The following is a 576,716-nucleotide window of genomic DNA, read 5'->3' on the forward strand; positions in this document are numbered from 1 at the left end:
ACCCCGTCCGTTACTCGGACGGATCTTCAAGCTCCCACAGCTCCGGGCAGCAGCAACGATATGCACCAATTTTAGAACGAGTGCGCTCGAAGTCCTTCTTAATCACCACACTCGGACACTGGCAGCGTAGGCGACCATTATGCAGGATAAACGGAGGATTAGTATTCCAGGCAGCAAGAGCCTCACATATGTGCGGCCATTTTGCAAGTGCGCCCTCAAGCGCCCCCCGCCTAAGGCACAAGTTACTACTTGTGTAACGATATATCTGTAAGAGACATTAGTTAGTGATAGATTCCTTACCTTAGAATATCCCCAGGCGTCAGACTGGATCCGGAAACTTTTGCGTAGCAGTACCCTTGCGCGTCGGTAGGCGTCGTCTGCGGCTCCGCGTCCGTCGTCGGCGCCGTGATGACGTCGTCGGAGTACTTAGACTCCGCCTCCGCGTGCTGACGTCAGTTCTTAGCCACAGCTTTTCCGCGCCAGAAGCGCAGAGCCATGACAAAAACCAACACTGGTGCCAAGAAACTAGGGCCCTGAAAGGGGATGACCTTAACCCTAGATATCGGTTCGCAGAACGGGGAGGATGGGTGGGTCGGTAAGGAATCTATCACTAACTAATGTCTCTTACAGATATGTCGTTACACAAGTAGTAACTTGTGCATCTGAAAGAGACACGTTAGTGATAGATTCCTTACCTTAGAATAGATACCCCAGCAATACCATCCCCGTGGTGGTGGGTCTGCGAACCAATAATCACACCAGAAAGTCCTGGAGGACGGAACGGCCAAAGTAGCCGTCCCTCCGGACTGGACTGTCCAGGCAATAGTGTCTTGCAAACGTGTGCAGCGAGGCCCACGTAGCTGCCTGGCAAATGTCCTGCAAGGGCACACCTCAGCCCAAGGCAGTAGTAGTGGCCGTGGCTCGTGTGGAATGAGCCCTCAGCCCAGCAGGGGGTTCCTTCTTAGCCAAGGAGTAACACGCCTGGATGCACAAGATAATCCACCGGGAGATGGTCCGCTTGTGCACCGCTTTCCCTTTCTTAGCGCCCGCGTACCCAACAAAGAGTTGATCATCCACCCGGAACTGTTGTGTGCGGTTCAGATAAAATGAGAGCGCACGTTTTGGGTCCAGACGGTGGAGCCTCTCCTCCTCTCACGAGGGGTGCGGAGGCGGAAAGAAGGTGGGCAACGTGATGGATTGCCCAATGTGGAAGGCCGTGACTACCTTGGGGAGGAAGAGGGCCTTGTCCGCAATACAACCTTGTCCGGATGGACTGAAAGGAAAGGAGGCTTACAAGACAGAGCCTGGAGCTCACTCACTCTCCTGGCAGAGGTGATGGCAACCAGGAAGGCAGTCTTCAGAGAAAGAAGGCGAAGAGGACAGTTGTGAAGTGGCTCAAAGGGAGCGCACATCAGAAACGTTAGAACCAGGTTCAAGTCCCACTGAGGCATCACGAAGGGAACAGGAGGAAAGGTATGAGTGATGCCTTTCAGGAATCTGTTTACGATAGGGGACTTGAACAAAGAAGGTTGGTCAGGCAGCCTCAGAAAGGCTGAAAGATAGCCCTTGATAGTGCCCAGAGCAGAGCCCTGCTGGGCAAGAGAGAGAAGAAAGAGGAGAACCTCAGAGAGAGGGGCATTGAGGGGATCCACAGCCTTTGCTGTGCACCATGCCACAAATCTGTTCCACCTGCAGGCGTATACCGACTTAGTGGAGGGACGCCTGGCTGCCAGAATGATGTTGCAAACTTCAGGAGGCAAGTCAAATGGCCTCAACTGTCGCCGCTCAATCTCCAAGCATGGAGGTGGAGACTGGACAGGTTCGGGTGGAGGACCGTCCCCTGCTGCTGCGACAGAAGGTCCTCCTGAAGAGGCAGACGAACCGGGGGATCGACTGACATACTGAGTAGCTCGGGATACCAGTACCTTCGTGCCCAGTCCGGAGCCACAAGGATGACTTGTGCCCGTCGCGCTTGATCTTCTTCAGCTCTCTGGGCAGAAGTGGTATAGGCGGAAAGGCGTACAACAGACCGCAGCTCCACTCGCGACGAAAAGCGTCGCCGAGCGAGTGCCGCCTTGGAAATTCCAACGCGCAGAACTGATGACATTGCGCGTTCTCTTCGGTGGCGAATAGATATAACCAAGGCTCTCCCCATCGCAGAAAGAGGCCTTGCGCCACGTCCGAGTTCAGACGCCATTCGTGATCCATCGAGCACCAACGGCTGAGTTCGTCCGCCCTGGCGTTCAGAGAACCTGCCAGGTGTTGAACCACCAGAGTCACGCCCTGATGTTCCAGCCATTGCCAGAGGCGCAGAGCCTCCTGGCAAAGGTCCACGACGCCACTCCGCCCGGTTTGTTGCAGTACCACATGGCGGTGGTGTTGTCCGTGAACACTTGCACTGCACTCCCTCGGACAGACGGGAGGAATGCCTTCAGTGCCAGACGAATCGCCCGCAGCTCCAACAGATTGATATGGAGCTGGGACTCCGCCGGAGACCAGAGTCCTCTGATCTCCGCCTCTCCCAAGTGGCCTCCCCAGCCCTGGAGGGACGCGTCCGTCACAACTACGTGCTCCGGTTGGGGAAGGGAGAGGGATCTGCCGTTGACCCAATCGCGGTCCGTGAGCCACCACTGTAGCTGTCTCGCAGTGCCCTCCGAGATCAGGACATGGTCGGACAGGTTGCCCCGGTGCTGGGCCCACTGAAACTTCAGGTCCCACTGCAGAGCCCGCATCCGCCACCGTGCGTGATGCACCAGAAGGATGCAGGAGGCCATCAGCCCCAGAAGCTGCAGCGTCAACCTGACCGAAACTCGGGATAACGGCCCGAAGATCGGAATCAGAGCCTGTATATCCCGAACCCGCTGTTCGGGCGGGTAAACCCGAAACTGCGCCGAGTCGAGAACCGCTCCGATGAAAAGGAGCTTCTGAGAGGGGCACAGGTGTGACTTCGGCACATTGATGGAAAATCCCAGCTGGTGCAGGAGATCCGCCGTAGTCTGGAGGTGGCTGACGACTGTCTGGGGCGAGCCCGCCTTCAACAACCAGTCGTCTAGGTAGGGGAAGACAGACCTCTAACCTGCGCAGATGAGCTGCGACCACCGCCATCACCTTCGTGAACACCCGTGGGGCGCTGGTAAGGCCGAAGGGGAGCACGGTAAACTGAAAGTGCTCGAGGCCTACCGTGAACCGCAGGTAACGCCGGTGGGCCGGCAGGACGGGGATGTGGAAATATGCGTCCTGCAAGTCCAACGCTACCATCCAGTCTCCTGGGTCTAGGGCAGTCAAGACCTGAGCCAGTGTCAGCATTTTGAACTTCTCCTTCCGGAGGAAGCCGTTGACGTTCCTCAGATCCAAGATAGGGCGTAGGCCCCCCTTGCCCTTCTTGGGTACCAGGAAGTAGTGGGAGTAGCAACCACGTCCTACTTCTGGCCCAGGAACGCGCTCGATGGCCCCCTTGGCCAAGAGGGCCGAAACTTCCTCATGCAGGAGCCGCAAATGATCCCCCGATACGCGGTGGTGTTGCGGTGGCATGGCTTGAGGGGTCGTCTCGAAGGGGAGGGAGTAGCCCCTTCGGACGATCTGCAGCACCCACCTGTCCGAAGTGACTGTGCGCCAGTGAGAGTGGTGATGGCGAACCCTGCCTCCCACTGGCATCACATGGGCCGAAAAGCACGGACTAGGAGGGTTTAGAGGTGGATGCCGCGGGGGCAGGTGTGGACTGACTCCGCTTGTTCCCCCGACCGCCTCCACGGCGGTTTCCACGGCCGCCGCCGCGCTGGACGACAGTTTGCGGCGAGTGGCTGGCGGCACATGTGGGGACGCCCCTTCCTTGGCCACGAAAGGAGCGAAAGGCACCCATTTGCTGGCGCAGGGCCGAGAGGCCCAAGGACTTGGCCGTAGCCCTGGAGTCCTTAAAGCGCTCAAGCGCGTGGTCTGCCTTGTCGCCAAAGAGGCGGCGGCCATCGAACGGCATGTCCATGAGGGTGTTTTGGACGTCTGCCGAAAAGTTGGCGGATCTCAGCCAGGCGTGGCGTCGTACCGCCACCGTCGTAGCCATCGCTCTGCCCAGCGAGTCAGTAGTATCCAGTCCATACCGGATTGAATACTTGGCTGCATTCCGGCGCTCCACAAGGGCTTGGCCGAGTTTGGCCCGTACCTCCAATGGGCACTCTGGCAGCACTTCCGCCACCGTCTCCCACAGAGAGTGGGTGTAGCGGCCCAAGAGGCATGCAGTGTTGGAAGACCGCAGTCCCAAGCTAAGGGACGAGAAGATCTTCTTACCATAGTTCTCGTACCTCTTGGACTCCCTGTCCGGTGCGGCCGTCGGGAAGGCGGTCTGGGAGTTATAGGCCTGGATGACCAGACTCTCGGGGGTAGGGTGGGAGGACAGGAAACATGGGTCGCCCGGAGCCGGGCGGTGGCGTCTGTCCACGTTCCTATCTACAGGCGAACCTGTAGCGGGCCTGGACCAAGTGCCCTAAAGAACGTCCGTCAAGGCCTCATTAAACGGCAGCAGAGGCTCCATGGAGCATGGCTGCGGCTTAAGGACCTCAGTGAGGAGGTTAGTCCTCACGGCCGCGACGGGGAGCTCAAGGCCGAAGGCCTTGGCAGCCCTCATCAGCACCACACCATAGGTAGCTCCCTCCTCCGAAGCCACGGTAGGAGGAGAGACAAATCCAGTGTCTGGAGAGGTGTCCAGGCCACTGGCCTCCCCAAGGTCTCCTGTCCAGTCCATGTTAGACTGGCACTCCCTGGCCAGAGGGTCCTAAGACCCCTCCCAATCCTCCTCATCCCTCATCTCCTGAGATTCAGGGTCGTAATTGAATGAGGTCGGTTCATAGAAACTAAAATCTCCAAACGGCGTTGAGATCGGCGCCGATAGGCGTCGTCCCGACGTCAGAACCGATTGAAAGGAGGCATCGGGGACGGCGCCGCCCGAGGACGACGCCGGAGGGGACACCACACGGACCGACGCCGGGGGGGTCGTAATGTCCACCAGTGACGATCCATCGCCCGAGGAAGGTCCAGCGGCGCCGGGCCTGAAGGCGCCGACGACGCCGGGGCCGCTGTACCTTGCGGTGCCGGGCCCGAGGGCACCGGCGGTGTCGGGATTGTGGGGCCCTGCGGCGCCGGGCCTGAAGGCGTCGGGGCCGAAGCACCCGACGGCGTCGAAGCCCCCGACCCACTAGGGCCCCCAGACGGGTTCGCTGGGCCCGAAGGCGCCGCGGAACCCGTCGGAGGAGAAAGGGACCTCATGGCCATGAGGAAACGCTCAATCTCCTCCGGCGTCGCATTCAGCCCAGGGACCAGGGGGTATGGGGCCGAACGCGGCGCCCGCGACTCCCGAGGAGCCGCGTGGGCGGTGTTACCCGAACCCCCGGCCGCATCGTGCGAGCGTCGGGGGGGGAGTCAGAAGAGCGATGATGTCTCTTCGACTTCTTATGCTTCTTACCTGACGACTTGGACCCGGAGGAGTGGTGCCGACTCCCGGAGCTGTGACGGCTCCGTCCCCGCGACCTGTCCCTCGACCTCCCGTGGGACCGGGACCTCACACAGCGCGGGGCCGACTGCCGGAGTTCGAGTCGCCTGCGGGACCGCTCCCGCCTGGCCTTCCTCGAAAGGGCCCGACAGTCGGGGCAGGCCTCGTCGTCATGGTCGACGCCCAAACACGTCAGGCACAGGCGGTGGGGATCCGTGACCGACATGGTACGGTCGCACTCGTCGCAATGCTTGAATCCGGGCATCCCTACAGGCACCGTCGGAGTCGTACAGACTTCGAATTGGATCAAAAGATCACCAAAAGTTAGTCAAAAAATGACTAGGGAACTGCTTTTTCCAGATCTGCGCTGGCTGGCGCGGAAAAAAGAAGAACTGACGTCAGCACGCGGAGGCGGTGTCTAAGTACTCCGACGACGTCATCACGGCACCCACGACGCCGACGACGGACGCGGAGCCGCAGACGACGCCTACCGACGCGCAAGGGTACTGCTACGCAAAAGTTTCCGGATCCAGTCTGACGCCTGGGGATATTCTAAGGTAAGGAATCTATCACTAACGTGTCTCTTTCAGATAGTAATTTTACACGAAAAAGCACATGCTGGGATACCCTCAAGTATTGGTACTACTCGCAAATGCAATCTCCTTGGTTTGATTACAACCCCCCCTGCTCATTGTACTGCTAGTAGTGGTACCTTCATTGTCCTGCTGAATCTGATGACCTAAGTTGTTAGGCAGGTCAAAATCACCCTCTTACTATCACTCACACTCTCGTCTCATACCCCCATTCTTCCCCCTTTAGATGAGGATAGCCTTTTGTTTACAGAGATGGAAGATAAATACCACACATTCCACTCACTTAATAGTACTGCATTGCAAAACGTTTCTCTACTGTAAGAGGTTGTGAAAACTAACTTTGGTTCTTTCCAATGTGACCACTTCTTTTTACTTGTACAGCATCCCCAATGTTTATGTGCACTGCTTTGTTGTAATGGTTTAAGTCTTGATACTTTTCACACACACTCAGTGCTTTCTCCAAATTACTTTTAATTACCTCTGGCCTCCACCATCCTGGCTGCTTTCAGCCAACCAACGTTATCCTCTGACATTGGGGGTCTCCACCTCATAAGTTCAAAAAGGCTTGAGCCTGTGCTCTCGCACAGTGATCCGGAATGCCCCCACAATTTTAAGCAATTCTCTCCTCTAGTCTAAGCTGTTATTACTAGCTAGTTTGAAGATTCCTTTGATCACATGCTTAAAATGTAAAATGCTCTGTTCCCTGCTGGATGCTACACAGAAGTCTTGTACACAATACCATTTCATTTTAAGTATGCCTTAAAACAATCAGATGTAAATGGAGGCCCGTTGTCACTCAAAATACTCTTGAGCAATCCTTCTCTCATGAAAATCCTATGAAAGAATTTAAAAATACTGTCGGTGTCAGCTTTTTGCACCATTGCTACTTCTGGCTCCTTAGTAAAGTGATCAATTAAAACAATCAGTAACACCTGTTCATCTCGTTAACAAATAGGCTCCATTATGTCAACACCTAGATTTTCCCAAGGCATACTGAGACTAGAAATGGGGTGTAGGTGTGGTCTGAGTGTAACATGGGATTTGTCAGTTTTAAAATTGTATGCATTCTTTGACCTATTTTTCTATTTCCATATCCACCAGTACCATTTTTTTACTCTGCTCTTGGTTTTGTCAATTCCTAAATGTCCTCCATGATATAATTCTAGAATCTTGGTTCTCAGGATGAACAACTTTACCATTTTTCAAAATCAAATCTCCTTTAAACGATAATTAATTTCTCACTTCCTAAAAGGGCCACATTTCTTTCTGAATTAACTTATTTTCCAGCCAGCCCCTTGAAATCATACTGCAAAACCTTTCAAGTAGCACATCCTGTTCACTTTTTAGAAATTCCTTGAAATTCCTCAGTTTGCCACACAAAATTCTTCCACCACTTCTTCATACACCTCACTAAATGGCAATGGCATAAGACTCGAAAAATCTGCCACCACATTCTCTGCACCTGGTTCATACTGTACATTGTAATCAAAAAGACGGACAGACATACGGGCTAATCAAGGAGAAGCTCCATAAAGACCATTAGTAGTTAGGACTTTGGGAAGAGGTTTGTGGTCACTGCACAAACTAATTTTATTTGTCCACACATAATGCTGAAGTGTTCTAACCCCCACACAAGTGCTTCCCGCTCTATGACAGAATACTTTTCCTCTGTGGAGGTCAAAGAATGGGACTCAAATGTGTCCGCCTTGCGAGACACATTGTGAGACATTCTTTTGTGAGAATTACCCCAATCCTTTGAAACTAGCATCAGTGGTGACTATAATATGTAAATCGGGGTCGAAAACTTGCAATGGAGGTGCCTTACAAATATTATTTTAAGAGAAAGATTGTGTTTTGACATTTACCTGTCTATCAAAAAAGTACGAGGGGTGTGGGGAACTAGGAGCTGGAAGACTGTCAAGTGCCTGTGCTCTTGGGGTTGAGAAAAACGCAAAAACTGTGGTCACTGATCCTAATAGAAAAAAGGAGCCATATAGGCAGTTTGAACAATGATTGGATACATGTAGAGTGGCAGTCAACAAGACTGTATCATGTTGCCCTCACACATCCTGAGGGATGTCATGCTTCATCATAGGGCTGTTGCTCTTATGTTTTAGTGGAAAGGTCTTTAACAAATTTGGAATAAAATTTTAGTAATCAGAGGAATGCACGCAACTCATTCTTGTCCTTTGGCATGGGCGTGTTTCTAATCACATCTAACAGCTCTTTCTTATCCTTAATATCACCTGTCACTAGATGTCCTAAGTATGTGACTTGATTAAATGCAAATTTACATTTACTATATTCCACTGTTAGACCTCTATTCTTTAGAATACTGAGAACTTTTTTAGCATGTTCTTCTTTCGATTTGCCCATTATAAGGATATAACGCTGGAAAATTAACAGGTTTTTAACTTCTTTAAAAATCACATGCATCAACCTCTGGAACATGGCCGCAGCAGGCCAACCCAAAGGGTACTCCTAAATCTGTGGATCCCGAATGGTGTAATGAATGTGGTAAGACTTCTGCTCTCTAGATGTAAAGAAACCGGATGATATGCAGCCTTAAGGTCAATACCTGAAAAACATGTCATACCTTAGTGAAAGCCTAACATTTCATTGATGCGTGGTAAAGGAAATTGTCAATAAGGACATTGTTATTAAAATTACAAATATCTATGCAGAATCTGTAGTCCACAGATCGAGCAGTGTACTGCAGAGGTGCGTCACAATGTCCTATATTCACACCTGGTCCCAGCCTCTAAAGGAGGCTGACTTGCTGGCTACAACCACATCTGATTCTGGAATGCTCTTTCTTTCCCCTCCCAAGGCTACAAGCAGTCTGTAGTGACAAAAGACTATCCATCCAAGCAGGATGGCCCATCATTCCAACTCCTAGACCCCCTCCCAGCCCCACCCTTTTGTCTCACTGTCTGGGAGGAATACACAAAGGCCAACAAGAGAGCAGAGGAAGGTAAAGACACCGCAACGAACCTCGCAGGTCCCACATCATACGACCAGCAACCTGTACCAGAAACATCATAGCAACTCACAAGAAAAACAAAAGGAAGGAAAATTGTAGCAAAATCATCGGGAAACATCAGGGTCAGACTAATCAGTTGTCGACAGCCAGATCTCACAAAAACAAATAATGTGCATTATAAAAAAGCAGAGATCAGACGGGGCGCCGGGACCCAATGGTCTGCCAAACGCCCTATTTAAAAAAGACTTACAATTTTGGTCCAAACACCTGGCCATACTATTTGACAACATTTTGGAATCCCACACTATCCCCGACTCCTGGCGAGGAAGCATATTGCACCCAATATTTAAATCAGGGGCTCGTGCAAATCCCTCAAATTACAGGCCGATAGCCCTTATAGATGTTGAGGCAAAAATCTACGCAGCAAACTTGCTTAAGGATCTAGAGGATTTGGTAGGTAACATCAAACTGATCCCCAACACACAGACAGGTTTTCGAGCCGGAATGGGCACTTTAGCAAACATTTCCGTCGTCACACTTCTGGCCAATCAATCCATCACAAATTCCAAAGTATTGTACGTGTGTTACGTGGACCTCAAGGCGGCCTTTGATAAGGTCCCTAGACAATCCTTGTGGGAAAAAATGGAATCTTGGGGCGCACCTACAAATTTATTGAATGCAATCATAGTCCTCTATTCGGAAACATGGGTTCAAATAAAAATGGGAGATGGTCGAAGCCTAACAAACAAAATCACTACAATCAACGGCCTAAAACAAGGGTGCGTCCTGGCCCCCTGTTTATTTAATATATACACAGCCGACCTAGACAACTATCTACGTTCAACATTAGGCGATCCTCCTAAACTGGGGAATGTGAGAATAGTAAGTTTGCAATATGCAGATGACAGTGTTGCTCTCCCAAACGCCCCGCGGCCTACGACGACTAATAAACAAATTGGCAGAATACGTAGACGTAAACCAACTACAGATAAACTTTAAAAAAACAAAGGTCATGTGTTTTTCCAGTCCAAAGAAAAAAATACCAAAATTCATTTGGACAATTAACAGCAACAGTTTGGACCGCGAGGAGACATACAAGTATTTGGGGTTGACTTTGGATAGCCATCTTAATTACAAGCAACACCAAGAACATCGGAAAACAAAAGCTAAACAACTATTGTTTGCATTTCAAACCTTGCAAAAAAAACTCAATGACAGCTCCACTACTCACTTATTAAAGGTTGTGGCATCAAAATTTTTACCTGCAATTACATACGGTTCGGAACTATTAAATGCAAAGGATGCAACATCCTTGAATATCGCCCAAACTAGTATCTTCAAAAAACTGTTCAACATCCCGCGCCATATCTCACAAGACCAGTTAAGACTTGAATTCGGGCTAAAGAATCAGACCATGGCAAGACAGGGAGCACTGGTCAAATATTATTGGAGAATGCGAGCAGCAGAGGACGATTCCCTGGCACATTACTGCTGGCTGGAAGTCGAAAAGCAATAAAAACTGACCAACTCGATTCATTCGTTCCTAAAAAAAAAAAAATCGATTAAGGCTTTAAAGTTAGAGGAAGTATGGCAATCAACACCGTCCTACTCGGAGTTTAAACAATTGGTCAACAAAACAGTTAACCAAATGTCCCAAGACCAGGATAAAGCCACGTTGTCCAAGAAAACAAACGCATGGACGGTGCTCCCGACATAAAAAGCTAAAGCCCCAACCATACCTTCTGGAACACTTCGCAAACCGAATGAAACAGCAATTAATTCTACTGAGACTGGGAGTGTATCCCACTAAAGATTTAACTCCTAAATGGAAACGCACCTGGCTCTCAATGGATTGTCGCCTTTGCGGACATAGTGATGAATCAGTGCTCCACCTACTCTGTATTTGCCCGGCACTATTATCCGAACGGAAAAAACTGTTGCGGCCGTTGCTGAAAAAAGAGCAGATAAGGACATGCAGATCCGCAGTAATAAAATGTTTAGGAGGGTCAACAGTGCAATTGGCATGTAAATTACTAAAGCTTTTAAGACTTGCTGCAAAAGCACTAGAAAGGAAAGATACAGAACTTGTTTCAGAAAATGCTTGGACATTCACTTCAAAGCAGACATAAGTAAAAGAATCAGATTCCTCAAGCCGGATCAACTCTATAAGACTAAAAGGCATTAACTGTACTATTTTCCTTTACTTTTCTATGTTTTAATAATCAAAATGTTTTAAATAGAATTTTACCAACTAGTGTTTATACATGAATTTGAAATCGCAAGTGTTTACGTGTTTTTAGCGGTTAATCCGCTCTTTGTATGATTTAAACCAAATCAAATAAAGTATTTCCTTACACAAAGGCCAACTGCCAAGCTATTCACAGTCATGTGACTCAGGACACAGGCACCTAAGGCAAACCAAATCATTGAAATTCCTAGCGATTCCTAATCAAAGGTTAGCACTTGTTAAACACAATAAGTTAACTCAATGGAAGAGATAGGCCTTGCAGTAGTGAAAAACAAATTGAGGAGTACATGTACAAAACTTAAAAGCACATACTCTCCTTTTAAATACAATGCACTCTGCCTGATGGGCTGTCAATCTCCTACATCCAGGGTCATTTATATGTATTTTTAAAAAAAGTTTTAAATCTGGCAAAAGGTTTATTTTAATCTAGTACCATTTAATTTACTGGCCCTGTAGACATGTATTACCATATACTAGGAACATATACGTAAATAAATATGCCAATCGGATGTAAAACAATTGCACCATTTTTTAGGGAGAGCACGCAAGCACTTTAGCAATGGTCAGGAGAAGTAAAGTGCACAGAGTCCTTAATCAAACAAAAATGAAATTCAGAAAACAGGTGGGGTGAAGGCAAAAAGTTTTGGGGTGATCCTGCAGCGAGAGACAAGTCCAAACACAACTATGTGCATACACATACAACTGAGGTGATCAAAAATGTCGCTTAGGAGGGCAAAACCTTATTTGTGTTTCAGTGAATCACAAATATAGCATTCAGACCATCAGGAACAGTGAGAAACTGGATTTACTCATCCAGAAGTTCTACCATAATTGGTGAATTTCAGTGAGAATATTATTTTCAGTATAGGTCAGTAGCAATTCCAGGCCTCGCAATCAAAATGTTGGCCAAGAATCACCTCTGCAAACTCAAACGTTGTTGGTGTCCACCAAAAGCTTTGCAGATAGTTTCCCATTACAACAAATACTGCAGGATTTAGGTCTGACAGGAGTAAGTGCATTTTTGTGGAAGGAATGGGGATGCAAAATCCCCAAGATTGATGTGGTGTAGCAGAATGGATTTATCCATGGGTGCATAAAATATTCACTCTGTGGAGGAAAAAGGAAAATTATAACTGGGTTTGTGCACCACATCTCATTACATTTTTATATGTAGAGTAGCGAGGCATATGTATATACCTTGCAATGTGCAGCAGTTTCAGTATACCAGGACAGCATGTGAAATTCTTCCATTAAAAAAAAAAAAAAAAAAAAATTATATATATATATATATATATATATATATATATATATATATATATATATATATATGTATACTAATTGGAAATGTATTCCAAATGTAAATGAACAGGTTACTTTTGGCAATGCTCGTTCTGGTGGATACTCAAACAACAGATTCCTATATTTTAGAATTTCCCCAGGGGCCAGACTGGATACAGAGAATTTTCTTCAGCAAAGCTCCTGCACGCCACTAGATGTTGCAAAGCAGCTCTGTTCTGGCTCCACACTAACTGGGAGAGACAACAGCAGCACTTAAAAACAGCAGGACGTGCCATCCCTGCATGTTGACATCAGTTTGTCTTTTCCTCTTATGAGCTCTCAGACGCAAAGCATAAAAGAAGGGCTTGTTACAGTGTGCTGATCTCTAACTTGGGACCTTTTCATATGTTAAAAAGTGATCACTCGAAAGAACAGGGAGGTGAGAGGGCAGTGCAGAATCTGCTGTTAGCTAGAGTATCTACCAGGAAGAGCATTACTGAAGGTTAGTAACTTTGTTTTTCTGATGCATTCTCCTAACTGCTGTACAAAAGGGGGTGGTGATGGACGGAGCATCTGAATCAATCAAACACTCACACCCAGTCAAGAGGACATGGCTTGGCAGTTCGGGCTGGACTGTTCCCATGAGGCACAGGATCAGACTGATTTGCATATAGCCATGTCTGAACTGGGGTGGCAGAGTGGGCTAAAGAACGGTGATGGATTAAACCCAGATCTTTTGACTGGGTGTGAGTGTTTGATTGATTCAGATGCTCCGTCCATCACCACCCCCTTTTGTACCGCTTCTCCTAACTGCTGCTTCCCCACCTTTAAAACAGATACCAAATTAGTACGTTCCGAAGGTGGGGTGTCTGATCAAAAGGAGTGGATTCTGATCAAAAGTCCTGCAGGACCAGGCAAGTGAAGTGATCTTCTCTTCAGACCTGCCTGTCAAGGCAATAGTGTTTCATGAACATGTGCACCGACACCCATGTTGCAGCCTGGAAGATATCAAGTACAGGCAATTCTTGTGCTAATACGGTTACAGAAGGTGTGGCTCTGGTGGAATGGGTCTTCAGACCTTCAGGGGACTGTTTCTTGGCCAGTGTGGCAGAACTTGATGCAGAAGAACATCAACCGGGTCCTCTTCTGCACAACCTTCCTTCACACCAGAAAATCCCACAAAGATCGGATTGTCCGCTCAATCGCTCTTGGTAAGATCAATATAAAATGTCAGAGCCCTTTAGGGGGTCTAATCGATTGAAGCAAAGAATGTCAGTAGAGACAGATTGTCCAATGTGGAAAGAAGTCATAGCCTTTGGTAAAAAGGCCATCTGAATCCAAAGCACCAATTTGTCCAGAAATGTGGTGGTGTAAGGCAGGTGCAATCAATCTGTCTGTAGTTCATTCATGCAATGAACTGACGTAATCACAAGAGACAGTTTCCAGGGTCAAGAGGTCATGCAATCAACAATGTATAGGCTTGGAGGGTGTACTATAAGGAATGTCAAGACTAAATGAAGGTCTCACTGGGACTTCACAAACGATTTGGGAGGAAGCAAATGTGTCAAATCTTTAATAAATTGAATCATAACTGGAGATTTAAACAAGGACAGCTAATCAAGCAAGCGCAGAAAGGGCAACAGAGCCACCAAATAACTTCTTCCAGTGCCCAAAGTGAGGCTTTGCCTGGCTAAAGAAAAAACAAACAACATCTGACAGCTTAGTTTGTGAGTGGCCACTATTTCAGGCATCGCACCTGGCAACAAACTTCTCAGTGAAGTCAACACAGATGTATTTTATGAATGACTGCCCTGTGGCTGGGATAGGAGGCGCGCCTAAAGTGATAGTCTGATCAGAAGACAGTTACTTATGTACAGAAGTTCTTTATGTCGCACTCTGCTGACTTGAGCCTAGTTGTGCTTGATCTTCCTAACCCGGGGCAGAAGAGGTAGTGGGAGAAAGCTGTACAGGAGTACCGTGTTCCATTCCAGCCAGTATGCAGCTCCTAATGACTCTTGTGGAAACGCCAATGCATGAAACCATCGGCAGCACATGGTGGCAAATAGATTTAACTAGAGCTCTCCCTCACTGAATATGCCCTGTGCCACCTCGAAATGCAGCTGCCCACTGTGAACTTCCAGACAATGTCTGCTCAATTCATCCACCCCAGCATAAAGGGATTCTGGCAGGTGGTTGGCAACTAGAAACATTTTCTGTTTCCCCAGACACAAAGTCTCCTGGCAAAGGACCCCAGCCCACTTTGCATCTTGCAGTACCACTAGATGGTTGGTGTTGACCAGGAGAACCATCATCACCATCCCCTTGATGACTGGCAGGAAGGCCTTCAAGGCTAAAAGAATAACCGGAAGCTCTTTTCCAGATGTGACTCAGTGCTGACTTTCTGTTGGAGACTAGAGAAACCGTTGATATCCATCTTCCCTATTTGAACTCAGCAGCAATGCACCGGTCGCCAAAGTGAGCTCCGAGTGGTACTGCCACATAACATACTGGGATCGGTCAGCCACCACTGCAGCTCTTGGGCCTTTTCCTTTGAGACCTTGATAGAGTCACAGATGCAGCCGTGACACTGGGACTCCAGATTCCAGGTCCATCTGAAGGACCTGCATGTTCCATCTGACACTGCTGACAAGGAGGAGGTATGGGCCCAGTAATGGGTCCCAAGGGGACAAATGGAGTCAGTGGAGTACCCACCAACGGTAACATAACTGGAGGCCCTTGCGCCTCTTTTGGCCAAAGGTAGACCACATAGAGTTTAAAGCAGACAAAAAAAAACTTTGCAGCATGGCTTCCTTAAAAGTTTCAGTCTGCTGTAGGGGTCAGCTCTGGCCGGGGGGACGTGGGAAATTCCAGGACTGAGGCATTTGTTACATGGCCGGCACCCTTAAAGAAGTGTGGCTCAGACCTTGAACCCCAGGCAACCTGTCTTTGGAACCAAATGGATGGGATGGAGGACAGTCCTGCTTCACTTGCTTGTGCTTGTACTTTAACTTACCTGAAGATTGAGCACGAAGAGGAATGGTTGCAGTAACAGCCTTGTGAGTGGGACTAGGACAGAGACCTAGCCTGCTACTTGGAACAGGACCCGTAGGAACACCACAACTACTATGTATGCTCAGCAATGTACAGCTTCATCCCTGGTCGCGAATCACCTTCAGGTGCATTGGCCACATGACTTGTGGTCATGACTGAAGCACAGACATACGAGGGCAGAGAAGATTGGTTCATGACCAACATCTACTTGCACTGTTTCGGCATTACTTAAAGCCAGTCATTTTCAGAGGGCACTTAGTTCCCTAGCACAGTCTTGCTGTAGAATTTGGAAACAATTAGCAGGCAAACAAAGCAGAGCTTTGGATCCCATAGGAAGTCGCAGAATGAAAGCAAGGGTGGCGCTGATATGCAGCACTGCTCCATCACTTCGTGTGCAAGATGGAGGCAGGGCAGAGAAGCACAGTGCTTCTTTCCGGCTAGTGGTAGTACCGCCAAAGACATTTCTCTGCAAATAGTGAGACTCAGCAGTTAGTGGTAGCCATCAGAGCTCAGATTATTTTTGCCAACAGTTTGGTGAATCTTATCTTGAATAAAAATCGGTGTCTGAGGTCAGTAAGTCACCATTCCAAAAGTATTCGTTCTCATAGCATGAAGTCTACTGGGGCCACCAGTCACTGTAGTGAAGACTGGAATAACGAAGCAACCATCAGCATTTAAACACGATTGTCATTCTCTGCCTGTTCTACAAAGAATGTAACTCCTTAACCGTGGCTTTCTATTGAGTGGGCGGGGCCACGTCAGCCAACGGGCGTGAGCAGCACTACCAAGGTACTTCTTGCGACGGCTGTTGGCCGACTGCTGCACGCAAGGGGTTAAAACACTAATCATAAACCCATGAAGGAACTTTTTTTTAACTAGGAAAAAAGTAGACAAGAAATATCTTCAGATGAGCAACATTTATTATTTCCTCTTGAAGTAAGTGTTGCTGTAACCTTGCACATGGGTTACAGTATTCAGCCCACATGAATGTATGAGGATCCCATGTTGGTGAAGCTAAACAGCAGGTCAAAACTTGCAGCCTACCGTAATTTGTAACTTCTAAATACAAGCAGATATTTTATAAAGATCAAAACCAAAAGGAATGGTGGGAGGAAGGAAAGGCACAGGAAGAACTAACGCTGTGAAAACCAGATTTTGTGTCTGTCAAGGTGTAGGCCTTGGCAATGCTTTTGCCGACTGCACATATGTGCAAAGATACATATTCATGCGGTCAAGGAATTGGCCCTGGCAATTTGTTGCCGACTGCACGCATGTGCAAAGACACATGCACAGATAGCAATCTTGAAATGGAATGTGTATTAAACAGAGCTTATTCCAAAACATAGGCAGATATGCATGCCTGCATCATGGCCCATGTCATGTGTCTGTGCGCGCGATGACAAAGGATGATGTTTTTAATTTACCGATCTAACAGGATGGAAAGCTATGTTATAATGGCAAATTAAAATGTACCAAAAAAATAATTGCGCAATAAGCTCGAAAATGGATGCAAGAATGCATAGATCGTGGGGAGAGGAACCTGGACAACAGAGAGCTAAGAAACACAAGCCCTCCAAAGGAATGCTAAAAGTAAAATAATGGGCAAAGCCAACAGATGGTACTCTGGAATACAATCTGCATGCACTTTTTAAACATTCATTTGTAATATCTTTAACACCGTGCTGTGAACTGATTTGATCCCAAGCACACAGAACAACAGTAAAGGGCACCACATTGTCAGTTAACATTTATTAACAGGGGTTTTAGTTCATGTGATCTTTCAGCAGGGACACGTGTATGAAATCAAAAGACATTCTACAAAGCATTTCTGGAAACATGCAATTGTCACTTAAAAAAATAGGCTTAAAAATACCCAACGTCAGTCTTGGTCTCAGTCTTTTTACACACAGAAAAAGTCCATCTGTCACAGACAGAAAACTGGAAAGCGAATCGTTGACATTCAGCAGCACACCACAGCTTTCTTTGCAGTGTCCTGCACACAACAGTAGTAATAACAAAAAATGCTTTTTATGAAAACATTAAGATAGATGCAACTAATTTTGGAACGCTTGAAAACTTGCAAAGAGGATTTTCAGTCTGCTCCAACTTAAGTATGGTTTATCATCATAACTGCTTTTCGAATGCAAAAACCAAATAGATACCTACAAAAGCAAAAACACGAAAAACAGGATTATAATAATACAGTGACTTCAAGATACTGGGCAAAATCCGAATGCTAGCAATGACTAAATTAACACACACTTTGTTAACTTGCCAATATTACTAAAAAACGTCCTTTCTTATAAACATTCCTGGGAGAACAAAAAGGAACTGCTAAACCAATGCGTGTGCTTATAAAACATTAAAATAACTCTATGTCGTTAAAACTGGCAAGCATATGCATATGTTAGTTTTCGTGCTGCGAACCAAAAATGCATTACATCCATAAAAGGAGTGTAGGCCGGGAATAAGTTCGACATTGTACATACTTTTGAAACAATAATAAAATACTTCTATTCTCAAACTTGGATAGCCATATATGATTTAGTCGGCTGTACTCGGGAAGCAGAGGCATACAGGGGATGGAAAGGAAGGACAGAGTCGTTTCAAAGAAAGAGTTACGACGTTTTAAGTCAATCTCTATTTTCATGCAGGGTTTTAAGAATATTGTGGAGGGTGTTTGAGACAGCATGCAACCCTGTAAAAAGAATTAACATTATTTGCACGTGTTGCAATCTCCCTGTAGGCCAAAAGAACACCACAGCGCGCACACACCACCATCGGCACATATTAAATACATAGATTTTGTTTTCCCACAGAATCCGATGAAAGGAAAACACAAAATAAAATGATGTACTGTAACTGTTTGTGCTAGAGATGGGCCTCCCGTTTCCCTCTGCTAATCTGGAGGGATGAAGGCGAAGGGTCTGTTTAGTGGCTATTTGTAAAGCAATGCTCCTCGGGTAGGTAAAACTTGTTGTTTAATTTATTAATTGTGAAACGTGAAAGTGGGCTGTCAGCGGGAGGCTCAATGAATAGGATCTGCTTGTTGATGTGGCCCTGATGATGCATGGTAGATTAAGTGGTGCAGCTCATGAACAAGAGCATAGTCACTGATAAGGGGTGGGTCATTAGTGAGATTGTCATAGGCTTTCACTTCTATTTCTAATGTCATCACAGGCTCTTAGACTGAATACCAAGTACAATACAATCAATGGCAGATACAATGCGGTAAAAGCAGTGGCTCAGCTTAGTTGACCAAGCAAATCATTTACAAACATTACAAGTACAGTGGATTGAGTGACTTCAGCATGGTGCAAGAAGAGAGACTGATTTCACATGGACAATGAAGGTGCTATACTAGAATGATGTTCCACCAGCATTCCAAGTCAAGGTTCAAAATGAAACCATGGAGGTAATATGCATCACCAATGTTGGTTGATAATGGTAGAAGGGACTACCAAAATCTAATGCAACACCACAAATCAGAGAATCACCTATGCCAAAAATGCACCAGTTGGAGCACACCTGAATTTGGATGCCTTTCGTACATCTGTCAAGCACACATTTGCAATTTACCTGAACAGAAAACTGATGCTACATCATCAATGATACATATTTATCATAAACAATGATCTATCAGACGCCAGAGGACCATTCTTTTAAGGGGTCCTACAGTATAAGTATAGCTTGAAAGCCTTGTTGGTTTACAGTCTTCTGTTGGACTTAGGAGGATGATGCTTAATCATAGAAATCGCATACTACAGTCTAGAGTGTCACACAAGAACACAAGTAAGGTCAGAAAATTCCAGACTGTAAAAGCTTTAACTTTAGATTATCTGGTCTATTTAGTGTGTATGTAATATATAAGACTGGGAACTGGCCTCTAAAACAAAGGCGGCAGTGTAATGTAACAAAAACCGGTTTCAAATCTTAGATATTAAACCTAGGTCGCCATTTATTCTTTAACCATTCCTTCACTCATAGCTGCCTGTCAGTCAGTCAGATTCCTTTATTCGGTTTCCAAAATTTCATAGAAAACCATAAAAGTTCACATAAAAACACATACAAGTAATATATTTAAGTCATCACATTACAAAATTACACAAATATTTCAGAGGGGCGATTAAAATACAATAAAAAGATCTAAACTGATCGGTTATAAATTAATACAAGGTTTTTTTTTTTTAATAATTCACCAAGCATGAATTTTAACCAAGATTTGATCGGTGATTAACACAAAACTTCAAAAAACAGGCCATATTCTTAGCATAAGCTTCAACTTCCAGAAATTGGGGCACGAAAAATGTGGGGCGGCAACTACGCAAACCCAATATTTTTAGTATTGGTAGCATCCATCGGTTCCTTGGATCTTTGTAAAATTTGCAAAATAAAACTATATGGATCGGGGACTGCGAAGATACATCGTCACAAGTGCAGACAGGAAGGTTCTTAGACCAATCGGGAAAGTCACCAGACGATGAAAAATATTAAACTTGAGACGGGTCAGTAAAAATTTCTCGTAAGTGTTCAGCTTATAGGTTAAATAAGGCTGCACTGTAATGGTGGTCTGAATAGATAAAATGTGCTGCACTGAACATTTTCCTACCTCAGTAGTAAGTAGTAACTGCTCCAGATGTGACATGCATAGCTTTTTCAGTTCTTTCCTGGATAGCTCCGAAATTGTTTAACGGGAAATTAAAATATTTTTCTAGGCCTAGGTCAAAGAGGAATTTTTTAACATAGACGAACCAACTGATGTTGTGCACTTTTTCAAGCATAAGGCAATCGCATAGGAGACTTCGAGACAGTTCACACTGTAAAGACGACCAAACACGATGCCATAGAAGAATTGGTTGGAGTTTAATGGTGTCTGATATGTGTACCATCCCCAATTCTAAGCGGCAGCAGTAGGTCGAAGAGCTCTGAGGGATAGCAAGCAAGTATCTCAGAAAGCTGCTCTCAACTTTCTGTAGAGTGTCCACATTGGCGTGACCCCAGACCCCGGCTCAATAACATGCTACGCTAATGCACTTTGCTTGATGTATCTTGATAATTTCAGTTGGTGACCTCTTCCCTAGCTTTTGTGCGAATGCTACAAGGGCGGTGGTAGCCCTAAGGAATGATAACTTTCTCGCTTCAATGGCCTGTTTCCATGAAGACTTGTTATCTATTGAAATCCCTAAATAGGGGTAGTAGTTTGTACTCTCTAACTTAGTGTTATTAATAAAAATGTCCTTTGTTTTCCTGGATCTTGTTCCTGAGTGCGTTACATAGGTTTTTTTAATATTAATACTGAGATCCAGGCTAGCCATAAAACTGCAATATCTATCTAAAACATGTTGGAGCTCCAGGGGAGTTCTAGCCAAAATCACGGCATCGTCTGCATATAGGAGTGCCGGTATTGGACGAGAGCCAATGGAGGGAAGGTCCTGGCTCCCTTCCAGCATAGTGGTTTCCAACCCGTTGTTATAAAGGGTAAATAGGAAAGGAGCCAGGACACATCCCTGCCTGACCCCCTTCTCCACCCCGAATGATGCAGTGAGTTCTCCCCTCAGCCCGTACCCATCTCTTGCTGTCGCGCCAGAGTAGAGCTCACGGAGAAAGTTCACCATGGGTAGATCTACACCCATTTCCAAAAGGATTGACCATAGTTTGGGGTTATTTAAACTATCAAAGGCCGCAGTCAAATCGACGTAGGCCATGTGTAAATACCCACCCTTAGCTCCAACATATTTCCCCATTAATAGAGAGATTTAGGGCTTGCTCCACAGTGCCCAGTCCCTCTCTAAACCCATACTGTAGGTCAGAAATTATGTTAAGAACATTGGCCCAATCCTGAAGACGTTCTAAGAGGATGCGGCCAGCAACCTTGCCAAGGGAGTCTAAAAGGGAAATGGGTCGATAACACATTGGGCTGTTTCGGTCACCCTTTTTAAAGATAGGCACGAGAATTGAGGCTGACCATGATTCAACTAAGCCTACGGTGTTGGCAGCTTCAAGTACTTTTGTAAGAATAGGGGACCACAGCTCCAAGTCATGTTTAAAAAGGTCGACCGGGACCCTGTCGGGCCCGGTGCTTTCCCACCCTTGCTGGCTAGTAAAGCATTAACCACTTCCAAATGCGTGAATGTTGTAAAGCATTAACCACTTCCAAATGCGTGAATGTTAGTGGAATTGGATAAACGGTTTGCTTTAGGAGAGATGCCGCCCTTCTGTTTCACTTTGCTCGGGATGTTCCTGTGAATCTGAGCTAAATATCTGAGTGTAGTGTCTGACCCATGTTATGTCATCAACAGCGACGTCTATCTTAGGGTTCTCTTTCACACCTAAATGGAAAGGGGTTTTAACAACTCTCCAGAAGTTGACACTATCATTCATAGAGCAGCTTTTGTGGAGTTGGTCCCATAAATAATTTTTTTATTCTATTTTACTGGTTTTTAGGGCACTGTTATAGGCCTTTCTGAGTCTAACAATTTCATCTTTATCCCGGTTAGATTTATGGAGTGCGGCTTTTAAACTAGAATAAGCTTTAGTGCACTCTTTATTAAACCAGGTGGAGTTCCCTTTATTCTTACATTTTTGGTGTAAGACGTCTTGTACAATTCTAGTGATGCTTATATAACTAGACAATGTTATTTCGTGGGGGGGTATCAGGGTTTAGACATTTTTCAATTAAGGGCAAAGCTTGCTATACTACTTTAGATGTAGTTTGAACTGGGTAAATTTTCGCCCATTTTATGGCAAAACCGTTTAATCTATCTAGGTTCAAAGTTTGTTGCCCCAAAAGGCTTATTATATTAGGCTTCGCTAAAATGGTTGGTAGAGATATTGAAAGGCTGTTGGTGAAGTGGTCACTTATAGCGTTATTAATGGTTGAGAAGTCCCAGATAGTGGGTTCCATATTGTATGAAACAAAGATAAAATCAATTATGCTAGAGAGCCCCCTGCCATTAAATGTAGCAGAAAAGGGACTAAAGGAACCACTAGCTCATTTGCAAAACCCAATTCCATAGCAAACAAAATTTCGTTCAGACAGTTACCAATATGGGTGTGGGAAAAATGAGTTAAGTCATTTTTATGCTCGTCCTGGATACCACAGTGTTTGTTATTACTATTCTTGCAAAGTGATAAATAAAAATCGCTGCCCCAAATTAACATAAAAGATTTATTCATATACTTGTTTCTCAAATCTTGTAAAAAATTGAAAATGTCATTTAAAACAGTAATAAGATCGGCCTGCTTAAGATTGTTATAGAAATTAACCAAAAAGTAAATGGCCGACTTATTCATTCTTAACATAAGAATCTGATAATTGCTCTCCAATCTCAGCGGAGCTATATCCTTAAGTCCCAAGGTATTTGAAATGAATGTTGTTAAACCCCCCTTGGGTCTGCCCGAAGTAGAAGGTAAGGCGTTCGAGGCGTAAGGTTTTATAGCCCTCAAGATGGATGGGGGTGCTTGTCCATGTTTCTTGTAAACACACAATATTGTGTTTTCCCACCAGGTCTAACCAGATGTCATTTGTCATTTTAGAACGAAGGCCTGCCACATTCCAGAAAATAATATTAAGTTTTGAATCTCAAGATCTAGTGGGACCTATGAGGTCTTGAGTATTTATCTCTGTATTTGTTATAGAAGCCATCAATGAAGATTTACCCTTCGTAAGTTGCAGCTGGGCTCCCGAATTTTCGGGAGCTAAAATCTCTACTAAAGGGTGGTGTTTTAGAGTTGGCGAATTAATTGCGCCAGTAATACTAAATAGTTAGGTGACATTTGCCGTTCAATTTGGGGATGGACTGGGCTAGGGAAAACGGACAACAGCCCCGAAGGAAACAAATCCCTATTATCCAGTCAATCGTTGTCTTCCAAGCCAAGCAGGTTAAATCTATTGTAAGTAGAAACAATCTGCGTTTGGCTATAAACAGGGACTGAGCGTCTAGCATTAAAAATATTTTGGTGGTTTCTTCAAGGGGGATAAAAGAAGCCTAGTGGTAGTATATTAATCCCAATTGCGTCTACAAGATGATTCACACCCTTCCCAAGAATTTCATTGACCAATAGCGGGGAGCCAAATGTCAAAACGATGCAGTCGCCTGTTACCATTTTTTCACGATGTCTCACCCACTGTACCCTTCTCGCCATTTTAAACTCGTGGAATAATTGCTTATTCAAACCTACCCTACTACCCAGCCAATGTAGACATTTATTTCTAAGGGATATCCAAGATTCCTCTTCGGCCACCTTCTTTTTAGGGACGTTTCCCAGCACAACAATGTACGGGGTAGCGTCTGGAGGAAGATCTAAGTGGCAATCAGGCGCGAGGAAATCCCCAGAAGGAAATAGGTTTGAGGGAACTTGTTGTTGAGATTGGGAGGAAAGAATTGGTTGTAAGGGGCCTGGGGTTCCCAAGGGGCTTTTAGAGGTTCTATCACGTTCATTAGCCAAAATGCTAGGGAGAAGACGGAGTTTCTTGTGGTGAACCCGATTGCCCATATTTACTACAGGTCTGCTTTTCCTAAGGGAATTTCCATTTCCAGCTCGCTCCCGCACTCGATTGACAATGGTTCCAGTTGGTACGTGATTAGGTTTCTCAGTGGGGATATTGCCACTCATGCTCACAATGCCTTGAATATTTACACTTTGAGTTACAACTGCCCCTTGGTTATAATTGCTGGAAATAAGGTCCTCAATGGTAGTCAGTCTGGATGATAATTGATCCAGCCTGACCCTCAAATAAAGGTCTAATCTTTCGACCAGAGAAGATAGATTCTTAATGTCGATATGCGTTGAGAGATTGCTATTTGGTTCAACCTTTCGCTTAGCTGGACCTCTGTTGAGCCCTACCGGTTTCTTCCCAAGTGGGGTTTGTTTAGCAGGTTTTTTCATGCTGGGGGGTGGGTGGGCATTAGTGTGGACTATACTTTTGTTGGTAATTTGTAAATCTATGAGGCATGGATTCTTGGACTTTTTTGGGGGAGGTTGCTTAGGGGAATCACAATCAATGAGTAACATCTCGTCTGAGCTCGGTTGGATGCAACCATTGGGGGCACTTTCAATGGTATTCCCATGCTCTAGTTGAGCGATTTCATCTACCTGGACAGGATCCAAACTTAGCCTAGAAGAACCTGCTTCGATTGATTCTTAGACTGAAGAGATCTGTTTGTCCAAGACCCCCACTGCCCCAGTAAGATAGTTCAATAAAGTTTGCTGGAAGTCAGCAACTGACTTATTACCCCGGGGAAGTTTGGGGCTCATTAACTTCCTCTTACCCATTCTGTGGCCAGCAATGTAACCTAATTGCAAGTTAAGCTAGTGAGATTTCTATCAAAATCAGACCAAATCTCTAATTATCAATACACTTCTTGCAAATAAAAGTAAACATTTGTGTTGGGACACAAAACCAAGAGGGTAAGCCCTGCCTGGCCTCATACGGTCACAGACGGGCAAGGACAGGCCCACCCTTGGCCCGCACGCGTCCCGTGGTAGTCCACGTTCAAATTTATGTCCACGGGGGTGGAAAAGCTGCTGCTCGCCTCTCGAGAGACCGCGCTGCCCTCTGGGAGATGGAGTCCTGGGCAGCGCGCGGTTTGCGAACACATCAGAGGCAGAGCTTAGCGGCAGCAAGTCCAGCACAAATGGGGGCCTCTGTAACCACCACAGCAGCAACGGTCCAGGGCAAGGGCAGAGGCCGGCAAGAAAACAGGTGGGCAAATAGGTTCAGTCTCAAGGGCGCTCCAAAGGATCATAGCTGACTGAAGAAAGGAAATCTTTAAAATGATCAAAAATCTGTTCATCTGCTATAAACTGTCAACCTTACTCCATGAGGCATTGGCAAACATCTATTTTAACCAGGTCTCCTCCCTTTATGGAAGTGCATACATTTCTGCAGCCTGAAAGGGTTTGCATTTCCTTAGTAAATCATTGAGTGTCAAAAAATATTTTCATTAGTATTGTACACAATGCAGTAGCTAACAGCCTATAAGCGGTGCTAAAATTAAACCAACGCTGAAACAATTTTGGTGATGTATATCCCTGAACAAGAACTTGAATATTTTGATAACCAGAGGTAAAGACAAACTTTAGAGTTTGTGACATTTCAGATCATAAGGAAGATAGGCCAAGATGCATCTTAATTCAATATTTTTTCTAATGAAAAAATGCCATCATTTTTTAATTTACCTTCAGAAACCTCTCAACACCCACAATTGACATGCCTATGCAATGTTTTCTTATTTTTAAGTTTCCATTAAAGAGGCAATTGCCTCCAATGTTGCAAGTGATCTTGCTCTGTGATACTCCATTAGTTCTGCCTACAGTTCTTATACTGCCGCCTCCCCTGCAATCTCTTCCTTCTTCATTTCTGCAGTTTGGCAGGTCCTGTGCTCACTGTGCCACTGGATTCAAGCTAGCCTGGCTGATGAAGGCCAATACACAGAAACTGGTCCAAGGATGCTTGTTTCTGGTCTAGGGAGGACCTGGATTGGCAGTGCGGTCTGGACTGTTCCCATGAGGCACAGGGTCAAGACCGATTTGACCCAAGACTGATTTGCATATGGCTGGATCTAAACTGGGGTGACATGGTGAGCAAAAGAACAATGGATTTAACCCAGATCTCTGGCCTGCGGGTGAATGTATGATTCATTCAGCATTCCGTCCATCATTTGTTTGTGTAGCACTTTTCACCCTAAGTGGGATGGGTGCGCCCAGACGTGGGTCCCTTGCTCACTGTGCCACTGGATTCAAGCAAGCCTGGCTGATTAAGGGTAATACCCAGAAACCGGTCCCAAGATGCATGTATCTGGTCCCGGGAGAACCTGGCTTGGTAGTTCGTTCTGGACTGTTCCCATGAGGCACAGGGTCAAGACTGATTTGCATATGGCTGGGTCTAAACTGGGGTGGCATGGTGAGCAAAGGAACAATGGATTTAACCCAGCTCTCTTGACTGGGGGTAAATGTATGATTCATTCAGTTTTAAGTCCATCATTTGTTAGTGTAGCACTTATACTACAGCAGGGAGATAAACCATAAAATAATTTAAAGTAGCTCACAACCTCTGCATTAAAAAAAGTATTTGTCGCGTGGTATGTGGTCAGCAAAATTTGCCAATTTCCACACATGCTTAACATTTCTGAAGCATACCATTATTTTCAATTCAAGTCATGTAGGATTGTCAAGCAGTAACGCATGGTTTGCTGTATCTCTCTTGGAAGGGCTGTGTTGGTGACCCTAATCATGCCACACTGCTCAGTATCAGCAGAAATGTAAGGGCAATTACTGCCCATCTTCAAACCTGTAACCTAAAACAATCTTCCAGTGGATAGGTTAGGATATTAAAAATATAATCTAAAAGGGGGACTATACTCCCTCTAACACTCAAAAGTTGCAGTTCACAACGGTATAACTGCATCACAATTAAACCACATAGTAACACAATGACTTTAGAATGAAAAAAAACTACTGCTACTGTAGCTAACAGTGTACTTACTTGTAGCTTCCCATTCAGATTTACTCATTGTACCCTGTAAAAACAAAACAAACAAAAAGAAAATAATAAATTTAACAGCATCTAAACACAACTCAAGTGGTGCAATAGCAAAACATTAACAGAAGTGAAGAAGAAAAATCAAACTTCCAGTGTAGCTTCAAGGCCTTCTCCCATAAATGAGGTGTATCGGACGTGAAAGGGCAAGGAGTTCCTAAATCTTCTGCCCTCCACCCTGTCCCCTAAATGTTAGGGTTTGAAGAAGCTAGGCACAGGAGGTTGGAGCAGTAGCGGCTGCTGCCCGACGGGGTTGGTGAGGCTCTGGGAGGGAAGGGGGCAGACCGGGTTAATTAACCCCCAAAAAATGAATAAATAAACTTACCTTAAAACAGAAGGCCGGCTGCTGCCTCCCCTACAATCTCTTCCTTCTTCATTTCTGCAGTTCAGCAGGCAGCAGGAAGCACCTGGCACACAAGCCCCCCTGAAGCACCTGGCACACTGGCTCCCCATAGCCAATCACAACGCTCCAATGCAGTGTTATGATTGGTTTGAGCGCCGTGGATCGGAGCTCAGACTGGAACAGGGAGCCTGAGCATGTTCCTGACCATGCTGTGGAATGCACCCTGGTAGGAACATGCAAAGTGCGCATGAACTGTTTGGTCAGTTGGGCCAGCCAAATAGTTCATGGGCACTTTGGGAGTGCAAATCACTCCTCCCCTGCTCTGGCCAGCGCTGCCCGACCCGACCCGACCCCACACTGCACACAGGCCACTGACTGCATGCAAGAGGAAAAATAAAATGACAATAACGATACGCTGTCACTTTATTTTTCCTTTTTGTGCAGTTGGTCAACGCTCCTCTGCCTTAGTGGAGGAGTTGCTACTGGGTTGGAGGTATAAATGTGTCAATTGGGGTTGTGAAGGTGCCCTTTTTGTAGTGGCAATAGTGGCTGAGTGAGCAATGCATCTGTAAATCATGGAAAGTTGATGAGGTTCTTGAACTTGCAAGTGTGTTCAGGACCTTTCTATCTGTGTATCTGGTATGCTGGAAAGCGGACACACGTTGTGTCAAAAAAGAAAGGTTTTTCACAAGACACACATTAGATTGCTATCTAGACAGACAATTACAATTACTGTAGAGGCAGAAATAGCGGCTATGTGTTAAAGGAACGTGGATCAAAAGAGTGGCAGTGAAAAGGGCCTTTAAGCAAGTGACTGACATTGGCCTGCAAGTCACGTCTTACATCTTTTCCTTAACTATACCTAAAAACTTTAGACACATCATTGTATATTTCTTGGCCAGTAAGGAATAGGTTACTTACCCTGTAAGCATCTGTGTGTTGCATACAGTGCTGTACATTCACATGCCCTCATAGTCCTACAATATAGTGATGGCCTAGGACGTTGCACATTTTGTTTTTTTAAGAACTCTTTTCAGTCATGAGGTCTCAATGACTCCTCGGGTCACAGATGCACGTGGTCACCAAATCCATTGTTATATTGTTTTTCACACAAAGGGTGAGAGTACGTATGGAAGGGTGAGTGCAGAAGAAATAGTGACCATGCAAGTAGAAGAAAATAATTTTATAGTGAAAGAGGTCTGCACTAGCCACCGGCTTCTGGGGAGGAGGGTGGGCACATGTGAATCTACAGCCCTACATGCAACAAAAGATGCTTAGAGGGTAACATTCTGTTCACAGCATGTGTGGCAGTAAATACACATGCACTGCATAGACTGTACAGCTGTACTCCCCTAACCAGTGGATAGCCAGTGGTTATTGCAGAGGTCTGAAACAAATTCCTGAGGGCAGCTTGATCAACTCTGGCCTGCTCTCTTGCTAGAATGTTCATACAGTAGTGTTTTGTAAATGTGCGAAGAGTGGACCATGTGGCAGCTCTACAGAAGTCTGCTATGTGTATATTCCCCAGGAAAGCCATGGTAGTGCCCTGTCGCAAGTCGAGTGCGATCTGTGGGCAGGAAGGCAGGACTCTTTTAGCTTTAGCACAGCAGGCCTGGATGCATTTGACAATCCACCTGGCAATCCATGCCTTTGAAACGGTATGGCATTTATGAGGCTGAGAGAAAACTACAAACAGTTGTGTTTTGTAAAAGAATTTGGTTCTAAGTAGTACAAAAGAGCACATTTAACGTCAAGCATGTGGAGTGTTCTTTCAGATACAGTCAGGTCCCAGAAAAAGACTGGGAGCTCAGAGGAAGGTGGAAAAGGAAGACAAGGATTAGTTACTTACCCGTAATCCTAGTTCTCTTCCAGGGGTATCCTCATCAAAGTCATAAGCATTAGAATATTCCAGCCTATGCGCGGGACCCCGGAAACACTATCATATATGTGCCCCACATATATATCATGATCTAGAGATATATATATATATATATATACACACACAAACAAGCAACTGCAGCCTTCTACACATCAGAGCTGAATCATGCTGTAAGGACTTCCCATCATAACAGGACACATGCATTAGAAATAGGGAAAAAACAACAATAAAACATGTTTTGAATCTGTTTCAATGCTCAGCAGACAGAGGCTGCATTGCAAACCACAGTCTAAAAAGACTGAAAAGCTAACTCAAAGCAACATAGAAATAAACTGACACCGTGCCTTTAAGGCACTCCTGACCCCCAGCTTCCCATCATGCCTCAGGGGTGACAGTTGGGTCAGTTGTTCTTTGCGGAGACTGAAAAAAGCCATGGCACAAAGAATGAACAATATTTCCAAAAAGTGAAAGTCCTTTGCCCGGGGAGGCGGGAGGGTTGCTTATGACTTTGATGAGAATACCCCTGGAAGAGAACTAGGATTACAGGTAAGTAACTAATCCTGCTCTTCCAGGGGATCCTCATCAATAGTCATAAGCATTAGAATAGAGTAGCAAGCCTCACCTCATCTTGTTGCGGGCAAAGGAGAAACATAGTAATAGAACCAATAAGGCTTATAGAACTAAGCTTGTACAGATAGTTGGCTATCCAAACAGATTTCTCAACGAGGCCTGGCCTACTTGAGTATCAGCCCTGGAATCGGATTCTAGGCAGTAGTGCCTCGTAAAGGTATGAACCGATCTCCAGGTTGCAGCCTTGCAAATTTCTGACATGGGGACATCATGCAAGAAAGCCACTGTGGCCGCTTTCTCCCTAGTGGAATGTGCCTTAGCCGACATCAGTAAGGGTCTTTTCGCCAGTTGATAAGCTAAGGTAATGCAGGATACGATCCATCTGGAAATGGATCTCTTAGCTGCTGGGAAGCCTGTTCTCATGGCGCCATAATTGACAAATAACTGATCTGTCTTCCTTATGCCCTTGGTACTCTCTAAGTGGAATTTTAGCACTCTTCGGAGGTCCAAGGAATGCAGCGAATGCTCAGCAGGGGTCGCAGGGTTTGGGAAAAAGGAAGGAAGGGAAATGGACTGATTGATATGAAAATCAGACACAACTTTCGGGAGAAAAGACGGATGCGCCCTCAAAACTACTCTGTTGTGGTGGAAGATAGTGGAAGGCTCTTTCGTACACAGCGCTTGGATTTCGCTTTCTCTGCGCGCTGATATAATGGCTACCAGAAAGGCGGCCTTCCAAGACAAATGCTGTAAAGAGGCTCTGTGGTTGGGCTCAAAAGGTGGGCCCATCAATTTAGATAATACCAGGTTCAACTCCCATGGAGAAGAGTTTCGAACAGGGGGATAAACAGTCTTCAACCCCTGCAAGAAGTCCTTGACCAACTGCATCTGGAAAAAGGAGGGCTAGTTAGGTGACTTCCTGTATGCCGTAATGGCCGACAAATGCACTCTGACAGCAAGATCTGGGTTGAAGAATGCTTCTAAGTACAGAAGGTAAGGAAGAATGACATCCTCCTGCCCTTTCGTACGATCGAGGTGATGCTCTCTACACCAAAGAAAAAACCTCTTCCACTTACACGCATATGACGCCCTAGTGGAGGGCCTCTTAGCATCTTTTAAAATGTGCATGCAATCAGGAGGCAGTTTCAAATGTCCGTATTGCAGGACCTCAGGAGCCATGCCGTCAAGTTAAGTGAGGGAAGGTTGGGATGAAGAATCCTCCCGCCCATCATGGTCAGCAGTTCCGGCCTGCAAGGTAGATTTCTGTGTGGAAGTACCGACAGATGAAGGAGGCCCGGGTACCACCACTGCCGTGGCCAGTCTGGAGCAATCAGAATCATCTTCATGTTGGATCTGAAGAGCTTGGACACCACATTCGGGATCAGAGGCAGAGGAGGAAAGGCGTAGGCAAATGTCCCTGACAAATCCATCAAAAGTGCATTCCCCCTTGTCCCTGGACGGTGGAATCTGGATGCGAAGGCATGGCATTTTTTGTTTTCGTCACCTGCGAATAAATCTATTGCTGGACGACCCCACTGATGGAAAAGGTCCGCCACCAGCTCGTCGTTTAGCACCCAGTCTGGCTGATCTTCGAAGTGCCTGCTGAGTGCGTCTGCCTTGATATTTTGCTCTCCTGGAAGTTGCACTGCAACCACCGAGAGGATGGGGGCGAGCAGCCAGTGCCAGATCGCCTGGGACTCCATGGAGAGAGAGCGTGACCGTGTACCACTCTGTTTGTTTAGTTAGAACATGGTGGTTGTGTTGTCGGTCTGGACCAGGACCGAGCTGGATTTGATTGCAGGTTGAAAAGCTTTCAGAGCAAGGTGAGCTGCTCGTAGCTCCAGCATATTTATGTGGTAGGTTTGTTCCTTTGCCGACCACCGCCCTTGTATCTGAAGGCACCCCACGTGTGCCCCCCAGCCTTGCAGAGATGAGTCTGTCACCACCGATTGCACCGGAAGTGGATGGTGAAAAGGGACTCCCACCAACAGATTCCGAAGCTGAGTCCACCATTTGATGGAGGATCTCGCTGTCTGGGAGCGACTGATCCGATCTTCCCAGTGAACTGTCGATTGATCCAACTGGTCCTCCAGAGTCTGCTGCAAGGGGCACATTCTCAGCCTGGCGTTGGGGATGAGAAAGATGCAGGATGCCATGGATCCCAGCAGGGATGCCACCTGCCGGACTGTCGGATTCTGTGTCTGGAGGAGAATCCTGCACTTCTGCCGCATTGAAGAAAGTCTCTCCTCCGAAGGAAACTATCTTCCCAAGTTTGTGTCCAGAACGGAGCCTAGGTAATGGATGTTCTGGGTAGGCTGTTGCACTGACTTCTCCATGTTGACATGGAGCCCTGCTATTCAGGGCCCCAGTCTATCTGCTTTCACTATAAAATGGAATCCATGTACTTTAGGTGCATACCAGATTGGGTATTGGGTCACCTTTGTGAGTCCCTGTATAGTGTACCATAGGTACCCAGGGCATAGGTGCATCCATGGCCTGCCCGGGGCTGCAGCATGTATTATGCCACCCGTGGCTGGCCCTCCAAACTGACACCACAGGTCTAATCACACAGCCTGGGTAAGGTGGTGTAATCACACCTTACTTAGATATAGTATACCTATATATATATATATATATATATATATATATATATATATATATATATATATATATATATATATATATATATATATATATAGACCCATAGTAACCTATAAGTCACTCCTATGGCAGGCCTTAACAATTCTGGAGGCAGAGTGCTTGGTTTATGTGAGAGGTTGCCCTACCATGAGCTTAGCCCCTCTGCAGCTTTCGGAACAATCTTCTTATAGCTGTTCTATGATATAGCAATACCATATACTCTTAAGTGCATTATAATCCTCACGGCTATTGCTAACTTTGATGTGGCTTTATTAAAACATGTTGTGTAAGGTGTCAAACACTTGGGAATCCTACCCCCACCCCCCCCCCCCCCCCGCCAGTACTGGCAGCGGGCCTTCTAGAGGGAGAAGACATGTAGTTACTGGTTTACCCGGATAAAGTTAAACAGAGCCTCAGCATCACAAAATGGATGCTGCTGCCACAGACACGAGTCTGACCTTCTGTTGCTGGGGGAAACTCCAGCAAGGGCGTCCTGGACAATAGGATCCCGTCCAGCACCTCCCCAGACAAGGGTTTAGTGTATTGGGGCAGGGAGGGTTGCATTCAGTGAATGCATCTAGACATTGCCTGGGTCACACAAGGTGTTCCATGCATAGCCCGGTTCAAACCAGTTGCTGGGGCACTCCAGCGCCAGCTCTGGCGTGAAACTGGACAAAGGGAAGGGGTGTAACCACCCCCTTCTCAGGTCCACCCATAGGAAGGACCTAGCCAGGTAGTCCAGCCCCTAACCTTAGTATAAGTATAGGAGCTGTGTCCCCAGGACTTTAGATTACACTGGACGAATCTTCACAAGACATATCCTGGACCTTCGACATTCCATTTAGACTGGAACACGGAAGATATCTCCCTTGTGGTCATGGAGTGACCATCCTGTGCAAACAGGCACCATCAACAACTTTGCCGGTCTGCATTTTCAAGGCTCACGCCGGATCCCAAAGAATCTGGGACACAGGAACTGGACTTCCAGACTTCTTTGACTCTGACCCACATCCACAGCAAAGCGGAGACCTGTGGCGGACACGAGAGACGTGGGACCAGACACCCTGTAATTTGCTAACTGCTCAACTCCAGAGGTACCCTCGCAGTTGTGCATTGGGGTACGAGAAGCCCCAGCCCCGAGCACCATGTGCACCAAAGCTCAGCCCTCCACACTCACCGAGTGCCGCGTGGGGCCTGCTCTTGCATTTCAGCTTGACGAGTCTTCCCGGTTCCATGCCCGTTGGCTAGTGAGCCCCCTGAAGACTTTTCTTTGAAACAAACTTGCTTTCCAGGTTGCTCCAAGCTTGCTCCAGCTTCCCTCCAAAGGAGAAGCGCCACAGACCTTGCTGGTCTGCAACAGAGCCAATTTCGACATCCTGCGTGAGTTGCAATTGCCAAGGCTTGTTGGGTCCAATCCGGATACCGACACCGCAGACAACTAGATCCTTCGTGGGACAGCTCAAATCCAGCGCCTGGTCACCGTCAATGCCTCCTGGACCTCATGGCTGAAGAGACAAACTCACCTTCACCTGAGATCATCTCAACATCGCCTGGTTCCTTCCTGGTACCTTCCTGGTCTCTGGCTAGTGACCCAGACTCTGTCCCCTCTGCTTTAAGGTTCTTCAGATCTTCGATCCACCCTTGAATCCACCGGACACTTTTCCTCTGGTCGCCTGCAGCACTTCTTTGCAGATCTCCATAGAAAACAACGACGAAACCAGACACCAAAAGGCAACTATGCACCCGGCTTCCCTGGGTGAGGTAACACGAGTACTCCGGTGCTCCCGTGGGTCTTGACTCTCGAAGTGTCCTAGTCTAAAGGGGTTTTGACGTAGTCCATTCCGGAAGTGCCCTTAAACAGTAACTTTGTAACTTCTTCGTTTCCTATGTCAATGGTAACTTGCGACTGTGCCTCCGTGGGCCTCCTACTTCCTAACCTTTGGTTGTTTAGTGTAGCCCCAGCGAATCCCTAGGCCCTAGGCCTACTCTCCATTTCAGACGTGGTTCTTATACCACTTTCTTAGTATATGGGTTGTGAGGCCCCTACGGCATTACTGTATATTGTGCAACTTATCGTATGCTAATTGAGTAACTTGTGATGTAATTTTACCTCTGACCTCATAAAGAGTGCAGAGGGGTTGTGTTTAGAATAAATACATATATATTTGATATATACCTTGTGTGGTGTCCTTTCCTCAGGTATTCAAGGGATTTTAATTGGAAAACAGCTGGCTTCACATGCTCTCTGAAGTCTTAGCCTATTGACTGCTGGTCCATGCTACCACTAGGGTAGCTTTCTATAAGGTTGACTTTACAACCACCATCAATAAGGGTTGATTAGACTGGTGCAAGGTGCCAACTAGAACTAGTGGACATCATATGCCAGGTTAACTTCTCACACAGGTTACAACACAGCAGTTGTCGTCTTGGTCTGGATGGTGTTACCTTGGTTCAGATTGAGAAGGAAGAATAGGATGACTGATTATGGTGTGGTGATGGTGTGTTGGGGTAGCAGGCGAAGACCTTTACATTCCTCAAGCATGCTCAATTATGATGCTATAATAGCAGAGGTTGCAGGGAAGAGACAATTCTGATGTACTCTAGATTAGAAAAATGAGTCTTTAAAATCTTAGTTCCAAGACTTTGATGATTATGGCTTAAGGATTACTAGAAGGTAGTTTGAACTTGTTTGCCCTAGCTACCGAGAGGCAGATAGAGGACACTTTAAATGTCATCATTTGCATGGAGTTTATGTTTATTATCCTCCAAAGTCTCCAAGTTGTGCACAACACAAATGTCACTCACTTCTGCCCTATGGAATTATTTTAGCATACAAGTGACTTCAAATAGTTGGATGTTAACACTAGTCACTATGGCCACTATACCCACATCAGCCTATCAAGACCAAGAAATGCAATTAAAAAGGGATACACTGCATATTATTTCTGTGGAAATGTGCATTTAATCCAACAAATAGCGATAAATATACTGTGGTTCCAGTGTGGCCCATCCACATGCTGATACTTTGAAGAGTGCTTCTGTCCACTGCAAGGGTAACCCACGGGGCAGCACTCCTAGGGCTTGTTCCTCCATGACACTTTAGAGGTGAATGACCAGTTTCGTGTCCAGATCTCCACTGTCTGGTTGGCCCTTTCATATGAAGGAGCATGTGTGCACAGTGACTCTTCCACTCCTTATGCACGCATCATGGGAAATGCATGCCTCATCACTTCCGCCTATACAAGGTTTCTAGTACCATGTCACTCCAAGTGTTACACTAGATTGGATGGTCATGGCTACCCATTATTGCGGAGAGTTTTTCTGTGTAAACAAATGTCTTACAGCAGAAGAATTTCAAATGATTTGGAAAATTAATCAATTTCAGTTTCATGTGGCTCTCAAAGTGAACCTAAAAAATGGGTTAATGCTTAAGTACAATCAAATTATTATTAAATCAGGCATCACTGCCTAACTGCAGAGACAGCAGTTGAATTCATTTCCCGGGAAGAACACTTGTTCATTGTGCTTATATTTTCAATCAAGTTTCTAAGACCATGTCTGGTGTGATAGAGCCCATTTCTTCTATACTCTTGCACACTGTTCATTTAAAAATGTAATCCGGTGATGTGTTCAGGTTTAAAAGCTTGGGGGACACTATGCTTATTCATATTTTCCTGACAAGATAACTAGCATCAGAACAAGAGGAGATGGAAACTAGGGATGAAACCATGAAAATAAATCTACAGAGATGTATTGACCCTAAGCCCTGCATGCTCTGTGCCTCTGTAAAACCGTTGTTATGCTCAATATCTTTGATTATGTATTTACAGCCATCTTTTCTCAACCTCAATAGTGGTTGAGTAGGTGGTGTGGGAGTCTATGAAACCGCTTTCTAGTCTAATGACTTGCTTCATGAGCAGGGCTAGTCAGTTATAATGTCACATCGATTGATGTAAATAACCAATTATTCAATTTTTCTCCTATCATTGCAGAAGGGTTCGCCTTTTGATCATTCTCAAATGAGTTCTAATATACTACCTGTCCTAACTGTGCACGGCAGCCTTAAAACTGATTTGTAACTTATCTGTTAAGGCTTCCTAAATCTAAACTGGGTCTTAAAGTAACAATGTTCTTTGGTATCATGCAGTAGGTGGTCTACACTGCTTACCCTTTATTTGGCACAGTCACCTTTGTGCCTATCTGCTTAATTATTAAAACCTCACTGGCAAACTGCTTAAAGGTCTCTGATATTCTGGGAAGTTTCTAAGCCTTAAACCTATCCCCACTGCTATAATAAAACAAATATAACAGCTGTATTTAACACCAGTGACAACTTTGCATTGATCTAGGGGCTGAATGGGCAGGGAACATATTGTTCTATGCTGTTTCTATACTCAAGGCTGCAATTAGAAAATAGTTCACATACTGCAATTATTTACAAGTCATGTATTTAATGTTGAACTACAGGGCGCTGTCAATTATACACTGCCCCAGAATGTCTCACTACTGGAAGGCACAGCTTGAGCCTGTAGACTTTCTGTTTTACTATAGACAGAAAATGTTCACTGAAGACAAGCATGAGCAGACTATTTGTGTAAGCAACATCCAACACTGAATGTCCTGTAGCTTACTCTGCCTGACTTTCATGAAATTCGTGATAGTCCTATATCAAACACTTAATGCCCTAGCAAAATACTATTTTCAAGAACACCAAACATTAGCTTCAAATCAAAACGTGCAAGTGTCTTTGTCAAGCATACATTAAGATTCAAATTTGCAGTAAAAACCCCTTGAATCTCCTTCTAATCTCCTTTAAGGTATAGTGGATTCAGACATCCATGAAGAAAATGCATTTGTTCCACCATCCAAACTCGTGACTTTCCCCGCTCTATTTAGAGTTAGATAAGTGGGACAGGTTTCCAATGGTGCTGGAAACCTTCGACCGATGGATAGTCTGCCACGAGGCTGCTGGTCAATGTACAAACATAATGTCCACCATAATAACTGGCTGGTCAGTCATAATTATTTTCTTCTTTGGGACTACCAACAAAAGCCTGGCGGTCCCAAACAGAAACTCAAAGAAATTACCTCAGGCACTGAGAGACCACTCCCAGCATGTCAGGGACCTTTCTTTATTTTCTAGTCTTAAGTTCCTGCTTTGGCAACTTGTTTTTGAAAAGTGGGCACTTTAAACACGGCGTCCACAAGGAACATTTCTCAGCCTGCGGCAGGTTCGACTTGGCAGCAGCAGCACTACTGAAGGTAGATCTCTTCACCTGCCTGGCAAAGGTCTCCAAAATAGGCACGTGGTCTTCCACTAGGTCAGCAGAGTACATCCCTCCTTTGACTTTTAAGACAGTCTGAAATACTCTGAGGAATTTACACTCCCTAACAGAGGCAATGCCATTAACTTCTAACCACTTCATGACATTAGTGAAAAACCTTTTACTCTTGGACTTCCAAAATGTGGTCTGAAAGAGCACCCACAGCTTTTAAGTTGAAGCTAGAATATCAAAATAGTAACAATATTTTACAGTGTCATTTGGTACTGTACTGCAAGTTAAATTCAGTTGATGGTAATAGAACTGTATAAAAATACATAACATTTTCCAAACTCCACATTTAAAATATTATTTAACGAAGGTTTGCTTCATGAGAAAGTCCTTACCAAAGGTGGCTTTGCATGTCCATTCTTCAAATATCTCGCTGCATGTTCATATTGTTCTGTGTTGCTAGACACAAGTTTGGAGTTCTCCCCAGCAGGATATTGCTGAAATTGAAAAGAAGCAGTCACTCATGTTACTAAGAAAATTTACAGCAGGTTTCCGCTCAGAAAAGAAGGCCTGGTAATTTTGGAAAAATGATCTAAAGGTTCAAAAATTCTACTTTTCCTTCATGGCAAGAAAAGTTTAACGTTCTTGAGCTCAGACAGCCTCCGGTAGCAGTGTTGCACAAGATTAAAACACATTCCCGAATTTCATTACAGTAATGCATTTTGAAACAGAGGAATAGGAATAGAGGAAAGAAGGAAAAAGGACAGCAATTCCCTTCATAGTGACTCTGGCATTGGTTTGGCGTTCTTTACATTAGAAAGGAGTACCAGGAAAATAACAACACGGACATCCTCATCTACAATACTATTTCTCAAAATAGGCTCTGCCTGGATTTCACTATACAAGAGGTGCCAATGCACCTCTCAAATATGTATTTAAGGGAGCTACTACCAATTTAATTGAGGAAACCATATTTGCACTGACACGGTCCTCTTAAAGACAGTAGGGGAGTGGGGTACATTTTAGGGTTAACTTGGATTGTTTAAAAATGCCACCATGCTCCTGCACTCTCACCTTATGAGCATGTTAAGTTACAATTTATTTAGCAAAACACTGTTTTCAAGAACACCAAACATTAGCATCAAATCAAAATGTGCAAGTGTCATTGTCAAGCATACATTAAGACTCAAATTTGCAGTAAAAAAAAGCTTGAATCTCCTCATCTCCTTTAGGGTATAGTGGCTTCGGACATCCGTGAAAAAAGCTGCATTTGTTCCACCATCCAAACTCGTGACTCCCCCGCTCTATTTAGAGTCAGTTAAGTGGGACAGGTTTCCAATGGCACAATCCTACATGTGTTTTTATTCTCTGTGCATTAGGTGTTGTGCCCTTGCATGAAAGCCTTTCTTCTTACCCTCACTTTGAAACAGGAGTACCTTAGCAAAGTACAAAGCTAGTCCCTTGTTTGTAACTGCAGTTCTGCATGTTGATAATATGTTTCACTCCTGCTTAGAGTGCAAATGTTGCAGACAAACATCTGATGGCTTCTGCGGCTACTATACTTCCTAGAGTGCTCTTTACTTTGCTGTGGCAGAATATTATGCAGGTTAATAGCAATCATCAAATGCCAAGCTTTCATATGGGACTGCCAAAGACTGGGTATCCAAATGAAACAGGGAGTTGGCCTCAAATCTTCGGTTTTGGACAATTAACTGCTGCTAATATCCAGAGAGTGTAGTGCGGTTTCCACTGATGTTGAATGATTCAGACAGAAAGAACAAGGGCAACTGACTCCTTCATGTGGAACTTCCAAAGTACTTTTAGCATGAATGTGAGGTTAATCAGTATTGCGACTTTGCTACCGACAAAGTGCAGATGTGATTTTTTTGATCATGAACATCTGAAGATCCCCACTCTCCTGGCTGATATTAGGGCCAAAATTAGTGCTGTTTTCCTGAAAAGATATTTAAGTTTTTATCTATACATGGCTTCGAAAGAAGGAAACAGCTGTCTGAACACCGTGTTCTGCTCGAATATTGAACTGATGGAGAGGATGGGAAGAGTCTGTTCGTGAATTGTTTAAAATTCGTTTTTTTGTGAAAACAAGAATGGACAATCCAAGGGCTTTCTGAAATGGATATCGCAGCCAGTTGGACTCGGATGGAGGCCTATTTCAAGCTTGTTTGGTCAAACTGAGGAAATACAGCAGAATTTGATTTCCAGTCTGCTGACGATAGCCCAGTAACACAGCATTTTGGCCACCTCCAATATGGGTTGAGATATATCGAGCCTCATTGTTTGGCTATATGGAGCACGTATTGTTTGTTTTTTTCAGGACTGTATGGATGGATAGTCAGGGAAGGTTTGCTTTAGTCCAAGACTAATGGATAAGGGCTCCCATTTGCTCATAGGGAGAGATGTATCCTTTTCTAACTACACACCACTCAGACAGATCCTCCATCTGCGCTCAGAAATCTAGTTGTGCAGTTCTGAATGCAGAATCTGAAATTTGGTCCTGGTCACTAATGTCTGCATCTAATTCAGAACCTATAATATGCACTGTTACCAGTACAGATTATAGGTTCTGAATTAGTGTTCATGGACACTTTGTTGTGACAATCAAGCTGTGGATATCAAAGAGGCATTTCCATTGTTGGCGTTATACAAATATCATGTGGCATAGACTTCAAGAGGATCTCAATAATAAATGTTGGAGCGGTCATTGACTGCTATTGTCCATGGTTAGATAATTATAGTCTACTAAGCCTTCCGTGCCGTCAACAGTCTTCATCATCAGCAGGATCTTCTTCGTCGTCGATAGGGACGTCATCATTAACAGAACAGGTGCCGGGGAGGTGGCTGACAGCGGATTCTTCAGCGTCGACTGGAAGTCTACTGAGGTATTCAGCTTTAGCAGTAAGGTTGACTGGGTGCTGGAAGAGCAAGATTTTGGGAAATTCTTTTTAGACACTCTGTTATAGGAACGGTTTTCCTTTCTGGTAAAATGAATGGGCACTTCGTTAATTCCAGTTCTAGAAGAACTACATGTTTTCTTTTCTGTGCTTCTGCTATCATTCCAAATCCAAATAACGAATAGTTTCTTACCTGTCGGTGTAGTTTTGCAGCTTGAAGATCTTTCTGGATTCACTATGCTGTGCATTATTCCGCGATCTGGTGGTTGGGTCCGGATTCGTAGTCTTTTTTCTCTTTTTTTTTTTGTAGCCCAGGTGGGCGTCGACGTCCCACCATTTGGTGCACCTTCGTGACGTCGGCATGCTTCCTGCGGAAGCTCCCACCCTTGGGCGCCATCTTCGGATTCTTTTTTCTTTTTTTTCTTTTTTTTCTTTTTGTCTCTGTGGTGAATCCATGGCTATGTGTATTAAACTTTCCTTCACTGTAAACTTCTTCACGTATATTGTCTTGTTACACGTTCCTATCTTACTCTATGTCCCTCCACTTTCTCCAGCCTCATCTTTCTGGCGGAGGTGGGTGGGTTCGCTAGTGAATCCAGAAAGATCTTCAAGCTGCAAAACTACACCGACAGGTAAGAAACTATTCGTTTTGCAGCGTGAATCTTTCTGAATTCACTATGCTGTGCATAGATTTCGTAGCGGTTTTGTCACTCATGTGGCGGCTGGGTGGAAGATGAGCGTTGGTTGTTAAAGATATGTTGAAGCCCTCTTTGACCCACTTGTGCTTCCTTGTTCATCTGCACATCTACGCAATAGTGTTTAGTGAAAGTGTGCACTGAAGCCCATGTTGCCGCCAGGCATATGTCTTGGATGGGCGTGTTTGCCAGGAAGGCGATCGTTGCCCCTTTCTTTCTGGTTGAGTGGGCTCGTGTTCTTAGTCACTGGTCTACCCAGGAAACTCCTTGCGAAGGACACAAAGAATTGTTTCGTCTTCCTGTGTTCTTTCGTCCTTTCTATATAGTGCATTACTGCCCGCCTTGCGTCCAGAGTGTGGAGCGCCCTCTCCGCGCTTGACGTGGGCTTCTGGAAGAAGCTAGGTATCTGGATACTCTGGTTCATGTGGAATTTAGACACTACCTTGGGCATAAAATGCGGGTCTGTCCTCATCACGACCCTGTCACTGTGTATTTGTATGTACGGTTCCTGCAGCGTCAAAGCTTGTAGCTCGCTTACTCTGCGTAGCGATGTTATTGCTACTAGAAAGGCTGTCTTCATTGTCAGCATTTGTAGTGACGCTTTATGGATGGGTTCAAACGGTGGCTTCATGAGTTCTGTCGGTACCACGTTTAAGTTCCATGCCGGCGGCGGCATCCTCTTGGGTGGCGCTATTCTCTTCGCTCCTTCCAAGAACCTTTTAACTACTCTGGAAGTGAAGAAACTTCTCCCTGTTTCTCCTCTTGTGTAGGCCACAATCGCCGCCAGGTGAACCCTCAGTGAGGACGAGCTTAGTTTAGCTTTGATCAGGTGCGTGAGGTATCTAAGTACTGTAGATTCTCTCGTCAGTTTTCTTTGCAAGTTCTTCCTATGGCACCACTGCGTGAACCTCTTCCATTTTTCCCCATAGCACTTCCGCGTGCTGGGTCTCCTTGCTTCTCTCAGCACCCGAAGTGTGCTCTCTGGTAGTTTTAGATGTGCGAACTCTAAGTCCTCAGGAGCCACGCTGACAGGTTGAGGCTTTCTGGTTCTGGGTGTAGAACTTGTCCCCCTTCCATGGCGAGAAGGTCTCTTCTTTTTGGGAACTTGTGTGCTCTGCCCTGCGACATCTCCATAATCTGAGAGTACCATGTCTGCCTCGCCCATTGGGGAGCCACCAGGATGAGAGTCATGTTGCTCGACCTGCACTTGTTCAGGACTCTGGGGATCAGTGGCGTCGGTGGAAAAGCGTAGGCAAATTTCTTTGACCAGCTTATCCATAGGGCATTCCCATGGGACATCGGTTCCTGTTCCCTCGATGCAAAGTGTTGGCATTTTGCATTCAGGCGTGTTGCAAACAGGTCTATTGTTGGTGTGCCCCACCTCCTGAACAGTTTCTCTGTCTCCTGGCTGTTCAGATCCCATTCGTGGGACACAGACGCTTGCCTGCTGAGCCAATCCGCCTCCACATTGTCCTTCCCTGGCAGGTGTATGGCAAGCAGGTCTATCCTGAGTGGGATCGCCCATCTCCATATTTCTTGGGCCAAGCTCGACAGGGGGAATGACTGAGTCCCCCCTTGCTTGTTGATGTAAAACTTCGTTGTGGTGTTGTCTGTCTGTATCATCACCCTTTTGTTGTAAAGGTGTTTTTGGAAGGCCTTGAGGGCCAGCAACACCGTTTTCAGTTCCAGGTAGTTGATGTGCTTGACTGCATCTCCACAGACCCCTCACTCTGAGCCAGTCCATGTGTGCACCCCATCCCTTCTGGGATGCGTCTGTGGTGATGGTCACAGTTGGGTCCGGTGGCGTTAGAGGTTTCCCCATCGTTATATTCTCCTTCGTCCACCATTTCATCTCCTCCTGCACATTGTGCGTAACAACCACTAGATCTTCCCAACTCCCTTCTGCTTGTGACCATTGCTGTTGCAGCCACTCCTGTAGTGGTCTCATCTTTAGACGAACATTGGGGACCAGGTGGATGCATGACGCCATCATCCCCAAGATCTTGCTCACCGTCCTCACTGTCAGAACTTGCCCCCTCTGATAGTGACGTTTCTCCCTCAGCAGGCTGAGTGTTCTCTTCTCGCTGGGTGTTACTCTGCATTCGACCGTGTTGATCAGGGCTCCCAGGAAGATTTTCACTTGTTCTGGGTCCATGGAGCACTTTCTCCAGTGGATGGAGAAGACCAGGTTCGTGAGCGTTCTTGTGACCTGTTCTGCGTGAACTTTGCACCTCGTGTAAGAGCTTGCTTTCACGAGCCAGTCGTCCAGGTAGGGGTACACATGTATACCCTTCCTTCGTAGGTGTGCGGCCAACGCCGCGAGGCATTTGGTAAAGACCCTTGGCGCTGACTTGAGTCCGAAAGCCAGGGTTGTGAACTGGTAGTGGTCTTCGTTCACCTTGAATCTTAACATGTGTTTGTGTTTCCTGTTCATGGGGATGTGCAGGTATGCGTCTTTTAGGTCTATGGTGGACAAGTAGTCCCCGGGCCTTATTTGTGGGATGACCTCTTGCAGGGAAGTCATCTTGAACTTTTGAGTTTTTACGTAGGTGTTCAGGAACCGTAGGTCCAGGATGGGTCTTAGGCTTTCGTCCACCTTTGGTACTAGGAAGTAGTTTGAGTACACCCCCTTGTTCCGTTCTCTGTGCGGGACTGGTTCTATGGCCTCTTTGAGGAGCAGTTCTTGAGCTTCCTCTTGGAGCAACTGCAGTTCTTTGCCCTTGTGACCCCTTCTTTTTGGCCTTCTGCTTGGTAGATATCTTTCCAACTCTATGCAGTATCCGTGTTGTATAATGTTTAGTATACACTTGTCTGTGGTTATTTTTCTCCACTCGTGTAGAAAAAATCTCAACCTTCCCCCTACTGGTGTTGTGTGTTCTCTTGAGCCGTGTCCGTGTGAGCCTCTCCTGATCTGTTGGTGCTCTCCCCCGGAGGGTTTGGGTGGGTGAGCGCCTCCTTCCTCATGGAGTCACTTTTGGGGGGGTTGATCACCACCTCTCCGTCTCTGGCCCCGTCCGTTTCCTCTCCCTCGAAAGGACTGGCCCCTATTCTGGGAGTTCCAATTCTGCCTCTGTTGAGCCTGGTGCCATTGGTTGTCACTCTGTTGACCATGGTGGTGCGACTGTTGCGAATGTGATTGCTGGTTTCCACCTCTACCATTTGGTCTCCTTGTGGGGGTGCCTCTCCGCATCCCCCTGAATTGTAGGGCTCCCATCGATTTGGCTGTCTCATTGTCTTTCTTCAGCTGAGCCAGTTTGTCATCCACTGATGCTCCGAACAGCGTCTCCCCATTGAAGGGGGTGTTCAGGATGTTGTTCTGCACTTCTGCCTTGAAGCCTGATATTCTGAGCCAGGCTTGCCTTCTCTCAGTGATACCTATGGCCATCAGCCTGCTTGATGTTTCTGCCCCATCTAGGGCTGTCTTCAGGCATGCGTTCGCTATGTCCTTTCCCCCCTCCACGAGGTGGGCTGCCCTCTGCCTGTACTCCTCAGGCATGTGTTTCAGCAACTGGCTCATCTCATCCCAGTGCTGATATTGGTGTTTATTCAGGAGTGCATTGGAGTTCGCCATCCTCCAATGCATAGCAGCATTTCTTTCTATTTTTCTTCCAGTGAGGTCCATCCTCCTGCTTTCCTTATCAGGTGGTGGCCCAGATGTGGTTGGCACGTTGGCCCTTCTCCTGGCCGTTGCCGCGATTATAGAGTCAGCTGCCACGGTGCCCTTGATATAAGGGGGGGTCCTCGGAGGAGAACTTGTATTTCTTCTCCGTCCTCGGGGTCACTGACCTGCATGTAGCCGGTTCCTTGAAGGCTTCAGTCCCTTGGGCCGTGATGCTCTTCAGCATGGGCAGGAAACTGCTTTTCGTCTGCGAGGGGAGCAAAGTTTCTAGCAGGAAGTCTGCCTTTGTCTGTTCCTCCTCCAACTTCACATTGTAGACTGCTGCAGCCTTCTTGACGACCTCATAGTAAGCCCCGATGTCGTCTGGCGGCGAAGGACTCGAAGGGTATGTCTCCACCAGTTCCTCTGGGTTATTGGCCTCGAGATCCTGCCATTCTTCCTCTAGCGACGCCGAGGATTCTGAGTAGTAGCTCTCGCAGAGGTAATCTCCTTCCGAGCGGTAGAAGTCCTCCTCTTCTCCCTCATCTGTGGGATTTGGAGTTGTCGGCGGCTCCTCGGCCTCGAAATCCTCCTGCACCTCTACCTCTTCGGCGGTCGCAGCGGTCTTCGAGGGAATCGAGTAGTTTTCATTTTTTCGTCGAAGTCTCTCTTCCTCTGGAGCATACTCTTCATTTCGGCCTCGAGCCTTCTTCTCTTTTTCTCCATCTCTACCGCTTGCTCGGCGTCAAGCTTTTCGGCTGGTCTCTTCGACGGTACCTTCAACGTTGAGGCCATTCTGAGCGTCTTCTCGCTCGAGGGTCCCTTCTCGAGGGCCTGCTTCGACGACCTTTGCTTTTCGCTGGTCTTTGCCATCTGGGAGTCCTTTTCGAAGGATCCGCTGGGCCTTTCGGAGGATGCAGCTTCGGACGTCGAAACTTTCGCCGCCGGCGCTCCTTTCGAGGACTTAGCCTCTGTTTTTCGGGGTTCTCCCTCAGGCTTTCTAGGCCCTGTCTGGGTTTTCGGGGTCGTAGACTCTCCTACCTTTTTTGAAGGTCTCAAATCGGTCTCTACGACCGTGAAGTCATCTGGTCCCTCTGCGATGTTCTCCTCTTCGTCGGAGGAGGCACCCAGCTGGTAGAGGGTCGGCGTGGTCCCTTTCCCTTGCATCGTGTGGTGGGCAACCCTCTGTCTCTCTCGAACTCTCAAAGTCTTCGGCGTGAAGATTGAACAGGCGTTGCAATCCTCGCTGGAGTGGTCGATCGGCAGGCAGAGGTTGCAGACCGGATGCTGGTCCTTCTGCGCATACTTGTGGTGGCAATTACGGCAGAACTTGAATGGAGTGTTGTCCATGTGCTCGCTCAGGGGGCCCCCAGCGCGCGTTCTCTCCTTGGTCATCTAATATCACGACGTTTTCTCCTCTTTCTTCGTTCTGGCTCTAGGAGGTCTTCTTCTCCGACTTCCATTGGTCCTTTTTCCTCAAAACTTGGTGTATTTCCTTCTTTTCTCCTGAAAATTCTCCGGAGCTTCATGCGACGATCCAGACCCAACGGCGGAAAAAAGAATCTGAAGATGGCGCCCAAGGGTGGGAGCTTCCGCAGGAAGCGTGCCGACGTCACGAAGGTGCACCAAATGGTGGGACGTCGACACCCACCTGGGCTACAAAAAAAAAAAAAAAGAGAAAAAAGACTACGAATCCGGACCCAACCACCAGATCGCGGAATAATGCACAGCATAGTGAATCCAGAAAGATTCACGCTGCAAAACTGACTAACCTAGCCACCACTTAAAATGTACTTGCATGTTTCACTATACTAATTCAACACTAATCCTCTGTGGGTCCCGGAGTAGCGTACCAACTCGCCGAAAAAGCACTTCGACGCCTCGTCGGGGTAGTAGGCGCCAAGGGAGCCACTTTCACTTGAGGTATGGTATGGCACCCCTTGCCAAAGCACTCCCTCTCCCCTTTTTGGGGAAGGATCCAGTGTGTAGGCCTTGGAGTCTCAGAGACCCCTCTGAGAGTCCACTGCTTAAAGGGAGCCTCTTGCAACAGAGTTAGGGAAGTGATACCACTTCCCCTGGGATCACAGCTTACTGGACTTTGGATGTTGCCTTGACTCGTCTACCGGTTTGTGTCCCCGTCACCCTTCCCCTCCTCTTCCCATGCTGTGTCTCCCACCCTCCCATCCTCTTTCCCGCTTTCATTATCCGTCTACTTCCCCTGCTCCAACCCCCCTCCCCTGAATCTCTCACCTTGCCTGCTTTTCCCTGTACGTATTTGTGCTTATTGTTTATCTCTACCTTACAAGTAACTATGTTGCCATGCTCTAAGAACTATGTAACCTTTGTAACAATGTAACCTGTAACTATGATCTGATGCTCATGTAAAGCGCTCTGATACCTCCGGGTCTAGCCAGCGCTATATAAAACTTTTAAAATAAATAAAATAAAAAATAAATATATAAATGCAATTACAATACAATTACAATCTTCATAGAAGTGCTTGGAGCAACACTGTGCACTTAATCATTACCTAATAAGGGCGATACCCCTGATGAGGGGGAATCTGCCTTTCTCTCAAGGAAACAGTGCTAGTCTCCTTTCTTTATCCTTAATAAGTTTTAAGGGAAAATGTTTACAGATGTCAGAGCACAACACCTTGTACTTGGGTTACAAGCAGTGTAGCCATTGTTCATGAGGCCCATCAGCATATATCTTTCGTTGTCTGCAAAATGAACAGGTTTTTCACAGAGATCTCTTCTCCTTGTCTGTCATGACAACAATTGTAGGGTTTCTTTTTGGTGCCTCGGTTTCATACTCACATCTGTTTATTCACTCTAATTACCATGCCAAACTGAGATGGGTGCTTAATGATTAAGTATTCCTAAAACAGCATCCTCAATCTAAATATGAAGCAGCAATCTTAGATAAATAGTTGAGGTGTGTGTTAGTCTCTCTTGTATCGCAAGACTAATACTGGTTTGGCAATGCCTGCACCACCGTCTGGACCAAAAAACGCACCTCATGAAGTTCTGCCACTCTACATTTTTTTCTAAGGGAACCAACATTCTCTCTCGTCACACACCAGACTCTTCTCCCAACCCTGTATATTCCAAACTCACAAAGCCTGGTTCTCACATTATCTTCTGCACTGAGTGGTTGGTATATAGCACATACTAAAGGTGGAGATGGCTGCACGAATGTTGTGAAAGAAGGAAAACATTAGGATTCTGTTGTCCTGCCACCAGAACATGCTCCCAAGCCCCGTCAGCCATGTTTATTATGAAAAACTCTTAAACACATTAAAAATATTTATTTATATATATCCACTCGTTCTTCAATGCAAATTGCTATATATATAATGCATATTTAAATACCGAAGCAAACCACATTCACTGGATGATGTCATCAGTGATGTCATCAGTGATGTCACGGACCATGTCATGAATGATCAAACATGTGACATCATCAGCAGTGGATTGCGGGTGCGCGAAATATATAGTTAGTACAGCTAACTATAGAGGAGCAATTTTGATGGTTTTTTAAATGCTAATTCCTAACTATATAAGGCCTGAAACCTATGGTTTTTTCAGGGAATTTGCAAGGTTTTTTTAATGCTAATTCCTAACTATATAAGGCCTGAAACCTATGGTTTTTTCAGTGAATTCACAAGGTTTTTTAAATGCTAATTCTATTAGCAGATAACGTTTAAATATGTTAATATCCTTGTGGGACCACCTGAGCAGCCCTAGGGGGTCAGGTTCTTTCTACCCTGCCCCCTTTTTGCATTCTACACGTTTGTTTTTCTGCTTCTTGTGTGCCTCGGTCTACCTAGCACAAGATGAATGCCAACACTTCCTGGTTAAAAGTATTGACAGCCAATGAGCATGCTGCTTTCCTGTGAAAGGCATGCTGATTGGCTGCCACTGTCTGTCAACACTCCAAACCAGGAAGTGTTGGCAGCCATCTTGTGCCTCGGTAGAACCAAGGCACAAGAAAGCAGTGAAACAAAGGTGCAAAACACGCAAAGGGGGCAGGGTAGAAGCCCCCTGACCCCCTAGGCCTGCTCAGGGGGTCCCACAAGGACCCCCCCAGGCCCCAAAATATTTTTTTTTCTGGTTTCCCGCTGGCCTAAATTTTGGAAAATTACACGCAAATTCCTCAACCGGCGCCAAAGTTATTCCCAATAGAATGTTGCGGATTTCCTATGGTAGCTAGGTCCTAACTATATATACACCTACTGGCTATCGCCAGTAGGAGATATAGATATAGATATATAGATATAGATATATAGATATATCTCCTCCAAAGGTTTCCCAGCAAATGAGGCCGCACAACACATCAAGTAAGGAACTTCCTTTATTTATGGTAACAGCCAGCATACGATCCAGCATTGCAATCCTTCCAATCTCACGCATTTCAAAGGGTGTCTCCCTCTTTACTCAGAGGCTTTTGAACAAAAAGTGATTTCATGGACAATCACGAGTTCCCTGCGTTCTCTTAAAACGTTTTCAGTTGGCCTCAGTCTGTGCCATTTACGTTTAGTTATTGTCCCCAGTCTAGCGCAGAGGAACGCCTGGAGACACCGACGGTTAGAGCGGTGCTCCTCAATTACCTGAGCTGCAGCCAGAAATTGGATTGTGGCGGAGGATCTGTACCTGATGAACAGGTGATATGATTCCTTTTTATTTCTTTCACTATATTCAACAGCAGTAGCAACATCAAGGTCCTGATGAATGCATAGGCACTTTTCCACGTATGCAGAAACATGTTGACCATTTGCTGAGCCGATATTCTGTCAAATCTGCTATCTCACCATTGTTTTTATGTTTAGGGAGCTGAGAGAAAATATTAAAGCTTCTACTTCTACTCAGTCTCACCTAATTTTACTCACATCACTAATTATTTTCACTTGCACTGCTTTTTTTCAGTTGTAACATCACACGGACACCACTCATTAGATAAAGCGTAGGGTCTTCTTACTCTCACAGTCCTCTTCTCCAACTTGTGCGACTGTGTGCACACTAACTCCTGGGTAAGGAGAACCCAAATGATGTGAAAGTGGTGGAACAGTTCGACAACTGATGGGAAAATTCTCACCTTGGGTATGTGCCGCACGTGCATTTGTTTACATAGCATCAAGTGTTGTCTTAGTTCAATCTAATTATATTGAGTTCACAATCCTTCTTTTTGTCATACCAACGGTTGTCTGTGATTAGAGTGTATTTTTGACTCCTGGATACTTCTTGTGTGAATTAGGCTATTGTGAGGGGCGTGTATCCAGTATGGAGTCGTTAAACTAGCCCTTGGACCCTCTTCTAAGTAGTGTGTGTTATAGCGGGTTCTAAGACCACCTTTTGATGATAATATGTCTCACAACAGACGGAGCATGCACAGTCTTGGGGGAAAATTGCAAATCAGTAGATTGGTTGGATAATAAAGATTAAAATCATCCTGACCGATCCAAACAGAAGGCGGCCAAAAGGGGAAGCATCTGTAGGAGAGACAACTCGAGGGCAAGGGAAACAACTCCAGGGCAAAGGACAGCCACAAAAATAAAGTATCTGAAAGAACAATGATTCTTTACTCAAGTCTGAGAAGCTCGTGTGTGAGAAAGTGCCATCTTTCTTGCATGGAATCCCCCCACTTTTTGCTGGACTGCTGATGTGCTTTGACGGAGTGTGCCCTGGGCTCCTGCCAATCAGGTGCCCAGGGCCTGTGTTCCTGCCCTAAAACTGTATTGAAACCTAAACCCAATTAGCATCTCTGGCCACATGTCAGCCCCTGGTAAATGGTACCCTAGGTACCCAGGGCACTGTGACCAGAGAAGGCCCCTAAGGGCTGCAGCATTTATTGTGCCACCCTTAGGGGGCGTGTACCCCGATACACACACACACACTGCCTTGGCAGGCTGAGTGTCTGGGTGCAAAACAAAGTCGACATGGCACACATTCCTGTGTGCCATGCCCACAACACACTGCCCTGGCATACCTCAGTCAACCCTCTAGCTGTGTGCCCTATGCCAGTGGTGTGGGTACAGGTGCATGAGCCCTGAACCCCATCAGTACTCGGGTCCATTCCTGGGCACTGTAAGTGCAGTGCTGCCATTAAGAGTATATGGTGCTGGGAGGTCGTCATCACGAACTCCACAGCACCATGATGGCTGCACTGGAGACTCAGAAGTTTGGTATAAAACTTCTCAGCACATTAAATCCACACTGATGCCAGAGTGGGATTTAATGTACAATGCACGACAGAGGGCAACTTGAAGCTGCCCCCTGAAACTAACCCACAACCCGTGTCCTGACGGAGAGGCTGCCACCCAGCAGACATGTTGCTGGACCCCTGGGTAGAGAGCCATCCGCTCTCGTGGGTCTGCAACAATGCACATCCTGGGGCGAGGTGCTGGGCATCTGCCCCCAGGATGGGCAGGGGGAGCTTCAAAGTCATGCCGCCTTTGTGAGCTTCTCCAGGCCCCTTGCTGTACTCCGCAACTGGCCCCCACCGGTTCTAAGCCCCACACTGGCGGGAAGACAGGCAGGAAAACCTAAGTGAGGAATGGGGGTGTGCCAGCCTCTGCTAACCCCACCCCTCAGGTGGGGAGGTGAAGCACAACTCCGGGCTCTTGCCATCTTGAGGATGGGGAGCCCTACCCAATCAGAGGCAGGCTCCTGCCCCCCTCCCAATGGAGAATGGCAGTACAGGGGGTGTACTCACCCCAGCGAAGGGACCCTTTAGCCCCTGACATTCCCATACCTGTAACGCCCCTACATTTAGTATTTAGGGGCCCTCTGAACCTTCCTTCCTCAGATCTGATTCCGAAACAAGAAGAACAAGAAGCTAGAAGACCTGTAGTGCAGCTGCTAACAAGAGGACGACACCAACTGACTTGGCCCCAGCCATACCGGCCTGACGGCCCTCGAACCTGCTCCTGCTAAATCCCGGCGTCTCCTGTGGTCAGCAACCTCGAAAATCCCGGAGGACCTGACTGCCTTGCTTATCTAAAGCCTGGGACTCCCACGAGCAGTGGTTCTGCTCAAAGATCTACAACCCCTGGTGCCAGCCAGGAACCGCGAATCTAGCACACTCTGCACCCGCCGAGCCCGGCCCGCGCCTGAGTGGACAAAGACCACAAGGACGTCCCCCGGGCGACTGTGACCCAGTATCCAGCACCCAAGGACCCTCCTCGACGCTCCTGACAATGCCTGCAGCCTCACAACAAGGGACCCCTCCAACCACGACCAGCTGAGGGGAAGATTTCCCGACAACAAAAGACACCCCTGCACCCGGTGCCCCTCGGCCCCCTGTGCCCAACTCCTGGGTGTCTAAATATCCTACAACTTCCCAACTTACCTCTCGAAGTGGTGGTCGCACATGAAGAATCTCAGCCTTTGTTCATGTTGCAGCTTTCCCATTGAAATACATTGGGCGCCCGAAGGCCCAAAAGCACCCTGCACCCAGCCACCCGAGTGCCACTGGAAGTGCAGCAAATGACTGATCCTACTTCTCCACTTGCCCTGTGTTAGTGACCCAGAGTTCAGCTCCCACAGCCGCGTGGTCTGCCTGCTAGCAGCCACCAACCAAAGGCCCCCCATCCTCCATAGGATCACATTGGGCTTACTCTCTCTGCACCCAGCTGCCCCTGTGCTGCTGAGGGTGCAACTACTGTACCAACCTGAACCAGGGAGACCCCAGAGTCTAACCCCAGAACCCTAACTCTGCCAGTCTAGAACTTACCTGAAAACCGATAACTTACATTTTCTCCATAGGGTAACATTGATTGGTTTTCGCTTGGAAATTCTTTTAAGTGTTGAGTTTTGAAACTTTCAAATATTCCCTAAAAATCATACGATCAACGAAAACGAACTTACCTGTTACCAGGAGAGATCCCAGTGCTGGATCTTTGTGCCCAGCACTGACCCTCAAAAGTAATTGCAACTGTGATTTTCAGATAACTTGATTTTCCTCCATAGGATAACATTGACTGGTTTTTGCCAAAAATTCTCCTAGGTGTCGATTTTTTAAACCTACAAATATTCCTTAACCCCTTCAACGTGCAGCAAATTCTGTTGTGGTGCGATGGGGGGGCGTGGCGTTCAAGTACCCAGGACGGCTCCCGGCCGTCCGAACTCTGCCCACCAATTAATTTGCCCGAATAGGCAGGGAATTGACCGTGTGTGGGCGGAGCGGCAACGGTCGGACGGCTCCCGGCCGTCATGAGCAGACGTCTACTGCGACTCATGATGGCCGGGAGCCGTCATGAGCATCGATGAGGTTAAAAATCGCCTAACAAAACCAATTTCTTTCAACTGTTTACAGGAGATGCACCAGGGCTGAATCCAGGATCCAGCCTGGGGTAAGAAAAAGGTACGTAAAGTAAATGACATTGCATTTTACTTAAGACTCCCATTGAGATCAATGTTATAATTGTGTTTAACTTGTGTTGCATATTGCAACAACTGTATCTATTGCATTCTAAAGTCTATTGCTATTTGAAAGTATTCAATTGCAACATCTCATTCTGAGAAAGTATTTTTATACCTACTTGTGGTTCTAAAATAAAACAAAATATTTTTATATACAAAACAATTGGCCCAGAGTTCATTTTGAGTGTGTGAGACAATTTGCTGAAAGTGTGCATAACTCAAAAAGCTTCAGGAATCACTGGGAGAAACGCTGCCATACCAGTTTGCAAAGCCCTTGCAGGATCGCCATCTCCACCGACCTCGCTGCTGCTCCACCGCTGAGTTCTCCTCCCCCCGCCGCAGCCTACCACCAACAGCGCTGCCGCAGTGTGGGGGAGCGGGAAAACTACATCTCCCAGCGGCCTCCGCGACCGGAAGTCGCGTCGAGGCGGAGCGCGCCAGGAGGCGCTTAAAAGCAGCCTTCACCTGCTGTGGAGTGGGTGCATAACTCAAAAAGCTTCAGGAATCACTGGGAGAAACGCTGCCATACCAGTTTGCAAAGCCCTTGCAGGATCGCCATCTCCGCCGACCTCGCTGCTGCTCCACCGCTGAGTTCTCCTCCCCCCGCCGCAGCCTACCACCAACAGCGCTGCCGCAGTGTGGGGGAGCGGGAAAACTACATCTCCCAGCGGCCTCCGCGACCGGAAGTCGCGTCGAGGCGGAGCACGCCAGGAGGCGCTTAAAAGCAGCCTTCACCTGCTGTGGAGTGGGTGCATAACTCAAAAAGCTTCAGGAATCACTGGGAGAAACGCTGCCATACCAGTTTGCAAAGCCCTTGCAGGATCGCCATCTCCGCCGACCTCGCTGCTACTCCACCGCTGAGTTCTCCTCCCCCCGCCGCAGCCTACCACCAACAGCGCTGCCGCAGTGTGGGGGAGCGGGAAAACTACATCTCCCAGCGGCCTCCGCGACCGGAAGTCGCGTCGAGGCGGAGCGCGCCAGGAGGCGCTTAAAAGCAACCTTCATCTCCCGCGTCGCGGGAGCGCGCGGGGCAGCGCCGGGCTAAGCCCGGGCAAAGGGCGGGCCGTCTGAGGCCGTCCGAGGACGACGGAGGACGGGACGGGCCACCCTACTAAGTCCCACACTATCAGTCATCTCTAAAGTAAAGTATTCCACAGACACTCCTTTCACTCACGCCCTGCCCCCATCAGGCGTTTAACTGTCAAATACACTGCCATGTCCACAAGGGGCAGTCGCAGCAAGACCGCTGCGGGAGTAGGGAAGGTCACTGGCCCAATCGATAACTTCATCTTCAGGGCCAATGAAGCGATCAATCATGGAATATCATTATTGGAACGCAGAGTCTCCCTGGAACTGGCCCAAGCCAAACGTTCTTCTCTGGGTCTCCTTGCTTCAGCAAACACCCCTAAAAGGAATAACCCTGCTGACGGTGTCTCCATAGTTAGTGCCAGTGTAGAAATCCACACCATGCCCAACAATGTGGATTTATCAGTAACACACCTACTCTCAGACTCATTACGGAGTTTGGAGAAATCTCCCAATCTAGATGTCACGGATAACTTTAACACACAACTAGACCTCGTCACCGACTCTATTCCAGCTATGAGTTTCCCTGAGAGCCTGCCCACAACGTCTATTGTGGCGTCCCAATTACCTTCTATTCCGATAACAGACACCACACACGCTCTTGCCACCGACCCAATCCTGATTGTAGACTCTGACCTGTTGGCTACCAACTCATCCCCTCCCCGAGAATCGGCTACTACACACACATTTCAGGACTCAACCCCCATTCTAAGAGCATCGCGAGGTTTAAGGGAGGGAGCCATACAGAAACAGAAACAGCCCCAAGGTGTAAATACATCTATACCCAAGGGAAACTCTCTACCTCAGAGAAAACAGGGGAAAAACCTATCTAACAACCCTAAAAAGGCTAACAAGAAATCTAACACAGGACTGGGTCATAAAGGTGACTCCCCCATTATGGAGTCATTGTGTACAGATTGCCCCTCAACAAACCAACTCATCACGAAGGTTGGGGAAATTATAAGTGTCCATCTTGCCACCATAGATAAGAGACTAGGGAATATAGAAAAACAATTAAATGAACTAAGTGCCCTAGTAAAATCTCCTTCCCCAAAAGGAATACCAACTCTAGTGGCGGCTAAATCACATATTCAACAGCCTCTGGGACAATCCGTGAAAAACCCAGCTGCAGTCCCTAGTAACACACCCAAGCCAACCCCACCCTCAAAGGTAGTCACGAAAAGACCGAACCCACCCACCACAAACACAAATTCACAGGGGAAACAACCCAACCCGACACAACCAAAGGGGGGCACCGCTAATAACTACAAGGACAGGAACAAAGGACATCAAGGAAGATTCCCCGCCAATCTGCCTCCTGGATCAAGTCCATACGTAGTGGTGATGACGGGGGTTCCCGAGATATCAGACAGTACTGATGAACCTACCTGGTCTCTACTAAATAAAGTCAGTTACTGGCTAAACAATAATAGACCTCTACCCCCATACTGTAGGAGTAAAATTCTAACAGTTAGAAGAGTACCGTGGGTGGGCCACGAGACAAAGAAAACACATGGTGATTGTGTGATTATTAATTTCGAGGACCCACGCACGGTAGAACACATTTGCTCATGGAGAAGTGAGGGGTACAGTGAAGGTATAGAGACAAGGCACCTCTCTTTTTTCTATCCATCTAGGAACTCTGATAGGCTCAATCAATATGATCACACTTATGAAGGTGGCTGGTGCCAGGTGGGGCAACTAGACACGGGAAACAACTGGGGTGAGTGGGGGAGAGATAACCACAGATACCCACAAAGAAATACAATAAACAGAGATGCCTACTGGGGAATACCAGTTTTCAATAGATTCAGCAGCCTAGAGCTGGTTGATTGACTCTCACCATCACGGCCACCGATCATTGAACTGGATGGAACAAAACATGGTTGTCCCAACGAGTTCATTAAAAACATAGAGGCGCATGACAAGGAGAGCCTTAGCACACAACTGACCCAAAATTGTTTTAGGCTGTCACCAATAAGAGAAGATCAAGTACTTGGCAATATTGAAGGGCCTGTAACATGTGACCCCCGAGATACCTACAGCCTCCAAAAAGTCTCTGATATACATATAACCCATGGGAAACCACATTCTCACAAAAATTCTAACACCGTACTAAAGATCATTAGCTGGAATGTAGCTGGACTTCAACAGCGGGTGTCGGACCAGGAATGGTTAAAATTCATATCCAACAGTGACATAATAATGTTTCAAGAGACATGGGCTACTTCTGAAACAGACATAGAGGGATTCGAATGTCACAGCATTAGCGCAGAAAAGCCAGTTTTTGGACGCCCCATGGGAGGCCTGCTGATTGGATTCAGGATAACTCTAGGGGGGGCAACCAAACTAATACCAACTAAAAGCCCAAATATTCAAATCATTGAGTTTACATGTAGGTCATCGTTATACTTGATCAACTTCTATAACAACGATTTTCACTCGACCCCTAACAGGAACTATATAGAGCTATTCGAGAATATTACAAAAATAACCGAATCAGCAAATAACTGTGCGAATAACAGGATTATCCTAGCTGGAGACTTTAATGCCAAACTGGTGACAAACAAAGAAGGTGCAATCCAATCAGATAGAGCCACCAAACGTGGGAACGAATTGGAAAATGTTATTAACACGCACACCCTATTGAACATAATGGACACATGCAAAAACAATGAAACTGCACATATTCCAACTTTCAGAGGCAGAGACTTTTCCAGTACGGTAGACTACATCTTTACGTCTGCAGAACTATTAGATAGAGTTACCCATGCAAGAGTCGTAGAAACAGCCTTTGGAGACCATAACGCATTGGAAATTAGTCTAAGACTGTGCCCGATTCAAGCACCGCCCCGCACTCTGGGAGCTAGGGATATTGTGCCATCAACTGACAACCTAAGGCTAAAGTGGAAAGGGGTGGACAGCGGATTTATCATGAAGAAAATAATAAGCAACCATCAATCAATAATTGACTCATGCACACTCATTGATGGGAACCACCAAAGGATAGTCAAAGACTTTGCAAATCTTTGTAATGTTATCAAGACCCTTTTGACTGTCCCCAATAGAAAACACAACGATGAGCCCAGGTGGTTCGACAATTGCTGCTCAGCGGCAAATAAAGCTCTTCGCAGGGCCCTAAATGCCAAACCTAGGAGTCAAGAGGATGTACGGTCCGCCAGGCAAGCCTATAAAGCAGCCATAGGGACAAGGAAGGCCACCATGGTAGAGGAACATTGGAATGAACTAACAGTCTCTGCTGCTGTGGGAAATAGTGCAACTTTCTGGCCAGCCGTAAGGAAGATGCGGGACATGGGAAAACAGTTGTCACCTACCAGCTGCACCATCTCAAGTCAGCAATGGGAGCAACACTTCTCTAAAATATATGCCAACCCTATCACTTCCACAGATGACTTTAACCCTGGCAAACTGAGCCCAATAGAGATAACCCAGGGAGAGGTCCTCCTGGCCATCAACCAAAGCCTCGGGAACAAGGCACCAGGGCCGGACGGCTTCCCAATCGATTTAATAAAACATAAACCAGAATTTTGGGGGCCTATTCTGGTCAATGTTTTCAATTGCCTGTCGATGGGCGCCATCCCTGACACCTGGTCCACAAGTATAATAGTGCCTATTTTCAAAAAAGGTGAACGATCTGATCCCGCAAACTATAGGCCCATCACACTCTTAGACAACACCCTGAAAATCTTGGGCCGGGTGCTGTACAACAGAGTTAATGACTGGGCCGAAGAAGCAGGGGTGTTGGACAGATGCCAGATGGGCTTCAGAAGCAAGGTCGGGACGACAGAACAGTGCCTGAATCTCAATCTTATAATAGGCAAATACAACATAGCTAAGGCTTCACCTATTTACTTAGCCTTTATGGACTTATAGTCTGCATTCGACCTAGTGAATAGGTCAAAATTGTGGGCAATACTTCTCTCCTACGGCCTTGATGAACCATTGGTACATTTCCTAGCTTACCTACACGCCGACACTAAAGCCCAGGTACGAATTGGCATGGAAGGCGAGATTTCAGGGGCAATTAAGGTAGAAAGAGGTGTCCGACAGGGGTGCGTTTTAGCACCCCTGTTGTTCATCATTTATATAAACGGACTGAGTGACTCCCTGAAAAAGACGACAACTGATGCCCCGAAAATCCAAGGAAAACTGTTACCCGCACTTCTGTATGCCGATGATGCGGTGATCATGGGCCTAACACCGAATGCCCTACGCGCCTTGGTCAAGAGCTTTGCACATTTCATGGGGAAATTGGACCTGAAAGTGAATTTCAAAAAATCGTATATTATGACCTGCGGGCCAGGGGCTAAACAACTCAATCATATTTCCATTGGACAAGAGAAGCTGCACTCTACCAAATCATTTCCCTACTTAGGCATGGTCTTTGCTGCGAACGGCCTGTGGAGTGGGCATCTCGCCCACGCCACAGGCAAGTTCTCAAAGGCCATAAATTCAATCCTTTCCCTGCCACGTCCAAAGAGGTCAGAAACAACTAAGGCAATTGTGAAAATATATAGACTGCAATGTGTCCCGGTAGCAACCTATGGCGCAGAGATTTGGGGGACAGTGAAACCACTCAGCCTGCAAACAGAAGAAAACCGGCTATGCAGAAAACTTCTTGGCGCCCCAATCTCTTCATCCGGGTACATTTGCCATGCTGAACTCAATTTGCCCTACATAACTGACTTTATTGCCACGCGACCTGCGTTATTTTGGCTGGCCATTTGGACCAATGACTGCGCCACCCTAACACAGGAAATTGTATCTGAATGTCTAGCCTGTGACAAAGGCATGAGTATCCCGTGGCTCCGGGCGACAAAGGAAAGCCTAAATAGCATTGGCAAAACCCATCTTTTTAACGATCCCTCCCAGATTAAGAGTACGGACAAAAAGGTTATACAAACTGAACTCTATGCCCTCTTCAGGGAAAAGAGGTTGGAGATAGAATTGCAGAAACAAACTGTCAAATCATATGTGAATAATATAAACAATGACTCATCTCCACAACAAATCCCTTTATATCCAAGACTTCCGCTGACCAACTGGGAAAGATCCTTATTATATCGCTTAAGAGCTGGGATCATAAAATACTCACTTTGTTTTCCAATGGGCTACAGCACGATGAATTCTGGAAACGAGTTAAGCCCCTGCCCTTGCGATGGACACAGCAGACAAAATGACTTACATTTCTTTTTTAACTGTACATTTTTCAAGAAATATATCAAGTGGTTTTTAGTTCCATATTTTAAAAAACAAAGACCAGTTTCCCTGACCCAATCCTACTCCATGCTTTTAAAATTAGAAAATGATGAACTGATTTTTCGTGTAAGTTCATTTCTGAAAGTCACTTTATTTGCACGTAAATCGATGGAATCTCCATGAAATGTTTACATGCCGAAAGCCCCACCTGCCTTTGCACTTTAGTAAATAGGACTGCACTTTAGCAATTGAATCATATTGATTGTTTACATTAATGCTTGTACATTACCTGCAGCTTTTTAACCATTCTGTGGAAATCGTGAAACTATTTTAAAATGTATTTTTTGTAAATGTGTGACTTTTATGGATTTTTTGCAATCCGAATAAAGTATTTCTGAATCTGAATCTGACAGTGTGTACAACAAATGCTTTACACTGCCCTCTGATACTGCTTTACTGCTCGACCAAGCTACCACTTTAGAGAGTAAGGTTATATCCAACTTTAGCCTCTGCCAAACCTCTGGGGACTGTGGACTCTGAACACTGTACCTTACTTTGGTGCAGTATATACAGAGCCACTTTCTTAGATCTCGTGTTAAAAAAGTTCGCAGCTGTAACAGATATAGATCACTGAGCGCAGGCAGAGATAACCCTCAACGATTTGGTGATGCCTGACGTTTGGTAATAATTTTAAAACTGCCTTAGAGAGCAAGTTAAGACTAATGGCATCTGTGGTGAAAAGAGAAAGACCTACATGGCTCAACACAGACTACTGTATCAAATATGCTCCTTTCGTACTGTCATATAAATGTAAAGAGTTCCCAGCTCAACAACAGAAGTTATTAAAAATTCAAGGAAGTAACACCACATTATGAACTATAAAGGTAGTAATTTTCAGAAACCTTTTAATGGAGTGCTATTTTTTGCTTTACCGGCCTAATACTAAACAATGCACTGCATGCGCTTGGCTAGATTAATTTTACATCATGCATTAAATAAAGAGTAGAAAGGAAATGTGTCGCATTACGTTGATTCATACAATGGGAATCCCTCCTGTGTGGAATAGGCACACACAGGGCAGCAGTTTTCTATTCATACAAATATGGCTTCAAAAAAATTCAAAAAAGTGGCATTTGTACACATTGCTCTGTATGCTGTCAGCGCCGGAAAAAGCACTATTGTCAAGATAAATAGAGGACATCCGAATAATGAGACTACTGTTTTCGAAAAGGATTGTTTGGGCTCATTCTGGGTGCTTCCTGCTAGCTTCACTTTTGTACGGCAGCTATCAGGCAGGCAGAGGTGACCGGCAGCCAGTTGCAAGGTCGGCTTAATACTGTTTGCTGCGCAACATGCTGCGGATAAACTCCGCATTGTCAAAAACATCTCTTCGAGTTTTTGATATCGAAAGCCACTGACTCCCTTCCTACATTGGATACACAAGAAAAATAGTACAGAAACAGAAAGCAATTACGAATAAGAGCACTCAGGGTACACACACGGCTTATTTGTCAATTACCTCTAATGACTGCATGCGCTCCAACAGATTTCGGTGCTCTTTATCTACAATCCTTTCTTCATAGAATTCTCGAAATGTCTTTTTGTACACAAGTTTCATCTTGTACTTCTTTGCCATTCTGTAAAAACAGGTAAATACATAAAAGCACATAGTACTAGAAGCAATACATTTCTGTTGCCAGAGTGACACCTTGAGCCTAGATAACAGTATTACACATATTTAATGTACACAAATCGAGTCGTTTTAATGCACAACCTCCTTAGCCAGATTCTTTCAAGTGCCTGATAACTTGGGAGAAAAGGGCACTGGAGACCCCAGTCCTGTAACTTTCAGCTAGAGTGCACTGCAGATACAAGAGCACATACTTCAACTTAAGGTTGTGGGAGGGGACAGCCAGCACGCGCATGCGAGCGGTTGGAGGCTACGGCAGGGGACGGACGGACGGACGGACACACACGGACACACACACACACACACACACACACACACGTGGGAAAAGCACACTTCAGAAATTAACAAGGACGAGGAAGGGTGCAGGCAAGAAAAACGGACAAAGGAAGGAGGGTGCGGGCAAGAAACACTGACGAGGGACGGTGGGAGTAACAGGGGGGGGGGGGAGGAGTACACGCGGGAGCCCGATGAATACCTATCCTGGTAGCGTTCTTAAACAGAACAAGCATTTACAATGCAATGGTTTTGCCTTTGTTAAAGTTAGAGCTATTGGCATTGCTCTTGACATTGTTATTATTTTTTTTTTATCATAAATAAATGGCATTGTCATTTACAATGCCAGTAGCTTAATCTCTCGCAAATGCCACACACAAACACCCACGTAGAGCCCCCTCAACACACACACACACACACAGCCCTCCACACACACACCCACACAGAGCCCCCCACACACACACCCACACAGAGCCCCCCACACACAGAGCCCCCCCACACACACCCACACAGAGCCCCCCACACACTGCGAGCCCCCCACACACTGCTAGCCCCCCCCACACACTGCGAGCCCCCCCACAAACTGTATCATTTTAGCTCTCATTGAGGTGCTCTTGGCACCTTGCATAAACTGAATAACTTGGACTTACACATTCGTTTTTTTTTCACTTAAGCCCCACAAACACTTCTGACAAGCCTGGACTAAAGGCACCTTCACACATGAGGTTTTATGCATTTTCCGACCCAGGTATAATTAAAGTAGTTTTTCGCCATACAAGGACACAAGGGCAGAGACTGCTGGTAACTGTTTCAATGGGGCACAGCCTTCCGTCTCACAAGCATCATGTATATGTTTCTCTGGGAAACACCAGCTAGACTTCAGAAAACACCCCCAGCCTTCAGACAGCACCCCAGCCAGCACCTCCCAGCCTCAGACATCACCTCCCAGCCTTCAGAAAGCACCCCCTCGGACTTCAGACCAATTACTTAAAATTAGAATGAATAACGCAAGTCGGCTAATATTCAGGCCCTGGTGTGGTACTCTGAGATGTATAGGCTGAGGGGGCGACTTGATGCAGTAAATACTGCATAGCCGACTCTTAACCACATTGCAGGACGATTTCCTTACTTAATCATGTCAACTACCCCTGTTTATATAGACATGGAATGTGACTACAGACTCACCGTGCAACCAGAGGAACTATGGAGCAAAACGTTTGCTTTCGAAATGCATGTAGTGTCTACCATACATGATTGTTGCATTATCAAGTGTGTTGTTTGCAATTCTGTGTGTAATTACAGGGATGATCACTATACCTAACAGATGTGCTTACTTAAACACTTCATTAGGCATCCCTTTTAACCTACACTGGATTTTACTCACTTTGAGGTGTTTTTAAAGCTATTGTGCACAGCACGCTTTACCTAACAGGTTGGTATGAAGTGTTCTGTTACCCTTGTATCTGCCATACACCATAGCAGGCTTGTTCTTTCCTTGTATATTGCAGGTATGAGAGACAATAACACCAAGTAGTTGGAAGGAATCCACCACAATAACCCTTGTTCAGCTGTTTTAGGAGAGATAGTATTTTCCCTTGACAACTGTCATTTTCTATATTAAGTAATTTATGGCCATACGCCTGAAGGTTGCCTTGTGGGAAAGCTTAAACTCGGTACGGGAGGCCTCCGTTGGTTATGGTCTTTAGCATTACTGAAATGACAGCCCTTTCTTTTCTGTATAGTTGACGCACTGGCAATACTTCCGTTTTCAGCCATGACAATAAAACACGTATGTAACGATGTGTCACATTATCCGCCAACAGCAGCCTCATTTATGTTACATGGAAAGGGTGCTCTTTTAACGTGCTGCAGAGAGTGCATTGTTTTCGCAGACGCTCTCAAGCACAACAAACTTTAGTTTTTCAAGGCCCTCTCTTACCAGGCTTTCCTCCCGACCCTCTCCCTGCTTCCAGTCACAAGCCTTGCCTCTCAAGCTGTGCTCCCCGGGGATCTGACCCCCGACCCTCACTTCCCAGGTCCTCCGCCCTCAGTGCTGTCATCCTAGACCATGTCCACCCAGATGCCACCCCGAGCATCTGCCCTCCCAGCTGCTACCATCCACACTTCTGCATCCCTAACATCTGCCCTCAACCTCCCCAGCCCCTCTGAACGTCACCTCTAGCTTCTGCCCATCAAGTCCTGCTGGCTCAAGGGTGTCCACCCAGGTTCTAGCCTACAAACCCCTACCCCAAGCGGTGTCCCGCGGCTTCTGCCCTTTAGCTCCTTGTCTCTAGCCATCCCAGCTCCTCCATCCCACTGCCTGGCCGCTTGTCTCCTATTCGTCAAGGTCCTGTCCTTCTCCGTGAGGGTGAACGGGGGAGGGCCTGAGTGCAAAGGTGGGTGAGCGGTATCGGGGTGGGAGGACCTGAGAGCTGAGAGAGCCGGGAGCAAAGGTGGTGAGAGGTTTCGGGGTGGGAGGACCTGAGAGCTGAGAGGGCCGGGAGCAAAGGTGGTGAGAGGTATCGGGGTGGGAGGACCTGAGAGCTGAGAGGGCCGGGAGCAAAGGTGGTGAGAGGTACCGGGGTGGGAGGACCTGAGAGCTGAGAGGGCCGGGAGCAAAGGTGGTGAGAGGTATCGGGGTGGGAGGACCTGAGAGCTGAGAGGGCCGGGAGCAAAGGTGGTGAGAGGTATCGGGTGGGAGGACCTGAGAGCTGAGAGGGCCGGGAGCAAAGGTGGTGAGAGGTATCGGGGTGGGAGGACCTGAGAGCTGAGAGGGCCGGGAGCAAAGGTGGTGAGAGGTACCGGGGTGGGAGGGCCTGAGAGCTGGGCGGGAGGGTAAGGGTGCAAAGGTGGGTGAGAGGTACCGGGTGGGAGGGCCTGAGAGCTGGGCGGGAGGGTAAGGGTGCAAAGGTGGTGAGAGTGAACGGGTGGGTGGAGGGCGAGGAATGCGGGATGTGAGAGCCAAGCAGCCAGGGGAAGGGTAGAGGGTGGTGGTACCCTGGCAGGATGGAGGGGAGGGTGAGGTCTGGCCTGGGTAGGGAGAGCAGATATTCCTACATCAAGCGGCCCTGGTCGTTTGTGGCACCTGCTGCCCGTCCTGGGCTTTCAGGCAGCCGTGCATGCATGATGGGACTGCAAACCGAAACTAAAAGCCCCAAAATGGAAAGAGCTGTTGGTGCAAAAGCCCAGACCGGCGGACTGCGCAAGAGGACACACGGACCCACCTGGAAGTACTGACTCCCCGTCCTGCAGGCTGAGCTCCGCAGCAGGCGCATGAACCCCCTGAACGCAACTCCAGGCGCGGGGCCAGAGGACACACGGACGCGCCTGGAAGCTCTGACTCCCCGTCCTGCAGGCTGAGCTCCGCTTCAGGTGCATGAACCCCCTGAACGCACATACAGGCGCGGGGCCAGTGGAGGCTGTAGGCTTGAAGGAGGCACTGGTAGGTTGTGTGCGGGCTGTGGCCCTCCCCAGTCCTGAGTCCCCGGATGCAGCCGGTGAAGGGGCTCGAGCAAAGGTGGTGAGAGGTATCGGGTGGGAGGACCTGAGAGCTGAGAGGGCCGGGAGGAAAGGTGGTGAGAGGTATTGGGGTGGGAAAACCGGAGAGCTGAGAGGGCCGGGAGCAAAGGTGGTGAGAGGTACCGGGGTTGGAGGGCCTGAGAGCTGGGCGGGAGGGTAAGGGTGCAAAGGTGGGTGAGAGGTACCGGGTGGGAGGGCCTGAGAGCTGGGCGGGAGGGTAAGGGTGCAAAGGTGGGTGAGAGGTACCGGGTGGGAGGGCCTGAGAGCTGGGCGGGAGGGTAAGGGTGCAAAGGTGGTGATAGTGAACGGGTGGGTGGAGGGCGAGGAATGCGGGATGTGAGAGCCAAGCAGCCAGGGGAAGGGTAGAGGGTGGTGGTACCCTGGCAGGATGGAGGGGAGGGCGAGGTCTGGCCTGGGTAGGGAGAGCAGATATTCCTACATCAAACGGCCCTGGTCGTTTGTGGCACCTGCTGCCCGTCCTGGGCTTTCAGCCAGCCGCGCATGCATGATGGGACTGCAAACCGAAACTAAAAGCCCCAAAATGGAGAGAGCTGTTGGTGCAAAAGCCCAGACCGGCGGACTGCGCAAGAGGACACACGGACCCACCTGGAAGTACTGACTCCCCGTCCTGCAGGCTGAGCACCGCAGCAGGCGCATGAACCCCCTGAGCGCAACTCCAGGCGCGGGGCCAGAGGACACACGGACGCGCCTGGAAGCTCTGACTCCCCGTCCTGCAGGCTGAGCTCCGCTTCAGGTGCATGAACCCCCTGAACGGACCTACAGGCGCGGGGCCAGTGGAGGCTGTAGGCTTGAAGGAGGCACTGGTAGGTTGTGTGCGGGCTGTGGCCCTCCCCAGTCCTGAGTCCCCGGATGCAGCCGGTGAAGGGGCTCTCCCTTCGACCATTCACCATTGTATGAGGTGTGACTGACTCTGCCCAGCCGTCCTCTCAGAGGAGGCCTCTCTCTGGAGACAGTGGGGGCAGTATGGCAGCGAGCGTTGGGTGACATCGCGGGGGGGGGGGGGTTGCTTTGTGATTGGTTGATTGAAGAGAAATGCAAGCGTCATGCGCCAGGAAGGGTTCATCCTGCGCCGTTATGGCATCTGCTGTTTTCATAGCTTCGCTTCAGTCGGTAGAAAGAAATCTTAAAGCAGGAATGAGCGTCATAACGTGTGTGTATTTCAATGACCGGGCACTGCTCGATCATAGCAAGTGATTATACAAATCTTTCTTAATTGCCCATTTGTTAATTCCCTGCACAGGACTCTCCAGTGACATGCAAACATGATACACAGTCAAAGGCATCAAAATTAGAAAAATCAAACTCAATATGCCCAGCAGGTTCGCTACAAACATGTTACAAAACGGACGGCGGGAGAGGACACGGATGGCGGGAGGGGACACGGACGGCGGGAGGGGGGCGGGAGAGGACACGGGGGGCGGGAGGGGACACGGACGGCAAAGCACTCACGCAAGCAGGAAAGAGTGCCGGCTCAATGCCGGACCAGATTCGGGGGCGTTCCCGGCTTTTGGCTGACGTCGCGTGACGTAGCCAAAAGCCAAAAATTCTCGGGAACGCCCCCGAATCTGGTCCGAGATTGACGGACGCCCCCTCCTGCCAATGGCTAGCCTCCATTTATGGAGCTAGCCAATGAGAGGAGAGGGCGTATTCCCGACCCCACACACACACACATCAAAAGGTTTTTTGGCGCATGCGTACTGAAGTACGCATCGCCAGTCAAAACCTAAAGAAACAAGCATTTACAATGCAATGGTCTCGGCATTATTAAAGGTAGAGCTATTGGCATTGCTTATGACTTTTTTTTATCATAAATAAATAGCATTGTTATTTACAATGCCAATAGCTTAATCGCTTGCATATGCATGACCTATTGCATTTATACACACAGAGCCACCCCCACAAAAAGCTATCTACGCAGGAGGAAAAAGTGAGATGGGCAGAAAGAAAGACAAGAATAGAAAGGGAAAGGAAGAGTGAAAGAAGGAAGGAAACTTCGAAACAAAGAAGGAAGAAATGGTGAAGGGTGGAAGGCTGAGTGGACTTTAGAATGAACCAATTGGAGTAATGGATGGAGCAATGAGTAGCAGAGTGAATTGAGGATTGGTGATGGGCTAGTGACTGGATCAATGGCTAAAAAGATAAATGGATGCATGCATATAGAGACGAGTGGATGGACAATGAAGGAAGCATGCAAATGTGGATGTATAAAGGGTGAAAACGGGAACCGATGTGTGGATGGATAAGTGAAAGGAAGGACGACGAAAGGGTATAGGAAACTGTTCTAGGAAGTACGGGCAGTGTCCCTTGGTGCTATTTAAGATATGGTTCAGGGTGGGAGCTATTTTACTGTTATTACTACTCAGTTGTTTCAAAGTCTATGAAATGCTGCATTTCATTCCGCAATTGGGATAGATAATCACATATGTCAAATGCTCGAAATCCACATCCTCGCCCCCCCCACCTCTCTCCTCTCTCTAAAAGCCTCACTGCGTGTTTGCTCATTCATTTTACCTTACTGACTCGGGCCTCCAAATCCGTGATCCCAGTGGGGAAAGAGAAGCCGAGTTTCTGTCTGAAAGGACACCATGCAGGGTCTTAAAATAAGTCATGATCTAGTCAAGGATGCATACAGAATACATAATTCACAAACACACACAAAATCCGCCCATCTCTCTCCCCCCACCCCCATCTCTTGCATGTCACCTATCTGCAAAGAAGGACACATACTGTGGGTGCAAAAGCTTCCTTTACTCTGGCCCGGGCGCTGGCCACTCTGGCATCGTCTCATTAGGACAAAGGCTAGAGCGTGGCATTACACAGTACAAGTTTTGTAAATTATCACGCAGAAGCCGCTCAGTTAACCCGCATCTAAATTTCTCAATGAAAACTAATTTTAATCCAGATGATTTGCACTGAACCATATGTCAGCACTTCAAACCTGCTAATGTGGATGGGCTGATGAGACAGCAGGCTGTGATGTCACAGAGCTGTGTGGCAATCACAAAGACAGCACATTCTGAAACAGGGAAGATAAAATGCCTATAAAGTACAGAACAGAACAGAAATAGCAACTTGCTCGGCACATTAGCGATTTACAGGCATTACCAGCCAGCTAGGAGATGCACGCGCTGCAAGTGGTTTGGAAACCAGCACGAGGCACACTAAGTGCTAGCCACATGCGTACACCTGGCAGGTTCACACAGCATCTGCTAGGACATACCTGGGTGGTAGAGTGAGTGCCAGGCATCAACAGGTGCCTGGAGTTTGCTGCACACACCTGGAGGTAGCGACTCCAGTCTCTTACACAGATATTACTAGCAGCCTGCGCATACTTGTGAGGTGCAGGAACATTAACCACATGTACCTCACGGATACACAGTACACATGTGCTGCTGGCCTCCATGCACCTAAAGGGACATGCCATCTGTCTCTGACTTGTGAGACATAAACTGTACTAAACCAAACACATGCAAACAAATGGGTGAAAAAAGCAGAGTCGGCCGCCTGCACATCGGAGTGCTACAGACAGTACCTGCTTTCAGCAGGCACCTGGAGGTAAGGTTTCTACAGGTAGTGAAGACAATACTAAACACAAGCCCATATCTTGCAATCTAGGATGGAGGCAGAATCCTCACAACTGAAAGAGCCAAGTACATGATGTCACGCGTCCAAACCTCGGAAATGCAGGCATTGCCTAAAGCGATATCGGCAATACAATGCACCACATATACCGGGGAGTGGGAGGAACAGATGCACAGTACTGTAAAGTGCAAGATTATGCCAAGGAATCCAGGAAACAACAGGTAGTTGAAAGCATACTTTATTTTGTTCCTTCGAGATTCAGATACATTCCCATGAATACCCGTAACCGTAAATTTCCCTCTAAGTATCCAACACGGTCCCTTCAAACCCATACAATCACACGCGACCTCCAACCAATCAGTATACACACTCGCGACACATTCAAACATATACACGCCTTCACAACATGCATCCACACACACGCGCAACCATTTAAACACAAACACACATTCATCCGCTCACTCACGCGCCTAAACACACAAGCTCTCGTTGTTGTTAAAGTTCCATGCGTGCTCAAACGCTCGTGTAACTTGAACAACATACACAACACACAGGCCTTCTGCAAAGCACACACCAGAGATGCACAGTCCCAGGCACCCAGACACTCACTTTCGAACGAACAGTATGAGGCATCCGCACACAATTAGGGGGCACACAGTAACCACCTGCACCCGCCTGGAAGGTACACAAAAAGTCACCTGCGCATACACTGCTTCGTAACTCGCTACAGAAGCAAAAATGCCCAAGACCCACCTCCGCTTAAATTTACACTGGTTTCTTTAGTTCTAATCTGCCACTTTACGGTCGCTTCAAAGTGCTCTCCCCCCTGTGAGCCCCCGTACCTTCAGCCTCTCGCCTGTCCCCTCACTAGACACCCTGATGCTAATTCAATGATTGAATGATTGCAATGAGTTATGAGCCTGACGTGGCTCGCGCTGCCAGTAATTAATGCGGCTTGCGCTCCTGAGGATTTCCTTATGCTAGAACTCGCCGCCGGCAAGACGGGGGGGGGGGGGGGGGTGTTCGCAGGGAGGTTACAGGGCAGAGGAGCGCGCAGGACGAGAACCGCCGAGAGGGAGCCTGCCGGAGTAGGGAGCTACGGACTGGGAGGACGTGTGACGGTCGCTTCAAAGTGCTTTCCCCCCTGTGAGCCCCCCGTACCTTCAGCCTCTCGCCTGTCCCCTGATGCTAATTCAATGATTGCAATGAGTTATGAGCCTGACGTGGCTCGCGCTGCCAGCGGCCTGCGCTCTTGAGGATTTCCTTATGCTAGAACTCGCCGCCGGCAAGACGGGTGGGGGTCGGTGGGATCCAGGGCTCATACGGTATCCGAGGTCTTCTAGGGTCAATGGGTACGGGTGGGTAGAGGGAGGAGGGAGACTGGATGGAGGTGAGCTGAGAGTGAGAGTGCAGGGAGGTGGGAGGTGGGAGGTTACAGGGCAGAGGAGCACGCAGGATGAGAAGCGCCGAGAGGGAGCCTGCCGGAGCATGGAGCTACGGACTGGGAGGACGGGTGAGAGCGAAAGGGAGTAGGGAAGTGGGAGTCTGCAGGAGCTGAGAGGGAGGCTGCAAGGTGACTGAAGAGGCGACCTCACAGGGGACGAGTTGGTGCAGGCTAGACGGCGAGAAAATGGCGGACTCGAGCTTCCGATATTTTTCGGATTTGGGGGCGTGGTTTTGCTGTCCTGAGTGACGGACTACGCCACGAGCTAAAGAACAGCAAAAATGACGCCCCCAAATCCGAAAAAGACGGAGCCTATTCAGAGGGACGGCTCTCTCCTCCAATGGCTGGCCTCCGTTTAGGAAGCCAGCCAATGGAGGGAGAGCCAAAAAGAGGGCGGGATAAAGCAGCCCTCTTACTGACAATAATTCTCGGACATCCGGTCTGCCGACCGGATATTACCGAGACCTAAAAAGGTAGCACCTGGAAATTAAGCAGTGGAAGGACACCTGAACGAGCGTTGTCTAGGGGAGAGACTGAAAATGGCTGGGAAATATTGCAGCCAGCCACCAATAGCGGTGGGCGGAATTTGCGTAATTGCCTTACACAAATCTCTGCGAAACGGTAAAAATCTCTGTGAACACAAAGAAATTCTACGAACACACAAAATTGCTTGTTCGCGATGCCTTTTTCCAGTTCGCAATCACGGTTTGGGTGCTCGAGGGGAAATATCTTGGGAAAACGCATTTTGAGAACGCGGACAAGCAAATAATTTCGCGAAATAACGGAACGCAGAATTTTGGGCAATTTTGCGTTCTCCACGGAACGCGAAATTGCCCAAATTCCACGACCGGAACAGAATTTACTGCCCAGGACTAGCCACCACATCTACAGTGGTTCACTTTACCACATCCCATACTTTTATTATTGAGCCAGACAGGACTGCTGTTGCAGCCCGAAGGTTACTGCAGGTAAAATGTGTATCAGTCATAAACCAAAGTGATAAATGAAGACGTCTGGAGTGGAGATGGATACTCGAGCTCTGGGTTCATAGGTAGCAGAAAGCAGGCTCCTTGATAGGTAGATGCCAGCTGATGGACATCCGTATAAAAACAACGTACCCAGTCTGAGTGCGCCCAATGAGGGCCACGGGAATTATGCAGTCAGAAGAGACACACAGTTAGACTTCTTTTTTTTATTTTTTTTTTATTGGTTCAGTTTAAAGCTAAATACAAAAAAAAAATACAAAGCCATTATAACATAGCCGGAAATCATATATACAGACAAACGTATGGTGCAAATACACAATCAAAGACAATCAAAAATAAGAGAAGTAAAAAAAAAAAAAGAAAATGAAAGCAATACCAAGAAGATACAATACAAAAACAAGCATTTACAATGCAACGGTCTCGGCATTATTAAAGGTAGAGCTATTGGCATTGCTCATGACATTTTTTTTCCATTTAAAAAAAAATATATATAAATAAATGGTATTGTCATTTACAATGGCAATAGGTGAGCATTAGAGAGTAGTAGAGAGTATTCGTGGACATATTTCCAGAAGCACTTCACCATGGCTTATCTACGAACCACTAAATGTTGTAAATTTGTTGCAAACAAAGAAGTAATCTTTTGAGAGTAAATTCCCACTTTTTTTCCTTAGACCTTGTGAAACAGACCGTCAGCATTAAATCTCATGCAGATTATCAAGTTGTTGGTCCATGGATAATTGAAGTGATGCATTTTAAAATGGCATGGTGTTTTGGTCTTCCAAACTAAAAAGCATTGGCAAAGCTAATAGTTCTGGTCTACATCAGAAATGGCTGAATGCTTCCATCCATTCAGTTACTTAACACCTTGGCTGCTAGGCGTTTTCCCCCCCCTGTGCTGGAAATTACCATTTTGCTGGTGTCATGACGAGCTTAGCTCGTCATCAGCACAGCTCAACTGTGCATCATGACGAGCTGAGCTCGTCATGAGCATCGAAAGGGTTAAACATCCTTCCTTGAACTCAGTCACTCTCCCTTGCACTGTTCATTCTCCTATTAATTCTTGCATTCACTCTCACACCCATCCACAACACCTCATACATACACACTCACCAACCACTGAAGCAGTACTAGCCAGATCGATTGACATTCCTGCTTGCTTGTGAGACTAGTGAGAGTGCTATCACTAGTGCGAGACTGCTACTGGATGAGGGATGTAATAGTTTTCAGAGTTGCTGCTCCTCTGTGAAGGGGTGAGTACTGTCGGAAGTGTGTGACTACTGATCTGTGGGCAGTGTGAGATTGTTTCTGGCTGTCTGTGACTGCAATTTGGATGATTGCTAATACGTAATGGGTGTAAGAATGCTTCTAGCAGAGTGTGACTGTTACTCTGTGAGGAGTATGAGAGTGCTGTTGATATTTATGGTGTTTTGCTTGTTCACCATAAGTGGTGTAACAGTTTTCTTTTATTTTCGTCGAGGCCACATAGCTAATGACACACTTTCTACTTATTTAACACTGTAAATAACACTTCTGGAATCATTTTTAAGCAGTTGTATTCTTCTGCTTGTGTGCCTGATTCGCCTGTATCATCAAACACACAGCCATAAACAGCAGTAGTTATTCCCGGAAGGCCCTCACTATGGTGACTCGATGTTAGGCAAAGAACAATACTGTGACGTACGGTATTTATCAGATGCACTAAGCAGCACCTATTACCAGTTTTCACCATAAAATGAGGGAACAGAGTGGGGCTTTTGTTGGTAAATGCATGTCCCAGTATTTGTCAGTCATTTCTCCGTCGATAAACATTAGCACACTGGGCGTGCTGGGATTTACCGGAGGGGGCATTTTGTATCTGCCAGCATCATCATTTGATAAGTGCGGAAACAGGCCTCGCGCACATCTGGGGAGTTAATGAGCCGTTCATAACGCGCTGCTCATCCTCAGTGCTGGACTGACACTCGGCGTCATGGAATGTACTGTGGACCAGAGGCCCTCACAGGTCTTTCAATTAGCAGCAGAGAGCAGGCGCTGCCGCTTTTCATTATGTACCTCCACTCTTCTCCTTTTCAGTGGTATTTGACAGAGCAGACGCCCGCCAGGATCCATAGATCCGGCCATTGAGGCTTTACAGAGTCGCATGTCTGCAGAGGAAGAGACTGCATCAGACCGCCGTGGGGAGTCCCTGAGTGCGCACGGGATATAGTGCAGGGATTTTGATACAACAACAAACTGACTTAAAAGCAGAAATACTGATCTCGATATTATCCACTTCTGAAAGGCAGTTTAGAGCAGATTTAAGGTTATTTGTGACCTGAAGAGCAAGAAACTGTTTAGGGTTTGGCACGCTCCAAGGTAGTCTGTGGCCACTCACTGTGGTGGGTGGGGAGCGAGCTAAGGCCTTACTGACAGTTGTCTGTCTCTGGGAAGCGGACTCTGGAGGGACAACGGAAGCCTGGGCGAGGCGACCAAAGGAACTAGTTTCCAGAATTACGCTTTGTGTAGAGAAGCTACAGGCTTCGAGAAAAAGAGATATCGTCTAAAACAGAGGTACAACCCCTCCAATATACTAGTAGCACCACAATTAGCAAACACAAGCCTATTGATGAAATCGCTTAACCAAATGAAGCTGGCTAGTTCAAGAAAACTGTCGTCACACACATTAACTGTCGTGCGACAAACGGAATCCCCCAAATTCATAGCTTTCGAAGACAATGTTGCACTGTAGTCCCCGAGCTAATTGAGTTACACTTCTGAGTGGACAATCTAGGCCTTTGCTTTACAGAGTCAACAACACTAAACAAAGCAGTAATATGTGCATTAATAGAATTCCTAAAATCGTTTCTGTAAAAAATGAATAAATCAAGAGGAAAATTACATATTCCTTGTATAGAAACAATCTACATTTCCGTGCTCTTCGTTTCTACAGACTGTACTCCTAATTTCCGAGTCAATGTGAGCTGCGGGCGGAGGGACAGGGTGGAACCCGGACAGAGGAGAGCTGCGGGCGGAGGGAGGGGGAGGGGGGGAACCCGGACAGAGGAGAGCTGCGGGCGGAGGGGAGGGGGGGGGGGGGGGGGGAACCCGGACAGAGGAGTGCTGCGGGCGGAGGGGCCCGGACAGAGGAGAGCTGCGGGCGGAGGGAGGGGGGGACAGACTTGAAGTGTTTGGCAATGCCGGGTGGGCACCGGCCTTAAATTAAACGGAGATGTCAGGCGGGTGCACCGTGTGGGAATCCCGGGCCCGGCGGTGAAGTTTTTGGCAATGCCGGCTGTAGGCCGGCCTCCGTCCTCTCTCCGTTTGCCTGTCTTCCTGCCTCAGGGGTCCGCAAATAGCAGTGCGGCCCGAGCAGGAAGGCGGGTGCAGCGTGTGGGAATCCCGGGCCCGGCGGTGAAGTCTTTGGCAATGCACCGGCCTTAAATTAAAACGGCGATGTCCCTGGCAGGGTGGGCACCTGCCAGGGGACCCGAAAATCGCCAAGGAGCGGGGCAAATACACGGCACAAACGGGGGCAGAGGCAGAGGCTCGATCTCACCCTCACTGCGGGGAAAGGAAAATGGCTGCCGCATGGTTCTTAATTTTTCGGAATCGGGGCGTGGTTTTGCTGTTTTGAGTGACGCATGACGTCACTGTCTAAAGAACAGCAAAAATTACGCCCCCGAATCCGAAAAAGACGGGGCTTGTTTGGAGTGACTCATATCTCCTCCAATGGCTGGCCTCTGTTTAGGAAGCCAGCCAATGGAGGAGAGACGGGGCAGGAAGGCGGGACCTACAGCGCTACTAAGAATCATTAAATCTCCTGCCTAAGACTGCGCAAGCGCAGCCTTTAGGCCTTCGACCTAAACAGTACCATCATATATAACCAAGAAAAAGGTCATTCTTGCAGACCTAAATGGTCTATCATTGCCTGCCAAATTTTGCACCCCTTTTGCATTTTCCTAAGTGATTTAATCCGATAAAGATTAAATTCTAAATAAAAAACATTATAAAACTTTGCCCGCCGGGAGTGGTCTAGGGGAAAACATGGCGGCAGTCGGCTGACTGCTGCAGTGCTCCGCTCCGCTCCCACCTCTAAGTTTGTAACTCGATCGGCTCACTATGCGTAATATTGAATCTATTGCGAGCAGTTCAAGGATGGCAGTCTAAAAGAATATTTCTTGGCTAAATCAACGTTTTTCCCGTAACTATTTTGCTACGGATAGCACACGCCCCGATGTGCTTCAGCGAAGGCGAAGGAGGCGTGTACCGTGGGTCCGGTGAGAGGAGCTCTGAAACCGGCGCTCTCAGTCACGGCAGCGGTCAACGCCCTTTGGCTCCGGCGGTAGAGCAGCACTCACCTGGGCTACTTCGTTGGAGGCAGGCCGCCCTGGAGCTGCGCAGGAATAGGCGGGTGCGGAGCCTTCGAGGCAGCTCACAAACAAGCATCGTGAGTCAGAGCCGTAAGGACGCCCCTGCCTCCAACACTTCCCAGTGTTTCTCCACGGCTGACACGGCTGATACCTGCACCGGGTCCCACGCAAGTATTACACACGAGGAGGTGGTAGCAGGGGTTGTAGTTTGTGAAGGAAACAAACGTGAGTTAAAAGGGGGGTGTGATCTGAATGAGGCAAGTTTACCTCCCGAATGTATGTGTGATACAGCAGCTGATAAGCCTGACAAGACTATTAATGTTAACAAGAATCCCCAAAGTAAAAGCATAGTTAGGGGCTCGGAGAGGGCTGGCGCCTCTTGTAAAAGAAAAGACAAAGGGGGGATACTAAACGCAGAGGGAGGGCTGGTTAGTGAGCAGACAGAGGAAGCTGATAAGCACCGCTAAATCTTTCAATCTAAAAACTTTGAGAACGTCTTCTTACCTCTCGACAGAAGTCAAAGCAAAGAGAGGAAGAAAGCGAAATAAGATTAAGCCCCTCGCAGATCCAATCACCAAAATCACCCCTTCTCTGCGATCCTATTTCAAGGTCATTCCACAAGTTTTGGAAATAGGACAAGACCACCAACAGAGGGATTGCACCCCTAAGGACAACAACTCGGGTTCTAGGGCTATGGCGTCAAGTGAGCAAGACCCTGCCTCAGCCCCAGCCCCAGCCTCAACCTCAGTCTTGGCCCCTATTAACCCTATCAATCCTATAGATGCTATAGCTGTACAGGAAGAGCTACAGGAAGAACTACAGGAAGAACTTGATTCTGACTTCACATTGCAAACAGCAGTACACCACTGCTTGGGAGAGAGCGAAGCTGCACACAGCGATCAGTCTGGGTTAGGAGACTCTATTGGGGTTCCCGCATCTCTGATGAGCAGATGGGAAGACCCTCCTAACAACTTAACCTCAGAAGCCTCTGAAGCTAGAGAAATTTCCGAGCCTCTTTCCGCTTCAGATCCACTCCCCAATCTTTTGGATGGTAATCTTCTACCCTGTCAGAGGGAAGAGGGAGTTCTAGTCTCTACCCTAGTACCTATTTCAATTGCTTCGTTGCAACAGATGTTTGCGTCATTGTCTGCCGAGATTAAGGAAGGCTTTGGAGAGTCAGCATCAAACCAAAGGGACATAAGGAATTTTTGTGAAACTCTTGACGAAAAGATTGGTAATTTGTCGATAAGAACGCAAGCCCTGGAAGAAACTGTGGGTCAAATATCAATGCGGGCTGAAGGCACTCAGGAAGACATACTAAAGTTAAAGAGGGAAGATCTGGCCATCTCAGAAAGAATGGAGGTTTTGGAAAATAATGCCAGGTGCAGCAACTTACGTATTCTGAATGTTCCTGAAGGAAGCGAAGGAACAGATATCAAGAGCTACATAATTTCGTTATTAAAAGATTCTCTCAGCCTCCCCCATACTCCCGAGGAATTAGCTTTGGATATTCAACGAATCCATAGGGAACCTTTCAGACGCAATCCACAAAGGGCCAAGCCGAGAAAAATCCTTGTTAATTTTCATACTTATTCTGTTAAAAGGAGCACATTCTGAACCTAGCCCTAAAACAAAAGTCGCTAGTAGGCAAAGGTTTTAACTTTCAAATACGATCTGACTTGTCAAGATACACGCTAGATAAACAGTGGGAGCTAGGAAGAAGAATGGATGCCTTTCGCAAACTGGGTGCAACAGTGCAGATGGGCTTTCCCGCATCCCTCAAGATTATGATGGATAATAAAATGCACAACATTCGCTCGGTACAGGCAGCTGACGAACTTTTAATGTCTTTAGGTAGTAGGAAGGAGTAATAAAGGGTGCTAGCTTGGGTCAGCGAAAAAAAAAAAAAAAAAAAAAGGGAGGGGGAAAGAAAAAAAAAAAAAAAACACACAAATAAGCACAAACTAAAAAAAAAACAAAAAAACGCTACCCATCAATTGATAAAACTCCCTCTACCAGAAGTCTCTTTCAGATAAAACGATGGAAGGAAAAAAGAAGGTATAAGGATGAAGGGATATGATCTAAAAATAAAAGGGAACAAAAGGAAAACAAAGACTAGTACCATTTAATCTACGCTCGCTACATATACAAGGCGAGCTATCACATTATATTAAATAGAGAGACACATGAGGTGGGGACGGGGGAGAGCTAGGAGCACTTCCGGAATTTTCCGGGTAGTGAGTTCAGGGGTTTCCCATGGGAGGGGGGGTCACGGGGGGGGTGGGGGGTGGTAGCAAAAAAGGAAAAATATCCATTATCGATAAAGCTCCAATCATCACACTTTGTAGTTATTTTCTTCCAATTGTTCTTTTCTATTGTTGGCAGATAAGAATAAGCATGAGAACCTATAGGCAGGTACGCTTGATATTTAGCTCCTACTTTAAGAAACATGAGTAGGCCTAGGATTTTGTCCTGGAATGTTAATGGTCTCCGCACCAGACCACGGGCTAACAAAATCATGCAGTACCTTCGAGACGTGGACGCCGAGATCATTATACTCCAGGAGACGCACTTAACTGAAAGCGAGATATCTGAGTTAGTGAAGAGAAATAGGTGGATAGATTCCTCTATCTCAACATCTCAATCACTAAACACGCGGGGGGTTACAATTTTATTTAAAAAATCTTCAAACTTAAATTTAAAAATCTTTCAACAAAAAGTAGATAATAGAGGGAGATGGGCCATCACAGCTGTAAAGATCGGTGGGGCGTCTATAACATTAGCTGGTTATTACGGGCCAAATTGCGATGATCCTTCTGCATTAGAATCCTTATTTCAACACCTCTTGAGTTTTCCTGAGCCAGTGATCATAACTGGCGATTTCAATATCACTATCAACCCTTTACTGGACAAATCTACAAATAGCAGGCAACAAGTTCCCTCCAAATCTAGAAATTGTCTACTGGGTTTAATGAAACAATATGGATATGTCGATATTTGGAGGCTGAGAGAGGGTTAAAGACAGAGTTTTTCTTTTAGAAATCTCAAATATAGACATAGCTCAAGAATAGATTTTATCCTAATAAGTAGATCTTTGGTTGATTCTATCATCTCAGTAGATTATATTCCATCTCATTTATCTAATCACTCAGCAATGAAGCTGGAAGTGGAGTGGGGTACTAAGTCTTCTTCCTCTAAACTTTGGTCCTTTGACAGGTCATTTCTTACATCATTAGAGGATATAGAATTCCTCCAGTCAGACACGCAAATTTTTTACTTTTAATACGGATACAGCCCCTGCGGGTATAGTATGGGACGCCTTCAAGTGTACACTAAGAGGAACAGTCAAGAACAGGGTAGCTCACAGAAGAAGGCAGTACAGGGAAGAAATATCTTCTATTGAGAACAGTATGTCTGTCATTCAGTCCTGTAGATATACCGACAGAGCTTTAGATAATCATAACTTGTCCCTGAAACTCGCAGAGCTTAATGAGCTTAAAAACAACTTATCCTCGATAATAGAGAAGCGAGTCTTGCAGAAATGGGAGGCAAGCAAACTCTCTCATTTCCAGTATGGGGAGGGTGCAGGCAGGCTGCTGGCCTGGAAAATTAAATCAGACCGGGTTCGTAATAATATTGCCTCAATTACATCAGATAAGGGTACCCTCACCAGTGACGCTGAAATTAGAGAGACCTTTAAAACATTCTTCTAGTCAATCTATCAGGAAGATCTCAATATCAATACTAACGATGTGGGCAACTGGTTAGAGGGCATCTCCCTTCCCTCTCTGTCACTCGAGCAGAGCAAACTTTTGGAAAGGGAAATAAGTGTTGCCGAAGTAGAGCAGGCTATAAGGGGATCCAAAGGGGGTAAGGCGGCAGGAACAGACGGTTTACCGAGTGAGTTATATAAACATTTGATTTCAGAAATATCTCCAATCTTAACGGTTCTGTTCAATCATATATTGAGGGAAGGAGTAGCACTGCCTGCCTCATGAGATAACGCCTCAATAACGCTCATCTTAAAGCCAGGGAAGCCCCCTTCTGATTGTGGCTCATATCGGCCTATCTCAATCTTGAATGCTGATTATAAAATTTTTGCTACTATATTAGCCAAACGGCTTGGCCAGGTAGCCCCCGATATACTTCACTCTAATCAAAAAGGATTCATAAGAGGGAGACAATTATATGAGCTCACTTATGAACTAATAGGATCTATTGATGTGGCCATAAAAGAGGTTCTCCCCTTATCTATTCTGACGTTGGATGCTACCAAGGCCTTCGACAGGGTAAATTGGTTATACCTGTCGGAGGCCTTGAAAAAGTTTAACGTTGGAGATAGATTTCGTAGGTGTGGGCGTGGGGCAATAGATTTGTTATATCGTAGCCCTTCAGCTTCAATTCTGATTAATGGGGGCCTTACAGCGCCGTTTAATGTAACCAGAGGAACCCGACAGGGTTGCCCCTTGTCTCCTCTCCTCTTTGATTTGTATATAGAACCCTTTGCACAAACATTAAGAGATAGCGCACTTATTAAACCCTTTATTTTTGGTGATTGGGAAAAAAAGGTGGCACTTTATGCTGACGATATAATGATTTTCACGTCAGATATTAATGCAGCATATCCAGAGGTTATAGACCTGCTCTTAAATTTGGCAAAGTTTCTGGATACGAAGTTAATGGTTCCAAAACAGAGTCAATGACTTGGAACACTGACTTAACTACTTTTAATGAGTCATCTAGACCTCAATTACGATACTTGGGGGTAAATATAGTTAAAGACATCGACCTGATCGCTTCCTTAAACTTTTCTATAATAGCAGCACAGTGTCGTAAAAATATGAGGGATTGGTCACATCTTCCACTCGCTATCCTAGGTAAGGTTAATTTAGTAAAAATGTGTATTCTGCCTAAGATCTCTTTTTTATTTAATTCAATCCCACTCTTTTTTGATCCCAAATTAATTTCTAAACTACAAAGCGAGATTTCAACTTTCATTTGGAATAGTAAAAATCCAAGAATTTCTTGGAAGAAAATAAGACGCCGCAGAGAGAAGGGAGGGTTAGCGGGACCGGATCTTCAGATCTATGCTTGGGCTTTTCAGCTTTCGCACGCACGCATGCTGCTAAAAATACCAGCAGCAACAGGGGTAGGCCATATGTTCTCTATGCTACTGAACTGTGAGGGAGTCGGACAGGGTAGCTTTTTGTTCAAATTCGGAGACCCAAAATTAAAAAAAAAAAAAAAAAACTGAAGACTTTAAAGGGGATAGCTTCCACATGGTACAGAATGAGGCAGGCAACTAAACTGGGGTATTATCTACAGAGAACTCCAATATGGGACCTACCATCTCCCCCAGTTTGGGCAGAAGACACATTAACCCAACCATTAAGAGCAGCCGGCATCAATACCTGGGGTGACTTGTTTATGGACGGAACACTACTCCCTTGGGACTACTTAACAAATAAGGTCGGGCCAAGTTTGTCCAGATTCAAATTTTTACAAATCTCAAGCTGGTCCCATGCATACAACACACAGACATCCCGGAGTAGCAGTTTACCTATAGGAGCCACTAGTGAATTAGTAACGTATCTGCTAGATAGTCCACCTGCAAAAAAGGAAATATGTCTTTGGTATAAGAAGATCATGGAGGAAATAGATGGCAAATTTTGCCTCCCTGCAACATTATGGGCCGACGTATTGCCAGAAATAGATTTGGAGGAGCTTTAGTCAGCTTCCTGTGTGGCACTGTGGGACCTGGTGAAGCCAGCTTGGCTACGTCGGAACCATCTCTTCACAATTCACAGGGCCTACTATTCCCCGTTGAGACTGTCAAAATTCTCCTTGACAGGTCCGGTCTCGTGCCCAAGATGCCAACTCGTTGCTGCATCTGATATCCACATGTTCTACGAATGTCCAGAATTAACAACATATTGGGAGTCTATAGGAAATGATTTATCTTTGGCATTGGGCTTTCACCTTTTCATAGATCTCGCTCTCGTCATTTTTGGCCTGAAGAACAAAGAACGTAATGCAGCTTCTAACCTCGTATTTTACTCCATTTTGGCAGCTCGCAGAGAGATCTGTAGACATTGGAAGGACGCCCAGCCTCCTTCTATTCAAGAATGGCGAACCTCTGTCCTCCAGATTTCCAAACTTGATCTAGCTAGAGGTGGAAATCCAAGTAGGAGAGCTTTTTGGACACAGTTGGCACGGTCACATTGAGCCTGGGGTTTTTTTTTTCCCCCCCAGGGTCCTATGATTAATGCGAGCATTGCCAACCTTTGTTTTTTAATGGCGTAGAGTCATGGAACAAATGGGGCTATGGTGTCACGGGCACTATCTTCCAATGAACAGCCCTAAGCAAGAACTTCCAGGCTTGTGTGAATGTACTGCTGGGATTTGGCTTCTTCCCCCTCCAACTAAGATCTCCCTCCCAGCTAACGCTGAGACGGTGCAGAAGCACAGCCGGTTTTCTTAGCTCTGTGGCATATTCCTGATTGGATAGATTGGAGCTATGCACGCAAATGAGGATAAAAAAAAAAAAAACTTTGCCCGCCACATTTCATATACAGGTGCTTCTGGTTTCAGCCACATTGAAGATATACATAAGCGAGCTACCGCCATAGCCATAAATAAAACATATCTGTTTTCATGATACCCGGAAACAGATCGGTGTCATTAGATAGACCAAAAATAATCATCTCTCTTGAGATAGCCACTTCACATTTTGTAATATGAGCCAAAAAAAATTCCATAGATATAAAAAAGGGTTTTAACACTAAGCAGTCTGAAAATATATGCACAATATCTGCCTGATCAGATTGACACCTATAACATTTCCCATTATAAGCATTACCCCATTTCAACATTTTAGACTGTGTATGATAAAGATTAAATTAAGTTTTATAATGCTGTGAGTATAAATTGGCAGACAAAATAATTTTAGCAGCTGTATAATTTGACTCTTGAAAGGGTACTACCGATGTACCCAGTCTAATACACCATTTAGACTCCTGCGACCCCCTGTCGTCCTGTTGTATATTGAACAAATGATTATATAAAGTCCCTATACGCGATGGTTTTTTAAGTATTTTAATAAAGTCATTTGGACAAAGCTGTAGGACATTTGGGTGTTTAAGAATATAATCACGTATTTGTAAATACTTGAAAATATCGTGTTGGGAGAGAGTGTATATATCTTTTAACTCCTGAAATGAAGCGATTGTACCATCCTTAAATATAGTGCCTAGAGATATCATGCCTTTTTCCCCCCATGTACACATAGTACGATCCCAAAATATTGGAGGGAACAATTCTGTAGAATTACATGGAGTATAAAAATTAATACGTTCTAAAGAAATAAACTTCCGAATTGATCGCCATCCTTTAAAGGCAGACAATACTAATTTGAATCTAGTTCTTTTATAGTAGCTAGGTTCTAAAAAACAAAGCAACATTTGTCAAGATTGGGGGCCAAGTAAAAGAGAAAAAACATCAGGGCTCTCAAATATAGGCGGAGTTCCTCCAATCGCAAAATATTTAATATTCTGCATAAGACACGCCAAATAATACAGTGCAAAATTTGGAACCCCCCATCCACCACGTAGAATTGGTAGTGTCATAAATTTAGAAGCCCTGCGCGCAGATTTCCAGCCCCATAAAAATCTATCAGCTATAGATTGTAATTTCCTCTGTTGTAGTACAGGTATCTCCAATGGTACCTGCCAAAAATAATATAAACTTTTGGCAAAATGGACATTTTTAAAACATTACGTCTCCCAACCAGCGACAGGTGTAAGCATTCAAGTTTCTCTAGTTGGTTTCTAACAGATTGCAGTATATCTGTCCAATTCACCATAACTAACTCTTGAAGCGATAGTCGAATTTTAATGCCCAGATATTTGGCCTCCGAGATACCCAGACTGTCATTAGGGCAGAGTCCTGTTGAGTAAATAACCTGCGTTTTCTGAATGATAAGCTTATACCCTGACACATTACCAAATTCGCGAGTCAGGTTTTCAATTTCGCGTAATGCTGATTCTGGGTCAGATGTTATAACAGCGATGTCATCGGCATAAGCTAATACGCGTATGCTGCCCCCGGGTAAAACCATGGATAGTATATGTTGAGATGACACCATCATCTTTAAAAGTGGTTCTATGTACATGGCAAATAGTAATGGTGAGCATGGGCACCCCTGCCGTGTACCCCGAGTGATGTTAACGGCTGCTGATTCTTGGCCTGATAGGCATATCTTGGCCCTGGGATGTCTATACATAATTTGTAAAGCATAAATAAATCGAGGTCCAAACCCCATTTTTCCCAAGATTGCCCATAAAAATGCCGATGCAACGCGATCGAACGCTTTTTCGGCGTCTAAAAACACCAAACCAACGTTCATACGATTTGAAGTAGCATAATCCAAAGTTGCGATAACACGATGTATATGATTGATCGTACTGCGACCTGGAAGAAAGCCATGCTGTTGTTCAGAGACTAGTGGCGGTACAACTTAAATCAGCAGGTTCGCAAGGATTTTAGAATATAGTTTTGCATCTACATTAATAAGTGAAATAGGTCGATAAGACCCAGGAAGATGCGGATGTTTCCCTCCGTGCAAATTCCTCACCTTGTGAATATTGTTTGGTGCTGGACTGAATTAAAAAAAACTCAAAAGCAGTACTCCTGGTAATCGATACATAGCACCATGCAGCTCCACACCGACCTCGCTCAGCTCTGGAAGCAATGAACGGAACCACATAAAAATACTACCCAAGCAGGACCAGTGTGCAGTGCTCTAGATTGAGACCTTTTTAATGGAAAAAAGCACTCAATACCACAGAATTGGGAGGTGGGGCAGCGGTGAGGAATCTGAACTTAGATAGAGTATCGAGCAGAAAAAGCATTACTGTAAGAAAGTGGCTCTATATATAATGGACCCAAGTAAGTCCCCAGAGGTTTGGCAGAGGCTTAAGTTAGATATAACCTTACTCTCTAAAGTGGTAGAATGGTCTAACAGTAAGGCAGTATCAGAGGACAGTGTAAAGCATTTGTTGTACACACTCAGTCAGCAAATGGTCTCACACACTCAAGAACTGAACTCTAGCCCAATGGTTTTGCATCAAAATATATAGTTGTTTTATTTTAGAACCAACAAGGTATCAAAATATACTTTCTCAGAATGAGTTACTTTAGTTAAATACTTTTCAAATAGGCAATAGACTTTTTGATTACAATAGTTACAGTTGTTGCAATGGGCAACACAATTTCAAATACAATGCAACATTAAGCTAAATGGGAATTTCTAGATAAATGCAATTAATTACTTTATGGATTACTTTTCTAACCACAGGATTGGATCCTAGATTCAGTTCTGGGACATCTCCTGTAAACAGTTAAGTAAAAGCGTTTTGGTTACAGTAGTGATTTTTAAGGAATATTATTGTATTTTATAAAGTTGACACTTAAAAACTTTTTCTCAAAGAATCACCAATGTTAGCCAATAGGAGGAAATTCACTTAAAAAAAAGTAACGATAACACTACTTACCTGCTAACTCAGGGTTGGATCCTGGATCCAGCCCTGGTGCATCTCCTGTAAACAATTGAAAGAATGCGTTTAAGTCATACAAGCAATTTTTAAGGAATATTTGTAGTTTTTGAAAATCGACAATTAGAAACTTTTCTGGTGTAAATCGTAGAGTCCTATGGAAGGAAATTCAAGTTACTGGTAAGTACGGTTAGAATTACTTTTCAGGGTCAGTGCTGGGCTAAAAGATGAAGCACTGGGTTCTCTCCTGATAACAGGTGAGTAAATCGGAATTCGTTGTTCGGCTGATTTTAGATGAATATTTCAAAGTTTCAAAACTCCACACTTAGAAGAATTTTTAAGAGAAACCAGTCAACGTTACCCTATGGAAGAACTGTGAGTTATCGGCTTTTGGGTAAGAACTCGACTGGTAGACTTAAGGATCTGGGCATAGACGCAGGGGTCCCTCAGGGTCAGGTAGGTATAGTTGGTAGACCCTCAGCGGCACAGGGGCAGCCGGGTGCAGAGGTAGTTAGGCCCAATGTTATCTGATGATAGGCAGGGGGCCTTCGGTTGGTGGCGGCGGGCAAGCAGGTCACGCGGCTGTGGGAGCTGGGCTCCTGGTCACTTGCTCAGGGCAAATGAGGAAGTAGGTTAGGACCAAGGTTGCACTGCCAGGGGCACTCGGGCGGCTGGGTGCAGGGTGCTTTTGAGCTGTCTGGCGCTCAATGTTATTCAATGGAGAATTTGGAAGATGAAAAGGGACTGCAGGCTCGGGACGGAGATTCCTCTGGAGCGACCAACACTTCGAGATGTAAGTTGGGATCTTGGAGGATAGGTAGGCACCCAGAAGTTTGGCACAGGGGGCCGTGAGGCGCCGGGTGCAGGGTGTCTTGACGTCGGGAAATCTTACCCTCAGCTGGTCGAGGTTGGAGGGGTCCCTGGTTGTGAGGCTGCAGGCGTCGTCGAGGAGGGTCCTTGGGCACTAGATTTCAAGTCACAATCGACAGGGGGACGTCCCCAGGGTCTTTGGACCCGCCGATCCCTGCCTGTGCCGAGTGGACAGAGTGTGCTGGATTCGCGGGCCTTGGCTGGCTCCTGTGGGAGGGGGGCAGGGGCCTAGCTCTGATTGGACAGGGCTCCCCATCTTCAAGATGGCGTGTGAGAAAGTACCATCTTTCTTGCACTGGTATGCCCCCACTTTTTTCGGAACTGCTGATGTGCTTTGACGGAGTGTGCCCTGGGTCCCTGCCAACCAGGTACCCAGGGCCTGTGTTCCTTCCCTAAAAGCTCAGTTGAAACTAAAACACAATTGGCATCTCTGGCCACCTGTCAGCCCCTAGTAAATGGTACCCTAGGTGCCCAGGGCATGGTGACCAGATAAGACCCATGAGGGCTGCATCACTTATTGTGCCACCCTCAGGGGCCCTGTACCATGACACCCACACACTGCCTTTGTAGGCTGAGTGTCTAGGTACAGAGCTAAACCAAGAGTCAACATGGCACACAACCGTGTGTGCCATGCCCACAGAACCCACTGCCCTGGAATACTTCAGTCACCCCTCTAGCTGGGTGCCCTATGCCAGAGGTGTGGGCACAGGTGCATGAGCCCTATGCCCCTACAGTACCCAGGGCCATTCCTGGGCAATGTAAGTGCAGTGATGCCATTAAAAGAATATGGTGCTGGGAGGTTGTCATTACGAACTCCACAGCACCATAATGGCTACACTGAAGGCAGACAAGTTTGGTATCAAACTTCTCAGCACATTAAACCCGCACTGATGCCAGTGTGGGATTTAATATAAAATGCACCAGAGGGCATCTTAGATATGCCCTCTGAAACCCTAACCTACAATCCACGTCTGGCTGAGTGGCTACAGAGGCTGCACATCAGACATGTTGCTGGACCCCTGGGTAGGAGAGCCCCCGCTCTCCTGGGCCTGCAACAATGCACATCCTGGGCGAGGTGCTAGGTCTCCTCCCCCAGGATGGGCAGGGGGAAGCTTCAAAGGCATGCCGCCTCTGTGAGCTTCTCCAGACCATTTACTGTACCCAGCAACCAGCCCCCACCAGTTCTGCCCCCCCCCACTCTGGCGGGAAGACTGGCAGGAAAAACTACGTCTGGAAGGGGGGGTGCCAGCCTGTGCCAACCCCATCCCTCAGGTGGGGGAGACTAGGTGAAGCACGACCCTGGGCTCTGGCCCTCTTTAAGATGGGGAGCACTGCCCTATCACAGCTAGGCTCCTGCCCCCTCCCACAGGACAGGAGCAGGCTAGGGGGTGTACCCACCCCAGGGCAGGGACCCATTGGTCCCTGTCCTTGCCCTACCTGTAACGCCCCTAAATTCAGTATTTAGCACCTTGGCTGCTGTGGTTATTTTTCCCCTGTGCTGGAAAATTATTGATGCCATATATTCATGACGAGCTCAGCTCGTCATCAGCACACGACCACCGTGGCTGATGACGAGCTGAGCTCGTCATCAGCATCGAAGGGGTTAGGGGCTCCCTGAACCTTCCTTCCTCAGATCCAGATAGCAAAAAGAAGAAAGAAAATCAAGAAGAAGACCCGCAGTGCAGTTACTAACAACAGGGCAACAACTGACTTGGCCCCCAGCCCTACCGGCCTGTTGATCCTGGTACCTGCTCCTGTAGAGAAGTGTGTCTCAATGGTTAGAGCGGCAGACCCTGATGCAGTAGTCTGGCCGGGACCAGGGTTCAATTCCCGCTCAATTTCCTCTGACCTGATAATTTTCGCTTCAGGGCCTATTCTAATCATGAGTCCCACTCTGCACCTCTGGGCAATAGCTTGCTTAATCTCTACAACGGCCCCAACAACGCTGAGGATGCCTGACTTCACCTTGGGGGTGCTCAGGAGTGGGCTCCTCACAGGGAAAGGCCAGGAAGGGTTCCTCTGCGGTATTCGTACAAGCGCCGAGATGCCTACGGGTAGTCGTGCGCTATACAAGTGCGTAATCATTTCATTTCATTTCATAAACCCGGCGACCCCGCAGACACCCACCTTGGAACACCCTGAGGACCTGCCTGCCTTGACCCTATTGAAGATTGAAACTCCCATCAGCAGAGGCTCTGCTGCAACAACCCACCTCCTGCCTTACAGGATGCTCCGGACCAGACCACTCTGCACCAGCCGATCCCGGGCCGGGCCAACCCAAACCAAGACCACGAGGACGCGACCCCGGCGACTGGGACCCGAAGTCCAGTGCCAAAAGACCATCCTCGACGAACCAGTCGACGCCTGAAAACTCAGAACCAGGGGCCACCCCAACCGCGACCAGCAGAATGACCAGAGGGAATGTATATCCCGATGTACAGAATTGTGTGAAAATTCCACTTCAACTGCATTTGTGGCCTGGCCAATAAGGACAGTGATTGAGAACCAGTCTGCATTTTAGAACTGTATTGTCTTTTTATGTCACTACCCTAAATACCCTTCCCTTCCCTCACTACTATACACTAGAGCACTCTTCATCTTCGCACGTTCCTCCTTTGGGGCACCCATTTCTTACGTAATAGCAATTACAGTAAAGTATGTTTACTTTTACCATTTGCAATGAAAATAAATTGCCCGTGGATCTAGAATCTGGTTGTTGCTTTTTCTCCCCTTTTGTTTGAATGATGTATTGATTACCTTGAGCAGGCTTGTGTTCCCTGAGCATGCTCGTAAATTGATGTACTAAATGAACTAAGTATTTCAATTAATTTGGCATTTAAATAATGGTTAGGACCATTGTTTATTGTACCAGACTACATCCAGGTCCAGGTGCAATTGGGTAGCCCCATTTCTGTAATGGCTATCTTAATGATGATAGCTTTAGGTGCTCCTAAGTAAAGCGAGTTGCCATAACGCAAGTGGGAGAGAATAAGGGCCTGGATAACCACTCCTTTTGCAGTCACCGAGAGAAGAGGAAGAATCTTCCCCAGCATCCTTAACAAGCTGTAGCACTTTACCACAAGATTGACAGCTTGGCTCTCAAAGCTGGGCGACTCGTCCAGCCACATTCTGAGGCTTTTTTTCGACGATTTTGGGGTTAGAGAGACGAAACTACTTGGCCAACCTAGGGCCACTGAATGCATCGGGTTGTTGCCCAGAAACATCAGCTACGTTTTGTCTTTATTCAATTTGAGACATGACCTCTTCACCCACTCAGCAACATGAAATCAGTGAAATCCCAAAAGAGGGTGAGACTGGATAGAGGTCTCATGAAGGTTAACAAGCATTTGCGATGCAATAGGTCTTGCATTATTAAAGTATGAGCTATTGCCAATGCTAAATAATGCAACACCAATAGCTCAAACTTTAATAATACGAGACCTATTTCATTGCAAATGCTGGTTTGCTTTGTATAGTGGTATTTGTAGTTCTATACTTATAATCAGAAAAGGAAACCAACTAAAGGAATGCAAGGAAAAGAGGGAACAGGTTGAGAGACTCACCAAGACATTAAGCACATTGAGATATTTGTGTAAATTTTGTTGTACAATAAAAAACAAAAAGGGTGTGCTTTTGCTTAACCTCATCGATGCGGATGACCACACCTGCGATAGGAATGTTCAGCACTGCGGCGGAATTTGCGCCGCAGTGATGAGGTTAAAGCACATATTTATCAACTTTTCAAAAATAATATGCCTGTAAGCAGCAGAGAGAAAAGTAAACAGATCTAGGCTTGTCTATTTGTTCCATGTCAAGTATGAGTAGTTCATCCGGTTATATCCTTTGCCATTGAATTATGGCCTGGGTAGTTCCAATGTTTTAATTAAAAACTATGCATCCAGCCCTTAAGGACTGGTGATTTCAGCAACAACCTTCACCAAATGGGGGACGAGAGAAGAGACAAAGGTCTGTGAATGCAGCCTCTTGACTCGATGATATAACACTAAGGTATCCAGAACTTAGGCACTATAGGAATGGCGTGAGATACTCAAGACAACAACTATTAGGCATATGTCTACTGTATAAAAGGACCCTTACCCATTTTATTAGTGGCATGCTTCATAATCAGGTCTCATCCGGAAACACTAAATACCAGGGTGGGATTGACCGCAGCGGTGGGAGTACTTTGATAATATTTGGTTGTAGGAGGATTTAAAGATGCCTAAAAATACCTTGAGGCTAGCCCAGTATCCCTTTAAGTTGGGTGCCCTTGGTATGCTTAAAAATAGGAGACTGTGAATCCTGCTTGGTTTTATCGACACAAGCAACTGGCTCGTTGACATGTTTTAGCCAGATGATGAAGGGCCCCTGAGGGGTAGCTTTAACGCATTTTCTAAGCTTACCAGGATTCAACCCAGTGATGAAGCATGCCACTAATATAGTGGGTGAGAGTCCTAATGCACAGCGGGCAAGTGCCTGATCAATGTAGTCTTGAACACTTGACACCGTTCCTATAGTGCATAGGTTTGGGATAGCTTAGCATTATGTGATCTAAATATCACTTTCCTGTTATTGATTAAATGTGGCTCAGTGTCGCAGCTAAAGCTTGCTGTAAATAATATCATTGCTGTAATTGATTAGAATTGTTACATATGTGTGTGCAGAAACTTGGTAGGTGTGTGTTGTGTTATAAATCTTTTCAGCGATCATGGTGTCATGGAATGAAATCATCCTAGGAGAGCAACAGTACTTGGCACAGTGGTCTGGTAAATCAAGATTGTGGTACAATGCTTACAGTCTAGGTGTCTTAGATGCCAATTAATGATAATAAATAGCAAAATCTTGATTTAGAAACAATGACATTAAAGCATGGTCCAAAACATTGGTTGGGATTGGCCTGTAGGTATTCAGCATTTAAACAGCATCTGTGACCAATATTATGTGAAATTATGTCTTACCTTTTTTTCTCTTTCTCTAACAATCACAGAGAATGCAGTTGCTCCCTGTGCTAAAGAAGATGCCTTTGTTGTGTAAACTCACGGAACACCCTGTTGGATACTTTTTCTATTTTTTTGTGGCCGATAGATTCCTACATGACGGGGCGCTTTGGCAGCTCTTCAAACAGCATCTTTGAAAGATGAGCAGACTCTGAAATGTCAGGACTCCCACTGACAGAACTAAGCGGTAGTTGTTCATATGCCTGGAACAAATGTGAAAGGTCAGGAGGGCTGGTTAAGATCAGGTCAGAGATTTGCCTCTGACAGGCTAATATGGCTAGTTCAGATTCAGCTACTTGTCAAACAAGAGGCTCCGTTACTAGTTGTGCTGGGCACTGTAGATAACATGTCAGGATGACATGGTAAAGCCTCCTGGGCTGGGCCAGAAACAGCCATCATTCTTTTTTTAAAAGGGGGCTAGAGTTGGGGCAGCGTTAGTCATGCCCCCAAGTACCCTCATACATCTGATTGACTTCACCTCTGCACTAGCGCATAACATGGTGAAATATTTAGTAGGTGTAAAACAACTGGTCTCTGCATAGATCCCCCTCACTATGAGAGGTTTCTTGGTACTATTTGCAGTTAACATGTGTTTGTTGCCCCGCTGTTAATTCTTTTATTAATAGTCACAGAATGCTGCAGGCTCAAACGATTTGTGCATGAGTAAGCCCAAAACTAGATTTATGTTCCACTGAGGAGACTGATTCACAATTGCATCAACATGGATACAAACATTGAAAATACACCCTTATTGCTTCATTTTTCTAACACTATATTTAGGTAAGTTCCGCAATTATACCAAAAGTAAAGAAATAGATGTTTTTTTCTATTTCTTTACTTTTGGTATAATCGCGGCACCCGTGCTTTACTGATAACATCAAAAGAAAAGCGCGGGTGCCGCGATTATACCATAAGTAAAGAAAAACAAGTGGCGCGCGCGTCACGCCTGTGTCTGGGCACGATCATAGCTCCTCCCACGGCCTATTGGTGTCTATTACGCGCTTGGTGCGCGTAATAGACATCAATAGGCGATAGGAGGAGCACTGCGGGCGCCTCGGGCCAATTGCGTGCAGTCTTTAAGAATAAAACGCACACAAAGGCCAATGGGGGAGCGCAAAATGAAACACACGCACGAGCGTGTGAGATTTCTAGGTTAGCTCACATTCCCCGTTTTTCACCTTCAAGATGTCTTGCGCTGCCTACCTAAAAAGTGTATGGCTCAGCAAGGTGTCCCGTGGAACTACACATTTAAGAAGAAGGCTATCAGAACTGCAGTCCCCTTCAAAAATGTAAAAAGTCCTGTCCTTCAGGAATTAATTAAGCCAATCCAGGACTGGTCAAAAAATTCCTACATTCTCCATTATGTACGCTAGTATGATATGGTTTACGGTGTCGCCGGCTGCGCTGAGGTCTAAGAGAATGATCACTGCTGAACCTCCCTGATCAAGAAGACCTTTGGCTTGTTCCACAAATGCCAGGAGAGCAGTCTCAGTGTCGAAATCTAGTCTGAGTGGCATGTAGGACTTCATACTTTTCTAAGAATTCCAATAACACGAAGTACGTATGTCTCTCAAGTATTTTAGTAAGACTGGGTAACAGGGATATAGGGTGAAACTTTGCAAGAACACTTGGATCAAGACTGGACTTTTTCATAAGTGCTTTGACCATCGCATGTTTACATGCCATTGGAATAATGCCAGATCAGAGAAAGATCGGACATTGAGTAAAGTGTGACCAATTTTCTCAGCCACATCCATGGCTAGAGTATGTGGGAGAACCAGACCCTTAGGAGAGCCCGACTTGATTCTGCTCAATATATTTGAAAGGCTATCTAGGGTTCGAGGAGGGAAGAGGCACAGTTTTATTGGCTTGAGTGAGGATCCAAATTCATTGGAGCCTCGATGTCAGCTTGGGAAGCAGATTGAAATGGATCATATTTTATTAGATTTTATTGAAGCGTCTTGCTTAATTCTAGTGCAATAAAGGATGTAAGGAAAAGAATGAAAACAAATCACACTACTTATTCTTTGGATTTTGCAGAGGAAGCATCAAAATGGTCTTTATTTACTAGAGGATCCTTTTATTCACAATACAGTCTCTAGAGAAACTCTGAGATGCACAGTTGTGAGAATGTAACTGGCTCCTTTGCTACCTTTGAGTGCAGTTTGTACTGCCCCAGGAGTTCACACGCTATACTGAGAATGTACTTCCTTGCTCATAAAAAATTCTGAATCTTTGGTCTCCTTTCTCGAACAGACATTTTAGGTTTGAAATATGGCAGCCTTGTGCAAAAGTGTTTTTTGGTCTGCTTTACAGCCGGATGTGAGAATACAGTATGACAGGAGAATGAGAACGACAAAGAAAAAAAGGAATCAATGTACTAATTAAAATCGATTCCTCAGGGGTTTATTGAAGTCGTCTGAAACAAGAAATATACACACGTATCTTGTGCTGCACAGACAGAGTGAGCAAATGCTCAGTTTTGCTATGCTATGCTTTATCATGGGGGGTGTGAGTGTGAGAGGGTGTGAAGGTGAGGGTAAGGGGGTGTGAGGGTGTGTGAGGGGGTGTGAGGGTGACGGGTGTGAGGGGGTGAAGGTGAGGGTGTGAAGGTGAGGGTGTGAGGGGGTGAGGGGGTGAGGGTGTGTGTGAGGGTGTGTGAAGGTGAGGGTGTGTGAGGGTGGGGGTGAGATGGTTTGTGAGGGTGTGTGAGGGTGGGAAGGTGTGTGAGGGTGGGAAGGTGTGTGAGGGTGAGAAGGTGTGTGAGGGTGAGAAGGTGTGCAAAGATGAAGGGGTGTGAAGGTGAAGGGGTGTGAAGCACGAATGCGGAGCTAACAAGAATAAATCAAGTTGCCCAACGAAACATTGCGGATTTATGCCCGTCCAGAAACAATTTTAACAACATTTTAAGTGACATATACAGTCAAAGAAGAGGATTGGAAAATTACCCATAAAACTACAAAGAAGTGGAAAGTTCCCTTCATCTTCAGCTATTTATCAGCGAAGAGGAAGGACTCTCATTCCACCCGAGAAAGCACAAAGCAGTACAATAGTCCTGAGAACCCCCCGGGGGTGAAATCTATCTATACCCATTAGGGAGGGTGTTAAATAACAATCCCTGAAGCCGGTGACCCCAAAGAAACGGCAGTCCTGAAGAAGGTGCTACAATATCGAGTGTCTACAGCACCGAAATGGGTCGAAGCATTGTTTTTTCTTTGTGCAGAATCCAAGTAGGGTCTGGGAAGCAATAGATACTAATTTATTCAGGGTACTATTGACTATACCATGTGCAAACAAATTGAAGACCATTGGATCTAGTTATTCAAGTGGCAAAGAAATCCAAAGGCCACACTGTAGAGGTTTTTTTTGTCATGATTATATAGTATTTCTGTCTGCTATAACTGTTTTTTAACATGTTTGTGATATATGGATTGTGATATATGAATTTATGCTTGTCTAATATTTATATTGAATTGTTTTTTGAATATCTGTTTTTTTTGTTATTGAATATGTTCAAAGATTTTTCTTTGAAATTTTAATCTGTTTATGTATATACATAATTTTGTATGTTTTTTAATTAAAAAGACTGTGAACGTTCAATTTTAGTGTGGAAATTGACCATTTACCATCACTGTGATTGATTGGGTCGTGTTGGTGGGAATACATTTGTGTGAATATCTAGACTGTTAAGATACGGAAATAGAGTATATTTCCTTGTGAGTGCATACCCAGGGACCTTTCCTAGACTGGTAATCTTGCTTTGAGCCAGATAATTGGCTGCCCATAGCTCCCGTAGAGTTGTCTACTGTTTACATTCATCAGGAAGCTTTATCTAGCACAAGAGTTGGTTCAAGCAGAAGCGTTTTACAACCATGGACAGGTGTGCTGGAATGGTACGCATTATAATTTAATCGGCAGAGGAGATGGTGAAAAGGGGGATCTTGTAATGAGAAGCATTGTTACAATACAGATTTTCACCAGGGAAGCCCCCCTCGCTTACAACCTGTAAAGCCAATAGTTTGTACGCAATGCATTGTTTACAGTCAAAAAGCTACCCGCCTTCGCCCTCCCCAATTAAAATATACATTCCATGAGAACAACTAAATGTTGAGCGATCCGTTGATGACAAAGAAGTAGCTCAGGGCCAATAATGGCTGCTACAGACATTCTGCTTCAACATTCCAAAGTTTGTCATATTGATTCCCTCAGTTTAATGTAGAATATTAGTGTAGAACATTTGACCTTTAATGTGTGGAATGTTCTAATAGCTTTATAGCCCATTTCCCTCTGGCTTTACCAATCTTTAAATGTCCTCTACTTGATTATTAGCCACCATCTCTGGTAAATACCTAAATTCTGGGTAAAGTGCTTTTAACGGTCAATGTAGTCTTCAGCCGGGAGACTATCCTAAAATAGTCCAACAAGGCAGGGCCAGGAGTACTTGCTTAAAATATCAGTTCGAACACTTGAGGGCCGGAACGATCACATCAAAAAACAAATTACTATAAGGGAGCCAGGAAAGGACTGGGTGTTTCATTTAATGGAGCAGCATGTCAGTCAATGGCCACAGGCGCGCATGCCGACTCGTCAAATGCAGCCATTTTTATTCTACTATTTACTGAAAATATTTCAAAGTTCACAAAAATATTTTCACTTCTACTTAAAGATTGGAATAGTAAAGGGCCCCTCCGAATATTTGAGGGTAGGTCTGGTCCTGTGCTCAGTAGAGTAGCCAGGGTGTCATGGCTCCTACTCGTTGCAGGGCAACCAAATGAGCCCCTTGGCTGAAGTTTGAATGATAAAATACAGCAGTAATCAGGGTTTAGTGGGCCCCTCAGGCCCCTGGGCCCTGGTGCCACTGCATCTGCTGCACCAATAGCAGCTATGCCTTTGCCACTACTCCGAATTGCAGGGGAGGAATAAAAACATAGGCTCTTTCAGGAGGAATCCACAGACAGAGCATCGGTAGTTAGAACTTGGGAACCCCTCATTTAAATATGGATTGTAATGCAGGCCTTGAGTACCCAGTTACACTACGGATGTATATAGAGAGCTAGGGCGCCGCTTTCGAGCCCTTTGTGAAAAATATACATTTTCCATGTACAGATGCCTTGCAGCACCCGGATGTGCAGTTAAAACGTAATGTTTGCTTTATCCTTATTACATGCTCTCCGTATTTAATGAAAACAGAGCTTCTAAGGCGCCTGAGCGATGCCTGCATCCAACCCATCCTTGAACATTCCGGTTCGAGTGCGCCCGCCGCGCCCTAAACACTGGCCGCGACCTGTGACATAGAGGCCCTTCCGCCCGCACCCGCTCTAGTGTTGCCTGGCGTCTGTACATTACCAGCCAGCCCTCGGGGCTCAGTCTGCCCTTCTCTGGGATTTGTGAATGAACACAAGCCACCCATTCAGGACGGCGGAAGACGCTATAGTATTGGGCGGCAAGACACCTTTAATCAAATATCAGGTAGGCTACACAGGAGTGGGGATTGTTCACGAGCATCATTTTACAGTTGATAATATAATAGCAATAAAATAATACAGTTGCCATTGTGTTCTGGCAACAAGAGATAATGTGGAGAAGCGTGGCTCAATGGTTAGAGCGGCAGACCCGGATGCAGAGGTCTGACCCGGGACCAGGGTTCAATTCCCGCCTCGGCGGCTCTTGGACTCAATCTCCCCGGACCTGTTAATTCTCGCCTCAGTGCCTAGTCTAATCATGGGTCTCACTCTGTGACTCTGGGCAATAGCTTGCTTAATCTCCACAACGGCTCCAGCAGCGCTTGGATGCCTGGCTTCACCTTGGGGGTGCCCAGGAGTGGACATCTCAAAGGAAAGCCAGGAAGGGTTCCACAGCGGTATGAATACAGCGCTACGAGACCTCAGGGTAGAAGTGCGCTATATAAATACAAACACATTTACATTTACGATGAAAACATATTAAAACTAGCATTCACTATAACCCTTTCTTTACCTCGCACACGCAGAAAGATTTGCATGTAACGAAAGGGGGAGCCCGCTCTCTTTGGCTCTGAACTGTCGATGACCTGAAAGTTACTACGTATGCCACAGGATCCCAACCCACTAAGCTGACTTATGCACGTGAAGGTGTGTGTGTGTGTATGTAGAATATTATATATATATATATATATATATATATTACCTACTGGCGGTCGCCAGTGGGTAGTTATAGTTAAGATTTTTTTCAATGCAAAATTTCAAAATTCTATTGTGAATAACTTTGGCGCCGGTTGACGAATCTGCCTGCAAATTTCCTCAAGTTTGCCTCGCGGAGCTCCGGTCCTTCCCTGAAAGTTTCGGGGGGATTCGTCAAGCGGGGGCCGAGATAAAAGGGGGGTCCCAAAACGTGTTTTCCCCATGTTAATTTCCATAGGGCGGTCAACCTCACTTTTAGCCCGAACGGCTGAATGGATTTCCACCAAACTTGGCAAAATTGTAGGGACTGGTAGCCCAATGTGCCTTTGCTATGTCTCAAGATATGTGCTCCAGTGGTTTTTATGAAAATTAACTTTGAAAAAATATATATTGGGCTACATTGGGCTATATATATGTTAGAGCCCAATGTAGCCCAAAGATGGCCACCAGAGACAAACAAGCATTGGAAATGCAATAGGTCTCGCATTAGAAAAGTTGGAGCTATTGGTTTTGTAAATACATTTTTTTTTTTATGTGTTGGTCTTGAAAATAGCCAAATTAATAGCTTTGTCATTTACAATGCCAATACTTTAAACTTTTTCAAATGTGACACCTATACCATTTGTAATGCAACATGTTTTGTATGTACGTGACTTAGATGTATTCATCTAACAAATACAAATGTGATGTGGTGGATGTGGTGGTGGTGGATGTGGTGAAAGTGGTGGTGGATGTGGTGGTGGTGGTTGTGGATGTGGTGGTGGTGGATGCGGTGTAAGTGGTGGATGTGGTGGTGATGGATGCGGTGGAAGTGGTGGATGCGGTGGAAGTGGTGGATGTGGATGCGGTGGTGGATGTGGTGGTGGATGTGGTGGATGTGGTGGTGGTGCCCCCTAGTCTTTGACTGACTTTACTGATGGACTGTTGTCTAAATACCTTCCTTGCTGCTAAAAACACAGAAAACTGGCTTCCAGTTTTCAGGCAGAGGAGCTATAACCTAAGAAAAGTGGTTAAATGGATGGTTATGCACCAATGGATATAATACGGGCAGGGAGGTAAGCAGGGAAAATGCCAACGTTATTGTTTTGTAGGCAAAGAATGAAAAATCTCTTACTGTTCAGAAACAAGCAAAATGTCATACATTTTAATACATTACAAAAATCTATATTTGTTAGGGCTTGGATGGAAGATTTGCTCCAGTCATGTTGAAGACTAAAGAAAATACTAAGCAAATGCCCAATTCAATTGATTAATATGCCTAGAACGCAAACTTCCCAGGTATGCTAAGTGGTATGTCCTGTTATCTGTTCTAGGTCAGAGGTGACTTTCAGTCAGAAATTTGATTGAGAGGGACAGGACCATAGCATGTCCAACATGTCTGAAATCGGCAGTGGGCATTTATTCAAAGGGAAAAAAATATGTATTTTCCCAGCAGCAAAATGGGCTCTGTGCATTACAAAGAACTGTACACGTTTGAATGTTGTGTTTCTGGAAACTGTTGCTGGGTACGCCAGTGTTCTCTCATTCTGTGTTATTTAAAGCCCTCCCCAACTCGGTTTTTCATTTGTCTTGGAGCCATTCCAAGGTGATCTATGTGAGCACCAAGCGCCTTGGTCACCTAGTGGAGACGTCGGCCAGAGCCCATAGTATGAACACTTTTGTATGACCACATGTGTTTGCTGTTCATCAAGTACAGTATTCCATTTAGATTGAAGATTGCGAGTCAAAGTGTTGTAGGTTAAGAATTCACCTCTGTGGATGTTGGATTGGTCCATAATCGAATGAAAGGACAAAAGATGTTCATAGTGAAACACGCCAACCACAGTCACTAATCCTGCACAGTGCCACTGCTTCAGGTTAGCTGCGGTTTAGACAGTTTCAGGGTTTAATTTGCTCTGAAGTAGGATGGTCGTGCATAGGAAGGGGGTCTGTGCAGTGATATGTAAACGTCTATGAAAACATGTGTAGCACTCCTATTAAGCCGTAGCAAGGAGGGACAGAATGCACAAACTGACAGTAGTGGTGCAATACTATTTCCACTTACTATGCCGCTGGTGCTGTGTCCTTATTGTTGAGATGAGTGACACCAGCGGCAAACCCATTGTAGCTGCTATGCAAGGTAGTAGTGCTCAAAGTTTGTTATTCCCAGGCTGCCTCCATCAGTGGGGCATTCAAGTTTAGCTAGTGCCGCTCTGTGGCAACCATTGCACCAAATTAGTTTGCAGAAGTGAGAAATCAATGGTAGCATGAGATCTGCGAGAATTCAGCTCATAATTTTGTAATCCGAGAGTAAGATTGCTAATGGTCTGTAAAACGAGGGATCAGTAGTGTCTTTGCCAAGCTTGGGGATCGAGACCAAAAGGGCCTCCCTAAGGGTGGGCAGTCGGGTGACTTCAGTTGCTGCTGACTGTACAGTTTATCCAGTTTTGGGACTAGGAAGTCAGCATATGCTTGGTAAAGTTCCAGCGGGAGTCTGATTTTTGCCTTGGCAAGTTAGCATTTCGCATCTTTGATTTCGGATGAGGTTATAGGTGCCTCTAGTTCTCGGTGCTGAGCATGCCTGTACTAATTGGCTGCATGGAGGATATGTATTTCTTGCCCATGACTGGTTACAAGCCATAGGTAGCATGTACGGTTCGAAGTATGCGTCATTGAAATATGACTTTCAGAATTTTCGAGCGTGCATGTGTTTTGAAGGCGAGCACTATTAGTGTAGTCATGAGTTAGAATACAGGAAAAGCCAACTTAGCCTACAAGTGTGGGTAATTTTAGTACCATTAAACTGAGTTGTAGTAAAGCCAGTTATTTGCAGTGCTCGGAAACAGCAAAAGTATAGTATGAAGCGTTACAAAAAGTAAGTATTATTATTTTTTTTTAAATTATGTTCAATGATCAAGCACATCTAGTTATCCCATTGTGATTTTTTTGCAATAGTCATGATCGTGGTGTTAAAAATCATGACTTGTGCAAAAATGTTGAAACTGGATAGAACATATGACAGGCCAATTATAGTGGAGACAAAGAAGAGAGTTCTCTAACTGGTTTGCGTATACCAGAATTACGCGTCAAAAGATGAAATTACGACCCAGCAATTCGATCCCCTTTTACGACCGTCATAATATTGAGAAAATAATGAGCATAGTCAAAATCTATAATTGGTACATTTTGAATGGGAGTGGCAACAATTTTTTTTATCGGACTCAAAATTGAAACATTTAAAATTTGGACGGGGACGCAAATTAAAATAACGTTAGAAAAAAGAACCTTTCCAATTTGGGGATAGATTTCTCAGAGCAATTAGTATTAAACACTATAAACGCTTTCTTTTTAAAGTGCAAAGTTAAGATTCTGCTCTACAAGGGTCCATCCAGGAGTAAAGCATCATGAAAGCTAGAAAAGTGGCAAAGGAGTACACTTGGTGTCAAGGTGGGGCCGGGACTGAGAGGATCGTCTTGTCCTTAGGCTATAGCGCCTCTTGTCCTGTTGAAAAGAAGTGGCATGGGGTGATTTATACTTGGCATGAAACTAGGTACTCACAGGTACAGTCGGCTCTGCTGCCCCCTTCTGTCCATACGATAGCTTGAGGCTCAGCTGAGCTCTTCCATCCAGGCTGCCACGTCAAAGCCAGCTCCGGAATCATGAAGCGCTCGGCGACGGGACCACGTCGGAACATTAAAATGCTGCACAGCAGCGGGGTGGGCAAAGACGCCATCTTACGTGTGTCAAAAGTGTACAGTGCCCACCTAGTTTTAACATGCAAATGTGTCTTCGTTTGAAAGCGCCGTACAGTTGAACGTGGCGAACTTGCGCAGCGCTTTCACTGGTGTCAGCATAGAGTTGTAACTGTCTGAATTCTGGTTCAATTTAACTACTAAAAAAACAAGACGGAGGCAAGAGAGAAGGGGAGGGGGGAGGAGAAATGCGACACGGCGGGCAGGGGAGGGGGCGGAGCGGGGAGAGGGAACAGATGGAGGGAAGAGAGAGAAGGGGAGGGGGGGGGAGGAGAAATGCGACACGGCGGGCAGGGGAGGGGGCGGAGCGGGGAGAGGGAACAGACGGAGGGAAGGCAGATAAGGGGAGGGGGGGAGGAGAAATGCGGCACGGCGGGCAGGGGAGGGGGCGGAGCGGGGGCCTGGAGTGCGGCTGAGGGAACTGATGTGCACGCGCTTTTAAGCTCAATGCGCATGCGCATTGAGCTTAAAAGTCACGAGCACTGCAAGGAATCGCCACGATTCCTTGCAAGTCAGTTAAAGAGTGGTTAAGCCCCCATAGTCTCGCAAGCTCGATGCGCATGGACAGGCGAGACCTAAAAAAACCAAATGGAGCCCAAATATCAGCCAGATGTAGCCCAACTATAGCCCAATGACAGAATGTCCCAGAGTGTTCTAAAGAACAACTAGAGCGCTAACAGTCTTACTTATGACAAAAGTATGGCACACCTGAAGTCATCTTGATTGGAATAAAGTGTTAACACTTAAAACATTTAATTTGCAAAGGAACAAAACGAGGGGGTTCATTTTGCCATAGAAATTATGATTAGTGCTGAAGAAAGAAAAATTAGGGCACATTTTGAGTGACTTCTCAAATCCTCTTATATTTCATTAAAAGAATTCTGATATGCAGTCTCCCAAGATGGCCACCAGAGACAAAAGAGCCCAAATGTAGCCCAAATATCAGCCAGATGTAGCCCAACTATCGCCCAATGACAGAATGGCCCAGGGTGTTCTAAAGAACAACTAGAACGCTAACAGTCTTACTTATGACAAAAGTATGGCACACCTGAAGTCATCTTGATTGGAATAAAGTGGTAACACTTAATACATTTAATTTGAAAAGGAACAAAATGAGGGGTTTCATTTTGGCATAGAAATTTTATATTATATATATATATTTTCACTGAAAAAACATAGTTAGCTATAGTTAGGAATTAGCATTTAAAAAACCTATTAAATTCACTGAAAAAACCATAGGTTTCACACCAGTTATAGTTAGGTGGAAATTTTACTCGCATAAAACCATTGAAATTCCCACGTTATAGTTAGTTAGACTCACTATAACTTGCGCGTGCAATGCACTGCTGATGACGTCACATATTACATCACTCATGACATGGTCAGTGACATCACTCATGACATCTCAAATGACATCACTGATGACATCATCCAGTGAATGTGTATCTTTCTGAAAAATAAATATTTTTTATATATGTATATCTAAAGGTTGATGGAAGAATAAATGGGTAAATAAATGTCTAAATGGATGTTATTTTGTGTAAAATTGATTGGTTAACTGACTTATTAAATGTATCTTAGTGAATACATATATTAGCGAGTAATGTTTAAATATTTAAATATCTGTATCTGTGTCTCACTTTGTGTATAAGTGGATGCATGGGTTGGTGAGTAGCTACATGAGTGTGTATATGGGTTATTAGTTGTTTTTTTGAGTATCAGTGTCTGTATGGTTCGGTGGGGGATATTACTTAGAGCACAGATGCATGAATGAGTGACTCACTATTTGTATTTATTTTGAAGACAGCATGTGTGCAAGACTGTATGGGTGGATGATTGTGTGTATGGGTGGGTTAGTGAGTATGTGTTTTTATAATGGATTGTTTAAGAGAGTAAATATGTTTCCGTTTCTGTAGAAGTATGTGTAGTGGTGTGTGTATATAGCAGTATAATCAAGTAAATGGTTTTTTGATAGTTTATTTGCATGTGTGAATTTGTGTGTGAGTAACTATATGGATGAGTATTAGTGTGTAACAGGATGTATAGGTGTATGAGTACATATGATGAGTAAGTACATGCATGAGTGACTATATAGATCTGTTGGTGAATGAGTGGATGTGTATGTAGATGTTGGAATTACCATGTCATGAGTGATGTAATATGTGACGTCATCAGCAGTGCATTGCAGGCGCGCAATTTATAGTGAGTCCAACTAATATAACGTGGAATTTCAATGGTTTTATGTCAGTAAAATTTCCAGCTAACTATAACTGGTGTAAAACCTATGGTTTTTTCAGTGAATTTAATAGGTTTTTTAAATGCTAATTCCTAACTATAACTGGTGTGAAACCTATGGTTTTTTCAGTGAATTTCATAGGTTTTTTAAATGCTAATTCCTAACTATATATAGGGCCTCAAACCTATGTATTTTTTTGTGTATTTCGAAGGTTATTTAATAGCAAATGTCTATAGCTAAGAAAGGTAATTTTTAAAAAAATAAATCCTATATTGTATATTAATATAATACTTTTTTTTAACCCCTTCGCTGCTGCGGCGGCTATTCCGCCGCAGCGCTAAGGGGGCGGGACGGCCGCGCGGCGGTCGTATGCTGGTGACCGAACCGCTCCGTCACCAGCGTCGGTTGCGCTGTGCTTATGACGAAGCGGTTCCGTTATGGCCCGCCCCGCTCAATAGAACGTTCAGCGCAGGCGCGGAATTCGCGCCGCGCATGAGCGGCGAGCGGGCCATGACGGAACCGCTCCGTCATCAGCACAGCGCACCCGCAGCTGATGACGGAGTGGTTCGTCATCAGCGTGCAAGGGGTTAAAGTATATTCATATATTTTTTTATTTTTCTTTTTCACCCTGGAGCGCTCCCGGTGCACTTACCGATGCGCTCACCGGTGAGCGCAATGTTACGGCGTGCCCCGGGGAGCGTCCCGTTAGCGCTATTGGCGCAAACGAAAACAACATCGTGACGTCTGCGTAGCCGCGTGATGCGTCATAAGACACACGGCGTAACCGCACCCGGAAGCACCCGAGCGCATACGATCGCGCAACATAAGCGCCGCCGAGCGCGCCCCGGGGCGCGTAGCGTAAGCCCATCGGGTCATGTGATCTGAAAATAACACTTTTTCATTGGTTCAGATCAGTTTTGGTTTCCAAATGATGAAAGCCCGGATCATGTGACTTGAAAATACCACTTTTCATTGGTTCAGAACAGTTTTGTTTTCCAAATGATCAAAGCCCCCACCTTTTTTCCGCATTCTCACTTTGTTATTGGAGTGAGAAAGACCTGCTTTTTCCTTACAGAGATGGCTACAGTCATATCAGCAGCTGGAGCATCTGCCCCACCACCACCACCATCAAAAAGACCACCAGAAGATCACATTGGTGGTCAAGAAGAAGAGCAGGAGGATGATGAAGAGGAGCAACAGACAAGGGAGTACCTGCCTGAAGATAATCCTCCATACAAACCAAAAGAGCACTTCATATGGGAGTTTTTCAAAATCACAAGGGGATTCAAAAAAGTCAACGCTGCGAAGGTGACTTGTCTGATCTGTCGTGCTGAGCTGTCCAGGGGGAACCCTAACAAAAAATATTCCTTTGGGAATCATACTATGATTCGGCACATGATGCGTTTGCACCCTAACAACTATTCTTCAGCAGAGCTAAGGGACCTCTGCAGTAAGCTACCCCAATCAACATCCAGAGCCTCAACATCCAAAGAACCCACTCTATCGGGTCCAGAGGCAAGGGAGACAGTCCCAAAAATACAAACAAAGTTAAAGGATTACAAAATTGTTTGTATATATTGCAACAAAACAATTAGTTACGGTCAGCAAAGCATCACACTAATTAATGTTGCTATTGATAACCACAAATGCCCGAGGAAACCATAATTTTTCCTGATTTTTTTTGTGCTCCAGTTGAGCCATTTTCAATTCCCTGTTTTTTGTTTCCCCAAAGAAAATACAAAAAAATATAAAACTGTTCAGAAAAGCTAAAAAAAGTAAAAAATGTAAAAAAAAAACAATAAAAAAATATAAAACAACAAAAAGAAGAAAGAAAAACAGTTTTTAGAACTACCTCAAATTTATAAAAAAAAGGCTACATTTTTAAAAAAAGTTGTCATTCTTTTTCCCCATGGTACGCTCCCCGGTACGCTCCCCGGTGCGCGTACCGGGCGCTCCCCCCCCAAAAAAGAAAATTTGCCCCGCGGGGCCCTTTTATAGCCCTCACATCAAACCTAGGGGGTCAGGGGGTTCTACTCTGCCCCCTTATGGTCTTTTCCCCCTTTGTTTTTGCCACCTCTTGTGTCTCGATCCTACCAAGACACAAGATGGCGGCCGCTCCGGACTGTTTGGAATGTTTACAAACACCCGAGAGCCAATCTCGCGTAGTGCGCCCGGTGCGCGTACCGGGGCGCGCTTATAGATATATATATATATATTTTTGAACCTAAATTACTCAAAATTCACCGGAGCACATATCTTGAGACATAGCAAAGGCACATCGGGCTACCAGTCCCTACAATTTTGCCAAGTTTGGTGGAAATCCATTCAGCCGTTCGGGCTAAAAGTGAGGTCGACCGCCCTATGGAAATTAACATGGGGAAAACACGTTTTGGGACCCCCCCCCCCCTTTATCTCGGCCCCTGCTTGACGAATCCCCCCCAAACTTTCAGGGAAGGACCGGGGCGCCGCGAGGCAAATTTGAGAAAATTTTCAGGCAGATTCCTCAACCAGCGCCAAAGTTATACACAATAGAATGTTGAGATTTTGCATTGAAAATAATCCTAACTATAACTACCTACTGGCGACCGCCAGTAGGTAATATATATATATATATATATATATATATATATATATATATATATATATATCGGCTGGCTGTGTGGGCGCCCCGTTACTGCATGCGAGCCAAGCGAAAGCAGGGGCTGTGTGCGCGTGTATATGTAAGCGCATCTGAGAAGCGCGTCCACAGACCCAAATCGGCATGCGCCCCAGTCTGTACCACTTGGGAGGCAACACAGCAACAATAAGTCTCGCTGGCGACAGAGCTTCGCGCTGCAACGCCAGGCGAGACCTAAAAAAGGCACCATTGAAAAAGTCAACAAATTTTGCCAAGTATTAATTCCTCGCAAAAGGGAATGCTGTTGTATTTCTAAATAGGCAACTACTAAACATCAGGGACGTGAGTAAATCAAACAATTCAGAAGGATAAAGTCAGGCACAAAAATTAGACTTCGAAAATACTGTCATTGTAGGTCCTAGGGAGCATGTCGCAGGCATGAACTGGATAACAATAAGCCTTCAAGTAAAGGGCATACCAGCTTATTTCTTGCTGATGTTGCTCAAGACGTACATAAATGAAAAAAAGGAAAAAGGAGAAAGTGAAATAAAACAGACTTACTCTATCAATAAAGGGAAATACACCAAGAACTCTGGGACATCAACCACTCCCTCCAAGTGGAAGTCGTATTTGCAGCCATACAAAGGGTAGTCCCCCTTTTTTTGAAACTTGACCCTGTACACCTCATTCCCAAAGGAGTCTCCTTCAGATGCTTCTAGACGCTTTCTGCACAGAAGATAATAAAACAGCAGTTAGCTAAATAACATACAGCAACTCAATGAAAGGTTTATAGAAACACCTACCTGTACGGAGCACAATACTTTTCACAATTTCTACTGCAAAATCAAGTGGCGGAGCTATAATCTTTTATAATATATTAGATTAACTGTAGATATTACATGAGCTACGATTCTGTAGTAAAATAGAATACAATCAAGGAACACAAGCGTACCTCACACTAAAATATCCTCATTTGCAGAAAAGATGTAAAAGAGGAGGTCGAAGACACAGAAAGAAACAACATAGGTGCAGTTAAGTGTAACTCTTCATATTCAAGTATTAGCCAAACATCAGAAATGTGTGTTCTACGACTTGTTCAAATAGTAATCAGAACATATTTTCAAATTAATATTGGTTCACAATATAAGAATTTAGCAATTCCCTTAGCAGACCAAAGTTTAGAGATCAACCACTAATGCAATTCAGTTATCTTACAAGAACAAAATAGTGAAAGCGTATGCTTTATACACTATTACCTGTTCTCCTACTCCTCATCTTCTAAGCTCCTTCGACTGTGCTTGCTTAACTTCTTCAAACCACTTTCTGCTGTCCTGCACCCCCTCTGGCTCACTCCTTTGTAGCTTACAACCAACTCTACTGATTCATTTCCAAAAAGTAATATGCCACTCATTAATACATCACTCTTCTACTTGACAATCACTTCACTTGAGACATCCCAAGTCTCCAAATCAGGACTTTTCCACCCAAAGGCAGTACTGTCTTCTCTAGACATAAATCTGATATACCTATTTCTTCCTCAGTCTCTAAAAAGTACATTTGCAAACATTCTACTTGATTTCATTTGGGAACCTCTTAACTTGGGCTAGCAAACCTGCACATCTCCTTTTTTCAAAGGCTTACCATATTATACCCTGACTAGCCAAAGAACAGACAGTCAGTTTCCCTTTAATTGGCCAAACATTTTACAACCTACAATTGCAAAGATGATATTTGCAAAACGTGGTTTCTCTTGTATAACAGATTGTTCATCATTTCTCAAATCATTTGTGTTGTTGGTGCTGGTGGTAAGACAAATGTATACAAGTGTACATGTGCTGCTCCGTAAAATGACAAATGAAAATAAAAAATACTTTGAATACACAGCTGCTACTTCTGTAAAGATCAAACCACTAAAGGCAACATGAGTTACCGCAAATAACTCTCCTCTTTTAAATAATATAACTAACTAGCTTACCCGTCGCGCGTTGCTGCGATCTCAGAAGAAAAGACATTTAAGGAAACTTGTTACGATAACATTCAGTTTACATTGTGTCATTTTTATTGAAACGTATTCATTTTAATATGGAAAACATTTTGAAGTGTTGGTTTAATTCTGTTTATTTATTAGAGTGCTTGTGGATACACAGTATTTTTTGTTTTTTCATCTGGTGCGTACAGGAATAAATCAGAAGGTTTTCAGACGGGTGAGCTGGCCACATACAGTTGTCCATGTGAGAAGCACGGATTCTCCAAATCTAGTCCACACACTTGCAGCGATTGTCCTTGTGCTTTGTTGATAGTCATTGCAAAAGCGAGTCGCACCGGAAACTGTAAACGTTCAGTATTGGAAAGATTATGAGGGCCCTGGGGGCCAATATTTAACAAATTTTTCTTTTTTCTTTTGCCAGAAACTTTCGCGGGAGTGTACTCAACAACTTCCCAAAGTTTCATGCAGATCGGATGAATGGTGTAGTAATGCATAAAGGACAGACATACATACATTCATATATATATATATATATATATATATATATATATATATATATATATATATATATATATATATATATATATATATATATATATATATATATATATATATAAGATTAATGGTGATCTCAATGCCACGGACACACACAGAAGGCTGTCCTCTCTATAAATGGGCTATGATAGACTCTTTTCCTCCTTTACTCATTGAAAGTTAGTTCCCACTTCACCTTCTTCATCTACCCAACACCCCCTCAGAGGTAGCCCCCCAAACTTTACAAAAGTGGACATATTGATAAACAAGAGTGCAATTCTTCACCACCTCTATATTTCACATATTTGTGGTACAGTGCTATAAAGGCAAGACTGCAGGAATAAAATATAATTGATCCTGGTAGAATTTCTATGCAGGTGAATAAAGAGTTTGTGAGTTGCAAAAGTTACATTTTATTTTAGTGAAGCTTGATTTGCAAAGAAAAGGATTGCAGATCACCTTGCTAGTAAACAAGGCAAGGACAGACTTGAAAAAAGGTGCAGAGGTGACATTGTTTCATATTGTCATTCACTGTTCAGAAAAGCAACATGAGCATACAATCTGCCAGCACAGTTGCTTCCATTACAGAAGAGTAATCCAATCCAATCCTTCCATCGGATTCAGGAGTAGGTGGTGAGGTGAATTTTATTTTCTATGAAGGGGATATAACCTAATCATAATATTTAAGAGTGAGAACCCGTTAATCACTTGTAAAGACTAGGCACACATGCAGGATGTTCACTACTGTAGACACTTTTGACAGAGATTGACGGCGGCATGATCATGGCAAGGTCTGATTCTACATACTTTCCTTGTAGCCTCATACTGATCTACTGGATTTAGGCTATCTGGACTATTTCTATGTTGTGCTTTTCCTCAACTATGGTGAAGTGCTACTGTTTATTTATTTTACAGGGGCGGAGAAGAGGGTGGGAGCAACTTATCAGAGTACACCCTAATCACCAAAGCAAATGTGGATTCAGCCATTCGCCCAAAATCAATATGCACTTGCTATGCTTAGCACCCAAAGTACCACATGCCACCATAGGAACTTCATTCCTTTATTATGGAGTCAGAATTATGGGGCTCATGGAGGCTTGCTTCCCTCACTCTTCCAGAGTTCCAATTGCCCAACAACCCCTGGTACCTCCTCTAGTTAATGGGAAAACAATTTTAGGGAGATACATGGACTACAATAATTGACAAAGAAGAAGAATAACAGAAAACAAGGAAAAAATAACCAGCAACCACGATGAACATACGCTATTTAAGGAGTTAGACATGGCTCCAACTACAAGCTCAATGGGCAGTCACTTTTGTGCCTATAACTATTACCTACTCTCTGAACCCATGAGCTTGCGTCTGGATCGAGGTTGTTTTAACTCCTGAATATTTTGGCTCTAGTAAAGGTTTCTTGTATGGCCCAGCGACATGGCCCCATTGTTCTCTTTCATGTTGGCTGCCATCAGTGTGATTTGAATCTACTCAGAGGGTTGGCATTTCTGGAGCCACTTCTTCTCTGTGCTTGGGAGAGAAGCACTATATCCATGTCTCCTCTAAACAAGGGATGAGCAGTCTCGGTTTATGGTCTAACTCTGGCAAGCAGGTGCAGAAAGCCAGTGCGCCAGTAAGCTCTGCTCTCCTGAATCAAACCACTGACAGGCTCCACTATCTCCAGTCCCAACACCAACACTTGGATAGAGATGCCTCCCCCTGATTTGATGATCTTTCCCGCACATCAACCTGGATGGCTTCAGCATTTCTCCCCTCTTGCAGTAGTAATGTACATCTCTGGGGGAGTTTTCAGATAGGTTTTTGAGAGCAATACACGCTTCCAGCATGCATCAACTATGGTCAAACCGATGTGGGGCGACCAGAGGAAGTAACAGCACATGCTGAAAGCATCTCACCATAAACGCTATCAAGCACTCAAGAACCAAGAGAAGCGAGAGCCTGCTCTCCTGTAGTCTTTTACAGTTTTGGAAACACTAATCAGCAGGTTGCTTCACCAGGGTTTTAGAAAATTATGGCTAATATATCCTTCTCTGAGAGCTCTTTAGGCAATGTATCAACTAGATGTGGCTCTTTCCTTAGGTTCTGAAACCAACATGTTGCCAAATTAAATTTCTGAACTCGGTTTTCCTCTAGTTTATATCGTGAAGCTTTAAAAACAAAAACGGTTAGCAGCCAGTGGTTCACCACCCGTGAGACCTCTGAGGAAGACAGACTATGGCCACCCCATTGTCTGCTAGAGTACATGGGAAGTATAGCATTGCAGGGAGTAACCACAACCTGAGAGCCACGGAGGTAATGGCAACAAAAGGCAAGAGTGCATGAGAAACCTTGAATAGGTAAATAGATTGCAATACAAAGGACGCACCTGGGAATGAGAAGATCTGGGGTGCTCTTGCAATGTTTCCTCAATTACCTACTGCACTCAACTCTTAGAGGAGTGTGAAACTATATGAGAGAATATCAAGTATTTCAAGGAGCGATCATGACAAGGAATATGCTACTTACCAGTATGCATCTGTTCTTGGCATAGAGGGCTGCAGAGTGGCACATTATGAATAGATCGCCATCTGGTGTTGGGCTCGGATGATTGCACTTGTTTTTATCTTGGAGAAGTCTTTTGTCCTCACAAAACTGGTGACTCCTCCTTTGGGTGCGAGTGCGCATAGGCATCGGCTCCATCCTTAGATTGTTTTGCCATAGTAGGGTTAGATGGAGTAGTATGATAGAATACAGATAGAAATGACCATGTAAGTGTATCTAAATAAGATAGTGTTGGAACAGACACAGGTTTCCGGGGAGGCTGGGAGGGCATGTACCACTCTGCAGCCCTCTATGCCAAGAACAGATGCATACTGGTAAGTAGCATATTCCGTTCGAGGCATATGGTACATTATGAATAGACTATACAGCAGTTATCTCCCTAGCGGTGGTCACCAGTTTCTGTTGCAACAGTCTGAAATAAAGTCTTTAGTACAGCTTGTCCCACTCTAGCCTGTTGTGTTGCCTGCACTTCTACACAGTAGTGCTTTGTGAAGGTATGCGGTGTAACCCAGGTAGCTGCTTTGCATATGTCATCTAGGGGAATGTTTCCTAAGAATGCCATAGATGCTCCTAATTTACGTGTAGAGTGAGCTCTAGGAGGAACAGTTAATTTCCTCTTTGCTTTTAAGTAGCATATTTGTATACATTTTACAATCCACCTGGCAATGCCTGCTTTAGAGATAGGATTGCCCTTATGTGTAGGAGAAAACGCTACAAATAGTTGTTTTGTCTATCTGAAAGTTTGTGTTCTTTCTATGTAGTACAATATCGCCCTTCTGACATCTAATGTATGTAGGGCCCTTTCTGCTACCGTCTGTGGTTTTGGAAAGAAGACTGGTAGTTCCACTGGCTGATTGATGTGGAATGCTGAAATTACTTTAGGCAAGAATTTTGGGTTTGTTCTAAGAACCACTTTATTTTGGTGTAACTGCAGAAATGGTTCTTGTATTGTAAATGCTTGCAATTCACTTACTCTTCTGAGTGAAGTAATAGCTATAAGAAAAGCCACCTTCCATGTGAGGAATTGTATTTCACACCTATGCATAGGTTCGAAAGGTGGTCCCATTAGTCTGGTAAGTACTATGTTGAGATTCCAGACTGGGGCAGGCGGTAGTCTTAGTGGAATTACTCTTTTGAGGCCTTCCATAAAAGCTTTTATTGCTGGTACGTTAAACAGGGAAAGATGTTGTCTGTTTTGTAGGTACGCCGCTATAGCTGCAAGATGTACTCTAATAGAGGTGTAGGCAAGGTTACATTGCTGCAAGTGTAGTAGATAGCAAATAATCTGTTTAGTGGATGCGTCCAGAGGGTTGACGTTACTGTTACAGTATACAGCAAACCTTTTCCACTTTGCTGCATAGCATGCTCTGGTGGTAGGACGGCTTGCTTAATGATTTCCATACAGTTTGGAGGTAAATCTAAGTATCCAAATTCTATGACCTCAGGCGCCAGATCGCTAGGTTCAATTGTTTGGGATCTGGGTGCATTATTTCTCCATGGTTCTGTGTAAGGTGCATGGGTAATAATCTCAGCTTTTGATGTGGCACCTGTGAGAGTTGTAGTAGCGTGGTGAACCACTGCTGTCTTGCCCACGTGGGTGCTACTAGTATCATTGTCATTGAATGCTGTTGCAGTTTCGGAACCACTAATGGAATTAGTGGGAGAGGGGGAAAAGCGTAAGCAAATTTGTTGGACCAATTAATCCATAGCGCATTGCCCTGGGACAGGTGGTGTGGGTACCTGGATGCGAAGTTTTGGCATTTTGCGTTCTGATGAGTGGCAAAGAGATCTATCTCTGGTTGTCCCCATCTTTGGAAGAATGGTTGCAGTATTTGGTTGTGCAGTTCCCATTCGTGTATTTGTTCTGACTCTCTGCTTAGGATGTCTGCTATCTGATTTTGAACTCCTGGTAGGTGTTCGGCTAACAGATAGATCTTTTGAGGAATGGCCCATCTCCAAATGTCCTGTGCTAGTCTGGATAGTTGGAGAGAGTGCGTCCCCCTGTTTTTGAATATAATACATTGCAGTCATGTTGTCTGTTCTGATCAGGACTGCTTTGTTGAGGACTTGCATTTGGAAAGCTTTTAATGCTAGAAACACTGCTAGTAGTTCCAGATAATTGATGTGCAGTCTTTTTTGCTGTACACTCCATTTTCCCTGTACTGTATATTTCCCCATATGCGCTCCCCATCCGGTGAGCGATGCATCCGCTGTTAGTATCACTTGTGGAATCGGTTCTAGGAACGAACGTCCCTTGGAAATGTTTGTTGTGTTCCACCACTTCAGAGAGCGATGTGTGCGGTCGTCTACCAACACCAGATCTGTAATCTGACCTTGAGCCTGATTCCACTGTGTCGCTAGACACTCTTGCAGTGGACGCATTTGTAGTCTGGCATATGGTATAAGCAGTATGCAGGAGGACATCATCCCTAGCAGCTGCATGAACACTCGAGCTGTTAGTGAGTGTTGTGGTTGAAATTTTTGATTCAACGTGACCATTGTTTGGATCCTGATTGGATTGGGGTATACTTTGGCTTTTTCTGTGTCTATAGTAGCCCCTAGGTATTGTTGAATCTTGTTTAATTGTAGGTGGGATTTTGTGTAATTCACCGTAAACCCAGCAATTGAATGGTCTTTTGTGTGTTTTGAAGACATTCTTCCTGTGACTTGGCTTTTATTAGCCAATTGTCCAAGTAAAGGAAGACATGTATTACTTGTCTTCTTAGGTGTGCTGCAACTACTGCTAGGCATTTTGTGAACACCCTTGGTGCTGTTGTGACCCCAAACGGAAGGACTTTGAACTGATAATGTTGTCCTTCTACTAAAAACCTGAGGTATTTTCTGTGGGCTTTGTGAATTGGGATGTGAAAGTAAGCGTCTTTTAGATCCAGTGTAGAAAGAGCACAGAGTTGCAGAGAGATTGACAAATTTACATTTGTACCACTTTTCAAAAACAATACATCAAAACATATTTCACAAACACAGTACATCAAAGATTGCTTCACAAAATAGATTACGCAAAGAAGACTGATGAGAATGTGCACACAAAGGAGTATTTCTTACAAAGAATTTTTATTATATATATTTTCAATTAAAAGCACTACAGAATTAAAAAATATAAAATACAATTACTCCATATTTCCATGGAAACAGAATACAATGTTTTTAAACTAATCGGCACGGAAAAATACTGTTGTATTCTAGTATGATCCAATAATATTTCTAACATGTGCATTCTCACCAATTTCTCAGATGTGCTCTGGGTGATCTTTATATATGAATTAACTAAACAAAAAACCAAAAATTTTATTTAAACCAAAACGTTTTAGAAATGTTTTGGTTTAAATAAAATTTTTGGTTTTTTGTTTAGTTTATTCTGTAGTGCTTTTAATTGAAATCTTGTCCTGAAGAAGGTGACGACTCACATCACCGAAACGCCGCGTCGACACATTTCGCTACATTTAGTTTTTCTTAAAGTTTTTAATGTTTTGTTTGTATTGTTTTTGAAAAGTGGTACAAATGTAAATTTGTCAATCTCTCTGCAACTCTGGATACAATATATGGCTCATCCTTGACTTTTGGTTTAAAATCCCTCAGAGGCCCTGTGCCTCTTTTATTTCAAACTTAGGAAAAGGGAACTGTCACTTTTTTTAGAATACCTAAAACCCCATCCCTTTTTCTTACAAAGGGTTTCTCCTTTAAATTTTCTTTATCTGTATGTAAATCTACCTTATGGTATTTAGCTGCCCTATTAATCAACTGCACAAAACCTGTATTATCATCAGGTGGTGAAGGTTTTGAGGGGTATACTTCTGGGTCGTTATCTTCTGACCCTGCATCATAATTTTCCCATGGGTCTTCCTCATCTGGGATAGTGTTGTCATCTCCATGAGGTTCTCCCTCCCCTGTATTACTGTCTACATCTGTTTGAGGTGTAGATGGTCTTGGTGTAGAAGGTGGAGGAATAGCTGGCCTAGTGTGAGGAATAGGAGAAGAGGGTGTGTCTCTAGGCTGAGGAGAAAGGGGAGGAGTTGTATTTGTCCCCATTGTTCTCTTTTTAGGAGAAAGAGCTTTGTCATCTATTTCATTCTTCCTCTTTTTAGGTGATTTTGTCACCACTTTGCCAGTTTGCGGATCGATAAACAAAGTCTTTTGTTTTGGATCTGTCCGCTGCTCCTGTGTCGGTACCAAAGTTTTTGGTTCCGAAAGGTGCCTTTGCTTCTGACCGTTCATGTTCTGTGTTTTCGGCACCGAGAATTTGCTCGATTCCGATTTTTTCGGTGTCGAGTAAGTCTTCGACGTTGAAGCATGTTTTGGTTTCGACATGGAATGTTTCGATGCCGAGCTTTCCTTTGTATGGAGCTTCGGTGTCGATGTCGACCGTTTCTCGGATCCGACATGGTGGGAGGCCGAGAGTTTCGGTTTCGTTGCCGGGCCCGAAGGCGGGGCGTCGGAAAGTTTCTTCGGTGGTCTGACAGGGCTCGAAGGCGGGGTCGGTACCACAAGGGGTTGGTTTTTTGGTAACGGGACGTCGTCACTCACGGTTTGTTGAACGTCGATTTCTTCGACATCAGACTCGCCCCCTTCCGACCCAGACTCGTCTTCATGTTCCTCTTCTTCTTCTTCGAGGTGCTGGTCCTCGAACAGCTCCGGGATTGCCTCCGACTGCATTCTTGAAATCTCGTGTCTTCGAGCTCGACGGTTTCTAATCGTCGACTTGGAGGAGATTGCTGCGCAGGCTTCGCAGTCCCTGGATCCGTGTTCAGGTAATAGGCAGAGATTGCACACCTCGTGTAGGTCCTTCTGTGGGAACTTAGCACCACACGTTGGACATCTCTTAAATGGAGTCCTTTCCATGGACTCCGGCCTGGACTATGTCGAGAAAGGCCTCCCGGTCTCGTCGACGTAGAAGAAAATGTCTATTGTTGGAGTCGAAACGCGTCGAAATGGAAATGAAATCGCGTTCGATAACAATACCGAGGAATTGGAAAGGGAAAACGCGACGAAATATCACTTTTTCTCGAAGTCGATCCGGAGCGCTTCAATCCTCATCCGAACCCGATGGCGGAAAAAAACAATCTAAGGATGGAGTCGAACGGAATATGCTACTTACCAGTATGCATCTGTTCTTGGCATAGAGGGCTGCAGAGTGGTACATGCCCCCCCAGCCTCCCCGGAAACCTGCGTCTGTTCCAACACTATCTTATTTAGATACACTTACATGGGCATTTCTATCTGTATTCCATCATACTACTCCATCTAACCCTACTATGGCAAAACAATCTAAGGATGGAGCCGATGCCCATGCGCACTAGCACCCAAAGGAGGAGTCACCAGTCTTGTGACGACAAAAGACTTCTCCAAGAGAAAAACAAGTGCAATCGTCCGAGCCCAACACCAGATGGCGATCTATTCATAATGTACCATCTGCAGCCCATATGCCTCGAACTCATTATTATGCTTCCTAGCCAACAAATCTCCACTTTAGGTTCAGCGATGCTGGCATCATCTAAACTGGAAGGGAATGTCGACTGGTAGAACACACACTTAACTACATCATACAGAGTTCATGACGTTAATCTGAAGAAAGACCAAGACTTAGATAAGGGGAGACCGAATCCTAGCATGAAATGGTTTGGCAACTCAGAGATGGAAGGCCTCAATGTACAATTGATGTCCAGAGAGCTGGGCAGCTGTATTACTTCAGTTTCAAAAGTGGAATTTTATTAAAGAGATTAATGCCCAGCAATCATGCCGGATTTTGATTTCCCTCAGCAATTTTTTTGCTGTGAGAACATGTCACAAATTACGGCAGCATGAGCCACTTTTTCAAAAAAGATTACCAGGAAGTCAGTGGAGAACCACCAGTATCTCGAGAAACCTTTAGTCTTTCTATATTTGCACTCACCATCACGGTGTGTTGCTTTAAAAGATCTCCGCCAAAGAGTCCTCTTGTGGGGCCTGTTGGGTATTGCAGCGCCGACCCCATGAAGAGCAAAAAAGCCCAATGATGAAGCATGACACCTTCGCAGGTGTGTGAGGGCAACACTTTCTAATAAGAAAGCTTCCCACTTTCCCGTATTATCGCCCCTAGCATCATTCCTGTATTTTCCTACCTGTATTTCGCTATCTCCTTAAGAACAGCTACCCCCTTGTGTACTATATAAAGCCTGAAACAGCCGGATATTGTGGACTAAACACCAATAAACCAAAGATGGATCTCATCCACAATGGAAAGTTGTTTTAATGGCAGCATTGCTTCAAATACCACAACAGAAAAAATAGGTAAATAGACAAAAACAATTAAGGAACACTTACACAAGTTCATAGCTATCTGGAGTGGTGCCAATGAAATATCCTCCGGGGCAGAGATTCTCGCAGGCATTCCGAAGCATCAGGTCAGCCTGCTCATGCGTCTCAAAGGAATAGTGGTACACAAACTGACAGCTGCAGATGTCAAAGCACATTTGCCGATTGCTATACTTGTCAGCCAGAAGTTCCTAAAAGAGTTTCAGATGGTGATTAGATTGGCACAAGGGGTGTTTGAACTATTGCAAATCTGTTCATTTTCTCTGTAAATGCAGTAAAAGGCAAGTGCATCCTGGCCAGAATATGCTGTCAACATTTACTCTGCACAAACTTTGCAATACTGCGCAGCTCAACATTACGCCACCCTCATTGAGAGGGGCTGTAAAAACACGGGTTGACCCAATAAGTCGCTGGGACCTGGGTGAATAAGTGATACAAACTAAGTGGTCCCAGATACTAAAACGAATAAACCATAAACGAAGAAACACAAATGAATTCAAAGAGAATATAACAACATTGTTTTTATTCACAACGTGTACCTTAAAAATTATTCATAAAATACATCAATAATTGATCACATTTAGTGCCCCTAATGAGATGGAAAGGGAAGGGTAGTGGTTGGATAGTGAAGGGACTGAATGAGTAATAAGACAATGGTCACTATGACCTCAATAAACCATAACTACTAGTTAATAACAACAAACTAGAAATCACAGTTCACAAATTGATTAAACAAACTCATGCCTCTGAAAAACAAAATCACAAATGATAAATCGGGAAAGAGGCTGAAGATAGGAAGGAGTGTTGACGTTTCGACCCAAATTGATGCAGGCATACACTGGAACCTTGCTAGAGGGTCTTCATCAGGACAAGGACGAGAAAGGGTTCACACACAAAGACTGAACTCCAGGCCAATTGTTTTTGATATCAAAGATATAGTGGTTTTATTTTTAGAACCAACAGGTATCAAAATATACTGTTCTCAAAATGAGAGGTCTCAGATGAGTACTTTGCAGAAAGGCAATAAACTTTGTAAACACAATAGGTACAGGGGTTGCAGTAGGCAACACAATTCTACACACAATTTAGCATTGAGCTCAATGGGTTTTTGTTATAATCCAGTTGTCACCGTGGCTGCGCTCCTCGCGCCAGGGTGGAATGTTGACATGCGAAACTTCCCGCAGAACATTCGCATGTCAACATTCCACCGTGGCGCGAGGAGCGCAGCCACGGTGACAACTGGATTATAACAGTTTTTCTATCTAAACACAGTTGATTACTTTGTAGATTACTTTGGTAGTTCCAGGACTGGATCCTAGGTTCAGTCCTGGGGTCTAAGCTGAAAACAATTTAGTAAAAACTTTTTAGTTGTTGCAGTTTTTTTTCAGGAATATAAAAGCTATTTTAAAAGTACACACTTAGAAACTTTTCAACATAAATCTGGCAATGTTATCCAATGGGAGAAAATTCAGGTTGCAGGTAAAGTACGATCTCGTTACTTCTGTAATCCAGTACTGGGCTCTTAGGTCCAGCACTGGGGTCTCAACTTAAACCAGGTAAGTAATTACGTTTCAGTATTTTGTATGATTTTTAAAGAATATTTCTTGTTTTCAAAAGTAGACACTAAGAAGAAATTTCATAGAAAAGCAGACAATGCATTCCTATGGGGAAAATACAGGTTACTAGTAAACCAGATACAGGATTACTTTTGCGGTTCAGTATTGGGCTACAAGGTACAGTACTGGCTTCTCTCCTGATCACAGGTGAGTACTTCGGAATTCGGTTGATTTTATATGAATATTTTAAGGTTTCAAAAGTAGACACTTGGAAGATTTTTTCGGGTCAAAACAGTCAATGTTATCCAATGGCAGGTAAGTGTGTGACCGGTCTCCAGGTGAGTACACTGCTGATGAAGTTAAGGTAGTTCGGGCTGGACTGTTCCCATGAGGCACAGGGTCAGACTGATTTGCATATAGCCATGTCTGAACTGGGGTGGCAGAGTGGGCTAAAGAACGGTGATGGATTAAACCCAGATCTTTTGACTGGGTGTGAGTGTTTGATTGGTTCAGATGCTCCGTCCATTACCACCCCCTTTTGTACCGAAGTTAAGGTTCTGGGCATAGACTCAGGGGTCACCCAGGGTCAGGTACAGTTAGTTCACCCTCACTGCACAGGGGCGGCCGGGTGCAGAGGTAGTTAGGCCCAATGTTATCCAATGAGGGGCAGGGGGGCTCAGGTTGGTGGCTGCTGGCTAGAAGGCCACGCGGCAGTGGGAGCTGAGCTCCTGGTCACTTGCTCAGGGCAAAGGGGAAAGTAGGATAGGACAAAGGTGGCACGGCCAGTGGCACTCGGGCGGCTGGGTGCAGGGTGCTTTTGAGCCGTCGGGCGCTCAATGTTATTCAACTGGAAAGGTAAAACATGAACAAAGGCTGCAGGCTCAGGAACGTAGACTCTTCAGGGACGACCACCACTTCGAGAGGTAAGTTGGGACCTTGGAGCACAGTTAGGTACCCCAAAGGAAGGCGCAGGGAGTTGCAGGGCGCCGGGTGCCGTGGTGTTGGAAAAGCTTACCCTCAGTGGTCGCGGTTGGGGGGGGGGGCCTGGTTCTGAATCTGCAGGCGTCGTCTGGTTGGTCGAGGAGGGTCTTTGGGCACTGGACTTCGGGTCCCAGTGGCCGGGGGGACGTCCTCCTGGTCTTGGATCACTCTGGCACGGGCCGGGCTCGGCGGGTGCAGAGTGGGCTGGTCCGGAGCTTCCTGGCTGGCACCAGGGGGGTTGTTGCAGCAGAGCCTCTGCTGATGGGAGTCCCAGACTTTAAGAGGGTCAAGGCCGGCAGGTCCTCTGGGTGTCCCAAGGTTGCTGTCCGCAGGAGTCGCCGGGGTTTAGGCAGGAGCAGGTTCCAGGATTGACAGGCCGGTAGGGCTGAGGCCAAGTCAGATGTTGTCATCCTGTTGTTAGCAGCTGCACTGCGGGTTTTCTTCCTCTTGATCTTCTTTCTTCTTTTCTTATCGGGATCGGAAGGAAGGAAGGTTCAGAGAGCCCCTAAATACATTTAGGGGCGTTACAGGTAGGGCAAGGGCAGGGACCAATAGCCCTAGCCTGCTCCTCTCCTGTGGGAGGGGGGGGGGGGTGGCAGGAGCCTAGCTGTGATTGGGCAGGGCTCCCCATCTTCAAGATGACCGGAGCCCGGTGTCGTGCTTCACCTTGTCTCCCCACCTGAGGGGTGGGGTTGGCACACCCCCCTTCCTGACGTAGTTTTTCCCACCAGTCTTTCCGCCAAAGTGGGGGTCAGGACTGGTGGGGGCCAATTGCTGGGTACAGCAAATGGTCTGGAGAAGCTCACAGAGGTGGCAGGCCTTTGAAGCTTCCCCCTGCCCATCCTGGGGGAGGAGACCTAGCACCTCGCCCAGGATGTGCATTGTTGCAGGCCCAGGAGAGCTGGGCTCTCCACCCAGGGTCCAGCAACATGTCTGCTGTGTGGCAGCCTAGGCAGCCTCTCGGTCCAGAAGTGGATTTTGGTTAGGTTTCAAGGGGCATCTCTAAGATGCCCTCTGTGTTGCATTTTTCATTAAATCTCACAATGGCATCAGTGTGGATTTAATGTGCTGAGAAGTTGGATACCAAACTTGTCAGTCTTCAGTGTAGACAGTATGGTGCTGTGGAGTTCGTAATGTTGACCTCCCAACACCATATACTCTTAATGGCATCACTGCACTTACAGTGCCCAGGAATGGCCCTGGGTACTGTAGGGGCACTGGGCTCATGCACCTGTGCTCACACCACTGGCACAGGGCACCCAGCTTGAGGGGTGACTGATGTATGCCAGGGCAGTGGGTCGGTGGGCATGGCACACAGGGATGTGTGCTATGTCGACTCTTTGTTTAGTTCTGTACTTAGGCACTCAGCCTGCAAAGGCAGTGTGTGGGTGCCAGGGTACAGGGCCCCTAAGGGTGGCACAATAAGTTCTGCAGTCCTTAGGGGTCTTCTCTGGTCACCATGCCCTGGCTACCTAGGGTACCATTTACTAGGGGCGGACAGGTGGCCAGAGAAGTCAATTGGTTTTTTGTTTCAACACAGTTTTAGGGAAGGAACACAGGCCACGGGTACCTGGTTGGCAGGAGCCCAGGGCACACTCAGTCAAAGCACATCAGCAGTCAGAAAAAAGTGGGGGCATACCAATGCAAGAAAGATGGCACTTTCCCACACCCTTAACTCGTTTGTGCATATTTTCCTTGCTACAAAAACGCTCCCACACTTGCCTCAAACTTCACTGAATTACCAAGTTACCTATGAACAGCATGTGGCAAATAATTGATCTAACTAAAATAAGACACACAATCTCATTTCCTTAGTGTAGGCAAGTGCCTTTTTTGCATGGTTATCCCCCACTTTTTGACGGACATCTGATACAACATGACTTGATGTGCCCTGCGTCCCTGCCAAACAGGTTCCCTGAGACTTTTCTTTCCCAAGACTGTACCTTTGTACCCACAATTGGCAAATCTCTGGCCACAGATTAGTTGCTTGTAAAAGGTACCATGGATACAAAGGCCACTGTGACCAGGTAAGGCCTCTAAGGGCTCCAGCCCCTACATTGCCACCCTTAGAGGGCCTGTACCTTAACACCCACACCCTGCTATAGTAGGCTGCGTGTTTTGGTGCAGAGAAAAGTAAAGTGGCCTGCAACCCACTGCCTGAGGCCTAGGTAAGTCACCCCTCTAGTAGGGTGCACTAGCTCTCAGGTGATGGTACAGTGACCTGAGCCCTCTATCCCTAAAGTGTCTCAGTCCATTCTTAGACATAGTAAGTGTACTATAGCCAAGAAGAGTATATTGTCTGGGAGTTAGTCATTACGAACTCCATGGCTTTACTAAACACTGGGAAGTTTGGTAGCAACCTTCTCAGCCCTTTAAACCCACACTGATAAGTGTGGGATTTAATATAAAATGCACTCCAGAGTGCATCTTAGAGATGCCCCCTGATAATTGACTAGCCCTGGTGTGGTTCCGGAATGGCTGCCTGCCTTTTGCCACCACCAGACAGGTTTCTGGACCCCTGCTTGGGGAGCCTCTGCTCTCTGAGGCCCAAAAACAAAGCCCATCCGAGGCAGAGGTGTAATGCCTTCTCCCCCAGGATGGGCTGGGTGCAAGAAGGGGGAGCTTCAAAGGCCTGCTGCCTTTGGGAGATGTTCCTGCCTTTTGTATTCCCCAGCAACCGTCTCCCTCCGGTCTACCCCCACTTAGCGCGAAAATTGGCAGGAAACCCAAGCCAGGAAGAGAGGTGTGCTCACCTTTCCCAAACCCACCCCGCAGGTGGGGGAGACGAGGCGAAGAACACATCTCAGTTGCCTCCATCTTGGAGATGACGGGACTCAGATAATTAGAGAGAGGCTCATGCCCCCTCCCACTGGAGGGTGGCATAATAGGGGGTGTACTCAGCCCACAGAAGGGACCCATTGGTCCAGACTGCACACTCCTTTAACCGTACCTAAATGTAGTATTTGGGGCAAACCTTGCCTCATCAGATTCGAAGAAGAAAGAAGGAAGGACCAAAGAGCTGTGCTGACCCAGGAAGAAGAGGACACCTAATGCTTTGGCCCATGCCCTACTGGCCTATCCCGACTCCGACCTGCCTACAGCGAAGAAACCAGCGGGTCCAGCCTTGCACTCATCTTGAGAACTCTATCTCTTGTGAGCACCGGATTTGCTCAAGCTAAAGACTCCAAGACAAGAATCTGGATTTTGGTGACTGCACCACTTTGCACCCGACGCCCACGGTCCAACACCACGAGGAGGTCTCCACAGCTATCCTGACCTGTGATCTGGTGATCCCCGACCTACTTCAAGCTTTAAGACAATGCCTGCAGCCCCAACGACAGGAACTGGTAAAGAAATCAGATGGCAAAAGACACCCCTTCACCCGATGCCCCATGCCTTGAATGGCCCAACCAACAGTGTCCAGGCATCCCCCAAGGACCCAACTTACCTCTCTACCCGCTGGTCGCCTTCAGAAACTTTCCAGAACCGAAGGTCCCTATTGACAATCAAATGGTCCCCAACGTCATCTTGGCACCCGGCCACCCCAGTGCCACTGGTGGTGCAGCTCCTTTGCTGATTATTGGCCCCTGCAGTGCTGACCTTAACCACAGGAGCTTTGCTTCCCACACCAGAGTGGCCTGCTCGTAAGCAGTCCCTAACCGAATGCCCACTTAGCCCCATGGTTAACATTGGATTGGACCCCTGCACTCTGCACCCAGTCGTCCCAGTGCCGCTGGTGGTGTACCTTGAGTGCCTACCTAGACCTTGGGGAACCTTGGTCCACACCACCAAAACTCTCACTTGCAAGACGTCACCTTACCTGTGAAACCGATTTTTTCCCCATAGGAACCCATGTTATAAGATTTTGGGCCTAAAAAGTTTTAAGTGTTGAATTGTTGTTTTGTATGGGGAAAAATAGTCACTATAACTCAACCCAAGAAAAGTCTTACTTACCTTGTTTCGCGAGATTCTTAGTAGTGGTATCTAGGCATACCACCCCAGTAATCAATGAAATCTGAAAGTAATCAAAAAGTATTCTAAAAAGTAATTACTGGGTAACAACCTGCTTTTTAAAACCATTCTAACCTATAACAATTTTAAAGCCATCATCAATAGCATTTGTGTACAGGTTTACAATTAAAAAGTATATTATTCCTACCTGTACCAAGTCCAGCTTGGTTCTAGAAATAAATTATAATTATACCTTTTTTATACTTACCCAATTGGTCTGGATTCAGTCTCTGAGAGTTTGCCCTCAGTCTTGATTGAGCGAAAACATTAAATGATTAGGAACACCCTCTGGATAAGCCCAACTGCTCGCCCACACTACCACAAGGAGAGATGTTAGTACTTACCTAATTTAGCCTCTCCTATACCTCTGGGGACTTCCTGGACTCTATGCACACTATACCTTACTTTGGTATAGTATATACAAATCCAGCTTCTTACACTTAGTATGAAAAGAGAGACATGAAACATAGGTTTAAAGGAGAGTTAAATGGCTAATTTTGAACATCGCCTGATGCTGTGATACTCCATTCTATATGCTGAGGGAAGCAAACAAAAGCATGTCCCCAAATATTATAGGCCTTCGAAAAATCTACTCGCCCACTCGCTATGGCGAGTCAGATTTTATCAGGTCAAGCTATTTTTAGCACCTATTCGACTTTTCTAGCGAGTAAATCTACGCTGGAAGGAGCAGGTGTTCTGTTCATTCAGAAAGTGAATAAGCAATAAAGATGCCTATAAATCCCGTTTTTATCGTGGCACATTTTTAATGTGATCAAGGACAGAGGTCATATTTCGGTTTGTCTTTTTACAAACTGTTGCTCAATCCTGGAAAATGTTTTTTTGTTTTTTTCTCTTATTACAGTTAGAAGTTTTTGTCAATCTGACAATCGATGTGAAACCATAGGCTGTAAGACCGAGTTAAAAAAGAAATGTGTTTGCAATTTAGAAGCGTGATGCAAACAAAGACTCAGAAATAAGCAAATGACTAATATTTGCAGAAACTCGGTTTCCAAACATTGTGCACAATATAGTATTAACAGTAAAACCACATGTCGTTGGGAAGTGTTGTGGCCGTTTCAATGGAAAATCTACTGATTGCAAATGTGTGCTACCATTTCATGCTTCAGGTATGCATTTATTAAAAGTGATAGTTTTAAACATGATTTGAGAAACATTCCTGCATCCGACCTTATGACAACGCGGTTAATGAACTAAGAGGAAAGTCAGTGATCATATGTAACTTATATGTGGCTGGATTTGCATTTTAAAAGGAGATAAAGTTTAGTCAATTGAATCAAACAAATGTGTTTTTGTACAGCACATATGCTGAACTCGCATATCTGAAGGTGATCCCATATGTGATGAAGGCGGCTCAATGAATTTGAATATTTGCCCAGTATCACATAATTTGAAACCAGTTTATGGATCAAGAAGATTATAATTAGGTGGAGTAGATTATTTAAGTGACTAGTCCTGAAAGTCTAATTAAGTTCTGATTTTTCGAGGCCTGCCGTATAAAAGAAGAACACAATTTATCATAACTGAACAGAGTTATTTAAACTTCCCCCGAACGGATGTCCTGCCTGCAGTTTACAGGCTAAAAGAGCCACTGAACATTTGAGGTTATCTAGCTCCGAAACGTTAACCAATTAACAGTTAGATAATAGTTCACCCAAGGCACAAACGCAACAGAAGAGATTTCCCAAGACAAGCGTCAACTGAATACAAATGGACTGGATAATCCGCAATGCCAAATTTAAGCACAAGGCTAAAATTCCAATCATCTCCATTTGCTGCATCTAGAACAGACTGCACTGCTGGAAACCAAAAAGTAGATTACAAAACCACTGACAAGCAGCTCCAGTAAGAGTTGGTTTTGTTCAACATGAAACAATGATTCTACCCTAAGTGACAAAAATGGCTTAGATATAGAGATCTGAGGGAATTGTCCTTGGCATAGGAGGCTATGTGTGAAATCCATTTTAATTCAAATTTCATTTTGCCACACTCAATAGGAGCAAGCCGCCTGAAGGTGTACAGGCCTGCTAGCCTCTACGTGAACTTGAACTGTCTGCACTTTTGCTGTAACTGCAGGACTTTGAGAAATTAAATTGTCACAGCTGTTTGTGACAAGCTGATGCTATGCTTCATTTGCTGAATTCATAAATCAATGCCCATTTATAGCCGAAGATTTTATTATGATTAATGAGTGGGTAAAGGATTATAAACTACATACTGTTGCACTGAGCTGTGTTTAATTTGACCAGTTTAACAATGTGTACTGTAATTCCTCAAGTTAACTTCCGTAACGTGAGCAAGTCCACCCTGGAACTTGGCTCCTCACAGCTGTTGAATGAAAAAGCTACACTTATAACCAGACTGCTTTGTGTCATTATTAATTTTAGACTCCCGCACATGGAGTGAGGCAGAGGGAGAAGAAAAATAGCTATGAGGAGGAGGGGACTGGGCGAGCCTTGAGGTACCCTAGAGATTTAATTGAATTGTGCATAGAAATGAGGAACTGAAATTATGGGGGCTCTGTCAGTAAAGGGAACTATCCAGTTCCTTGCACACGAATGTCCTGTACCACTTTATGGCAATGGACAGTATAAAACACATAAAAAATAACTAATAACAATACTATTACTTCATTGAGTCAACAGTAGTTTGAAGATAATCCCATTTGGCAGGTAAAGCAGCTTCCATGCTGGTCTTGTAAGAAGACAGTTTGAAAGTATGAGAAGATTCTTTTTTTCTACAAATAGCACTATTTACCCAAAGAATGAGCCACTGAATATAGGTTAGTAGTTAGAAAGATTGGCGAATTCAAGGTAATGTGGCTTTACAATCAGTTTCACATAGGCCATTTGAACACTTCTTGTAGCCAACAAGTGGCTGTGTATGCTTTGGTGGGGCAAGCTGAAGAGCTCTTTAAGAGGATGTTGCTAAAGAGATCAGCTGGAAATGGTTTTGATGGAGCCGACTGAGCCATTTCATTAACATTAGTGATATCTTCATGGCACTGAAAACTGAACCAGAGTAAGTAAGGCAGCTCGACCACACTGCCACAAACAGAGCACTTTGGGTTTACATCGAGCCCTGCATACTTCTGGGGGGTATCTCTGGACTCTGTGCACGATATAACAAAATTATTGGTATACCATATACAGAGCCAGCTTCACATACCCACCCACCCACACAAATGAGGTATCATTTTTATCAGGAGACCTGGGGGAAAGCTGGGTGGTAGAACATTTCTGCCGGCCTGGTGATCCTACAGCACAGAAATGTGAGGAAGGTCTGAGTTTTTAGCTAAATTTGAGGCTTATAGGGGATTCTGGGTAAGAAATCATTAGGGATCCACGAAAGCGAAACGACCCTGGACTCCCCTGGGTGGCTAGTTTCCAGAAATGTCTGAGTTTGGTGGTTTTCTTAGATGGCCACAGACTTTGGTGGTTTTCTTAGATGGCCACAGAACCCGGGACCAAAAATCGAGGTGCCTCCCTTGCAAAGCCAGGTTGTTTTTGTAATAGTTTATTTTGATGTCTCCACAATACATTTCGGGTCCTTCCCTGTCGCAGGCACTTGGCCCACTCACACAAGTGAGGTACTGTTTTTCTCAGTAGACTTGCACAACAGGTACCGTTTTTCTTGGGAGACTTGGGGAAACACTGGGTGCTAGGAAATTTGGGGTTCCATGCAGAGCCCAGGACTAACAGAAATGCAAGGAAAATAGGTCTTTTTATGCACAGTTTGAGCGTTGCACTGTATTCTGCGTAAAAAAAAAACCTGGTGAGAGCTACGAAAGTTACACCCCCCCTGGGGGTATAGTTTATTAAGAATGTGCTAGAGACTTGGGGGATAACTGGTTGGTAGGAGATTTGTGGGTCCCTGCAGATTCCAAGACTTTTCTTCACATAAATGCAAGAAAAATGTGTTTTTAGGCAAAGTTTGCAATTAGAAAGGGTTTCTGGTAAAAAAAGATGTGCTGGTTTCATCGCTTTCCCTAGGTCCCGCCTGAGCTGGAGCCCAAACTCCCCAGCTAGCCGCCTTGTTTTAAAAAAAAAAACAAAATGGATTTTGCGGGACGAAATACGTTTGGGGTGTTTTGTGTCGCAGGCACAAGGCCCACCCACTAGTGGGGTACAATTTATATAGGGAGACATGTGGGACTAAAAAAAATAAAAAAAACAGAACATTTGTTATTATCAATCGAATATCTCTAAGTTTGTGCCTTTCAAATGTAAGCAAGTGTGTAATAAAGAAGACATTTTACAAAATGCCCTCTGAAACAGGCCATGTACTCAATTCAGAGATGCGCAAACAACCACTACTCAGTATCTGGTGTACATTTCAGAAATACAGAGTTTTTATTCATCCCAATTTTCTATACTTTATAATTTACCATATGAATTGCTGCATAGTCAGTACACTATGTAAAATCATTGTAAGGTGCAGCTTGGTTGTTGACTCTGGGTACCTCTGGTTCTTGGAGAACCTGCAAACCCTATTCATCCCCACAACCAGAAGGGTCATCCCCACAACCAGAAGGGTCCAGTGGGTTTAACTGTATATTGTGTTCGAAAATCTGCCATAGTAAGAAGTTACATATGATAACTTAGACACAAAACAGCTGTATTTATTTTCAACTTAATAAAAATAAATGAACTTCAACTGTCACTTTCTATAGTAAACCTTGAAGGATCTACACAATTGACCTCTTTCTGAAGTCAGAATTTTTTTAAGTTTTCAGAAATGTATAGCTTTCTGGGATCCACCATGGGTTTCACATTAATTTTCACCACAAACTGGAAGGAGATTGAAAGCACAAAAAACAGGACAAATAGGCTTTCTCCGAGTAAAATGGCAAATTGTGGTAAACAATTTGGCTTTCTGAATCAGGTCTGTCTGTTCCTGAAAGCTGGGAAGATGAGGATTTTAGCACAGCAAACCTTTTGTTGATGCCATTTGCAGGTAGATGCTTTCTTCAGTTGCACTTTTTTCCATAAACACACCCCCCCCCCAAAAAAAGTGTAGCTATATTTTGGTTAATTTCTCGGTTCCCTCCAGGTACCATTGCAATTCCAAAGATGTTGGGAAACAATTACGTAAAATTGGTGTGGATAGTTATGTGGAAAAAGGTTATGGAGGCCTAAGCGAGAACCATCCCAAATAGGCAAACAAAGGTTTAGAGGGGTGGCGGTTGTTGGCACCAAGCAGCGAAAGGATTTAAGGCCCCCTCCTAATCCCTTAGAAATTCACGGCATAGGAAAAGTCAGATCCTTAATGAATGCTGCATGTAATATATGACTGACTTTTCAAGCAAATATGGGAAAGCCCACTGTGTTCAATATTTTTGATTTTAGTTTGTGGCTAGAAAGTGTTCATCGTATAACACATTTAGGAGCCAACAAGTCTGAAAAGCTTCGTTCAGTGCAATACAAATATATATAGCAATGACAAAATTAATTGAGTGCCTGGAGAGTGGCTAGATTTTAAACTTTATGCATTTAGCCACATGAGTTGAGATTTTATTTCATTCCACACAGATTTACTGTAACACTCCAACAAGAACTAGGACTGAGGTTTAAGTAAAATTAACAGAACAAGCTATGCACCTGCCCAACATATACGATGGGTGTGATTTACAATTTGGCAGACTGTTTACCCTGTCCACCTTATTACAAGTACATTATATCCTATGGCACTTGTAATAAAGCGGATGGAATATCCATCATGTTTATGACAGAGCAACTTGTCTGCCAAACTGTAAAGAAGGCCCTGTATCTTTAAAAGTTCATGTTTTTGCAGTCAGACAAGTTACTGCATTGTCAACATTTTATAAAAACGTAAGCAAATATTGCCTAACCGGACCTACTAACCCATGGTATGTTGAACTACTCCTTCAGTGATTATTTGCGTGGCTAGTTACAGAAACAAGAGAGAAAGCACTTTGTTTAGCACATCCTTCCCATTTACAAATACATGATAATTTTAAGACGAGTGCTAACCATCTAATATGCCACAGTTATGGAAAAGATATGTTGGGCACTTCTGCTTAAGTTAAAAAATATATATATTGTGCACATACGAAAAATTATATTTGTGTGGAGATATATATATATATATATAAAAAAAAAAATATAGCTTGCTTCCCATTCAGGACTGCTCACATTACTCTTAGGTAGAGCGAATAAGTCAGGTAAATTGCTCAAGCATGCCTCGCAAAATCTATAGGATTTCATCAGGTGAAGGTATAGCCTGAAATGCAAAGCAAAGTAAAAAAAAAAAAAAACACCTATCGTCCTGTGACTAAAAACTAACGCATTGGTGAAGTTGGTACAGAACAAGCTATGCACCTGCCCAACATATATGATGGGTGTGTTTTACAATTTGGCAGACTGTTTATCCTGTCAAAACAGAGGAGTATTAATAATTTCAAAGTCCATAAACACGAAGTTCAACAGAACTTACAGCTGGACTCACTGTACCTTGGTAGAATCGGCTGTCACAAATTCTGCATTGAATATAATTTCATTGGAACGACATCGGCTTTTCATATCAAGATACCGCTGCTTGCACTGCTGCACTGACACATCCGCAATATCTGCCAATAGAAAATGCGCATACTTTTTTCATTTTAACGTTAGCAAGAAGGATTAGACAGTTCAGTTCAAAAAAATAAAAATCACTTCCCACTCCAAGTATCCCCGACACAGAACAAACAACTGCTCCTTCAGAAAAATAACTAAAAACTCACCTTTCTTAATTTTGCCTTCGAACACTCCTCCATGTCAAAAAGTGGATGGAGTTGATTCAGTTGAAACATCGGTGCTATACAAGACTGTGCTTATCAATAGGTCTGGTCTACTATCATGCAGAGACTGAGAGACTGATCACAGACCTACGATGGGACAAAGACACAACGCGGAACTCAACCTAAACCCGGCTCGTGTTTACACTTTTGTTCCCCAGTTCAACCATTGCTTGTTCTTCACAAATTATTATTTAGTCTTTATTTAGCACTATGTCACCTGTTCCAATCACTAACAGTGTTGCTGATCTATGTCCATGTTACATAATCAGACAAGATCACTCATGAAAGTGGACTGCAGAAACACTGGTACAGTGCAGCAGTACATCTTGTCGATTTACTAAATAATCAAGGCAATATACTGTAGAGACAAATGTGTCAAACAGCAAAATAATCAGCATAAAAGATAGAAATAGTGTGTTAAAGCAGTAGAGCTCAACAAGGATGATAAATTTAGGGCACCAAGATGGTAATCATGATAAAAAAAGTCTAACATATGATTTATTAAAGAGTGCTGATAACTAGGCAGAGCTCCACTTGTATAGACAAACGGCAGATTAACTGAATTTTCATTATTTGCGATTAAAGTGAAGAACAATATGTAAACTTAGATATTTGGACAATGAAGTTGGGAATGATGACAGTTTTAGTAAATATATTTAAAGACCACAGCTGTTGATGCCTGAACCCATCCATAGGACTCATGCCAGATTTATGGGTGCTGCAAAACAAGCATTCGAAGATGCAAGAAAAAATAAGCACTGAAAGCGAATAGGTCTTGCCTATGAGAGATTATTGGCTTTGCTAATGTTTTTTAGCTATGTTGCAATGACTGAAAGTAATGTAAAAAAAGTTGTATGACACAGCCAGCATTATCTAACGTTATAGCGCTTTTTATTTTCAGTTATGCTGCACTGAAGCTAGTGCTGCTGCATAATATGGCTAAAGAAAACATTGACAAAGCCAATAGACCTCGCATAGGTGAGACCTATTCTTTGCCAATGCTTGGTATGGAATGCCATATGTGAAGTTATGAGTATTTATATAGTGTTAACAATGGCTGAGTTCTAAAGTTATACAAAAGACAATGCCCTAGCCAAGGTGCTAGTGTGTCCAGTTTCAGAAACATTTTAGGACTGTGAAAATGTACCATATAAATGTGCTGAATGTAACATATGTTGTAGGTAGGTTACAGCTTTTACTGCAGTGATGCTTTTGGCTACGTGTTACTTAGGGTGGAATGGTTACAAAAGAACCAAAAAAGCACTCGACTGCTAGTTTAGTAGTACACCATAGCAATAAACAATGTTCAGTGTGGTTACTAGAGCTTTTGGCCCCTGTACACCTGCACCATTCAAACCATGGAGCTAGTGCCTGCAAGGTAACTGCACTAGTAACTGCATGTTTAGTAGAAACATATAGCAATAATCTGAGTTCAGTATGTTTCCTAGAGCTTTTGGTCCGTGTATCACAGCACCTGGTGCACCATTCAAACCATTGCCCTTGTGACTGCTTAAGTAGTAAAATATAGTGTAGGAAATTGCCCCTTTTTAGGTCGAGCCTATAGCGGCAGCGCGCATGCGCTGCTCGCTTTGTGAGGCATGCAAATATCTACTATGGAGTGGAAGCTCCGCCCACTCTCAGCCCAAGTTTTTAATTGTCCTGTGCCATTGACATTCGTAAATGCTGCCCTCTGATTGATTACGAGGCTTTTTAGTCCCGCCTTATTATGGCCATGTTGTCATTTGTATCCTTCCATGGCTACTGGCCCCTTTACTTAGAGTGTTGAATGGTATGTGTTATTTAGATTGTGAGCACTATTTTTTCTCTCATGCCTTCTCGCTCCCCTGCCCCCGCACTCCCGTTTGCAATGCAATAGGTCTCGCGTAAATGCGAGTCCTCTTGCATTGCAAATGCTTGTTTTTTGGAGGAGCGTGAACCGGAGCAAGCGTGTCCGAGGCACGCAGATAACACTTGTCTGAATGTTTATATTTCATGCACGAATGGCAGCATGCAGCCGGCTCAGCTGCTTGTTTTATGTTGGGGTCACGTTCACTCATACGGTTACTGCATCTCCCTCCCACTCGAGATTCAAAGTCTGGAATTTTTCTTACTGTTTTAAATTTATACCAATTGGCCATATTAACTCTTACAGCACCACTGCTACAGACAGGAATTGTATCTTTGTGGAGAAATTACACACTTGCCTAGAAGGATGTGTTCATAATCATCTTGGAGTGTGAATATAAACAAAGTTGGTCCGTTGAAACATGCATGCAGGTGTGTAAGTCCCTCTGCCAGCTGTGAGGAGCTGGCATGTCTAGGATGCAGCGGGGGTCGCTATTTTCTGCCAGGCTGGCTTTTCTTTTTCATGTCATCTTGCCGTTTCTGCACAGCCCAAACTGAGCTTGACTAGAATGCGCTTTCCTCACAGCGCCCCGGGCTTTTAGCAGCTTTGCAGTGTTAGTGTTTTATTTCGGAGGATGTTGGTCGGGCCCTCAGAAAGAGCAGCCCCTGGCCCACTCTCTTTCTGAGGAGGTCAGAGACGCCCACCCCCTTCCTCTACCCGAACTGAGTTCTCAGGCAGCTGCGTACACTGCTGGGAACTAGCCTGCAGCAGAGACAGATAGCGGAGCTCAATGATGGACCCGGTTCCACTTTTTAAACCCAAGGGAGTGGAGTGGAAATTTTAAGGGGGAAGAAGCACAAAAGCAGAGGATTCCTATAGGCAGATCGGATAATGAAAGCCGGCCTCGATGGAAAAGTTAAAGCGCCCGTGTATGCGTTAGGAATTACGGACTTAGATCCAGTGGCTGGGGCGCTTTCCAGCTTCGCTACGCGGAAAATTGTGTGACAGAAGAGCCATAAGCCACCTCCTCTCTCTGCCCCTCTTCCCACCCTCATCCACTGCCCTCCGCACACACTGTCAGGAAGGGTTTCTCCCTGCTTTGCATAGTCTCCATGCTTGGTCTGGCAATATGGGAAAATGCAACTGAAGAAATTGTTATGAAAAAAGGGACAGCGAGTTTGAAATAAAAGTTGCTAGAGTGGTACTGAGGAGGAGCAAAAAAGCACATGAGACCATGTATTGTGCATACACAATCCCGAAGAATGGGCGGAAATTCTTTGATTTGCTACTATAGTGGCAACACGGTAAGCAAACTCTCTAATGAAATGTGTAATTTTGACATGTTTTATTGTCATAGGATCGGCATCACAGGAGCCCCTCATTGATTTGAAAGTTATCCCTCTCTTGTTCTTTCTCCCTCATGGCTTTCAAACACTTCTTATTGCTTCAGGAAGCTGAAAGGGTTTCCGATTTTTAATCATCTTATTTGTAGCATATTAAAAGTTTGGTTTGAGGACTGAAAGTATCGGGTGCGATGCTGAACATTCTCTCGTGTACGTGTGTAGATTTTGAACATTTCTTAATTTTTTGTCTGATATGCTAACCGTTTTCGGATTAATTATTAAAGAAATTGTTGGGGCGCAGCACACCGCTTGCAGTCTCCCCAAAGTATGAAATAGCACCTGTCATTTATAGTGCTACGAGGCCACACCTAGTAACTTTAATGTCCGTAGCAACCATGTTACCAGCTGTGGTCTACACTGCCAACATAATTGAAGAGACCTTGAGTATCCTTGTAAAGGGTAGGTTGATCCTGTAGGAACCGAACTTTAAGATACATTTCTATTATTTGGAAGTTACACTACACTCATCGCTTTAATCAATGTAAGCCTGACGTTATTACTATTGACTGAACATCCCTAAGTGTGCATATTATGGTGCACCGCACTGGTAACACGGGCCCTTGTGATTTTGATGGTGATGTCACTCTGTAACACTCTACATGGTTATGCGCTACATAGTTGAACAATGGGCTACACACATTTTAACTTTGTAAGAACTGTACATACGTTGGCATTACAGCATCATGCTCCTATGATCACAACATGACATATAGTGGCATTAATGTATACAGTACAGTGTATTCTAGATGCACTCCATAAATATTATAATTTTTTTTAGGAAAAAGCTTTCCTGTTTGTAAGGTTTCTTTTTCTGTTAAAAAATATACCAGCAGTAACATAAGTAATAAAATAAAATCCACGAAGCAAGAAAAGGGTGCCATACCACAGGCGGTTACAAGGTGTCCCTGTGGAGTTGTAAAGGGACCTCTATTGGCCACATAAGGTTCTGCGCCCTTACTTATGCTACTGCTGGGATATTTCTAACAACAACAAAAAAAGGAACAAACATTATTTGCAATGCCATTAGCTCAAACTTTCAGTAATGCGAGACCTTTGAATTGCAAATGCTTCTCGACTTGGTCACCCCCACTTTTTGCCTGGTAGATGATGTGATTTCGACTGAAAGTGCACTCGGTTTCGGCTAATCAGATCCAGAGCTCATTCCAAAACTGTACAATTGTTCTCTGTAGGAAGCTGGCTCAGAACATAGTATACCAACAGGTGGTTACACAGTGCTCAGAGTCCAGAGATTACCCCAGAAGTGTACAGGGCTCAATGTAAACAAAAAATGCTCTTTTTGTGGAAGTGTGGTAGAGCAGTAGAGCAGTCTTACATCTAGCACAGAGGAATGCAAGACATTTATTACACACAGATGCTCAATAACTGGTACACGACTCAAGAAGGAGATCCACACCAATTTTAGAAAAATAAACTGCTTGTATTTTATTTTAAGACGAAGATCTTCGTAAAAAGCTAAGTACATCGTCAATTACAAATACTTTTCACTTTTAAAAGTCAACACTTAGTGCAATTTCCTAACGGTTCAATGTTATCCAATGAAGGAAAGCATTATGCGGTTTAAAAAGTTTGTATGCAACTTACAGTTCCAGTCTTCGGAACCAAAAGCCAGCAGTGGGTAAGATGAGTACTAAAACTGCACCACCAGCGGCACTAGGGTGGTCGGGTGCAGAGGTCAAAATCAGAGTTCGGCCCCATGCGTTTCAATGGAGACAGGGGGTGCTTGAAGCCACACTACTTGCAGGTAGGTAAATCGGTTGCAGGGGCCAAGCTTAGGGGGTTAACACAAGCACAAAGGGGGGAAAAGGGGGGGGGGGGTTGAAAACAAAGCAGCAACAAACCTACACCACCAGCGGCACAGGGGCAGCCGGGTGCGCGATGCCAAATCAGCGGCGGGCGCCTAATGCTTTTCAATGGAGTTCCTTGTTTTGACAAACAGGCTGCAGGCGTCACACAGGAGGTCGCAATACGAAGACCAACTACAGCAAAGGTGAGTAAAGATGTAGGGCACCATCGGATCAGCTCATCAAGGCCCAGACGCTTCGGGTGCAGGGGTGCCTTTCGACATCAGAGTCTTCTTATCAGAGCCAGTCGCGGCCAAGGGGAGCTTTTGGATTCAGGCTGCAGGCATCTACATGGAGGTCAGAAGCAGTCAGCCAACTCTAGACTTGAGGTTAGGATTGCTGAGGAGACTTTATTGTGTCGGTGGGCCACTCGGACTCGGGCCGTGGGCGTTGGGTGCAGAGTGGTGTAGGCATCGCATTTCTGCAGGGATCCGGAGTTCTTGGAGTTAGAATCTTTTGGACAGGTCCACTATCCATGGGGGATTTGAGCCTTTTTCGAAGGTAGCAGTCATCCCATGGTTTCAGAGGTCGCTTACTGCAAGACAGGGCCAAAGCAGTTGACTTCAGGCTTCTCTGTAGGGTCGCTTTCTTTCTTCTTCAGTCGTTGCAGTTCTGATTTCAGGGTCTGAGGAAGCCTCCTAAATACTAGATTTAGGAGACGTTTTAGGGAAGCACTAGGTAGGGTCAATGGGCACCTCACTTGGGGTGACTACACACTCTATTATACCACCCTCCTGGGGGAGGGCCATAAGTATAGCCCCGATTGGAGGGATCCCTTCATCTTCAGTCTCCTCCACTGGAGGGGTGGAGTTGGCAAATGTGGGTACACCTCCTAGCCGTCCTTGGTTTTCCCACCCAAAGTAGGGATGTAAACCGGGGACTGCCATCTGCTGTTAGTAGCAGAGGCTGGGGGTTGCTTTACAAAGGCAGCAGGCCATTGAAGCTTCCTCTTCGAGCACTGGCCCATCCTAGGGGAGGAGGTGTGAAACAACTGCCCATGATGTGCATGGTTTCTGTTCCCAGAGAGTAGGGGCTCTCCACCCAGCGGTGAGACAGAGAGAGAGAGGGGGGAGACAGAGAGAGAGAGAGAGCGAGGGGGAGGGGGGAGACCGAGAGAGAGAGAGGGGGGAGACCGAGAGAGAGAGAGAGGGGGGAGACCGAGAGAGAGAGAGAGAGAGAGAGGGGGGAGACCGAGCGAGAGAGAGGGGGGAGACAGAGAGAGAGAGGGGGGAGACAGAGAGAGAGAAGGGTGAGACAGAGACAGAGAGAGAGATGTGTGTTTATGCCGGGTCTGGTGGCTCAGTGGACGAAGCCGTCCGCTGCAGGGACCTGTGTTCAACCTCATATTCAGTTTTTTTGTTGCTCTAGCCCCGCCCCTCCCCCACTGGTGCGGCTCCCGGCCACAAACCACACTGTACATTTGGCCCCCGAAAGAAAGTTTGTGAGTACCCATTCTTTACACAGTATATCAGATTTATTTTATACATCACATAAAGAGCAAGCTTGTACATATACCAATAATCGGTGTTTGATGGGTATCCTAGAGCTTTTGGCCCCTGTGCCACTACACCTGTTGCACCATTCAAACCATGACCCTAGTGCCTGCAAAGTAACTGCACATGTGACCGCTTGTTTACTAGTAACACATAGCAATAATCGGTGTTTAGTGGGTTTCCTACAACTTTTGCCCCCTGTGCCACTGCACCTGCTGCACCATTCAAACCATGACCCTAGTGTCTGCAAACTAACTCCACTTGTTTACTTGTAACATATAGCAATAATCAGTATTCAGTGGGTTTCCGGAACATTTTGGCCCCTGTGCCACAGCACCTGCAGCATCATTCATTCAAAGCATGGCACTAGTGCCTGCACAGCAACTGCACTTGTGACGGCTTGTTTAGTAGTAACAGAGCAATAATCAGTATTCAATGGATTTCCTAAACCTTTTGGCCCCTGTGCCACTGCGCCTGATGCACCATACAAATAATGACCTGAGTGCCTGCAAGAACAAATGATGGAATATTTTATATCCAGTAATGATGTGTTCCGAAAAAGGCACAGGTGCAGACGGACTACATATTGATAAGGTCAGTAAATACCCACAAAAGCATTCATTAAAATTTGCCTTTAAACCTATTCAACTCTCCAAACTGAGTTGGGAGGGCGTGGCTTGGCCGGCTGCAAGATGGCCGCACTTTAAGTGGGCTCTGCCGGCCAAGCGCAAGATCCAACAAAATCCAGCAGGCGACGGTCCTTTTACAAGCCAAAACCAGTGTACCCTGTCTACTCCTTACCTGCAGCATCGTCTGGTGCTGTTCCCGCCTCCTGGAACCTCTCTGGGGCTAGGATCTACTGTCTGCCTGCGGTGCTGAGCCTACGCCTCGCGGGTTGGCCGGGCCCGGCCCCTCCTACTCAGATACCAGCGGTGCTGCCGGGGGCTCCGTGCAGCCTGAGTGTCGTTGGGGTTCCTGGCCTGTCAGCGCCACCGGGGTGCTCTGCGGCGAGGTTGGGGGCTCACAGGCTGAACCGCCCGGGCCCAAGATACATCTGGTGCCATTGTTTGTTCCCGCTCCTCCCGCCGCTCCTCTGTCTCCTTTTGGTTCCCAGGCCAGGTGACTTGAGCGGTGTGTACCCCGCCTTTCCCCGCCACGTCTGACCCGGGTTGGTGCGGGCTCCCGTCCCAACTGCTGCAGCTCTGCGCGGGGATCTTCACTTCTGCACTCACATCGGCAGCCTCCTCCGGCGGCCTGTGACGCTGCGGGCCCGGCACATCTGACCCCAGGTGACTGGCTCCATTGGGGCCTATTCTGGACTTGTCGGGCTGCAGCGGTCCCCATACGCCTGGCTCACCTCCCATTGCTTCAAGCTTGACCTGAGCGGGCCCTGTGAGCTACTGCGGACAGCCCTGACCTTTCCACCACACCTGCTGCTGCTTCCCGGGGCGGGGTGCGCCCCTACTTCACGGCCTCAGTCCTGAGAACCTGGCGCTGCTCTCGCCCCTGGTTGTTCCAGGCCCCTTGCCTCTGTCGGGGACCCACATTTTGCCTGCTCTCTTGTTGCCCCAGAGTTGCAATCCGGACCCTCCCAACCCTGCCCCGGCATCCACCTGCCGTAGCACCGTATCTGAGCCTCCAGCCCTACGGTGGCTACCCATCATTCCGGTGGAGGTAAAAAAGAAATTAAAGAGGAAGCATGGATTGAATTTCTTTCCACAGACGTAATTAAAAATAGCGCGAAGTTCTGGCATGTTGTCAACAAGCAGTTCTTTTCAAATAATAAGAGCGGCTTGTTGGACAGTAACATCCCAGAAGTGGAGTGGCTTAACCACTTTAAAATATTTACGGGGACCAAGGGGATAAAGGAGACCCAAAGTACACCAAATGGCGTGGAGAACTACACCCTAATGTTTACTGCTAGGGAGGTAGCTGTGGCTATTGACCAGATGTCAAGTAATAAAGCACCTGGTCCGGATGGGGTCCTGGCGGATCTTTTTAAAACTAATGTTTTTTTATGGTCTTATATCCTTGCTAATGTTTTGTCTGCGGCATGCAAGTTTGGTCTACCACAATCTTGGTCTTGGTCAATTATAGTCCCGGTTTTTAAAAAGGGAAAAAGAGGAGACCCTCAATGTTATAGGCCTTTCTCGTTGATAGACTCTGCTGTGAAAGTTTTAGGTAGAGTTATCCTTGGGAAACTCACGGATTGGTGAAATGATAGTAATATCCTCTCAAACCTACAGTATGGGTTTAGGAAAGGGAGAGGAACCATGGACCAGTGTTTAAATATATCTTTGCTCGCCGGGAAATATACGATCATGAAGAAAGGTTCACTCTATCTAGCCTTTATGGACCTTTCTTCTGCTTTCGATAAGAGTAAATAGATCTAAACTCTGGCAGTTGTTATTAAAACTCGGTCTAGATAAGAATATTGTAAATTTTCTGGCTGATTTGCATAAAGACCTATTTGCTACAGTTAGATTCGACCAAAAAGGCCATCTTACCAGCAGCATCCGTATTGTTAAAGGTGTGAGAAAGGGATGCATTCTAGCGCCGCTCCTATTTACCTTATATATTAATAATTTGTAGACCATGTTAATAGGAGCAAGCAAGGACATTCCACATGTAGGAGAGCGGTTAATCCCGGCTCTCTTATACGCGGATGATGCTGCCTTGATAGCTAGAACTGCAATTGGCTTCCAGCATCTTTTAAGTTCCTTTGCCGTTTTTATGAAGTCATTAGACTTGGATGTTAATTTTTCTAAATCGCACACAATGATTTTAGGGTGTAAACCAAGGAAATTAAAGACTCTTGTTTGTGAAAATAAAGTGATATCATGGGTTAACTCGTTCACTTATGTAGGGGTTTTATTTGATGAAAGGGATCATGGATACCACAAATGAAAGCTAAAAGAAATGTTATGGCCAGATCCACCTTAGCTGTTCTTGACTTTGCCCGCAGATTGGGTGCAAAGCCCATGCAAGCAATGCTAAACATTTATAGGGCCAAATGTATCACCATAGCATGTTATGGATCTGACATATGGGGATACAGGGACTTGAGGGACATTCAAATAGTTGAAAATAAATTTCTCAGAAACTTGTTATCTGTCCCTCAGTCAACATCCTCTTTCATAATTCATCAAGAAATTGGGTTAGGCTTTGTATCTGACCTAATCAGTATGACACCCTTTTTAAAGTGGATAGGCATCTGGACAAACCCTGAGCTAGGGATGAATCGGGAGGTTATTCCCGATTGTTTAACACTTGATCATGCAAGTAGTGTCCCTTGGCTGAACCACGTTAAAAAGCTCGCCACTATTTTAGGAAGGCCAGAAATATTTAATTCACCAGAAAATTTGATTAAAGCAGATTTGTTCTGGGCAAAAAACACGTTTTTGCAGGTTGCACAGATGGATAGGGAGGCCAGTGAGATCAAAAAAACGATGGTGCGGATACATCAATTATTGTCCACCTCAAGTACAATGGAACCCTATTTAAATCTAGTTACAAACCACCATCACCTCTTCCTATTAGTACGATTTAGATTTAATCAATTACATTTACTGCTGGCCGAACTGAAGGGATGGAAAAAGATTGAGGATCTGGTGTTTGTTCTTGTGACAGTTTTTCGACCCAGGACTCCATGCATTTTAACTTATTTTGGATCATTTTATCCATATACGGAGACGGTTTATTTTACCTATTTTAAGGGACAAAGGATTTTTATAGGCTAAACCTGCATTTATGAATTTACAGATGCTGACGAATGTGTGGGAAATTTTTAACATTGCTAGTTGTCTAACTGTGGTGGTCAGAATAAGGAATCAAAGGATTACTATGAATTAGATCATTTTTCACTGAAATATTTTTTACTTTTTTACTAAGATGTGTTTTGTATAGGTTCACATAATATTTTCCTCTGTATTATGTTAATACTGGGTAATTGTAACATTTTATGTATTTTTTGTAGTATGCTTTTAATTAACCGAATAAAGTGAATTTGACTGACTGGTGTCGCCTCTCCAATTCCCCATGCTATCAGCTAATAGTATGCCAATTGTGTGCCACCCAACTTTTCCTCCTCTCCAACCATCTGGCATGTCCAAGCACGTCGCCCGTCTTGGACGGTCCACACTGGTGGATCTATCTCCCAAAAATACTTTCTACTCTCTTCCGGCTTCCTCCGGTCCTCTGGATACTTTGCTGTTTTACCAGCTGCGGGCGATCTGCAGGGAGCTACATCCCACATTTCACCAGCCACCTCCATCGATGCCCGCTCTTGACTTCATCTATCCTACCCCCTCCCCACGGAAGCCAGTGACCAAACTTTATGCTATCACCTTGTCGACCGCCTCAATCTCCACTGAGAGTGCCCAAGTGACATAGGGTGAGGACATTTCCCAAGCAGCCTGGCTCTATGGTTATACTCAAACTAAAAAATTGTCTCCAAACTATTTCCTCCGTCTGATTCACTTTAAATACTTACACAGGGTATATCGCACCCGCGCAGTTACATAAATTGGGACTCATACCGGACGACAGATGTCTGCGCTGCTCGGCCTCTGCCGCAGATTTTGCTCATTTGGCTTGGATGTGTGCCCTAGGGTGTCAGATTTCTGGCGGGAGGTATGTGCGGCTATCTCCGAGATTACCTCATCGCCGGTTCAACCTGACCCACCGTTGTGTCTGTTGGGCTTTGTTAAATTCTGTCTGGATGCCTCTCGTCGACTGGTCGCAATGTTGCTGGTCCTTGCGCGGCGCAGGGTGGCCATGTGTTGGGGCGCAGACCAGCACCAAAGTTTGCCCAGTGGCTTGAGGACGCCTCCAGATGTCAGACTCTACTTTCGGAATTCTGGGACTTGATGCCTGCTCAATCCCGGCCTCTTGACATATGGGGCCCCCTGGTGACTTACCTTCACACTCGTGCACACCCGAGCCGGACTGCCTCCCCCACGCTCCCCTGGTCAGTAACCGCTTCCCTCCCTGTCCCCTACATCCTTGTGCCGATCTGGTCAGTAACAGCTTCCCTCCCTGTCCCCTACATCCTTGTGCCGAGCTTGTCCTCTCCTCTAAGGTGCTGACACTACACTATGCAGTTAGATTTGGCTTAATCAAGGGTTTGTTGTATTGAGCTTGATAATGCCTCTGCTTGATCGATCCACCTCTTGACGTGATGTGCACTGACAATAATCTGCCATGTATGATGCTCTGATTTGATGCAGTATTATATTCCGGAGATGCTGAACTTTTCAATAAAGGTTTTGGAAAATCAAAAAAAAAAAACTCTCCAAACTGAGTTGCCTTAGAGGTCATAAAAAGCACATGCTTTACACATCAAAATGAAAACTATTCTTAAATTGTGTTACAATGTGGCTGGCTCTTTCGTGTGAAAAGATCTTGACAGTGAATGGACCACAAACAGTGTAAATTGCCCAAGATCATCATATGTTAGGTTGGAGTCGAGAATGAAATGCGGTTTTGTACTTTGTGCAGTTTCACAAATGGAATGGAACCACCAAAGAAGAGAAATTTTGCAAAACGTGAGAAATTGTTGTGTGGAGATGATACCCTTTGAGATGGCTATGTCCAAAAGAAAATTTAAACAAACATCTGCAGTGCAATAGGTCTCGCATTTATGCGAGTTTGAGCTATTGTCATTGCAAATGACAATGCCTTTTATTTAGGCTTTGGTTTTTTAAACAAACAAAAGGCATCGTCATTTCCAATGCCAATAGCCTAAACTCTCGCAAATGAGAGTCCTATTGCACTGCAAATGCTTGAAGGATTGGCTGAGTTACCCCCTTATACTGTATTGTATTAAAAACTTGTAAAGCGCACTGTCACCCAAAGGGTATCCTGGCGCTATGAGACAGGTGCTCAAATCGGCAGTAGAAGGACAACCTGCAGTGATCCAATTGGTCGAGGCAGACAAATTATGAGATAGATCATTTCCTGGGATAGAGCCAGGTTTTTACTTTTCCTAAACTGCATCAGCTCTTCTGACTGCCTAATGTCAGTAAGGAGTCTATTCGAAAGTTTTGAGCCGCAATGCTGAAGGCTCTCCCACCTGATTTTGTCTTTCTGAATTTAAGCACCGTAGCCAGATTGGCCGATGAGGAGCGGAGACTCCGGGTGGGGATGTACCATGCAAATTTGTTCTGCAAGGGTATAGGACCAGCACCATGCAGAGCCTTGAATACAATGCAGAGGGATTTAAATGTTATCCTCTCTGACATTGGAAGCCAATGCAGCTCCGCCAGAGTTTGCAAGGCGGAAGAGTGTCTTGGTCTCGATAAAGCTAGCTTAGCTGCCATTGACTGGAGCCTCTGCAGTCTCTCAATCAGATACTTTGGAGACTCCATCAGCAACACGTTGTCGTAGTCCAGTCTACTTAAAATGACGCTTCTAACTACCAGTGCCCTGGCCTGTGAGGGTAACATCGAGAGAATCTTCCGGAGCACCCTGATAAGGGCAAAGCAGCAACCAGCTGTTTTGTTAAAATGAGTTTCCAGGCTCAATTTGTTTTCGAACATAACTCCTAGATTGCGCACCATCTCTGAGGGTACTAGAGGAGTAGTGGTTGGTATAGGCCAAAAATCATTTGTAAGTGGGAGAGGAACTTTGCCTGCTGCGCACCACAGGACTTCTGTCTTATCTGCGTTGAATTGTAGAGAGTTTTCTCTCAGCCAGCATGAGGCATCCTTCATGCAGGCATGGGAGTCTCCAAGTCAAGTGAATTGGCCCCCCTCCACGGACAGGATAAGCTGCGTATCATCCGCATAATTAATAAGGCTGACCGTGTGAGTTTTGATATTAGCCAGCAAGGGTCTCAGATAGACGTTAAATAGTATCGGACTGATAGCAGACCCCTGAGGGACGCCATATGGATTACTGGTGAACTCTGATTGAAAAGGTGAAAAAGCCACTGCCTGTCGTCTGTTGGAGATGTACGATTGAAACCATTTAAATGCTGTGCCCACTACCCCTATGTCCTTGAGCGTGACCAGAAGATTCTCATGGTTAACCGTGTCAAAAGTGGCTGACAGGTCAAGCAGAATCAGTATTGCTGACTGCCCCTTGAACGTCCGCATTCGAAGATCGCCCAACACGGTTACCAGAGCTGTCTCCGTCCCATGTCCTGGACGGAAGCCAAATGCACGTCCTCCAGTTTGTCATTGGTTTCATGAAATTGGGAGACTGTCTTACTGACCACCCGCTCTATGATCTTTATCGGGTTGGGCAACAAGGAGATAGGTCTATAATGCTTAGGGCAAGCTGGGTTCAGCGTAGCTTTTTTCAACAGAGGTGTCACCACCGCTTGTTTACAGCAATCCGGCACTAACCCACTGGTAAGTGATTGATTACAGATTTGTGATTGTCGGAAATAGCTCTGAACTCAGCTCTTTCTATATTCTGTGTGGTAGTGGGTCCAGCGAAGAGCCTGAGGAAACACCTAGTGCATCTCTATGAAGTCCTCCACAGATGGGGCTCAAAGTAATCTAGAAGATGGGAGTGTTCCCCCATAATTTCTCTTTCCTTCTTTTCCTGAAGTGCTTTTATTGCCTCTACCTCTGCATTTCCCTCAGTCATGTGCTACTCCTCTTAAAGCCATCAATGATTAGAGTAATCTTTTCCTCGAAGAAAGTTGTGAGGTTGTTACAAAGATCCTGTGAAGGTTGTATTTTATTTTTTGCGCACTCTGGGTTGGCTTTTTCCCCCACTATTTTAAAAATACTTCTGACACTATTTGAGGCGTTTAAGAAAATCTGCATAATACTTTGCTTTTATTATACCAATTTATCTCTTGTAGTGAGCTACTGCCTTTTTCCAGAGGGCTTTGTCCTCGTCTGTGTATGCCTTTACCCATTTTCTCACTGCTAACTTACAGCTTAGCCTTAGAGTTCTAAGTTTTTCGTTGTACCATGGTGTGGATGGTCTGCCAGTTTTCTTGTAGTTCTTTTGAGGAGCAACCATATCTAACCTGGTATTTATATGTTCGAAAAAGGTCACATGGTTCTCCTCCACCGGTCTGCCTTCCTCAAAAATTCCCTTCATAGAGAATACTGTGGAGATCTTTGCTGTTTGCAAGAGTCCCTTCCAGTCCCTGACTTGACATTTCCTCGACCCAATAATGTTGGGGTCAATCTTTTTCAGATTATATATCTGAAATTTTAATAAATGGTGGTAGGACCAATCCACCGGCAAAGTGTCTACCCCCCCAGCAACTTGTTCTTCCGCAAAAATGAGGTCCAGAATGTGCCCCCCTCATGTGTGGGTTCTGTGACCCATTGTGTTAAGTTAAGGTTCTTACAGGAGTGGATAAGACTCATGTAGTTTGAATCCATATTCCCGTTGCACCACATGTTAAAATTCCCCATGATAAGTAATCTGGAGTGGGTGAGTGCCATATTGGTGAAAACGTTGATAAATGCCTGCTGCTGAACTTAAGTTGCTGCCCCGGGAGGTCTGAAGCACAGTGTCCAGTCAACACTTGTCCCTTGTGATCTTTTAATGAGAAACACAGCATTTTTATGCCTTCGACCTCATCAACAACCAAAGGGACAAAGTCCCAGATCTCTTTAAACATGATCCCGACCCCACCTCACCTCCCTTTGGGTCGTGGCTTGTGGAATACTTTGTATCCCGGTGGGCAGGCTAATTCCAGCTCCACGTCTGATCCCGGATGTGTCCATGTCTCTGTCATGAATAAAACATCTAGGTTGTGTGTTCTGACATTAAGCAGACCGCACACAAGGGTATCCCTACTAGCAAAATCTGATGTTGTTCAGGCTGTCTGCATATCTAAGCGTGCCAACGCGACCCCCCCCGCCTCCCTCAGATCCCGCAATTCCCTACTTGTGTAATAATGTCTCCCTTCATCTGCCTCTTTTTTCCCCAAACGGGCAGCATGTCTGGCGTTGTGCGTGGTCAGTGTGCGGACGGGCGCAAACGGGCTTGCCTTTGGGGCGCGCCAGCGTGTGTTTATAATGCCTGTGAAAAGGGGAAACTAGAGCGCTGACTCGCAGGTTCGCTCTAACAGACTGACACCATGGGGTCAGAGGGTGGTAATAAGCGTATTAAAAAGTAGAAGTTAAAAGATGTTAAAAAGAAGTTAGAAATTCAAATTCAATAAAAATACCATCTAAACAAAGTGCAAGAGTTAATCGGCAGAAGCAGCAATTCACCTAATCTTTTTACCACACACACACGTGGGCTACGAACAACCACAGCGTCTCATATATTGCGCGGTCGCACCAGCGTCCGTTTATATGCCCGTGAAAAATGGAAACTAGAGCGCTGACCCGCAGGTTCGCTCTAACAGACGGACACCGCGGTGTCAGAGGGTGGCAATAAGTGTATTAAAAAGTAGAAGTTAAAAGATGTTAAAAAGAAGTTAGCAATCAAATTCAATTAAAGTGCAAAGTGGAGGATTTATCGGCAGAAGCAGCAATCAACCTAATCATTTTACCACATGCACATGTGGGCTACGAACAACCACAGCATCTCATATGCCTTCTGTCTCCCATGGCCCCTGAAGAGCTATCAGCTGGCTACGAGTTAAATAAACAAGTCGGTGGTCACAACTGCACACAAGAGTCCCTCCTGCAGTAAGAGAAAGTCATTAAAGAAAATAGTGCTTACAGACTAAAGACGCACTGTGTAACAACCGAAGTAAAAGGGCCAGTCCTCCTGGGAGGTTTACAAATGAAGACAAGGCGGTACTAAGGTGGGACTAACAAGCTTAATAAGGAATCAGAAGCTAGCATTTATGAAGGACAATGGCACAAGCCAATGACAAATATGGGCAGAGAGTGGGCAGGGCTTCTATTCCATACTCCAATACAGCATGGCTCGCAGAGCAGCACATTCTCTGCCCAGGCTAGACCTAAAAAGGGCACAAGCAGGCTCCATGAAGAAAGTACACTGCATTCCTCTTTCCTATAAATGCTCTTACTTTTAAGTCAGCAGAAAGCAAAATAACCAGGCTCCCACGAAAACACAGCTTTGCATTTGACCTCAGTCCTTGAATGCCCAGCATATGTGATGAGATCAAATGTAACTTTTAAAAGCCTGTTTATTACAGAAAATGAGTTTATGGAAGAATGCTGTAAAAACATCTTTAGCATGGGGAGGTACGAACTTCATCTGCACAGTCTAAAGCATACGAAACCAGCAAATCTAAACTTGAGTTACAAACCACAAGGCAAATAGCAGGCCACGAACGGAAAGCATTCACAGGTCAACTTTCTGAAAGTCCCCAAGATGTCTTTGGCATTCCAGACCTCGGCAACCTAAAAACGTAATTCTTGCAGGCAAAAAAGGGAGTTTATTACCTTAATAGAATATGCAGTTGCTACATAGATCTGGTTGTAATTTGAAGGTGTCAAGTTCAAACCGAATTGATGTTTATAAGTTTATGACAAACTCAATGCTCATTTTATCGATCTGAAAAAGCTGGAAGGCTAAATCGTCCCTTCCTGGACTAAACCAAGCGACCGGGGGGAAACATCCTTTACAATGCACCTTTTACTACGCAGTGCCTTTACATCGCAACTTTTACAACGCAAACCATTACAACGCATTGCGCTGGGGGGCGCTTTAGGATAGGGAATAGATTTAATTTACTATCCAACACCTTCCCTACTATCCACGGGGACTGGAGTTGGAATAGTAAATTAAACTATTCACTATCCAGCAACCCTCAACACTATGCGTTGTAAAGGCATGCGTTGTAAAACTTGCGATGTAAAAGCATGCGTGGTAAAAGCATGCGTGGTAATGTCATACATCCGCGACCTGCAGTTACACATACCACGCCCACATAGGCCTAACTTTTCACCCAAGGGCCATTTTAGAGAGATTTCGGCATGTGAAGCAAAGGTCACAGAAATGCACACAAACTCTGTTGTAGACATTCAAACCATCTACTTAGATTGCAGCAATGAAAGACCTGTATCGCTGCAGTTCATGCCTCAACCCACCAGGCCCTTTGACTGGTAGTACAGATATAACAGGAATACAAAAAAACTATAAGTATCACAAAAGAGATTTTAATAAAAATGATGGCTTACTCATGCCTCACAATATGGAACAACTGAGAAGAGCAAAGTAAAAGCAGCAACATCTGTGAAAAGCCATGTGCTTACCTGTACACACAAGTTTGTCAATCCTGCCTTTTCTCCACTTCAGCAAATCTCCTCCTTTGCCACATCCGAGATCAAGCACTTTGATATCTCTTCTTTTCCTCTGTCGCACCTTTTCAATAAACTCTCCTGTGATAGAAGTAGTATGATGGGTAAATAGTCCGCTCTCAACTATCAATGAACCACTTTCATGCTTATTCTGCAAATAAAAACAGACTTGCAACAGAGTTCACAGTCTCACACCACACAATACAGTTTGATGGAGGCATGTGTTTGGTATTAAACACTAAAGAGCTCTAGAGTCTGAAATCAAGTTAACATGCAACAAGCACTGGTGAGGCCAATCTGTCTGACCATGGCAAGCTGATACAACGACTTTTTTTATACTGAAATATGTGCCACAAAAAAGGTGGCTACTGTACGCCTATTATAAAACAAGCACAGCGAGGGGGCAGGGAAGCAAGCACAGCGAGTGGGCAGGGAAGCAAGCACAGCGAGGGGGCAGGGAAGCAAGCACAGCCAGCCTATGTGGGCGCAAGGGCACGGCTTGCGTAGTGACGTGTGGCTCAGGAGTGTGCCTCAGTGCATGTCCTCAGTACCCTGACTGCACTTTGGCGCCTTGTGTCTGCAGGTTGGGACGCGATGTATCCTCTTGCTCACTCTTCTGTGAGTGCTGGAGTGTGAGTGGGTACAGTCCTCCTAGTGTGGTCCCCCAAAGAAACATGCGTCTTCGCGGTTGAAGATTCGCCGCCGCCAGAGAGTCACTATCACGAGGTGCTGTTCTGGATTAAGGACCACTGGTTTTGAGCTACAGACAAATGTGGGGCAATGATGTTATGTATGTGAGTTTTACATATCAATATGTGAATAAAGAGGAGCTGCAGCCGTTTTGCACCATCCAAGGCTGGTTTCCCTCAGCGCCAGGAAAAGGGAAGGCACTCGCCCTCCTAGGAGAGGTTTGAGAGACTATTAAACACCACACATGAGAAACTGGCCAAGGCCTCCAACAGGCTGAGAGAAAGTGTCTAATGTTAGACCTGACAGAGAAACTAATCCGCATATAGGCACCTCACATCAGGCCAAGCTGGTCTCAGACTATTGCATAGAGTTTATGAGACAAAGAGCTTCAAAGCGCTAAAGAGAAAAGAAAGAGTAAAGTTAAAGCAAGACGGAATGGCCGACACCAGTCAAAGCAAAAACCCAGAGAGGCTAGGTCTGGGAATTCATCTGATGGAGGAGGCAGGGTACTGGGAACCCTTAAAAATATAAGAAGTCCTTGAATTCGCTGCAGATCATTGCGTGTCCTTATTAAATATACCAGATGATCTGCAGCACTAAGATTAGATTTAAAATCCCGGCTTCCCTGTTCACAGTGTTTGATTGTATGCAAATCACTTCAACTGAATCAGATTTATTTATGTTATCAGTAACAAGTAACAAGCGGCTGCTCCTTCAATCAAATCTGGATATGCAGATGTACTTCTACAGAAAGGGTTTTGCCTGCAGAAAAAACAGGCGTCAGTGTGTGCAAGAAAACTGCTCACACCAGATTGGGAGCTGCAGTGTAACCGGCAGTGCAGCCCAGCCCCTCGAACCAACAAAAGCATCGAGCCCTGTACCGGGGGCAAAGATCAGCCGCAGCCCTGGGGGTTGGCTGATGTCAGGCGGGGGCTGGGCCACGGAGGGCGGGCAGCCCGGAGCCAGCCCTAAACTTTCAGAGGCTGCACAGCGGTGGGCGGGCGGAGGCAGGCTTTCACTTCCTGACTGTGCAGGCAACGAGCAGGAGAAAAACAAGACTACAGCGGGCTGCGCCGAACTCTTGTGCGCGGGGACACAGCGGAGGCCACCCGACCTGAACCCATGTGAGACCACCTCTCAATGACTAAGGGGACGGGGGATCGGATCTGCGCACAGGTGGGCGCGCACACACTGCTGGGGGTCTGGGAAGCACACATCTGTCCCAGGGTGAGACCAACGCTTAGTACCAGGGAGACAGGGGAGGGTGCACAGCTGAAGCCTTCAGATCTGCACTCAGGGGAGGCACTCTAACACGGCGAGGGTCCGGGAGATGCCAGTTAAGGGGGGAGGAGGGGCAGTTAAAGGCGGAGGCTTTGCGCCAGGGTGAGACCACCGCTCAAACGGAGAGTCTGGGGCAGGACGCAGCTGAAGACACAGCAGATCTGTTGACAGGGGAGGCCACTGAAATGTAGGGGGCAAGGGAGTCCAGTTAGGGGTGCACGGATCTGGACCCACATGAGACCAATAAGTGAAGACTGGCAGGGGGCACCCGGCGAGACCACCCTAGCTCAATGGGAGGGATCGGTTCAAATTGGAAGGGGACCCTGGGCAGGGTACCATTACTACAGACGCGACCCTTGCACCCAGTAGCAGAGGGGGTTTGAAATGTCACAAGGCAGAGCTGTGGGCACCGGTCACTCAGAGCATCAGCTCTGGGCACACGGGTGAAGAGACCACGGGTGGAACTGACAGCGAGGGGCGGGGCACAGGGCAACGGGTCTCTATCATTAAGCAGAATAGGAGCTCGGATTTACAGAAAATATTTGAAGAATGTCAAATGTTTATCACCCAGTGGGAGCTGGTCCGCCCACGTTGGTTGGTTTATCAGGTATCTGCACTCATCCTGAACTTTGCCAAATCGACCTCTGGGGTCTGGACTCCCCTTCCCCAACACGGCCCCAGCACCCCACTGCTTAGGCTCGAAGCAATGGCCGAACTGCCAAATCGCTGTGACACCATTGTAAATGCGCCAGTGCTCTATACAAACGGCAAATAATAATAGGAACCATAGATTCATGTGTCCTTTAAGTGTGTGTTGTGTGTAGCGCCGGCACGGTGGCTGCTGGGCCCTCGCAGCGCAGTGTGCGCCCAGGCTTGCATCAAACTGCCTAGCAGCACCTCTGTCTGCCTGTGACTCGCGGCCACGCACTCCGGCCTACAGGTTCTGCACTCTGCGGGCTGTGCATTAGTGTATGCGCTGCGCACAGCACAGGAAGTGTGTGTGGCTGGCAGTCCAATCGCGCGGTGCTCTTATTCTATGACAGGACTCCAGCAAATGGAGCGGGGGCTGTGCTGCGTGCAGGCGCACGCGAACTAGAGTGCGCACTTTGCAGAGGTATATTCGCGTTCTATAGCGCCTACTACCTTTAGACGAGGCGCTGCATAGATGCTCCGTACAAGATGCATACTCTCTCCCCAACTCCTGACAGCTCACATGAGCCCCCCATCAAATGTTGCCCCAGGCCCCTCCTCGTTGCCCTCGAACGCCCTTTGTGTTACTTTGCAGTTGAATGTGGCCATTGACCATCAGAAGAGAGACACCCCCACCCCACCCCTTCTCGTAGCCGAACACGGCATTTAGCTTTAGAAACGGCCACCCGGACTGCGAGGGAGCGTGGTGGCCCTCTCTTCTGTCTAAGCACCCCACTCCACAAAACTCACACTGGTATTTGCAATGTTAGCTAGAGCGCGAGTGCCCCCAGCGCCGAGCTCTCGTGAAACCACCCACTCAAAAACAAACAAAAAAAGCTTGAAGCGCGGGAATAACTTAATTCCTATGCTCTCATTTCCTTCCTTCTTATTGACTATTTCAATTAAACAAGCATTACGGGCAGAGCTCACTCTCCTGCGGGATACAGAGCAGGGGCTGAAATCACTCTCCACCGGGCGCCATCTTCAAAGAAATGCCAAAAACAAACGTATTAAAAAAATAATAATAAACCACCGCCCAAATGACGTGCTAAAAGGGGCTGGAGGAGAAAAAAATAAATAAATCGCCGGAACGCCCACGAGTCGCCTCGCAGAATGACGGACGCCTCTCTCTTCCAATGGCTAGCCTCCATTTATGGAGCTAGCCAATGGAAGACAGAGGCGGGACAAAGCCCACATACTTGTAAACAAAAGATTTCGCCTGCGCGAAACGCTGCTGCGCAGCTTTCGACAGGCGAAACCTAAAAACAATAATAAATAACATTCACTGATGTGGCTGTTTTACTAGTGAGGTTTTGAAAAAACATACCTTTCGCTCTTTTTATTAATTTTATTTGTGAAGGAGACATGAAGAGATCATCACTAAATCAAGCACTCCAATAGCAGGCTGATATAATGCAACCTTATCATTAAAACAATTAAAAAAAGTAGACAAGAAATATAAATCAGCATCTACCGGGCAGCACCCACAGTGCAGGTGTCACTCCCCATTCAGAGAAGCAAGCAGGGGCTATTTCTCTTCAACTCTGGGGTTGAGGCTGACTGTCTCGGATGTTCTGCGGTCTGGAATGGCTCAGCAAACTTGGCCTTTTCGTACTTGACTCTTAGTATAGCAAGTAGGAACAGTCAAACACTTCTAATGTAGGTAGTTTGCAGGTGCTCAAGTTTGGAGAGTAACAAGTAATCAACAACCCAATAAAGAGCATGTTCAACCCAGTACTTGTCTTTTTAGAAACTAAAGCACTTTATTACGCAATAGTGCTCAATATTACACACTACAGCAGCGGAAACAATTTTGTCATCAGCCCATGGTGGGGTACCATTGCTAAAGTTGTGACGAGCCCGTGCAGGACTGCATCAGCTGAATTTGTGATCAGTCGACTAAGGAGCTGCATATACCTAGTGCCACCAGGCCCTGTTGGGGGCTTCGTCATGGGCTCGTTGGCCCGGCGCCCAGCCCATCACCAGACCAAAAGGCCCAGGACACTTCACTCCGAATGGGAAACTGCTGCATCAGAAATGCTGCCTGCCCCTCACACAAACCTGTAGACTCAGAACAAATGCTCTGCTGAATTCAGCTCAATGCTCCAGGCAGGGCGACAATGAGCAGTCAGAACTGATTTCACCTGTAAGCGGGAACAAGCTTGTCAGAGGGTAAGAGTCTGCCAGCACCACTATAGGCTAAACCCATGACAGGGACAGTAGTCCACAGTAGGTAAATGAGAGCACAATTGGTGTGTGCCTCTAGGTCACAAGGCAAGACCGAGACCATATCAAGCACAGGGCTAGGCTTCTGCTCACACATTAGATTAGCGTGACATCAGGGCCAGAAATCAAACAGTCAGGAAACCAGATACAAGCAATAAGACACTCAGGACAGAGAAACATACCAGTTTGCCTTTCAGGGGATAGCCCTGTCCCAACAACCAAAATAAAAAGCTGATGCTTAAAGTTTATATAAAAAAGAAATACAGTAAAAAAAAATGCATATTAAACACGCTTTGTCACTGAAGAGAAAGGAATTATTTTTAAATGGATGTTATTGTGCACCGATTCTGGAAAGATCCTCGAATTGAAGAAAGTTAATAGGTAAAAGAACAGTGACCCACTCCCCATGCAGTATGCTGTAGTGGAAAGAAGCAAAATGTGAACGACAATTTAAAAGGCCAATAGAAGAAGCCTACCGACCAAACACCACTCTTTGTACTATGTGGATTTTTATTGGGAAATCAATTGTCTAGAGACAACTATAGCTGCTTTAAGGCCAGACCTCAAAAGTAGCTAACTTAGCTGCTGCTTGCCAACAATGCATAACAAATGTCACTCAATCCATGCCAAGTGGGATACTTACAGGGGATGACAGGGAGTACTTGATTTGGTACACTTTTGGATACACACGATTATTTGAATGGAGCCTGTTCTGAAGTCATGTCATGGCAAGCAAATGTTCTGCCCATTAAGACGAAGGATATATTTTCTACTGTTATTTTTATACAATACAAATACTCAATGTAATAAGGTATGTTGGTGCTGATTTCTGAAGGGCAACAGTCATGACAGCAGACCGAGCACAGCGAGGTGAGACAGCTATTCAGGGCATTCCTTAAACTGGGAGGTCCTCAACATGGTGCAAATGTTCTGGAGGGAGTTGCTCAAAGTGCCAGTCTATTACGAAAAAGCCCGACAGTCAACTGAGGTGTCACAACTTGAACTACCAATAGGCTATGTGATGCTTAGAGTAAAACTAATTTCAAAAGTAACAAGGAAATATTGATCCAGTAGAGGTTTTGTAAAAATAGCTCTGCACGTCTAAAACAAGGTTCCATACCTGGCACACTTCTTCACTGGCACACCAATGGAGGAATAGCAGAGCAAGGGCAACAAAGTCTATCTGCTGAATTCTGAAAAGACGGGCGTAAACTTGGGAATATTGAAATACAATTAGTTTCAGTATATCAATCCAAAGTGCCAAAACTTGTTTATCAGCACCACTTTCTGGGGGAAGGAAAACAAAAAGATTGTGGATAACAGAGAGCGAAAATGGTTATTATAAAAAAAGAAATTTAAATGGTAGCGTGTCGATATTAGGGAGAGAGATACAGCTGGAGGTCTTGTGTATGTCTCAGATTCTTAACGTCAGAGAATAGGTGACAGGAAACCACACATTGGCCAGAAAGCCTCCTGAGCTACAATTTCCCTTTCATTGCCTTTCAACTTACACCAGTTAAAACACACCCAAAGAGTGTAGTGGACAACTAAGCTTTTAATTCATCAGTGGACGCACCTAGGCATCCATCCAGTTGGAGCAAATTATAATTTATGCATACAAGCAGAACATACAATTAAAAAACTGGGGAATTTCCACACCATCGAACCAGCTGACGTAGCATGCCAGCTACGACAGTACAGATTTAAAATGGGACATGATCATTTCCACAAACTGAGACAGGACTTCAGCCATCTCAAGGCAAACAACTGCTTCCCAGCTGAAATAACCAAGTTAACAACAGTTGATGGCTGGCTTCAACTGCGCCAGAGATCTATCAATGTAGATCGTCATGCACACAAATTACAGAAGGCACCAAATTAAAGAATAGCTCTCCAGTCAAAATTCACAGGTTTCAAATCAAACTTCTTATAACTGAATAAGTAACAGCAAAATAATTCAGACATTAGAAACAGAATGAAAAATATGCTCACCTTTGAAACACCCATTTACAATCTGTCTAGCTGCATTCTGAGGGCTGTAATTAAACAACCAATCCCTTTCTCAGCATCTCCTTTCACAACGTTCTTCATCTCAAATTCGTACCCTAAACCATTTCTTGCCTCAATCCACCAGCTCCAAAAACCCTCCTCCACACCTTTCCCACATTCATCTCACCTCCCCATTCATCCACTTTATGCCGACCCCCTTCCCCTATAAAATCAGCTTTTGCCCATGCATCCAATCTTACATGCCATCTGATGTCACCTGTAACATTATCTAACCATGTGCCACTGTGCTTTCAAAAACAGTTTAACATTTTTGATGCTAGGCCTTCACCTCCCTCCCCCCAAACAACAGTCTTGAGCCCTTTTTTGACTATTTGGGGTAGTTTGTGCTTGGGCATCCATAACGGTTTGGCCACATAAGCTATTCACTCCAAATTTACGACCTTTCTTTCCAATATACAGGGGATTTGAAATGTACGCGGGGTATGTGAATTTTCTTAGAGGGGAGTCGAGAAAATAGACCAAATATAGCTACATTTTGAGAAAATAGTGCTCTGGGTAAAAGTGTGGATCTTTTAAAAGAAATGACATGAACAAACGGTTTGATGTGGTAAAGTAACTATTTTCCCACCTTTCAGGAACATGCAGAGCTGAATTCAAACAATCTAATTTCTTTACCACAGATTAGCCATTTTTCAGAAAAGTTAGCTCTTTTTTCCAATGTTTTGTGCTTTCAACCTACTTCCTGTTTGTGTCCAAACCAGTTTGAAACCCATGGGCTTATCCAGGAAAGCTATATATTTCTGAAACGAAGACATCATTCCGCATTCATCAAGGTGTCATATGTGTAGATGCCTCCAGTTTTCTCAAAGTAACTAACTGATGAAATAATGAAATATTAAAAATGAGCTAGAAATACAGCCATTTGTGATAATGTTTTACTATGTAACTTTTGTCACATTGGCCGATTTACAAAAGCACTTTTGCTAAACCCTTAAGTTTGTGGGGGTATAAAGGGTTTGTAGGTTCTCCAAGAACCAGAGGCTTTCAGAGCCAACCACTGAGTTGCATAGTACAATGGCTTTTTATTGTGTACTGAGTATAGACCAATTCATATGGTCAAATATGTAGAGTGAAAATTAGGTATCAAGGTAACCTATGTATTTCTGAAATGGGCATATGATATGGAGTTTAGGAGTAGTGGTTATTTGTACATATTTGAATGTGTGGTACCTGTACGAGCCCATGATTTAAGAGGGTATTTTTCAAAATGTTGTCTTTATTACACATTGGCTTACACTTGTAAGGCACAAATGCAGTGAAATCAAATTGGTAATAAGGAGTATACTACTATTCAATTCTCCGACAGGTCTACTGATAAAAATGGTACCTCATTGGGCCTACTGTCTGACAGGAAACGGCCCAAAACGCAATATGGATACCTCACATTTTTCCACTCAAAAGACCCATTTTTTGCAAAGTGGGTAGCTGTGGATTGTGGGCCCTAGCTCAGCCGGCACTTAGGGAAAACTAGCAAATCTATACATTTTTTTAAACTAGACACCTAGGGAAAATCAAGGAGGGGGGGGGGGGGGGGGTACATGTGTGGCTTTCACCAGGTTGTTTTACCCAGAATCACTTACAGACAAAAACACATTTTTGTGGTGGAAAGTTCTGAAATCAACAGGGAGCCAAAAACCTCCTTCCACTCAGTCTTCTGATAAAAATTGTACCTCACATGTGTGGGTAAGCCTCGTGCCAGCAACAGGTAAGGCCCAAAACTACAATGTGAAGACATCAACATTTCCTGCTACAAAAATTTGAAAAATCTGGTGGGCAATGGAGGTAGCAGCATTTTATTTGGCCAGGGATCAACGGTAACCCAGGGATACCTACCAAACCCAAACATTACTGAAAACTAAACACCCAGGGTAGTCTAGCGGGGTATGCCTCGCATGGATCCCACAAAGTTCTTACCCACAATGCCCTGCAAAGCTCATGCCCAATTACACGCCAAGAGGTAAGATTCAGAAGTGATTACCCTTTCAGGAGTCCCTTATTATGGAATAAAAGTGCCCTCACCCAATAATAGTGCCATGGTTCATCATAGGGCTGCCACTACACACCCTTTGTCACCCTCAGCAAGGGTGAAGCAATGCACTTTGTTCCTATCAACCACAAAACAGTTAAAGGGGAACTACAATTCAATGTATAGTTAAAACGACCATAGGAGTATCCACTCATAAGTAAATCTAATTAATTCTGGGTTTCCTAGGTAGGGTTAAAAACAACATAAGATGGTAATTGGATATTATTTCCCTACCATCTTTCCAGTTTAGGTCATCATGTTTCGGCCACCCCTCAATCACAGCTCTGAGTCGGTGGCCTTCTTCAGGACTAAGATCCCTACATACACTATCACCGCCAGTCAATCCATCTCCTTAGTGATCTGTGAAACAATTATATCATGAAGCGACCTTACTTGTCACCTACATTCCTAGTTTCTGAAAGCTAACTCTTAACCCGGAGCGGGGGCATCGCCCTGTAGTCACACTTTCGTCAAGGGACCAATGCCGCCCAAAATACCGCTCTCTGACCCTCCAAGGCCAATACACACAAGAGGGGTAGCATTTTTATTAGCACAAGTGGGGGAATGTTGGCACCTCTAGTTTGTTCCTGTTTTAACTGATTTTTACAGATAAATACCGACAGTAACCATACATTTTTCAGTCTGTATTGATTTTTAAATGTGGCTAAAAATGCAAAGTAGGTTGTGTTTTTTAAGTGATTCTAAAAGCTGGCAGTCATGACTGCAAGGCCAAAAGCTGTATGGATTGATGGGGAAGGGAGTTAAAAACCAAAGGAATTTTAGGAATGAAGCTTAAACAGCAGTAGATATGCACAAGACTGATACCAAAATGTGCATGTTTTCAAGTAAATGTACTGATTTATCATCAGTGGGTCGTCATATCATTGAAATGTCAGGCATTCAAGTATTAGTAAACATTTATCTGTTAAATAAATGCGGAAAAATACTAGTTTCAGCTTCATTTTGTTTTCAAAAGCCATAATAACAATGAATAACTATAGATAAAATTATCAAAAAATAAATAGGGATAAATACAGACTGAAATGTCAGAAAACCAGGAGACCTATTTATAATTATATATAATTAAAAGTATGCAGTAATCTTTAAGTAGACAATGGTGCTCTTACCAATGAGAATACTCTTCATCCAGTTATTAAAGTTCCGGAGGTAGAAAATGCGACTTTGGCTGCGTTGTTCCAGTCCACACTCCTGAAGCTCATTGTAATGAGCAGCTACTTTTGACCCATGGCCTTCAAGCCTCTACACACAAAAAGAAAGCTTTAGAGAAAGTAAACTGGTGAACTACAAACAAAACTTTACTAGCCTCACCAAGCACAAGGGGTTTTTAAAGCACACCAATGGATTTATTTGGCAGACTAGCTTGACTCTTATAGAGACTCACTGAATGGTGAACACAAAGAGGCATATAATAAAAACAGAACATCAAAATTAAAAACATATTTTCCTTTCTTCGGGTGAAAAAAAAGCTAGAGCATTTAATAAGAAAAAAAAACGTGAACATAAACAAGGAAAGAAAAAGACCTTCAGTAAAGTGCACTCACAAATAAGGGAAAAATACACTTTTCGTCCTATAATGCCCTCACATACCCCAAGGGGTGTCATGCTTCATCATCGGACATTTGCTCCTCGTAGGGCCGGCGCTGCAATTCCCTACGGGCCCCCGTAGGCTCACTTTATCAGAGATCTTTTCAAGGACTGCCGGGTGGTGCATGAGGGTGTGTGGGGAGTGGGTCCAATAAGGGTAAAAAGGAAAAAAGTGTGTGCAAGATAAAAAAAAAGGTTGATAGGGTCAACAAGCAGCAACAGTGTTAATGTTGTACCCTTCGCAGTCCAAAAACTGCTCAATAAAACATAAGCGTGGGTGACTATTTGCACCCTGCTATAGGAACAGTGTCCTCTTGTGGTCTAAAAAGAATACTACCTACCCAAATGACCTGTTTAGCATTTAAATAAAATTAGGACCACATTGAAGGCTCAGACGTCTTCATTATATCTGGCCTTTTATTGCTAGGAAGCATAAATTAAAGGAAAAAACCTATCCCAGTCGGCTCTAAAGTGAATCCACTGGAGGCAAACGTGCACAAGGTAACAAGAAAGAGATGTGGGGCACAAAAAAAGGGTTGTCTGGCAGGAGGGCAGGCTTAGGGGGATTGATAAGAAGAATATAATGAAAGAAGGGGCAGGGAAGCACAAAAGATTGTTTTTAGGGAGTAACAAACAGCACACAGGGAAAACGGTGAGAAGAGTAAACAAGGAGCACACTGAGAAAAGGGGGGATGTAAGGGGTAATTGTGAGAAGATAGCAGAACGCTGTGAATATTATATTTTTTCTATTCCAGGTGGTCCCCTTCAAGAGTTACATGTGCTCATTTATCAATATGCGTGATTAATACAAGGAACATTTAGTTTGTATTATTCTATTCTGCAATGTGATAATCAGGTTTGCTTTAATATATTTGCAGTATTTAACCTAGATACGGACGGGTCTATTTCACATTATTTGTTATTGATTTCTAAAGAGTTTCCAGAAGGTTGAGACTATGTGTCTGATTTATTGTTGTTGTTCAAAAGAACACAGCCTATCAGAATGAAAATAAGTGAAAGGACATCAAGTCACTCTCTGCTAATGGTTTATTCTGAGAGTTTTGACAATAATGAAACGATGTTATAAAAAATGAGCACAGAGAGTCAGGTGTTAGAAAATAATCTTCACAGCAGGCAAAAACAGGAAAGGCAGTACAGAATCATAGCACTGATTTGAAAGAAAGTTACCGAGAAGAGAGGCACTTAGCCTTAGCTTGCTAAACTTATCAGTGCAGCTGGCCTCGCACAACAAGAATAGAATGACTTGCTATTATATTGAGCAGAAGCTCTATTGTTCAAACAGGTATGAGCTCTCACTGAAACTCAAAACAGGTTTTTATTTTATGTTGTGCAACAATTAGCTCAGCACTTAGAAGTAACAAAATGGCGAAGAGTTGCCATAAATTTCAGACTGCAATCATCTTGGGGGTTTTTGTTTCACAATTTTGCTAAACATTGTTGCTGCCATTTTATTTGTCTTTATTTTAGTCACAATTAATATTGTGTGCATTAGAATAGGGTTTTGATTTTAAATAAATCTTTTAAAGGTATCCCTCATGTAATGGTGTTCTTGACAGTGTTATTCCTTAATGAAAGAGGGTTTGGAGTTTCACTAACTATCCCTGTAATGTCTTATGGAATTAAATGGTACCTGTAACTAATTCACTTAAATATTCCTCAGTGGGTTGTGGGGTGGTTGGACACAATTGGTTTTTTTTTTTGTCTCTGGTTGGCACATTGACTAAGCCCTTAGTACCTGTGGGTCCAAGAACAATCAACTCTATATTTCGAGAAAACGTATCAGAAGCAAATAGGGGAAGCAGGAAGGGGCATGTTCAGACAGAGTGCGACGTAGGGGCAAACAGTGGGAGCAAAAGATGTAAAGCAGTCCCACTTGCAATTCAGTGCAGGCACTAAATGGAGGCAGAATCCACCATCCAGACAGCCAATAGCACTGAAAGATAAATATTCCACTTGGAAAGCCAAGGTGTGTGACAAAACGTCAAGCCAATGGTTAAAAGAGGCTTGTCAGAGTAAACCAACAGTTAAAACGGGTGGATCCAAATCCCACTAAATGAATATTACTAGTAATGGGTCTACCTGACAGCTAGTCCGTAAAGCCCCAAAATTAAAATAGGACAATTGGGAAATTTATCAACTCTTCCTTCATTTATACTTTATGTGTTCTGGCACATACTTTTAACTTTTGCTGCCCTATATTATTCCTTATATGGAAAGTAATTCTGAGCGGTTGAAGGGAGAAGGCCTACATATTCCAACTCATATCTAATCGAAAGAACTTGCTTATTCTTCTCCGATATGCTGTCCTCACCTGAGAAAAGGTTTCAAAAATTGACCCTTACAATTGATATATGCTTATATTTTCTCTGGCTTCCCACTGTGATCGTTAAAAGATACAGTTCTTCAACAATGAAAGCAACATTTCAATATAAAATATTAACTCCATGCGCGCTAGCGGAATTCCGCTCGCACGCTGAGTTTTTTAAAAACGCACTTTACGTGACGAGCTGGGCTCGTCATCAGCGTGCGAGGAGGCTACGCCATGACGAGCCCAGCTCGTCATCAGCGTCGAAGGGGTTAAGAAACCAAAGCATATGAATTCCATTTGATTACAGCTGACCCAATAGGTCTTGATGTACTTGCTTTGTACTTTGCAGGTGGCTCTTCAGTCTCTAATGGCCTTTTCTTTGGCGACGTGGTAGACACTGGCATGATAACCAAAGCTCCATTGCTTTCTTCTGGGGCATTCAGGGCACTGGGCCCGGCATCCTTGATGGTGTCTTCTCCTGCAGGCTTAGAGGCGTCTTTTCCTGCAGGGTTAGAGGCGTCTTCTCCTGCAGGCTTAGAGGCGTCTTCTCCTGCAGGCTTAGAGGCGTCTTCTCCTGCAGGCTTAGAGGCGTCTTCTCCTGCAGGCTTAGAGGCGTCTTCTCCTGCAGGCTTAGAGGCGTCTTCTCCTGCAGGCTTAGAGGCGTCTTCTCCTGCAGGCTTAGAGGCGTCTTCTCCTGCAGGCTTAGAGGCGTCTTCTCCTGCAGGCTTAGAGGAGTCTTCTCCTGCAGACTTAGAGGAGTCTTCTCCTGCAGACTTAGAGGAGTCTTCTCCTGCAGACTTAGAGGAGTCTTCTCCTGCAGACTTAGAGGAGTCTTCTCCTGCAGACTTAGAGGAGTCTTCTCCTGCAGACTTAGAGGAGTCTTCTCCTGCAGACTTAGAGGCGACTTCTCCTGCAGACTTAGAGGCGACTTCTCCTGCAGACTTAGAGGCGACTTCTCCTACAGACTTAGAGGCGACTTCTCCTGCAGACTTAGAGGCGACTTCTCCTGGAACCTTGGATACAGTTTCATCTCCTTCCTCAGTACACCTTCTCAACTCAGTTTGATGTTCTTCTGTGCATGCTGCAGTGTCCATGTTTCATAAGAGTTTCTATATTCTTATTGGTAGACAGCCTCTAAAAAAAAAGAAGAAAAAAACCATATGTAGTTATATATATATATATATACTGAAAAACGTTGGTCTCCATTATATGGTCTCTGAAATGTGATGGGCAAAACTGTACATTTATAGAAAGCCAGCAGTTACTCTCCATATTAAATATGTTTAGTTTTTACTAAAATACAGAGCACTCTGATACATTCCAAAATGTTGCTTGGGAAGGTAAAAGGTAAGCTAGACTATCTCTATTGATTTAAGGGTTATGTTATATTATGTTATGGTAAAATACTTATATAGCACAACAGCTACCCACTCTGGGTTTTCCTACACTTATGATGACATGACTTAATAATAATATTAAATTGCAGTGACTATCTTGTCAGCATCAGATGCAAAAGTAGAGTGCTGCTACTCTGCTTAACTAAAAGGAGGGAGCTGGTTGTTACTTTCCTTGCAAATCGCTAACTGGCGGGTTATAATTTTGAATACACTTACAAAAAGTCAAACTACAGCCATATACCCCACTACTGAGTCTTAAATGACATGTCTTTTCTCTGTACGGTCATTGGATTCGAAAATACTTTTGCTTGTATAGCAGAATAGGAAAGACCACTGCATATTAAAAGTAGCCCAACAGATCCACAGCTTTAGAAGTACTGAGCAAAGTAAGCAAAGCAGCACACAAAAAGCTACAAGGAGATTATGCATAAGTGGGTGAAGCAAAAAAAAGTAAATAAAACCTATTGCTGTATTTATTGCATATCAGTGAAGAAAGAGGTTAAGGCACTTAAAATTTGAAAGCTGGGGAACTATGGATCCCTACATTTACACTTATTGATCAAGAATTAACTCGGGTGCTTTCTTCTCTCCCTCCTCTTGTCCTATATATGCTTATATATTTTTTTACATTTGTAAGGAAAACATTACCTTTGTTAGTAATTAACAATTAGCTTTTGAGGGTACACATTCTTACAACTTGAACTACAAATCAATGATAGCACATCTTCTACCGGGCCTACAGACTGCCATGCAGTTGAAAATGAAGGAAAAGAAAATTAAGTGATTAAAGAGAGGAATGGACATACAACATTCAAATGTGGGTATTGCCAGGGCTGGTGTGGGCTGTCATCCCTTCCCTCCATAAATGGCATAGCAGGGTGAGACTATATCATGCAATGAGAATACCGATTTTTCTTATGTAATGATATACAAATACAATGATTTGATCCAATGATATCACACAAGATCATAAATGTACTTGTGTACTCTTTTATATGTCTTGATATGTTTAAAGCAAATAATTGAACTCTTTCTTAAACCATGTATCTCTGGTTCAATTGACAGATATACATTCAATGGTAAGAACTTAACATAGTAATAGAATATCATACAATTCACTCTTCATAGTAATACATAACATAACAGTATTTTGGGAATTCCCGATGCATTTCGGGACGATGATGTCCCTTCCTCAGGGACAATCTGGCTGAATACTGCTAATCACCAACTGATGGTCCGTGCCAGCTAGTTTCATGTGCAATAATGAATGTGTACCGCCTGGTTAATATCAAATATTCAGGGCCAATAGTTATATACAGCGGCGCAATATACGCTGAACGTATAATACCAATGTTTGGCAGTAAGCAGTACTGCGCTGTGCCGAAGGCTGGTTCAGATGGCTCTGTATTCCACAAACTTCATTGCTCACTCTAGTCTCCTCAAATTGCTACATGCAACAATATGTGTCCACTGCCAAACATTGGGATTATACGTTCGGCGTATATTGCGCCACTGTATATAACTATTGGCCCTGAAGATTTGATGTTAGCCAGGCGGTACACATTCATTATTGCACAGGAAACTAACTGGCACGGACCATCAGTTGGTGATTAGCAGTATTCAGCCAGATTGCCCCTGAGGAAGGGACATCATTGTCCCGAAATGCATCAGGCATTCCAAAAAATACTGTTATGTTATGTATTACTATGAAGAGTGAATTGTATGATATTATATTACTATATTAAGTTCTTACCATTGAATGTATATCTATCAATTGAACCAGAGACACATGGTTATTAAGAAAGAGTTAAATTATTTGCTTTAAATATATCAAGATACATAAAAGAGTACACATAAGTACATTTATGATCTTGTGTGATATCATTGGATCAAATCATTGTATTTGTATTGTTTACTGTATGATTTTGCATATTTAAAGCACAGAGTCCACAACGAATATATCAGCACAGTGCGCGGCGTGCCCTGCCAACCTTGGCTGTACCTTTTTTGTTTTCATGCTTCACAGCACTTGAGAGGCAAGTGCTACGCTGCGGCACCTTGACAAGAATTGTTTAAATTTGTCTGAAACTTCCAGACTAGCGAAAGTAGGTAGTGTGCTTCCAATGCCCTCTCTCTTGCTCTGTATCTACCATAAATACAGACCCAATAACCACCTCCTGCCACTGGCCCTGGTCAAGTGGAAAAATTTTAGCCATGAAAGCAGGAGACTTGACATCTAATGTCAGGTTTACCACTTCAACTAAATATGCTGAAAATTAACAATGTATTTAAAAGCTTCTCGACTAACTCCGACATAACCTTCCCCGCCGCCGAGCACCTGCACTTCCAGATACACACTGACCCCCAAACCACCCTCCGAGGCACCCTCATCTACAGGCCACCGGGACCGCGCACGCAGTTCAGCGAAGACATCGCAGACTTCATCAGCCCGCACGCCCTTCCCTCCGCCGACTACATCCTCCTAGGGGACCTCAACTTCCACCTGGAGAACAACAACGACAGGAACACCACCGCCCTGCTGGACAACCTCGACAGCCTCGGACTCAAGCAACTGGTGGACTCCCCCACCCACTATGCCGGACACACGCTGGACCCCATCTTCTCATCCAGCAAGCACGTCTCCTTCAGCCACGCCACCGGACTCCACTGGACAGATCACAGCTGCGTCCACTTCAGCTTCAGTAGAAATGCGACCCACCACCAACCGCAACGGGTCCCCCGCCGCAGCTGGAGCAAGATCACCACCGAGCAGCTCACCACCTCCCTCAGCCAGAACACTCCCACCAGCACAACGGACCCCAACGTAGCAGCCAGCAACCTCACCAAGTGGCTGACCGCCTGCGCCGACGATCTCGCACCACTGAGGAACCCTCCCAGCAGACCCGGCAGCAAGAAAACCCCCTGGTTCACCAACGAACTCAAGGAATCCAAGAAGAACTGCTGCACCCTCGAGAAAGCCTGGCTGCTTGACCACACCACAGAAAACTGGACCGCCCTCAAGCACGCCACCCGCAAACACCATCAACTGATCCGCACCACCAAGAAGACGGCACTCAAAGAACGACTGGACAACAACGTCCACGACAGTAAGGAACTCTTCAACATCGTCAAAGAGTTCTCCAACCCCAGCGCCGGAACCAACGACATCACCCCAACGCAAGACCTCTGCGACTCCCTCGCCTCGTTCTTCCACCGCAAGATCGCCGACATAAACAACAGCTTCGACTCACAGACCACGCACCCTACCACCGAACCAACGCCCGCCACCACCACCCTCTGCAACTGGACCCCGATCAGCACCGAAGACACCACCCGCACGATGAACTCCATCCACTCAGGATCACCAACCGACCCATGCCCACACCACGTCTTCAACAAAGCCGCCGCCACCGTCGCACCCCATCTCCGAGACACCATCAACTCCTCCTTCCGCACCGCCTCCTTCCTGGAGAGCTGGAAGCACGCCGAGCTGACTGCCCTCCTGAAGAAACCAACGGCGGACCCCACTGACCTCAAGAACTACCGCCCCATCTCGCTCCTTCCTTTTCCGGCCAAAGTCATCGAGAAGACCGACAACAAACAGCTTGCCGCCTTCCTCGAGACGAACGGATACCTCGACCACTCGCAGTCCGGATTTCGGGCCAACCACAGCACCGAGACCGCCCTGATCGCTGCCACCGACGAAATCGGAACCCTGATCGACAACGGGGAAACAGCGGCCCTCATCCTCCTGGACCTCTCCACAGCGTTCGACACGGCCTGCCACCGCACCCTAGTGAAGCGCCTCAGCAACATCGGAATCCGAGAGAAAGCACTGGAGTGGATCATCTCGTTCCTCACCGGAAGAACTCAGAGTCCGCCTCCCTCCGTTCAGTGCCGAGGCCACCGTAGTCATCTGCGGCGTACCACAAGGATCTTCTCTCAGCCCGACCCTCTTCAACGCCTACATGAGCCCCCTCGCAGCCATCGCACGCCAACACCACCTCAACATCATCTCCTACGCCGACGACACCCAGCTGATCCTCTCCCTCACCAACGATCCCACCACCGCCAGAGTCAACCTACACGAAGGGATGAAAGACGTCGCCGACTGGATGAGGAACAGCCGCCTTAAACTGAACTCAGACAAGACGGAAGTCCTCATCCTGGGATCATCACCCTCCGCCTGGGACGACTCCTGGTGGCCCCCGGCCCTGGGCACCGCCCCCAAACCAACGGACCACGCACGCAACCTGGGCTTCATCCTTGACTCCTCCCTGTCAATGAGCAGACAAGTCAACGCCGTTTCTTCCTCGTGCTTCAACACCCTGCGCATGCTCCGCAAGATCTTCAGATGGATCCCCACTGAAACCAGGAAGACCGTCACCCAGGCACTCGTCACCAGCCGACTGGACTACGGGAACGCCCTCTACGCCGGAACCACAGCCAAACTCCAGAGAAGACTCCAACGTATCCAGAACGCCTCTGCACGACTCATCCTGGACATCCCCCGACACAGCCACATCACCGGACACCTGAGAGAACTGCACTGGCTCCCCGTCAGCAAGAGAATCACGTTCAGACTCCTCACCCACGCACACAAGGCTCTACACGACCTGGGCCCCAAGTACCTTAACGACCGCATGACCTTCTACACGCCCACCCGCCAGCTACGATCGGCCAGCCACGCCCTCGCCACCGTACCACGCATCCGCAGAGCCACCGGCGGAGGAAGATCCTTCTCCTACCTAGCAGCCAAGACCTGGAACTCCCTCCCCATTCACCTTCGACGTACCGAAGACCATCTCTCCTTCAGGAAGCAACTCAAGACCTGGCTGTTCGAGCAGTGACACACCCCTCTCCCCCAGCGCCTTGAGACCCTCCCGGGTGAGTAGCGCCCTATATAAATGTTGTGATTGATTGATTGATTGATTGATTGATTGAAAGCTAGGCAAAGCCCACACCAGAATGAACTGTCCCAGTCAAGAGCGTCTCTGGGCCTTACCATCACAATCACGGTCACCTCAATTGTATTCAGTGGTTTAGTTGGAGACACGGTTTTAATCACGGCCCCCTCGTTTGGCCAAATTGTTTGGCAATCATTTTTTATTAAACATAAAAGCTGCTAGTAAGCATGTGGGTATAAAAAAACATGGATTGGATACTACTCTTGGGGCTGAAAAATGTCCTATCTTAAGGTATTTTTACATTATTAAACTACGGCAATAAATGTATAACATTTGCAGCAAATAGCAGCATGCTGCAGTTTCAGGTCCACTACTTTAAGAAACTGTTTGATCCAGGACCCCGTGCCTCAGTCCATTGTCCGGACAATACATGAGCACTTTGACACATGCTTAATTGAAGAAATAAACACCAAGGGCATACTCCCAGAACGGGTCTCCAGCATGGTTTTAATTCACACATTCAGGGCTGCTTATCTGCAAGAGAATGAAAATGCCTTTCTGTAGTGGAATATGTTCTTAAATCTACATTGTGTAGTACACCTCTTGTGCTATAGTTCCATCCTACCATCCACAGGAAAGCACCTCTTTTACAACTCATAAAGGGCTAAAATAGTGGAAGTTGTTTGTCCTGTGTATTCAGGGATAGGGTTAAAAGTGGTGAGGAATCAAAATGCGGGACATTGGGCGTCCCTTAATGTCAATGTACGGACAGCAGGATAGGTGTCACGTCTGCAAGACAGACATGCAAAAAGAGTGGACCACGCACCCCGTCATCCTTGTACAGGGCATTGAGTGGTGAACGCCCGAAACAGTTGCGAATGGTAAAAATTAAGTAGGTTAAAGACGGTGGAAGCCCAATATCTGAGAAGAACTATAGTGTAATGATAATGTATTGTATACCGAAGCAGCAAAATGCATTGCTCGCTTTCGTCCCGCTCATTTTAAATTGCTACACAGAATACTGCTACCGTTTAATGCATTTATCTTTCACAATGAAAGAGATGGTCGAGAGAGTCAGCTGAGTTTCTAAATAACACGTATGCATGTGTATTTATTAAACTCGTCTCCATATCTAGGATCCAATACTTGAGAAGGAAAATGGGGAGTTTGGTTATTGTAAAAGTCTTTTAAACCATAGTAGGTACATCACCCAGAACCTAAAAGAAGGTCATGTATTCTCGTATGGTCTCTCGGGGTCTGACCCATGCAAAACGACAAATAGCAAACCGTTGGATTAAGGATACAGGATTTTTACTGATTCGTCCCTTATCGAGAAGGCTGACATGGTTAACGGGCGCACTGATTCAAACGTGGGTGATGACTTTCAAGAGTGAAGGGACGAGTGACCGATCACAATCGGTCTGATCAGGACACACCTAGAAACAACTTGGTATTGCAAATATAGGTTTACAATGGGTTATACACGTGACTGATTCCCAACAGCGCCAATATATGACAAGGAGCGCTTTTAACACGTCATATTCTTTAACTATTTACAAGACTTTCATCAGCCTCGAGCAAACAATAACATGTGACACGGATCTTGGCAAACGCGCAGGCAGGAGAAGCATCTCGGACCCGGGGAAGGAAGGAGCAGCAGACCTCTACGTGCACAGGGCACGCTGGGGCTCGCTTTCAGCAATGAGAACAAGCACAGCTTCCCGGTGGGATACTGGGCGCGTGTAGCCGCTCAGACGCGCGCTCACTGGGTCACCGTCGTTTCTAAAGCTCGCAGACACTGACTTGCACTCACCACGAAGCCAAACCGGTCACCACCACCATCCTCCTGCTGCTGTTTGCGGAAGTGACGCAGGGCAGACCCGCCCCCAAGAAGCAAGGGGACTTCCTGTGAGTAGCTGCCTACTAGTCCCAGCACACAACCTCTAACCGGAAGCTACGTCCGTGCACCCGACTTCTGCTCCGGAACCAGGAAAAGAATGTCTCGTCCGACTGCAAGTCCCGTCATGCCCTGTGCTGGCGGTCTTGCGCTGCCCTGTAGGTGTACGTGACACGCGCCTTGCCCTCAGCTGCTCAGGGGGACGCATGGAGCCGCTCGTGCAGGTGAGTCGCCGTGTCCCGCGCTGTTGGCGGAGAACACGTGTGCTGCCTGCAGAGTCTTCAGTGACAGCGCTTGGTGCTGAGCGGCCGCTCCACATGCTCTGTACTCGCACACGGGGTCACCTTCTGCCATCCGGCCCAAGTCCTAGAAGTGGGTGCGCCCTGGACACTCTTGGGGCCTCCTTAGTTCCGGCCTTTTTGACACAGGAGCTCGAGCCGTCACCGTATAAACGCAATTTCACACGTACACCGTTTTCACATTACACCAGATGAGGAGAGAATAAAACCACATTTCAGTAACCTAAAAATGAGAAGTAAACCAGACAATCCAGCCGCTTTGTTATAGTGGGTGTTCGGATCCTCTGAACAGTAGGTATATATATTTTTGACTTTTTAAAAACCCAAGACTCAGTTTTTAAATGCATTTACTTTAACACAAGACTTGTACCTTGCAGATATAGACTTCTACACGTTTTATTTTCTGTAGTTTGAGCTTGATCATTTGATTGACCGTAATTTTTTACAAAAGTAGAAATTATCATTTGCAGGATATCTTTGAACACAGCACACAAAAAGGTGATTTGAGGAATGCCTATAAACAGTCTAACATCTGGCAGTAGCTTAGGGTTAGGCAGAGGTCAATCGGGGTAGCATTCTTCCTTTAGTACAGAGGTCTTCAAACTTTTTGATGCCGAGACCCTCTTGTAAAACCTTTTTAGGGGTAAGGACCCCCTTCCGACAAAAGTTTATAGAAACTGGTACTCCTCATCAACATCTTTTGACAACCATAAATGCGCCTGTTAGACCTCATCACATCCATCCATCATTAATCCACCCACACTTTCACACATCCATCCATTCTTTCATCCTTCTATCCCTTCATCCATCCACCCGTTCATCTTTCCATCCTTTACCCATCTACCCTTCCATCCATCCACCCATCATTCATCCACCCACCTTTTCTGTGCATCTCTCATGGGGGGGCAGTATCTCTCTGCGTCTTCTTCCTTCTTTCCCGATCATGGGAGGGCATCTCTCTGCCTCCCTGCGTGGGCGGGGGACGTGTCACGGGACCCACAGCTCCAGGCGCGCAATTTTCATTGACCTCAAAGGGCTACACTACAGCCTGCTCATCCATCCCCCTCCGCCCACCCCCTCCACTTCCCCTCCTCCCCCAGCTCGAAACGGCTTCAGGGACACACACACACACAGCCACACCCGAGTACTTGAAAGGTCTTTAAAAGACCTTTTAACTTGTTAATGAGGCGTTGATGTTTTTCACACCTCGGTGTGAATTAGGCCTCCACCGTGAGCACCCTCGATCAGCCCAAGCCAGGAACTGCACTCTGACAGAATCTGCGACCCCCTTCCAAGGACTCCACGACCCCCCTGGGGGTCGTTCCCCACAGATTGAAGACCTCTGCTTTAGTAGGACCCGCATGACAGTTCGGGGTGGACCCTTCCCATGAGGAGCAGGGTCAGTACTTATTTGCATATGAGGCGGACCTTTGTCTAGAATGACAGTGTGTGAAAAACGATTGGTTGGAAAGCTACTCCGACCAGTTGCCAGCGGTTAGACTTTTTCCAAACATCCCTCCCATCACCAGCTGTGTGTATTGTGTTCTGATATATGCAATAGGCGCTCCCAGAGAAGTATTACTTAAATGTGTACTTTTTAAAGTTTTAATATAATTACTTAATAAGCGCAATCGGAAAAGTGAGATTCAAAAAACAATATAATTTAGCACAAAAGTTATCTAAAACATAGCATTTGTTAATGTCGGACAAATTAAACAGGCTTAATATTAGACATTTTAATTCAGAATGGGAGAAGAAATAGGAAGTAGTGTCATTAATATAATACGTAGGAAATGCTCTTCCCCCCCCCATGGGGTAGTGTCCCTTTAGTGCACTGCTGGCTTCCTAATGGAGGACAGTAGTCTTCTCTCTTTTATTTTTCTTTCTTGTTGTTATAATGATCAACAGTATTCAATTTTAGTGGCTCATTCCATATTGAATTCCTTCATTCAAATATGAGTTTTATTCATTTCAAATATTGGATTTTCCAGAGACAAATCTTCTGTCCATGCTTGCATTCATGACATGTAACAATAATTATCGTTAGTTCCATTGCATTTCGGGCTGCCTTAGCTCTTCATTAGGGGATAAGTTTCAAAGAGGAAAAATGGGGCGAAGATAAGAAATGAACTCCTGAGGCGCTGTGCGGTCTAATGCTGTGTGAACGGTGTAACCGTGCAAAGAAGGACAAGCGTGTGCCTATGGAGTAGACCTGCCATGTTGGAAATGTTAATATCAAGCAATAACCATACACCAAAGTGATAAGGGAAATGTTATACAAAACCAAACTGCGATTTTTCATAATTATTAAAATTGTGTATACACTTTGTTAGCAACAAGCATCATAAGTCTGCTCATTTAAAGGAAACATCTGTATTCAATATGATCGTTTAATGCATGTGGCAACAAGGTACTCGGTTTTTTGATCCAATTGGTCTCAAGTTGCAAAATAAATTTATGGTTCTCTGCCATCTCTAAGATCTTAAATCTCTAATATCATGTAGCGTAGTTGACAAATGCTGCGAGTCTGCTCTATGAAGTGTGTGGCTAACACTGCTTTGGTATTTTCAGTTCTTATTTCACTCTTGTTTTCATTCAGTCTGACTTTCATCTTGCGTTCTGTTTTGCCCACGTAAACCAAACCACATAGGCACTTTAACAGATATACTCAATTTTTTGGATCGTTGCTGGCTGTTGTGTGTATTCTGATCTTTGTGCCTTTTTAGTGGGTGGTTGATGTAATTCCCTTTTATGACACTATTACAGTTGTTACAGTTCTGACAGGCAATAGTTCCTTTGTAGGTCACAATGTCCTTAGAATTCTGTTTCTCCTCTTTTAAAAGCTTCTTGATGTTCTTACTGCGCATTTCTTTTGCAATGTGAGACCTATTGGATAAAAAAAAAACAGTGTACCTTGCAGCCACATGGATTGAACGATCGCATGGAATACAGCTGTTTCCTTTAAACATGCAGACTTTTGATGCTTGGTGCTAATGAAGCGTATACACTTTCATAATTAGGAAAAATCGCAGTTTGGTTTTGTATAACCTTTCCCTTATCACTTTGGTTTATGGTTAATTGCTTGATATTAACATTTCCAACATGGTGGGTCCATACCACACGCTTGTCCTTCTTTGCTGTTTATGCATGCTTTAAACTTTTCAAAATGAACATGCCTACTAACTCCGTAGAGAAGCAGGTCGCTGTTTGGTGAACACACATCTGTTAAGTTGAACCAAGTTATAATTGAAAGTAGGGCATGTATATTGATAACTTTGCATGGTTTTAGTCATGGGTTTCACAAGATGGTAATGAAAGGCACACGTCGGTGTAAAAACGCACTGTATAACTCTGGTGTATGATTAATAAGAGATCAAAACTCACTCTAGTACGCCACTACGTTTAGCAATAGAGCATGCCACTATGTTTAATAACAGAGCACATTTAAAATTAGCAGCATCAGGTGTGGTTTATATTTGGCAACACCTTAGCATCAACATTAGCGTTGCGCATAAAGAAACGCTTGCTGTTGCTGATCCCTATGGGTGCATGTGCATTAGTTTACTCACAGTGTCAGCATGACTGACACAGGTTGAATGTAACATCACATTAATATGTCAACACTTGTGCATGCATTGAACATGCTTCACACGGCGTTGGATCCCACAGTGCTTCAGGAGTTTTTCTTATCTTCGCCCCATTTTTCCTTTTAGAAGCGTTTCCTCTGATGAAGGGCTAAGGCAGCCCAAATGCATTGGGATCAACAATAATTATTGTTACATGTCATGAATGCAAGCATGGACACAAGATTTGTTTTTGGAAAATCCAATATTTGAAATGAATAAAACTCATATTTGAATGATGGAATTAAATATGGAATGAACCACTAAAACTGAATACTGTTAATATAAACTACTAGAAAGAAAAGAATAAAAGTTTACTGTACTTCATTTGGAAGCCAGCAGTGCACTAAAGGGACGCTACAGGGTGGGCACATTTCATACGTATTGTTATACGCATCTGATCAGAAAGCGCAACCTTGGTGCATGCTAACAGTTGATATTACCACAGGTTCATATTTTGAATATAGATTATATACAAACGAGGAGTGTGTGAGCTAACTTCTATTAGTGATTAATATAACGCAATGTAAATGTATCATATCAGCAATTATTTGTTTGAAATGAAGCACCTATACAAATACACAGAATAATCGAATAAACAGTAAAGACGTGTGCACGCAGCTTGTAATTTGAATTAAACATGGTTGAAATTCACTGAGACTTAAGTTTATCATTAAATTTATCAGCATCATTCCCCTAATAAATACCTAATAAATACGAACAGTTAAAAGATTCCAAATTAAATCTTTTCTAACCAATTCCAAATTTTGAGCTTGAATTATATCAACTTTGCGATTAAGGGCACATCATGGTTCATAATTTAACCCCTTCGATGCTCATGACGAGCTCAGCTCGTCATGAGGCACAGTGGAGCTGTGCTGATGACGAGCTCAGCTCGTCATGAACAATGGGATTTCCAACAAGTCAGCACCGGAGGAAAATATCTCTAGCAGCGATGGTGTTAATCAGCATTTGAACAGGCTGGACTATTGAATTCCTTAACTTAGGGACAGTCAAATATCATATAGAAGAATGTTTCAGCAGACCCAGCACATGACCATCATAAAGTAGGATAAGTCATCTTATTTGGAGAGTCTGTGGTGATAGATCTATTATTCTGCGTTGGAATTATGCTTGCAGTTCTCAAATGAGTCAGATTTTTCCTTTCACCAAGGTCTTGGTTTAAAGAAGTAAGGCTTTTTTCGTATGCTTGTATGTCTGCTTATTTATTCGCTTTTCACTTTGCAGGAATATTGCTGGTGCTTCTTCCAGCTTATTCTTCTTCCTTGCATGCAAGTCGCTTTGGGTATAGGTTTCAGAGTGGGGCTCAGCAATGCTTCTTCACCATTCTTCTTCCTCATGTGAGCTGCAATGTTCCTCCTTCCTCGTTTTTTTAGGTCGAGCAGACCTAACCCTCAATGCGTGAGCATTGAGGTGTCTGCTTCAGACCTATTGTGGCCCGTATTTAGGAATGAGGACAGCTACCAGACGCGCGCTTTGACGAGGTCAGATTTCACCTCGGGAGCGAGCGTCTGGTAGCTGCGCATGCGCGAATCAAATCCCTTGCTCACACACACACACAGGCAGCCCCCACCCCTCTGCATGCACGCACACACACACACACAGGCGCGCGCATGCACACGCAGGCATACGACACACATACAGGCACACATACAGGCACACTATCCCCTACCTCGCATTGTCTCTCAATCACACAGTCACGCATGCGCACACACATTCCCACACGCGCGCACACACTCCCCCTCCCCCTCCCCCACCCCTCCCAGGCATACACACAGGCACGCACGCACTTCACTTCAGCCCTGGGCCCCACTCACCGACTGCGCTCTTCTGGCGGGCTCCTCTCGCGCTCCGCGCCTCACGGCGCGTCTCGTCTCCTTTTCACAATCGGGGCTCCCTCAGGTCCGAGGAGCCCCGCAACAGGCGCCACACTCCTCCTTCTCCCCGGCCCCCTCCTGGGGACCCGGGCTGATTCGGACAGGCAGGGCGCTCCATGCGCCGGCAGCTCGCGGACCTCGGGAGGCGGGACTTCCGGTCGGCCGCGACCGGATTGGCCGGCCGGCCGGCCAAGAGCTTCCGGGTCGCCGCGGGACTTGTTTATAATGGAAGGTCGGTTGAAATATCACTCATAATTACACAAAGCAATCTGAAACCTTGTTTTAAAAGGTGTGGAGGTACTTGCCACCGTTTGTGACAGCGCCCGTGTTTTCCATAGGTTGTACGTGTACGGTATAGTTTGTTCATTTTTATGCAGTGTTGCGCTATTCCGATGTTTAAGAGCAGAGTTCAATGTGTTACACAAAGACTTCGAGAAACGTGGTTCAAAATATGAAATACTTGCCAAGTGCTCGCCAGATTCCACATGCTGAAGGAACCCGCTGGAACCTTTCGAAATTCGGTGCCATTTGTTTGAGAATGAACTGTTATCGGCAAAAAGCGATTGCTTTATTTCCGGATAGAACGTTCAAAGCAATCTTAACTATAATTGAATTACAACAGACCTAGATTTGTGTCTATCTAGATATATATTTAGTTATAACTTATTTATAAGGGCAGGTGTTCTTCTCCGCGTCTCCATATACACCACGCCATGTATTTAAATATCTGTAATTATAACATCGTTTTATAAATAACCAGAAGCAATACTGTAGCTGATAAAGGTTGTAAGGCGTTTGCAACATCTCACGCTGCCATCCAAAGTGAGTCCATAGTGTGAACCGTGCGGCAGCCGGTGCGCCAGAGGCATCCGGGCACCTGTGGACGGGGCACGGTGCTGGCTCCTTGGCGTGTGCAATAGAGGGCGTCGGTGCTTGGAAGCTGCAGCCAGCATCTGCCGGGGAACGACCTCTTTAAACCAAGGAGGAATTCACCCCTGCCTGTACTCGTCCACCGTAAGCCCCCTGGATCCCAGCCAAGCAGTGCAGCCGAGCTCACCATGTGATTCCCGGCTGATTCATCCCAGCTCAGCTCTTCACACCGGCGCCCTCCTGACTTCCCAGGAATAAAGCCCCGCCATCTCTTTAAACCCCTTTCATCTTGAAATGATTTATGGGAAGGCCGGGCTTGCGGTGCCTGTGCCAGAGGCGGCGCTCATGGAAACAATAATATAAGCGAAAAGCAAAATACGGGGTATTTAAGATTTAAGCGGGGGAGCGCGAGATATGCGCCCTCCCCATCTTGCTTTTACATCTCTACCATCCTCCTGTTGCTTTGGTGTCCCTCTGCCTTTCCCCGTTTTGCTACTGTGTTCCCCTGCCCTCCCCATGTTGCTTCACCCCTTGTTTCTTTTTCCCCGATTGCTTTAAAAAGTATTTAAAAACGCTTTTGCATGTTTTTTTTTTTGATTACCGATCTTACTTGGATCAGTATCTCAAAAACAGAGTGTCCATGTAATTTTGTCAACGAACATGCATGATGCTTACACAATGAGGCTGGCAGCCAGGCTACGTTTTTTACATTTGACTTTAGCTATGCTGCACAGCATTGCGGACGCTGTGTAGCGTGCCTACAAACCATTGGGCAGACCTATTGGCTTTGCCAATGCTTGTTAAACATGGAAGTGACACCCGATGTGGAAGGGCGGGAGGCAGAGGACTATTGGCATTGTAAATGACAAAGCTATTAATTTCGCTATTTTCAAAACCAACACATAAATAAAATATTTGTCATTTACAATACCAATAGCTCAAACTTTCCTAATGCGAGACCTATTGCATTGCAAATGCTTGTTTCCCTCTGTTTTGCTGCAAACAATCAGAGGTGTTAACATTAAAGTCCAATTATGTAATGTTTGAAATCTTCTTAGTGTGAACATAAACAGCATAGTTAAAATCCTGTCCAACACAGTACTTTGCAAACACTGCAGAGGGCATTTCTGGTGGCTTTCTTTCTATATGTGATTTTTAAAGTTTTTATTAATGAACAGTTATCTGCATATGCTTTTCAGCTGACCATGGAGAGGTGGATAGCTTCATTTTTTACATGGTCTAACTATAGCCGATTCAGCTGTGGACTAGCCCTTGAACGCTGTTAGTTTGCCTTCTTGAAATTACCCAATGGATGCAAATTAAGTGGCACTTTCTTGATACCAAAGGGGACGGGATTTTATTAGTATGTAGTATAGCACTCAGTTTATAGCATTGCCCCATATTAGGAAGTCTCTGCACCTTGTGTGTTCAAAACATAAAAACTTTAAAATTGATGGCGGACCCAATTTTTCCATGTTAGGCACTTAAAAACGAAGGTTTCTGCATTTCTATTTATTAAGTCTTATATAATGCCATATTATGCACAAAGGCCATTTCAAAGTGTTAAAATTCAAGAGAGTATTTGGAACCAACATACGGTTGACACAGAACATTCAAATTGGTCATTGAGATGCTGGCAAAAGTTGAGTAACCCTTCCTGGGCCAATTTGTTGAAACTCATTATTGGAATTCTGAGGAACTGCCCTAATCCCTCCTGACATTCTAAGGATTCCCAGTGAGAACAACAACATATGATGAATACTATTGCAAGCCCTGTCCCCTGCAATTAAAACAGAGTTCTCCTCTGTCTCTACCCCCTTCCTTAGGAGGAAATATATATGTCCAGTACACATGAAAAAAGATTTTCTTGGGTTCAAGGTTATGAGAATAAATTACAAATAGAACTTCCTCCAGTATTAAACATATCAACTTCAATAAGATTATGGTCACTGTAGCAGGTCTCCAAAAGAACCTCCCGCTCATACGTTTTTTTTTCGAAGACCTTAAGATGAAGATATAGTCAATAACTGATCCTTTTCCCCAGCCCACAAACATTGGTTTTAGGTCAAATGGTTGTCCTACAATACATGGATGTCATTTAGGGGTCACATGTGCGACCCCTGGCTTGCCAGTGCTACCCCAGGCACTGCTTTTGTGACCCCTGTCCTCAGAGGTGGCACAATTAGTGCCTGGAACACAGGAGCAGCTCTTTCTAGTGGATGCTGGTTGGCGTTCCACTTTCCTGGTTTCTGTCCATTTTTTAAATTATATAAATAGTGAATAATAATATTCACTATTAGTGTAATAAAAAATGGAGTACATTAGCTGGAATATGACCCTATATGTAAGATAAGCTAAGGTACGTAAAAAATGTTGTTAAATGTATATGCTTGCGGGAGAGAGTTTTAATGTGCACAAAAGTGTATGAATGTGCTAGTATGTAAATCATTTGTGTTTGAGGCAAAGTAAAGGTCAAATGGTGTTCAATGTTACTTCCGCTACTCCAGGCATTTTGTTGAATTGACGTCAATGCTACAATAGTTCCTACATTGAGGAGATCCGTCTTGCCAAGCGTATTAATCAACCTTCTGCCTCTTTCATCCACTACTGACGGACAAAGAAAGGTATCGCCTCGCACAAAAGGGTCAAGAGTAATAGAGGTCCGGCCCATCTTGGCGTTAAAATCCCCTCCCAATACCACATTAAAACATTTTAGTTTAGAGAGGGGTCTAGTCTCAAGAACAGACCACACCTCGAATAGTCTCAATCTGGCAGCCAGAACCATAAACAGAATTATAAACGTTATCCAAGAAAAAAATAAAATCACCTGACGCCACTATCCGCAAGACCTGGATCTCCCGGTATTTTAAGGGTACAGGAGTGGCCCTGAATAGCTTGGTAATGCGGATCATGATAGCTAACCCACCCTGTGATTTTTGCCCTGGAAAGACTTTAGCAGGTACACAGAAACATTCGTACCCATGCAGAAAAATGTAGTCCTGCGCCCATGTTTCCTGTAGCATGATCACATCATACTGTATTATAAAGTTGAGCCACTTGGATCTGATACCTGCTATGTGCCAGCTAACAAATCTTAATGTGGGATACTAATTGGATTCCCATTTTATATGGGTGGGTATACCTGCCAGAGCTGTTCCTTTTATGTACGTGTATGGGTGAAATGAAGTCAGTCATTATTGTCCAGACTGGCCAGGAGGAGAAATCTGTTGTAAGCATTGTATTGTATTGTATTGTAATTGCATTTATATAGCACTTAATACCCCTGATGAGACGTTGAAGCGCTTTTTCGGCGAGTAGCACGCTACTCAGAGATAGACGGTTTCTCTACTGCTGCCGCAGACAAAGGAGGCCTTGCCCTGGAATTTGGTTGCAGTGCCTTTGAAAATAACACTAATGGTACAACACTTGTACCCTCCTCTTATGTATGCTGCATGTTAAAGCTTTGAAGCAATCGTCTTGGTAGTGCAGGATATTTACAATTAATCACCACACAATCCTCTCTCAGATGTTTGGTGGCAGAACCCACCGACCCTCCTAATAGGGTATCATTAAACTCCCTAATGTTGAACTATTGTTCTAATTTGTCTGTTCACAAAATAAGGATTCGGAGTGGAATAATAAGCCATCCTTCAATGGGCTGTCACCCATATCTAATGAGCAATACCAGAATTCATCCTTACACAGGATTGATTTGACATGCATAGTGTTAGAACTGGCTATTTCTGGTTGGCTAAGGCTGACGCCAAAGCTAGGCAGAAACCACCATTCTAGTCAGGGCAAGGGAGTCACACGCCAAGATAACCCCTGCTCACCCCCTTGGTAGCTTGGCACGAGCAGTAAGGCTAAACTCGGAGGCAATGTGTAAAGCATTTGCGCCAGCACACAACAGCAACAACATCCTGGGCACACCACAAAAGGAATTCCACACAAGGTTATTCTAAAATAACTTTTGTATTGTAAAAACACATCAGATAGTATCACACAAAATACATGGTGCCAACTGGCACGGGCAATATTCACAAGGGATTATTTACAGGAGACAGGGCCACGTGGGCCACTGTCAGAATCAGAAATAGCACTTCTAGAATAAAGAATAATAAAGAATAAAAATCATAGTAGCACAAATTAGCAACTATGGTACACAACCAGTAACCACTGGTAACAGGAACCAGGACCTCACTAGGACCACCTGTACTAAAAAGAACAACCACCTAAGTATCACACAGCACCTAGGGGTATAAACAAGAACACATTACCCATGATGCATGAAACACATGCAGAGGAGTAATAAAGGAAAACACATGATGCCTAAAAACATTCAGAGGTGTACGGACAACCACCTAAGTTTCACACAGCGTTTAGGGGTCTAGGAAAGAACACATTACCCATGATCCATGAATATACATTCAGAGGAGTAGTAAAGGGAAACATATGATGCATAAACCTACACATTCAGCAGTGTTAAGAACAAGGCACATGATGCATCACAAACACATTCAGAGGTGCAGCGCTAGGAGACACATGACGCTTAAAACATTCAGAGGTGCAGCGCAGGGAAAGAAAGACACATGATGCATAAAAACATTCAGAGGTGAAAAATCAAGGAAGACACATGATGCATAAACACATTCAGAGGTGCCAGAACATAACTCAATAGTGCAAGAACACCTTAGCAATTACTATTAAAAACATAGAAATCACATTGCGCAGGATTCACATACCAGCCCCCATCTAATAAAGGGACTAAAGAGCCCTGTGTCCAGAATGTCAGGCCGCGCTGCCAAGCAGCGCCAGTCAGGGGTGCGCCACTGGCGCAAAACCTAAACGGTGCAGCTGCCCACTAATTGCTGGGCAGCTGAGAGTCCAAACTGCGACAGGGTCCTCACTGACCCTTAGACGCAAACTGCGCCCACTGCTGGAGCCACACAGGCTCTGAAAACACTCTACACACGTTGGAGCCACACAGGCTCTGGCATAACACGTGCCCAACGTTGGAGCCACACAGGCTCTTAAAACAACTGTGCCCCCTTGAGCCTCTCTGGGCTCGAGATCAATGGGGCCTTTGAGCCTCTCTGGGCTCTGAAATAGCGTTGGGGCGACCCACTGTCAACCGGGGCCGCCCTGTTTCACCAACTATGCCCCCCTAGACAGAGGGCAGGACACAGGTCATCGGGAGAGCCTACGGGGTTCTAAAACACGCAATGCCCCGAGCCCTCTTAGGGCTTTAAACAATAAGTATGCCACGTTGAGCCTCACGGGCTCCCAACAACTCGGGCCCTGCACTGGAGGGGAGGGGCGGGCACCGGCAATGTGCCCCGACTGCCCCCTCCCCTTTGCAGGCAATCGCCGGGCTTTTGTGGATGCTTCCACGGTCTGCGGCTCTCTCCTTGGCGGCGGCGTGGCGGGGCTCTCTCTCCTCATGGGAGCCCTGCCTTTACGAAACGCCTGCTTCTCTGTTCACCCGGTCCCCCATCTCGGAACCGGGCCTTCACTGGCTCACGCTCTCCTTCGTTCCCAGGGCTCCCTCAGCACACGGGAGCCCCACAAGCACCAGCAGCCTTCCTCCTTCGTGCCGCGGCCCCCAAGGGCGGGACTTCCGGTCCTTCTCCGGGGGCCGCGCTAGGATTGGCCGGCCGGCCCAGCACTTCCGGGTCGCCGGGCAGCGCGGCGGCCCGTTTCAGGCACTCAGGGGCTGGGGGAGAATTAACCGAGGAGTGGGCTCCCTCGAGTAAAAATATAAAAAATAGCAAATAAGCGAGGTGGGCACTCACTAGGGCCACCATAAGCAGGGTGGTCACCTGCAAAGTAAATAAAAGCGCTCCCAGCGCTAAATGACAATCCACAGCGCTCCCAGATGCTTTAAAGCAGGAATAAAGCGCTCTCAAGCGCTAAAGGAAATTTAAAGCGCTCCCTGCGCTAACATCAGAGATAAAGCGCCCCCAGGCGCTAGGGGTAAAAGCAAAGCACTCCCAGCGCTAGGGACAAGTAAAGGTCCACATGTCCAGCAAAAAAGTACAATTAAAGTGCTCCTCAGGCGCTAGTGCCCCAAAAGTCTTCCACACAGTCCTTCAGGAAGGTGAAGCAAAGGGGACCCGGTAAAAGGTCTTCAGAGTCCAGGAAAACAGCAGGAATCCAGGGCAAAGCAAAGTCCCCCATCCTTCCAGGACAGGCAGAGGGGTCCCCAAGAAGTCCTCCAGGCACCCAGGGGCTGGGCAGGGCCCAGGGATTCCCCTGTGCCCAAGCAGCAGCACGCCCCTGGCAGATTCAAGTCCAAAAACAAGAACAAATTGTAAGGGGACACAGCCCCTTTTTATACTGTAAAATCCTTTGTCTAAAGGGTGCAGGCAGTGTGAGAACCAGCTAGAACTGGTTATAGGGAACTCCTTTCAGTGTGAGGGGCAGAGGCGACAGTCGCCCAGCAGGAGGTGGAGCCAGCATTGTGGCAGGCAGGCACAGCCCTCTTCACTCCCAGGTGCCATCTCCTCCCACTTCCCTGGCAGCAGATGCAGCCTTTCATCCACGGGCTGACTCAGACAACTTCCTGGGGCATCCCAGCCCCTGTCACCCTCAAACCAGACAGTCAATCCACAAGCAGGCCCAGGCACTCCTGGACCAGGCTCACCAGCCAATCGCACGCCAGACACAAATTACACAAATATGCCAACTTCTAAAAGTGGCACTTCTACACTAGACACATTCATGCCGCATATATCATTACGCAGCAATCAATATCCCGAGTTCGTACATATCAAACTCGACCCTGCACTCCCCACACATCAGGAACTACCATGGGTATACATACATATTCCCCATTCATTCCTATGGGAGGTCAGGTCACTCACCACACATACACAAAGAGCTCAAGCACTTTACACAGTACCACAGTGAAAAAGTGCGCAGAGGCCTAAAATCACCAACACCAGGTCACAGAAACAGGCTAGGAAAAAGCAAAAAGTCTCGGGGTGAACCTGCCTAAAGGGCCGGGTCCAACACAACCCCCTTCCAGCCAAAACGCAGGGTAGACCAATCACTCCACTGATGGGCTTCCCTGCTTGGGGCGACAAAACACGGACCCGCACGGCAGGGACACCTTCCGGATTTTAGCCACTCTGAACCCACCTGGTTACCTCCAAACCAGAACTCTCTTCTCCTACCAGATCAGGACCTCACTCCCTCACTGGTCTACCACCTGGAAACTATTTCACTTCTGAGGTACAAAGCACACAGCACAGTTCCTCTTCAAGCAGGTGGGGGGACACAGCACACAGCAAAGTCTCCTTTCCTCTACCTTAGTGGAAACAACAAACTGCAGGTGAGCCCCAGATCACACAGCAAGGGCAGGCCCCTCAGTCTCTTCAGCTGATCCACTTTGGTAGAGATCCCTCTTGACCTGGAAGCTTCCTAATCTCCCAACCGAGGATCTAAACCCTCAGGTTGCACCGGGGTCAGAAGTACACCGTCCCTCTGCACCCCCTTCCAGAGTTCTGCACCCTCCACCTTGGAGCGGTACCCCTAGAAGCCCAAACCGGTCAGGACACTGAGTACAGATGCCCTTCCCTCCAGGTCAGACTGAACCTGAGCCTGGCCTCCCCCCCCTCCTCGGGGAACAACCTCCAGAGGCCCCACAAATGGTCAAGCACTCTAGACGGTCAAATGCTCAGTGAGCCAGGACTTCTGCACCCTCCACTAGGAGTGGTGCTGCCCAACATCAGGACCGCCGGAGTTCTGGTTACAGAAACTCCCCGTCCTCTAGACACAGGAAGATCCTCCTCAAATGACCTGTATGTACAGCCTAGGCCCCTGACCTGGTGCTCCCTTAGGGAACCCTCCAGGCCCTGAGATAGGGTTTCGGGCCAACGTGGGACACACCATCCCACACTCACTCCGCCTCCACTGAGACAGGGCGTGAGCCCCTACACCCCTACCATCCTACTGGGACCTAGCGGGGTTACACATGAACCTCTTCCCCTTCACAGGATCATCAGATACACACGCCACTACTTCTAGGTTCACTTCCTAATGCCTCTGAAAGACATCTAGCACACCGCCAAACATCCACCTTCTTGTCCAGTGCCTCTGCAGGACCTCCTGCACGCCACCAGAGGTACACCTCACGTGCAAGCTCCTTAAAAAAAAACTCACACCAACTCCTCCAGTTCAAGACACCACTCATCCACACACTCCCCCTCCAGACTGGTGAGACAGTTCCTCACTGCCCCTGACTCTCAACCTGTACCCCTCTTACTGAGCAATAGGCACCGTACTCTGGGAACTGGGAATGGGACTTCACACGCACTGGACACATTTAAGCTGCCACCACTGGATCCTACCATACTGTGGAATCCAGACACACACACTACACTCAGGCGATAACCACCCTCCTGAGCTAGTCATTTCTCCTCCACACTCCCTCTCTTCCATCTACCCACACAGGAACAGGAACAGGGATTGGGCACTGGACCCAGCAAGGGATTCCTAATCTATGGGAACCTCCCCCTCTACTGGCGTCCCGCCCTGTCACTTTCTCTCATCTGCCACTAAAGATAAAGTGCAGAAACACATTCTGAAAATGACACTCTTGAGGAAAAACAAAAATCAAAAACAATAATCCCAAACATGTGACTACCTAAAAAATGCAGAGTTTTGTAATGTAGCCAGCTGTCGCTGTGGCACTGCGCAAACACAAGTCCTAATCCACACCGCTGACCAACAATGTTAGAACTGGCTATTTCTGGTTGGCTAAGGCTGACGCCAAAGCTAGGCAGAAACCACCATTCTAGTCAGGGCAAGGGAGTCACATGCCAGGATAACCCCTGCTCACCCCCTTGGTAGCTTGGCACGAGCAGTAAGGCTAAACTCGGAGGCAATGTGTAAAGCATTTGCGCCAGCACACAACAGTAACAACATCCTGGGCACACCACAAAAGGAATTCCACACAAGGTTATTATAAAATAACTTTTGTATTGTAAAAACACATCAGATAGTATCGCACAAAATACATGGTGCCAACTGGCACGGGCAATATTCACAAGGGATTATTTACAGGAGACAGGGCCACGTGGGCCACTGTCAGAATCAGAAATAGCACTTCTAGAATAAAGAATAAAAATCATAGTAGCACAAATTAGCAACTATGGCACACAGCCAGTAACCACTGGTAACAGGAACCAGGACCTCACTAGGACCACCTGTACTAAAAAGAACCACCACCTAAGTATCACACAGCACCTAGGGGTATAAACAAGAACACATTACCCATGATGCATGAAACACATGCAGAGGAGTAATAAAGGAAAACACATGATGCCTAAAAACATTCAGAGGTGTACGGACAACCACCTAAGTTTCACACAGCGTTTAGGGGTCTAGAAAAGAACACATTACCCATGATCCATAAATATACATTCAGAGGAGTAGTAAAGGGAAACATATGATGCATAAACCTACACATTCAGCGGTGTTAAGAACAAGGCACATGATGCATCACAAACACATTCAGAGGTGCAGCTCTAGGAGACACATGACGCTTAAAACATTCAGAGGTGCAGCGCAGGGAAAGAAAGACACATGATGCATAAAAACATTCAGAGGTGAAAAATCAAGGAAGACACATGATGCATAAACACATTCAGAGGTGCCAGAACATAACTCAATAGTGCAAGAACACCTTAGCAATTACTATTAAAAACATAGAAATCACATTGCGCAGAATTCACATACCAGCCCCCATCTAATAAAGGGACTAAAGAGCCCTGTGTCCAGAATGTCAGGCCGCGCTGCCAAGCAGCGCCAGTCAGGGGTGCGCCACTAGCGCAAAACCTAAACGGTGCAGCTGCCCACTAATTGCTTGGCCACCTGGGAACTTCAAAAGACCTAAACGGTGCAGCTGCCCACTAATTGCTGGGCAGCTGAGAGTCCAAACTGCGACAGGGTCCTCACTGACCCTTAGGCGCAAACTGCGCCCACTGCTGGAGCCACACAGGCTCTGAAAACACTCTTCACACGTTGGAGCCACACAGGCTCTGGCATAACACGTGCCCAACGTTGGAGCCACACAGGCTCTTAAAACAACTGTGCCCCCTTGAGCCTCTCTGGGCTCGAGATCAATGGGGCCTTTGAGCCTCTCTGGGCTCTAAAATAGCGTTGGGGCGACCCACTGTCAACCGGGGCGCCCTGTTTCACCAACTATGCCCCCCCAGACAGAGGGCAGGACACGGGTCATCGGGAGAGCCTACGGGGCTCTAAAACACGCAATGCCCCGAGCCCTCTTAGGGCTTTAAACAATAAGTATGCCACGTTGAGCCTCACGGGCTCCCAACCACTCAGGCCCTGCACTGGAGGGGAGGGGCGGGCACCGGCAATGTGCCCCGACTGCCCCCTCCCCTTTGCAGGCACTCAACGGGCTTTTGTGGATGCTTCCACGGTCTGCGGCTCTCTCCTCGGCGGCGGCGTGGCGGGGCTCTCTCTCCTCATGGGAGCCCCGCCTTTACGAAACGCCCGTTTCTCTGTTCACCCGGTCCCCCATCTCGGGACCGGGCCTTCACTGGCTCACGCTCTCCTTCGTTCCCAGGGCTCCCTCAGCACACGGGAGCCCCGCAAGCACCAGCAGCCTTCCTCCTTCGTGCCGCAGCCCCCGAGGGCGGGACTTCCGGTCCTTCTCCGGGGGCCGCGCTAGGATTGGCCGGCCGGCCCAGCACTTCCGGGTCGCCGCGGGCAGCGCGTTTCAGGCAATCAGAGGCTGGGGGAGAATTAACCGAGGAGTGGGCTCCCTCGAGTAAAAATATAAAAAATAGCAAATAAGCGAGGTGGGCACTCGCTAGGGCCACCATAAGCAGGGTGGTCACCTGCGAAGTAAATAAAGCGTTCCCAGCGCTAAATGACAATCCACAGCGCTCCCAGGCGCTTTAGAGCAGGAATGAAGCGCTCTCAAGCGCTAAAGGAAATTTAAAGCGCTCCCTGCGCTAACATCAGAGATAAAGCGCCCCCAGGCGCTAGGGGTGAAAGCAAAGCACTCCCAGCGCTAGGGACAAGTAAAGGTCCACAAGTCCAGCAAAAAAGTACAATTAAAGTGCTCCTCAGGCGCTAGTGCCCCAAAAGTCTTCCACACAGTCCTTCAGGAAGGTGAAGCAAAGGGGACCCAGTAAAAGGTCTCCAGAGTCCAGGAAAACAGCAGGAATCCAGGGCAAAGCAAAGTCCCCCATCCTTCCAGGACACGCAGAGGGGTCCCCAAGAAGTCCTCCAGGCACCCAGGGGCTGGGCAGGGCCCAGGGATTCCCCTGGGCCCAAGCAGCAGCACGCCCCTGGCAGATTCAAGTCTAAAAACAAGAACAAATTGTAAGGGGACACAGCCCCTTTTTATACTGTAAAATCCTTTGTCTAAAGGGTGCAGGCAGTGTGAGAACCAGCTAGAACTGGTTATAGGGAACTCCTTTCAGTGTGAGGGGCAGAGGCGACAGTCGCCCAGCAGGAGGTGGAGCCAGCATTGTGGCAGGCAGGCACAGCCCTCTTCACTCCCAGGTGCCATCTCCTCCCACTTCCCTGGCAGCAGATGCAGCCTTTCATCCACTGGCTTACTCAGACAACCTCCTGGGGCTCCCCAGCCCCTGTCACCCTCAAACCAGACAGTCAATCCACAAGCAGGACCAGGCACTCCTGGACCAGGCTCACCAGCCAATCACACGCCAGACACAAATTACACAAATATGCCAACTTCTAAAAGTGGCACTTCTACACTAGACACATTCATGCCGCATATATCATTACGCAGCATTCAATCTCCCGAGTTCGTACATATCAAACTCGACCCTGCACTCCCCACACATCAGGAACTACCTTGGGCATACATATTCCCCATTCATTCCTATGGGAGGGCAGGTCACTCACCACACATACACAAAGAGCTCAAGCACTTTACACAGTACCACAGTGAAAAAGTGCGCAGAGGCCTAAAATCACCAACACCAGGTCACAGAAACAGGCTAGGAAAAAGCAAAAAGTCTCGGGGTGAACCTGCCAAAAGAGCCAGGTCCAACACATAGGATGAACCAGGCGCGTGTAATTATAAAATCATAGATAAAAAATACTTTGCTCCAGCCCTGTTTTTTTGTTTCCACTCACAACTGCATGGACCACAGAGTCATCCCCCTTCATCCATTGACTGGATTGCACTTTGAGCAATGTTATTTAACCTGATCATGTGTGCACATCTACCGATAAAATAGTGCACTTCAGTGCCAGGACTGGTGGCCCACAATGGTTCATGTTTTTGCTTTATGTTTTTTAAAGCATATTAACGCCACCTTTAAAAGACTGCATTTTTACTTTAATTTACTCTTAATCTTTAAAGTTCCATTCTGTTTGTTTGCAAAACATGCATACTTGCCGAGCCCAGGCCTGTTGACTTTGCCAGTGTATGTCTTGATGTGTTCCTTAAGTTTGTCTTGCTGTTCATATCTCATGGTTCCTTTTTCTTGCTTCAGCTCCATGCCTTTGCCGGACAAAGATTTACAATACTGTAGCCAGGCACATATCCACCAACATGCATTTCAGTATCCTATTGGAATTGTGACTAACATCTCTTGACCAAACTCTTCCTTTGTGCCTTGTGGAATTGCAAATCTACCTCTAGCCCTGATCTTGCACTCTGCACCGTTTGCAAGCTGAAGGTAAGACATTCTTTACATTGTATTATTACCTTGTAGTCTATGTGGCTTTTTAAAGATTCTTTTTGGGATGCAATTCAGCACGTGTTTTAGAACAAGAAGAGCATATTTGATTCTTCAAACGTCATGCATTGTCTTAGGGAAGTTAGCACCATCAAGGCATAGCAGTTTAGATGTGAGAAGTGTGTGTGTGTGTGTGTGGGGGGGGGGGGGGTGTATGTGTGTAGTCTGTTCTGCACAAAGCAAAAGAATTCTGCTCTGCCAGAAATGTTAGCCTTTTTCATGCCAGATTGTGGATTCACCTAGGTATTATATTGTAGTGTAGTTCCTATTTTCCCTATAGGCCCTGCGCATTAGAATAACATAAACAGCAGTGTAGATGTAGGACTGAGGTCTTCTAGGTCACGACTACTGACTATGTTAGACTTAATTTAGGTTTGCGCCAGCTAGCTCAGAGGTCACTGGAAACTTTCTTGACTGAATAGGAAGTGATCAGCTTCCCTGGCTCAGACCAGAAGGGATTCAGCTTCCGACAACCGCATAAACATTACAACTTTGCTCCCTCAGAATAAGAGTCAATCTCTAGAGTCGTGTGAAACGATAGACAGCTATTTCACTAAGTCAGTTGTGCATATTTAATTTCACCAGGGTGTAGAGAATAGAGAGACGGGCGTTTTCAATAAAAGGTATTATTTATTGAGCAGTCTTCCTTCTCATGCAAGAGAAATGAATTGCCACAATTGCAATACTTAATGTAAAGTACGTACAGTAAAAGGAGTATTATGAAATAATACTGTAAAAGCATTGATATGGTTTCTTAGCCATAAGATACTTTAAAATGGATAAAACATATATACATAGGCTAACGTGCTCAACTAGTGCTTCTAAAATACGCCTACCCCGGTGTACCTGACTTAAGCCTAATACGTGGGAAGGAGTAAGTAAGTAGCAGTTTAAGTTAAGTAGGTTTGTTGCCAAGGATCTGTTCAAGAATTCTCTCTAAGGGTTTTAGTCAGCACTGTACCTTAGGAATAGAATGTAGGAGGTCTGGTATCTCCCTCTCAGGACCCGATATCCCAGTCACCCGCAAGGGTAGACTGGAAACGCCGGAGCTGGATTTTCTCGGCAGGAGAAAAGACAGCGTCTTTCTCAGCACGTCAAAGAGGAGGGGCAGCATCCGTGGGCTTCTCGCTTATGCTGGGCTCTCGGAAAGTAGATTAGCTGCTCTGCTCCAGAATCACCACCGTGTGTTTGCTTAAGGCAACGTTGGTATATTTATACCTGAAAGGTGCCGAGTTTGACGTAAGGTTGGGACATAAGACATCAATTAAGATGTCACTAAGAACTGGCCGTTCTTACAGTGCTCGCAGAAGTTCTATTACAAATCAAAACAAAGCAAGTGGGGCTTTCCCAGGCTGCTGGAGGTTTGGTGTGTCGAAAGAACTCGGTGTGCTCTCTAGGAATCCAAGGAAGTAGCTTTTGCCGAGCCTTGGACTGCAAGGGCGATTTACTAAAATATGGATCTGATTATTATGCCATTATAGGGATATTATTGATTTATAGCCGTATAGGGGCATAAAGTCACAATATTGAATCGGGTTCCTTGATAAAACACATCAGTATCCTCACTCACATGAACATTTCCATGATACTGGTTCTTGATGTAATTTACTTCTTGGTGCACTAATTACTGCAGTCATCTGCAGAACATTTCTGATGCTAAATTGGCATGCAATGGTTGATGTACATATTGCAAGTATTATAGAATGCTGGTACGCTATTCAGTTCAGCACCAAGTCCCTTTCCAACATTCTATATCATTTTCGCTCCTTGCTTTGCTTTATTGTACTCTACAGGATTATTGAAAAGCTGTTGGCAGTCATTTATAACGCTTCCGGGAAGGGGCATGTTTCCATACTGTTAAAATGTTGTGAATCTTGCTTATGACTACGAAAGTTAATGATTATCTTTCATGTAACGGAATGAGGTGTTGTTTATTGTTATAATGCATTTTCTCGCTTCTTCAATATTCCAGGTATTTCAATTATTAGTTGAAACAATGATGACTGTTTAAATAAAGTTGTATGTAAAAGGTTAGGGTTTTGTTACAGTTAAGCAAAGATACCAGTTTATTTAGCAGGAAGCAAGCTTTTGTTCACATTCGATGCATATACAAAATATACTTCCATGTGTATTTTACTTTGCTGCTCTTTTCCTTGACTAAGCACTCAGTTTACCTAAAAATGGTACTCATTATTTTCAAGTGTTGTGAAATAAACGCAAAACAAGTGTGGCCACTTTATCCATTCATCTTTGTCTCTTTTAGGGGTCCTAACCAATACCATAGTTCATAATGCAGCGACGCTTTCTGCAGGCTTTGATCCACCACACTGACAATGCATATTTGGTATGTTCCCAAACCAGTAAGTTTCAACAGGGCTGGTGCTTAAAGCGGTTCCCAGATGCAGCAGTCATTGGGCATCAAATGACTGTTGTCCTTGGACCCCAAAAAATGAGGCTTCATTCATCTGCTCCACACAGCGAGACTCCTGTAAAGAACCCACTTCAAAAGGAGCCCGAAAAGCCCACCACTGTAGAAGGCACAGGTGTCAAAGAAGAGCCTGTATCGGAAAGCACCACTGATGCCGGGGAGAAACTTAACGTAGGGGAGACTGACCCATTGCAAGATCGATCACTTTCTCTGCTCCAAAGGTTCAAAAGAACTTTTAAGCAGTACGGTAAAGTTTTGATTCCAGTGCATCTTGTGACATCCACCATCTGGTTTGGATCTTTCTACTATGCAGCTATGAAGTAAGTACATGTGTAGGTAGATCATGTGTATGCTTTATTTTTCTTGGACTCTGTTTATTTGTAATGTTGTTGGCTTGCCTTTTTGTCCTAAAGGGAAATATGGTGGGAAGGTGAGGCTTAAAATATGTGTAATCAAATGCAGGAAAGATGTAAATAATCAAGAATCAAGTTAGTGGATTAATTTTTGTTTTTCAACCGAGATAAGGGAGTATACACATACACTTTCGGATGTAGTTGTGGGCACCCAGTGAAGGCTATATTTATCAATTTACCACATGTTTGGATAGTTCACTGCTGTTTCTAAGATCATTAGTGCCCCATTCACCAATCAATTACAGATAAAAATTGTCCTTGGTTACCCCTCAGTGCCTTGAGTTTAAACCCCATTTTGTTCATCATCAATATTTCTATTCCCTTTGTTCTGTTAGATGGCAACACAAAATGGACTGTGCAGTCTTTCAGTCTTTGCGGAAGCCTCCAGCATTTTCTGAAGTGCAGTGCCTAGCTAAATCACAATGAAAGGTTCTGTTTGCAGAGATCTCTCAAGATTAAGAACTTATCTTGTGGACAGCTAACCACTTTTACAATTGCTACTTAATATCGCGCCCACACCACTACCCCTTAATAGTAATTTTTCAACCATGCTCTCTCAGCCCTTACCCGTTATCAACTCCTTCCATGTCAATCTTTTCCATCCCATGGCGCACACACAGGGGCAAATTAGTGAAGACCGTTCACCTCCCCCCACCCCTCCCCCCTTATCTTCAATTTTTAATCCAACATTACTTCCTTCTCGGCCTGATCCAGCACAGCATTTGACACCTGACGTTTTATCCCACTCAAAGGCAGCTTTTGATCCTCTACTGAAGCTGTCATATCAAAGCATCGTATTTGAATCTCTCCCCCACCGATTTGGTTGAAATATGTAAACCATCTACAGTGGCTAGCCAGATCTGCCTTTCCAGCCCCTTCTTTTTAGGTCTCGCTCTGAAGAAAGCGCGCGAAGCGCGTTCTCGCCACGAGACCTATAGCCGTCAGCTTTGCTTACAAAGAGCCAAAAGGGAGACAAGAGATGGGCACGCGCAGCGTGACAAAATCGGATCAGGTCACGCGTGTGAACACGCCCTCCGATTACAGCATGCTGTTCACGCACACGCATGCACACCGACAGACACACACACGCGTGCACACACATATCCCCTCCCTCTCTGCCCCCCCTCTCCCACTCACCGGGCTCTTTCCGCGTGTCCCTCTCCCTCCGCAGCGGGTCAGTCTTGGCAGCAGGATCCAATTCAGGCTCAGAGCTCTGCGTGTCTTCTCCGTGATCCTCAGCTTGCGCTGGGACAGACTATGATCACGCTCACGGCGACGGCGTCTCGTGCGCTCCCACCGTGCTTTCGGTTTCGCGCCCGGCCAGCCTCAGCTTGTTTTTTTGTTTTTTTTCCGCCGTGCAATCGCTCTCGCTGATGGTGATTGATAAGTATGTGACCAGAAGGACTATTCCGCTTAGGAGCACAGAAACACGCAACAGACACGATGGCTCGTGAACTTTAATATCGCTGCTAGATCTCTGTGAAGCACTACACGCGGGAATGGGAAACAGTGGAATGCGGCGGCCATTTACCTGCAGTGCTTGTATGAACTGCCATCTCGTAAGTGCCGTTTAGAATAAAATGCAGACTATACCGAACGTCGACCCGCATCCGACTAAAATGATGTCTAAATAGCTGTCCGCTCGTAGGCAAACGCTATAAATATGAATGAAAGGAACACCACGAAAAATCTACAGGAGGCGTGTCTTTTTTTTTTAGCAGCGAGTATTTAAAATTAGATAGCCCATCTGCTTTAATAAACTTTCAGTCATGACTAGCATTCTGTTCTGTTAATCATTTACCCACTATTCTTAAAAGAAAATCTGAGCAATACCATGAAATTTAATCATGGGCATATTTGGCCTTATTCAGCAAGTCATGAATTTCCGAACATTCCAGGGTAATGGAGCTAGCCCAAAAGTTCACTTGCACAGGTGAGGTGACAACTACGAAGCACACATAAAGATTGTTTAATTTAAAGAAAAAAGCACATCGAAATTGCAGTGATCTATAATAAAATACATTACCAGCAAGCACGCCTATCCACTGCACGACACAAACGGGCATTGTGCACCAACATATTAACTTCAGGTGAATAAAGAAATGACAATACACTACATATAAATAAACAATGAACTAAAACCATTGCACCGCATCAACGCTACAAGACTGGTACAAACTGAACTTCCGGATAAGACACCTCACCACAGTACTGAGAGCATGTATGTACACAAGGCTATGGATAAGGATACCAGCTCAGATGCTCAGCACGGACAAGCACTCGACCAAGGGAATATTTATTTCACAGAGCACACACGTTGCCCCAAAATCAATAAAACACAAACTAAATTGGAAGAATTAATGCGAGAAAAAATCCATTCCCATACATTTGCTGCCATCTACTGGCCATAGATTCACTGCTGGGCTCTGTGAGACTGACTGTGTGTGAGTGTCATTTAATGTCATTTAAACAGAATCCTATCGGCAAAGACTCTGAGTCCTGGCCCTAGATGCATTCTTGCTTTTAAGAACGGCATTTTGTACATAATTACCTCTGATGATAGCTGTCATCTAACCCCTAAACCATTCCTTTTTTCTGTTCCTCCTTTCCTCCTTCTCTCTCCTTCTTCCCACTCACACCACTTTCTATTCATGTTCTCCCTTTTCTCACCTTTCTTTGCTTTACTCTCAGCCCCGCCTCTCCTCCATCTGCTGTTGCCCTGTAATTCCCCTTTCATGTAGGCGCGAGGAAGGCTCAATGAGCCCCTTTGGGGATGGGGCCGGACTGCGGAGATACAGCTTGGGTTGCAAATAATTCAAATTTTCCCATAAACTCGGGATTGGGCGCCTGATCACAGAATCACACATACAACTATCGATTCCGCTTAATTTGTCCTTGTTAAGTTATTTCTCTCCATGCTGCAGACCGGGGCTAATAAAGTGATTCCTCTGCCTGCCCAAGCGTCCTGAAGGCCTAATGCACTAGCCCAAGCTTCACAAAGATAGTATTGCGCCATCTTAAGCTTCTCAAAGACAGTACAGTGTCATCGCAAGCTTCCCAGAGACACTACAGCCCCATCACAAGCGCCTGGAGGCACTAATGTGCTATTCCAAGCTTCCTAGAGGCACCACCAGCCGTCAGTGTACGCTTTCACCAGGCACACATACCACCAGCCGTCAGGGCACACTTCCACCAGGCACACACACTACCAGCCAGCAGTGCACACTTCCACCAGGAACACAGCCATCAGTGCACAATTTCTACAGGGTCACACACCACCAGCCATCAGTGCACACATCAATTGTTAACGCATCCACAATTAACTATTGTAGCAATTGCAGTATGGCGCTTTTTACTTTTAAACATATTCATCTAAAGCGCAGCATGCCACCATTGCTACAAAAATAAATACACATTTTTCTGGCCTACAATTTATAGACTTTTGTTGCAGTTGGTGTTGCAATATTTAGCAATGCCAATAGCTCAAACTTAATTAATGCAAGACCTATTGCATTGCAAATGCTTGTTAACCATTTGTAACAGAATAAATGGGTATTGAGATGAATAGAGACAAAAATGCTCTAGGCAGCCTCACCCTGGTGCCAGATTGCACCTAAGAGTTTTATTTAATATAGTACTTATTGCCTCTCCAAGCAGCTTTTATTTTCTGGCCCAAATGGGCATTCTACGTTTTGTGAATTTTATCACACCCTGCATTTTGCTACTTCACCCACAATTCCATTGTTTCATTTGTTCCTCGAACTTCACTTGTCACATTTTTGATCTTTACTGCTTGTTGCAGTTCTTTCGGTAGCACAGTGTTATTTGTGGGGGGAGGGTGGTACCCAAACCAAGCAATCTCTGTAAATGGCATCTCCATGAATGTCTCACTGCTCTCTGGCAAAGCCGTTTTGGAAAAACATCCCCATTCTCTTTTTAACAAATGCAAGCCTAGATAATTTATAAAAACTCTGCCGAGTAGGAGCCTTAAACTGTGTGCTTTCATACCTTTACCATGAAGGTCTCTTTCTCTACATAACAATTTATTGTTGCTAACCTCACTCTTAGGGTTCTGCCCGTCAGAAACAAATTGCTCTACCATTTAGGTGGACTTAGTTATCCTGCAACTGTTGTTTTTCTCTTGAAAGACTGACATGATGCTTGTTGCAGTCCTCTCCACATTTGTATGTTGCAGTGTGTTCTACAGGTGCCTTCCTGCCACAGTTATGACTAAACTCTAAGCAGTACATAACCATGCTGCTTTCCTTTAACCTCTGCTTGAAGTGTACTGATTACATATTTGGTTCGCAGCCAGAGAAATAATAAAGTTCAAGACTGTATGTCTTATGGTCTGCAAACTTCACTGTTAAGCCCTTTCTCCGTCGCTAACTTGCAATTGCCATAATGGAGAATGAGACCCCTGATTATGCTGGTTGCTGAAAGCCATGCTGCATTGGTCAGATATTTTATGTTAATTCATTCCATACTCTTGGCTCCTCCCTCTGGAACGTTCATCCTGTACATTTTGGCAGTGAAGACCATTTTCACAAATAAGTGAGATCCCCGAAGGACACTTCTCTTACACAGTCATTTGATCTGCAGCCCAGCACACCACCCAGGCTCCAGAGATCTCTTGCTTCTATTGTAATAATAACTTTTAGGACTTTCCTCCACTGGAAGGTCACTTATGCACACACTCCGCCAATCACTTCCATGTGGTGCATTTCTTGTCTGTGTGGCAAGCCATTGCCTTAATGCTTTGTTTGCTTATATTCAAGACTGACTGAGCATCTTCCTTGTGGCATGTGGTTTGACCAACGCAGTCCCTTTATTTCCAGCTTGTCCCCCCATACTTAGACATGCTTAGATAATTCATTCTCAATCAAGACCTCAGTCTTTCCTTCAGTAGTCTCGGGACCTGCATTTTTAGGTCGAGCCTAGAGCAGCGCATGCGCTGCTGCTTGCTCGACTTTTAGTAAGGGGGTTTTAAAAGTGCTACCCGTAAGCTTTTCCTGGCCTAAAGCTTGCATGCATGCGCACCATCTGCCTTTCTTATCTCATTAAGCCGTCATGGCTCAATGCTTGTCAATTGGAGTCAATCACTGCTGCTTAACCCTGGCCCAAAAGTCAAACAAATGTCTGCCTTTCTACATGTACGTGTTTTGGGATGTACCAAGTCATCAAGCAATCCGTTCCTCATTACACAGAATGCCTTTTGCAGCACACTAAAAACTCGGGAAAAACGTCAGTACTTTCTAATTAACGTTAATATTGCTGATCAGAGGCTTGCCTGTGTCTGGATGCAGCTGATCTGACTGTTCAGTCACAGCAATAAGTCCACGGTTCTTTTGGGATGAAAAATGTGTACATTAAGATCGTGTTTCGTTTCGTTTCAGTCACTTGCTGCTGCTGGCCTCACGGCTTGCTTTTCTCCGACACCCCACTGCATCACTAAACATTTTGACTCCTGCTATTTCATCACCTTGGTGCTAAGACATCAATAAAAACAAAATAACACATCCCCACAGGACACAATGCAAAAAACAATCACAGCATAACGCTTACTATCAAGTACCGTACAACATAGCAATTATACAGCACAAATAAACACATCAAAACCAATAGTCTGCTAGGTGCAAGCATCTTCTACCACCACATCATGAAAGCAGGTTTGTGTTGGTGGTAATATGTGGCAAGACTATCTCTGCTTATTTGTTCTATTGGTTTTGATGTGTTCTGTAGTTTTAATTTAGTTTATTTGTGCTGTACTATTGCTATGTTGTACTGTACTTGATAGTATGCGTTATGTTGTGATTGTTTTTTGCATTGTGTCCTGTTGGGATGTGTTATTTTCTTTTCATGGATATTTTGTTTTTATTTATGTTATTGTGTTCTGTTATATCACTGCTCCAGCTCTTTAACTACTTATGACGCCTGTCAGCCCAAAACTATGCCTTAAATGATCACGATCATTGCTCAGTTACGTGCTACAGCCCAACACATCAGCACCAGTGGCCTTTCTCTGAAGTCTTCAAGTGCCCTTCGAGCAACTGACAAGAGTAGTTTAGATATTTTTCCAGCATGAAAATGCAATAAATGTCAATGGCACATAGAAGTGATGACACTCCTCTTGGGTGCCACTTTCTAATATCTCACAGCAGATGGGCAATGCGATTTGAGCTACCACCAGCAACTGTGTGGGGGCAGAGAGCAGATGTAACCATCTCTGCAAATACACTGTTACTGCACTATATGTTAAACGTCCTTTTTGCTTATAGGCTATCTCTAAACAGGTTACCACCAGAGGCCCAAATGATTAGGTACTGAGCATCATGCAAACCAGTTTAGGCATGTACAGTACGAAAAAAGGCAGCTGCTGCAGCACACAGACAACACAGACTGGGTCTAAGCAAACAAACTAGCATCAGAGAATAAAAATTGCAAAGAACATTCACTCTGATTAAGCACACCTATTGGCAACTGACGAAACAAACAGAATTCAATTGAAGGGACCAAAGGATATGTTAAGCTTCTTTTTTTTTCTTTTTTTTCTCACAAAACTCTGTACATTAAAGAAGGGTATTTAAGCGATTAATTAGTTTGCGGTTCTCTGGAAAATCTATGGAGACCATCATCTTTAATTTTCTGTGATTTCTCCATGCTTTCTTCTCCTGTTTCACAATCTGGTCCATCTTACTTTTTAAAAAGCATGCTGGCTTGAAGCCATCAGGCTATTTCTAAGACTAGGCAAGGGATTGTTTTCTCCAGTAGGATTGTAACTCCTGCCCGCTGGTTCCTAAATACTGTCCTCCTTGCTTGGAAACAACTAAAGCCCCTCCCCCCACGTCAGGACAACGCGTATGTGGCCGGCAATGGCCTCGATCGAGGAGCCTGAGGAACTACAACGCCTTCCTCACCACGGGTGCTAGATTATGTTAACATTTTTGATTAATCTTCGACCGCATCTTCCCAATGGATGTTTGCCTTCACAGCTGAAAGCTGGAAAAACAAGCATTGGCATAGCCAATAGGTCTCGCCTTTTGGGACCTTCTAAGTGTTTAGCCATGCAGCACTTGATGTTGTTGCACCAAGAATATTGTGCTGGATAATTAAACACTTATAAGCTCCTAAAGGCGGGACCTATTGGCTATGCCAATGCTTGTATCAATGCCTAGCGATCCCACCCTTTTTGTCACCTCTGCACCACTCTACTACATGCCAATGCACTCTATGCCACTCTATAAAACTGCTTTCTTCGAGGCCACTCCAATCTATTCTACGCCCCTTCACTGTATGCCACTGCACTTTACTCTGTAATACTCAACTCTATGCCCCTGCACTCTACACCAATCCACTGTATGCTACATTAATCTACTCTGCACCACGTTACTCTTTGCCACTGCACTCTACACCACGTTACTCTATGCCATCACACTCAACACCATTGCACTCTATCCTGCCCCACGCCACTTCATTCTTCTGAAAAAATCTACTCTATGCCTCTGCGCTCTATGCCAATCTACTCTATTCTGCTCCATGCCACTGCACTGTACTCCAATATACTCCAAACCACTGCACTTTATGCCACCGCACTCCCCGAACCACTCTACTCCACTGCACTCTGACACTCTACTCTGAAACACTGCACTCTATTCCTCTGAACTCTGTCACTCTACTCTGCACTACTGCATTGTATACCAGTGCAATCTATGCCACTGCATTCTACACCATTGCACTTTCTGCCACTCTACACTACGCCACTTCACTCTGCGCTACTCTACTTTGCACCACTGCACTATACTATGCACCACTCTAATCTACAACCCTGCATTGTTCGCTGCTGTTGTTGCACTCTACGTCACTGTAGTCTACCCTGCACCACTCTACTTCACTTCATTCTACTCTGAGACAATCTACTCTACGTTACAGCACTATTCTCAATGCAACTCCACGCGATTCTGCTATAAACCACTGCAGTCCATGCAACTGCACCCAACGTCACTGCACTTTGCCATTGCACTGTGTGCCACTGCACTCTAATCTGCACTATTGTACTCTATGCCACTTTACTCTACACCACTGCATCTTAGGCCAATGCGCTCTATGACACTCTACTCTGCACCACTGCACTCTACCCCACTGGAATTTTCATCACTCCACTCTAGGCCACTGCACTATTTGCTACTCTACACCACTGCACTCCATGCCACTCTACTCTGCACCACTTCACTCTCCACCACTGCACTCTACTATGCACCACTCTAATCTATGCCACTGCATTCTACGATGTTAAATTCTATGCTGCTCCACTCTTGTCACTATGTTCTGTAACACTCTGTGCCAATACACTCTACTTCAGTCACCTCCATACCACTGCATTCTGTCACATCACTCTACTCTGCACCACTGCACTTTGCAGTAATGCATTCTACGCCACTCTGCATCACTGCACTCTACACCCCTCTGCTGTGCACTACTGCATTCTGTGTAAATGCTCCCTCCACCCCACCTCTACATCAATCCACGCCACTTCACTCTGAGATTGCACTCTTTGTCACTCTACTCTGTTCCACTTGCCACTGTACTCTGCCACTGTACTAGGCACCTCTCCACCCTCCACCACTGCATTCTACGCCACTGGACTCTACTATGCAATACTCTAATCTATGCCCCTGCTTTATACGACTGCAAAAACCACAGTTGATGGACAGAATGCAGAACAATGTCATACATTCACCCAAGTACAGAGATCTGGGCCTAAATCCCATCGTATTTTTGCACTTCACACCACCCCAGTTCAGACATGGCCATATGCAAATCAGCCTTGACCCTGTGCCTCATGGGAACAGTCCAGCCCGAACTGCCAAGCCATGTCTTTCCTGGACCGGAATCAAGCATCCTTGGACCGGTTTCTGGCTATCAGCCGTCTTCAGCCAGGATAGCTGGACTGCAGTGGTGTGAAGAGCATGGGACTCACGTCTGAGCATACCCACCCCACTCTGGGTGACAAATGCAAAACAACAGTTGATGGACAGAATGCAGAACAATGTCATACATTCACCCCAGTACAGAGATCTGGGCCTAAATCCATCAGTGTGTTAAAGGCCTCTCTGGACTGGAAATTAACCTTGATGAATAAATGAATATTAGCTAAGCACACTGTTGCCCCTAAAGAGGGTCCTGGTGCTTATATAGTTTTATTATGAGGCTAGTTCCTGAGGAATGGCATTCCAGGATTTTACTGCCAGATCGAAAAGGATCATAATAAAAGACTATTCTGCAAAGAGGGATTTTAATCAGGTTAGCGTTGAAAGTGTATGGAGTTTGTAAGTAGATTGAGCAGCAGCCATGCTGCAGCATTTTGTAGCCTTTGAAGGGGATGAAGAAGGTATAGTGAATGTCCTAGATATGAGTCTGTAAAGTCTAATCTCTCCATAATAAGGGCTTTTAATATAGGTTTCTGTGAAGAAACAGGCAGAAAAGATTTTCCGGAATGTTTTTAGCATTCCAAAACAGATTGATGCTACTTGGTTAACCTCTCAGCCCCTCTGGCTCTTCAGGCCACCGCGTACTCCATACTACCTTCAGAGAATGAACATGCTTCATAAGTAACAAGATGCACCCAGTGTTAATCTTGATATCAGTGGGCAACCTCCACACCATCTGCAACTTTGTCCTCTTGCCGAACCACGAGTGCTGCTGCGCTTGTTGTTTGGTGTTTCACAGCAAGAGGACCATACTCCAGCACCAAGACAGACTGTGGGATGGGTATGCTCAGACGTGAGTCCCATGCTCTCCACACCACTGGAGTCAAGCTATCCTGGCTGAAAACGGCTGATAGCCAGAAACCGGTCCTAGGATGCTTGATTCCGGTCCAGGGAAGATATGGCTTGGCAGTTCGGACTGGACTGTTTCCATGAGGCACAGGGTCAAGACTTGCATATGGCCATGTCTGAACTGGGGTGGTGTGGAGTGCAAAAAAACGATGGATTTAGGCCCAGATCTCTGTACTGGGGTGAATGTAGGACATTGTTCTGCATTCTGTCCATCAACTGTTATTTTTGCACTGCTTTATACAACGCCACATTGTACTCTGTTGAATTCCATGCTGCTGCACTCTACACCACTATGCTCTGCAACACAGCACACCAATTCACTCTGCACACTCCACTCTATTCTACACCATTTCACTGTATGCCACTCTACCCAACTCCACTTTATGCATCCCCAATAGACAAAACTCGATGCCACAGCACTCTACTCCACTCTTCACCATTCCACTCCACATTATTATCCTATACACCACTAACCTTTAGCCATGCTGAACAGCTGCCACACTGGTGTACAACATGGCTAAAACTCATTGCCAATACCAATAGTTGTTGCATGTGCGAGACCTTTTGACTTTGCCAATGCTTGTTTTTTTAAGACTGCCACTTTAATCCACTCTTCACCCATGAGGTAATGTGGGGTGTACAGTCCTCCCCTTGCTCATCCCTCATCAAAAAGTCTGAACCAGTAATCAGTAGACTGAGGCTGCAATAGCCCACATCAACTTTAACATTTTCATGTGGGGTGTTTTCCCAGACAGAACCAAAGCTGTTTCTGATCTGTTGATGGTTGACACACTTCCTCGGAAGAAACTTCGCTACTTTATTTCTTCAAGATGCAATGGCTGGCTGATTGTGAGAGTTTTACTCATAATAGTTTTTTTCCGAACTCTTACCAGACTTGTAATCATGTAACCTGACCCAACACTAAGATTTATAATGCCATCTTACTAAGACAAAGCTGATGCCATTGAGGACGTCCTACAGCATTCATATGGGTACACGGAAGATCGCTCCCTGCTCCAGGGGTACTGGGGTATTACTGCCTCATCACAAGGCTGAGTACCTCTCACCACTCCTTTTCACTGCAACTTCTCAGTGAGTTGCCTCTGTCGCCTGGTCCATTTTCCTCCTTCTTAAAGGAAACCATCTCTTCATTCACTACTGGGTAGGAAAGCTCAATGCGGCCTGTAAAGGGTGGGATCTGGGTCCATGCTGCCCTCCCTGATGAGAACAGGGCCTCTTGGATAAATGGCAACTCATATATTAGAGGAATTCTGCTGCCATAGTGCTTTAAGCATTATAGTGCCCAAATATCCCCATTAACCATCTATAACGTTGTTGCTAAAGTGCCTCCCAGCTATCTAGAGTAGTGGTTCTTAACCTCCGTTACAAGGACCTCTGGGGGTGAGCGAGACATATTCAGGGGGTCCACGACTGTTTACAAAATGAACTTAATAAAGTGTATATATACATGAAGTATAATTGAAAATTAACATTTTATTTCTATACATGATTGTGACTTTTACAAAATATTTCAATATTGGGGCATTTGTTTGGTGTCTATATTTTTGTGTATCATTTTGAGGTTTACATTTTATAAATTGATTAGGCCAGGGGTCCTCAGCTTCTAATAATGTCTTGGTGAGAGCCCTGGATCCCAGTAATGATTAAGTGAGGGTCCCCTGGACTAGGAAGATTAAGAACCACTGACTTAGAACATGGTATTGTGCAGGAGTAAAATAAATGCATCCAACTTGATGGACTTTGAGTCTTCTCGTTTCTGGTGTACTTCAATGTACCCTATATCTGAAAAGCATATTTAGAGATGCATCGGTCTGAGATTGATGTGGAGTTTGTAAAGTACTTGTCAAGGGTTGAACATCTGGTGAAAACACAATTTAGAAAATTAATGAAAGTTAATCGACATACACAAGTTGTTCACTATCCCCATTTTCTCTGTAGGCTTTCTGTGTCATTTTATTGGTACATTAATTTTGTGATGCATAGGTTTGGTAGTTTCTTGTTGCCTGCTTTTTATGTTTGTCTAGATTCAGATTGTTTCAGTTTCTAAGGGTACCATATCCTTCCAGTTTACTCCCTTATCACCTGAACGAATGCTTCCTTTTTAGGTTGAGCCTGGGTAGCGCATGCTCTGATGCATGCTGTATTGGAATATGAAATAGAAGCCCAGCCCATATTTGTGATTGCCTTGTGTCATTGTCTTTCGTAAATGCTGGCTTCTGAGTAATTAATAGGTTTGTTAGTCCCTCCCTAGTACCGCCTTGTCTTAATTTGTAGCCTACCATGAGGACTGGCCCTTTGATTTTGATTGTTACACAGTACGTCTTTTTAGGTCTCGCCTGTCGATGCGCCTGCGCATCGAGCAAGGCGAGAGTATTGGGACTTATCCACTCTTTATCCACACTGCAAGGAATTGTGGCGATTCCTTGCAGTGCCCGTGACTTTTAAGCTCAATGCGCATGCGCATTGAGCTTAAAAGCGCGTGCACGTCCGTCTTTGTTTACCCGCTCCGCCCCCTCCCCTTCCCGCCGTGTCGCATTTCTCCTCCCCTCTCTTCCCTCCGTCTTGTTTATTTTACCCGCTCCGCCCCCTCCCCTTCCCGCCGTGTCGCATTTCTCCTCCCCCCTCCCCTCTCTTCCCTCCGTCTTGTTTAATTTGCTGTAGTGTTTGTATCTCTTCTGTATCAATGTGTGTTAAAATGCAAACACAACGAGATAATACCGTGGAATGGGCCATATAATGAGTCCTTCCTCACCGCACACTTTAGTCATTATTGCCGCATAATTTCAGTGGCTCTGTAATGAGCAGATTGGCCTGACTTCTCGCACTACTATACACCTCTCATAAAAGATGGCGTACGTTATTGTCAGGAGGCGCTTTAAGCAGGAAATGCTTACAAAGACTGCAAGGCATGCACAGAATTGCTTTCACCATGTACATTGTTCGTTGCCGGGCCGCAATAAACTTCCCGCAGGGCCCGGGCACACCGAGATTGGCCAGCACGTTACCTAGTTAAAGCAACTGACCCAACAACCTCCTGTACGTAGGACGGATGTATCACCAAGAGCGGACGGAAACGTGGCTGATGCACAGGACAAAGGCCGAAGGCGTTCCCATTCTTTGTAGCTCACAGCTATCAGTCGGCTGAGCACAGCCAATTCAGCTTTCGTCCTTAGCAGCCCAGGGCAATAAAATGTGCCCCTTTGAACTGGCAAACAATCCCAATGTTATCGAAACGTGTATCAGTGGTGGCGTCATGTAAATAAATGGTCAATGAAGAGTGAAGACGTCCAACCCTCAGAGCTTTCAACAAACCCCATGGTGAAATTATTCTGTTCCATATGCCCTTTCCCTCATTCCCTTTCTCTCGTGTCACCTGTCCCTGCATCACTCGTCACTTCCGTTCCACCCGGCCTCACTACTCCTGAACTGCAGAACATACCTTAGGTCACGGCCTAACGTGTTTTACACAAACAGGACCTAGTGCCACTCACTCAGCATAGGGGTCTCATTGAACGTCGATGTCTAGTTACTAGTAAAGGGCCTCAGTGTTACACTGCCTCAGTGTTACACTGCATGCAGAGACCACCAGCTTTAAAAAAAATATCAAGACCGGTTACCGGAAGCACATTCCTCTTCTCTGCCGGCGTGCCAAACCAGAATACGTGGGACCAATTGTAGCTTCCCCACCCAATCAAATCCTAGACAAATGTTTTATTTTTTTAGAGCCTCCTTTTTCTGGGTTATCACATATGACAGCGCTTTTCAATACATGAGTTCAGCACGTACACGCTACAAAAAGTATCTGATGTGTTACGGTGTAGCGCTTCAGCATATTAAAGAAATATATTTTTTTATTTTAAAGAGTGAGACAATTTTACATGATCTTTGTTGCATAATTCAGAAGCCAGGTCTTTTCAGGATTTGGATCCTGCAAGGGCAGAGACCAGCCAGACACTTGGCTTTCTCTCCCGATTAATTTGTTTTTCTTGCCCCCTGTACTCACACCTTCACATCCACGTGAAAACTGCTTCCTACGACTTTGTATACCCTGAATAGTACTTTCTTCAGTTCCCACCCAACCCTCTCTGGAAATCCTGACATTCATTACTGTAAGCTTCACTCTGACTAGAACCTCACACTGTCTACGGGTAGCTCACTTCGGCCTGAACCTTTTCTTCGGGTGTACTCACCTCTTTGGTACGTCACGGCGGCTCATCCAGGCCAAGCACTGCCCCTCCCAACCACTCTTGGTCTTTCCGTGGCGGATGACATCCTCAAAGAGACAGAGCAGAGTGCGAGGGAAGTAAGTAGTGCAGACTAGCAGGAAAGCCACGGCCAGAGCCAGCCAGAGGCAGGCCACAAAGTTCGGCTTAGTGGCCGTCCCCAGCATTGCCCAAACAGCTGGTTCACACAGTAGAGAATATGTGTGGTCAAGCGTGCCTCGCTGTTTCATTTGCCCTATGGAAAGTATCAGAGTGAAAACCTTTACTTGTCGCGGGGTTGTGACGAGAGAACGGTGGGCGGGACTGCGGTTACCATGTTTGCGGAGCCTGCAGTCTGTGATGCTTTTAAATACAAGCGGCTTTATTTCATTCTGTGTTCTTAACAAGTTAACAGCAATTAAATTGAAATAGAATAGACTATGAGTTCTTTTCGAAGAGTTACACACTTGCTATGCAGTCATAAAAGGAAGAGATCCTAGGAATGAGATCTGAGAGAATACAAAAAAAACAAGCAGCCGTGAAAGTGAAAGCGATCGCGAAAACAAAGGTACTCTCTGCAGTCATAAAACAAAGAGAGAGAGAACACGGTCACAATATATTAAGCGCATTCGGAAAAAAGTGGCCATAGTTTGCTACCAACTTTTGCAACTGGGCTTTGCTGATGAAGGGTTAGCAAAAGTCCCTCCCTCACACTCTGTTTTCTCAGTGTTTGATGTGAATTTTGTGCCGATTTTTAAATGGGCTGTGTTATTGGCTTCTCTTTCCTTTATCTTCATCAATTCCCAAATCGGGTTCGCCCAGCATGTGACTGATTCGGCCCCAGCCGTGTCAGTCACGCATGGAACTAAGCCGTCGAGAAGTCTCCCGCATTCTCTGCTAGTCTGCTCACTGCTCTACGAAAATACAATACAATCATCTAAGTCACGTAAAGACAACACACATTGCATTACAAATGCTATAGGTGTCACATTTGCGAAAGACAAAACTATTGACATTGTAACTGACAAAGCTATTACTTTTGCTATTTTCAATAACAACACATAAATAAAAAAAGTGCCATTTACAATACCAATTGCTCAAACTTTCCTAATGCGAGACCTATTGCATTTCCAATGCTTGTTTAGTCTGTAAGCATTATTTTCTTTAATGAGTTTCTCCTGCTGCAGGCACGACATGCTTTCCTTCAACATTCAGTGCGTCAAATGTGCTTTCACTTTCCGAGCAGCCGGGACAATGGCGGCAACTTCTTCAAATAGGTCTCGCATTTGCAAGAGTTTGAGCTATTGGCATTGTAAATGACCTTGCCTTTGATTTATGTGTTAATTAGTGAAACAGATAAATAAAAGGCATTGTCATTTACAATGCCAATAGCTTAAACTCTCGCAAATTCAAGACCCTTTGCATCGCAAATGCTTGTATTTTTCAACTCCTCGCCCTTCCTGTGCTTAGATTTAATCTTTGTAATAGCCACTTTGTGACTGCTTGCAAAATCAATAGCTTGTCGTTCTGAACATCTTCAATTTGATGTGCATTGAAATGACATTGTCGTAATATTTACTGCATTGCAACATATGGATTGTTTTGACAAAATCTTTAATTGAGAATTACTCTAAAAATACATTAGGGCAGTGTAAAATGGGATCCTATACGCACACCTTTAAAGAGGCATAACGTGTAAATAAAAAAATACTTCATCTGTAATCTCTGGTAGTTAAATGCAGCGTTTTTGTTGTTTGTTTTGCTTTTAATATTATTTACTTAATTTTCTTGGATTGAAATAGTAGACAGTTAAGGAAAACACCTATTGAAAGAGGTAGAGGAATCAAAAATGTGCTAGCATTCGCGCCAAGAATTTTAGTAGACAGTTAAGGGAAACACCAATTGAAAGAGGTAGAGGAATCAAAAATTTGCTAGCATTCGCGCCAAGAATTTTCAATTCTATTAAGGACACGGAGGTGAGGATTATGTTTCTCTATTCTTTACTGCAAAATCACAGCAGCCAACTACAACATACAATTAGTTCAAATAAACTACATTGCCCATGATGCTTTCTCACAAGCCACGCCTCCACAGCCCATAAGAGCCGTCTGCACAGTCCCATAATCCTCTTTCTTTGCAGGTAAGAAAAGTCCAAGAATCAACGTGAAGAGGTCCATAACGTCCTCCAACGTGGAAGAATAACCAGGAATCCTTCAAACATAAACTCGCTAGCATCCATCTCTTAATCAGACTTATTATCCGATCCTGAAACAAAGGGACATGAAAAACCCGTAACCACTGTATAACGAGACTTGTCATAACATCATTCATGGGCGGGTAAGTTTTAGTATAGTTTAGTAAAGCTGGTGGGATAATCCTCGCCTCCATGTCCTTAATAGAATTGAAAATTCTTGGCGCGAATGCTAGCAAATTTTTGATTCTATTACAGGACCGAAGGCTGCAGATTATGGTAGTTTTACACTTTGAAAAGACCACTGATGTAATATCTCCCACCAGCTTATAATAAAACGTTTTGAATGTTGATTCTGAAGACCAATCAGCACAACGCATGATATCTTGAATGTTAGAACCCAACATATAGGATTTGGAGGCCATCGCGCCCCAGACAGAATGTGCTCCAAATCTTTGGAGATCAATACCAGCTCCTTGCATGATATATCTAAGCCATCTGGCAATATTGGCTGCCGCCATTGGCTTAAAAGACTTCTGTAAAGCAATTAACAGCTGAGAACAACCTTGAGGTCTCAAAGAACTCGTACATTCTTCATACACCTTTAAACATTGTACCACACATAATTTCTCATTATCAGAAAAGCATTGTAATCCATGTGCCGTGAAAGTGTCTTAGTGCGTCCAGTAATAGTAAAAGAAACTCCCTCTGGAGTAAATACTCTACCTGAAACGTTGAGAGCTCTTACGTCCGAGGAACGTCTGCACGCAGACAGGCACAGCAACATAGCCAACTTTGCAGATAATTGTTTTCTAGAAAGAAGATTGTTAGAGGGCCAACGATTGAACAAGGAAATGCCCAAGGAAACATCCCACAGACCCGTGTACTTGGGTTTCGGGGGATTGGAGATCTGAATGCATTTAAGAAGTTTGCATATCACCGGATGCATGCCAACCGGTTTCCCGTCAACCAGCTCGTGCCCCGCTGAAATGGCCGATCTGAAATTGACCGAGCGATAAGCAAGGCCCTCCGAAGCTTTATCTGAGAGAAAATTTACCACTTGGGGTAACTCGGCCTCCACGGGATCCAACTGCCATTCCAAGCACCAATCCACCCAGTTTTTTCCAGGCCGAGGAGTGACGCTTCCGAGTTGTAGGGGCCCAAGCCTGTCTGATGAATTCAGAAGTTTTGTCTGAAACACCTGGCATGTGCCACTGTCGCCGGAAAGCCTCCATGCCATCAGCGTGAGGCGTCCTTCTAGAACCATATGATGACGTTCCTTGAGGGGGTCCAGGAGCAACGATGTTGACTCTGGGAGAATCCTGGGAAGGTCGCAACTCCACTGTAGCAACATTGGAAGCCAAGGTTGGGATGTCCACCACAGCGTCACCAGGACTATCTCTGCCTGTTGTTTGATGTCCTGCGTCATCACCCTGGGAATCAGAAGGAATGGGGGAAAGGCGTACTGAATTGCACCCGACCAATCCTGAAGGAATGCATTGGTCGCCAGTGCCATCGGGTCCGGCCTCCAGCTGAAGAACTGCGGAATCTGACACGTGAGCCTGGAGGCGAAGAGGTCTATTTGAAAAGGGCCCCAAATGTTCTGTAACCACTGAAAGACTTTGGGGAGCAACTTCCAGTCGCTGTAATCCCTGAGATGTCTGGAGTTCCAGTCCGCCACCTGATTGGACTGGCCCGGGATGTATTCTGCAATCACAAAAATCTGGTGATTGAGGCAGTAGTGCCAAAAATCCTTGGCTATCTCGACAAGAAGAGACAACCTCTTGCCTCCCAATTTTGTTGATATACCTCACCGCCGACACATTGTCCATGCGGAGGAGGATACAGCATGAGGTCTGCTTCGGGGATAACGTCCGAATTGCGAAGGAACCCGCAAGGAGTTCTAGACAATTGGTGTGCAAAGACAATTCCTGCGGAGACCGTCTTCCTCCTGTGGAGATGCCTTCGCAGCGCGCGCTCCAGCGTCTGGCGTCTGACTCGATAACTATCTCTGGTTAAGACCGAATATCGCCCTGCCGTTCCACACATACACGTAGCCCAGCCACCATTGAAGCTCGGTCTTTACTTCCTGAGTCAGCGGGATGGCGTCCGTGTAGGACAATCCCTTCTGGAGATGTTGGATCTTTAGACGTTGTAAGGCCCTGTAATGAAGAGGACCTGGGAAAATGGCCTGATTCGAGGAGGCCAATATTCCCCCCAACCTGGCTATGGCTCTGAGCGAGACCATCTGTTTGCCCAATAATGCAGTATCTCCTTCTTGAGGTCCTTCAACTTCGTCTTAGGAAGGCACAATTGTGCTGTCAGCGACTGTATCGTGAAGCTGAGAAAGTCTATTGTCTGCGTCGGGGAAAGGACAGATTTGGGAAGGTTGATTACAAATCCCAAACTCTGTAGAAGTTACGTCGTGAGCTGTAAGTGTTGTAGAAGGGTGTCCGGACTCTGCGCCATCAGCAGAATGTCGTCCAGATAGATGATCAATCACACACCCCGTTCCCGCAGGTGTGCGACAACCGGCTTCATCACCTTGGTGAAACACCATGGAGCTGATGTGAGCCCGAAAGGAAGGGCCAAATATTCATACCACTGATCGTTCCACCGGAATTGCAGGAAGCGCCAGTGAGGTGGAAAAATAGGAATGGAGAGATAGGCGTCTTTGAGATCTAACCCTACTAGCCAATCTCCTTCCTGCAACAAATCTGCTAGAAGATGGATCCCTTCCATCTTGAAATGGTTGTAAGTTAGTAACTGATTGAAGTTCCTCAGGTTCAGAACGAGTCTGTTGCCACCTCCCTTCTTCTGCACTAGAAATATGTTGCTGCAAAAACCGTGAGAACCCCCGTTGCATGGAGCTATCGCGTGTTTTTGCAGCAACTCCGCGATTTCTCGGTCTATAAAACTGGAGTTGTGCGGGGAGCTGTAGCTGAAAAGGATGAGAAAAGAACTCTAAGTGAAACCCCATGACTGTCTGCAACCCCCGCGCATCCTGAGTCAGTTTCTGCCAATTCTGAAGAAAATGCTGTGTGCGACCCCCCCCAAAGGGTAGATGAGATTTGTCCGCTACACTCACCTGAGGACTGTTGGGCATTAAAGCCTGCTCTATTGCCACCACTCTGGAATCGTCCTCGGTGGAACCTGCAACGAGAGGGGTAGAAATTGCCTCCATGGGTGAAATCCCATTCCCCTCTGCCGCCGCCGAAATCGCCTCTTTGGGGGCGTTGATTGAAATTGCGGCCTGACGAGCGGCCCCGTCCGGCCCTGTTAAAAACACCCTGCTGGAACACTCATTTTATTCCTGTTTGCGCCTTGTCGAGGGACGTAAAGGTTCTGATGTATTTGGACACGTCCTTTACGAACCGCTCGCCAAAGAGGTGTCCGTTGGCCAAGGGTCCGTGCTTAGCGACCGCCAACTTGGTGAGGTTGCTGTCCATACGCATTAGCAACGATTTTCGTCTTTCGGACGAAATTGTGCAATTGGCGTTTCCCAGTAGGCATATCGCCTGTTGGGTCCAGCCCATGAGGATGTCAGGATCCACCGGAGCAGAAGTGTCCTTGGTCACAAGGGCCTTCTCCAGGATTTTTGCCAAGGGACTGTCCTTTATAAACCTCCTCCTCATCCGGGTATCTCACCCAATCTTCAATGGCTCACTGAGGGAGCAAAGTAAGTATTGCCAGATCTGAAGAAGGTAGCTATATAGCCCTACTTACTGGGAGGAGTACCGGGGAGGTCAGCCCACCTGCACACTACACGACAATAACAGTCAACAAAGTTAAACCACCTCAGCAATGCTGTAGTCTTGCGGTCAGTGACCAATGCCAACTAAAGTATCCCAGGAGCGTGTGCCCAAACCAATTGGCAGTGATTCTGCAGCCAACTAGGCGATCTCAAGAAAAAACTTTCAAAACGAGCCAAATGCATGTGGAAATGCCGGGGAATTTTGCGCCGGTGTGCGCCGGCCAAACGCGCCCAAAAACCGCCCAATTGCGCGCGCCTGAGGAGCGCGCGCCGGCCGAGAGCCACTCGGCAAAGACGGCGTACGCGGGCGATGAGGGGAGCCCAGACGCCGGCGCAGGGAGCACCCAAATGGGGGCGAAGGCCCTGGGAGTACAGGCTCAATGAGGCTCGGAACACCAGCGGCCGCAATGGGAATAATGGTGTGCGTATCGATCCAGGGAAGCCGTGCGAGTCGCGCACTTTAAATATGCACGGAGCTCTGAGGCGAACATCCGCGGGGAAAACCCGCTCAGGGAAACAATGAGGCCATGCTGTGGATCGAGCGATACAACTAGCAACCAATAACTAATCACATATAATTAAGGCCAAAGCAACAGTCGCCACAATCCTATCTAGACATAAAGGTAAGGTGCGCTTTACTCTTGCTGTGAGCAGCAAAGAAAGAGGATTATGGGACTGTGCAGACTGCTCTTATGGGCTGTGGAGGCGTGGCTTGTGAGAAAGCATCATGGGCAATGTAGTTTATTTGTACTAATTGTATGTTGTAATTGGCTGCTGTGATTGTGCAGTAAAGAATAGAGAAGCATAATCTATAATCGAATTAGCTTTTATAAAGTAAACTAAATCAAGACCTGTATGCACTTCCACATCTTTATCTCCATTTAGCTGTAACAGCAAAATGCTAGCAAAGATTTTTTGCCCATGCTTTACCAATTTGTGGCCGTTCTCATACTCCACGACCAACCCAGTATTGAAGATAGTGCTGAAGGATCGTTTATGCTGGTGCTTAATCTCTTTTTGCATGAGCTGAACAAAATCTAACACAAGAAGTGGTGCTTTCCTTCTCACAATTTTAGATTTTAAGCATCCATTACTGTACAGTCGGAAAACGTCCCTTGTTTTACCTGCTTCTTTCCTTTTTCAGGGTAAGGACTGATAGTAAATTCTCAAAATCTAAACAAGTTTGCTTTCGATTCAAATGACTCATCTTTCCTTAATGAGCTCAATGAGAGAGGATTGTTACTTTTTGCAACTGTTTTGCTGTTGCAGTACACGCCCCAGGCCACTGTTTTGTGAGCGTCATTTTCTTAGTACAGCTCAAGGTTTCTTAACCACCTGACCAAGATGGTAGGTGCTTTGAGCTACTCAAGTGGGTAAATCGTTGTAAAATCCCCATAATTTTCGTGAAGATTATACAAAGTAAATTTCTCCAGTCTGCATAAAAAATCCGCGTAAGTATATAACTTGTTAAAAAAAATAATAATAACAAATACACAGAAGATACCTGCGTGAGACTGGTTTGACCAGACATTTCCCCGACCACAGCTCATGGTTTGGCCAGGCAGTGCTTCGCCCCAACACCTATCGGTTTTATAGCCATCGCCCCAAAACATTTTCTGCCCGAACCAGTCTCCTGCAAGTGAAAAATATAGAAGTTGTAACCACTGAAGAGAAAAATTATGCAAAATAGACAGAACTAAAAAAAACTGAAATTATGTGAGATTATATGTACATAGTTAAAATACTGCTCAGGACTTACCCGTGCGAGGAATAGGTAATAAGAAACATTTACTTAGACTATTTTAGGAAAACATGTTGCTGTTACTTTATTGGCACTAACTATCCGGTCCTTTTTAATATTAATAGCTTTTATGAGCAACGTTTTCTATAGAGCTTTGTTTGTTTTGTTAAGTTGAAAAAGAAATTTTCAACAAAATGACGTTATTAAACTCCCTTGTTGGTTACTTAACATCATGTTTGTTCAGCTGGGGACTCGGTGGCTGACCAATAAGTGAATACACTAGCAAGCATACATCAAATGAGAAGTTTAAATTACATCCCGGATAGGAGCTGAGCATTTGAATTCTTGGCACCATAGTGAAGAATGGCAGCTGAGGAGACACTGGAGCAGCAGGGCTAATGCTATATTGAGGCTTTTCACTAATCCTGTTCCATATATACATGCGGACATATGGGACCTTCAGTGACCGCCATCTAGAAACTACTTTTTCAAATACCAACCAAAACTCAGAGCAGTTTTAGAAATGGGTTTTAATGTACGGTTAAGCAGTGTACAAATGTTCATATCATAGTGCCGTTCCTAAACCACATGATGGAATTTAGCAATCGCATATTGCAGAATTATTTATTCGGGACGAGCAGCTCCAACAGGGGAACAGTGTTGTGAGCTTGAAAAATGTGATTGCACTTTGTGTAGCCTGTTGGATGTAATCCAGCATTCCTGTAGTATTACCACAGTAACTCCTAGAGGAATGCCAGTGCTTGCAGCTGTTTCACATAAGGGCTGTTTTCTGTTTATGGTGTCACTGCGTTTTGTTGATACTCAACATAGTGTAATTGGTTGATTTTACAAATGCCTCACAGGCATCTGTGTTTAGTGGGAGTGCCTGACTTCTCGTTATTTTTGTTACTTCATCAAGTCATAGGCGTTGCAAGATACCTATTTTTTTTTTCGCTTAGGAAGGGAAGCGTTGTATTTAATATTTACGTTGCATACATGCAACTACCCTCTACTTATCAGGAGGAACGCACAAGCAGGCATTTGTTTTGATCTTTTCCAATGAGTAATATCCCCCTTTGGCTTCTGTATCTCGGGCCTTAGTCCCAAAGCTGTGTCTGGTTCCAGGGCTGCTTTTTTGACCTTTAAACATGTTGGCAGAGGAGGGTCTCTAGGTGTCTCTGGTATGCCCTTTCCCCTGTAGCTGCAACACATAGACTTAGTGTAGTGAGTTTGGTTCCTGATTTTGTCCTCGCCACACATACTAGATAGAGCCCTGTTTTTGCATTGTGTGTGGAAATGACCTTGTGTTAAACACAACCGCTCCCACCCAAGCAGTTTAGTTTTTATAAACCGTAACGCTGAGTTATGTTCTCCTCTGCATCTCCGTTTAAGGAATTGCAAGGCCGATATCTTCCCCTTGTAAAGCCCACTGCAGCCTATAGAGATTTAAGACTTGACACCTATCTATACAGGATTTTATTTTTAAAAGATCAGTCCTTGCATCTTTTTGGTACAGTTCTCTGGATTGTGCAAATGCTTTTATGTGACCTCACTATAGATTTATACAAAGAGCTACACAAAGATAGCATTTTTGGTCAACTTGTGTTTGCAGACATTGCACTGTTATACTGACCTCAATCCAGAGGGATACATATGTTTTGTGGACCTTTCTATATCTTTTCTTTGACTGTAACAAGCCTCTCTTCACTACCACGGAAGAGGTACATAATACATTCTCAGATAAATGGGTCAGGTTTGGGTTTTATTAACTGCTCTTAGCCCACCTGTACAATGATGCATAGGGAAAGTTTCACACAGGCAGAAAACATTGGCCTAAAACGCCATGATAAAAAAAGTAGTGTTATCAAATAAGGATGGAATAAAAACAAAGTTAAGTTTACAGTGTGATACTTAAGGTAAACACAATGAATCTTAGGGTAGAAAGACTAAAATCTAGAGAGTGAAAGAAAACGTCTGCCAAGCCAGATGGCTGCATAGATGGAATTGAAGTAAACAAGAGCATTTAGTAGGATCCCATCATAGTATGTGAAAGAGATATGTGGGACTATAGAAGATTAGTGCCTCTTAATTTCAGCTGTGAGAGCGAATTTAAGAATGATGTTTAGTTTGGCATTGTATCTTCCACCATTCTGATTGTGTCATAACGTCTGTCAGTTCTTTGGAGGTGCAAACAAAGTCTAAATAGCCAATGAGTTATCTCAATTCGGTGATGTGGGTCCTCCCTGTGGTCCTGTAGTCTGAATGCCTGAACTTATTCTATTTAACCAGGTCCTTTAGCCTTGCTAAGATTTTGCCTTGGGTCTCCGATGGCTCATGACTTGTACTGTTCGGGACACTAGTAATTATGTTTCTTCTGCCTTTTTTTTAGTCCCTGTCTTGTCAGCTGTTACACCTGGCAGTTTGGAAGAAAGAGTCTGCCTGCTGCATTCAGGACTTCACTATTTTTGAAAACTTTTCTGAGGATTGCTTTCGGGATAGCTTGACCTTGTAATGGTGCTGTCATTTCTGTTGTGTGTATTAATTGCTTGGTCCCTCCTCTTTAAACCTGTCGGAGATTTGCCCTTTCTGCAGGATCACCCCGGATTTTTCGCTCTTTGCTGGACCTAGGTATTTTTGCTGGATACAGAACTCTGTGCACTTTACCACTTCTAGCCAGAGAGAGTGCTTGTGCTCCTTCTTTAAGTATAGTGAAATTGGAATCCCACTAAGTGGCACCTTTAACTTACCTCTGAGTGTTTACTACATAGTACCAATTGTAACCAAGGCCTGCAAGTTAAATGCCACTAGTGAACTGCAAAAAAACACCACTGGGTCTGGGCTCCCAACAGCACAGCTTGGCCACAAGCTACTAATGAACAAAAAGAAGTGCCAGTACTGCTATTGAATTGAAAAGTACAATTCTCTCAAAACATCTGAATTAAACAATATAGGTAAACTTTCTTTATTTAGATATATAAAAACATATCTTTAAAAGATTCTTCCAGCGCATTAATACAATCTTACAACTTAAAAGAAATTAAAAAATGAAAAAAATAAAAACAGAGTGCAATGTGGCTTTCTTATCAGTGCTTACTGCAACGCCAATTTAGAAATTAGCACTCCCGGACAATGCAGGTAGAGTTAGATGCACATTATTCTGCACAGTGGTCCACTTTTTCTAAGAGTCTGTAGGCATACTGAACAAATTTGGCCAGTTTTATGTTTAAGTCAGTGTTCTCTAAGGACAGAGCAGCAGTAATGGCGTGTCTGCAAGTCCGAACTCCCAGCCTGTTCCATTCCGGCCTGAGTAGACGTCTGCGTTGGGAAATGAAGAAGGGGCATATACAAAGCACGTGCAAAAAAGTTTTGTTTGCTGACCCACACCCTCTGCACGTTTGATCAACATTTTTTTGACGCCATGCAGGGAGATTTTGTAGGAAGCGCCAGTCTTAGGGCGATCAGACATCCCTTTAGATGATAAGAAAATGTTATTGACAGATAATTTGCCGGATGAAGTCGTTTGTAGGAGTTGGCTACTGCCCAAGCATGGCTACGTTTCGCAAGGAGAGCTTTGTCCATGATCAGGGATTTCAGTCTTGTGACTTTTTTAATTGTGTTTTTGAAGGGAGTCTGGCTTGGGTTGAGGGCCCAGAGGTCTGCAGCAGACGTTTGTTGGATATAGTCGTTTAGGAGGCGACCGTAAGTTCCTCCCGGATTGCTCACACTAATTTCATTCCAGACCAGGAATTCCAAGGTACCAGCTTCTGCCTTCCTTAGTTTGTGGATCAGATTAAGATATGAGCCAACATTAGAGGATTCATAGTTTGTTAGGCCCAGCTCTAGTCTGACCTGTGCTGGCGAGGAGGACCTTGGCAGGTGAAGCAATTTCTTATAGAGTTTGGTTGTCAGTTTGTTTAGGGAATTGTTCATTTTTCCCTTGAAGATCTCTATACCATACGAAAGAGTGGGCCTGATCTTTGCTCTAAGCACTTCCAGTAAGGGCAAAACCGTGGGGCCAGAGAGTCTCCTTGATAACTTAGCCAGGGATATCATTAACGCTGTTGCCTTCGCTGCAATCACAGTGCTCTGTTTAGTAAAACTGCCCCTGGAGTCCAAATGGACCCCTAAGTATTTATACGATTGGCCGATTAAAATGCTTTCTTTGTTTATTGTCCAGCCTCCACCTCGGTAGCGTTTTTTGCCAAACGGGACAACCATGGTTTTTTTCATGTTAATTTCTAACTGGTTGATAGCCATGTATTGCGTTAAGGCGTCCAGAAGTCTCTGTAGCCCCACTCTGGTGGACTGAACAGTGCCAAGTCGTCGGCATATAAAAGATTGCATAATGCCGTGCCTCCTACTTTTGGTGGATGACTGATTACTTCCTCTAGGGTGCTTGATAGGTCCGCAATGAATAGATTGAAGAGAAGGGGAGCCAGCACGCATCCCTGTTTGACTCCACGAGAGGTCCAGATTTTCCGGGAGAGATGCGTGCCAGACCCTAGCTTCACTCGGACCCATGTATTAGAGTACAGCAGGATGATGGGGTTCAAGATGTTGTCTGGGATTCCCCACTGCTTCAGTTTTTGCCACAGCGCTACCCTAGGCACCCTGTCAAATGCTGCTTTGAAGTCGACAAAGCAGCAAAAAATCGACCTGGAATTTGTGAGGGCTTTGTCAATGATGGTGGAGGTTGCCAGTAAGTTTGTCATTGTTCCTGATTTGGCAACAAATCCTGTTTGATTGAATGGAATCAGATTTTTATCCTTTACCCATTGTCTCAGATCCTCCAAAATGAGGCCTGCAAAATGTTTTGCCTCTATGTCCAACAAGGTAATTAATCAGTAGTTGTTTGGGTTGCCTCGTGGACCGGCTTTATAGATGGGATGGATAATAGCAACCTCTCCAAGAATCCGGGATGGTTTGGTAGGTCAGGGTGTAGTTAAAAAGGTTTAGTAGCACTTTGGACCAGAAAGGGACATCGGACTTGAATAGCCTCTGCGGCAGGCCATTCGGGCCTGGTGCTCCATCTTGTCTTCCTTTGGTAAGAGCTTTGACTACTCTTTCTTCAGACAATTCCTCAAATGAGGAAGGCCCCTGCATGTGATCGAGTGAAGGATTCGGTATTGCACCCATGCCAGTGTCAGAAACCCATGTTAATCCAGGGCTGTCAGGGTTATCTTGTGCCTGGAAATGCTCTGTTAGGTACAAGATCCAGTCTGCTTCCTGAATGTTCGCTGATCCGAATGATGTTGTGTTTCGATCGATATTGTTGATAAGTGACCAAAATGACTTTGTTTTGTCGTTTACTTTCCCATACCAGTTTAACCCAGAATTGAGATTCCTGGTCCTTTCTCTCTTGGGTAACTGCCCTCCTAAATGCCTTTTGGGCATGACGATATGTGTCAAGGAGGTTGCTGTTCTCTGGAGATTTTAAGAGCAACCTCAGTGCGTTGTTTCTCGTTCTTTTTAATGTTTGTATCGTGGCCAGTGCTGTTGCTCCTACTGGTGGGGTGCGGTTAAGGCCCTGCCTTGTCGCTGGATAAAGTCTGATAAAATGTGTACATAACTGCGACCATATTGCTGTTGGGGAGGCCATTTGGACAAGAGCACACGTAATAAAATCCTTGCTTGTTTTTAGGATACCCTGTCCGTTAGACTCATTCCATTTTAGGCGTTTTAGGTTGTCGGAATGTATTCCTTTGTATGTGAATGGTGCCTTTTTGTGGAGAATTAAGTTTGTGGCAAAGGAAACGACCAATGGCCTGTGGTCGCTCTCAAGTCTTGGCAGAACGGAGAAGCTGGTCAAATTGGACAGGAAATCCGAGTTGCAAATAGCGAAATCCAGGTAGGATTTTGTTCTTCCATTTGACCAGGTCCAGTTTGGGGGGGAATCGCTTGCTGATCTTCCGTTCACCACCAGATATCCTGCGTTGTAAAGTCTTAACACAGTGGTCTCACCTAGTGTATTGGAAATTTGCATGGGAGGTTTAGATTGGGGGACATCCTCAATAATACTGGTCAGATTGGGACCATCTGAGACTACTGTACTCCCGTGGAAAAGGTTCGTGTTAAAGTCTCCAGTGATGATGCGGTCCGAGTTGGGATAATCTGTAGCTATATCGTTCATGGTTTCGCAAAATCTGGCCAGGTGGTCTTTTTTTGTGCGGGTGTTATGATTGATATACACATTTATAAGTAGGAGCAATCGCTGTCTGTTCAGTAGTTTAATTTTGACCCCCAGTAGCCAGTCTTCTTTCAAGTTAAGTTGAGTCAGTTCGCCTTTTAGATTGTTGGATATGTATATGGAGAGCCCGCCTTTAGGGTGGCCGAAGCGGCTATCCCTTAGAGCCTGCTTCCGAAATTCAATGAATCCTTCAATGGGGCGACCCTCTAGCTCCCATGTCTCCTGCAGGGCAACTGCCACGTGTTCCCCCAGGAAGGACATGGTGTCTTCATTTAGGATTTTTTGGTGTAGGCCACAAATGTTCCATGAGCACAGTGAGAAAAGTGGCTCCCCCTTGCCACTGGCCCCATTGTGCTGTTGTGCCCCTGGCAAAGGGAGTGGTTTTAGTGAGTTGTGTGTTTTTGCTAATGGTCTTGTCGCAGGTGGTCAGATTCTACTTTTTGTGGCCAACACTGCTGGCAGCCATCCCCAGGCGTGGTCTGGTTCATTGCTTCTCGCCGCTGTTTCAGGGCATTTAAGTTCTGTATCCGGCCCTGAGGCATTTTTTAGAACAGAGAACGGCCTCCCATGCTCTGTATTTTTAGTGCAGGCCGGCTTGTTGGATTTAGTTGCACCTGATAGCAGCGTGGTTGGATACCCTGGCGTTGAGTAAGGGTGCACTCTAATCCCCCAATTCCGCAGTGTGGCCTTGTGTTCGAGAAAGGCTCCTGCCCATCCTGCCTGCGTGAAAGTAACAACAGTGACCTCAGAGGGTTGGTTTCCTCGTGGGGGAAGAAATTCAATGGATTCGATGTTATTCGTATCCAGGCCCACTAGCCCCGGTATGGCTTCTGCTAATTTCAGCAGATTTGATCTGTTGAAAATATCGTGCCGCCCCATAGATTTGTACTCGGGGGGCTAATAAAATCCGGTGACACGATTGGTTGTCACTCCGCGGCTCAGGTGGAATTGTGGGTTTGGGAATCAGTTTTTCAATTGTTGCATCAGATCTGTTTTGATGTGGCTTCTGTGGTGGTTGGAAGAGGGCCTGTTTTAGTTGAGAAGTATGTCTGATCCGTGCAGCTATGTCGTTGCAAATGGTTTTGGTAAGACTCAGTTTTGGCGTTATTTTTTTATTCCAAGAGAGGGGAAGATCCATTAGGGGCTGAAATTTACCTGCCGCAGTCTCTTGCTCAGTGTTACTTGACCTAACTGGACTCGCCCTTGTGCTTGACCTGACTGGGCTCACCCTTGTACTTGTTGCAGGATCACTACCCTCTGTTTTCATTGCCGAGGCGATTGTTGATGTGCTTAGGATCTGAGGGCTCCTCGCCCGTTGTTGAATGGGTAAGTCCACAGTTGGTCCGTTCGAAGTTGTTGTTGGGTTTGTCGGTGCCACTGTGCTGGGCTCTAAAGAGGATTTTTTATTTTCGGCTATCGAGAAGATGGGGAAGAGGTTCTGATGGGCCACGTTGGGGTTAGCCCTGAGTTTGTTCCTCGCTTTTCGTTGACGTTTGCGCTCTTTTGCTGCAGGGGGAAAAGGTCTGGGAGAGACCAGGACTGACGGATCGGGCGAGGAGTCAGGACTGTTGATTCGTCTGTCCTCAGGTTTAACATGCTGATTTATAAGCCCGGTTGATGATGGAAGAGTACAGTTTTCAGCCAACGGGGTTGGATTTAGAGCACTATGAAAGTGATCATTCATCGATGGAAGGCGGTTGGTGGATCCTTTAATATCTGCTTCTTCTTCCTTTGTTTTTGTATTTTTGTTTTCGCAATCCTTCGGTGGGTTGTCCTGTTCTTGATGTTTAGTGGGTTGCAATATGGCTGACACGTTACCCCCCTCAGCTGCTTTACTTCCCTGATAACTGTGGAAAGGCAATCTGGGAGCAGGGAAAGGGAGTTGATAATTGGAGAGCAGCAGCACGCTGGTTGTGCGAAATTTGCGGATGCTTGCGCTCTTAAGATTAATGAATTCAATTGATCTAGTTTACCATCAATCCGTGACGTAAAGAGTGCCAAGGTGTTTAGTAGATCCACTTGGACCTCTAATTTTATTGAATGATAGTTGAGTGCGGTCACAATTTGTTGGAGGGTCTGCAATAGTTGGGGCCAAGCGCTGGTCGTGGTGTCCTCTTCTGTGTTAGGTTTGTCATCCAGAGTGAGACTCAGGTTTTAGGAGTTTGGGGTGGTTTTAAAAAAAAGTGACAGATTCGGCGTGGATTGATCATTTGCTGCCTTCTGCGCTGATTGGCTTTGGCATAGAGTTCTTATTAGGCCAAAAGGTGAAGATAACTTGTGTAATGGACTTTCGTCTGTTGGTTCTATTAATGTTTTAGTTATTGGTGAGGTTGGCGGGTTTGGAGCTTGACAGCTGTCATTAAATTGCGGTGGCCCGACTTGCCCGTGGATTTGGGCTGTCGTTGTTTGCTGTGGGAGGCCCATGGGTGGCTTAATCGGGAAATGTGGAAGTTGTATCAGCAAAGGAGAGGCTTCTGTTGAATACATTGTCTTCCAGCTGTGTCTGCCAGAGGGGTGGAGGGCATCTCCGGAGTGAGAGAAACTATTTGGGTATCTACCCTGTTTTGATTGGTGCAGGTGGACCCGAAAAGATAAATATCTTGCGGCCCTTTTGCTGGCATTGTGTTAAATGCCCAATTTTTCAGTGGTGCTTTAAAGTCAATCCCTTGGTGGTCTGAGGTTGTAGAGGTGGATGCCTCCAAGACTTGCGGGTATTGCTCTAATTGTTGTATTAATTCTGCGGTTTTAGACGGGGTCTTTCTAAAATAATCCCGTAGAGTTAGGCTCTTGGGTTTCTGAGGATTTGGGGTGTGCTTGACGTGGCCCTGAACCCCAGCTACGTCAAGTTGCTTGGACTTCCTTCGCTTGGGGGCAGTGTACTTTCTTACTTTGCCGGATCTCATTGCTCCGGGAGATTCTTGGCTTGAACTCTTTTTCACCACTGCATGTGAATCAAGGAGAGTAAGTCTATTTCCCAGTGAAAGTTTGTCTAATTAAATTGTTTAATAGATGAGTGACAGTCGGTGTGAGCCACTTCAGGTTGTAGTTTCATTAAAGATAAAATAATCAGTTAGATGTTTGTGGGCTCCATACAGTTAGTTGACAGTTGATTGGTCAGTTTCGTGGACGGCAGAAAAATTCTTTCCTACTGGGGTAGCTTTGTCGTGCAGCCACGTACCTGGGTCAGTTGGTGTGTTCTTCGTGCCCCAGGTTCTCTTTGGAGACGGCTGTCCCCCGCTGGTCGATTCAGGCCAGGTCTCTGCCTCCCGTGAGTCTCACTGTATCACTGAATCACTCGCGGCTTGCGGCTCGTTCCGGTGTCGCCGCTGCTGCTTGGATGCGTCTTCACGAGGAAGGGAGGAGAGGGGACGAAACTACCAGGAGTGTCCGCCGCGGCCCCCGCAGTTCGTGGCTATGTGGTGCCTCGGTAGCGGTGTACACTCCTCACTCCTCTCCTCCACCTCTCTCCTCGGACACCTCGGCTAAACTCGTCTCAGCAGCGCCACCTCCTGTCTCCTGATCCAGCCCTTCAACATATGGTGTAAGGAGGTGATGGCTGTTAGTTGGAGAACGGAGCAATTAAGACCTAGCCCCTGCTCCTTACAACCGGGCACCTGACTGGGGGCGTAAGCACCGGGGGAAGAAGCACCGGCTATCAAGGAGTGTGGCCTCGGCTAAGGTCCAAATGACACCCGTGGAGCGGGGGCCAGTAGTGCAAGGCAACGTCCAGGGCTCAAAGCCTCAGCAGTCCCAAGTCGCCTCCAGATCAGGCTCGGGCGTGTGGGCAAAGGAAGCGCTGCTGCTGATGAAAGGTGGAGGAGGGGTGGGGGGTGGCTGGCTGGCTGCGAGCGGAGCACGCTGGGGGGACCGCTGGTCAATCAGACCTAGTCGGACTGCCTATCGGTCGACCCCTGGCTCTTACTTCGCGGCCACCTCTATCGGCAGCCGGGCTCGCGTCACGGCACGCCCCCCCCCCCGATACCTTGGTCCTTATGCTGTTCGCCATGCCCTGTGCGCGTTGGTGAGTTGCCTGCACTTGCAAACTCACTTTCGTCCTCCTTAGTTCCTCCTTTCTGCCGGGCGGGTCGGCGGGCGATGCAGGGCGTTTTCGGCAGTGGCTGCGGGTCCCGGGCTGGGGGGAAGCCCGATGTTCCGTTAGTGACCTCCCAGTCGGCTCCCAGGCAGCAGCAACGGCGAGCAGCCACTTCACCTCGCCTGCTCCCGCTGCTCTCTCGCTCTCTCGCCTCGTGAGCTGCTCTTGCCTCGTCGCACCTTGCCTGCTCGCCTGCTCACGAACTCCTAGCACCTAGATTGAGACATGATCTAAACACCCACACCTTTAGGAGCACAGCGACATACTTTGCTTACATTGAGCGCGCAATACGCGCTTTCACTTTAGAGCAGCCGGGATAATACGGACGTTTGTTAGCAACAAACAATATCTTTTGAACTCACATCTATGTTTTAGATTCAATCTTTTTATTTTTAACCAATGACTTTTAATTCATACTTTTGGTTTCTTATTTCACCAAATTTACATTTTCCAAGACCTTATTTACACTGTAATTACATTAATCACAACAACAATTTACAAAACATTATATACATTTTCAGACATCATTCAATCATACTCCTCTCATACAGCCACTGACAACATATAATCATAAATTTACACTGGAATAACATTATTCACAGAAAAGCCATATATTCATTTTTTTTTAAAAACCTATTTGCATCAATTATATATAACTTCTTTCACTTTTATGGCATTGATAGTCTACGCGTTTCGAACTCGCGTTGTTAAGGAGTTCTCATCAGGACCAAAATCTAACTCTCGGAGCTCTTGTGGTGGTTTTTCATAAGTTGTCCCCGACGAACAATCGATGTGTTTGCTCTAGTTGTTCGGCTGCCCCCTGGACTGCCTGGCTCTGCTTCGCAGGCTCAGGCTATTGTATCCATGTATCACTCGGTTCTGCCTGTTTGGTTTTCAGCAGGGAGCCCGTAATGTTTGCCTTCATCTCAAAACGCTGTGTACACAATGATGGTGGCGAGCTTCCGGGTCCGCAACTGCTGAGATCCTTTGCGGACCCGGAAGCTCGCCACCATCATTGTGTACACTACGTTTTGAGACGAAGGTGTACAGCAACATGGCTGATGCGGTTTCTAGTCTCCTGACTCGACTGTGGCTTTGCCCTCCTCACTGGCTTACCATAAAACAGACTTTTCCCCACTTAGGGCTGCTCGTCATGGTGCTGCCAGATTTCTCACAAACTCTCAGAAAGGGACCACATCACCGCCTGCACTTGCCTACCGTAAGTAGATCCAGATCCAGGCATGCTGCTCCATGAGAATGGTCTGTCTGCCTTTCATCCAAAACTACGAAAGTCCAAGCTTCCGAGCATCTCTCCCAGAATCTTTTCGTTCTTGAAATCTCTATATCCTTATGCAGCAAAAGCAGAAGACCATGTCCCACTCTACCTTTTAAGAAATCTATGCCTTGCAGCTCTTTCTCTGATAGTACTCTGAGAATTTGGACTGTAGTCTCTCTTCATATTAAGAATTCTCTTTCTTTCCAAAGTTGTTAATCTCTCCTCAAGAAGATGCTCCTTGGTAAACCTCTACATCTTGTTACTCTCATGGGACAGGTGTGTCATCGAAAGGCTGTTCTCTGTACAGTATTCGGCTACACAAATTAGTAACAATATATACAATAGCCGGCAATGAAAGTCAAACTATTACTCGAAAAATTATAAGATATAAGGATTCCTGTTGATATAGATAGATATATATATCGCATGACTTTACATGTCTGTTTCGCCTGCATGGGTTTTATGCTTCTTTTAAGGCGAAAGTGTGCCATGTGTTTTTGTCGTATGGTTTGGACGTTTGCAGCCATCAGGAAATGTTTGGCCTGAATTTAAGATGGCACCTTGAGAAGCAACGTACGCACAACGTGCAGCTGTGTGTAAACCATAGACACAAGCATTTGCAATGCAATAGGTCTCGTATTTACGCAAGTTTAAGTTATTGGCATTGTAAAGGATAATGCGTTTTATTTATGCATTAAAAACCAAAACATTAATAAGAGGCATTGTCATTTATAATGCCAATAGCTCAAACTTGCGTAAATGCGAGACCTATTGCATTGCAGATGCTTGTTATTTCTTTTATTTCACTCTAGCCTAAACTCCAAGCGTTTATTGCTATGTTCCCAATACCTCCGTCTCTGCTTCTACCTTTGCAAATTTACAAGTATAGTGTAAATTTTATTCACAGCACATATATCACACAGGCTCTAAAGTGTGTCAAGCAAGCCAAGGGAAGGGTGTGAGAGTGTAGAGAGCCGATGGCAGTGCAAGGTCAGGAGTGGCAAGCATTGATCAACCGGGTATGACAATTGACTAGGAACAAGAGGTTTTTAGGTCTGCGTATACAGGTGTTGCACCTAGAATATACTACTCAAAGCATGGCTTGGATTTTAAGGCAATGTAGTACAGGTTTAAATAATTCACAATCTGTCTGTGACAAAAATAAAAGTACAAGTTGAAATAATCTTGTGTTACATTAGCCATTCCATTGCACTTTTAAAATCCAGATGTACGACTCCTTAGTTATACGTTATCCCCCATTAGCTAAACGATACACCCAACCTTTGACTACCATGGAACTTTATTCCCGGACAGCCTGTTGCTCAGGGCTCAGCATTCAGGAAAACCAGTTTTGAGTTGATTTGAGAAGTTTATATAGCGCTGGCTAGACCCGGAGGTATCAGAGCGCTTTACCAGAGGATCATTGCATTACAAGGTACATCTAAAACGTTTTATGTAGCGCTGGCTAGACCCGGAGGTATCTGAGCGCTTTACCAGAGGATTATTGCGTTACAAGTTACATCAGTTACAATAGTGTAGTAAGGTACAATAAACAAAAACAAAGTTTAGAGAATTTGTAGGAAATGAGGGGAGGAAAGAGCCATAGCAGGGAGACGAGGAAGAACTGTGCCCAATGTCCGGCTGAGTAGGTGACTGTCAAGGGGGAAACCAGGGCCAATCTCCTCAATAGCTGTCTAGCAGCTCCACCGGGTATCAGCCATGTTGTTCAGGTATCCGCTCAGCTCCAGGGGGAATAAATATTAAAGTCAGTCCCTAGCAGGGGGGCTCCTGGCCGGAGCTCATTATCTGTCGGCCATCTCAAAGAAATCCTTAGTGAGATACATTGTGGGATAAACTGGTTACCAATTGACAGAATTGGCAGATTGCGCCCCAGCTTGGTGCCATACCTCACTCCAGAGCTGATGTCATCCCGGCAGGCAGCTCCGCCACAGCTCGCCTCACGGCGAGGCATTCAGCGCCACAGCCGGATTGGCTGCACATCCTGCTCCAGCTCCGCAAGATGGCAACTGCAGCCAGCCCAGTGACCGGAGTCCCAACAACCTGATTAGCTGACCACCAACCACCATCTCGAGCTGCACCTCACACAGGACATTCAGGGCCCTCACAGCGAGCCACACCTCCAGACAATTCACCACCGATGTTGGCGTGCATTCGCGGCAGCACAGAACGTCCGCACTGAGCATGAACTGGATGAGCGCGGCGTGTAGTCTCAGGGGCCAGGCAGAGCTCGTTTGCCGCAGGAGCGCCGCCATTCCGTTCCACACCACTGTCGCAGGGATTCTGCTCCTACACAGAACTGTACATAGAGACTTGGAACCTCAGTGAATTAGGGTGTGCCAAAACTCACCTTAGTATCCAAAATCCCCTACCAGACTAGCAGTCAGTGTCTCATTGGTTCTTACACACCCCCAATGTTTAGACAACCCAGAACATGAACTTGGAACACCTCGGGTCACGTGGAACACATGAACACACTCTCGTTATACTAACAAACCAGTCCAGAACGAGGAGTAAATGAGGACACGTGCAAGTTTGAAATATTTATTTCTAATGCTGTGTTTTCAGGCGCAGTATCTTAGCTAATACAAGCAAACATATTATAAGCCACAAGGTTATCAGCATAGTTACTATTCCATAAAATACAAAGGGAGAAAGCATGTTAAAATGCTAAAGGGAAGAAGGCTAAATTAAACCTAAATCTTACCCTCCCTTGCTAGGATATTATATTATATCTAAAGGTCACTTTGGGTTTTAGCAGGGCGGGCCCCTACCTCTGGTCTTAGTAGAAAGGGATCACATCATCTTCTACACCAGCTCTCTGCATGCGAATATTCATCAAGTGTGTTTGCATGCTCTGCGCAGTGCATTATTAAACGTGCCAAATGCCAGAGTTGGCCGCAGCTGTACATGTGTTATGTCTAGGACGTGCGCTGATCAGACCGAACAACAACCACTGTGTTGAAATAACCTTGAAGGCCTCGGCACTCACTGTACAGACATAGCTTACCAAGCAAAGCTGATACTATAGGAAAAACATATTATTCTTGTGTGAAGCAAAGTAGTCTACTAGGCTCAAAGCACTAGTAGCAGAAAGGAAAGATGGTGTTCAAATTTCTAATAAGCTCATGCTAACTTAACACAGTGTGATGGCAAAGCCTATCTCCATGACACCACATCAGGCAAACAAATCTCGGCAGTTTAGTTACCCCCGTTGCGGTCACAGGATACACTAAAGTCTGATCTCGACTCAGCCGACAGGAGCTCGCACAAGGAGCGGTCAATCTGCCCAGGTAGCTTGTCAGTGGCCTCTCCGCAGCCAGCAGAGAGGCAGGCTATCTCCTGATCAGCATCTCCTTCCTCGGAGGTCACCTTCTTGGGTTCCGACTAATAGATTTGCCCGTTCCTCAACCATGGCAGCATCCCCATTCCTCTCCTTCGCCTCAAACACCCAGGGGGATCACTGAACAGGGCACTCAGTCACTGTAGGAGAGTAGGGTCTGCAATCCTATGATCACCCCAGATTTTTGCTTTTTGCTTCACTGGTTTACGACTTCTCTGGCTGTGGGCCTGCTAATCAGACCCACAGCCTTGCTGTTCTCTCACTAAATTGTCACGTGTACCTTAGGTGCATTTACCAATTGGTACTGGGCCGCCTTCTCAGACCCTGTAACTCAGGGCATAGGTGTACCCAGGGCCTACCAGGGGCTGCAGCATGTATTATGCCACCCCTGGCTGGCCATCTAAAATCTGACACAACTGGCTGCACGACAGCTGGGGCAAAGTGGTGTAATCACCCTTTGCTGTAGATATAGTATACCTATATCTTACCCTAAAATGGACACATGTATTCCTATCAGTCACTCCTATGGCAGGCCTTGACAATCCTGAAGGCAGAGTGCGTGGAATTATGTGAGATGGTGCTCTGGCATGAGCTGAGCCCGTCTGCAGCTTGCGGAACCAAGTCCTAATAGCTGTTCTATGATAACGCGTATCATATACTCTTAAGTGCATTATAATCCTCGCGGTTATTTGCTATCTTTGGTATCGCTTTATCAAAACGTGTCAAGTAAGGTGTCATACGAATTGGAATACTAACCCCTCGCAAATTCTGGCGACAGGGTTAGCATTCCACCCTTCTAGAGGGACACAGCATGTATGTAACTGTGAACCCCGGTTAAAGTTAACTCGAGCCTCAGCATCACAAAATGGATGCTGCCACCACAGACACAAGTCTGACCCCCTGCAGCTGGGAGTCCTTCCAGCGAGGGGAGCTTGGACAAAGGGTTTCCAGTCAGGGGCGGTGCTAGCCCCATCCCAGACTGGGTTTTGTGTATCCTAGGTAGGCAGGGCTGAATAGGAAGGTGACTGCAAGTGGCACCCCGGTGCTCACTGTGCATCTGCCAGTTTGAACCAGTTCCAGGGGCACACCAGCCCCTGAGCTGGGGAAAGTTCGGCATGGAAGAGGGGTGTAACCACCCCCCTTCCTGGTCCCTCCCATGGGCAGGACCTAGTCCCATACCAGCCCCTTTCTTTAGTATAAAGGTGGGAGCGGGGACCCTTCCAAATTAGATCATCTTTGAATCCTGAAACTACTTTCTACGAAAGGAACTCAAGACTTCTTCAAGATTTCTCCCTTGTGACTAAGGAGTAGTCACCCTGCATCTGCGGGCACCAACTAAGAACACTGCGGTTTGCTGCACGTCCTTCCTCCGGAATCCGACCGACCAGCACAGCGAGACCCGGCTTCCCTGGCACCTCTGACCTCTACCTACATCATCGGCCCAGCTGAGATCCGTGGGTGTGACGAGACCTCGAGGGACCGGCCATCTTCAGAACTGCACAACGCTTATCCAGCACGACCGCCGAGGGATCCTCGAGTGAGTGCTTTGGGGTTTGAGAAGCCCTAACCCTGAGCAGCTCCAGCACCGAAGTCCAGCCCCCAGCATCCACAAGATCTGCGTGGGGCCCTTCTGCTCTTTGCTGCTCACCGCGTTGTCCGGCTACTTGCCTGCTGGCTTGTAGCCCTCTTGACGACGAACGACGACACTTTCCTCGCTGGTCTGGTTGCTCCAGACTGGCCCTTGCTCCCCTCCAACAGAGGAGCACCCCGGACCCTCCTGGTCCACTCCAGACGCCATTTTGAGTCCACTGCGTGGGCTTGCATTTGCCAAGAGTTGTTGCCCCAATCCTGGGTCCAGCGACGTCAACAGCAGTTAATATCGTGGGACAGCTCGCACCTCCATCCTGGTCACCGACAACGCCTCCTGGTCCGAGAGACTGCAGAGCCCAGCGTCGCCCACTCACCTGGTCGAGGTGACTTCGTCCGGTGCCATCATGGTGCCCATCTAATCACTGGCTAGTGATTCAGAACTTGGTCCCCTCTGCTTACAGGTATCCTCCATCATCGATCCAGGCTTGGATCACATCGAACTTCATCACTGGTCGCCTGCCAGCAACTTCTTCTTTCAGGCTCCATAGACTGCAACAAGGATTCCCGACGTCTTTTCAGCCCTATGCAGCCGCAGCCCCTGGGCTAGGTAACCTGAGCATTTCGGTGCTCCAGCATAGCTTAACTATCTAAGTGTCCAGATCCTTTTTCGTTTCAGCTCTACCTAGTCGGATTCGTCCGATAACACTAACTTTACGAAATCTAGCATCCATAGACTTTGTCCCGCATCCCGCGTGAGAGTGCACACTCTGCACCCGATCTCCCTAGGCCTCCTGCTCGTAATCTGAAGGTTCAGTAGTCCAGTCCTGGCGATCCTAAAGCCTTTGAGTCTAGTTACTTACCTGCTAGTATTTCGCATTCCACTTTTGTAGTATATGGTTTTCCGTGCCCCTCGGGCAGTTGCGTAAATTGTGCGACTTTCAGAAATTCTTTAAGAGCTTTGTATTGTGCTTAGCGCCCTGTCCTCATAAAGAGTCCAGGGCTGTTGTGTTCTAAATAAATATACTTTTATTTTTATAACAACTTGTGTGGTGTCCTTTCACTTGGTGTTCAAGGGGTATATGTGATGGTATAACAGCTGGCTTAACACGCCCTCTAGAGTTTAGCCTAAAGACTGCTCTTGTCCATGCTACTAGGATAGCTGGTCTAAAAGGTTGACTTACAACCAATCATCAATAAGGGTCGTTTGGAATGATACACAGTGATCACTAGAATAGTGAGCACTACATATCAGGCCAACTTCTCAGTCACCACTGGGGAGATGGTTCGGAAGGAGGTCAAAAACCCTGGGCAAACACCCAATGGCGATCTCTGGCCCGGGAGCCCCCTGCCGGAGCTCCTTACTCGTCGGCCATCTTGATCTGCATCTGTGCATTACCCGTTTGCCAGGTTACACGATAGCCAGCCTCAAATACTTCTCTATTTAACTCCTTCTCCTACTGTTTCCAGGCTGTCATCCAAGTAAAGGATGGAGGGTGTAAGGGCAGCTTTCTTCTTCCCTTTAGGGCCTGGAAAATTCCATGGGCCAGAACCTGTGTCCTATTCACCCAACTCTCCTTTAGCTTAGACCACTACCTACCGAGCGGGGGCACCTTGGGAGGGAGCAGGAGCCGGCCCTGGCAGCCTCCGAGACCATCCATGGCTCCACGAGGGGGGCGATGCAGCTCCCCCTCCATTGTTTAAGTCCTGGGGCGGTGGCAGTCCCCGGGGCTGCGGGCCCAACTAGCCCCGCATTTATTTTACATTGTTTTCCCCGGGGAGGTAGTGGTCCCTGGGGTGTGGGCGGGCCTGCATATTATACGTGGGAGGTTGCGCTGTTTTTATTATTTTATTTTACCGATTTTTTTGCTACATCGTCGTGAAATTGCAGCAATTGTTTTGTTAAAAAATGCTTTTTTGCCACCAGCTAGGCTTGGGGGTGGGTCAAGGTATTCATGCCCTGCCCCCTCTTCTTCCTGTTTTTTTGGGGGAGGGGGGGGGGGACTTTGTTGAAGCCAAGTCCCAAGATGGCTGCCAATACTTCCTTGTTGAAGTGTTGGCAGCCAATCATAGCTCTGCATTTCCCTGCACAAACTTGTTATTTTTTGCGAAGTGGTCACAGCCACAGATATCACGAACTGTATTTTCTTTAATTTCTCAACAACTACTGAACGGATTTACACCAAATAACAAAAAGCACAATCTGTGTACCAAATGTACCTTTCTGCCAAGTTTGGTGTAGTTCTGTCCAGCAGTTCGGGCTACAGGCATGTCTAACGGTCCTATAGAAATTAATATGGGAAAAGGCACTTTTTTAACACCTCTTTTTTTCGGACCCCGCTTGACGGATCACTTAAAACTGTCCATGCACACCAAGACTTTATTTGACAATTTTTGAGGAAAATTTTGTGAAGATTTATCAAGTGGCGCCAGAGTTATAGACAAGTCAAAAAATGCTTTTCCTATGGAAACATGGTCATAGCTGTAACTACCTGGGTTGAGTCATACTATATATGGGCAGACCCCTCAGGCATATATTGTGCTGACTGCACAATAATTGCCTCTCTGTTACCCCACGGTACACTCAGCATAGGATACACTATGACTGGTTGTAACAAGCACTGGCGTTGCCAATAGGTCTCGCAGTAGGAAAGTTTGAGCTATTGGTTTTCTAAATGACATTTTTTTTTTGTTTTGTGATATACAATGCCCATACTTTTAACTTTTTGCATTAGGAAAGTTTGAGCGATTGGTATTGTAAATGACACTTTTTTAATTTATGTGTTGGTTTTGAAAATAGCAAAATTAATAGCTTTGTCAGTTACAATGTCAATAGTTTTAACTTTCGCAAATGTGACACCTATAGCATTTGTAATGCAATGTGTGTTGTATTTACGTGGCTTAGATGTATTGATATTACAAATAACAATGGCTTTTAATTTTGTAAATTAATACTTAAATAAAAGTTATTGTAATTTATAATGGCAATAGCTTAAACGTTTGTAAATACATTTTGTGAAGATTATGTTCAGTGTATTTTATTGTGACGAAAATACAAGAACATTGCATTTGCACCTACACACACATATGTGTTGTAGCAGTGAGTGGTGTGAGGGGGTGTGAGGGTGAGGGTGAGTGGGTGTGTGAGTGTGTGAGGGTAAGTGAGGGGGTGTGAGGGTGAGAGTGTGTGAGGGTGAGGGTGTGAGGCTGAGTGAGGGTGAGAGGGTTGTGAGGGGGGTGAGGATGAGGGGGTGAGTGAGGTGAGGATGAGGGGGTGAGTGAGGGTGTGAGGGTGAGGGGGTAAAGTTTGGAAAACAGGTTCTGGGTTGGAGGGGAGATTGTACCAATCAATTGCAGTGCAGTGTAATCTACGCTATCTGTCATAATTTTCTTTGTCACTTACAGTATCCCCTTTCCCTCGTTGTTAAATAGCTAACAGTATGAGTGCATCAGCATTGTTGCAATGCCTTGTGCACTCCTCTTTTCTCGCACTTTGTGCTTTAACCTTGCAAAATATTTGTATCCAATGCATAAAATTACATATGTGCTGAGAGCATATGCGCAGGTAATGAACTGGATGGCTGTCAAAAAAAGAAAAGAGTCCAGGACCCATCACTTTATACACAATGAATTTGTACACTGTGCACCTCTGTGTGTACTTAATTCAACTTTTTTTTATTTATTAAATAACTGCTGTTTCTTGTACCAGCCTCAGAATTATAATCACTAGGTAGAGGGCCAGGCGATGGCTTGCAAGCAACCAAGACATTAGATAACGAAAACATTAAAGGTGCAGAGCTGGTTCACTTTCTAATAATCCCTGAATTTGCTGTTTAAATAGGAATTCATTTTATTATATGTATTTTACCTACTAGATGCTTCTTCAGCATAACTCCGTGTATAGGCATTCGTTGCTTGGCCATGAGTAGCCATGTTCAAGAGATCTCTGTGGTGCATTGCTGGCGGCCTGAAACTGAATCAAGTTTAACATGGCTTGGAATACATTTGTGCTTATTGAATGATCAGGACGAGAGGAGCAATGCCGAGGAAACAGTTCAGAAGATTCCTGTTGCTAGCGTTAAGCCAGCTGTAGTTTGATTGATGATCAAAATAGAAAAGGCCTAACTGCAGTCATGCAGGTCTAAAGAAGACAAGCAACGAACAGTTTACCAGGCTCATGCTCTGGACATGGCAGGACTTCCCTAACAGAAGGAATCCGGCTGCTCGCAGGCAGCTTGGAACAGATGACAGTTTGAAGACGCCATGGTACAGTTTCGGTGCTGAAAGACACCGGCAAGAAGCAGAAAACGGAACAAAAGAAGTGGACAGAAACTAAGGCGAGGTTCAGAGCTGGATTATTTACAAAGCGGCTCACTGTGGCGCGTGCTGAGCTCAGAGCGTCAGAACACAGCATTGGTGTTGGAGGGTGTATTAAGGGAAATGCCTGTAACAGCGATGGTGAAAAGCAACCTTATTAAAAAATGAAAGTCTGCACGTTCTTATATAAACGGTATAATATGTCCGAATACTGATCAGAGCTGACATTTCCTTAAAATATCTTAATTGAACAAGACGGAGGGAAGGCAAGGAAGGGGAGGGGGGAAGAGAAATGCGACACGGCGGGCAGGGGAGGGGGAAAAAAGATGAAAAAAAAGACTTTCTACCTTTCAGGGCTACGTCATGGACTAGCCCATGTTCATCTGAAACAGTGCTACATACGCCTACATACCTTAGGAGAAACATAAACGAACTTCTTGTTGCAAGCTGAGCAGTGTTTCCAGGAATCTCTATAATTTAAACTTCCGCTGACTTCTAGGTAGAAAGGCCGAAGGGCTGATGAACATTCAGAGCAAACACGCGTGACTGTCTCTGGCCCAGTCCTTCTAAACACAAAAGGCACCAACAAGTGGGGAAATATTCTGCTTTAATTAGAACAGTGCACCTCTAATTAAGTGAGGAAGTCAAATAGCGAAATTGGTCTCGGATGACTCCCACAGTTTCCACATCGTGTATTCCTCGGCAAGCTACCAGTTTCCCTTATCTGCCAGCTTTGGGAAGCTTCGAAAAGGCCTAACTGCAGTCATGCAGGTCTAAAGAAGACAAGCAACGAACAGTTTACCTGGCTCATGCTCTGGACATGGCAGGACTTCCATAACAGAAGGAATCCGGCTGCTCGCAGGCAGCTTCAGCTGGATTATTTACAAAGCGGCTCACTGTGGCGCGTGCTGAGCTCAGGGCGTCAGAACACAGCATTGGTGTTGGTGGGTGTATTAAGGGAAATGCCGGTAACAGCGATGGTGGAAAGCAACCTTTTTAAACAAGTTGCACAGTACCGGGGTAACGGTGACACAGTTACTGTGTGTTAAGCCATTAAATAAAGCAGGGAGCTGGAAACACAGCGAGAGACAGGCAGAGATCTATAGCCGCTGGCGGAAAGCAGCTGCGGCCAGCCATGAATAATTAGGGGAGGAGAAGCCTCACAGCACACGCTGGGAGAAGCCCTTTGATGTGCTGTGCGGCCGTGAAAAAATGCAATTAGGAGGGAGGGAGGCTGATGCGCGTGCTCGTTTGGTCACATGATTCACGTGAACTTAAGAAAACCTCATGAACGAAACCCTTGGTTTCACATGCATTTTGAGCACTTGAATTCTCGCTCCGCTCAATGCGCTTGCGTGTATTGATAGGTCGCGAGACCTAAAAAGCCCCTTCCTATGGGTTGTTCCCAGTCACTTATTAGTGGGTTCCCTTAGAGTATATACCATGGCATGTCTCACAATACCTAGTCCTTATGTGCTGCTCTTCTGCTCCTCCTGTGCAAATTTTTTTCTAAAGTATGCAACACCAGACCACCCAACGGTGGCCCAGTCTTACGTGATTTATTTCTGAGCGCTTCCTATGTGTCTATTTAAAGTGGTATAAACCATGTGACACACATATTGTAAAAGGGGTCGGTGTCTGCATGCAGTTAAGACTTTTCACATTCTTTGTTCATACATCAGTGTGTTGCCTGTGTTACATTCTTGCTATAACACCACTTGAGCAGTCTCTATCATAAACACAAAACACCAAAATACTTCTAACATTGCCACGCTGCACTCGCATGATTCTGTCCCTCAGTACATTCGCTTCCAACCCTTGAGCATCCTATTTCACACTTTCTTTTTTTTTGTTTTTTTTTTTGCTTCAACTTCACACCCAGGTGCAGCAACAAAAACCAGTAGCGGCAAACAACCTGATCATTACTAACGTCTTCAAAACACACACTTCCTTTAATAGCCATTAGGTCACATTCTACCCATCCACAGTGTACTTCAGTGATTCATAAAATATCGGAAGTGCTATGTAAAGGGCAACTTCAATACAATATCACAACGAGTCTTTGTGGATGTGCGCCTCCTGATGTACTCGTGTTCTCTTTGGAATGAAAGTTAATGTGCATCTTTAATCACTTGTGCATAACCTATAAAGTAAGTTCATTTATTCAACAGAAATGCAACCCGAACCCCTTATATTCCAGTCCTACAAAGAAGTGTGACTTAACAGCCAACTGCCACACAGTAGGTATCCATCAGATATAACCATTGATTTAGTTCCGAAATTGCCAACAATCTCGTCTTCTCTTTTCTATGGTAAAGAAGTTATCTCCTTGTTTCTACTGCAGACCTAGTAGTGATCTTGTTTTAATCCTACTGTTTACAGTGAGGTGAAGTTCCTAGTCCGAAAACTGGCTTCCTAGTAGTTGTAGCTTAAGACTGTATAGATACGAAATACTAAGACCTTTTCGATAGCAAAATATTTTTCATAGAAATAAGAAAATGCTGAAAACTCTGTTCTTTCACTCCCAAAATAGTTTTAGACTTTATATCCGCTGCTAACTGTTGCTGCTTTCCTTCTTACCTACGTTCATTGTTTCAGGGACCAAGGTGCAGGTTGCATGGTCTTTGTAGGGACGAGAACTCCAAAACCATGAATGCAGCTGTGATAACCATGCCGTGTTTCCTGACATCATCCCCTGGATTTGACCTTTTTGACAAAGGGTTCCTTCAAACTTCAAATCTGCTTACGCTCACCCTTGTGTGCCCTTAAAATGCAGCTAGCTGCACTCTCCACCTCTTGTAGCCTCCTCGTAATAGCCTCTTCATCCTCTTTGCACTAGCTTTGGCTGGTACCAGCTGATTTTGTTGTGTTTGTTGCATATTTTCACTCCAGAGAGTTCCTACTGGCCATTAATTGTAAAGTCCATAGACTTACTTAGGCAAACTATAGCGCCTTTACATTAGTTTTGTTAATTTGTATGAATATATTATGTTACAACCACTGTGCACAGTCACCACCCTTTGCAAATATTCGAACAAATGCTCCATGAATTCTACCAGTTATCATTGGAGATACCTGGATAACAAACATTTACAAGATGGAGGAATGCTATTGACAGAGAATAGTCCCAGCCCCCACTTCCTCTTCCCTGGCCCCGTGTTTTTCAGGGACTCTACTCCTAGGAATACTGATATTTCTCATAAGAGAAACCAATGAACAGTGTATCTGGGCCTCTTCATAAAGACCTTTGCCATGGATGCATTCTAGGGAATAGGATCCTCTGAGGAGGTAAAGATTGACCCTTCCAAATGTTCATTTAAACTATTGATATTCACTGAACAACTGCAGTGGGCATCTGCCAGACTTTCAGGTTTTGGAAAGTGAAGCAACTTTTCAACTTTCTGCGTATCATTTACACTCAGACATGTGTGACCTTGCTGCTCAAGGTGGTTCACACAGTTTGAAGCCAGTGTGCTGCCCACTTCCTTTCTGGCGAAGGCAACGCTTGAAGACTCTGCTCAAGTGCTGCTCATCTGCCTCTGCTCTTGGACTGCTTGGAAGTCCATAGCAAACCCACAAAAAAGCCCAAAAGACCTGAGAGAAAACATAGTGCTGTGAAGCCTACTCTAGCAATCTTATTGAAACCAGAGTTGGCCTGCTTAAGAACAGTTATCACTAACTATCAGCATTAGTAAACATTTGCTGAGACCCTAGAATGCTTCACAGACTACTACAGTGTGTCATTGAAAGTGAAGGTGATGCGGATGGTGACTGCCTCACAAGCATGATCCTCAATGTACAAACTTTTATTGTTTCCTTTATCGCTTCCTGGCCATTCCCTGTGTATTGCATTGGTTAAGTAGACATTTGGCTAGCCTCATTCACTGCGTGTTTCAGAGGTTGGCCCCTCTATTGTGGGTCAGGCTTTTCCTGTCCCTTTGTTTTGAAATGCAGACAAGAATCCCAAGAAACTCCCCTCTTTCTTTACAGTTGCCCTCCATGCTATTGCTGAAATACCTTGGCCTTTACTTTATTCTGTATTTAGTTTGGAGTGTGCGAGACATTAGGGCTTGTGAATTGTAAACAAAACCAAGTGATACAAAGTACCATTTTTGGTGTGAAAAGTGGGGTACGCCTCCATTTTCACATTTTAAATGCCTCATGCTAAGCAAGTACTTGCTTTTTGTATACAGCATATGATGATATTCCTCATTTTGATTCTGTCCCTTTTTGGCTTGGAGCTTTGCAAATATATAGTTTTAACAGTGGACTTGGCTTCATTGTTGTTTAGTGCTATTGAACTCTGCTTAATGCCATCCCCTTTTCTGTAGGTTGCTGTCTATACGCAAATCTATTTTAAATATTTTCAGATAATATTCAAAGAGTTGTGTAACATACGACCTGGCTGGACATTCCTTCTTCATTGCAACTATAATGCATGTGGTTTATCTACATTATCCACCTCACCCCCTGGCCCCCAACTTCCACCCTTATTTTAAGCCTTGGCCTCTCACTTCTGTCTACCCAGAGAGTGTAGACCTAGTATCTTGAGCACTGGTTACCAGGGACCCTAAACATTCTCCCTTTTTGGTGTCTTAGAGATCCCTGTGGTTCCATCTTCTGGAGAAGCCATCGTGACATTCCACAAATTATGCTAGCTTCGCAGCCCTACATTTATTGCAATAAGGAGGATTTGTTTTCCTAACCATACTTCAGAAGAGATTGGAAGCAGCCAAGATATTTCTGCTCTCTTGGATTGTGCCATATATTTACCATAGAGTTTACATACAAGGGTTTATATCTTCTTCAGAAGGTTAATCCACTCCAGCATAAAAGGCATTTTCCTTAGCTTTCTAGAATGTGTTCCATGTTGCAAGATCTGTTATCCTGCCAGCCATATGTAACGTGTATTTGGTAAATGTTACTCTAAGGCTGGATGCTCAATGGAGATGCTCATGTTGGGCATGCCATTGTGCAGAAAACTTATTAACATCCCAGTATTCTCTCCTTGATGACCTTTCCAAGAACTAACAAGCATTTACAATGCAATAGGTCTCGCAGCATTAAAGTTTGAGTTACTGGCATTGTAAATGAAAATGCTTTGCATTAATTTTTTATTTTTATTTGCAATTGGTATATAAACATTGTTTGTGAATGGTTAGCTGTTGCTTATGCGAAGCAAAGTTGGCAGTAATATAGAGTGCTAGTCTTGCTTGTTATAAGCATGCTGATTTAAAGCGCTCCGATACGTGCGGGTAAAGTTTGCGCTATATAAAAGTGAAAACTAATAAATAAAAAAAAGCCTACCTGTACCACGTCTGTTCTTATTCTGCGATGCAAGCAAGTTGGTATCTGTGTTATAGATATTTAGGTAGATATCCTTTTCTAGCTATAACTTACCTTACTTTACTCTTATTCTGCGATGCCACATATCTTTGGGTCCCTGTATTTATTAACTGCACCCGGCTGTGGGAAACCTCCACGGCAGGAACAACGTGTTGTGGGGCAGACACGGGCAATGTAGCCACTGTCCTGTGGCTGCACCGCGGGGTAACAGTGTAGGGGCAGGAAGGCAGGCAGTTGGTAGTGCTGTGCCATAGTAGTGTAGTTCTCTGTGTATGCTGGGCATGGGGGTTGCTATTGGCTGAGAATAAGTGGTGAGAAGGTGCCGGTTCGGTATGCCTGCTTCCTGATCTTGGGCAGGCGACAGTTAAAAACAAGTTACATACTAATGCAGCCTAAGACTTTAATCACGCTTCATAGTATCAAAGCGTGCTGGGCCTCAAAGTGGCTTATTTACATCTTATTGTGTGTTGTCGCCCTATATGGCACATGTGTGTCCTGCGCATGCGCACCGCTGCGCTCTCCTGCAGCCGAACACATGTATGATGCACACATACAAGATACACATTTGTCTGTGCTCTAGTCTAAACCGTTGTGAACGGATATGTGCTGGTTTCTGATATAATGCTCTAAATGTTATGGTAGGTTTTTAAAGAGCTGGTATGCCGGAGTTTCTTGGCACTATAGAGGGCAGCAACATAATCAAAATGTTTACACTGCAGTGGACTTTAGTCCATACCAAATGACTTTTATTAATGGAAACCCCGTTGCTAAACATTAGCGTTTGGTAGCTTTAAGCATTAGCGTTTATTTTGTAATATTTCTCTTGTAAATTTAAATTTTTTATGTTTATCCATGACCACGAAACAAAGAAGGAATTGTATGTTTTCTGAAACTTATTACAAACGGAAATATGTGTATTTCCAACCAGAGGCCGGAGCGCACACATTTGTGAAGCATGCATATACAGCAGGCGCGCAATGCCCATAGGGCTCAAAGGGCTTCAACCTGATACACCTCCCCCCCCCCTGAAATTTGGTTCTAGTTGCACCTCTAATATACAGTACAATATCTTCAAAACCTTTACCCAAGAGTAAGCATCTTCATTCTTTCAAAGACTATACCTCTCCCGCTAGATTATGCTGTCATGCCCCAAGTGGGAGTGTTTACCATCCCGTCACAAAATCACTTTCATACAGTAAATGTCCACACTTCCCAAAAGAGGATGTCCTTTCTTCGAGAGCAAGCGTATTCATAATATCCAAATGCATGCCCTTACTAGCAAGCACCCCAGCGCGGGAAGGCCATCAACTAACTACTACCTGCATGCACCATCCGTAAATAATCCACCCTAATATCTTCGTACGTTCTTAGACTTGGACTCCTAAGGGATATTATTTGTTCGTAATTCAGGCATTTCCTGGTCAAACACCAACCAATCCGACGCCTGAACATATCCTGGGCGTCTTCTGGGAGTGGACGGAAGTGCTAACGTGTAAATGACATAGGAGTAGAGCATTGGGTGTCCCGTAGACCATCATAGTGCGACATACAGAATAATTAAGCGCTGACTGGCTGTGGAGTCCGCACGTGCATTTTTCCGACCAGTCCTCTGACAGTCAGTGGCTACTGTCTAGTTTAGAAGAGGGCAGTGCTTGGCTGAGGAAGTGAGCGGGTGAAAAGGTTTGCGGGGAAATCGCGCTTCAGTTCTCATATTGGCTTCAGCAATGGTTAGATCCTATCAGGCTATAATAACGGCTGAGGGCATGGGAGACCTTTTCAGTTGGTGCTCACATTTGTAGGCGGGGGGGGGGGGCAGGTCTCGGTGCGCTCGTGTGTGTGTGTGTGTGTGTGTGTGTGTGTGTGCGCGCGCGTGTATGTGTGCGGCGGCGGGGGGTGTCTCTGTGTGTGTGTGTGTGTCTCTGTGTGCGCATGCGTGTTTGAAAGCAGGGGGAGGTGTGGCTGTGTGTGTTGGAGCTTCCCAGGAGACAGGAGATGTCCACAGCGAGCGCGTTCGCGCGCGGCCTGCTCCAATCCGATTCTTCACGATGCGCGTGGCCAGCTCTTGTCTCCTGGAAAGCTGAGTCGCTGACAATAGGTCTCTGGCAAGACAGCGCTTTACGCTGTAAACGCCACAAGACCTAAAAACCAGGCTAACTTAGCAAAGTATGTACACAGCTATGGTGAATTTATTTCTAGGGTATTCCTTTGTCCTCTTTGATGGTGGCACACACTAAAACACATTAACATGACTGCTCAATTGGCCTAGAGATAGTTAACCAAAAGCTTAGCAGCTATACAAGCTATATAATGTAAGCCTGGAAGTCTTCCAGAGGGCTAACTTGGGGGTTTGTTGTCTAGTACAGGAATTGAATTTGAATTGTCCCTGCTCCAGAAGGTTTGTTTTACTGGTTCAAGACAACAGGCTTTGTGATTTGGAAACAAAAAATGTATCTGTTATTTCATGGTTGTGTCGAAGTGTTGTTGCCATGTGTAGTACTTGCAATAATGCTATGGTTTGTTAGTTAATGAAGGGCAGCAGTATTCTGATGCTAATAGCACAGTGTGAAGGGCCATTTCAGGACAAGCGTCATTGGGTTATTGCATACTTTACAATTACAGAAACTGGTCTTATCTAAGAAATTATCCTTATTTGTAAGAAGGTAATTCTGAAAAGATAAGCAGCAAGTGTATGCTGTCCCCTGTCTTTTAGTTTATCGTCAAATAGCCATATTAACTTTGGAAATGCCTGTTTAAACCCAAAAAAAGCATTGCATAGTCCAAAATCAGCAGTCTTGCTAAAGGTAACGTTGATTGTATTAGTACTAATTAGCCACACATCAGCAAATAAACAGTGGTTTGTACCATGTATGGCTGAAGATATATATGCTTTGCTTAATGTTGCAATATAGTGTTGGGCGCATGTTTGCAGTTGTTCTTCGAGGAAGTCTTTTGAGTCATGGGATGCAAGATGGCTCCTCCCTTAGCGCACAGTGGAAGTGGGCACTGTGTTCTATTTTTTATTATTTATTTACCCCACTGTTGGGACTAGATGTGTACCCACAGAGCTCCAAAATCTGATGCACCTCCAAAGTTTTCTCGGTACCTCACGGTGGAAATTTGACACCCAATATCAAAAAGACAAGTTTGCATTTGCCAGCTGTATCTTTGACCACTTTTTTACAATGTCAGTGGAGACCGAAGTCTATTGGCATAGTCACTGAATATTGAAACCCCCACAGCATTCCAGGTTCACGTCCCCTATTGGTCGGTGTTCAGCACCATCAAATGTGGATCCTTAAAGAGTGATGGAATAGAAGCCCTTTCAGAATTGCCGACACCAGGATTAATGCTCAGAAGCGTCTCTGCTCGTCACCTGAGATTTTCTGAGGCACCGACGTGCGTCCTGTAAATAAGCAGTTTCTAAGCATATTGATGGTTACGTAAGGTGGCTGTGGGCTAAAACACCTCCCAGGGGCTGAAGGTAATGTCATAATCATTCATTCTCGTGAAATCCTGGAGGGTCTGAGTAAAATAATGTGCTGCAAAAATGCTGCAAAATTTCCATATTTGAGCTGCAAAATTTCCATTTTTGTGCCGCTAAATTTGCTAATCCATGCCGCTATATCCTGGGGGGTCTGTCAAATGGCCTGAACAAAGTGCATGCAGGCTGCCATTGCAGACTGCGTGTCATGGTGCAAACCATTAGTGAAAACACGACATGACACACTGTGTGCCATGCTATAATCACTGCATGTAATCTATGTAAGTCACCCCTACAGCAGGCCTTGAAGCCTTAAAGCAAGGTGCATTATATTACATGTATTGCAATTGCATTTGTATAGTGCTTACTACCTCTGACAAGGCATCAAAGCGCTTTTTCTACCCTTTCAGCATTAGCTGAAGACATTCGCCTTTCTAGGATAATCTAAATAATCATCTCGTATATCTATTCGCATCATATCAGCTACTTCCTTATCTAGCATGTGTTGTACTTTCATTTTCACAATATTCTCCTTAGCTGGCATACAGGTAGTAATACATATGGAGCATAACATCGGACCACAGTGAATACACATACAACAGGTAAAGATCACTGCAATTACAATACATAGAACAGTCAATCGCTTCCAGCCTCAAGCAGTGACTAGAGCCCAAAACCATCCTGCAAAAGACCAAGTGCCATTCTTTGTATGAATATCTGTAGCTATCTTATGTAATTTAAAATTCTCATCATACACTGTCGGCGAGTTGTCTGGAATGTACACGCAGCAACTACCAGCGATAATTTTACATGCTCCTCCTCGATCTGCTAACATCACATCCAGAACCATCCGGTTTTGGAGCGCTACAATTCTGGCAATTTGCAGTTCTTCAGTGATATTTCCTAGTGCTATAGCAGTCTGATTAGTGACAGCTTCTACAACTCTGGTTAACCTTCTTACTTTTCTGCCGTTCAGTGCAGCACCCACAAAAGAAAACAAACCCAAATTAAAATCAACATATTGCTGCAGACCAGTGTCTGTCTGATCTACTTCATCAGGGCTTATGGTCCTCTTGCTTCAATTTAATAAAACATTCTGATACAGTTTAAAATCTCGATGATACGATGCAGGTGCCAAGAAAACAGGTGGTAACAAGAAAGATACATAACATACACCTGACCACCCAATTGGTAATTGATAGTATCCATTACTGCCACATATGAGATATGTGTTATGCGAAGCTAAAAAAGAACTATTATTCGCTCCATCTATTTTTAATACAGTAATACATTCACTGACTCCAACTGGGATATGTCCAGTACTTTGTACACATAAGTCTGCTTTAGTCTTTGAAACAGTAATCACAAATTGTTCACTTTTGGCAAAGTCTCTTGTGTGGGTGAAGACATATGGTGTAGGGAAATTGGTCCGGTCGGTATTCCTCCCATTCCCATATAGTTCCATTGGCTTGAGGATACCCATCTTTGTCCTGATAGCATTCTTTATTCAAACGAAAAAGAAGTCCACCTACTGTAGGTTTCCTAGTCGAAAATAGAGTGTACCAGGCTTACAAGAGCCATTATGTGAGAAAGGAAGTGGGATAAAAGGGGTTCCTCCTTTCTTTTGATGTGCTGGAATCATACCACATATCCAATAATTAGTGGTGTTGGTAGCACTATGTGTGTGGTGAAGCATCTGAACAAACGTATTATTGAAAAACAACTGACGATGCTTCCGTTCATGATACGGAAGAGTGAAATGCTGGTGCTCCTCTGGAACTGGAGTAGTAACAACAAACAACTCACGAGCAGGGATCATCACTTCAACAGACCAAGTGATCACTGCTATAATTGTCAAAGTAGCAAAGAACCCTATAATACCCAAAATGTTCTTTTTATTCATTTTAGCAGCAAAATCAACTATTTCTGAAAAATGAAAAAAACACAAAAACCAAAAATAATTCTAGGAGCTCTTCTCCCGTGGGTAGACGTTGGTTTCTTCACCGAAGATCAAGACGGGTGTCACTACACTACGCAGGGCTGACCCCCCCCCCGCCCGCCCCCTTGTCATATCGGCATTCCGTTTCCACTACCCAGGCCGGCTGCCCGACCTGTCTCTTTCAACACCGTAGATTCTTTTCTTGGCCTCAAGTTGTATCGCAATACTCCGGGAATCGTCTGGTCGGGGAAGAACTCTGCAGATTCGTCTGGTGATACTGCTTGGCCTTTCTACGTAGTCAAGATCTCTCCATGATCGGTCAGCACAGCAGGTTCCACCAAGGTCGACAATACCTTGCGACAATGGGTACTATGCACCCAATTTTTCTTGGTCGTGACTCGAACCGCTGTTCTCGTAGCGAGGAGTACCTGCTCTGGTCCACGCCACCTCTGCTCCAAGCTGCTTGATCTCTAAAACACTTTCACCATGACAATCACCAGGTCGGAGTGCATGGCCATCACCTGCAGATCTGTCGGGGAGTGCTTCTCGAACCTGTTGATGAATAGGACGCAAGCTATCAGTTAATTGTGCCAAAAAGTCATTCATTAAGACACAAGGTACATCATACACAGAACTCTGTTTCGGAACTCCCCAGATATTCATCGGCCTTCCAAACACCACCTCATAGGGGGTGAGGCCTGTTCGAGAATGTGGTACTGATCTAATAGACAACCATGCCAGAGGCAACGCATCTGGCCAAGTCAAAGATGTGGAAGCCTGTATCTTCGCTATTTTCAGCTTCAAAGTAGCATTATACCTTTCCACCAATCCTGCTGATTGTGGATGGAACACTGCATGGAACTTCTGTCTAATTCCTAATCCTTTCAGGACATGCTTAATAACTTCCCCAACAAATGAGGTCCGTTATCATTCCATAAGAATTTGCGAACACCAAATCTAGGAAGGAATTCCTTCAGCAACACTTTAGCCGTAGTAATAGCAGTATTATCCTTTGTGGGGTACGCTTCAATCCATTTACTGAAAGCACAAACCACCACTTGGAGGTACTTCAAATTATTACAATGCTCAAGCTGGATATAGTCCATTTGCAAGACTTCGAAAGGTGCAGTTGGTGTAGCGAATCCTCCAGCTGGAGTTCGTGTCCCTTTTCCTGGATTATATTGCAAACAAATGAAACAGGACTGCTCTACTCTCTTAGCTGTGCTAACAATTTCTTGATGCTCCCAAACTTGCGTAAGCAATCTCGTTATTGCTGATGCTCCAACATGTGCTAGCCCATGTGCCATCTGAACCATAGGTTGTACAAAGGCTATGGGCAACTTCCATCTAGCCATCTGCTTATTCCGCCAACAACCCTTGTCATCCAACTGTCCTTCTTCTGGCCATTGTTCACCTTCCTATACAAAAGCAGATTTCTGTATCTCTCGTACTTCCTGCCTAGCATCATGCCAACGCTCAGCCTGCGACTTCACTACATACATAGAAGTAGTGCTTCTCTGTGTCGCAGTTTCGCGTTCCACCTGATCTGCAAAGGCATTACCTTGTCTAATCCTGTCTGTCACTTTCTTATGCGCACTACACTTTATAATAGCTATTTTCTTCGGATACATCAATGCAGTCAAAAGATTATGCACTAAATATCTGTGCATTATCTGCATTCTGTGAGATGTAAGAAAGCCTCTTTCCTTTCCGAGTAGGCCGAAATCGTGCGCCACTCCAAAAGCATAGCGGCTATCTGTATAGATGTTCACACATAAATCTTTACTAGGCTCACATGCTCGTGTCAAGGCTATCCATTCAGCTGCTTGAGCCGATTTCTGTGGTATGCGAGCTGTCTCCACTATTGTTTCAAGCGTGGTGATAGCATACGCGGCTGAGGTCGTACCATCCGGTAATTTCAAACAGGACCCATCAACCCACAATTCACCATCCACATCTGGAAGGGGCGTATCCTGCAAATCAATGCGACCCTTTGTCTTTTCCTGAGGTTCTGTGATTCTGAACCCGATTCATAAAGATCGTGATATCGTTACGATTTTGGTAATAGCGGACCGCAAATGACGAGTGCGGCAAGTACGAATGTTTTCGTCATGTTCGATTGATGGATTCACTATGGAATTAGGGATTTCGTTCTGAACCTTTTGGGTTCCATTTTGTGTACGGCAGCCATTTTATGGTTGCCCTCACATAGGCCGATGACTACGGCCGAACAAGTCTTTGGGACACGTACACCTTTAGTTGACTTTTGAATGACCTGAGCGAACTGACTCCGTTGCCCGAAGCTAACTTGCTGAGCCAGCTCCTTGTCCGGCAGCTGGGCAAGATAGAGATCAAAGAGCAGGACATTGTTGAGTTTATGGTACACGCACACACCCTTCTATCTTGCTTCACATCTGTTTCTGTTCCTTCTTTTATGGCCTATTTATGATTTGGGTTGTGGTCTTTTATTATGGGTTCGTCCGGCCTGTCCGAGCAAGAATGTTGGGCTTTCCCGTGTAACTGATGATGGGCTGGACAATTGGAAAGTGGGCTTGTCGTTATGTGATACCTTTTGCAATATCATCTGTGAATGGATAGTTTGTAAATAATTGGTGCTAGTCAGGAATGTGATTTTTAGCATAAAAGACGATGTCTCGCAATACGAAAGTTGTGCAGTCTCTAGCGAACCACCCGTGTCGTGCTTCGTAGACTTCTGTTCCTGGTTGCAGCCAATAAATTTGATCTTTGACGCCACCGAGAAGTATCCCGTGTCTCTGTACTCTAAGACAGGTGAACCCGAAGACATTGGGCGTGCCCCTGGCGCCGCTGGGTTCTAAACCCCGTTTCTTCAGTTGGCGCCCAATCTGGGGCGACTTCAGTGGTACCGGTCCAAGCCTGAAGATCCTGAGGAGCTTCGTGTGAAAATTCTGGAGGAAGGCCAACCACTTCATCGACCCCTGTATGTCGTCGTGGTCCGAAAGTCTTTGCTGCGAGGTTCCCCGCTTTCCGACGGCTACAAAGGACTGCTGCCCTGACTGTCGCCCTGTCTTGGACCCTTTGATGATTTGTAGAGCGAGACGATAGACGGGTCTTCTGGTGACGTCATCGATACCTCAGTTAAGTATGAGTGGAGGGGGGCGTGGCTAGCCGGGCAGCGAAATGGCCGCTCTGTGAGTGAGCTCCGCCGGCTGCATCACCTTATCCTGCATTAATCCTGCTCCAAGTCCCTGGAGGCCCCTGCTCTGACCGGGAGTCGACGACGCACACCCGTTGGATCCTGCCACCGGAGTTTGAAACGCATAAATTGGCGAGTTGCGGAGATATCGCTGTGGGAAGATAGCCCGGGGTGCGCGCCTTCTGGGTCCCGCGGCTGCGGAGCCGGACGCTGGGCGCCGCGGCCTACTACAGAACGCGGCTTGTGAGGCCGCTCGTGATCCGACGGGCGGAGACGCGGATGCCTGACTTCGGGAAGGTCGCCGCCCCGGAACAAATCGGTGAGTCCCCGCTGCCTTGAAGACACGTCCTAGGGCGCGGCTGGGCCAGCGGGCGAGGAAGACCTGGCGATCCCCCCCTTGGGCGGTAACCTTTGCTGGAACTCCTGAACCAGGTCGGCCATCTTGCGAGGGCTGCTCGAAGATACTGGTACTCTGCTACTGGGCCGAGGCCCGACTGACCTATAACCGAGCGGCTGTTCTAGCCTTAAGACCCATGCCTGGGCTGGCATTTGCACTCCTTTCGCCTGCGACGCCCTGCTGTTTGGATCGGCCCAGTTAAGTGGGCCTCCCTCGATGCTGTGAGATCGCGCTGTGAGGTTGGTGATCCCGCCATTTTGTAATCTGGGGACACTCTGGGCTACATACTGCAGACGAAGGGGGCCCGAGGAACTATAAACGGATCGAGTTGGCTTGAACGTATACTCCTCAGAGATCTGTTACTACGGATTCTGCTCCCCACCGGACACTGCGCACAGAACCCTCGAGAAAGTGCGGTTTGGGCGGCCTGCCGAGTGCCGTACTACTGCCGCTGTCATGGGGAAAAATGAAGCTAGACAGCCCAAGATAAGCTTCGAGAACAAGCGCCCGCCTAGGCAGTCTGCGGCTGAGACAGATGGGGGCGAGTCGTCGTCGCAGTCGGCTCCGGCAGACATTGACTTTGGGGCGCTAATAATGGAGGTGAGGTCTAGCCTGAAAAGCATCGACACCAAACTAGATGCAATGTCCTCCCAGCTAGAGTCGGTGAAGACCAAGGTGGACGCCCATGAAACCAGACTGGATTGCTTGGAGAATAGACAGACCGAATGCTGCGAATTTCAACAGCAGACCAAGCAACATATCACGAATCTGGAGAGGGAACTGGAAACCCTACGAGCCAAGTCGGATGATTTGGAAGCGCGTTCCCGTAGGTCCAACGTCCGCATTACTGGAATTCCGGAGACGACGAACACCGGCAAGATGGAGGTGTTTGTGACGGACCTGTTACACGAACTTTTCGACCCGGCCCTCTCGTCGGTCTTTACGGTTGAGAGGGCGCATAGGTCGCTTGGCAAGAAACCACCGGTGGGTGCACCGCCTCGTCCCATCCTTGCTAAACTGCTTAACTTCCAGGATAGAGACCTCATCCTGCGTCTGGCTAGGGAAAAGGGTAAGATCACGCACAAAGGGAACAACATCTCCTTTTTTCCAGACTTTACCCCCCTGGTGCAAGCGGCCCGTAAGGAATTCATTCCAGCTAAGAGACTGTTGGTGCAAGCTGGTGTACAATATTCCCTGTTATATCCGGCGAAACTGAAGGTGGTTCATGACAACACCACGCACTTCTTCACGGATGCAAAATCCGCCCTCAAATTTGCTAAACACATCAACAGTTCGGGGGCACGACGGAAATCGCTGAGATTAGAGGAAGACTCTGCACGACTCAGTGATAATGATTGATAGTGCTATGACTGTAAGTACTGTGCTGTAATTGCGTTTTGATCACGCCCTACTTCGGGACTCAGATGTCCCCAGCACCCTCTATTGTAGTGCGAACATTAACGGTGGCGGGGGAGGGGACTTGGCGTGTATCCCCCCGCACCTCTGCTGCTACTGAGGCTTTGCTGTCTGTATTGACATTGCTGGAGGGCTGTTGATCGACCCCGGGGCGAGGGTAACCTCCGGGTTCAAGAGCTGTACACTCGCATGCAGCCACCCTGTTCACACAGGGGTGTAAGCCAGGAGCACCACGCCCTCATGGGGTGTCTCCCACTGTTTTTGCTGTTGGTTTTTCATCACGCTTTGCGTGTCTTTCTATGGGATATGTCACAACCTGATTGGGGGGTTGGTGAGGGAGGGGGGAGGTGGGGGGGTGTTCGAAGAGTTGTTGTTTCTAGTTACGAAATGGTGCACTGTGAACTACTCTATATTTTCCTTTTTGCGCAGGGGATCGGTGTGTGGGACATGTGCGGTACTTAAGGGGACGGGGGGGGAAAGACTGAAGGAGACCCTGCAGCTTTCACGACACTTCAGTCATGGGGGGGGTTAAATTGTGGACCTGGAACATTCGAGGCCTTGGGGATTATAAGAAAGCCCAATTGTTGCATAGTACACTGACTAGACATAATGTGGACATTTGTTTTCTGCAGGAAACTCACCTTAATACAACCCCTTCGCCCAAGCTGAAACATTCGAGGTGGTCAAATGTATATTCTGCCATTTATTCTAACTATGCGAGGGGGGTGGCTATACTTGTGCGCAGAGGATTGGATTGGCGGGAACACACTTGTGTGCTGGACAAGGAGGGGCGGTATGTTATAATACATGGTTCCTTGCAGGGGCGACCGATAATACTGTCTGCCATTTATGGTCCGAATGTAGACGACCCAGACTTCTTTAGGAGCGTCTGGGCACAAATTGCATTGCTGGACTGTCACTCGATTGTTATGGGAGGTGATTTTAATGTTGTGTTGGATGATGACATGGACAGGAGAGGTGCGAGTAGGCCCACACATGCTAGAGCGCGTCAGGCTGTCCTGGATGTAATGGAAGAAGGATTGCTGTCGGATGTGTGGAGGGTTAGACATCCGGGGGAGAGGGTGGGAACTTGCTACACGTGCCATCAATCTGCCTGGTCCCGCTTAGATTTCTGGCTGGTGTCGCCTGAGGTGGCGACGTGGGTGGTGGGAGCAGACATCCAGGCTAGATCGCTCTCAGATCACGCCCCCTGCATGCTGGAGTTGCACATACCAGATACTGTACACAGAGCGTTCACATGGCGCCTGCCCCCTCACGCACTCACAGATCTGGTGTTCACTGAGGAGATCCGAGCGGATATTGTCAAATATTTTGCAGAGAATGAGGGCTCAGCTTCCTCGGAGGCCATTGTGTGGGACGCCTTCAAAGCAGTTATCAGAGGCCAATGCATAGCGAGGCAGGCGGGGGTGCTGCGAACTATCCGTCAGACGCTAGCCCAGATGGAACGGGAGTTGATGAATCTAGATCTGGCCTTCTGCCGGGAACCGACTTTGGAGCTTGCGGGCAGCTTAAAATCCAAGATACTAGCCTTTAATGAGGAGGCGCAGCGAGAGGTTAAGTTCCTGGGGAGACAGGCTGAGGCCCGCAGATACGGGGAGGGGGATAGACCCAGTAGAACCCTGGCTAGATTGATAGCTCCTCGTGCACAGACGCATTACATACATACTATTCACAATAGCGAGGGATCCCTGGTCATGGGCCAGGAAGCCGTATTACACGCTTTCACTGAATTCTACACATCCCTATACACTTCCAGACAACCCAATGTCCCTGCATCCTTGGAAAGTTTCCTGGACTCTATTGCCCTAGTCTGGTTTAATGATCACCACAGGCAGTACATGGACCTCCCAGTAACCGTGCAGGACATTGTTCAAGTGATCAACAGCATGCCGGCCAACAAAGCCCCTGGCCCTGATGGCTTGACCACGACCTTTTACAAAACATACGCAGAGGAACTAGCGCCGAAACTGCACTCTGTGTTTGTAGAAGCCCTCGAACTAAACTCCCTCCCAGACTCCATGCGCGAGGCCTTAATCATCACACTGTTGAAGCCTGACAAGGATGAACAGTTCCTGGACTCCTGTCGACCCCTCTCCCTGATCAATGTGGACGCAAAAATGTATGCCAAGGTTATCACAGACAAACTGCAGCCAATGTTGCCACTCATAGCACTCCCTGACCAGTCTGGGTTTATCCCTGGCCGCGCCACGTCGCACAACCTCAGGACCATCTTCTCTATCCTACATTATTTACACCCCTCGGTTCAGGCTGCGGTGGTGTTCCTCGACGCCACCAAGGCGTTCGACTCCTTGGAGTGGCCCTACTTGTTCAGGATTCTGAGTCGGATGGGATTCAGCCGTAACTTCATAACCCTCATCAAACTGCTGTATGATACACCCAGAGCCAGGGTGAGGGTGAATGGCCTTGTATCGGAACCCTTTGCCATCACTAGAGGGACCAGACAGGGGTGTCCACTGTCTCCTCTTCTTTTTGCTATAGCAATGGAGCCGCTAGCGGCCAGGATTCGGCAGCACCATACAGCGAGGGGAATTGGATTTAGTTCCCGTAGTCTGCTGATCTCGCTGTATGCAGACGATGTCACCCTGTATGTCATCGACCCCACAGAAAACATGAACCCACTACTCCGTGAATTCGTGCGATTTGAGGGCCTGGCGGGAGTTTCCATAAACTGGTCGAAATCTTTGGCGTTCCCTCTGACTGACGTGACCGGTCGACCACCACCTGATTACCCCCTGCGTTGGGAAACTGATGCTGTTAAATATCTGGGAATCTGGGTCAGTAGAGATGTACAGGAATTATGGTCTCTTAACTTTGGCAGGGCGGTGGACTGGCTGGAAAGGAAAATAGAAGTCTGGAACAAGCTTCCCCTCTCCCTGGTTGCGAGGATAGCGCTGGCCAAAATGGTGGTTCTCCCAAAATTTTTGTACCTTTTTGTCAACATCCCGCTGCCAATGACGGCGCACTTGCACGCGCGCGTCCGGTCTCTGCTCCTGAATCTGGTATGGTCTGGGGGACAGGCGAGAGCTTCCTGGGACCTGCTCACGCTCCCACTATGGCAGGGTGGTCTTGGTGCACCGGATTTGAGGTTGTATTCCCTATGCGCTCAGGCGCAATTCTTACATTTCTGGGTCTTTCCCACTCCTTACCAGCCACATGTGGCGGTGGAGCTGGCCGCTGTAGCCCCGTCGCCGCTACGCGTGGCGCTCTATGGTAAAGTCTCGCGCCCCTCGAAAGACGTGGACACCGTAGAAATGATTTGCTGGTCCTGGCGCGAACTACAAAATAGAGCGGGACTCACCTTACTCTACGCGCCAGCTATCCCCCTACGGGGCAACCCGATGTTACCTTGCTTGTGTGCCAGAGGTGACTCCCTCACAATTCGTGGGAAGCGCTTGCACACCTTTGCGGATGTATATCCTGACGGTACATTCGGGGAGCTGGGCGCTTGTGAGGCTGACCAGCCTGACTCCTTTGCTGACGCGCTCCTCTACCACTCTCTTAGGGAATCTTGCAAGAAACTGTGGCCCCAATTCCCAGAAGCACCGCTGACACTTGATGCCCTCCAGAATCTGCTTTCGAGGCCCTCACCCAAAAAGCTAGTGTCTAGACTCTATAATTGCATGCAGGAGCAGGCCCCGATAACAGTACCTACAGCCAGGCAGGCTTGGACTGCTGAGCTGGTAGACCCTTTGACAGATGAGGTATGGGAATATTGCTGTAAGCAACTGACGGCGTTGTCTCAGAATTATCGATTTAAGGCTAGTTCATTTTAAGTTCCTGCATCGCTATTATCGTACGCCGACCCTGCTGCACCGCATGGGCATCCGCGCTGATACATCCTGTTGGAAATGTGGCGGGGAGGATGCGTCCTTCCTTCATGTAGCGTGGAGCTGCCCCAGATTAGGAGAGTACTGGTCGGACATATTCACTGCCATTAACCAAATACTACACAGGACTGATACCCCTTCTCCACTGCTGGGCTTGTTATGCTACGTCAAAGACACGGAACCCTGTGATAGAAAATTACATGCGCTGCTGCTCCTTTACGCCAAGCGACAAGTGTCATTGCACTGGGGCCGGAAAGCTCTGCCATCATTTACTGCGTGGGTTAGGGATGTGACGTATGGTCATGCACAGCTCACACATTACTGGGAGACGATGCCTACCGCTTCTAGACCTTACGACATCTGGGAGCCCTTCCTGCAATGGACTAGAGAGCGCGCTGGCTCGGATGCTTCGGGAATGTCACCTGACGTGGGCATTTCAGATGATATGGGGTAGGGGTTTGTGGATGTGTGAGTGCTGTTAATGACCTGGTGGTTTCTGACTGTGCGAGTTTGCTCTGGGGCTGAGGTACGCTTCCCGACTCCTGCCCCCTGGACACTCTGACACTACACTGTCTGGTCCTTTCCACCCCCTCTGAGGCCACGCGCGCCGGTATTTCACCTTATTCCTCCATCCCCCTCCCCCCCCCCCCCCGCCCCCCCTCCTTGCGGTTGGAACTTGGCGGCCAACCCGCCACTGCCCCTGCCACTGATTGATGTCGTTTTATGATTGCCCAGCACAGGCGCACACAACCCTATGTATGCGTGAAGTGATGTGTAATTGATGTTACAGACCTGCACCAATGTTCATTGTTTTCCTTTTTTGTTGTTGGTTGGGGTGGGATGGGCGAAAACAGTGGCCGTAGACATTTTTCTCCACATTGCCGTTTCAGCAGGCTATGGCCTGTTGTTCTCTACAGGGTTGCGAGGCAGCACTATCACGTTGAGATACGTCTGGCTGTCTACGGCGCTGAAAAAATGTAAGACCACTTACCGGGCTAATGTCACACTGCTGTTATACGTATCCTTACTGTACCACATGCTTCTCCTATGAGTCATGCCACCCGACTGTTTGTATCACTCCTTATGGTTCAACACTTTTAATGTGTTGCTTGCTTTAATAGCGGCCTGCCTCCGGGTTGTTGGCGTGACGCAGTGTAACTTTTATTTCTTTTGTGCAAATAAATGTCTTACCCCCCAAAAAAAAAAAGTATGAGTGGAGCGTTTCACAGTCCTTAGTTTTTGGGTATCCTTCGGGATCTTTGATTTGGAACTTGCAAGCGCCAAAACCGAGGGACTCGTGTATTTGTATTTGAAGCTAGACTAGTGAGCGAAGATGCCTGGTCTTAGCAGACTTGAAAAGATATTTTGTTGTGGTTGTAATAGAGCTTCCCGATTGGAGGATTCGTGTCCGATACCTCCGGTTGGAACTCCGACCTATGAGCTCTATTTGAAACATGGTGTGGGCCCCATTACGTATAATGAAGTATGGGTAAGATACACCAGAAAGGATGGTGTTTTAAAATGGCCCCAACATGGTAGTTATGACACAGAGATTTTAGATAATCTGGAAGTTAAACTTTTTAAGAAGAAAGCCCGGCCGGGGATGTTTGACTCTTTCCGCCTCTGGCGAAAGGAAGCCAAACAGAAAGAAATTAAATTAGCGAAGAGAAATAAAAGAGAAAAGGGTATATCGATAATGCAGGCTGCTATACAGTTTAAAGATATCGAAGAAGAACAAGCGAGTGAGCAGTTGCACAGGCAATGTAAAATGGCTATCGATAAAGGTTATCCAGCTTTGTCACCTCTTCAGCAGGGTGCAACAAAGGAACTTGAGAAAGATCCTTTGATGTCACCTTTGTTGAGTTCTCCACCCCCTTATGTGCAGAGTGCTACAGCACCTCCGCAACCTTTAGTTGCGCAAACTCCAGTTGCTTTGCCTCCTGTTATTGCACAGCCGTCAGCTCCTCTTCAGTTGGCTCCTATTCCTGTGGCGCAGCCTTCTCAAGGGCCGCCGACTTTGCTTCCAGTTCCGCCTCCAATTCCTACGACTCTGTCTTCTGTATTTCCTGCTTCTTCTGATACTCCTTCTGCCACTACTTCTACGTATACTTTGTCTCATCCTGTTTTTCCTCCTGTCCTTATGGCTACTTCTCCTTCTGTTCGACAGAGAATGACCGATACTGTTACAGGTCTTTTGTCTCCTTTATTTGGGTCCTTGAGTATGACCCCTGTTTCAGCGCTTAAACAGTTGCGTAGCCACTTGCCTGGTCCCGAAGAGCCGGCAGTATTGGATCATTTGGCTCGTAGATGGGTTACTAGTCCTTTGGGATATGATTTAGGGTCGGTAATGGATGTCTTCCGTCAATGGGAAGCACCAAAACAGAGATATGTTTTTGATACGATGTGTACTTTCCTTCGTGAAGAACGGGAAGATGGTGATTTGGGACAGACTCCGTCTGAGTTGTTCCGTGTACAGTCTGAGTTCTCGAAAGGTACTATAGTGGGTCTTGATGTCGAAAAAGCAGTTGCGACATTGTTGTCGTTTAGGAGTGCATCTCCTTCTCAGCCGTTGTTTGAGCCTGATTCTTCTGTTAGGAGAAAAGTGCGACAATATCCAATGAGAGAGGTTCCTCCGGTGTGGAAAGAAGCAGTTCAGGCTGATGTTAATAATGGTATTGCAGCGGTAAATGCTCATTTCCAGCGTGTTTGGGTACATGTTCCGTGGAAGCGAGCTGAAGTTTTGGCTCTTAAGCTGACTTTACCTGACCCCCGTAAAAATCCTGCAGGGTACTATAAGGAGTTATCACAGACAGCAGACGTGTGTATTATGAATCTAGCCGATATAGATATGTTGTTTGGGAATGTGGTTCCTCAGCCCTTATGGGGAATGATTCGTCATGTGGATCATGCGCAAGAGTTAGGTGATACATGGAATAATATTACAGCTGCAGATGGTCGACAAGGTGTTGGTGCTAAACCTGAGCCTTTAGTTGCAGAACTTCCTGGTAGGACCATTACTTATATGAATACTTTAATGCCTGCTATGCGAGTGAATTGGGATAAGTTGTCTGTTGTCAAGCAGAATAAAGACGAAAGTGTCTGATTTCTTCACTAGGTTTGAAGAGACTTTTATAGACCACAGTGGTCAAGACATGAGTACGGAAGGTGGTAAACGATTGTTCGTAGATAAGTTTGTGCATAACTTGCTTCCCGAGTTGTGTACTAAGTTGAAGGACTTGGAGAGTTCATGGGCTGTTTCTTCGTCGGCGCAAATATTGGCTACTGCACAGTATTACGAGAATAGAGATAAGGATGAGAAAGAGAAAGCGGATAGAAAGACTAGATCTGAAGACGAAGGTTCAGAGGATTGTAAATCTCCTGAGGTGGAAGCCGGGAGAAACGCTTGTTGTTTTTAACCTTCTTGTGTAATATTGTGTGCTTTTAAACCTACCTGCCACTCTCCCCGTGCACTCCCGCGCAGCGGACTTTAGCGCTGACGTGGGACACTATTTTCAATTGCTGCCATTCCTCTGAACACTGAGGCCATGCCCACCACCCTGAGGCCACGCCCCCGCATCAAAGTACTTAAGGCGCGCTGACTGCGAGCGCGACCAGAGGATTGTAAATCTCCTGAGGCGGAAGCCGGGAGAAACGCTTGTTGTTTTTAACCTTCTTGTGTAATATTGCGTGCTTTTAAACCTACCTGCCACTCTCCCCGTGCACTCCCGCGCAGCGGACTTTAGCGCTGACGTGGGACACTATTTTCAATTGCCGCCATTCCTCGGAACACTAAGACCACGCCCACCACCCTCAGGCCACACCCCAACACACTATGAAAAATGTGTATCTCCCGGACGCGCAGCGGACGAGCGCAGCGGGCGCGCCTAAGGCAAGCCCACCTGCGCCCGTCCTTGACCGACGGGGGCCAGGCGCTAGCCATTATGCACAATCCCTCACTTATTCTCCAGAACAACTCCACGCCCTCAACAACCATTGGCCACTAAATTCCGCAACTCTCTCCTATGCCCAACATCTTGGCATAGCTTCATCCAAGCCTGCCACTCCGGCCCCTCCACCCCCCCACCCCCCACCCCCCCATTACCGCCCTCCTCCTGAACACAAGGTCAGCTGTTAAGCATCAGATCGAAATATTTGATCTCTTGGACTCCAAATCTCCGGACTTATGGTTTTTAACCGAAACATGGTTCAGATCCGATTCCCTTTTAAGCATCCTGGCAGCCCTCCCTCCCCTTTACTCCATGTTCCACGCAGACCGACCGGAGGAGAGAATAGTCGGCGGGGTAGCTCTGATCGCCCGTAAGGGACTCCACTTCCAGACACTCATGTCGCCCACGATACCTACAGCCGATTGCCTTGTAGTTCGCTCCACCTCCTTTTCAGATCCCAATTACTTGTGTATTAATCTATCGACCACCTCAATCATCCTCAGGCTTCCTCTCTGCCCTCCAGGACTCACTCGCCACTCTTGCAGTCAATAGCGCTTCTGTTCTCGTGCTGGGAGACTTCAATTTCTGGCTCACCGACCCCGCCGAGGATACGAAATCTAAGGACTTCACGCAATTGCTACTCAGTCTCAACTTTAATCAGCATGTCCAAGATCCCACCCATATCCGGGGCCATATTCTTGACCAGATCTGGACTTTAAACATCCCGATATCCACTCCAATCATCTCTCCCTGCTCATGGTCAGATCACTCCCTACTTGCCTTTTCTTTGGTTCAGAGTCACAAAATTACACCCCCCTGTCCCAAGAACACCAGGGCAAGAAATTGGAACCGAGTCGATATTCCATCTCTATGCAACTCGTTAGTCGCCACCTGCCCGGATCTATCGGGGCTGACCCCACACTCCCAGGTAGCCACCCTTGATCACTGGCTTATCAAAGCCAGCGACCCAGTGGCTCCCCTGAAGCGGATCACCATCAACCGCACTCATAATGCCAACAAATGGTTCAGCCCTGCTCTCAAAGCTAAGAAACTGGAGCTACGGCAGGCTGAACGAGCCTGGCGAAGAGTATACTGCCCAACCCAGAAAACACTACATCTCCACCCTTAGCAAATACAAACAAGCCATCCTGACAGCCAAAACAGATTACTTCTCGGAGCGCATTCTTGCCGCAGAAAGTCAGCCGCGCGAGATCTTTGCCACCGTTCACGAGCTGGCATCCTCGGACAGAACTCAGCCTAAGATTCCCCCCTCTCAGGCTTTATGCGACTCACTCAATGAATTTTTCATTGATAAAATAGCTCGTATTAAAGCTAACATTCCCCCCCCCCCCTTCGCTCACCTTTTCCCACCCCCAGCCTCCCATCAATAATGCGTCCCTCACCTCCATCCCCGCACTCTCCAGTGAATCCTTGCCCCCTTTACTCAGTCGCGTTAAGTCGGGCTCTCCAACTGACATCTGCCCGGCACGCATTCTTCGTCAGATCTTTCTCCAATGCTCATCCCCTGCTCTCACTCTTCTCAATGATTGTTTTACGCACAGCTCTGTCCCTGCTACTTTCAAGACTGCCATTATTCTCCCCATCCTAAAAAAAAACGGGGGCCGATAACTCCTTCCCGGCAAACTATCGTCCGATCTCCCTTCTTCCCTACCTGGGTAAGGTAGCTGAGTCCCATGCCACTCAGGCACTCAGCACCTTCATTGAGGACAGCAACTACCTTGCACCCTGCCAGGCGGGCTTTCGCCCCCGCCACTTCACCGAGAAGGTGGTCATCTCGGTCATGGACCAACTTAGGGAGGGGCTCGATACTAATACCCCCCAGGCCCTTGTCCTCCTTGATTTGTCCACCGCTTTCGACGCGGTGGACCACTCCATCCTTTTGTCCCGTGTGGAGGCGGCGGGCATAGGAGGGCAAGCATTGACCTGGATAGGCTCCTTCCTATCAGACCGCACCCAGGCCGTTCATTTAGCCGAATTTACTGCCCCACCGCGCAGGGTGCAATGCGGTGTCCCCCAAGGCTCCTCTCTTTCCCCCCTTTTATTCAATCTCTACATCTTCCCTCTTATTTTTGCACTACAGCAAATGGAGGTCACAGTCTACAACTATGCTGATGACCTCCAACTCATCTTTAATTTTTCTTCTCCCTCATCCGGTGTCACTGCCTTCCAGTCGGTCATGCTTTTTATCCGGGATTGTATGAATGCTAACCATCTGAAACTCAACCCGGATAAAACTGAGCTGATTTTGACTGGAGGCAGTGGCAACCCTTGGTCCCCCTCATTCTGGCCCCCCCTCTTGGTGTACCCCCTACTCCATCCTATTCCGTTAAGACTCTCGGCATCACACTTAATCATCAATTGACTTTGCATTCCCACATTAGTTCTGTAGTATCTTCCTGTTTCTTCACCCTTCGCACCATTAGGAAAGTATCTAGTTTTTTCTCCCCTTCTGCACTTAAACTTATTATTATGGCCATGCTCTTATCCAAAATCGACTACGGGAACATCATTTATAATGATGCCCCCGCCTATGCACTTCAACGCCTCCAGCTGGTGCAGAACCAGGCAGCCCGCCTGGTACATGGCCTTTCCAAATTTCATCACTCGTCACCCCTCCTCATTTCTCTCCATTGGCTTCCCATCAAACAAAGGGCCCTCTTCAAACTTGGCTGCCTCACTTTCCAAGCCCGGATGGGCACGGCTCCTACATTTATCAATTCCGCCATCACTAACTATTGCCCTCCTAGAGATCTTCACTCATCTACCAAATCCTTACTAGTCATCCCCCGTTTCAAGAAATCTAGATCAGGAGGCCAGAAATTCACGGTTCTTGCGCCCACTTTCTGGAACACCCTCCCGCTCCACATCAGACTCTCTCCCTCCTACATGGAGTTTCGTAGGGCCCTCAAGACTTTCCTGTTCCAGCAGGCGTTCGGCCTATAACCCTCCCCTCTCTTCATGCCCAGGTACTCCTCTAGTGCCATGAAACTGCATTGTGAACGTGCGCTTTATACATTTTTAAAAATTCAAAGGTTCTTTTGCAGCAAGCGTATCCGCGCAGTTTCAGAGAAATTCACAAAGGTTCGAGTCTTCTCAACCGCGTTTTCCTGTAGGCCCTAATCAGTTTGCGTATTGTAAAGAAGAGGGTCACTTCAAGAATAGTTGTCCGGTTCTGTTACAGCGCACGAATGGTGCTTCTGGTGTGAGAGGTCGAGGTGTTCAACAAGCTCCTAGAGGTAGGGGACGTTGTGTGTTCCCCCAGAATGATTCAGAAAAGGGGGTGGTGAGACGGCTGAAATGCCAGAAACCGGTCCCCGGTAGCTTGTCTCCTTTCTGGTGAAGAATTGGCTTGGTAGTTTAGTCTGCCCTGTTCCCATGATGCACTGGGCCAGGGACAGACTGATTTGCATATAGCCAGGTTCTGAGCTGGGATGGGGCAGTGAGATAAATAACGGTGATGGATCAAGCCCTGATCTTTGGACTGGGTAAGAGTGGTCTGCTTAATTCAGACACTCTGTTCATCACCACCCCCTTTTCTGAATCGTTTTTGGCCACTATAGGTGTGGCAGGGTATACTCAGACATGAGTCCCTTTCTCACTGCTCCATCAGGATTCAAGCAAGCCGGGCCGAAGACGGCTGAAATGCCAGAAACCGGTCCCCGGTAGCTTGTCTCCTTTCTGGTGAAGAATTGGCTTGGTAGTTTAGTCTGCCCTGTTCCCATGATGCACTGGGCCAGGGACAGACTGATTTGCATATAGCCAGGTTCTGAGCTGGGATGGGGCAGTGAGATAAATAACGGTGATGGATAAAGCCCTGATCTTTGGACTGGGTAAGAGTGGTCTGCTTAATTCAGACACTCTGTTCATCACCACCCCCTTTTCTGAATCCTGTTCCCCCAGAATGCAAGATCCTTTCCTCCACAGAATTCGATGAATTGTTTTGATCAACAGAATGGTGCGTCTGGTAGGACTACTCAGTACTATGCTGACGACTACTATGTCGAAGGTGAGAATATCGACGGTAATGATTGCTAGGACAGCCATAGACAAAGAGAGGGAGTTGTGTCAGTACCAGTAGATCAGAGTGGACCTTATGTTGAAGTAATTACATCAGGTGTGTCAGAGCCTTTTCTGTTGGATACTGGTGCTGCAAAGAGTTCTATCATGCACTCTTAACTCCCTGGCGCACCTTTGTCTGGCTTGACGAATGTCTCAGTAGGTTTTTCTGGCACCCCAGTTTGTAATCCGGTTTCTAGTCCTTTGTCTCTTTCTGTTGGACCTTGTGAATTTGAAGCACCCCTCAATTTAACGACGGGTTGTGGTGAGAATTTGTTGGGATTGGATTTGTTGAAGAGATTGTATGCGACGCTACATTGTTCTCCTTCAGGAGTACAGCTTACATTGGGTAAGAGAGTGATCTCTCCGATGTATTTCTCTAAAGATCAACTTCCATTGGAATTGCATTCTCTCCCTGATACTCTTTGGGCTACTGGTCCTAATGATGTGGGTCTTTTGGAGATTCCACCATATGTTGTGACGTTGAAGGCGAATGTTCGATTGCCACGTATTTCTCAATATCGGATTTCTAGTGATGGTGAAAGAGCGCTTCTAGCGATCATCTATGATCTGATCGATAAGGGTGTGATTGAGGAAACAAGAGGTAATGTGCGCAATAGTCCGGTTTTGCCTGTTCTGAAGAGGACTGATTCTTCACAGCCTCCTGTATATAGGTTTGTGATCGATCTCCGCGAAGTGAATAAGATCGTAGTTCCGCAATTTCTTTTGGTTCCAGACATTACTGCTTTGCTAACCATGATTCCTGTTTCTGCTACCTGGTTTTCGGTGATTGATTTGAAGAATGCTTTCTTCAGCATCCCGATTGCCGAGGAGAGTAGAGATATTTTTGGCTTCTCTTTAGGAGGCCGAAGTTTTCGGTTCAAACGCGCTCCTCAAGGCTATTGTGAGAGTCCATCGATCTAAAGTCAGGCTTTGAAAACACAGCTTGATACAATTGTTTTACCTGATGGTGCTGCTCTTATTCAGTATGTCGACGATTTGTTAGTTGCTGCTGATAATGAGGAGAAAGTGGAGTGGAGAAAGTGTGGCTCAATGGTTAGAGCAGCAGACCTTGATGCAGAGTGCTGGCCAGGGACCAGGGTTCGATTCCCGCCTCGGCGGGATCGGGCTTAAATTCCTCTGACTGGATATTCTCGCCTCAGTGCTGAATCTAAGCATGGGCCCCACGCTGCAACTCTGGGCAATAGCTTGCTTAGTCTCCACAACGGCCCCCGATACACAAGGGATGCCTGGTTTCACCATGGGATGCCCAGGAGTGGACACCTCACAAGGAAAAGCCAGGAGGGGTTCCCTTGTGGTAGGAGTACAAGCGCCGGGATACTTACGGGTGACTGTTCGCGCTATACAAATACAACACACATTAATGAGGACATTTGTAAAGCAGCTACTTTGCCGTTGTTAGGACATTTGTCTAAACTCCATCATAAAGTGTCACTTTCGAAGTTGCAGTATTGTCGACAAGAAGGGACCTACTTAGGTCATCTTTTATCGAAGGAGGGAAGAAGATTGACCCCAGAACGAATTCAAGCGATTGCAAAAATGAGTGGGCCAACCACACAGAGAGAAGTGTGTGCTTTCTTGGGTATAACTTCATACTGTAGGCAATGGATTCCAAATTTTTCGCTCCTAGCGAAGCCTTTGTTAGCTCTTACTGTTAAGGATACTCCGAATCCTATTCCTTGGACTGACGAATGCCAGAAGAGTTTTTCTGAATTACGTGATGCGTTGCGTTCGGCTCCTGTGTTGGGTACTCCTGACTACAGTAAGCCTTTCACACTCTATGTTCACGAGAGAGAGGGATGTGAATTGTCAGTCCTGACACAGCAGTTCGGCGATAAACAACGTCCGTGTGCGTATTTTCCGTCGACTTTGGATCCTGTAGCTAGAGCGTTGCCGAGTTGTTTGAGAGCTACAGCGGCAGCAGCTGTTTCTATTCGACATTCTGCTGGTTTGGTGATGGATAATACGTTGATTGTGATGGTTCCACATGCAGTGGATACCTTGTTAAACAGAACCAAGACACAGCACTCAACTAGTGCTCGGTTGTCAGGTTATGAGTTGACACTTTCAGCGAGTCATGTGCATATAAAAAGATGCAACACGTTGCATCCAGCTACGTTGTTGCTGATTTCTTTTGAGACAGATGTTTCTGAACAGCATGACTGCTTTCTTGGGACAGAGGAGGAAACGAAGGGTAGAATAGACCTTAGGGACACTCCTCTTGCAAAGTGTGATGGTACTCTATGGGTAGATGGTTCATGCTTCAAGCTTCCGAATGGTGATACGGCTGCGGCATATGCTGTTATGACTTTGCATACGATTGTTGAAGCTGCACGTATCCCACATAATTCAGCTCAAGCAGCAGAGTTGATTGCATTGACAAGAGCGTGTGTGTTGTCGAAAGGGAAACGAGTGACTGTGTATACCGATAGTATGCGTTCGGTGTGGCTCACAGTTTTGGTCGTTTGTGGAAGGAACGTGGGTTCCTCACGTCTCATGGTGCGAAAATACAGCATGGTCAGTTGGTGAATGAACTTCTTGAGTCGCTTCCGTTACCGATGCAAGTTGCGATCGTGAAATGTAGTGCACACAAGAAGGTTACCGATGACGTTGGTCGTGGTAATGCGTTTGCAGATGAAGTTGTGAAAGATGTGGCGAAAGATGTGATGAGTCGAATGTATGTTGCAGGTCCGGCGAGATGGGTTCCGGATAGAGGTATGTGTGAAGATACGATAGAGAGCGTGAAGTCAATTCAGGCTGAAGCTACAGAGAAAGAATTGAGTGTATGGAGAGAGAGAGTACGGGTAAATTGGATTCGAATGGTTGTTGGATCGAGTTGTCAGAGCATCAGCGATGGTTGTTACCTGATGCGTATGTGCTTGCAGTGGTTACAATGGCTCATGGAATGGCTCACATTAGTGCGAAAGGGATTTGTAAGTTGTTGGCTCCAGTATGGCAGAATGCTGGAATTCCTAAGTGTGCAGAGAATGTGGTCAAGAATTGTATGGTTTGTCTGATGTATAATCCTGGTAAGGGAACTCCCTCCAGCTGGTCATTTTGCGCTTCCGACGTATCCGTTCGAGGTTTTGCAATTAGATTTCATCCACATGGAAAGATGTAACAACCTGAAGTATGTCCTCGTGGTTGTTTGTGCCTTTTCGAGATGGGTAGAAGCATATCCCCTGAAAGATAATACTGCTTTGTCCACAGCTAAAGCCTTAGTTAAGGAATTTTTCCCTAGGTATGGTTTGCAGAGAATGGTCTGGAGTGACAATGGGAGTGAATTTGTGGGTCAAGTGATGAAGAGAGTATGTGATGGTTTAGGTATTCGACAGAAGTTTCATGCTGCAAATCATCCCCAATCAGCTGGTTTAATTGAGTGCTATAATGGCACCTTGAAGCTGAAGTTGGCCAAGATTCAGGCGAGCTCTGGTCTCCAATGGCCCGATGCTTTGCCATTAGCACTTTTGTCAACTAGGATGACAGTACATTCTCGAGTGGGACTTAGTCCATAGAAGATTGTTTTTGGTCGCCCAGCAAATATATGGGGACAAAATTTAGCGAAATCGAACATCCTGTATTGCTTGACTATCTGTATGAATTGGCGGCTAAATTGCGTGTTTTACACCAACAGGTTCACGAAACATTGCCCCAAGCATCTGAAGATCCGGGACACGCCATTGATCCTGGGTCCTGGGTCCTTGTTCGAAACTTTCAACGGCCAAAGAACAATCAGCCCCGCTGGAACGGCCCGTTCCACGTTCTGTTAGCGACGCGAACTGCAATAGGAGTGCACGGTAAAAAGAACTGGATCCACGGCGTACATTGCAACTGCCATACGACCAGTGGGTCGAGAAGGTTGTAGACGATTCGGAAAGTGAGACCGTGCCTCATTTTGTGCCATTCAGTGATGCATGTTTAATTGAGACAAGTTCTGAGCGTTAGAACGACTATATTCTGCTAGAAGCCGTGCCTCCATCAGTTCGCTTGGACACGTCTGAACCTGAACTATTGTTTCGTGATCAGACATTGCCTGATAAAGGCCGCTATAATTTTCGACCGAGAGTCGATGGACAAATAAAATAAAGTCTTTTCTTGCTATTTTTGAAACTAGGCTCTCCCATCTGAGAAACTGTTTTGACCGATTTTTGTTTTTCGAACCGCCATCCGGGTTCAGCTGGAGGGTCGCGGGATAAAGACTCGGAGCCTACGGCCGTGTAGACACAAGGTCGACGGTTCTGGTTTGTTTTAGGGCGTTCCCTGGAACATTCAGAGGTACACTGAGCGAATCGAACCAACTGCCGTGAACAGCACGGTTAGAGGATGGAGTTTTTCGAGATGGAGAAACCTGTTAAAGAAATGAACTTTAAGACCAAGTTGTGTAAAATAATGAGTAGGAAATGTTTTCTAATAATGTGCCTTTTGATGCTACTTAGCATAATGATTTTTTGGTGGGATATATTACTTTCTCTTTTCAGGTGACGTTTGCACCCACTGCACAACCCATATCTTCTTCTACTGTTTCTTCGCATTCTTTTCACCCTTTTCCTGAACATGAGTCCACTAGAAGATTAGAATTTATTAATAATTCCTTTGTTCAGCTTTTTCACCAACACCAGCTAGTAGTGAACACCACTAATTGTTGGGTGTGTGGCCTCATGCCCCATACTACTGATAAAGGTATTCCTTACCTGGTTCTGCCTTTCAGCTACAATGGTTCTGTGTGGGCATACAGAACGATGTTCATCTATGCTCGTGAAGTTTACCCCCTATGTTCTGTGAAAGACAATCCAAAGAATAGTGCTCTAGTTAAGGGTATAGTAGACATGATTAGAGGAATTGACTCCTATGAGACTATCCCGAGAGATGAAACACTAGCGTATATTGGATGGAACGTGACTGGATAGTCTGAGTGGAAACCAGCGAGCGTAAAGATCAACCCCGATTTGGATCGTGCCCCATCGTGGTCATTTTTGTCTGCAAGGTAATGGCAAGAATCCGAGAGCTCAGTTAGAGAAGAGTATCTGCACTGAGACATATGTTTTTGCGTCCCAGACTTCCCCATCGTTTTTAGCAGCTAAGGGTACCTATTTTGTTTGTTACGATAGAGCATATACATGGTTGCCCCCTTATTTCTCGGGCACATGTTATATCTGTTGCCTCCCACGTATAGGCTGCGGCAGATTACCATAAGACGAGAATTGTTAGAGGTGTCTTCAGTAAGGAAGATACAGCTGGACAAGAATTGGGAGATTTCCTGAAGGATTTTCTGCCGTTTTGGGGACCTATGGTTAACAGCAGGAACATACGGCAATTGACGAGAGTGGTTGAGTCCACCGTAGTTGAGACTGACGGTGCCCTTAGTAATTTGACTGCTGAGCTCCAGTCGGATCGCCTTATGACTCTTCAGAACAGAGTTGCGTTAGATGTCATACTTGCAGATAGAGGAGGGGTATGTAAATTGATTCAACCGAGCTGCTGTGTTTTCATTCCAGACAATGCTCCGACAGTGTACCAAGCCATTTCCAAGCTACATAAGATCTCCGAATCTATACATGTGGACGAAGGAGATTGGTTGTTAATGGGATGGTTTTGGGGATTATTATCCACTTGGGGATGGAAGATTCTGATGATCATTGGGATGGTTTTAGCCATTCTTTTCCTGTTCTGTCTTTGTGTACAGTGTGCTCCTGCAATGTGTGGCCTTTGTGCTACTTCATGTGCAAGGAGACCTGTCCAGAGAGAGTTACTAAGTACTAGGATGATGCTACAGCAACATCTGGATGATCTGATGAATATAGACCTGGATTCAGACTGACGTGAGTTTAGGTTATTGCCTATGTAAGGGCAAAAGGAGGGTCTGAGGTTCTGTGATTCTGAACCCGATTCATAAAGATCGTGATATAGTTTCAATTTTGGTAATAGCGGACCGCAAATGACGAGTGCAGCAAGTACGAATGTTTTCGTCCTGTTCAATTGATGGATTCACTATCGAATTAGGGATTTCGTTCTGAACCTTTGGGTTCCATTTTGTGTACGGCAGCCATTTTATGGTTGCCCTCACATAGGCCGATGACTACGGCCGAACGAGTCTTTGGGACACGTACACCTTTAGTTGACTTTTGAATGACCTGAGCGAACTGACTCTGTTGCCCGAAGCTAACTTGCTGAGCCAGTTCCTTGTCCGGCAGCTGGTCAAGATAGAGATCAAAGAGCAGGACATTGTTGAGTTTATGGTACACGCACACATCCTTCTATCTTGCTTCACATCTGTTTCTGTTCCTTCTTTTATGGCCTATTTATGATTTGGGTTGTGGTCTTTTATTATGGGTTCGTCCAGCCTGTCCGAGCAAGAATGTTGGGCTTTCCCGTGTAACTGATGATGGGCTGGACAATTGCAAAGTGGGCTTGTCGTTATGTGATACCTTTTGCAATGTTATCTGTGATTGGATAGTTTGTAAATAATTGGTGCTAGTCAGGAATGTGATTTTTAGCATAAAAGACGATGTCTCGCAATACGAAAGTTGTGCAGTCTCTAGCGAACCACCCGAGTCGTGCTTCGTAGACTTCTGTTCCTGGTTGCAGCCAATAAATTTGATCTTTGACGCCACCGAGAAGTATCCCGTGTCTCTGTATTCTAAGACAGGTGAACCCGAAGACTTTGGGCATGCCCCTGGCTCCGCTGGGTTCTAAAACCCGGTTCTTCATTCCTCAGTCAGGAATAAGCAATCATGTGTTTCTTGTGACTGAGGCAGAGTCGCCGGATACGGTAACAAAGTAGCTGGGTTTAAGGTTGCACATCTCTTCAACGTAATATGAGGAGCTACCAATGTCAATTTGTATCCTGTCAGACGAGCGCTAGTTAAGTGCTGCATCTTTGTCTGGTTTAAAAGGGCATCAACAGCATGAGGTACCAACACGAACAGCTTATGTGACAAAACTATCCCTTCACTCTGTCGTATTGACACAGCTGTTGCTGCTACTGAGCGTAAACACGCAGACAACACTTGGGCAACAGGATCAAGTACTGCTGAAAAATAAGCACAGGGACGTTGCTTATCGCCATGTAACTGGACTAAAACTGACAATGCGCATCCATCTTTCTCATGCACGTAAAGTGTAAAAGGCTTCGTGTAGTCTGGTGTACCTAACACTGGTGCTGAACAAAGGACTTGTCGTAACTGTCGAAAAGCAGTTTCACATTCGTCTGACCAAGGAAGGGGCATCGGAGTGTCTTTTGTCAACAATGCTAGCATGGGTTTAACAATGTATGAAAACCCCAAAATCCATTGTCTACAGAAAGAAGTAAGACCAAGAAATGCACCTACTTTCCAGTTGCACAGCTCTGCCATATCCACTTGGCCGGGCTTGGCTCCGCCGATCCCCGCAGCCCCAGCAACTAAGGGCCGGGCTTGCTCCGCCGGGCCCCTCCCACCCCCGTGACCAGCAGCGGACATCAGAGGCAAGCGCCAGGAGGCGCATTAAGGCTCCCTCGGTGCAGAGTCCGGGGGGAGCTTCACCTACTTTCCAGTTGCACAGCTCTGCCAGATCCACTTGGCCGGGCTTGGCTCTTCCGATCCCCGCAGACCCAGCAACTAAGGGTCGGGCTTTGCTCCGCTTGTTCCCCCGGCCAGGCTTGGCTCTGCCGGGCCCCTCCCACCCCCGTGACCAGCAGCGGACGTCGGAGGCAAGCCCCAGGAGGCGCATAAAGGCTCCCTCGGTCCCTCGTCCTGCGGAACGCGCCGGGAGAAGCCCGGGACAAGGGCGGGGCCGTCTGCGGCAGACCGAGGCAGGCCCCCCCCCCGCTAACGAGTGACATTGTTGTACATCAGCAATCTATAAGGTACTGTGATCATATCTTGGTTGCATAATACATTGAAGGACCATCTTTGACTGTGCTTTTCCAGCCCCTTCCTTATTTAAACATCGCTATATCATTATGGGGAAAAGAAAGGCAGTGGAGGGGGTGGGAGCCCTTGTTACTGCAACTAAAAAAAGGAAGAAGTCTAACAAATCATCACATGCCGCTACTAACTGTGTAATGTCAAGTATTGAAACTATTGTTGAAGATTGTTAGAATATTTTATTTTCTGCTACTCCCTCAAGCAATGTGGATACTTCTGACCCTTTGGTGGAAAGTCTATTGCAGAGAAAGAGTAAAGTCATTTCAGCTTTCTCTACTAAAAACTTTAAACCTAAGTGTTTATCGGATAATACACACTCTAACTCTTCTAATCCCATAGAGGTTAATGTTTTAGAGGCACACAAATAGGTAAATGTTAATGCTATCACTGATTTGTCAAATGAGAACACAGACAGGTCCCCGTGCCACACAGAAAAGGAATGGGGTATTATTTGTACCAACCGATTTGTGGTGTTGGAAGGGGAGTCAAGGGAAATAGGCGAGGTTTTAACGCAAACCTTGGGGGAAGATTTGAAGGATAGGAATAGTCCAGATGGTTGTTCTAGATGATTGTACTTTAATCATAGGCTAATGGGAAAAGTAAAAAGCCTGGAAAGGGACATAGCCCAAATCAAGGAAATGATGATGGATCTTATAAAATGGAATGCTCCACATAATGTAGTCTCCCCACACTCAGGACCAGTACCTAACCCTGTTAAAACTCCCATTCCACGATTGACCTTAACAACTGAGACAGCAGAGGCGGCATCACCTAAATGTACACCACAAACTGCCCCTCTGGCAGTCGGCAAAACTGCAGGACATTTACACACCATGCATTCAGCACAATCACATCTTGCTAAAACAGCTAGGCACAACACCTCAAGCTCGATCCCCACAGTAGCAAAACAGAGGGACTTAACATTACAACGTAGGGACCTGCAGGGCCATGACACTCACTATGGAAATAGGGATAGACTATCTACTGTGAGCACAGCAGTAAAATTCCCCTGTGCCACTGTTTACATGACTGGGGTTCCTAAGCGGGAAGCTACCAGTAATTATGAGAATAGTGATTCCTTACGTAATAAGGCCATTCATTGGCTTCGTCATATAAGAGGGTGCAGGTCAGTCATTAGGGAGGACATGATCAATGTTAAAAGACTTTCCTTGCCCTGCTCGGCAACAGACTGCATTGAGATCGTGTTTGGTAACCGAACAATTGCTGAGAACTTAGTAGCCTTGGAGCACAGGACTTGCCCCCCCCCAGGAATTGCAATATCCAAATTAGATCGGCACCGCTATGGTTTAACTATAGGCCTGAGGATCAATCAGGCCTTAACCATATAGATTGACCACCAAAGGGTGACTGTTTGAATAGTGCAACTCAAAAATATGTTACACAAAATCTCGAGCATCAGACCAACTGTTCTGCAAACATTGTAGACAAGGAGGGTAGGGAGGTTTATGATGAGGTTACTCCACCCAGGGATGGGAGTTCCAATGAAGTGCCCATAGCTGACAGGCCCCTAACTACCGCTGTAGGAGGTATAGCTTCAGATATAATTACTAGCAACACTAATCCAAACATGAAAACAATTAAACTGATTTCCTGGAATATAGCGGGCCTCTAGAAAAATATGCTAAACCCTGAATGGTGCGAATTCATAGATAAGTTTGATATCTGCATGTTTCAAGAAACATGGAGCCTATCTCCCCAATATAAATGTGGATATTCTACCCACTTTATTCCGGCCGTTAGTACAGGGAGAGGTCGACCTTCGGGGGGTTTACATATTTGGATTAAAGTAGCGCTTAACCTGGTGGTTACTGTTCACCCTTTGCCATCGCAGGATATACTATATATTTCTGTTAAGGGCTACCATTCGATAAGCTCTATTGAGCTGTTTAATGTGTATGCCCGAGGGTCCCCGGGAGGTCAAACCTCATCTACCATAGCCCTACTTGAGGGGGCTCTGGCAGATATTCCCTTATTAGCTAGTGTCCTCATAGGGGGAGACTTTAACTATACCTATGAACCCCTAAGTGCAGATGATATTATGGACATGAATGAAGATGATTGTAAAAAATCTCTCCCGCCTTTGACCCTAGCACCAATCAAAAAGTGGACACCAAGAGCGATTCAAATAAATGCCCTAACAATAGAATAGAACTTGCGTGCCCTGAACGGTAGGACAATTTCGGACCCAAACGGTGCGAATACCTACAATAAACTTAGTTGTCCATCCCGAATTGATTATATTCTACTTGACATTGGCTATTGGAACAGACTAATTGATATGGAAATCATACAGTCGCAGGATAGCGATCACAACCCACTTTGTATGGAAATAAAATGGGGGGTAGAGAAGGAATCCTCAGATGATCCATTAATGATAACAAAAGAATTAGTCCCATCCAACTGCAACAGCAGGCTTAAATGGAACAGGGTGTTGTGTGAAGAAGAACGCCTACTTTGTATCAAAGATCTGGTGGAATTTGAAACCTGTGAACTTGTATCTAATATTCGTGTCCATCAAACCAATCAAAATTTTAGCCTTAAAGACTCTTACAACACCCTAATGAAGAAAATTGGTTCCTTTTTCACAATAAAAAACACAGGGGGATAAAAAATTAAGATTCCAGTAAAAGCCAGCACTGCATGGTATACGGTACAATGTAGGGAAAGGAGAAGGGTCATAGCAAATGCTATTAGAAGAAAGGATACCACAGCTGTACGGTTGGCTAGAAGGGAATACAATCTGTGTATCAAAAGGGCCAAGAGGGATTGGGAGTAGGAATATTGGCAGGAACTTAAGGCCGCAGCCGGCTTAAAAAACCCAACTCTGTTTTGGAACCTGATAAACAAACTAGACAGAAGAGGTATGGAGCCCCTCGCCAACCACATAACTGAACAGCAATTGCACTCACACTTCTTAAATTTGTATTGTGGTGAAGATGAGGCAGGCCCACCGTGTAGGGCAAATAATAACGGTCTGTATCTGTAGAACCCTTTACAACCCGGGAAGTTCTTGATGCCATTAGGAATATAACCCCCGCAAAAGCGGCAGGCCCGGATGAGCTACCGGGTGATTTATATATACATGATCCCAAGTTATGGTCGGACTTTATTGCCTCCCTCATGAATCTAATCCTCGGAGGCCATTCTGTACCCGACTCCTGGAAAGGTGCGGAAGTGGTTACCATACATAAGAAAGGTGATGGGGAGGACCCTGCCAACTACAGGCCGATTAGTTTAATCAACGCTATACAGAAAGTAGTTGGCAGGGTCATTGTAAATAGAATGGACAGATGGCTAGAGGAGGGGAATATACTTTCCCACTTCCAAGCAGACTTTTGTAAAAACGTGGGTACAATGGACCAGGTATTTAGGTTCTGGGCAATATATTGGAAAACAGTAACTGTTATGAAGGGGAATCTCTATTTGGCCTTTATAGACCTCAAAAGTGCATTCGACTTGGTACCTCGTGACAAACTCTGGAGGGTGTTGCAGGATATGGGGTTCCCTCGTTACCTCCTGGAGATCATAGTCAAACTCCATGAGGACAGCTATGCTAGGATTAGATGGGGAAGACAGGGTCAGCTAACAGGGAGGGTGTCTGTGAACAGGGGGGTACGCCAGGGCTGCGTGATGGCCCCAACATTGTTCTCCCTCTTTATCAATGGGGTGGCAGACCATTAGAGGGAGTGCAGTGCCGACGCCCCAGTCCTGGCAGGGGAGAAAACACCAACTCTCCTCTTCGCGGATGACACTCTCCTGTTCGCCGAAACCCCATCTGGACTACAAAAATTACTGGATAGATTTAGCTTGTTCTGCCATGAACGTGGGTTGACCATTAACACGGCCAAAACCAAGTTGATGGTGTTGCCCCCCTCCAAAAAAGCAAAGAAAAACATCATCATTCTTAATGGGACATCCCTTGAGGTGGATGAGGATTTTGACTACCTGGGAATCAGAATCAACAGTAGAATGAAGTGGGACTCCCATGTGGCCAAGATGCTGTTAAACCTCAAGAGAGTCTCAAGTGCCATTCTAAGGAGCCAGCGAATGTCAGTCAGCAGACCTATCGCCCCGGCTCTTGCTGTTTATGAGGGGAGGGCGCTGCCCTCTGCGACCTATGGGGCTGAACTCTGGGGCTGTGAGAATGTCCCAGAATTGGTAAGAGCAGAGAACAAATTTATTGGGAACTTAGTCTCCCTTCCTACGTCAACTCCACTGAAACCCCTTTTCCATGACATGGGCAAACGCTCCATCCTAGATATAGTCAACCTTCGCCCCTTGCTATTTTGGGTGCGCCTGAGGAGGACCCCAGAGCTAGCTAACTATGCTTTGGTGATGGATGAACTGATTGCCTTGAATACTACGAATAAAATACAGTGGGTAAATAAACTGAGACAAATGGTTATAAAACTGGGCTTGGCTGAATTCTGGACCTCACAGTCTCCCCCCCCCCCCCTCCACAAAGCAAGTAATTAAGAAAATTTATTGGGAGTGGGTAGATGCGATGGAACAGAAGAACTTAAAATGTGGATCTCTAACTACAAAGTTCTTAGAACACAAGCCAAGCAGAAAGTTGGAACCATTTTTAGACTTCATTGGAATACCAAGAGACCGATCGGTCTTCCTAAAAATGAGGTATGGGACATTACCCCTAAATAAATTCACTGAAAGATGGAAAGGATCAAGGGTCTCGAACAGCATTTGTCCATGCTGCCTGTGTAAATCATATTCCTTACCACATTTCTTGTTTGGCTGTATGGCTTATAAGAGGGCATGACTGAGATGGTTGAAACCACTTTGTATAGAGTTGGGGGTCAGAGATTTTCGGATTGCCCTACGTATCTTTACAACTGATACAACATCCCTTCTTATTGTATGTGGAGTGGCAAAATATCTATCATGCGCCTGGCTTACCCGTACTAGGATGTTAAACGCTAACAAAGTATAGATTTCATACATACTGTCATCAATGTCCGCATCTGCAAGGCTGAACAAGATCCATAAGCGCCTACGATGCAGGAGAACAGCTGACCAAAACCCTCTGCGTCTGAGCTCCCTGGCCTCGGCCCATAAACATGGACTGTGCTTCACCGCCCTCTCCCTAACTGAGAACCCCCTCCCCCATTGTGAGTTCCCGGACTTGTCTCCAAATCCCCCGCTGCAGCCGGTTTCTAGGTGGCCTCCCTTTCTTGTCATCGGTGTAGTGCTCAAGGCTACCAACCCATCCAGACTCTCGAGGGCAGGTAAACCCGAACTGCTGGTGGATATTGTGACCTCGACCCCTTAACACCTTAAGTCCAAAAGGGGACCCCTGAAATACACTTGCAAATACTTGTATGTCCTACACCAAACCAATGAACTGTCTAATCCTTGATCCACAATGAACTATGAACCACAAGGATCTATGAACTACAATGTGCTCAAACCACTTGATGTCCCACAATGAACCCTTAAATGCATATCCATTACCTTTTGTCTTTTTGCATATGACGTTTTTACCATGCTTTACATAGCTTATCATGCGATACTGAACCTCTCTAATATTTATTTAATACTGGTGTTGGCCAGTTTGCATAGTAATTCTGTCCTTTTAATCAGTGGCGGCTGGTGACATTTGAACCTGGTGCGGCGGAAAATGATTTCCGCACTGTAGCTCGCGAGCGCGGCGCGCAGCGGGCGTGCCCGAACACCCCCGGCCAACCCATCCCCCAGAGCCCCCCCCCCCCCCCCCCCCCCGAGAAAAATTTAAACATCGAGTGGACAAATGGTGCATATGCAAGAAATTTTGAGAAGGAAGGAAGGTTAATAAAGAAATTGTGAAAGTACAGTTATGACAGTAATAAATAGATGTCATACAACATAGGTAGCTACTTGCTTATCAATATGTGGCTTCATAACAGACTTTGAGATACAATGCATTTCTGACTACCTCACAGAGGTTTTTTATTTAAAAACAAGTAAACAGATCGCAAACTAGCAGGCCTTTATAAACTACAGTGTGTGAAATGCGGTATGCTAGGTGCAAATAATGCATAGTACATTCTTATAAATGCCACCTTCAAGAATAGCAGCATGCATACACAACATTTACTCCAGTATTGGAACTTTCATAGATTCCCATTGCTTGTATCATTCCCCGTCGTCGGAATGGGAGCCTCGGTAATAATATATATATATATATATATATATATATACCTAGGTAAATACACCCTAATAGGTGTAAAAAAGTAAAAACTTAGGCCTAGGCCTCATTATATCTTGTAGCCTATTGGCGTCATTATGTAAAAAGACCCAAAAACCACCTTAGCAACCAATCGGATCAGCCTCACCCTGTGGAACCTTCCTGAGAAAGCTCAGAGCCTCAGATTTTCTACCGCATCGTTGGTGACAGGGAGTCTCCTTAGAGCTCTGCTCTAACTTCTACTTGAGGTACTATTTAAACAGTTTCTGACAGGATTTCTTTCAGCTTTAGCATGGCTGATGGGGAAAAGAAGAGCCTTTTCAGGTCTTGTGCCACTTGTGGCAAAAAACGACTTTATACTGAAGATCAACATAATGACTGTATATACTGTTTATACCCTGACCATAAGGCAGAGGGGTGTAGTATATGCAGGAGGATGTCAGTGAAAACCCTCCATGATCGTGAAGGAAGACTACTTCTGTGGCTCAGGAAGTTGGAAAGGAAGGAAGGAGTGGTTTCTAGTGATGAGGAAGATGCCAGATCTTCATCTTCTAAGACATCGTTGAAGAGGGGTGGATCATCTGTGGAGGTTTCAACTGAACCCCCCTCAAAGGCTATGCTTGGGACCTCTGATAGGTCTGGCAAGCCAGGGCCTAACGAATCTCCTCACGTGAGTGTAAAGGAGAGGGAAAGGCAAGCACCAGAGGTGCAAAAGGCTAAACTGGATGAGAGCTCGGCTGGGCCTTCACATCAGGAAAAAGTAGCCAAGTCCTTCAAAAAACCGACTGTAGAGGCCTCTACAGTGGTCAAGAAAGGCTCTAAAGCCTCTGTGGTGAATTTGTCTCCTCAGTCGTCGACGAGCCATCCAGCGACGACGAGGACGACGACGACGAGAGCGTCGACGAAGACTTCGACGTCGATGCCGTCGACGAAGACTGGATCGACGACAGCGTCGACGACGATAACCACGTTGACGGTTACCACCTCGTCGACGAGGACCATTCCGTCGACGATGACTATTCCGTCGACGGTGGCAATCTCGACGGCGACGATCGCGTCGACGACGACGAGCCCGTCGACGATGACAGTTCCGTCGATGATCCCGTCGACGATGATGAGCCCGTCGACAACGACAGTTCCGTCGACGATCCCGTTGACGGTGCAGGGACTCTCGTCGACGGTCCCGTCGACGACGATTCAAGATAAGGAGATGGTGGATTCGTTTTCAACGCCGTCGACGGCAGGTGCTACAGAAAGCATCAGGAAGAGGAGGATAACTCCAGATATGACTTCACCTAGAAAGGTGCCTTCATTACCTCCAGCCCTTTTGTTGGACGAAGAGGATTACTCGGAGGAAGAGAATGAGATGTATGGGGATGCATACAGTCCATCTCAGTTGAATCTAAAATACCATGATTCGGACCTAGATGAGGAGTATTATTATCGGCAGGAACAGCGACCACAAAAACAGGTCGCATACCAGGAAACCCAACCACAGCAGGGTATGGTAACGATGCCTATGAGTCTGTTGACAGACTTAAGAGCAATGCTGGAGGAGTATAGGAGCAGACAAGGGTCGCGACCAGTGGAAGGTCAAGCGCAGGTTCAACCGCAGGTTGTGGCAGCTCAGTCAGTACCGCCTGCACAAGAGGAACATGAGAGGGAATATCCTCGGCAGACGCAAGTCCAAGTAGATACCTCGGATGAGGATGAAACAGGGGAGAACCAGGATCAGGACCCTGATAACGAATGGAACCAATATATAGCTCCGGATCCGGCTTCACCAGTGCCAGACCCGGTCGATTCGCCTCCGGCTGATGTGGGAGGTTTCTTCAGTTTGATGGAAAGAGCCACAGCACGCTTTAAGCCGACAATGCCTACAACATCTACGGATTGCTTCTTGTACGATTTTTAAAGAGGCATACCGTAAGGCGGTGCGTTCGATTCCCATTGTAGAACACATATGGGAGGAAGGAAAGAAGGTGATGCAGTCCCCAGCGACGGTCATTCCAACTCTTCCGCGCTTGGAGAAAAAATATAAAGCTCCTGATGAGTCCCGCCTGCTTGATTTGACAACCTAGACCAGACTCGGTCATATCGCAGGCGGCGCAGAAGAAATCACGGAATCCTTCGGCCACCCTCACAACTCCACCAGACAAGGAGGGTAGAAGGTTGGACAACGCGGGGAAGCGTTTTTCGTCGATGGCTAGCTTATTGGTCAGAGCGGCGAATGCCTTGGCGATCCTAGCAAGGTACGACCGCCAGATGTGGAGTGATGTGGCACACTATGTGGACCTTCTAGCGGATGACCCTAAAGCGGAAGCACAGAAACTTCTAGAAGAAGGGCAACGTTCTTCTTCGGAAACGATTGACTGCGCGATGGACATCGCCACCATCTCTTTCCGTGCTCTGGGCAGGGCGGCGGTTCTTCGGCGACAAGGGTGGCTGCGAGCGACTTACTTCCGGCCAGAGGTCCAGAATAGGATTTTGGACTTGCCCTTTGATGGGGACATGTTATTTGGGAAACATGTTGATGAGACCCTACAGGGTATAAAGAAAGACACAGAGACAGCAAGGGCTCTGGGAAACCTGCAATATAGAAAAACACCGTTCCGTGGAGCAAGAGGAAGAGGCTTCACTTCACCAAGAGGAGGCTATCCGCAGCAACGATACTCGCAGCAGTCGCAGTCGTACAGACCTCAGTACGGCAATCAATATTATCAGCGACAGTCACAGTCCCAGTCTTTCTCTCGTCAGAACGCTCGTGGACGACAGGGGCGTCAGGGCAAGGACGCTGGCAAGCGTCAATAGCGGCCTCCTGACTCTGCCAACTGTTCCTCCGCTTCTGGGATCTCCAGTGGGCGGCAGGATATCACAACATCTGAGCAGCTGGGAAGATATAACATCGGATCAGTGGGTATTGAACATCATCCGAAATGGGCATACACTAGAATTCCAGGAATTTCCACCTACAAGAGCTCCCCACGCCACTACTTCAAAACATCTAAACCTTCTACAAAAGGAAGTTCAACAAAGGCTTCAGAAGGGGGCGATCCAACGCGTTCCCCTATCACAAAGAGGAGAAGGTTTCTATTCAAGATTCTTTCTGATCCGCAAAACGAAACAAAAGTGGCGTCCGATCCTGGACTTAAGGGAGCTCAACACCTATCTCATGAAGCTGTCGTTTCGGATGATTTCACTCCAGGACATATTGCGCCTCTTGAACCCAGGCGATTTCATGTCGACATTAGACTTAGAAGATGCCTATTTTCATATCCCGATCCATCCAGCTCACAGACGTTTCCTTCGCTTTACAGTAGGCAAGAGTCACTTCCAGTTCATGGTGCTCCCATTTGGAATAAAATCCGCTCCTCGGATATTCACAAAGGTGCTGGCCCCGGTAGCAGCATTTCTGAGAAGACAGTCGCTAGAAGTATTCCCGTACTTAGACGACTGGCTGCTGAAGGCTTCAAGCTTACAAGAGGCATCAAAAGCAGTGAACAGGTGCTTAAACCTCTTTATGCATCTGGGTTTACAACTCAACAAGGAAAAATCGGTCCTTCAGCCGGCAGGTACGGTGAAGTTCTTGGGAGCGATACTCGATACTCAGGTGTGCAAAGCCTTCCCATCGGAAGAGAGACAGATGAAACTCATGTCTTCAGCCGCTCGTTTGCAGAAGAAAAGTTGGATAACAGTCAGGATGTACAAATCTCTTCTAGGGTCGATTTCATCCTGTATTCAATTGATTCCGCACTGCAGGCTGCGAATGCGCCCCCTGCAGGAGGAACTGGACCTTCAGTGGAGACAAGTGGAATGGTCGTTCGACGACAGGGTGACGGTTACCCAGCAGATGAAACGGTCGGTTTCATGGTGGATGAAAAGATCTCACCTCACAGTGGGACTCAGTTTCAGGGCTGCACCGGCTCCTCACGTCATTACCACGGACGCTTCCCTTCAAGGTTGGGGAGCGGTCATGCAAGACCTCCAGGTCAGTGGTCACTGGACTCCGGGAGAACGTCGCTTACATATCCACGTTCTGGAGCTAAGGGCTATTCGATTGGCGATGTTGGCTTTCCTCCCAAGGATTACTAATTCGGCAATCCTGGTGCGGACGGACAACACCACCGCAATGCATTACGTCAACAAGCAGGGAGGCACAAGATCGCCACTGCTTTCACAGGAAGCCCAGATGCTGTGGGAATGGGCGATATCGCAGGACATCACGCTTGTGGCAGAACACCTTCCAGGAGTATGCAACACGAAGGCGGATACACTAAGCCGCCTGAGAGCAGTCTCGCACGAGTGGGAGTTGGAGAGCACAGTGGTCAAGGACATCTTCTTCCGTTGGGGGACCCCAGCGATCGACCTGTTTGCGACACCAGGGAACAAGAAATGCCGGTGTTATGCAAGCAGGGAACACCATCGAGGGTCACTGGGGAATGCCCTTTCGATGTCTTGGTCAGGCGCGTTTGTTTACGCCTTTCCGCCATTTCCCCTGATTCCTCGAGTCCTCAAGAAGCTCAAGATGGACAGGTGCAGGATGATACTGATAGCGCCTGCCTGGGCTCGCCAGTTTTGGTACACGGAGTTGCTTCTTCTGTCGGAGGAACAGCCCATTCATCTGCAACCCAGCCAGACACTTCTGTCAATGTACAACGGCCAGGTTCTCCACCCGAACCCGAGCTCGCTTCAATTAACAGCTTGGCTCCTGAATACAGAGAGTTTAAGGATTTAGACATCTCAGAAGAATGCAGGAACATCTTAGCGCAGGCACGAGCTCCTAGCACTAATAAGACATATAGAGCGAAATGGAAGAGGTTCTATTTGTGGTGCCAGAGAGAAAAAGTACATCCATTCTCTTCAGTTCCGCATCAACTCTTGCCATACATTCTATCCTTGGCACAGGCAGGCCTGGCTCATGCTTCCATCAAGGTCCACTTGGCAGCTATTTCCAGGTATAGAAGAACAAGATCGGGCCCTTCTCTATTATCAGCAAGAGTAATAAAACAATTCCTGAAAGGACTGTTTAGAGTCTTTCCGCCAGTTCGGCCCCCACCTTCGGTGTGGCACTTAAATGTGGTCCTGGCTCAACTGATGAGATCGCCATTTGAGCCAATACATAAGGCGGACCTAAAGTTCCTATCATGGAAAGTGGCGCTTCTTTTGGCACTCACCTCTGCAAGGAGGGTAGGAGAGTTTCAGGCTTTAACTATCAAAGAACCTTTCTTGCAGTTCAAGAATGATACATTGATCCTACGAATGAACCCCAAGTTCATTCCGAAGGTACCGACAGACTTTCATCTTAATGAACCAGTGGTTTTGAAGTCTTTTTTTCCTCGACCTTCAACCCAGGCTGAGAGAACACTTCATTCTCTGGACGTGCAGAGATGTTTGAAATTCTATCTGCAACGCACAGCGGGGTTTCGAAAAACACCCCAGCTGTTTGTGGCTTTCGGAGCCCCGAGGAAAGGATTTCCTTTGTCAAAGCAAGGGATTTCTAGATGGATAACAAGTGCGATCCGTTTCTGCCACCAGGCGGCAGGCAAGCCTTTGCAAGGACAGGTGAAGGCGCATTCCACAAGATCAATCTCAGCATCAACAGCGCTGTTTGCTGGAGTATCCATAAAGGATATTTGCAGAGCGGCCACCTGGAGCAGTACTCACTCATTCACGAGGCACTACTGCCTGGAGGCGACTGCAAAGGAGGATTCGGCTGTTGGACAGGCAGTCCTGAGAAATCTCTTCCAATAAGAGGTGAGCTTTCCTCTCTTCCCTCCTCCTGTTTTTTCAAACATTTCGTTTATTATGCTTTGGTTACTGCTTTATGGTGGTTATAATCTGTGATATCATTGGTTTGTAATGATTCTGTAACTGTGCACGAAATGTTTGAGGTATGCTAACTGCTATCTACTCTGATACAAGCAATGGGAATCTATGAAAGTTCCAATACTGGAGTAAGAAACAAGTTACTTACCTGTAACTTTAGTTCTCCAGTATTGGTAACTTTCATAGATTCCCATGCGCCCACCCGCCTCCCCTGGGAAAGCTCATTTTAGGGCCAGGTGATTATGTGGCAAAGCAACGGCTACGAAAATCTGAGGCTCTGAGCTTTCTCGGGAAGGTTCCACAGGGTGAGGCTGATCTGATTGGTTGCTAAGGTGGTTTTTGGGTCTTTTTACATAATGACGCCAATAGGCTACAAGATATAATGAGGCCTAGGCCTACGTTTTTACTTTTTTACACCTATTAGGGTGTATTTACCTAGGTATATATATATATATATATTATTACCGAGGCTCCCATTCCGACGACGGGGAATGATACAAGCAATGGGAATCTATGAAAGTTACGTGAAGTAGTGTGGCTCACTGGTTAGAGGCGGCAGACCCGAGAGCAGAGGACGGCCCGGGACCAGGGTTCGATTCCCGGCGCGGCAGGTTTCTGGACCAGGGTCAGCGGACTCGATAATTCTCTCGCCTCGGTGCCCACTCTGATCAGCGATCACACTCGGCAACTCTGGGCATTAGCTTGCCTCATCTTCACTAACGGCCCCACCAGACCGCCGGGGATGCCTGGTCTCACCCTGGAGATACCCATTAAGGGACCTTCTCTCAGGGAAGCCAGGAAGGGTTTCGCAGCGGTCGAAGCACCTTGGGACCCTACGGGTAAGTAGTGCGCTATATAAATGCCTATACATTTACATTTACATTTACGTTACCAATACTGGAGAACTAAAGTTACAGGTAAGTAACTTGTTTCATACCAGGATTGTATGTCTAAGAAACATGACCAGATAATGCACTGGTCATAATGTCCCCTCCTCTCCACATAGGAGTGAGTTTCCCCACCTTGAACCAGCAGCCAGGTAAAAGGAATAAGAAGCCAAACTCCAGTTACAAAGCATGAGATGTTGCAAGTGTATTCAAGTTTCACATCTGACGAAAAATTTGACCTTCCATCCCCTCAAAACAGTGCCAGTAACTCATACCTAACACTTTGCACACATAACAGTGGGAGAGGGGATTTTGGCCCTATAAACCGACAAGATATGCCCAAAATGACGTCTCCCATACATTTTGTTAAACCTGCACAAGGCATTGGCCTGAGAGAGGGTCCTCCACAAACAGCACTTCGTATGATTAATGTCCCTAACGTTCTTGGAGAAGACCTTCCCAAAATAAATATACAAGCTTTATCACCTCGTGTATTCATGTGCTGTTTTTAAATGAGGCTCAAGTCGCCTCACCTTTGCAGACTGAAAGCCTATGATGGTTAACTTGTATTTCATTGCTCTACTGTAACGTTTTAGTATTCATTCCACCAAATGTCCCCGCTTCTCGCCTTCTCCTCTAAATGAAAGGAACATTGCTCAGGGGTTCCACGACTCCGATGGTTTGTGCTGATTTAAAAGGACAGGCAGGTAAAATCACTATTGTTGAAATGCAGTCCTCACAAGATGGCAGCTATTGTAATCAGACTTTTAAAAGCTTGAAATATCGCGTTATATACAAGGTGTACAATCTTGCCACACACATTTTGCCTGCTCTGCCCACCATTTTATCCCCATGCGAGGAGGGTCACGAACCCTGCAATAATCACCAGGTTTGAAAATGGGCTACCGAGGTATAGCAGCGGGGTAATGAGTCACGGAGTTGGGAGCACGTAGAGCGATTGGGCACATGTAGTTGTGAAATGTGGTTTAAAACGGGTGCGAATACCAATTGCTGTGATGCTGCATGATGCAATAACGCAAAGAAATGGAGACGATGAGGTAATGTTGCCGGTAGCGATTTCAATGAGGCCATTCATTTTACAGAACTGATAGATGAGGTAGATGGGAGCTCGGCATACAGATTGGAGGCATACGGGGAGAGATGAGAGTGCATGATGGAATGGTGCGAAATATGGACAAGCTGCTGTTGGTGCCGAAGCACAAGGCCCCCCCTGTTCCCGATGGTTTCTGGTCCGGCCCGGTGACCGGCCGGCCAGAAACTACATGCTGAATTTGTGCTGAGCACAGAGTGTGGCGGTCCCGGGATGGCGGCAGTGCGCATTGGGAGGGCAACTCCCTAACGCCCCAATGGACGCACCGCCGCTGCTTTTAATAATGTAGCTTAGTAGCATATAAATCGCAGACTACAATGACGTAATGTTATACCATTTTTCTAGACTCTTTTGCCCTTTTCCTGCCTGAAATTCTCCTTTGTCTTTGTTTTTACTCCACTCTGCTCTTTCTATTACTGACAGCTTAACGCATGTGCACACTCACTTCTGGGCGCCCAGCATTTCAGTTGGGTTTGGCGCTCTAGTCTCTCCACTCCTTCAGGATTTTGCTATATTTAGCACTTCCTGTCTCTTCCGCTCCTTCCACAACCGGAAAGCAAGACGGATCCTGGACCCACTCTCCTGTCATCACAGGTAACCACGCCACTAACGCTCCAGTCTGGGACTTTTAAGTGAGTCTATTTTTAAACTTTTACACACTTTGCCCGACAGGACGCCCTGTAAGACGGACACACCCGCCCACTTACTGCCTTTTGGATCCTGAATTTACGGGAAAAGGGACTTACCCGTCCTCCCCATAAAACCATCCTTGACGCTCCTTATTATCACTTATATCCGTAAGAAACCAGTTTTTGACCGAGTTGGCATTATCACCGGTCCAGCAGTGAGTTCACACTTTGTCCGTTAATTATTTATTTACATCTCTACTAACCGTGCATGTTAACTTTCATTCTTGATGCAAATTAGTTTGCCATCCCCCTTATACCGTCACTCCCACTCTTTCCCCAGATATCGCACATTACCATTCTTTACCATACACGTACTTCATGATTATCACATTGTAATTCCTTGTTGTTTGAGGTACCCCGCATGTGCTAGGTAACTCCCATAGTGTTTGTGAACTCCGCTTTGCCTTTGCGTGCTTTCCTCTAAAAAACCTTTCCCTTCTTTTCCTTTTGAGATGTTACTATCATTTTACTCCAGGGACTTTGGAATCCTCCCTTCCTGTTTTCTTCTGAAATTCCCTTTAACTTATGGACGGGTTACAAATGCCTTGACGATGTTAAAATCCTTTAAGTCACTATGTTGTCACTCACCTACCCGTTACTACACTGACACCGTATGTATTTAGGTATGCAATGAATAAGTCTATGACCATCCTATGTTGTTTTCTTTCATTTATATGTTTTAGCTCACTTTCCCATGATAAGTATCGCTCCCGTTTGCTGTGAAGTCACTGAGTTATGCCCTTTTTTCACGATTCTTACAGGGTTTCCACACAAAAATTCAACCTAAAGAACCTACTGGTGTCAACCCCTACAATTTCTTCAGAGGAAGTACCATAACTGTGTGTTGTAACTCTGAACGCATTACTCTGAACGTGTGCCCGGGTCTTGGTTTCAATTTTCAGTGTGGGTCTGCACTGACACATTTCCAGGAGTTGTTTGGGTTTTTCCACTGACCTGGCAGCACTGTAAATTTTCTTTTGTATCCCATACTCTACCGCGAACCAGCTTGAGCGCCATTCTTCCTGCCTTATTCAAAACCCCACGCTGAACCAGTAAAATACTTGTATGCAGCAGGTTTCTTTTTCCATAGCAAAGCATTACCGCGTAAAAACACATTTGTGTGACATTTTGCTTAGCTGTAAAGTTTGTGAACTCGAAAGGTACTTACCTAATTACAAAGTTCTTGTTGTTAAAAATGAAATAAAAATATCAGTTATTTCTTTAAATTGGTCTAGAGTTTCTTCTTGATTCATTTGACGATGTGTGTACAACAAATGCTTAACAATACCCTCTGATAAGCCTTAACTGATCATCCACACTACCACAAAAGAGAGCAGTTATTGTTATTCATTTAAGCCCTGTAAGCCAATATGCGTCACCTGGAGTTTGTATCTTATTTTGGTACGCTACATAAAAAGCCAGCTTCCTACACACTCCATATGTTCAACAATCCACTTCTCCACCTATGTTGCCACGCTTGCATACACCACCTTCTCCACCTCCGCTGGTGTCACCTGAGTCTCCCCATTCTTTCTCTGACCAGACAGCTGTTTGTTCTGTTTATCCTTATGACACGGCACTTGAAGTGCCTACAAATAATCCTTGGGACAACTACAATGTAAAGCACTACCCCCTCCCAAAGTTGTCCTATTATTCGACCATTACACAGTATGGGCATCCTCTCTCCACAGCACCATGGCATATCACAAGGTCATCTAAAGGGTAGCCACATTTGACAAAGGGGACGTGCAAGTCCTCCAAGAGGAAGTAGACATCCTCATAGCAATGCTCTGAATCTGAACAAATGGTACAGTTCCTACCCATGCTCAAGGGCATACATTAATCCTTCCCTGAGGCGTGCAAGGAGCCTGTCAAGAAAAGGAAGGTAACATGCAAAGTAGGGAAATATCCTCCCCCAATTACATTTTCTATGTCAAAAGCTATATAACCTCCCCCCTGTGCCCCCCCACCCTCTCATCGTCCATATTGCTTGATGGGAGGAAATGCAAAACCACCACCCGGAGACTTTAGGAAGTGGTAGGAGGAGATCACGCCTGGGAGCAAAATCATCTCCAACATCATTGTACTCTCAATGGTGCAGACACCCCCTCTTTAGGGGCTAATCCCAGTGTTCTTCAGACAGTATGCCTGGCTCCATATTTCCGGGTTCCAGCTGGAGGTTCAACAGCATCTTCTAAGCCTCCCTTGGGGAAGGCCAATTTGGGACACAGGTTGATAGTTTTCTGGAGAAAATCAAGCACAGCAACATCTCAAAATCCATGGGTGCCCTCCAAACTCCAGCCGCTGGGGAATTCTTTTCAAAGAAAACAAACTAGAGGAGGAGTTAATTCACCTTCTCCCAATCAGCCACGCTCCTATCTAAGGCAACAGCAGTCCTTCCATCCACAGGTTAGAAAAGTTTATATTTGAGACACCTGCAAGGCCATTAACCACATGGGTAGGGAGAGAGGTGACTCCAGAAAAGGGGCCTCCACCTCCAAACACTGATGTGCCCCTCCTCCCCTCCACCCTTCGCAACGCCCTCCATCACGTCACCTGTTGGGGGGAGACGACACAATTTCCTCTCTTAAAGAGTAAATCACTTCAGATCAGTGGGTTTTCGTGGTGATTCTTCTCAGCTGCTGCCTAGAACTCCTCTCACTCCTCTCACTCCCTCCCCCCAACATCCCACTTCGTACACATATCCTTAGCAGAGAACATCTTCACCTTCTTCATCAAGGTGACTAAATTACAGCCTTAGACCTAAAGGACACTCACTTCTACATGCTCATCCACCCGGCCCCTACCTACTCTACTTATTCAAAGTCCTGCCTTTCAGGGTTAACATTGCCCCTTGAGGGTTCACGAAGTTCCTGGTGTGGTGGCCACTCATCTAGGAAGGAGAGGCACGTGTGTTACCCCTACCTAAACGATTTCTGATCAAGAGGTCAGGCAGCAATGCCTAACCCATAATCATGCTTCAAACTTCCTGCTACACTGCCTCAGGTTCACCATAAAGGCCACCAAATCTCATCTACAAACCGAACAGATCAAGCCCTGCACGAGTCCTAGATGCTGTTACAGGCAAAGCCTACCACAGTCAGCAGAGGATGTTCGCATTTCAAATAGCTTCTTCCTCTTTCACAGCCTATTCATCAACCTCGGGTAGTAATGCGCCTTCTAGCGATGATGGCCTCATGCATCGCCATAATCCCCCTTACCAGGCTCCACTTGCACCTGTTGCTAAAGTCCCTCTTGGCACAATGGACCCAAGCACAGGGTCACTGGGAAGATCTAGTGTTGCTAAAGCCCAGCGCCCTTCACTCTCTACAGTGGTGGAACAGCAGCAATCTGTTGCAAGGCAGGTTTTTCTCATACCAGGTTCTGCATGTGACTATTACCACAAACCCTCTCTTGCAAGATGGGGGTCGCCTATAGACAATATATCAATACAGAGACTGTGTTTCCCCTCAATAACTGGGGCAACATATACACTACCTTGAGCTACTGGCGAAATGCCTAGCTTTCAAAGCCTTCTTTCAGGTTGTTGATGGCAAAATAGGCTTCATCCAGACAGAAAACATGACTGCAATGAAGCAAAACGGCACACACTCTACCCCTCTTGCAGCACTAGCACAACAGATCTGGCACTGGGCTAGCCACCACCACATACACCACCTGTTTGAGTATCTTCCAGAGGTACACCAAGACTTTGCTGATCTGCTCATCCGCACACATCAACAAGCGCACAAACAGGAACCCCTGCTCACTTATTTCCAGCGATGGGTACCCCACAGATATACGTATTCGACAATCTAACAATGCAAAATGCCCAAACATCGGCCTCTGGTACCCACACCCTTTGTCTATGACTAATGCTTTGTGGATGAACTGGTCAGTGATACCTACCTTTCTTTTTCTCTTCAACTCCCACTTCTTCTGTACGTTTTACGGAAGATGCTGCAGATATCCCTCAAACACCACCTTGTGGCTCCCCCATATTCCAGGCAGCCTTGGTACTTGACATTCCTCTTGATGTGTATCATCCCCTACAATCAGCTCCCTTCTTATGGCCAGGTCAGGCACCCAGAACTCAGTCATATCTGAGAGTCTGGCTATCTGCAGCTCCCACAAGAGTGCATGACTACCCAGCACGAGCCTGCCAGTAATGCCGCAATGTTGAAAAGGTTTATTCACTATTCCTGGACCGTCTAAAGCAGATTGTCCAGGACTTCATTTGTTACCTCTTGCACCTACAAAAGTCTGTCCTTGCCCACACTCCATTTAACTGCATCTAGCAACTTTTGCCACCTAGATGCAAAAAAAGGGAGCGTTCTTCCATATTTAGCAATCAAAGCATTCATGGAGGGCCTCAATAGGATCTGCTGTGCAGGGTACCCTCTCCCCTGCAAGGAATTTTATTGTAGACTCCACTATTGTTGTGGTTATTTAATTTTATAAGGCATACAGCTACCCGGAGGTTTCCAGGCGCCGCCTGATGCAAACAGAGTAGAAAGGGAACTATTGATTAAATAACCACATTTTTAAACACTTTCAGAAATTCGCATAGATGGTTTCATTGCGAAGAGCCAATGCTCATGGATCACCTCCATTTTAACTCATGCACACTTGCCCTTTTACATTTTTTCTCGTAGAATGCAGCTTCTTTTGTATCCATAACTTCACACTATAACACATTAGTGAGCTGTCACTTATTTTGCAGCAACCTTCCTATCTGGTTCATAGGGACATGGTTGCTCTCAGAACTAACCATAAGTCGGATGTGGAGAGAGCATGTGGTGTTAATAAATAAATAATACATACTGTTATGCTTTAAAAAAAGTCACAACCTTGGCCTTTTTGGGTAATATCCCGCTAGCTAGCATTTGCAAAGCAGATTCCAGAGCAGCTTCCAGAGCAACCCCATACACATTTTCCAAACACTGTTGTGAAGATATTCTAGCCCATCAAAAGGCTATAGTTGGCCAGAACAGACCGCATTAAGAATTTATTTCCAGACATCTGTACAGTTCACGGGCTAACCTCTGCTTCTAGAGGTGACTCCTTTACAGTGTACGAAAAGCATGTGTATCTACAGACACACATGCTACGAACGGATAAGGAAGTCTATATTTGTTGCAGCTCTTTATCTTTTATACCTCTTTCAGCACAATACACATGGTGCACCATGATACGTCCACTTACCCTTCTATATATACTTTCAACTGCTGAGCGGAAAGCTTCTAACTTTGAGTCTGTGCCCTAGCGTATTATCCACTAAAGGACCCTGCATCCTGTGACTTGAAATTATTTTTCAAGCAAAAACTACCTGGAAACATCAGAGCCAACGCTAGATGTCAGGAGTATGCAAAACATGTGAATCTACAGCGCAACACAGTATGAAGAAATGTTTATAGGATAATTAGCATTTTCTTTACATCGTTGGCCATCACTTTACAAACCATTGTAACATATTAGTTTTGTTCATCGGTCCTTGGGATGGAACAGAAGCAATTCTACAAGTAGCAGAATGCATTAGGTTGTTCAGTGAAAGCCTAGACATGGAGTTTGGCTTTCTGGTTACTTGTAATTTAATGGTAACGGTAGGTAAGCCACTGGTAGCATTACTGCAATTAAAGTAGTGGTCTCTCGTAGCAGGAGGATATAATTTGAAAATAAGTGTCACCTTTGCTTGTGTGTGTTTAACCAAAGGAAAGCAACTGTGTTGAATGAAATTGAGAATAAATAGACTCTTGGTATCTGTACATTTTGAGAATACAAGTATTATCTTTTGAAAGTCCGTCACACCCTCCCTATCTCTTTCCCTGTACCCTCCTCAACTAGCTGGCATTATTGCCCTTTACAAGAGCTAGGCACGCTAAATGTCATTCTAAGTTTAGTTTGTCTCAATGTGATAAAGGTTACCTTTGCAGATCTTTAAATGTCACCTCATGCCAGCCTGCTGTGTTAAGAACGTTAGAGTGGCACTCCTCTTTGTACTTAAGAGCTTTTGCATGGCACTCTTCTTCTGTAAAATGTCAAAGCAGATGGCTGTATTTAAATCAATGATAGCAGGGACTTTGTTGTCGAAGTACTGGTAGACTATGTTGCTCAAGTTACCAAAAACGTGTTTTATGTTACTTCGTTGTTGAAAATGTACTCCTCCTTTTCATATATATTAGGTTTCTCATGGTGCTGTATTGCAAGTAAACTTCAACACATACGCTTCAACCCCGTACACCCAAAACCTAGGTGATACATGCTAGGGTATCCATAAGAAGGGCAGTCGAACATCTGGGACCCTGTTACAGACTTGTACCGTGGCGCAATGGGCGTTTGCGCCTACTTGTGCGACCAGGGCCACTTTGAAGGACCTGCATATGTTAGTGCGTCCCCTTCTATAATACCGATAACGCTGGCACACTTAAAGCGCCAGTGCTATCTTCAGACGGTTTTCCTCATTTGCATGGGGGTGTGTCCCATACAAATGAGGGAATCCTTTTGCCTCTGTGCCCGCGCTGTATTACAGAAGCGTAACAGTAACAAGGGGTTTGGCCCTAGGCGCCTGGACAGGGCCGTATTAAACTAAGAGCATGAAGTGTCCTAGCAGTCACCTTTCAAATGCTGTTACATTAATTTAACAGACTATGAACCAACAATTCAATTTATATTGGCTTGAGGCATGTATTTGCTGCTCATTTCTCTGTACTTCACTCCACATTTGAATCATGGGTCAGAGAATTTGGATCTGTTTGAGTCTAGAACAAATTACACTTATTTATGCCACAGATCAAACCAAATCATACAAACTTCGTGGTGATGTAAAAAACAATACATGAACAAGTGATACAAAACTACAAATTATACAAACATTATGTCACCAGTTTTAATTCACAAACAAAGCAGCTACTTGGATATTCTTTAACATCCACATTGTATAACTGAATTAAGCAGCTGCTTTCACTGGGAACAAAACCATCAAACCCAGTAGTGAGACCATTCTTTACGCTGGGCAGAAAAATTGAATCAAATACAACAGTCCCCGTGTTGTGTAATGCCGGAGCGTCTTGATTCCCAGTGTGGCTTATGGGATTCTCTTATGGGCGTGTACTGGTTTATCTAAAAAACAAAGAGGCATAAGTTGAACCTGTGAAGGGGCTCTACACTTCCAATTTACTGAAACTACAAAATTATGTTTTATAAGTACCTGATCGATTTTACACATTGCAGAAGCAGGCACAGAGGCAAAGAAGCTCACAGGCGCATGAGCAGTGTGCCACCCACAAGGTGGCGCACTGTCAGTGCACCCCCTTAGAGCAGCCCTCTGGAATGGGGAACAAGGGCCCTGTGGACCCCCCAGACATCCCCTTGCATGCATGTGCAGTCAGTCACTGCAACCACCTGCCAGGGGATCTCTGACCCCCCTTCTATGTCCAGGCGGGTTGTCGCTTGCACAGTGAAATAAATACAGAGCAGCTTTAAAGCAGCTGCTCTGTTTTTCACAGGAATGCACTGCCCCCAGCGCGAGATTGCGGCTGCACTGGGGGCAGCTCATTCATGGTAATATGGTGCATTTCATTGCTCTGGGCGCACCTTTTAAAAGGTGAACCTGGCGGAAACAATGAAAATTCACCTGGTATGCAACTCATAGGATCTCCAATCCATGCCTTGAACTCTAATCTATGGCAGCCATTAAAATGCTAAAAGATTGGGCTAAATGTCTTAACACTGTCGCTAAATGTTACAGTGGGTCTTTAAAGGCGATGTTTGTTACAGTTACAGCTTTTGCAAAACACTTTGTGTGATATTGAAACCTGTCTGGCGTCCAGTACGATATATAAAAACAGATTCTTCTTGAGCAACTTTAAAGCACTTGTAAACCAGATACCTTTTTATCTGAAGCAATATGCTTGTGAGTCTGACAAACCATAATTTATGTAGATGGTCCCTTGTATAGGAGAAGCACAGTGGTATGCTGCAAGGCATACAATGAATGTTTTGAAATGTTTTAGGTCCTTGTAAGCAAATACTGAGGCTGAATAACTGGTGTTGGCCTACAGAATTATCATGTATTTCTCTACTCTTGGAATTCAGTGAGGTTCAAGCAGTTTGCCAACCCTCCCCATATGCCATCACTGGCGAAAAATGCATGGAACAGTACAGTCCACCCATTTACTCCATCTGGTGAACCTGAGAGGACTGCTTGCCTGTCATTGAAGAGGGAGGCAGTGGGTTTAAAGGTAGTGCTGTGGAATACCTCAATATTTCCCCCATCTAACGCATTGAGCAATTTGCACCCCATTCTAATCCGTTAAGGAATATGTATGAACTTTGGGGTGATGAGACCTTCCAAATTACAGTGGTGTACGATGAGAATATACAAAACTCATTCAGTCCTCTGTGGAGACTGCAAACCATGGTAATTAACACGTCCCTGTGCCGATGATGGACCCTAGGTGTAGAAAGAGAATGTCCACTGCATATGCACTGTGCCGAGACTAAAATGCTGAAAGGAGGTAATTAATATGAAAGGTGTTCTAACAAATCCTAGGGCAATCCACCCCTGAGGCAGTGTTTTCAGATGTAATATCTGTCCTGGGAAGTGGATAGTTGGTGTTGGGACAAACTTTCTGAGAACAGGTGGTGTCTTGTAGAAGACCTGTTGATAGCTGGAAGGGGAGTGAGAAAGTTCTGCTTGCATGGGAGAATCTTCTAGTGGAAGGATAGCATCCAAAAACTAGAATATTCGAATCTGCGCAGCAGGGCTTTTTTGATGGCCAAATATTGCTGGCAAACAAAGAGGGCAGTTGTTGGTGTAAAGAGAAGGAGATGGACTGGTTGTGCGCCTCAACAATGGATTGCTTGAATACGATGGAGACTGCTTGGTGTCGGGCTCTAGGAGGAATAGAGGGCATGCTTGTTTAGGAGGGTGGCATGAGGAGGATGGAATGTTAAGACAGTGTTGAGACTTATGTTTTCAATTCTGTTATTTATTTGAAACCTAATGTATTCTGGGAAATGTAGCGTTAGTTTCCTTATTTTTTATCACCAATACACGGAATAATGATGTGTAGCAAAAAATATGAAGGCAGGAAGTATTGGGTTCTACCTCAACATGAAGGTTGGCGAACTGTTGCATTGCCAACAGCCATGCTCGTGAATGTTTCTGTGGGCCATAAAAAATGCATCACGAGCTTTAAAAATGTATGGCTTTGTCGGAGCTCATTTCTGTATGTTGGTTACCTTCCGCCTGTGCCTATTTTATAATGGTGTATTATTCAGATCGCAAAACATGTTTGTGTTTTGATTTGTATTCCTTTGATAGTGAAAATGTTGCTTCTTTCTTTCAGGGGAGTGAATGTGATTCCTTTTCTGGAATTCATTGGACTTCCGGAGAGTATTGTTGGAATTCTGAAAAAGTCTCAGGGCGGAAATGCATTGACTGCTTACGCTTTATATAAGGTATGTAAATCTAGCACCTGTTCCATGAAGCTGTCATTATGATCCTTTAATTGACCGGTGTGGGGCGCTCTGTAATTGTAGCAGTACTTTTTGTATTTAGATTTACAGCATTGCATTTCACAGTCTAGTAGTGGTAACATTGCTGCACATCCTAATTGGTAGTACATGCGGTAACATTTCAGTGAAGCTCAAGGTCAGTCTGGGAGAGATAAACGCTTTACTAATTTACCTTTTATCTTTGTGCTTATGTCCACGAATGTCATTCCCAAATTTTTATATTTTCATTGTACAAATGTATAGCTAGTGTGTGCTGCAGGGAAACTGGTACAAGAAAAAGGTAGTGAGATAGAAGGTCGGTGTGTGCGCAACATACATAAGTGTGTTAATGCTGCAGTGAGAAGTAACGCGTGATAGTTGAATAGAAGATCGGTGTGTGCGCAACATACATAATTGTGTTAATGCTGCAGTGAGAAGTAACGCGTGATAGTTGAACTCTTCAACTGTTTTCTTTTTCTGCTTTACATAAATCTTCTTATTCTTACTATGCTCTAAATTCAAGCGGCTTGAATGTACATATCCTGCAATGTATTTTTATATATTGCCATATGGTGTCTAATTGCTTGGTCAATGAAACTATCCTCTGATAGCGAGTTTAATTAGTGAACAGAAAAACATTGTATTTGTTTTTTCTCAAAAATAACGCGTTTCAGTCCGTTTTCATCCCCTGTGGCAGACTGCTCAGGAATCTGGTTCCGTTAACTGCTAGCAGTCCACCTGTGCGTATGTTTTTGTTTGTTTTGTTTACAGCAAGCTGGAGTTAAAAGGCAGATCTTAAGATGTTCCTGTGTCTGTATCCCTAAAGGTCTCTTTCAGGAACCACGGCCCCATCGACCAGATGATTGTCTGAATTTGGAGTGTTAGCTTAAACTCTTTTCCTACAGGTGGTCTCTGCAGTCTTTGCAGGACTGGCGCAATATAGTGTTTGCCTTGAGATCCGGCTACAGCCTTGAGAGCGGAGTTCGGATGTTTTTCAGCATGTGTATTCATTTATTTGCCGATGTTGCTGTAAACTAGTCATGAACCAATTATGCCCCTGGGCGAGATGGCTGTGTGAGGAGCCTCCTTTAGAGGCGGTTGAAATTTCCTAAGAAATACCAAATAATAGCAATTGTTTGACAACGTTTTAATATACTGGTTCATAGTTGGCTATGGCTCAAGTGTCCCTGCCAGTTTTTTAGGTCTCGTGGCGATTACCGCGCGAAAGCACGGTCTCGCCAGAGACCTATAGTCACCTGCTCAGCTTCCCAGGAGACAAGAGATGGCCATGCGCATCTTCAAGAATGGGATCGGAGCGGGTCGCGCGCGCGTGTGCACATCTCCTGTCTCCTGGGAAGCTCCAACACACACAGCCACACCTCCCCCTGCTTTCGCACACGCATGCGCGCACACACACACGACCGAACTTACAGACACACACAAGCGCACATGCACGCACACATACAGAGAAACCCCCGGCGCCGCACACATACACACACACACGCGCGCACACACACACATTAGCGCACCGAGCCCCCCCCCCCTGCCGCCTCCCCACCCCCTGCCGCCCCCCTCCCCGCTACAACTAAGCCCCACTCACCCGCCACTCCGGACTTCTGCCGCCGCCACCACAGGGCTCTCCCTCTGGCATGGGAGCCCCGCGTCACCACTGCTTCTCTGGCCAGCCACTCCGTGGGCGCGGGCTTCCAGCAGAAAACGGAAGTCCCGCCACACGACAGGTTTCGTTTTTATCAGTGCACGTGCACGTCTTGTTTTATTTCCGCGCCTACCACTAGAGGACTCAAGTGGCGCCTCGTGCACACAGCTCTGCCAGAGACCGACTTGCTCTGCACCAGCAGCACTAAGGGTAAGCTGAAGACTTGTTTTTCTTGTGAGTGAGTGCTAATGGGGAAGGTGCCAGAACAGATGGGATGATAACATGCTTCCGGAATGCAGAAGTGACCAATAAAAGTGCCCATATTTCCAATATACGGGCACGTTTGTGCCCCGGCAATATTTCGAATAAGCAAGCGAGGTGCTTAACTTGAGATACCTCCTGCTTGTCAGATTCCACGTAGTGTCAGGACTTTAAAAAAAAGAATAGGTGCCCCGCAGACCGATTCGAAACGATGTGGCGATGCTGCCTTTACTCAATTGTTTGACTGTTTCCACAAATAATCATCTGTTTTCTGAGTCCGTAGTAGAAAACACCGGCTGATCACCCCCTCCCCCACCCCACCCAGCTTCCTTTAACTCTGCGAGCTGTCTTCGTGTGCTGCGCAGTAATCTATTCCAATATGTTACAACATCTGTCTCCCCATATGATGAATGACCTACTTCATTGACCCTCTTTACACCGCTCCAGCATGGCTGTTCATTGCAGCGGGAGGATGAATATTCCTAATCCCTTCCTCGGGTCATCAACCAGGGAATGCATCTCTGTTCTAAGAGGAGCGGGACACCCAGCTGGGGCCCGCCTCTCTCTCCGCTCAGCGTTTAAGATGGCTGTATCAACATGTGAAGTGGGGGGGGGTGTTCAAGGCAGGCCGTGGACGGCCTCCAGTACAGACGCCCAGCCCTTGCCAACCTCTCGGTGCTGAGTCAATATTAGCACATATGGAAATCACTCGCACGCGGCGCACATCCAGAGCCATTTTAAAAACATCTGAGAATGTGGTTTCCGATGCTGAGAGTATGTCATCTGGATTTTCAAAATCCTCTCAGAAGCGTGGGTCTGAGACTGAAGTTCCCTCTCCTTTTCTTAAAAAGAGTAGAAAGTTGGGTTCTTTCAAGGATGTCTCCCCACAGGACTTGCTTCAGGGCGCGCCTACGGGACCTGGCTCTCTGGCGTCTAGACCCAAGACTATGCCCTCCTCTTCAAAAACGGGCATTGGCTCGTCGACGTCTTCAGCGTCTACGAAGTCCGTTTTGGCAGTTTCAACGTCGACGACTACTTCTTCCATGTCGACCAGCTCTGCAACGACGACTACCATCTCGTCGACAAGCAGCCAAGAGGTGAGACCCATCTCGTCTATCATTATGATCTCGTCGATCAAACCGTCGACGAAGAAATCATCGTCGACGCGCCTCCCGTCGACGGTTCCTCCGTCGACGAAGAGCAAGCCATCGTCGACGACGCCTGTTCCGACGACGGGATCTTCCTCGTCGACGACTGTCCCGTCGACGATCACATCTCCGTCGACGGTGACCACCCCGTCGACGACTGTTCCGTTGACGGCTACTATCTCGTCGTCGACAGCTTCATCGTCGACGGCGAAGAATGCAACCTCGTCGACGACCTCGTCGACGACCAAAAAATCTTCGTCGACCAAGACTAAGCTGTTAATTCCTATGCCGGCTTCTGCGGCGACGACGCTAAAACAACCAGGGGGTGCTAAGGCTTTGGAAATTTCGTCGAAGGGCTCGTTGACGACGCACCAACCCCTACAGACTACTACCACCTTCAAAGTGGTTACTGCCTCGTCTCTCAAGACTGTCCCACTCATACAGTTAAGTCCAGTAAGGAGTGGATCTCAGCCTCCGGAAAAATTGTTTCAGTCTGGAGAAGAGGAGTCCGGAAATGATTCTGAAATGGATCAGACTTATGAACCAGCATCCAGTCCTTCTGAATTACACATTAAATGTCAAGACTACAGTGACGAGGATGAGGATGTGGATAATAACGTCGAAGATGGGAATGTACTTTTTCCAATAGATAGATCACAACCACCAACTTACGAACAGGTTACGCAAATTCCTCTGTCATTGGTGCAAAACCTGCAACATATGCTGGATGACTACAATCGTAGGTTTCCACCGTCGTTGCCTCCTTCCCCGGCACCTCAAGTACACCGGTCTCAGTCTCCAGCTCCTCGACCTCCGTCTCCAACACCTCGACCACAGTCTCCAGCACCTAGGCCTCAAGCTCTGGCGCCTGTCGCGCCTAGGTCTCCTTTAGGTGCTTCTCATGATACTGATAATGAGAATCAAACTCCTCATAACACTGGGGATAATGACACTGATGATGAAATGCAGGAATGGGACAATTATAGGGCACAGACACCCTCTACTCCTCCGGCATCACCAAGAACTTCGCCACCAGTGGATATCGCGAGTTTCCATAACCTTATGGTTCGTGCAGCGAAAAGGTTCCACTTAACACTCGAGGCGCAACAAACGGAATGCTTTTTGTATGATTTTAAGGACTTACCGCAACGGCAAACTCATACCATCCCTATCATAGACCACATATGGGAAGAGGGTCTAAAGTTGATGGAACGTCCTAATTCCATACCGGCCGTTCTACCTAGATTGGACAAAAAATATAAAGCGCCACCTACTTCTCCGGCCTGTTTGGTTTCACAATCTAAGGCAGATTCTGTTATCACTCAGGCGGCACAAAAAAGATCTCGGAATCCAGCCATACCCCTGACATCTCCGCCTGATCAGGATGGCCGTAAATTAGACTCAATTGGAAAGAAATTTACCACTATGGCAGCGACAACAGTGAGAGCATCCAACGCCTTAGCCATTCTAGGTCGCTACGACCGTCAATTGTGGTCTGAGATCGCTGGTCTGATCCCTCAAATGCCCGACTCCATCCGGGATGAAGCGCAGGCCATCATTCTCGAAGGAGAAAAAATTTCAGCAGAAATAATCGACTGTGCCGTCGATATATCCTCTACTGGTTTCCGACAACTAGCGGGTGCTGCAATCTTGCGCCGTCAAGGCTGGCTGAAATCAACCACCTTCCGTCCAGAAGTCCAATCCAGAGTGTTAGATTTACCTTACGACGGTGAATCTTTGTTCGGTAAGCATGTTGATGATGCTTTGGAACTTATAAAAAAGGACACAGATACAGCAAAGTCCTTGACAACTCTTCAATATCGGAAAAGGCCATTTCGTGGAGCACGCGGTAGAGGAGGAGGAACCTCTACTTTTCGTGGAACAGGCCAATATCGAGGATACAATTACAACGAAAACAGACAAAGAGGATCCTATCAGTCCCAAAATCGTTCATCCACCTCCAGACCTTACCAGCGTAAGTCCAATTACAGAGGTGGTGCGAACACCAACAAAAAACAGTGAGACGACTGCATCTTGGAGGTCGAATCTCGAAGTTCTTCTGCAATTGGTCGCACATTACCAACGACCAATGGGTCTTGGACGTTGTTTTAAAAGGACATACCCTGGAATTTACGAAATTCCCCCCCGCTCGCCCGCCTTCGGGTCCACCTTCTCCCCATTTCAAGGAACTGTTGGCCCAGGTGCAGCTTATGATCAGGAAAGGAGCCATAGAATTGGTACCGCAAAGTCAACGCGGCAGGGGGTTTTACTCCCGTTTCTTTCTAGTAAAGAAAAAATCAGGAGAGAGGCGCCCCATCTTAGATTTGAGAGCTCTAAAAAAGTTCATCGCATCAAAGACTTTTCAGATGCTTACCCTACTTCAAATCTTGAATTTCCTCATTCCAGGAGAGTACTTTACAACAATCGACCTTCAAGATGCAGATTTCCATGTGCCTATTCATCCCAGGCACAGGAAATACCTCCGTTTTACAGTCGGCCAATTTCATTATCAATTCAAGGTCCTTCCATTCGGCCTTCGATCAGCACCGAGGGTATTTACCAAGATCCTAGCCCCGGTGGCTGCCTACCTGCGTTTACAGGGCATCCAGTTCTATCCGTATCTGGACGACTGCCTGATAAAGGCCAGGACTTTTCAATTAACGAAACAGCACACACAAGTCTGCATATCCCTGTTCGAAACGTTAGGCTTCTCCATCAATTGCCTAAAGTCACACTTTCAACCATCTCAACGGCGAGATTTTCCAGGAGCCTTGCTCGATTCTCGGCTAGGACAAGTGTTCGTTTCACAGGAGCGACAGAGCCAAATGTTACAGAAAGTTCAGTTCCTGCAGTCAAGGCAGTACGTTTCTGTCCGGATGTACAAATCATTCCTCGGCATGGCTTCTTCGTGCATTCAACTGATTCCCAACTGCAGATTGCACATGAGAGTCCTTCAAGAAGAACTAGACGGCCAGTGGATGCAGGTATCGGGGTCGTTCGAAGACCAGATCCATCTAACGCCCCGCATTCAAAAAGCTTTGGAGTGGTGGGCTCATCCTCCAAACATAGCGACAGGTCGTTCATTCAAGGACCAACCACCAGCACTTACACTAACGACAGACGCTTCCCTAGAAGGTTGGGGGGCTCATCTCGACGGGATGTCCGTGAAGGGAAAATGGACGGCGTCTCAGCGCACTTGGCACATAAATCGCTTAGAACTACTGGCGATTTTCTTGGCCTTGAAGTCCTTTCAGAGAGTAGTGCAGGGACAAACATTGCTGGTGAGGACGGACAATACCACCAGCATGCACTACATCAACAAACAGGGCGGCACAAGATCTCTCGTGCTGTCACAACTGGCACAGGAAATATGGGATTGGGCTCTCCAAAGGCAAATACATCTCCAAGCTATCCATGTACCAGGTGTGGCCAATGTGCTGGCGGACTCGGTCAGCAGAGCCCTCTCGGACAACCACGAATGGGAACTCAACCAGCCAACGTTGGATTTCATCTTCCGACAGTGGGGCCGGACACAGTTGGATCTCTTTGCAACTGTTCTCAACAGGAAGTGTCAACGGTTTGCGAGCCGGCATCCACACAAGGAGTCGAGCGGGAATGCCTTTTCAATAGACTGGTCGAACGACTTCATCTATGCATTCCCTCCACTGCCGCTCATTCCTCGTCTGTTACACAGAATGAGATTCCAACCGTGTCGAATAATCCTGATCGCACCCAAATGGCCGAGACGTCCTTGGTTCTCAGAACAACTTCTGTTCTCTCTGACACATCCGATACAATTGCATCCTCTGCCACATCTTCTCACAATGCAACAAGGTCAAATATGCCATCTGGATCCAGCATATCTCCAACTTCATGCTTGGAACCCGAGTACAATGAATTTGCACACATGAATATCGACAAAGATTGTAGGGCAGTGCTAGCAAATGCTCGTGCCCCATCTACCATCAAAACTTACCAGTTGAAGTGGAAGCGTTTCTGTGCTTGGTGCTCCACTAAAACACTGGATCCCATGTGTGCTCAGCCAGAACAAATCTTGCCGTTCTTTTTGTCACTAGCAAAATCAGGACTATCACACTCCACTCTAAAGGTTTTTCTACCTGCAATCTCCCGTTTTCGCCATGATGGCGTAACATCTTTGTACTCCTCCAGAATAATAAGACAATTCTTCAAGGGCCTTTTTCGGATGTTCCCACCAATCCGTCGGCCCCCACCTTCTTGGCGACTAAACTTAGTCTTGTCTCAACTACTTTTGCCTCCATTCGAGCCCATCCATTCTTCCAATCTAAAATTCCTCACTTGGAAAGTGGCTCTGTTGCTTGCTCTGACCTCATCCAGGCGCGTCAGCGACATCCAAGCCTTTACCATACAGCCACTGTTTCTACAATTCTCCAACGAGGCTGTTACTTTGAGAACAAATCCCAGTTTTATTCCTAAGGTTCCCAGTGACTTCCATCTCCATGAACCTATTGTCCTTAAGACTTTCTTCCCTGCACCTCAATCTGCAGCGGAACGCTCTTTGCACTCTCTGGATGTGAAGCGCTGCCTTAAATTTTACATTCAACGCACAGCTACTTTTAGAAAGACTGATCAATTGTTTGTAGTATATGGCCCAGTGTGCAAAGGACAACCTGTAACTAAACAGACTATCACCAGATGGATATCGTCTGCCATATCCTACTGTCATCAACGGGCTGGCAAGCCCCTTCCTGCTCCGGCTCGAGCGCATTCCACGAGAGCTGTGTCGACTTCTGCTGCCCTCTTTGCGGGGGTACCTCTGAGACACATCTGCAGAGCTGCTACTTGGTCTAGCAGCAATACTTTTACGAAGCACTACTGCCTGCAATCAACAGATGCCGCGGATGCGGCAGTAGGTCAAGCGGTGCTGCGGAATCTTTTCCGATAAAGGTGAGCCTCTGTTGCTACCCGCCTCCAGTCATAAAGGTTTTGTCATGTTTTTTTTTTTTTAAACTTGCTTATTGAATGATATGATTTACCAAGACTTAATTGTTATATTCCTTTATGACTAATGTATGATTTACTGCTTTCTATTCTTATTCAAGCATGTGAATCTATGAAAGACACCCCTAATACTGGAGAAGAACAAAAGTTACTTACCTGTAAACTGTGGTTCTCCAGTATTGGTGTCTTTCATAGATTCACATGCGACCCTCCCATCCTCCCCTCAGAGGCTCTCTCTCTTCTCCTCAAGCATTTGTACTTACTTGTGCTACGAAAATCTGAGGACTGGGGCTTCTGAGGAGAAGGTTCTAGAGGAGGCTACAGCCTGATTGGCTGGAATATGGACCAACACATAATGACTCTAATATGTTACTAAAGTGAATTCTCCCTTGGGCTTTTCAATGGGCCTATTCTGTTCTATGGTACTTTTTCAGGTTTACATTTCTATTGCATTATATGTATGTATTTTTTATTTATGATATTTCTCATGTATACATGCATATATATTACTGCTATTATTGTACCGTGGGACTCCCACTTCGACGACGGGGAATATTCAAGCATGTGAATCTATGAAAGACACCAATACTGGAGAACCACAGTTTACAGGTAAGTAACTTTTGTTCTTCCAAGTTTCTGACTTTACTGGAGGGAACTGGAGTAGCAGCAAATCAACAGTTAATCCTACGTGTCTGCACAGTCTGAGCAAGGTTTCTGTATTTACTGTACTGATGCAAAGACAATTTTGGCTTACCAAATGATTTACATGTGAGAGGCTCTCTTTAAAAATTTAGCGATTATCCACATCCTTGAATATTTTGATTTTGTTGTTGGCTTACAAGTGATAACCTAAATTGTAGTTCATCATTTCACTAAGATGGAAAAACAGAGATCATGTGAATCCTACAGGTCTCCGTAGAAGGCCACAGTTCTTTTGTATGAGCAAAAGTAACCTATTTCTATCTGTTTTGTACAATTTACTACGAATGACCTAAATGAATGCATAGCTATCGCCTCTGTTGATTGGGAGGTCATGAACCAGGGTTCACTGTGTCCAAGGGCGCCGATCGGTTAGTGAAGATCTCGTTTTTTTCCTCAGGTTAGGATTTTAGATCATTCTACTTGGAAAGAGTTCAAGCTAGGAACCAACGTTTCGAATGGGTCTTGGAACCTTTTTAAATAAGATTGAATGTGCTCGGATCTAGCGCTAATTAGATCTGTAAGTCCTAATTATGTTTCTAGTAAGTTTAAAATAGACGTAAATAAACTTACAGTTCACATAATTATGAAGTCCCACACAGCTAGATCCCACCAATTCATATATATATATATATTCACTGAAAAAACCATAGGTTATAGACCATATATAGTTAGGAATTCGCATTTACAAAACCTTATTTTACTCACACAAAACCATTGAAATTCCATATATAGTTAGTTGCACTAACTATATATCGCGCACCCGCAATCCACTGCTGATGATGTCACATATTACATCATTCATGACATGGTCAGTGACATCACTGATGACATCACTGATGACATCTCAAATGACATCACTGATGACATCTCAAATGACATCACTGATGACATCACTGATGACATCTCATTTGACATTACTGATCACATCACTGATGATATCATTCATGTGATAATACGATGAACCTCTTCAGACTCTAATATAACCTTAGATACAATCAGTGTAAACAGACACTCACAGACTGTCACTCATCCATGGAGTTACTCACACACCTAGTCAGTCATGCAAAGAATCAATCACACCTCCATTTCCTCAACTATACAGTTATACAAACTTTACTTATTCAAACATATACTAACACATATTTACTCTCTTATACAATCCCTGATACAAGTTCACAATGATCCATACAGCCACTCACACATTCACTGGCTCTTATGCACAGTTATTTATATATGTCAACTCTCACATGTACTGTGTTTTACATATGTACTTACTTTGACATGTAGCACTGAGATATCCATTCACTCACCAATACACTCATGCACACAGTCAACCGCCCATACAGCTGTTTCCACATGCACTTTTGAAACCATACATCTAGTGAATCAACTGCTCACACATCTATGCACAGAGTCATACACCTCCCAGCCACCCACACACACACTCAGTCTCCCATACAAATACTTGGGCAACCAATCAATAACCCATATAGTTACTCATATAGCTACTTATCAACACATGCAACAGTTTACAGAACAACAGACATAATGATGCACAAATTAAGACAGATTAGTCACTAACCCATGCACTCAGTGAGACACATTTAATCACTCACTCATACAGTCAGTCATGCACCTACTAAATCCTTCATCCAGACACTTATACATCCACTCATTCTTCAATATGTAAGACATATTTTAACTTTACAGAAACATACAGTCACTGGATGTTGTAATCAGTGATGTCATTTGAGATGTCATCAGTGATGTCATCAGTGATGTCACTGACCATGTCATGAATGATGTAATATGTGACATCATCAGCAGTGGATTGCGGGTGCGCGATATATAGTTAGTGCAACTAACTATATATGGAATTTCAATGGTTTTGTGTGAGTAAAATAAGGTTTTGTAAATGCGAATTCCTAACTATATATGGTCTATAACCTATGGTTTTTTCAGTGAATTTTCAAGGTTTTGTAAATGCTAATTCCTAACTATATATGGTCTATAACCTATGGTTTTTTCAGTGAATTTTCAAGGTTTTGTAAATGCTAATTCCTATCTATATATGGTCTATAGCCTATGGTTTTTTCAGTGAATATATATATATATATACATACATATATAAACATATATCATCTGTATATCTATATAAATACAAACATAAATGCATGCATACATATACTTATATGCATACAGATGCATGTTATTTACATGAAAGTTGAAAAAACACTAATAAAAGCAAAGCTAAAAAGCCACCTCATTACAAACAGAATGGCTTTAACTTAAACGAGGGCGAGATCTATTGCATTTTCAATGCTTGTTTACTTTGGTTCCATCAAGAAGGCATTCGGATGTGTCACACATTTGCCATAAATTCTGAATGTTAGCACTCTAGTTGCACATTAGATCACTGTAGTAAAGCTACTGCTCACCAGGGACGTCTGCTGCTGGTATTCAAAGTGCATGTTTCAGTCTGCATGTCAGAATTTTTTTAATGAAATAGAAGAGGATTTGAGAAGTCACTCAAAATGATCCCTAGTTTTTCTTTCTGAAGCACTAATCATACTTTCTATGGCAAAATTAACCCCCTCATGTTGTTCCTTTTTAAATTGAGTGTTTTCAGACTTACCACTTCATTCCAATCAAGATGGCTTCTGGTGTGCCATACTTTTGTCATAAGTAAGACTGTTAGCGCTCTAGTTGTTCTTTAGAACACTCTGGGACATTCTGTCATTGGGCTATACTTGGGGTACATCTGGGTGATATTTGGGCTACATTTAGGCTCTTTTGTCTCTGGTGGCCATCTTGGGAGACTGTATGTCAGAATGTTTTAATGAAATTGAAGAGGGTTTGAGAAGTCACTCAAAATGTGCCCTAATTTTTCTTTCTGCAGCACTAATCATAATTCATATGGCAAAATATACCCCCTCATTTTGTTCCTTTTTAAATTAAATGTTTTAAGAGTTACCACTTTATTCCAATCAAGATGGCTTCAGGTGTGCCATACCTTTGTAATAAGTAGGACTGTTAGCGCTCTAGTTGTTCTTTAGAACACTCTGGGACATTCTGTCATTGGGCTATACTTGGGCTACATCTGGGTGATATTTGGGCTACATTTGGGCTCTTTTGTCTCTGGTGGCCATTTTGGGAGACTGCATGTCAGAATTTTTTAATGAAATAGAAGAGGATTTGAAAAGTCACTCAAAATGTGCCCTAATTTTTCTTTCTGCAGCACTAATAATACCTTCTATTGCATAATATACCCCCTCATTTTGTTCCTTTTTAAATTAAATGTTTTAAGAGTTACCACTTTATTCCCATCACGATGGCTCCAGGTGTGCTATACCTTTGTAATAAGTAGGACTGTTAGCGCTCTAGTTGTTCTTTAGAACAGACTCTGGGACATTCTGTCATTGGGCTATACTTGGGCTACATCTGGGTGATATTTGGGCTACATTTGGGCTCTTTTGTCTCTGGTGGCCATTTTGGGAGACTGCATGTCAGAATGTTTTAATGAAATAGAAAAGGATTTGAGAAGTCACTCAAAATGTGCCCTAATTTTTCATTCTGCAGCACTAATCATACTTTCTATGGCAAAATATACCCCCTCATGTTGTTTCTTTTTAAATTAAATGTTTTAAGAGTTACCACTTTATTCCAATCAAGATGGCTTCAGGTGTGCCATACCTTTGTAATAAGTAGGACTGTTAGCGCTCTAGTTGTTCTTTAGAACACTCTGGGACATTCTGTCATTGGGCTATACTTGGGCTACATCTGGGTGATATTTGGGCTACATTTGGGCTCTTTTGTCTCTGGTGGCCATTTTGGGAGACTGCATGTCAGAATGTTTTAATGAAAAAGAAAAGGATTTGAGAAGTCACTCAAAATGTGCCCTAATTTTTCATTCTACAGCACTAATCATACTTTCTATGGCAAAATATACCCCCTCATGTTGTTTCTTTTTAAATTAAATGTTTTAAGAGTTACCACTTTATTCCAATCAAGATGGCTTCAGGTATGCCATACCTTTGTAATAAGTAGGACTGTTAGCGCTCTAGTTGTTCTTTAGAACACTCTAGGAGGCTGCAGTAGAACACAAAGGAATCAACTGACAGTCTCTGTCCTTGTTGGATGTACATGTTTTACTGAGAATGTCAGACTTCATTTTCACATGACTGAGAAAGATAATGTGAATTTACAGAAAATATGCTTTCAGTTTAGCTTATAGATCCCCTTCCAAACCACTGTGGGAAAATCATGAGATATTAGTTTTCTTTCAAACAATATTCATGATATCACAGCAGAAGGTTTTTTCACATGGTAAAATCACCTTAGAACCCACCACAATTCCTAAAACGAGTATGGTACCATCAACAAATGATTTATAATGTAACTAAAGTCCTAAAACCCTCTATTAACTACAATGCTTTTTAATGAGGTGCTATCATGTATATTGGTCCCAAGATGGCTGCCAACACTTCTTGGATGAAGTGCTGACAGCCAATCAGATCAGATGTGTGGTTAGGCTCCGCCCAGATATATATCTTTTTTTGAACCTAAATTACTCAAAATCCACTGGAGCACATATATTGAGACCTAGCAAAGGCACATCGGGCTAACAGTCCCTACAATTTTGCCAAGTTTCGTGCAAATCCATTCAGCCGTTCGAGCTAAAAGTGAGGCCAACCGCCCTATGGAAATTAACATGGGAAAAACGGGTTTTGGGACCCCCCTTTTTTCTCGGCCCCCCCTTGATGAAACCCCCCCAAATTGTAAGGGGCTGCTCAGAAACAAAATGTTCCATTTTCCTGAAAATTTCAGCCAATTCCGTCCACAAACGCCAAAGTTATTAGACATAGAATTTTCAAAAATCCCATAGAGAAAAAATCCTAACTATATATACCTACTGGCGACCGCCAGTAGGTAATATATATATATATATATATATATATATATATATATATATATATATATATATATATATATATACACACACACACACACACTCCACTTCCCAAGTGCTTCGCTGCAACGAACACGGTAATGGTTGCTTGCCAGATTTTTATTTACTGTGCAGAAAAACGTGCATGCCTCAGACGCGTTTCAGACACTAGGCTGTGTCCTTGCTCACCACTACTACTACTAATATATATATATGGTAGACAAAGTCTTGAAATAAAGGCTTAATGAAAATATCCTGATTGTGCCGCCTCCTTTGTCTACCAAAATTCCCTGGGTCAGGATCCGACCCCTAGGCAGAGCACACACTGCTGAGCGCGTCCAAAGGGCTGAAGGATCACTTTGTGTAACTAATATATATATATATATATATATATATATATATAATACACTTCAAAAACCATAGGTTATATAGTCAGGAATTAGCATTTAAAAAACCATTGAAATTGCTCCTATATAGTTAGTTGTACTAACTATATTTCACGTACCCGCAATCCACTGCTAATGATGTCACATATTACATCATTCATGACCTGGTCAGTGACATCACTGATGACATCTCAAATGACATCACTGATGACATCTCATTTGACATCACTGATGACATCATCCAGTGACTGTGTTTCTGTAAAGTTTAAATATGTTTTACATGTTGAAGAATGAGTGGATGTATAAGTGTCTGGATGAAGGATTTAGTAGGTGCGTGACTGACTGTATGAGTGATTGATTAAATGTGTCTTACTAAATGCATGGGTTAGTGACTAAACTGTCTGAATGTGTGCATCAGTATGTCTGTTGTTGTGTAAGCTGCTGCATGTGTTGATCAGTAGCTATATGAGTGGCTATATGGGTTATTGATTGGTTGCCCAAGTATTTGAATGGGAGACTGAGTGAGTGTGTGGGTGGCTGGGAGGTGTGTGACTGTGCATAGATGTGTGAGCAGTTGATTCACTAGGTGTATGAGTTCAAGAGTGCATGAGGAAACAGCTATATGGGCGGTTGACTGTGTGCATGGGTGTGTTGGTGAGTGAATGGATATCTCAGTGCTACATTTCCAAGTAAGTACATATGTAAAACACAGTGCATGTGAGAGTTGGCATATATAAATGACTATACATGAGAGCCAATGAATGTGCGAGTGGCTGTATGGATCATTGTGTACTTGTATCAGTGATTGTATAAGAGAGTAAGTATGTGTTAGTATATGTTTGAATAAGTAAGGTGTTGTGTGTATAACTGTATAGTGGAGGAAATGGAAGTGTGATTGATTCTTTCCATGACTGACTAGGTGTGTGAGTAACTCCATGGATGAGTGGCAGTGTGTGAGTGTCTGTATAGGTGTATGAGTGCATATGATAGTGTTGTATTGATGAGTGACTGTATGTATGAGTGATTCTATGGGTGAATGTGTGTGTAGACCTAGGAATCAGTGAGTGGGTATGTAGTAACTGGTATTGGTGTGTCAATGGTTTCAAGAAAGGTAGTCTGTATTTAACACTGGGTGTATCAAAGGTTATGTTAGAGTGTGAGGAGCTGCATCGTATTATCACATGAATGATATCATCAGTGATGTGATCAGTGATGTCAAATGAGATGTCATCAGTGATATCACTGACCATGTCATGAATGATGTAATATGTGACATCATCAGCAGTGGATTGCGGGTGTGCGAAATATAGTTAGTACAACTAACTATATAGGAGCAATTTCAATGGTTTTTTAAATGCTAATTCCTAACTATATAAGGCCTGAAACCTATGGTTTTTAAGTGAATTTGCAAGGTTTTTAAAATACTAATTCCTAACTATATAAGGCCTGAAACCTATGGTTTTTTAAGTGAATTTGCAAGGCTTTTTAAATGCTAATTCCTAACTATATAAGGCTTGAAACCTGTGAATTTGCAAGGTTTTTTAAATGCTATTTCTTAACTATATCAGGTTTTAAACCTATATTTTTTTTCAATAAATTTCAAAGGTTTTGTAAATGCTAATTCTATTAGCGGGTAACGTTTATATATGTTATTGTCCTTCTGGGGCCACCTGAGCAGCCATCTTGTTTCTCAGGAGAAGTGAGGCTTACCCCGCGATTTTTTTTTTGACTTTTTTTTTGATTTTTTTTTTTTTTGCCCTTGGGGGTCCTTTTGGGACCCTCTGAGAAGGGCTAGAGGGTTGGGGGGTCTCTACCCTGCCCCCTTTTCGTGTTTTCCACTCTTGTTTTGGGCTCTCTTGTGCCTCAGTTCTCCTGAAAAACAAGATGGTGGCCAACACTTCCTGGTTTGGACAGTTTGGAATGTTGACAGTCGACTGCCAGCCAAACAAACTCGCTCGCGCACGTAAGGGTACGCGCACGTACGCGTACGGTGAGCGCATATAGATATATAATTTGCTCAAATTCAATTTTCTCAACAACTACTGGAGGGACTTTCACCAAATATAGAAAAGGCACTGCTGCATACTTGTCCCTACCATTTTGCCAAGTTTGGTGTAATTCCGTTCAGCCGTTCGGGCTGTAGCCGTGTCTAAAGGTCCCATAGAAAATGCCATTTGAAAATTTTCAAATTCAATTTTCTCAAGAACTACTGGAGGGGTTGTCACCAAACATAGCAACGGCACATCTGCATACCAGGCCCTACTATTATGCCAAGTTTGGTGTAATTCCATTCAGCCGTTCGGGCTGTAGCCGTGTCTAAAGGTCCCTATGGAAATTAACATGGGGAAAACACGTTTTGAGACCCCCCCCTTTTTTCTCGGCTCTCGCTTGACGAATACCCCCGAAACTTTCAGGGAAGGAGCGGAGCAGAGCAAAGCAATTTTAAGGAATATTACAGGCAGATCCCTCAATCGGCGCCAAAGTTATTCCCGATAGAATGTTGGGAATTTCCTATGGTAACTAGGTCCTAACTACATATACCTACTGGCGACATATATGTTATGTTATGTGCGCAGACAGCTGCCCCAGCAACGAGGCGTCCCGGCGCTGAAGAATCACAGAAGCTGTGCTAAGAGGAAAAGGGAAAAGGAGGGAGTCCTAAGAGGGGGGGGGGAACAGGTGGGTCTTTATAGCCTTCCGGAAGGCATACAGATTTTCCAAGGTAATATATATATCCGTTCCAAACTCCTACTGGTCGGCTCTGGATACCGACTCAACCAACGTAGGTACAGACCACACAAACAACGCTGAAGGTACTTTCAAGGGTGGTTTATTGCTCCCTTGTCACCGGCATGACGCGTTTCGGCTACGTCACGGTAGCCTTGATCACATGACCATAGGAACCAATAATTGTGCTTAAATACAGTGCATGCTCCGATTGAAAGGGCGTCAACAATAAATAGACATAAAAGACATACTTAAGATCATCATCCGAGGATACAATTATTACTATCAACCAGGTATAAAAAATAAATTTCATAATGTTAAAATTCATGGACAATCAATATAAATGTCCTACCCTGGCTAATCCATCGGAAGATATATTAAAACTTATGTAAGTTAATATGTAATAGTCTATATAAATATTGCTGATCCAAAGATTTATCGATACATCAATCCGAATAAAAAAAGTGCTAGTGCAAAACAATAATAAAATGCAAAGACGTGCAATGTGCAAAATATCTTAAACCGTAAAAGTGTTTAAATTCATGATAAAGGGAAACGCACTTGGAACGGCACGTTTGAACCCCAATTAGGGAGGGTTACATGACACTGAAAACCAATTGCTAGTATGAATAGCATACAAATACTGACACAGGCTATAGTCAAAATTGACTACCGAGTTAGAAACATTATGGCATAGTGCCCTAATCCTATTGGAGAGTGATGTTAACAAAGAACATTCACCAACCCATTGACAGCAAAATTATTAACTATAAAGAAAGCTGGCTTCAATATAGGTGAGATAGATGGCATAACCTCTAATTGGTGAGTAATCAAGATACAGGGGGCCTGGGAAACCACACACCATTGACAAATAATTACCATCACAGACCTGAGTTAAGTGATTGGTAAACATCAGGAAGTCCTAATCAGGAACTAGCTAAAAACAGTAATAACTAACTCATTGATTATAAAAGCAGGGGTGCCCTAACACTACTGATGTTAAACAGAATCATAAAAAACAGTGCAAATCTTCCCCTGTGTTCATTCCATTCGGAATCCTGGTGTCTAAAAGTAGAATGTATTTACTTTCCAATTGTCTTAGGATTTTCTCCCTATTGCCTCCCCTGATGTTCTTGGGTACTGCATCAATGATAAAGTATTTGAGATCATTCAAGTTCTTTTTGTGGGCCAATTCAAAGTGGCGTTGCACTGGATAGTTTGCATCTGAATTGACAATTGCTCTGAGATGTTGGAGGATACGGTTAAAGGCCTGCAATTTAGTGCTTCCAATGTACTTGAGTCCACAAGTACACTGGAGCACGTAAACCGCAAAATCAGTACGACAGGTGAAATGGCTCCTAATCTTGATGGGTTTAGAGTGAAATGCAGAGTGGTATTCACTGGTATTGATACCAAACTTGCATGCTCTGCAAGAGATGCATTTAAAAAAAACACATTTATCTGATAACCAGTTGGATTTTGATACTACCTCAGGACTGGATCTAACTAGAGCATCTCTCATAGAAGGCGCTCTTTTAAAAACAATAGAGGGTTCATCTGGTATCAGGGGAGCTAAACTGATGTCGGTTTTGAGTAGCGGCCAATGTTTTTTTCAGTATCCCTCTCACCTTCCTCTCTTCACCATTAAAAGTCGTTATCAAGCTGATATTATTGCTGAATTCCTCTCCCTCATTATTCAGTGGTGTTTGGGTAGAATTCACATTAACTGAGGTAAGATAATCCTCTCTATTGAACTCATTGGCCCTATCTTTGGCTTCTTGTAACAGAGAGGTATCATAACCCTGGGCACTAAATCGCAAGAAAGCTTTATTCTGACACCTCTCCAGATCTGCCTCCGAGCTGCAAATCCTACGCATCCTCAGAAACTCCCCATAAGGGATGCTTCTGATAAGATGGTTAGGATGCCAACTACTTGCGTGCAATATCGCCTTGCCCCCTGTAGGTTTTCTATGAAGTCGGGTCTGCAATATACCTTCAGAGATGTAGATTTCTACATCTAGGAATTGAATCTGTTGCGTGCTGATTTGATATATATATATATATATATATATATATATATATATATATATTATATACATACATGGTAACCCCTCACTTTTTGCTGATTTTGTACTGTTTTTCTTACTAGTCTGACCCGGATCCTGCTAATCAGGACCCCAGTCACTGTGCTCTCTCCCTAAATTGAACTATGGTAAGTACTTTGGTACCTTCCTAATTGGCTACTGGTTTACCCTTCTAAGTCCCTGGTATATAGTACTCCGGTACCCAGGACATAGGTACACCGGGGTTCTCCCATGGGCTATAGCATGTATTGTGTCACACATCAGAGACCACTCAAACTGTGACTACAGGTCTGCCATTGCAGCCTGTGTGAGTTGGGACTAGCACCTCTCACAGCAGATATGTTTCCTTCTATCGGAGGTCACTGCACTAAAAACCTATAAGTCACCCCTAAGGTAAGCCTTTCAATCCTGAAGGCAGGGTGCTTGGTTATAAGTGTGAGGGTGCCCTGCATGGACACCCCCTACAAACTTAGGAGTCGATTCTCCAGGCTTTGTAAATGTGGTCAGCCATGTTATACATATAGTGTACATCAAGTCTATTACAAGATGCCTAACTATATATTGCCTGCACCAAAACCGGTCATGTTTAGTATCAAACCAGTTGGAATCCTACCCCAACACCGAATACAGTGTTGGATGTAGGATCCCATGTACTGGGAGGCTCCCCAAGGGAGCCCCCCTCTGTATTCCTGGTACCAGCCTTTCATTCATTGCATTCCACGTTATTAGTATATGGTTCGGGCTTCCCCTGGGGACCACTGTGTATTTGTGCTACGTACCTGTTCTCCTTTTGAAATATTGTGTGTATAGTGTTTGTCTCCGGGTAGGAGATATACCAATGTGTTAGTGAGTGTATAATAAATTTCACTATTTTTATACCTACAACGTGTGGTTCTTCGTTTAACCTACACTATAAGATTAGTACTACAGTTAAACTGGTAAAATAAGCTTCTTAACACTCCTTCAAGACAAGCCTGAAGGCTGCTCTCCACAGCTACCACTTAGAGAGGTTTCTAAAGTTGTCTAATACCACTAAAATCACAATAAGGGTGGTCGGCATTAGCGCAGGGTGCTTCAGTTAAATAAGTGTGCACCATATACCAAGCCAGCCTCCTACATGCCTTCTTAGAATACCTTGCCTAATGTAATTTTAATTAGATGTGTTCAGACTTTGCGTTATTTGCTTTCACATAATTACGCAACATTTTGTCAGTTTTTTCAAATGTGTAAATTCTTCATTTTGCAACATAAGTTAGTGCAAAATTGTCAAATGGTGGTGTGAGCCACTTGAATTCTGCTGTGCTTGCACTTCTTACTGCAAATGTTGCATTGGAGGTTATTGTTTACCACACATAGTGTGCAATTATGTGAAGTGGCTTAATTTAGTAAATTCACAAAATGTAAATTTATCCCTGACCTAATTCAAATTGATCTATAAAGATAGAAGGATGCAGGCCAGCGAAAACTTAGGTTTGACATTTTCCATTGTGTGTTTATTTTGCTATGGGATGATGTGGTGAGTGGTTTGAGTGGCTATCTGTAGATCCAGCATCCCTATGAGACTTGATCCCTATTCACAGTAACAACAGGCTTCCTTTCACAACTTGTAGTGCTACATCTGATAGAGAATTCCAGATTCAGACTGGAGCTGGACGATTTTTTGTGAGCAGTACCCTTGTGCACCAGTCAATGGCGTTGATCGGCTCTGCTTCCGTTGTGTCGTCCGTGCCCGAAGTGACATTGCAGTGCCTATATAGTCGGCACCCAGGCATGCTGACATCAGTTAATTTCTTTCTGCGCCAGCCAGTGCTGATCTGGAGAAGAGCTACCTGTCTGTTTTTTTTACATATTTTTTTTAATGTTTTGTCAACTATCTTTGAGGCTTACTTCCTGGTGTGTGTCGGATGTCGTTCTGCAAATCGGGTTTTAAGCCCTGTGGTGCCTGTCACCGACTGATGTTTGTGACGGACCCGCACCTCGTTTGTCTTTAGTGTCTGGAGTACGACACCAAGTTGAGGTCCGATTGCTGGGCCGTGGTCCCAGAAGACTGGAGAGATCTGTACCTGACGCTGCTAGTGGCCCAACATGCGTCTCCGCTGAAGTAGAGAACCCGGCCAAGATGAAGGTCTTGGGTTTATTAACAAAGTCGTCCTCTTTCCATTCAAAGTCCTCAGGTAGGAGGCACAAAATGAAGAGCAAGAAGTCGAAGTGCTCTTCGACTTATCCTCATCAGTTGGCCAACAAGATGAGGGAGCCTCTGCATTCTAGGCTTCTTTCCCGGGAACCTGCATCTGGGTCAACTCCATGCCTCCCTGAATTTCCAAAGGCTGTATTGACCCCCGCCAAACAGAAAACGTTCTATGAGGCCCTGGCACCTCTTATTTGGACAGCCATACCCTGTTGATGTGCCGTTAGGCCCGCGGGGTCGGAAGGGGGCCCATCTGGTTCCATGCGAGCAGCTCCAGCTGCGGCTCCAGTGGGACCCCAGGGATCCATTCCTGGATGTGGACCGTTGCCGGTTGTGCCATCTCAACCTTTCCCAGCACCGGTGCCGATGCTCCCGACACTGCCACCCCTATTGTCATCCCAGACTCGAACACAGAGCCGGAGAGGCATTGCCCAACGCCGACGGGAGCCTTGCCTCTTAGGTCCGAGACTGTGCCTTATTTTCATTGACTAGGGCTCTGAAGACTGGAAGGGGTCACTAGACCCTTTACAATAAAAGCCCTATGAGGTAGAACAGTGTGGGCTGGTGTTAGGACCTGGGTGAGGCCAGCAACCTGGATATGTTTTGTCCCCCTACCATAGCAAGGAAGGAGTGAGCTTCTCACGCAATGGTGGTGCGGAATGAGACTGAGGTCCTTGACTTTCCGCTACCCACGGTGGCAGTCAAGACGTATTACTTGACAGCGGTACTGCAACCGGGTATCACCATGTCAGAACCCTTACTCGCATTCAGTGACACCCTCACTGACTACCTGTTGGGTACCTGCTACAAATCCAGCACAGAAGCTCCTGTGAATAGGAAGATTGACCGCCGTCGCCCGTACCTGGGATCAAACCTACTTATGCAGCACCCTACCACTGAGAGCTTGGTGGTCCAAGCCTTCACCTCCCAAGGCACTTTCCCTACCGATCCCCGGGATAGGAAATCCATGAACCTGGACTCCTTTGGATAGAAGATATTTTTCTTCTACCAGCCCGGCATTGTGCTCCATGAACAATGCATGCCTTTTGGGCCTTTATTCCCACACTTACTAACTATGCAGTAGCTCAAGTGCTGCCACAGGTCCCGGAGGAGGCCCGTCCTGTACTCTTTCCAAGCTGTAAGCTGTGAGAGATGCTGCAAAGTTCCCTATTCAATACAGACTTGACACGACCGACTCGCTAGGCAGAACGGTTTCCATGACAGTGGCTCTCAGACGCCACACCTGGCTGAGGACAACTGGCTTTTCGGGTGATGCCCAAGCTTTCCTTATGGACAGCTCTTCGATGACGCTCTTCTCTTCGGAGACAAGGCAGATTCGGCACTCGAGCGCCAATTCCCTCCCAGCCACCCTGCTGTGCAGGCTCTCCAGCCTCTGCGTGGCAAAAGGCGTTGTACCCACTGACCTTGTGGGTGAGGTCGCAGTGGTTTGGTCAGTCCGCCAGCTGCCTTTCTGCAACAGCCTTCAAACCCTCCTAGTCTGCCCCTTTACCACCATGAGCGCCCAGTTGGCATCAGATAGGTGGGTTTTGCAGATTGTTCGAAAGGGTTACTCCCTCCCCTTCAAGACTACCCTCCTCCTACACCACAATCTCACGACTGGCTGACGGATGATCTGTCCCTTCTCCTCTGCTCTTTTGGCCAAGGAAGCCTTAGACAGGGTTCTGGAGCCAGAATTAGACTGTGGTTGTTATTCCCGCTGCTTTCTGGTTCTCAAAAAGGACAAGGGCCTTTGTCCTATCCTCCGTCTCTGAATTCTCATTCTCTTCCTCATAAAGGAGAAATCAATAATGCTTATGTTAGCTCAGGTCTGGTCTGCCCTGGATCCAAGAGGCTGGATGGTAGTGTTGAACTTCTAGGATGCTTATTTTCATATACCTGTCCTGCCTGCCCACCAACACTTTCTACAGTTTGCGGTAGGCCGCACACATTTTCATTTGCCCTTGCTTCCTAAGGGCCTTACCATTGCCCCTCGGGTGTTCATCAAGGTTATGGTGATGGTTGTACCTCATCTGTGGAGGTCCGGGGTGCAAGTCTTTCCCTACCTCAATGACTTGCTACTGAAGGTGGGCTCCCCCCAGGATGTCGTCACACCCCTCTGTGGTGATGGGCCTCAGCAAGGCCTACCAGTGCTAGGGGTTCTCCCTTTTCTGCACAGAGTCCTCAGACCATAGAATAGAAGTTGGCACAGAAACTGGAATAGAAAGTACAAAGTTTATTAAACCTCATGTGGTGGAACTACATTCACACAGCACCATTCGGTAATGTATGAAGTAGCACACTGAATGGAAGGAGCTTGGTCCTTTTATACCCACAAAGGGGCTCAAATGAAGGCGGTACAAGTACAAAAGGCTGGTTGTAGGTACATATAATGTCATACAGAAAGTGTACATGGAACAAGTGGGAGTAGCTAACAGTTTGCTAATTCTGGTGGACACATCCTGACAGTTACTGACTACAGCAGCTGCAAGCTCAACTGAGCATGTGCGAAGGTGGAAGATGCTAAATATATCTCCTCTCTAGGCAGATTTCAAGCCCAGTTAACAGAAAGGTAGGACAGAGCACATGGCAAACAAAATGGCTGACAGAAATACAAAATGGATTCCACAAACGGACAAGATAGTCTCTAAATACAGGATGTCTTCTGCTAATGCTTAACCTAATTGCTGCCAAATTACAACAGACTACACTTTCAGCATTAGCTGAAGACATTTGTTTATCTGGGGTCTTTTGGCAGGTGTACAAGCAGTGATACACATGGAGCAAAGCATAGGACCACATTGTATACAGGTACAGCATGTAAATACTATCACGAGTAGCGTGCATAGAATAGTCACTAGCTTCCAGCCCCAAGTAATAGTGTCCATATCCAGTTCGAAAATGTCCATGTACCAATCTCTGTGTGAATTTCTGCAGCAATCTTATGCAGTTTTGAGATTGCACCCAGGCGCGCAACACCCATTGGGCTCACCGGGCTTCAGCCCCCCCCGTCGCCTCCTCTGCCCGGGCTAAGATTACACGCACTGAAATGGTGCAAGATAGCATCCGATCGGAGAATTATTTTTTTAATGCTTTCTGAGAGGCCCAGCAGCCCGAGCCAGCCAGCCTCTGCTTCAGTGAGTGACCTCCTGCCCCCACCTCTTGTTTTCCTTTACGGTGGCGCCGCGAGGTGAAATCCTTGCCTGAAGGCAGGGATTTCACCTAAGCACTTGATCGCTTGTGAGCATGGGGTGTGAAGCGCACAGCAGGGGGAAAGGGCTGGCCAGTTAAGGTGATGCTTTTCCTTTGTAAAGGAATTTCTGCTGGCGTCATAGCCCATGGGGTGCTGTCTGTGCACTTGTATAGATGTGTATTTCATACAAGTGCGCAGACAGCAACCCCTGGGCTATGACGCCAGCAGGAATTAATTTACAAAGGAAAAGCATCACCTGCACTGGCCATCCCTTTGCCCCTGCTGTTATTTATTTATTTATTTTATTTGATTTATGCATTTTTATATAGCGCGGACTTTACCCGAAGGCGTCAGAGCGCTTCACATTAGGAACAGAAATGAAACATAATGAGAAACATTACAAAAGAGCAGATTACTAAAACATACGTTACTTACATAAGGTAATAGTGACAATTGTGAGCAAACAAAAAAACATGAGGTAGTAAAAATTGTGAGCAACCAAAAATACATGAGGTAATAAAGGTAATAATGACAATTGTGAGCAAACAAAATACTTGAGGTAGTAAAAATTGTGAGCAACCAAAAATACATGAGGTAGTAAGGGTAATAGTGAGAATTGTGAGCAAACAAAATACTTGAGGTAGTAAAAATTGTGAACAACCAAAAATACATGAGGTAGTCAAAAGTGCACAAGAGGAAAAGTGACAAGTGTGCAGTTATAAGAGAAAACAGAGTATAATTTGAGGTATAATACTGCAATAAGTGCTGGCACAAGAACAGGCGTTACGTAGGCAAGGTGGCCCTTGTGCAAGTATCAAAGGTAAAAACATGTGAGAGGTAGCAACCGTGTGTTACATGGGCAAAGTGTAGTGTGCATGTTACAAAAGGGCACCGAACACAAGTACATGGAGAATACTGCAAAAAGGCAGACACTCCCACCACAGGAAAACACTGGGAAGGCACTCCCATGGTCATGGAAAGTAGAAAATATCAGTAGTGGGGAGTCTTCCTCCAAATAGCAAGAGGACGTGAATTACTTTTGGAGGTGTCTCTGGAGGAGGAGAACTTTGAGGTCCCTTTTGAAGGCCTGGGAGGAGGCGGTGGTCCGGAGCTCAGGCGGAAACGAGTTCCAGATTCTCACTGCGTTGCCTGAAAAGGATTGGGCCATTGTTCTTTCCTTCTTGAAAGTGGGAGGTTCAAGCAGTAGATTCTCGGCATTGCGTGAAGGTCTAGAGCCTCCAGAGAGTTTCAGTTTATTCGCCAGGTAGCGGGGAGAGGAGGAGTGCAAGGCTTTGTGGGTGATACAAGCGGTCTTGTAGATAGCTCTAGCCTCGAAGGGAAGCCAGCGGAGGGTGGATAACATCGGTGTGATGTGATCGCTTCTTTTGGCCCCATAGATGAAACGAGCTGCTGAATGGAAGACAGACTTAAGTGGAGACAGGTGAGATTTGGGGAGGCCAGTAAGAAGAGAATTGCAGTAGTCTAGTCTGCAGAGGACCAGCGATTGCACCAGGGTTATAAGGTCCTGCTCCGGGAAGAAGCGACGGATTCCCCAAAGAAGGCGCAGTTGGTAGCGAGCAGATTTTGCAATAGAATTGATGTGGGGAGTTAGATTGAGTTTTTTGTCTAGAATGACACCAAGAGATTTTGCGCTGTCGACAATGATGGGTTTGTTGTTTAGTAGATTCATCTGATCCATCCATGATTGAACCGGGGGAGGAGAGAGTGAGGAGGAGAAGAGGAGGAATTCAGTTTTGGAGGGATTCAGAATCAATTGATGAGATGACATCCAGTTTTGAATGGAGTCAAGAGTAGATCTTAGGATGGAGAGATCATGAGTGGAGGCAACCTTGAGGTAGAGTTGAGTGTCATCAGCATAGAGATGATAGTGAATCCCGGATTTGCTTAGGAGGTTTCCCAGTGGTTCTAAGTAGAGATTGAACAGTGTGGGTGCAAGTATAGAGCCTTGGGGAACACCTTGACCCACCGCCACAGGAGAAGAAAGACTGTTCGCTATTTTGATCATTTGAGATCTGTCAGAGAGGAAGGATGCAAACCATTTAAGCACAGTGCCCTCCATGCCCATTCTCTGTTGAAGAATATTGAGGAGGGTGTTGTGATTAACAGTGTCGAAGGCTGCGGAGAGGTCAAGGAGAATAGCAGACAGGACCCCCCTGAGTCGAGTATCCCCAATGCATCATCAACCACTTGCAGTAGGGCTGTTTCAGTGCTGCAGTTTTGGATGAAGCCGGGCTGACTGTCTGTGTACTTGGATGGCATTCACATCCAAGGCGCTGCTCACCAGATAAATGGTGAACAGGGCCATGGATCTTTCTATTTTCGCATCCAAGGGCACCAGGGAAGAAGCAGAGGAGGCCCAGGCAAGGAGAACCAGGAGCCATTTGACCCCCACCTATCTACTCTGAGACCTTCGAGGGACTGGATGCCAGGACACAGTGCTGCTGATCAGCCAGCCTCCACAGTATAGTATCAGAGGAGCAGGCAGCAGTTTTTTATTTATGTAAGTCCCAGTAACTTTAATGCATTTTTCAGCACAGCATTACCTACTGCCTGCATGTCTAGGTTACTTTGAATGTTGTTCTTGACTTACATACATAGAAACGTCAAAGAGGACAGTCCCCTCCAAATATGCAAATGTAGTGTAAGTTTGTAGTGTTCATTTTTTTTTGTGGTGGTAGTGGGTAATTTTAGAGTTCAGGGTGGGTGTGGGTTTTAGGGTGCCAGTGAGTACTTTTATGGTTCAGGGTGGGTTACGGATTGGGGTGCCAGGGGGTAATTTTAGGGTTCTGAGCGGGTATGGGTTTTGGGGTTCCAGGGGGCAATTTTAGGGTTCAAGGTGAGTATGGGTTTTGGGGTGCCAGGGGACATTTTAGGGTTCAGCGTGGGTATGTGTTTTGGTGTGCCAGGGGTAATTTTAGGGTTCAGGGCAGGTGTGGGTTTTGGGATGTCAGGGGGCTATTTTAGGGTTCAGGGTGGGTATGGGTTATGGGGTGCCAGGGAACATTTTAGGGTTCAGCGTGGGTATGTGTTTTGGTGTGCCAGGGGTAATTTTAGGGTTCCGGGCAGGTGTGGGTTTTGGGGTATCAGGGGGCAATTTTAGGGTTTAGGGTGGGTATGGGTTATGGGGTTTCAGGGGGGAATTATGGTTCAGGGTTGGTATGGGTTATGGGATGCCGGGGGGAATTTATGGTTCAGCATGGGTATGGGTTTTGGGGTGCCAGGGTTAATTTTAAGGTTCAGGGTGGGTGTGGGTTTTGGGGTGCCATGGGATTAATTTTAGGGTTCAGCGTGGGTATGTGGTTTATAGTGCCAGGGGTAATTTTAGGGTTTAGGGCAGGTATGGGTTTTGGAATGTCAGGGGGCTATTTTAGGGTTCAGGGTGGATATGGGTTATGGGGTGCCAGAGGGGAATGTATGGTTAAGCATGGGTATGGGTTTTGGGGTGCCTGGGGTAATTTTAAGGTTCAGAGTGGGTATGGGTTTTGGGGGGCAAGAGGGTAATTTATGGTTCAGCATGGGTATGGTTTCTGGGGTGCCAGGGGTAATTTTAGGGTTCAGGGCTGGTATGGGTTTTAGGGTGTGAGGGGGTTAATTTTAGGGTTCAGCGTGGGTATGTGTTTTGGTGTGCCAGGGGTAATTTTAAGATTCAGGGTGAGTATGGGTTTTGGGGGGCAAGGGTGTAATTTTAGGGATCACTGCGGGTATGGGTTTTGGGGTGCCAGGGGTAATTTTAGGGTTCAGGGCAGGTGTGGGTTTTGGGGTGCAGGGGGCTACTTTAGGGTTCAGGGTGGGTATGGGTTATGGGGTGCCAGGGGACATTTTAGGGTTCAACGTGGGTATGTGTTTTGGTGTGCCAGGGGTAATTTTAGGGTTCAGGGCAGGTGTGGGTTTTGGGGTGTCACGGGGCAATTTTAGGGTTCAGGGTGGGTATGGGTTATGGGGTGCCAGGGGGGAATTTATGGTTCAGGGAGGGTGTTGGTTATGGGTTGCCGGGGGGCATTTATGGTTCAGCATGGGTATGGGGTTTGGGGTGCCAGGGGTAATTTTAAGGTTCAGGGTGGGTGTGGGTTTTGAGGTGCCAGGGGATTAATTTTAGGGTTCAGCGTGGGTATGTGTTTTAAAGTGCCAGGGGTAATTTTAGGGTTTAGGGCAGGTGTGGGTTTGGGATGTCAGGGAGCTATTTTTGGGTTCAGGGTGGGTATAGGTTATGGTGTGCCAGATGGGAATTTATGGTTCAGCATGGGTATGGGTTTTGGGGTGCCTGGAGTAATTTTAAGGTTCAGGGTGGGTATAGGTTATGGGGTGCCAGATGGGAATTTATGGTTCAGCATGGGTATGGGTTTTGGGGTGCCTGGGGTAATTTTAAGGTTCAGGGTGGGTTTGGGGTACAAGGGGGGAATTTATGGTTCAGCATGGGTATGGTTTTTGGGGTGCCAGGGGTAATTTAAGGTTCAGGGCGGGTATGGGTTTTGGGTCTCCAGGGGGGTGATTTTAGGGTTCAGGGTGGTATTGTTTTTTGGGGTGCCAGGGGGTAATTTTAGGGTGTGGGGTGGGTATGGGTTTTGGGGTGCCAGGGGTAATTATAGATTTCAGGGCGGGTATGGGTTTTAGGGTGTGAGGGGGCTAATTTTAGGGTTCAGCGTGGGTATGTGTTTTGGTGTGCCAGGGGTAATTTTAAGATTCAGGGCGAGTATGGGTTTTGGGGGGCAATGCATCAAACTAACAAAAATGTGTGCTTTAATTGTTGTCCAGTTTCAAATGCAGAATTCCCCACATTTTTTCTCAGCTTGACCTGAGCATTACCCGATCCTGATTATCTGCCATTTTAGCTCCGCCCCATTGATTTACATTAGCCACGCCCCTTCATCTGCCATGTCAGCCCCCCCCCCCGAAATTAAGACCTAGTTGCGCCCCTGATTGCACCATATACTGAAGGTGAGTGATCTGGTATAAATACGCAACAACTGCTACCGATGATGCGACATGCACCACCTTGATCAGCCAAAATCACATCAAGCACCATTCTGTTTTGGAGTGCTACAATCCTTGTAATTTGCAGTTCCTCTGTAATATTCCCAAGTGCCATCGCAGTTTGATTGGTGACAGCTTCCACAACACGAGTCAATCGCCTTATCTTTCTGCTATTCAATGCAGCACCCACAAAGAAGAACAGTCCCAAATCGAAATCAACATATTGTTGCAAAGTGGTATCAGTCTGATCGACCTCATCTGTACTTACTGTTCGTTTTGTATCTATTCTTGGAAATGTCATTATACAACTTTAAATTTCGGTGATACGATGGAGGGGCCAAGAACACAGGTGGTAACAAAAATGATATGTAACATACCCCAGACCACCCAACCGGTAATTGATATTATCCTTTATTACCACACACAAAATGTGTTACGTGAAGACTTAAAACTGCTGTTATTAGCACCTTTAATAGTCAATGTCAAAATACATTCACTCCGTCCTACTGGAATTCTTCCAGCACTGCCAATACATACATCTGCTTTAGCTCTGGTCACAGAAATTACAAAAGGTTCAGTGTTCCTGATGTTCCTCATATTCGTGAAGACATATGGTGTCGAAATATTGTCCGGTTGATAATCTTCCCATTCAGTCCCCTCAGCTTGGTGATAACCATCTTTATCCTGATAGCATACTTTATTTAAGTGAAAGATAATTCCACCTACTGAAGGTTTTCTGGAAACAAACAGAAGTGCATACCAAGCTTGACCAGAACCATTATGGGAAAACGGTAGAGGAATAAAAGGTGTTCCTCCTTTCTTTTGTTGTGCAGGTATCATCCCATACACCCAACAGTTGGTAGCATTCGTGGCATTGTGCGTATGATGCAACATCTGGATGAATGTATTATTTAGGTTGGATTGTCGATGCTTCTGTTCATGGTAGGGAAGCGTGAAGTAATGATGTTCCGCTGGAGTAGTGGCAAGAAAAAGCTGTCGAGCTGGAGCCACTTTCTCAACAAACCAGGTGATTATGGCCATAACCACCAGAGTAACAACAAACCCTATAGCACAAATTATTCTTTTGTTATTCATTTCAGCAACCACGTGGACACTGCTGAGAACGCAGTACTGGACAATTGGAAAGCCAATGTCCAAATTTCTTGCAGTACGCACACCGATCAACAGACAAATTCGAACGAGTATAGGAAGGAAAGGACGAACCATAAGATCCACGTCCACCTCTATCATTACCTCTAGTAGGCGGGCCATAAGCTTGGGCCAACATAACCATTTGTTTTCAACTCTTTAGTCTTTTTATCCTCATTACTTTTAGCTTCTAATTCTTGTCATTCATAATACTGAGCCATAGTTAGGAGAGAAACCGGAGAAGAGGTAGTCCATGAACTCTCACTGGCCTTCAGGCGAATAGCTATTCCTGGCAAAAGGTTTGCAACATATTTATCTACAAACAGATGCCTACCCGTGTCATCTGTCAATGACTGGCCACTGAAATCGTGCAATGCCTCCTCAAAGCGTGTAAAGAAATATGAAACCGATTTGTCTGCCTTTTGCTTACACAATGCTAATACAGTCCAATCTATCTTTTTAGGGGGAATAATCGTTTTTAACTTAACTAATATAGCTGTAGGGAGATCTAGATTTAACTGACACGGTTTCTGTGCAGGTTCTCTATCTTCATCGGACTGCTCTAAATTTTTCCACAATGCTTCAAATGTCGCACGATCATCAATTTTACGCACAGTTCTCCACATATCAGGCGGTTATATTAGTCCAAAAAACAAACCAATATCAGGCAAAGTCATAGTACAAGAGCTAATGGCACCCTCAACTTCCTCATAAAAGGCTACTGGATTCTTTCGCGGATCAGGCAATGCATTTTTAAGGGCCATAACATCTGCTCTATTCCAAGGAGTGAAAACCTAATTCTAAATAAAATAACCTTTTGCATCAATAGAAGTTTTATCAACACTTGTACCCGTTCCTTTAGGAGGAACATATAAAGGCGCGGCTTCCCGCATGTTTTTCACATTAATTACAACATTCTTATCTGTTTCAGGAGTAGAAGTTCATGCCATGCTGATTTGGGATGTTTGTGCAGCTGCATCTGCTGCCTTTTTCTCCTCTCGCAAACTGGCTGCTTAAACACGCACTTTAACCAAGCGTCTGATCGTGTCTGCCACCTGGGAGAAGACAAAAAGACCTTCACGTAGTTGTTTACAATCAACTGCTACATCATCGAGCTCCATTTTTGCCGAATATTTTCCAAACCATTTGATAACTTCTGCGGCAAAAGTATTGGTAAAATATATTTGCTCCCCTTCCTGCCAACCTTTTATACTATCTAGAAGTTCAGAAGCAGTGGCAGTACTACTAACGGCTATACGCGCAGGAGATCTAATCTGAGACGCACATGTAGCAGATAACATCGAGCGAGTTTCTCTAGCTTTGTCCTGGTCTGTAGGAGAGTCCTCATCTGACTCATAAGGAGCAGAAGGAAGAGTATACGGAGGTGGACACTGATCTAATAAGAGAGAATCATCTTGGGGTTTATTAAGAATAGGATAAAGAGGTCTACGAACAGCGTATTGGCCATTTAACTGTAAATGACGCTCCCTATCCTCCCTCTCTTTAATTGCTTTAATTTCCCTATTTTTCATTTCCAATGCTTTTGCATGAATGGTCTTACGTTGTTCTTTTTCAATCAAGGCTTGCTCACGCTTCATTCCCTCACGCACTTCTTTCTCCCACATTCGCACACAGTCAAAGGTACCACTACAAAAGCAACACATCCTACGCAGTGTGCTGTAAGCAGGCATGCCAAAAATAGTGCAGAATATGCAGTATTATAATCAAAGTAGCTCTTAAGGTACTCTTTGTACGTTGCGCCGTTCAAACAAATTCAAATAGAGAAAAATCTCATTACCTGCCTATATGAATTGCAATGCATATATAATTATCAAACAAATACTAATATTGGCCAATCTTACAAACAAAAGCCGCAGTAAGTGTTACTAAACTACCTTACCAATCAAAGGCATAAAAAAAACCAACAGCAAGTGCCGCAGAACAGCTCTTACCAATCAAATGGTGTCCAGGTTCCAACTGCCAAGTTCTCAAATCGACCAAATGGTCACTGCATGGCGAATCAACAGAAGAGATCTCAGTCGAGGACCAGCGCCACCTGGATGGTCAGATCAGAAAGAAAGGAAAACGCCGGGGTTGCCAAGACTCGGGTCTCCTAAAGCAGCGATTGCGTCCAAAGCGAGATTCCAATCCTTCGTCTCAACCACTCCTTTGGGCATCCAAGTCGCCTATGAGCCCCACGTTGGAAGCGCCAATTTGTGGTGATGGCCCTCAGCAAGGCCTACCAGTGCTAGGGGTTCTCCCTTCTCTGCACAGGGTCCTCAGACCATAGAATAGAAGTTGGCACAGAAACTGGAATAGAAAGTACAAAGTTTATTAAACCTCATGAGGTGGAACTACATTCACACAGCACCCTTCGGTAATGTATGAAGTAGCACACTGAATGGAAGGAGCTTGTTCCTTTTATAGCCACACAGGGGCTCAAATGAAGGCGGTACAAGTACAAAATGCTGGTTGTAGGTACATATATAAGGTCATACAGAAAGTGTACAGGCAACAAGTGGGAGGAGCTAACAGTTTGCTAATTCTGGTGGACACAGCCTGACAGACTACAGCAGCTGCAAGCTCAATTGAGCATGTGCGAAGGTGGAAGATGCTAAAGCTATCTCGTCTCTAGGCAGATTTCAAGAGCAGTTAACAGAAAGGTAGGACATAGCACGTGGCGAGCACATGGCAAACAAAATGGCTGACAGAAATACAAAATGGACATTTTAGATGCCGGGGATGTTGAGGAGGAAGCTTACCGGGAAGTTGGTGAAAACCTGTCGAATCCCGCGTCGGAGGTCGACTACAACTACGACGCGGACGCTGAAATGTTCGAAGCTGAAGAAGTCGTCGACGAGGTAGGAGACGACGACTGGGCCTTCGGGCCATGGAAGATAGCTCGAGCGAAGAGCTACCTCAGACTGACATTGGGGGCGTAACGCTTCATAAGGCGCAGGTCGAGGGATCGCCACTAGGCCTTACCCAAGATCTTACAATGGGTTCTACGGCCCGCCTTCGGGCTCGGCTACGGACATTACTATTGAGCCGCACCCTGCAAAATCGAAACCGAAAGTGAAACCAACGGTCTCGACGCAAGCAACAGCACTGGTGCCCCCCTCGAAACCGAAAGTGTGCATTACTTTGGTCGGATCGAAGGCCTCCGAGCCCTCGGCGCCGACGAAGCAGAAGGGTGTTGTCGATCCGAAGGCACAGGTCAAGGGCGTCGAGACTAAGTCTGCCACGCCGAAGACAAAGGTCAAGGTGGTCGAGCCGAGTAAATCGGCGCCGAAGACGGTCGACACCAACAAAGGACTCGGTGATCCAAAGGTTCTCGAGACTCCGCGTCAATAAGACAAGGCCAAGAGCGGCGCAACCCGCAACCTGCGAGTCCACGCCTAGTGGTGCCTCAAAGGATCCCGTCTGATCGACGCAACCGTCCGCCGCTTTCTCCAAGCAAGTGGCGGACTCCCTAAAGCGCATCAAGGAGAAGGCCTCGGCTCGAGAGATCCTCCACCTTCGAAGCCAGTCGAGAAACCTCACAAAGCGTGAACGCCCATTCACTTCACGTTGCCGCCGAAGGTGGCGCCAAAGGCTTTCACCCCTAGGATGGTCGCCAGCGTGCCCGAGAAGGTGTCCTCGGTGCCGAAGTCGACGACGGTGGTTCCCACCTTGAAACATCGGCAATCTTCATTAGAAGAACAACAAGAACACTTTATTGATGCCGAAACGGGCAGACTTTCCCTCCTTAAACGGAAAATTGCCCCGGAACAGCCAATGGAGTCCTACAAAATTCCTTTAAAGAAAAAGAAGGATTCCACTTCAACTCCTGTTCTTGTGGAACCACTTTCTCCACATGCCCATGATGTCTCACCCACTTACTCTGACGTGGACGCTGGGGAAGGCGATGATGAGGATGAGTACAGCTATCCTGTCTACACAGACCCTTATGATACCAATGAACCCTGGGCTGCTGGTGCTGACCCAGGTGATCCACATCCTGCCCCAGACACTCAACTCTATTCTGTGAAAACGTCACCTACAGAGGATTCAGCAGCGTTTAATGCCCTCATTGAACGGGCGGCTAAAAACCATGACGTCCAGCTCCATGCTGACCCCATTGACGTGGACTTTATTTTTGATACCTTTTCAGTCTCAGAAAGAACTGTCAAAACTCTGCCTATGTTAAAGGGTGTCTTAAAACATGCTGGGGAGATCTTTAAGGAGCCTACCAGAGCCAGGGTGATAAACCCTAGGATTGAGAAGAAGTATAAACCAGCGCCTACTGATCCTACTTACATCAAGGGACAGTTGCCTTTGGACTCTCTTGTTGTTTCAAATGCCCGGAAGAGGGCCAAACAACTGGTGATGCTTCTCCCTCAGACAAAGAATCTAAGGTTTTTGAGGCGTCAGGGAAAAGGGTGGCAGCCCAAGCGGCCAATATCTGGCGCATTTTCAATACACAAGCACTTCTAGCGAGGTATGACAGGGCACACTATGACACACTGGAGACCCTGTTGCAGCACCTGCCAGACGAATACAAGGAGGCAGCTGAGATGCTCATTCAAGAGGGGAAGCTAATATCCAATGCTTCAATTAAATGTGCACTGGACGCGGCTGACACCGCGGCCAGGGCTGTCAACACTAGTGTCATGTTGAGACGACAAGCCTGGCTCAGAATCTCGGGGTTTAAGCCAGAGATACAGACCACCATTCTTAATCAGACAGTAAATCCAGATCATCTGTTAGGCCCAGAGGTGGACACCACCTTGGAAAAGATTAAGAAGGACACAAACTGCTAAGTCCATGGGGGCCTTACAGTCCCAGCAATTCAGGGGTGGGTCTTTTCGTCGCTCAAGCACTAGAGGCGTTTCCAGAGGCCAGCTCTCCCAAACCACGCAGTACTACAAAGGCAACACGCAGTCCACATACACCAAACAAAGTCGAGGTGGATATCGTGGTAACAGCGCCAAAGGCAGGGGTCGTGGAAACAACAACTCCAGATCCTCTGCCACCAACAAACAGTGACGCCTTGTCACTGCCCCCCGACCACGCAACACTGGTCGGGGGGAGACTTCAGCAGTTCCTGCCGGTCTGGAAAACCATCACCACAGACAGGTGGGTCACACAGCTCATACAGTACGGTTATTGTCTGGAGTTAACATCCACTCCACCCAACTTGCCCCCAAGACACCGTCCTATGTCCAACGAGCACTTGCACTTATTGCAGCAGGAGGTCATCGTCATGCTTCAAAAAGGGGCAATCGAGCTCGTGCCTGTGGAAGAAAGAGGCACAGGAGTTTACTCACTGTACTTCTTGATACCAAAGAAGGACAGGTCCCTCAGACCCATACTGGACCTCAGACCCCTCAATCAGTACATTCTATCGGAACACTTTCATATGCTGACCCTGCAGCAAGTACTCCCGTTGCTCACTCAGGGGGATTTTCTAGCAACTTTAGACCTAAAGGATGCGTATTTTCACATTCCGCTGCACCCGTCACACAGAAAATACCTCCGGTTCACCATCCAAAACCAACATTACCAGTTCAAGGTTTTGCCTTTCGGGGTCACCACGGCACCCAGGGTGTTTACAATGTGCCTGGCGACGGTGGCAGCGCACCTAAGGAGACAAAACATTCACGTCTACCCTTATTTGGTCGACTGGCTCATCCAGGCAAAGTCAGCCCAGCAGTGTGCCGCCCACATGTCCCACACCATTCACCTTCTTCACGATCTGGGATTCTCACTGAATTACCCAAAGTCCCACCTGCAACCCGCCCACATACGGCAGTATCTGGGTGCGACGATAAACACTGTGGCAGCCACAGCACAGCCAAATTCAGTGAGGGTCAACAGCATTCAATCGCTGATGCAACGATTCAGACCCCAACACTCGCTTCCAGCGCGAGTGTTCATGCAGTTGATAGGCATGATGGCCTCCTGCATCTCCATAGTCCCGCACGCGAGACTACATATGCGTCCGCTTCAGGAGTGCTTAGCACGTCAGTGGACTCAGGCTCACGGACAGTTGAAAGACCTAGTGTTGGTGAGCAGTCGGGCATACAACTCTCTGCATTGGTGGAATCCTCCAAACCTTTGCAAGGGACGACCGTTCCAAGAGCCTGTGCCACAGATCATCCTGACGACGGACGCCTCTCTCCAGGGATGGGGAGCTCATGTAGTCCATTACACTGTGCAGGGACTATGGACGCAACAGCAAAGGAAGATGCACATCAATGTTCTGGAACTGATGGTGATCTTCATGGCACTAAAGGCCTTCAAAGTACATCTGTGCAACAAGGTTGTGTTGATCCGGACGGACAACATGACGGCCATGTACTACGTTCAGAAGCAGGGAGGAACACATTCTCCACAGCTGTCTCATCTGGCTCAGAGCATGTGGAAGTGGGCCATTCAGAGAAACATCTTCCTCATGGCAGAACACCTCCCAGGCAAGGACAATCCGATGGCGGACCTGCTCAGCAGGTACAGCCACCAAATGCACGAGTGGGAGATACATCCATCGGTACTCCGCCCGTACTTCCAAAGGTGGGGTCATCCAGAGATAGACCTGTTCGCCACGAAGGAGAACGCAAAATGCCGAAGCTTCGCCGCCAGGTTTCCACATCCACAGTCGCATGGCAATGCGATATGGATCAACTGGTCAGGCAAATTTGCGTACGCTTTTCCCCCAGCACCTCTAATACCGCTGGTGGCACGCAAGCTAAAGCAGCACTCGATGACTCTCATCCTGGTTGCTCCAACGTGGGCTTGCCAACCATGGTACACCACGTTTCTGGAACTGTCCGTGGTACCGCATCAAAGGCTGCGCCTCACACCCAGGCTTTTGACGCAGAGCCATGGCGACATTCAGCATCCAGATCCGCAACAGCTCAACCTGGCGATCTGGCTCCTGAGTTCTTAGTTTGGCTACCTCAACTTACCTCCTGACTGTATGGACATCATCCGGGAGGCAAGGAAGCCCACCACTAGAGCATGCTATGCGGCGAAGTGGAAGCGGTTTGTCATTTATTGTGCAGGCCACAACATTAACCCGCTAGATGCATCTATTCAGAACATCATTTGTTATCTTTTACATTTGTACAAATGTAATCTGGCCTATGCTTCTATTCGTATACATTTATCCGCAATGGCTGCTTATCTCCAAAACAGACAGCACCTCTACCTTTTCAGGGTGCCTGCCATTAAAGCCTTTCTGGAAGGACTCAAACGAGTCATTCCTCCGCGGACGCCACCAGCTCCTGAGTGGAACCTCAATGTGGTCCTCACCAGGCTGATGGGTCCCCCTTTTGTTCCACTGCATTCCTGCGAGATTCAATTCGTGACATGGAAAGTGGCTTTCCTTATAGTGATTGCGTTGCTACGACGAATTAGTGAACTCCAGGCACTAACTGTCCAAGAGCCATTTATTCAAATTCATTCTAACAGGGTGGTGCTTCGCACTAACCCTAAATTCCTTCCTAAGGTAGTGTCTCAGTTCCATATTAACCAGTCTATAGAACTACCTGTGTTCTTCCAAAATCCAGAGTCATTGGCGGAGAGAATGCTCCACACGCTTGACGTCAAACGGGCCCTAATGTATTACATTGATAGAACCAAGGATTTTAGGAAAACTAAACAACTCTTTGTTGCCTTTGCGCCACAACACAAAGGTAACCCCATTTCCAAGGCTGGTATAGCCAGGTGGATCGTTAAATGTATTCAGATCTGCTATCTGAAAGCCAAGCGTACTCTCACCATTCCACCACGGGCCCACTCCACCAGAAAGTTGGGGGCCTCCATGGCTTTCCTTGGAAATATTCCTTTGGAAGACATGTAGAGCAGCCACATGGTCTACCACGCACACATTTACAAAACATTATTGTGTTGATGTGCACTCCAAACAGCAGGCAGCTATAGGGCAGGCTGTTCTAAAAACACTCTTCCAAACTGCTGCAGCTGGCACGGGCTGCCGCCGTTAATGGAGGGACTGCTATGTATTCTATGAACAGATATGAATTCAGCAGCCCACATGCCTCGAACCGAATATGCTACTTACCAGTATGCATCTGTTCTTGGCATGTAGGGCTGCTGACATTCATATCGCCCGCCCTCCTCCCCGGCGCCTGTAGCGGCTGCAGCATTCACATTTACTTCTAGCATGGTCATCATTCACTTAGTTTCACTCCATCTTGCCCACAATGGCTAAAAACAATCTAGGATGGAGTTGATGCCCATGCGCACTGTAGTCCAGGGGAGGAGCCACCTATCTCGTGATACTTCGAAGACTCTTCCAGGACAACAATGTGCGATCATCCGGACCCACACTAGGCGGCGATCTATGCACAGATATGAATGTCAGCAGCCCTACATGCCAAGAACAGATGCATACTGGTAAGTAGCATATTCGTTCCTCCCTCACCATTCATTATGCCACAGTGGGACCTTAATTTGGTTTTGACTTTTTTGATGTGTGCTCCTTTAGGGTCTCTGCACAATTGTCCCCTCAGGCTTCTCACCTTGAAATCAGCCTTCCTTATGGCAATTACATCTGCCAGCAGAGTAGGTGAGCTGCAGGCCTTATCATTTTAACTGACTTAACTCTGTCTATCTTGGCAAAGTGGTGCTTCGCGCGGTGGCCTCATTTCTACCAAAAGCGGTCACCCCTTTTCATGTAGGCCAATCTATCACCTTGCCTACCTTTTTTTTATGCTCCTCCACTTCCCTCTAAAGAAGAGAAGGAACGACTCCATTATCTGGACCCAAAAAGAGCGTTGTCTTTAGGCATTGACCGCACACGAGAGTTCCGGGTGGACGCCCAACTCTCCGTGGGGTATGTTGGTTTTAAGGAAGGTCGGGCAGTGCAGAAGCGGACCATCTGCAGATGGGTCATGCTCTGCATTAAAATCTGCTATGCACTGGCCAAGAAGCAGCATCCTGAAGGTTTGTGGGCTCATTCCACCAGAGCTAAAGCGCCCCCACTGTGTTAGCATGTGGAGTTCCAGTCCTGAATATCTGCCAGGCATCAACGTGGTCGTCCCTGCACATGTTCACTAAACATTACTGGCTGGACAGTTAGGTCCGCAGGCATGAGCACTTTACTCGTTCGGTTTTGAAGGATTTTCTCATTTGAAATTAGTTGGCAGACACTCCTCCGATGGTATTGCTTGGGTATCTATTTAAAAGGTAGAGAATCTGAGGCTCGATTTCTCTATCAGAGGAACTACTTGCTTTCCTTCGGTAACGCCTTATCTGGTGGAGACTATATCTAGCTGCAGATTTATAACCGACCGACTCATCCTCCCCGCTCTGCAAACTGATTTTTAGGCGCAGGGATGACCCCTTTCAGGACCCTAGTTTTGACACTTCAGTGGTCAGCGTTCTTCATTGTTCCATGCTTCTGACGTGGAAAGTTGTGAAAAGTAATTGACGTTAGAGTGCTTGGGTGACACCTATATAGATACTGCAACGTCATTTACGGTGCGGATGACACTATAGTGTAGTTCCTATATTCCCAATAGGCTCTGTGCATTGGAATAACATAAACAGCAGTGTAGACGTAGGACTGAGGTCATCTAGGTCTCTACTGACTATGGAAGACTTAATTAGTTTTGCCAGCTAGCTCAGAGGTCACTAGAAACTTTCTCGAATGTTCAGGAAAGGGTTAACCGTCCTGATTTAGACAAGAAGGGATTAGTTTCTGACAACCGCATAAACATGACAACTTTGCTCCCTCAGAATAAAGAGTGTATCTCTAGAGTCGTGTGAAAACAATAGACCGCTATTTCACTCAGTTAATCGTGCATGCTTAATTTCACCAGAGTGCAGAGAAATAGAGACGGGCGTTTTCAATAAAAGGTGTTATTTTATTGAGCAGTCTTCTTTCTCATGCAAGAGAAATGAATTGCCACAATTGCAATACTTATTATGAAGTAAAGTGCGTACAGTAAAAGTAGTATTATGAAATAATACTGTAAAAGCATTGATATGGTTTCTTAGCCATATGATACTTTAACCCCTCCCCTGCTGATGACGGAGCGGTTCCGTCATGGCCCAGCCGCCGCCCTGCGCGACACTGATTTCGCGCCTGCGCGGGCGTTCTAATGAGCGGGCGGGTCATGACGGAACCGCTCCGTCACCAGCATAGCTCAACCGCGGCTGGTGATGGAGCGGCTCCGTCACTAGCATGCGGCCGCCGCGCGGCCGCCCCGCCCCTTTAGCGCTGCGGCGGAATAGCCGCCGCAGCGAAGGGGTTAAAATGGATAAAATATATACATACATAAAAACATTGACTAACAAACTCAACTGGTGCTTCTAAGTTACGCCTACCCCAGTGTACCTGACCTAAGCCTAATACGTGGGAAGGAGTAAGTAAGTTGCAGTTTTAAGTTAAGTTAGGTTTTTGCCAAGTATCGGAATCAAGAATTCTCTCTAAGGTTTTAATCAGCTCCGTACCTTGGTTATAGAATGAAGGAGGTCTTGTATCTCGTTTCTCAGGACTCAATCTCCCAGCAACCCGCAAGGGTGACTTGGGAACACCGGAGCTGGTTTTTCTCGGCTGGAGAATAAGACCGCGTCTCTCCGAAAATTACACATGAAATGGCTCTGTATACAGAAAAGAAGGTCGAGACCATTTCATCACATATTTATATACGATAATGTACGTGTGCTAGAGGCTGAGGTAAAGTATTGTCTCTAATGTCTCTAAAAATAGAAGCTCTGTTCTCTAAGAATAGTTCTACTGTAAGCAGAGTACCATGTGCCGGGGAAAAAAAAATTGTAAATATTTTTGATGTGAGAAAAATAATTTCGCTTTCAGGGGAAATAAATAGTTCCAAATGTTTTCAGTAGCTTTGTCTAAAAAAAACCGAAGGCCGAATTCAGAGTCCAGGGAAAGCTGTGTGCTTGTTGTTTTTTAAAAAGTTATTCCCGTTGTTCAGGGGAGAACATCATATCAGACAGGCTTGCAAAGAATTGGTCTACAACATCAGGTGAAAGTTCGACCAAGTTTGAAAATACTGAAACTGTGCAGTTCTGTGCGTGATTGCTATCATCGATGTTTGGATCAGCAATGCTCACAGAAGGTTGTACCTGTTTGGTGCTGCTTTCCTCTCGTACCTCACAGCCACCTACTCGTAATGGTGAAGTCTCAACGAATGCCGCCATCAGAATAGGTAGCCGCTGGGGACAACACGTTGCCTTTAGTAACGCGCGCATCAACAGAGTCTCTCGGTATACCCGGTCAGCGTCTCCAAGTGCACTGATTCCTCGGGCATGCATCCACTGCGCATGCTCGAGAGACTAGTGCTCTGCAAACGCTGACCGATTACGCTGGAACAATCGTTTCCATCCTGTTGTTATATCAGGAGTCCGTCAATTACTTCACGTCGTCTGTAGTCCGGGATTCTTTCGTGACTGCGCATGCCCGAGGAATCGGTGCACTTGGAGACGCTGACCGGGTATACCAAGAGACTCTGTTGATCCGCGCGTTACTAAAGGCCAACTGTGGATCCATCCGTTCTACTAGCATCCCCATTTAGACGCGGACTGTGGGAGATACTGGTTTCCTACATTTTGCTGATAAAGTACAGTCCCTTGCCGTGGACCCAGTGCCGATACTGATAGGAGTCTATCACACTTCACTAGTTTCTTCCCATAATTGAAGAGGAATATCCTTGGCCCCGAGGAGAATCCCTTCTTGACTTACAGGGATTTGAAACGCGTAGGCCTCTGTCATATGGTCTGCTCTTGTAATTCAAGTGTTGAGTTGTACCGCATTTGAGTTCATTTTGAGTACACAACCTTCATGAAATGTTTTTTTGATAATTGTCACTGATTATTTGGAGTGTACTATTTTTTAGAGACTGTTTTGTAAATTCCAGATTGATTAAGAGAGCAGTTCCTTTCCTTTTACTTCCCACACTGGTACATTTGTCACCCCAGATTGTGTTGAGTGTTCTGTATGAATGTATGTATGTCAGTTGAATGACTGTGATATGTTTGACTAGTGAAAGTGTGTGTGTAATTTTATCGTGCTGTGTCCAATTCGCTCTATATGTGTCTGTAACATTTTGATTGAAATAATCCATATGTTGCATTTTTTCATCTACATGGAATAAATAGCTATTAATTAGCAATTCCCGGTTGAGAATAGTTTTTCTTCTCTGGATGCCATTTAATGTTTGAAACTTTTTATATCCGGTTTGGCATATCCTTTTGTTATGTTGTTCTAAGTGCTCAGCCTTACTGATTAGAGCCAGCTCATTGTTGTTACTAGCTATTATATCAAAGGCAGATGATACAATGCTGTCCAGTGAATATATTCTGGAAGACAGTTGTTAACCCATTGTCCACAACAGAAGGTGATTTTTCCAAATTTATACGATCAATTTCTCGTATTTTTTCTGCTGTTTCAATTTGCATTACTTTCCAAGCTTCGGTTTATGCAGCGTATATACCGGCCGCTATGAAACGTTTTTGACTCTGTTTGCGAGGTCCCATTATGAAATCTCGCAAGTCAGCACCGTCTTTAAGTAAAGTCAAGTGTTGCTTAATTTCAGCCAGTGTATATTTCTGTAGCCAGTCAAGGCATAATTTCCCTACACTGTATGTTGTAACTATCCCTGGATGTTGTCTCTGGGAATGTCTTGGGTCTGGCCTGGTCATTTTGAACCCCTGTCTTTTGTTCAGGAATCTATCTTGACAGTTGTTTGTGTCTGTGGGCCAGATCAACCATTTTTTTCAATCAGGATTTGTTCTGTTTTGGTGAAAAATATGGGATACGTCTATCTCCACATCCGTAGTACTATTGCTATCAGGTATGGGCTTCGGAATAGACAATTTATTTAAGTCTTTTATCTTAGCTAAACCAAGACAAGTAGTTTGTTGAATGGTGTCATTCAGGAATATTATTTGTTCTGGGATCATGCAGGCTCTAAATAATGATTCTAGACCTTGTACCTGCCAGTCTTTTGTTCCCCAGATGGTTTTTGTTTCAATGTTATTTTTCCAAAATTCAAAACCAAATGTAGACATTTTGTCATAAAATTTTTCAGAATAAATTAGTTTAGTATTTGTCAACATTGTTTTCATTCCTGTCTTATTTAAAATTTTAAAATAAAAAGTTTCTGGATCACTGTTGTTAAACCCTGAGAAGTATGGAAATTTCTCATAAAATGTCTTCGAACTTCCTTTTGGTGGAGTTGGACAATGTTCCCATTGATTATAAGTAAAAACATTTCTAGGTTGAGCAGATTTATGCAAATAGTGATGACCATAGTGATTGTAACAGTATAACTCTTCATAATTTGATGAACCCTGTAAATAATCATGTTCTGTGAATTTAGCTGACATTACGAAATCTGACATCATATTTTTAATATTTTCAAAGTCCCAATCATCAGAAAAAGAACTTGGTATCACAAAGTCACTTAAGGAAACCTTAAACTGGTGTGGATCCTTCAAGAGCTCAATCGAGCCATCATAAATATCATAGTCCGTTCTGTCCCATGCTATACCCCCAGGTATTGGGTTGGCTGTGATGTTCACTGATAAGAGTTCTCTTTTCTCGATGTGAGAGTATCTGTGAGATTTTAGGACCAAGTTGATGTTCTGACTTGCTGTGTCCATTGTACTATATTTTCCATCAATGAATCTACCCAAGCACAAAACCATGATGAGCCAAAGCAGGAGGAAAAGTACACCTAACACAGTCCAAAATTCAATCCATGGTGAAGTCCGATATGTTTCTATAGTTGGTGAAAAAGCTCGATCATTTTTTCTTTGAAAATGTTTGTTGCTGGCTTGTCTCCATGTTCACTTGGATCATCGGAAAAGTCATCAAAGTTGATAGTCCACTGGGCTGCTATTTATTATCGGCCACATGTTTGTGGTTTCACCAGATCGATGGAAACAATTCTGTTTTCCTTTTTACCAGCAAGTAGCGGTAGTACTACTGATCTTGTTCCACTGACAGCTAAGACAGGTACTGCTTTTCTGTAAGAAGGCCCAAATTCCTTCTTCACCGAGATCTTTTCTCTGACCAGATCCCAAATCTTTGGAATCTAGACAGGTCTTGCTGGGACAGGTGGTTCTTCAGTGGTTGTTGGCTTAAACTTTGTTACAGCCAAACGATCTTTGATATCAAATGTTTTTTCTTCGACCACTAAAGTTTGATGATCCAGATCCTGGATAATCATTCTAGTACCAAACAAAAGTTCATACGGACTGATACCTCCTAGAGAATTTCTTGGCATGTTATTAAGACTATGTTGGACACTTATCAAATGTTTTACCCACCCATCACCCGAACCTAATACCCTCGCCGTTATAGATTGCTTTATGTCACGGTTTTTTCTTTCCACTACCGCATTTCCCTCAGGATGGAAGGGAGAAGAGTACCGCAATGCTTGCCTATGCTGGTCATTGTAGGAGAGTAGGGTGTGCAATCCTATGATCACCCAGATTTTTTTGCTTTTGTTTCACTGGTTTACGACTTTCTCTGGCTGTGGGCCTGCCAATCAGACCCACAGCCTGGCTGTTCTCTTTCTAAATTACGATATGTACCCTAGGTGCATTCACCAATTGGTACTGGGCCACCTTATCAGACCCCGTAACGCAGGGCATAGGTGTACCCAGGGCCGCCAGGGGCTGCAGCATGTATTATGCCACCCCTGGCTGGCCTCCTAAATTTGACACAACTGGCTGCATGACAGCTGGGGCAAAGTCGTGTAATCACCCTTTGCTATAGGTATAGTAGCTCTATATCTAACCATACAATGGGCACCCGAGTTCCTATCAGTCACTCCTATGGCAGGCCTTGACAATCCTGAAGGCAGAGTGCGTGGGCTCGTGTGAACTAGGTTCTGGCCCGAGCCGAGCCCGGTTGCAGCTTGCGGACTCAAGACCCAATGGCTGTTCCATGATAACGCGTACCACATCGGTAACTTCGGTGTCGCGTTATCAAGACATGTCGAGTAAGGTGTCATACGAATCGGGATGCTGCCCCCTCACCAATTCTGGCGACGAGGTTAGCCTTCCGCCCTTCTAGAGGGACACGACATGTACGTAACTGTGAACCCCGGTTAAAGTTAACTAAAGCCTCAGCTCCACAAAATGGATGCTGCCACCACAGACACGAGTCTGACCTCCTGCTGCTGGGAGTCCTTCCAGCGAGGGGCGCTTGGACAAAGGGTTTCCTGTCAAGGGCGGTGTTCGCACCGTCCCAGACAGGGTTTGTGTATTCTGGGTAGGTAGGGCTTCTACGAGAAGGTGACTGCGGAGTGGCACCCCGGTGCTCACTACGCATCTGCCGGTCAGAACCAGTTCCAGGGGCGCCAGCCCTGGCCTGGGGAAAGTCCGGCAGGGGAGAGGGGTGTAACTACCCCCCTTCCTGGTCCCACCCTTAGGGCAGGACCTAGTCATGTACCCACCCCTTTCTTTAGAATAAAGGCCGGAGCGGGGACCCTTCCAAATTAGATCATCTTTGAATCAAGAACTACTTTCTACGAAAGGACACTCAAGACTCTTCTCAAGATTTCTCCCTTGTGACTAAGGAGTAGTCACCCTGCATCAGCGGGCACCATCTAAGAACTCTGCGGTTTGCTGTAAGTCCTTCCTCAAGGAATCCGACGGCCCAGCTCGACGAGAACCGGCTTCCCTGGCACCTCCGACCTCTACCCGCGTCATCAGCTCAGCTGTGATCTGTGGGTGCGACGAGACCTCGAGGGACCGGCCATCATCAGAACCTGCACGCTCTTAACCAGCACGACCATCGAAGTAATTCTCTGGTGAGTGCTCTGGGGTCCGAGAAGCCCCGACCCTGAGCCGCTCCAGCACCGAAGTGCAGTCTCCCAGCATCTCCACGATCTGCGTGGGGCCCTTCTGCTCGCTGCTCAGCACGTTGTCTGGTCACTAGCCGCTGGCTTGTGCCCTTCTGCGACGACATCCGACAATCAACACTGCTGGTCTGGTTGCTCCAGACTGGCCCTTGCTTCCATCTTTGCGAGAAGCACCCCGGGCCCTCCTGGTCCACTCAAGACGCCGTCTTAGGCCCACCACGTGGCCCTGAGATCTGCCAAGGCTTGTTGCCCCATCCTGGGCCCAGCGACGCCGACAGCATCATCCTTCGTGGGACAGCTCGCACCTCCACCGTGGTCGCCGACAACGCCTCCTGGTCCGTGAGACTGCAGAGCCTAGCGTCGCCCACTCACCTGGTCGAGGTGACGGCCAACCGGTGCCTTCCTGGTACCCTCTGACTACTGGCTAGTAGTACGAACTTGGTCCCCTTTGCTTTCAGGTATCATCACTCTCTGATCCAGGCTTGGATCTCTACGAACTATTCATCACTGGTCGCCGGCCAGCAACTCCTTTTCTTCCGGCTCCTGGCTCGTCAGTGAAGACCCCGACGCCTGTAAGACTTGTGCAGCCGCAGCCCTCGTGGCTAGGTAACTCGGCATTTCGGTGCCTGCATAGCCTCCTTACTCTAGGGTCCCGAGTCCCTCGCTTCCGACTTGCCTTATCGGGTCCGCCCGAGACCTTAAACTTTCCGTGTCCTCGGACACTTGTTTTAATTGTGCACTTGAAGTATTTTCCTAAAGAGATTTGGTTTGTGCTTAGTACCCTGTCCTCATAAAGAGTACAGGGCTGTTGTGATTCTTAATAAATATACTGTTTATTTTCATAACACTTATGTGGTGTCCTTTCACTTGGTGTTCAAGGGGTATGTGATGGTATAACAGCTGGCTTAACACGCCCTCTCGAGTCTTTAGCCTTAGACTGCTCGTATCCACGCTACTAGGATAGCTGGTCTATAGGTTGACTTACAACCAAACACCATAAGGGTCGTTGGAACGATACATAGCGGTCGCTAGAATAGCGAACGTTGCATATCGGGCCAACTTCTCACATTGGTGAGCAGCGGTTGGGATTTGAGCTTGCTGTTGTTTTACCACACGTATCCTAAGAATATCTTGTTGAAAGATCACATAAGTACTGTTAGTACATATAACTAAAGCTTAGAATACTCTGAGTTCTACTGAACCGGCTGTTGCAGCTCCTCAAGGCTTAGCACACCTTGGCTGCAACTCTTAGCAAGGGAATAGTAGGTAAACACATAGTGTAGGTAGGTGCATCACTTACACCACACTAGAAACAGTATGTCGGACAAAGGAGGAAACTCTGAGTCTCCCCTTGTGTCAGTTGACCCTCCACAGGTCATCCCTTCGAGATATACTGCGCTGAGCTTCAAGGAGTTAAGACAAGTGTGTCACTCCAGGAAGATCAAGCAGGGGTCTAACCCCACCACGTCCTTTCTGATTGGTCTCTTGGAGACTTATGATGCCAGAAAAGCTGAGATCCTTCCCAGCTCTTCTAATCCAGAAGGAGACATGCCTCCCCTCGAGGGAACCAGAGACGATCCTGACCTCATCCACCTCGCAACTGAGAACGAAGATGTGGAGGATGATGAGGATGAGGATCCCTCTGGGGATGAGGCAGACAAGGGACAGGTAGAAGTCGTTAGACTAAGCAGGTCCAACTTAAGCAAGCATGACAGTGGTACTGGGGGACCCCTGGGGCCACTCTCAGGTCAGCTTAACATTGGGAATGGACGAGCCCGATCTCTGTCACGAGACTCGGGCAGATCCCTTCGAACCAATGGCTCTCACAACTCTTCTCAAAGAGGGATGACGTCCCCTCAGAGGAGAGTGTACGAAGCTAAGGAAAGGGCAGCTAATCTGAGGATTGAAAGGGAAGAACTTGCCCTGGCCAAAGAACGGCTTGCCTTTGCTAGAGAGCAACAGTTAAGTGGGGCGGTCCCCACTGGTGGCAGCAATGTACCTAGCAATAGGGAAAGGAGTTTTGACACGAAACACCTTGGTAAGATAGTGCCCCCCTTTAAACAAGGGGACGACATCCACAAATGGATTACTGCTTTGGAGAGGGCCTGCACTGTGCAGGGTGTTCCCCAAAGTCAGTGGGCAGCTATCTTGTGGCTCTCCTTTGAAGGAAAAGGAAGAGACAAGCTCCTCACCACAAGGGTGGAGGACGCTAACGATTACCAAGTCTTGAAAAATACACTTGTTGAAGGGTTCGGCCTAACCACTGAGCAGTACAGGGTGCTGTTCAGGGATACCCAGAAAACGCAGTCTCAAGATTGGTCTGATTTTGTCGATTGTGCCACTAAGGCTTTTGAGGGCTGGTTGCTGGGCAGTAAGGTTACTGATTACAAAGGATTGTATAATTTGATGAGAGAACAAATTTTAAACAATTGTCAGAACCAGTTGTTGCATCAGCATCTTGTCGACTCGGATCTGACCTCTCCCCAAGAATTGGGAAAGAAGGCAGACAGATGGGTTCGTACAAGAGTTAAACAGAACCAGGGCCAGAATCAAGGTGGTCAGAAGAAAGCAGACCAGAAGGGTAAAGATTCGAAGGGGGAACAAAATGACCAGAAGTCTTCGACAGGTCCCCAACAACCCAAAGAGGGTGGGGGTCAGGCTCCCCAAAAGAAGAAAGAAGGCCAATCCAAAAGATGGTGCCAGTACTGCAAAAGTAAATCTCACTGGTTTAGTGAGTGCACCAAGAAAGGAGGAGGGCAGGCTCCTGCCACTGCAGCCCCTAAGGCACCTGTGCCCCCTAGTACAGCCAGCAGTGGTAGTGCCCCTCCCAAGGGTTTAGTAGGGTTAACCCTGGGTTCTGAGGGGCGTGACAACTTAGTTGGCACACTCACTCAGGCTGTCCTTGTCAGTACAGGGGACGTGGACGTATCCCCTGACGTAAGTCCCAATACCTTGGGCAAATACCGACAGACGCCTTTCATAAATGGAAAGATGGCTCAGGCCTATAGGGACACTTGTGCCAGCGTCACCATGGTGACGCCTAACTTTGTGGACCCTGGACAGATCATGCCAGGTACGGAATTCCTGGTGACCAATGCAAGCAATGTCACTACCAATCACAGTATGGCAATTGTAGCTTTCTCCTGGGGAGGGGTAACTGGCCAAAAGAAGGTTGTAGTTAGTTCAGACCTCCCAGTGGATTGTTTGTTGGGCAATGATTTGGAGTCATCACAATGGTCAGAAGTGGAGCACCGGACTCACATGGAAATGTTAGGCTTGCCAGCACATGTGTTCGCTGTGACCAGGTCACAGGTCAGGAAATGCCCCACTGAACAGGTGCTGGATCCTGGAACAACGGACCAGACATCTCCCAAGAAGAAGAGCGGTAGGGTTAAGGCTGCGCCTTCCCCCTTGCCCCAGGTCGTGGATCAAGTCTCAGAGGAGGCTGACCTACAGGAATTGAGGGAAACTGAGCCTAGGGAGTTCGAACTTGATCAAGTTGAATTCTTGGGTTCAGGGGGACCCTCAAGGGAAGACCTGGGGAAGGACCAGTTAGACTGCCCTTCTCTTGAACCCCTCAGACAGCAGGCTGCTGCTGAGGCTGCTGGGAACGCCACAGGTACCCACAAGGTATACTGGGAAGATGGACTCCTGTACACTGAGTCAAGAGACCCCAAGCCTGGCATGACCAGGAGGCTGGTTGTACCCTTGTCTCAGCGTGGTTTCCTACTTACCTTGGCCCACGAGATTCCCTTAGCAGGTCACTTAGGCCAGACGAAGACGTGGGACAGGCTTGTCTCACACTTTCACTGGCCTCATATGAACGAAGATACCAAGGAGTTTTGCCGCTCCTGTGTCACTTGCCAAGCCAGTGGTAAGTCAGGTGGCACGACAAAGGCCCCCCTTATACCAATGCCTGTGGTGGGGGTGCCCTTTGAACGGGTGGGGATCGACATCGTCGGTCCCATGGAACCACCAACAGCATCAGGGCACAAGTTTATACTGGTGGTAGTGGATCATGCCACCAGGTATCCTGAAGCTATTCCCCTTAGGACCACTACAGCTCCTGTTGTGGCAAGAGCCCTAGTTGGAGTATTCTCCAGAGTGGGCTTCCCTAAGGAGGTCGTCTCCGACAGAGGTGCAAACTTAATGTCGAGCTACTTAACTGCTATGTGGAAGGAATGTGGTGTCAACTACAAGTTCACTACACCCTATCATCCACAGTGCAATGGGCTTGTTGAGAGATTCAACAGGACCCTTAAAGGGATGATTCATGGACTACCTGAAAAGCTTCGGCCTTTTATTCGCTTACAGAGAAGTCCCACAGAAGGGGGTTGGCTACAGCCCTTTTGAACTTTTGTACGGGCATCCTGTGAGAGGACCCCTGTGTTTGGTGAAGGAAGGATGGGAGAGACCTCTCAAAAAGCCTGCAGCCAACATAGTGGACTATGTGCTTGGCCTCCGCTCGCGGATGGCTGAATACATGGAAAAGGCATCTGAAAACCTTAAGGCCAGCCAAGAACTCCAAAAAGCTTGGCATGACCAAAAGGCTGTCTTGACTGTTTACCAGCCTGGGCAGAAGGTGTGGGTGTTGGAGCCAGTGGCCCCAGCAGCGCTCAAGGACAAATGGTCCGGGCCCTACACCATCCTGGAGAAAAAGGGAGAGGTCACCTACTTGGTCGACCTGGGAACTCCCCGGAGCCCCCACAGGGTGCTTCATGTCAACAGGCTCAAGGCATATGTCGACAGGAAGGACATGAGTTTGCTCATGGCCCTAGATGAGGGACAGGAGGAGGAGAGTGACCCTCTCCCCGACCTGCTCACTCAGAATCCTGACGATGGATCGGTGGATGGTGTTGTCTTTTGTGGCAGCCTCTCCGAACATCAACAGAAAGACTGTAAACAGGTTCTTCAGTCTTTCAGACATATGTTTTCTCTAACACCCAGTCAGACCGATTGGTGCACCCATGAGGTTGACACTGGTGACAGCTTGCCCGTCAAGAGTAAAATCTACCGGCAGCCTGATCACGTTAGAGACTGCATCAAGAGTGAAGTGCAGAAAATGTTGGAGCTGGGAGTCATTGAACCCTCGGATAGCCCTTGGGCTAGTCCCGTAGTTCTAGTGCCGAAACCTCACACCCAGGGCGGTAAGAAAGAGATGAGGTCCTGCGTAGACTACAGGGGTCTCAACGCAGTCACTAAGACTGACGCCCACCCAATACCAAGGGCAGACGAGCTTATCGATAGATTGGCTTCGGCCAACTACCTAAGTACGTTTGACCTGACAGCTGGGTATTGGCAAATCAGGTTAGCTGAGGACGCCAAGCCTAAAACAGCATTTTCAACCCCTGGTGGGCATTATCAGTTCGTGGTGATGCCCTTTGGTCTGAAAAATGCACCTGCCACCTTCCAAAGGTTGGTGAATCAAGTCCTTACTGGGCTGGATGACTTCTGTGCGGCGTATCTTGACGATATTGCTGTCTTTAGCTCCACCTGGGAGGATCACCTGGTCCACCTGCGGAAAGCGTTAGAGGCTCTGCAAGCAGCAGGCCTCACTATCAAGGCCACCAAGTGCCAGATAGGGCAGACACAGGTTGTATACCTGGGCCACCTTGTAGGTGGAGGCCAGGTTCAACCACTGGAGAGCAAAATACAGTCAATCAGGGACTGGGCTCCTCCAACCACCCAGACTCAGGTTCGAGCTTTCTTGGGCCTGACTGGATACTACCGAAAGTTTGTCAGGAACTATGGTTCCATCGTGACACCATTAAACGAACTGACAAGTAAGAAAATGCCAAAAAAGGTTCAGTGGACAGCGAGCTGTCAAAAAGCATTCGATGACCTAAAGCAGGCCATGTGCACGGCACCTATCCTCAAGAGTCCGGACTACTCCAAACCATTCATTGTCCAAACAGATGCTTCTGAGTTGGGTGTGGGAGCTGTTCTTTCTCAACTGAATTTTGATGGTCAAGACCAGCCCATTGCTTTTATAAGCAGAAGGCTGACCCCTAGAGAGAAGAATTGGTCAGCTATTGAGAGGGAGGCCTTTGCTGTGGTTTGGGCCCTGAAGAAGCTGAGGCCATACTTGTTTGGCACTCACTTCAAGATTCAGACCGACCATAAGCCCCTCTTATGGCTAAATCAGATGAAGGGTGAAAACCCCAAACTGCTTAGGTGGTCCATTTCCCTACAGGGGATGGACTTTACAGTGGAACATAGACCTGGTACTGATCATGGCAATGCCGATGGGCTCTCCAGATATTTCCACTTAGAACAAGAAGACTCACCTGGTCAAGGTTAGCTTAGTGTTCCGACGTTTGGGGGGGGGGTCATGTAGGAGAGTAGGGTCTGCAATCCTATGATCACCCAGATTTTTTTGCTTTTGTTTCACTGGTTTACGACTTTCTCTGGCTGTGGGCCTGCCAATCAGACCCACAGCCTGGCTGTTCTCTTTCTAAATTACGATATGTACCCTAGGTGCATTCACCAATTGGTACTGGGCCACCTTATCAGACCCCGTAACGCAGGGCATAGGTGTACCCAGGGCCGCCAGGGGCTGCAGCATGTATTATGCCACCCCTGGCTGGCCTCCTAAATTTGACACAACTGGCTGCATGACAGCTGGGGCAAAGTCGTGTAATCACCCTTTGCTATAGGTATAGTAGCTCTATATCTAACCATACAATGGGCACCCGAGTTCCTATCAGTCACTCCTATGGCAGGCCTTGACAATCCTGAAGGCAGAGTGCGTGGGCTCGTGTGAACTAGGTTCTGGCCCGAGCCGAGCCCGGTTGCAGCTTGCGGACTCAAGACCCAATGGCTGTTCCATGATAACGCGTACCACATCGGTAACTTCGGTGTCGCGTTATCAAGACATGTCGAGTAAGGTGTCATACGAATCGGGATGCTGCCCCCTCACCAATTCTGGCGACGAGGTTAGCCTTCCGCCCTTCTAGAGGGACACGACATGTACGTAACTGTGAACCCCGGTTAAAGTTAACTAAAGCCTCAGCTCCACAAAATGGATGCTGCCACCACAGACACGAGTCTGACCTCCTGCTGCTGGGAGTCCTTCCAGCGAGGGGCGCTTGGACAAAGGGTTTCCTGTCAAGGGCGGTGTTCGCACCGTCCCAGACAGGGTTTGTGTATTCTGGGTAGGTAGGGCTTCTACGAGAAGGTGACTGCGGAGTGGCACCCCGGTGCTCACTACGCATCTGCCGGTCAGAACCAGTTCCAGGGGCGCCAGCCCTGGCCTGGGGAAAGTCCGGCAGGGGAGAGGGGTGTAACTACCCCCCTTCCTGGTCCCACCCTTAGGGCAGGACCTAGTCATGTACCCACCCCTTTCTTTAGAATAAAGGCCGGAGCGGGACCCTTCCAAATTAGATCATCTTTGAATCAAGAACTACTTTCTACGAAAGGACACTCAAGACTCTTCTCAAGATTTCTCCCTTGTGACTAAGGAGTAGTCACCCTGCATCAGCGGGCACCATCTAAGAACTCTGCGGTTTGCTGTAAGTCCTTCCTCAAGGAATCCGACGGCCCAGCTCGACGAGAACCGGCTTCCCTGGCACCTCCGACCTCTACCCGCGTCATCAGCTCAGCTGTGATCTGTGGGTGCGACGAGACCTCGAGGGACCGGCCATCATCAGAACCTGCACGCTCTTAACCAGCACGACCATCGAAGTAATTCTCTGGTGAGTGCTCTGGGGTCCGAGAAGCCCCGACCCTGAGCCGCTCCAGCACCGAAGTGCAGTCTCCCAGCATCTCCACGATCTGCGTGGGGCCCTTCTGCTCGCTGCTCAGCACGTTGTCTGGTCACTAGCCGCTGGCTTGTGCCCTTCTGCGACGACATCCGACAATCAACACTGCTGGTCTGGTTGCTCCAGACTGGCCCTTGCTTCCATCTTTGCGAGAAGCACCCCGGGCCCTCCTGGTCCACTCAAGACGCCGTCTTAGGCCCACCACGTGGCCCTGAGATCTGCCAAGGCTTGTTGCCCCATCCTGGGCCCAGCGACGCCGACAGCATCATCCTTCGTGGGACAGCTCGCACCTCCACCGTGGTCGCCGACAACGCCTCCTGGTCCGTGAGACTGCAGAGCCTAGCGTCGCCCACTCACCTGGTCGAGGTGACGGCCAACCGGTGCCTTCCTGGTACCCTCTGACTACTGGCTAGTAGTACGAACTTGGTCCCCTCTGCTTTCAGGTATCATCACTCTCTGATCCAGGCTTGGATCTCTACGAACTATTCATCACTGGTCGCCGGCCAGCAACTCCTTTTCTTCCGGCTCCTGGCTCGTCAGCGAAGACCCCGACGCCTGTAAGACTTGTGCAGCCGCAGCCCTCGTGGCTAGGTAACTCGGCATTTCGGTGCCTGCATAGCCTCCTTACTCTAGGGTCCCGAGTCCCTCGCTTCCGACTTGCCTTATCGGGTCCGCCCGAGACCTTAAACTTTCCGTGTCCTCGGACACTTGTTTTAATTGTGCACTTGAAGTATTTTCCTAAAGAGATTTGGTTTGTGCTTAGTACCCTGTCCTCATAAAGAGTACAGGGCTGTTGTGATTCTTAATAAATATACTGTTTATTTTCATAACACTTGTGTGGTGTCCTTTCACTTGGTGTTCAAGGGGTATGTGATGGTATAACAGCTGGCTTAACACGCCCTCTCGAGTCTTTAGCCTTAGACTGCTCGTATCCACGCTACTAGGATAGCTGGTCTATAGGTTGACTTACAACCAAACACCATAAGGGTCGTTGGAACGATACATAGCGGTCGCTAGAATAGCGAACGTTGCATATCGGGCCAACTTCTCACAGTCATGGCCTCTTAGTAAGCTCGAGAGCTAAACGCAGGACCCTGGTCAGAATGTAGCATGCCAATTGCGTATGTGCCGATAAAGACTCGCAAATCTTTTATAACAGTTCTGGCGTCAGCCAAGCGCTGGGGTCTACATTTTTAAGTGAATCTAGTCTTAATAATTTTGGGGACACATTTCTCCGGCTGGATTTCTGCGTATAGATCGCCTGATGCTTTCTAATAAAGGTATCCTGGGAATAGTCTGGTCCGGTTCACAACTGCGATCTCTGTTGCAGTCTGGACAATCCATTGCAAATTTGTAAATTTGCAAGCTCATCCCCGTCCACCAGTATTCTGATTGTAATTCTATTAGAGATTTCAAGATCTCTTGGTGCCTCGGACCGAGTCCCATGTGTGCGTCTTCAATCAAGAAAACTCTCCGGTTCGTGTTTGGAATTACTCTATCCCCCACTCCAAGGATTTGAGCAAAAGGAACAGAGTTTGCATCAATTATGTATGTATTACTGAGTGGATAGTTGAGAGGTAATGCTGCATAATCGCCTTTCAACGACTCTTTTACCGCCAGCATGGTTTCTCCATCTATGTGTTTTTTAGAGCGCTTTTATGTGGCTACGGAAGCCGGTTGAACTGCTTCCGCTGTGGCTCTGTTAGCCAATGAATTCCCTGCAACGTGAACGCCATCACGTTGATGACTCAGTGTATGTATCACGTGAGTCTTTTGTAGTTTTTTCTGTAAAAGAACTACTTGTTCCCAAAGCGTTTTATGCTTTATTGTGGCACCTGTGTCATCTTTGTAACCGTTTTTGCTCCATGTCTGCATGTCACTGTTGTATGACTTGACGCAGAAATGCGAATCGCACACTATTAGGGTGGGGAATTCACGATCGGCATTTTCAAGCTCCATCTTTAAAGATCTTATTTCAGCTCGCTGAGCTGAACAGTTTCTGAGTGATTCAGTTTTGGTAATCATCGGTTTGAATTTACCAGAGCGCCAGCTACCTCTTACAATCGCGCACGCTGCATTGTAGGATTTGTTCTCTACATCGTAATGGTGTGCAAATCTGTCCATATAGATTACACAGGTATATTGTTCAAGAGGCAGAATTTCGATTGGCAGAGGATATTCTTGTTCGTATTCTAGATCTAGTGTTTTCATTTTCGGGTCAAAATAGTATTTCACGTCTTCTGCAGCAAGAGAATTTTTTTCCATTGTATCCATTTTGGATCTAATGCCACTGCATTCAGATTGCGTGGACTTGTTAATGCCTCAAGGGCTGATTCTGCTGTATAAACAGTTATTCTTTTGCCTTGGGCTAGGGCTCTTTCTCTTGCTACAGCAGTTTGAACCGCTGTCAGAATTGTTTCTGTAGAACTGAATTTCATTTCAGCCTGAGTGTACAAATGCGATTTGTAAGCTATAGGTACCGTTTCTCCCTCATTAGAGGTCAGGTATGTGAATCTGCATCTTCCTGGGATGACTCTGAATACAAGGTTGCGTACGTTTTCGCGAGTTTGCAGTTTTGTTTTAGCTAACATGTCTGTCTGTAATAATCTCAAAATTTCTGTGTGTTTTTGAGTCCAATGTATTGGTTTGAAATCAGGTTTTATCAATTCATAGAGCGGTTTAACCCTCTCTGCGTAATTTAGAATGTATGTTCTACCAAAATTCAGGAAGCCTAGTATTGATTGTAAATTTTTCAGCGTCTTCGGTGCTTGGATTACTGCACCCTTCTCAAGGAAGTTGTCTGCCAGGCTTTTGCCTTCACTTGATAATTCATATCCTAAAATTATGACTGTTAGATGGGCAATTCTTAACTTTTTTAAGTTGAATTTGTAACCCTCTGATGCGAACCCAAGAATTATGGTGTTCACTCTTTTTAAGTGAGTCTCCAGGTCATCGTCTGTAAGATAGATGTCATTGACATAGGATAATGCCTCATCATATATTTGTAGTAACTCTGTTACCATTGCTGAGATTAATCCTGGGCTATTCTTGAATCCCTGTGGGAGTCGGCAAAATTGTTTTTGCGACCCCATTATTGAGACAGCGGTCAAATACCTGCTTTCAGGTGCAATGTTTTGACCGAAGAATCCATTAGAGATATCTAATGTCGTTTTATATTTTTTGCGCACAATGTTGTTAATTAGTGCTGCACTGTGTGAGTTTTGTACTGCAAAAGTTTTGCAGCAGGAGTCTGTAGTCCAAAACTAGGCGATATGAATCGTCTAGCTTGGAGACAGGAAACAAAGGATTGTTCATTTGTGAGGTGCATGTTTCAATCACCCCTTGATATTCAAGTTGATCTAAGATCTCCCTGACTTGCTTTTTAGCTTCTTGTTTATCTGGGTACTGCCTTTGAGCAGTAGGTTGATTTTTTAACTGGATTTTGTGGGGAGGAGAGTCCTCATCCCATCCTTCATGATTTTTGTATAATGCAGGGGCTTGGGCCACTGCCCATTTTCTTGCAAATGTGTATTTTTTATGAATCTGGACATGATTTGAAAAGGCAGGCATAATCATTTCTTCGCCATGAGGGCACTCCCTGACAAACCCTGGTGGCCAGTCTTTTTCAGCTAACAGGATGTCATGGCCTTTAGAAAGATTCTCCCAAAAGAGACCTTTTATTTTCCTAGTTTTATCCCCATATATACGTAATGTTATTTCATATAGTTTATGGGGCACGCTAACTCGTGTGTCTGCAGTTTCCACCTGAATGTATTAATTCGTGTCCACTATCTCCAGATGATTCATCAGGATCTTGCGAGCTATGGTCACTTCTGCTGCACTGTCTAGCATTGTCTGTTCCCACTCTCCGTTTTTCAGTTGTGTCCTCAGAATCCTCGGCATGTTAAATTTTAATACTTGCTACCTTCTTTCTGGGAAATTCAGATTTTTTACTTTGATGAGCAGGTTCTTTGTCTTTGGACTTGACGTGCTCTTCCTTGTGTTCTAACCGTCCTCTTCTTTCCGATTTCTGTGAGTAAGTCTGAAAAGATCGAGAGGGACGTGTATCAATATCTTGAGATCAATCAGGTTTTCTCAATTTATCCCTTTCTCTAAGGCTGTATCTTTTCTCAGAGGGTTAACTTTGGAGAGACTTGCCTCCTCGGCCAGGAGATCTTTCTCTCCGTTGAGGAGACCTTCCACTTGACTGGAATCGTTTTTCCTTGGGAGTGGATTGTTTATTACCATCCCAACCCTTTTTTGGAGTATTTAGATTATTTTTAATAAATGTTTTTCAGGATTTTCAGTTAGTTGGGGTGTTATTGGTTTCCCACCCAAACTGTCTCTTCCTAGCTCTTCATAGGATTTTTCTATGATTCTGGCAAGTTCAAATGGTTGGTCTGTTATATCTGATGGGAGGGACCCCTGAGTCGTTCTAACCCCTTTCTCAGGGTATAAAAGAGATTATCTGTGGGTGGGACCTCAGATTTGTTGCGGGACAAGACTCAAGCCTGAAACCACGTCACTCTTCAACCGTCTAGACACTTGGACTTTGCCTGGAACTGAGACTGCATCACGGAAGACTCCTGCTGCTCCTGGTCTGACTGTTCTGCAAGTCTTCTTCGTCCTCTGTATCTGTGCTTCTTCCAGGAACTTCAACAGGCCTGTGGGCATCAAGGACACCAGAAGTAATCTCCCTTGGAGTAAAGGAGTCTCTCCCCTGCATCTGCAGGCACTGCAACAAAGCTGACCAGTCTGCCGCTCCTGACATCCCCAGACTTGCAAAGGCTCAGCAACACAGGTGGTGGTTCTGCAACTCCCTTGAGGTCTGACCTGTCCTCTGCAATTTTGAGGCCTGTATTCGTCATCAGAACTGCTGGGACCGAACCCCTGTGCACCGTGTCGACCTGCCGTTGCCAAGGCTTGTTGGATTTGCACTCCAGAGATCTTTGGGCTACAAGAAGCTCCAGCATCTCCTCCTGCCAAGATCAGATCCTCATCGCATCCTCTTCAACTTGGGCCTTCATCTTTGGTGAGCTGCTGGAGATCCTCTTGCATCTCCTGTGACTTTGACCTGTGGGTCCTCTCGAGGGTCTACTCCTGCTTCAGTGGCCTTCGCTGCTTCCTTGGGGCCCGCTCTGACTCTCCTTAGCGTGGTGAGTCCCTTGGACCTTGCTGGTCCCAGCATTGCTCCTTCTTCGCTTTCCACGCCTATTGCAGGTGCCAAGGCTTGTTGGTGCTCCTGCTGGACACAGACCCCCTTGTTATCGACATCCGATGTGGGACAGTTCCTGCACTGCTCCTGGTCTTCCTCCACGTTGCCTGGTCCTCACAACTGCACCAACAAGGTCACTGTCATCACTATTGCATCTTCCAGCAACGGTGGGCATCGCTCTTCGTGCCTCCTGGTCACCTCTGAGTGGCATGGACTCTGTCCCCTCTGCTTGCAGGTTCTTCTTCTTCAAGAATCCACCCTTGGATTCCACCGGACTCTTTCACAGTCTTCGCCAACGGCATCTTTACTGAAGTCCTCCATTGTGGTCTACGGCCGTTTCCAACGTCACTTCGCACCTATGCACCCGGCTTCCTTGGTGTAGGTATCCTGGTTCCTGGGGTATCCTTGGGTAGGGTGACTCTTTAACCATCTGTATTCCACTGGGTTTCTCCAGGGTCCACTGGAAAGGGTCCTTCTTCAAAACTGCTACCACGACTTTCCGTTTGACTTCTATTGAGTAGGCAGCTGTGTTTCCACTTTGCACACAACCTCCGTGGGGTTCCTGGGTACTTACCTTGTTTGGTTCCTGGTGTCCCCAGCTCTTCTGCATCTCCTTATCCGAGTCCCGACTTCAAACACAGTTCGTATTCCATTTTTTTAGCCAATGGTGTGGGGTCCCCCTGGAGTTCACTGTGTATTGTGCTTACTTACCTGTTTGCAGTTGAAGTCTTGTGTGTATGTGTGTTTATATCTTCGGGTAGGAGATATACCAATATATTATTGAGTATTGTGTAATAGACATATTTTTATATATACACTGTGGGGTTCTTTTTGATCAGATCTACACTGCATGATCAGATCTGGTAGAACAAGCTGCTTCACACTCCTGGACTAATCCTGTAGGCTGCTCTCCACAGCTATCGCTTCATGCGCTTTCTAAGGTTGTCTAAGACCACTAAAACCACCATAAGGGTTGTCTGGATTAGTGCAAGATGCTTCACTTAAATAAGTGTGCACCATATACTAAGCCTCCAGTGCCCAACTAAAATTTTCGTTTTATTTAGGCAGTTGCCTCCTACTAGCGTGTGTAGGTGGTGGGAGGGGGGGGGGGCATGCATAACACTGTGAGGACCAGATCAGTCCTTATAGCATGGATCCAAACCCTTATGTGTTTTGACTGTATTAAACTATAAGCTACTGGCCCACTTGCTGTTCACATTGCAAGTTCTCTTTGACCAAGGAAGGCGGTGATCTGCTGAGTACTCAGAGGACTGCTGTGCAACCAGTGCTGCGGTCTGCATGACAGTCTGCTTCCTAGAGGTGAGGAGACATCACTGATTTTACAGGAAGAAGCTATTCCTGAACATGAAGTGCCTAAAACACAGAATGGTTGCTGAGAGAGAGAAGGAGCCTGCTAACACTGCATGGGTTTTTCACTGTCCAGATACTGCCAGAAGAAGCAAAGCCCCGGTGCTGATCGGTTTGTCCAGGAGAAGGACGGCTCCGGAGAGTGGTCTGTGAGCCACAGGAGCGGTGGGCACAGTCTCTCAGAATCGGGGTTCAGCAGCCGACCTTTCAGCGGTGGAATGAGAATGGCCGCAGCTGACCTCTCCATAATAACCAAGAACAGTGACTGTTTTTGACTTTACCATTTTGAGCAAGAACTGTGCCGTCGTCGCATTCCAAATGTGCACCTCGCGCTTGTCGTCATTTGTCGGTGTCCATGGTCCACATGACAGCCCAGCTGCCACACTTTGCTGTGCAATCCGGTCTAACACCTGCGGTTGGTCCACCGAAGCATAGAACGTCAGATGGCAGCTCTTACAAGAAACCTTGCAGCAGTCTACCCTAACTGAGGTCTGCTCCTGCAGCCAGTGCATCGTCTTCGAGAAGTGTGAGCGAGCGAGGCAGATTTTGCCAGTTTCTCCACCCGTCTCGGATATTACACAGAGAATTGCTTTGCGGTGAGACTATATTTAGTGGAGGGTACTGACCTGAGCGCTGGCAAAACTGAACTCTGGAAACTCAGCACCTGAGCCTTAATTTATGCCACACACAGTCTAACCTCGGTGGCCAGCCTAGACTCACCAAGAGGAGGGACACCCTGGTAAAGTGAAGGTGTCGGCGTGATTCCGAGGCGTAGTACCCTAAATGCCGATACATTTTATTAAGCCCGCTAATATTGCCTGTAGAATATTTCGTTTTAAGTGTGTATTAAAATACTTCTCTAACTAATGGGTTGAGTTGGACAATCTGTTATTACGAAGCTGCATGGTTGTTAAGGTTGGAGCATGTGCACTGCTATTCTCACTCCCTGAGCAGACCCCCCAGGATATTGCAGCATAGATTTGCAAATTTTGTGGCACAAAAACGGAAATTGTGCTGCATTTTTGCAGCTCTTTATTTTACTTCTAATCATTCCTTTTCAGCCTTAAATCAACGGGAAAATGGCTTAGAATGTTTATTTGCTATATTCCCCTTTGTGGTAACATTCTGGATCATAGGTTACGCCAAGCATAATAACACAGGGTTTCCAGGCATCTTGTTTTCTGTGGCAAAAACACCCCGTACCGTACATTATGAGGATATAGTCAGGCACCAATGAGTCCCATGACCACATAGAGACTGAGGTCCTTCATAAGGGTATGGAATTCTGAAGACACGTGCAGCTTCAAATTTTCAGTCCCTCATTTGGAGGAATGTACAGGAGCAGTAAAACTCCATTTCCCACCTAGGGACCACTTTCTTACTTATGCGGTTGCGTTTTTGGAAGGCTAGATTCCTCATCTTACGGCTACTTCAGGGCTCCCACTCACACATGAACATTTAAAGACCCGTTTTTCTAACTGGGAAATACTCTGCTCTGTAGCAATTTTACAGCACCAACAGTTAGAACGGAGAGAAACAGATATGCCAGGGGCATACAGGCCCCTGCAGGTCCCCCACATCCATAAGAGGCTCTCCATTCAGCCTGAGTCCTATAAATATCTGAAAAATATGGAAAGCTCAGGGCCAGTCACCACATTCTGCAGTGGGACCCATCATTTTGTGTTAACACCACTGATATATGAAGCTCTTGAGCAGTTTTGTTCTGCCTGTGGCGACTGACTTAGGTTATTCTTATCACAACATGATTAAATTAATATTTTCCTCTAAAGTCGAAAGGGTACCGTCACAACACCAGCAATTTATGCCTTGAAAAGTCACGCACCATTTTCTTTCTTGTCAATGTCCATGCTCTAGTAACCTCTCCTATCGAGCATCTGTGGACTTCTCTCCACAAATTATCCAGACAGCTCAGCAAGTTTACCATCTATCTTTCTATACAAACGGCATCCTTTGTTACTGTAGCACTTTATTTGCCCTGGCACCATTTCATTAGGTTCGGAGCATGATATTTTTCTCCGTATGTCTGGTAGTGTATGGTTAGTGACGGGTTGATCAATATTTAGTTTGAAAGCGGTCTTTGACTGTGAAGCTCTAGTTGTTAACCAACACAAATAAACCTACCCCAAAATAATGTTAATTATACGCATACACACACAGGTGCACACAATATCTAGGAGTCTGCTTTTGAAAGGATGCTTCTAAAAAAGGCAGGCACCATTCATCCGATTTAGAACCATTACACCAGCAGGAACGCCAGCAGGAAATCCGAGCGTGAGGCGCGGTTACTGCAAGGCTTCCCCAAACACTGGGCCCTGGTCCAACAGTAACCAGTACCAGAGCCGTTGTGGCCAGGTAATCCTCAATCTAGGTCTAAAAATAACCATGACACTGGGCAAGAAGCCTCGCACCCTGGGTCTGGCGAGCACACCTGCACCAACCTAGAGAGCACAAAAAGTCCTACACTGGTAGCAAGCCCTGTTGGCGCATTGGGCAACAGGATCACATGGGTACAGTAAAGAGAGCAGAAAGGGCAGGTGTGGAAGCATGGCACGGCCTCTTCCTACCTCCCCGGTTCACAGTGCATGTTCAGTCACACTCACAGAGTGGCCCTACCAATGGGAATTGGCTTTTTCTCACACTCATAGTGCAGCCCCCCCCCCCCCCTGTAATATCCTCTGAGTTTGGGCGCCTCATGTTTGAAGTTCAATTTAATCAAATTAGCGCACGTCCCCAATCAGACTCTAGGTCGGTGCAGCATTCTTACCCTCACATGCCCGGTTTCCTGGCAGCCTCACAGTTTCATCCGCAGTCTCACAATTCTGCTCTTACCTAATTACCAGGACTTTGCTGCTACCCAATAGCTACTATAGGAACAACATCCATGTTTTCACATATTGGTACACATCACGATTTGCTATCAGACAGGCAATGTTTTTATTGGTTGACGACCAAACAGGTCTTTTTGCCCTCCGGTTAGTGTACTTACATTTAAACTCACCTGTCCGTCTGTCGCCAATAAGTGCTCTGATTTGATTGCTGCCTCTGAAAATCGGGGAAGGGGCATAGACATATTTCCATATATTAGATGAGAGAATGATTTAATATTCTTAGGTCAGTCTGTGAATATTTAGGGGAATTATATGTTCGAGGCATGTGGGCTGCTGAATTCATATCTTAGCATAGATCGCCGCCTAGTGTTGGGTCCGGATGTTTGCACCTTGTTGTCTTAGAAGAGTCTTTGAAGTATCACGAGATAGGTGGCTCCTCCCCTGGACTACAGTGCGCATGGGCATCTTCTCCATCTTCCGATTGTTTTTCTCCGCCATTGGGTTTGGATGCACTTCGACAACTCCAACTTCGGGACCGAGGTTTTCCTAATTTCTAATGCCAAAAACATCATAATTTCTATGGTATTGTTTCCGCTCGGTATCCCTCGACTCGACAACTCTTTCCATCCATCTCTGGTAGCCGACGCGGGCCGTTGGGCCTTTTCGACGCCACGTGGGCCTCCCGCCGATGGAAAGGACCCCGTTCAAAAGATGCCCACAATGTCTATCAAAGTTTCCACATAGCGATAAGCATACAGTATGCAACAAGTGCCTGTCTCCTGAGCACAACGAGGAAGACTGTCCACCTTGTGCTCAGTTCCGGTCGAAGAAAACTATCCGGAACCGAAGAGCTACTTGACAAGAGATGCAGCGACAGGCATCTGAACCAGAAAACATTTTCAACGACGAACATGAACTTCCAGAGGCAGCAGACTCCGACCTAGAGCTCGTCACAGTCGAAGACCGATGACGACATCCCACCGTGGCAAACCGTGAGTACTAAAGCCCCTACCCTGCCTCCACCTCCAGACAAGGCTCCGGTCAAAGCATCGCCAAGAGGCCTTAGCCGCGACCAAAACACTGCTTCTGAAGCCCCGCCTTCTGGCTCGGCTCCGAATACCATTACCAAGCCTTCCGGGACCCTGGAACCGAGCAACACTCTTCCCAAAAAGGGCGTAGACCCAAAGACGGCTGCACAGCCGAAAACGGGCCTGACACTAAAAAAGTCGTCGATCCGAAAAACACTGGCCAACCAAAAAAGGTTGTCGATCCGAAAAAGACGGTCGACCAGAAAAAGGGGGTCGATCCTAAGAAAACTATCGACCCGAAGAAGGGAGTCAATCCAAAAAAGACCGTCGACCCAAAAAAGGAATCGACCCAAACAAAGTCGTCGATCCGAACACTGCCTCCGACCCGAAAGGGGTAGTCGAACCGAAGAAAGCCGTTTATACTTAAAAACACATCGAGCGGAAAAAGGCTGTTGACCCGAAAAAGACCGTCGAACATAAGGTCGTCGAGTCGAACAAGGCCATCGAGCCGAAAACAGCTGTCGAGCCGACAAAAGATGCCGAGCCGAAAAAAGTTCAAGATAAAAATAAAATCAAGCAACCAAGTAAGCAATGGACCGATCCAAAAACATCAGCGCCGAAGCCACGGACAGTGGAAGAACTTTTTCATCTTGATCCACTGAGCCCAGACCAAAATAGACTGTATATAGAACTGATACAGGACATAAAACAGTTTACAATAAGAACAAGAGAAGACTGGACACTGAGGCTCCTTCTCCTGTTCCTCCTAAGAAAAAGGACTTTGGGACATCCCTTTCTAGACCTTTAACACCTCCTCCTTTCACTCCTAACAGGCCTTACGTTCCATATTCTCCTACACCTCCACATTATGATGAGGGAGAGGACATGGGTGAAGACCCTCATCAGGATTTTATAGACCCTGATACGGGAAACCAAGATCAATCATTGGACGATCAGAATGACCCTAATGACCCATATGATACACAACCCATACCAGATCCCTCCACATATCCCACAAAACCATCCCCTACTGACGACACGGTCGCTTTTAACCAGCTAGTTGACAGAGCAGCTCAGTATCATGGTGTAAGCATGCACATTGACCCTGTAGAGGAGGATTTCCTATTTAATACCTTCCCAACATCCGAGAAGAGTATACGTACACTCCCTATCCTAAAAGGAGTACTTGAGCACGCACCGGACATCTTTAAAGACACAGCCAGAGCGTGTGTCCTCAATCCAAGAATAGAAAAGAAATATAAACCAGCCCCTACAGTTATCACTAGACTCTCTAGTTGTTTCTAATGCCAGAAAGAGGGCAAATTCTCAAACAGGTGATGCCCCCCCTCCTGACAAGGAGTGAAAAATCTTAGAAGCCTCAGGAAAGAGAGTGGCCTCTCAAGCAGCAAATACCTGGAGAATTGCTAATACACAAGCTCTCCTAGCACGCTATGACATAGCACACTATGATGAACTGGAGGGATTATTACAACACCTACCAGAACCCTAGAGTCAAAAGCTAATGACCTCATTAAAGAGGGCAAATTCATCACTAACGCATCCATAAAATGCACCCTTGATGCAGCCGATACAGCCGCTAGGTCTGTCAACACTAGTTGACTGGCTATGCATCTCAGGTTTTAAAAATGAAGTACAGTCTACCATACTTAATCAACCCATTAACCAGGATTTCTTGTGTGGCCCAGCAGTTGATACCATCTTAGAAAAGATGAAAAAAGATACTGACACCGCAAAGTCCATGGTGCACTTCAATTTCAACAGTCTAGGGGCTCCTTTCGCTGCTCCTCCTTTCGAGGCTCAGGCAGAGGCAACACATCACAAACCTCTTCATCATCTAAAACTAATAACCAAGGCTCCAACAGAGGAGCTTATAGAGGAAATAATAATAAAGGCAGAGGACGTGGTGGTAATAACACCAGAGCCTCCACCGCCACCAAACAGTGACTTGATCACACTCCCTCCAGATCACTTAACATCAGTCGGAGGCAGAATAACACAATTCCTACCTGCCTGGAATGCTATTACCACAGACAGGTGGGTGAGACAAATTATCCAGTATGGTTACTGCCTGGAACTCACTTCTACTCCACCCAACATACCACCCAAACACCGTCCAATGTCCAAAGAACACATCACGCTGTTACAACAAGAGGTGCTATCCATGCTAGAAAAGGGAGCCATAGAGCCAGTCCCTTTTCAACTCCAGGGAACAGGAGTATACTCTCTATACTTCCTTATTCCCATAAAAGATGGGTCCCTCAGACCAATATTGGACCTCAGACCTCTGAACCAATATATACTTTCAGAGCATTTCCATATGATCACTCTACAACAAGTACTCCCGCTACTCCAGCAAGGCGACTTCCTCGCTACATTAAACCTCAAGGATGCATACTTTCACATACCTATACATCCAGCTCACAGGAAATACCTCCGGTTCACAATAGAGGGTCGCCACTATCAATTCAAAGTTCTTCCCTTCGGGGTAACTGCAGCACCAAGGGTTTTTACAAAATGCCTAGCAGTAGTAGCAGCACACCTCAGAAGGCAACACATCCATGTGTTCCCCTACCTTGACGATTGGCTCATAAAAGCCAACTCATACGTACAGTGTGCAAACCATACGTCTCAGACAATCCAGCTACTGCACAGTCTGGGATTTTCCGTAAATTACCCAAAATCACATCTGCATCCATCCCACATACAAGATCTGGGAGCAACAATAGATACCTCAGTGGCGAAGGCATATCCAAATCCAGCCAGGATATCCAACATACAGTCTCTACAGTCTCTCATTCAAAGATTTCAGCCACAACACTCCCTGCCAGCTCGAGTGTTCATGCAGCTTATAGGCATGATGGCCTCCTGCATATTCATTGTCCCTCATACCCGACTTCAAATGCGTCCATTGCAGGAATGCCTAGCACGGCAGTGGAACTAAGCTCAAGGACAACTAAAAGACCTAGTGTTGGTAGACAGTCGCACTTACAACTCTCTGCAGTGGTGGAACCCACAAAACCTTTCCAAGGGGCGACTGTTCCAAGAGCCGGTTCCACAAGTAGTATTAACAGCGGACGCATCACTGACAGGTTGGGGAGCCCACCTCCTTCAATACACAGTCCAAGGTCTCTGGACAGTCAAACAAACGACACTGCATATAAACCACTTAGAGTTACTAGCAGTATTTCTAGCAATGAAAGCCTTCCAGAAATACTTGTACAACAAGGCTGTGTTAATCCGGACCGACAACATGACAGCCATGTACTACATCCAAAAACAGGGAGGGACACACTCCCCGCAGCTCTCTCACCTAGCACAGAGCATATGAAGGTGGGCAATTCCAAAAAACATCTTTCTTCTGGTAGAACACCTCCCAGGAATAGACAATCAGATCCCAGATCTACTAAGCCGACAGCCAACAAATACAGGAGCTTCACCCTCAAGTTCTCCAACCATACTTCAAAGAATGGGGACATCCAGAGATAGATCTGTTTGCCACAAAAGAAAACTCAAAATGCCAGTCCTTTGCCGCTAGGATCCCACACCCGTTGTCACAAGGCAATGCGATATGGATGAACTGGTCAGGCAGATTTGCGTACGCTTTTCCGCCAACCCCACTGATCCCAGTATTGGCACACAAACTAAGGCAGCAGTCACTGACAATGATCCTGGTTGCTCCCACATGGGCAAGACAGCCATGGTACACGACGCTCCTAGAACTCTCAGTAGTTCCGCACCAAAGACTACGCCTGTCGCCACAATTGCTAACACAGAACCATGGCGAAATAAGGCACCCAGATCCCAATCAGATGAACCTAGCGATCTGGCACCTGAGGTCTTAGAGTTCGGATACCTTAACTTTCCTCCAGACTGCATGAACATTATCAAGGAAGCAAGGCGCCCCACTACTAGAGCATGCTACGCAGCTAAATGGAAAAGATTTGTAATCTATTGTAATAATGACCAAATCAATCCATTAGATGCCTCCATCCAAAACATAATCTGTTACTTGCTACATCTTAAAAGATGTAATCTGGCATACTCATCCATAAGGCTACACCTTGCTGCTGTAGCAGCATATCTTCAAAACAGGCAACACGTGTCCCTGTTCAGAATACCACCTATCAAAGCTTTTATGGAAGGACTTAAAAGAATTATCCCTCCAAAGCATCCACCTTCGCCAGTCTGGAACTTAAACGTAGTACTAACCAGACTCATGGGGCCACCTTTCGAACCACTCCATTCATGTGAACTACAATTCTTAACATGGAAGGTGGCATTTTTAATTGCCATTACCTCCCTCAGGCGAGTAAGTGAGCTACGGGCACTAACCATTCAGGAACCCTTCATGCAAATACACCACAATAAGGTAGTGCTTCGTACTAACCCTAAATTTATGCCAAAAGTGATATCCACTTTCCACATCAATCAGTCCATAGAATTGCCAGTTTTCTTTCAAAACCCGCAGTCGGTGGCTGAAAGAGCCCTACACACACTAGATGTCAAAAGAGCTCTGCTATATTATGTTGACAGAACTAAATCATTCAGAAAAACAAAGCAACTTTTTGTTGCCTTTTCTCCACAACATAAGGGTACTCCCATTTCAAAGACCGGAATAGCCAGATGGATAGTTAAATGCATTCAAATATGCTATCCGAAGGCAAAGCGCACTTTAACAGTTCCCCCAAAAAAGCCCACTCAACGCGCAAAATGGGGACATCCATGGCTGTCCTAGGAAATATTCCCCTAGAAGACATATGTAGGGCGGCTACATGGTCTACCATACACACTTTCACTAAACACTACTGTGTAGACGTTCAAGCTAAGCAACAAGCTGCTGTAGGCCAGGCTGTCCTTAAAACTCTTTTTCAAACCACTGCAGCTGGTGCAGGTGACCACCGCTAGAGGAGAAACTGCTAAACAGTCTATGCTAAGATATGAATTCAGCAGCCCACATGCCTCGAACGGAAAGTGCTACTTACCAGTATGCATCTGTTCTTGGCATGTAGGGCTGCTGACATTCATATCGCCCACCCTCTTTCCCGGTGCCTGTCACAGCTGCAGTTATCCTTTACATACATTTACATGGTCATCTCTTACTTTCCTATACTCCATCTTTGCCACAATGGCGAAAAACAATCTGAAGATGGAGAAGATGCCCATGCTCACTGTAGTCCAGGGGAGAGTCACCTATCTCGTGATACTTCGAAGACTCTTCCAAGACAACAAGGTGCAAACATCCGGTCCCAACACTAGGCAGCCATCTATGCTAAGATATGAATGTCAGCAGCCCTACATGCCAAGAACAGATGCATACTGGTAAGTAGCATTTTCCTTTCGGAGCTAACTTGCTTACTCTGTACGAGCGGGGAGAGTTTAAGTACAAGCCTGTCAGTGTGAACAGGCGGAATGTTAGAATGCACAATTGCACCCCAGTAGTTGAAACTCCAGTTGATGCCCCACGGCCAGTGTTTAATTGTAACTAATGGTTGCAGTTGGGGCCCACAATGCACAGTTTAGGCGCCTCAGTTTTGAAGTTCAATGTAATCAAACTAGTGCATGTCACCTCTCGGACTCCAGGTCGGTGCAGTTTTCTTACCCTCACATGCCAGTTTTCCTGGCAGTCCCACAGTTTCATCAGCAGTCTCACGACGACGACAGAGCTCCTCTCAGGCGCATAGTTCAGCTTCCTTACTTTCAAGCTGTAGGTCTCCTCTCAGGCTCACAGTGTAGGTTCCTTACTCTTACAGTGCAAGCCTTCTCTCAAGCTCGCATTGTCGATTGTAGACTCAGGAAGCAGGCCGCTATTACGGCTGTAGGGCGCCATTTAGTGACATGTGCCCTTACAGACAATAAGATGTCACAATTTTTTTTGCTGCCTGCCAAAGACCTTTTTTGCAGCCCAAAAGGTAAATATTGTGGTTCTCCAATGATATCTCGATTATTTTGCGAATCGCAAAATGTTTGAGGGTCTGAATGAGAAGCCTGTGACTGCTCACTATTGCTTTCACAGAGTCAAGTAGTTTAGGGGTTGTACTTGGCCTAGATTACAGAGCCGTAGAAGAAACTGTACCAGAACGTCAGAGGCAAATAACCCAATCCCCGTGACTGATGCCCAGTAGCTCCTCCCTACACTCAATTTGCTCCTAATGCCCAATTGTGGACGTTTCATCTGTTAAATAACAAATAGTGGCGGATGAACAGAAAACTGTGCCTTAGCATTGTAGCCTACTGACCAAAAAGAACTCCGCTCTTCCTGCACACACCCCAAGAACGAAGTGATATTTTCACTTCACTGACATGTTTGTACATCTTAAAGCCCAGACATGGCTCTTTGGTTACTTTTCAAATTATAATAACACTTGAGAAATATACACATTTTCCAATAATACACTCTTATTCAGAACTTGTTGGATGTGGGCTGTAAATATGTTACCATGTGCTTGCTAGATTGGTGCAACAGTCCGTTATGATGGCTTACAGAATCCTAAATTGGACAAATTTAGAACAAATATTTATTATCTTTCTCAGTTCTTTTAGCTGCCTGAAGCTAAAAGTGGAACCTCCTAGTAGTGTCAAACGGATATAGATCTGTATCATACAAAGCCAGGGCTATCAGCAGCCTAGAGGCTCATGCATCCATTTTTACATGTCTTCCGTTAAATGTATTCCTTTGTTGGATATCCTGGTTGAACATTGATGAGAACCTTTTGTTCTCCTGGTACAGATGACTGGGTAGAAAATGGCTAGAGGAACCAATTTAAACAAGATCTTTGTCCTTACTGATTTTCCAACCGATACAGACTTTTACACTTCAAGTCCGAACAGTTACCAAAAGAAAGCATTGGTCAATAAGCATAAGTTTAATTTCAAGCCATAGTTTGGTTTTCCTCTTTTGCTGTTTCCTCCTACTCCTTCAAAATTTCAGCCTGACTTCCTATAAAAGATGCAAGATGTACCCATTAATATTTAAAAAACCCAGGATCCCTGAAGGTAGAACACTTTTACTTTTCTACCAATGTGCAAAGATCGTTCTAGACCAGTGATGTCGTCTGATCAGAAGATCATACTGTGATTTATCGTCCCGTCATGTGCGCCCAATGTTAAGGATGCCTTATAAGAACTCTTAACACCTTTAATGCTACAGCAATTCATCCATGGTGCTGAACTCCCTTAAATCCCATTGTTCATGACGAGCTCAGCTCGTCATGAGCACACGAGCAGTGTACTGCATGACAAGCTGAGCTCGTCATGAGCATGGAAGGGGTTGAAAGGCATACCAAATTATATTTGAAACAATTTAGTCAGTCTCAGAAAATAAGTATATGGAATTTTACTTCAAGTATGTACTCAAGAAGGCTTGGGGTATCGGACTAGTATGAGAGTATAAACCAGATTCTATTAATGGATATTTTTCTTAAGACCAAATTAGCTCAGATTTTGGGGTCACATGGTGATTGGATAACTGTGGTAGACCTCCAAGATACATAATTCCTGTGCCAATGAAGAACAAACATTACTAGTATCCAAGTTTCAGATATTAACATCCTCAACACGTCCCTTTTTAGCTAGAACTACTCCCTTAGGATTCACAGACTCTTCTATCTGTGATTTTGGCCCATCTTTATTTCCCAGGGATTCATCTTTGCCCAAATTTAGACATTTGACAAGTAAAGTATTACTTTAGCAACCAAAAAACATACATCAATGGTGTACTAAAGAGACCACACTTCACTCAAAATTCCAACAAGTGATGATCCGGTAAACTTCTTTTCCGGTACCCGCCGTTGTTCAGTACCACTGTCCAGCAAAAATAGATTCTAATTACAAATGGAAAGGTGCACCCGGAAATAATGTAGTCCACAGAAATCCCATATATGTTTCCAAATATGGGTTTTATTCTTTCTTTTCTTTGTATCCATAAAATCATTTTTCTCATGCGAAAACATCCAGCCAATGTGTTTCGTTCAAACAGGATTTTGAACTTCATCAGCGCTGTAAGTAATATGCAAAAAACAAGAATAATATTATTCTTACTGGTAGATTGAGACAATACTAGTGTATAAAACAAGGACCCACTGAGGAAAGAACTAACTGTACTCCTAGGTCAGGGATAAATCATAAAGGTACACAACAACCTAGGCAGACAAACTACTTGTCAAAATAGATATTATATGCACAGGGGACCAAATACAAACTGAGGTTAAAAATACGAAATTTATTTGCAAATACATCAGGAATTCATAAAAATCACAACAATAATTTCAATAAAGCAGACCTATAATAAAAATAGTTCAAAGAACTATAAGAAAATACATAGCATGTAAGGCAATCACAATATAAAGAGCACAATTAAAAAACACAATTCCAAGTATATAAAAAGATGTTCGTGGCATAAAAGTAATGACTCTCATTACTTTTATGCCACGAACATCTTTTTATATTATATACTAATAAATTTCGCATTTTTAACCTCATTTTCAATTTGGTCCCCTGTGCATATAATATCTATTTTGACAAGTAGTTTGTCTGCCTAGGTTGTTGTTTACCTTTAAGATTGGGACAATACAACACTATGTACAAGTACATGAAGAGAAACAAAACAAGGAATTTGTTCACTACCATACATAACATGTCAAAACATAATATGAAACAATTATATACCAACACATAAAACATGACTATTTCAAAATGAGTCGGAAATTAAAAAACAAGCATTACAGAACAGCAAACAAACATAAACACATTGCACGTTTGTTATATTGTTAAAAAATTAAATTCAATGGGTCTATAGAGTCGCATGCATAAAGAGGGGGACTCAAACATGCGAAAATAATTTGCTCACTCCCATTATCTAGTACTTAGTTCGCACTGAGTAAAGCAAATTAATGCACTACCAAAGCGTCTTGTGCAAACAATACTTGAATATTTCATAGTGAGTTACTGAGCCCCCTGTCATTGTTATAGTTAATTCCCTACCTATTGTTCTCAGCCACAGAGGGACCACCCACATTGTATCTACTTATCCCTGTATGATGTTTGAATGGAACATACCTCGTATGTATTTGTGTGCTCTATACGCCTAATACGGCTAATTTGTTCTTCTTTATGAAATCCTTCCAAGTATGTTGGATACATGTCTAATATAAGAAACATCTCTCAAAATCACGGATGAGGTCCAGCCAGGCAAACATATTTGTAGTATCTGAAAATATCCTGGGAGGAGTCCCTCCAAAGATGATACCTATGAAAGTTATATGAATATTGCATTGATAAATGACACCTGGAAATAGGTTATCAGTGGCCTGAACATAACATGCTAAATATCAGACGGATTATAAGAGTAAAGAGCAAGATATCTCTATTAGGAAAAACTCCTATACTAGTGTAGAGGGAAAGTCCCCTAATCCAAAGATCCCCATAAGTACAATTAGTCCTTGTGTGCAATGACACACAAAGCGCATAATTCAACATTTATGGTGTACCAGAAAAACTCAAGCTACAATGTGACAAACAAATCGTGAACATGAAACCCTCCGGGCTTCACTTATTCGTATACTATGAGGCCAAACTACTCGAGCTGTGTGAGACCATACGAACACTGTCAATATATAGCGCACCCGATAGAACACATCTCTCAAAACATTCAAATACTCAACCGTAATTAACTGATTTATTTTGTATGGGTCTAAAGATGGAAAACCTGTTAAAGCACAAAATCGCCCACCAGCCAAAAAACCTGTTCATAAGAGAATGACTAGGAAAACGGGCTGGTTCTGACGCGTAAATAAATGCAGGTGAACAAACTTGGGTTGTGAAGCAAAGCCCTCCCTGTTCGAGCAATCCCATGCAAATCAGAGCTGTACACCATATCAAAGACACTACCCCAAAACACTCACTTAGCGCCCAGTATCCCCACTTACCTTGATAAGTATCCTCGACATTTGCCAAGAGAATCTTCTCCTTGTGAAACAATTTCTTTAGTCTGTCATTCCATCAACCATGAAAAGTCTCATCTCAGAAATACTAGTATATAGATTTTTTAATGGGTCCAGCCTTTCTACTTCAGGAGAGGTTAATTCAGTCTGCAGAGAGGATAATTCCTTTAAAGCAGGAAGCAGGTCATTTTTCCAACCGGACTATGATTGTGCTGGTTTTAGAGGCTACTTAGTCCAGCATTTCATACATACAGGTGGTCCCTCTTCAAGACTTCAGGTACCTGTTCTGCAGCTCCATGTTGCAGAGAACTGTACATGGTTGGTCAATCTGCTTTCTACAAAGATTTCAATTCAACTTCCAGCCAAGGGTTATATTATTTTCCTTGGTGAGTGCTTGAATTTAATCCGCTGTAAGAGGTTCTCTTACAAGCCCAGGCTGCTTCTCTTACCATGACAATGCCCCCCCCCCCCCCTTCAGTAGAGATGGGGATCCTACTATGGACTGTGGGACTGTAGGAAAAAGATCTGTAAATGAACCGCTTGAGGCCCCATTGCTCGGTCTGTGATTCTATTGAACAACTGAAGGACAATATCACTGCAGGATGGTCCTGTACTGTGTGTATTCTGGTTATTCAGATTGTGACTGGTCTTTGGATAACTACCTTTTTCTAGTAGAGTACCATCTCTATGCTAATAGAACTGTGGAATTGTGATTCCTCAGCACAATGTGACATGCTTCCTAGAGGGTGATCAGTCAAAATGTTCTGCATGGATGGACCAATGTGCTTTAAAGTTTGTTTCCTTTCAGGGATTGAGACAGAGGTTTTTAGGAGAAGCTCTCATCAAGGATTGGCTGGCAAATCTCCCTATACGTTTTACCTAGTTCACTGCATCCGTCTAAAGTTCCTGATATTGAGCGATGAATGAATTTGGATTGCTCCATTTGCCTCAGGCATTATCCCTTCAAAGACTACATTTCTCGGTTCCAATTGTTTTATATGCAGCAGTGTGGGTCTATTTCCGACCTCTTACTTTCATTGCTGGACTTCAGAGGCATGTACCTTATAACCTAGCATATGCACATTGGTGCTGTATCCAAAAACATAGAGCTATGATGTGTGTGGCCAGCGAAGAATATCCGAAACAGTTTTTAAGTACATTGCTGAAATGATGTCACAGTGCCATGGACATCAGTGATGTTTTGCCTATTAATTTCCTTTTCATCTCTACCTTAAACATTTTTCTTAGCAAGTGAATCATTGATGTGTCAGTCCAATGTTCACCTCCATCTTCAAATGAAGGATGCTACACCTCAGTGGGAATTCATTTTAGCCTTGCTCGTATAAAGGCCATTTTAGTCCATGATCCCATGTGACACAGATTTGCTAACTTCAGACCACTTTTTTGTAACAATCACTTGGCCTGAAGAACAGGAAAGCTTTGGGTTTTCTTGTCTGTAGAACCTTACCCTACAGGGTATGTTTCATACAGCCCCCCTCACCCCTATTTAGCCTGCAAGAGCTTAGGACACCAAGGGCCCGATGTAGGTAAATCTCATTTACCGACTCTAGAATACCGAATTTTACCGATTCAGTATTCTAGATTCGGTAAATGAGATGTAGGTAATAAATCGGTAATTTTTACCGAATCAGTATGATTCGGTAATTACCGAATCGGTATTTACGATTCAGTAATTGCCATTGATTCCTATGGGCCTTGAGGCCCATAGGAATCAATGTCAATTACCGAATCGGTAAATACTGATTCGGTAAAATTACCGATTTGGTAAAATTACCGATTTGTCAAGGGGGACAGGGGGACACTTAGACACCCTGTTACACCCCTTATTCTGGCTTGTGTGCCATGTGACACACATACATGCCCTTAGGTCATGTATGTGTGCCACATGGCACAGGTGTACATGCACAGATGTGCATGTACACAGGAATTCGTTATTTACCATGAAATAGTATTTCATGGTAAATAACGAATTCTGAGGGGCCTGTGACACTGTTTTCAGTGCCACCTACATCTAGATTTACCGAATCGGTAAATTTACCGAATAGGTAAATGTTAGGCCCCCTACATCTCAATCTCCAAATACTAGTCGGTAACGTTACCGACCGGTATTTGGCGACCTACATCTGGCCCCAAATTTGCTACTTCAGCCATTTTATTTGCCTTTGGGATGCAAGAGAAATTTGCGTTCAAGATGAATCTTACACATGTAGCAGAGGGAGGAAGGTGTGGGAGGGAAGCCTTTTAGCAAATCTAGGATGGAGTAGTCGAGTTGTTATTGTGCAAGTTAAATAACAGTAGCAATTCTGTATTTTAAGAGTTGAGAAGATCATTTTCTTTCATTCCAGTTTTCAGAAGTGAGACACTTTTTAGGATAGCTATGTCCTTAGCTATGGAGGTTTTCTTACACAGCTGGGTGGCATGACCATATTAATGGATACTGCCACCTGAGTCTGGTAGAATGAAGCTGCATGGCTCTGTGTAGCCAGGAGGAAGGTCAGCACGAGGCTCGAGCCCCTTGGAGTGCCTTATTTTAGATATTTGGTGTTTTCTTCGGTTTTTACTACAAGCTATGTTAGTTATGAAAGATATGAATTAGTTTAGAACCTTTTTCATGATATCCCATGTGGTGTTTGAAAGTCAAAAACATATAATAAACTATATAAGACGTTTTAAACCATACTTAACAAGGATGTTTACTGAGACCGGTTTAAAGTTGCTTTTTCAGTTACCCTAGTTTTCATTTTGCGATTGTTGTCATCTATTCAGCATGTTTTTCAAGCATTTCCATATTGAGCTATGTTCCGCTCCTGTAATAGAGATAGATGTATTTGCCGAAAAACTATTTTAGCGAAGATGTTCCAATTGTGAGGCTTCTTCTAATGGGAAGTTTCAAACTCGTTCACTAATTGATCTCTCTTCTTTATTTAAAGATTTCAACTCCTGCCAGATATACAGTCACTCTTGGAGGAACATCCATCAGTGTGAAGTACCTTCGAAGGTATGGGTACTTGTCCACGCCACCACCAGTGAAGGAATACATACAGGATAAAATGGAGGAAACAAAAGAACTCTTTACAGGGAAAATGGAAGAGACCAGAGGCATGATCAGTGGGAAAATGGAAGAAACAAAGGATCGGATAACAGAAAAAATCCAAGAAACCAAAGACTCTTTTATGAAGAAAAAAGAGTAGTTATCTTTGCCCTGTTACCAGCCAAACGTTTGCACGTGAGATGTAATTGTTCAAGTTGTTTGAAACTATACAGAGTTACTTCAAAACATGTCCGTTATGCTACTGGATGCCAACCCTCTTGCACCTTTTAATACATTGTTAAAGATCAGAAGCAAAAATTGACTTTTTCAGTGCATCAGGATGCTTCCTCTTCTGTACACTACGTCTCCACAATAGTACTCTCTTCTAGTGATATTATAGATCCCAAATTGATTATCCCTACATAAAACAATTTGATTCAGATCTCAACTGTAATTGTAATCTCTTCACAATTAACTAAACCCAGCTTACAGTTTGGAGACATCAGTAGGTGTGTGTTTTCCGTGTGCGTGCGTGCCACTGTTTGTATTTATGGCATTCCAGTGAAAATAAATGTGGCCTAAAAACATTATTTGGGACAAGTTCACTAATAAACTTTCATTCACACATGTAATAGTTGAGTGTAAAAGTGTCACATTCTCTTTTATTACCATATTGAAGTCTAACATGAGATGTTGCTGCAGAAAAACGTTTGCAATCCCTACAGAGGAAAACAACTGGCCTGTTTAGTGAGATTGTGTTGGACAGGTTTCTTACATTTATTCAAAGGTGCCCTGGTTAAGTGTATTTATAAATCCTACTAATGAAAAGACTGTGATATAAAGTGCCGATCCACATAGTCAGATACTATTTATTACCATAGTTGAGGTAGGAAAGGAGGCATCATGACCCACTCAAAGCTTCGGCTTTCCAAAGTTATAATCCCTCCCCACTCACAACGGTGGCATTAAATTGCTCATTAGACTTTGTACATATGCATATAGTCTACCTTTCTCTCACACATCCATCCGTCCATAGCATGTGTGGCTGTAGATACACATGCTTGGCATATTCCTGCCACTTAGTGTTGTGCTCTGACATTTGCAAGTTGGTTTTCTTCTAACAAAGTTTTTGAGCCACGAAATACAGTGCGGTGACTCCTCTGAATATATGTTACGCATGGGCAACAACTCCATGTTAAATTATATTTCTTCCGCCATTGGGTTTGTACGTGCACTGAGTAGGCTTGGAGTTTTGGTGTGGTCCTCATGTGTTTCTCCATATTTCATTCCCAACGGGTACTATCATCATTGAGAGACATCAGACCCTCACTTCTAGGTTGATATCCAGAGGTGTCAGGAGGCATATACTCTTCTTCATGTGGCATCCTATCTGAGAGTGAACATGAATAATGAAAAGACTGCATTCCAATGCAGTCCTCAATCCCACACTAAGTGCCCAGGGAATGATCACCACTAGTTCTGCAATCTGTGTTTGTTGCCCGACCATGACGATGCAAACTGCCTGACGTGCTTCGCCTTCAAGTCAAAGAAAATACTTCTATGTTAAAGAGATCGTCTGTGGGCAGCAAGATGATATCTTGGGGGCTCCAAACATCTTAGTGGAAGAAGCCACTGCCTTCGGGGTCCATGAGGAGGAGGGGATGGACCATCAGGCCTCACCCTTGCACAAAACACAGCCAATTCGCAGCACAGCAAGTCAGATATTGATCAAGAGGTGGTCCCCAAGCTCGTAGCCATGCCCTCGAATGTGAACTCGGAACCATGGGTGCGTTATAAGAAAAGTACAAGACCACTCCCTATGCTGAGGTAAAGCACCACTCCCAACAGAGTAGGGCTTCAGGCCACTACACATTGCCTGAGATAAAACTGTAGATGGGCCAGCACTCTCCGCTGTTTCTGGTTGACAACGACATAAGTCACCAGCACTCTCCGCTGTTTCCGGTTGACAGCGACATAAGTCAACATATGGTACCAAGCCTGCCACCAAAGTCAACCAGATTTTGACTTCAGTTGTGACACTGAAGGCTTCATTTGCTACAAAACCAACCATGACTACCACTGCTCATTCAATGCAGGGATCCTAATTGGTGCAATTTCTCCCGCTCCATCACCATTCCTTTTGGATTCGTAAGGCATGTTCGCTCCAAAATACCTTTTAATGCCCAAACAGTCCTCAACATCAAAGCCTCAGTTGGTAGCAAAACCTGATTCACCTCTAACAGAATCACACACAAGAACTAATGAAAACTAAATCATGGAGGTCTCTAGAAACCCCATTAGAGTAGGATGCTGAGTTCCCCATACTTAAGTGGCCCCAGCAAGAACTGGACATTAGGCAACAGTGCCTCTCTATTGATCCGCTCACAGGGAATATTTCAACAAAGGGAGTCTCCAGCATCGGACCCTATTCCATGCAGCAATAAAACTGTCTTTCAAGTAAGACAGAAAAGCCTTCTACTAAAAGCACAGGGACACTGCAACCGCCCTATACCGCTGTCACACACTTCGCTACCTCCTGCTCCGCCCACTCCAGCACCGTTGCCCATCAAACTCCCTTCCAAGGTCACCTTATTCCACTTTCCCACAAGGCAGCCCCTTAGATGCAGTTTGATCCTAATGATCATCTAGAAGGAGGTGAACTAACAGAGGATCCATAAGAGGATTATAATGTTCATCCAACTGGTGATCCATGTAGGAAGGTGGATATCTGACTATGGTTACCCCCAACTTTTTGCCTGGTGTTTTGCTGGTTTTTCGACTTAGTTGACCTGGGACCCTGCTATTCAGGGCCCCAGGCCCACTGCTCTCTCTGTAAAATGGATTCCATGTACCTTAGGTACATATCTAATTTGATACTGAGTCACCTTATCAGTCCCTGTACAGTGTACCTTAGGTACCCAGGGCATAGGTGTACCCAGGGCCTACCAGGGGCTGCAGCATGTATTATGCCACCCCTGGCTGGCCATCCAAATCTGACACAACTGGCTGCACGACAGCTGGGGCAAGGAGGTGTAATCACCCTTTGCTTTAGATATAGTATTCCTATATCTAACCCTAAAATGGACACATGTATTCCTATCAGTCACTCCTATGGCAGGCCTTATCAATCCTGAAGGCAGAGTGCTTGGAAATATGTGAGATGGTGCTCTGGCATGAGCTGAGCCCGTCTGCAGCTTGCGGAACCAAGTCCTAATAGCTGTTCCATGATAACGCGTACCATATACTCTTAAGTGCATTCTAATCCTCGCGGTTATTTGCCAACTTTGGTATCGCTTTATCAAAACATGTCGAGTAAGGTGTCATACGAATTGGAATACTAACCCCTCGCCAATTCTGGTGACGGGGTTAGCATTCCACCCTGCTAGAGGGACACGACATGTATGTAACTGTGAACCCCGGTTAAAGTTAACTCGAGCCTCAGCATCACAAAATGGATGCTACCACCACAGACACAAGTCTGACCTCCTGCTGCTGGGAGTCCTTCCAGCGAGGAGAGCTTGGACAAAGGGTTTCCTGTCAGTGGCGGTGCTAGCACCATCCCAGACAGGGTTTTGTGAATCCCAGGTAGGCAGGGCTGAGAGGAAGGTGACTGCAAGTGGCACCCCGGTGCTCACTGTGCATATGCCGGCTTGAACCAGTTCCAGGGGCACACCAGCCCCTGAGCTGGGGAAAGTCCGGACAGGGGAGAGGGGTGTAACCACCCCCCTTCCTGGTCCCACCCATGGGCAGGACCTAGTCGCGTGCCAGCCCCTTTCTTTAGTATAAAGGTAGGAGCGGGCCCCCTTCCCAAATTGGATAATTCTGAATCTTGACTACTTTCCACGAAAGAACTCTTGAACATTTCTGAAGACTCTCCCTTGTGGCTAAGGAGTAGCCACCCTGCACCAGTGGGCACCATCTAAGCGCATGCAGTTTGCTGCAAGTCCATCCTCCGGATCAAGACTGCCCAGCTCGACGAGACCCGGATTCCCTGGCACCTCTGACCTCTACCTACATCATCAGCCCAGCTGAGATTCGTGGGTGTGACGAGACCTGAAGGGACCGGCCATCTTCAAAACTGCACGACGCTTATCCAGCACGACCGCCGAGGGATCCTCGAGTGAGTGCTTTGGGGTTTGAGAAGCCCTAACCCTGAGCAGCTCCAGCACCGAAGTCCAGCCCCCCAGCATCCACGAGATCTGCGTGGGGCCCTTCTGCTCTTTGCTGCTCACCGCGTTGTCCGGCTACTTGCCTGCTGGCTTGTGGCTCTCCTGACGACGAACCACGACAACTACATCGCTGGTCTGGTTGCTCCAGACTGGCCCTTGCTCCCTTCCAAAAGAGGAGCACCCCGGACCCTCCTGGTCCACTCCAGAGGCCATCTTGAGTCCACCGCGTGGGCTTGCCTTTGCCAAGGTTTGTTGCCCCAATCCTGGGTCCAGCATCGCCGACAGCAGACACCTTCGTGGGACAGCTCGCACCTCCATCCTGGTCGCCGACAACGCCTCCTGGTCCGAGAGACTGCAGAGCCCAGCGTCGCACACTCACCTGGTCGAGGTGACTTCATCTGGTACCATCCTGGTGCCCACCTAATCACTGGCTAGTGATTAAGAACTGAGTCCCCTCTGCTTTCAGGTCGTCTCCATCATCGATCCAGGCTTGGATCACTCCGGACATCATCACTGGTCGCCTGCCAGCAACTTCTTCTTTCAGGCTCCATAGACTGTAACGAGGATTCCCGACGTCTTTTGAACCCTATGCAGCCGCAGCCCCTGGGCTAGGTAACCTGAGCATTTCGGTGCTCCAACGTAGGTTCACTATCTAAGTGTCCAGATCCGTTTTCGTTTTCAGCCTATCTAGTCGGATTCGTCCGATAACTGTAACTTTACGAATACTAGCACCCATAGACCTTGTCCCGCATCCCGCGTGAGAGTGCACACTCTGCACCCGATCTCCCTAGGCCTCCTGCTCCTAACCTGAAGGTTCAGTAGTGTAGTCCTAGCGATCCTAAAGCCTCTGGATCTTGTTACTTACCTGCTATGCTAGTATTTCGCATTCCACTTTTAGTGTATATGGTTTTTCGTGCCCCTCGGGCATTTGTGTAAATTGTGCGACTTAGGTATTTTCGTAAGAGTTTTGTTGTGTGCTTAGCTCCCTGACTCATAAAGAGTTCAGGGTAGACTTGTTATAAATAAATATCCTTTTATTTTCATAACAACTTGTGTGGTGTCCTTTCACTTGGTGTTCAAGGGCTATATGTGATGGTATAACAGCTGGCTTAACACGCCCTCTAGAGTTTAGCCTAAAGACTGCTCTGGTCCATGCTACTAGGATAGCTGGTCTATAAGGTTGACTTACAACCAATCATCAATAAGGGTTGTTTGGAATGATACACAGTGATCACTAGAATAGTGAGCACTACATATCAGGCCAACTTCTCACAATCCAGATCTACATCATTAACCTGTTAGGCACTCCTCTTCAGACTATACCTTCTCATACCATGTGGTCATTCATCACACTGCTACTTTCCATTAGAAGCATATGCATGCAGATCAGAAGGAGGGTGACTTCCTCATCAAGACATTCTCCAAATCACAGAGGTCTAGCCAGTGCTCAAAGGGGTGCTTAAAAGACCCTGTTCCTGCCAGGGTGGTCTCCCCGAGGGTGGAGGGAGGAAAAAGATTTAAACCATACCCCAATGAATCCACATACATCAAAGGACAAAGTACCTCTGGACTCCCTTGTTGTCCACAGCCAGGCCACAGGTGAGCCTCCTCCCCCCCCCCCCCCCACCCCTACAAGGACAATAGGAGGTAACAATGGTGTTCTACGGTTCCTTCAAATTAAGAAGGACTGTGTATTTGGACACCATAAACCCCAGAATATTGGGAACTCAGTTGACACAACCCCTAACCTTCCCAAGTGTACCAGATGGTATAAGAAATCTCGAACATGACCACTCTTTTTTTCCTCAAGGAAATTGTAGAAACAGAAAACAGGTCTACCCTTTTGTTGTTTACTTTTGAATGCCCAATGTAAACACACAAAAAACGAATTTTCAAACCTTTATTGTAACATTCATATTCTTGAATAGAAAGAGTGTACTGCGATTATTAGGCAGAAGAAAAAAAGCATTATAACCAGCATTACAAGGATTTTTTTTGTTTAAAATTTTTTTATTGCAGTCAGTTACAATTTACTTTACTGGCATCAGAATCTCTGAGTGCAGAGTCATTCCCCTGTCGCTTCCCATATTCCCCGTACACAGCCATTCAGCCCACAACCCGGAGGTCGGGCGGCGCTATTCAGTTTGTTTACACTCTTGTCTGGGTCATCTGCTGCATTCGACATATGAGGCTCTCCGCCCTCTGCTTTTGAATTTTCACCCCGTTCCCGCTTGCAATCGCTAAAATTCGTACGTGTTCCGCTACTGGATCTCGGGATGCCTCCCCCCCGCCCCCCCCCCCCCTCCCCACCCACCCCGGTGTCTGCAACTATGTCTGGCGCTAGGATACGTGCTTATATTGTGGGCCTCCGGATCTTTGTGTGTTTACTGCTCGTGTGTTCCTGGTGTTAGTGCCGGGAACATAACCCTCTCTATAGGAGCTTCCTGCCCCTCTTCCTCCTCATCCCCCTTCTCATCCAACATACTATCCCTCAATGCCTGCACTAGCATTTCCCATGCCATTGCTGCGTCCTGTGCTTTCTCGTCAGCAGTACGGCGAGCCAGTTGGTATCTGATCGTGCTCTCCGCCGCCGCCCACTTCAAGAATTCATTCAGCCACCTCCGGTGTGTTGGCCCTACTTTCGTTTTCCAGCCTTTGGTTAGCTCTCTCTTTGCGATAATTAGACCCATGTCGATGAATTTGCTAGACAGTGTATTCTTAGGCGTGTGTGGGAACCAGTGCAGTATGGTAACTGCGCTGTCATACTGCAACTCCCTGTCCGCTACCTCATTTAAGGTGTCACCTATTTCCTTCCAGTACTCCTGCAATCGGGGGCAGCCCCTCAGCATATGCACCAGGTCTGCTCCTAACTGATTACATCTGGGGCAGGCTGCGTCCTCCGCCCCAAAGTACTCTGCTATTTTATTCGGGGTAAGGTAGGCCCTGTGAATGATATAGAGGTGTATTAATTGAAAACGCGCATTTCTGGTGCTTTTCCTAGCCCTCCGCACTAGTTGGGACCACGTCGTATCTGGGATGTCTAGCTGTAGGTCCGTTTCCCATTTATGCTTCAGGGGTGTGAGTGGTTGCAGTGTATCGGTGTGCATTCTGGAGTAGAGGCACGTAACAGCCTTAATTGTTCCTGCCGCCATCATAGTGTATTGGCACGCTAGTGTCGTCGTGGGCTCCCATCAGTCCCTCCCCCCAGTGTGCCTGTATAGCTCTCACCACTGCCGCATGCAGTAGGTAGTCTCCCCTCGGAAGGTCGTATCTTTCCTGCAATGTCTGGTACGGGGCCAACACTCCGTCGTCATAGAGATCCCCCACCACTAGTAACCCAGCTTCCTCCCACAAACTTAGTCTCGACCAGTCTCCGCCATGTGGGAGGGCAGTTACCATGCCCAGTGGGATCTCAGGTGCATACGGATGCCCGGGCCCTATGCGCTTTTGCGTGCGATTCCAGCACAACCTCAGTGTCCGTTCTTCTTGGGACAGCTCTACGAGCCTTAGTTTTTGCTGCATGGTAATGTATGCTAGTATGTGACGGGGGGTGCCATTGTCCCTCTCCAGCTCCGGACCGCGGTATACCCTCGCAACCTCCTGAGTAAAGAGCTGTAACTGGGCCGCCAAGTAATAGAGCTCGAAGTCTGGGACCGCTAGGCCGCCCTCATCCTTCGGGCGAGTCAGCGTCGCCAAGGCAATCCTACGTCTGCCCGTTCCCCATAGAAAGGACACTATTAACGATCTCAACTGTCTGAAGATTGCGCCAGGTATCCATACAGGGAGGGTCCGGAAGAAGTATAATAGACGTGGTAGGGTAATCATCTTAAGAAGCGAGACCCGGCCCGCCATTGAAAGGGGTAGGGTAGCCCAGAAGGTCATACTGCTCTTTAAGGCGCGGATACAGCGACCTATATTACCTTCCAGTAGGTCCGCGGGCTCATGATATATGTACACTCCCAGGTAGCTCAGACAGGCAGGTTCCCATCTGAGCTCCGGTTGGGCCAGGGGGCGCTCCTCCTCCTTCCTCAGCGGGAAGAGGCAGGTTTTTGTCCAGTTAACTCGCAACCCCGATATTTTACCGAAGCGCTCTAACAGTCTCTTTGCGCCGTCCACAGCTCCCTCAGCATCTTCTAAGAAGAGGAGTAAATCGTCTGCGTACAGGGAGATATAGTGGTGGGCCCCTCCGACCTCCAACCCGTTGCTATGTATTCCCCTCCTAGCCCTCGCTGCCAGTGGTTCCATTGCGAGCGCAAATAGCAGGGGAGAAAGTGCACACCCCTGTCTCGTACCCCGATGCACCTCATATTGGTCCGATACTAGAGATCCTACCCTCACCCTTGCTTTCGCAGAAGCGTAAAGTACCTTCGTCCACTTTATATATCCCTCTCCCAGGCCAAAGCCCTGCATCACCCTATACAGGTATTCCCATTCCAGGGTGTCGAAGGCCTTTTCAATGTCAACAGCCAATATCAGGGGGGCTTTCGCTTCCGGCGGTGGGTCGTTTACTAGTCTAAGCAATCTGCGGATGTTGTGTGTCGTGTTTCTAGTGGGTATAAAACCTGACTGATCTTTATGAATTAGGTCTTGCATATGGGGCAGCAGTCTGGCGGCCAACACTGTGCTCAAAATTTTGTAATCCGTTGTCAACATTGACAACGGCCTATAGGATGCCGGATCCGTGCCGTCCCTTCGCGGTTTTAGTAATGGAATCATAATGGCTTCGCGCATTGACTGAGGAAGTCTGCCCTTTTCCTTGGCCTCGTTATATATTACCTGTAGCCTCGGGGCCAACTGATCCAGGTATTTCCCGTAAAATTCGATAGGTAGCCCGTCCATCCCCGGTGTTTTGTTATGCGCCATCCGCTTTATTGCCCCTCTTATTTCTGTTAAGTCTACTGGGCCACCTAGTGAATCAGCCTGTTCTTGCTCCAGTTGCGGCGTCTGCAGGTCACTCAGGAATGCCTCCAGTGCCTCACCCTGGTCCCCCAAGTCGCTCCTGTATAATTTCTCGTAATATGATCGGAAGCAACTCAAAATTTCTGGCTGTGTTCGGAGTATATCCCCCCCACATCCCTTCAGGGTCAGGATCGGATGAGCGCTCCTGTTGGGGTTCGCCAGCCAAGCCAAGAGTGGTCCAGTTTTGTCCCCCTCTGCCAGAGTCCTCGTTAGGTATGTCTTGTAGTCGAAGCTACGAAGGCGCTCCAACTCCACAGCCACTGCTTCGCGCGCCTCACTCACTCTTGCTTGCAGCTCAGGGCGGCCTGGGCGTTCCTGCTCTGCCTCTCTTAGTTTACGCTCAGCCTGATCTAGGTCCTCTATCAGTGTCCTGCGCACCCCTGCATATTTCCCTATGCAGTGTCCCCTAACCACTATTTTAAATGCATCCCATTCCACAGCCCTGGATGAAGCAGTGCCCTCATTCTCTGTGAAGTAATTAACGATTCGATTCTCTAGGCCTTCACGGAAGGGCGGATCATCTAGTGTGTCTGGCCGTAGTCGCCATGTCGGGATCTTTGACAACGTGGTCATCCAATCTAGGGTCAGGAGTATAGGATTATGGTCAGATATTGTGCGTGTTAAGTATTCAGTCCGGGCCACTGCCGGGAGTATTGCCGGGGAACAGAGGAAGGTGTCCAGGCGGACATGGAGGTCATGTATGCTGGAATAGAATGAGTAATCACGCTCTGTAGGATGTTGTGCTCGCCAGCTATCCATCAATTCCCATTTCCCCTGCCATTCCGTCCTGCTCTTCGCTAATCTATGCACAGGGGATGCGTGTAGTGGAGGGTGTGACCTGTCTAAAGTTGCATCTGCTATTGAGTTGAAGTCCCCTCCCATCAGCATGTGTCCTGTGAAGTAGGTGGCCAGCACTCAGCATTTTTTGCGAAATTATCCAGTCTGATCTACATTTGGCACGTAGACGCTACTAAGCACAATGTGTCGGCCTCTGAGTAGTCCCTCGACCGCTACAAACCTCCCTTCTGGGTCTTCTGTGTGTCTAGTGACTTGGAAAGGCACTCCCGCCCTCACCCAAATTAATACTCCCCTACAAAAGCAGAGTACGTGGTGTAAAACAGGTGGCCGCGCCATCTGCGCTGTAGTGCCACTCCTTCTTTTTTTGTCAAGTGGGTCTCTTGTAGGAATGCTATGTGCACTCCTCTGCGGACTAGGTAAGAGTGGATTTTGTGTCTTCTCGTCATTGTTGTTAGTCCCCGCACATTCCAGGACACACATTTCAGCGAGCCCATATTAGCCATCGTGCCATCTCGTACGGTTTAAATCAGAAACATTTCGCATCCAGACATCAGACACCCCCCCCGTCCCCGCCCAACCCCAACTTCCCCCCCTCCCCGAACTACACCTTGAGATACCCCAACTTCTCCAGGTCCCCCCTCCCCCAGAACAGGACCCAACTGCAGAAGAGTCGCTCCCATCCAAACTGGTGAGCAAACGCGCTCACTAACTACTTTAGCCCGCAGTCAACGCTACGGAGGCCTTATGGGCCCTGTGGTACGTGTGCTAGCTACTGAAGCCCTTCAAGCGCTGTCCCCACGCCCCGCAATACTCAATTCGACTCACGATATTTCAGTCTTACAGTGGTCTGCTCATTTGTTCGTGGAGGCTACGCCTTCAGTGTTCTTGCCCTTCAGGTGCTGTAGGTAGCATTCAGCCTTCGATGATTTCTCCTGATGTCTGAGGCGTGACCTTCGGACCTCTGGCACCACCTAACTCCGATAGTTCAGTTTCCGAGCCCGTGCCCAGGGCCTCCCAGCCTGATTCCCTCGCCGATTGGACCAGCGCCGACCTCGACACCTCCTTCACCGCCTGCAGCGCTGCTCTTCGTTCGTCCTCTGTTTGAGATGTCGTCGGTTTTCCGGACCCCCGTTTGCGCCCACGGAGCCTTCGTGATTGCCTGATTGTGTGGTTCAGACGTTCCTCCTCGGCCCTATACCGAGCTCCGTCTGTACCAGCTTTGTAGGTGTCCCACCAGGCCCACGCCTTCGCCGATGTTGCGAAAAACAGCGTCTTTTCGTCCACTATCACTCGGAGTTTGGCCGGGAACAACAGTGAGTACTGTAAACCCTCTGTACGTAGTTCTTTTTTGATAGAGAGGAAGGAGGTATGCAGTTTTTGAGTCTCAAACGTGTAGTCTAGGAATAGCGTAACCTTGCTATTGTCCACCTGAAATGGACCTGCGTCTCTGGCCCTCTGTAAAAGACAGTCCCTGTCCTTGTAGTGGAGCAGTTTAATGACCACTGGGCGAGGCGGTAGGCCCGGTTGCGGGGGCCGGGAAGGGACTCGGTGCGCCCTCTCTAGGGTGAAGAAGGGAGAGAGACCTTCTGGGGCAACCACAGTTTTAAGCCATTCGTGCAAGTAGCCTACCATGTCCGTGCCCTCTTTTTTTTCGGGAAGACCCACCAGGCGCACGTTGTTCCGTCGACTGCAGTTTTCAGCATCCTCTGCTCTCCTCTCCAGGGCTTGTATCCGTTCCATCGCGTCCGTGAGACGGCCATCCATCGATTTATGTGCCGGTACGATATCCTTCAGGGTGTCCCCCGCACCTTTGACCCTGTCTGTTAGCTTCGCGTGGTCCGCCCGCAGAAGCCCCAGCCCCGTCGATACCTGCACAATGTCATGATGAAGTGCCTCCTTCGTGGCAGCTATAGCTTCCAGTATTCGGTCTTGCATCTGTTGCAGCTCCGTGGAAGAATGTGGTTAATCTTCCGGCGTTTCCGTGGCTGGGCTCCCGTCCCCCTTCACTCCCCTAGTTTTACCCATCTTGCTCCCTCGGTGTGGTCCCAGGTTCCCAGGGAGGATCGGGTGGTACCGGTGTCCCCGGCTGCAGGTAGGCCGTTGGCCTCGCGGTGCTACTACCACGATCTGGTCTTCGAGCGGTATCTCGACCCGTCGCAAATGCTATGCGGGGTCCGAGTTGGGCACTGGATGTGGGGTCACTTCCCCGGGATCACACAAGCCCCTCCTGACTCATCGAGGGCCCGCCGCTGCAGTCTCTCGCCTCCAGGGGCAGTGAGCTAGAGCCTCTCGCTGCCCCTCTGCGCGTGTTGGGGCGATGGGCTCCAATGTCAGGGTGTCCACACACCGCCCAGTGGTAGAGCCGGTCCTCCCCGGGTCTGTTCGTGGTCTGGGCTCCGCTCCGGCCACGCCTGGTTCAGGGGTCCGTGTTATAGACGCTGTGCTCCTCGCCCCTCATTCAGCTCCACCACTGTCCATCATCACAGTGTTGTAATGCGGTTGAGCTGGAGCTGCCTCCACCGAAAAGAAAAACAGCTAGGACCCGAGACCGGGTCCGCCCACGTCCTGGGCTTCACGCCGGTTCCGCCAGGCTCAGGGGTCCGTGATGCAGGCGCCGTCCCCACTCCCCTCACTCAGCTCCTCCACGGTCCCCCTCCTCTGTGCTGCAATGCGGCTGGGCCGGCGCTGGCTCCACCGAAAAAACCACCAGGCCCCGAGACCGGGGTATAGATTTATCGGCCCTTGGGTCCGTGGGGGGTGCGCCGCCCCCCTCCCGTTCTCGGCTTCCCGTTCCCTCGCCTCACAGATCCAGTTCGGTAGTGCAGTGGTCGGGCCCAGCACCCACTCGGGTCCCTCACCGACAAATACTTCCGCCCAGCCGGGCTCTAGGACGGTGTAGCGGCCACAGGGATTGTAGGCCTTAAAGCCGGGTCCTAAATTAGTCTCTTACCCGTCGGGGCGGAGCTTCGCTAGGGCTGTGTCTGTGCCCGGACCCCTCACCGATATCCCTGAGCTCGAGGTCTGCTGTGTATCGGCTGTTTACCTACGTTCGGCCGGGCTCCGAGACAGGGTAGCGTCCACTGGAATCGTAGGCCTCAAAGCCGGGGCCCAGATTAATCTCCTCACGGATGGGGCGGAGCTTCGCTAGGGCCGCTCCCGTGTCCGCACTCCTCACCGGTCTCAAGGCCCTCCGGTGCGCCAGGCGGACTCAGCTTCCTCCCGGCTGCCAGGCGCTTCGCTTCTTCCGTGCAGCTAGGCGTCGGGGGTGGATCTGCTGTTGTCTTCTGGCGGCCGCTTCTCAGGATGCCGCCATCTTGTGCTCCGCGGCTCGGGTACTCCGCGGCAAAGTGCTCCCGCAGCGGTAGCTTCCGTGGCTCGCCACCCGAACCAAAGCAGACCTGGGTGTTGCCTTCGGGATCGACCCGATTTCCACGGGGATCCCGGGTCTTTGGTAGGATTTACGGCAGATTTTTGGGCAGAGGGTCGGGAGCCTCGCTAGGCTGCGACCGTCCCCATCGGCTGCTAGCCACGCCCCCACCAGCATTACAAGGATGATCAAAAAGATAACCGTTCAACCATTAGAAAATTACTAGGTGGTTATACTTCTAAATTACACTACCTATACTATCGAGAGCATACTAGCAGTACCCTCTGCCAGATCCCTTGGGATAGCCTGACCCCCAGATCTGAGTATGATGTATCAGGAAGCCTGCCTGTGCCGAACAGGCTATATTCCTTTGCAGGATAGAGGTCCGGGTTAGCAGGACTGCATATCAGCCAGAGTGCATTGCATTCCAGGACAATTCCAGCAGAAGTGCTTGTCTGCCAAATGTAAAGCAGAGGCTGTTTATAAAATAAAAGCACTGTTGCAGAGCTGATGCGATGGGTAGTCTGGAGCATTAGAGCTGTCTCCACCCAGACAACCAAATACATGGGCATTGCATTCTGGGTGCCTAGTCTTGAACGGAGTGTACGAATTACATGATGATAATGCTTGCCAAGAAATTAACTGCATGTATAATAATCTCTCAGTATATTATCGTGTAAGCACAAAGCATGTAAAAAGTCAACATTCGAAACCAATGTCAAGCTAAAACGTGAAACTGAAACGGAGACTCTGCACTAGTCCTGTTTTACTTTACAACACATCTCCTTAGCCGGAGGGAGACTCAACTAAAAGCTAGCTTTAAATGTTAATTAAATACTAATTAAATATCCTTTAATAACAAAAGCAAACTAAAGCCATTTAAAAATGCTAATCCAAAACTTGCAAATAATAAAAATCAATTAACGGTTCATTTTGTTTAAAAACAAGGTCAAATAAAAAAATCTAGGAGGCTCTCCAAATGTTTCCTATGTTCAGATAGTCAGTGGGGTCCAGGAAGGAGCCCGCATTCTCTGACGATATATCCAACTGAAGAGCAAATTCCAAAGGACAAACATGGTCATATCATTCCCAATCAACAGATTCTAATGGTGTGAAAGCTGGTAGTGTACCGGCAGTAGGAGAGCTAGATCCCAGGAATTCATGAGCCGAAGCATCCATGCTGGCTGGGGAAAATGGCTCATACTAAGCCTCCTGCTGCAACGGCAGTCTCGTAGGACAGCACTGAAGATGAGCCCTAAATGAACGCGCTTGCAGTTCCATATCTGTAGATTGAACCAATAGCTTAACAAGGCGTATGTAGGAGAGTAGGGTCTGCTTCCTATGGTCACCCCCACTTTTTGCTGTGATTTTCTGGTTTTTCGACTTTAGTGTGGCTGTGGACCTGCTAATCAGACCCACAGCCCAGCTGTTCTCTCTCTAAATTGATACCATGTAATTTAGGTACATACCTGATTGGGTTTGGGTCACCTTTATGAGCCCCTGTATAGTGTACCATAGGTATCCAGGGCATGGGTGCATCCAAGGCCTACCAGGTGCTGCAGCATGTATTATGCCACCCCTGGCTGTCCATCCAAACTGACACCACAGGCTGATCACTCAGCTTGGGTAAGGTGGTGTAATCACCCCTTACTTAGATATAGTATACCTATATCTACCCATATATAGATAGACACATATGCACCTATAAGTCCCTCGACAATCCTGGAGGCAGAGTGCTTGGTTTTATGTGAGAGGGTGCCCTGGCATGAGCTGAGCCCCTCTGCAGCCTTTCCGAACCATCTTCTTATAGCTGTTCTATGATATAGCCATACCATATACTCTCTAAAGTGCATTATAATCCTTGCGGTTAATGCTAACTTTGGTTTGGTTTTATCAAAACATGTCGTGTAGGGTGTCAAACACTTTGGAATACTACCCCTCCCCCCGCCAGTTCTGGCGGGGGGGTAGCATTCCACCCTTCTAGAGGGAGAAGACATGCAGTTACTGCTTTACCCGGTTAAAGCTAAACAGAGCCTCAGCATCACAAAATGGATGCTGCTGCCACAGACACAAGTCTGACCTCCTGCTGTTGGACGAAACTCCGGCAGGGGAGGCCTGAACAATAGGTTTCCTGTCAAGGGAGGTGCCAGCACCTCCGCAGACAGCCTGTAATGTATTGGGGCAGGGTGGGTTGAATGGAAAGATGTTTTTCCAGACACTGCCTGGGGCACACAAGCCCGGTTCAAACCAGTTGCTGAAGCACTCCAGCCCCGCTCTGGTGCGAAACTGGACAAAGGGAAAGGGGTGTAACCACCCCCTTCCCAGGTCCACCCATAGGAGGGACCTAGCAGGTAATCCAGCCCATTTTGTCTTAGTATAAAGATAGGTGCTGTGTCCACAGGACTTTAGATTATCCTGGAACGAAACTCTAATACGAAACTCTTGGACCTTCGACGTTCTATTCTGACTAAAAGACTGAAGACCTCTCCCTTGTGGTCAAGGAGTGACCACCCTGTGCAAACAGGCACCAGCAGTAACTTGCCGGTCTGCTTTGTCGACGCTCCCGCTGGAATCCGAAGACTCAGCGACACAGGAACGCTCTTGCATTTCAGCTAAACGCGTCTTCCTGGTTGCTAGGCCACTGGCTAGTGAGCCCCCTGAAGACAAACCTTTGAAACCAAACTGCTTTCCTGGTTGCTCTAGGCTTGCTCCAGCTTCCCTGCAAAGGAGAAGCTCACCAGATCTTGCTGGTCTACTCCGAAGCCAATCTTCACTTCCTGCGTGGATTGTGTTTACCAAGGCTTGTTTGGTCCAGTCCGGATACCGACACCGCAGTCAACTAGATACTTTGTGGGACAGCTTGAATCCAGCTCCTGGTCGTCGTCGACACCTCCTGGTTCTCGTGGCTGCAGAGACAAGCTTCACCTCTTCACCTGAAATCAACTCGACATCGCCTGGTTCCTTCCTGGTCACTGGCTAGTGACCCAGACTGTCCCCTCTGCTTTTAGGTTCTTCACATCTTCGATCCACCCTTGGATCCACCCGGACACTTTTCCTCTGGTCGCCTGCAGCACTTCTTTGCTTATCTCCATAGAAAACTACGACGAGACCCGACACGAAAAGACACCTATGCACTCATCTTCCCTGGGTGAGGTAACTCAAGTACTCCAGTGCTCACGTGGGTCTTGACTCTCAAAGTGTCCTAGTTTAAAGGAGTTTTACTGTAGTCCATCTGGAAGTGTCCTTAAACAGTAACTTTGTAACTTCTTCGTTCTCCATTATAAGTCAATGGCAACACTCAACTGTGTTTAGACACTGCACGCGTCTCCCGTGGGTCTCCTACTTCCTAACCTTTGGTTGTTTAGTGTAGCCCCAGCGATTCCCTAGGCCTATTCACTATTTCTGAAGTGGTCCTTCTACCACTTACTTAGTATATAGTTTGTGAGGCCCGTAGGGCATAACTGTATTTGTGCAACTTCTCGTATGCTAATTGCGCAACTTGTGATGTATCTCGATCTTTTACCTCATAAAAAGTGCAGAGGGGTTGTGTTTAGAATAAATATATATATTTGATATATACCTTGTGTGGTGCCCTTTCATTTGGTATTCAAGGGATTATAATTGGTAAAACAGCTTGCTTCACATGCTCTCTGAAGTTTTAGCCTAAGACTGCTGGTCCATGCTACCACTAGGATAGCTTGTCTATAAGGTTGACTTTGCAACCACCATCAATAAGGGTCGTTTAGACTGGTGCAAGGTGCCCACTAGAATAGTGGACATCATATGCCAGGCTAACTTCTCACAGCGTAGATCCAGTGCACACTCAAAAGGGCACTGCACAGGCTGCACACAGAGTAACCACACCGATCTAAAGGACAAAGACCAGTTGTCCAATTCCTTGAGTAAAGACACTCTGGATCGTGTTCATGACACAGCAGGACATGTGGTAAGTCCATCACCATTTGTTCTTGAGGTGAAACATCCATTGCAGAGTAACAAAAATGGGATCAAAGCACCAATGAGCAGGAACAACACTAGTGGTATGCCTCCAAATTTACTGGATACCAACAAATGCAAAAATTATTGAATCACTCCAAATATGTCAGGAGGGTGCTAACCCTCTAGTTTAAAAAAGTGTACCACTCCAGCGGTATTTGAAGCATTACATCTTCAGTGTACAAGTTTGCCAAAATGCTGCAGCAAGTTTGGGCACAATCGCAATTGTACTTCAGAGAAAAACAGTACCTGAAGAGCAAATGTATCTTGAGCAGATGTCAGTACAACATCCTTTTGCAACAATAAGGCTTTCAGTCAGCTTAACTTACCAAAGTTAACATTAAAAATGAGAATCGAGCTACGGTTCGAGGAACTGCCTGTCCACTCCTGCTAGAGGGAATGGCCATGAAGCGGGGGGGGGGGGGAGAAAGGGGGGAGAGGGTGTAGCATGTAGTATGAAGGGTGGGGGACCTGGCCGGAGAGGGAAGGGGAGTTGGAACGCAGAACGTTGCATCTCGTACATGTGTATAATTGTAACTGTACCATTGCACTTTCACTGCTATCTGATGTGTCTTCAGATGGAGCTGTTGTGTTCAATAAAAAGATTTTTTTTTTTTAAATGAGAATCGAGGGCCATATTGTAACCTCCCTAATCTTGTATGTAGGTGAAAATAACTCATTATTACAACAAGTCACGACCCAGGAAACCGTCACCACATATGGTACTCCTGGCTTTATCCCACAACAACCTTGACCGTTCAGGATCAAATAACTTCCATTTGAAAGTAATCTGAACACTGCCGAATTAAGGACACTTGGTATGGCCTTCAGATAACACACCAAATTGGCCATGGATGCATTTCACACCCCACGTAGTGTCACCTCTTTACAAACAAATGAATGGCTGAACTAAGTTTCGCCTAGTTTCCGTTAATGAATACTTCAGTTTCCCCGCTCAAACATTTGTAACTTAATGGTAAAACCTAAGTTTCATGAACAAAACTCTCCCCTAAAGCTTCATATCTGCCTATTTGAAAGTATTTCAGACAAGATGTAAACTGAATTGCTGATATTGGTAATGTAATAAAATCATGGATCAGTTATACTGCTACCGGTGTCTCGGCTTCTGTAAAAGGCAACTTCTCTAAATGCTCTATGTTTAACATGGAGTGTGTTGCATCTTTATTTGCCATCAGTCTGTGTTATAAGGTTAAAATAATTCTGTTGAGTCCAGATATTTCCAAGGACACAGTTTTATTTTAAAACCTGCAAGGTCCAACTCAATTGCATAATCGATCTCTGCAAACTGCCCATGAGAAGAGACATGTCATTCTGTATTATATTGATTGCAGATGATTTAATATTGTTCAAAAGAATAAATGTGAGTAGACTATGTAGTCGTGCCATTATCTTCAACAGCCAATGCCTTTCCCAAATTAATCCTGTCAATTTCTTTCAAGTGTTCAATATTCTTGCTGAGAAATTTTCCATAGTTCATTGTAAGTGGCATATATGAACTGTTTAGAACCTTGTTAATCTATGTCATCAAAAAAAGATGATATTTATCTGCAGATAAGTTGCAATGCGGTAACCATTGCCGGCATAGCTCTCCTATTCTATAGTTGGTAACCACCCCTGATTGTTATGACTGTATGTAACGGGGGTCTACTCTGCTAGCTTTAAAACCCATTGAGGAGTTTAAATAATGTGCGTTATAGCCATTAGTGTCAACTGGCCACCTGTCTGAACCTGAAACTGACAAATTATATGTACCGTTCTTCACCATGTTATTGAGCTGTTCTGTAAAATTTGCAAGGTGTTGCCAATTGTCTAAATGTACGATAGCGGTAGAGATAGGTGTGGTAATTTCTTCAATTGTAGCCAAACCTAGACACGTAGTTTGCTGCCCTGTTTTGTTTAGAAAGATCATTTGTTTAGGGATCAGACAACCTCTAAATAAAGCATCAATGTCCTGAACCTGCGAGAGTAGAGTTCGCTAAATTGATTTTAAGTCAGTTTTTCTTCCAATATTCATAGCCTTGTATGGCCATCTGGGAAATAAATTAGTTCTGAATAGATTCCTTTTGTTTGGGTCAGCATATTTTTCTTCGCTGGTAAAGGGGTAAGCTTATAATAAAATGAACCTTGTTCTAAAAGGTTGTGACCAAAAAATATGCAAACTTCTACACACTGTTTTTAAATTTCCCACTGGTGGTGTCAGGGAATGTTCCCATTGTGTGTAATTGAAAACTAAACATGGAGTACTAGCTCTGTGTAAATGGTGATGGGCATAGTGATGATATAACACACGTCACCATAATTAGCAGAATTTAAATACAAGTCTTCAGTTTTAAATTCTATATAAGATTCTAGTTTGAGAAGCATGCTCTTGACAGTGTCCACATACCATTCATCAGAGATGGATTCAGGAGTAATACTTTCGTCCATAGCTACCTTAAACACATAAGGAATCTGCAGTCTCTGTAGGACAAAAAATAGCACATGGGACCTTGTCATTCAATTCCATCAGAGACAGGAAATGCAGAAATGTTCACAAGGGACAGGTCTTCACACTTTATGTGAAGAAGAATGGGGTGTTAGTACCTCAGCTACCACTTCTGCAGCAGCGTGTTCTGGAAGGAAATTACCTATTAGAAGCAAGGAAAATACTGTAACAAATCATATCCAAATCAAGAGAAAAAGTTGTGAAATGGAAATCCAAATATAAGACCATAGAGGAATCGGAAAAGTCTGTTTCGGCCAAAAAAGAAATGCACGTGCACCATGCGGTGTAATATGTGAGGAATCTGAAGAAAAAGCAACAATGCCAGAGGCAGTCGGTGCGGAGAATCAATATTTATATTATTCCATATTTGTAGAGCAATTTACTGTATAGTAGCGAGAGGAGACTGGTAACTGCCAAGGAGCCCTCGTGGCCTACTGTGTAAGATTGGCCACATGGTGTGGTTTGATCAGATCTATGGAAACAACCCATTTGTTTCTACAACCAGCAAGGGGTGGCAAAATCACAGTTCTAGTACATTGAATGCCAAGGACTGGCACTGGTGCTTTGTATGATGGACCAAATTATTTTCTGTCAGTAATCTTGTCTCTAACTAGATCCCCAACTTTAGGAATCCAGCGAGAGGTTGCTGGTTTGTCAGTTGCAGAACACCTGGAAATTTCATTTGAGTGCTCATCTCAAAAGGCTTGTAGTTCTTCTAAGACAGCAAAACATTCATTGGTGTGAAAAGGCGTCTCTGCCGCCACTGTGCCAGGGTTTTCAAGGTCTAGAACTTATATCTGGACCCCAAAGAGGAATTAATTAGGGAGTTTGGCCACCCAAGAATCATCTAGGCAGATTATTTAAAGTTTGCCAGACTCCTTACAAGTGAGGGATCCAACTATGACCTGAACCTAATACTCTAGCTGTTAGACTGCTTTAAGTCATGGTTTTTCCTTTCCACTATCAAATTTCCCTTAGGATGATAGGTCGAGGAATAATGTTCAGCAACACCCAGGGTTCGCATGTATCCTAGTAAGCCCTAGAGGCAAAAGTTGGTCCTTGGTCCTGGTGGAATGTTGCCACTGCATATGACCAGATGAAGTTTAAGCATCAGCTGTGGCCACACCTATAGAAATCGAGAACATGAATCTACAGCTAAAATAATTAATTTAAATGCACTATCTGAATTCAGAGGTCCCCAGTGATCCAAATAGACATGTCAAAGGATTGTTTGAAACTAGAAGGGGTGTCTGCGTTGGGCAAACTGTGGAGGTACTTTTAATTTGCTGGCAAATGTTACAGCTAAGGACATATTAAATAGTCTGCCTGTACAGACCATGCCACCAATAGTGTCACTGTTGTAAGGAAACTGTAGCTGCCACACCTGCATGGGAAGACACATATCCCGCTTTAATCAATTCTAGCCTACAGTTTTGGTTGGGTATCACTCGATCACCCACCCCAGGAATGTAAGCAGAAGGTATGTTTTGAGCACTTACCAGGTAGGAGAATTTTGCTGGATAATGTTTTGGTAATAAGTGCCACTGTGTGAAGTATTGACAGCAACCATGATGTCTTCATACACCCTTGTGTGGGAATGGGTAATTGCAGCAGCAGCAACAACAACAGCAGCCTGAACCGCTGATTTGGTGGGTTCATCAGCCAGTAAATTCCCTACAATGTGTGTTCTAACACACTAATAACTCAATGTAAGAATGACATAAGTGTGTGGCAAACAATCTTTCAGATGTGCCACCTTTCCCAAAGCAATGTATGCTTGATAGTGTTTCCTTTAGAACCTCTGAATGTATTCAAGTGCCAATATTGTAAATGTTTATTAAAGGACTGGACACAAAAATACAAATCGCGCACCAACAGTGTGGGTAATTCAGGAACAGCATTTTTTTGTGCCGGAATTAAAGGTTTTAGATCAGCCAGTTGAGCCGTAATATCCCCTAGAAATCATGTAAATGTTTTTTGTTGAAGGAATTCTCAATTGTTTATGACGCTGTGAACTGCTGCACATGCAGTTGTATATTGTTGCTTAGTGCCAATTGCGGGCTTGGCTGAACCATCAGACTCCCTACCTTTAAGATCCATATTGAACATCAAACTCATCCACCCATACCAAACATACACAATAATTTAAAGAAAAAGTCATCTAATCCACACATTAAAAACGTTCTTCAGTATGCACAATGACATTATTGTATTGGTCTATACATCCATTGAAAAATACCTCAAAAATAGTCTCCATAAATATTTAATATGTGTCTCGTACATAAATCAATGTCTTCAGCATCAAACTATAAACCGGCATAAAAGGACAACAACATAGCGCTGACGCACGTTTCGGTGACACAAAGACTCACGAAAATTTGACCACCTTCATCAGGGCGCTGTGTATAATATTTATGTGGGAGCAGAAGCCCTCCAACATGGAGGAAAAATATATTCAGTGAGCCCAAAATCCAACTTTGGTGGGGTCTGAAACATGAAAAATATAACAAAAGGGAAGTACAAATAAATAAAACAATAAGTCTGGTGTTAAAAGTGTGGACCGACAACGATATACATTAAAAGACCCACAAAACCCAGTAAACACGTAATGTAATGGGCAAACAAAACCATTTGGGTCCAAGTAACACACACTCCAGAGTGAGGTTATTAGAAAGAGAGATAATCATAGATTGAAAAGCCTTCCATATCCACCATGGAGGAAAAGAGTTTTTGTAAGGTGCTCCTTCAAAAAGATGTCAGTAGAAGGGAGAGCAAGATACTCCAGCTGGAGTATATTGCGTGTATATGTCCATAGATCCCTAGATGTAAATAAGGCTTTTCTAAATGGGGTATAAAAAAGCAGGGTACAGTGGTTAACTGCTATACAAAAAGAATTGTGAGTAATCCATTTTGTTTACTAAAGGTCAGTAACAAGAGTCAACTGAATCTCCGGTGCTTACCCTGGGTGGACTTCCAAATGAGTGGGTCAGATTAATGGAACGAAAGCCAGGAAAGCGAAAATCTTGGCTTCGAATTGAGGGCATTGAAGCTTCCATAATATTGAAGCAAATATGGTATGACTTAGCCTGTACAGAGAATAAATTAATCCCAACAAGAAATATAGAATAAAATAAATTCAGGAACACCAACATCTTTCAGAAAAATATGGCGGTATCAGAGTATCAAGAAAGCCCCCATAAGGTAAAGATAAATATTTAATTATAAAATACACGGGTGCAGCAGAAATGATAACATTGGTATCCTAGCATTGAGTGCAAAAAGATACAGTAGAGGGGAGAAGAAAGCCCCGGGCATAACAGGCAGTGCCAATCATAGTTAAAAATGAGGTTAAATTAAGACACTAATTCTGTAATGTGAGAGTACCTTGAGTCGTGAGCAAGCGGCGTCCCCTCCTGATTTTACAGGCAGTGGCGTGTATGTGAAGGAAGGCACAACGCAATATATAGCTGAACGATCCTTAAAGTTTCAGAAGGGCTGCACCTGTTTCAGCCTGATAACGTAGCCTACGTAGGAGACAGGATCGCTGGGGTTTCGCTGGGCACTATGTTGAGAGAAAAATAAGCAAGGGAATATACAAAAACAAGAAGCAGAAGCGGGCCGAAGGGGTTTCCCCAGGTGCCAAATTGGAAGAAAAATAAGAAAGGGAATATACAGCAACAAGAAGCGCCGAAAACGCATACAAAATAGAAAGGTAATTTGTGTAAAAGTAAATGATGGAAAACTTTAGAATCTACAACCCAAGTGTGTCGGCCAGATAAAGAGATCCAAAATTGTATCTAAACATACAGGGAGGACAGACTAAAAGTGTTCCCAGGACACATCCAGGGATAAGAGCACCAAAATTGAAGGACAGACTCTGTGATATGAGAACAAAAACTAACAAGTCTCAAAAGGAGAACATCAAAAAATGGTATAAAGAAAAATGAAAATGTAAAAAAGTATGCATCCTAAAGGTAAATTTTGTTATGAGGAAAAGGAGATAACCCATAAGGTGGAATTCACGAGATGCATGGGAGGATTTTGAGATCGCTAAGAATAACGTGACAAGGAGGGTGCAAACTTAGGCAGTAATGTTCATCCAACATACAGCAGCTATTCATAAAAATAGAGATATAAAGACTCCCGGGTCAGATTGGAGAGAAAAACAATTTTAGAAGGCAAATGGATACAACGCTAAAAGATAGATAAAGGTGAACATAGTTTAGGATAGATCATAAGAGTCTCATCCTTTGCTAGCAGGAATAATTAACGTGGAGGATGAAGGCCAGAATGGATGCAGCATCTGTTAGCCTCAAAAGAGTCTTAAAGAATTGCATTTTCCCACAACATTATCCCATTAAGACCATGGTCCAAGGTACCCAGGGAAAAAATCCAGTACATTTCACTCTTTTTTTCTTTGTGCATCATCATTCAAACCTCTTGAACTCTTGATCTTCTCTAAGATGATCCAGGTAAGAGCACCTTCTATATGATGTTTAGTAGACCAATGTTCGACTAAGTGAGCCCCTATTCTCTTGTTCCTTTTGGCCGATTTGTGTTCGCTTAAGCGTGTTCTGAATTCATGGCTGGTTTCCCCAATGTATCCCAGGGAACATGGGCATTGAATCAAATAGACAACATTGGATGTCCTACAGTTTGTCATTTCAGAAAGTTCAATTTTCTTTTTTCCCTTAATCAGAGTATGAGTCAAAATTATTTATTTTCAGATGGAAAATGACAGCGTCCTACCGGAGTCATACGTCATTCCTTCCACACTAATTGTTCAAACCTGGAAGAGTGGACACAGACGAGGCAGGCCGGTCAGCTTTGCCAAGCAGGGTACATTACTTTATCGATTATCCATTCCAGAAATCACAATTACTCTGATGGAATTGTGACTTTCAGGACAGCCTAATCTTGCTGACCTTTTCCAGCTTTCTGGTTTGAACAATTAGCGTGAACAACGTATGACTCCGGTAGGATGCTGTAATTTATCTATTTTACTACTCGTGCTATTAGAACATTACTGCCCTGAAGAAGCCCATGCTTGGGTGAAATGTGTTGGCTGTGTATGTTTGTTTTGTCCTTGTGTCTTTGAGACGAAGGAAAATAATAAAAAGAAAACAATCAAGCCTAAACAGACTAGTTGCATACTTCAGCAAGACATTTGGATTACATTTTGTGTTTTTTATGTGCCTCTCATTTCGTGAGTTTCTAACTATACCTGTGTAAAAGAGCAAGAAGGTCTGCAACTTTTAACGGTGCAAAGTTTGGGTATGGTGTATAGCCGGCTAGGACTGCCAGGTCATCCTCTCGTTGTTGGGCAGACCCCGACTCGCATTGTTTAGTGGATGTGGAAGGGCGCTTTGGAAACCATGCTGATGTTCCTGATATGTTAATGGTATTTCTGAATGTTTATAAGCTCAGTATTGAACTGGTAATGCAGCTTGAGTATGTGTGAAATGCTTGTGAAGTGTCATTGACTGCAAGAAAGTGGAACCAAGAGTAGAATACCTCTTTTTTATATGCTTCCTGGGCCTCCACCACGAAGGTAATGTCTCCCCCCCCAACAGGGAGCTCTTGTAGTAATAATACTGTAACAGAATGCCTGCAGTTAACAGGAACGATAGCTGCCATCGCCATCTTTAATGAATGGAATTCAAAGAAAGGAAAATACTATAGTGGGATAACCCTTTTAAAGGTTTAAGCTTGAACAACCTACAGACTAAAATAGGGGTTTCCTATTCAGCTGAGGCGGATTAAATCCCTAACACCATGGACATCTCCATATGAGGTGAAAAGGAGACTTGAGCACATCAAGAACTATTCAAGAGACCCATTATATAAGTCCCTGACCTAGCACGTTGGTGGTGCCATGTTATACGGTTCCTACAATCTAAGCAGAACTGTGAATCTGAACAACATAAGCCTCAGCATATAGGAACACATTTCGAATATACCATCAGAAAATGTTGGCCTGGTTCCTAGCTAGTTCACAGTGCTGTATCTGTACCCCTACCCTTACCAGCATACCAGATGGTATCTGAGTCCTTGACATGACCACTCTTTACTCCCCAAGGAAATTGTGGAAACAGATCTACCCTTACGTTGTTCACTTCTGCCTACACAAGGTAAACACAAGAAAGATACAGATTGACTTTCCAAATTTGCAATGAAACAATCGTATTCTTATATAGAAAGAGAGTGCTGCAAGAAAAAAAGCATTGTAACCAGCATTACTAGGATGGTGAAAAAGATAAACAGTTCAACCATTATAACATTACTAGGCGGTTATACTCCTAGCTAACACTACCTATACTGTCAAGAGTATAGTGGGAGTACCCTCTGCGAAAGCCCTTGGGATAGCTTAACCCACCATACCTGTGCAGATAAGGCTATAGACTTTTTCAGCATAGAGGTCAGAGTCAGCAGGACTGCATCTCAGCTACAGTGCATCAAATTCCAGGACAATGCCAGCAGAGGTGCTCCTCTGCCGAATGTAATGCAGAGGCTATTTTTATGATAAAAGCACTGCTCCACTCGCACTGTGTCAAAGGTGCAGAACTGATGCAGTGGCTAGTCTGGAGCTTTAGAGCAGTTCCTACTGGACAACCAAATACAAGGGCATTGCGTTCTATGTGCTTAGCCTTGGACAGAGTGTACAAATAGCATAAAAATAATGCTTGCTAATAAATCAACTGCATGTATAATAATCTGGCAGTACATTATTGTGTAAGCGCAAAGCATGTAAAATCATCATTAGAAAACAATGTCAAGCTTAAATGTGAAACTAAAATGGAGACTTGGGTGCCGGCCCTATTGTACTTTACAACAATGGGAGCAGATACTCATTGTTATAATTTCCAATTGAGTAGCTCTCTTATTTCGATACATTAGAGTACAGTAAGAGGACTAGGCGGGTCTCCTCAAACCTCTCCCTGAGCAACATCATAAAAGGGGGAAGGAAACAGTGTTTTAATGCAAGTTAAGATCCAACACAAGTGTAGGCTGTGCATTGGATGCCACCTCTAGAGGCATGAACACAAGAATGATCTTGTAATGCCACGTCTGGCTCATTATCTCAGGTTTTAAACCTGAGGTACAATAACATCTCATCAGCCTGCCATTCGATGGCAAACACCTCATGGTCCTGCAGGTTGATGAGATGGTGGAATTATTTTTAAAAAAGGGAGGCAAACTCAATGGGCCCCCTGCAGGACTCTCCTTATAGGGGCCCTTTCATGAATACTAGTCCAGGGGTGTGTTTCAGCCTTTATCCCCTGAGCAAGGTTAGTCGTATCACAGGCAACATCAGTCTTACCAGCATCAGGCCGGCAGTATGCCTGGGTGAAGTCTGCGGAGTTCTGCTATGCGCAACTCAGCGGTCCACAAAAAAACTCTGCTGCACTACACGGAGTTTCTCTAGCGGGCGGATTTTTCCGGTGAGCCAGTTCGCGTTACGATGGAAATACAGAGTATGTCCTCGCACTCCAGATCTCACACGAACGGCACGTGGTCTGTATGGGTGTGGCCATCTTGTTTTTCTGCCCTCTGTTATGGCCTAAATCTTAATCACTCTTTAATCTCTGTAGTCCTCCTCCATTAAAGCTCATCTACTCCTAATTTGTATTTTGTATAATAGTAACTTCGTGTTTGTGTATTTTACATTTTTGGGGAAAAAATTAGTGGTTTTTGTGACTTTTCAACTGTTTCCCCTCACTTCTTTATTTCTTTCTTCTTTCCTTTCCTCTTCCTTCTTTTTTCTACCCGACCCAGCACTATGGCAGAGCGACTGGTTCCTTGCAGGCGGCGCCGCCGCCCAGTTGTGCAGCCCCAGGCAATCTTTGGGAAGGAGGAGGTGGCAGCATTTGTATTTGTTTTTTGTGCAGTGCCACCTTCCCTCCATGCTGGCAGCAGACAGTAGGCCCAGTAGCGGATACCCCCTGAGTGAGCGTCGGCTGGGGGACGGTGTGCCAGTGCGTGCAATGCACCAGCCAGCTTAGGCACACCGCCGAGCTGATGATGCACCGTTGAACGGACATTCTGGACCAGAAACAGGACCTGCTCAACTTGCTAGGCGTCGAGATTTCAGGGCTCGGTGAGTATTAATTATTTTTTGTGTTTATGCTCTACAATGCTAACATTTTTTTCGAATCTCATGCTGTTCACGGTCAGAGGTAAGTTACGTTTAGTTTTTGGTCACGCTGTTATATTATTGTGTGATCCTGTTTCTAGCTTCTACTAGGCAAGTGCTCAGCGTGATCTAATTATACTCATTGGCGTTCAATTTGGCCAATTTGTTAAGACGCCATTGCAGACTGTTCCCCTGTCACTTTAGTGAATTAGTGAGTAGATTGTTCTCTCTGTGACTTTGTTTGTGTAGCTTGTACAGTTTCAAGTTATTTATTCCACAGCAATGTGTAGTATGCATCTATGCATTGCAAAAAAGGGAGAAATGGGAATAGAATCGAAGATCATTCACTGAAAAGCATTAGTTCCAAATGTAGTTTTTGTTAAAGAAACTTGGAACAGGGATTTCAGGATTAGTATGGGCAGCTCAATGATAGTCAATTGTTTTTGAGTCAAATTTAGTAGTATTATAGGCGATCTGTTTTAGAGAAGTACAATGTGACTGTGTTTTCTTGTCATAATAAAATATGTGGAGATTAACAGCAAGAAGAGGGACGTTGTCGAGGATCCAGGAGAAGCTGGTCAGCCGGCGCCGACCACCGGCACCACTGCCAATGGCTCTGCTCACCCCAGTAAGTCCTATTATTTATTATTATTATTTTCCTAATGTTGGGTTTTATGATTGTTGTGGACTTAGGATAGAATGAATCTTGGGGTATTGGAATGTTGGTGCTGTCTATCATGAAGATTGCCGGCCCAAGTAAGCTAGTATTAAAAATAAAATTAACCATGTATGTTTGTTGAGAGGCTTTCTGTTCATTTCCTGCTCATGCTCTATCACAGTTGAGTTCACAAGAGAGGGGTCATGGTCATCATGGACCACATAACACCCCCCCATGTAATTTGCTGCTATCTCGTTCATTTATAGTTAAAGTATACCAGCAGTGCAGCATGGCTGGAAAAAAGTATGAGGTCCCTCTCGCATTGCATTTGCCAACCAACACCATATGTCTTTCATTGACCATTATTCCACCACTGGCTCGTCTAACTTTGTGAATCAATCAAATGCCCACAGTGATATTTTTGTTAGCAGATACTGCAGTGCAGTGCTGACTGAACTGTAGAGATGTAATGTCGTTGAATTTGGGGTGGCGTATCTGGCATCTAAAATATGTATAATGTTTTATACCAGCCACACAGAACAACAGTGATGCCAGCTCCAGTGCCGTTTCAGGAGGAGACGGGTCAGTTCGAGGGGGAGAAGCGGCAGCAGCGACGGGCAGTAGTAAGTCACATAATTACTTGCAATTACTATACTCCCTAGCTAGTACCAGGGCATCGTCATCAACATATGACGTGAAGTGAACTCCCCCAGCTTTACCAGCTGCAGCGGTGGTTGAGTTTTTTTTAATTTCCTCTTCTATCTGCAAAAACAGGCATAAGTAGCGTTGATGGCTTGAGGGAAACATGAATGGAAGATTAAAAGAGAGGAAATGGTATATGAGTGAAAGAGTGAAAGTGTGCATGGGTGGGTAAATGGATAGATGGGCGAAAGGATGGTTTGAAGAAAGCGTAACTAATGACTATTGAATGGATGGATAATGGTTTGGAAATCTTGGTGAAAGACTGGATGAGTAAAGCTTATTAGAATGAAAGGATGAATGCTTATTTGGATTGTTTGGATGAATAAGCAAGGGAGCTCTTCTCATAAGGAGCATGCTGCTCACCTACTTTACATACTTGGTTTATGTAGCATTATCATTTAAAGTTATGGTTCTAATTTGGGGATATTTTTTCTTTGTTCTACTTCCTTGACTCACTGTATTTGTTAAGTGAGCCACATGTATCCCACCCATCATTCATCATCCCACGTCCCCATCCATGGCATTTTTGCCACCTAAGACCAAAGGGCAGTATGGGTCAATTCATGACTTCAGTTTTGGCTGTGCAATATGTGTCTGCTTCAGTTAAAGCAGCATTTACAATGTTTCACTGCATTGCAAACTGCACACACAAGGTTTGTAGTTGCCCTTTGCCCACTCAGTCCCCTCTTAGTACTTCACTCCTTTATTTTTCCATAAGTTCTTTTGCCCCAGCCCACCAAATTGGAAAATTCATTTTTGGCATGTGCCACATTTCATTTTAGAGCCATGTGAAGTGATTCTAGAACATATTCCATGGTTTCCCATAACAGATTTATTTTTTATTTTAAACCTGTTCAGATGTTTCCCTTTCAACTTGCACAGTGACTGAATCAACCAAGATGATGAATCGACGATCAGTATAGTTGCCCCTCAATTCTATATCAAAAAAGCTCTACCCTACCTGTCTAATCCCTCTAATCTACCCTCTGTAGTAGAGCCAATCAAGTTTCCTTTCCTTGCTTACTGCCCAGTGAATACATTTGTTGGAATTATGTAGTGTTGAGCGAGGCCACAGAGAAAGGTGGGAGAAAGTGCATGAATTCATATCAAGTTTGGCATGTGGGATACACAGTGACGAATGTGCCAAATACAATCTATATAGCCAGTTCCTTTCCCTGTAGTGCAGTCCATCAGTTTCAATTTCCTCAACAATGACTTACGACAGAAAGGATAATATTAATAACTGCATTTAGAAGTGAGGTGTAGTATCTTATTATTACTCATCTGCCTCTTTGGAACAACCTGGATAAACAATAGTAGCAGTTAGTTACTCACTTACTAAGTTAACTAGTTCAGTTTCATCCATACTAGTTGTCTTACCTGAAAATAGATGAAGCAATAACAAGGAAGGCATCACAACTTCACAAACGAGGTCCCATTTCCAGTTCCACCCATGTGAGCTCCAGATGTAGGATTAATCTGACTGATTGATTATCCATTGTAGGCAATTACATGGAAATAAAAAGAGTGTAGTAGTGGTTTATATTTTATCAAAGTTTTACATAGAATTGACACCAGAGTCCTACATGATGACACAACAAGAATTCCTGATAGTGATAAAAAAATATGTAGCAATACTAGTAATTTTTGGCTACTGAGGAGCAAGTGGCATTGATGAAATCTTCGAGTTATAAAAAATAGAGTCAAAGTCTGGAGTGGATACGCTTAGGTTAGGCATTTACAGTTACGCAACACAAAGCCTTAATGATGATGCCATCAACTGATGTTCTTCATGCTAAATCTAAAATATTAATCACTTTTCATGCCGGTGGGTAAATGGTGGCAGTGTGGGCTAATGCTTAGAAGATCCTTCAGTACGTTGGTGTTGCTTTCACCACATCCGTCCCAACAAGTGTGTGATCTATTGATGGTGTAAATTAAGCCACACCTCAATAATTCATACAACCCGGCGAAAGAGGGTAAGGTGTTTGATAAATAGATGGGAAGGGGGATTGGGAGAAAGGTTTGACAAAAACAAGTACTACACAAGGAAATCATTCATCTGGGCAAAAACCAGCAGCACATCATTTGTCATCAATCTGTTTTGGAAGGAAACAAGGGGATGAGTATGACAGAGTTCAGATAAATGCATTGCATACAGTCCTTCTGCCTGAGACCCAAGTTATCAGACATCTAAAATCATTCTGTCTTCTTGGTTGGGGAGTGAACCCAATGACCCAGTTCTCCGAACATAATTGTTAAAAGAACAATGATACTGTATTGCAAAATTAGGTGGTGCATCTGCATTCTCCTCTGGAATATCCACTATTTGGTGCCTGTCTGGACTGGTCCGGTAGGCAAGAAGCAGGAATGTTGTTCAGCTCAGCTTTCATCTTTTGTTCATGTAGGAGACTAGAAGAAGGCCTGCGTATTGTAAAAGAGAAATTTTATTTTAGAGTCAAGGAGAAGGACAGAAGGAAGGTAAGCTTCATGAGGAGTGTATCAACAAGACTCTGAGGCAGAGCAAAAAAATCAAGAAGGAGACTCAAAGATTCACTTTTGTCACAAGTCTAAAACATACACACACACCAACCCAACCCCCACCCCTTACACACCAGCACTTCAAACACATCGCTCTCTATTCCACATAGCTGAGTACTAGACCTCAGACTCTTGGTTTACCTTTGAACAGAAGTCGATAACGTCCTACTTATAGCTGTTGATGAGGTAGTCCTGCAGCTCCCACCCTGAGTTCTTCCATTATCCTTCTGAGTGCGTCCTGACTCCGAGTAACTCCATCCCAGACAGTCATCATCATGACCCAAGCAAGATATACTTGTAGTGCACTGATATGGAAGAACACTCAGAGAAACAGAATTGCAGTATTTCCCATAGGTTTTTGTTTGCTATTAATTAAGTGACTTTTCTGGCCTCTGAAGAACCAGAAAAAAGGTAAGGTCCCTTGCACTTAACTCTGGCTAAGTGTGAAAGGGCTGATCATCACCCCAGGGAAAAAGTGATTGCCCATCACTCAGGCCCCAAACATTGTAAATCAATAATAATCTCAAGAAATGTCCCGTATTACAATTCAACACACCCTCCCTGTCAGCCTCTGAATCAATCCTCACTCACAGTCACTCGATATTTGGATGACTTTTTGGTGCAATGGTTACCTGTTCCAATCCAAGCACAGTGGTTGGTACCCTATCTCCCCTTTACAGAAGATTGGAATTTGGCATTCTTGACAATCAAAGGATTGTCTGAGGCAGCCATCCTAGATGATGAAAGAAACTGAAGGATCATAGGAGTGGACCATATAGGTTAATTGATTTTCACTAATTAAATTTGTGGAGGCCAAACACCTCCAGGGAAAACATTACCACCCATCATTTAGACCCCCAAGCATTGCAAATCAATCATCTCAGGCAAGTTCTCATATTACAGTATAACAACCTCCCTCACTGTCTGCCACCACATGAATCATCAATCATCATAACTCACACAATCAGTCACTCACTGTTGCAATAGTTGAAGTTACCTCTTCCAATCCAAGCATGGTTATTGTTATTGTTATAGTGGGTTTGTATAGCGCCGGGTCACCTACAGGTCTCAGGGCGCTTTGACCACAGAACATAACATCCGGGATATAAAAAAGGGTGGAGTACTTAAGCTAAGCTGAGTGCTGTTCTGAACAAATTAGTTTTCAAGGCTTTCCTGAAACGGAGTAGATTCCCCTCCTTTCGGAGTGTCTCAGGCAGGGCGTTCCAAAGGTTCGGTAGTAGAACCGAGAAGGATCTCCCTCCCATTGTGGCCAGTTTGAAACGAGGACATACAAGGAGTTTGGCATCAGAGGACCTGAGATTTCTTTCCGGTCTATATATCTCAATCCGTTCCTTGATGTAGGTCGGGGCCTTTCCATAGATGGCTTTGTGGGCTATACAGAGGCTTTTAAAAACGGACCTCTGTCCAATTGGCAGCCAGTGTAGACTTTTTAATAGTGGAGAGGCATGCGTTCTCCGCGGAAGGTTGAAAATAAGTCTAGCGGCGTCGTTTAGGACTACCTGAAGTCTGTTTGTTAGCATTTTTGGCAGGCCTAAGTAGAGCGCATTGCCATAGTCGAGTCTTGACACTATGGTGGCCGAGACCACTGTGCGTAGCATCGACTGGGAGAGGAGAGGGACTAGTTTACGCAACTGTCTTAGAAGACCAGTACAGATGCCAACCACGGTGGAAACCTGGTTGGTCATTGAAAGGGCACTGTCCAACTTAATGCCCAGACTTTTGACTGTGACTGCTGGCTGTGGGGTTGGGCCCAGCTCCTGGGGCCAGTACATGTCACTCCAGGAGGAGCACTTGGATGGTACTATCAGCACCTCTGTCTTTTCCGGATTAATTTTAAGCTGGTTGGTGGACATCCAGTGGACCGTATATCTAAGTATGTCCTGAGCGTGTGACTGGGCTTGTACTGTGTCATCTATGCCCAGCAGCAGCTGTGTGTCGTCAGCATAGTTAAACACCCGACAGCCCATCCCCGCTAGTGTGTTAATCAGGGGCTGCAGATATAGGTTAAACAGGAGTGGGGATAGTGCTGAGCCCTGGGGGACGCCACAAGTCAGACTTCCCACTCCTGATACACTGTCTCCCATCTGGATTCTCTGGGTTCTCCCAGATAGAAATGATTCCAGCCACCGAAGGGCTAAGCCCTGAATCCCAAACCCAGCCAGCCTGTCCAACAGAAGGGAATGGCTGACAGTATCGAACGCCGCTGATAGATCTAACAAAATCAGGGCGCTCGGTCTTTTACTGTCAGCCATCCTTCTGAGCTCGTCCAGCACCGAGAGCATGACCAGCTCGGTGCTGTGGTGTGCACGGAAGCCTGCCTGCCTCTCATGGAGTAGATGGTTAGACTCCAGGTAGCTTGACAGAGATTTTAGTACATGTTGCTCGAGTACTTTGGACAGGAAGGGCAGCTGGGATATGGGTCTATAATTTTTTAAGGTATTGGGATCTGCCCCCACTTTTTTCAGCAGCGGTCTTACACGAGCTTCTTTGAAGCTAGTGGGGAGCCTGCCAGTACTCAGGGATTTATTCAGTGTAGCTAGGATGTGGTCCTCTAGAATTGGACCTGCCAAGCAAAAAATACTTGGGGGGCATGGATCTGCTGGGGAGCCAGATTTTGTCTTTCTCATCAATGATTCAAGGGTTAGTGAGTCCATAGGGGGAAATGATGATAAGCAGCTGGCAGTTGGGTTTAGAACGATCTGCTGCTCAATTAGGCTGCACCCCATGCTTTTTATTTCGCGCATGATAGTATCAACCTTATCCAGAAAATATTTCTGGAAAGTATCACAGTCTATGCTACTTTCTGCATCCTGGGCTCTTTTTGTTAGTTCCTTCAGGATTTTAAACGTTTCCTTTTGAACATTATTCGCCCTATTTATACGGACCTCATAGAATGCAGCTTTGGTTGTCCGGATAGATTTTTTGTAGCTACGAAACGCCATCTTGTATTGTTCACAAGTAGCTGTGTCCTTATTCCTCCTCCAGTTTCTCTCTATATTACGCAGGGCCTTCCTTTGGTCCCTCAAGGCGGGTGTGAACCAAGGGGCTCCCTTTTTCCCACTGTTTTTTGTCTGAAGTTTCTCAGGGGCTATCTGATCAATGGCCTTTGCCAAATAGTCCGTCATGTCCTTACAATCCTGATCTACATCTTGATTAAGCATTATCGGCTGGACAGTTCCTCTGAGTGATGTAGTCAGTGTATGTTGGTCTACGTTTTTCCACTGACGGGTCAGTCTGGTTTTAGGTGCTGGGCGTGAGGGTATGGTATCCAGGGGGATGTCACAGTAGATCAGGTGGTGGTCTGACCAGATACAAGGGAGGATTCCCGCTAGTACCACCCTGAGATCTGTGGTCCATATCAGATCTAGGGTGTGGCCTTTTATATGGGTGGGGGCATTTACAAGCTGCCTAAATCCTAGAGAGGACATGGTTGTCTCTAGGGTGCTGGCCGCTGGCTGTTTCCTATCTTTGTCCCAGTGAAAATTGAAGTCTCCTGTAACTATGACGTTTCTATATCTGGAACACATGTCGGAGGCATAGGTCATAAAGGAGTCATTAAAACCTGGGGTGGCGTTGGGAGGGCGATAGACTGTGAGAACTGTAACACACATGTTATCAAACATAATTTTTATCGCCAGCAAGTCGGCCAAATCCGCCGACTCCGCCAGTATTTTAGTCGCTGCTAGATGTTTCTTGAATATTATTGCCACCCCTCCCCCTCGGGTGTTCCCTATGCGATTCTGCCAGTGGATGTCGTAATTTACAGGGACGGCAGCTATGATGTCTGGTAGGGAGTTATCCCCCATCCAGGTCTCGGACAAGGTCAGGATGTCAATGTCTTCGCCCTGTAGTAGAGTGTAAATCTCAAGACTATGACAACATAGTGACCTAGTGTTTAGGCTGACGAGCTTTAGAGTATGCGGGGGGGCTCGGGACCTACCTATCTGCGGTGCCTGGATAGACAATTCCTCAATACGAGTAAGTGTAGCCAGGTCTAGCGATGTTATGGCCCCATTCAGATGACGGATTTCCTCACCAGAGTATGTAGTCCGTTTGGTGGGGGGCCCTGCCCCTGCGCCCTTCCATGCGCGGACGGGCGCAGACGGGCAGGACTCTGGCACGACTCCGGCACAGATCCGGCGGGCGTCCGCTGACCGCGTCCGCTGCGCGGAGACATGGCCGACCGTTTTTATAGTGGGAACTACAGCCCAACCAAAGATGGCCGCCACGTAATCCGGGACCCGGGGCTTCACCAGCCCTGCCGAGCACCTTGGGATCGTGGGAAGAGGAAAGTAATATTCCTCACACTATAGCGCCAGTTCCCCAGGTAAAATTATGGCTTTCAAAAAAAAGCGAGTGGTCCAAAGTGCAATTGTGCAAAGCTGCGAGGGGATATTTTAAAAAAAGGGGTCGGACACAAGGGAGAATACAGTTTTAAAAATAGCACTGGTAAAATAAGCGATCCGCCCGATTCAATCTCGGGGGTGTAATGAAGTAGTGATCTCTCGCGTTTTAGCTCCCGCCTCCCCTTTTATAGTGGCAACTACAGCCCAACCAAAGATGGCCGCCACGTAATCCGGGACCCGGGGCTTCACCAGCCCTGCCGAGCACCTTGGGATCGTGGGAAGAGGAAAGTAATATTCCTCACACTATAGCGCCAGTTCCCCAGGTAAAATTATGGCTTTCAAAAAAAAGCGAGTGGTCCAAAGTGCAATTGTGCAAAGCTGCGAGGGGATATTTTAAAAAAAGGGGTCGGACACAAGGGAGAATACAGTTTTAAAAATAGCACTGGTAAAATAAGCGATCCGCCCGATTCGATCTCGGGGGTGTAATGAAGTAGTGATCTCTGGGTAGTTTAGGTATTCGGTATTCAATAACCTTTGATGCAGGCAAAACATTGGAATTTGGTAATGGCAAGCAGTCTTGTAGGTAATAAATGATCTTCTGGGCAGAGCTTCTAGTGCTAAGTGATGCAAAAAAAAATTAGGCAATATAGCATGCAATGGAGGCAGGCATCATCTCCAATGTCATGAAAGAATGGTGGTGGCTTCTTCAATGCACACCGGTCCAACTGCAATCTGGCAATATATGTGGATAATAAAAAAGTTGGGGCAGCCTAAATCTAACACAAAAATAATAATGTTCCACTTGTTACTTTTTTTGGTTCCGAATATAGAACTAAATTGAATGAGAAATAATAAAAAAGTTCTATAGGAACACTAGCATACTTAGTCCGGAGAACAGAGTCCGTACTCAAACGTACTCAAACGGTTCACCCAGCAGTTGGTCAGCTAACGCATTTGATTATATATCGAACCAATCCCCCTCATCCTCCTGTGCTGCTGCTTCAGGAACGGTGTAATTGTGTGGTATAAAATGTTGGTTCATTTTGATTATAGTCAATCTCTCCACGTTTTGAGGCAAGATACTGGTCCCTCTCACTGTAACAACTGCACCAAAGACACGTTCAGCAGACACACTGGCGACATGACAACCCAGATACTTTATTGCCAGCCTGCTGATCTCTGGCTATTGATGCATCTTCCCATACAAATACATAAATGGATTTTGGATGAACCAGATACTCCTTGAACATCCTGTTATGGTCATTAGTGCTGCCACTTGCCTAACCTGTTTTGCCATCACCTCTGCACTGGACCTGATCCCTGCCAATTGAAACCAATACGATGCAGAGGTTGGGTCCGGTCCTTTTGTTGCTGTTGTTGCCAGTATTCTGGCTGATGGTGTTGGCTGCTGTGAGACAAGACTGCCTTCTCTGTAATGTGAAAACTGCACCCCAGAACTGCGGGGTGAGAATCAAAGTTCCAGCTGTTCTTCTTCCAAGTCTCCAGCTTGCTCTACAATCCACCTCTTGTTTTTTTTAAAACATCCATTCAGAAAAAGGAATGAAAGTGAGCAGAATTGTTTTGTACCGTGGATCAAATAGTGTGGCACAGATTTACTCTTTGAACTTGATGTTATGTTGCAGCCTTGTGTTAGAAACCAGGCAAAGGATTAAGGTCTCAACCAAGGCATGCACTTCTGTGGTTTCATTCATGTCTGCGAGGGCGAACCTTTCAAACACCTTCTTTACCTGATCCTGTAGGAGATGCAGCAATGGGATATCGTACTGTCCTCCTTGCTAACTTCCCATGTGAAATCCTCAAAAGAGAGTTGCATCTGTGTCAGGCTTGACTTGGCCCGATTTGTCCACATCCATGGTCATAACTTTCCCAACTGCATCCCCTCTTCTTTGAATGACATAGTCATTGATCTGTTTGTGATCAAACAGACGTTGCAACATGTAAAAGGTTGAGTTCCAATGTGTTGGCACCTCCTGTAGCAGGAGGATATATATATATGTATTTATATATCGACTCCAAGCTTCCCCAGTGCCTCGTCGCACAGAACAGGAACACAGACTCTGCATATGCCGGTATCAGATTTTCTTTATTTTATTTTATATTTTCATTGTGGAACGGTGCATGCCTCAGACGCGTTTCAGACATGAGGCTGTGTCCTTTCTCACTTAACAAACGGGGAGGCTCAAACAGTGAATTTAAAACACCCATTTGGCGCCAACACTGAGTAAGACATAAACATCGAAAACAGACATATCTTCTAGTACTGTTTCGTGTTAGGAGTCGGCCATCTTAAAATAGCTATTATTCACATTGTGACCAATACTTCATAGTGCACTCTGTATACATAGCACCAAATAAATAACGATTAATAGTGCAAAAACTTGCCCTTTAAAAGCTTTGTTCCAATGGCTCTATATACAACATTTTTAAAACATTGTTCGTTTAAAAAAAATGTAAAGTGCCAAGTGCCTATGTAAACATACAGTTCATTAAAGTGCAAAATGCAATATTACTATATACAAACACAAATATAATTCATGTATATTACAAAAACAATACCAAAAGGCAACTATTAGGAATGCTTGTAATATAATGTAAAAGCATTCTATTGGATCAAAGGGCCAGTATAAATTGATTTCCATGTTTAAAGTGCAAAATGTTTCAGAAATGTGCAAAATTAGCAAGAATGGGCAAATTTGATCGTACAAATGCCTAAATGCATATAAATATTATGTCAACAGGACAATTTCAATCTCTAATGTCATAATAAAATGTGCAAATACGCTAAATTCAGTTGTTCCATGTCACAAATAATATCCGTACCAATACGAGAAAAAGACATGGATATCAATAAACCCAAAAATCTAAACACAATTCGGGGAAAGTATGTGCCAAATGACGATCAAAATAAAAGATGGTTAAATTTATAGTCTCCTACTTGCACATACCAAATACTCATATTGCGCCACCATGTGTATAAACTAAATAATATTTTCTGTGCAGTGCTTGTGCAAATAATTGTCAATAATTAAAGCCCAAAATTTAGAAAAAATTGAAACAAAGGGAAATATTTAAAATATGTTGCTAACTCCATCATGCGGGACCGGAGGGAGACAGCAAAACCACTGGACATAAGCTCTATGTGTACTACAGTGAACACCATTATCTAAGTAGCATCAAGAGGCCTGGGCTAGTAATGAGGAACTTCTTATAAAAAGTTGGAAATATCTTCTCCCAGGTTCAACGCTACCAGAGCCTTACTGTCCAGATTGACTATATATCTGGACTCAAGTTGCCGCAGACATTTTTCTCTATTACCCCCTCTTTTATTAGATGCCATTGCATCGATGACAAATTATTGTAAGTAGTTTAAATCATTGTTATGGGTGGCCTTAAAATGCCGGGCAACCAGATAGGCCGGATCGGAATTAACAATCGCTCTCAAATGTTGCAATATGCGTACATGGACTTGTAACTTGGTACTGCCCGCGTAATACATATTGCAACTACATTTTAAAACGTACACGGCAAATTCGGTACAACAGGTGTAATGTGCCTTGAGCGATATTGGGGTATTGGAAAAAGGGGTTAAAAAAGATGTTGTATTAACACCAAATTTACAGGCTCAGCATGAGCTACATTTGAAAAACCCTTTGCGAGGGGACAACCAATTACCTGTATGACTGATCTCTGGGCTGCTAGTTACTAATTCATTACGCATAGAATATGCTCTTCTGAATGTAACTGTAGGGGTCCTCTGAAGTACTTTCTTCAGTGTCTGTATTTATATATATGTATATAGGCAAAAACAAAACACTGCTAATCTGATAGAGACTTCTAGCTCTAGATTCCTTACCTTAGAATTATCCCCTGGCATTAGACTAGCACTGGAAATATTTCATGAGCAGTACCCCTGTGCACCAGTAGGTGGTGTTGTTCAGCTCCACATGCCATTGTTTGCATCGTCTGCACCTGAAGTGAGGTACACTGTGCCTTTATAGGTGCTACCCCACAGTACTGGCGTCAGTTATTTTCTTTCTGAGCCAGTCAGTGCAGATCCAGAGAGAGCTACCCTAAGTCGGTAAGGCTCACACTCTACTTCCGGTCACTCGCCCAGAAGCGCAGGCAGCGCTCCAGCTTCTGCACCACATTCCCCAGCGGTGCAGGGTACGGACCTGCAGCGGACACTCTGTGGAGTGTTGGCTACAGGGTTAGTCCTGTTGTTTTATGCCTGTCATCACTATGTTTTGATCACGCCAGATTAGTGCAATTGATTCCTACATGCTAGATGAAAATCTCACTGCTGTCAACACTAGCGAACTATTCAATGTCATCAAACAGCTGACCAAGCCCTCATGTGAAACCTCGGACATCACACACTCCCAAGATCGCTGCAACAAGCTCAGCACCTTCTTCCACCAGAAGATCATGACTCTCTACGAAAACTTCAGCTACCCTATCATGACCTGCACCCCCACTACCACCACCACCACCACCAAACCTACTATCACCACTTGGACCCCAGCATCTGTTGAACTCATCACCACCATCATGAAGAAAACTTGCTCAGGAGTCCCGACGGACCCCTGCCCCAGCACGTCTTCCACAGAGCCTCTGCGGCCATCGCCCCCGATCTAGCACGTACCATCAACTCCTCCCTGGCATCGGGCACTTGCCCAGGGGACTGGAAACATGCAGAAGGGAAGCCCCTCCTCAAAAAACCATCAGCCGACCCAGCTGACCTCAAGAACTACCGAAATATCTCCCTCCTCCCTTTCATGGCCAAAGTCACAGAAAGGCTCGTAAACACCCAGTTGACCACGTTCATAGAAGATAACTGCATCCTGGACCCCTCCCACTCCGGGTTCCGGTGCAACCACAGCACAGAGACTGCACTGATTGCTGCCACCGATTACATCCCTATTCTTCTCGACCAGGGACACACCCCAGCCCTCATCCTTCTTGACCTATCAGCTGCATTCGACACCGTCTCACACCACACACTAACCACCAGGCTCCGTGACGTGGGAATTGAGGGCGACGCCCTCAACTGGATCCGATCCTTCCTCTCCGACAGAACTCAGAGGGTCATACCCCCCCCCACTTTCTCTCCAAACCCACCGACATTGTTTGCGGAGTCCCCCAAGGATCCTCTCTGAGCCCTACTCTGTTCAAAATTTACATGGCCCCCATCGTCGCCATCGTCAGACAGCACAGACTCAGCATTGTGTCCTACGCGGACGACACCCAGCTCATCTCTCCCTCACCAGCAACCCGAAGACACCAGACTCAGCTTCCAGGAAGGAATGACAAACGTTGCCAGATTGATGAAAGACAGCTTCCAAAAAACTCAATTCCGAAAAGACTGAGGTGCTCGTCTTCGGGCCCTGCCCATCCGCTTGGAACGACACCTGGTGGCCTCCCGCCCTTGGACCCCCCCACCCAGAAAGATAACGCTTGCAACCTCTGCATAATCCTCAACTCCTCCCTCTCTGTGAACCTTCAAATCAATGCCATCTCCTCCACCAGCTTCAACTGCCACTGGATCCTACGCAAAACTTTCAAGTGGATGCCCCCGGACTGCAGAAAGACCGTCACACACACGCTCACCACCAGCCGTCTCGACTATGGCAACGCACTCTATGCCGGAATCAACAAAACCCTACTACGCAAACTCCATATAATCCAAAATGCGGCCGCCAGGCTCATCCTAGGGTTACCACGCCACGAGCACATGACTCCACACCTGCGAGAACTCCACTGGCTTCCCTTGGAGAAGAGAGTTACCTACAAACTACTCACGGACGCCTTCAAATCCCTCAACAACATCAGACCCAAATACCTCAACAACCGAATGAGTTTCCACGCTCCCAAAAGGAACCTCAGCTCAGCCGACCTTGCATTGGCAGAGGTCTCCCGCGTTCACCGGAGCAGAGCTTGAGGTAGAGCTTTCTATTACACAGCAGCCACAGCTTGGAACTCTCGCCCATTAGACAGAAGACGCTCTCCAACCCTGCAAACCTGCAAACCTTCAAACGGGCACTTAAGACCTGGCTTTTCGACTGACCGGAGCAGCCCACGACCCTCTTTCCCTTATCCAGTGCCTTGAGACCCTCACGGGTGAGTAGCTTGCTTTACCAACCCCTGATTGGTTGATTGATTCTTCATTTTAATTGCGTCGTTTGTGTAGCTTGTCTTCACTTTTAATCCTCTCACCATTCTGTCTTCAAGTAGTGGCCGCAGTCCCCATTCCACCACGGCTTGTGCCGGTTGAGCGAAGGGACTGTAAGGCTCACACTCTACTTCCGGTCGCTCACCCGTAAGCGCAGTCAGCGCTCCAGCTTCTGCACCACATTCCCCAGGTCTAAATAAGGCGGTGCAGGACGTACAGTGAACACTCTGTGGAGTGTTGGCTACAGGGTTAGTGCTGTTGTTTTATGCCTCTCATCACTATGTTTTGATCACGCCAGATTAGTGCAATTCATTCCTACTTGCTGCATGAAAATCTCACTGCTGCTATTCTTAATTTTCTTTGCACCGTTTGTGTAGCTTGTCTTCACTTTTAATCCTCTCAACTTGCTGTCTTCAAGTAGTGGCCACAGTCCCCGTTCCACCACGGCTTGTGCCGGTTGAGTGGAGGGACGGTAAGGCTTACACTCTACTTCCGGTCGCTTGCCCAGATGCGCAGTCAGCACTCCAGCTTCTGCACCGCATTCCCGGGGTCTACATAAGGCAGTGCAGGGCGTGGACGCGCATCAGACACTCTGTGGAGTGTTGGCTACAGGGTTAGTCCCGTTGTTTTATGCCTGTTGTCACTATGTTTTGATCACGCCAGATTAGTTCAATTGATTCCTACCAGCTGCATGACAATCTCACAGCTGCTATTCTTAATTTTAATTGCGCCATTTGTGTAGCTTGTCTTCCCTTTTAATCCTCTCAACTTTCTGTCTTCAGGTAGTAGCCGCAGTCCCCGTTCTGCCACGGCTTGTGCCGGTTGAGCAGAGGGAAGGTAAGGCTCACACTCTACTTCCGGTCACTCGCCCGGAAGCGCAGTCAGCGCTCCAGCTTCTGCACCACATTCCCCAGGTCTACATAAGGCGGTGCAGGGTGCGGACGCGCGCAGCGGTGCGCCAAAGGCAAGCCTGTCTGCGCCCGTCCGTACCAGACCGCTGCCAGCTGCCAGGACCCTCTCTCTTTTGCTTATGCCCCCTGCATTCTGGTGAGTGGCCCAGCAATGGCAAGGATAAAATACTCTCGCCAAGAGCTTAAACATCTTAATAAACTTTATTCAGAACAATTAGCCTCACAGGGCAACATAGCTACTAGCAACATTCAAGACAACCCATGCTTTAATGAACCAACACCATTGAGCACACCCTAAACACTATGTAATTTGGCTCGCACAAAAACTTCCAAATCATTAAAGGGGATATATTTCAATGCACGCTCCATTCCAAAATATACCATGGAAATATGGAGCCTTATGGATATGGAGTCACCAGATATCTGTTTTATAACAGAATCTTGCCTACACAAACACTCCTCCACAGATGTGGTAGTTGCCTTCCCACCATAATATAACATAACCAGGGTGGATAGGAAGGACAGAAGAGGAAGGACTTCTTATTGCTACAACCCCTGGTTTGACCTTTACCGTTTAGAATCTACGAGTACCGGTCAATTAGAAATATGTATTTTTAGAATAGACAGTCCATCTCAGGTTACCTGGAGAGGAGCTTTAGTATATAGGCCTCCCGGCCCAAAAAATGATTTTACATACAAGCTGCTAGAGAGTATTGCTCCACATGTGTTAGCCACTGACCTTTTCATCTTAATAGGAGACTTCAATTACCGTGCAGAGATTCTGTCTGACCCAGATTCCAATCAACTCATTACCAGTAGGAGCACTCTGGGGCTTGTCCAAATGGTGGAAAGTCCCACCCACTCTGAAGGTCACACGTTTGATCTAATATTTAAAAACTTCCCTGGCATCCCGTTAAAACTTCCATCTTCGCTACTATGGTCAGACCATGATCTACGGAAATATCACTAAAACCTAGTTAAGGAACGAATTAAAATGGTGTAGGTCATGGCTGAAAGTTACTCCCATCTCTTTCTCAACTCATTTCAATCCTCCGCCTATATGTCAAGCAGATAACATTGTTCTGGCAGTAACCTCCCTTGAGGGAGCTATAACGTTCGCGCTAAATAAAGTTGCCCCCATTACTAAATTTAAATTTAAACCCAGAACCGCACCCTGGTTAACAGAGCAACTGAAGATACCAAAGCTCTCCTGTAGGACGGCAAAACGAAAATGGAGAAAAAACAAAAGCCCGACTGACCGTGAAAAATATAGAAGTATCCATCGTAACTATCGGGAGAACATCAGACAAGCTAAAAAATTGTTTCTCCTAAATCAAATCGAAAAGGCAGCAAACTCCAATAAGGAGCTTTATAAAATCTTAAAAGAATTCACATCGCCTCCAGCCGTCATCCGCATCTATCTCACATAAATGGGCGGATTACCTTTCCAAATTTTTTGATGACAAAATCAGTGTAATTCATAGCACCTTTCTTTCCCAGGAAGACATAAACATCCAGGGAAATCATTCCATCGTTTCCACGGGCTCTCCTCCCATTCTAGAAGAATTCTCTTTTTGCAACTCGGAAGATGTGGCCAGAGTTATGATAAAAATCAAATCCGGGTAACCTGTGGATCCTGTACCACCGCGTTTCCTTTCAACCATTGTGCCAGTGTTTCTTGATCATCTCACCGACCTATTTAGTAGCTCACTGTCACAATCTGTCATCCCAAAGATATAGAAGGCCGCTAGAGTCAGGTCCATCCTAAAAAAATCCACCTAAGACCCTAAACTTCTAACTAACTATCGCCCAATCTCGCTACTCCCCTACTTTGGGAAGATGCTTGATTTATTGGTCACCCAACAGCTCATCACTCATCTGGAGAGACATGACTTACTGGACCCATCACTGTCTGGTTTCAGAGCCGCCCATAGCACAGAAACCGCATTGGTAGAGGTCACAGACAAAATCAGGCTAGCATTGGACAGAGGACAATCATTTATTCTCGTCCTGCTAGATCTGTCTGCTGCTTTTGACACCTTCTCCCACAGCATTTTAGAACTAAGGCGCTGGGAGATTGGTGTCTGAGGGAAGGCCCAATAATGGCTCAGGAGCTATCTAATGGATCGAGTCACCGATGTTCAGATTGGTGACATCGTTTCCTGCAATAGGCCAGTCAGAATGGGAGTGCCGCAGGGCTCCATTTTGTGACCCAAGCTCTTTAATCTATACTTGACCCCACTGGCCAAGGTGATCAGATCCGATGGCTTCGATGTAGTGTCATATGCCGATGATACTCAGGTTCTGATCACCATTGGCCCAGATCCAACAGATACGAAATCACGCTTTAGAGACTGCATGATCCATATCGATAGGTGGATGAACTCAAATCACTTACAACTAAACGGTGGAAAAACTGAAATAGTTCTCTTTGGCAAGGCACATGAACACTGGTCTAGCGACTGGAGGCCTCAAACCCTCGGCCCTTGCCCAGTGCCAAGACAGTCAGTTCCGAACTTAGGTATTCAAAAGGACAACCAATTGTCAATGAAAGACCGGGTCAACCACCTAATTGGCACTTGTTTTGGCATCATGCTAAATTTGCGCACAATTTTTAAATAGCTCCCGATGGAAGCCAGGAAGCCATTAGTTCAGTGACTGATTATCAACCGCATGGACTATGGAAACGCTTTGTTGTCGTCAATAAATGAAGATCTTCTCACTAGGCTCCAGGTTCTACAGAATACTGCTGCCAGGTTAGTGCTGAATCTCCCGTCAGGATCCCCTTCGGTACCCAACTTAAGACTTCTTCACTGGCTCCAGGTTCTACAGAATACTGCTGCCAGGTTAGTGCTGCCAGGTTAGTGCTGAATCTCCCGTCGAGAACCCCTTCGGTACCCAACTTAAGACTTCTTCACTGGCTTCCTGTTAGGACGCGGACTCGTTTCAAGATTCTCTGCCTAACGCATAAGAACATGTATGGCAGTGGTCATGATTACTGGAAAAAGCTCAGTTGGTACCGGCCTTTTAGTGCTCTGAGATCCTGCAACAAATCTCTTCTAACACCCCCTCAAAATTTGTGCCATAAGAAAGGGAGGGAGCTCTTTTTCCTTTCTCGCTCCCGCTCTTTGAAATAAACTGCCTCTACACTTACGTATTATCTCTGACCACACTCGTTTTAGCAGGGAGCTAAAAACATGGCTGTTTGACAATTAATCAACTTTCCTCGTCCAAACCAACTCCTGAGTATTCCGCAAGTGCCATGAGACTTCTGGGTGATATGTTTGTTAAATAAATATTCCTGATTTGATTAAGCCGTTTTTTGACTCTTTAAAAAAAATTATCGAAGGTTTTTGAGACTTGTCTCCTCGTGTGGCAGAGATGTCAACAAGGAAGGCTGGATTCATTCAAGCCCTGTCAGTGACAGACCCGCACCATGTCTATCTCTGGTGCCTTGAGCATGATCAAGACACCAAGGGGCATATTTACTGGGAAGTGGCGAAGTGAGTCATTAAGGCAAGAAGGCTAATTGCATGCTCCATCTCTTTAGAAATGCAGGGCTGCTAGATATTTACAAGAGCATGGTGCAGCCCTGCGTTTACCCCTGCGCTGGCACTAAATTTAGTTGTCTAACGCCAACGCAGCCACTCTTGCACCACAGTGTAAGGGTGTCTGCGTTGAGGGGAGTGATTGTTTATGTGCAGGAAGGTGTGTCTTCCTGCACATAAACACTCTTTAAATGGTGTTTTGTAACTTCTATATGTGCTGTTTAATGCAGCACACATAGAAGTTGCACAACGTTTTTTTAAAATGATTGTTTATGTGGATGAAGGGACACCTTCCTGCACCTAAACAATCAATGGCCTTTTGATGTTTCTGTGTGCTGTCCAACACAGCACACACGGAAACAGCAAAAACAAGGTGAAATTAAACATTTCTCCTTGTTGCGCCATGTTACGACCGGGTTTACCCTGTTCTTAATTTTGGCACTGCCCCATATTTACGCCAACCTTGTAAATATGGGGCAGCATCAAAATAAATGGGTGTTGCAGTGGACCGCCCACAGCAACACTCATTGTCCTCACCTTTCACGCTAAGTATAGCCTGAAAGGGTGCCTTGTAAAAAAGGTGAGGCCCCTATCGCCACCACAACATTGTGAAAAGTGATGTTGTGGTGGTGATAGGGGATTGTAACTTTGCCCCCAAGACTTGTGTCGATTTTCATGCCATTTACCCCAAGTTCTTGAGGGAGTGATCCCTTCAGATCTTTGCTATTCGACGTGTAATGCCACAACAGTCTCAATCCCGGTTGAGAGTAGTGTCCCGGGATCAGTTGCAGAGCCATTGATCTTCACTGAAGTCAAAGTCATTCCATTCCGGTAAGTCCCACAAGAATAGGAGAGCAAGAAGTCATCCAACGAGATGAGGAAGCATCGACACTCAAGCCCTGACTCTGTGGTTGAGCCTCTACCGTCTACACACCTCCCCGAGTTTCCCGGAGCCGGAGTGACCCCTGCCATCTTTAAGAATTGATGAGGTCTTCACGGCTGGAATAGGAATGGAAACCAGCTTTGTCAATTCCCCTTAACTGGCCCAGGGGGTTTTAGGGGAGGGAGATGGGGTGCTACCAAGAGAAGCGCCTGCCCAGGGGGTGGTGCTAGTGTTCAGCACTACTGCCACTTTTGTAACAGGGGGCTGATATTGCAGCACTGCTGCAAAATGCACCCCCAGTACCAAAACCGGCCCCACAGGTCAAAAAACGCCCCCCACCCTTCTGGCCTACTGAGAAAACGCCTGGTGCCTGCTTCAGCCAGTCCAGCCCTGGAGGTAATGCACCTCCTATTTGGGTGGCCCTTCCCCACTGGAGCACCTTCGGGCCCAGGAGGGTCCCCTACTGGTCTTCCAGTGGGTTCGCCTTTGGATCAGGCCCTCTCCAGTCGAGCTACCTCAATAGTCCCTTTTTGAAAACAACAAGGGAACCCAAAGAAGTCGGCAAGAGACCTTGGGAGTCAATATTATTAAGGCAACAGTGGTCCCTTACAAATAATAATGCTTAATCAATAAATATAGACGAAGTTGTTGATATATTCGAAAACGACATGCCCAGCCAGGCAGAGGTCTTGGTATTTACTTTTCAGTCAATGTATAACATGAATAACACACAATATACAAGATAGGGCACAAGCCTGTACCCAGTCAATCACACAAGAAATATCAGGACAGGGAACAATTAAAGGGAACAAACAAAAGGGCTTAGGCAAGAGCTTAACGTTCTGTAAACTTGTTAATCGCACAGTTTTGATTATAAAACAGAACAATATTGACACCTTCACACTTTTAAAGGGCAAATAAAACATTCCATGTGTGTAAGGTGATCATAGTTGTTGACGGCGTTTCGATCCGTTTAACACATTCTACGGATCTCATCAGGACATTTAATGTATGCCTAATAGTAAAGCAGTGGGATACCTTGTTGTCGAATTGAGTTATATTGGGAGGACGTATCCCTCCACCCCCTTCGTATTCGAAGGGCCCCCTCAACCCTTCAGATCCAGCAGCTTACCCTTTTCTGGATCTTTTTTGTTTATCACCTGGTCATTCAACACCTGGTGGGGTATCTGAATGCCAGGGCAGATGAACTCAGCCAAAGATGCCTAGCGGGTCATGAATGGCATCTCCATCTGGAGGCGGTGCAATGTATCTTTCAGCAGTGGAGAGAGCATTGGTTAGATCTGTTTGCCACTGACGAGAAATCACAATGGCAGCAGTTTTGTCCGCTAGAGTTTCCAAGGTAGCTTTTGCTCAGAGACGTTTTTCATCTCCAGTGAAACTCGGGCTTCTTGTATACCTTTCCGCCCATACCACTCCTGCCCAGAGTTCTCAAGAAGATCAGGAACGCCTGGACTCAAGTTATCCTTGTGCCACCGGACTGGACTTGAAGAGTTAGGTATCCCAAGCTGTTGAGCAGGGCCGTCGGTCCTCCGATCAGGCTGCCCCTTCAGGAGGATTTTGTTCCACAGAAAAAGGGGAGCGTTTTTCACTCAAACTTGTCAACCCTCTGCCTTCATATTGTATTGTAATTGCATTTATATAGCGCTTACTACCTCTGACAAGGCGTCAAAGCGTTTTTTTCGGTGAGTCGCACGCTACTCCGGAAACCAAGAAGGATTAGTGTTGAATTAGTATAGTGAAATATGAAAGTAATCTGAGAGGTGGATAGGTTAATCAGTAATTTGGGTTGAGAAGGATAGCGGAGGGATAGAGGAGGGAAAAAGCCTTGCATTTAAATAGCACTTGTTACCCCTGTTGGGGTTTTGAAGTGCTTTTTTTTTGCGAGTAGTACGCTACTCCTGAACCCATTTAAGGAGTAGTGTTGAATTAGTATAGTGAAATATGAAAGTAATTTGAGTGGTGGATGATATGTTAGTCGGTTATTTGGATTGAGAAGGGTAGCATAGGGATAGAAAAGGGATAGAGGTTTGCATATATCTAGCGCTTGTTAGCCCTGATGGGGTTTTGAAGTGCTTTTTCGGCGAGTAGCACGCTATTCCGGAACCCATAAAGGATTAGTGTTGAAGTAGTATGGTGAAATATGAAAGTAATTTGAGTGGTGGATATTAGTCATTTATTTGGATTGAGAAGGATAGCGGAGGGAAAAAGGGTTGCATTTATATTGTGCTTGCTACCCCTAATGAGGTGTTGAAGCGTTTTTTTCAGCGAGTAGCATGCTACTTCGAACCCATAAAGGATTTGTGATGAATTGGTATAGTGAAATAAGTAATTTGATACGTGGACATGTTAGTCTGTTATTGTTTTGAATGTGGCTTCTCACCAATTAGCCACACCCAATCCCTGCACTCCCACATGAGAGGCAAATATACCACTGCACCTTTGAATAATATACACTATTGAGCATGTCTTACCACCCCTGGCAGAGCAAGACTTCAACACAAAACAAAAGCACCTTTTGAAAAGGGGTTTTATTTAACAAAATGCAAAGACTATATTACTTTTAGAATAAGGCTTGGGATTTATTACATAATACTCTCTAAACAAAGGATATCTCAGATACCAAATGCATAATATTCAAATATATGTAGCAAACATATAATCTAAAGGCATGAATCAATAACTGAGAAAACTATAATATTGATTAATAAACAAGTACCTACTGGCGGTCGCCAGTAGGTATATATAGTTAGGATTTTTTTCCTATGGGATTTTTGAAAATGCTATGTCGAATAACTTTGGCGATTGTGGACGGAATTGGCTGAAATTTTCAGGAAAATAGCACATTTTGGTTCTGAGCAGCCCCTGAAAATTTGGGGGGGTTTCGTCAAGGGGGGCCGAGAAAAAAGGGGGGTCCCAAAACGCATTTTTAACATTGAGTTTTCCATAGGGCGGTTGGACTCACTTTTAGCTCGAACGGCTGAATGGATTTACACAAAACTTGGCAAAATTGTAGATATGGTTTGCCCGACGTGCCTTTGCTATGTCTCAATATGTGTGCTCCAGTGGATTTTGAGAAATTAACGTTTTAAAAAACAGATATATCTGTGACAGCGCTCCGGTTAGCGCTCCAGTTCGCGTACCTGACGCGTAACGGAACTTCGCGAAGCTGATTGGCTCTCGGGTGTCTGTAAACATTCTAAACAGTCCGGAGCGGCCGCCATCTTGTGTCTCGGTAGGATCGAGACACAAGAGGTGGCCAAAACAAAGTGGGAAATGAGCATAAGGGGGCAGAGTACATCCTCCCTGACCCCCTAGGTTTGATGAGGGGGCTTTAAAAGGGCCACGCGGGGTTAAAAAAGAATAATTTTTATATCGTTTTTTTTGCGGGGGGAGCGCTCGGTACGCGCACCGGGAAGCGGTCCGGGAAGCGTAATATTGGGAAAATAGGATGAAAGAATGTTCAAATATTGTATGTTTATTGATTGTTATTTTTTTTTTATTTTTTTTTTTTTAAGTACCAACATGTAGGTACCAATGCAGAGTCTAAAAATAAAAATACATTGTTTCCTTTGTAGATATCTTGCAGGTTGTTTCAGAAGTTATTGAGGTATATGGAATTCATAGCGTAGTCTGTCAGGAAAGCAGAAACACCATGGAGGCAGGAGATGATAAAGAGATGCTAAATACACATTGGAGATGATATAGTGGAAGAAAGGAAGTAACTATGAGCAAACTTAAAGTTGCACAGTATATTTAAAGTCTGATTTTACATTAAAATCAATGTAAAATCAGACTTTAAATATACTGTGCAAAAATACATATAAAAATGAATAAAGTCTCAAAATTTTTTTGAATTATTATATATAAATTTAATATTCTGATTTATTTTCAAAATTAAAAAGAACTTCTAATAATTCTTGGTCATATTTTGACTAATTTTCAATTAACAAATCCACAGCTTCAACACATTGCAGAAGTTCTATGTCCATTGATTGATCAAAGAATTCTGAATCATTTTCTTTGTCTTGGTTGCATTCTGCAATTTCCACGTTATTTTTCTGCTCTCCTTCCATTTCTATGCTGTAAAATGAATTTTAAAAAAATATATCAGTACAGATAGGGCACTCTTGGGTTAAGTACAAACAGGTAGTTTGGTTTTTTAAATAGTGATTTTTTCGTTGGGCAGTGTATGGTATCAAACTGGAAGTAGAAATATGAAAAAAGTTATGAAATAAACTCTAAGTCAATTCTTAATTATACAAGACAAGTCTAACTCCATCCATAACTAAAACAGAGAAGTCTATTTTATTCTATAAGTATTACAGAGGGATAGTATTTAACTATCAGAAAATGTTTTCCTAATTAGCTTACAGTACAGAACATACTTCAGTTTTTAAAATAACATCTTACCTTTCAAATAGAACTTCAAGTTATCAGTTGAAATGTACTTGATATGTACTTCAAGAAGTAGTAGTCAAAATGGCTGTGTTTCTCTCTCTTTCTTTATATATATTCAGGTACATAACCAATCAAATGTCATGAAATAATAGAAGATATTGAAAGTAGCATTTTGATTGGTTGTCAATTCTAACACTTCATAAGTGTTTTGGTTAGGTAATTTACCTCAGGATATTTAATCAGGCTTACAGCATAATTTTCACAATGAAATTCCATCAAATTTGGGGAAATGGTAGGGACTGCTATGTAGTAGGGGCTATTCTATATTTGATGAAAGTGTCTGTAGTGGTTTTTCTGTAAATTACTTTCCCACCTTTTTTTATCGAGCGCTTACCGGTGCGCTCCCCGGTACGCGAACCGGCAGCGTTACGGGAGTCCTCCATTTTGTGTATTGGTAGAATTAAGACATAAGATGGAGGACAAACAATGTACGGAATGGGTAGAAGGGGGCACGGTAGACACTTTGTGCCCCTCTAGGTTTTCGGAGGGAGGATTAGGATGCTGATACATGCAAAAATTAAGAATTTTTTTTTTTTAATTTCGCGGGGGGAGCGCTCGGTACGCGCACCGGTAAGCTAACCGGGGAGCGTACTTTAGTGAAGAAAAAAAAAAGAATACATTTTACATCTTTTGATATTTGCTATTAAAAAACCATTGAAATTCACTGAAAAAACCATAGGTTATAGACCATATATAGTTAGGAATTAGCATTTACAAAACCTTGAAAATTCACTGAAAAAACCATAGGTTATAGACCATATATAGTTAGGGATTAGCATTTACAAAACCTTATTTTACTCGCACAAAACCATTGAAATTTGCATATATAGTTAGTTGCACTAACTATATATCGCGCACCCGCAATCCACTGCTGATGATGTCACATATTACATCATTCATGACATGGTCAGTGACATCACTGATGACATCACTGATGACATCTCAAATGACATCACTGATGACATCACTGTTGACAACTCAAATGACATCACTGATCACATCACTGATGACATTATTCATGTGATAATACGATGAACCTCTTCAGACTCTAATATAACCTTAGATACACTCAGTGTAAACAGACACTCACAGACTGTCACTCATCCATGGAGTTACTCACACACCTAGTCAGTCATGCAAAGAATCAATCACACCTCAATTTCCTCAACTATACAGTTATACACACCTTACTTATTTAAACATATACTAACACATATTTACTCTCATACAATCCCTGATACAAGTTCACAATGATCCATACAGCCACTCACACATTCACTGGCTCTTATGCACAGTTATTTATATATGTCAACTCTCACATGTACTGTGTTTTACATATGTACTCACTTTGACATGTAGCACTGAGATATCAATTCACTCACCAATACACTCATACACACAGTCAACCGCCCATGCAGCTGTTTCCACATGCACTTTTGAACCCATACATCTAGTGAATCAACGGCCCACACCTCTATGCACAGAGTCATACACCTCCCAGCCACCCACACACACACTCAGGCTCCCATACAAATACTTGGGCAACCAATCAAAAACCCATATAGTTACTCATATAGCTACTGATCAACACATGCAGCAGTTTACAGAACAACAGACATAATGATGCACAAATTAAGACAGTTTAGTCACTAACCCATGCACTCAGTGAGACACATTTAATCACTCACTCATAGAGTCAGTCAGGCACCTACTAAATCCTTCATCCAGACACTTATACATTCACTCATTCTTCAATATGTAAGACATATTTTAACTTTACAGAAACATACACTCACTGGATGTTGTCATCAGTGATGTCATCAGTGATGTCATTTGAGATGTCATCAGTGATGTCACTGACCATGTCATGAATGATGTAATATGTGACATCATCAGCAGTGGATTGCGGGTGCGCGATATATAGTTAGTGCAACTAACTATATATGCGAATTTCAATGGTTTTGTGCGAGTAAAATAAGGTTTTGTAAATGCTAATCCCTAACTATATATGGTCTATAACCTATGGTTTTTTCAGTGAATATATATATATATATATTCACTGAAAAAAACCATAGGTTTCACACCAGTTATAGTTAGGAATTAGCATTTAAAAAATCTACTAAATTCACTGAAAAAACCATAGGTTTCACACCAGTTATAGTTAGCTGGAAATTTTACTGACATAAAACCATTGAAATTCCCACGTTATAGTTAGTTGGACTCACTATAACTTGCGCGCCTGCAATGCACTGCTGATGACGTCACATATTACATCACTCATGACATGGTCAGTGACATCACTCATGACTTCACTGATGACACCATCCAGTGAATGTGTGTCTTTCTGAAAAATAAATATGTTTTATATATGTATTTGTAAAGGCCGATGGACGAATAAATGTTTAAATAAGTGTGTAAATGGATGTTTTTTTAATAAAATATTGATTGGTTAACTGGCTTATAAAGTGTATCTTAGTGAATACATATATTAGCGAGTAATTTTTAAATATTTAAATATATGTATCAGTGTTTCACTTTGTGTATAAGTGGCTGCATGGGTTGGTGACTGACTCACTGTTTGTATGTGTTTTGAAGACAGCATATGTGCAGGACTGTATGGGTGGATGAGTGTGTATATGTGTGTGTTAGTGAGTGAATGCCTTCCTCACTAGTGTCTTTATGAGTAACTACATATGTTTTAATCTAGTATATGTGAGTATTGATGTATATAAGTGAGTATATGTGAGAGTGAGAGATTGAAAGAGTTCCTGTTTAAATAAGTATGTGTTTCTATAAGTGATTGTTTAAGAGAGTAAGTATGTGTAAGTTTCCTTAGAGGTAATGTGCTAGTGTGTGTATAGCTGTATATGCAAATAAATGGATGTTCAATAGTTTATTTGCATGTGTGATTAACTTTTGGATGACAGTCGGTGTGTAACAGGATGTATATGTGTATCACTACATATGATGAGTGAGTATATGTATGAGTGACTATATAGAACTGTTGCTGAATGAGAGGGTGTGTATATAGATGGTGGAATTACTGAATTGGTTGTTGTAACTGGTATGGGTATCTCAATTTTTTTGAAAATGTTAGTTTCTATTTTTGAATATGTGTTTCAAGGGTTACATTACACTGAAAGGAGGTCTGTCAGTATGTCACAAGGATGGTGTCATCAATGATGTCATGAGTGATGTCACTGACCATGTCATGAGTGATGTAATATGTGACGTCATCAGCAGTGCATTGCAGGCGTGCAAGTTATAGTGAGTCCAACTAACTATAACGTGGGAATTTCAATGGTTTTATGTCAGTAAAATTTCCAGCTAACTATAACTGGTGTGAAACCTATGGTTTTTTCAGTGAATTTAATAGGTTTTTTAAATGCTAATTCCTAACTATAACTGGTGTGAAACTTATGGTTTTTTCAGTGAATTTCATAGGTTTTTTAAATGCTAATTCCTAACTATAACTGGTGTGAAACCTATGGTTTTTTCAGTGAATTTCAAAGGTTTTTTAATAGCAAATTTCTATAGCTATGAAATGTAATATTTTTTATAATGAATCCTATATTGTATATTTATGTAATACTATTTTTTTTATGTACATTGTTCATGGTTTTTTTTTTATTTTATTTTTTTGCCCTGGAGCGCATCCCGGTGAGCGCACCGGTAAGCGCAGTCTTGCGGCGCGCCCCAGGGCACGTACCAGTGAGCGTCCCATTAGCGCTATTGCCGCAAACGAAAACATCATCGTGACGTATCGCGTAGCCGCGTCCGCGTGATACGCACGGCGTAAATGCACCCGGAAGCACTCGAGCGCATACGATCGCGCAACGTAAGCATCCGACGTGCTTACGCAACGCGCCCCTGAGCGCGCCCCGGGGCACGTAGCGTAAGCGCGTCGGGTCATGTGACCTAAAAATAACACTTTTTATTGGTTCAGGACAGTTTTGGTTTCCAAATGATGAAAGCCCTGGTCATGTGACCTGAAAATAACACTTTTCATTGGTTCAGGACAGTTTTTTTTTCCTAATGATGAAAGCCCCCACCTTTATTCCTCATTCTCACTTTGTACTTTGAGTGAAGAAGACCTGTTGAAAGACCTCTCTGTACCTTTTTGGACTGAAAAATGGCTTCAGTAGCAGCAGCAGCAGGAGTATCTCAGCCACCACCACCCCCACCACCACCAAGAGGACCACCACAACACCACTGTGGTGGAGATGAAGAGGAGGAGGAGGAGGAGGAGGAGGAGGAGGAGGAGGAGGAGGAGGAGGAGGAGAGGAGGAGGAGGACGTTCCTGCCAGAAGATAATACCCCATATAGGCCAAAGCAGCACATTATCTGGGAGTTTTTTTCCATCCCAAAGGACCTCAAAAAAGTGAATGCGCCAAGGGTTACTTGCCTAATCTGTGGCATTGAACTTTCAAGGGGGAACCCTAACAAGAAGTACTCTTTTGGCAATAACACCATGATTCGCCACATGCAACGCCGGCATCCTAACAACTATGCTGCGGCAGAGGTCCGAGAACTGGCCAGAAACCCTCCCCAATCTTCACCCAGCACCTCCAAAAGAAAGCAACCCACTCCATCGGGTCCAGAGACAAGGGAGATGGTCCCAAACATACAACCCCAGTTTGGGCAATACAAAATCACTTGTATATTTTGTGGTAAAACAATTACCTATGGTGAGCAAAGCATAAAGCTTACCAACCGTGCTGGTGACAACCACAATTGCCCCAAAAAACCTTAATTTTTTCCTGATTTTTTTTTTGCTCCAGTTGAGCCGTTCACAATTCCCTGTTTTTTGTTTCTCCCCATAAAAATAACAAAAAAAATATAAAATTGTTCATAAAAGCCAAAAAAAGTACAAACTGTTCAAAAAAACAATAAAAAGAATATAAAACAACAAAAAGAAGAAAAAAAACAGTTCTTTTTAGAACTACCTCCAATTTATAAAAAAAAGCTACATTTTTTTAGAACTCTGTCATTCTTTTTTCCCCATGGTACGCTCCCCGGTACGCTCCCCGGTGCGCGTACCGGGCGCTCCCCCGCGCAAATCGAGTTCTTTTTTTTTTTGTTTGCCCCGCGGGGCCCTTTTATGGCCCCCTCATCAAACCTAGGGGGTCAGGGGGGTCACCTCTGCCCCCTTTTGGTCATTTCCCCCTTTGTTTTTGCCACCTCTTGTGTCTCGATCCTACCAAGACACAAGATGGCGGCCGCTCCGGACTGTTTGGAATGTTGACAGACACCCGAGAGCCAATCAGCTTTCCGCGCGCTAACTCGCGTAGCCCGCTGGTACTTTCAAGGAAGGAGCGGAGCTTCGCGAGGCAAATTTGAGGAAAAGTTCAGGCAGATTCCTCAACCGGGGCCAAAGTTATTCCCAATAGAATGTTGCGAATTCCCTATACAAAATAATCCTAACTATAACTACCTACTGGCAACCGCCAGTAGGTAATATATATATATATATATATAGAGTAGAGGATCACTCCCACACCACAAAGAAAACCCTCAAACGATCACAGCCACTGGCTCACATCACAATAGCAATAACCACAGAACTCAATATATCACCTGATGCATACACTGCCCACTTCTGGCTGGGAGAAGTCTTCACACAGCCGGGGATCAGAGCTAAGCAACCAGGGTTCAATCCAAGATAGACACGTCTGCCCTCGCTCTGAATCCAAACTCCCACCAGACCAGTCGAGGCTTCCCTTTTTAATACAAATCCAAACATAGCGAAGCTTCTAGCAAGCCTCGCCCCCTCATTCTCATGAGAGCCCGTACCAGTCTGCTCCAAGGCCACGGCATCGGTTGATCAGGCCTTTGCTATGGCTTAGAGACGGACCATGTACATTCCGCTGCCAAGAACCGGTTTTCTCTAGTCAGTAAAGTGCGAAAAACAGGAGGAAGAGCAGAACATGCCCTCCCCACTTTGCAGCTATGTGCAAGCACAGAAAATAGCTTCAGTCATGAAAATGGAGTTAGTTAAGCCATGCACACAGAACGGCTCAGAGAAAGATGGACTTGAAAAGCAAGATGGCATGAAAGCATGTCAAAGCTAATAAATAGTAAGCACTGCCATAAAGCAAGGTAAAGTCAGAAAACAGAATGACATTAAACCATGTCAAAGCCAATAGTAAGAACTCATAATTCTCACCAATGCACAACTGCGCGCCTTCAAATGCACATCCCACACGCTCTGCTCTTGGCAAGAATGTTCCACTCCGTAACGGCTCCCATTGAAAGACAGCAAGGTTATAGAACAGAAGAGAAGCAGGCATATGCAGGACCATCCTACATTAAGGCTAGGGTAAAATATTACACTAAAATCAATTAAAATGGCATTAGTTGGAGGTCATCAAACGGTGCCAGACTACAAAAGTGGCTCTTTCACTACAGTTATGTATTTATTTTTGAATAGATTAGTGGAGGGATAGAGTGGAGGATTTAGATTCTTTTTGATATTTTACTTTATACAGGACTTCTGTTTTTCCTCCCAGCGTTGTTAACCTGCAATAATAAACGAAGATTTAACCTAACCTGTCTGGAGGCTCTTCAAAGTGGGGTAATTGCAGTTTTGGGTGTTTTAACGGCCGGTCCCGGTCGGGAAGAGCCCCACCACGCAACGAGTGGTTCATGCTGCAGCTAACGGAGAGCAGCGTGATGTTTGCAGGAAAGGTCGTGTTGCAGGAGGGTATTCACAACGCAGGAGAGAGGATGGCAATTTCCTGGCCCACTGTGGTTTTATTTTTGAAATAATTAGACATTGTGCGAGCAGCGCACTGAAGCGTGATGACACTGGACTTCAAGCACCAGCAAGCACTGGGGTGCTATCGCTTATCAGGGCAGGTGCACATGATTTAACGAACTCTCATGCTCGGCGCAGTGTCAAGTAAGCCTCTGAGGAAGTGCTCCACGAGCACGAAACGCATCAGGCTTTTACTTTATACAGGACTTCTGTTTTTCCTCCCAGCGTTGTTAACCTGCAATAATAAACGAAGATTTAACCTAACCTGTCTGGAGGCTCTTCAAAGTGGGGTAATTGCAGTTTTGGATGTTTTAACGGCCGGTCCCGGTCGGGTGGAGCCCCACCACGCAACGAGTGGTTCATGCAGCTAACGGAGAGCAGCGTGATGTTTGCAGGAAAGGTCGTGTTGCAGGAGGGTATTCACAACGCAGGAGAGAGGATGGCAATTTCCTGTCCCACTGTGGTTTTATTTTTGAAATAATTAGACATTGTGCGAGCAGCGCACTGAAGCGTGATGACACTGGACTTCAAGCACCAGCAAGCACTGGGGTGCTATCGCTTATCAGGGCAGGTGCACATGATTTAACGAACTCTCATGCTCAGCGCAGTGTCAAGTAAGCCTCTGAGGAAGTGCTCCACGAGCACGAAACGCGTCAGGTTTTTACTTTATACAGGACTTCTGTTTTTCCTCCCAGCGTTGTTAACCTGCAATAATAAACGAAGATTTAACCTAACCTGTCTGGAGGCTCTTCAAAGTGGGGTAATTGCAGTTTTGGATGTTTTAACGGCCGGTCCCGGTCGGGAGGAGCCCCACCACGCAACGAGTGGTTCATGCTGCAGCTAACGGAGAGCAGCGTGATGTTTGCAGGAAAGGTCGTGTTGCAGGAGGGTATTCACAACGCAGGAGAGAGGATGGCAATTTCCTGGCCCACTGTGGTTTTTTTTTGAAATAATTAGACATTGTGCGAGCAGCGCACTGAAGCGTGATGACACTGGACTTCAAGCACCAGCAAGCACTGGGGTGCTATCGCTTATCAGGGCAGGTGCACATGATTTAACGAACTCTCATGCTCGGCGCAGTGTCAAGTAAGCCTCTGAGGAAGTGCTCCACGAGCACGAAACGCGTCAGGCTTTTACTTTATACAGGACTTCTGTTTTTCCTCCCAGCGTTGTTAACCTGCAATAATAAACGAAGATTTAACCTAAACTGTCTGGAGGCTCTTCAAAGTGGGGTAATTGCAGTTTTGGATGTTTTAACGGCCGGTCCGGGTCGGGAGGAGCCCCACCACGCAACGAGTGGTTCATGCTGCAGCTAACGGAGAGCAGCGTGATGTTTGCAGGAAAGGTCGTGTTGCAGGAGGGTATTCACAACGCAGGAGAGAGGATGGCAATTTCCTGGCCCACTGTGGTTTTATTTTTGAAGTAATTAGACATTGTGCGAGCAGCGCACTGAAGCGTGATGACACTGGACTTCAAGCACCAGCAAGCACTGGGGTGCTATCGCTTATCAGGGCAGGTGCACATGATTTAACGAACTCTCATGCTCGGCGCAGTGTCAAGTAAGCCTCTGAGGAAGTGCTCCACGAGCACGAAACGCGTCAGGCTTTTACTTTATACAGGACTTCTGTTTTTCCTCCCAGCGTTGTTAACCTGCGATAATAAACGAAGATTTAACCTAACCTGTCTGGAGGCTCTTCAAAGTGGGGTAATTGCAGTTTTGGATATATATATATATATATATATATATATATATATATATATATATATATATATATATATATATATATATATATATATATATATATATTACCTACTGGCGTCTCGCCAGTAGGTATATATAGTTCGGTTTTTTTCCCTATGGGATTTTTGAAAATTCTATGTCTAATAACTTTGGCGTTTGTGGACGGAATCGGCTGAAATTTTCAGGAAAATGGCACATGTTGTTTCTGAGCAGCCCCTGAAAATTTGGGGGGGTTTCCTTAAGGGGGGGCCGAGAAAAAAGGGGGGTCCCAAAACGCGTTTTCCCCATGTTAATTTCCATAGGGCGGTTGGCCTCACTTTTAGCTCGAACGGCTGAATGGATTTGCACGAAACTTGGCAAAATTGTAGGGACTGTTAGCCCGATGTGCCTTTGCTAGGTCTCAATATATATGCTCCAGTGGATTTTGAGAAATTAACGTTCAAAACAAGATATATATCTGTAACAGCGCTCCGGGCTGCGCTCCGGTCCGCTTACTTTTCGCGAAACGGAACTTTGCGATGCGAAGCTGATTGGCTCCCCGGTGTCTGTCAACATTCTAAACAGTCCGGAGCGGCCGCCATCTTATCTCTCGGTAGGATCGAGAGAGAAGAAGAGGTGAAAAACGAAGGGGGAATTTAATGAAAGGGGGCAAGGTATACCCCTCTTGACCCCCTAGGAATGTTGTTGGGGTTATTAAAGGGTCCCGTGGGGAAAATGAAAAAAAAAAAATTTTTCACGGTAGAAGCGCTTCACGGGCCGCGAACTGGGCCGCAAACTGGTAGCAAAACGGGAATTCGCCATTTTGTGCTTCGTTTTAATTAAATTACTAGGTATAAGGGGGTGCGGGAGACGTATCCTAATCCCTTATGTTTTCTGAGGGTGGCTGAGGAGGCTCATATATGTTGATACATGTCTTCCAGCCGCTGTGGGTGAGCTTTTTTTTTTTTTTGCTGCGTGACGTCTATTAACGTTCGATTCGATGGAAATCAGGAAGTGTTGACCGCCAATATGTCAGTGCGATAAAATATTTTGTTATAAATGAATCCTTATTGATAAACATTGTCTGCGCCATCTTGCCTTTTTTCCAATGCCACAATTTTGTCGTGCACGGCAGCCATTTTAGATGCCAGGCCGGTCCCAGGCTATCACCTAGCCCTGCGGATGTAGTTTATGGCCCCAGCTGTAGAGAATCCAGACATGCCAACCCTCCCGATTCAGGCGTGAGACTACTGATTTCAGTGCTAGTCTCCCGCCTCCCGATTTCTGCAAGCAAAAACCCGGGGGCATATTACCAACAACTAGCGATAATTTTTGTCTCTAACTTGTTTAGAGACAAAAATTATCGCCGCACATCGGCGATTTTTATCGCAGATAAACCTTGCTATTAGCAAGGTTTATCGCAAATGCGAAAAAAAACGGCCGCAATGCATGAATATCGCTGAAAAGTCAGCGATATTCATGCATTATCGAGCAAATGCTCTTAGCCATGTTATCCACCTCCCATTGGATAACATGGCTAAGAACTGCTCAGGGCAGGCGTTAGCTTTTGGAGATATTCGCGCTTAGCGCGAATATCTCCAAAAGTTGGTAATAGGAGATAGCGATGTTAGCGCCTGTTTCCAGTCGCTAACATCTTGGCACGCCCACTTTGCATGTCATTAGTGATAAATATCACTGACATGCAAAGCGGGGCCCAAGATGGTCGCGATCTCCTTTTAGCTGTCACTAACTAGTGTTAGCGACAGCTTGGTAATAGGGAGATAATTTTATCTCCGCTTTCTTGGCTTTTAAAGCCAAAAAAGCGGAGATAAACCCCCTTGATAATATGCCCCACCATTCCTCGGGAGTTTCAGGTGACAGGGCTTGGTATTGTGTTACGTGGTAATTCTTCCAGGAAACGTCAGAGGGTCGATGCAGGGGTTCTAGAAGGGGTGATAAACCATTTAAGCCTCATGAACAAGCGCATGGTGTTTTAAAGATCTGTGAAGTACTCGGGGCGGCGGTGTGTGTGTGTCCTCTTTCAGGAGCGGGCGGGGGGGGGGGGGCACTGCCAGCAACTTGCCAGGCCAGGCAGTGTTCAACACTTGCATCACCCTTTCTCTGCCTGCTATTGCGCTCCATGCTTCGGAAAGGTAAGAAAAAGAACGTGCATTTGAGTTTGAAATGTCCGATCCTGTAGCAGTACACTTGCAAAGCCCACACATGACAATAACCCGATTCAAGGCCCCATTCACCCGATTTTTTAAAAATATATAGCACTCCAACAAAGTAGGATTATAAAACTTTATTAACTTTTAAATATAACGAACGGAACAAAAACTGTAACAAACATTTAAACATTTTTGACAAAAAAAAGCAACAATGGTCAGAAGCTGTCTTTTGTGCGAATAGTCCCAAGGCAGCACAACGTGCTGAGTTCTGGACGGCACCCAGGTGATGTCACCTGGGTGCCGCACTGGTTTTTGGGATCCTACAATGCAGCTCAGAAAAACAGCGTGGGGCGTCCCGGGTGGTGCGGGGGGAGGCCTCATCAGTAGCGGTCTGTTGTGCGAATAGTCCCAAGGCAGCAGAACGCGCTGAGATGTGGATGGCACCCAGGTGATGTCCAGTAAACTGCTGCACTGGTTTTGGTATCCTACAATGCTGCTCCGAAAATTGGCGTGGGGCGGCCCGGGGGGGGGCGTGGGGGAGGCGGCGTGAACGGGCCTTCCCAAGTGGCGGCCATCCAGCTGAGTTGCGCCCGCTCTTGCGGCTACAGCGTCTCGCTCACCATGTAGTTGAGTTGCTCCCACTCTTGCAGTGCAGCGATAGGCGGCTGCCACAGGACTCTTAAAATGGCGGCCGGCTCTTCGGTTTTGGGCCTGGTCCACTAAAATGGCCCTGGGACACCTTGGAACTCGGACGCTTGCCTGCTAGGGCTTGGGCTCCATTCTCGAAAGCGTCCCCTCAGCCGTGAAGATTCTACAAAAGTCTTGGGGGCCCTCGACTCCTGCAGGCTTCCGGTGGGGAGCGGCTGCCATGATTGCTCGCGGAATGACCACGACGGAGCCACGAGATGGTGGTGCTCTCATGCTGACGCCAGCTTCAGTCTGAATCATCCAGAAACAAGGTGGGGCTTTCATCGTTTGGGAAAAAAAAATGTTCTAAACCAATGAAAAGTGTTATTTTTAGGTCATATGACCAAGCCTTCCATCTTTAGGAAACCAAAAGTAAAATGAACCAATGAAAAGTTTTATAAACAAGTCACATGACCTGTTATGCGGCATAGGGCTACAAAAAGCGTAGAAAATCCGTTGGCACGTGAGGCGGCGTCAGTAGCGGACCGATGTGCGAATAGGCCGAAGGCAGCACAACGCGCAAAGATCCGGATGGCACCGAGGTGGTGTCCAGCAAATTGCCGTACTGGTGTGGCCATCCTACAATGCTGCGCCGAAAGACGGCGTGTCCAGCTGAGTTTCGGTCACTCTTGCGGTACAGTGACTCGAACGCGCCGAGATCCGGATGGCACCGAGGTTGTGTCCAGCAAGTTGCCGCACTGGTGTGGCCATCCTACAATGCTGCGCCGAAAGTCGGCGTGGGGTGCCCCGTTGGCTTATGAGGTGATGTCAGTAGTGGACCGATGTGTGAATAGGTCGGAACCAGCACAAGGCGCCAAGATCCGAATGGCAAGTCCTGGATGTTGAGTGCCATAGTTGAGAGTTCTGAGCAGTGCTTGTAAGACTATCTGAAGCTTATTTGCACCTGCTGCAGCTTCACTATTGCCCGAGGTGGTGTCCAGCAAATTGCCGCACTGGTGTGGCCATCCTACAATGCTGCGCCGAAAGACGGCGTGTTCAGCTGAGTTCTGGTCACTCTTGCGGTACAGTGACTCGAACGCGCCGAGATCCGGATGGCACCGAGGTTGTGTCCAGCAAGTTGCCGCACTGGTGTGGCCATCCTACAATGCTGCGCCGAAAGTCGGTGTGGGGTGCCCCGTTGGCTTATGAGGTGATGTCAGTAGTGGACCGATGTGTGAATAGGTCGGAACCAGCCCAAGGCGCCAAGATCCGGATGGCAAGTCCTGGATGTTGAGTGCCATCGTTGAGAGTTCTGAGCAGTGCTTGTAAGACTGTCTGAAGCTTATTTGCACCTGCTGCAGCTTCACTATTGCCCTGGTGTGGCCAAAGATCGCCCATGACATAGGCGGCCGGCTCCCGAGGTCCGGCGGAACTTTTTTCCTTTTCCTTTCTGCTTCTTGTCCCACAATCCGTTTCACCTGAAGACACGACCAGGTCCCTGAATGTGTGCAGGGGGACGCTATTGATTGAATGAAAATGGCGGCTTGACACAAAGCTGACTCAAGCGTTGCTGTTGATGCTATACAGACAAAAATTGGTTTTCAGTTTGTACATTCTTCAGGATTTTTTTTTCCATCCAAGGCTGATTGAGAGTTTGTAGAAAAATGGCTTCAGATTTTCCACATATTACTCTTCAACATTCTTCCTAAATGTAACAATGTGAGACTCACTAGGAGAACGGCTGTTTATCTTTCCTTTCAAAATGCTGCCAACAATATTTTCTGAATGGAAGACACCATCTTGTAGCATAAAGGGCCGAAAGGGGTTCTGGTCTGGCCGATGGTTGGTGGAGACATTTTGACTATATCTTGGACCTGCCCGGCCTCGCCCAAAATGGCGCCGGTATAAATGGGACTCGTAACTCCTTGTTGTGTACTGGTTGAACAACCTTGATATCACGAGATATGAATGCAGTTTTGATGCTCATGGCGGGCGGGGACGAGAATTGATTGAATATTTCGACATCCCTATTGATATTAAGTTCTGATGTGTTATTGATTACTGTACTATTGAAAGTTCGAATTAACGTCACCCATGGTACTTGCACGCAAATGTATATCTAGATAACTTTTTTGTAAGTGGCCCTGTCGTATTTTAATTACAAAATGTACGTCCACCGATTCCGCAACTGTTAGACACCTTAGTTCTTGCAACCTAATGGCTCGTTCGTTACGTTCCTCTATAATGTAAATGTCTCCTCATCATATACGATTTCAGTTTGCTCCGTGGCCGGCCCACGTGGTTATAGGCCCGTATTTGTATACTGACATTTTCACAATAAAGGTTTTTAAAACAAAACATGGTAGTAGTATTTACATTGGTAAAGTTTTTACTTTTAGTCACTGTTTTCGAATCAGTAAAAGGCAAGTGAAATAAAGCAGTCCAATTACATGACGGATAAAAGGTATAATATGTAGGAACGCAGTAAAGATAAATGGTCAAGGGCAGTTGTGTTTTCCATTCCTGCAACATAAAGTGATCGATAAGAATCTGATAATCAGGCGTATCGGCGACTAAGACAGCAGGCCGAGTCTCTTTTACTCAACGGCTCCGTCATGGAACGAAGAAACGCCCTTTTTCTCGAAAAAGGAATATATTTTACTTGCAGGACAGTTGAAATTTTTCCGGGAAAGTACATTAGCCTGGAATATTATAACATATATGTTATAAAAAAAAAAGTTCGAAATCAATAAAAAGCGTATTTTTTAGGTCATATGACCAAGCTTTTCATTATTAAAATAACAAAAGTAAAATGAACCAATAAAAAGTTTTATTAACAAGATCACTTCCGGGTGCGCTAACGCGGCGTGTCATATAACGCATTACGCGACAACGTAGGTCAAGAATATAGTCAAAATGTCTCCACCAACCAGCGTTCGGAACACAACCCCTTTCAGCAGTCCAAAAAGTTCTGTAAAATGACAACAGAGGGGACAGGCAATAAGAACCATCAGTCAAAGAGGGGAGGGCAAGTTCTTCTCTACCGGGTCATGTTGGGGCGCTACCGGAACTGATCGAATTGGTAGTCTACAGTGTTTCTGGATGTTTCAGACTAAAGCTGGCGTCAGCATGAGAGCACTACCATCTCGTAGCTCCGTCGTGGCCATTCCACGAGCAGACATGGCAGCCGCTCCCCACCAGAAGCCTGCGGGAGTCGGGGGCCCCCAAGACTTTTGTAGAATCTTCACGGCTGAGGGGACGCTTTCGAGAATGGGACCCAAGCCCTATCAGGGAAGCGTCCGAGTTCCAAGGTGTCCCAGGGCCATTTTAGTGGACCACGCCCAAATCTGAAGAGCCGGCCGCCATTTTGAGAGTCCTGTGGCAGTCGCCTATCGTTGCATCGCAAGAGCGGGAGCAACTCAACTACATGGTGAGCGAGACGCTGTAGTCGCAAGAGCGGGCGGTAAACAGCTGAATGGCGGAAGAGGCACAGTGTAGCAAAAGCGGGCGGAATGGCAACTAAAACGGTAAAGGGGCGCCCCACTACAGCGTGTCTTCAGGTCAAACGGATTGTGGGACAAGGTCCAGAATAGAAGAGTCATCAAAAGGCAAAAAGTTCCGCCGGACCCCGGGAGCCGGCCGCCTATGTCGGGGGCGATCTCAGGCTAAACCGGTGCTATAAGACTTGGGGAGGGGGTCGGAGCCAAGCGTCTTCTCCGAGTCCATGCCATCACACCGCCCCTCGGGGGCCGCCGTCAAGCGGTTTAGGGAGGTACCATATCACATTGTTTTCAAATGCAGTCAGGTCCACAAACGACACTCACTTACTTTGAGAATAGTGAAGCTGCAGTAGGTGGAAATAAGCTTCAGACAGTGTTACAAGCGCTGCTCAGAACTCTGAACTATGGCACCCAACATCCAGAACTTTTGCCATTTGAGAATGGCAGTGACATTGAAGCAACTCAGGGACCAAAACCATTAACGTACTTTCACGTATGAAAATCTTACTTGGGGAGGGGGCAGGAGCGAAGCGCCCCCTCCCAGTCCGCGCCACCACACCGTATGTTGAAAATCTGAAGCCATCGTTCTACAAACTCAACCAACCTTGGATGGAAAAATCTAGGAAAATGTACAAACTGAAAACCAGTTTTGGTCTGCATAGCATCAGTAGCAACGCTTGCTATCAGAGTGCATGAGTTTCATGCTCGATCGATTGAGCTAGCCGGATCGGGCAATAAAAAGTATAAAATAGTTATGTAAATAGTTATTTAATAAAATGTTTTACCCTGTTTCTTTGCTGGTGTGTTGTCTATATTTTTAATATTTGCATAGGGTTTGTCGTTATTTTGGGCGGGGTGGGTGACGGAGCCGAGCTGTCTTGCAGCCCTCATGGTGTTGAGCTCAGTTCATCTCACTATTTTCGTATTTCTCATGAAGGGTTGTTCCTAATATTTCTATTTTAGCGAGGTCAAAAAGAGATCCAATTAGTGGCCTACTGATTTTGCTCGATTAATTTTATTTTTTTACACGATTTTTCACTATCTGCAAAGACTAAACAGAGTATTGCGACTTTGTGCTTGTTTGTAAATAGAGAATGAACCAAAGAGAATCAATTGTAAAACAGTAAATGCTTGGATAACAATCAATCAAATGGAGAGACAAGCAGGCACGACGGATTACAACGGGGGTAAAGGCCTGCGTTAACTACTCTTCACTATCTGCAAAGAGAGAGTACTACTAAGAGAAAAGAGGGGAGGGGGGCAGCGTTCAAAGCACATCAGCGTGCATAAACACGAAAAAGTTTTTACCTATCACGTACTTGACATTTTACAGCTTTTGATATTTGCTATTAAAAAACCAATGAAATTCACTGAAAAAACCATAGGTTATAGGCCATATATAGTTAGGAATTTGCATTTACAAAACCTTGAAAATTCACTGAAAAAACCATAGGTTATAGACCATATATAGTTAGGGATTAGCCTTTTCAAAACCTTATTTTACTCACACAAAACCATTGAAATTTCATATATAGTTAGTTCCACTAACTATATATTGCGCACCCGCAATCCACTGCTGATGATGTCACATATTACATCATTCATGACATGGTTAGTGACATCACTGATGACATCACTGATGACATCTCAAATGGCATCACTGATGACATCACTGATGACAACATCCAGTGACTGTATGTTTCTGTAAAGTTAAAATATGTCTTACATATTGAAGAATGAGTGGATGTATAAGTGTCTGGATGAAGGATTTAGTAGGTGCATGACTGACTGTATGAGTGAGTGATTAAATGTGTCTCACTGAGTGCATGGGTTAGTGACTAAACTGTCTTAATTTGTGCATCATTATGTCTGTTGTTCTGTAAACTGCTGCATATGTTGATCAGTAGCTATATGAGTAACTGTATGGGTTATTCATTGGTTGTCCAAGTATTTGTATGGGAAACTGAGTGTGTGTGTATGGGTGGCTGGGAGGTGTGTGACTCTGTACATAGATGTGTGAGTAGTTGATTCACTATATGTATGGGTTCAAAAGTGCATGTGGAAACAGCTGTATGGGCGGTTGACTGTGCATGAGTGTATTAGTGAGTGAATGGATATCTCAGTGCTACATGTCAAAGTAAGTACATATGTAAAACACAGTACATGTGAGAGTTGACATATATAAATAACTGTGCCTAAGAGCCAGTGAATGTGTGAGTGGCTGTATGGATCATTGTGAACATGTATCAGGGATTGTATAAGAGAGTAAAGTAAATATGTGTTAGTATATGTTTGAATAAGTAAGGTGTGTATAACTGTATAGTTGAGAAAATGGAGGTGTGATTGATTTTTTGCATAACTGACTAGGTGTGTGAGTAACTCCATGGATGAGTGACAGTCTGTGACTGTCTGTTTACACTGATTGTATCTAAGGTTATATTAGAGTCTGAAGAGGTTCATGGTATTATCACATGAATGATATCATCAGTGATGTGATCAGTCATGTCAAATGAGATGTTATCAGTGATTTTATCAGTGATGTCATTTGAGATGTCATCAGTGATGTCATTTGAGATGTCATCAGTGATGTCATCAGTGATGTCACTAACCATGTCATGAATGATGTAATATGTGACATCATCAGCAGTGGATTGCGGGTGCGCGATATATAGTTAGTGGAACTAACTATATATGAAATTTCAATGGTTTTGTGTGAGTAAAATAAGGTTTTGAAAAGGCTAATCCCTAACTATATATGGTCTATAACCAATGGTTTTTTCAGTGAATATATATATATATATATATATATATATATATATATATATATATATAGAGAGAGAGAGAGTAGGGGATCACTCCCAAACCACAAAGAAAACCCTCAAACGATCACAGCCACTGGCTCACATCACAATAGCAATAACCACAGAACTCAATATATCACCTGATGCATACACTGCCCACTTCTGGCTGGGAGAAGTCTTCACACAGCCGGGGATCAGAGCTAAGCAACCAGGGTTCAATCCAAGATAGACACGTCTGCCCTCGCTCGGAATCCAAACTCCCACCAGACCAGTCGAGGCTTCCCTTTTTAATACTAATCCAAACATAGCGAAGCTTCTAGCAAGCCTCGCCCCCTCATTCTCATGAGAGCCCGTACCAGTCTGCTCCAAGGCCACGGCATCGGTTGATCAGGCCTTTGCTATGGCTTAGAGACGGACCATGTACATTCCGCTGCCAAGAACCGGTTTTCTCTAGTCAGTAAAGTGCGAAAAACAGGAGGAAGAGCAGAACATGCCCTCCCCACTTTGCAGCTATGTGCAAGCACAGAAAATAGCTTCAGTCATGAAAATGGAGTTAGTTAAGCCATGCCCACAGAACGGCTCAGAGAAAGATGGAATTGAAAAGCAAGATGGCATGAAAGCATGTCAAAGCTAATAAATAGTAAGCACTGCCATAAAGCAAGGTAAAGTCAGAAAACAGAATGACATTAAACCATGTCAAAGCCAATAGTAAGAACTCATAATTCTCACCAATGCACAACTGCGCGCCTTCAAATGCACATCCCACACGCTCTGCTCTTGGCAAGAATGTTCCACTCCGTAACGGCTCCCATTGAAAGACAGCAAGGTTATAGAACAGAAGAGAAGCAGGCATATGCAGGACCATCCTACATTAAGGCTAGGGTAAAATATTACACTAAAATCAATTAAAATGGCATTAGTTGGAGGTCATCAAACGGTGCCAGACTACAAAAGTGGCTCTTTCACTACAGTTATGTATTTATTTTTGAATAGATTAGTGGAGGGATAGAGTGAAGGATTTAGATTCTTTTTCATCAAAGCAGTAGTGGGAGGCTTGGGATGAATAAAAAGGGATATGTGAAGATTGGTGGCGACAGTTGACAGCTTTCGACCTTCTGTCAAAAATCTGTGATGTGTATTGGCAGCTTAGCGTCCCTCCACCAAGACAGTATACGCCAACCATTGAAATTAATTAGAATTAGTGGCATAGTTGGTTGAGAAACAGGTTGATTCCTTATCTGCTCCTCTTTACTGTTTTTTTTATTTATACTAACCCTGGCCCAGAAAGGCTGTGCCTTGGGAACTTTGATGGGTTATGTATCTGCCAACTTTGCTTTTCTGCGGCTGCCAGATCAGCCTTCTGTCTTCAAGTCCCCTATTGTGAATTGGTTCCTTAAAGGTCTGCAGCACATGTCTCGCCCAGCTCCCTTTGTTATGCCTTAATGGAACCTTAACTTGGTTCTTACTTTCTTAATGTGTACTCTCTTTGGGCTGCTTCATTTTCTTCTCTTTGGCTCCTCAACATCAAGACAGCCTTTCTGGTGGCAAGTACATCTGCCTAGAGGGTCAATGAGCTACAGGCACCGTCCTCTCAGCCTCCCTACATTTAGTTTTTCCCTGACAAACTGGTCCTTCAGACTTGAGCATCCTTATTGCTGAAGGTGGTCACCCCATTCCATGCAGGCCAGTCCATCCATTATTTTATGCTTCGCCTCATCCCTCTAAGGAAGAGGAGAGATTCCACCGGCTGGACCCAAATAGAGCATAGTCATTCTACTTTGACGGCAAAAAACCATTCCGGGTGGACAATCATCTCTTCTTGGGGTATGTCGGGCCAAGAAAGGGAAGGCTGTACAGAAATGAACCATCTCCCAATGGATCAGGCTCTGCATTAAAATATGCAACGCATTGGCCTAGAAACAACCTCCAGAAGGTTTGTGTGCTCATTTCACCAGAACAAAGACTGTGGCAACTGCATTAGCACATGGAGTCCCAGTCCTGGCAGCAAAGTGGGCCTCTACAGATATTCACTAAGCACTACTGCCTGGATAGTCAGGTCTTTCTGAATGGGCACTTTGCCCGTTCAGTCCTGCAGGACTTTTTTTAGTGAAATTGTTTCATAGACACAGATCCAGGGAGGTATTACTTGGGTATCTATTCTACGGGTAAGCAATCTATGTCTAGAAGTCTCTATCAGATGAACAAGTTACGTACCTTTTGTAACACCTTACCTGGTAGAGACTCTATCTAGCCACAGATTCCTTACTGACTCACCCATCCTCCCTGTTCTGCAAAATGATTTCTAGGGAGAAGGTTGTTATGCTTACAGGGTCCTTGTTTTACAAACCAGTGATCCTTGTTCTTCATGGCTCCTAGCTCTTAGCGTGGAAAGTTGCAAAAACAAAACTGTCATCAGTGCTCTGGGGTGGCGGGGGCGTGGCTTGGCACGCAATGGCGGCGGCAGCAATTGAGTAGAGTTCCGTACTAAACTGCTCTTCCCTGGGCCGATTATCCGCCTCAATTCAACGTACCTGGCCGAAAACGGCAGCGGAGCAGCCTCTGGCCCTCAGCTCCGCCCTGGGCAAGTTTGGTGAGCGCAGCGGATCGAGAGCCGCTCTGGTGCTGCCTGACGCTTTGCGGCCACGAGGGCTGTTCCCTGGCCGGTTTGGGAGACTACGCGAGGCTGCGGTCTGACTCTGGCCGCTAGGCCCATTGGCACGGCCCGCACGAGCCGCCGTGAAGCTTCTTGGCACCCCGGCGGCGTGCTTCGCGGGCCTGTCCCTGCAATCGGAGACCACACCGCCTCGACTGCTGTCCTGAGAGGCCGCTGGCTGCCGGGCGAGGGACCCAGCGCACGCGGAGCTTCGAAGGGGACGGTGAGGAGGAGACGACCGTGACTGTGGAGCGGCGATTGCCGGTTAGCGGGAGACTATCATACGGAGCACTGCTCCCCCCCTCCCCATGGTGCCTCCGCTGAAGGCCCCTACGCTAGGACATCCCCCCACACTCCACGGGGGAGCGAGGACTTGAATCGAGACACAGCGACCCCATTGATTGCCGCGGCTCTCACTGCAGGGGGCCTTCCCGGGGTGGTGGCGCGGCTCCTGCCCTAACGGACTGCGCTGGTCCCGGCGCCCTCACCCAAAAGCTGCACCCTGACCCCAACACAGTAGGACACCATTTGCTCACTGCTCGCAACAGGACTGTCACGCCATTGGGGTGCGGCGGAGATACCGCTGGGTGGAAGAATGCCACGCTACTAACACTGCAAGAACTTGTGCCCGGGGATGATTAACCGAGGAGTGCCACGTCGTGAGCCCACACACCTGCCCTGGCAGCCGAGGGGCGCCGCAAGCGTGGGACCCACCCACCGGTGGACTGCCGGCTGACCTGAACCACAGTGAGGAGGACCGCCGGAGCTGGCTCGGACGACGAGAGGTGGTACGCGGCCCCCTGACCCCCTTTCCTGAACAGTGAGTGCTGGCTGGGACAGCGGTAGTAGGGGCGGAGGCGGCCCCCCCTAGCGACACACCGCTGTACCTGGCCCCGACTGCTGGCGCACAGCTACACTCTCGGGGATACTACCCCCCACTAGGAGGCCGCGCAGCCCGACGGTCCAACACCATCACCAACTCGGGCACACAACATACCACGTCACCCCTCTGAGCAATACTTTAGTGAAGCGCCACGCAACGGACCGCAAGTGTCTTGCGCCCTCCACCACGCTGCTACTTGGGGAATGGTCATCTCTTTCCGGACATCATACATACATGCTCTATCCTGAGGACTCTGCCCACCCATGCCATTCCTGCTCATCAGAAAACTACAAAGGGGTGGCTCTAATCAGTATGGCTGAGCCAGTATCTAGAACAACAAAATGAGGATGCCAGTACTGATATACATGAATACTTATTAAAACACTAAACCTGAAGTAAGATTCAAGGCTTGGAGCTGCTTAGTAGCTTTTATTATTTGCTCAATGTTATCAAAAACGAATTGGTTCAAAAGTAAACAATATTACATGCTAGGTACAAAAATAAGGGAAGAAAAAATCAGGGAAGAAAAAATCTTTCATTATGTCAGACATATCACAAGCATACAACAATCAACCATTCAGGGACAATGGGGAGAATAAGAGGTGATGTATTTACAGTGAACGATATTTACAGTGAACACAAAGATGCTGGAAAAGGCCACAGTCTGCAAAATATTTCGAAAAGTTTAACTGAAAAATTATTTACATAAAATGTACATTCCTAATCAAAATTTGAATAATCACAGTTTTTTGGTGAAGTAAAGTGAAAAAATGAACACGGTAATGTACAACGGGTGATAAGCAACGGAGCAATTCAGATGAACTTATCACCCACGCAGACTTGAGAGTGGTGATGGGCCTACGCGTTTCGAATCCTGCTGGTCTAAGAGGATTCTCATCAGGGCCTTTGATTCTAAAGAAAGAAAAGAAAAATAGTGAGAAAAAAGTGGTTTTACCAAATGTGCATTTGACTGATCAACATCAGAATCTAGACTCAGTTAACACCCCCTCCTACACAGCTTACCAAGAAGAGGTGCAAGTACATCCAAATATAACTTTCCACAGCATCAAGGCTGGGGGATGATTTTGTACCTGAAAATGACCAAAGCAGACCTAAATTACATTCAGGACTTGGATCAAGGTGACTGAGAGAACTGGGACAAGAACTTTTAATGTTACCTGCTGAGATAAACACAGACGATGCTGTACCAGAGGCGGTGATCGCTTGGGGGGGCAATGATGATACCTAAAAAGTTGTGGACATGCAAGGCATTAGGGCAGATTTCTTGCAGCTATTGCACGAGAAAGAAATGGAACGGCAGCAAACGGCCTTACCAAATATTCTAGAGCCTCTATCTTTTAGGTCGCTGTCGCCATTAGAGTGGAAGTAGATTAATTTCGTGCCCTACAAAACAAGAGTAAGCACGATTTTCAGTTGTATGGGGTTGCCTCAAACTTTTAGCGTGATAACAAACTGCTTGAATATCTTACCAACAGAGGTAAACACGTAGTGTGGCAATATGATGTAACCGACACTAGACTTTGAAGTACCTACAAAAAAGCCAACAAGGCGCCTGTCAGTACGATTCGAAATCTTGCTGGCCGTTAATTGCGTGCACGTTGGAGAATACGCAGCGGCTTACCGTGATTTAGTGACGGAGGGCGTAGTCCGCCAAACGCGGCTACCAGCGTTCAAACAATTCGACGGTCCTGCAGTAATATAACATGACAAATTGTCAGCGGGCCGTTAGTGACAGGTTTAGCAAATACGATATTTAACAAACAAAGTGGATTTTACCGTCAGCGCTGTAAAGCACGCTGCGAGGGGGTAATTCGTTACTGCAACAAACGCAGGAGAATAGAAATTAGTTATGCAACCATAGACTTAGGCGAACTGCTAACGCAGGGCAAGCATTGTAGGAGTACTCACTTCAAAAGCTTCAATCAGGGAACTTTGGCGACAGCGAAACGAAGCGGTTGCACTCAGGTGAGCGCCTTAGCTGAATGAGCTGCCATACACACGCCCTTATATACAGGTCATGGAAGAGTCCACACCCACCAAATATCCTGGCCGGTTTTGGAAAAGAGAACAGGAAAACCAGGGCCGGAGTGGGAGGTCCATGGTAACTTGCAAGGGTTTATAATATGCCCAGATTAAGCAGGCATAGAGGGTCAGGAAGAGAATGATTATAACTTGAATATCTCACTTAGTTCATTCAAGCCTGACACCGCAGTGTCGAATTTCACTATTAAAAGAGCTTCTCGTTTTGACAAGGCTAAGTTCTGATCGCCACCTCGTGGATTTTTTTCCACTTTAGAAATTACAGTCCATTTCAGGTCACTTACAGAGTGTTGCATCCGCGTCCAGTGGAGCACCAAAGGGGCATTTTCAACCTTCCTTTTAATTCTCGATTTATGCTGAGAGATCCGTTGCCGGATTTCTTGATTGGTTTTACCTATATACAATAGGTGACAAGGGCATATGATACCGTAGACAACGAACTTGCTTTTGCAGTTGCTGAACGATTCATGTTTCCAGAAAATTCCGTTATGCTGAAACAGTGAGCCCTCAATCGAGGATTCACAACAGAGGCATGTGCCACATTTGTGATGTCCAAGGATGGGGGGCATCCCCATCATTTGGCGCAACGTAGCAGGTTTAGATGTAGGCATGGCAGCCCGAACTAAGTAGTTCGCAATGTTGTTTTCCTTTTTGAAGGCAAATAAGGGGATATCTGTTAGGCTATTATCCAAATCTTTCACTAGATGCCAGTTCTGTTTTATGACTTTCTTCAGATGGTTGGCATTGGGGCAATATGTCGTAACACAAACCTGTCTTTTTAATTCAGGTTTAATCTTACGTTCTAGGGTGGTCTCACGTGGTGTCCATTGTGCTCTCCTCATACAGCTCTTCACGAGTTTCTTCGGATAACCTCTCTCGCACAATTTGGACGTCAATTTGGCTGAATGATTTTGAAAGTCCTCTTTAAATGTGCAGTTCCTACGGACTCGCAGGAACTGCCCATATGGGAGGTTCTCTTTGAGGTTCCTAGGGTGGTTGCTTGAAAACATGAGCGACTTGTTTCTATCAGTCGGCTTGCTGTATAGGGTCGTTGCCAATTTCCCCTCAGAAGGGAAGACTTCCACGTCCAGAAACGCAATCTTTGTGGTTGAGCTGGAAATGCTGAACTTTATGTCAGCAGTTCTATCATTCAACCATTGATAGAACTGATCAAGGGTGTTACTATCACCCGTCCACGTCATAAAAACATCATCAATAAACCGGAGCCATGCTCCGATGTATTGAATGAAAGGGTTGTTATGATAGATGTACGCCTCTTCATACATTGCCATAAATAGTACCGCCAATTCAGGCGCAAAGGGGCAGCCCATGGCTACTCCTTTGGTCTGATAGTAGTAATCTCCATTAAAGCAGAAATAGTTCTTCTTTAAGGCGAATGCTGCTAAGTCAACAATGAATTTGGTGGGCACCTGCATGGGTCTTGGTCGGGAATCAAGGTAGTGTGTCAGAACTGCTATCGCCTCATCTTGAGGGATCTGGGTGTATAACGCAGTAACGTCCAGCGTGACTAGTCTGTCTCTGTCTTCACGAAACTCAATGCTTTCGAGTTTGTTGATAAAATCAGTGGTGTCCTGAAGGTAGGACTTTACACTGATCATGAATTCTTTTAAGAAACAGTCTACATATTTTGCTGCCGGCTCCAATAAAGAGCCACATCCGGCAACGATGGGTCTGCCAGGGGGATGATGAGGATCCTTGTGAACCTTAGGCAATACGTAAAACATCGGCACCTTAGGATGTAAATTTTTAAGGTATTCAAGCTCTTTAGGTCCGACAAAGCCAAGGTCAAAACCTTCTTGTATGATGGTAAAAAGTTGATTTTGAAGCTCAGAGGTTGGGTCTTTATTTATTTTACGGTAACAGCTGCTGTCAGCCAGCTGTCTCATGACTTCGGTAGTATAGTCATTGATATCCCATACTACAATTGCTCCGCCTTTGTCGGCCTGTTTTATTATGACAGTACTGTCAGTTTTAAGATTATTCAGTGCTGTCATCTGTGCCTTAGAGGTGTTAAATTTGACGTATTTCCTTTCCTTTTCCATAGCTGATATCGCTGACAATACACTCTTTTCAAATGTCAGAAGGTTTTTTGGGACTTTGCTCGCTGGGGGACAAAAAGTGGATTTATTCCTAAGGCCAGTTACCTCCATGGACTGGTTCCTGGGGGTCTCTTTGAAAAACAGAGTCAGTCTTAATTTCCTGCAGAATTCAATAAATTCTGACTTCATTTTAACGAAGTCAGTCTTTTTGGAAGGGACAAATGACAGGCCTTTAGCCAACACGTTTTCCTCGTCAGATGCCAACACTCTCTTGGATAAATTGAAAATCGGCGACATGTCTAGTTTTTGTAGTGCTGTCGTCTGGTTTTCATTTCCCAAGGGGTGTTGATTCTCACTCGACCCCTGGGTAGTGATTGACCTCTCCCTAAAAAATGAGGATTTGATGTTTGATTTGATTGTTGTTGGTTACCGTTCCAGTTGCGGTTCCTATTTGGACGGTTATAATTACTGGTGGAATCACTGTCAGTTCCTGATGATGATGTATCACTGAAGGAAATAAACTGCTTACGTGATCTCCCCTGGTTTCCTTGAAGGAAACGTCTCGATTCTGCCTTGGAATAAAAGTCAGCCTGCAAGTAGGGGTATATATGATCTAATGAAAAACCCTTTTTGTCCTTCTCAAATTGGTTTGATTTTTGAGTTATTGTATAGTCTTTAAACTCTTGGACTTCTTTATTAACTTTGTCCAAGAGAGCCTTAGCATCAGCTATGGTGGGGTTAATACTAATATCTGACTCTAGTTTGGAGATTTCAGCCAATTCTTCCTTTGATATACGAGCAGCTGTCTCTACTGTTAAAACCATCAAATCTCTACTGCATTTGGTTTCTATCATAGAAAAACCTTTCTTGAATATCGGATCCTCTGTGAAGATTACAGGTATGTTTTTAATTTGCAAACCGGCAGGAATGGTGCCTTCCCGGAGGTGTTGCAACAGGAAGTGACCATGGAGGTCAGTCCTTATCTGCTTCTTCTTAAGGCGGATTAGTTTGTCAGATTCATTAGATGTTGTAGCTGTTTCGCTTAGGGTAACTGAGGAGAAGACAGGTGGGTCACTGAGGAAGTTTCTGATGTGATCCTCCGTATAGGCAAAGGTGTCTTTTTCTGCCATTACTCTGAGGAAAATAGTGGAAAAAAGAAAAGGTTTAAAGACCTATATAAGGAGAAAGTTAAAAAATTAGCATGTACATGAAACGCAATCTCTCAATTAATGTGACATATAAGGGTAGCCTAAGGTCTATCCTTACTTCAAATGAATGAACCACAAAGCCTCGCGAGCCAGCGCCCGCTATTAACACCAGAAAACTACAAAGGGGTGGCTCTAATCAGTATGGCTGAGCCAGTATCTAGAACAACAAAATGAGGATGCCAGTACTGATATACATGAATACTTATTAAAACACTAAACCTGAAGTAAGATTCAAGGCTTGGAGCTGCTTAGTAGCTTTTATTATTTGCTCAATGTTATCAAAAACGAATTGGTTCAAAAGTAAACAATATTACATGCTAGGTACAAAAATAAGGGAAGAAAAAATCAGGGAAGAAAAAATCTTTCATTATGTCAGACATATCACAAGCATACAACAATCAACCATTCAGGGACAATGGGGAGAATAAGAGGTGATGTATTTACAGTGAACGATATTTACAGTGAACACAAAGATGCTGGAAAAGGCCACAGTCTGCAAAATATTTCGAAAAGTTTAACTGAAAAATTATTTACATAAAATGTACATTCCTAATCAAAATTTGAATAATCACAGTTTTTTGGTGAAGTAAAGTGAAAAAATGAACACGGTAATGTACAACGGGTGATAAGCAACGGAGCAATTCAGATGAACTTATCACCCACGCAGACTTGAGAGTGGTGATGGGCCTACGCGTTTCGAATCCTGCTGGTCTAAGAGGATTCTCATCAGGGCCTTTGATTCTAAAGAAAGAAAAGAAAAATAGTGAGAAAAAAGTGGTTTTACCAAATGTGCATTTGACTGATCAACATCAGAATCTAGACTCAGTTAACACCCCCTCCTACACAGCTTACCAAGAAGAGGTGCAAGTACATCCAAATATAACTTTCCACAGCATCAAGGCTGGGGGATGATTTTGTACCTGAAAATGACCAAAGCAGACCTAAATTACATACAGGACTTGGATCAAGGTGACTGAGAGAACTGGGACAAGAACTTTTAATGTTACCTGCTGAGATAAACACAGACGATGCTGTACCAGAGGCGGTGATCGCTTGGGGGGGCAATGATGATACCTAAAAAGTTGTGGACATGCATGTAATATTGTTTACTTTTGAACCAATTCGTTTTTGATAACATTGAGCAAATAATAAAAGCTACTAAGCAGCTCCAAGCCTTGAATCTTACTTCAGGTTTAGTGTTTTAATAAGTATTCATGTATATCAGTACTGGCATCCTCATTCCTGCTCATCGGCCACTTTCTGCTGAGACACAGCGCAGGTGCCCTACTGGCGTTCCCACCGCGCCGGGGGCGGACACCAAATAGCTGAGTGAGAGCTGCCGACCGGACGGAACTTTCACCCTGAAACCGTAGTGAGAGCTGCTCTTCGCGACCTGCCTCCACCGCGAGCCGTGACCACTCACACGTGCCGCTTTGCCCATGTCTGGAGGAGTGAAAACGCGCACTGGAACGGGCGGAACATCTGCAAAGGGGAAACAAGCCAAACAGACGCTGGCGATGGATACCGATGTCAAATCCAAACTGGATAGTATGCTAGCTGTGATGGAGCGGCTGGAAGAATCTCTACAACAAACTCGCACCTCCCTAGAACATAAGATTGACAGTGATCTGACCCACCTAAAAGCTGACCACAAAAAACTGCAAGATCGCACAACTGCGCTGCCGGAAGGGTCACTCTCGCCCTATTTCGTGGTGGAGCCGGCGCATAGGGTGCCCACGCGGCCCCTCCCTCTGGGCTCCCACTCCCCGGCCTTTGATCTTTCGCATACTTAATTACAGAGATCGTGACGCCATTCTGCGCGAGTCCAGGAAATTGGGTGACATCCGCATAGACAACGCTACGGTCATGTTTTTGCCGGATTACACCATCCAAGTACAGCGGCAAAGACATTCCTTCCTGGAGGTGAAACGCAGGTTGCGACAAACAGGTCTCAAATACTCCCTCCTCTTCCCGGCGCGCCTACGAGTTGTGGCGCAGGATAAGACGCACTTCTTTACTAACCCCGAAGACGTTGAGGCTTGGCTGGATGGCGGAGTAGAGGAAGCTCCTCGTCGAGCGTGAGGCACCGTCACACTGTCGCGCTCCCGGGGGCCGCGACGGCGGAGGAGACACAGATCACAAACACCACGGCACTCACAAAGCACCCCGACCCGCTCCCCCCCCCAGTGGAGCAGGTACTGCAGGAGCAACAAGATGCGCTACGAAGGGTGACGGAAATCAGCAGCTCTCCTGTACCATCTTCTGACCCACACGCTAGCCCACGCAATTTCCCCAGTGACGACGAGGTGATCTACGGCCTCCCAGACTCCCAACACTCCGCAGACCCACCTGAAGTCACGTCACAGACAGTAGATTTATTTGGCTAATAAGAGACATCCTACGGCTCCTCTCATCCGAACGGAACAGCGACTGCTTCACATGCGGACCCCTTGTTGCTGTGAGATGTGAGTCGCTTGCTGACACTAGATGAGAGGAGGAGCCCTACTTGTTCCACATGGATTCAGACCGGCAGAGCGCAGTGGGTACTGCTTTACTGACACTTCCAACACCCAGACTCAGTGAGTATGGTACCATCCAATCTCTTACTGTATTGACTGGTGGCCTGGTGTTCTTTGGCCTGACCTGGTTGGAGGGAGGGGTCACTACACAGGCTTTCATGAGCTTCCACATCATGAACAGTTGCTTTTCACTTCTGTCATATCCGCCGGGGTCGGGCAAAACTAGTTAAAGCATCATCTACCCCACCCCGGCCCAGGGCGGGATGTTACTTTTCTTGCAAATATTGTTGTTGAGTTGTTGCTGTGCCACCTAAACGTCCCCCCCTAGAACTGTCGAATTAGGAGCTCACTTTGACTCACTTGAGTGTTTGGACATCAGCATGTTATGCAGCCGACCTTTTGGTATTCGTTATTGTTCTCCCTCTTTCAAACACTGTGTTTTTCATATTACCCCTACCTCTTGGAATCTGTCTGGGTTGCTCCCCAATGTGCAAGCAGTTGTGTATGGTCTGGGCGAGGGGGGGAGTGCTGGGGGGTCACTGGGAGGCTGCACTCCGGAGATTGGGTTTAGACGCCACATGTACCCTCTACACCAGTGACGACAATGGCTGAAGTTAGGATATGTACATGGAATGTTAGGGGACTGCATATACCGGTGAGATGCTACCAGATTTACTCCTATCTGAAACGTCGTAATTACATAGCACTATTGCAGGAAACGCATTTAAATCAAACAGAGGTGAGAACGCTTCGCCGCAGATGGCGCGGACAACTTTATGCCACTGAATATTCCTCCTTTGCCCACGGAGCTGAAGAACCGGGTTTTAGAACCCAGCGGCGCCAGGGGAAAACGCCCGATGTCTTCTGATACACCTGTCTTAGAGTACAGAGACATGGGATACTTCTTGATGACGTCAAAGACCAAAATTTATTGGCTGCAACCAGGAACAGAGGTCTACGAAGCACACACTGGTGGTTCGCTAGAGACTGCACACCTTCAATGAGCGAAGCATGATCTTTTATGCCAAAAATCGCATTCCAAAGTAGCATCAATTACTTACAAACCAGCCAATGATAATGTGACATTTCAAAAGTAGCGCATGACGACAATCCCATTTTCCGTTGTCCAGCCCACCAGAAATGACCAAGCAAATTCCAATATTCTTGTTCGATCAGGCCGGACGAACCCATCATAAAACCTCAACCCAAGTCAGTGATTATGTTGTAAAGGAAGGAGCAAAAACAGATTGGAAACAAGATAGAAAGGTGGGTGCAGTGTACTGTAAACTTCGGCATGTCCTGCTCTTTGATTTTTATCTGACCAGCTGTTCAACAAGGAACTGGCTCAGCGAGGTTAGCCTTGGGCAAAGGAATCAATTCGGCCAGGTCATTCAAAAGTCAGCTGAAGTGTAAGTGTCCCAAGGACTCGTTCGGCCGCAATCATCGGCCTATGTGAGGGCAACCACACAAAATGGCTGCCGTTCACAAAATGGAACCCGAAGGTTCAAACGAAATCTCTGGATACGTAGTGTTCTCATTGATCGATTAATGCGAAAACACTCGTACATACCGCACTCGTGATTTGCGGTCCGCTGACACCAAAATCGTCTATTTCCGACGACCTTTATTGAATGGGTTCGGAACCACCGAACCAAAGACCCTTAAACTACGGAACTACAGACCCTCCTTTTGCCCTTACATAGGCAACAGACCCAAACCCATGTCAATCTGAATCTAGGTCTATCATCATCAGATCATCGATATGTTGCTGTAGCATCATCCTAGTACTTAGTACCTCTCTCTGGACAGGTCTCCTTGCACACGAAGTAGCACAGAGGCCACAAATAGCAGGTGCACACTGTACACGGAGACAGGAAAAGGATAGCTCACACCATCCCAATGACCATCAAAATCTTCCATCCCCAAGTGGATATCAATCCCAAAACCATCCCATCAACGACCAGTCTCCTTTGTCTATATGGACAGAATCATAGATCTTATGTAGTCTAGAAATTGCCTGGAAGACTGACGGAGCATTGTCTGGAATGAAAACGCAGCAGCTCGATTGAATCAGTTTACATACTCCACCTCAGTCTGCAAGTATGACGTCAAGAGCAACTCTATTCTGAAGTGTCATAAGTCTATCCGACTGGAGCTCAGCAGTCAAATTACTAAGGGCACCAGCAGTTTCAACTATGGTGGACTCAACCACTCTTATCAACTGGCGAATGTTCCTACTGTTAGCCATCGGTCCCCAAAACGGCAGGAAACCCTTAAAGAAATCTCCCAACTCTTGCCCTGCGGTATCTTCCTGACTGAAGACACCTCTAGCAACTCTCGTCTTATGGTAATCTGCCGCAGCTGTAAAAGTGGGAGGCAACAGGAACGAAACAAAACATGTGCCCGAAAAATCAGGGGGCAACCATGTATATGCTTTGTCGTAGCAGACAAAATAAGTACCCTTAGCGGCTAGAAATGCTGGGGAAGTTTGAGACGTAAATACATAAGTCTCAGTGCAGACACTTTTCCCTAACTGAGCTCTCGGATTCTTGCCATTACCCTGCAGACAATAGCGACCCTGATGGGGCACTATCCAAATCGGTGGAGAACTTTTCGCTCGCTGGTTAACACTCAGACTAACTCCATATCCAGTAACGTCCCAACCACTATATGGTTGTCTCTCATCCTTCGGAATAGTCTCAATTGCATTAGTCCCTTTAACCATGTCGAATATGCCTCTAGCTAAAGCACTATTCTTCGGATTGTCCTTCGGTGAACGTAGGGGATAGACACTGTGAGCATAGATGAACATCGTTCTGTAAGCCCAAATAGAACCATTAAGGCTGAAAGGCAAAACCAAGTACGGAATACCTTTACCAGTCGTATGGGGCATTAGACCACACATCCAACAGTTCGTTGTGTTCATAACTAACTGGTGTTGGTGCAAAAGTTGAATAAAGGAATTGTTGGCAAATTCCAATCGTCTAACTACCTCGTGTTCAGGCAAAGGGTGAAAAGAATGAGAAGAAATAGTAGGTGTAGGTGTAGGTTGCACAGTGGGAATAGTCGTCACTTTAAAAGAGAATGTCACATAACCAATAATAATCCCTCGCATACCTTCTTCATCACTTGACCCACAAATTCACTCCCATTGTCACTCCAGATAATTCTCGGCAAACCAAATCTCAGGAAAAATTATTTAATAAGGGCTTTAGCTGTGGACAAGGCAGTATTGTCCTTCAAAGGGAAAGCTTACACCCATCTAGAAAAGGAGCAAGCAACCACCAAAACATATTTCAGGTTGTTGCACCTCTCCATGTGGATGAAATCTAGCTGCAAAGCCTTGAACGGATACGTAGGAGGAGCAAAATGACCAGCTGGGGTTGGAGTTCCCTTACCAGGATTGTACATCAAACACACCATACCATTCTTGACCAGACTCTCTGCACATTTGGGAATTCCAGCATTCTGCCAAACCAGAGCCAACAACTTACAAATCCCTTTCACGCTAATATGTGCCATACCATGAGCCATTGTAACGACTGGAAGCACATACGCGTCAGGCAACAACCATCTTTGATTCTCAGACAAATCAGTCCAACAACCATTCGAATCCAATCTACCCTTGCTTTCTCTCCATTCATTCAACTCTTTCTCTATAGCTTCAGCTTGGATGGATTTCACACTCTCAATCGTATCTTCACACATGCTTTTCTCTGGAACCCATCTCACTGGACCTGCAACACACATTCGGCTCATCACATTTCTCGCAGTTTCTTTCGCAACTTCACCCGCAAACGCATTTTCGCGGCCAACATCATCCGTAACTTTCTTATGCGCACTGCATTTCACAATCGCTACTTGTAATGGCAAAGTAAGTGATTCAAGGAGTTCATTCACCAACTGACCATGTTGGATCTTTGTTCCTTGCGAAGTCATGAACCCACGTTCACGCCACAAACGTCCAAAACTATGAGCCACACCAAATGCATACTGGCTATCAGTATACACATTCACTCTTTTTCCTTTCGCCAACACACATGCTCTCGTTAATGCAATCAACTCTGCTGCCTGCGCTGAATTATGTGGGATACGTGCAGCTTCAACAATCGTATGCAAAGTCGTAACAGCATATGCCGCAGTTGTATCACCATTCGGCAACTTAAAGCACGAACCATCAACCCACAAAGTACCATCACATTCTGGAAGAGGAGTATCCCTAAGGTCTATCCTCCCTTTCGTTTCCACCTCAGTTCTAAGAAAACAATCATGCTGTTCTTCAACATTATTTGTCTCAGCTGAAATCAGCAACAACGTAGCCGGATTCAACGTGTTACATCGTTTAATGTGCACATGACTCGCTAACAAGGTCAACTCTTAACCCGACAACCGAGCACGAGTTATATTTTGTGTCTTGGTACGATCTACAGTACGACGTAATATCCAAAAACGCATGTACTTCTCTCTGTGTCGTAGGGATGCTTATTCTCGCAATAGCTTGAATCCTTTCTGGGGTCAGTTTCCTTCCCTCCTTCGATAAGAGGTGACCTAAGTAGGTTACTTCTTGTCGACAATATTGCAACTTGGACAGAGAAACTTTGTGATGAAAATCAGATAAATGGCGTAGCAACGACAATGTAGCTTCTCTACAAATCTCTTCATTGTTGGCAACAACTAACAAGTCATCAACATATTGAATTAGAGCAACACCATCAGGTAAAACCAACAAATCATGTTGTGTTTTCAAAGCTTGACTATAGATCGATGGACTTTCACAATAGCCTTGAGGAGCGCGCTTAAAGCGGAAACTTCGTCCTCCTAAAGAGAATTCAAAGATATCTCTACTCTCCATGGCAATCGGGATACTGAAGAAAGCATTCTTCAAGTCAATCACCGAAAACCATGTGGCTGTAGCCGGGATCAAGGTCAACAAAGCGGTGATATCAGGTACAACAGGAAATTGTGGAACCACGATCTTATTCACTTCGCGAAGATCAATCACAAACCTATATACAGGAGGTTGTGACGAATCAGTTTTCTTCAAAACAGGCAAAACAGGAATATTGCACACATTTCCTCTCGTTTCCTCAATCACACCTTTTTCGATGAAATCATAAATGATCGCCAAAAGTGCTCTTTCACCATTAATAGAGATACGGTATTGCGGAATGCGCGGTAACTTAGCATTCGCCTTCAGTGTTACAACATAAGGTGGAATCTCCAAGAGGCCTACATCATTCGGACCAGTAGCCCATAATGAATCAGGTAAAGAAGACTATTCAGGTGGAAGTCTGTCTTTAGATATATACATCGGAGAAATCACACTCTCACCCAACGTAAGATGTACTCCTGACGGAGAACAATACAACGTCGCATACAATCTTTTCAGCAAATCCAATCCCAACGAGTTCTCACCACAACCTCTAGTCAAAATGAGGGGTGCTTCCAATGTACGTGGTCCAAAAGAAAGAGACAAAGGACTAGAAATCAGATTTGTAACCGGGGCGCCAGAAAAACCTACAGAAACATTCTCAAAGCCAGACAAAGGTGCGCCAGGGAGTTTAGAGTGCATAATAGAACTCTTCATAACACCAGTATCTAGCAGAAAAGGCTCTGACACACCTGATGCAATCACTTCAACATAAGGTCCACTCTGATCTACTGGAACTGAAACAACTCCCTCTCTTTGTCCATGGCTGTCCTAACAATCATTACCATCCACTTCCTCACCTTCAACGTAATAATCGTCCCTGTAGTACTGAGCTGTCCTAACAGACGAACCATTCTGCTTATCAAAACTATTCATTGAGTTCTGTGGAGGCAAAGAACGCACATTCTGTCCGCGACCTCTACCTCTAGGTGCTTGTTGAGCACCTCGACCTCTCATACCAGAAGCACCATTCGTGCGCTGCAACAAAACCGGACAACTATTCTTGAAATGGCCCTCTTCTTTACAATACGCACACTGATTAGGCCCATATGGAAAACGCTGCTGAGAAGACTCATTCCTTTGCGAGTTTCTCGAATATTGCTGATTCTGCTGATAATCGGGTCCATTATTAATACGGGGTGGATACGCTTGTTGTAGAAGAACTTTAGTCTTCTTATCCGCTTTCTCTATCTCATCTTTGTGCCTATTTTCATAGTACTGGGCCGTAGCTATAATCTGCGCTGATGTGGAGACAGCCCAAGCACTTTCAGAATCCTTCAACTTATTGCATAATTCGGGAAGCAAATTATGTACAAACTTGTCGACGAACAATCTCTGGCCACCTTCAGTGGCCATGTCCTGACCACTGTGATCTACAAAGGTCTCTTCAAACCTAGTGAAAAGTCAGACACAGTGTCATCTTTCTTCTGCTTGCACGCAGACAATTTATCCCAATTAACACGCACTTCAGGCATCAAAGTCTTCATATAAGCAATAATCCTACCAGGGAGTTCAGCAATTACATCTTCAGGCTTAGCGCCACCTACTTGTCTACCATCTGCAGCGCTAAGATTATTCCATGTGTCACCTAATTCTTGTGCATGATCCGTATGACGGATTTTACCCCAAATAGGCTGTGGAACAACGTTCCCAAACAACATATCTATATCTGCCAAATTCATAATACATGATCCAGCAGTTTGTGTGAGCTCCTTATAATACCCTGCAGGATTCTTACGTGGATCAGGCAAAGTCTGCTTAAGGGCTAAAACTTCAGCACGCTTCCAAGGAACAAGTACCCAGACACGCTGAAAGTGTGCAACAACAGGTGGAGCAGCATTTGGATCAGCAGGTCTCCAAACTGGGGGAACCTCACGCATCGGATATTGATGCGCTTCTTTCCTAACTGATGAATCAGGCTCAAACAATCGCTCAGAAGGAGTGTCGGTACGGAATGACAATATGGTCGCAACTGCTCTCCCAACATCCTGAGGACTCACAATGGTCCCTTTCGCAAATTCGGAACGTACACGATACAACTCAGTAGGAGCTTTACCTACTTCTGCAACCCATTGTTCATGGAGGAACACACACATCATCTCAAAGACGTACCGTTGCTTTGGTTCTTCCCATTGGAGAAAAACATCCATAACACCCTCAAGATCATACTGTGTGGCGTACGTAATCCATTTACACGCCATGTGATCCAAAACCGTACGCTCATCAGTATTAGGCAACTGACTACGGGATTGTCTACGCTCGTTAACAGGAGGCATACCCAATTGTCCCAACAAAGGAGAAAAGAAACCAGAAACTGCAGTAGTCATTCTCTGCCTAGCAGAAGGAGAAGGTGAAAGAATAAGAGAAGACGGAACAATAGTGGAAGAATCCAAAGTCGAAACAGAAGGAGTATTATAGATAGGCATAGGAGTGGCAGAGGAAGAAGGAGGCAAAGTTGACGGCCCCTGAGGAGGCTGCGCCAAAGGAATAGTAGCCAACGGAAAAGGAGCTGGCTATGGAGGAACCATAGATGGCACAACAACCGGGTGTTGCGGAACTACAACTGGTGGCGGTGGTGCTGTAGCATTCTGTGCATAAGGTGGTGGCGAACTCTATAGATGCGACATTAAAGGATCCTTCGCAATGTCTTTCTCTACTTCCTGATTCTTAAGCGGCAAAACTGGGTAGCACTTATCTACCGCTAACTTCCTAACCCTAAGCATCTGTTCGCTCTCCAGCTCTTCCACATTATCCCTATACGCTATAGCAGCTTGCACCATTGACAAACCTCGTTCTCGTTGATTCTTCTTTGCTAATTTAATTTCTTTCTGCTTGGCTTCTTTGCGCCATATGCGGAAAGAGTCAAACATTGCCGGCCGGGCTTTCTGCTTCAACAGTTTAACTTCGAGATTATCTAAAACCTCTGTTTCAAAGCTACCATAACGGGCCCACTGTAGGACACCGTCTTTCTTCGTATATTTTACCCAGATGTCATTATAACCGATGGGGCCCACACCATGCTTGACATAAAGTTCATAGGTCGAATTTCCAATCGGAGGAACCAGACACGAATCCTCTAACCAGGAATCCTTAGAACAACCAAAACCAAATATCTTTTCAAATCTGCTAAAACCAGGCATCTTCGCTCACTAGTCTAGCTTCAAACTTCAAGGGGAATCTCAAACGATAGCCTTGTAAAAACACGAGTCCCTTGGCTTTGGGGCCTGCAGGTACCAAATCAAAGCGATCCTCGAAGGGATACCAAAACAAACTAAGAACTGGGAGACGCTCCACTCATACTTAACTGAAATGTCGATGGCGTCACCAGAAGACCCGTCTATCGTCTCGCTCTACAAACGTCTAATGGCTCCAAGACAGGGCGACAGTCAGGGCAGCAGTCCTTCGTAGCCGTTGGAAAGCGGGGAACCGCGCAGCAAAGACTTTCGGACCACGACGACATACAGGGGTCGATGAAGTGGCAGGCGTTCCTCCAGAATTTTCACACAAAGCTCTCCACGATCTTCAGGCTTGGACCGGTACCGCTGAAGTCCCCAACTGAAGAACCGGGTTTTAGAACCCAGCGGCGCCAGGGGAAAACGCCCGATGTCTTCGGATTCACCTGTCTTAGAGTACAGAGACACAGGATACTTCTTGATGACGTCAAATACCAAAATTTATTGGCTGCAACCAGGAACAGAGGTCTATGAAGCTAGAGCCTGCACACCTTCAATGAGCGAAGCATGGTCTTTTATGCCAAAAATCGCATTCTAAAGTAGCATCAATTACTTACAAACCAACCAATGATAATGTGACATTTCAAAAGTAGCGCATGACGACAATCCCATTTTCTGTTGTCCAGCCCACCAGAAATGACCAAGCAAATTCCAATATTCTTGTTCGTTCAGGCCGGACGAACCCATCATAAAACCTCAACCCAAGTCAGTGATTATGTCGTAAAGGAAGGAGCAAAAACAGATTGGAAACAAGATAGAAAGGTGGGTGCAGTGTACTGTAAACTTCGGCATGTCCTGCTCTTTGATCTTTATCTGACCAGCTGTTCAACAAGGAACTGGCTCAGCGAGGTTAGCCTTGGGCAAAGGAATCAATTCGGCCAGGTCATTCAAAAGTCAGCTAAAGTGTACGTGTCCCAAGGACTCGTTCGGCCGCAATCATCGGCCTATGTGAGGGCAACCACACAAAATGGAACCCGAAGGTTCAAACGAAATCTCTGGATACGTAGTGTTCTCATTGATCGATTAATGCGAAAACACTCGTACATACCGCACTCGTGATTTGCGGTCCGCTGACACCAAAATTGTCTATTTCCGATGACCTTTATTGAACGAGTTCGGAAACACCGAACCAAAGACCCTTAAACTACGGAACTACAGAGCGCTCCTGTGGGTCTGACCTGGGACCCCGTGGGCGACTGCGGACGTTCATGTGGACCCCGATGGCAGATATGTGATAGCCTGGGGCAGATTGGATGGTCAACCCGTAGTACTGGCATCAATATATTCCCCAAACACTGACCAGGGTGGTTTCCTCAATCGCCTCTCTACAGTGCTGGCGACCTGGCATGGGGTCCCGTGGATACTGGGGGGTGATTATAATTGCATCCTGGATGCGACCTTAGATAGGTCTTCCCTGCCCCCGACAAACGCACCGACATATGCTGCCACGAAAACAATAATTAACTGGGCGACACAGTGGGATCTGCATGATGCGTGGAGGGCACGAAACCCAACTGCACGGACTTATTCCTATTGGTCGGGAGCGCACGCTCTACATGTCCGTTTGGACAGGTACATGGTCACCACCGATCTGCTTCCGCTAATCACAGATGCACAATATATGGGTCGCACCCACTCGGACCACAACCCACACACTCTGGCCATCCCATGGGAGCGCTCGCGCCCACCCATCCCCACCTGGCGGCTCCAGCCGGACCTATTGCTAGACGCACCCTTCCGCGAGTCCCTCCTCACAGAAGCTGCCCAATATTTTGAGAATAATGCTGGCACGGCGTCCTCCCCCCAAATCAAATGGGATGCATTCAAAGTGGTTACCCGGGGACATTGCTTGGGCACAGAGGGCTGCATGCGACGACAGTTGGAGGGCGACTTGACGAGACTGGAAACTACATTCCTAGCTCATGAGCAGGATGCGGTGGGTGGCGCGGGCGACCCTCTGACGGAAGCAAAAACAGAACACGAACGCCTTCTGGAACGTCTGCGTTGTCTCAACTTCGCTGCCCACTCTGCCCTCACACATCGCCAAGGCGACAGACCTGGCAAACTGCTGGCCTGGCTGATTGCACGGGAAGACCGCATGACCCCAATATCGGCAGTACGGGTGGAAGGGAGGAGGTTACTCTACACGCAACGCCAAATACATGAAGCGTTCATAACCCACTATACAGCCCTATAGCGCTCTCGACTCGATGACCCACCTCCTAACATAGCTGACTATCTCACACCCCTGCAGCTACCTACACTGACGGCCGCGCAACAAGACGACCTCGGGGCATCACTTACTCCTGAGGACCTCCGCGACGCCATTTTCAACTTATCAAACGGCAAGTCTCCTGGCCCTGACGGCTTACCAGCCGAATTTTATAAGGCTGGCTCAGACATACTCATACCCCAGCTATTAAAGATGTATGCTGCGGCTGTAGATGACTTCTCTCTGGTGAGGTAACAGGGACCCCCTGAGAGGGATACATTTCCTGGGTCAAGGTTAAGCAAACATATGCAAGGGTAAAGGCCCAGGCCAAGAATACAAAGTCTGACAAAAACAGGAAGAAGGACACACCATAAGGAGAAAAGGGACTCAAGAGAAAATATTGTATGATAAAGTAGAAAGTTTAATTACATTAATAAAAAATTGATATGAACATATTCATTGATACACATGATTAAAACTGAGAGGATAAAAAAAAAGATTTTTATAAAATAAGCTGTTACTCCAGAGAAATATACATAGGTCACAAAAATTTTATCAACATAATGATAATGCCCAGAAAATGTTGAGGATGCTGATTTCTGTTGACGCGTTTCGACACACCTTGTTGTGTCTTCCTCAGGACAATATCAGCAAAATTCTAAGGTTTAAACAAACAAAGAGTCACAACATCTCCTTATGTCAGTCACAATTAATGCCTTATTGCTATATACAGTGGTATTACCATCTGTCGTCAGACATGAAAAAATATACATACATATATATATAACATGATACATCGCTAGAGAGACCATTTAGGCAAATATGTTTCCTATATACATATATTTCTATATACAAATATACATAAATTTACACAAAAATTAACTAAAACATTCGTGTAAACAGATCAATAACTTATTTTCACTATGTTTTAGGGCTAGAAAGAGGAGAAGAAGAAAGAAAAGAGAGAGAAAAGCAGAAAGAAAGGAAAGAGAAAGGAGAGAGAAAAAAACCAAAAAGAAAGAAAAAGAAAATGGAGAGAAAAAGGGGGTGGGGGAGGGAAAAAAAAGGAGGAAGGTTTTGGGAGGGATAGGAAGAAGAGAAAGGGGGGAAATTATTAGAGGGAGGGGAAAAAAGTTACGATCTATACCATACTTTTTTGCCTGTCTAATTTATCATTCGGAAGGAGATATCCTCCCATCTGTCTCTCATAGTATAACCTATTTGAAGAGCCCGAAGAAACTTTACAAAGAAAGGGGGAAATCATCTGTTATGGAAGAATATCAAAAAAGGGGCCTATTATTCCAGAGTGTTCAAATAGAGTTGTTACATGATCCCTAGTTATTCGATGACTTCTCTCTCCCCCGACGCTCAATGAGGCTACCCTCATTTCCCTACTCAAACCCGGCAGGGATGGCGAATTGCTGGGCTCTTTCCGCCCTCTAGCCCTCCTTAACACTGATTATAAAATCCTTGCCTCTGCCCTGGCCCAGAGATTAGCCCCCTGGTTCCGACACTGGTACATCATGATCAAAACGGGTTTGTGCCGACGCGTCACACCTCCTACAACATCCGCCGCCTATTCCGTATACAGGAGTACGCAACACGCCACTGGCCACGTGCCGGGTGCCTGGTGTTGGACCTAGAGAAAGCATTCGACTCGGTGGAATGGCCATACCTGCAGGCGGTCCTGGATAAATTTGACCTGGGGGACGACTACGAGACCATGGTTGGCTTATTGTACCGCAGACCCACAGTTCGTGTCCGCACCGGCACGTTGCTCTCCGATCCTATCCGTGTACAGAGAGGCACCAGGCAAGGCTGCCCTCTGTCGCCCCTGTTATTTTCATTGGCCATGGAACCCCTGGCCACGATTCTCCGACTCGAGGTGCGGAGTGGGGTATTCCGATGGCGGATGGCCTTCACGTGACATCGCTGTATGCAGACGACCTCCTCCTCTATGTTAGAGACTTGACTAATGTCCCGGGGTCCCTCACTGACATCTTCCACACCTTCGAGGAGATGTCGGGCTTAAGAGTCAACTGGGCTAAATCTGGGGCCTATTCCTTTGATCCGACCATCCCTGAAAGCGACATATACATTGGCGGCGAGAGGCTACAATGGTATCCCACGACATTTTGATACCTGGGAATCCAGATCTACCGTAATCCTACGGATATCCTGGAGGGGAACCTGATGCGGGTGCTTGCTTCCATCCGGAGTCAGATTCGGTTTTGGAGAACTTTGCCCCTGAACGTGCCTAGCCGAGTGACGCTCACAAAAATGATAGTCTTACCGAGGCTATTGTACTACTTTGCCAACATCCCCTCCTACATCCCCAACGGGATATTCCAGGACCTTGAGGTCCTCCTCCGTGGCTTAATTTGGAATGCGGGCCGACCACGGGTGGCACTGACGAAGCTATATCTGCCCACCGACTCGGGAGGCTTAGCGGTTCCCAACATGGAATTATGTTACTTGGCGGCGCAAATGCAATGGGTGACGGGATGGCTGAGTGGCAAAAACCTGGGGGATACTGCCACGGACGACACTACCTGGTCTCACTCACAAATATGCGCCCTGTTCCATCCACTGGCCCGCCCCCCGCAGATACACCTAGCGGTGGCGCGCAAGTGTTTTCTGAGATGTCTATGGCTTACCCGATCAACTATACCATATGCCCCGATACTTCCACTGCTGGGCACCCCTACAGCCACTGGCGTACTGACGGAGGCGAAGTTGGGCAGTTGGTCCACCGCGGGTGTGGAGGTATTAGGAGACCTATACGCTGATGGAGCCCTCCTCCCCTTTGCGACCCTTGCGGAGGATACGACCCTCCCGAATGGGTAATTCCTATTGCATGCATCCCTCGTCCGCACGCTAACTGCCGCATGGGGCGACATATCTGAGGAACAACCGACACATTATTTCATGCAATACCTCCATGTTATGGGAAATGGCTCCCATATAGTGCATTGGTTAGCGCAGGCCCTTCTGATTCACACGCAACCCACCACCACGCAGTTAAGGGAGAAATTTGCGGCGGACAGAGGGAGGGATTGAACGGACAAGGAATGGGCGATGGTGCTCGCTGGGCCGGTTAACATCCCACGCAACTCCCGATTTAAAATTATACAACTCTACATACTACACCGCGCCTATCTCACACCGGACAAGATCAACAGATACTTCTCAGTCACAGATACTGCCTGCAGCCGCTGCTCCCGGGTGGGTGCAGACTTTTAACATATGCTCTGGTTTCGCCCCAACATCCAGCAATATTGGGATGAGGTTACAACGCTGCTCACACACTGCACCAGTGAACGCATACCGAGAACTTGGGAAGCCTCTCTTCTAGGACTGTTCAAACGCACTAAACTCAACAAGGTGCCGGCCCGATATTGGGATCTCGGCCTAATCAAGGCCAAACGACTGCTTACAAAGTGGTGGAAAGCCACCGCTCCCCTGAGGTACGACACTGATGCATGTCCCTCACCAATTGGGCACGAGCGGAAGGCACAATCCTACGACGGGAGGAGACAGCAGGGCTTCGGAAATTTCCCATTGCTCATTACTGGGATGACATCCTCCAATCCTTCCAACAGAAATGCTTAGAACAGGGGATCACCTGAGGGTGCTCGCATCTGACCTCCACGCGTTTATGCAGATCACTACAGGCTGCGCTTGTACCCACTGCTCCCCCATCAGCTCACTTCTCCCCTCCCCCCCTCCCCAACTGGGTACTGCGGGCTAAGACCCACACCCCTGTGTCCCCTGCCATGCTGCGCATCATACAACACGCCCTAACCGCGCTCCTCCCACTCCGAGCTTCCCTCACAGCGTGCTCTGCTGTCGGTGTCGAAGCGTTAGTGTTCCGCCTACACACACACACACGCCAACTCCTCACTTTCTGACCTGGACAAGACCGCCTCATAGGCTGTGCACTGCAGGCGGACCCTGGGTCCTCCTGTGGCAGGCCCCCCCGAATGGACGCGCCATCTCCGTGATGCCCCTGATCCCCGATCATCAGACATACACCCACATGAATGCTGCAATCCTACCCTTGTTTTCCCCGTCCATGCACAAACACCCAACCAAGAGTCATTTCCCCCTTTGTATATAACCCCCCTCCAGTTGAGGTTTTGATGCTTCTTGAAGCAATAGTTTGGCTCCCTGACCAGACCTTCCTGCTTTAGTTAGTAAAGACATTGTACGTGCTACATGACCACCTTCACACACCATACCCTGTTCCACGCGCCTGGCCCCCCTCCCCTCTGTCCGGGGTTGACAATACACGATATCACCATAACACGGACAAGGGGACTGGCCGCCACACACGCTTACTGCCCGACGCTGGGTAGGTGGATCCAGATGGTATTTCACACCACCAGCTAGCTTGCTCAAACCACCGCTATTGGGTGAAGCCACACACATGAGACCGCTGAGTGCGACGGACATGGCTGAGGCGGTTCCCGCCAAACGCTGCCGTCCTTACGAAATTCTTCCACAAGGTATAATCAACTATGCACTCATACATCCTTAACAAATCTACGATGTTGTATCGCACGACACATCCACGTCGATGCCCCGCATCCCCATGGGGGAAGATACCCATAGTCATATGCGCTCCTGGGTGCGGGCTGTTATCCGGCTAATGACCGTGGCGCCACCACTATTACTCTACAAAATTAAAAACCTCACAGACCTATTTGTTCGATGAGATATGTGGTTTGCTAAACTATGAATGCTACACACGATACATATTACGCCGCACGACCTCCGGGTTGTCGGACAGATGGCTGTGTTCACCTGATATTGTTATGTATGGTTATTGATTTACGCGGCTGGCCCGAGGGGTTGTAAACTGTAAGCTGTGTAAGATGCATTTAGTACAATAAAGGTCTTAAAAAAAAAATAAAATCAGTGCTCTGGGGTGGCATCTATATAGGAACTGTACATCACTTCCAGCATGGACGACGCCACGTGAAGCCCAGCGACAACACCTACCAGCACGCAGGGGTACAGCTAACAAAAAATGTCATGATACAGTCTGATGCCTGGGGTTGATTCTAAGGTAAGGAATCTGAAGCTAGATAGAGTCTCTACCAGATAAGGCATTACAAAGGTAAGTAACTTGTTCTTCAATTTCTAACTGTTAAACCTATCTCTAACTAAGGAGTTTCCAATCAGCCGTAGGTTTATTTCAAATCCTATTTTCTCACTCTCGCCATCCTCTCATTTTTGCTGTCCAACATCGGTCGCAAAAAATTAAGATGAGTTAACTCTCGAGCCTACATGGGTACTAATCAAACTTAAAATTCTGGTAATTTCCTGCTGTATTATCTTCATACCCACTAGATCTCCTCTGGACCAATCCAATACATCTACCAACATTGCACAGAATACAGTAACTGTTCTAATCCACCTGGGAACATATCACAGCAATGAAGTTGCTGCTGTATGGAGCAAGCCAGGGCTGAGCTAGGTGAATAGGCAGGTCTTGAGTTTCTTGCAGAATTAAGGTACTGAGGATGAGGCTCTGGTGTGCAGTGGCATGTAGTTCCAGGCTTTAGGAGTACTGTAGAAGACATGACTACTGGATCAGGTTCTGTGTATGCGGGGGATAGGTTTTGGAAAGGGGGTGTGCGAGTAGGAGTCTGCCTGAGCAGAGGTGTCCGGTAGGTTTGTGGATGTTTATGTGGCTGTTAAGGTATGTGGAGTCAATGTTTTGTAAGGCTTTATATATGTGAATGGGGAGTTTGAAGAGTGCTTGTTTGTGGATAGGGAACTAGTTGAGCTCTTTCAAGTGCAGGGCAATGTGAGTGCAGGGTGGGAGGCTGAGGGTTTGCCTGGCTGCTTAGTATTTTGTGGTCTGGGGTCTTCTGGTTAGTTGAGCATTGATTTCAGCATAGAGTGTATTGCTGTAGTCCAGCTTGCTGGCGATCAGGGTGTAGGTGACGGTTCAGCGAGTGTTGGTGGAGATCCAATTGAAGATCTTGTTGAACATCTTGAATATGTGGAAGCAGGAGACCGAGACTACGTTCACTCTGCCAGTCATTGTAAATCTGTTGTTGATTACTACTTTTTACGTGGTTTTCCGGGACAGATGTGGGTCCGAGTTTGGCAAGCCACTAGATGGAGTCCAATAACGAGGTGTCTGCTGAAGATTACTACTTCTGTCTTATCTGTGTTGAGCTTGAGTCTGTTGGTTTCATCCATCTGGCTACTACGGTCATGCAGTCAGAGATATTGGTTTGGGTGTTTAGCAGACAGTAGTAACACTCACTATCTTTTTCCTCAAAAAAATATGTGTAAGCTCATGTGTGTTGATGACAGTAAATAGTTTGTTTTTGTTTTACATGCTATCCATCGGGTAAAACGATGTGAGAGGATAAACGTCACTACTTTTTCTCATTCACAAATTCTCTCCATGGAACAAAGCACACATATTAAGGGGCATATTTATCAAGGGTTTGCGTCGCGTTTGCAGCACCCAAAATAGTACATGTGAGACGAAACCCCTAAAATACGATTTTCAAGTCATGCAAACTTTGTATGGCCCTGAGTGGCCTGGTAAATAAGGTAAATGGCCAGTATTTGTAAAGCGCGAACAATTACCCGAGGGTGTCAAGGCGCTGGGCCCGTCGGGAAGATTAAGCAAGCTATTGCCCAGAGTCACATGGTGCTGGGCTGATCTGCCGCCAGTTATTGAACCGTGAGCCTCCGGGTTCCAGAGTCAGCCGCTGTGCCACACCTCTTCCACGATGTAACGCTACGCAAATTGATGCTTTGCTTTATTCTGCCCCAGGGAGGCATTCCATGGGAGTTGCATGGGTATTCCCACGCAACTTCCATGGATTTTGACACATTTCCATATCTACCATTACTGACAGACCTGGGAATGCTATAAACTAATAGGAGCCAAAGGGGGAAGAAGGGGTTTAAACAGGCCGCCTCCCACTCAATCCAGTTACACCACTACTAGACCTGCCCCTGTATTTTGTGAAGATACCTATCTTCCAAGACAAATTAATAGATACCTATTTAGGATTTCCGCCTAGGTAGACAACTTTGTACAACCCCTTATGTATACCACCAGGTCATAATTTATGATGTATAAAATCTGTATATGTGTAGCACTGTGACAACCGTGAACGCAACTCACCAATTCAGGAAAAAGTGTGGGGAAGTTGGCAGTGCCTCACGGGAGCAACACCCGTGGAGGAACAAACAGGCTGGTACTCGCCTGAATCCTCACGTTCTCATCATCAGCTACTGCCAACTTTAAACAAAATAGGGGAGAAAAATAGGAGAGAACGAAAGATAGTGCAAATAGAGCAAAAATAACATCAGTGCTTATGAGCTAATGACCCAAAGGTGCGCAAAACTCTGAACATAGGTTTTGGAAACACCAATCAATTAAAAAGAGCTAGGCTGCACTGGCTGTAATACTTTTATTCCTTGCTGTGAGCCCGCTATGTTAAAACCAACATGTTTCACTGCCTGTCTAAATTTACCGGCAACTTCATCAGGGTTTGGATCTGCGTCTTGTCTGCACCTTATTTTCTCCTTTTATTGTACCAGGTAGCTGCTGTTCATACGTGGACCAGCGTGTCCGTAACTTTAATAGCGGTACGGACACGCCAAAAGAACACAGGTGGATGAGCTTAGGCCATAGACCTGCACAGAGAGACTGACCTATGGCAGTTTTCCGGTATGAACAAAGATAACTACGAACACCGGAGTTTTAATTTCTTCTACAGGGGCGCTGGTACATGTATGAACAGCAGCTACCTGGTACAATAAAAGGAGAAAATAAGGTGCAGACAAGACGCAGACCCAAACCCTGATGAAGTTGCCGGTAAATTTAGACAGGCAGTGAAACATGTTGGTTTTAACATAGCGGGCTCACAGCAAGGAATAAAAGTATTACAGCCAGTGCAGCCTAGCTCTTTTTAATTGATCGGTGTTTCCAAAACCTATGTTCAGAGTTTTGCACACCTTTGGGTCATTAGCTCATAAGCACTGATGTTATTTTTGCTCTATTTGCACTATCTTTCGTTCTCCCCTATTTTTCTCCCCTATTTTGTTTAAAGTTGGCAGTAGCTGATGATGAGAACGTGAGGATACAGGCGAGTACCAGCCTGTTTGTTCCTCCACGGGTGTTGCTCCCGTGAGGCACTGCCAACTTCCCCACACTTTTTCCTGAATTGGTGAGGTGCGTTCACGGTTGTCACAGTGTTACACATATACAGATTGTATACATCATAAATTATGACCCGGTGGTATACATAAGGGGTTGTACAAAGTTGTCTACCTTGGCGGATATCCTAAATAGGTATCTAGTAATTTGTCTTGGAAGACCTGGGAATGCACCAAAATGTTACGCCTTCCCAGGGGATGCATAACGAGGAGAAATATCTTTATTTCTCCTTGTTATTTCGTCTTCCTATGTGTGCTGCATTCTGCAGCACATTTAGAAAGAGGAATATGTATTGTGGATTGTTTTTGTGCAGGAAGATATCCCTTCTTGCACACAAACAATCTTGAATGCAACACAGGCATCCTTGCACCATGGTGCAAGAGGGCCTGCGTTCGTGTTAGGCAGCCCATTGTGCACCAGCGCTGGATAAAAGGCGGGAATGAGCAGTATTGTGTTAAACAAAGCACATTTCTGCCCTTTAACTGTAACACAGCGAAGCAAGGTGACTTGCTGCGCTGCGTTACTTTTTAATAAATTGGTCCCAAACGTATTATGATGTGTTTAATCTGCATGCTTCATCACTCTTCACTAGTTGTGTTGTACTTTCTGCAGGACTATGGTGGCCAACATGACCCAAATACCTTTCAATATCATTTACTGAAAGAATCCTTTTTGTTAATAGGCTTAATTGTCTACATGGATTATCATGGCCTTAGGATATACAAAAGAAAAAGATATGGAATTAGGCTTAAAAACGTGTCTGGAATCCCCTAGTACTTCCACACACGTTGGCATTAACCACCAGATTGTGTGAAAAGTCAAAATCTTAAATTACATGCCTCCACTAACTTTACCACCCACTAAGCAACCACATAGCATAAGCATACATATTTCACCTAAAGTCAAAAAACTGTCCTTTCGCGTTACCTTTTACAAACTCTTCTCTTAACAATCTTCCAGCAAGAAACCGAAACAGCACAGGAAAAATTGATTGAAGGAGCATTCATGTTATTTCTAAACTGCTCAGTTCACCCAGCCCAATATTACTAAAAAGCTGTGCCAGTGCGAAGAAACACTGTGGGGCACATTTATCAAAAAAATCACGCAGCAGAGGGAGCCACCTTGCTACGCTGCGTGATAGGAAAAGGGCAGGAATACTCTGTACTTAACATTATACAACGCATTCCTGTCTTTTCCTTGCGCTGGCGTACATTGTGCTGCCTAGCGCCAAAGCAGGCACCCTTGCACAATGGTGCAAGGCTTCCTTGTTGGCGATACGCAGCAAATTGTGCACCAGTGTAGGGGAAAAGGACAGGAATGCACCATATTTCATAAATAAGGTGCATTTCTGCCCTTTCTTTTTGGCGTAGGGCAGGACCACAGGAAGACTTGCGGTGCTGCCCTACGCCAATTTCTCATAAATGAGGTCATATGTTTAAGTGGATGTAAGCAATGTGAATAGCCATAGTGCAATCCCTCAAAGTAAAGCAAACCAGTGGGTAAAGTTGGCTCACCCATTGCCATGGGTGCTGTGGTTGGTAGAAGCGATAGTTCAACAGACTAATGGGTAAAGTCTGCTGATCAAAAAACTCCTCTAAGCATGTACATTATGGGGCCTATTTAGAAGAGGCTTGGGCCACCAGAGCATCACTTTCTTTGATGGTCCAGCAGTGCAAGCCTCTCAATCATATCTAAGAGGAGACACAAAGCCAACCTGCGTGGCTTCGCATGGCCTCATATCAATCAATCAGGAATTTGTAGAGTGCACTACTCACCCGTGAGGGTCTCTAGGTACTGGGGGGTGGGTCGTTTGGGCCGCTCCGGTCATCTGAAAAGCCAGGTCTTGAGGCTCTTCATGAATGCTTGCAGTGTGGGGCTTCGTCTGATGTTGAGGGGGAGTTCGTTCCATGTCTTCGCCGCGATGTAGGAGAAGGATCTGCCTCCTTTTCTGGCTCTGTGGTTGAGGGGGATTTCGGCTAAGGCTATGTCAGCAAAGCAGCGGGTTCTCTTGGGGGCATAGAAGAATATGCTTTTGTTGAGGTATTGGAGTCCGGTGTTGTGGAGGGATTTGTAGGCATGTGTGGGCAGCTTGAAGGTCACTTTTTTTGACAGGGAGACAGTGGAGGTCTGGTAGATGTTGGGTGATGTGGTCTTGACGTGGGACGCGGAGGATGAGTCTGGCTGAGTCGTTCTGAATGGTCTGGAGTTTGAGGAGTAGAGTTTTGTTAATTCCGGTGTTGAGGGCATTCCTGTAGTCTAGCCTGCTGGCGATGCATGCATGGTCTTCCTGGATTCGGGGGGATCCATTTGAAGGTGTTGCGGAGTATGCAAAGGGTGTTAAAGCATGTGGAGGATACGGCGTTGATCTGTCAGTTCATGGTGAGGGAGGAGTCGAGTATGATGCTGAGGTTGCGGGCATGGTCCGTGGGTGTGGGAGCGCTGCCGAGGGCGGGGGGCCACCAGGTGTCTACCCATGCAGAGGGGATGGATCCGAGGATGAGGACTTCCTTTTTCTATGAGTTAAGCTCCAGGCAGCTGCTGCTCATCCAGGTTGCGACGTACTTAATTCCTTCCTGGAAATTGTACCTGGTGATATTGGGTTCCTTGGTGAGGTAGAGGATGAGCTGGGTGTCGTAGGCATAGGATACTATGCTGAGTCTGTGATTTCTGATGATTGGTGCGGGAGGGCTATGTAGATGTTGAAGAATGTGGGGCTGAGGGAGGATCCTTGGGGTACTCTGCATCTGATCTCTGTGGTTCGGAGAGGAAGGGCAGGAGTCTAATTCTTTGAGTTTGGCAGGTAAGGAAGGAGCGGATTCAGTCTACGGCAGTTCCCTGTATGTCGGCGTCATGAAGTCGGCTAGTGAGCAGTGGCTGCTGAGAGGTCTAGTAGAATGAGAGCTGCAGTGTGGCCTTGGTTGAGGAGTGTGCAGATGTCCATGGCGGCTAGGATGGCAGTCTCTGTGCTGTGGTTGCTGCAGAAGCTGGATTGAGATGTGTTGAGGATGTAGTTGGATTCTATGAAGTTCGTTAGCTGGATGTTGACTATCTTCACGGTGACTTTGGCGGTAAAGTGGAGGAGGGAGATGCGCCTGTAGTTCTTGAGATCCGTCGGGTCTGCGGAGGGCTTCTTGAGGAGGAGTTTAACTTCTGTGCATTTCCAGTCGTCGGGGAACATGCTTGTTTTGACGGTGAAGTTGATCGTCCCTCGTAGTTCTAGTTCTAGTGCGATGGCGGAGGTGGTCCTGTGCAAGATGTGGGGTGGGCGGGGTCAGTGCCTGCTCTGGAGTGTATGCTCCTCATGGTCTTTCCGGTGTCTCTGTGGCGAGGATGGCTGGCATAGTGGAGTTGCTGGTGGAAGGTGTTTCGGTGCCTTGGTCATGTTTGTCGCAGTTCTCATAGAGTGTCCTGATCTTGTGGTGGAATAAGGAGCCAAGTTTATTGCAGAGTTCCTGGGAGGGAGGGACGTCAGAGGTTTCGCTGGGGGGTCTGGTGAATTCTTGTATAATGTTGAAGAGTTCCTTGGAGTTGCTTGAGTTGGAGAGGATTCTGTTCTGGATGAAGTTCCACCTCGTAGACCTGATGAGTTGTTGGTGTGCTGTAGTGGCGGTTCTGTAGGCGGTGCATGCTTCTGGGGTTTTGCTGTTCCTCCTAGTTTTCTCGAGTTGTAGGCACAAGCGCTTGGATTCTTGGATGTCCGGGGTGAACCTGGTGGCTTTCGGGTGTGTTGTCTGTCGGAGTTCTGGAGAGGTGAGAGCGTGTTGGCGCAGTCAGCGATCCATTTGTGGAGTTTGTTGGCTGCAGAGCTGGCGTTGGTCTTGGTGGGGGGAGGAGTGCGGTTGAGGGCAGAGGCAAGGTGCTCTTCAGTTATCTTGCTCCAGTTTCTGCACAGAGTGTGGCGTTGGCTTGTGTGTGGTAAGTTTTGCAAAGAAGAAGTGGACACAGTGGTGGTCCGGCCAGAAGGGTTGCGTGGTGTGACTGAAGCGAATGTTGATTCTTCTGCCGAAGATGGGGTTGAGGGTGTGTCATGCCAAGTGGGTGGGGGTGGTGACGAGTTGTTTCAGACCGACGTTGGCGAGGTTGTCTAGAAGGGCGGTGGAGTTGGGGTTGCTGAGGTTGTCGAAAAGAAATTCAGGTCTCCGAGCAGTACGTAGTCCGTGGAGGCGAGGGCGTGGGGCACTATGTGGTCTGCGAAGGTGTTGGTGAATGGGGTGCGGGGTCCAGGAGGTTTGTAGGCGAGAGTTCTGGAAGTGAATGTGTTCCATATGGAGTAAGACAAAGCAGCACAAGTCATTGTGCTGCCTTAGTCTGTGTCAAGGAGGGGATCTATGGGTATTGCAGTGGATGTTCCCAAGCAACACCCATGGATTTTGATGCTCCCCCAAATTGACTTACTCACGTAAACCTGGGGCAGCGCCAAACCCTTACGGCTCCCCATACCAGGCGTAACATGGAGAAATGTTTTTATTTTTCCATGGTTTTTTCCCTTTCTATCTCTGCTGCATTCTGCTGCACACATAGAAAGAGGAAAACACTTCTCAGGATTGTTGTTGTGCAGGGATGTGCGCTGGGGGAAAGGACAGGAATGCACTGTATTTCATAAATACGGTGCATTCCTGCCCTTTCACATTGGCATAGGACAGCGCAGCTATAAGACTTGCGGCGCTGCCCTACGCCAATTCCTCATAAATGATGGCCCTATGTGTACATATTTTTTGAAAACAGTAGTCTGACAAGCTAAAGCGGTCTCAAAAGCCAGACCTAAACATGGAGCCCTCACGGTCCTGTGTGCAACGAAGTGAGGATAGTAATTTTACAGCATTAGTTGTCAATACTGTGAACTGACACCGTTCTTAATAACAGAGCCAGGCATGTGGACGAAATATGCATGTTATGAGTGAGATATTGCAAATGTATAACTAACTGCAGCCTTTTATAGCTATTAGCTTTCTGAAGCCTCAATTTATAATGTGCATTTCTACAAATTTCCAAACGAGCTCCCTTCAACAAGATCATTCTATTGTTTCCTGTCTGTTGGAGAAAAGGAAACGGACTGGGGTTCGTGCAACCTGCCCTAAAGGTGTGACAAGGAGGAAGCTCGAACCTAGTATGCGAGAACGTCGGAGCCCAATTAGACAGGGTAAAATTAAATGACAACAAAACTCGTTTCCCATTTTGTAGAGACGAATGATACACAGTGGAGACAGAATTGGTTGTTTTGCAGAAGGGGACATATCAGGACTCCGAACGATGGGGATTCTACGTTTTTGGTCGACACAGCAGGTCATTTTCTCTTCTAGAATAGACAGGGACGGAGTAAATTATTGTGGTGAATGAAGATTGAGGAAAATATTGCGTGCTGTTTTTTTAAAGCTCGAAACGTGTTAGTTTTCGAGAGACCCACATTGATTGACAGGTTAGAAGTCCTGTAACTACAACTTAGCAGGCGTGTAGAGAAAGATTATAGCCACAAGATGGCAGCATAAGCTAAAAAAAGATAAATGAACACGTTAACGTGCCCTACTGGGGTAATAACTGTTTGTAAAATTTCAGCACGGATTTCTGAGGATCTGGGACGTCAGATAAACGAATACCATGAAAAAGGATAAGGTATAATGTGAACACAGTCTCTTTTAATACCCGAATGGTGGCATAGAGGCCCATTTCCTTTTTTGCAATGGGGCCCAAGGCAGCTTTGTCGCGTCACACCTATATTTTCTTCACGTGGGACATTAAAACGGAGTTGTTTGGCTGAAAATGGCATAATTTTCCTGGCGCCTCTCTCATTCGTTATCAGAGAAAGAGAGGGACCCTTGGTTACCCAAAGGACTAGGGTTCAAACAAGAACTTTATACAAAGTGTCCTCTAGGTATAAATCAATTCTCAAACTCTCACTCACATATATATATATGTTACGCACTCCTTAATATCTTCCTCACACAGACATTGCACTCAAAATCACCCAAGTATTCGCACAAAAATATCTAAAAACGTATACAAATCATTAGGAAATGTATTATCACAAGAATTCATAAAAACATTCTATGAGTTCCAAACCTCATAGTCACTTTTCACTATATCTGCATCAAAAAAAAACATTAAAAAATCACATAAAGAAATCACATATGGGTAAACAAAGTAACATTAGACATAAACCAAATTCCTACGAGAGTTTGTGTAGACAGTAATCTTTGTTATTAGATGCCACAATTGGATGCTGTAATACAGTTTTATAACCTAAACACCTCATCAGTTACCACATCTTTATGACCAACTAAGGTGATAGTACAACAATTAAATTTGTGGCAAAACTGGTTGCGTTGACGCGTTTCGAAGGTTTAATCCTATGACCCCTTCTTTTTCTAGACTGTGAATCCTACTCCTGTTTTGTATAATCTAAAAACACAAATGAATGCAATTATATTACAATTAACCTATATTTCTCCAAACACATTCTGTACCAATAGCTGCATCCTACACATGATTCTGTCTATTAATTTCTAGTATAGAAATGAATAGACTGTCACCTTAGATGGTCATAAAGATCTGGTAACTGATGAGGTGTTTAGGATATAAAACTGTATAACTGTATAACTGTATTACCAGCACTATATTCCCTAGGAGCTATCACACTTTACTCGTCGGTGGGGCCCATAACACCGTGATTCACTCATTCACACAAGTCACCCTGCTCCCAAGATCAGTGAACACTAGAGGAGGAGAAGCTGGATTTTAGCGGAGTGTCTTATTTTATTCTAATTAATTCTAAAAATGTATACACTATATACATCTGCAGTTTATCAAATTTACCATGGTTTTACCCTTAAGAAAACATTAAAACACCCACCATTTGGTCAATGGATCAGCTAGCAAAAGTTAACTAATGGACAACATTATTTAGAGACTTAGGTCCATATGTATCAAACAAAGTTGTATTCTCAAACGCCGAAATTCGCAGAATTTCTGCGTTTGTGAATGCAATTTTGCCAAATGGTATGCATTAAGGCAAAAAAAGGAATTGCAAAATTTGCAATTCCTTATTTTGCGATTGCATTTAAGGAATCTCAAATTGTGTGATTCCTTAAATGCAATGTAAGAAGCACCAAAAAAGTGCAATTTGTGCTTAAGGAATCGCAAATTAGCACCAACTTTGGTGGTAATTTGCGATTTCTTTGAAAAAGGCACTTTTTTGCATTTTTCAAAGTGAAATGTAAAGCAGATACATGCCCTTAGGGCATGTATGTGCGCCACATGTGCATGCATGCTTATTTCAGGGGTGCAACAGGGTGACCTTTAGACACCCCTGCACCCTTGAAATTGCATTCTCAATTTGCGATTCGCTAATTGCTAATTGCAAATTGAGAATGTCCTCCCAGTCATTCCTATGGGCCTAGAGGCCCATAGGAATGACTGGGAGGACATTCTCAATTTGAATGGGGAGGTATTCCTTAATTGCGAATCGCAATTTGCGATTCACAATTAAGGAATATGTAGGATTTGCTAAATTTATTGCAAATCCTAAATGCATAGCATTTTGCGATTTTCAAATTGCGATTCGCAAAAAATCGCTATTTGAGAATCGCAAAATGTCTTCTTGATACATATGGCCCTTACTCTCCTAGCATGACCTTATTTTATTTAGCCTTAATTCAATAATCATTCAAACATTTTAATAATCTAGAGAAAAAGAAAAGTTAAATTCAAACAATTTCCATTTATTAGCAGAATTGTTCAGAAAGTAAGTCAAAACCATATTACCAAGATTTCAGAAAATGGACATCAGGGTTAGCACAGGAAAGTTCCCAAAAACCGCCTCTCTATTCTTTCTTGATGTTCACCTCCCATCCGTACTCCGCACCCATCAAAAGTTTAAGTCAAGAAAACTGTCAAAGTCTTTGCACCATGGAAAATTGTTCAGTCCGACAGCATGTCGTGGTGCGAAAATAAATTCAAAAGCAAGCTCTCTCTTCACTTCCAAACGTCCTCTTTTATACCGTTTTTCCCTAGCTATCTATCTAAATTTTGAAACTTTTAGAGTCCTCACTGAATTTCATTGGTCCGTTTAAGGGGTGGATGAGCATCACCTCATCTCCTCATTGTCCATATTTCCGCCAACTCATCGTTATAATCAAAATAAGGTTTTGATTGTTCCTTAACAGTTTTTTCTTCACTCATGTCCTATAACTTGTCACTCGGAGCCATATTCCCAGGCTCACAACGCTGTCATACAAATCTTGGCACCCTTTTACACTCCAGGCCATGCTGACCTTGACCCACGCTGCACCGGCACAGACTGCTTGCACATCTCTCGAGCATAGTCGTGCATGCGTAGATCACCACAGTTTCGGAGTCTCGCAAACCTTCCATTTTTGTCTAGGCCACATGGGCCATAATGTGAACTATTATAGAAACAAACACAATTAAACGTTAGATTTTGATGTATAGCCCTTCTGTTTACCTCCCCCCATTCTAAGGTAACCCTGTTAGTTATTACCTAGCGTTCTAGCAACATTTAAGTGTTGGTTTCTTACCATTCTCCATCATTTCTGCCACAATACGACATATAGAAAGCTTCAATGCACTGGTTTTCGTTAGATTATTACATTTGCGTACTATGTTAGTATGACAATTTCACTCAATTAATATATTATGATTCGCAACACAAGCAAATTAGTATCCCACGTGTATTTGTGTATGTGCTTTCTGTTCTATGTTGGTTCATTTCAAACCCACACGATTAATACATATTACAGTTATGGGAAAGAGACTTTGAGAGGGGTATACAAACATTTTTGTATTCACCCTTGCTTCATCAGTGCCTAGCGCCAACATAGGCGCCCTTGCACCATGATGCAAGGTGAAGTGTCATGGGTCCTAGACCTCATACTGATAAAGGACTGTCACAGACACAGGTATATGGTACATACAACCGGCCCAGGGCACGTGAGCCAGGCCCCTTTTACTGTCAGGCACCACCTCCCTTGTGATGCCTGTGCTAGATAGGTCTAGGGTGAGTGTGACAGCCCATACCTCGGGGAGTGGCTGATAACACAATACTTGAATAACACTAGAATGAGTCCAGCAGGACTCTAGATCCCTCCCAAAGTTTATTGGGAAAAAAAGCAAACCAGTTCAACTGTGGGAAAGAATAAACAGCAAAACAAAACACCACTGAGTCTCTTCAGGCAGTTTGCAGGACACGATGAGTCACGATGACTGGTGCAGCTTGGAGCACCCGGGTGTCAGGGCATGCATTCGTAATTTAACCAGGTGACTCTGGGCACGAAATGCGGTGTGGCTGGAGTTTAGATCCCCAAATAGCATGTCCATGGGGTTACAGTCAACCTGTGTGATGTTATGCGGTCCCACCTGCTCTCATGGTGCTGGAGTTGATTTAAACGGTTCAAACTGGGTGCATTAGGAGTGCTGGTGGAGTCTGCTGCAGAGGTGCACTGGCTCCATGTAAGGTGAACCTGCAAAGGATGGGACGACATTGATGGTGTTCGGACATCTTTCTCTGAGGCCTGGGTGCCTCCTGATACCTGTCAGTGGAGCAGCTTACGACTCATCTCTCGTGTCGGAATGCCCTCATGCAAAAACTCTCTTGAGGCTCTTTTCGCTGGGTTGCCAAGGGACTGTGTGGGACCGTGTGGGGATGCATGTGGGCTGCGTGATTGGTTCACTGCAGGACCGACAACAGGGCCACAGCCAAGCTGCTTGTGCAATCACAAGGGAAGATGACTCATGGTTGGGTTTGCTCTTGCCAACAGGACATAGGTGTACGTGGGGTCTAACAGAAATAGTCTCTGGGGGCCTCATTTATGAGAAGTGTTGCATCAATGTATGAAAGCAGCGATGCACCTGTTGCAATCAAATAAGAACCTTGAAAGGTATAAGTTGACTTTATTGCAGCACGAGTAATCCAGTCCACTCAATCCAGTTAACAGTCTTCACTGAACAGCAGATTCTATGCCATTTCTAACTCCACTGGAATGTGGAACCTGCTCAAAGCACAACATGCCTCATGCTGTGGCTCACGCAGGAGCTCATGCAAAGGCATGCGGACAGAACTGCTGCTTAAAGCAATACACAACAATATAATGAAAGAGAATGTAACAGCAACACTTCTCATTGCGCCCTCCTTGCCACATGACGGATGTGTCATATTTACTGTATGACGCATCATGTCGCAAGGAATGACAGATATGTCAGTATTACTAACGTATCTGTCGGTGCAAAAGAGGGGCATTGCTGGAGTTGTGGCGGAAGCGTGACGCAACTCCAGCAAAGTGTCCTTTCATATGAGGCAAGCCCCATGTGAAAGGGCCTGCGTCACCCTTACGCCTGCCATAAGGCAGGCATAAGGTTTTGACGCATTGGCGTCCTAGAAGTGGCGCAACGAAATCTCATAGATTTCGTTGCGCCACTCCTACGACTGAATCTTGCGGGGGAACGCCCACCCTGCATACATTATACCTGATGCAGGTATAATGTAGCGCAGGGGCTTACGAAGTGACACATCTGCCTAGATGCATCACTTTGTAAATATGGCGCAACATGGTGCATTATTTACGCCGCCGCTGTATCACTAAAAGTGACGCAACGGCAGCGCAAAAGTGATGCAGACCTTCATAAATAGGGCTCCCGGTTTTATGTTTTTTGTTGTTGTTTTTTTGCCATTTCCGTCTGTGTTTATCCATATTGATTTTTGGGACATTTTTTCTGTATTCATCCACATTTATTTTTGCCACAAGCAAAAGACTACGCTACAGGTAGTATTTTTCCACATTTATTTAAGTTGAAAACGCAGCGTAAATAAAATGCCTTTCTACACTTGAAGTTGAAGGCATTGAGTAAACTTAGTGCTGCACTACTTCTATAATATACAAGAAATGCATTGCATTTGTTAGTATCCCAGTATTAATTGATCCGACTTTTGAGTGCCATGCTACATACATTAGCTGCAATTCCGACAGTAAAAACGTCTGCATTTTTCATAGTATATATTTTTTTTTTGTAGCCATAGTTCTTTAAGGGCCCCTGTTCGCCTTTAGACTGTTTGTCATTGGATTATAAAAAAAAATCAAACAGCCCTGAGCACTCCGAGCAAGTCCTACAATCTACAGAGCTCCTAAACCAGATGTGCTCTCAACATCATCCCCCACTGATTTTTTATTGCTGGACGCTGAAAAACAGCCCCTGGCAACAGGGAAGGTACCAAACTCCCCTCCTCAGGGATTGATGTACTTGATTTATGTCGGGCTATCAGTGAACATCATTGGCAAATTACACAAGGCCACAAGTTCCCCACAGTACCCTGACTGGGGAAAGCTCCTCTACTACAATCTACTGGCGCCAAGTGAGTCACTCGCCTCAGACACTCACTTGTGCTGCACATGTTATGTTAAAGGCAGACGGCCATTGTCATTCTAAATGTGATAATCATCTGAAGTCAGAATAACAATGGCTGTCCACAGCCTGTGTGAGGTCGGGGAGGGGAGAAGTGCAAGCTGGCCCCAAGAACTTTCTAACTCCTGGGGCGTATCGCAGGGGAACAGCACATTTTACTGAAATGCCCAGAATTACGGACAAAAGGCGTCCGTTAAAGGAATGATACTGCTGAAAACTGGAAACAAGTTAATGGAGGTGCATTAGTATGCATTAACCATGCTCCCATGCTGTAGTGTCGTTTCTATATCCCCGATAGGCTCTGCGCATTGGAATAATATACACTATAGTTTTGGCATAGGACTTAGGTCAGTATGCCTCTATCGAGTTCATTAAACGTAATTACTTGTGTGTGCCAGCTAACTCAGAGGTCACTAGAAACTTCTCAAATAAACAAGAAGGGATTCGTTTCTGACAACCGCATAAACATGACAATTTTGTTTTCCTTAGAACTGGAACAGTCTCAGAATCGTGGAAACAATAGATAACAGTTTTACTCAGTCAATCGTGCATGCTTCGTTTCTACAGAGTTTACACAGAAATAGGTAGACAGGCATTTAAATAAAAAGGGTTTATTGAACAGTCTTATTTCTCATGCAAGAGATATGAACTGCTACAATCGTAAGACAGAATGTGAAGTACAACACGTACAGCGTTAGCAGTAAGATAAAATAATACTGCAATTGCATGGTTTGTAGTTATGACATATATTCATAAAAATATATACATAAACACAGGCTAAAATGTGAATACTCATTTGGTGCTTCTAGCTAGTTCTACCCCAGGATACCTAACCTAAGTGTAGTACGAGGTGAGAAGTAGGTGCTGTTTTTCTATAGTCTAGTTCGGCTATAGTTTGGATTGGTGTTGCCAAGATTTGCCAAAAGTCCCTCTAGGTTCTAGTCTGCTCCATACCTTAGAATGAGAGAGGTTGGAATCTCTTTCCGGGTCTCGATCTCTAACACCCTGCAAGGGGAGTCAGAAACACTGGAGCTGGATTCTCTGTGAGTAGGATGACAGCATCTGGTCAGTGCGTAGGCGGGGACTCGACTTCCTTCCGAACTTGCCGTGGCAAGCCGTGCAAGTATGCAGCTGTGACTTGCCATGGCAAGTGAGGGTATATTTATATCTTGAAGGTGTTTAGGAATGCCCCTATTGACATAAAAGTCGGGCAGAGGAACGTCGTGAATGAACCCCTAAGGAATAGATTTTCATGCATAATAAATGAGTTCTTGGAGAAATCAATAATCCAAGCAAGGGGAAGTCCTAAAGGCTTAAGAGTCTGGTTTTCCAAGAACTCATTTTGACGTGGATGGCCATGCCTGTATCTGGTTAGCAAGGATAATGCCTAAATATGGGTAGGATTTCTATGTCTAAATAAGGGCAATGAGAATTGTGCCTGTATAAGGGCATACATCGGGAAACCTATATACGGTATCTAAATCTACACACAACGCTGCCTACTCCCATAAACAATTTAACTCGGACTACGAGCAGCAACGGCAGCTTCTGCTCTGCTGTTCCGCGGCTCAGACGCCCTCCAAAGTCTGATCTTTATTTCTTTGTCCTTAAGGTTTTCAAAATGCTTTCAGGCCAACTCTGTGATGCGATTCCCCTGCAGGAGGAGCTCTATTTTTAGATTAGCTCGCAAACCGAGACTATAATGTAATAAAGAAGGAAATATCCTTCACGTGCGCCCGAGGCGTGCTTCCTCACTGATAAGCACATGCCAGACGGCGACATCATCCATGAACAGTTTTACTAGTATTTTTCCGTTTCTAAATATAAATACAGACTAAGGAAAAATAGTTTTCTGTCTGTATTTATATGTAAAAATCTGTTTAAATCGAAAACCGGGAGCCCTATTCATAAATAATGCCCTGAATGGTTGCCCTCCCACGAAGCCAGGAGTGCCTTGTCAGTCTCCTGATATTTTGCAGGTGTTTGGCTCCACTCTGTAGGTGAGATGCTCTTTAGTTGTCCAGGATGATGCATGTGGTAATGATGACATTGTTTCCATTTGACAACCTGTCCGACAGGTGGTGAGGACTTGCTTGGATTGTGCATTACTGGAGGGACTTCATGGCCATTTGACGTTACCTCCCTGGTGTGGTTCTTCTCTTCTTTGGCATGTGCGGTTGTGGGCAGGGATACCATCTGCCTCAAGAAGCCAGTGACAGGTGACTGGATGGTCGCACTGTGAAGCGTGGGGCAGCTACGCGGTTCGCACATTCAGGTTGCTTACTTTCGGCACTCACGCTGGGCTGTCTCCAATGACGTCGGTTGCATCCCGGTGACTGGCTTGTGTCTGTAGGTGCACTCTCTGGTAGTGGAGTGAGCCCTCATTCTTGTCATGTTTCTCCCTTTCTCCTGTGCACCTGTGGATGTCGAGATCTTCCGTGTAACAGGTCTGTCACACACCTTCCTCTCCTCTTCTCTTCGGTGATGTGGCATCATGCTACTCTATTCTCCTTCTCAACTATCTTTTCCTATGTGGCATTGTGCCACTCTCTTTTCCTTTTCAATTCTATTTTGCAATGTGGCATCATGCCGCACTCTTCTCTCTTCTGACCAGGTCTCTCACTGTGATGTGGCATCCCGCAACATGTCACATGTTCACTTCACATGGACCGCTCCCTGATCGCACCCTATTCATATTACTGTGTCTCTTCCTGCTGTGGATCTTCCGCCAGTCCTTTCCAGTTTGTAGTATGGCGCATCATCTGTCGTGAACCTCTCACATATCCTGTCCAGTTCATAGGATGGCACATCTTCTCTCTCCGTGAACCTCTCACAAGTCCTGTCCCTTCCTCAGGGATCTTCCTAGTGTTCTGCTCTCTGGATGGAGGATTATCTTCCTTCCACCTTCGCTTGAGAGCGTAGTGCTTGCACCTCGAAGCTGCTTCATTGCGGAGCTTGGTCATGCCTGAGTTCGGGCATGCTCGGCAGGGCTGATCACTCCATGTTTCATGCTCAATGACGGGCCAACGATGGCCATTTGGTGCTGGTATGTCCTTTTTCAAGTAGCATTGCCTCTCACTCTTTGGGGACACGCGTCCTTTCTTGTCCCAGACTTGGGGCACCATTTGTGCTGCTGTGTGTCTCTTGCTCTCTTCTGGTGCAGTTGTACATTGTCTCTGCGCCCCTTGAGTGTGTGCTCTATGCTGTCCTCTTGAGGGCTTGTTCTTTCGCTTGCGGTGGTGGGTGTTCATCACTTGGGGTTTGCGGCACTATCTCCTTGCTTACAATGGCATCAGACAGCCAGTGGGTGAGGATGCGCAGTGCACAGTGCTTTTCGTGCCTCCGGTAGGCTTGCTGGCTAATGGTTAGGACTTGCTGCCTTTTGGCTTTGCTGATTAGGGCTTGGCTGCTTTCGGATCCATTACCTTGCCTGGACCTTTCTTGGGTGTCCAGCTTGAGGCTTCTTGAGGCACTCTGTGAGGGTTTACAGTGTCTCTCCTCCTTGTGGCAATGACAGAGAGCAACCAGGGGGACATATTGGCACTCTTGTGGCCAGTTTCTACCTTCTCTAGTGCTTTCTTCTGCTAGTGCTGCACTATTTGTCTCCTTTCTCGTACAGGGGATCAGGGTACTGCAGATATGTGCAATTGCTGTGGGAGGCAACAGGGGGCAAATAAGGGGCTAAGGAGCTTATTTATGAGGGGTTTGCACCATCGGAGCATCCCTTTTTATGATTCTCCAGCAGCACATGCCTCTCAGTCATATCTATGAGGTGACTCAAACCCACTCTACATGGCTTTGCATGGCCTTATTAATATGGAGTAAGACAAAGCAGCACAAGTTGCTACCTTGCCTTAATCTGCATCAAGGAGGCATTCCATGAGCAATGCAGTGGGTTTTCCAATGCAGCACCCGTGGATTCTGACGCTGCCTAAGATTTACTCAATCATATGAACCTGGGGTAGCGCCAATACTATTTGCCACACCGGAGCAGCCATAACAAGGAGAAATATTCTTATTTCTCCTCAGTTTTTCCTCTTTCCATGTGTGCAGCAGAAATTTGAAAACGCCTCTCTGGATTGTTTTGTACAGGAAGCTGTCCCTTCCTGCAGAAAAACAATCCTGCCTGCAAATGAGGCACCCTCGGACCATGGTGCAAGGATGCATACGTTGGCGCAAGGCACCAAATTGTGCTCCAGCACCGTACGAAAGGTCAGGATTACATTGTATTTGATAACAATGGTGCATTCCTGCCCTTTCACATTGGTGTTGGCCAGCATTTTAAGAAGACTTGTGGTGCTGCCCTATGCCAATTCCTCATAAATGAGAACCTGTAAGGGATGCCTTATAAATGTGACACATATTTGCAGTACAAACTATGTAAACTTAGGAAAGCAATGAGTGAATGAGGTATAATCCTATGAAGAAATGGGAGACACTTTTTGCTTCTTTCTTGCTGTAATTGTACATCCCTAAAAACCTAACTACATTTCCCATGAGGATACTGAAGGTTACAAGTCTATCTAATTCAGGTTGATTTACTTGCCGCTATATTTTAATAATAATCTATTTTTTGTTTTGAAAATAAAGTTTGGGTTCTGTTCATGTAAAAGGTTAATTGAAATTAAATATTTTAAATAGAATATTTGAAGGCACTCTTTAGTATTTCCAAACACTGGCTATCTTGGTTCATCAACACTTCTTAGCAGTGATGTTTTCCCGCTACAAAGAGGCATGAAGCAGGTCTCTTTGGGTGTTTGGAAGAACCTCAGAACATGCTGGCAGTTGGAGGATGCCTGTTGAGTTGCATTTTATAAAGATATGCTCTAGTGCAGGATCTGGAGTGAAAGAATGGCTGCTGGAAATCTGCAGATGAAGTTAGAGGGCTAGGCCTTCAAACAAGTGTCTGATTTACTCCTGTCATGACTCCATTCTCCCTCATTCCAGACACCAGTTCACACATACTGGGAATGGGACCAACAAAGGATACTGCACACCTTGCTTTCTTACAAGCAACTGGACAAAGAATGTCCATTTCCTTGCATATAAAGTACAAGGAAAAGTATTCACGATCACTCAATCACTAACATGTCTAGTTAATCCAACAACAGCCTGTTAAACTTGTTAATGCCCGTGCAGACACACAAAGACAAATAGCAGTCACAGAAACTCTGCAATGGCATGCAAGAGATTCCCCACACCTCTTGTCAAATAAAGAAACAAGATTAACTAGATTGTGACTACCATTGCATACTATTAAAAGACACACACATCGTGTGACCTCCTTGGACATGAGGCCTAATCACTGTATCTGAGCACTTAAAATGGCACCATACAACATTTTTGCAAGGAGTACATGTAGTCACACATGCTCACATGTCAGCTGGTGCATGGAACCCAGTGGCTTTCTTCCACAAAGTTTTTCTCTGTCCTCTTTAAGTCCACCCATTCAAGGTAACTACAAAACAAAAAGAAAAGTTTAGCCATACATCACCTTATCTCAAATTCTATTGACCAGACTCCAACAAAAGACCTGTCATCATAGCTACATTCATACATAATAATGTCCAGAGACATCCACCACACATTAGTAACCTATGAATGTGATACAGACACACATCCCTCACCCTTTCTCTATCATCCACATGCAATGCACACATCTCCAGAGGGACCATCCACTCCTCCACATACTTGCACACAAAAGTGCAACCCAGCACTCCAACACCGTCACACTAGCTGGCCAAACCAAAATGGCCAAGTGCCAGGCAGAAGAAATCACTTATGGCCAGATGTACGATGCCCAAAATAGCGCCTCGCAAATTGCGAGTTTTTTGCGACTCACAATTTGCGAGGCGCTATTTTGGATGTACAACAGTGTGTATCACACTGTTTGCGATTCCCAATGGGGTCGCAAATTGAGAGGCTCATGAATATTATTGAGCCTCTTGCAATTTGTGACCCCATTAGGACTGGCAGGCCCTCCCAGATATGCTGGCCTTCTGGGCTCAGCAGACCACCATGTCTGGGACTGCTTTTCAATAAAGCAGTTTTTTTTCAAATGCAGCCCGTTTTCCTTAAAGGAAAATGGGATGCATTTAAAAAAGAAAAACATTAAAGTTTTCATTTCATTTTTTAAGGGCATCCTTACCATCACCGGTGGTGGGTCGGAGGACAAATTCAGACTAAGAAGTCCTGCAGAACCGAGTGGGTGAAGTACCTGTCCCTGCGAACCTGACTGTCCAGGCAGTAATGTTTGCCAAATAGGTGTAGGGACGTCCACGTCGCTGCCTGACAGATGTCCAGGACTGGCACTCCACAGGCTAATGCAGTGATTGTAGCCTTAGCTCTGGTGGGATGAGCTTGTAAGCTTCAGGAGGCTGCTTCTTGGTCAGTGTAAAGCAGATCTTGATGCACAGAATGACACATCGAGAGATGGTCTGTTTCTGCACAACCCAACCTCTCTTTGCACCAACATACCCCACAAAGAGTTGGTCATCCACCTAGAACTCTTGTGTGTGGTCCATGTAGAACAAAAATGCTCTTTTTGCACCCAGATGTTCGGGTTACTTCTCTTCTTTAGAGGCATGTGGAGGAGAGCAGAAAGTGGGCAAAGTGACAGATTGACAAACATGAAATGGTGTTACCATGTTACCCCTTTTGGCAGGAATGAGGCCCTTGTGCAAACCACCAGTTTGTCAGGAAAAACCAGGTCTGGATTGGCCATTAGCAAAATAAGCATGTGTTTAGGGTCATCAAGGGAAGGTGGGGGGGGGGGGACCACAGAAACTTTCCATTGCCAGATTTACCATTGGCCATATGGTGCAAAAACTGCAAATGATGCAGCAGAACCTATAAATAAAGTGGAAGTATACAAAAATAAACATTATTTTCCATCTTACTGTAAGTTGCGTTTCATTTTGAAAAATAAAATGTTATTTTACTGTTTATTATTGTTTATATTTTGAAGTAGATATATATTGGGCTTAGGGCCTCCAAAGGTCTTATTCTGGCCTAGGGTAGAAGTTCTGGTTCTAATTTTCATGCTTAATGTACTGTTTGGTGCCTAAACCATAGACCCCCCCCACCCCCCTTGCAAATGGGCACTTTGAACACTTGAATAGATATAGGAACTGCCTTTGGGGAAAGACTGAAAAAATAAACCTGCAAGCTACTTGATTATATTAGGACAAGTTGGCAGCAATGTATTGAAATGTTAAAGTATTTTGTAGAGCCACATGAGCATTCATTTCAGGTCATACATTTTGGAAGTGGGTGTGCGCCCCCTTTACCAAACGTGACTATATTAGCCAGGACATTTAAGGCTCATTACCAGCGGCTCCGTAATTACTGTTAAGCCTATATTTATCAGGTGTAATTCATTTTACCCAGTTACAAGTATTTGGGGAAAAACGTGTATTTTGGGGATTACTGTCCTAAACTCTACCCAGCATTTTGCCCCATACATATTGGCAGATTTGACCCCAAAATTCATAACTGAGCTCTGTGGAGTAATAGGAAATAATGCAGGTATCACATTTCTCCAGGCCTCTCACAATGAGGGCCTTGGCTTTTTTACAAGCAGAGTTTGTAGAAAACCCGATTCATCCTTGTTTTCCCAGCTGGTGTATGTTTCACTTGAGATTTAGAATACTACTACTACTAACCCATCTCTATTATAATACTGCTTGATGTCTTGCACAATATGGCTCGGATTATATCATGTTTAAAAAAAGAACAAATATTTCGCCTAAAGCCAAATAGTTTTTCCATGTGGTAAAAGCGGTGAAAAATCATGCATGTCGAATGGAAAATGAACATCTTACTTGGTTTGCTAAAGTCTCACAAGGAACCTTGGGTTAGGCCTAAAGTGTTTGCTTAGATAATACTTTGATTTCCCCCTCGTTGCGTACCAGGAGTTGCTGACATTGAGATCAGACCTATTCCTGCTACCCTTTTCCCCAGCAGAAGCACTAGATGAAAGTATATCATGTTTTGCTCTCTGAAATGCTGTTGCTGACTCTGGTTATAAAGCCATATGTCTGTCATGTCCTGTACCTCACGGTGTCTCAGATATTCTGAATATTTTCTTTTTTTCCTCTTCACTATTTAAGGTTTGTGATCCAAGAAGTGAGTGTCCATTTCCCCAGCAGACCCGTGCAGCACTTCCTTGCCTTGTTTCTGTGTTCTGTATGAAAGGCAGATTTTATGGCTTGCATAAAACCTATTGCATGTGGCAAAACAATTTAAATGGATTGCAACAAAAACTGGCATTGGCAACAACACCGTCTCCCCTTTCAAACCTATTTGCTTGTGCCTACTGTACCCCTCTACCCTTCCCCCCCCCCCCCCCCCCTGTTTTTGGAATGCTGCTCCAGATCGCAAGTTTGACTGCCATTTTTGAATGACATTTCTTATGCTTTAAGCAAATTATTTCCAAGATGCCTGCTGGGGATATGTACTCATGAGCGGCCATCTTAGAATGCAGTGGCGGCTGGTGACATTCGAAAGTGGTGAGGCGTAAAAGTTCAGGATGAGTGCCCAGTGGTGAGTGAGCCTAGTGAGCGAGCCTGACCGCCATAAGGGGAGCTCGGTGGTCCCCCTCACCATTTTTGTAATCGCTCTGGCAATCCCCAGAGCTCAGCTAAACGCAACCTATCAGTATTCAGATGCTGATGCATACGCTGTGTAATATCTCCAACCTGAACACCAAACATTTCCTTTAAGTGCACCCTGATAAACCATCCTTCAGTTTCTGACGCCACATCTCTCCGTCCTTCCACTCCAATTAACCACCTCTTTATCCGGCTTCAATCTGGGCTCCAGTTAGCACCTTTTATGGTTCCAGCCTGTTTGCACTCCCTTGTGCCTAGATGCCCCTTCTATTTTTGCCCCGTCAATAACTCCTAGATGCCTTTTCCGCTGTGACTGCAGATTCCAGACTTCCAACTCTAATTTCTCCCTTAAACTGCCCTAATCTGATTTTTATGACCATCCTCCCCAAAATAAATACACTGGGAGGGCCACACCAAATTTTGAAATGTAGCTGGAAGAAATCAATGAGCAATCCGGGTTTGCAAGACTCTTCTTCCACAAAAAAATGCATTTCATCCAAATTAAAACATTCAGTCGGCCTTCGTGAAGTTTTACTGCCCATTGAAATACAGATCGCGGACAGGAAAACCAACCTATGCCATGCATGTCACCCTAATGCTACTTTTCTCTCACTATAAACATTTGGGACTTGATTAAAAAATGTTATTTTCCTTTTGCATTCTTTATTTCTGGTGTGCTATTTTAAAATAAATAATGATTGCGACCATCTCAGCTATGTCAAAGAGAATGTCACAAAAGACAAATTGGGGCGCACCCTCACTGAGCTTGTCAGATGGCCGCTTACTTAGGCCGTCCACTGGTGAAAAATGAGGGAAACTGACACTGCCGCCCAATCTAGCCCCTCAGTTTGGGGGGGCTGTGACTAGAACGGGGTCCCTTTCACGTGGTTGTGCTCTCTCTGTGCCTCAATTGGTTCCTATAGCAGCCTGCCTTCCCATCATTAAATCCGGCTGCTGTCTGTCTGTCTGTCCTTCGATCCGCCCGTCCTGACGGCCTGCCCATCCATCTATCATGCTCTCTTTCCATCCTGAACTCGCCATCTGTCTGTACCTGCAGTGGGCTGCACATTGGCATCGCTGCACTACCAGCAGCCTTTTTGTCATCCTCAGAAGGGCAGGGAAGTATGAGAAGCACCCCTCTTATAACAAACATTGGAAATGCAATAGGGCTCGCATCAGGAAAGTTTGAGCTATTGGTCTTATAAATGAATTTTTTTTTATTTATGTGTTATTTTTTAAAATAGCTAAATTATTAGCTTTGTCATTTACAATGCCAATAGTTATAACTTTCACAAACACGTATAGCATTTGTAATGCAACATGTTGTGTATTTACGTGACTTAGATGTATTGATATTACAAATAACAATGGCAATGGCAATAGCTTAAACTTTGTAAATACATTTTGTGAAGATTATGTTCAGTGTTTTTTATTGTGACGAAAATCCAAGAACAGAAGTGAAATATTAACATCTTTTTGTGATTTGTAATAAAGCATGAAATCTTGAAAACAGCTTGAAACATTGAAAGAACATATTTGAACCAGTGATGCTGTGGTTGCGCTGAGTGATGCTGTGGTTGCGCTGAGTTATGCTGTGGTTGCGCTGAGTGATGCTGTGGTTGCGCTGAGTGGTGAGTGCATCGGTGGAGCTTAGTGGGTGTATTGATGGAGCTGTGTGGTGGGTGCATTGGTGGAGCATCGGTGGAGCTGTGTGGTGGGTGTATCGGTGAAGCTGTGTGGTGGGTGCCTCGGCAGAGCTGTGTGGTGGGTGCATCGGTGGAGCTGGGTGGTGGGTGCATCTGTGGAGCTGTGTGGTGGGTGCATCGGTGGAGCTGTGTGGTGGGTACTTCGGTGGAGCTGTGTGGTGGGTGCATCGGTGGAGCTGGGTGGTGGGTGCATCTGTGGAGCTGTGTGGTGGGTGCATCGGTGGAGCTGTGTGGTGGGTACTTCGGTGGAGCTGTGTGGTGGGTGCATCTGTGGAGCTGTGTGGTGGGTGCATCTGTGGAGCTGTGTGGTGGGTGCCTCGGTGGAGCTGTGTGGTGGGTGCATCGGTGGAGCTGTGTGGTGGGTGCATCGGTGGAGCTGTGTGGTGGGTGCCTTGGTGGAGCTGTATGGTGGGTGCCTCAGTGGAGCTGTGTGGTGGGTGCATCGGTGGAGCTGTGTGGTGGGTGCATTGGTGGAGCTGTGTCGGTGGAGCTGTGCGGTGGGTGCATCGGTGGAACTGGTTGGTGGGTGCATCGTTGTAGCTGTGTCGGTGGAGCTGAGTGGTGGCTGCATCGGTGGAGCTGTGTGGTGAGTGCCTCGGCGGAGCTGTGTGGTGGGTGCATCGGTGGAGCTGTGTGGTGGGTGCCTCAGTGGAGCTGTATGGTGGGTGCATCAGTGGAGCTGTTTGGTGGGTGCATTGGTGGAGCTGTGTGGTGGGTGCATCGGTGGAGCTGTGTAGGTGGAGCTGTGTGGTGGGTGCATCGGTGGAGCTGTGTGGTGGGTGCATAGGTGGGGCTGTGTGGTGGTTGCATCGGTGGAGCTGTGTCGGTGGAGCTGTGTGGTGGGTGCATCGGTGGAGCTGGGTGGTGGGTGCATCGTTGGAGCTGTGTCGGTGGAGCTGTGTGGTGGGTGCATCGGTGGAGCTGTGTGGTGGGTGCATCGGTGGAGCTGTGTGGTGGGTGCCTTGGTGGAGCTGTGTGGTGGGTGCATCGGTGGAGCTGTGTGGTGGGAGCATCGGTGGAGCTGTGTAGGTGGAGCTGTGTGGTGGGTGCATCAGTGGAGCTTAGTGGGTGCATTGATGGAGCTGTGTGGTGGGTGCATTGGTGGAGCTTAGTTGGAGCATCGGTGGAGCTGTGTGGTGGGTGCCTTGGCGGAGCTGTGTGGTGGGTGCATCGGTGGAGCTGAGTGATGGGTGCATCTGTGGAGCTGTGTGGTGGGTGCATCATTGGAGCTGTGTGGTGGGTGCTTCGGTGGAGCTGTGTGGTGGGTGCATCTGTGGAGCTGTGTGGAGGGTGCATCTGTGGAGCTGTGTGTTGGGTGGATCGGTGGAGTTGTGTGGTGGGTGCCTCGGTGGAGCTGTGTGGTGGGTGCATCGGTGGAGCTGTGTGGTGGGTACATCGGTGATGCTGTGTCGGTGAAGCTGTGTGGTGGGTGCATCAGTGGAGCTGGGTGGTGGGTGCATCGTTGGAGCTGTGTCGGTGGAGCTGTGTGGTGGCTGCATCGGTGGAGCTGTGTGGTGGGTGCATCGGTGGAGCTGTGTGGTGAGTGCCTTGGTGGAGCTGTGTGGTGGGTGCATCGGTGGAGCTGTGTGGTGGGTGCCTCAGTGGAGCTGTATGGTGGGTGCATCAGTGGAGCTGTGTGGTGGGTGCATTGGTGGAGCTGTGTGGTGGGTGCATCGGTGGAGCTGTGTAGGTGGAGCTGTGTGGTGGGTGCATCGTTGGAGCTGTGTGGTGGGTGCAGAGGTGGGGCTGTGTGGTGGTTGCATCGGTGGAGCTGTGTCGGTGGAGCTGTGTGGTGGGTGCATCAGTGGAGCTGGGTGGTGGGTGCATTGTTGGAGCTGTGTCGGTGGAGCTGTGTGGTGGGTGCATCGGTGGAGCTGTGTGGTGGGTGCATCGGTGGAGCTGTGTGGTGGGTGCCTTGGTGGAGCTGTGTGGTGGGTGCATCGGTGGATCTGTGTGGTGGGAGCATCGGTGGAGCTGTGTAGGTGGAGCTGTGTGGTGGGTGCATCAGTGGAGCTTAGTGGGTGCATTGATGGAGCTGTGTGGTGGGTGCATTGCTGGAGCTTAGTTGGAGCATCGGTGGAGCTGAGTGATGGGTGCATCTGTGGAGCTGTGTGGTGGGTGCATCATTGGAGCTGTGTGGTGGGTGCTTCGGTGGAGCTGTGTGGTGGGTGCATCTGTGGAGCTGTGTTGAGGGTGCATCTGTGGAGCTGTGTGTTGGGTGGATCGGTGGAGTTGTGTGGTGGGTGCCTCGGTGGAGCTGTGTGGTGGGTGCATCGGTGGAGCTGTGTGGTGGGTACATCGGTGATGCTGTGTCGGTGAAGCTGTGTGGTGGGTGCATCAGTGGAGCTGGGTGGTGGGTGCATCGTTGGAGCTGTGTCGGTGGAGCTGTGTGGTGGCTGCGTCGGTGGAGCTGTGTGGTGGCTGCATCGGTGGAGCTGTGTGGTGGGTGCATCGGTGGAGCTGTGTGGTGAGTGCCTTGGTGGAGCTGTGTGGTGGGTGCATCGGTGGAGCTGTGTGGTGGGTGCCTCGGTGGAGCGGTGTCATGGAGCTGTGTGGTGGCTGCATCGGTGGAGCTGTGTGGTGGGTGTCGGCGGGGTTCCCGAAAATAATCGCATGTCTTTATTTCGTGCTGTCTAATTCCTTACCCAGCTTCCCCCTGAATCTAAAGCAAGGCCCAAAAGAAAATAATTCTGTGCGTTTGAATTGATCTTTAAAAGTATAAAGCGGCACAGCTTTGATAAAATATGAGGGTTAGAGAAAGGAGAACGTAAAGTATGCAAAGGAGCTGATGAAACATATTTTTTTAAATATTTCAGTAGTTTTACTGCTATAAAATCCTCCAATCCAATAGTACAGCGTTGTACTGAAATTAGCCAAACAAATATGAAAATTAAGAACGTTTTCAGCAGTTTTACTTTTATAAATCCAATACGTCATCGAGTAAAAAATGGATGACATAAAATGCTCGTCGCAGGAGCTCTAATGAGAAGAGAGAGACTGAAATAGCAGCTATCTGGCAGCCTAGGTGAAAGCAGGGACTCTGCTGGTGCCGATGTTTAATCTGTCCCGCTGAGCTGCATAGCAGCGAGAAGGATCTCCCTGACAAAAACCGGTTAGAACTTCATAAAACGCCATCATTGTCCAGGGGAGAAATAAACAAGGAGGTTGTGGTGGAGGGGGGCATACAAATAGCACGAGGCGGGCGGTGTGGGGGTGGGGGGTGGGGATGTAAAGGAAAGGGCTAGGATAGGGAGAAATAATAAGGGGTCTTGTAGAGGCTAGACATATGAGGGGTGAGAATGCTAAGGAAGGAGTAATCTAGGCAGAGGCAGGGAAGGGGCTGATCAGGGTTGGCGGGTAAGGAGGAAAATGACTAGGAAGAGAGCATAAAAGGAGACACAGCCTGGCGGCCGTGAAACTGAAAGTACGGCTGGCCGTGAATAATTAGGGGATGAGCGTACGCTGAGAAGCTGCCTTTGACGTGGTAATGCGAGGCAGGCAGGCAGGCGGCTGGTGGCATTGTGCACGCGCTTTTTAGGGCTTGCTCTTGCGCAATGACCTAAAAAGCGCACATGCACTGCAAGGAATCGCCAGTGGTTAAACTCTGGATAAGCCACCATAGAGCTTCGCCAGCTATGCGCATGCGCATAAGCAGGCGAGCCCTAAAAACCACATCGCTGGGACTCAGCGCCTCTATCGGACAAGCACAAGTCACAGCAAAGAAATACCAACAACAAACAATTTCGTACAAGGCCTTGTAGCGTGAGATAAACTGCAATTTTGGTGATGAACATACTAAACGGTTTAGGAAGCACAATCACTCTTGCTTCCAAAACGGAATGGCGAGCGGCCCTCCCCCCAACTTTCTCAGAAAATAGGAACAAAGACATACGTTTTTTCAAAAATTCGAGTCCTGCCACACCGTCATACGTTCCACAGGTCAAAAACAAACAGGCCTTCTGAAGGTCAGCAAATGGGGGCACTTCAAAAGGTTTCCTGCAGTCTAAGCTCATGCTCGTAGCTCCTCTACAAACACGATGCAAAGGGTGCCTGCGCCGGCGCATGCAGCAGTTTGTGCACCATTGCAGGGAAAAGCACAGAGATGAGACATGTTGTTGTAAATATGTTGCAACCCTGTGGTCCAAAACTAACGCAATGTGGCACAGCGAAATTACTTGCATCACCGCACTACGTTTGTTTCTCATAAATAGAGTTTTTATAGGTTTGGCCGAACACAGATATCCCCCAATGAAATTACGTTGCTGCTTTCGTTTAAGGATAAAACCTACTTAAGAAAAAAGTGAATTAAACCTAGAAAACCAGGGGAACCTAGACACCAAGCTTTAGTCTAGGCAAGGTGAGATAAGACTTCAATTCTCCCGGAATACCAGAAGCTGATATGTTGATCTGCTGACGCTGATCTTGCTTGCCCTGATGTGGGATCTTTTCCTTTTTGTTTCTACCTCAGACCAATCTGTTGGAGTGGGACTGGAAAAGCCTGTGCTCTGTAAAGACAGTTCCCCCAAAACTAAGCTGGGATGCTTGGCCAAGTTCCCCTTCCTCTTAAACTGATGCTTTTGCTGGTTCTAAAAGACCCTGGGCCTCATTCATGAGAAGTGACGCATCGCTGCGTGAAAGCAGCGATGCGTCACTTCTCAGTGCGCCCTCCTTGCAACATGATGGATGCGTCATATTTACTGTATGATGCATCATGCCGCAGGGAGTTACAGATACAGCACTATTTCTGATGCATCTGTAGGCGCAAAAGTGACGCATTGCTGAAGTGTGTTACAAAAGTGACGCAACTCCAGCAATGTGTCCTTTCACATGGGGCAAGCCCCATGTGAAAGGGCCTGCGCCAGTCTTACACCTGCTGTGAAGCAGGCGTACGTTTTGGACGAATTTGCACGTAGATTTCACTGCGTCACTTCTACCAGGCTTACTTACGTGGGAACGCCCACCCTGTATACATTATACCTGACGCAGGTATAATGTAGCGCAGGGAATTACAAAGTGACGCATCTGCTTAAATGTGTCAACAGGAGGCATGTTTTACGCCGCCAATGCGTCACAAAAGTGACGCAACGAAGCCCAAAACTGTCGCAAGGCCCCATAAATGAGGCACACTGAGCCTAGCTGGTGTCTGAAGTCCTGATACACCTTGTCTTGGATCTTACCCGGCAGAGCACAGCCCAGCCGTGGAGAGGAGTTGATACTCCTTGAGGCCAATAAATGAAGCTTGCAGGTGTCCTCAAATGCTGATAGTCTTAAACCCTGATAGGATCCCTTTCAAGTGGTAATTTATTTTAGATCGGTGCTTTGGGTATTGCCTACTTGGGCTGAATGTGGTCTGTCGAAGTGTTTATCTTAGGATCATTTTGGTGTGTACCTTTGCTTTTGTAATCTTCGAAATACATTAGTCCTTTTTCCTTCTGCCATTTTTAATGTCTGGTGGCTGTTTTTATGTGATTTTGTTTGTACTGAAATGCCAGTTATGTTTTTTTTTTTAATACAAAACATAACCCAGTAAAACCTAGCGGACCTATGGTGTCTCTTAGGCAACCCTTGTCTTTCAGCAAAATAGATATTTGGAGCTTTCAAAATCAAAGTAACATTGAATGTTATGCTTCTGTGCAAAGCACTGCCTGCAATCTTTATGCTGTACTTGGAAAGCATTTCGATATTTAAATTCAAATCGATTTCATTGAGAATAACAAAAAGACAAACAGTACAGTACAATAAAAGAAGAAAAGGTGATGGCAGTAAGCATAGTGGATATCCCAATAAAGCAAAAACATGACGATACTAATATTAGCATTATAAAGGGATGATAATAAATAAAGTAAAACAACTAGATGACACAATAAAAGAAGCAATAACAACAGTGGCAAGATAGTAATAATGATGACATTTATGATTAATAAGGCTCTAGTGCTACCTGAGACTACATCGGTGAATCCAGTTCTTATAGTATCTTAGTGTCAGTGCAACCAATACACACATTATGGTAAAGCAAGGTATCACTCAAATTGCAAGGCGTATGAGACATCCTAGACATAACAGAACATGCAAATTCACGGAGGGTTGTAGCATGTATACGAAAAGTTGAGGAAACTCTACAATTTCCTGTGCGATTTGCGCCATGGGGAAGTTTGGAGAGACTCGTTATCAGCGCCTCTCAAAGAGAACAACCATTCGTGCCATATTTTAAAGGCGACTTTACTAGCACTTTTCCATTTGCTTGGAATGACTTTGTATGCCAGACTGAGCATGAGATCCATCAGATGCCGGTCCTGGTTGTTTACAAGATGAGGATCTAGAGCAGCCAATAGAATGTAGGAGAAACCTCTTGGAGGTCGGTAGTGAAAGGTTCTGTGTATGTAGTTATAGATTTTATCCCAATAGGATTGTAAGACAGGGCAATAAAAGAGCATGTGTGCAAAATCACCCACATGAGATTTACAGTTCCAGCATGTGGGGCTATCGTTGAGTTTAAGTTTGAAAAATATTTCCGGGGTCCAATACGATCTGTTTATTAACATTCATTTGGTCTGTGAGAGTATAGGTGAAATTTTGTTTGAAAAAGGGGTCAGGTGAATCTTTTCCCAATCAAATGGGATCAGAGAGGAATGTGTCTCATTTTCTCATGACGTCTCACATTTTCTATGTGATTTTTGTGAGTTGGGGGAAAGGAGTTTATATATCTTGGAGATGGTATGTCCAGCTTTTACGAGTTGAGCAAGCTTGCCGGCAATGGAAGGGTCATGGGGTGTGATAGATTGTGAGGAGATGAACGATTTGAGTTTTAGAAATTTATGAAAATCCAGAGGTTTAAGCCTGTGTCTTGACTGTAGATCGGAGAAAGGTAAAGGCAATGGGCCTGTAAAAAGGTTGTTGTCTAGATTTATCCAGTTTTTAGACTAGTGGTTCCACTAGAGAGACCTGCCATCTACTTTTAGACTTGGGTTATACCATAGGGAGGCCAAGTTGGATTTGTTAATTTTGGTCTTGGCATTAGCTACCCGTTCTAAACTCAGCAGGGCTCTTTTGGTATTGAGCAGGATATATCTGTAATGAGGAAAAGCAGAAACATCAGCTGTTAGGAGGGGGGGGGGAGAGGCATGTTATTGATGATCGCTCTTTCTATATCCAACCAGACAGGGATATAGTCCGATTGTAGAAGAAGTCAGTTAGACCCCTGTTTACATAAGTATGCAGCGTGGTAGTTTCTAAAGTTTGAGAGGCCTATACCACCTTTTTCCTTGGGTAGCTGAAGTTTACTTAATGAGATTCTAGGTTTCTAAGCCCTGCCACAGAAATGTATTGAAAAGTTTATAAACAAAATTTCCGCACTGCCCCACTAAGACAAGAATTACGGGGACCATTTTTCGTCCAACAAGGTGGATAACTTTTTGTAAAGGGAGTTTTCATTGGTTTTTAAGGTGCTGATTAGGTCTTTCTCAAATTCCAACCCTAGATACTTGAAACATTTAGGTTGCCAAAGTAAGCCTGAATCACCCATAATGTCTTTGTTACCAATGTTATTTAAGAGTTTCACTTCCGTTTTATCCTTGTTTAACTTGTAACCAGACACTATGGAAAAGTCCGCTATTGAGGACATTAGGGCCGGTATAGCAGCCTCAGCATTTTCAGATATCACCGGGACATCGTCAGCGTAGGCCGTAATTTTAACAGTGCATTCACCAAAGCATATTCCTTCAATTCTATCACTATGCCTAAGGTGGTAAAGGAAGGGTTCGATAGCGAGCAGGAATAGGGAAGGGGAAAGGGGACACCCTTGTCTCGTGCCTTGTTCTAAGCTAAATGAGGATGAGAGGCAGCCACCGGCTCTAACTCTGGCTGTGGGGTTGGAATAGAGTGCCATCACCATACGAATGAAAGTCTCTCCTAATTTGAATTTATCTAGCGCCACTTTCAAGTAAGACCAGTCCACCTTATCAAAGGCCTTTCCGGCGTCTAGGGTGATTGCAACTGTTGGAGAGTCGATATATTTAGCCTTCTCTAGTATATGGGCTAGGATGCTCGTATTATCGCTGGAAAGTCTATTTTTTAAGAAGCCTACTTGTGAAGGGTGGATACGTTTGGGTAAAAATTTCTGGATACGTTTCGCAAGGATCATAGCGTAGATTTTTCAATCAAAGTTAATTAGCGAAATTGGCCTGTAATTTTTCTGGAGAAGACGGGTCCTTCCCCTCCTTGGGAATTACTGCTATAATAGCTTCAGCTGGAGTGCCGCGTACTTGGCCGGTATTGTCAAATTCATGGTATAGGTCGGGTAGAGGTTGAGTCAGTAACATGGTGAAACATTTGTAAAATTTTGCCTTAAACCCATCTGGGCCGGGGGCTTTCCCGGATTTAAACTTTTTAACTGCACATTCAATTTCCGGGGCAGTGATTGGGTTGTTAAGTTCTGATTGTTCTTGGGCTGATAACGAAGGGAGTGAACAATTATTTAGATAGTCCACTATTTTAGACACTGCATTATTCAGTCTCCAGAGATTCGCTTTCTTGATAGTATTCATCAGGGCTAGTGACATTGTGATACAAGAATGATCTGAGATCACCCTTGGTTCAATCGAGGTTTCCTCGATGTTGCTGGAGGCGTTCCCAGACAAGAGTATGTAATCTATACGTGAGTATGTGTTGTGAGGTGTCGAAAAGAAAGTATAGTCTCTATCTGTGGGGTTTTGTAGTCCCCATGAGATTGAGGAGGGTTTTGTGAGAGGTGTTGGGACAGAAAGGGCAATGTGAGTCCCTATTTAGTGTTGGATCCATAGGCAAGTTAAAGTCGCCGGCCATTATGTGTGTCGCGTTATCCGGGATTGTACAGATATGGTCCGACAACTCCCTCTAGAAATCCGGGTCATCTTTGTTAGGGGCATAGAAGTTAGTGACTTAAAATTCCCTGTTATCTTTTGATAGCTTAGTGTAAATCCATCTCCCCTTAGCGTCAGAAGTACTGCTTAGAAAGTCAATGTTAGATTTCTTAGCTTTTAATGTTAGAACCCCATTCTTTTTCTCTATTGCGTCAGAGCCCACATGGTCGCTGTATGATCTGCTCTTGAGTGAATTGAATTGTGAGGAGTCAATTTTTGTCTCTTGAAGTAAAATAATGTCTCCTTTTTGTTTATAAAGATAATCAAGTATCTTCCTCCTCTTGATCGGATGGTTAATGCCTTTTACATTTAGTGAGACAACTTTTAGACTGTTACTTTTGTGTGCCAAGTTACCAGGAAAGATTAATGGTGGCAAGAGATCATTGTGTACAAGTAGTGTATGACTCCGGCATTGTAAGTAGACGCAAAAGGGGTACCGTGTATTGGACTACAAAACATACATTTCCAAGGAGTGTGACCCAACGTAAGATTGCAGATAATTGGTGTCTGACAAGCAGCCCCACTCGTTGACCACACATGACCATTTGCAGCAAGGTGATTGCTAGCCTTAAGAGTATTTTCTTTGTAACCATGAGGAAAACATGTGTGGGAGTGAGACTTCCTGGATCATTGTACAGAACTAGAAACTAGGATTGAAGTCTGTTATTAGAGCACATCGAGCAAAAACACAAGGACAAATACAGGTAGTAAAACATAAGAGTAAAGAAAAAACAAAAAAATACAGTTAAGACCCCATCCCACCCCACCCTACTCACAATCATTCCCACCCCACCCAACAAGTAATCAGTAGACATGGTGACAAGGGGAAAATAGCTCCCCTCCCATGCCAGCAACTAAGTCATGTATAACACATAGAATCATAAACATTTCAAGAACAGCGAACTTGATTGCATAGCCATGACTAAATTAAGTACTAAACAAGATGAAATGTTTGTTAGGAGCGGTATCATGTACACAATAAAGGGTTGTTTACAATAAATTAAGTTTGACCCAATTGGACGAGTCTGAACAATGAAGTAGCAAATACTGAACGTTATTAAACGTTATTACTAAACGTTACTATGAAGACTCCTAAAAGAAGATAATCAATAGTAGGCTGAAGGCAGACCATGACTCAAACACGCATGCTGCAAACTACATAAGGGAGGATTCCTTAAAAGTAAGCTAAGCGAACACACCTGTGGGCGCAAGTTATGCTATTATTTTTAACGAGTTGCATCCCTTGATTGCAACAAATTAACTGTAATATGATCTACTTGAGCATTAGAACAGTAGACAGCAGTAATATGATCTACGTCGGGCATTGGAATAGCGTTACAACAGTCGAACATAAGACGAGGACTTAGCTTGACTAAGAGAGGCACTTGGAGAGGAATTCAGGTGCCTGTACTTGATGACTCTGGCGTTGCAGTGTCCATAGAGGGATCATCTGGCCCATCAAGGAATCTCTTCAGCAGCAGAGGGTCCACAAAAACCTGAGGTATTCCCTGAATCGTTACACGGAATCTTGCCGGCCCTACAAATCCAAAGTGGTAGTTCAAGGAGCGTAGCTTAGGCCTGAGAGCAAGGAAACCTTTCCTGATATCCACCGTCTCTTTACTGTAGTCCTGGGAGTTAAAGATCTTGTTAGTTTTCCAGAGGATGTGGTTGTTCTTGCGCATAAAGGCCAGGATTTGCTCGAAGTGCTGGTATCGTAAGGATTTGCAAACAATTGGTCTTGGACCTTTTTGGTTTGGTGTAATTCGTGTAGGGACTCTGTGGGTTCGATCAAATTCCAAAGGGTTACTAAAGGAAAGGTTAGGTGCTTGAGTGAACCAAGATTCTAGGAAGGGGATACACGAGCCAGCGTAACCCTCTGAACCTTCAGGAATTCCAAAAATACGTAGATTCCCTCTTCGATTTCTGTCTTCAAGCTCCGACATTCTTCTGTTCAGAGAGTCTGTTGTGATAGACATTTGTTTGGGGGATTTACAGACTTTAGCTTCGGAGTCCTCCAGGTGGCTTATTCTGTTTTCCGTTTCCAAAAGTCTGATATTAGTATCCCTAATGTCCTGTCTGATCGTTGAGATTTCCTCCTTAGTTGACTTTGCCAGATCGTGTACCTCTGCCAGCTTGTTCAGTATAGTGTCCATTGTTACTTTGATATCTCAGCTCCTGACATCGCGCTGCGGCAGCCGAGCGGGGGAGACTACAATCCCCAGCCTGCCTTGCGGCAGGAAGCCGCGGGAACCAAAGTCCGCGCCAGGAGGCGCTACAAAGTCCCCAACAGTCCAGGGGAGCGGGCGGCCATTGGAAAAATCGGACCTGAGGAGCCCGGTGCGGCAGCAGCACCTACCTCACCGAGTGGGACCCTGCCAGCTGTCTCCCCCCGCCGCCGCAGCTCCTGACATCGCGCTGCGGCAGCCGAGCGGGGGAGACTACAATCCCCAGCCTGCCTTGCGGCAGGAAGCCGCGGGAACCAAAGTCCGCGCCAGGAGGCGCTACAAAGTCCCCAACAGTCCCGCGTCGCGGGAGCGCGCGGGTGCGCCGGGCGAAGCCCGGGCAAAGGGCGGGCCCTCTGTGGCCCTCCGTGGACCGAGTAGGACGGGACGGGCCACCCCCCTTGTTATTTAACATTTGATCGTAACATCATTACTGCTTCTGTGATCATGCCCTGTAAGGGGGGAACAAGCCTCGCTTCGCAGGGGTGTCACGTGGGGCAAATGCACCAAATGCTCACCACAAGCTCCCGGCCAACTGTGCATGTTACAGACATAATCTGCCCCTGCTACTCCCCATCTAGCACACTATCTCCTCCGCTAAACTCCCCAAGAACGCAGAATCTGTCGCCGTGGGGTGAGCTAAATAGACTATGTAAAACAAAATATGTCAGTGTGGACTCACCCTTCTTCGCCAAAGGCACCCGCACTACAAATACTAAAGGCAGTTCACAGGAAACCCCCTCTTTATTGAACAAAGTCAACACACAAGCCTCTGTACTTTCATGGTTACTACCTGTCAATGTCAATAGAGATAACACTGAGGACAAGGCCGAAAGGACTCAAGCAAAACCTCATATACCAACTGTAACCCCCGCGATGACCGTTCATAATCTCCCTACCACCATGGAGACTGATGACAAACTGGACAAACCAATATCTTATTCCCAGATCTCTCTTCTGACTCAGATTGAACAACTTGTTAAAACCATCATTTCCCCACTAACAGAATAAATCAATGCTATAGGGGAAAGGCTCCTGGGTCTCGAGAACAAAATCACGGCCATCCTGAAACCCATCGAGAATCCTGTAAACTCGAACCGATCCCAGCCAACCACCACTTTCCCATCAGCTAAGCTCTCTGCCATCCTTAAAAGCAAGCAAGTAACTCCATTATCTCCTATAATTCCAGGTTCAACTATTTTCAAAGCTCCTTCCAAACCTGTTATACCAAGGCCCCCAGAGGCCAAGTCAGTACGCAATGCACCAAACATACACCTTCCGCCACAAGCGGCGCCATATGTGTCCGTCCTTACAGGAGTGCCACCACTTGCGCGGGGAAAAGCCGAAAGCCAGCTGGACCTAATGAACAAAGTTATATTCTGGTTGGGAAGGAATAGACCCCTACCACCGGACAAAGACGGCGGAATCCTGAGTGTGAGAAGGGTGGGCTGGTTGGGCCCTCTACCAAAAAACATTTCAGGGGACTCGGTACTGGTCAGATTCGGGAATCGGAACATCGCACCATATTTAAGATCTTGTCCAGCCCTAGAGGGGGATGGTCCAATACAGACTTGGGACTTACATGATTTCTATCCCTGTATGCCAAATATCCCCCGATTAGGAACAACAATAGCCTACCACCACCCGTTGGGTGGGGAAGTCCAGGTACCCAGTGGTACTAGTTTCCCTGTTGCCAACAGATGTATTTCATTGCACAATTGCCGCAACTTTTGAGCTCACTCACTTTAAAGGACAAACTCGTGTATCTTCATTCAAGATAGGGATAAACCCCTTGAAAAATATGTCTCACCGTCGAATCCTGATGATGGGGCTATGTCTTTTTTGAATGTGAAGTTATGTTTTTGTTGAATGTATATATTTTATTTTTAATTACTGTTATTTTTTGTATGCTTTCATGATTTTAAGAAACAAAATCGAATAAAGCTTCTATTCATTCATTCTCTTTTCCCTTTGGTAGGAGAGTCAGGGTTCGGAGGGTCCGCCTTAAGTCTCTTAAGGTTCTTTGCTTCCTTTTCCCCCATGTTGCACATGCGTGAGGATCGAAGCGCTTATGTGGTTTGTTGTTTGAAGATTGCAGGAACTAAGCTATATTTGCAAATAGCCGATCTTGGAAATAAAATTCTCCTCTTACATGGGTCTAGTAGGGGATCTGTAGGACTCATAGAAGATATGACATTAGCTTCCTAGTTGTCACTTGTTGTTAAAACATCAGAGTTAGGAGTTTCCATTATGTAAACCTGCATCCATCTTAAGGTCAGGCAGAGCTAATGTTAGAGATAGGCACACATAGGCGCCGGCAATTTTAAAGACAGGCATCAAGATAAACAAAAAATGCAGAGATTATAAAGTGAAGTAAGTTGCCAAAGCCAAAACGCCGTTCACAAGCGCTGGTACCCTTTCAGGATCATATTTGACACCTGTGTGGCAAACCATGGGATCCAGTGCTGATCAAGGCACAGCGTAGGTGCATAATTGGCTGTGAACCTGCATTAATCTCCACCAGTTGTGCAGACCCGGCATTAAGACATAAGCATCCACCATTCATTTCTCTCTTTATGACCCAATGAGAGCCAGGAAAGGGTGAAGAGTAGTCGGGTACCTTATAAGTGGGCTCTCACAACTATTTTCATATCTATTCAGTCAGTTATAGTGGATTGCATCCTCATTGAAAGCGCATTAAACGTCATGCTGCAGGGTTCAGGACGTGTTAAGCCGCTTGCCTTTTGAAAGGGAAAGTGCTCGGGGTTAATGGATCCTGCGGCGCGATCGCTGTGATGCATCGGTAAAGCCCGCCATAACCGCCATTTAAGGCGCGTGTGCGAGCGCGCAACGTATCAGGGTATTTTCCGAATGAATAGGATGGCTCCAAGCAAAGCCGCCTACTTGGATTTTACATTACTGGCATGCAGTTCAGTCCGGTGTCTTTCCTATTTAGACCTTGTTTCGCGCTGGTCATGGATTGCAGTTTCAATAGACAAAATAAAGCTGTTGGGACAAAGTTGTTGACATGTAACTGCTTTTTGCAAAGTTATTAATCTTATATTTACAGTAGGCTGTAGAGCAAGTCAGACAGATACTCTCCTGATGTGTTGTGTGCTTTTTCATTATTTTTGCCACCCTAGGCAGTGAAGCTTGAGTCTAAAAAACTCTCTATACTGTGCCTGCTCTATTGATTATCTTTTAAAAGCATTGACAATGGCGGAAGGTCTGACTTTAAAATAATGTTGTATGGTTATGTGAAGCATTCCGAGTAGATGGCATGGGAATGGAAAGGTATTCGTGTTGAGGCAAAGAAGTTTAGAAAAATATTGATGTAGCGTAAAAGGCCAGGTGACAGTTGTATTGCCAAGCCAGACCTAAAAAAACATTTAGGCTAATGACTGCCCTCCTCCCACCTGTTCTGCCAGAGAAAAACACCACAACTTTATCTAGTTATCTCATACCCTTTAATAGCAGCTCAATATCCCGTCTGTGCCCTTGAAAGTTCAAGCTCAGGCAGAAGGGTAAATTAACAAAATGATAATAGCTGTATGAAGGCCAAGCATTTTTAGGTTGAGCCTGGGCAGCGCATCCGCTGCTCTGTGAGACATGCTGTATTGGAGAATGGAGTAGAAGCCCCGCCTAGTCCCCGCCCATATTTGTCATTGGCTTGTGTCATTGTCCTTAGTAAATGCTGGCTTCTGATTCGTTAATAGGCTTGTTAGTCACTCCTTAGTACCGCCTTGTCTTGTTGATCATTTCCTTTATGCAAGGGCACATGAGCTGGCTAGAAAATTCAGATCCTTGGCGGTTGTGTTATTTGTGATAAATTGGTCAAAACCTTTCTGGGGCTGCATATGATGTTGGGTGTCATTGCCTTTTCTTCCTCCTAGTGTCTGTTTCCTTATTTAAAGGAGCTGGAATCAGCAATTATTAAACAATCTGGTTTTGTTGCACAATGAAGTGTCATCAGCATTGACTGATTCTGCACACCACTTGCTGGATTACACCAGCGTGCCTGAAACTATTTGTGAGTGACAAGTGACCGGAAATAAGATTGGTGGTGCTGATCCACCTGCCTCGATTAGCCTCAGCCAGTCTGTGCTCTTTGAGGTCTTTTCTTTCTCTACTACCACCCCTCTTTAGTTAGGACTCCCAATAACAAATTGACTGCCTCTGCCCAAATCGTAAAAGGCTGAGAACTTTTTTAATCACATTTGATTTTTTTCCTTATTCACAAGTTAATACATTTGCTTCTTATTACCTTTTCTTGCTGAAAATGTTGCTCCTTAATGCCAAAGTCAAGGTATAATGTGTTTTTTACATGTTTGAAAGTCGTTTGTTCATAGTTCCTGGTAATGTGCACAACAGGAAATAGCATAATATGAAATTTAACCTTGTTCTTAACCATGACGTATTCTGGCTATTTAGAAAGGAAGAGTAGTTAATTGTGTTCGTTTATGTGTTTGAGATCTATTTAGTGCTCTGGAAGAGATTGACTACCAAGATGTGGTGAAAGCTTCATAGGGACTTATTTACAAAACTTTTCGCCTATGGTACTTCGCTTTTTCACATATTAAAAGTGACGCTCAGGCGGCGCAAGGGGCTTGTAAATAAGCCCCACAGACTTTTGAAAAATCAAAGGGGCTTATTTACAAGCCTAGTGCGCGCCTGTGCGTCATTTATTTAGACACACCCGCGGCGCAGAGTGCCTACCTATATTTACAAGGCCACCTAGTGTGGCTTTTCATGGCTTTTTAACAATCGACTCCTTTCACACATTACTCAATATGAAAGGGGTATTTCATGGGTGTTCTGACGCAACATCCATGGAACCTGACGCATTCCCACGTTTTCAAGGATTTGTAAACCTGGGAATGCGTCAGATTCCTACGCCTCCCCAGGGAAGGTGTAAGAGAGGCGCAACAAGGAGAAATACCTTTATTTCTCCTCGTTTTTCTTTTTTCTATGTGTGCTGCACACACATAGAAAGAGGAAAACGTATCTTGTGAATGTTTTTGTGCAGGAAGGTGTCCCAGCGCAGGGAAAAAGGACAGGAATGCGCCGTATCTTGAAGATACAGTGCATTACTGCCCTTTTCTTTTGACGCACAGCAGCGCATCAAGCAGACCTGCTGTGCACCAAATGTTGTAAATGAGGTCCGTACAGTTGTTTTTTCAGTTCACTCACAGTTCTTCCTTTCCTCTCCCTTAATCGCCCCTGCTGAATTAGCCTGTGTCTTTTGTTTTTGGTTCATATTAAATGCAATCCTAGTTTGGTGCTGGTAAACCTCCTCGATTAACTTCACTCCCATTAATTAGAAGAGACAGCTAGACCTCTGAACTGACACAGCCAAGCTGGCCAGGTTGGTTTTTGTGTCCTCCTTCCATGTGAACTTTAGTCCAAGCTTCGTCAACAGTAGTTACTGACGTCGAATATCAAATCAATGCCATATGGATGACTAATTGGGCCGAAGTACCCCCGATAATTAGTTGCCAGGACAAATATGGGACAATAGAAATTTAAAAGTAAACGGTATCGTGTTAATTGAACTCTTGGGGGGAATATTACCAACAACTAGCGATAGTTATCGCTATGTTGGTTTAGCAGCGATATTTTTATCGCCGAGCTGGGGCGATTTTTATCGCTTAGGAACCTTGCTATTATCAAGGTTTATCTCCTAAGCGATAAAAATCGGCCGAAATGCATGAATATCGCTGAAAAGTCAGCGATATTCATGCAATACCGAGCTAATGCTCTTAGCCATGTTATCCAGCTACCATTGGATAACATGGCTAAGAACTGCTCAGGGGCAGGTGTTAGCTTTTGGAGATATTCGCGCTTAGCGCGAATATCTCCAAAAGTTGGTAATAGGAGATAGCGATTGTTAGACGGGGACCCGGAGGGTCGGCCGAGCAAGGGGGAGAGGCCTCCTAGCGAGGGCCCTCTCCTTCAATCGTACGGACGAGCAACTACCCCCCCACAGAAGGACGCCACACAAAGATAGGTTCTGCACACTTTTATCGGTATTCTTAGGCAGGTTAACTTGACGATACAGCAGGACCAGGATACGATGATCCCGTCAATTCTAGTCTCTTTGGGAAAGGGGGTAGCGGGACAGTCTCAGTACCGGTCCGGTACAGGGGTAGCGGATGTATAGCTCACAATCCTCGAGCTGGAGGGTTCGCAGGTAGGGGCCGCGGCAGCGCCAGCAGGCCTTCAAAGATAGTTCACGAAGAGGATGAGCCGCGCCAGCGCCAGCATGCCTTCAAAGATGGTTCACGAAGAGGATGAGCCGCGGCAGCGCCAGCAGGCCTTCACGATGGTTCACGAAGAGGATGAGCCGCGGCAGCGCCAGCAGGCCTTCAAGATGGTTCACGAAGAGGATGAGCCGCGGCAGCGCCAGCAGGCCTTCAAGATGGTTCACGAAGAGGATGAGCCACGGCTGCGCCAGCAGGCCTTCAAAGATAGTTCACGAAGAGGAGCCGCGGCAGCGCCAGCAGGCCTCCAAGGATGAGTTTGTCTCGGTGTCTCTCGACTCCAGGATACAACTCCCTTCCTGCTCTGGAGCTTCCCCAGTTATAGGTCTGGCGCCCTTTGATGTCCGGACCCTCGCACTTAGAGGTCGGGAGGTCGGGGATGAGGGAGTCCAGACACCCAGCAGGGGGGTGGAGCCAGCGCCCAGGGAGGCTGGGGGCGATCGAAACCTGGCGGATGGGAGCCATCGACATTCCGTCTTCCATTGACTCGCCAAGTGGTCTCTTTACCCCCTGGGTGGATGGTGGTGCCTCGATGTCGGGGCTTGGCTGGGCCTGAGGCTGAGGTCGACCAGAGGCCACGAGGCCTGGTCGTGGAGGGTCCAAGATGGCGGCTGGGCCGGAGACGGTGGTTCGGGAAGGGGCCCGGGCCAGCCGAGAATGTTATGATTATGAGTCGGTGTTCCGTCGGGGAAGAGCTGGGGGTTGACCCGGCGGGTTGCAGGTGTGGTTCTGGTCCGGGGAACAGGGGTAGCAGTGGTCCGTGACCCACCATGCGGGGAGCGGTCGGTCCTGCCACGAGGCCTGTCCAACAGCGATGTTAGCGACTGTTTCCAGTCGCTAACATCTTGGCACGCCCACTTTGCATGTTTTTAGTGATAAATATCACTGACATGCAAAGTGGGGCCCAAGATGGTCGCTATCTCCTACTAGCTGTCGCTAACTGGTGTTAGCGACAGCTAGGTAATAGGGAGATAATTTTATCTCCGCTTTCTTGGCTTTTAAAGCCAAAAAAGCAGAGATAAACCCCCTTGATAATATGCCCCCCGGTCTTTAGACTAAAGAATGAAGTGGTAACATCTTCTCTAGACAGGTCTGCTTTGTCACATTCTACCCTTCATCTAGGCAGATGTATCTGCTGTAGGTGGCACACTTACAGATTCTTGGATTCACTATCCCTATTCTGTCTACACTGATGTAGCCGGAATACAGCTCATCAAAATAATAACTGCTGTAGACTAGCATGCTTCTTAGGTGAGCAGTTTAATTGACACGCTTGAGTTGTATACCCAATTGGATTCAGGGCGCCACTTGTACATAGTATAAGACAACGCCCAGCCAGGCCTCTCCGATTGACCAGATACGCTGTGCTCCACCATCTACAGTGTCTTTCTGCTGGGATGGGTGAGGCTACACAGGGACATCTATTGGTCACCTGGTGTAAGTGCACCATGCTATGTGCCACATGGACATCTATTGATATCCTGTTGTAACTTCACCATGCTAATACCCACAGGAACATCTTGTATAAGTGCACCCTATGTGTCACAGGGACAACTATTGGTCACCTGGTGTAACTGTTCCATGCTATCTGCCACAGGGACATCCATTGCTCAACAGGTGTAACTGCACCATGCTAATAGCCACATTGCTCCACAGGTGTGTGTACCATTTATTGGTCCCTTGCTGTAAGTGCACCATGCAATGTGTCACAGGAACATCTATTGGTCCCCTGGTGTAAGTGCACCATGCATAGTGCCGCAGGGACATCTATTGGTCCCCTAGTGTAAGTGCACCATGCATAGTGCCGCAGGGACATCTATTGGTCCCCTAGTGTAAGTGCACCATGCATAGTGCCGCAGGGACAACTATTGGTCCCTTGGTGTAAGTGCACCATGATATGTGTCACAGTGCTATCTCTTGATCACCTGGTGTAACTGCAACATGCTATTGACAACTTGGCTACAGGGACATCTATTGGCCCCCCAGTGTAAGTGCACCATGCTATGTACCACAGGGACGTCAAGTTAAGTCAAAATTTGTATAGCGCACTACTCACCCAAGGCGCTTGAGGGAGAGGGGTTCTCTACTTATCAAATAGCCAGGTTTTGAGTTGTTTTCTGAAGGAGAGGTGGTTCTGTGTAAGGCAGAGGTGGGTGGGGAGAGAATTCCAGGTTTTGGCCGCTAAGTAGGAGAAAGATCTTCCTCCCATGGTGGCTCTTCGGATGCGTGGAATCGCGGCGAGGGCTTGATTGGACGATCGTAGTTGGCGGGTGGGGGTGTAAAAGGTCAGGCGCGTGTTGAGGTATTTGGGTCCTAGGTCATAGAGGGCTTTGTGTGCGTGGGTGAGGAGACGGAACGTTATTCTCTTGTTGACGGGGAGCCAGTGAAGGTCACTCAAGTGACCGGATATGTGATTGTGGCGGGGTATGTCTAGTATGAGTCGGGCGGAGGCGTTCTGAATGCGTTGGAGCTTTTTCTGTAATTTGGCTGTGGTTCCGGCATAGAGGGTGTTTCCGTAGTCCAGTCGGCTTGTGACCAGTGCTTGGGTGACCGTCTTTCTTGTTTCGGTGGGGATCCATCGGAAGATCTTTCTGAGCATGCGTAAGATGTCAAAGCATGATGATGAGATGGCGTTAACTTGTCTCGTCATCGAGAGGGAGGAGTCTAGAATAAATCCCAGGTTGCGAGCATGGTCCGTTGGTTTGGGTGCGCTGCCCAGGGCCAGTGGCCACCATGAGTCGTCCCATGCAGAGGGGGATGATCCTAGGATGAGGACTTCCGTTTTGTCTGAATTCAGTTTTAAGCGGCTGTTCTTCATCCACTCGGCTACGTTTTTTATCCCTTCGTGTAGGTTGGTTTTGGCGGTGTTCGGGTCTTTGGTGAGGGAGAGGATCAGCTGTGTGTCGTCAGCGTAGGAGATGATGTTGAGGTTGTGCTGGTGTGCGATGGACACAAGGGGGCTCATGTAGACGTTGAAGAGGGTGGGGCTGAGCGATGATCCTTGTGGTACGCCGCAGATGACTTCAGTGGCCCCTGATCTGAATGGGGGTAGGCGGACTCTCTGGGTTCTTTCGGCGAGGAACGGGATGATCCAATCCAATGCTTTTCCTTGTATCCCCGCGTTGCTGAGGCGTTGTACAAGGGTGCTGTGACATACCGTGTCAAACGCTGCGGAGAGGTCCGGGAGGATGAGGGCCGCTGTTTCCCCGTTGACAAGTAGTATTTGGATGTCGTCTGTGGCTGCGATAAGGGCGGTCTCGGTGCTGTGTTTGGCTCGGAAGCCGGACTGTGAGGGGTCGAGGGCTCCGTTAGACTCGAGGAAGGCGGCGAGCTGACTGTTGACGGTCTTCTCTATGACTTTGGCAGGGAAAGGGAGGAGCGAGATGGGGCGGTAGTTCTTAAGTTCAGTGGGGTCTGCTGTAGGTTTCTTCAGGAGGGCACTGAGTTCGGCATGTTTCCAGCTTTCCGGGAAAGTAGCGGTGTTGAGGGATCGGTTGATGATATCCCGGAGATAGGGTGCGATGATGGAGTCGGCCTTGTTGAAGATGTGGTGGGGGCATGGGTCGGTAGGTGATCCGGCGTGAATGGAGTTCATCAACCGGATGGTGTCTTCGGTGCTGATCGGGTTCCAGGCGCGAAGGGTGGTGGTGGGGGGCTTCAGTTCGGAGGTAAAGGGGGTGGACTGGTCGCCGAAGCTGTTATGTATGTCAGCGATTTTGCTGTGGAAGAACGAGGCTAGAGAGTCGCAGAGATCTTGAGAGGGGGTGATGTCGTTGGTGCTGGCGTTGGGATTGGTAAGCTCTTTGACGATGCTGAAGAGTTCCTTGCTGTTGTGGGCGTTGTTGTTGAGTCGATCTTTGAATGCAGATTTCTTGGTAGATCGGATCAGCTGGTGGTGTTTGCGGGTGGCGTCCTTGAGTCACCTGTCATAACAGCACCATGTTAATACTCACAGGGGCAAATATTGGTCCCCTGGTGTAATTGCACCATGCTGTGTGATAGAAGTACATCCAGCAGCGGCTGGCTCAGGTAAGCGCGGTGAGGCAGGGCAGGGCGCAGCAGAGGGGGAGCCGATGGAATAGGTATAATTAAATAAATAAATAATACCTATTCAGTGGTACATTGGTTTTTGCCCTGCCACACCCTACCTCACCGCGCTTACCCTGAGCCGGCCGACACTGAGTACATCTATTGGTCACCTGATGTAACTGCAAAAAGCTATGTGTCACAGGTACATCTATTGGTATCCTGGTATAACTACAACAAGCTAATAGTCACAGGGACATCTGTTGGTTCCCTGGTTTGAGTGCACCATACTATGTATTGTATTGTAATTGCAATTGTATAGCGCTTAATACCCACTGACGAGGCGTCGAAGCGCTTCTCGGCGAGTAGTACGCTACTCCGGGACCCATAGAGGATTAGTGTTGAATTAGTATAGTGAAATATGCAAGTACATTTTAAGTGGTGAATATGTTAGTCAGTTATTTGGATTTGGAAGGATAGAAGAGGATAAAAGGTTTGTATTTATACAGCGCTTCTTACCCCTCATGGGGCGTTGAAGCGCTTTTTTTGGTGAGTAGCACGCTACTCCGGAAACCCATAAAGGATTAGTGGTGAATTAGTATGGTGAAATATGAAAGTAATTTGAGTGGTGGATATTAGTCAGTTATTTGGAGTCAGAAAGATAGCGGAGGGATAGAAGGGAAAGAAAGGCTTGCATTCATATAGCGCCTGTTACCCCCTGATGGGGTAGATGGGGTAGAATGCATGACATTGACTAAGAGAGGAAGGGAAGCGAGTAACTATTTCAATAGATTCTTCTAGAATGTATGTTGGTACTTATGTTTCACATGTACAGATGTAGAGCATATGCTCATATGGTTTATATCATGCCCAACCTCATCAACATGAAAAGTACTCAAGTCAACATAGTCTTGGGTGAGCAAGGAAATGAGGCCCCCATCCTATTGTTAAAACAGTATAGGAATAGTTAGATTATGTATAACAAGAGGGAAGGCTAGCGAAGAACAGCTGTGAGCATTTTAAGTAACCTGATTTGTGAGTATAAAGACCATTACACAAAGAGTCTACGGCACATATACTGAGGGCCTGCAAAGCAGCGAGCAACCACCTTTAGCATTTAAGTTGCAATGTGGGTTTATTAAAACAACCTGGCTTGGGCTGTAAAGTGCCGACAACCTGCATTGAATTTATATGTTCCGCTGTAGGGAGCGTATAAAGGGACTGCCTAGTAGAAGTATGGTCTTGTTTGTTCAGTCCTGCAGCCATTCACAGCTTCGATTTGGCCTAACTGAAGTCTTGATGCATCTTTTGTTGAGAACCCTCCATATAAGGTATTGCAATAGTCCAAGCAGGGGCTGATGGCTGCACCAGTCAGCAAGTCTCAATTAAGTTTCAACAATAAAGGTGGAATAGGCATCAATTTGCAAAGTTGAAAGAGTTAACTGTCCGCTAGCGCCCTAATCTGGTGGGACACCGTAACCTTGGAATCAAATATCACTCCTATTTTTTTTTACTTTATCTGCCCCCACAAGCAATTCACCGAGGAGTGTACAGGGATTGTGTTCAACCAGCTTTGGTCTGCTGGTGTAAGTGCACTATGCTATGTGCCACAGGGACATCTATTGATATCCTGGTGTAACGACACCATGTATGTACCACAGGGACATCTATTGATCACCTGGAGTAAATGGTCCTTGCTATGTGCCACAGGGACATCTATTGGTTACCTGGTGTAACTGCACCATGCCAATAGCCATAGGACATCGTTTGGCCCACTGGCATAACTTTAACATGCTAATAGCCACAGGGACATATATTAGTACCCTGGTGTAAGTGCACCATGCTATGTGCCACAGAGACATCTCTTGGTCACCTGATGTATCTGCCACATGCTAATAGCCAGAGGGAAATCTAATAGTCCCCTGTTGTAAATGCACCGTGGTATGTGCCAAAGGGACAGCTCTTGGTCACCTGGTGTGACTGCACCATTCTAAGAGGAATAGGTACATCTATTGGTCCCCTGGTGGAAGTGCAACGTGGTATGTGCCACAGGGCCATCTATTGCTCACCTGGTGTAACTGCCCCATGCTGTGTGCCACAGGGACATCAGTTGATCAGCTGGTGTAACTGCACCATGCTAATAGCCACAGGGACATCTATTGTTCACCTGGAGTAACTGCACCATGCTATGTGCCACAGGACATCTATTGGTAGCTCTTATAAGTGCACCATACAGTTAACAACAGGATATCTATTGATACCCTGGCGCAACTATTCATGCTAATAGCCATAGTGACATCTTTTGGTCCCATGCTGTAAGTGCACCATGCTATATGCGACAAGGACATCTGTTAGTAACATGGTGTAACAGCACTATGTTAATAGCCACACAACATTGATTGTTCTCATGGCGTAACTGTACCATGCTAACAGGGAAATCTATTTGTCTCCTGGTGTAACTGCACCATGCTATGTGCCACAGAGACATCTATTGGTCACCTGGTGTAAGTGCACCATGATATGGGCCCCAGGGAAATCTATTAGTCACCTGATGTAACTGCACCATGCTATATGCCACAAGGACATCTCTTGGTCCCATGGCATAACTGTATCATGCTAATATCCACAGGGACATCTATTGATCACCTGGAGTTAATGTTCATTGCTATGTGCCACAGGGACATCTATTGGTCACCTCGTGTAAGTGCACCATGATATGGGCCCCAGGGAAATCTATTAGTCACCTGATGTAACTGCACCATGCTATATGCCACAAGGACATCTCTTGGTCCCATGGCATAACTGTATCATGCTAATATCCACAGGGACATCTATTGATCACCTGGAGTTAATGTTCATTGCTATGTGCCACAGAGACATCTATTGGTCACCTGGTGTAAGTGCACCATGATATGGGCCCCAGGGAAATCTATTAGTCACCTGATGTAACTGCACCATGCTATATGCCACAAGGACATCTCTTGGTCCCATGGCATAACTGTATCATGCTAATATCCACAGGGACAACTATTGATCACCTGGAGTTAATGTTCATTGCTATGTGCCACAGGGACATCTATTGGTCACCTCGTGTAAGTGCACCATGATATGGGCCCCAGGGAAATCTATTAGTCACCTGATGTAACTGCACCATGCTATATGCCACAAGGACATCTCTTGGTCCCATGGCATAACTGTATCATGCTAATATCCACAGGGACATCTATTGATCACCTGGAGTTAATGTTCATTGCTATGTGCCACAGGGACATCTATTGGTCACCTCGTGTAACTGTAACATTTTAATAGCCACAGGGACATATATTGGTACCCTGGTGTAAGTGCACCATGTTATGTGCCACAGGGACATCTATTTATCACCTGGTGTAACTGCACCATGCTCATACCACAGGGACACCAAATGGTCCCCTGGTGTAAGTGCACAATGTTATGTGCCACAGGGACATCTATTGATCACCTAGTGAAAGTGCACCATGCTATCCATGCCATGCCATTGCCTGCCGGGTGAGAGGCACCCTTCCCTGACAAAACATCATCTGATTTAACCTTTGGCTAATTACCCATGGTAGGATCCTTTTGTGAACTTATATCCCTAACCAAGAAGGTAACCCCTTTTTTAAAAATAGTGAAGATTAATGGTGAATTCTTAGGTGCAAATGGGTTTGCATTCTCCCCTTGGTCGGTGAGGCAGTAGACCTCCGGGCTCTGATTCTGGGGCAAGCACCAAGACATGTTATCTAACTCTGCGATAACTTCAGAACGCCCAGAAACACAAGTTCCAGGGCACTCGTACATGCCAGCTTGAGTTCCCATTTCTACCACCTCATGTGACACCACTTTCTCAGTACTGGTTCCACAGAAAGGCTTTGGTCAATGAACTAGGTTGTACTAGCTGATGTGTAACAAAGAGGTCAAGACACAGGACGGAGCCCTGAGAGATGACTGTAATTATAACCAGTTCTTCTTCTTTGACTGCATCGTTGGGCAACCCCATTTCCTACCATTTTGCCCCTTTGACCTTTTGAGAACATGGATAGTACGGTGGGGTAGGTTTTCAAAAGGGACAGGTGGGCTTGAGGCTTTTTTCACCGGATAGTTTTTAACAGTTTGAGGGAGCTACTGCAACCAACTGTAGAGCCGATCATGTCCGATGATGCGACCAAGCGACCAGAACGTAGGCTCCTAGAAGGAATCCTTGGGTAAATGTCAACAGACGCCCACTTTCACTACTAGACCACAGATGTCACTGTCGATACAATTGATGACCTCTACTCTCTACTTAAGAAGCGCTCTGAGGCGCTTTCCTTCTTCAAAATCCCACAGTGATTTTCAACATTAAGTTCAACTTCTATCAAGGCAAGGGCTCTCCAAAATGCAGAGGAGGCAGGGAGCTCAAAGGGGAGGACCAGGTGGACCAGAGAGGCATACAGAGAGCAACCCCTCACACTGAGGCGCAAACCACACCAACATAATGCTGGCTACTTCCGCACTACCAGGGAGGGGCTACGGCCTTGGCCTTCCCAACACACCAAGCACAAAACACGTGTCAATGACCAAATGACAAAAGGCTCCCCCATACTTACTTGAAGCTAGCTGCTTCCACTGCACCTTCTGTGAAACATAGTCCTTCACCTATGAGGCAAGTGGTTTGTAGGAAGTGGTTCATGAACCGCTCCAACTCCAGCTCCGGAGGGTTAAATCGGGGCTTCGGCAGATTTGTTAAACCAGGAAACCCAGCAAGACTTCCTACTTGTGGTCGGCCAACCGATTTCAGCTTTCCCCTGCACTCCGCTCCTCTGTTCCACGCAACTCTCGGTCGGGGGCGTAGACGTGGGCGAGGCTCAAGGTCCTGCTTCCTTGCTGCTTCTTGTATCTCCTCTACAGTTCTTCAAAAATGTACTAGAGCCCAAGAAAAATTATGAAGGAGGCAATCTGGGGTGAGCAGGCGCAGGTATCGGCATGGGCTTCTTTTCCACTCTTCCCCACTCCTCTTCTACAACAGGTCACCACAAGCTGAGTCCCAGTCTGACCCCTCCCCAAGCCGGATGAAAGTAGCTCCAGGGCTCAGAACACAGCACAAGATACATGCAAGGTCCGTGTAGCTCGGGAGCTCGGGGGCTCAAAGGCTCAACACGGGTCACAGTACCAGGGCACAACACTGGACACAGCAAACCGCTCTCTCCGTCTCTGTTCTGCTCCTCTGCTGAGTCTGGCATCTGCTGTCACCAACCACCTGCTTGGAAAACTCGTTTTTTTAAATTTTAACCCCTTCAGTGCTTTGGACGGCAAGGGGCAGTCTGACGCACCAGTGTTCATGTGCATAGGACGCCCTCGCACATGAGCTGGGGAAGAGCTTCCCCAGCTCCTGAGGCGGTTTGTTTGGTTTTCCTGAAATGACGATCAGCACGCACGTTGCTCTGATGTAATTTCAGTGAAACCAAAACCAAATTGAACCAAGTTTTGCTTTCTATGTGCTCAGGGGCTATCTCATCCCCCTGAGCACCTAGAAAGTAAGGAGAGGTATTGTTGGAAAGGGGCGAATCTCCCTAGTGGATCCCTGCTTGGGGAACGCCCCAAGAGGGCGATCCCCAAGCTGGGATCCACCCACTAGGTACAAGGGAGCAGGAGCGGCCCATTGGACAAGGGCTTTTGCTCCCCCTATATTAATTAGGGTGAATTAAGTCTTTCTTTCCCCAAGAGGGGGGCGGGGGGGGCAGTAGCCTCCGGGGGCAGAAAGCCCAATAGTAACCAGGGATTTTTTCCCCAATGTGAATTAGTGGTGGGGTCTGCCCACTATGGGCATGCAAATGCCCCCACACCCCTGCCAAAAATGTACAGTCTATCTGCCCCTCCTGTGGGGCAGTAGCCCCCAATCTGCCCCCCGCCAGGGGGCGCAGAAAGCCCACTAGACGCCAGTTCTTTTCCTCACGTTGAATTTAGGGGTGAAAGCTGCCCAAGATGGGCATACCAATGACCCCACCCCCCACCCCCACAAAATTGCAGTCTTTCTTCCCCCCTGTGGGGGATATGGGGGCAATAGCCCACAATCTGCCCCCAGGGGGGGCAGAACACCCACTAGATACCAGGGATTTTTTTTCACTGCAATTAGGGGGGCTGTCCAAGATGAACATGCCAATGCCCCCACCCCCACAAAATGAAGGTCTTTATGCAATACGGCTTTACTAGAGGAAAGGGAACAATTGAACAAGGTTTAAATCTTGCCCTCATTATGTCAAAATATGTTCATGCCAAAAAGGTTAATTTGTACATAACATACGTAGACCTTAGTTCTGCTTTTGATTGTGTGAGGCATGACACCCTGTGGCAAATTTCAGAAGATATTGGTATAGATAGTAGGATTAGAACCTTTATTAAAGAACTTTACTCGGGGGCTGGTGCGCGGGTGAGGTTCGGCAAGGGAGGCGAATGTTCTGATTTCTTCCCTATACGTAGAGGAGTAAGGCAGGGGTGCATTCTTGCACCCCTGCTTTTTAATTTGTATATAAATGATGTGGGAACCTTGTTAACAGAAAAGTATAATCACTATCCAGTGATCAAAGGAAAACCCATACCCATACTCCTCTACGCCGACGACGCGGCTATCCTGTCACAGACTAAGAGAGGCCTACAAAACGCAGTAAATACATTCTCCGAGTACATGAATAAGAGGGGTTTATCTATAAATGTCTCCAAGACTTTTACCATGTCCTGTGGCCCAAGGAAAATCAGAGCTCCATGTAATACAAACTTGGACAATAAGTGTGTTGAATTAGCGGACATTTTCTGTTACCTTGGGGTTCATATGGACAGACAAGGTAATTGGAAACCAGCAGTGAAAGCAAGAGCTTTGGCATTTACCAAAGCAACAGGAGCTCTACTCAACTTTGCGAAGAAGATTGGATCAAGGCCACCAAGGGAGCTTTTACAAATTTATAAATCTAAATGTGTTTCCATTGGCACTTATGGGGCAGGGTTATGGGGGATACAGTCTGTGGAAATTATCCAACGAATAGAGAACAAATTCTTAAGGTATGTCTTGGCACCGCCGCCCAGCACATCAATATATGTACTGCATGCAGAATTGGTCATACAACATATCTCTGATACCATTAAAATGGCACCAATTTTATTGTGGCATAACATCTGGACCAACCCTGCCACAAATCTTAACAGAGCGGTAGCAGAGGACTGCCTGCAGTGTAGCGGGGTAAAAAACATCACATGGCTCACTTACGTTAAGAACTTGTGCTTTGAAATTGGTTGTCCAGAATATTTCTCTAACCCAGCCACCATGGACTCTATCTCCAGATCCGCGCTAAAGAAAATATTGACTGAACATTATGAATCAACCAGATGGAAAACCCAAAGGGTCAAGATATCAGTCAGAAATCACGATGAAGTGACACTACATAGAAACATCCAGTTGTACCTTATTGTTGACCAACCCTTTTTTTATCGTAGAATACTAACATCTTTCCGATTTGAAACATTTTTTAGACTTCTTACTCTCCCAAGGTGTAACGATTGGTCCAAAGATAAACTAATTTGCCCCTGTGATAAGTTGTCAATTCAATCCAATATTCACTGCACTTTATATTGCACTTTATACGCACTTTCAAGGCGACAAATACTACGGCCCCTTTTGTTAAAGTGGGGCATAAGAAAATCGAGAGAAGCTTACAATAAATTGCGATCCTTGGAAGATTACTATACAATTAATACTGTAATGATGTATTTAAGAGCAATAATGAAACTCAGACGGGACATTACGCTATATTGATGATATAACGGTTCTGACCTAGTTTAGGCTCAACTTATTATTGAATACCTAATTCCCACATGCCGTTCCAATATTATTGTATACATGGATATTTAATACTGGTTTTTTTCTTTTATTGTAATATGAATGACTTTCTTTGTTTTGTAGATTGTACGTACGCTTTTATGAATTGTTTTTAACATTTCGAATAAAGCCTTTGAACTGAAACTGACAGTCTTTATGCCCCCTCAGGGGCAGATGGGGCAGTAGCCCCCAATCTGCCCCCCTGGGGGGGGGGGGTAGACAGCCCACTAGACACCAGGGATTTTTTTTTCATTGAATTTAGGGGTGGGGGCTGCCCAAAATGGGCATGCCAATGCCCCCCCCCAAATCCCACAGTCTTTTTGCCCCCCTCCCTCAGAGGCAGATGGGGCAAAAATTCACTGATCTGCCCCCCTGGGGGCAGAAAGCCAATTAGGCCCCAGGGATTGTTTTTTTACAGGTAGAGGTGGGGACTGCCCAAAATGGGCATGACAATGCCTCCCCCACCCCAAAGAAAATTGCTACATCCTTTCTGCCTCCCCCGGGAGGCAGATGGGGGCAATAGTCCCACTAGGAGCCAGGAATTTTGTGGTTTTATTTATACGTAGGGGCGCTTGGCTGGCGGTGTGCGTGGATGGTGCTTGGCTGGCGGTGTGCGTGGATGGCGCTTGGCTGGTGGTGTTAGTGGATGGTTGGTTGTGTGTGTGTGTACTGACTCTTTGCTGGTGGTGTGGCTTGCATAGATCCCCAGCGTTTTCTTACCCCCAGAAACCTCAAATGTATGTACATAGTCAAATTTTCCTCACATTTCTGTGTGGGTAAGTTGTAGGATCACAGTACAGGCACAAATTTCCTACTACCCAGCATTTTCCTTGGTCTTCCGCGATAAATGATACCTCACTTGTGTGGATGCCTAAAGTAGCGTCAGCTGAAAAAGGTATAAACCAACTGCCTTTTTAGACCCGCTTTTTGGCCCCCTCCATTTCCACATGTTTTTGGCCCTTCCTGTCATAGACACTAGCCCCATCCACACAAGTAAGGTTTCGTTTTTATCGGGAGACTGAGGGGAATACTGGGTAGTAGGAATTTTGTGCTGTGCGGTGGATCCATGCAGATTCCGTAACTTTCCTTCACAGAAATGTGAGGAAAGTTTGTTTTTTTGACAAAGTTTGAGGTTGGCAGGGGATTCTGGGTAACAGAACCCAGTGAAAGCCAGTCAAGTTCCCCACATCCTGGATTCCTGTGGGTGTCTAGTTTTAAAAATGTATAGGTTTGCTAGGTTTCCCAAGGTGCCTGCTGAGCTAGGGTTAAAAATCCACAGCTACACTGTGCAAAAAGGGTCTGTTTTCACTGTAAAAACATGGTGTGTTCATGTTGCATTTTGGGCTGTTTACTGCCGCGGGCACTAAGTCTACCCGCACAAGTGAGGTACCATTGTTATCGGGAGACTTAGGGGAACTCAGAATTCTAGAGCAACTGTTATTACCAATTGACTTTCTATGCATTTCTGCCTTCCTAATGTAAGACAATGTGTAAAAAAGAAGTCACTTTGAAAAATGTCCTACAATTCTCAGGCTGGTATGGTTAACCACAATTTTGGAGATGTGAAAATATCTACTGTTTCTAAACTGTATATTTTGTTACCATTTCGGAAATACATAGGTGTCTTTGATACCTATTTTTCACTCTTTATATTTTGCTATATACTCAGTACACAATGAAAAACCAATGCAAGATGCTGCTCAGTTATGGGCTCTTGGTTTTTTGGGTTCTTGGTGAACCTACAAGTCCTATATATCCCCACAACCAGAAGGATCCAGTGGATGTAACAGTATATTGCTTTTTTCAAACATCTGTCATACTTAGAAGTTATAGGTAAAAACGTTGACACAAATGGCTGTTTTTTTCAACTCATTTTCAATTTTTCTTATTTTTAACTGTTAGTTTCTATAAAAACCTCGAAGAATCTACACAAATGACCCCTTGCTGAATTCAGAATTGTATCTAATTTTCCGAAATTATAGCTTTCCAGGATCCATTATTATTTTCACATCCATTTCTACCACTAACTGAAAGGAGGTTGAAAGCACAAAAAGTAGCAAAAAATAGGCTATGTCCCAGTAAAATGCCAAAACTGTGCAAAAAATGTTGGTTTTCGGACAAACGTCTGATTGTCCCTGAAAGCTGGGAAGATGATGATTTCAGCACCACAAACCCTTTGTTGATACCATTTGCAGGGAAAAACCAGACGCTTTCTTCAGCAGCACTTTTTCTCAATTTTTCCCCCCAAAAACAAAATGTAGCTGTATTTTGGCTTATTTCTGGGTCCCCTCCAGGAGAATCCACAAACCCTGGTTACCTTTAAAATCCCTATGATGTTAGAAGAAAAGGGCACAAATTTGGCATGGATCCTTATGTGGACAAAAAGTTATAGGGGCCTAAGTGCGAAGTGCCCCAAATAGCCAAAAAAATGGCTTACCACAGGAGGGGGAAAAGGCCTAGCAGCGAAAGAATCAATACAATGACATTATTGTCCGAATACAGGATCTTGTGGCACTATACTTATGAATCAAATACACTTGCACCATGTTAATAGCCACAATGAAATCTATTGGTTCCATGGTGTAAGTGCACCCTGCTATGTGCCACAGGAACATCTATTGGTCACCTGGTGTAACTGCACCGTGCTAATAGCCACAGGGACAACTATTGGCCCCTTGGTGTAAGTGCAACAGGCTATATGGCACAGTGAGATCTATTGATCTACTGGTGTAAGCGCAATATGCTCTCTGTGCCACAGGATCATCAATTAGTCCCCTGGTGTAACTGTGTAATGCTTTGTGCCCGCAGGGACATCTATTGGTCACCTGGTTTAAGTGGACCCTGCTATGTGCCACAGGGACATCTATTGGTCACCTGGTGTAACTGCACCATGCTATGTGCCACAGTGACATCTGTTGGTCACCTGGTGTAACTGCATCATGCTATGTGCCACAGGGACATCGATTGGTGCCCTGGTGTCAATTAACCATGTTAATAGCCACAGGAATATCTATTAATCCATGGTGTAAGTGCAACATGCTGTTGGCTACAGAGACATCTGTTGATCCCCTAGTGTAAGTGAACCATCCTAAGTGCCACTGGGACATCTATTGGTCATACTGTGTAGCTACACCGGGCCAATAGTCCCAAGGACATATATTGGTATCCTGGTGTAACTGCAACACACTATTGGCTACAGAGAAATCTACTGGTCCCTGGTGTAAGTGCACCATGCTTTGTTCCAAAGGGACATCTATTGATATCCTGGTGTAACTGCACCATGCTAATAGCCACTGCGACATCTCTTGCTTCCCTGGTGTAAGTGCGCTGTGCTATGTGCCACTGGGACATCAATTGGTATCCTGGTATAACTGCACCCTGCTTATAGCCACAGGGACATCTATTGGTCCCCTGGTGTAAGTGCACCATGCTATGTGCCACAGGGAAATCTATTGATTACCTGGTTTAAGTGCAATGTGCCATTGGCTAAAGGGCCCTCTTTAGTCCCCTTGTGTAAATACACCATACTATGCTCCATAGTGACATCATCAGATCCGCCAAAAGGGCCTCCTTCAAAGACCGCCTAGACAACAACGCGCACAACAGCAAAGAGCTCTTCAACATCATGAAGGAATGCTCCAACGCCAACGAAGTCCAACCCTCGCAAGACCTGTGCGACTCGCTGGCCACCTTCTTCCACCGCAAGATCACAGACATCCACAATAGTGGTTGTCGGGCGGTCGTGGCGTTGAAGCTGAGACCTCCGCCCCCACGACCACCATCCGCCTACTCTCCTGGACCAACATCAACGACGACGACGACACCATCAAGATCATGAACACCATCCACTCCGGATCTCCGCCAGACCCATGCCCACACCACATCTTCAACAAAGCCAGCACAGCCATTGCACCCCATCTCCGGAAAGTCATCAACACCTCCTTCGAGACAGCATCCTTGCCGGAGAGCTGGAAGATCAACGCCTTACTCAAGAAACCCAAGGCGGACCCCAAGAACTTCCGGCCCATCTCCCTGCTCCAGTTCCCGGCAAAGGTCATTGAGAAGACAATCAACGAACAACTGACCCGCTACCTCGAGGAGAACAATATCCTGGACCCTTCCCAGTCCGGATTCCGCAGCAACCACAGCACCAAGACCGCCCTCATCGCCGCCACCAATGACATCAAGTCCCTGCTGGATAACGGAGAAACGGCAGTCGTCATCCTCCTAGACCTGTCAGCCGCCTTCGATATGGTCTGCCACCACACACTACGAACACGCCTCCACAACGCGAGGATCCAAGAGAAGGTCCTGGACTGGACCATCTCCTTCCTCACCAGGCAGAACACAGAGTGTCCGCCTTCCTCCCTTCCACTCCAAAGCCACTGAGACAATCTGCGACATACCCCAGGTCTCACCCTCAGCTCAACTCTGTTTAATGAATACATGGTACCGCTCACCCACGTCACCCGTCGGCACGAACTCAACATCAACTCTTACGCCTATGACACCGAGCTGATCCTCTCACTCACCAAGGACCCCCACACCGTCAAAACCAACCTTCATGAAGGAATGAAGGTCATCGCTGAATGGATGGGGAACAGCCGACAGAAGCTGAACTCGGACAAGACGGAAATCCTCATCCTCGGATCCACCCCTTCGGCCTGGGAGGACTCCTGGTGGCCGACTGCACTCTGAACTGCCCCAACACCCACAGACCACGCACGCAACCTAGGGGTCATCCTAGACTCCACCCTCTCCATGACTAAACAGCTCAACGCCTTCTCCTCCTCCTGCTTCAACACTCCCCAGGATCTACTAGTGGATCACCATTGTAACGAGAAGAACGGTCACCCAGGCCCTCGTCAGCAGCAGGTTGGACTACAGAAACGCCCTCTACGCAGGAGCCTCGGACAAACTCCTGAGATGGCTCCAACGCATCCAGAACGCCTCTGCACACCTGATCCTCAACATCCCTTGCTGCAGCCACATCACACCCCACCTGAGAGACCTGCTCTGCCTCCCAGTCAACAAGAGGATAACCTTCAAGCTCCTCACCCATGCACACAAGGCACTGCACAACACAGGACCAACATCCCTCAACAGACGAATCAACTTCTACACCCCCATCCGCCAGCTCTGCTTCGCCGACCTCACCCTCGCCACAGTCCCCTGCTTCCAAAGAGCGACCTCCGGCGGCAGATCGTTCTCCCACCTCGCCGCCAAGACCTGGAACACCCTCCCCATCCACCTACGGTAGACCCAAGACCTGCTGACCTTCAGAAAACTCCTCAAGACCTGGCTTTTCGAGTAGTAGCAGCATTCCTCACCCCAGCGCCTTGAGAGCCTCACAGGTGATTAGTGCGCTTTACAAATGATATGATTGATTGATTGATTAGCAATCTGGTGTAACTGAACCATGCTAATACATACAGGAACCTCAATTGGTCCCCAGGTGTAAGTGCACCAAACGTAATCCAAATGATGAAATAACACACACAGTAAAATACACAAAGTAACAACAATGTGCATTACACTGAAAGGGTACTGTTCACAATCATAATAATGTACGGGATCACAGTGCCGTTCATAATCTGATGTTTATACATTAGAAAGATTGCGATTATCTTTCAAATAAAACAAAAAAACTAAGGGTCTCCTATGGGATGGATCATACTACTCCCCTCAGGAAAAATAACAGCCAATGTGCTGCCTATGACAATTATGGGAACAATAAACCTCTGTAAGGTGCACTATCCTCTCACCAGTAATCAAAAAACCTAAACTACTTGTTTCTGACCTCGTTAAGGTGCCTGAAATCACCTTAATTAATAGTAGTGAAGCAACTGCTAACTGGCAAGGATCTACAACACTATTGGTTTTCTATCCCACTGGACACATCTGCAGCCATCGACATAGTAAATCACATAATCCTCACCTGGCTGGGGATGTCCATCAGATTTGTAGGTTAAATAATTCTTTTTAATCAAGTTTCAAGCAGGAAATGTGTATAATGTGGAATACATATTCAAATTCCTGTACAGAAGAAAAATGTAAATGCAGACCAACTACAACGATTTCAAGCAGCAGTTGGGAACATAACACTAGCATCGGAGACAGGAATGGCATTAAAGCATACGTAAAACACAAAGGACAACCGAAAGATGGGGCATGTTAGGACACTGCAACCGCAGGTGGGTCCTGGAAGGCATATGGAAAGGGGGACCAATTCAGCGTTGGGTGGGAAGGGTCTGGGGAGCAATCAGGAATATGGGCATCTGGGGAAAAGGAGAGGTATATCCAGAGCGGTAAAGCTCACAGTGGGGCGGCAGCAATAGGAAAGGGAGGGTGAGCAAGGGAGAGGCAACATGATGGCAGAGCCCCCAATGGTCAGGACAAGTCAGGATCAAAGTAGCGGCAAACAGTAAGAAGCGGGAGGGTGGGGTACTATGGTGATCATACAAACATGCAATTAAATCCAAAGGACAAAGTTAAATGAAGAAAAGTAGCGAGGGAGAACCACCCAAAAGTCTGGGGATGGAGGGGAGGACAGTCCATCAAGATGCATCATGTAGAGCCCCAAATGTCCGTAAATAAATGTTCCTGGTCATTCACTTGGTAAATCAGCTGATAATGTGCCACTGTGGTTGCCACACACTCAAGCCAATCCTCCTGGGTGGGAATGGCCGGGTAGGCCACCTACGGAGGATGCACAGCTTGGCTGCAGGCAGGAGAGAGGCCAACTGGTGAATCTTATGCGAGTAAGTGCCAGAAGGCACTGTGTTGTAAAGAATTGCCAGAGGAGACTTGGATGGGGCTGGTGTAGCCAAGCATATCACTTAGGAGACAATCAACCCCATTCCAGAAGGGTGTGAGTTCTGGACAGGACCAAAGAATGTGTAGTATGTCAGAGTTTCAGGCATGCCATAAGTCTGACGTAAATAACAAAAGAAAATGCCAGTGCTGATAATATTTACTTGGGGCTAGGACTAGTCCTCCGCAAACAGAAAATAATAATTCCAGAAAGGGTACTGCTGTTTAGTCGCAATTTTATTTCGTAGAAAATCAACAATTTGTTATAAAATGTATCTTTACATTAGAGAAGAAAACATTGGAAAAAATCAAGATGAGAGCGGACACATCAAATTACATTCAATTGAACACATCAAACATTCAGAACTTCAATCATGTCACATTCACAACACATTCAACACATTCAGACTTAACTCAAGCATACCACATATTACTGCTACAGGAGAAGAAAAATACAAAACTAGGTCTGCGTCAATTAAACGAAAATTCAGAACAATTGTTTGAAAATAGTACAAAACCATGAATTTTTACATTTTTAGACATTCATTACGAGTTAATACAAATAGGTAATGTACAAGAAATTGTAAGGAGTATGCAGGTAGACGTAACTCCTATACACATAGGCAGACCAGTAAGATATTAGGCCTACGCGTTTCAAATCCCCTTTAGTTCGTCGGAGATTCTCATCAGAGCCTCAGGCAACTGAAAGAAAGGAAGAAGAGCATACACAAAAGTTTTTTTTTAGAAAAGAATTGAAACAATAGTGACATGTGAAAGAGAGACAAATGCAAACATAGCATACACTGTTATGAATAACGATGGCAATGGCATATACTGTAAAAAATTACTGCACAGCAGGAGTCTCGGGGCTTAGTGAGTCCTCAACTGGAGAAACACCCAGGGCGGGGGGGACACTATTGTAAAACATCTGGTCGTGAAAAGACTGCGTGGTGGTCCATAGGTGACAAGGGGACCACTGCACTAAACTGGAGGTATTAACTACAACACGTGAGATCATAAGATTGGGGATTACTTACCACCAATATGGCTAAACAGAAAGCCTATGGGGGTCCGGATAAGAAGAGCTTCTCTATGGTACAGAGCCTGTGAATAAACATTGGAGTCTAATGGGTCAGTAAGAAATAACTAAACTGCTATTATAGCGAACAAAGACCTGGGGAGGTAACTTACCGCTCTGTGAAAATCGGTGAACACAGGCAGCAAAGGAATAAGTGTGTCCAAGAATGCAATCTGAAAGAAAATGAAGAACATTTTTAATGGGAACCTAAACACACAATATAAGGGCAGATGGGAAAAGTCAGGTAGACATAATGCGGACAAAGTCGGCTACCTTGGAGTGCAATATATGCCACAGTCGAGTGAACCAAGAGGTAGGGCGTCGACTTATAAGAAGAATGGAGCCATCGTGGTCATAATATGGCGGTGTTTCGTACTTGCTAACATACGCTCCGAGTCCTGTAGGGAGTTTAACCAAAGGATTGTAAGTATTAAAGGTGGAAATGGAATTCTTAAAAGGAGAAAAGCGAAAAGAAATCAGGGGTGTGTGTAATAAAGTAGGATTTCCACAGGATGGGTTCATCAAGTAATATTTATTCAGCCCCAACCAACAGTCAGCTGGCAACTGACACATATGGAATTTACAAGACTAGGAACATTGGTGTGACATGGTTCCAAGCTCTAGGTTCCAACATGGAACCAGCATACCCAGGAAGACAGGTCATTACACTTCTCCCTCTTAACCACCAAACAGGTTTACATGTCCAGCAACGCAATAGGCAACAAAAAGGAAAGGAAAAACAATGAAGAAATTACCTAGACATAATCACGCAAGTGAACAGGAGGCCTGCGTACTCTCACACTCTTATGAGAATATTTTGAGCTCAGGTCAGGAGCAATAACAAAGTCATCACATTTCTCTTTTCCCCCAAAGTGAGAAACACGACTATTGTTCCAGATATGACCATCCTCCGTCTTTACAGCATTTTGAAAATTTTCACAATGGTTCTGGGAACAGAGAACTTCGACCAGTTTTGACAGCCCACAGGAGCCCTAATCTTTACTACCTCCCCCACCATGAATTTGGAATCTTTTGCAGAATTTCTCCTGTCTACATATATTTTCCTTTTCCTTTGTAGACTCAATTCCCTTTCTCTCCAAGCACCCAGATCATTATTTTTTACCCCCTTGTCTGCAACCATCCAAGCAGGGCATAAATAAGTGTTAGGAGCTCTACCCTTGAAAAGCTCAAACGGAGTTTTTCCTGTGGTAGAGTGGGGAGAGAAACGATAAGCAGAAATTCTGTTCTGTAACTCCTTTCTCCAGTCCAAATTGTTAACCCTTGCCAACTGAATGCTCTCCTTCAAAGTTTCGTTGAGTCTTTCCAAAGCACCATTTGCCTCAGGATGATACAAAGAAATCTTCTTGTGAATTATGCCACACCTACTGAAATACTCCTCAACTTTCCCTGAACAAAATTGAGGCCCGTTGTCAGAAAGAATGGAGTTCGGGAAACTCTCCCGTTTAAACACAGACTCTAAAAAAGAAATAACAGACTCACTTGTAATCTCCCTTACCAAGCTAACCTCAACCCACCTAGAATACAAATCCAATAAAACCAACATAAATGGAGTTTGATGCTCACCATGTAAAGGTCCCACAATATCAACCGCAATTTCATCCCATGGGGACCTAGGCAACCTCCTGCAAACCATTGGAGAAAATCTTGTCCTCAAAACTTTATCACTGGCCTGACAAGAAGAGCAATCCCTAACGGTACGTTCCACCAACAAATCAATACCAGGCCACCAGAAGTCCATTCGTATACGTTCTTTCGTTTTTGAGATACCCAAGTGCCCCTCATGAGACATGTCCACCAAAACACTCCTAAGATTAGCAGGCGGAACTAGCCTAGTACCTCTCATGAGTAAACCATCCACCACTGCCAACTCATCAGCAATCAAAGACCAAGGTTTCTTTAATCTTCGAGACTCTCCACCTTCCAACAACTTAATGACTTCCTTTAAATCTTCATCCTTACTCAGCTCTTCTCTCCAGGCATCCTCCTTCACCGCTCCCAAGGTAACTTCACACACCTTTAACTGAGCCTCCAAATCATCATCCAAAGTTTCCTCACCACTCTCTACAACATCCACCAGCCTAGACAAACAATCAGCCGAGACATTAGTTTTTCCTGGTATATACTCAAACTTGAACACAAACTCCTGCAAAGAAATTACCCATCTTCTAATTCTCGCTGAGATTGAGTCTAGCCCCTTCTTTTCAAAGACCTCTTTTAGCGGCTTGTGATCAGATCTTACGGTAAAGAAGGAACCCCAAACAAACTTCCTGAATTTATTCACAGCCCAATATATACCCAGCGCCTCTTTCTCTATGACAGAGTAATTCAACTCCGCCACCTTCAAGCACCTCGAAGCACAAGCTATAAGGACCTCTTTGTCTCTTCTCACCTGTAACAACAAAGCACCCAGACCCTTACAGCTAGCATCAGTTACAATAAACGTCGGATCCCCTGGAACAAACGCCTGCAAATTTGGTGCATTCCTCAAGTCCATCTTCACCTGATCAAACTCTCTGCTACACTCCTCAGACCAATTGAATACAGAACCTTTACACATGATTTTCCTAAGATTAACAGTCTTATCAGCGAAATTTCTGACAAACTTATTATAGAATTCTGCCATCCCCAAAAATGATGACACCTCTTCTTTTGAACATGGCTCCTTCAACTTTTCAATTGTTTCAACAAGATCCTTCTTTGGACAAATGCCCTTCCTTGAAATGTGGTGGCCCAAATAATCCAGCTCATTTACTCCAAACTTGCACTTGCTCTGACGCAGAGTTAATCCAACATCCATCATCTTCTTCAACACCAGACAAACTCTCTCATCATGTTCTTGTTCGTCCTTACCAGAGATAAGAACATCGTCCTGATAACATCTTACTCCCGGTATTCCTTTGAACAGATCTTCCATGATTCTCTGGAATACCGAGGCTGCCGAGACCAGACCAAAGGGCATTCTTAAAAACTTGAATGCACCCATTGGTGTGATAAAACTAGTAAGCTCTTGACACTCTTCTTTCAGCCGAACCTGGTGATAGGCCGAAGCCATATCCAAGGTGGTAAAATAGCATGCCCCATCTAGTGAAGAAACCAACTCCTCTATGTTTGGCAAAGGGTACTTGTCAACTATGACCTCTTTATTTAAGGCACGGAGGTCAACACACAGCCGAATCTCATTATTGGGCTTCCTCGCGACCACAATTGGTGCGAGCCATTCAGTAGCTTCCACTGGTTGTATGACCCCAGCCGACAACAACCTTTCAATCTCTTTACCTACAGCATCCTTCACACATATTGGAATACGCCTTACTTTAGCAACAATAGGCACAGCACCCACCTTCAGTTTGATGTTGTGATTGTAGCCCTTTATACATCCTAGTTTTTCACTGAACAACTCTTTAAAATTCTTTACGAACTTGTTCTCACCATTGTCTATAGCCTGCACTTGAATAACTGGATGTGCATTAGGATTGAGACTCACACCCAATCTTGCCTGATGAGTCCAACTCAACAAGTTGTCACCTCTGTTTACCACATACATTTTTGCTTCAGCATACCTCCCCTTATATTCAATGCAGTCAAAAAAATAACCCATTATTTTTATGGGATGTTCCTGATAACCTGTTGGTCTAATATCAGGTTTACACAAAGATTTTCTTTTACCAAACACATTTTCAAATACATCGTTTGAAATGAAAGTAACATGTGAGCAAGAATCAAATTTCATCAACACCCTTTCTTCCCCAATTAACACAAAATCAGAAGGATGTTCTATCACACCATCATTAATCTGAAAACTAACCAACCTAGTCTCAGTCCTCGTATCTCTCCCAACTCTTGTTCTGCAATTTCTTCCAATGTGTCCTTTTCTACCACACACATTACAATTGAACTTGAGGGCAGGACACTCTCTCGCATTTGCCATATGCCCATATTTCCCACATCTATAACATGTTCCTTGAAAAGGTGTAGTGAATTTTTTACTTGACTGTGTTTTAGAAATACTACCTTCAACCTCCCCTTTCAACTTTTCACCCTCGCTCACTTCTTTTTTCTTTTTCTCTTCATCCCTCTTTACAGCCTGACACACCACCTCTTGTGTTGAGGAACTACCTGGCTTTTCTTCCTTTTTCTCCTTGCTCAGTTCTCCAACGCATTTTAACATGTGTTCAACTCTTTTTGCAATACCTACTACCTCTTCTAGAGCAGGTTCATCCTTTAGCCACAACTCTTCCCTTATTTTATCACTCACACATCTCAAAACAAACTGATCCCTAATTCGTTCTTCCACCAAACCCCCAAACTTGCAACTAGATGCCAACTTTCTTAGTGCAGTAATGTACTCTTCAACACTCTCTTCCTTGCCTTGCTCTCGTAACCCAAAATAATACCTTTCCATGATGGTACTCACTTTAGGAAGATAATGTAAATCCAACTGCCTAGCACATACCTCATACTCATTCAACCCTCTTTGTTCTGCTTGTGGAATAACTGGAAGAGTCTCTAAAATCTCTTGGCCTTCTCCGCCCAAACAATGCATCAATAAGGCATGTTTCCTCTCACCACTCAAATTCGCACCACACACCCTAGCATAATTTTCGAAAATTTTCTTCCATTTTTTCCACCTAATAAGGGGTTCACCAGGTTCCATTAGAAAGAAAGGGGGTGCAGTTACATTTTGCATCTTGCTGCCCCTATACCACTTAACACACTCTAATTTTATTCACTTATGTTCCTTTAAAAAAAATGTTCCACCTCCCTTCCCTCTTTAAGGTGTGCCCATCACCGTTGACAGGCTTCAAGATGTCAATGTAGGACTAAAAGAATCGAGTCCGATCCTCTTTTCCAGTCACTGCTTCAAGTGTGTGACACTTACTCTTCTCCATCAAGCTCCACCGACATTGCTCTTCCTCCCATGTTCACTCGTTTTTGTTTTTTTTTGTAGAGCAGATCACACAGTACTCTTTTACCAGAAGAATAGGAGTTCCTTCAATGTCAATGCCAAACCGCCGCTCCACACGTTGTAGTCTTCTCGAAATCCAAAAAAACGAAATTCGAAAAAAAAAACCAATCCAAGATGGCCGCCACTAATCCTTCATCAACATTCAGTCTTTTTTTCAAAGAAAATTGGGCTTCTTTTTTTTTTAACCAAGCCAAAATGGCCGCCCCAAAACCGAAGCACTTGTTTCTTTGGCAGGTTGAGCTTGTTTCCTTTTTCCCAACTCAAAATGGCCGCCAACAAACAATCGAGTCACTTTCTGTTGTCAATCTCGCTTGTTTTTTCCTTTTTGGAAACGCTCCCATACAAAGATGTCAGCCAAGTTTTCTCCAAACAAAAGGTCTATTTTCTTAGGGAGATTGCCCTCGAAAATCGACGTCACTTTCACACTCCGTTTTTTTCAATTTGCTTTCCAAAAAACACTGAAAATGACTACCTTTGCCGATTTTCTTCGCGTTTTCGACTTTCCTGAGTCCCTTCACCGCGTTTCCTTCGCTGATCCCACGGTTGACCCTTGAGGATGAGGATAAATCTCCCTACATCGAAACAGCAGTCATGTGAGTTCTTTTCTTTTCATTCAGCTATTCTCCTGTTGTTGAGGCTAGTCTGCACAAGTGGATCTCACCCTCCAACGTCGCCAGTGTAATAAAGTAGGATTTCCACAGGATGGGTTCATCAAGTAATATTTATTCAGCCCCAACCAACAGTCAGCTGGCAACTGACACATATGGAATTTACAAGACTAGGAACATTGGTGTGACATGGTTCCAAGCTCTAGGTTCCAACATGGAACCAGCACACCCAGGAAGACAGGTCATTACACCTATGAGAAGCGGTCGGAAATGAAAAGCTTCTGCCGGTTTAATCCAAGCTGCAAGGACGGGGTGGCAGCGTCAGCACATGCAGACTGAATCGCGTGTGCTACAGAAGAGAGGAACGACAGTCGGTTAGAATTAAAATCGAGGTTGGGGGAGGTCTCAAAGTGGCTGTGTCAGACAAGCAAGGGACAGGAGCACACAGGGAAGCTGGTACTGACTCTTACCGGGAGGAAGGAAACCGAAGGTTTCTTCTTCGCGCTGGAGCCGGGCGGCGTCGGGATGGACACTGATCACTCGCGCAGGCGCGTTACCCTGCCGAGTGAAACCCTCCCTTTTATCGCTGAGGGAGCACTGAAGCCTCGAAAAGGAGGCGGTTCTAAGGACATGGGCTGACTCAAGCGGGGGAGCCAAACATAGGTGGAATGGCCAAAAAGGTGGAGAATAAATGCATATAATGCATAAAAATGAGGCCCAAAGGCGAAGTTTCATACATGCGAATGGACAATAATTATGGAAAAAATAAATAAAGGAAAAGGCGGACAGCAAGTCAAGGCTGCCTAAGGAATGTATTGAAGTTAGATCTCAAGTGCTAAGGGATGAGTAAGCCTAAAAAGTAGTGCAGGGTGGCAGATACATTATATCCAATGATGGTTCATAATTTGAATATTTCGGATAGTTCATTTAGACCTGACACGGCCAGTCTGACGTAGGCGTCTGCCATGCTCTGTGTAATTTAGGTGCTGACCAGTGCCAGTCTTGCAAGATTTTGAAGTAACAAAACTTTATTCAGGCCTCTCGCAGCTCCCTACCCTGGGAGGCGAGGAGGAGTGACCATTGTTCGAGAGAGTGGTCAATTTAGAAACAGGTCTGCCATTGAGCCCAGAGGAGGCTTTCCAGCAATGCTGAGAACTGTTTCAATACCACCAGTCCATAAAGTACAGAGACTAGTCTTTTGTCAGAGTCCCATAGCACCAGGTAAGTGTGGACTCAGTGCAGACTCAATCAGCTAGTCACCGTACTGACCCACACAGCCGGACACACACTTGACCCAGTCCACTCTGTGAGCGGGAACATCAGCTACAGGCACACCACAGAACTGTCCTGGACCAACCACCACCGCTTGCATCTCGCCTTCTCCACGCCCAGCATACACCACCACCCTCATCATCTCCCCCACCTCCCCCCTTTCCGGTTGCAGCTGGATCAAGGCCACCGAAAACTTCTCGTCAACTTCCTCAGCACTACCATTTCACCAACAGACACCAACAACGCAGCATGCAACATCCACCAATGGATCTCCAACTGCGCCGACACCCTGGAACCCCTCAAGAAAAGACCAGGCAAGCAACACTCCGAGAAAGCCAGCTGGTTCACTTCTGCCCTCCACGAGTTCAGACGCACCTGCAGAGAGCTCAAGAAGAGATGGAGGACAACAAAACCCCGGAAAATCACGCAACCTTCAAATCTGCCATCAAGCACACCACCTCCTCCTCAAAACCACAAGGAAAACAAACCTCCAAAACAGATCCACTGCATACAATTGCAAAGAACTCTTCACCATCGTCAAGGAGTTTGCCAGGCCCAACAGAGAGACAACAGATGTTCCTCCCTCCCAAGACCTCTGCAACAAACTCTGCATCCTTTTCCACTGCAAAATCAGGAAGATCTATAACAGCTTTATCTCCCTAGACCTGGCAACCACACTGGCCACAAGCATACACAACCACACCGCACCCCAACAGACCGTGCTCTGCTGGACCCCGCTCACAACAGGACACACTCAATACCATGAAGAGCATCCACTCAGAAGCCCTCGAGGAATCCTTGCTTGTACCACATCTTCCTTAGAGGAGCAGCCGCCATCACCCCCCAGCGTCACTGCACCATCAATGGCTCCATCGAAACCGCCACCTTCCCCAATGACTGGAAACACGCCAAGATCAACCCCCTGTTGAAGAAACCATCCTCATACCTCATAAACCTCAATAACTTCATACCCATCTCCCTCCTTCCCTCCCCAGTCCATCAACACCCAACTCGGAGTTCATTGAAATGAACCACATCCTGGACACCTCCCTATCCGGCTTCCGAAGCAACCACAGCACGGAGACCGCACTACTCACCTTCACCGACATTGGCTGCCTCCTCAACCGGGGCGAGACCACAGCCCTCATCCTACTAAAACTCTCAGACGCCTTTTACACCTTCTCCCACCGGACCCTAATCATAAGACTCCACAACGCCGGCATCCACGACAATGCACTGGACTGGACTGGATCCACTCCTTCCTCACAGGCCGGACTCAGTGAGTAAGAGTACCACCATTCCTCCCAGAACCCAAAGAGATCTGCTGTGGAGTGCCCCAGGGTTCCTCCATGAGCCCCACTCTCTTCCACTTCAAAATGGCTCCCCTCGTAGCCATCGTCAAAAGACACAGACTCAACATTGTGTCCTATGCCGACGACACCCAGCTGATCCTCTCCCTCACCAACAAACTCACAACCGCCAGAACCGACTTCCACAGTGGAAGGCCCTTGCTACCTGGATGAAAGATAACTGCCTCAAGCTCAAGTCGGACAAGACCAAAGTATTCATCCTGGGACCCACCCATTAAGCCTGCAATGACTCCCAGTAGCCAGCTGCTCTCGGATTCCACCCACCCCCCCAGCCCAGTGGACCATGCACGCACCCTTGGCATCATACTGAACTCATCCCCTACAATGAATTGCCAAATCAACACAGTTTCATCAGCCTGCTTCCACATGCTCAAACTGCTTTGAAAGACATACAGATGGATCCCCACAGAATCCAGAAAGATGGTCACCCATGCCCGCATCACCAGCAATCTCAACAACGGCAAAGCACTCTATGCCAGCCTCACCCAGAAACAGCTCAAGAAACTACAGAACATTCAAAATGCTGCAGCCAGACTGGTCCTCAACATCCCCCACAGCAGTCACATCACGCAACACCTCCGACAACTCCATTGGCTCCCAGTCAACAAGAGAATACCTTCAAGCTCCTCACTCATGCCAACAAAGCACCAGCATACCTGAATCACCACCTCACATTCCACATACCCGACAGACAACTCTGGTCCACCCAACTTGCCCTAGCTGCCAACCCCAGGATCCATAAGACCAGAACCAGAGGAAGTTTGTTCTCCTACCTCACCACCATGACCTGGAACACCCTGCCCCTCCACCTCAAGAAATCTGTGTCGCTGACCCAATTCAAGAAGGACCTCAAGACCTGGTTCTTTGAATGATAGCCCACCCAGTGCGACCAGCAGCCCCCCGCCCCAATGCACCTTGATAACCTCACGGCCACATGTCCCATGCAAACCCATTATTTTCCCTATGTTAGCATGAGCATGTTGCAGACTGCCCTCTGCTTTGCACACTTTACTATATAAACATATTTTGCTTTGTGCCACACTGTACTTTCACACAGAACCTACTGTTTTCCTCGCATTCTGTTCTTTCCTGGGATTTAGTCTGAACACTGTAGACAAAGTCAAACAATGCCCCTTGTTATTCTGTTCTAGTCAGGCCCTAGCACCTAGACAAAAAACACAAATGCAACTTCTGTTTGGGAACACGTACTTTTGTCATATAGATATGCAAAAATAGGTAACAGCACACTTGGAGAGGGATATTTCAAGAGAAGAGATTGTGACAGTACCGGAGATGTAGAACATTCATCTGTGCATGCTAAGGGACGAGGTCTGCTGCCAACACACAGAGATCTTTTGATATATAAATAATGTTTTCTTCTGTAGAAGGAGAGGGAGGTTAGGTTATTCTGTTTTATACAATGACAGCTCCTTTTATGATTTATGGACTATGCTGACCATATTTGTGCTAGGCATTTTCCTCCTTATTGTGGCACGTATACTGCATACTAGAGCAAGATAGTTAAAATAAACATTTTAAACTTTTCTTGTATCTCGGTCAGAAATTATTGTGGACTAGTACGAGTGTGAGAGCGAAAGGGTGTGTCCAGCAACTGCGATTCGAGACAGTTGAGGGTGTTGTGTTTGTTCTGTGGGGGGTTAATCATTTGTGCCTCTGTGAGTGAGTAGGAGGACAAGTGAAACACTATAGCTAGTCAGTCCCGGGCTCACGGGAACTCTGGTGATTGGATGAGTCAGTCCCTGCCTATTAAGAGTCTATGATCTCAAACAGTTCTGTGACTCCGCACAATCCCTGCAACAATACAAGCCCCTCATTGGTTGCTTAATCGATTGGAGGAGGGAATCAGGCAGGTCCCCTCGCACAATTGTAAGTGAAGGCAAAGTCTCAGCTGGAGGTATTGCCGGAAGTGAGAGTGCTGGAGATGGTAATCCGCAACAAGGCTACCAAAAGACCTGAAGGTACCATCAGTCAGGAGGTGGTGGTGGTGGTGGTGCTTCGAAATTCTCACCAATCGGTCCAACAAACCGGTAGGTGATCAATCAAGAGAGATGCGTTATGCCACAGAGGTGTTTACGGGTGTAGTAAGCCATTCTCCCTCTGGAGAGCGCATGCCTATTACCATAACATGTTTATTTCTATCAACATTGGGTTGTGTGGTTTCTACGATGCCCGTGGTCCCGTGTAGTGCATCAAAAGGCCCAGGGTGTCATTCTGAAGGCTCCATTCAATCCTGATCCCCAAAGGAAGTTTGATGTGCGGAGAAGGTAATATGCCATGTAACAGAGATTTGGGCCCTATAATAGGATCGAAAATGGGGAAGTCGGTGCCCTCCAGTGGACGTGGCTGCATAGAGTTTGGCATGAGTAAGCCCCGGGCAGATAACTCCACACATATTTGCAGACCAGAGAGTCAATCTGCAGGAGAAATCCAGATGGTATTTTGAACGGAAGCATGCTAAATAGATAGTTGCATCTCGGCCATTCCCATTTTGACTGTCAGGACCCTGCCCAAGAGGGATACATGGAGAGCTGGGCACTTGGCAAAGTCCTGAAAGTCCTGTTTCTTCGAGTCCAGGAATGGACAGAATTTATCCTGCACCATAGTGCAAAAGTCCCCATATAGAGAGATGCTGAGATATCGGAGTCCGTTCGGGATCTAGGTCCCCGGCAATAGAGTCAGAGAACATTCCGAGGTCAGGGGGCTCGATGGCATCACCTCAATCTTGGCCCAAATAATCTTATATCAAGTAAAAAAAGTGGGCAAAGGAGGTCATAAGATCCATAAGAGCTGGGACCGATACTCCCGGGCTGGCCAATATTAGGAGAATATCATCTGCATATAACATGAGTTTTAATTTTCCCGCCATCGTATGAATCCCTGAAATGTGCGCTGAAGATCTAATGGCCATTGCCAAAGGCTCCAATGCCAGGAGGAGGAGGGTCAACAGAAGGCATCCCTACTTGGAGCCCCAAGTGATGGAGACTGGGTCAGAAAGTATGCCTTTGCAGTTCATCAGAGATTGAGGCAGTCAGCAAACCATTTGTATGAAATTGGTGCCAATGCCGAATCTAGCCATGGTGTGAAACAGGTAGGACCATTTGACCTGGTCAAAGGCCTTTTCCACATCAAGGGAGAGTGGAAGATTCTCATCCAGGGATGAATGGTATGGGACGAAGCCCACTTGATTGTCATGTATCAGTGACCTGATCACTCGTCCCAGTCTGGTGGCTGGGGCCTTGGCCAGTATTTTCACATTGCAATTCAGTAGCGGAATGGGGCTGTAGTTTGTGCAGTGGAGGCGGCCCTTCCCCGGCTTCAGAATGAGCGGAGATATGTGCCCTATTGTAATCAGGACAAAGTGAGCTCCTAACAGTAGCTTCCTGAACATGGTGGTAAGGAGGGGAACAGTCAGGTCCCTAGTAGCCCTGTAGAAGGACAGGGGAAAGCCATCCACCCCTGGTGCTTTGCCCGTGTTCAGAGCTCTGACAGCCTCGGCTACCTCTCGGATATGGGCGAATCCAGGGCCTTCTGATCGCTCCTAGGGAGGATGGGAAGCGTAGAGCAGACATATAAGCCTGTTTCCATATGATATCAGCTGGACATTTCGTTGTATACAGGTGTATGCAAAAAGTAGAAAATGCCTACACAATGTACAGTGGTTGAGCCACGAGAGTCCAGCCGCCAGTCTGAAGGGCTGGGGTTGCCATCTGTACTGCTTGTTGCCTCAATTGCATCATCCTGGATTCTCCCAATGTTCATTCTTGGTCTATCAGATGCAGGACAGCATCTTTTCCACTGCCAGGGTGTACATGCTATTGAGCTCAAGCTTTTTCATCAGAAGGGTTTGCAGACACAGGGGAGTGGGGGAGGCTCAATACTTTTCCAAAATGATTTGAATGCCCCTATCCAATGCAGTCCTCTTACCAACAGCTTCAGAGCATGCAATTTCGGCCTCCATTAGCATGCTGCCCAGGTACCCCTTCCTCGCTGCCCAAAGGAGCTGTTTAGGGTCTCCGTCGGTTCATTAAGCTCAAGGTAGTCCTGGAGTAGTCTGCTGACATCAAGAAAAAGTCTACCCGTGATTCCGATCCTTGGGCCAGAGAAAGTTAAGTAAGATGGAGTAGACACCACACATCATGTAAAGAGTGATTGTCCATTAGATCACGGAGCAAGTCCTGGTCATTGTTCCATCACAGTTCAGGCCACCCTGATTTATCCAGAACAGGATCTAGAATCAGATTCCAGTCCCTGCCAATGATGAGTTTGTGAAACCAAATTTCACAAGCAATCTGTGGCGGTTGCAGAGCCAAGGGCGCTTCACCCCTTACAGGGGCATATATGGAGGCAATAACCAAGATTTGGTCTGCAATTTTGAGTCAGGAAAAGATCTAGCGGTTTCAGGAGTCTCTTACAAATCAGAAGTGCTACTCTATTTTTTTTCCTGGGGCAGGGGGACTTTTTGGTGGAAGTCGTAAGCAGGCCCTCATTGGAACCCACAGAGAAGAGGACCGTTCACACCCAGTCATGTTGAAGTTTTGCTGATGCCTTTGCTGTAAGGTGCATTTCCCAGATAAGGACAATATCCGGATGTTAAAACCTAAGAAGGCAAGAGCCTTTTTACGATGCTGAAAGGGATCATGCCGATCACCTTGAGTGACCAAATAGATAGGTTTGCCACATGATGACCAGGCACAGTGAAACAAACAGAGAGTGCAAAGGATGAGTAACAAAAGAGGTTAACCTGCATTTCAGTGGGGGTGACAGAGCACCACGAGTGGAGTGGAAAGGAGAAGAGCAGATTGTGAGGGGACTTGGATTTATCCCCATCATGTCAATGATCCAACCAGAGATGTCAGTCTGAGTCTTTGGCCCTGGTAGTCAGCTCCTTTTTTTGGCACCAGGATGGAAGAGAAGGAAGTGGAGAGGTATCTATTGTGAGCATCATTGGGTTTCCATAGCCTCCAGCCAAAGTTCCAGTTCAACAGGATCGATTTCCTTGAATGTACTAATAACTGTTAACAGCATGATGGCCAGCTCCAGCAGACCAAAATGTAGGTCCAGTTTCAGGAGTGTCGGCCACAGGACCAGAACTTTCTTCTGCAAGACATACGTTTCGTTAGAACAGTACACTGAGAGTGTAATCCAGCTGCCACTGTAAGAATACGGGCCATGTTTGTGGGCTTCTGAAAAGACCATCGTTACCTGCTGAAGGCGGAGAAAGCAGGCTATGATCGGGCACGGCCCCTGGAGAGAAGAGGTGGGACGAGAAGCAGTGTGATGAGCCAGTTTGAACTTTAGCAGAAAGGTGAAGGTCAAGCCTGTTGCTGTGGGAATTCAGACTGCTGGCTCCCAGGATGTCCCCCAAGTTCCATTAGACTCGGGGACTCCAAAAATACGGACATTGTTTCTGCAACTGCAATCCTCCAAGTCTGTCAGCTTCTTCTGGGTGTTCCAGAGTTAACTGCTCAAAGTTATAGCCTCCATCACCCCATAGGTCAAGATTTTTCACCCTGCGTTCCGTAATATCCATGCAGTGTCGCAATTGCATCACATCACCTTTTAAGAGTTTGAGTTCTGCATTTGTTTCTGTAGTGGTGGCTTCAAACGTGGCAATTAAGGCAAATATATCCTTTAGATGGCTCATGATGGACTCCAGGGTAACATCCGATGAGGGCTCAGGAGGACTGGGCAGGAGGAGGTTTAGTGGCCTGGGTAGCCTCTGCGAAGGTCAGCTGATGTGTTTCTTTGCCTGAAGCCAAGGGTGCGCCAAGATGGTTTGAGGTGAGAGAAGTGATTGAATTGCAAAATCCACTTGTCTCACCAAGATAGTCCGCAGCTGGTCACTGGGGTGCAGAAGTGCTGGCAGGTCCAGAGGAGTCGGGATCCGAGAGAGACAACCGAGGGGCGGCTCACCATTGGAGAACACAGCACCAGCACCCCACGGGGCCACCCGCGCCAGGTAGCTGTAGGTATCGTCCATGAGGCTGGGCACAGCAGTAGTAGGGGGGACCAGCAAGGGGTTCAAAGATGGCAGTGTTCCAGGCAAGCTTTAAAAGTGCCAGGTGGCGTATTACCAAGAAGTACACCTCGGAGGCACCAATACCACACCTCAGTGGTCAGATGAAGCTCCATGAAGAGGTCACCGGTGGCAACTAGCCAGGTTCATCACACCAGCACCACTGAGGAGGCCGTAAGAAAAGTGCAGAATAGTCTGCCTCCAGAAGACTCACCCCAGTGCCATAGGAGGAAGCAGGAGGTCAGTTGAGGCACCCAGGCGTGTCTGCTTGCCGGATTGGGAAAGCGGCAGCAGCACCAGCACCGCCCCACTGTGGGCAGGATAGCAACGGGATAGCATGCATAGGTGGTGGCTTGCCAGGCGGAGTCCGTCAGCAACACCAGCACCACCCAGGTTGTCTGGTAGGGATAGGTTCAGGCGGGAGGGCACAGTCTGCCGCAGTGCAGGAGCACAAAGTGACCTAGGCCTGCAGGGACCGTTGAGCCCTCCGCCACCCAGAGAAGTCCTCCGGTGTGTCAGCTGAGGTCGGAGAGACACACCAGGATGTAAAGGCACACAGGGAGACCTCCACTGTCCCACGGCAGGTTGCTATATAGAGCGGGAGGCTCAGGATATTCAAACTGGAGCTGCCACCTTCCCTTGAGGCATAGCTCCCCCTCACCCATCCTCCCGCCTTATCAGCAAATCTGAAGGAACAGCACCTGGCCACTTCTATTGAATCACGCTAAGGTAGTATTCGGCTTCTTTTTCCTTGAAACCACCAAAGTGGTTGTGTTCCTCAAGGAGCATCCTCATTCCCATTACTCCTTAACTCCATTTTGCCTCCAGCCATGACAATCAATAATTACAACATTGGATACCACCTATACCTCAACAACACCGTGATTTGTAGCACAATACTAAATGAACTGGGATAGGAATGCATGGCAATTGACTGGCTTCCACGTCGGTATCTGAACCAAACTTGGCTCTCCCGCAATGAAGCACAAACCAATATATTGTTACTGAGCCCTAGAGACTCTTTACTGCTCCCATTTGATTAGCACAGCACAGTTAATCATGGCACGAAATGATTCGAAATCTGGCTTAGGGCCTAGCTCAATCCCGGAGTCATGTGTGACTCCGAGTACAAATCTATGCAAAAAAAAAAAATCAATCCAGAGCTAAATCTGTCGGCAGTTAGCATTGCTGACCTCTGTCACTCAACTTTGGGAACAGGACTTTTTTCAGAATCAGACATTGGAAATAAAAGTACAGAAAGAGAGAAAACAGGAGAAGCAGGGATGAAAAGCATCTGCCAGTTTGAGATAAAAGAGGCAGGAAGGGTTTTGAAGAGTGAGATATAAGTTGGACTTAATATTCCTTCAGCCAGTTGTGACCTTTTAGCCAACGTGTTAGATTCTGGTACTTTATGTTTTCATTGGCTGCCAATAGGTAAAAGAATTTTGTTTAAAATTATTGTAATTACCTTTAGGGCATTTCACCAGCGAGGCCCAAAATACATATGCAATGGGTTCAAAAGATACCACCCGACGCGCTGTCTGAGGTCTGCCAGTCAGAATCTACTTACACCCCCCCGATTCAAGCTGGCCACAAAAGGTGGTAAATCCCTCTTTGTATTGGGCACCAAGGCCTGGAATAAGCTTCCCCCCTTTTTACGTTCATTTTCCCAAGAAACTTCTTTCAAGAAGGCATTAAAAACTTGGATCTTTTCTTTGCCCGATGCTACATGTAGGACTCTGGTGTACTTTGTGGTGTAGAATGTGGGACATCCTTTTTCCCTCCAACTCTTCCATCTGGGTTGGGTGAGCGCCAAGATACTCCTTGGAGTGAAAGTTGCGCGATAGAAATGTCTTTTACATTACATTACATGGCATAAGCCTACAAATATGACCCAGAATAGTGCTGCTGCGCTAGCGATTTGGGTGGATAAGGGTGAACTAAATCTGCTGCATTACTTTCTGTGGAGCCTCAAAATCTGTTGCAAGCTCAGCTGCTCTATCCTGTTCTGCACTAACACTTTAATATGCTAATTGGCTATTAATTTAAAATCCGCCAACCTTCAAAAGGCATTTATTGTGGGAATCTCCTCTCGGGAGGAGTATTCAAAATACATGTCTGTTTACTTCTACTTTTGATTCATTGTGTGATTGTAACTGGTCTGGAAATTGTCTATATGGAATTAAAAATAAAAGAAATCAAGATGTGTAGAAGTAAAGTGTGAAGCCAAAAAAAGAATTGATTGAAGAAGTGTACTGTGTTTCAAATTATTGGTTCAGATTTCAGATTTCATAAAGCTTTATTCGGTACATATCAAAAATGACCATAAAAGCACATAAAACATACACCTATGATCAACATTGCAGAGATAATCATTTATACACATCATACTTTTCCTGGCATTAATTGATTTATATAAAAAGGTGGCAGTAAAAAAGCAAACATCTGGATTTTGCATATTAAAAATCAACTTCATTGCATCATTTACAGAACGGACTCCATATTTTATAAACATAGGTTTTAGATAGACAATACGTAAGTTCATGTAAAGATTACATATTAAGAGAAAGTGCAATGTGCTTTGTTTGGATAGACCATCACATGGGCAAGGGTTGACCAGGTGTTTTTTTAGGTGAGGGAAAGCCACCAAGTGATGTACCAGCCCGAGCCTAAGCCTAATAAGGACAAATCTATGTGACGGTCTTGTCATCTGAGTTAGGTATAATTGAAAACCTTCACTAACTATGTATTTGTTATATAACATACAGGTAGACAATAAACCACTACTATTAGCCCGCCTCTTGGCTCTGTAGGACATAAATATAATCTTCATCTAAGTTTTTGGAATTGCTACAGCAGCATACGGATCAACCAAAATATTTAAATCAAAGATTTCCTGGAAACTGTGTACAATATATTTTAGCCAGGGAATCCTAAAATGGTTATCCAATGCGAGACAGTCATTAATTACAAGTCTATTGAAGGCTGTCTCCTCCTTTTGCCAAATAGATCGCCAGATCATTAGGGGCCTTAGGGATATCAAATCTGACAGATAGTTGATTCCTAGTTCTCTGTAGGTTAAATCAGTTGGGGCTGAGGTTGGTAGACACAATAGTGTTTTGAGGAAAATATTTTCCTCAATTTGCAGAATGCCATCAGAACAGTATCCCCCCACACCCCAGCCCCAAATAAGGCGATAGACACACATCTGGATTGGTAGATCTGCATCATGTCTCTGATGCGTCTGTCGCCTATCTTTGCCGCAAATCTAAAAACCCCATGAGTATTTTGGCCAACTTTGTACGAACATTGGTAATTTCATGAGACCATGATCTATCTTTGGCAAAGGTAATTCCTAAATAACAAAATTTGTCTACTTGTAGCACTTTCTCGCCATCTATAAAAAAGGTATGGGACCTTTTACTGCCTACCCCACAGATCATGGTGTATTTTTTTTCTTATTGATAAGCAGCTTCCTGTCCTTTATAAAGAAAGAAAATCGATCGATTAAACGCTGAAGGATAATGGGGGTCCTAGACAGTAACACGGCATCGTCTGCATATAACAATACTGGCACTTCAATCCCTTTTACCTGAGGAGCATCAGCACTTCTAGTTTTTAAAACTGCATCTACCTCGTTAATAAAAAGTGTAAAAAGCAGGGGGGCAAGGACACAGCCTTGTCTAATGCCACTCCTCACGCTAAATTTGGGGGTACACTCCCTTCTTACTCCATATCGGACACTGGTTTGCGGGTTTTCATACAACCGGGCTAAAAAGAAGATTATTCCTTCTGGGGCCCGAGTTCTAGCAGCATTGTCCATAGGGTGGAATGGTCCACCAGATCAAAGGCACTACTGCAAAGCAGAGATAAAGAGAGCCCTGTTTGGCCTGGGTATATTTCCCAATTCGCAGATCTAAGTTTATACACTGATCAAGTGTTCCACACCCTTTCCTGAAGCCATATTGAGTACTGGCCAAGATCCCATTAGCCTCCGCCCATTCTTCCAACCTTACCAGCAATATCCTACTAATTATTTTAACAGAGGAGTCTAATAGGGAGCTAGGGCGGTAGTTTTTAGCATCCGACTTATCTCCCTTCTTATGGATCGGAATTATAATAGATTCTCCCAGGTTGGTGGGACACTGCTACTCACAGCTGCATTGAATACAATTGTTAATAGGGGACTCCACAGCGATGGAGCTGCTTTATAGACATCTATAGGAACCCCATCCGGCCCCTGGGCCTCCCCCCCCTTGCTGGCACTAATGCCTTGTTCTACCTCTGCTACAGTAAAATCTAAAGGCACAATAGGCCAAGATCTACAGTTGGCACAATAGGGGCAATCAGATTTGAATATAATGGAAAAATGGGTTATCCAGGCTCCATTAGTAACATTGGACGTAAGCTCTGGGATCGAATCATCTTTTAGGAAAGGGGAATTAACCGTAGCCCAGAAGAGGGCACAGTTACACATTTCCGCAGCCTGTGTCAATTTTTCCCAGGCCTCCTGTTGCAGCTCTCCCTTCCTGCGCTTGAGAACTAATTTATAATCAAGTCTCAGCTGGGTTACCAATTTCTGATCCCTTGGCCTGGTCGCTAATGCTTGCTTTAATTCGGTAAGTAATGCAGTGCAGGTATGGTCAAACCATCCCTTACTATAGCTGGTTTACCCTTTGCCAAACCTAGTAAAAATTGTGTCTATTAATTTGTTAATGCCTCTGAAATTCTCTAAAATACGTTCTGAGTCATTATCCAGGATGTCATTAATTTCCACTATACTCCCTTTGACAATGGTTTTTAATACGGCCTCAGATGTTTCTCCTTTCCATCTCAATCTCATCCCATTGGGTCTGTGTGGTTCAATATTCTCCACAATTCTCGTAATGGGGACAGACCTGCCTTTCCAGATAATAGTTACTAAAATAATACAATTGTGGTCACTCAATGAGGTTTCCTCAATCCTTGGGGCCATACAATATGATATAATATTGGAAGATACAATTACATTATCAATGATGGAGTTTGTGTTCCTACCCGTATCCGTAGGAATAGTATGACCACAGTCATCATTTACATATTGCAAAAGTTCCACATCATGATCCGCCATGATTTTATTCAGTGACTCACCATAAATGTTATGGGGGAAGTGCAAATCATCCACTCCTGAATTACTTTTAACCCCACATGCCTAATTGGTAGACATTTGCAAAAACAACAAGTGATGGACTGAATGTGGATCAATGTCACACACTCCCCCAGTCAAAAGATCTGGGCCCAAATCCATCGTTTTTTTGCACTCCACACCACCCTGGGTTAGACAATGGCGATATGCAAATCAGCTCTGACCCTGTTGCCCCATGGGAACAGTCCAGTCCGAACTACAAAAGCCATGTCCTTCCCAGAACGGAATCAAGCATCCGAGGACCGGACCGGTTTCGAGGTAACACCTCTCATCAGCCCGGCTAGCTTGACTCCAAGTGGTGTGGAGTGCCTGGGACCCACGTCTGGGCATCCCCAGCGCACTTAGGGCGGCAATTGCAAAAACAACAAGTGATGGACTGAATGTGGATCAATGTCACACACTCCCCCAGTCAAAAGATCTGGGCCCAAATCCATCGTTTTTTTGCACTCCACACCACCCTGGGTTAGACAATGGCGATATGCAAATCAGCTCTGACCCTGTTGCCCCATGGGAACAGTCCAGTCCGAACTACAAAAGCCATGTCCTTCCCAGAACGGAATCAAGCATCCGAGGACCGGACCGGTTTCGAGGTAACACCTCTCATCAGCCCGGCTAGCTTGACTCCAAGTGGTGTGGAGTGCCTGGGACCCACGTCTGGGCATCCCCAGCGCACTTAGGGCGGCAATTGCAAAAACAAGTGATGGACTGAATGTGGATCAATGTCACACACTCCCCCAGTCAAAAGATCTGAGCCCAAATCCATCGTTTTTTTTGCACTCCACACCACCCTGGGTTAGACAATGGCGATATGCAAATCAGCTCTGACCCTGTTGCCCCATGGGAACAGTCCAGTCCGAACTACAAAAGCCATGTCCTTCCCAGAACGGAATCAAGCATCCGAGGACCGGACCGGTTTCGAGGTAACACCTCTCATCAGCCCGGCTAGCTTGACTCCAAGTGGTGTGGAGTGCCTGGGACCCACGTCTGGGCATCCCCAGCGCACTTAGGGCGGCAATTGCAAAAACAACAAGTGATGGACTGAATGTGGATCAATGTCACACACTCCCCCAGTCAAAAGATCTGGGCCCAAATCCATCGTTTTTTTGCACTCCACACCACCCTGGGTTAGACAATGGCGATATGCAAATCAGCTCTGACCCTGTTGCCCCATGGGAACAGTCCAGTCCGAACTACAAAAGCCATGTCCTTCCCAGAACGGAATCAAGCATCCGAGGACCGGACCGGTTTCGAGGTAACACCTCTCATCAGCCCGGCTAGCTTGACTCGGATGCTTGATTCCGTTCTAGGAAGAACATGGCTTTTGTAGTTCGGACTGGACTGTTCCCATGGGGCACAGGGTCAGAGCTGATTTGCATATCGCCATTGTCTAACCCAGGGTGGTGTGGAGTGCAAAAAAACGATGGATTTGGGCCCAGATCTTTGGACTGGGGTGAGTGTGTGACATTGATCCACATTCGGTCCATCACCTGTTGTGTTTGCATATTCCGCCCTAAGTGCGCTGGGGATGCCCAGACGTGGGTCCCAGGCACTCCACACCACTGGAGTCAAGCTAGCCGGGCTGATGAGAGGTGTTACCTCGAAACCGGTCCGGTCCTCGGATGCTTGATTCCGTTCTAGGAAGGACATGGCTTTTGTAGTTCGGACTGGACTGTTCCCATGGGGCACAGGGTCAGAGCTGATTTGCATATCGCCATTGTCTAACCCAGGGTGGTGTGGAGTGCAAAAAAACGATGGATTTGGGCCCAGATCTTTGGACTGGGGTGAGTGTGTGACATTGATCCACATTCGGTCCATCACCTGTTGTGTTTGCATATTCCGCCCTAAGTGCGCTGGGGATGCCCAGACGTGGGTCCCAGGCACTCCACACCACTGGAGTCAAGCTAGCCGGGCTGATGAGAGGTGTTACCTCGAAACCGGTCCGGTCCTCGGATGCTTGATTCCGTTCTAGGAAGGACATGGCTTTTGTAGTTCGGACTGGACTGTTCCCATGGGGCACAGGGTCAGAGCTGATTTGCATATCGCCATTGTCTAACCCAGGGTGGTGTGGAGTGCAAAAAAACGATGGATTTGGGCCCAGATCTTTGGACTGGGGTGAGTGTGTGACATTGATCCACATTCGGTCCATCACCTGTTGTGTTTGCATATTCCGCCCTAAGTGCGCTGGGGATGCCCAGACGTGGGTCCCAGGCACTCCACACCACTGGAGTCAAGCTAGCCGGGCTGATGAGAGGTGTTACCTCGAAACCGGTCCGGTCCTCGGATGCTTGATTCCGTTCTAGGAAGGACATGGCTTTTGTAGTTCGGACTGGACTGTTCCCATGGGGCACAGGGTCAGAGCTGATTTGCATATCGCCATTGTCTAACCCAGGGTGGTGTGGAGTGCAAAAAAACTATGGATTTGGGCCCAGATCTTTGGACTGGGGTGAGTGTGTGACATTGATCCACATTCGGTCCATCACCTGTTGTGTTTGCATATTCCGCCCTAAGTGCGCTGGGGATGCCCAGACGTGGGTCCCAGGCACTCCACACCACTGGAGTCAAGCTAGCCGGGCTGATGAGAGGTGTTACCTCGAAACCGGTCCGGTCCTCGGATGCTTGATTCTGTTCTAGGAAGGACATGGCTTTTGTAGTTCGGACTGGACTGTTCCCATGGGGCACAGGGTCAGAGCTGATTTGCATATCGCCATTGTCTAACCCAGGGTGGTGTGGAGTGCAAAAAAACGATGGATTTGGGCCCAGATCTTTGGACTGGGGTGAGTGTGTGACATTGATCCACATTCGGTCCATCACCTGTTGTGTTTGCATATTCCGCCCTAAGTGCGCTGGGGATGCCCAGACGTGGGTCCCAGGCACTCCACACCACTGGAGTCAAGCTAGCCGGGCTGATGAGAGGTGTTACCTCGAAACTGGTCCAGTCCTCGGATGCTTGATTCCGTTCTAGGAAGGACATGGCTTTTGTAGTTCGGACTGGACTGTTCCCATGGGGCACAGGGTCAGAGCTGATTTGCATATCGCCATTGTCTAACCCAGGGTGGTGTGGAGTGCAAAAAAACGATGGATTTGGGCCCAGATCTTTGGACTGGGGTGAGTGTGTGACATTGATCCACATTCGGTCCATCACCTGTTGTGTTTGCATATTCCGCCCTAAGTGCGCTGGGGATGCCCAGACGTGGGTCCCAGGCACTACACACCACTGGAGTCAAGCTAGCCGGGCTGATGAGAGGTGTTACCTCGAAACCGGTCCGGTCCTCGGATGCTTGATTCCGTTCTAGGAAGGACATGGCTTTTGTAGTTCGGACTGGACTGTTCCCATGGGGCACAGGGTCAGAGCTGATTTGCATATCGCCATTGTCTAACCCAGGGTGGTGTGGAGTGCAAAAAAACGATGGATTTGGGCCCAGATCTTTGGACTGGGGTGAGTGTGTGACATTGATCCACATTCGGTCCATCACCTGTTGTGTTTGCATATTCCGCCCTAAGTGCGCTGGGGATGCCCAGACGTGGGTCCCAGGCACTCCACACCACTGGAGTCAAGCTAGCCGGGCTGATGAGAGGTGTTACCTCGAAACTGGTCCAGTCCTCGGATGCTTGATTCCGTTCTAGGAAGGACATGGCTTTTGTAGTTCGGACTGGACTGTTCCCATGGGGCACAGGGTCAGAGCTGATTTGCATATCGCCATTGTCTAACCCAGGGTGGTGTGGAGTGCAAAAAAACGATGGATTTGGGCCCAGATCTTTGGACTGGGGTGAGTGTGTGACATTGATCCACATTCGGTCCATCACCTGTTGTGTTTGCATATTCCGCCCTAAGTGCGCTGGGGATGCCCAGACGTGGGTCCCAGGCACTACACACCACTGGAGTCAAGCTAGCCGGGCTGATGAGAGGTGTTACCTCGAAACCGGTCCGGTCTTCGGATGCTTGATTCCGTTCTAGGAAGGACATGGCTTTTGTAGTTCGGACTGGACTGTTCCCATGGGGCACAGGGTCAGAGCTGATTTGCATATCGCCATTGTCTAACCCAGGGTGGTGTGGAGTGCAAAAAAACGATGGATTTGGGCCCAGATCTTTGGACTGGGGTGAGTGTGTGACATTGATCCACATTCGGTCCATCACCTGTTGTGTTTGCATATTCCGCCCTAAGTGCGCTGGGGATGCCCAGACGTGGGTCCCAGGCACTCCACACCACTGGAGTCAAGCTAGCCGGGCTGATGAGAGGTGTTACCTCGAAACCGGTCCGGTCCTCGGATGCTTGATTCCGTTCTAGGAAGGACATGGCTTTTGTAGTTCGGACTGGACTGTTCCCATGGGGCACAGGGTCAGAGCTGATTTGCATATCGCCATTGTCTAACCCAGGGTGGTGTGGAGTGCAAAAAAACGATGGATTTGGGCCCAGATCTTTGGACTGGGGTGAGTGTGTGACATTGATCCACATTCGGTCCATCACCTGTTGTGTTTGCATAATTGGTAGACATAGCACAAGTAGAAATATTAAAATCACCCACCCAGATAAAATCAAAAATAACATTTTCCTCTGCAATCAATTTCTCTATAGCGGACTCTAGATCCTTCACAACTCGATGTAGCGTGTTGTCAAATATGTTATTGTAATAATTAACTAAAAGAACATTGCGGGCATGCTTCTTGTGCAACCAAAGAATCTGTGAATGTACCCCAACATTCAAATACCTGTCCACAGTTAAGGAATGATTTATGTAGACCAGTGTCAAAAGACCTCCCTTTGCTCTTCCAGGCACAGAGCCCTGTGCTAATAAGTTCTAAGAGACAAAACCATCATAACTAACTAAGTCCGTACACCAAGTTTCTTGGAAACAAATGATATCATACGATTTGATAAAATCCATCCAACCTAGCGTCTCCCTTTTAGAGGCCAACCTGGCAATGTTCCAACTAACAATGGATATCCCTTTATTGCCACACGTAGTAATCTTCTCTCGAGTAAGATCTCCGGTCGGGACTTCCATCGCCCTTTACTCAGTTACATGACCTCCCCTTAAATCTGTAGCGTTGCTTGGATTGTCCACATACATAGTCCCCAGATCATCTAGTTTTTCCTCCTCTTTTCCATCAGGACTGGGAGAAACCGCCGCTTCGATAATAGAGAAGTCCAGATTATGTCAGTCGTTTACATCTAGGGTGCGCAGGGCTTGAAACCGATTTGAAACAGGTACCTCAAAAATTGGATGTATACCAGGGGGAAGAAAACCTCTATTTGCTCTATCATTTGATTGGTGTGTTAAATGGCTATAGAAATAGCCAAGTGGGCGTAATGTGATACCTTGTTCAGTATATGGTAACAATGTTGCTCTTATCAAGGAGGTCGTGGCATAGTGGGGGGTTTTTAAATTAATAATAATGCAATCACCCTTGATACTTTTATTAGAATTTCCAATCCAATTGACCCTTCTTGTAGTAAGGATCTGATTGGAGTAAATTACGAGGAACCCACATTGACGGTTAAGCCAAGATACCGTTTTACTTTTAAGAGATTTGTGGGTCTCCAACTGATTTGAATTCATGTTTTGATTCACGGGTGGAACATTCGTTAAAACAGCCACATACGGAGCACAATCGGGCGGCAGGTTTATAGTATTACTGCGCTTAACTTCATGAATTATCTTTTCCCTCCTAAGTTCTAGGACTGCATGACTCTTCTCCCCACTAGTGGTTTGGCTATTAAGTTCCACTGTGGTTGACTTAGCCCTCCCCCTGCTGCATTGAACCTCGGGTGTGAGTGTTTCCACTGTGGCATTACTAGCACTGCACTCTTCCGTGGCTTTCATTGAAGTTTTTACTAATTCGCTTTGGACAGATATCTTTCCACCTAACCTTGTGACCTCTCTAGTCAGATTATCTAATTTTCTGGTCAGAGGTTTAATAAAACTTTCAATTTTAGCAACAAAAATGTTAAGTAATTGCTCAATATGCCCGTCATTAAAAACCTCAGTACTAGTGTTACCCGGTTGCTCATCTATACTTGATACATGTTTAGGTAATGTTTTAACGCCCTTACTGATATTAATTGGACCCCGTTTAGTTTGGGTTTTTCTGCATCCCCTTCTAACTTGAGGGGCAGGCGACCTTTGAATTGATGTATTAGGGGTATCAACCGGTATTATTGGTGTTTGGGCTAAGCCAATAGATGACACAGCACCTAAGCTACTGGGCTCCGTGCTAGCTACATGGTGTTCTGGCAGGGATATTAGGGGCGTTACTGGTAAGCTACCTAGATCCAGTGAAAGTCGCTGTTCCGCTCTAACTATTTCATCGTTAATTCCATTCACTGCTCTAACAAGGTAATTATCGAGGGTTGCACTTGCATGCTCAACAGGGGTTTTATTTCCCTTCCGCTTTGACATTATTAAAAGGAGAAATCACAATTTTGTTAAAAGAAAATACACAAAGCTAATGTAATTCAATGTTAAAAAGGGCCGCGCAAACACTTAAATGATCCAGTCCACAGCAGAAAGTTCAGTTAATCCTTATGCAGAGGGTGGCACTTGATAGTCTTTCTTTGTTGCATGGGCGATGTCTCTGTATTGCAAAATGATGAATAGAGACCAAGAGCACTTGCCTTGCCCAGCCCAGCCCAGCCCAGCCCAGCCCAGCCCAACCTCGACAGTCTCGGACGGGCTCAGACTGGCCCGGACTTCGCCCGGCGCGCGCCCGTCAGCGTCCCGTGAAGCGTGAGATGTATACAGGGATATAGGCAGTTAGCGGCAACGGGAGGAGCAATGAGCAGCACAGGTGGTAGTGGTTGCCCCCTCAGGTGTCCAGGCAGCCAGCAAGGGACCCGGCACACAAAGACTGCTGCGATTATTGGTTCATTATGGCTGCATTTGAAAACTCAATGGTTCTGCCCAATATGCACACCGCCTAGAACAATCTCACCATGTTACCAGGTGCAACTAAGGCTAGACAAAACCAGAACTCGCCAATGTATGTGAAGATCCAATATGCACCACTGTCTTTAACAAGCATTTGCAATGCAATAGGTCTCACATTAGGAAAGTTTGAGCTATTGATATTGTAAATGGCACATTTTGTATTTATGTTTTGTTTTTGAAAATAGCAAAATTAATAGCTTAGTCATTTACAATGCCAAGTTATAACTTTTGCAAATGTGACACCTATAGCATTTGTAATGCAATATGTGTTGTATTTACGTGACTTACATGTATTGATATTATAAATAGTGCGAAAGAAATTACCAGGTTTCAACACTAAAGGAGTAAGGGGAAATGTACGGAAAGCACACAACTGAAGTAGTTAAATAAGTGGAATTGTATTTATTGTAAATATAAAAATAAAAACATTCATATTAAAAACATTACAGATAATGATTCAAACTGCACCAACAAGTCTATGAGTAACCTAATAACACATTAATCATATGCATATATCACAGTTACAAAAAGCAATTTTAAAATAAAAACAACAGACAAAATAAAGCATTAAATCACAATTATCGAGAGAATTTCATAAAAAGATCTGGTGGCAAACAATATAGGTCGACGCGCGTTTCGGCGTTATAGAAAACGCCTTCATCAGGAGCCACAAAAAAAGCTGAAAAACATATTTAGAACAGAGTTAAAAGCCGAATGGTTACATTCCTAACTATGAATATAACAGTGAGAGAAGTATCAAACTGTTCTCAAATGTGCTTTCATGACAATGATCCCTACTCGTATAGCTAAAAAATACATCTACACAAGGTACAAACTAGTGATTTAATATTTGAGCAGTGTTTAGCGAGCAAAATGCCCTAAAGTTGCAACATGGATAACAACAAGAATCAAGTTGAGGTTCATACAATCAAATCCAAATGATGGTGCCATGATATGTGTAGAGAAGTATGACTCTAGGCAGTCACCTGTAAGGATTAAGGCGTCTGAGCAAGGCCTTCATTGTTAACCAGAGTGATAATGATGGATCTCACTCTGAAAAGCACTGTCCGTATGACTAAGTGGGTCTCACTTTGGAAGTTAGTGTCCATCTAAATAAGTAGTTAATGGGATGGGGGAAATTTCCTGATAAATACTATTCTACATAAAAAACTAATTTCTAATCATTAATTGAGAATTGCAGGTGTATAGTTATAGTCGACATTAGAATTGGATCTGATAAAGGGATAGAATACATGAGGCCTTCACTTTATTGGCCCTACTTGAATGCAGGGTTGAGAAGGGGTCCCAAATTCCCAAATTGATCCATAGGGACCCGGGTCAGAAAAATAATAAAGATGTGCAGGACTGTACTAGATTGTTCAGAAATCTCCTTACCTAAAAACTCTGATGGTGTATGCAATGGTTTTCTCAAACAAATGCAAGGAAGCGATGCAACTCATTTATATTCTGGTAATGTATTGAACACGCAATGCGTCTGTAGTAAGGGAAGAAGCATGGAAGTAGTTGGTACATTTCATAATAAATGGGTTTAAGCTAGCCATTTAAATGTGGCCAATCAGGTTTCAGGTGCCAAATGGGCCCGTATCTTACCGTTGTTCTAAAGACATATGCGGGTGCATCAACCTATGGGAGCTGTAACAACGTGTTGGACAGGCCACGTGACGGGCCGCTCTCCCCCGGCTCGACCAAGCCCGAGCCAGTCATACAAGCACCACACCCCACCATTGCACGTCCTACGTCCCCTCAGGGACACCTGCCCCCGAGCATGATAACCTCGTGGGTCCGATCCACGGCCGACCCACGCGCCCAGCCCGGGCCGCCATCTTGGACACTTCGCCACGAGGCCGCCTGGCCCCCGATCGACCTCAACCCTGGGCCTAGCCCGGCCTCAGACATTCCGGCACCACCCTCCACCCAGGAGGTGAGCGAGCTACTTGGCCAGTCAATGGGAGAAAGAGGTGTCGATGGTTCTCCCCCGGCCAGTGCCGCTCGCCCATCGCCTCCCCGGGCGCTGGCTCCACCCCCCTGCTGGGTGTCTGGACTCCCTCATCCCGGACCTCCCGACCTCCAAGTGCGAGGGTCCGGACATCAAAGCACGCCAGCCCTATAACTGGGGCAGCTCCAGAACAGGAAGGCAGTTGTATCTTGGAGTCGAGTGACGAAAGAAGAACTCATCCTGGACGGACTACTGGCGCTGCCGTAGCTCTGTCCTGTGCACCATCATCCTGCCTGGTGGCGCTGCCACAGCCGTCGTAACCTTCATCCTTCACCGTCGTCCGGATCTGCTGGCGAGGCCGCGGACCGTTGTAACTGTCATCTGCATCGGGACCTGCTTGGCTTCTCCACGGCCCGTCGACCATCCTTCATCCATCTCGGGACCTGCTTGGCTTCTCCACGGCCCGTCGACCACCCTTCATCCATCTCGGGACCTGCTTGGCTCCTCCACGGCCCGATCAGCAACCACGCCGAGCTCGAGGATTGAGAGCTATTGAACTCATTGGTAACTAAGACTGTCCCGCTACCCTTTTCCTCAACCAGAGATCAGAACCGAGGGGACCCCTGAGTCCAGACCTCCTTGTATTATATCAACGTAACCTAAGAAGTGCATATAAAGTCTCGTTAACCTTCAATCTGGTGTGGTGTCCGTCTGTGGGGGGGAAGTTACTTATCTGTACAGTCGTTGGAGACGGCTCTCCCTGGAGACCTCTCCCCGTAATCTCGGCCGACCCTCCCGGTCCGTCTAACATTGGTGGCCAGCGGCGCGATCCGAATCACCGCATAACGTACAGAGAGTAGCTCACCCCACAACGAACAACAATGTCGACTAAAGAGAGCGGATCAACTGAGAAGTTCCAAATGGAAAAGCTAGAGGAATACAGCCATCGTGAACTAAAACAGTTCTGCATCGAACTAGGTATCGCTACCACCGGACTAAGTACCAAGGACGATTTTAAGCATGCCCTAGAATCTTGGGCAGAGACCGGGGATGTCGAAGCCCCGGAGCAAAGCACCGCGAAAAAGACCAACACGGCCCCTGAAGAGCAAAGAACGGGTCTCTCGCAAGACGAGATCCAAGAAAGAGAAAAAGCCCGACTACACGAACTTGAAATGGCCCGACTCAAGATGGACATAGAACTCAAATTGGCCGAGCAAAAAATAAACTTAGAGCACCTTCGCCTCCGAGAAGAAAGAGAGGAGAAACAGAGGCAAAGGGAGCTCGAGGAAAAAAGACTAACGTACGAGCACGAGCGGAACCTAGCCGAGATCAACCTGCGCAAACAGAATAAAGAATTAGGGGTGCCCGACAGACCGTCCACCCCCGGGACCACGGACAAAAAAGTGCACATCCCCAAGGATGTGGTCCGAGAATATTTTCGAGAAGACGACATCCAGCAATGGTTTAAAGCATATGAAATCGCGATGACTGCGCACCGGATCGATAGAGCCGACTGGGGAGCCGGCCTATGGGGCAAATTCCTCAATGAGGGCCGCGATACTCTGTTACAGCTCCCAGACCACCAGATGACCTCCTACGACCATATGAAAGCGGCCCTCCTCACTCGCTATGGCCTCACGCCCGAGATGTACCGTCAGAGGTTCCGAGACTGCACACGCATTCCAGGTACAACTTGGGTGGACTATGTAACGTACTTTAGCCGAGCCTTCGAAGGCTGGATCAGAGGGAACAACGTCACGACCTACGAGCAGTTGTTCAATCTGATGGTATGGGAGCATCTGTCCAACAACTGCTTCATTGAACTACGCCAACACCTCCTCGACAGCAAGTTAACCGATCCCCGGCAGCTCGCAGCCGAAGCTGACCGGTGGGAGATCACCCGAGTGGGCCGGAATGGGTCCTACGAGCAGAACAGGAACAACAATGGTCACCACCGATCCAGAGGAGGAGGAGGGGGCCAAGGACGAGGAAGAGACAACACTCCGGCCGCCCCCACTACCAGCACCACCCCCCCGGCCAACCGGGGCAGCACCCCGGCGCGACCGGGATACAGAGCCAATGTTACATGTCACCGATGCCAACGAGTCGGCCACTATGCAAATGACCCAAGCTGCCCGCAGTATCAGAGCCCAAGACCCCGCCAGGTGACCGCCGCGGCACTAGGGGAAGAACAGATCTCCGAGGAACAAGAAACAGACGAGCAAGAGTATCAAGGGTGGGAGCCAGCCGCCATGACTCTCGCGTGCTTAGGGGGAAGAGACATGGTCCCGCGGGTCCCCCTACCCGCTAACACCCAGAAGTACGGCCAATGGGTGAGCATCAATGGACAACGGGCCGAAGCCCTTCGAGACACCGGGGCCAGTGTGACAGCCGTCCGCTGTCATCTGGTGACCCCAGAGCAATATCTACCGAACATTCTCTGCCCTGTACGATCAGCCGACAACTCGGAGAGTCTGTGTCGGATGGCCTGCGTCCCCTTTGAGTGGGGAGGGGTCTCCGGCATGTTGAAAGTAACGGTCCGAGACGACGCCCCCGTGGACTGCCTCCTCGGAAATGACCTGGAAAGCTCCCCGTGGGCAGCCGTGGAGCGAAAAGAACACTTGGGGATGTTGGGCGTCCCAGACTGGGCGTGCGTCACCACCCGGTCTATGGCCGCCCGTGCCAACCATCACCCGGAAGAACCAGAATGGCCGGCGCCTCCGCCTCCGGTCGCCCCCGCCGAGACCCCCGACCAGTGCATCCCCCTCGAACCTGATCAACCTTCCGACCTTGCTAATCTCGACCAGTGGGCTCAAGAAGGGGGGCCCACACAAGAACAATTTCGTCAGGAGCAGAAGACCTGTCCCTCCCTTGAGGGACTCCGACAACAAGCGCTCGCCCAAAGCGCAGGGGATACCTCCGGAGCTCATTGGGTCTACTGGGACAATGACCTACTGTACAGCGAGCAACGAATCGCCGAGCTGGGGGCCAACCGAGTACTAGTGGTGCCACTCCGCTTTAGAGACTTCCTGCTAAATCTGGCCCACGATGTCCCCCTGGCAGGGCACCTGGGACAAGATAAAACCTACAGCCGCCTAGTGACCCACTTCTTCTGGCCAAAAATGAGAAACGATGTGCACCAGCATTGCCGATCTTGCCCCACGTGCCAAGCCAGTGGGAAGAGCGGCCGCAAATTAAAGGCCCCCCTGCAACCCTTTCCCGTAGTCACAACCCCATTTGAGAGGGTCGGAATAGACATTGTGGGACCCCTAGACCCACGTACAAGACAAGGCCATCGTTTCATCCTAGTACTAGTGGACCACGCCACCCGCTACCCTGAGGCTATTCCTCTCCGGACCGTCACAGCCCCAGTGGTCGGCAGGGCCCTGATGGGGATCTTCTCCCGTGTGGGGTTCCCCCGAGAAGTCGTCAGTGACAGAGGCACGAACTTTATTTCCAAATACATGAAGTCCCTCTGGCAACAGTGTGGGGTCACCTACCGCTTCACGACCCCCTATCACCCCCAAGGAAACGGACTTGTTGAGCGGTTCAATCGCACACTAAAAGGGATGATCGGGGGATTGGAAGAACCCCTCCGTCGCCAGTGGGACGTGCTGCTGCCGTGCCTCCTCTTCGCCTACCGGGAGGTCCCACAGAAGTCCCTAGGCTTCAGCCCATTCGAGCTGCTCTATGGGCACCCAGTACGGGGGCCACTCAGCCTGATCAAAGAAGGCTGGGAGTTGCCTCCGGCCAAGAGTCCTCCAGATGTCTTCCGGTACCTCCTCACCCTCCGCAACCAGTCCCAGCGGTTCAGAGACCTAGCGAAAGCCAACCTAGAGGCCAGTCAAGAGGACATGAAGAGATGGTATGACCAGAACGCCTCATCTATTGAATTCGAGCCGGGGCAACAGGTCTGGGTAATGTCCCCCACAGAACCGTGCGCTCTCCAAGACAAATGGACGGGACCCTTCAAGGTAATCGAGCGCAAGGGACCCGCCACCTATCTGATCGATATGGAGTCCGCCCGGAATCCGCTCCGAGTCCTCCACACCAACAGACTGAAACCCCACTTTGCACGAACAGAACTCAGCCTCTTGATGGCCACAGACAACGGGGTTGAGGACGACTCCGAGCCTCTCCCTGACCTCTTGCGGACCCAGGAGCAAGACGGCTCCGTGGATGGGGTCCGACTCTCGGAGACCCTCACCCAGGAACAACGCCAAGAGTGCCAAGCCCTCCTATCACGATTTGCCAGCCTGTTCTCCCTCACCCCAGGTGTCACTTCCTGGTGTGTGCACGATGTGGACACCGGAGACAGCCCTCCTATCCGCCACCGGGCCTACCGCGTACCTGATCGGGTACGGGCCTGCATCCAGGCGGAAGTAACTAAGATGCTCACGCTCGGGGTCATCGAGCCCTCCGACAGTCCATGGGCCAGCCCGGTCGTACTGGTCCCCAAAGCAGCCGCCCCCGGAACCACACCCGAACTCCGGTTCTGTGTCGACTACCGGGGCCTGAATGAAGTCACCAGAACGGACGCACACCCCATCCCCCGGGCAGATGAACTGGTCGACCGAATGGGCGCTGCCCGCTACCTCAGCATCTTCGATCTAACGGCAGGCTATTGGCAGATCGGCCTCACACCCCGAGCACAAGAACGTTCTGCCTTCTCCACCCCCGATGGCCACTATCACTTCACGGTCATGCCCTTCGGCATGAAAAATGCCCCAGCGACTTTCCAACGGCTCGTCAATCAGGTCCTGGCGGGGCTCGAAGAGTTCAGCGCCGCCTACCTGGACGACATCGCTGTGTACAGCCACCACTGGACCGAGCACCTCCACCACCTCCAAGCAGTGTTGCAAGCCCTTCAGCGAGCTGGCCTCACGATCAAGGCCAGCAAATGTCAAATTGGACAAGGGTCAGTGACCTACCTCGGACACCAAGTGGGAAGCGGTCTAGTGGCCCCTCTTCAACTGAAAATTGCCGCCATCCAGAACTGGCAACCCCCTAACACTCAAACTGAGGTGCGAGCCTTCCTGGGCCTCACGGGCTACTACCGACGGTTCGTGAAAGACTATGGTACCATCGTGGGGCCTCTCACCGAACTCACGTCGAAAAATCAGCCCAAGAAGGTGAACTGGACCCCAGAGTGTCAAGCGGCCTTCGAACAGCTAAAGGCCGCCATGTGTTCCGCTCCTGTACTCCAGGCCCCAGACTACAGCCGGGAGTTCGTCGTCCAGACGGACGCCTCCGACCAGGGCATTGGGGCGGTCCTGTCCCAGGTGAACACCGAAGGCCTTGATCAACCGGTGGCCTTCATCAGCCGGAGACTCCTACCCCGGGAGCAACGCTGGAGCACCATAGAGAGGGAAGCCTTCGCTGTGGTATGGGCCCTCAAGAAGCTCCGACCCTACCTTTTTGGCACCCACTTCCGGGTGCAGACTGACCACCGACCCCTGCAGTGGTTGATGCATATGCGGGGGGAAAACCCAAAACTGCTACGCTGGTCCATCTCCTTGCAAGGTATGGACTTTACCGTTGAACACCGGCCTGGGTCTGACCACGCCAACGCGGATGGCCTGTCCCGGTTTTTCCGCCTCGACGAAGAGAGTCCCCAAGAGGATGGGTAACTCTCCCCGCCTTCAGCTGGGGGGGACGCATGTTGGACAGGCCACGTGACGGGCCGCTCTCCCCCGGCTCGACCAAGCCCGAGCCAGTCATACAAGCACCACACCCCACCATTGCACGTCCTACGTCCCCTCAGGGACACCTGCCCCCGAGCATGATAACCTCGTGGGTCCGATCCACGGCCGACCCACGCGCCCAGCCCGGGCCGCCATCTTGGACACTTCGCCACGAGGCCGCCTGGCCCCCGATCGACCTCAACCCTGGGCCTAGCCCGGCCTCAGACATTCCGGCACCACCCTCCACCCAGGAGGTGAGCGAGCTACTTGGCCAGTCAATGGGAGAAAGAGGTGTCGATGGTTCTCCCCCGGCCAGTGCCGCTCGCCCATCGCCTCCCCGGGCGCTGGCTCCACCCCCCTGCTGGGTGTCTGGACTCCCTCATCCCGGACCTCCCGACCTCCAAGTGCGAGGGTCCGGACATCAAAGCACGCCAGCCCTATAACTGGGGCAGCTCCAGAACAGGAAGGCAGTTGTATCTTGGAGTCGAGTGACGAAAGAAGAACTCATCCTGGACGGACTACTGGCGCTGCCGTAGCTCTGTCCTGTGCACCATCATCCTGCCTGGTGGCGCTGCCACAGCCGTCGTAACCTTCATCCTTCACCGTCGTCCGGATCTGCTGGCGAGGCCGCGGACCGTTGTAACTGTCATCTGCATCGGGACCTGCTTGGCTTCTCCACGGCCCGTCGACCATCCTTCATCCATCTCGGGACCTGCTTGGCTTCTCCACGGCCCGTCGACCACCCTTCATCCATCTCGGGACCTGCTTGGCTCCTCCACGGCCCGATCAGCAACCACGCCGAGCTCGAGGATTGAGAGCTATTGAACTCATTGGTAACTAAGACTGTCCCGCTACCCTTTTCCTCAACCAGAGATCAGAACCGAGGGGACCCCTGAGTCCAGACCTCCTTGTATTATATCAACGTAACCTAAGAAGTGCATATAAAGTCTCGTTAACCTTCAATCTGGTGTGGTGTCCGTCTGTGGGGGGGAAGTTACTTATCTGTACAGTCGTTGGAGACGGCTCTCCCTGGAGACCTCTCCCCGTAATCTCGGCCGACCCTCCCGGTCCGTCTAACACAACGATATTATCTGGCTTCCCGTAGCAGTTGGTAAAATGAAGTGTTGCAGCCTTTCAATCAAATGAAATTTCTAAAATACAAAAAGTAATGAGGCTCTGGTTACTTTGCTGGTCTGGGTTTTCTAAATAAAAAGCCCGCTAATTGTGGCGAGATAGACACTAACTTCCAAAGTGAGTCCCACTTAGTCATACGGACAGTGCTTTTCAGAGTGAGATCCATCATTATCACTCTGGTTAACAATGAAGGCCTTGCTCAGACGCCTTAATCCTTACAGGTGACTGCCTAGAGTCATACTTCTCTACAAATATCATGGCACCATCATTTGGATTTGATTGTATGAACCTCAACTTGATTCTTGTTGTTATCCATGTTACAACTTTAGGGCATTTTGCTCGCTAAACACTGCTCAAATATTAAATCACTAGTTTGTACCTTGTGTAGATGTATTTTTTAGCTATACGAGTAGGGATCATTGTCATGAAAGCACATTTGAGAACAGTTTGATACTTCTCTCACTGTTATATTCATAGTTAGGAATGTAACCATTCGGCTTTTAACTCTGTTCTAAATATGTTTTTCAGCTTTTTTTGTGGCTCCTGATGAAGGCGTTTTCTATAACGCCGAAACGCGCGTCGACCTACATTGTTTGCCACCAGATCTTTTTATGAAATTCTCTCGATAATTGTGATTTAATGCTTTATTTTGTCTGTTGTTTTTATTTTAAAATTGCTTTTTGTAACTGTGATATATGCATATGATTAATGTGTTATTAGGTTACTCATAGACTTGTTGGTGCAGTTTGAATCATTATCTGTAATGTTTTTAATATGAATGTTTTTATTTTTATATTTAAAATAAATACAATTCCACTTTTTTAACTACTTCAGTTGTGTGCTTTCCGTACATTTCCCCTTACTCCTTTAGTGTTGAAACCTGGTAATTTCTTTCGCACTGATTATTTCCCTGTATCACGGATTATTTTTTTGAAACAGGGGGTCCTTGATTGTTACATTGATATTACAAATAACCATGGCTTTTAATTTTTTTTAAATAATTAATACTTAAATAAAAGTTATTGTACTTTATAATGGCAATAGCTTAAACTTTTGTAAATAACTTGTGAAGATTATGTTCAGTGTATTTTATTGTGACGAAAATCCAAGAACAGAAGAGTAATATTAACATCTTTTTGTTTCATTTGTAATAAAGCTTGAAACATTAAGAGAACATATTTGAACCAGGTGTTGTTCAATGGTTGCAAAGATTGATGCTGTGGTGGCGCTTAGTGATGTTGTGATGGCGAACGAGTGATGCTGTGGCATTACGTGATGCTGTGGTAGCGCATAGTGATGTTGTGGTGCCCCTGAGTGATGCTTTGGTGGTGCTGAATGATGCTGTATGCTATCTTTTGTTTTGCTATCCTATGTTTTGTTTTGTTATGCTATGCTATGTTTTGCTATCCTATGCTTGGATTTGTTTTGTTATGCTATACTATGTTTTGTTATGCTATGCTATGCTTTGTTATGCTAAGCTATGCTTTGTTATGCTAAGCTATGCTTTGTTATGTTGTGTTGTATTATGCTATGCTATGTTTTGTTGCGTTTGGTATGCTATGTTTTGCTATGCTATTATATGCTATGTTTTGCTATGCTATTATATGTTTTGTTTTGCTATGCTATGTTTTCTTTTGCTATGTTAAGCTATGCTATGTTGTGTTTTGTTATGCTATGTTTTGTTGTTTTATGCTGTTTTGTTTTGCTGTGTTTTGTTATGCTATGTTTTGTTGTGTTTTGCTGTGTTTTGTTATGCTATGTTTTGTTATGCTATTCTATGTTTTGTTGTTTTGTTATGCTATGCTTTGTTGTGTTTTGCTGTGTTTTGTTATGCTATGCTTTGCTTTGTTATGTTATGCTATGTTTTGTTGTGTTATGCTATGTTTTGTTATGTTATGCTATGTTTTGTTATGTTTTGCTATGTTTTGTTATGCTATGTTTTGTTATGTTTTGCTATGTTTTGCTATGTTATGTTATGTTGGGTTTTGTTATGCTCTGCTTTGTGTGTTTTGCTATGCTATGTTTTGTTATGCTATGTTTTGTTATCCTATGTTTTGTTATGCTATGTTTTGTTATGCTATGCTATCCTATGCTTTGTTTTGTTCTGCTATGCTATGTTTTGCTATCCTACGCTTTTTTGTTATGCTATGCTATGCTGTGTTTTGTTATGCTATGCTTTGTTATGCTATGCTGTTGAGGGTGAGTGAGGGTGATGGGGTGTGTGAGGGTGAGAGGGTTGTGAGGGAGTGTGATGGGGTGGGTGAGTGAGGGTGATGGGGTATGTGAGGGTGAGAGGGTTGTGAGGGTGAGTGAGGGGGTGTGATGGGGTGTGATGGGGTGTGATGGGGTGAGGGGGTGTGAGGGTGTGTGTGAGGATGTGGGGGTGAGGGGGTAAGGGGGGAAGGGTGTGTGAGGGGGGTTGTGAGGATGTGGGGCTGTGAGGGTGTGTGAGGGTGAGGGTGAGTGAGGGGGTGTGAGGGGATGAGAGGGTGAGGGGGTGAGAGGGTGAGAGGGTGAGGGGGTGAGGGGGTGAGAGGGTGAGAGGGTGAGGGGGTGAGAGGGTGAGGGGGTGGGAGGGTGAGGGGGGTAGAAGGGTGAGGGGGTGAGGGGGGTGAGGGGGTGAGGGGGTGTGAGGGTGTGTGTGGGGGGGTGTGAGGGTGAGGGGGTGTGTGGGGGGGTGAGAGTGTGGGGGTGTGAGGGAGTGAGGGAGTGAGGGGGTGAGGGAGTGAGGGGGTGAGGGGGAGGGGTGTGAGGGTGTGTGAGGGCGAGGGTGAGGGGGTGTGAGCGTGAGGGTGGGTGAGGGGGTGTGAGGGTGAGGGTGTGTGATGGGGTGAGGGTAAGGGGGTGTGAGGGTGTGTAAGCATGAGGGGGTGTGAGCGTGAGAGGGTGTGTCAGGGTGAGAGGGTGTGTCAGGGTGAGAGGGTGTGTCAGGGTGAGAGGGTGTGTGTTGGACTTGGCCCTTCTGGCAGGTTCACCCCTGAAACTTTTTGCTTTATTATGTGATTTGGTGGTAGTGATTTTTGGTTTCTGCACACTTTCACTGTGTCCCAGTGGAAAGTGCGCGCGCACTCTAAGTGCATGGAGTAAGGTTGGCCTGCCCTCCCATAGGAATGCATGGGGAATGTTTGTGTCCCTGGTAGTTCCTGATGCGTGAGGTGTGCAGGCTCGAGTCTGGTATGTGCGGACCCGTGTGATTGAATGCTGCGCAATGATGTATGCGGCGTGTATGTGTCTAGTGTGGAAGTGCCACTTCTAGACATGGGTGTGCGTGTGCAGTTAGTGTGCTGGCACGTGATTGGCTAGAGCTGGCTGGTGAGCCTGGCTCCAGGAGTCTGGATTGGTCTGCCCGGTGGTGAGTGTGGAGATTAGCATGCTGATGGCTGGGGAGGAGTGCACATGGGTTCTGAATAGGGCTGGGAGGGCTGCGGAGAAGCCGAGGGAACCACCGCTGACGTCACCCGGAAGCCGCGCTGCCATTGGTTCAGGCTGCGGGAGGCTCGCCGGGTGACCTGCGCGGTGATTGGCTGCCAGAGGAGTGAGGAGAAACCAGGAAGCGGACTGGAGTCCACCCTACGCTCCTGCCGGGAAGAAGAAAGAACCGTCCTCTGGCGAGGCTCTCCCGAGGAGAGAGCCCTGCCGCCGCCGTCCAGAAGAGCCCAGCAGAGAGGAGCTGACACCGTGAGGAGCCGCCGCCTCCGACAGCTGGTGAGTGCGGGCGGGCTCCGGGTCGCTCCTCTGCTCGGGAAAGTGCCGCGGGCAGAGGCAGGTTAGTGTGCTCAGGGCGGCCCCGGTTGGCAGCGGGCCGCCCCACGATCCCCGGGGGCCTATTGTGTTTAACGAGCCCTGTGAGGCTCCCGAGTCCCTTGATCCTGAGTCCCCCGTGAGGAACTCAGACGACGCCCACATCAGTGACGAGCCCCGAGAGGCTCCGGGCATTTCTGTTTCTGAGTCCGTGAAGGACTCCAACGACGGCCGCATTTTGAGTTCAAGCCTGCGAGGCTCAAGAAAGTGCCACATTTGTTTAGAGCCCCAGAGAGGCTCAGGGGCATTGCGTGTTTGGAGCCCAGCGAGGCTCCAACGACGGCCATTCTTGTGTAGAGCCCTGAGAGGGCTCAGGGGGCATTTCTTCATTGTTAGAGCCACGAAAGGCTCTTGTGTCCCACAGTGGTTTTAGAGCCCAGAGAGGCTCAGGGGCAGTGATTTGTGTTGAGAGCCTGCGAGGCTCCCCCATCACCTTTGGCCCCATCATTATGTACACAGCTGCCCATCACTTCGTGGGCAGCTGCCACGTTTAGGCCCTGACATTGGGACACAGGGTGTCCTAGCCATAGAGAGGCCAGTTGGCCTAGGGACAGTCACAGGTGGTGACTTACGTGAGTTTGGCGCAATTGTTCTTTTGCTGCACCTCTGAATGTGTTTTTATACGTCATGTGCCTTGTTCTTACACCTCTGAATGTGTTGTTGATGCATCATGTGTTTTCCTTCCTTACGCCGCTGAATGTATGTTCTGCATCATGTGTTTTCCTCCCCTACACCGCTGAATGTATAGTGATGCATCATGTGTAATGTGCCTATGCCCCTACTTGTATTGTGATACTTAGGTGGTTGTTTTCTTGCTAGTACAGGTGGTGCTAGTGAGGTCCTGGTTCCTTGCGTGACCTGTTCCTAAGGTGGTTAGGATTGCGTAGGTGGTACTTAACCTTTACCAGTGATTACTGGTTGTGTGTTTTATGTTCTATTTGATGCTAAAGTGAATATTATTCTATGTGCAAGTGCTAATTCTACCTAGTGCGAAGTTCTAAAAGTGCTGATTCCTGACAGTGGTCCATGTGGCCCTGTCTTGTACATATCCCCTGAAAATTCTGCCCGTGCCTGTTGGCACATTGTAAAGTGTGTGTTTTATCTAAAGTGTTTTGGTATAATACAAAGGCTATTTTTATATATAACCTTGTGTGGAGTTTCCTTTGTGGTGGGCCTTGGGTGTTGGTGCTGGGGTGCGTGCGCAAATACTTAACTCACATCGCCTCCAAGTTTAGCTTTGCTACTCGCGCCACGTTACCTAGAGGGTGAGCAGGGGTTATCTTGGCGTGTAACTCCCTTGCCCTGACTTAAAAGTGGTGGTCTCTGACTGACTTTGGCGCAAGCCCTGGCCAGCCAGGGATACCATTTCTAACAGTGTGAGGGTGTGGGGGTGTGTGAGGGTGTGGGGGGTGTGAGGGGGGAGTGAGGGGGTAGTGAGGAGTGAGGGTGTGGGGTTGTGAGCGTGAGGGTGTGTGAGCGTGAGGGTGTGTGAACGTGAGGGTGTGTGAGCGTGAGGGTGTGTGAGCGTGAGGGTGTGTGAGCGTGAGGTGTGTGAGCATGAGGGTGTGTGAGCGTGGAGGGTGTGTAACGAGGGTGAGGGGGTGTAACGAGGGTGAGGGGGTGTAACGAGGGTGAGGGGGTGTAACAAGGGTGAGGGGGTGTGACAAGGGTGAGGGGGTGTGACAAGGGTGAGGGTGTGTGACAAGGGTGAGGGGGTGTAATGAGGGTGAGGGGGTGTAACTAGGGTGAGGGGGTGTAACGAGGGTGAGGGGGTGTAACGAGGGTGAGGGGGTGTAACAAGGGTGAGGGGGTGTAACAAGGGTGAGGGGGTGTGACAAGGGTGAGGGGGTGTGACGAGGGTGAAGGGGTCTGTGGGTGAGGGGGTGTGTGGGTGAGGGGGTGTGGGGGTGTGAGGGTATGAGGGTGAGGGGGTGTGGGGGTTTGAGGGGGTGGGGGTGTGAGGGTGTGGGGGCGTGAGGGTGTGAGGGTCTGGGGGTGTGAGGGTGAGGGGGTGTGAAGACGAGGGGTGTGAGGGTGAGGGGTTGTGAGGGTGAGGGGTTGTGAGGGTGAGGGGTTGTGAGGGTGAGAAGGTGTGAGGGTGAGAAGGTGGGTGAGGGTGAGAGGGTGAGAAGGTGGGTGAGAGGGTGGGTGAGGGTGAGAGGGTTGGTGAGGGTGACCGGGTGGGTGAGGGGGTGTGAGGGTGTGTGAGGGTTAGGGGGTGTGAGGGTGAGGGTGAGGGGGTGTGAGGGTGTGTGGGTGTGTGTGAGGGTGTGGGGGTTTGAGGGTGTGGGGGGTGTGAGGGTGAGGGGGTGAGGGGGTGTGAGGGTGAGGGGGTGAGGGGGGAGGGGGAGTGAGGGGGTTGGGGGAGGGGGTGAGGGTGTGTGAGGGGTGAGGGTGTGAGGGGAGGGGCTGGTGGTGTGAGGGTGTGGTGTTGTGAGGGGGTGTGAGGGGGTGTGAGGGGTGGGAGGGATGTGAGGGTGAGGCGGTGTAAGGGTGAAGGTGTGTGAGAGTGTGTGTTAGGGTGTGTGTGAGGGAGGGTGAGGAAGTGTGAGGGTGAGTGAGAGGGTGGGTGAGGGGATGTGAGGGTTAGGGGCTGTGAGGGTGATGGGGTGTGTGAGGGGGTGTGAGGGTGTGCCGGTGTGTGAGGGGGTGTGTGAGGGTGAGGGTGAGGGGGAGGGGGAGTGAGGGGGTTGAGGGTGTGTGAGGGGGAGGGGGGGTTGTGAGGGTGAGGGGGGGTGAGGGTGTGTGAGGGTGAGGGTGTAAGGGTGAAGGTGTGTGAGGGTGTGTGAGAGTGAGAGTGTGTTAGGGTGTGTGTGAGAGTGAGTGTGTGTGTTAGGGGGTGTGTGAGGGTGGGTGAGGGTGTGAGAGGGGTGTGAGGGTGAGGAGGTGTGAGGGTGAGGAGGTGTGGGGGTGTGAGGGTGAGGGGGTGTGAGGGTGTGTGAGGGTGTGAAGGGGTGTGAGGGGTGTGAGGGTGTGGGTGTGTAAGGGTGAAGGTTTGTGAGGGTGTGTGAGAGTGAGAGTGTGTTAGGGGGTGTGTGAGGGTGTGTGAGAGTGAGAGGGTGTAAGCATGAGGGGGTGTGAGCATGAGGGAGTGTGGGGGTGTGAGGGGGTGTAAGGGTGAAGGTGTGCAAGGGTGTGTGAGGGTGAGGGGTGTGAGGGGGTGTAAGGGTGAATGTGTGTGAGGGTGTGTGTGTGAGGGTGGGTGAGGGTGTGTGAGGGTGAGAGGGTGAGGGTGTGTGAGGGTGAGGGTGTGTGAGGGTGAGGGGGTGTGAGGGTGTGTGAGCGTGAGGGGGTGTGAGGGTGTGTGAGCGTGAGGGGGTGTGAGGGTGTGTGAGCGTGAGGGTGTGTGAGCGTGAGGGGGTGTGAGCATGAGGGTGTGTGAGCATGAGGGGGTGTGAGCATGAGGGGGTGTGAGCATGAGGGGGTGTGAGTGTGAGGGGGTGTGAAGAGGGTGAGGGGGTGTGAAGAGGGTGAGGGTGTGTGACGAGGGTGAGGGTGTGTGACAAGGGTGAGGGTGCATGAGGGTGAGGGTGTGTGATGGTGAGGGGGTGTGAGGGTGAAGGTGGGTGAGGGTGTATGAGGGGGTGTAAGGGTGAAGGTGTGTGAGAGTGTGTTAGGGGGTGTCTGAGGGGGGGTGAGGGGGTGTGAGAGGGTGAGGGGGTGTGAGGGTGAGGGGGTGTGAGGGTGAGGGTGTGAGGGGGAGGGTGTGAGGGGGTAAGGGTGTGTGAGGGGTAAGGGTGTGTGAGGGGTAAGGGTGTGTGAGGGGTAAGGGTGTGTGAGGGGGTGAGAGGGGAGGGTGTGGGTTTGTGAGGGTGAGGGGGTGTGAGGGTGTGACGGGGGTGAGGGGGTGTGAGGGTGTGATGGGGGTGAGGGTGTGTGAGGGGTGTGAGGGTGAGGGGGGTATGAGGGTGAGGGTTGTGAGAGGGTTGTGAGGGTGAGAGGGTATGTGCGGGTGGGTGAGGGGGTGTTGGAAATGGGAACCCTGGCTGGCCAGGGCTCGCGCCAAAGTCAGTCAGAGACCTCCATTCCAAAGTCAGGGCAAGGGAGTTACACGCCAAGATAACCCCTGCTCACCCTCTAGGTAACGTGACGCGAGCAGCAAGGCTAAACTAGGAGGCTATGTAGGTTAAGTGTTTGCACGCGCAACCAGCAACAACACCCAAGGCCCACCACAAAGGAAACTCCACACAAGGTTATATATAAAAATAGACTTTGTATTATACCAAAACACATTACATAAAAACCCACACTTTACAATGTGCCAACAGGCACGGGCAGAATTTACAGGGGATATGTGCAAGACAGGGACACATGGACCACTGTCAGGAATCAGCACTTTTAGAACTAGCATTTAGAATGTAAAATATAAAATCACTGTAGCACAAATTAGAAAATAGAGCACACAACCAGTAATCACTGGTAACAGGTAAGTACTACCTACGCAACCCTAACCACCTTAGGAAAAGGTCACGCAGGGAACCAGGTCCTCACTAGCAACACCTGTACTAGGAGAAAAACAACCACCTAAGTATCACCAGACATTTAAGGGTATAGGCATAGGAACATTACAAATGATGCATCACAACATTCAGAGGTGTAGGAGAAAACACATGATGCATAAACATTCAAAGGTGTAGGAGAAAAACACATGAGGCAGAAATATACCTTCAGCGGTGCAGCAAGGAACAATTTGCGCAGAAACCACCTTAGGCCACAACCAGTGACTGTACCCAGGCCAACTGGCCTCGTGGGGGCTAGGACGCCCTGTGTCCCAAAGTCAGGGGCCTAAATGTAGCAGCTGCCCACTAAGTGCTGGGCAGCTGTGTGACGATGAGGGGGCCACGTGGGAGCCTCACAGGCTCTGAACAAATGACTGGGCCCCCCAGGAGCCTCTCGTGGCTCAATCACAATGTGGGCTGCCCAGGCGTTGGAGTCCCCCCTCTGGGGACTCGGGAGAAATGTGCTGGGACCTTTTGAGAAGCCTTGTAGGCTCTGAAACTCCTAGATGCCCCCTAGAGCCCTTGTGGCTCTAACCAAATGACTTGTGTCCTCGTGAGGGTCCCTCTCTGGGAACCCGTGAGCAGTGCGGCACTCTCAGGGCTCCTCCACAACTGGGGCGCCTGTCCGTTCGAGTCCCCCCTCTGGGGACTCGCAAATGCTGAGATGCCGCCGGAGCCTCGTTGGGCTCAAACCAGATACTGCCCTGTTGGACTTGGCCCTTCTGGCAGGTTCCTCCCTGACCTTGTCGCCTTTTGGTGTTGCCTCCTTGGAGCGATTTCTGTTACTTGCGCGCAAGCCAACCCCTCATTTGATCTCTGTGGACCTTATTTATGTGTTGCCTTTGCCACCCTGCTATTTATAATTTGCTCGAGGGAGTCTACCCCTCGCTTAAGCCGAATTCACTGCCGCGGCGGAAGGCAGGCGCCTCCCGCCCGGGACATGGGCGGGGCCTGGCGTGATTCGTTTCCGTTTCTGCCTCTCTGCCTGGGGGAAGAAGAGAAAGGGGGACACGAGGAAGAAGCGAGCATGGCAGGCCGGTCGGCAGGGCTCCCGTGAGCGGAGGGAGCCCTACGGCATCACGAGGCGAGGAGAAGCTGGGCAGAGCTCCGCCGGCGCCACCAGAGAGGAGAGAGGAGTTTGGCGTCTGGCAAGCAGGGCTCCCCTGACCCGGTGAGAGCCCTGCGCGTGAGGAGGCAGTGTGGCTGAGGAATGGCCGCCAGCAGGAAGCAGCCAGAGTGTTTCGGGGCTCCCATGTGCTGGAGGGAGCCCGGGAGGTGAAATCCTGCCCCAACGCCGGAGGGAGCAGTTGAGACACCATGGAGAGAGAGCCAGTAAGAGGACTCATGGTTTTGGCTGGTAGTTTCTAGAGCAGCCCCACTTGGAAGCGGGCCACTCCAACAGGAGTGGCATATTCAGTTTAGATCCTACAGGGCTCCAGCTCAGGGCGCCGGGGTTCCTTGATCCTGGGAGGCTCCCCCGGGCCCCCTATTCTTTTCCTGCGCCGAGGTGGCTCCCCCGGGCCCCCTATCCTTTTCCTGAGCAGAGATGGCTCCAACGAGGCCCCCAGGAATTTTTTAGAGTCCCAGGGAGGGACCTGGGGACACATTGAATTTAGAGCCCGAGGGCTCCAACGTCTGGCCATACTTGGTTATTTGGGCCCGGAGGGACCCATGCTTATTATTTGAGGAGCCAGTGTGCTCCCTGGCCCCTGATGTGTGTTAGAGCCCCGTGGCTCCCAGTTGGCGCGGAATGAGTTAAGGAGCCAGAGGGCTCCCGGGGACATCTGTACCTTTAGAGAAAAAGGGCTCCAGCAAATGGCCCAGAGTTATTCCGGAGGGCCAGCGGTTGCCCCGGCAGCAGATTTGTTTCCCAGCTGCCCAGCAATTCGTGGGCAGCTGCACCGTTTAGGTTCTTTCTTCTAGGTGGACATGTACTTTGACTCTAGGAGTGAGATGCACTCCTGTACTCTTTGCACTACCTTGGCCTTCCACAGCTGCACAGCACTTAGTGCCAGCTGCAGCGTTTAGGCCCTGTGCTCGCCCTCAGCTGCCCAGCAAGTAGTGGGCAGCTGCTACGTTTAGGTTCTGGCGCCGTGGTGCCACCTGGACCCTAATGTGACTCCTGCACCTAATATGATTTAAGTGTCGAATATGATTGAGGTGCCTAACGTGACTTAGGCGCCTCCGGTGATTTATGTGCTAATGTGAGTTATGTACTAATGCTTTGGGGTGGTAGTAAATATACTGTGCGTAGTATGTTTTGCGCACCCTGTGTTCTGATGCCTCTCAATGTGTTTATGCTTAGGAGGTGGTTTTGCCTAGTATAGTTACGCTAGTGAGTTCATTGTTCCCTGCGTGATATAGGCCTAAGGGGGTTAGGCTCGCGTAGGATGGACCTACCGTCTACTAGTGGTTACTGGTGGTGTGTTACACTGGCTACATGGGGCTACAATTACCCCATGTTCTAAGTGTTGTTCCTGCAAAGTGTTGTTCCTGCAAAGTGTTAATCCTACAAAGTGTTGTTCCTGCAAAGTGTTAATCCTACAAAGTGTTATTCCTACAAAGTGCTAATCCTACAAAGTGCTAATCACGGACAGTGGTCCATGTGGCCCTGCCCTATGTATATAATCCCTTGTAAATATTGCCCGGACCAGGTGGCCCAATGTGTATGGTGTGATTACTATCTGAGGTGTTTTGATAATATAAAGGCTATGGTTGATATATCCTTGTGTGGAGTTACTTTTGTGGGGGGGCCTTGGAGGTTGTGGCTGGGGGTGCGTGTGCAAATGCTTAACTTACAATGTCGCCGGGATCAGCCTTACTGCTCGTGTCCCGTTACCAAGGGGGTGAGCAGGGGTTACCCTTGGAGTGTAACTTCCTTGACCTGACTGGGAGTGGTGGTATCTGACTGACTCTGGCGCAAGCCTTGGCCAGCCGGAGATCCCATTATTAACACTGGTGGCAGCGAAAGGATAAGGATTTGGTTTGCGCAGCACCACAG

General features: G+C 46.1%; 2 protein-coding genes across 8 annotated transcripts; one reads left to right on the plus strand and one right to left on the minus strand.

Annotated features, from left to right (window-relative positions):
- Positions 1-17,366: 17,366 nt before the first annotated feature.
- On the minus strand, positions 17,367-169,527 carry RNMT (RNA guanine-7 methyltransferase). Of its 2 annotated transcripts, XM_086965559.1 has the most exons (12): positions 169,428-169,527; positions 162,324-162,444; positions 161,646-162,227; positions 158,504-158,636; positions 148,349-148,474; positions 130,266-130,381; positions 117,236-117,417; positions 106,402-106,566; positions 61,333-61,450; positions 38,275-38,376; positions 27,121-27,154; positions 17,367-17,794 (listed from the first exon to the last, which is right to left on the minus strand). In XM_086965559.1, exons 2-12 carry the CDS (start codon positions 162,402-162,404, stop codon positions 17,757-17,759), a joined length of 1,677 nt encoding a protein of 558 aa, XP_086821685.1. In that variant the 5' UTR covers positions 162,405-162,444; positions 169,428-169,527; the 3' UTR covers positions 17,367-17,756. The 2 variants fall into 2 exon arrangements, with proteins under 2 accessions (XP_086821685.1, XP_086821684.1); XM_086965558.1 differs by having other exon boundaries at positions 161,646-162,444.
- Positions 169,528-169,587: 60 nt separating this feature from the next.
- On the plus strand, positions 169,588-372,256 carry MIMS1 (mitochondrial inner membrane scaffold 1). Of its 6 annotated transcripts, none has more exons than XM_086965560.1 (5): positions 169,597-169,735; positions 188,702-188,887; positions 191,211-191,695; positions 293,992-294,103; positions 371,524-372,256. In XM_086965560.1, exons 3-5 carry the CDS (start codon positions 191,238-191,240, stop codon positions 371,782-371,784), a joined length of 831 nt encoding a protein of 276 aa, XP_086821686.1. In that variant the 5' UTR covers positions 169,597-169,735; positions 188,702-188,887; positions 191,211-191,237; the 3' UTR covers positions 371,785-372,256. The 6 variants fall into 6 exon arrangements, with proteins under 6 accessions (XP_086821691.1, XP_086821686.1, XP_086821689.1 ...); XM_086965563.1 differs by having other exon boundaries at positions 169,636-170,105; XM_086965564.1 differs by having other exon boundaries at positions 169,646-170,101.
- Positions 372,257-576,716: the final 204,460 nt, after the last annotated feature.

This window comes from Lissotriton vulgaris, chromosome 4_1 (assembly GCF_964263255.1).
Source record: "Lissotriton vulgaris chromosome 4_1, aLisVul1.2, whole genome shotgun sequence".
NCBI lineage: Eukaryota > Metazoa > Chordata > Amphibia > Caudata > Salamandridae > Lissotriton > Lissotriton vulgaris.

What these genes read in the sequence shown, in the direction of transcription:
- MIMS1 (XM_086965565.1), top strand. Translation starts at nt 191,238, where the DNA reads ATGCAGCGACGCTTTCTGCAGGCTTTGATCCACCACACTGACAATGCA. An exon ending in TTCTACTATGCAGCTATGAA is followed by an intron (nt 191,696 to 293,991) that starts GTAAGTACATGT and finishes TCTTTCTTTCAG; the next exon opens with GGGAGTGAATGTGATTCCTT. An exon ending in CTGCTTACGCTTTATATAAG is followed by an intron (nt 294,104 to 371,523) that starts GTATGTAAATCT and finishes CTTTATTTAAAG; the next exon opens with ATTTCAACTCCTGCCAGATA.
- RNMT (XM_086965558.1), bottom strand. Translation starts at nt 162,404, where the DNA reads ATGGACACTGCAGCATGCACAGAAGAACATCAAACTGAGTTGAGAAGG. An exon ending in GATGAAGAGTATTCTCATTG is followed by an intron (nt 148,475 to 158,503) that starts GTAAGAGCACCA and finishes CTTCTATCACAG; the next exon opens with GAGAGTTTATTGAAAAGGTG. An exon ending in CCAGATAGCTATGAACTTGT is followed by an intron (nt 106,567 to 117,235) that starts GTAAGTGTTCCT and finishes TCTTCTGTGCAG; the next exon opens with AAAGCGTCTAGAAGCATCTG.